The sequence below is a fragment of the Sinohyriopsis cumingii genome, chromosome 18, assembly GCF_028554795.1.
Source record: "Sinohyriopsis cumingii isolate HCF-2022 chromosome 18, ASM2855479v2, whole genome shotgun sequence".
Lineage (NCBI taxonomy): Eukaryota > Metazoa > Mollusca > Bivalvia > Unionida > Unionidae > Sinohyriopsis > Sinohyriopsis cumingii.
The window spans coordinates 16209031-16785746 of NC_142978.1; the positions used below are offsets into that span (position 1 = coordinate 16209031).

The 576716-nt window shown below is 36.1% G+C and overlaps 4 protein-coding genes and 1 long non-coding RNA gene across 6 annotated transcripts; 1 reads left to right on the forward strand and 4 right to left on the reverse strand.

Moving 5' to 3' along the window:
• Positions 1–6393: 6393 nt before the first annotated feature.
• LOC149776146 (uncharacterized) lies at positions 6394–7681 on the reverse strand. The gene is made up of 2 exons (XR_016416224.1): positions 7633–7681; positions 6394–7242 (listed from the first exon to the last, which is right to left on the reverse strand). It is a non-coding gene; the product is annotated as an uncharacterized LOC149776146 (long non-coding RNA).
• Positions 7682–9463: 1782 nt separating this feature from the next.
• Positions 9464–299749, forward strand: LOC149776147 (disintegrin and metalloproteinase domain-containing protein unc-71-like). The gene is made up of 26 exons (XM_089942442.1): positions 9464–9643; positions 40811–40962; positions 56572–56654; positions 87458–87524; positions 144617–144699; positions 193084–193147; positions 211569–211623; positions 215968–216053; positions 220538–220606; positions 225285–225356; positions 227168–227334; positions 230327–230408; positions 234101–234188; positions 241672–241723; positions 244230–244335; positions 246539–246610; positions 249188–249283; positions 254173–254253; positions 258605–258719; positions 259225–259336; positions 268239–268355; positions 269293–269464; positions 271716–271932; positions 274671–274770; positions 282060–282185; positions 291048–299749. The coding sequence occupies exons 1-26, from the start codon at positions 9568–9570 to the stop codon at positions 292837–292839; spliced, it is 4302 nt and encodes a 1433-aa protein (XP_089798568.1). The 5' UTR covers positions 9464–9567; the 3' UTR covers positions 292840–299749.
• A 10597-nt stretch (positions 299750–310346) lies between these two features.
• On the reverse strand, positions 310347–479605 carry LOC149776148 (secernin-2-like). Of its 2 annotated transcripts, none has more exons than XM_089942444.1 (6): positions 479350–479605; positions 357133–357290; positions 335008–335195; positions 317753–317958; positions 316773–317006; positions 310347–315686 (listed from the first exon to the last, which is right to left on the reverse strand). In XM_089942444.1, the coding sequence occupies exons 2-6, from the start codon at positions 357274–357276 to the stop codon at positions 315193–315195; spliced, it is 1266 nt and encodes a 421-aa protein (XP_089798570.1). In that variant the 5' UTR covers positions 357277–357290; positions 479350–479605; the 3' UTR covers positions 310347–315192. The 2 variants fall into 2 exon arrangements, with proteins under 2 accessions (XP_089798570.1, XP_089798571.1); XM_089942445.1 differs by lacking the exon at positions 479350–479605 and adding an exon at positions 364063–364246.
• An 11795-nt stretch (positions 479606–491400) lies between these two features.
• Positions 491401–493499, reverse strand: LOC149776149 (uncharacterized). The gene has a single exon (XM_089941685.1). It carries the CDS (start codon positions 493432–493434, stop codon positions 491473–491475), a length of 1962 nt encoding a protein of 653 aa, XP_089797811.1. The 5' UTR covers positions 493435–493499; the 3' UTR covers positions 491401–491472.
• Positions 493500–539554: 46055 nt separating this feature from the next.
• On the reverse strand, positions 539555–551087 carry LOC149776150 (uncharacterized). Its single transcript, XM_089942446.1, has 2 exons — positions 550965–551087; positions 539555–539935 (listed from the first exon to the last, which is right to left on the reverse strand). Exons 1-2 carry the CDS (start codon positions 550972–550974, stop codon positions 539652–539654), a joined length of 294 nt encoding a protein of 97 aa, XP_089798572.1. The 5' UTR covers positions 550975–551087; the 3' UTR covers positions 539555–539651.
• Positions 551088–576716: the final 25629 nt, after the last annotated feature.

The window sequence follows — 576716 nt, forward strand, 5'->3', positions numbered from 1 at the left end:
ACTTATGCCCATTTCTCTGTTGATGTTCTATCTATTCACTCATACCAGGCAATAAAATCGAGGGAGCCCATCCTCTAGATAACGACAGCCGAATCTAATTATCCACCCCTCTTTACCAAGAGGGAACATCGTTTCACACGAGTGTCCAAGAAAATGTGCAAATCAACTGTTGAAATGTTTATTGGCGCTAAACAGTGTCGGGCCGCCGGCAAGACCAGGTCTAACACCTATACCAGTAGGTTGCAAGCCACAAAAAGCAACCTTTGTAAACACACTGAAGATATATGGAGTATGATCTTAGATCCTTGACAAACAACATAGCTGATCCAGCAGATCTAGCATTATCGTCACTGTATTTGACGAGCCCAAGAACCGTAGTGTCAACGTTAGCGTTGTTCAAATATGCTTCGATTTCCTTTTCGTCGATGAAAATTCGTGCGATATTGAAAAGCATGATGATGACATTGTTGACTAATTCAACCCGGATACCTTAGGCGTAATATTTACTGTCGTCTTGTACAATTGTCCTCGATTATCAAGAAGGCTTTCTACGGGGATGGGGGAATCTAGACGTGCCATGCTTTTGTTATTCTATTTCTCCACAGTGCTTTACACTTAGGTGGAAAAATCAATACGTGTCATGCATTTGTTATTATTTAACATTTTTATCAGGCCATCGTTTAGACATAATCGGTTTCGTCTAATACCTTTTGTGTCGCGTCCACAACCGTAATAGGCTCCCCATTGCCAGATTTACAATCAATCGTTGAATCAATGTTGGTTTGTTCCAGACGTGCTGAGCGGCTTCATTTATGACTTCCACATTGGGGATGATATTGTTGTAGTCGATGAAATTATAACTGTAAGTGTTGGTTGTTGAGTCACTGATCGTCGTAGTCGATCTCAAATCGATTGAACTTCCTGCCATCACAGATTTTCCAACCGATTCACAGGGACACTGTTGATGTTGTCAATGACCCGCATTTCAATTTATTTAGCAATCAGTGATGGACGCAAGGTCAGGGCTAAGAGAAACTTTGGCGACCATGTGTAGGATCCCCGGGCAACATTGCCAGAACCATTTTGAGTAATACACCGCGTTAACGGGTTTTCTCATGTTTATAACGCAAATAATTGTCATTTTATTAAACATTAGGTCGCTCTCTAATGTACCGTTGTATCGTCAGAGTTTCCCGGCGATGGACCAACGCGTACCTGTCTTCGTCCACGAGAAAGAAATGATTGTGCGTCAATAATAGATTGTTGCATGGAAGACACATCGGCGGAGTCCAGAGGAAGCTATTCTTTTCGCACCTGAATAATATCCACCGCTGTAGGTGTCACAGGTCAGATTAACCTGAATCGTTGAGGTGGTCATGACAATGATTGGCATTTTATTGTATCCAATGCATACAGTTCGTTCCAGACTCTCGGAAATATCTTTAACTAAGGGAAGTTCTAAGCGACGACTGTGCGATGTAAACCGCGTACAGTGGAGATTAATTCGATCGAGATTGTAGGGCTGAGTTTGGGCTCCTGTACGCGTATGAACATTGTACAGTCACTTTACCTTTCGCATGTTAAGCCAACTGAAATAGATGCGCACCGGTGGACGTCCAGTTTCGTTAACGAGATTGTAATCATCCAGGTGACGTTCAGTGTTTTCTTTACATTGACACGCTGATTCGTGGCATTGATCTCACATAAGACATTGTTGGATCGGTGTTTTAAAGATTTTGTTAGATACGTTTTTAACGAGTTCGTGTATTTACTCACATAACTGCTCCATGTCTACAATAATGTCGGTGAGCAGCTGCTGTGAAATCGACGTGGCTTCATTGATGACTTCTGGCACATTGTTGACGGCACGAACCTACCCCATGAGTGTTTCCCATCTGTCCAGACGTTCATCGAGTTGCTGAGGGTCAGACGCGCGAGAAACAGGAACATTTTAGCAAAGGAATTTGCGTTGATATTGTCTGGAGAGTGAACAACAAAACCTGTGCAAGTTGATTAGCGACCTCGCATTCGATTGATATGAAATATTCGGCGGCATACTTGTTGCCATACACAGGAAAACCAAGCTAAAGTTGGCGGATTTGTCAAAGTTGCTCATATATGAGTTCTAATACGACTCAATCAAGCCGCCATAAGGCGAAAACATTAAGATGCCGTACACGGATTCGGAATTGCTGTTAATGCACATCACCACCGATGAACTCCAGATAGACATTGGCATGACTTCACTCTCGTGCAACTATGATATTATTAAATACCCGAAAGAGCACCCGCTGTTCAGGAACGTCAACAGGAAAATCGTGGGAAATATCGAGGACGAGTTCTCTGATAAGCCCGTCGAAGAATCCGTTGAGCCACAACCAAAAATATACTCGACCGTGTTATTAACTGGTTTTCCCGAACCTGGCATTGACCATCAGCTTTGAAAGTTCATTTCAAATTCGTTCGTAGCGGCCGTTAGCAGATCCGAATTCACAAGCATGTAAGGGACCATGTAAGCGCCTTGACGATATCATAGCATTCGCGACACACGCATTCCATCCGCGTTTACAACTGTAGGCTTCGAATGTGGACGATATGGTAGAGAACTGACGTGGATTCCAAACCAGCTTGTGAATTCAACAAAGTTGCGCATGTGGAAGTTTTGCAGCTTCGTCGCAGTGGCTTCGCCACGCACAGTTGCACACGGTACATCAACAATCATTCGGGGGGGGGGGGACAGGCAACGCTTCAGAGGCTAGTGGATAATAATTGTGTATGTGGAGAATGTCTTCACTGTATTCCAATTCAACTCTGAAGAAATATTCTCGCTGATTTGTTGTACTCGTGTATGTCTTTGTGGATGTCTACATTCACACGATCGATCACTGAAAACTCGCATTAAGGCAGCATACTCATCATCGCCCAACCATACAGGTTATAAGAATCAAGATACATGATATTTCTTCATGAGAGGGCGGTGTCCTATCCATCCACTGGCCGCCATGTATAGCCTATCGTGTGCTGAAAAATGGCGTTAAACCCTACAACAACAACAACCTATCCGTCCACGCTAGGGTTGTTCGTTAAACAGTGGCTCACCATGGAAATCCAGCCTTGGGAACCACGTTCTGTAAACAAATGTTGATCGATGTGAGTGAACAGATCCATCTCCATCTTGGCTTCGACAGTTCACCCCAAGCCATTCCTGACAACAAGAATTGCTAAGTATACACACACTTGTCGGTATCCGGAAAAACCTCAAAGACAATTGTGAACAGCAAGACATCTGTAAGCAAATGCAGATCGTGGTAGTTGCCAAGATTTCGATATCCAAACGTGGACCAAACGCTGTTGGACTGCGCGTAGTCGTTGGGGGAGGGGGATAGGGGCAGTGATGAAAAAAGGCCTACGTCGGTGGGAACTGAATTTCAGAAAACTTTACCTGTTCCATCATAAACTTATTGGGGGTAAATTGCTTCCTTATGCAACGTTAATATTTAAGGATCTGATCCACTGTATTGACAAGCAATTGTAAAGCGATCACCGCTTCCTGCTTCAGGGATGCTGTTGAATTTATACATGCTGAAATTGAGAACCTGCAGCGAGTCAGTAAACTGTAACCATCACCCATTTATTCGATGTTGTCGAGAATGACGCTCATTATTGCTTTCAGTGCCATGACGATTTCTTGCATGATAAAGTGAGCAGCATAACTGCTCAGGTTAAAAAGCACAGCCGGAATTATTATTTTCATAGGGTAAATTCGAAGGTTGATAGAACTGTATGCGCCACTGCTGTGGCAGTAATCACGAACTTTGAAGCTTTAGGCTCTTCCTTAGGTTTCAAAGCCGTCGGTTCCGAAGAGACCATCACAGATACAACGATGAATTGCTGAGGACACTCGCGAATGTAATCACTGTTTATAGTTATGTCAACGGACGAGAAAGGCTGTTGTCGGGTCCATTTCGTCGTAACCTAGAGAAATTTTATAAACACCTCAACGGAGTCCTTGCTGAGGTACAACATTGGCGGCTCAAATGCTCTATCGTATCTGTACTTTTGAGGCTGATCGTACACGTATTACGCAGGATACATCCGCCCGTTCCAAACACCGTTTGTCATTGTTTGTCGCGTCTATTACTGCACGTAGTAGAATATGTATTGTTGTTGGAATATAACTCGACTCGCGGAAAGGAGTTATGGAGAAACATTAGCATGAACATCCAGGCATAAGTCCATCCCTAACTTTTCTTCGGTGTATCATCAAAAACTTCATGAGGCTCATTGGAAAACCTTCGTCAATTTCATCATTGATTACCTCATTGGCATCACAGTTCAATATTAGAAGGGGATAACACCAAAAGCCTTCGCGTGAGGTTGAAGAGTTTATGCTGCCTCCTTTGGGTAATGTTGACCTTGATCCCGGACCACGAGTCAAATTACGCCCACGTTTTGCAATTTTGATATAATTCCCGGACTTGCGTTTGAGAGAAACTTCACAATATCTCTGCTTGGCTTATATACATTTGGAATGATTGGATGGTACTCTTTGAAATCACTGGAACTTGGATTATTTGAAGTCCATAAACGACATCTGGGCTGAAATAATAGCTGCGAAACGGCGACGGTTTTATACGTCGGCAATCTCACGTGCGATTTCAATATGTCTGGCCCGAGGAGGATTCTTCATATGTAGCTGTGCTTTTGTTGCACAAAGCTGTCTTACGGTCGGACGAGGCTTATCCAAAGGAAGTTTTAATAACGCAAATAAACCTGATTTTACTGTACAACATCCTTATTCCACGATCTCACGCAGAGTACTAAAGTCTATTCATAATTGCGTGAAGTTTCCTCAACTGTAGAAAGTCCTAATAGTGCGAGTATACCCGCCTTTCTTATATTGTTTGGTATTGTTATTCCGCTATTTCTCGCAAATTGCGTGAGTTGATTTTTCAATCAGCATGACCTTATCTAATGAAACATCGTCAAATTGCCTTTTGTAATATCAGGATCAGAAACAATAATCAATTTAATCATTGACAACATCGTTGGGATTTTCCTTGACGGGCGTATTGGTAAGTCTTCGCCGCTCGCGAATCTCCTGGGCAACATATCCCCATGGCCTACAAAGCTGATTTACGCGACTTGTCTCGAATACCACATTTAGTGCATGCTCGAGTACCGGGGCCAACAGGTAAAATGGGATGTACAGGATTCGTAATGACATGTGCTGTTGCAAAGTTGCCTGTTTTTAAGGCATACGCCTTTGCATAGTGATTTTACGCACATCATCTAATTAGATGAACGCGAAGTACAGATAGAAAATAGATAAATGTGTTAAATATACTCTTTGCAGTAACAGACAATAACTGCTTGGTAATTTCGACTGTAATTGTGTTGCTCCGCAAACAACTATAAGACTATTTTGTAGCCCCAATAATGCTGAGGCTACGACATCGTAGATAAGCAGCTTCTTAGTACCACTACACGCGATGGTAATATCAGGTTTGGAAACAAGTATAACGTGTTTCTTGAGTCTTTTCCCTGTTTCTTTGACACAGGAGTTGTAGTTAGCGACTTCATCGTGCCCGTGCACGAGATGGTAATACAAATTTTCGAAACTAATGCAAGGTGTGCTCTAACCATCGCATGCATACTACTCATCCCAAACAGTAGTCACGCTGATATTCCTGAAAGTGTAGCAAAAAATGAAATTGACAAAAATCAGGATTTTGCATCCATAGATGGCAATTTGGACATCTCTTGATTGATGCGAAGATGTATCTGTTGGTTAATTACCTTAAACTGGTGGTTACTGATGTCTAAGGGATGACTGACTTCGGTGTTATATCCCAGATCGAGCGAATATTAGAATATGAAATTGATGGATGGAATAAATGGAGATCAGAGCAGAGATAAAGCATAGAACAACACGAGCCCCCGTATACGGAATATAACAGCTTAATTAGATAAACAATAAAAATTGTTCATGGATGCACAACTACCAGAAAAAACTCAACACAAAGTTCTCTCTCTCTCTCTCTGCGTGCAACCTACTGCTCGTCCGCTGTTATTCCAGTCGTTTACTCTCGTTGTAGTAGTTATTTCCTTTTAAAGTAAAATAAAGCCGGCTACTCTCAGTTCGTGTTTATCACACCATGGACTGAATATACGTTCTCACTCTCTAACCTTTCTGAGAACTAATCATATCGTATTTCAGAACTTACGCTAACTGCTAACTTATTTCAGTTCATACCTTGCATTCCATACCTTTTTGGTATACACATTATCTGTTTCCATGGTCAATCAACATAGCACCGGAAATTAATATATTCCCCCTGTCACAGGATGAAGCCGGGTTGGGACTGGATTAGGGAAGACACCAAAAGCAACTGCGTTTACAAGATGTTTATTTATAAACGCAATTTAAGTATTAACAAATCTGACACCATTATAAACAAAAAGATAAGGAAAATTATAAAGTTCCTAACGTGGAACTATCATCAACAATTAACTCAACGAGAAAAAAAATCCACATTAATTTAACGAATGGAATTTCAAAACAAACGTGAATTCCTATCACCGATCAACAAAATAAAAGTGACCTACACCCCAATAAAAAGAGTCTTGAATGTATCGTTCAAATAACGATTTAGAAAAGAATGTAATTATGAATGTATCGTTCAAATAACGATTTAGAAAAGAATGTAATTATGAATGTATCGTTCAAATAACGATTGTGAAAAGCAGGTAAATTTGAACGTATCGTTCATAAAACGATATTGAAAAGCAGTGTAAATTACGAACCTATTGATCGTTCACATATCGATATAGCAATAGGAATGAATGAAATTATGAAATGCAATTGTGGAAATAACATGGAACACTAACTGTCGTGGCGCCCATTTGACGACCAAGATGTTAACTCCGGTTCCACGCGCTCTAGTCTATGGCCAGAGAAGCACCCACGCATGGTCCGCTCCTCTCAGTCTGTTGAAGGATCCCTCGAGAGCCCTCACATCACAGACCCGATGGTCGCGAAGCCCTGGTCCCTCGCATCGAGAAAACCAGTCCACTCTTCCGATCCAACGTCACCAAAACACAGCGTATACGTCACACGAAACCCCACAGAGTTCTGTGACTCCACATTAAACGATGTGTAAGGCATGGCAGGCATGTATAAAGCAGCTCTTCAGCTGGTGACTCCACATCAAACCATATACAAGGATTGGCATAAGGCAGCTAAAATGATAACTAATTAACCGTGTAGTACATATCGCACGGACAAGTACATCTGCACTGATATATGTTGCGCATGGGCGCACATGAATTCGTTACCCATTACAATAATTGTTCAATGCATGCAGCGTATAATTAAATATCAATGTGTCTGTTCATATACAACAAATAGCTAACTCGAACCAGACTAAAGTATTTCTAATATGGCGTTGTATAACCTAGGTATTGACTTTCTGTAGAATTTAGAATAAATATGTTTCCTGCTCGTTAGCTACTGCATTCAATGAATATGTTTGCAGATAGAAGTCTTTTTGAAACATTAAGGTTCTAAAACATCTAAAGTATGAAAACAATTGTCATATAAACGAATAGTAATAAAGAAAATGTCATTACCTCTACAGCTGGAGATTTGCTTCCGTAAAGGGGTAAGCTTCCTGACAAGACTCTGCGTAATGTGTTTGGTTATAGAGAATTTGCTCTGTATGTACACTAGCTGTGACAGATATGCGCAGCTAGGATCTCAAGTTTCCCCGCTGCAGGCAGTTTGCACGTGCAGGTCAGAGTTTCGCTCAGGATTTCGAAATAACTAAGCCGAAAAAATATACCACCCTCGGGTGACGCTGTACGCGGCAACGAAACCCGAGTACATTTTTGACAACATATACATGTTGATATAACTCGTACACAATTTCGTGACACCCCCTAATGGATCTAGTTAACATTACTAATTGATCAATAGCGTATCTTGATCTCGCCTAATGACAATTAAGCCCTTGCAGCATATCACTAGCTTGAACTTAATCTCGGACACAAGTATGCATATGGCTGAAAATAAATAGCTGTATATATCCAGCCAAGCTGCTCAAACGTTAATACCATCGATTCAAAGGTTAAAATCATTCACTTCTCAGTTATATCAATAGATGAAACACGAGTATTTCTATTTTTAACTACATTATTTGCTAATTAACAGTTCAACGGCATAAACATCATACAATCTAATAATTATCCATTATTAGCAACATGATTCATATATCATTTAAGACAAATAAATTCAAACAATTATCCGAAGATCCATATCAAGAAAATTATGAATGAAAATAAGGCACTGTAACTTCTACTTTGAGTTTCGCTCTCATTTTCCTTGTCTCTCAAAGATTATCAATTGCACGTCCCAATGACAATTTTACGCGGGAGTATACCCTACCAAGGCCTTTTTCTGTCTAATTTTGCGTTCTAAGAAATTTGTCAAACAAGAGACTTTACCTGGGAAACACACGATTAACTTGTCCAACTAGAATTTAGGTTTGTCGAACCGCCATTATTAAAACGTACGCCCCTCTCAGAGTTAGAAAATTTTACTATAACATTTATACAAAAATGGATTTGAGATTTTCATGGGTTATGATAGGCGTCACAATGGATATGGAATATTTTAAAAATATTAACAGCCTTTGCGTTTTGCTTAAAAAGAGTGTATTCATTTAGAAATAAAATTGCTAATAGTAACCGAATCACTAATTAACCTTTGGAGCAAATGGTTGCATGAATAGTTTTGGTCTTATTGGTCATACCTTGTGTGAAATTGTTGATCATTGCTATGAACTTAAGTCCGAAATACTACTACTACTACTACTACTACTACTACTACTACTACCACCACCACCACTACTACTACTGCTATTATTATTATTATTATTGTGAAACTCGTCACCCCTGACCCAAGTGTGATAAACTTTTATTTGTCTTACATATATAATTGCTGCAAATTTTACAAGTCTTGGAAGTTTCTCGATAAAAATAGTAAATTCAGCACATAAAATTCTTGTAACACACACACACACACACACACACACAGAGAAGCAAATGGTGGGGCACACTCAAAATTGTGAGCTAACTTTGTCTCTTTTACGAGCTTTCAAAGAACTTTTTGTGGTCTATGTGTACCAATTTTACACCTATATTTCCTTTTTTCTCAAGTGTTCTTTATGTCGCTTTTGTTTTTGTTAAGCAACTTCAAATTGTGTAATATTTTGGTGTCCCTCAAGCAAGGAATTGTTTCTTGACGTTATGGGGATTGGACCAGCACTATCTGTATATGGGAAATAACTCGTACAAACTAGTCAACATTTTCACCATTTTAATTTCGAGTTAGTCATCTTGAGGATTAAAACATTAAGTACGAAACTCAAACGAATAGCTAGCTCTACGTCTGCGGCGGCAACAATAAAAAGTTTCCTTTGATCTTCGGCTTCAGCGTGAGTGAGTAACGGTACAGTGAAGATGTTGTCCGCAAGTTAACTGAAATGTCTGGATTTAGTTCCTGAAATGTGGATTCTACTTGGATTTATTTCTTTGTTGATTTCAAAATGCCTTTTTATTGGAGCAGAAGCGACGCGATTCCGTAAGTATTTTAAAACTGAAAGTAATCGTAGATACTGTGCATAGTACACAGTTATTGACAGTAATTATGTACATGTGTGACTCACCGTTGATCGTTTTGTTTTGATATGTTTGCTGAGTTGTGTTAGAAAATTAAAGGAATTAGACACAACAATTCCAATTAGAGTTTAAATAGCTATCAGTTGTATAGACACGGAACCATACATCGATTTCTTTAATACAAATGGAATGGGTAAGGGTAGAATGTGGGGTGGGTGGACTGTGGTTAGAATTGGGTGTTAGGGTACAGATTCATAACGTATAAATAATACGTATCGTTCAGTTATCATGCGGAATTTGGTTGTAGGAAAAAGTTATAATAATTTTGAGTATTACATAAATTTTTAAAAAGTTTGTATTTAATAATTTAATGCATGTGCACAGGAGCTTAAATTGTATAGGTTTTTCAGTTCAATAATGTTCGTTCATTTAAATGAATAAACCACACACGCACACACAAACACACACACACACCTTAAATTGTTAAAAGATTTAAATTGTTGGCAAGACAAAATAGGTGGTAGTACACAACAATTAAAGCAATTTTGATTTTTTTTGTAGAAATAAGCTAAACAGTCAAAAAACTAATTAATTGCAACCTAAAAATTACTTTCCACTAATAAAATGTATTACTTTGCTCCAAACTGAGTAAAGTGAAGTTTTAATTTACTTAAAATGTCAAATGCAGTTTAACTTTTAGTATGAAATTGGTCATGTTGTAGTATTGTTGTGTAATAATCCATGTTCATTAATTGTATTATTGGTCTTGTTGTAATATAGTTGTGTAATAATCCATGTTCATTAATTGTATTATTGGTCTTGTTGTAATATAGTTGTGTAATAATCCATGTTCATTAATTGTATTATTGGTCTTGTTGTAGTATTGTTGTGTAATAATCCATGTTCATTAATTGTATTATTGGTCTTGTTGTAGTATTGTTGTGTAATAATCCATGTTCATTAATTGTATTATTGGTCTTGTTGTAGTATTGTTGTGTAATAATCCATGTTCATTAATTGTATTATTGGTCTTGTTGTAGTATTGTTGTGTAATAATCCATGTTCATTAATTGTATTATTGGTCTTGTTGTAGTATTGTTGTATAATACCCCATATCCATTAAACGTGTCACTGGTCTTGTTGTAATATTGTTGTCTAATGAATCAATCAATGCAATATCATTGAAAATTACCAAAAAGCTTCCTGCCTATAAATTACGCATTTGATAATTGGTTTTGCTGTGTTATTTCATGATATCTGTCCTAAATTATCTTGTCAAGACATATAATACATGCCTACAATTAATTAATATGTGTCATGTCATTCATGTTTACATTTTATTTATTTCCTCTGCTTTCTTTTTTTACTTAATTGTCAATGAGTATATGTTTCCATTAGTGGCAGTCAAAAATTGCCTGTTAATATTTCTAATTGGCTTCTAAAGTTTATGAAAAAATCTAATTTTTGCAATTGCATTTTCCTTCACTGTTTTGTGAAAGGGAAAAGTGTTGTGATAATCAAATTTGATTATTGATACAATTATGGCTATTATTAGAACTTAAGTTATGACAACCTTGATAATTGTATTTTAGTTTCAAGGTATATTTAGGCTACTCTTCATTATATTTTCATTTAAGGATTGAGAAGAGCAACAAAAAAGATATACTTTTAAAGTTTTAATTTGTGGATCATATCCATTTTATGCATTTTTTCTTTTCATCCCCACAATATATATTAGTGCTTCAGCAGCAGTCATTTTATAGGTGTTTTTGTTGGTCTAGCTTGTAATAGAGGAAAGCTGGAACCTGGAAAGTGCTAGTGAGCAGTTGATTTTTACAGCTGGAGAAAGCTTTGTGGTGGTGTAGTGTATAGTGGTTCTCTTAGCAGGGAAAGCTTTGTGTTGGTGTAAAGTATAGTGGTTGTTCACTTAGCATGAATTGTCTGTCAGGGATCAAAGTTAAATTTAATACAAATGAAAAGTTGGCCAGTGGGTATGAAAAGTTGGCCAGTGGGTATGAAAAATAGGCCAATGGGTATGAAAAATAGGCCAGTGGGTATGAAAAATAGGCCAATGGGTATGAAAAATAGGCCAGTGGGTATGAAAAATAGGCCAATGGGTATGAAAAATAGGCCAGTGGGTATGAAAAATAGGCCAGTGGTATGCTTAGCATTAAGAAAAAGCCTCAGAAAGGACAAGTAGCATTCAAAGCGCCTTAGAAAATTGGGTGGTGCCATCATTGCTGTGCCATGTTAAAAGTTCCTTGGGGCAACATTACGTATCTTGGAAGAAAGCATTTGTTACCAGTAGCATTCTGTATTATCTCTCAGGACTTAAGCGATTGGAGGCATGATTTTTTAAACAGTAATGATTTCACTATTTTTAGTCTCATTTCTTTCAAACAAATTATGTGATCCTACTTAATCATCATAGTTTCCAAAGACAGACTGTTCGATTTATTGATTTTCTTGTAACATTTGAAGAGAGGCCTGCTGCAAGGTATGGTTGGTAATGGTTTTGCCAAACTGCATGTACAATGATCCAGGGTTCTTTTAAAGTGGCGACAGGTTAAGCTTCACCTAGTTGTTAGTGATTCATGTAAATTGTGTTTTTCTATGAATCAGAGGTGACAAAATGAAAAAGAGAAATTGTAAATTGATTAATTTTTCTTTGATTGAGATCACAACCTTGAGCCATTGGTAATAGTGTTCAGCCTGCATAAATGGAAAAAAATAGGGTAACAGTTCTTTCTGCTTCAGCTGAAGAGGAAATATGCAATTTCTTAACACCTGTGCAAATCACTGATACATGGGAAACAGATTTGCTAGCAATCAGAAGAAGACTCATAGTCATTCAACATCTGTCCATTGTATCACGGTGGTGAAAACATTTGCATCTCACAGGTTGCATAATAGCTTTTTGCAGTTTGTTGTGCAAATTCAGACAGTCAAACAATATTAATCCAAGTTGTTTACTTGTCATTCTGTGAATTTAAAAGATTTAAAAAAAAAAAATCTTATTCGATTTTATTCCCATATTATTTAATATGGGGAAATATAACTATCACAATGCATGTCTGCCTGTCTGTCTGTCTGTAAATGTGCTCTTTTCTGGAGCAGTGGCTTTCACTGAATTCAAAATATTTCAACCAGACTTTTTACACATGGCAAGCAAGTTGCATTGAAGCTAAGTGCCTTTTATGCTTAGAATTTTCTTCATTCAATATTGTTTTTGTTACCATGGAAACAGAGTTTGGCCCAAGTAGTACATGAATTGGGAGTGCAATACCATATGTTGGTGGCATAAGTTAGTAGTATAAAATTGAGAATGCTGGACCCTTTCAGTAGGAGTCTTTACATAGCAGGGGTGCCACAGGGGATTGTTAGCATTAGATGACTCTTGTTTCTAATAATTACTGATATCATTACTTGTAACACATTATTCAAAATCAATATCTCTTACTAATTTGTAACTCTTGTTGTATATTTATCGAGATGAAATGTGTAGTTGGAGAAATGGTAAATACATATATAGCGATTAAGCCATATCATGTTATAAGGCAGGGGAGGTCAAGAGGACATATAAATACAAATATAGCGATAATAAGGCAGGGGAGGTCAAGAAGACATATATAATCAGATATGAGTCAAGTCCAGTTGTAAACAACATAGACCCCGATCAGGTGTCACATAATGAATTGGCAGATCTGGGTCTGTGCTGTTTGTTTGATTGCTCTTAAAAACATAATCAATCCTGATCTGCTGGAGCATCATGTGATGGCATGTAGGGGTCTGCCCCTTTTGTAGCTGGACTTTAAAGTGAGTATATCTGGCGTATCATTTGTGGAGCTTTAGACCACTCGGGGCCCCAACATCCAGTGGTGGCATTAATAAAGCCTGTTTCACTTAATATTTAGCACCATGTTTTTTTTTCTAATATAGACTGGTCTGTTACTTAATTGTCTATCAAACTATAATGAATCTGTGACACATGGTTTCAAATTCAAGAAACTCATCAGTTTCCTTGGAAATCTGTCATGTACAGTTGCTATAAATAGAAAATAAGGAAACTGTTTGATGTACATAGCCAAAAGGTCACACACATTGAAAATATAAAATCACTAGACACAATGAATAAATGCAAAGCAGCCAATAGTCACACAACATGAGCCTTGAACTGCTATTATAGTTATTCTCTGTCTTGCTCGCTCCTGACATTGCCAGATATAATCTTTGATCTGAACTTGGAAACCTGTTGTTTAGATATATTTTTTTGACATGAGCTAAACGGGTACCCTATAGCTAATTTTATTACCCGGGTAGTTATAAATGGGAGGGTACCTGAGTAGCTGGGTACCTGTTGACAGTTTTAATCTTAGGTATCATGAAATGATGACTTATGATAAAAGAATTTGTAATGCTCAGCTTTTCTGTTGTCAGTTTTTGAATGAGGGACCAAAGATGAAATAATATACACTAGTATGCTTTCTATCAAATTAGACTCTCAATGCAAGGAAGATGGTTAAATTAAGAAATCGAGTTTCCGCTTGCATTGCACTACTGCTGGTACCTTGTCACGGCAAAGATGGGAAAAGTCGGTACAGAACTAAGTTGTACTGCTGATTGACCAATCTCATTAATGCATGGCTTATCATTTGCATGGAATTGAGAAAATTACACCGTGAACAGTATTTTGGAATAAGAAAATGAATGAGTTTCTGACCTTTCATGTGCTGTGTTTGTAGTGGACAGTGTCTCAAGTCAACATGATGACATTGCGGTACATTTTAAGCAGCATCACATTAAATATGGCTAAAAGTACCTAATTCATTTCACTTGAAGTATTTAAAATGAATGATGTACTTTTAGCTACCATTAACGATTCAGACCTGAAATTTTTACAGAGTTACAGATAGGATTAAATTCATAATGCTGTGTTTAACAAACTTTAGTGCAATCTCATTCCATTATCATCAGTCACCAAATTAATCCTCACACAATTAACAGTTTTGGTTCAGAGTTCACCTATAAAGTAAATAGTTATAGTGTTTCCACACAACACATAAAATGTTCACTTTTTAGTGGCTTGCTGTGAGTGAATACATTCAACTTCAGCATGGCTAGATCACATGACCAACAATCATCTATAAATAGAAAATGGCAAAATCCAAACCAAACTGGTCCCCCAACAAACAAATATGTGGTCATTAATTTGTTTTGAACAAGAGCAAATCAAAGCACCAATGGTATATATATTTTAAAATTCTCCGTACGAAAGAAATATCTCAATATTCTAGCATTTATTTCACAGCTCACAGAATATCATTGATGGTTTTCATGTATCAGTCGAACTGATTTGATAGTGGCGATTATGCATGGAAGTGAAATATATAATTGCCTGTTGAAATGGAAACTCTTTTCTTAATTTCATCACAGTAGTTCTTGTTTTCTCCAAGCTTGAATTTGAAATATATGCCACAGAAGGCATTAAAGGCCTTAGATGAGTAATCCTTTGAAATTGGAACAATTTGTTCGTCTTCATCTGCACCACTTGTACTTCACAAATGGAATGAAGCAGAAGGTGACTGCTTGGATTAACGTCTAAGAAACGGAAATAGGAGTGCTTTAATTCGTATTGTTTAATCTTGAATCAAATATCAAACCGCTGCAACTCTTGAAACTGAATCTCCTTCTGGCACTGTGTTGTTGCCATCAATGACTGATCCAAGTTCTGGCACTGTGTTGTTGCAATCAATGACTGATCCAAGTTCTCAGGGATTTTGTGACTGTGATGTTATGAAACGAATAAGCTGGTTTCTTATAGACTTTGATGTTGAGCTAGTTAACTTTTTCAAGACTTAAAACATGTTTTGCAGTTTGTCGATACATGAATATTGACTACCTCACTTGTTTTTGCATTACAGTGGCAGATTTATTGATAAAAACCGGCATGTACAGGTGTAGCAGAACTTTAGATAAATAGTTATCAGTATGCCATTGATGATCGATTCGATAGTATCAACTATTCTGGAGGGACTGCCAGTAATTTAGTGACCCACAGGTCTTGGCCTTATCCATCTTTAATTAATTTAAGTATTGCAACCTCATCTGTCCCCAAAATATGGAAAACTGCAAAAGTAACTCCTATTCACAAATCTGGTTCTAAGGATGATGCTGATAACTACCGACCAATTTCAATACTACCAAACTTGTCAAAATTGATTGAAAAACATGTCCATGACTCATTCATGTCATATTTAACCAAACACTTGCTGTTACACCCTAATCAATCAGGCTTTAGACAGAACCATTCCTGTGAGACTGCCTTGATCTCCCTAACTGATAAATGGCTTCAAGCACTTGACCAAGGTAGAATAATAGGAACTGTATTTGTAGATTTCAGGAAAGCTTTTGACATGGTGGATCATGAAATCCTTTTGAAGAAACTGAAAATCTACCAGTGTGATGAAAGAACAATTAGATGGTTTACTTCGTACTTAAATGAGAGAACACAACATGTTTACATAAATAATGTTCTGTCTGAACCTGAAACAATTAGATATGGAGTACCACAAGGCTCAATTCTAGGTCCACTACTATTCATTTTATTTATTAATGACCTACCACTTTTACTAAGAGACTCAATATCATCTACAGATCTCAATGCAGATGACACAACATTGTCAGACATACAAAACACAAAGCATGAGCTCGAAATTTCTTTACAGAATGCACTAAACAAACTGGAAAACTGGTGCACATGTAATGGCATGGTGGTAAGTACTGGTAAAACTAAAATATTACTTATCTCAACACGGCAAAGAAGGACAAATCTTGATAGTGATGAACTATGTCTGACATGGAAGGATACAAATCTGCAAATAGTCTGTCATGATAGGCTACTTGGTGTTCTGGTAGATAATAACCTATCATGGACTGAACATATCAAACATACCAGTAAAAAAGTCAATTCAAGTTTATGGCTTCTCAGTAGGATAAGACATTTTCTCCCTGAAAGGCACAGGAAACTATTTTATAACAGTTACATACAACCCTATTTGGACTACTGTAGTACAGTATGGGGTAATTCAAATGATAAAAACATAGCAAACCTGGCACATCTTCAAAAAAGAGCATTAGGGCTAATATCAATGCAGAAAGAAAGCAAGGAAAGTTTAGCTGGTAGGTTAAAAATATTACCTATTAAAGACCGAATCTGTTTGAGAAAAGCCAAATTAATGTACAGGATATCTCAGAATAGTGCTCCTGAATATTTACAATCACTATTCCAGTATAGGCTACCTGGTAATACTCCCCACCTGCGATCCATGTCTACCAAACAGTATAAAATTCCCAAACCAAATAAGGAGTTATTTAAAAACAGTTTCCAATACTCTGGAACTCTGCTCTGGATTAGTATTCCAGCTGAGATTAGAAATGCCCACTCTATTTCCTTCTTCCAAACCCAATATATCCAGTGGCTTCAGAGATGCAGCTTAAATAAATGAATTCCTTTGTATGAGGGCCTCAAGGTAGATTAGTTTTTAGCTAATTGCGTTACCCTCTTTAAATAAGGTCATTATTATTATTATTATTACTATTATCTGTAAAACTTGGTCTTATATTGCAAACATTTCTCTTCCCTGTTTACATGCAGAATCCTTCTCATTTTCCCCCCAAAAGGAGAAACACAGATGGTAGAACATGTTATTTGTAATAAAAACTTAAGCCTCAGCTAATAATGTTGACAGTTGTATCATATGGGTTTTCAGCATGGTCAGCTTGGTAGCAATACATATCAATAAATATTGCAGTACATATCATGATAATTGCAACATGAAGTTTAATGCTTTAGCAACAGAAGTAGATATTTATAGCATGGGTTATTTAATGTAAAAGCTGCACGGACACATTAACTAGGACTGATACAATGGTAGGATTCAAAACTGCACCCTTTCTTGTCCAAAGACACATTAACCAGGACTGCAACAATTGTAGGATTCAAAACTGCACCCTTTCTTGTCCAAGGACATATTAACCAGGACTGATTCAACGGTAGGATTCAAAACTGCACCCCTTCTGTCACGAGTTGGTCACACTAACAACTGAGCCACCAAGACACCTGTCGCCAGTAGTCTATTTTTATATCATTGAGGGAGAGCTTATTGAGCTTGCAGGGGTTGCTAAAGAGGAACAGTAAGGTTTTGGTTTTGTGAGTGTGTGTGTAATTTGGATTTTTAACATAGCTTTAACAACTTTTCAGTCATATCGCTACGATGTCTGCAGTGTGGCAGTTTAAAGTGATGTCTAGCACTGTGGCATCATGCCACAGACATGTAGCATGGTGTTCCACCCAGTCACATTATCCTGACACCAGGCCGACCAGTCCTAACACTAACATCTTAATGCTGAGTGCCAAGCCAAGTCTTTGGTATGACTCAGCCGGGGATCAAACCCACGACCTATCACATCCGAGGCGGATGCTTTAACCACTAGGCCACCGGAGTGGTTGGTTTTGGTTGTAAAACCTACACTGTTTATTAAAATGGTCTAACTCAATTTGCTTAAAATCATGTGTTGTTTCAGAACAAAAAGGCTCATAAAATTAAACAGTTAAATGTACTATCCAAGCTCTAATTCCTATACTCCAAGAATGAGTAAATATTGGATAATTACTCAGGTTCTTAAAATAAGAAAAATTTCAATATTAAACATTAAAGAAATCTTGCTTGAAAATCACATTTCATATTTGACACAACAAAATGTCTTACCATGTCTTAATAAGTGCATGCCTGTTTTTATAAAAAAAATTCAGATAAGATTCATTTTCTATGCACACGAGTGTTGATTGAAGTATGGCTCATGAAAGGGAAGCAACTGATCAAACCTATTGTTATTTTCATTTACCGTTACCTTGGCTGATGTTTTGTTATATCCTGTTTCATGAAATTCATGCCATAAGTAGATCTTAAATGTGCACTATTGAGTGTGATGATATTGGAGAGAGCGAATGCATTTTCAAAGATGACAGTACACGACATATTTAAAGGGAGCTAACTCATCTAATATGTAGATACAAGTAATGCATGCCCTTGTATTATGTCAAATAAGGTAATTTTGTGTCATTCAGGTACAAACCATTTAAACTTGCAAGCCTTGGAGCCAGTCTTATTGTTCCCCTTTTAGTAAATTAGGCATGACCATTTAATGGGTACATTTTTTATTGAATGCATTGAATTAAAGACCACAAGTTTTGTTGACTACGCTGAGATTTTTCCTAAAAAGTAAATTATGTCTCTGAAAATCGGGGGAAAGGAAACATGTTCACAAAGCGAATATGTAAAGTGATATAGTGGGATTTGCATGTACATTCATTGACTTGTCTGATTGGAAACTCTAAGGGATTTTACATGATATTTGAAGAACATGTACAATTGTTTGTAATAAAATTTTTTAAATATAATTTGTCTTTTCATTCTTCATGAGTCATCAGATGAATCACTTTGTCATACGTGTACCTTTGAATCATGTGTTTGCTATTATAGTACAGTTAACCTTTGAAACAAACTTTTTAAATTTTTTTGGTGAAACTAACAAAATGGACACAGAATGCTTGGAAAACTTGGAAAAAAGTGCAAAACTATTACACAGAATTCTTGAAAATCTCAGAAAAAAGACAAATCAGCGGTCTTAAGCTGTGACTGTGTACCACTTTTCACATTTTTTTTCATGAGACATACTCCATGCTGCTTTATTCATTCTATGGGGAATTGAAACTTCCCTGTGATATACATATCAAGATATACGTTCTGCATTCAAAACAAGTACCTATCAAGCAGTGTTTAAAAAAAACATGGATGTACCTAAATACCTATAAAAAGAATCTAAAGTGCCTTGTCAGCTCCTGTCCCAAAAAATTTATACCTCAATCACGTCAAATTGCGAATGTTTTAATATTTCATCTATCTCTGACATGTTTTTTGCGTACCTCAAAAGTACTGTCAAAAAATGCAGAACAAAACCTATATTCATCTTGAAAAGTTCAGAAACTGAACTTGTAAGAGTACCATTGATAAACTTTGACTTGATGGCAAAGTTAAAAAGTAATTTAGTTGTACCATGTCACAACTTTGACTTGATGGCAAAGTTAAAAGTAATTTAGTTGTACTATTGATAAACGTTGACTTGATGTCAAAGTTAAAAGTAATTTAGTTGTACCATGTCAAAACTTTGACTTGATGGCAAAGATAAAAGTAATTTAGTTGTACCATTGATAAACGTTGACTTTATGGCAAAGTTAAAAAGTAATTTAGTTGTACCATTGATAAACTTTGACTTGATGGCAAAGTTAAAAAGTAATTAAGTTGTACCATTGATAAACGTTGATTTTATGGCAAAGTTGAAAAGTAATTTAGTTGTACCATTGATATACTTTGACTTGATGGCAAAGTTAAAAAGTAATTTAGTTGTACCATGTCAAAATGTTGACTTTATGGCAAAGTTAAAAAGTAATTTAGTTGTACCATTGATAAACTTTGACTTAATGGCAAAGTTAAAAGTAATTTAGTTGTACCATGTCAAAACTTTGACTTGATGACAAAGTTAAAAGTAATTTAGTTGTACCATGTCAAAACCATACTTCAGACCTTATTTCATTAATTTTCTGTTTCAAAAGAATTGCATTTTATTTTTCATTTGGATGCAATGTATTGCAATTTCATTTCAGTACAATGATCATAATTTCAGTTCAATAAACTATATTGGAATTTCAGTTCAAGACACTTTATTGGAATTTCAGTTCAATACACTTTAATGGAATTTCGGTTCAATACACTTTATTGGAATTTCAGTTCAGTACACTATATTGGAATTTCAGTTCAATACACTTTATTGGAATTACATTTTAATACACTGTGTTGGAATTTTGGTTAGAGTCACTGTAGGTAAGATGAAAAGAAGACACATATTTTGTCCTTTTTCTGCAGATTCTGGCCAGAAAGTTGGCATTTTAATGCTGGAGGGTCCATAAAATGATACTGTGAAAGCTTTCTAAAGTGCAAATCCCCACTTCAAGGACCTATGATTCCAGGTTCTGGACTCTTGGGTTTTACATTGGTTTTAGTCTTATGTAAACTGGATTTTGGGAGGAATGTGCCCTGTAGTTCCATTTCCAAAATGAGCTCTGTACCTTCTCAAATTAAGCAAGATGGAATACAGAAAGAACAGAAGAGACTGAAGGAAATAATTTCAACAAATAATACAATTTTGTGTTTTATTCATATTATTTTAGTGTTGCAATTTTGCATCATAAGTGAAACATTGCAAAAATGTGTTTTCTGATGTTAAATGCATCCTGAATGAAGTCTCTTAACAACTTATGGAATAGCATTTAATTCTTGTTTAGTTAATTATTAATTTTATGACTTTGCAACAAGGAGTGTTGTATTTGTAAATTTCAGTGGAAGGCCATTCTGTTTCCTCTAGTTTATTGTTGTAATACTTAAATACACTTGCCAATAACTCCAGTCCACGATGTGTCAGAACATCTGGATGTACGTAGTTTGCAGTTGGATCTAACGTACATCTGAGTATGGATGGTAGAACTAACATTAGATTAAGCCCACGATGTGTCAGAACATCTGGATGTACGTAGTTTGCGGTTGGATCTAACGTACATGTGAGTATAGATGGTAGAACTAATTAAGGAGGCATTGGTAGTCTTCAGTAGGATATTCAACATACAACAGATTTGGGATTGGGAAAAATATTATTGATGTTGACTGCAGTGTGTGCTCTTTAGGGAGGGGGTGATGTCTGGAGTTAGCACCTAATTAATACATTCCAGCTTAATGTATTTTTTCAGTCTGCTTATAATCAGATCTCCAGTCCTAGCTAGGTAGAGATCTGGTGGCCTTTTGGTTCACCAACCCAAGAACTTTTCATATTCCTGAAAGTAACACACATGATTCAGAACATATTGTTACTAATCGCAAATCTCCTTAAGACAATTTTCAAAGCTTTATCAGTTTGGATACTAAAAATAAATGGACTGGAAGTTCCAAAGTCACCAAAACACAACCTGTTATGGTATCTGTCAGATCTCCATTATGGATATAGAGGTCTGATTTGATAGATTGTGTTTTTTTAATGATACACATTAACACTTGTTCTGCTTAAAAGTATATTGGCAAACTAAACAAACCCAGATCTGCGTTGGCATAATATGCTGACATATCTAGGTCTCTGCAATTTGTTTGGAATCATCAATAGAACACAAAATCATATTACTATTATTATTATTATTATTATCTACCCTGCAGTAAAATGGTACTCTATAATTAACTGTATATTCCATATCTGCCTTGCAGTAAAATGGTACTCTATAATTAACTGTATATTCCATTATCTGCCCTGCAGTAAATGGTACTCTATAATTAACTGCATATCCCATATCTACCCTGCAGTAAAATCGTACTCTATAATTAACTGTATATCCCATATCTACCCATAGTAGAATGATGCTCTATAATTAACTGTATATTCCATTATCTACCCCGCAGTAAAATGGTACTCTATAATTAACTGTATATTCCATATCTGCCTATCTACCCATAGTAGAATGGTACTCTGTAATTAACTGTATATTCCATTATCTACCCGGCAGTAAAATGGTACTCTATAATTAACTGTATATTCATTATCTACCCTGCAGTAAAATGGTATTCTATAATTAACTGTATATCCCATATCTACCCATAGTAGAATGGTACTCTATAATTAACTGTATTTTCCATATCTGCCATACAGTAGAATGGTTCTCTAAAATTAACTGTATATTCCATATCTACCATACAGCGAAATAGTACTCTAAAATTAACTGTGTATTCTGTTATCTACCCTGCAGAAGAATGATACATTGCAGTTAACTGTATGATCTAGTACCATACTATAGAATGGTACTCTATAATTAACTGTATGATCTACCACCATACAGTTGAATGGTACTCTATAATTAAATGTATGATCTACCACTATACTATAGAATGGTACTCTATAATTAAATGTATGATCTACCACCATATAGTAGAATGGTACTCTGTAATCAACTGTATGATCTACAATACAGTAGAATGGTACTCAATAACTAACTGTATATTCCATATCTACCCTGCAGTAGAAAGTGGTGGTGTTTCTTTGATAAGTGTTATGTACAATATCAGATTTACTCAGTACATGTATTAGCACAGTGATATAGCGAGGCTGTTAGAAATGTTTAAAAAAATGACATGCATTATAAAATGACCATTATGACTGTCCTTAATTCTTGGGGCCATGGATAGTTCAGGATAAGAATGTTATAATGATCATTTCTATTAAGTCTGTTCACACCTGGAGTTGCAGACTACCTTCTTACATTCTAAAATGGACTGTTGGGTCTGTTTATTTACAATATATTACTTGGTATGGACCTTTAGTTTCAATTTCCCAGTACTTAATTAACTGTTTACTCACAACAATCTGCACTTTTTTTGAATTGCTGTTTTTGCTTGGGTCATTAGGTGACAAACATTGGATACCTTCTACACCCATCAATAGACATTCCATCATGAAATTCCTAACCAGCAAAATATAAGAGGGGTACATGTATTAAACATTTCTGTCTATTAGTGTATTGTACAGCAAAGTTCTTTATTGAATTAAACAGTATGTCTGTGCTAAAGTACTCCCTAATGAACCGCATAATATTTTCTTTGTTGAATTATCCAGGTGTTGAATGCCATTTTGTATTCACTCTTTGCTGTTTCTCTATCATTGGAAAACTACACTTCCAAATGCATGGCAGCTTTCACATCATCTGCCTCTTGGTGGATCTTGTTAAGAGAATTCAGACAAAATCACTTGAAGCTAAACCATGGCATTATAGAACATTTGGCAGCATTTGGAATCTGGGCTTCTTTGGGTAGTTCATTATGATGGCAGATTTCTGGACATTGTTATAGAATAAATGGATACCTTGGAGACCAGTGCATGGACTGGTAGTGTTCTACAACTTTTGGCAATAGTTCAGAAGCATACAAATGTCCAGTGACATTCTGAGTCAAGCAGACGTACATTTTCCTGGACATCTGGGAATTTTTGCATTAAAAAATTATGCATGTAAAATTATCTCACGGTCGAACCACATTGGGCAATGTACTCTCTGCTCATAAATTCTCCAATCCAGACTTTATTATTTTCTTTTGAGTCCGCTTTAAAAAGTAAATCCATATTGTGTCACAATTGTGACAATTTCATTTAGATGTCTCTGGTCACTCCGTTTATATTTGGTGAGTAGCTATTTGGCGATTTCAATTCTAGTCTGTTTTTAATCAGCCGTCAACAAACACAGGACCCATCTTAAACAAACATTTCTGAGCTTCAAATAATTCTTCATCATATTAAAAACGGCTGATGAATTAATGCCATTGATGATAGACATATCTTCCACTGTGTACTGTTTTGACTCTATGGTCTTACAAAAAGAGTGAGAACCAACACATTTTGTAAAATTGAAAATATAATTTATTTCCCTGAAATATGAAGTGAAAAGTAAAAATATCTTACAGTATGGTGAATGAAATCATATAGAGCCTGGTTCTATCAAGTCCAAAAGTATCAAGTAATCCAAGTGAGTTCCAGTGGTATTCCAAATGATGTTCTATACTGTACTGATATAACAACAGTTCAGAAGAATCACTGATATAATCCCAAGATGTCTTTAAATGAATTGACAGTAATTTTATAACAGTTATAAATCCAAATTGCCTTTCAATGAATTCACAATATTTCTGTGACATTTATTAAATATCCAAATATATTTATACTTCAAGCACTGTAATTCAAACAAATAGTTAAATATGAATCCTCCCTAAAATAAATGAATCCTCCCTATAGCAGAATTGTTATATGATGACATTTTTATGTCTACAGGCATTTAGCTGTGTTATGTAATGTGCATATGTCTGCAGGAATATGGCATGCTGTGTTACATAACATGCATATGTCTACAGGCATATGGCATTCTGTGTTATGTAACATGCATATGTCAACAGGCATATGGCATGCTGTGTTATGTAACATGCATATGTCTACAGGAATATGGCATTCTGTGTTATGTAACATGCATATGTCTACATGCATATGGCATTCTGTGTTATGTAACATGCATATGTCTATGGGTATATTGCTTTCTGTGTTATGTAACATGCATATGTCTACAGGCATATAGCATGCTGTATTACATAACATGCATATGTCTACAGGCATATACCTGTGTTACATGCATATATATGTCTACAGGCATATATAATGCTGTGTTACATAACATGCATATGTCTACAAGCATATGGCATTCTGTGTTATGTAACATGCATATGTCTACAGGCATATGGCATGCTATGTTTTCTACAGGCAGATGGCATGTTATGTTACATAAAATGCATATGTCTACAGGCATATGGCATTCTGTGTTATGTAAGATGCATATGTCTACAGGCATATGGCATGCTATGTTATGTAACATGCATATGTCTACATGCATATGGCATGCTGTGTTACATAACATGCATATGTCTGCAGGCATATGGCATGCTATGTTACATAACATGCATATGTCTACAGGCATATGGCATGTTGTGTTACATAACTTGCATATGTCTACAGGCATATGGCATGCTATGCTATGTAATATGTCTACAGACATGACATGCTGTGTTACATAACATGCATATGTCTACAGGCATATGGCATGCTGTGTTATGTAACATGTGTGTCTTCAGGCATATGGCATTCTATGCTGTCTACAGGCATATGGCATGCTATGTTGTCTACAGGCATATGGCATGCTATGTTATGTAACATGCATATATATACAGGCATATGGTATGTTGTGTTACATAACATGCATATGTCTACAGGCATATGTCATTCTGTGTTATGTAACATGCATATGTCTACAGGCATATGGCATGCTATGTTATGTAACATGCATATGTCTACAGGCTTATGGCATGTTGTGTTACATAACTTGCATATGTTTACAGGCATATGGCATGCTATGTTATGTAACATGCATATGTATACAGACATATGACATGCTGTGTTGCATAACATGCATATGTCTACAGGCATATGGCATGCTGTGTTGTCTACAGGCATATGACATGCTATGTTGTCTACAGGCATATGGCATACTATGTTGTCTTCAGGCATATGGCATGCTGTGTTGTCTACAGGCATATGGCATGCTGTGTTAAGTAACATGCATATGTCTACAGGCATATGGCATGCTATGTTGTCTACAGGCATATGGCATGCTGTGTTGTCTACAGGCATATGGCATGCTGTGTTGTCTACAGGCATATGGCATGCTATGTTGTCTACAGGCATACAGCATGCTATGTTGTCTACAGGCATATGGCATGCTGTGTTGTCTACAGGCATATGGCATGCTGCACATGCAGCTGCAGATAATTGTTTAAAATATTTTGTCATTAATTGGCATTAAATTTATTGACAGGTTAAAAAACTCAAAAAGTTGAAACAAATTTTTCAGAACTTTGCAGTACTCATTGTACATGTACAGTATAACACTGCCAGTAAAGTATACATATGCTATATTGACCTATTAATCAAATTCCTTTGGTTTATTTTGTTAGTCTTTTTCTACTGTTTTCTCATTGTTGTACGTTTTCAAATTGTCACAGAGAAGTTTGAAACTGAACTGTAACTAACTAGACAACTAGTAAAAATCTGAGAAAACTAAAAACCATTTGCATTGATAACACAATTTGAAAGCCTTTTGTAGTATAAGGTAGCTGTTGTTACAAATTATACACATTATCAAAGATCTATTACTAGAATTAGGATTGACTATTCAACTAATATTGAAAATTGAATGAATGAAAGCTAAGTAAGAAAAGTTCAAAGTTTACTCTTTTTGCTTGCAAGATCAAATACCTCTTTACATTGACAGACTGGCAGTCATTCAGAAATACCTTCAGAGATAGGAATAATGCTTTTTAACCTTGATAAACAGCAATACCATTTGGCTAGTGAATAATGAATAGAGACAGTTGAGGGTAATTTGCCATTTTGATCAGCAAGACACTTGCATCAAATATGAAATGTGTAGTCCATTTGTGCAGTAGTTAGCACTTAAAGTTCCTGAGGTTTGGTAAGTTGCGATTCAGGGTCATACAGATTGCAAAATCAAATGGCAGCCTACTTAGTTAAAAACAAAGAAATAAAAAAGAAAAAGAAAAAACAAAACAAAATAAAACCCCACAGGTAGCCTAGTTCTGCAATGTAAGACTTCTACTCTAATATTTATGTTGTTTGGGTTGAAAAAACATCAGGGTAGACATTTTATCATTGTAGGACTACAGCTTTTCCAGCTTGATTCAGTAGCCTTAGAATGGTAGGTGATGCATAAGGCTTACTCTTTCTTTTGTTTTGATAAAATTCTTCACCTTTGTGAAAATGTTTTTATAAATATTTTTTGAAATTAAATTGAAAAACAAGATGTAGAATGAAGTCATGTAACCCACTAGGCTTCCTGTACATGTAGTTCTGAACTAATATTCTGGTATGGGCTCCAGGCACAAGGTTTTGAGATTCTTTAAATAATGGTTGGTTCCTGTATGATGCTTATTGTTTACAGGAGCTTAATTTACATTTTTGATTTTGGATTTAATGGAAAGGAGGTCCTTGACTCTCAATCATAACAGTGATTTTTGATGTAAATGAATACAAACTGTTGCTGTTTAATATCCAATACACAGATGCAGTTGTGCTGCCACAAGGCAAATTAATTTCATTTGCTTGCTCTTTAATATCCAATACACAAGTGCAGTTATGCTGCCAAAAGCAAATTAAATCCATTTACTTGAATAAAATGCCAGACAAACACGTCTGTTCCACATTATATTTATTGCAGCTAAAAAAATGTTTCTGATAATCTCAGAATGTTCATAATTCCTTTGTTCTACATGGCCACATCCTGGATAATCCATGACATCAACATCAGCTTCTTGCATATTTAATATGTGGCATGTGGTACCTATTATCGTGTATATTCAATTTGTATTGTATACTTTACCTTTGTCCCTGTTTGAGAGTAGAGGTCTACCTGACTTCTCTCATGTTTGTCTGATAGTAAGCTATAAATAAGTTGTTTACTTGGGATTGAATTCAAGACCCAGCCTTGATTTTGGCATTAGGAGATTCTAGAAAACAATTTCTTCACAGTTTGGGGCAATTTTCCATTAAGATATAAAGTTTTTTTCAGAAACTTTTTCAGTTATTATGATATAGGTCAAGTTGGGGTGTATATAAGGTTGTTTACATTAGAATTATTCATTCCAATCTTAATGTCAGTTTTTTAGTTGTGCTCAGTTATAATTTGAGAGGTAGGTGTGTGTGTGTGAGAGAGAGAGAGAGATTTGGATTTTTAACGTAGCTTTAACAATTTTTCAGTCACTTTCTGCAGTTTGACAGTTTGAAGCAATGTCTAGCACTGGGATATCATTCTGCAGACATGTAGTGTCATGTTCCACCCAGTCACATTATCCTGGTACCAGGCTGACCAATCCTAACACTAACCTCTTAACACATTAACCCCTGGAGCTTTCTGTCATTTTCGCCTGAAAATCAAGTAGGAAACACATTTTGAAAGCTGTTTCTGAATAAGACTCGAACTCAACAAATCCTGGTCATCTTTCTTAACACACTGCCTAATTGTGTTAGAAACATCGTTTTTCATTGGCTATTTGACTTGCACATGAGCAAAAGGGTAAAAAAATAATTCTTTTTTCTCTCTTCTAAATGGAGCCATTATTTTTTTATGGAGACCACTCTTTATTCCAAATGCCCATCTTATCCTACTTGTTGCAAAGGCTCATCTGTCTGTTTGCAGTTCATACCGGTTTACCTTAGATCTGAGACCAAAAAGTCTAAAATCCGGACACAAAATCAGATTCCGACCACGGGTGAATTTTGGGTAAAAAAAAGTTGGGTCCAAAAAATGAGGTTTTTCTGTCTGTATTTTGTAGTGCAACTAGATATTCCAGATTATTTGGTATCATTGTAGAGCTACATCTGTCTACCTTTGTATAATACCACCCACTTTAGTGTATCATGCATGACCATGACGCCACAGAGCTCAGCAGTAGGCTACTACCTCCTGCCCCATAAAGTCATTGCAAGGGGTTAATGTATTAATGCTGAGTGCCAAGTAGGGCACTGCTGCCAATACTATTTATCTAAGTCTTTGGCATGGCTAAGTCCAATACCATTTATCTAAGTCTTTGGCATGGCTAAGTCCAATACCATTTTATCAATCTCTTTGGCATGGCTAAGTCCGAACTCGTGACCTCCCACAAATCTGAGGCAGATGCTCTAATCATTAAATCCACTCGGGTTGTAAATTTGAGAGGAATCTTTCATTTATTTAAGTTATTAATTGGGATTGCAAAGTACATATTGACTTTTGGACTAAAACACTATTTTGAGATTAATGTGAATTCATTCAGTGACATTCTGGATTATATCAAGGTGTTACATCAAGAATATTGTACATCAGTTCATCCAGGATTACGTGCACATCAGCACATTCAATAATTGAATTCATTTGGAACACTCTATACTTTTAGACTTGTGATATAACTTTATGGACCATTTGGAACACTCTATATTTTTAGACTTGTGATAGAACTTTTAGGACTTTTTGGGACCTAATTCACCGTGCTGTACGTTCTTTTTAAATTTCCATATTGTATTCTCAGGAAATAAAGCATATCAAAGATATCCTTAGCAACCGTTTGCCAGAATGTTGTAAAATTTGTGGTGGGGTGGGTGTGATTATCATGATTATGGAATAAACATGGTAACTGTGCAGAAGTGGGCGCTTACTGAGTAAAGATGTTGAATGTCAGTATTAATGAATTCATGGGCATCATATTGTCTTTAAATTTTCATACATATTTTGTTATCTTTGTCATTGTATGAATAATAGTCGGAATTGAAAATTCTGTGATAATTAATTTCAACAGATTTTTAAAGCCAAAAATTTGTTTATTTTAATAAGACCAGAATGTTCTCTACAGAAATAATACATTGTAATTGCAAAGGTTTTAATTTTAGAATGTTTGAAAAATTAATGGATATAAATAAAAATGTATTACACCAATACACTCTGTTTAATTGCACCATTATCAACCAACCCTGCGTAAGTTTGGGATTTTGCCTTGAGCATGATACATAGAGTTACATATTTGAACTGTGTTTTTAACATGTTAATGTGTATGATAAAAGCATGAAAATCACAACTAATGATTTTGCATTGAAATATAACAAAAATTTCAGTTGCCTTCATCACAGGAAAGGCAGATAATTTAGAGCTGGTTTGGGAACTAGTCTAAAACTGTAATTGATCTCTATTAACCAGATGATTGTAATCAAGAAAATAGTATGCTTGGTCTCCTGCTTGGCTAAGGGTGGTATTTATTATGAGATAACATTTTCAAGATGTCAGAATGGAAGGCAAATGATAGGTGTTTGATATCACCAGAAAAGAAACACACAGGATCAAAAAAATTATAATTCAATTCTGGAGCAGAATGAGACTGTATAAGAAAAAGTGACCATGGACCTTTGTTACTTACTGCAGGAAGCACTAGAATATAAACTATGGTGGACAGGTTAATGTTGTGCTCAGTTCTGTCAATAAAGATCCATCTGAATGGGAAGTCACAGTGTTACCCAACAGACCCCTATATGTGACAGAACCAGGACATCAAGACCAGTAGATTTACACATTTTGACCAGTAGGTTGGCTTCTAAACCTGTAGATTGTATAAATAGCTCCTGTGATAGACATTAGTCTGTCATCCATCTGGCCATTTTGTTACTCCTTTTAAACTACATAGAGGATTGACATGAAACTTTACACACACATTCATCCCATGGTCTAGTTGGTCCTAAATGAAAATTGTGCTGATCAGACCTTCAATATGGCTGCCATAATGGCCATCTTGAAAAGCTTGTTGTTACTCATGAAGTGATGGTCATATCAACATTGGCTTTTACAGACAGACTTCATGTCTAGTTGGCTAGAAAAATGGTGCTGATCTTTCATTGTGATCACCATGTCAGCCATCTTGAAAATATTGTTTTTCTTACTTCTCCTGAGTGGATGGATGGTCATATCAGCATGGGGTTTCCGCTTTAATATTTCTTATGATAACTAGTTGGTCTAAATGGAGGGTCAAAATAAATTGGGGTTTTCACTTAGAGACTTCTTTTGATGTCTAGGTGATCCTAAGTGAAAATGATGTCCATTATGGTTTCCAGCATGGCCATCTTGAAAATCTTTTCACTACTCCCCCAGAATGGAGGATTATTATGACATGGGGTTTTCACTAAAACAATTCTAACGATTTCTACTTTGTCCTAAATGAAAATGATATTTTATCAAGCTGGTGTCCATTATGTGTATCACAGCAGCTAATTTGAAAATCTTTTATTCGTTGAAGAATATCAGAGATGGATTCAACATTTGACAGTTAAAAGAAATAAATGGTCTAATCATGAATTCCTGGTAATTCTTTTTGCCCAGTGGAGCACTATTCCCTTCAAAGGACTCTTTTTGACAGAATATAAGAGAGAGTTTCAACACTCTGCAGTTAAATTATAGAAATGGTCTTATCTTCAATTCATGGAAATTCTTTTTTGCCCATTATAGCATCAGTCCCTTTGAGGGATTCTTGTTGACATTCTTTGTTCAGATTTTAAGGGGATTGAAAAAAATGGAATTTTTGATGTAATATACTTGTATAATTCTGTTCTCTATAATAAAATAGCAAGTTTTGAACATCATTCAGATTCTAATAGAAAATGTTACAATAACAATGAATGAATACTGGTCAATGTATTGTCAATTAAATAAAAAAAGAGTAGTTGTGTATCTCATATTTCACCACAGACTTTCTATAAAATCCATTAGCATTTTACTTTCCTTCACAAGATCATTTAACAGGCTTTCAGTAATTTTCTGATCCATAATTACTTTATATTTTGCAATCAATGGAGAATGGACTTTCTGTATCAGAATGTGTCAATGGCAAAACAACCATGCTTAATTTTTAAGGAAGTTCAAAATTCAGTTTTGCTGTATCCTGGTTTTTAAAGGCAGCTGACTGCTCTCCAATTATCTTCCAAGTTAAGTTAACCCGATGAAGAAGTTTCCGAGTTGGACTTATATCATATCATGTGTGAAAAAATGGCATTAAACCCACAAAAACAAACAAAACAAAACATCAGCAGAATGCTTTTGCAAGTGGAAAATATCATGAAAACTTTGAAGAGTAAATTCGTTTTGTTAGAAAAAACATGTTCTATCTGTGTTATAATTATGACACCAATAATATTTGAATAAACTTGTAGTACTTAGTTCACAGCAAAACATCAATATAGATATTGTTAGATTTCACATATTTAAATACCTAATTAAATTGCTTTGGAAGTGTTGTGACCTTTCAAATCAGCCATTACCTCATTTATTTTTTTATCTGGAACTTTACGTATCTTTATTGAGCATCATCTGACATTCATCAAGTAACATCTTTTCTTAGATAAACCATTCAGGTTGTCTTACATACAGTCATAAACCATTCAGGTTGTCTTATATACACAGTCATAAACTATTCAGATTGTCTTACATACACAGTCATAAACCATTTAGATTGTCTTACATACACAGTCATAAACCATTCAGGTTGTCTTATATACACAGTCATAAACTATTCAGATTGTCTTACATACAGTCATAAACCATTCAGGTTGTCTTACATACACAGTCATAAACCATTCAGATTGTCTTATATACACAGTCATAAACTATTCAGATTGTCTTACATACACAGTCATAAACCATTTAGATTGTCTTACATACACAGTCATAAACCATTCAGATTGTCTTACATACACAGTCATAAACCATTCAGATTGTCTTACAGTCATAAACCATTCAGATTGTCGTACATACAGTCGTAAACCATTCAGATTGTCTTACATACACAGTCATAAACCATTCAGATTGTCTTACATACAGTCGTAAACCATTCAGATTGTCTTACATACACAGTCATAAACCATTCAGATTGTCTTACATACACAGTCATAAACCATTCAGATTGTCTTACATACACAGTCATAAACTATTCAGATTGCCTTAGATACACAGTCATAAACCATTCAGATTGTCTTACATACACAGTCATAAACCATTCAGATTGTCTTACATACAGTCATAAACCATTCAGATTGTCTTACATACACAGTCATAAACCATTCAGATTGTCTTACATACAGTCGTAAACCATTCAGATTGTCTTACATACACAGTCATAAACCATTCAGACTATCTTACATACAGTCATAAACCATTCAGATTGTCTTAGAACTTTGCATACACAGTCATATTGAAGTATGTTTGGTCCTGAATGAAAATAGTGCCCCCCAGACATCCAATATGGCCACCAGGGCAGCCATTTGAAAACCTTATTATCACTGCCTCTTCTGAATAAATTAGATTTTTCCCAAAATACATTTTCAAACATGTAGCTGGTGCTTAGTGAAAATGGTAACGATCTGACCTCTAACATCTCTGTCATTGTGGCCATGAATTTTTTTTTATTTTGCTCCATCAGGTTTTTACCAAAACACTTTCGTCAGTAAATGCATGTAGTTGGTTCTGAGTGAAATTGGTGCCAATTTGACATCCAGCATGGCTGCCAGGGTGACTGGCAATCTTGAAAATCTTGTTATTGCTACTCCTCAGTGGACGAGTTCAATTATGAGCAAGGTTCTATGTATATTATAACTTTATCTTTGGAAATAATTTTTATTATATGATTGTAAATAAAGAACATCGCATGATATCATGTTTGGGAGATAGTTTTTGGATAAGGTGGAGGAACCAATCCTCATTCAAATCCAGAAATATAAGTACCGACCTTCTGTATGTACTCGCATATAACTTGAATCTCGACTGTCACCTCACCCAGACTCCTGTCACATTATGTGCTAGCAGGTCTGGGTGTATGCAGTTTATAACGTAGTCAATAGAACAAACAACTCAGATCTGCCAGTTCATTATGGGACAGCATATCAGAGTCTGTGTTGCTTGCAGTTGGGGTGGACTTATAAATAAGTATATACAGTATGTATAATCTTTATTTTAGCAAAACAACACAAAATATATGAATTTGCAGTCTACTGGTTTCTTTCATATTTATCTTGCAATGTGTGTATGCCTACTCCCACCCCTCCCACCACCTGTTTACATTAAATAGATTTGGAGTGGGGATGTGTTTAGAATTAAACCCACCACTATTTCTGACTGCATGGAGGAGGGGAACAAACATTCTAATTTTTTTGTTATTTTGTCTCAACATTTTAAATAAATGTAGCAGACTTTAGGCTCGAACCTCTTGCTGGGAATAGGGTGGTACAGATGGGGTAGGGGTAAGTAATATATGATTAATTCATGAGGATTTTCCTGTGATGGTGAGCTATGGAAGTGGTTGTAGTTTATTCTTTTCACTTCATCAATGTAATGTAGGTTGCATTTTAGCCAGTTTGTAGTCTAACATGATTGATCAACTTGCTTCAGCTTGCATTTTAGCCTGTCTGTACTCAGCATGATCAATCAACAGTTAGACTTGACATTTATCGCAGGTTCTTATCGTCTTGATGGGTATAATTAATGTTTTCTTTATCTAAATTATTTCATCTTGACAGAACTGATGTAAGTTTATCTCCAGAATGAAATGCTGTCATAGTCTTGTTTTCGTTAATCTTTCCATCAATATAATGCATAGATATTTGTATGCATGTTTGAAATTAGCTATCCAGATATATTCTAGATGTGATAGTTTAGTCCCAGTAAGAGAGATTTGTCTTGTGGCAAGCAGATCTACAAACTGTTGAACATGAAACTTGGTATTAGCCAATCAGAAAGGACATTATTTCAAAAAGTCTTTTTTGAGCAGCTCCAAATAAAAACTTTTCTATCTCAGGCTTAGAAGTTTAATGATCTTGAGTTCAAATTTGCAGGTTTCAGATACTGGTTTGGATTGGTATTTTATAACACACATTGCAAGTATATTCAATGGGGGATGATCTTGTGGTAGTATTCTAGCGTTATACTAGCCACTGAGCCATCATGGATCCTGCCTCCATTTGGCACCACATGACATGCAGAAGAGTAAAACATCCCTGAGCATGCTGGGTGGGGTGGGGTGTGTGTGCCATACACACAGTACTGTAAACTGGCAAGTTTACATACATAATACAGTCAATTTCTGCATGCTTTAAGATTTTCAGAATACTCATAATACATAATAGCTAATTATTCTTCTCTCAATTTTGTCAAGGGTTGATTTGATGGGTGGTATATTTTTGTACGTTTGGGTAACCATAAGTACTCAGGTTGACAAGAAATCATCATGTGCAAATTTTTAAATTTATAAAATAGGGTGGTAGGCAAGCACTGATTCCCTATCATTTAAATTACATGAGTACTGAAGTTAAAAAGATTATGTTATCTTGTGGGCAATTTAACGACATGCATTTCTTTGTTTCTCCACAAAACTTTGATGAACTGGTTTTCATGAAGTTTGCAAGAGCTTACTGATTAAGGAGAATTTCCAGATAAACTGAAATAAAATAATTTGATCTTATAAAATACAGGTTAACTACTGCATTCAGTTGCATATCGGCATGACAGAGAACACTTGTGACATCTGAAGGTATACACATACAGTATTTGAGTGATGCTTGGACTGTGTAGCTACGAAAGACTCAGGGAAAGTGTATATTTTAATTGCGGCAGGAAATGAGTAGGAAAGCGTTATGTTTTAATTTATTTTGATGATCAGAACAGAGGAGTGCATAATGATACCAAAATCAAATGTTTGATGAAGGAGGAGACTCAGCAGAGCTGCTACTGTCAGGTTCTAGTGAAAAATTCTTTGGTTTGATCTTCAGTGGTAGCTCTCTTGCACCAAAATCAGACAGACAGATACATGTACCATAAAAATGAAAGGTTCAAGACAGCTGCACGTACACTGTAGGTTTGTCATAAAGTTGTTATATATACCTGACTTCTAAAAAAGGAATTATGTTCAATATAGGATTTTATTATGGCTTCAAACTTGCAATGGGAGCATCTTGATTTGGTTGTCCATCAGTCTGTCTTTACATGATCGGTGACTTGGGCATCAACAATTAAGATATTGGGATCCCTGGATGATACCCATGTTCTTTCCTTACCCCCAAATACTTAAGCACTGGCCCAAGGATAATTACTTGAAAAATCAGTACCCTGACCCAATAACCACTTGCATACTGGGCATGACCACTTGCGTACTGGGCATGACCATGGGCATGACCACTTGCATACTGGGGATGACCATGGGCATGACCACTTGCATACTGGGCATGACCACTTGCATACTGGGCATGACCACTTGCATACGGGGCATGAAAAGACAAATGCACATACTCAACCAACGCTTGCTTCTGGGGCAGTCATTACCATTAGGACCTGCCAACAGGCTCAAAACTTCAGGTTGGAGGCCAATATGGGAAGTAGAGGTGTTTGTGCATTAAAACGACATAGTCTGAGTGATATTGTGATACAAGCTGTCATTACATGTATAGATACTGTATGTATATATGGCTGTATATACATACATGTGTGTAATGTCTTTGAACTCTTGCAGTGTTGGATCTTGACATGTCAAACTTGGGATAATCACAGTCCTGCAGGTGTAGATTGTACCAAGTTTTGAAATTTTGATTGCAATCTTGGGGGTGGGGCTAGGTGGGTGTGGATGATTTTGCATAAATTTCAGATAACTCGAGAGATTCATCTCTCACTTGCGACAGATTGTACAATATATGTGATCAATCTCAGAACTAAGCATCAAATTAAATATGTGAGGGTCTCTGATGCATAAATGAAGGTCAAGGGAAACACTGACACAGTTATATGTGAACTTGTAATTGCTTGCCAGATAAAATAGACTTCAGTGCAATGTACAATACATTAATGATGATAATTGCTTGTATAATTGGTACATTGAATAATGAATACTGAATGATGAATACTGAATAATGAATACTGAATGATGAATCTTTGTTCCCACTATTAGCACTTAAACTAGTATAAATGGTTGTAATTGACATTATGTACATTTGGGTTCTACCCAACCATAATTCTTCCTTTATAATTGTAAAATGCACCCAGTAACATATCACAAAGCCTTAACAATGCACCCAGTAACATATCACAAAGCCTTAACAATGCACCCAGTAACATATCACAAAGCCTTAACAATGCACCCAGTAACATATCACATATCCTTAAAAGTGCATCCAATGATGTATCACAAACCCTTAAAAATGCACCTTGTAACATATCACAAACCCTTAAAAATGTACCCATTAACATATCACAAACCCTTACAAATGTACCCATTAACATATCACAAACCCTTAAAAGTGCATCCAATAATGTATTACAAATCCTTACAAATGCACCCAGTAACATATCACATTCCCATAAAAAATGCATCCAAGAATGTACATGTATCACAGATCCTTAAAAAATGCATCCAAGAATGTACATGTATTACAGACCGTTAAAAAATGCATCCAAGATTGTACATGTATCACAGACCCTTAAAAAATGAGGCTTTATGTTTAGAACACAAGGGTCTTATATGTGCATTTCTAGTTTCATTTATTTAGTATAAATTTTTCAGTTCTTAGACTTTTTGACATTGACCTTCTTTGTACATTGAAGCAAAATGTTGTTGTTGTTGGGCTTAACGTCATTTTTCAGCACACGATAGGCTATGCATGGTGGCCAGTATTACTGGTGGAGGAAGAACCTGGGCAAAACCCCGGGAAGAACCACCGACCCACGAGAAGCTACTGGCAAGCTTTCTCTACCCACATTGGCCGAATCCTAGACTTGAACCCATGCAGACAGAGGTGAGATGGCAGTGATCCGTAACAGAGAGCGCTTTAGACCACTCGGCCACTCAAGGCCCCCAAAGCAAAATGTAGTTGAGATAGACAAATATGATTTGTATTTGGCATACTTGTATTCATATGTAGATGGCATGATTCCATTTTGAGATGTTTACAACAATTTTGACAGTGTTTCACAATTTGCGAACTTTTGAACTAGAGATATTTTTGGACAAAAAAAACTATTTAGCACAGTTTATTGGGAACTATCATTATGTAGACAAATGAAATTTTGCATGCATATTTGTATGAATAGGTTGAGAACTCAAGTAGCTTGTAATATGGCAAACCCTGTCTTGAAAGACCACTGTCATGAGAGACCAGACTCAATGGAGAACAGACTTATTCATTATATAGTGTTCGATTTGTCTCAGGAGACCACCTGAACTGAGACACAATGATTATTTGGCAGAAAGGAGGTCTTTCAAGATAGTTTCTACTGTACTTTTATTAGTGTATAAGCCACTTGGATGATCCATTTAGATTTTTGTGCTATTTTATTGCAATTTGTCATTTTTGTGGATATTTTTATTTTGTTTGACATGGGCTATTCGGTCTGTAGTGATACATTCATTTTACAGAAACACCCGAAATAGTAAATTTGACATTTTCTTGCCCCCTTTTGTTCTATTCAGTTTTTTTTCCCCACAAAAGCCAAACAGTTTAGACCAAAATATGCATTCACATTATATGATTGCAGATAGACTGGTTCTGGGCTTTTTATGCAGTCCGAAAAACATTATACAATGACTTATAGACAGGGCTGTTTTCTGTTAGAGTTCCATTATGCAATAGCAGACAGACTGAGCTGTTTCGTTTGAGTCACATTGTACAATGACATATAGACAGGGCTGTTTTTGGTTAGAGTCCTATTATACAATGTCATAGACTGGACTGCTTCCATTTGAGTCACATTATACAATGACATAGACAGGGCTGTTTTGGTTAGAATCCCATTATGCAATGGCAGATAGACTGGGTTGTTTCCATTTGAGTCACATTTTACAATGACATATAGACAGGGCTGTTTTTGGTTAGAGTCCCATTATGCAATGGCAGATAGACTGGGCTGTTTCCATTTGAGTCACATTATACAATGACATATAGACAGGGCTGTTTTTGGTTAGAGTCCTTTTAAGCAGTGGCAGATAGAGTGGGTCTGTGTTGTATGCAGTATGAGTTACATTTTATGATGGCAGATAAATTGGACCTGCACTATTTTTTCCTTTGGGTCACATTTCAAGATGGCAGATAGTTTTGTGTTACTTGCAGTTTGTGTCACACTTTATGATTACAGATAGACTGGATACATAGTGTTTGCAGCTTGTGTTACATTTTATGATTACAGATAGACTGGATACATAGTGTTTGCAGCTTGTGTTACATTTTATGATTACAGATAGACTGGATACATAGTGTTTGCAGCTTGTGTTACATTTTATGATTACATAGACTGGATGCATGGTGTTTGCAGTTTGTATCACACTTTATGATCACATAGACTGGATGCATGGTGTTTGCAGCTTGTGTTACATTTTATGATCACATAGACTGGATGCATGGTGTTTGCAGCTTGTGTTACATTTTATGATCACATAGACTGGATGCATGGTGTTTGCAGTTTGTATCACACTTTATGATCACATAGACTGAATGCATGGTGTTTGCAGCTTGTGTTACATTTTATGGTTACATAGACTGGATGCATGGTGTTTGCAGTTTGTATCACACTTTATGATCACATAGACTGAATGCATGGTGTTTGCAGCTTGTGTTACATTTTATGATTACATAGACTGGATGCATGGTGTTTGCAGTTTGTATCACACTTTATGATCACATAGACTGGTTGCATGGTGTTTGGAGCTTGTGTTACATTTTATGATCACATAGACTGGATGCATGGTGTTTGCAGTTTGTATCACACTTTATGATCACATAGACTGGATGCATGGTGTTTAAAGCTTGTGTTACATTTTATGATCACATAGACTGGATGCATGGTGTTTGCAGTTTGTATCACACTTTATGATTACAGATAGACTGGATACATAGTGTTTGCAGCTTGTGTTACATTTTATGATCACATAGACTGGATGCATGGTGTTTACAGCTTGTGTTACATTTTATGATTACATAGACTGGATGCATGGTGTTTGCAGTTTGTATCACACTTTATGATCACATAGACTGGATGCATGGTGTTTGCAGCTTGTGTTACATTTTATGATCACATAGACTGGATGCATGGTGTTTGCAGTTTGTATCACACTTTATGATCACATAGACTGGATGCATGGTGTTTGCAGCTTGTGTTACATTTTATGATCACAGACTGGATGCATGGTGTATGCAGTTTGTGTTACATTTTATGATCACATAGACTGGATGCATGTTGTTTGCAGCTTGTGTTACATTTTATGATCACATAGACTGGATGCATGGTGTTTGCAGTTTGTGTTACATTTGTTGATGGCAGATAGACTGAATGTGTACTGTTTGCATTTTAATGGAAATTGGTCACAAGCAGATTTGTTTATTTTATAAATGATATACTTTAATTTAAAAGGTTACTAAGGCTCAGTGGTTGAGGTATTAGACTCCTGACAAGAAGGTTACTGGTTTAGTTCCCACATCAAGATTATTCTGGATTCACTGCCTTGGTGTGTTCTTGGGCAGGGTACCTTTACTCTGCTTAAAGCAGCATGATATAACCTTGAAGTGTTGATGTGCTGTAAAACAGCAAAACATATACTACAATTTATAATATGTCAGTAGCTTGTTAAATTTTCATGCATAAAATGTTTTAATCATTGTATTAGTGTTTAACTTTTCTTGAGCAATTTATTCATGAACTTAATACAGTATATATTATTTTCACAAAAAGTTTAATTTTGTGAAAATAATTTTCTTGCAGACTTGGCCAAAAGTTTGTGCTTAATCATTTTTGTTGCTATTTATACAGTATCTTCTATTTTTTTGTTGTTTTCAGGCCGTAGTGTGGCTGACCTCATAGAAAAGCACAAGTTTAATCAGTACCTCCTAGCCTCAGTCCCACGACCTTTTGAAATCATCAATCCAAAACAAATCCGCAAGAATGATGAAGTTGGAATATCAACGATAGAACATGAGATAAGACATCATGTAAGTCTGCATGACTTATGTCACCCGTGTTACCTTTATTAGCTTGCCATTTGTGTGGTTTGGAAGCAAGTACCACGATTGATATTTTTTATCTTCATATCTTTAAAAAATCAACCAAAGTGATATCATTTACCTTTGCAGACAACATTTTGCGTTGAGAGGTGTGTGTGTGTGTATGTGTGTGTGTGTGTGTGTGTGTGCATACATCCACACACACACATATCTCAAAGCAAAATGTTATCATCTCATACTGTGCATGCAAATATGTTGGTAGGTAGGTAGGTACATACATTTGTATCAGGGATCTTGAATTCTCTTTTTTTCCAGACATGACTGACAGATCAAAGATGCTGACCACATTAGTGTAAGCAGCTGCACATTGGTCATTGAATATGTAAATTTGTCACTGACTTGTTTATTGATTAAAGTGTCAAATAAATACTTTAACAAAGTAAAATTGAAAGGTGATGATGTTTATATTGTTTCTTTGTTGGACAATCAATACATATACAGTATTATTAATCTTGTTACAACCCAACTGCCTGAGGGTTAGATTGATCACAGTTGGATGTTTAAATGGGGATTGGGAAAGGAAACTTGATTCTTTAGTGAACAACAGTGCAGTAAATTTCAAAGATCATATTCTCAGCCATTGGTCCTGCAATTACAAGAAATGGAAATAAAAAGCTGTAAATGAATAATTGCCCTAGGGTATATACTACAGCATCCTCTCATTAGCATGCATTAGCTTGGGCCCATAACATTGTCTGTGGTACAGTATGTACCAAACAATGTTATATTAAGAACCATTATGCACATGACACCATGATAAATTGATAACTGTAATATCTTTGGAACTATGATATATTGATAACTGTAATATCTTTGGAACTATGATATATTGATAACTGTAATATCTTTGGAACTATGATATATTGATAACTGTAATATCTTTGGAACTATGATATATTGATAACTGTAATATCTTTGGAACTATGATATATTGAGAGTATCATGATATCCTGAACTCAAAAAGTTACATACAGTAAACTCCAGACATGTACATATTGCATTTCCTGAGAAAGTTCGAATCCACCCATCGTTGGGGAGCTGAATCTTCATGTTGATTGAACACATAAACATATGTGGTTCCTGCATGGGAACCCAACCTGTGCATTTGCATATGTAAGTGAATGACACACATCTCGAGGCATATTTATCTGCTTGGGTATTAATATTAATTTGTGTAAACATAGATGTGGATAAGTCAAATATACATAATTTGAGAGTATTCTATGTTTCATTAAATTTTCTTTCAAAACAACATTTTCAGAACATTGTAAAATAGCAATATTCAGTGAAATTTCAGTAAACAATAATGTTACAAAAGGCTACTGGTGGAAACACTTCAATAAATATACAAGTTCTGTCAAGTGAAATTCATAGTTCTGTCTTTTAATTTGGTTTCATTGTAATTATGCAATATGTCCTCTTGCGTATAATGTTGTTCCATCATCACAGCTATAGTCTGTATGCATTTCTGTGAGAACATAAATAAATGGCAACAATATTTTGATATCAGGCTTTTGGAAGTATTTGTTGAAGTGTTACACTCAACCTAAAGCCAAACCTGCTTTGTATTACGACATTAATGGCATCTTTTATATCAAACAAAATGGGTGAAATAAAAGTTAAAAGTGATGCAAATTCAACCTGCATAAGAGCTAGTGGTCAGTCATGTGTCAGATCAACAAGAGCTGGTGGTCAGTCATGTGTCAGATCAACAAGAGCTGGTGGTCAGTCATGTGTCAGATCAACAAGAGCTAGTGGTCAGTCATGTGTCAGATCAACAAGAGCTAGTAGTGGTCAGTCATGTGGCAGATCAACAAGAGCTAGTAGTGGTCAGTCTTGTGTCAGATCATCAAGAGCTAGTAGTGGTCAGTCATGTGTCAGATCAACAAGAGCTAGTAGTGGTCAGTCATGTGTCAGATCAACAAGAGCTAGTAGTGGTCAGTCATGTGTCAGATCAACAAGAGCTAGTGGTTAGTCATGTGTCAGATCAACAAGAGCTAGTAGTGGTCAGTCATGTGTCAGATCAACAAGAGCTAGTAGTGGTCAGTCATGTGTCAGATCAACAAGAGCTAGTAGTGGTCAGTCATGTGTCAGATCAACAAGAGCTAGTAGTGGTCAGTCATGTGTCAGATCAACAAGAGCTAGTAGTGGTCAGTCATGTGTCAGATCAACAAGAGCTAGTGGTTAGTCATGTGTCAGATCAACAAGAGCTAGTAGTGGTCAGTCATGTGTCAGATCAACAAGAGCTAGTAGTGGTCAGTCATGTGTCAGATCAACAAGAGCTAGTAGTGGTCAGTCTTGTGTCAGATCAACAAGAGCTGGTAGTGGTCAGTCATGTGTCAGATCAACAAGAGCTAGTGGTTAGTCATGTGTCAGTCAGATCAACCCATTTCAGTTGATCAGTTGAACACTGTTATAAATATTATTGCATATGTAATATTATTAAACTACCTTAAATTAGCCTACTCATTTACAAATATGATCAAAGATATCAAGGCAACCAAGCAAAATGAGTACTTTGGAAATAAAAAGCTTTGTTTCAGATATGCATCATTATGGAGAAGTGAGTTCTAGAGCTTGTAGTAAACCTAGAATTCTTTAATTATCCTAAAGGATGAGAACAAGTTTCACTGAAATCAGAGCATCAGTATTTTACTAATAAAATAATTTGAAAATGTTGAATCTCAGTATTGACAGTTGTTTCACCCAAAAAAATGAAATACATATCCCAAATTTTTGAAAGAAAAAAAAAACTTGTTTTGATCAGATGATTGTTGAAAACACTTGGAATAATGTTATTAATGATCTATCTTGAAAATGAAGGCAATTTATACAAAAAGTGAACAGTTTTCTTGTATATAAATGATAAAGCATGCATTATCTATACAGACACACAGAGACACATACACAGGGATGATGATGTGCAGCCATTGCAAAAACAACCAGCAGACCAAAAGTTTTTGAGTCAGCACATATTGTTTGTATACATAAGTGTCAAATAAACACATTAGTGAAAATTAAATCAAAGGTGATTAGGTTTGAACATTATTTCTTTGTCAGACAATTCATTCAGGTGTTGTCGACTAAACTTGCTGCAGCCCATCTGCTTACAGTCAGCAGGTTGAATGGCGTGGGGGTAAAGAATATTACCCTTGATTTTTAATTGACCAGTAGTGTGTTGAAGGTGAAAGAATGGTTTCTTGGTCAAGATATTTGGTAGCTGCTCACAGTGAGTACTACAAATGGAAAAGAAATGGAGCAAACATAATTGAACAATTGCAGATTGATCTAAAGACATTACAATAATTAGTCCATGACACTGTGTGCTTTTCAACAATGTTGTGGCATGTCAACACTGATCAGACCTTTAGGACAAAATATGGCACTTCTTTTTTAATAATACAATAGTCAGGATCTGTAACTATTGACCGTGTTATGTAGTGAACCACATTATATTGAGTGGTGTGATATGTATAGAACCACATTATGTTGAGAATAGCATAATATACTGAATTGTGGTATAGTGGTAACTATGAGCCTTTTTTTTTAAATAACGGTGTTCTTGAAAAGGAAATAAAGATATGAAACTAAGCTTAAGCTTGTTTCCTTTGTTACAGTTTCCCATTTGAGATTAGAAATATCCACTCTATTTATGTCTTCCAAACTCGTTATATCCAGTAGCTACGGAGACGAAAACAACTGCATTTATATTCATGAATGCCTCTGGGCACCACTAACTATAATACCCATCTATTTGTCACTAATTGCATATTGCATGTATATTGACTATGTGTGTTCAGTATTTATGGGTGATTGTCTTGGTAGGAGAGGGAAAGGAAGGAATATGAATATGTCGTATATACCTTCTGATATGTACATGTAGGTGTGTGTGTGTGTGTGTAACTAAGCTCCTTTGTATGGTGTCTTCAGCTAATTGTGTTACTCTGTAAATAAAGTCATTATTATCATTATTATTATTATTATTATTCACAACATTGGTAAAAGTTTGGTCAGGAGGTCCTTTGTTGCACCTCATTATATCAAGAATAGTGTTATAAAAGGGCATGTTATAATGAAGGACAGCTGTATGTGTTGCCAAAGCCCCAACTATAAAGAAATAATATTTGGTGACAACAACAACCAACATTTATTGCCATCCTCAAACACACATTTGAGGACCTGGGCAAATGAAACTTCAATTGGACCTGGCTGGAATGTCCATCACTTAATCTTTTATGTATTTTTAATGTAGTAAGTCTGTCTTTAAAAAAAAAATTATTTGCAAAACAGATGACTGGTGTAAAATACTGTTGTGGGGTGAAATTCTTTAGTGAAGTTTTCTGAAAGAAAAAAATCAGCTGTATAAAAAGTTTCATAAAAGTAACTAGTTAAGAATGGATGGACAATGCAAAAACTGAAGTAGCGTCAAATCCTGAACTGAAAATAATTTAATGGGTGAATTTTTATGATGTCACCGAATTTGACTACTCCTTGTATGTTTGATCTTTTGTGCATTGGCATTGCACATAAATTACAAAATTAGCCATTCCTTGACAATTTGTAAGAAAGTTCCTTGTTAATAATTAAGTATGGTATATAGATGTTCTTTTTGCTGTTGCATCTTTTATATCTCCTTGGAATGATTTTGCAGATTTGATAATTTTCACAAATATCTGGTGCAATGTTAAGTTTTAGGAAATAGGTGTTACAAGAGCCCCCAGAATTTTGGTATCCATGGTATGTGTGTATACAAGGTAAAATAGATTGATGGCACAATCCTGGCTGTATAGTGCTTAATAAGTTAAGTATCCCAAAAATAGACACAAAAATAAGCCTTAAAATAGACACAAATATAAGGCTAAAAATAGACACAAAGATAAGGCTAAAAGACACACAAAGATAAGGCTAAAGTACACACAAAGATAAGGTTAAAAATACACACAAAGATAAGGCTAAAAATACACACAAAGATAAGGCTGAAAAGACACACAAAGATAAGGTTAAAGAGACACACAAAGATAAAGCTAAAATACTCACAAAGATAAGGCTAAAAAGACACAAAGATAAGGTTAAAGAGACACACAAAGATAAGGCTGAAAAGACACACAAAGATAAGGCTAAAAATACACACAAAGATAAGGCTAAAAAGACACACAAAGATAAGGCTGAAAAGATACACAAAGATAAGGTTAAAGAGACACACAAAGATAAGGCTAAAATACACACAAAGATATGGCTAAAAAGACACACACAGATAAGGTTAAAGAGACACACAAAGATAAGGCTGAAAAGACACACAGAGATAAAGCTAAAATGCACACAAAGATAAGGCTAAAAAGACACACAAAGAGAAGGCTAAAAATATACACAAAGATAAGGCTGAAAATACACACAAAGATAAGGTTAAAGAGACACACCAAGATAAGGCTAAAAATACACACAAAGATAGGCTAAAAATACACACAAAGATAAGGTTAAAGAGACACACAAAGATAAGGCTAAAAATACACAAAAGATAAGGCTAAAAATACACACAAAGATAAGGCTAAAAATACACACAAAGATAAGGTTAAAGAGACACACAAAGATTAGGCTAAAAATACACACAAAGATAAGGCTGAAAATACACACAAAGATAAGGCTAAAGAGACACACAAAGATAAGGCTAAAAAGGGTAAAATCCTTTAAATCCAAGGTCAGATTTATTATATAAATCAAACATTTTTAACAAGCACCTTAGGCAGATCATTCTCACAGGTTGCATAGCAGGGTGAAAAATATGCATCTATTGGTCACCTCTTACAACGTGAACGCTGAGAGTTAATTTTTTTTTTTTTTTTTTGGAGGGTTCTCTCTCCTTTTGATCTTCACAGACCATTTAGGGAGGCCCTCCTGCCCTACATGTTTTGATTGGTATTCTGTATGTTTAGCTATCGTGTTATTGCTTTTTTTTGAATGTAATATATTTTTTTTTATAAATATAAATATATTTTATCCATATTTTTTTTCAATGTATTCATTGTAGCTGAACCAAGGTTTCTCTTCTATCCTTTTTTCCTCTTGTTGTCTTTTTCTCCTTTCTTGTCTTTTCGCTTTCGTCATTTCCCTAAGTGCTTTCCTTACTTCTGGGCTTGTTTCCTGTTTCTCTTTAGTGGAATTTTTGTTTTTGGATGCTTGTTCCATTGTTTGTAGCGATTCTGAATCTTCGTTTGAATTTTGCTGTGGTATCTTGTTTTTTTGGGTTATTTCTAATAGTCTGGGTGTTTGTGTTTTCTGAATCTGTTGTAATTTGAATACTGTAATTTCCGAGTCATTTTCTTGCAGTAGTGGCTCATAAAGCCGTTGTGATTGTATTGGTATCACTTCTTTTTCTTGTAGACTTCGTTTTGTTTGTTGTTGTTGTAGTTTGTTTTCTAGTTGTTGCCTTTGTTGTTGTTGTTGCCCAGTTTCAATATCTTGTTGGATTAGCATGCTATTTTGTTGTTGACCTTCTTGTATCTGTATTTGTATTTGTTGTTGTTGTTGTTATTTACATCCCTGTAATTCGTTTTCTACTGGAAGCTGGTCTCGAGTCTGTTGGTGTTGTTGTTGTTGACTTTTATTCTCTTGCTGGTCTATGTTTTCTGGTTGCTGTTGTGGTTTTATTGTCTTTTGTTGTTCTTCTTGTCTATTTTCCATCACCTGTTGTTGCTGCTCTGTTTGTATCTTTGTTTGTTGTTGTTGTTGTTGCCTTTTATGTCCTTGTTGTTCATTTCCTCATGTCTGTTTTTGTTGTTGCAGTTGAATATTTTGCCGTTGTTTTTTGTTTGCAATTTCTTTCTGTAGTGTAGTTTCTCTCTCTTGTTGTTGTTGTATTTGTTCTATCCTTTGCTTTTTTGCTGCTTGTTTCGGTATTTCCTGTTCTTGTATTTGTTGTCCCTGTTCTTGTAACTGCTGTTGTTGTTGTTGCTGCTGCTCATCTTGTGTTCTTGGTTGTTGTTGTTGTGGCTGCATATTTCTTATTACTATTTGTCTGCTGCTTGTTTTTGTTGTTGTCATTGTTGGTACTACATTTTCCGAATTCTGGGGACATTTGAATGGTGTGTTACCTGTTTTCCCCACATCTATTGCATGTTCTGTCATATATGCATCCTTTATACCACGTCTTTGCTAAGAATCCGAATATGTAAAAGGCTCTCTTTACTTTCTTCATATTACTTCTTTCTATTTCTAATATCCGTGTTCCGTCTAAAATTGATGTTGTTTCTATCGCTCTATTCCTTGCTGAGCTAACTGGAATATTGAATTTTTCCTCAAAACGCGTCACTATTTCTTCTATTGGAATTTCCAGCGGGATGTCTGTAACATGTAATTCTCCGTTTTTTTTTTTTTATCTCCCTTAGCAATGGTTCTGGTTCCTTTATTGTCACTCTTTCTTTCCCAATACGCATTTCTCCATATGGTAAAATCGGTTTCTTCCCATTCGGTCTTACTATGTAGCCTTTGTATCCATTAGGGTTTATAGAGTATACTCTGTTCATACATTCTGGGTTGGCTATTTTCATGGCTATCATTACCGTGGTTAGATTAGGTATATTTTCCCTTTGTATGTGCCAAATATCTATTTCTTGTGTTCCTTCCCAGTATTTACATTGTAGGTAGCTTCTTTCATGCATTACTACTCTTTCCAGCTTGAAGAATTTCTCAAGGTAATTGACTTCTCTTCTAGTCGCCATATTGCCTCGTGTTGCACGTGCTCTGGTTTCGATTTCTCGTTTTTCCATGTTGAGTTCCATCTGTTGTTCATTTCTTTTTGATTTGTTATTTTGTATAAGTTGATTCTTACCCTTTAAGATATTTGGAGTCCGTAATGGACAGTATAGATAGTCCAAATCCAGTGCTTCTAAACTGTTTGCTTTGTCCTTGCCATTTTCGGACGATAAAACAACGGACTGCACTTCTCAAGAAGGAGTATAAGAATGAGAGTTCATGAGCCTATTCAACACCTCTAAGCCCATGGAGGGTAGGGAATGGGGTGGGGGTAATTTTTAGGTACATGGTATGTCCCCACAGATATGTATTTGAATTTTGTAGTCTTCTGAATAGGAAATAGGGATCATAATGGTACAAAATTTTGTAGACTAATTTCACAGTGCAGAGTCTGTCATGGTCAGCATGGCATGTAACCATTAAGTCTGACATATGATAAGACTCACCAAATATTGTTGACTGAGGGATGGAATCTGTTCTGTTTGGGGCATGAATTGAATTTTAATTAGGACTCATTTGGAATGGTTAGAGCCATATAAGAGTGCAGTGTTGATGCAAGGTCAGTAGCGGTAAATGACAACACAGTGAAACTTTAAAGAAGTCATGGGATGTTTGAAACAAGTGTCATAAAATTACATTTTCCAGAATAGTTATTATTAAAGGAAGACTAGAGAGGATTATTCTCTAACTTCAATGGGAGTGATACAAAATGTTGGTGGTTAATGAAGTAATCCTGATTATGAGTGTTTCCAGATGTAATTCACAGTTTTCAAATAGTCACATTTGCGATATTTCTTAGTATGACTTTTTCTGCTAAAAGAGGAAGCTGGCTCCAAGATCAATAGAAAGCACTCTTATCATTAAATAAATCATCCAAGGGACAGGGGTGTCTAGAAATTTGGGAGACCAGCAGTTAGAGAGAAGAGACAGAGGGAATTGTCTGATGATAAGAGAGCCAGGGCTTGGAAGGCAAAAGGGCAAAATAGGGTAGAGTAAAAGCTGTACAGGATAGAGTAAAAGATGTACAGCATAGAGTAAAAGATGTACAGGGTAGTGTAAAAGATGTACAGTGTAGAGTAAAAGATGTACAGGGTAGAGTAAATGATGTACAAGATAGAGTAAATGATGTACAGCATAGAGTAAAAGATGTACAGCACATATTAAAAGATGTACAGGATAGAGTAAATGATGTACAGGATAGAGTAAAAGATGTACAGTGTAGAGTAAAAGATGTACAGCGTAGAGTAAAAGATGTACAGGATGGTGTAAAAGATGTACAGTGTAGAGTAAAAGATGTAAAGGGTAGAGTAAATGATGTACAGCATAGAGTTAAAGATATACAGCATAGTGTAAAAGATGTACAGGATAGAGTAAATGATGTACAGGATAGAGTAAATGATGTACAGCATAGAGTAAATGATGTACAGGATAGAGTAAATGATGTACAGCATAGAGTAAAAGATGTACAGCGTAGAGTAAATGATGTACAGGGTAGAGTAAAAGATGTAATGTGTAGAGTAAAAGATGTACAGGGTAGTGTAACAGATGTACTGTGTAGAGTAAATGATGTACAGGGTAGAGTAAAAGATGTACAGGGTAGAGTAAAAGATGTACAGGGTAGAGTAAAAGATGTACAGGGTAGAATAAATGCATTTGCTGCAGAAGACAGCTTATGAAGTTCAGCTGCAACTGAAACCATCTTCATCTACCCTTTGATGTGGCTCAAGCCATTTGATAGGCTCAAGCCTTTTGACATGGCTCAAGCCCTTTGAAGTGGCTCAAACCCTTTGACAATAATTGGCTCAAACACTCTTCAGACAGATAAACATCATGAGAGTCCCATTGGAAATGGCTGTATTGCTGCATTGTAAAGTTTACTCCAGAAAGAGTCACACACAACAGATGAAGAGATTTTCAAGGCAATCATTGACAAGTGCAGATCTAGACTTCAAGATGTTTTATACTTTGGTACTCTTATTGCACCCAAGCATATGGACCACCACCATCTGGTTTCAGAGAAGAAAATGCCACAGTTAGCACAGAAGTGCTGCAATCAAAGTCACAGAGTACCATAATGCCACAGTTAGCACAGCAGTGCTGCAATCAAAGTCACAGAGTACCACAATGCCACAGTTAGCACAGAAGTGCAGCAAAATTTATTAGGAACCCAAGTCGTAAAGAGAGTAATACAACATCATAATGAGAGTACTACAAATAATTCTACTCCAGAATTTGCGTTCTGATTCAAAGTTTGACTGTATCATGTGCATGTCTCATAATAATGAAAACTCAGTATATGACTTTTTGTCCTTTGACTTTGTGTTTGTTACTTTTTGTCCTTTGATTTTCTGTTTGTGACTTTTTGTCTTGTGACTTTCTGTTTGTGACTTTTTGTCCTTTGATTTTCTGTTTGTGACTTTTTGTCTTGTGACTTTCTGTTTGTGACTTTTTGTCCTTTGATTTTCTGTTTGTGACTTTTTGTCTTGTGACTTTCTGTTTGTGACTTTTTGTCCTTTGATTTTCTGTTTGTGACTTTTTGTCTTGTGACTTTCTGTTTGTGACTTTTTGTCCTTTGATTTTCTGTTTGTGACTTTTTGTCTTGTGACTTTTTGTCCTTTGACTTTGTGTTTGTTACTTTCTGTTTGTGACTTTTTGTCCTGTGACTTCCTGTCATATAACATTCATTTATTTTATGCACAGTAAAAGCTGCACATCAGTTGGAAAAATATACATGCATCAGTATTGCAGCTGCAGTTCTGAATGACCAGTCAGAAAGCAATGTTCCATTCAGCGTATTGCACCATCACGGCTAGCCAGCAAAACCATGATCATGAGTTAAACAATGAAAAATGGACAGGCATTATTAAATGGTATACAGATAAAAAGACTTTTGGTATGAAAGGTTTAATATATGAGTTTTAAATCTATGTATAAGAAGAATAACTTGCGATTTCAATAAGTTAAAAAGCATGTAATTTTTGTGGAAATTAAAACAGCAATGTATATATAAAACTTAAATTTGCATGATAAAGACATAGAGCCCAGTGGTTGCTACAAGTCAAATTTAACTTACAAGGAAAAGATGATCATGGGTAACACATCTTCCAAATTGTCAGTTGGAGTTGTCTTTTCTTTTCTTGAAATACTCGAATCTCCGATCTGGACATGAGGTTAAGATGCCCATTCTCAGGTATTTGGTTATTTGTTGCACTAATTGATTCATTCTCAGGTATTTGGTTATTTGTTGCACTAATTGATTCATTCTCAGGTATTTGGTTATTTGTTGCACTAATTGATTCATTCTCAGGTATTTGGTTATTTGTTGCACTAATTGATTCATTCTCAGGTATTTGGTTATTTGTTGCACTAATTGATTCATTCTCAGGTATTTGGTTATTTGTTGCACTAATTGATTCATTCTCAGGTATTTGGTTATTTGTTGCACTAATTGATGCCTTAGGAATACATGTAATGCAAACAACCATCACCCCATGCCATGTGCTTTTCGCATTGTCCAGCAGCACAGGACAAGTTGAATGTTCTCCTGGGTAACAAAAAATTGCTGTCACTTTCCCAGAATTATGTAAAGAATATGAGGTTCCAGTCCAGGTTGTTATGAAATCTTGTGCAGAAAGTTTAGGATTTTCAGGCCTTTTAAGCCAATGAGAGACACTACTCTGCACAAGATAATGTAATAGTGCTTTGGTTGGGGACTGACTGGTGTGAGCTTCCAGCCCTTTCTATGATTTCTTCAACAATGCAGTATAGTAGCAGTACAGTACAGGTTCAGAACTGGCCACCTTTCCTGCCTTCATTTAGGTATCACTCCACTGTTAAAGTGAAGTTTCTGCATTCATGTATCATATATACTTGCTTATAAGATGATTCCAACTCAGTCTTACCCATCCTATGTCACAGATCCCTCACTTTATGTCATAGCCCCATAACAAGATCTATTGTTTTAAGGCCACCACCCGGCTGTACTTTTTCCATCATATACTCTGGAAAAGGCTGGAATATGATGGAAAAACATGGAAAACGATGGAAAAATTAAATATTTTGCAGAATTTATCATGGAAACCCTGGACATTGTGCATGGAAAATGCTGGACATGCCTGCAAAATGCTGGACATTTTGGACTTTGAAATTTTTCAGCATGGAAAACCCTGGAAAAGCATGGAGCCAGATAAATTGGTGCATGATATGCTGGCAGATCTTGGTTTGTGCAGTTTTTTGGGAGTACTAATTTCAACAAAAAACATTGACCCTGATTTGCAGGCGCATCATGCTATGGCAGATAGAATCTTTGTTGTTTGCATTTTGACTAGACCTTTAAGTAAGTATATATGGTAAAAGAGATTGCATCCAAAAAATAGGTCTTATCAAACCATTTAGTTTAGGTGTATGGCCTTAGTACATTGGTAATTATCTCACCTCTGTCTGCGTGAGTTCGAGTCTCAGGCTCGGCTAATGTTGGTACGTGAGAAAGCCTGTCAGTAGCTTCTCGTGGGTCGGTGGTTCTTCCCGGGGTTTTCCAGGGTTCTTCCTCCACCAATTATACTGACCGCCATGTATAGCCTATCTTGTGCTGAAAAATGGCGTTAAACCATACAACAACAACATTGGTAATTATCAGCAGGGTTCATAGATGTGACTCATTGGCTGTGGGACAGAAATATTGTTTTAAGGCCACCTGAGCCACACATACTGTTTTAAACATAAAATCTACCACTTTTGAATATTAAAAGAATAAAAAAGAGCAGAAATTGAAGAAGAAAAAATGGTATTTTAACATGTTTCATCACACATTACAGAACCTGGCTAGAACGAGTCTGTTGGGATCAGGAACTGTTCCCAAGTGCAACAACCATTGCAGTGATGTGTGCTGAGTCGTCTGATTAAAAATTGTTAAAAATGGCTAACATGGACACAACAAGCTGTAATTTAATTACACTACAGATGTAATTTGGAGAGTTTAAAGCCAAAGGCAGGATTTTTTTGAGTTGTCTAATAAAGGAATCAGTGGTGATCCATGATGGCTTTTGAGCCTTTGATTAAAAATCACCTTCAACCTTTGGTGGAGGTCAGATAAAAAGGAGACACTGCCCAAAAACGATTTTGGAAAAGTATTTAACTATTTTCAGTATTTAAAAAGAGATTTTTTTTAAGGACAGCTGTTATCTTCTTTTGGTTAGTTCATGTCAAAATGTGCACTTTCTCTCACCAGAGGCTTAAAAATATGACATGTTCATCAGTGCATGGAAATCAGTTTAATTAAGCCAGTGTAGGTGAGTAGCAAATGTGCTGATACTGCATTGTGTGTTTCATGCACTGTTAATTTTAAAATGGAATACGAGGAAGAAATTATTTCACCAAGAATATGCACACCCACTTTGAAAGTCTGGATCAAAGTAGGTAAGGTGGTGTTTGCCAAGACATGTTTGCAAATTTTGTGGCAGAGCACAATTTATTATTCCTTGTTAAGTGTAATTTCTCTCACTCCCATCCCAACACAACATGGACAGAAAAGTTCAAAAATATACTCAGAATTCAGAAGTTTAGTGCTATAAATGGGAATGCACATTATGGCAAAATAATACACTTGTTTGTTTACAATCCATTTAAAACATAAAATTAAGGGTCTCAACTAGTTGGACATGGGGGCCATTTGGGAGAAAAGATAGGTCATAACATTCTCAACTACATGGTTTAGATCTGTTCTTTTACCATGAGTTTGCATGCACCATTGTTATTTAGGATCATTGATATCATAAACTTGCATGCACCATTGTTATTTAGGATCATTGATATCATAAACTTGCATGCACCATTGTTATTTAGGATCATTGATATCATAAACTTGCATGCACCATTGTTATTTAGGATCATTGATATCATAAACTTGCATGCACCATTGTTATTTAGGATCATTGATATCATAAACTTGCATGCACCATTGTTATTTAGGATCATTGATATCATAAACTGCATGCACCATTGTTATTTAGGATCATTGATATCATAAACTTGCATGCACCATTGTTATTTAGGATCATTGATATCATAAACTTGCATGCACCATTGTTATTTAGGATCATTGATATCATAAACTTGCATGCACCATTGTTATTTAGGATCATTGATATCATAAACTTGCATGCACCATTGTTATTTAGGATCATTGATATCATAAACTGCATGCACCATTGTTATTTAGGATCATTGATATCATAAACTGCATGCACCATTGTTATTTAGGATCATTGATATCATGGAGCTGCTGCAATTAGAAATACGAAGTTAATTAGAAGTGCAAAGAAAGATGGTCTAAAGTTGTTTTGTTGGCAGAAGGAATGGCCCCATACAACAGGTTATGCTATAGAGCTTCTTCAATGATAAAACAAAACATTCTCTCTCTCTCTCGCTCTCTCTCTCTCTCTCTCTCGCTCTCTCTCTCTCTCTCTCTCTCTCTTTTTCACAGTGCCTGTTCTTTTGCTGCTTCCTTGCAGCATCTACTTGCTTGTCAGATCTTTATTGATGAGACTTGATCTATTGCCTTCCTTTATTGCCCTGGCAGCAGCCATTAGAGCCTAGCACATGCTAAATGCCTTGTTAGCAGTTAGAGCTCATTTTCCCCTGGCTGTTCAGAGTACCAGAGAAAGTGATTTGTGTTATCTTTAGAAATCTTAATAGCTCAAATTGCTAATAACTAGACTATTTGGTATTGTTTACTGCATGTAATCTGAATATATAACACTTAATTAGATGTGGGATCAGAGTCATTTTGCTCCATGAAGGGGATTGGGTTTTGGGGTTTTTGTTTTATGTGAATTTTTTTCTTCTTTTAGAGCATGTAGTGAATTTTAACCTTGTTAGGTCATGACATTTATAACTTGCAGGAGATTGTGTTGCCATATGAATTGTCAGCATTGGGGTTAATTGCTTTGTTGATCACAAGTCAGTCTGGAGGGAGACCATGGATTGCATGCATTTTTATTTCTGAGTGTATGCTTTCTCTTTTGAAGTTTACAGCATTTGTGTGTGTGTGATATAAACTTTGAAGTTTACAGCATTTGTGTGTGTGTGATATAAACTTTGAAGTTTACAGCATTTGTGTGTGTGCATATTTGCACACTTGATATAAATTTTTACCATCTCTTATGATTTTCCTGTTTGTACAGTATAAAAAAGAAGAAAGTGTCTTTAGTCTTGGACTGCATGCAGGATATAGATTCCATAGTTGTGGGATTAACACTTAATTTCCCAACACTCTTACCCATGAAACGTAATTAAGTGCATGAGAATCACACATAATAAATTCATTGGTAAATCTCCATTATTTACAAAATCCTCCCATTTTTCAAGTGGAACAGGTAATTTCCCTCCGAAAATTGTCAATTCTAGAACAGACTGAATGCTTTTGCATTCTTGAAACTTTTTGAAAATACAGTTCAGGTTCAGTATTTCTTAAATACTCAAAATAAAGTAAAATAATTTTGAAAACGTTCTTTAATTGATTTTCTGTTTTTACTTGCCAAGTTTTAATGATGTAAATTTTCTATAGATATTATCACTAAATTGTCGGGTGTTCTTAGCATGATCTTTTTGTTTGAGAAATGCTTGCCTTGTTTGTAAGCCACAACTTTGCTCTGGAAGTCTAATCCTTTAAGAAATACAAAAGAGCAGCCAGAGAACAAGAAAGATAAGAGAACTAAAAGTTTATGAGAGTTGGCACATTTGGGAACTTGTATATGTTTCTTAAAGTGGCATATATCTTTCTGATTTCAGGGGACTTATGAACATTATAAACATGTCATGTTCCAGGTGGTTATTGGAGGACGAAAACACAAGCTGCGTCTGGAGAGAAATGAGTAAGTAGCCTTAAACAAACTTTAAGAATTTCATTTTACTCCATGGGGCATCAAAGCTGGGATAACGTGGGAGGTACACTAACCGCCATGAGGTAATAATATCCCTTGTTGATTTTTGTATTTGACCAAGATGGCAGTAGAAAAAAATGGCATTCAGGAAATGAAGACTACAAGCCATGCTACATACCACTGAAGCCCTATTTTGTGTGATATAGATTCCTCTAGCTAATTATAGATTCCTCTAGCTAATTATAGATTCCTCTAGCAATTAGCTATTACAGAAGGATTATTTTAGTACAATGCCTTGCTGTGTAATTAATTATTTCACTACAATGCCTTGCTGTCTAATTCTTGCATACGTTTATTATGAGTTTTGTGTAGCTATAGACAGTATTGGATGCTTGGTTATACATGTATGTGGCATTTAAGGAATTTCATTCAGTAAAAGCACTCTTACACTCTGAATTTATTTCATTGTATGTACTAGATACTGTTTTGTCAATCTGAATACCTTTCATTAAAATGTTTTTTGAGGGACCACTATGTCAGAATATTTTAATGGAACTTCTATCAGGGCACATGGTATTTGAGTTTGTTCAATTAGTTGACGGCCCACACAGAGTACTATTAACATCATTTAAAAGAGATTATATTGTCTGTATTAATCTCATTAATTCATTACACTAATTGAAGCCTTAAACTGGCATCTAATATAGAGATTTCCATAACAAGCCTACTTTAATTAAGGCACTGTAAACTGTAGATCTAGTAAATCTGACCAGGATAATTTCATGTAATCAGAACTTTTCTAAATCCAGATATACCTAGTGAGACTATTGACTAATTCAGTGGACATTACTGTGAATGCAATTTAGGTTGAGGGAATTCAGGTACCGTATGTGACTTTACAGATGTTAATATAACATAAACATTTAAATATGGAAACTGAATGTGATGATGATAAATGCAGTATTTTGGAGGGTGCCCCATTGTATGATGACTTACATGTAATTGATATGAAACTAAAAAATAACAAGTTGTAAGATCACATTCATGTACAAGGTATAGTGACCAGATTAAGTTAATGTTATGTTTCAGAGAGAATAATATATACATGTTTTGGGACTTTCTAAAACCAAATAAAATGATAATCACAATGGTAATCTATTTGATTGTTAGGGCTTCAATAAGCCATTATGCAGAGACGGAGATGTTAGGGGGTGGTCTTGTGAATACAGATGGAAAAGCAGAGTGGGGAACTGACTTGAAGTAACAAAAAAATTAAGAGTATTTGGGTTGAAATTTGTCAGAATAAAGCAGAATCATTCCCAGCTGATTTCATTCATAGGCCACTTTCCTCCAGAGTAATTGACCTATTGCCACTTGTCAATCATGCGATCAATTAACCAATCAGTGAGCGTAAATTAGACACACCTCCTGGCATTGCTTACGTCCACCATTTTCCTCTGACAAGCTGCTTGTGGCTAGAATGAACTGATTATGATAAATATGTACAAATTTTGCAATCATTTGTTGATTATTTGCTTGATAACAGTAAAAGATAGCCAATGGGAACCTTGTAATTCTGACAGTGGATATCATCTAAATTGAGGAATTAGACTTTTTTCCTTTCCTGAAACATGGACAAAATTTTGATGGATAAAGATTTGTTTTCGTGTGTACGATTAGCTGAATTTGGACAAAGTTTAATGGCAATTACAATGTGTTTGTTTGCATAAAAATATGTAGAAAAGCACGTCCCATCGATAGCTTGAAGAAAATAGAAAGATATTGTAATTGAAAAATATATGTAAAAATAAACATTTCTAGAATATGGGTAGAGAATCCCCTAACTTTCTGGTTTTGATGTGTATTATTTTTTCTTGTATATATATCACTGAACCCCAGGCTAGTCCCAAAAATAATTATTTATTGTCTCGATCTTTCAGAAACTTGAGTGAGTCTTTACCTTCACACTGGGTTGAAGGTGGGATGGGGAAACACAAATGCAATTAATAATAAAGAAATACAAAACAATGGTTTCAGATAATTATCTTCTGATATATTAAGCAAGCATTTACATGTTTACATCAACAGACGTCATTGATTAAAATTCCATCTGACAAACATAGTATAACTTTACAATAATTATGTACAGTACACTTTTAAACAGCAGTTATTTAAGATTTCTTATTAATTTTTAATTTATCTACTTTTAAGGCAGCATAAATATAAGCCAGATAAAATTAATAAGGATAAGATTATATATTAAATACACTAAAATCTTTTGGAGCAAATTTCCTTGTACATGAATAAGTTCTCGAGCAGCTTTAAAATTTATTTTTATTATTTACTGAAATAAAACACTTCGATTATTAATATTTGAACTTGAACTTCAAATATAAATTTTGTCTACTGCAATATAATTTATGTAACTTTCAAAGTTTACATTTTTAAGAATATTACAATTCACTTTTAATAAGCATATCACTTTAACTGAAACATTTCTTTGCCAAATGCTGAATGTTTATCGGAGGTTAACAGGTATCATGCCACATTATTTGGTAGGCGGAGTGATCTGTCATCTTGTGTAAGTCAATTTTTTAAAATTAATGATAATTTTGAGAAGGAGAAGGAAACATATATAATGCATGATGTAAATGAGGACTTACGTGGTACTCAGATGAAGAAAAATTGGATTGAATTTATTGAATCATTAGGCCTTTTCCTGCTTCTAAATGTAATCCAGTCTTTTTCCATCTATTATAATACAAGGATTAAACCATATTTGTTTTGGCAAAAAATGTTCAGTTGTGACTGTTTGTAACTTTACAATCTGCTATAAATATGCTTCAAAGAAATCTTGCCAAAAATGATTAGATCCATTTTCATTGATTAAGAAAATGGAAAGAAATTATCAATATTTAATCCAGAAAATTGTTACAAACTTTCCATTTAGATTCATAAGATAATATTCTTTAATCTATGTAATTTTCAGTGCATTCACAAACTTAAATACATGTATATCAAACACATTTAATTCCCTTCGTATGTTCCTATACAGAGATAATTCTTTTGATTTTTTTCCCTTTGACTCATGCCATACAGACTTGTAAAAGAGTGTATTTAGTTAACTATGAGCCTGTTTTGATGGTTTTGATAATGATAATAAAATGGTTAATATTAGAGATAGCTAAATTCTTTATCACAGTTTTCCTTCCATATGGGGTTAAAATCCTTTTTTCCCCACTGAATTAGCAGGTTCTTAATTTCTCGAATTTCAGATGGATAATTAAGAGTTAAGATTTTATCCTAACATAACAAACTCAGCACAAGCCTGGTTATGTTTATATTCTGGACAGTATTTCTTGTTGTAACAAACTCAGCACAAACTTGGTTATGTTTATATTCTGGACAGTATTTCTTGTTGTTACCTGTTCTACATCCTATCCAAATGACTTTTGTTTTCTTTCAATTTTTTGTATACAAAGACAAGAAAAGTTTGAATATTGGTGTAAAGCGGACATTAGAGATTTCCCTGAACCATCAAGAGTTAGCGATGTATAATCAGCCTGCTGAGAAAGAACATAGGTTATATTATTACCTATGTTAATTCCTCTTATATTTTAATGTTTTTGCTTATTCTGTGGGTCAAATTCTCTGCACACAAGACAAAAATATATGGGGAGAGTGGATCTCAGCGACATGGCTATTGATAATTACATGAGATTTTATTTTTTTGATAGAAAAGTTTTATCCAATTTATCATCTGTACATCAAAATTTAAAAATTCATAACTTTATCAATATATGGTCGTGTGACTGAGTTAAATGCCTTTAAAAACCACTCAGAGGAATCAGTCCAGGAATATTGTGCTTTTTCATGTAAAACATTAAATCATACAAGTTTCCGATGTTCTTTCTAATGAATTCTTTTTGGAAACCTTGTTTTAACATTTGAATAATTCAGAAGCAACTTTATATGATACATCTAGAAGTTAAATGGGTCTCCAATTTGAAATACACTGCTTAGGAATGACACTTTTTACATCTAGAAGTTAAATGGGTCTTCAATTCAAAATACACTGCTTAGGTGTGACACCTTTTACATCTAGAAGTTATATGGATCTGCTATTCAAAATAAACAGCTTAGGTAATAATAATAATAATAATAATGACTTTGTTTAAAGAGGGTAACACAGTTAGTTAAGAACTTATCTACCTTGAGGCCCTCATACAAAGGAATTTATTTATTTTATCTGCATCTCTGAAGCCACTGGATATATTGGGTTTGGAAGAAGGAAATAGAGTGGCCATTTTTATAACACCTTTTGATAGACATATGACAATTTTTTTTTTTTAATTTATAAAATTGTACCATGAACTCATCAAAATGTGGACTTTTTTCATTAGGCATTTTTAAAAAAAACATTTTCAGCTTTTGTACAGTGTGTGTGTGTGTATGTATATATATATATATATATGTGTGTGTGTGTGTGCAGTGCAGAAGATGTGCCTTTCACTGTTCAGATTATTTCAATGAAACTGTTACACGTATTAGACCATATGGATGTGCCATTTGCTATTCAAAATAGTTAAGTTTAATATTTCAAACATTTTCATGTGTATCTGTTTGTCATTTGTCCAATGTTCACACTTTTATTTCAGAAACAGAATTGGAAAGTTGTTGAATAAATCAGTGTAATTTTAAACACATATTAGACAGGTGGTCTGCATGTGCTTTTGTTATTTTAGAATTAATAAATGTTCAGTAATTTGATTTAAATTTGTTTGCTTGGTTTGTCCATGCATCCATCATATACAGTTGTTTCTGGAACAAGACTCCAAGACTGTTCAGTGTATCTCTCTGACACTTGGTAGGGACAAGACTCTTGTCTGCTTGTCAAATTAGGATAGAGATCCATGTTATTTTCTGCTTTAGGTGTCCTATCTGTCAAATAAGGCTCACTTTGAATTCTTTTCATCAATCAGGAATGACAGGGCCTTATTAATATTCAGAATTGAATCAGTCAGCTGTGCTCTTGGGAATACACCTGTGGATACACCTGAATGCCATATATGCTCACTTACGCTTCATCAAGTCTAATCCAGCTACAAACAGCAAAGACCCAGATTAGGATCTATGTTGTTTTTTGTTCAGCTAGATCCAGATCTTCAACAGTACATTGGGGTTTATTCTGTTTACAGTTACACCCAACCTCTAAGTGAGTATATATGGTAAATAATACACTATGTCAACTTTTGTAATATATCTTTACAAGGCAGTGTAGTCCACCTTTTCTGGTTCCTTGCAGTATAGAAGATTTGTATTAAAAAAATCTAAACATCCCATCCCCCAAAATTAAGACTTATAGTACCGTATTTTCTCAAGTACATGTATAGTGAGTAAGCAGTGTAGACAAATATCCATTCTTGTGACAGAACAGAGACGTCATGACAAGTTGAGATTTGCAAAATGTTGGTTGGGAGTTTAATAGTCAAAGAAGGAGGATTTTCAGTGAGAATGGCAAATTTTCATTGCAGCACATGTCTTGGACTTCCTTATCCCAATTACGATCCAAAGCTTGGGTCACATTGTGAATGCTTGTTTGTATGAGAACTTCTGTGTGATTTCCAAGTCAGGAAGCATTCGTTTGAATAGATCTGTAAAATGATCTACCATAAACAGAAGATTATGTTAAGCTGTAATGCTGGCAAAAAGTGTCTCTGCATGTATATGTTATTCCATATTTGATGCAGATTCTGCAAACATGGATTTCAGATTTAATTTGCAGTATAATGTCATTCTTGCCACTGTAGCAAATTTTAAAGTCAGCCTTATCGGAAGAACACAATGCATATTCTTGTCCTTTGAACTTGATTCCAACCACTGAAATTCCATTTCCAACCATCACTGAATTTGTGCGATACTTTGGTTACTTAGATTTTGGTGTTTTAACATTAGAAGAATATACACACAAGACATCATGATAAAAACTATAAACACTGAAGCCAAACTAACCCTGTTGTATATTGATTGATTTCTTTAGTAATCCAATGATAATCAGTTAATCTTGTTAACCCTTTCAGAATTACTTAGTATAATCCTTGCTGACAAACTGTGAAGCCAACTGACCCTGCAGACAGAATCAAAGAGGTGTTACATGTAATTGTTTTATGCTGCTTGAAATTAGCAGCTAAATTGTCTTCCCTGCTGCTTGAGCCATTTCAAAGTCATGTGACCACAGGCAGCATTATTGTAAATAACCTACAATGGAAGAAAGGTGTGCCCTGTTCATGCTTGTACTGTTTTCAGGAAACAGTATAGAGCCTGTTGTGATTGACATGGGCTTTGAAACAAAGGCATAACTTGGATGTACGCCATTCACAGTTGGTTGCTTGCAGTATTCATGGGCTTTTAAGTGTCTTATTTGTATATTTAAACTGACCTGCTTTGCACCTATGGGATTTAAATGTGGCTATCTGGTTTTTTTTTTTTTTTTAAATTCACCTATCCAAAAGGTCATATAGTTCATTCTGTGGTCTTGCATCCCATCTTGTGTTGCACAACCATTAACAAGTAATAATTTTTAACTGCTTCTCAAATGCCACTGGTCCATTTTCAACCATATTTGGCAAAGAGAATTTTTGTATCAAGGCCTTTCAGGTTTATACAATTGATGTCAGTTGCAGTATCAACTGATCAGACAGTGCTGCCATTTAAAAAATTAGAAAAATATTTGAGTGACAAAATTGAAGAAGAAAAACAACTACTGAAATGAATTTGACCAGATTTGATACAAACATTGTGGCATGACTGCCTTGTAAGTTTTTTCAAGTGATGCAGATCTGTTATCTGTATGGGTCGCCTTTAAAAAAGTTATAAAAACTTTAAATGTCTTCATGCACAAGTCCTTTCATATTTGCACAGATGATGCAGATATAGCATCAAATATGGCCACCATTACTACAAATAGAAAACTTTTAAAAGGTATCAAACAAAAATGGCATGGCCAGTTTTACATTTAAGTCAGTTTCTTGGTCATCATAAGTCTCAGAGCCATGCAATGTTGCATACAGATGCATTTTGGTGAGAACCATAATATCAACCAAAATTAGGACTTTTTGGTCCAGTTTTACATTTAAGTCAGTTTCTTGGTCATCACAAGTCCCAGAGCCATGCAGTGTTGCATATAGATGTGTTTTGGTGAGAACCATAATATCAACCAAAATTAGGACTTTGACCTAATTTTTATCCTCCAGTGATTTTGGTTGAGTTGTGCACTTGGTCTTTCATGTATAGTTTTCTCCAGATGTATACAGCTTGGTACATAGAGCCACTTTGTATAGTCTGGGAAAAAGTATTGTTTTTTACTGGCTGCCATGCATACATACGACAAAACAGAGAGGTCAGCATAAGACAGATAGAAAAGGAGATTTGCAAAATTTGGTGAGGAGTTTTGACTTCAGATCAGGAAGATTTTCATTGACCTGACTTTTAACATGCAAGTGGGCAAAAATGTCAACTATTGAACTCATGTTTTTGTATGTTATGGTATCATCTCATTACATCAGTCCTTTCACAGTAACTTGGTGCTTTCATATCATCACATCAGTCCTTTCACAATAACTTGTTGCCTTCATCTCCTCACATCAGTCCTTTCACAGTAACTTGTTGCCTTCATCTCCTCACATCAGTCCTTTAACAATAACTTGTTGCTTTCATCTCCTCACATCAGTCCTTTCACAGTAACTTGTTGCTTTCATATCATCACATCAGTCCTTTCACAATAACTTGTTGCTTTCATATCATAGGCAGTCCTTGTTATTTTTGATTTTGCATTTGGGAGATTATGCATCATTGCTGGATCCGTGTTTTGTCTGCCTGAATATTCATCAGACTGAAAATTTGTCCACCAAAAAGTTTATGTTGTTTAAAGTGACTTTACAGAATGGCAGAATATTATTTTATATGCATACATACACACTTACATACATACTGTCATGAGTCTGTTTTCTTAAAATAAGTAACAGAAAAGAGTGAAAAAAGCAACAAGCTTTGTAAAATGCAACAAATAATTTATTTCCCTATAATACAAATTGAAAATGATTTTAAAAAAACAGAACTTACAGTATTGTGAATTAAAGTCCCAAAATAATCATAGAATTACAGACACAAGTCATAATAAGAAAAGTTCTAAATAAATTTTAGTAGAAATCCAGATTAAGTCCAATGCTGAAGGTATTGATGTGCATTTGCTTGCCTGTATTGTATTGTTGTATCAACAGTCTTTTGTTGAAACACAGTAATATAATTCCAACTTTGAATTCACTATAAATCCCAGTGCATGTCTGTCCAAGAGTATTATTTATTTATGAGTAGTCTGTATTTCCAGAGAAAATAAATCACAGAATTTAATAATTTGAAGAAATAAATTCCAGCCCAATTGAACATTTGGACACAACAATAATACAGAATTGATTCTGCTAGATCTTAAAGTATGAATGAAAATTTTCCCAGTAACAAGATTATATAGTCTTCTACTTGAACTCAGGTCACAATTAGCATTTTTTTAAAAAAAAATTTACCTAATGGAAAATAACCTTCTAGAAGGTTCATAATATTCACAAAATAAAATGTTTTTTATAATTAGAAATCTATTACTAAAATTTCAATATAGAACCTGGACTGTCAGGTACACCAGGTAAATTGTAGGGAAATTCCAATAACCTAAATGCAGACCCAAATAAACATGTTTATTTTTATTAATAATGAACCCAATATTAAATCTACACACAGAGAGAATATTTTAGCTATGTATTATTTACTGAATAATAAAAAAAACCCAATAAATCAGATCAAGTAAAAAAAACCACACTTTATTTTGGATAATTAAATATTTAAAAAAACAACCTAACAAACAAACAATGCTAATCACACACACACACACACACACACACACACACACACACACAAATATGGTTTGATCCTAGGTACCTAATGATGTGTAAGAAGGGCACCACAACATAGGTTCTTGGTTGGACATTTTGGCAGCTTTAGTTTATGTCTTGTGACATCACCATTTCTACCAAATAATTGCCACTGGTCGCCCACAGTTTGTAAGAAGCAAGATAGCATACACAAGGCCATCATATTTAGCTGTAATTTATGCATTGTAGCAAGATGGTAGACATGAGGATTTCATCTTTATTCCTACTTTACCATTTTCACTTGTGAACAAGACTAGGTTTATGGTTGAATAATTCTTGTTCAGTAATTGTGAATGTCAATGTACACATCAGGGTGCTGCAACAATTTTACATCTTTTCTTTCGATATTTTAAATTACTTTGGTCATATGCTGTATTAAGGACAAGTTTCATGTGATATCTCAAGGGGACACCTCAGCTACTCCTAATTGCTGGATTAAATTCTACTTCAACAGTATTTTTTGTTAAACAGCTGGCATTGGAGGATTCCATTTAATGTACCATTCAGATCTCACAAGAGATAGGATTTCGTGAATATGCCATGATGATTTGGAAAAAATGATACTTAATCCTTCTTTAGGGTGCTTTTTCAGACCATGAATTGATCCTGAAGATAGCTGACTGTTTTTTGTCAATATTTAATATTGTTTTATGACTTGTTAATGGATATGCTTAGAACTGTTAGTATATTGCCATTGGAACTTCCTTTATTAGTGATGTCTGTTGGACTCTGATGGCTGTACTGATCAGAGAATACAATGTTCTGCGAAAATGTTTAGAGAGATAATGGACATTGGTACAAATTGTATTTCAGGACAGATGTATATCTGAGATTGTTTTCAATTTTACCATGCTGTAGTGGTTAGACATGCAAGGTGAATACATTTGTACATTTTTTGTACGAAATTACAACTTTCATTATTTGTGCAGACTTGTTTTGACAATATTGTGTGAATTTTTCAAGCAGTATTCACTTACTGAATAATTTATTCCATATACACAATTTTATACCTTATGTCAGTAGTGGTGGGGGTTTATAAGAATCACCAAGTTACTTGTCTTTCTGTCCATTTTATCAGATTGTGAACTCAACTAATCCAACAGATTTTGATGGATTGGCATGAAACAGGGTAAATATTGTGGTTATCACAGGAACATGTTGACAAATCACTACTCCCCAGTTTTAAAGAGTTATTGCCCATTTTGACTTACAGTATAATGATAATCATTTAAAGATGCTCATGTCAACGGATCATTTTATGTAAAAATGTTTGTTAGAGTTATTCCCCATTTTGTCTTGTAGCTTCATGCAGTGTACTGTATGTCAAAAATTTCTGATGGATGTTTGTGATGGATGATTGTGATAGATGGTTGTGATGGATGTTTGTGATAGATGGTTATGATAGATGGTTGTGATGGATGTTTGTGATGGATGGTTGTGATGGATGGTTGTGATGGATGTTTGTGATAGATGGTTGTGATGGATGGTTGTGATGGATGTTTGTGATGGATGTTTGTGATAGATGGTTGTGATGGATGTTTGTGATGGATGTTTGTGACGGATGGTTGTGATGGATGGTTGAGATGGATGTTTGTGATGCCTGAACACATTTTGGTCATCATCTGAAAATGTGTTTAATGAGAAAACATTGCTTTTGTTATTACAGTTGTTGTCCTTTTTGACATTGTCTTTGACAGAATCTCGTGAATGCAACTAGCTTTAGTTTTCCATTGATTGCCATGAAACTATGTACATGTTATGGTTGTCATTTGAAGATGCGTCTAGCAGCAAATTACTGACCTACTGCAACTTTGGATGGGTTGTTGCTCTTCTATCTTGCACCTGATTGCTGTGCAAGACAGAGTCTTGTGAATGCAACTGGTCTTGAAATTTTTTATGCATCACTGTGAAATTTGTATGTATTGGTCCTCTAAAGATGCACATAAAGGCAAATCTTTGTGCTCTTGTGATTTTTTTTGTAGTTATTGCGCTTTCTAATTTGAAGCGGAATAAAATAGAATTTTGTAAATGCAACCACTCTTATAATGTTCATTGGATTTCTGTGGAACTCAGTACATATTATGGTCATCATCAGAAGAAATGCATGTTGACTAGTCAATTATTGTGAACTATTTACAGGAGAGTTATGGTCTTTTTATATGTCCACCATAAATCAAAATGTATAATGTTACATTTTCCACCCACCATAAATCAAAATGTATAATGTTACATTTTCCACCCACCATAAATCAAAATGTATAATGTTACATTTTCCACCCACCATAAATCAAAATGTATAATGTTACATTTTCCACCCACCATAAATCAAAATGTATAATGTTACATTTTCCACCCACCATCAATCAATGTTTTTGGTTTCCACGCAATAACTTGAATTGTTCACAGTTAATAAATTTTGTGGATGGCTTGGACTTTGGAATATAAGAACCCTATCAATTTTGGGTTCAAAATGTCAAATGCCAAGATAACTATGACTGAAAGAAGAAAAATGGTGTCTGCACAGTAATTAGAGTTCTTTAAAATCTACAGTTATCAGACTTTGTGCATGGCTTGCACTTGGCATAAGGAAGATGTCTATACATTTTGTGGTCAACAGGTTGAAGGTCAGGGTCATTGTGACTGAAAGTAGAATGATGGCTTTCACACCGTACCATTACTTGTACAACACATATTTGGACCAGGGTTTGTGGATTGTTTCCACATGGGGTAAGGAAGAAGCCTACTGGTATTGGGATGAAAAGGTTAACATCACTGGCTGAGTGAAGAAAAATGGTTTGTGCACATAAATTTCAGTTGCTGACCATGCACATTCCCCAAAGTATGTGCAGGATTTACATGTTGGTTAAGAAAGTAATCATTGATTTTGGGGTCAGAAGGTCAATGGTCAAGGTCATTATACCTGAAAGAAGAGAAATAGTTTTTACATGGTAACATTATTTCTACATCACAGCATCACAGACCTGGACCAGACTTCATGGATGATATTCATTCAGGTTAAGGAAGAAGCCAATGGTCAAAGGTATACAAAATTGGTTTAAGCACAAACATTTAAGTTATCAATCATGTACATTTGCCAAAGTGTGTGTGTGGTTTACTCGTTGAGTGAAAAAGAAACCTATTGATTTTGGGGCTAAAAGGGCAAAAGTGACAGTCACTTTGAATGAAAGAAGAAAAATGGTTTCCCAAAAGAAACATTAGTTCTATATAAAAAAATCTGGACCAAGCTTTGCAAATGCTTTCCACTTTGGTAAGGAAGAAGCTTATTGATTTTGTGGTCAAAAGGTCAAACATCAAGGTCAATGACTAAACAAAATGGTTTTATGTTATAACTTTAGTTCTGAATTGAGTACCTTAACCAGAGTATATGGGGGGCCTGAGAGTATGTGGATGATGTACACGTTTAGTAAGAAAGAAGCCTATTGATTTGGGGTCTGAAGGGCACAGGTCAAGGTCAGTGACTGGAAAAATGGTTTTGTGTTACAGCAGTTGTTCTGAATTGGGTACATTAACCAACGTTTATGGGGTTGTGTTTACAATTAAGATGTGGAAGAGGCCTATTGATTTTGAGGTGAAGGGCAAGGTCATTGTAAGTTCCTGAAAAATTGGAATTCTGGAGAGGCAGTGCTATATTTATGTGAGAAAATTGTTCAACATTCCCTTACTTATTTTTCACCTTAGATGCATAACTTTATCACTTAACCTTAGCAATTCTGCACTTACAAATTTGACAACACATAAAAAGGTCCATTTGAAAAAACATTTAAGTGACAGGGTCTTACACATCTCAGATTGCACTTAAAATTTCAAGATAATACATTTTTACATGAAAATAGTATTGTCACCCTGGAACATCATCGACACATCATTTTTACCTCTCTGTATAGAGGTGTAAATGATTGATTGATTCACATCAGATTGTAACATTTCTTTTCCCTGATGCAAATTTATTTTTAGCTGTAGTCGGTAATTTCTGATTCATCACTGTGCAGTGCATTAGCACCAAGATGATGTATTGATATAACTCTGAAAATATTGTGACTCATGATACACATAAGAAAAAAGGAGATAAAAAGTCGAACTTTTGTTCTAAAAAAAGCTGTTTATTTTTTTCTTTTCCCATGAAATGTAACGAGTAGCAAACAGTAAATAACATGTATTGTGACTCTATGGTCTTAAACTATGGAACAGAAAAGAGTGAAACCAACAAGTTTTGTAAAATTCAGCAAATATAATTTATTTCCCTAGAATAAAAATTGAAAATTAAAAAGAAATGACTGTAATACAAATTAAATCTCAAATACTCCTTTAAAGATTTATCACAAGTCCAAATTTATAAAGTTTCTGCTGAAAATTCTAGTGATATTCCAAATAAGTTCCAGTATTGATTGTGTTGACATGCCTGTTGTCTTGAATATACTTATGTGCCACTCGTCTGTTGTATGATGATGTGCTAATATTCTTTTGATGTATCACAGTAATATAATCCAAAAATATTCTTGTCTGAAATCATTTTAATTCTGGATTGATATTCCAGTCCAAGATTATTATAGGTGAGCACTTGGTATTTCCAGTGAAAAAGAATATGAATAAATAATTACACCTTAAGGAAAGACTCAACACAACAATAAGACTCATTATGCCTCAGGTGTTAAATGCAAGATTGAGTAATTTCTCAGGTAAAACATTATATTAAAAAGATGAGACACAAAAGAAGAACCATGGTTAGGGTCAAAAGTTCATTTCTATTCTAAGTTGTCAACAAGATAAGGTTTATTACTAAAATTATAATAAAAATCATGCTAAACATCAAGTAGACCAGGTATTTCCATGGGGAAGCTTTTTGTTACAGGAACAATATCGTAGGAGGGTGTGGGTATGTGTGGTCACATGAAATTCTCCAGGGACACCCACCAAACTTGCCTACCTTATACTGATGAATGTCCCTTTTGCAGTCCATGGTCAAATGATGTCTGGGATTTTGCAGACCATAGATGTACCTATAAAGCAGGTGTCTTAAATGCGGGCCACCATTTCATATCCTGTGGCCCACAAAATGATTGGCATCACAAGGTGTCATGAGAAATAATAAAGATGGTGTGGACCTTGGGCCATTGAAAATGCCTTCATGTGGCCCTCAGGGTGGTTTGAGTCTGGGGCCCCTGCTATAAAGGGGGGAAGAAAATGCCTTCATCCTCTTCATCAGAATTTTGTGGGTTCTCTTTCTCTGAGTCCCTCAGGTCTCAGAGAAGGATTACGCAAGTCTCTTTTGAGACTCATAAAGTTAGTGGGCCTCCTCCCTTGGGAGGTTATAAATGAATGGAGAGGGAGTCACACCCTCACATTCGGGAGGAGCAGACCCTCCTTGTTCCATAAGGGCAGAGTGAGTCATGCCTTCCCATGAGGGAGGGGCAGTACTTTTCCAGAAAATATGTCATACCATCTCCTTGTGGAGGAGCAGCACCCTCTTTTGTCCAGCCAGAAGGGCAGAATAAAGTGTGCCCCCACCAGTGAGGGGGAGCAGCACTCAATACTTGCCCACAACTCCATGTGGGCTGATAGTTGCATCCTTTTCAACCTCCATGTTTATAGGGGGAGCAGCACCCTTTCAGTCCCCAGGACCCATTGCCAGCAATGGGATAAAGCCATCCATTAAGGTGGGAGCTCATACCTAAGTCTGTTAGATCTGGGTATGGGTCTTCCTACAAATCTGATTCACCTTACTGGTCTCTGGTCTCCAGTCACTGGAGCCCCTGTGGTACAGGAATAGGGTTTGGGTCAAGTACCCCCTTTTCTCCAGGCTGCCATTCTTCCTGCAGGGTAATTATGTCTTTCTTGCCACTACATAATGTGACACACAAGCTGTCCTGGAGTGTGATTGTTGGGGTTTATGCTAAATTGTGCTGGCATATTGCAAACTAATCTGCCTCAATAATGTCCAACCAGTGTTTGAATCTGAAGATAATGTTACTAGAGTGATTAATACTGAGGAGTCCCAAATGCAACATGGAAGCTTTCACGGAGGAAATGCCATTTAGTTGCTGGTATCAGGTGCTGTAGCAGAGTGTTATTGTCCCTAATTATACATCAGGGGTTAGGAAGTCAATTTGATCAATGAATTAAATGAAGGCTTTTAATGTGATTCATTCTTGAGTACAACATATATATTTTATCTTACCAAGCAAATTTGTTGTGTGTGTGTGTGTGTGTGTGTGTGTGTGGTATATGCCTTTTATATTAAGGTGTCCATTAGGACAGGGCTCACAGTACATGTCTTTATTTTTATAAACAAGTACTTTTATTTAACCTCAAGTTCAGGATTCACTTTTTTTTATTTTAGTGTTTTGGAAACATCAAAATTCCATGCAAAGGAATATTTTCATAAATATTTGATTAAAAATTTCTGACCATTGATGAAAACAAACACCCTTCATCAAAGCCATGGGTGGCTTTTTGTTTCTTTCTCACTTTTGGGTCTAGAATTCCTGGTTTTCTTGTCAGGCTACTCAAACTATTTAAGTTTGCTCAGTTTGTGTTAATGGTACATGTCCCAGTACCGACAGAAGTTATTTTCTGGTTGAGTGCTGTATAATTGAATCTACACAAGAACCAAACTTTCAGGTCACGACATCGCTTGCACAAAAAACATTTGGTCTGGGACTGAGGAAGCTTTCTAATATTGTATGTGTCAGCAATAACTGACATACAGTCATTTAGGAGCAGTGATTATTGTTTTATGTATAAGCTGGCAGTGTGCATCATTGATTGATACAATTCCTTGTCTGATCCAAGAACAAGTTCTTCAGACAACGAGTGTCATGGGAGTTAGGCCCTTCTTTATGTCAACATGAACAGAGTTGATTTATTTATAATTAAAAAAAAGATTCAAGAGATGAAATTGCATTTGAAATGTTTTTTAGTACAAGTGCTACCCTCTTTATATTTCTATGCATGGAAGCCAAATAAATGACCTTGTTATAAGTAAGCAAGTTTTAAACTTAGGAGTGACGCAAAAGACTGATTCCTGATAAGGCCTGACCCCTGAGTGTTACAAGTCTATGCTATTAAAATAAGTAACAGAAAAGAGTGAAGGCAACAAGCTTTGTAAAAAAACAAGAAAAAAGAACTTACAGTATTGCAAATTAAATCCAAAAATAATCCAAGAATTAAAAATACAAGTCCTGGTAATAAAAAGTCCTGAATGAAACTCAGTTCCAGCCTTGAAGAAATTTAAAATTGAAGGTGATGATGTGTCTGTTATAGCCTTTGAAGTACTGATGTGTCAACAGTCTCTTGTTAAATCATAGAAATATTATTCCAGGTTTGAATTCAGTATAAATTCCAATGAATGTTTTTATCCAAGACTTTTGTCAGAGCATTTTTGTATTTCCAGAGAAAATAATCACTTGAATTCAATAATTTTTGAAGAAAATAAAATTCAGCCCAAACTGGTCACAACATAATATAACTTAAAGTGCCAGATGTTAAAACACAACTGGTAAAATCCTGTCACAAGATAATATAGTTCTCTGCTTGACCTCAGGTCACAATTAGCATTTTCTAAAAACATCCATTACCTAATGGAAAATAGCCTTCTAGAATGATCTAATGAGCCCTGTTTATTTACAACACAATAGCCGATAAAATTGACATGGGAATCTCCAAAAATCCAGACCCTCATCAACATATTTACCACTTCTTGTTTACCTGAATAATAATTTGGTTAATAAGCTCATACCGAATAATGAAGCTATTAATAGTTGTTTATGTTACATAAATGAAATTAAAATATTTTTTTCAAGTCCATTAAGTCAAGCAGAAATGAACTCAGTTTTGGACAAGGTCAAGTCCAGTAAACAATGTTACATTACAATAGCATATAATAAAATAATTTTGTTTAAAACTAACAGACAAACAATTAAATTAAATATATATAACACGAGTATGTGTTTCCTATTGCACTAGTTTTAAAATTAGTGATGGTAGGTAGGACTTGTCTTTTGATAATATATATTACAATGATTATTATATATAATTGCTTCAAAACCAGCTCAGTTAGATGACAAATCAATTTCTGGATTATATTTTTTACTCTGGGTGAAAAAAGTGTTTGGGTTGGCAACAGATAACTGATGATCGGTTGACTGGGAACACATTTTCTTTTGGTCTAGAGCATAAAATGCAAATATGGAATATCTAATGCTGTGACATTCTATTACAGCTGGTTTTGTACCAGCCAGGGACTAAAAATATAAAACAGAGTAAATGATAAAGGACAATTTTAATGGAACCATACCCATATTATCACAGAAGTATCAGTAGACCACTATATTTCACTGGGTTTATAACATTTGTAAAGGTGCAGTACAACTTTAATACCAGTGCTGCATCATTCTCTTCAATACTTTGCACCATTGGCTTGTATTTTACCTGAGTAAGGTTGCTTTGATAATTAAGAGACTTAAATTCAAAGAAATAATTTAGGCCTGCAGCATGGTGGATTCTTATTTGACAGAAGACCCTTTTTGCCTGTCATGCATAGTCTATCATCCATCATGTGTTGTCTATCATCATGATGCATTGTCTATCATCCATCATGCATTGTCTATCATCCATCATGCATTGTCTATCATCCATCATGCATAGTCTATCATCCATCATGTGTTGTCTATCATCATCATGCATTGTCTATCATCCATCATGTGTTCTATCATCCATCATGCATAGTCAATCATCCATCATGCATTGTCTATCATCCCTCATGCATTGGATATCATCCATCATGCATTGTCTATCATCCATCATGCATTGTCAATCATCCATCATGTGTTGTCTATCATCCATCATGCATTGTCTATCATCCATCATGCATAGTCTATCATCCATCATGCATTGTCTATCATCCATCATGTGTTATCTATCATCATCATGCATTGTCTATCATCCATCATGTGTTCTATCATCCATCATGCATAGTCAATCATCCATCATGCATTGTCTATCATCCCTCATGCATTGGATATCATCCATCATGCATTGTCTATCATCATCATGCATAGTCTATCATCCATCATGTGTTGTCTATCATCCATCATGCATTGTCTATCATCCATCATGCATTGTCAATCATCCATCATGTGTTGTCTATCATCCATCATGTGTTGTCTATCATCCATCATGCATAGTCAGTCATCCATCATGCATTGTATATCATCATCATGCATTGTCAATCATCCATCATGCATTGTCTATCATCCATCATGCATTGTCTGTCATCCATCATGTGTTTGTCATCCATCATGCATAGTCAATCATCCATCATGCATAGTCTATCATCATCATGCATTGTCTATCATCCATCGTGCATTTTCTATCATCCATCATGTGTTGTCTATCATCATCATGCATTGTCTATCATCCATCATGCATTGTCTATCATCCATCATGTGTTGTCTATCATCCATCATGCATAGTCAATCATCCATCATGGCATTGTCTATCATCCCTCATGCATAGTCAATCATCCATCATGCATAGTCTATCATCCATCATGCATTGTCTATCATCCATCATGCATTGTCTGTCATCCATCATGTGTTTATCATCCATCATGCATAGTCAATCATCCATCATGCATAGTCTATCATCATCATGCATTGTCTATCATCCATCATGCATAGTCTATCATCCATCATGCATTGTCTCTCATCCATCATGCATAGTCAATCATCTATCATGCATTGTCTATCATCCATCATGCATAGTCTATCATCCATCATGCATTGTATATCATCATCATGCATTGTCAATCATCCATTATGCATTGTCTGTCATTCATTATGTGTTGTCTATCATCCATCATGCATAGTCAATCATCCATCATGCATAGTCTATCATCCATCATGCACTGGATATCATCCATCATGTGTTGTCTATCATCCATCGTGCATAGTTAATCATCCAGCATGCATTGTCTATCATCCATCATGCATAGTCTATCATCCATCATGCATTGTCTCTCATCCATCATGCATAGTCAATCATCTATCATGCATTGTCTATCATCCATCATGCATAGTCTATCATCCATCATGCATTGTCTCTCATCCATCATGCATAGTCAATCATCTATCATGCATTGTCTATCATCCATCATGCATAGTCTATCATCCATCATGCATTATATATCATCATGATGCATTGCCAATCATCCATTATGCATTGTCTGTCATTCATTATATGTTGTCTATCATCCATCATGTGTTGTCTATCATCATCATGCATAGACTATCATCCATCATGCACTGGATATCATCCATCATGTGTTGTCTATCATCCATCGTGCATAGTCAATCATCCATCATGCATTGTCTATCATCCGTCATGCATTGTCAATCATCCATCATGCATTGTCTGTCATTCATCATGCATAGTCAGTCATCCATCATGCATTGTCTATCATCCATCATGCATAGTCTATCATCCATCATGCATTGTATATCATCATCATGCATTGTTAATCATCCATCATGCATTGTCTATCATCCATCATGCATAGTCAATCATCTATCATGCATTGTCTATCATCCATCATGCATAGTCTATCATCCATCATGCATTGTATATCATCATGCATTGTCAATCATCCATTATGCATTGTCTGTCATTCATTATGTGTTGTCTATCATCCATCATGCATAGTCAATCATCCATCATGCATAGTCTATCATCCATCATGCACTGGATATCATCCATCATGTGTTGTCTATCATCCATGATGCATAGTCAATCATCCATCATGCATTGTCTTTCATCCATCATGCATTGTCAATCATCCATCATGCATTGTCTGTCATTCATCATGTGTTTATCATCCATCATGCATAGTCAATCATCCATCATGCATAGTCTATCATCCATCATGCGTTGTATATCATCATCATGCATTGTCTATCATCCATCATGCATTGTCTGTCATTCATCATGCATAGTCAGTCATCCATCATGCATTGTCTATCATCCATCATGCATAGTCTATCATCCATCATGCATTGTCTATCATCATCATGCATTGTTAATCATCCTTCATGCATTGTCTATCATCCATCATGTGTTGTCTATCATCCATCATGCATTGTCTATCATCCATCATGCATAGTCAATCATCCATCATGCATTGTCTATCATCCATCATGCAGAGTCAATTATCCATCATGCATTGTCTATCATCCATCATGCATAGTCTATCATCCATCATGCATAGTCTATCATCCATCATGTGTTGTCTATCATCCATCATGCATAGTCAATCATCCATCATGCATTGTCTATCATCCATCATGCATAGTCTATCATCCATCATGCATTGTCTATCATCCATCATGCATTGTACATTCAGAATTGCTATTTACAACTTAATTTCAAAAACTGGGGGATAAATTGGACATGGTTTTACATTTTGGCATGATGATCTTTCAGATTTGACTGCCATTAATAGAAATAGTAAAGTATTGGCCCCTTTTGTTGAATCTGAGGAAAATCATGATCAAAACTAGTAAATGTAACTTTGATGTGTCGTTCATTTTTTAAAAACAATGGCTATTTGTGTCCAGAAATCTTGATTCAGCATCAGGCAATTTGCAACTTTTAAAAGAATTCATATATTTTTTATAAGTTCCTTTATACAATGTTTATTCAGTATGCGGTAAATAACAATATTGGACTATATTTTGATCCATGAAAATGTAATGCTTACTGGTGGTGGCACTTTAAGAAATAAATGCCAGTTAAATAAGTGTTGTAAAGTGAAATGTTTGTAGTTTTATCTTCAAATTAAGTGCTGGCGTAATCATCAGGAATGCTACATGCCCTCTTGTATTCAAATTTGAAAGGTGTCAGTCAAATATCACAGATATGTTCATGAGTGTTTTTGGGATCCTAATTAAGTGATGACTGTCATTTGATCTCCTATTTGCCTGTGTTCATTTATTCTTACAATCAATTAATAGTTGACCTGCTTTGTACTACCATGTTAATTATGTGTTTTGTAACAAATTAAATAAAGCGAGTGGAATAATAAAAACAAGTAAAAGGCATGCAAATTTTACCCTTGTAAGAACTCTCAGTCACAATAGTGTGTGATGTCAGTTAAACAGGTAAATATTCTGTATTATTGTATTGGTCACATAACCTAAGTGTCTAATGTTAATCAGTATTATTGTTTTTGTCACATAACCAAAGTGTGTAATGTTATTCTGTATTATTGTGTTGGTCACATAACCTAAGTATCCAGTGTTATTCAGTATTATTGTATTGGTCACATAACCTAAGTGTGTAATGTTATTCTGTATTATTGTATTGGTCACATAACCTAAGTGTATAATGTTATTCTGTATTATTGTATTGGTCACATAACCTAAGTGTCTAATGTTATTCTGTATTATTGTATTGGTCACATAACCTAAGTGTCCAATGTTATTCTGTATTATTGTATTGGTCACATAACCTAAGTGTGTAATGTTATTCTGTATTATTGTATTGGTCACATAACCTAAGTGTGTAATGTTATTCTGTATTATTGTATTGGTCACATAACCTAAGTGTGTAATGTTATTCTGTATTATTGTATTGGTCACATAACCTAAGTGTGTAATGTTATTCTGTATTATTGTATTGGTCACATAACCTAAGTGTGTAATGTTATTCAGTGGTTTATTCTACTAATTCATTTTACGTGCTCAATGATAGCAGAGAAGCAGATGAAAGGAGTTCTTAGTGCATGAAAAGATTTGTTTGACATTCATTGTTTTCATTCATTCATTCATTCATTCATTCATTCATTTATTCATTCATTCATTGTAGTGATGTACAATGTTTTCAGATGTATCTCTTGAATTCTTTTGGAGTAATGTTTTTGATGATCTTTCATTGGTTGGTTATCTTGAAAATAAAGGCCATTAATGCAGAAAATGACAAAGTTCATTAGAAAAAGCATTTTATCAACAATTATTCCCAATGCAAATATAAAACAAGTGTTAAACCATTTAACGAAACCCTCACTCTTTCTTATTGTTGTCAATGCTTAGCCAGGATGGCATTCCTTTCTTAGATTTTTAGAGATATTTTGGTAACTTGTGCCCTTTCTTTTACTTCAGTCTGTCTTCTTGTGCACGAGTTATTGGGGATATGTGTACAGTCAGAGATTTCTTGTCCAACTGTTTTTATATGTGGATAGTTTTATAGTCAACTTTTTCCCCATTTGTGATGAGATTCTTTGTCAAAATATGCAATTCCATTGTAGCAAGCTGAGATCATATAACATTTTGTCCATCTTCCATCATCTGTTATGCATAAGGTGTTTATCAACTGTTGCTATTTTATGCTTCTCAGAAACCACTGGACTGATTTTGACCAAACAAGGCAGTGAACATTTGGGGATGAAGGTTTTCAAATTTTTGTATATGATGTTGATTAGCAATCATTGATAAGATTGTCATTACTGAAAGATACAAAACCTTAAAACAGCTTCTTTTCAAAAATCACTCCTTAATAATTCAACTGAATTTGACACAAAGCCCCCTTGCCTGAAATGCTTTCAATTTTATATAAATAAGGCCAATCTAACCATAAAATAGGAAAGCTTTGAAATGGCTTCATCTTCAAAACTGCTTAACAGAATTGGACCAAATTTAAAGAAAGCATCAGGAAATGAAATGGTGTTAATTGTTGATTAACTTTAAGATATGTCCACATCACTAAAAATAGAAAACTATTTACACAACTTGATCTAAAAAAAACAGCTTGACAGAATTTTACCGACTTTGACAGAAACTGTCTTTACATAGAAATTCAGTTTTGCACAAATGATACTGTTGTGCCATCAAAGATTGATGCAGATAATAAACCCAGAAAAAAATTGAATAATTTTTTTATTATTTGTGCAATCAGCAGTATCAGAAGAAAGTGATGGATTTTTTGGTGAACAACTCTTGAACTTTGCTCTTATGTGGTCAGTTAGTTGAATGAACTCCTACACATTCTGGTTTCTTGTTTTCTTACTGTGTCTGTGACTTATTGTAAATTACAGTTTTGTTAAATCCAGGTTTTCAGAAGCAACGGATAATGTAAAATATAAATTTGGCAAGAGTTTAAGTAGTCGAGTAATTTTTGCAGCTATATGTCTCCATTCATGTACAAACCAGTATAGTAAAAGTTGCACTTTACAGGGGCTGAGGAATTGAACTGGGTTTTAAGTATAAATTCTGAAAAATATGATCTAAAAGAAAGCTGATAAAATATCCTAAAAAAAATTGCTTTTAAAATTATTTCCACTACCTTGGTGAAGATCATTTAGCATCTCTAACTTTCTACTGGTAATGATAGCAACTTCCAGCTGTATTGATCCATATCATGGAAAGTCTTTGTTGAGAGATGTAGGGAGAACAGCTGGAAGGGACAAAATGCTCATTCAGAACACAAAAGGCATGTGTGGTGTCGATTTCAAATCAATAGTATCAAGTACTGCATCTTTTTATTGCTGCTTTCACTTTGCAAACTGATACAATAGGAAATAGTACTTAATGCTTCGGAAAAGAAAAGTCATAGAGTTTTTTTCGGACTTTATTGCACACGCAGTTTGAAATACATTAATTATTTTCTTCAGTTTGCATTGTTTGATTGATTAATAGATTCTAAGGCACAATTAAGGATAATAGATTTATGAATGTTAATTTATTTTCAGCTTTTAAACTAATGTAGATATGCAAATTTTCCACTATATTTATATTTGTTGAGATGTCAGTGTATTTCATATTTTTATAGCTGCTAATAATGTACATTTGAAGAGTGGGAAATAAAGTTAATGAATATATTTATTGAAACTTTAACTTTGGCAAGACAAAGGAATCTGTTTTCGAAAGGCATTCTCATTGCCATTATTGCAGGTGTCAGTGTTAATTTGTTTAATTTCTCTGATACCATTGTATGTATAGTCATGAAATGTGATGCATGATTTCACCTTTGAGGGTACTACTTGCCAGACAGTATTGTCATGAAATGTGATGCTTGAATTCACCTTTGAGGGTACTACTGACCTCATTGTTTATATAGTCATGAAATGTGATGCATATATTCATCTTTGAGGGTACTACTGATGTGGACAAAAGTAGGTCACTGTGACCTTTTTCATGCTTTAGCTGCTACAAAACAGGGTATTACTCACCGTGGACTCAATGACTTACTTTTCATGGAGATTTGAAAGTCCCCACAGCATAGAACTTTTATGCCATAGTTGAAATTAAGACATGCAAAATGACCAAGTTATTGTTTCCATCAGGATTGACTTGTTGTCATTACCTGCACAAAATGGTTTCACATTGGTTTTGGTCCTGAGACCAAAAATTTATCAAGAAATCCATGCAAAATTAAATTAGTGCTTTAGCTGTCTTAAATTCCATTAAAAATGATTTTGAATTGTTTTACACACAAGCAAAATTCCATTAAATAACATGTTCTGATTTCCACAGAGAAGTCTTATTATTAATTGAGATGCTGAAGTAAAATTGACAGTACAAATCCTAATTAAGAAGGAATTAAACATTCTGTATAAATTTCCCAAAACAATGAATTTGTATTGATTTATAACTTAGAAGTAAAAGTGCTACAAGATGTATCTGTTATTTATTAAATCTCGACAGCCTATCCTGACTTCTAGAATGGAATGATCTTTTATTAAATCTTGACAGCCCATCCTGACTTCTAGTATGGAATAATTTTATTAAATCTAGACAGCCCATCCTGACTTTAGTGTGATATTTTATTAAATCTAGACAGCCCATCCTGACTTCTAGTATTGTATGATCTTTTATTAAATCTAGACAGTCTATCCTGACTTCTAGTATGGTATGATCTTTTATTAAATCTAGACAGCCTATCCTGACTTCTAGTGTGATATTTTATTAAATCTAGACAGCCCATCCTGACTTCTAGTATGATCTTTTATTAAATCTAGACAGCCCATCCTGACTTCTAGTATTGTATGATCTTTTATTAAATCTAGACAGCCCATCCTGACTTTTAGTATGATCTTTTATTAAATCTAGACAGCCCATCCTGACTTCTGGTATTGAATATTTTATTAAATCTAGACAACCCATCCTGACGTCTAGTATTGTATGATCTTTTATTAAATCTAGACAGCCTATCCTGACTTCTAGTATTGTATGATCTTTTATTAAATCTAGACAGCCCATCCTGACCACTAGTACTGTATTATCTTTTATTAAATCTAGACAGCCTATCCTGACTTCTAGTGCGATCTTTGATTAAATCAAGACAGCCTATCCTGACTTCTAGTATTGTATGATCTTTTATTAAATCTAGACAGCCTATCCTGACTTCTAGTATTGTTTGATCTTTTATTAAATCTAGACAGCCCATCCTGACTTCTAGTATGATCTTTTATTAAATCTAGAAAGCCTATCCTGACTTCTAGTATTGTATGATCTGTTATTAAATCTAGACAGCCTATCCTGACTTCTAATGTGATCTTTTATTAAATCTAGACAGCCCATCCTGACTTCTAGTATTGTATGATCTGTTATTAAATCTAGATAGCCTATCATGTGCTGAAAAATGGCGTTAAACCCCCACGACAACAACAACAACAATTAAATCTAGACAGCATATCCTGACTTCTAGTATTGTATGATCTTTTATTAAATCTAGACAGCCTATCGTGACTTCTAGCATTGTATGATCTTTTATTAAATCTAGACAGCCTATCCTGACTTCTAGTATTGTATGATCTGTTATTAAATCTAGACAGTCCATCCTGACTTCTGGTATTGTTTGATCTGTTATTAAATCTAGACAGCCTGTCCTGACTTATAGTATTGTATGATCTGTTATTAAATCTAGACAGCCTATCCTGACTTCTAGTATTGTATGATCTTTTATTAAATCTAGACAGCCTATCCTGACTTCTAGTGTGATCTTTTATTAAATCTAGACAGCCCATCCTGACTTCTAGTATTGTGTGATCTTTTATTAAATCTAGACAGCCTATCCTGACTTCTAGCATTGTATGATCTTTTATTAAATCTAGACAGCCTATCCTGACTTCTAGTATTGTATGATCTGTTATTAAATCTAGACAGTCCATCCTGACTTCTGGTATTGTTTGATCCGTTATTAAATCTAGACAGCCTATCCTGACTTCTAGTATTGTATGATCTTTTATTAAATCTAGACAGCCTATCCTGACTTCTAGTGTGATCTTTTATTAAATCTAGACAGCCCATCCTGACTTCTAGTATTGTATGATCATTTATTAAATCTAGACAGCCTATCCTGACTTCTAGCATTGTATGATCTTTTATTAAATCTAGACAGCCTATCCTGACTTCTAGTATTGTATGATCTGTTATTAAATCTAGACAGTCCATCCTGACTTCTGGTATTGTTTGATCTGTTATTAAATCTAGACAGCCTATCCTGACTTCTAGCATTGTATGATCTTTTATTAAATCTAGACAGCCTATCCTGACTTCTAGCATTGTATGATCTGTTATTAAATCTAGACAGTCCATCCTGACTTCTAGTATTGTTTGATCTGTTATTAAATCTAGACAGCCTATCCTGACTTCTAGTATTGTATGATCTTTTATTAAATCTAGACAGCCTATCATGACTTCTAGTGTGATCTTTTATTAAATCTAGACAGCCCATCCTGACTTCTAGTATTGTGTGATCTTTTATTAAATCTAGACAGCCTATCCTGACTTCTAGCATTGTATGATCTTTTATTAAATCTAGACAGCCTATCCTGACTTCTAGTATTGTATGATCTGTTATTAAATCTAGACAGTCCATCCTGACTTCTGGTATTGTTTGATCTGTTATTAAATCTAGACAGCCTATCCTGACTTCTAGTATTGTATGATCTTTTATTAAATCTAGACAGCCTATCCTGACTTCTAGTGTGATCTTTTATTAAATCTAGACAGCCCATCCTGACTTCTAGTATTGTATGATCATTTATTAAATCTAGACAGCCTATCCTGACTTCTAGCATTGTATGATCTTTTATTAAATCTAGAAAGCCTATCCTGACTTCTAGTATTGTATGATCTGTTATTAAATCTAGACAGTCCATCCTGACTTCTGGTATTGTTTGATCTGTTATTAAATCTAGACAGCCTATCCTGACTTCTAGCATTGTATGATCTTTTATTAAATCTAGACAGCCTATCCTGACTTCTAGCATTGTATGATCTGTTATTAAATCTAGACAGTCCATCCTGACTTCTAGTATTGTTTGATCTGTTATTAAATCTAGACAGCCTATCCTGACTTCTAGTATTGTATGATCTTTTATTAAATCTAGACAGCCTATCCTGACTTCTAGTGTGATCTTTTATTAAATCTAGACAGCCCATCCTGACTTCTAGTATTGTATGATCTTTTATTAAATCTAGACAGCCCATCTCAACTTCTAGCATGATCTTTTATTGTGTGTTACAGAATGAGATATTTTAAATGTATTAGTGAGAGAAAAATGTATATTGCCACTTTGGTGTGTCATCTCTGGAACTACTTTTGTTTCTTGTTTAGAAAATATATCTACCCTTAATACGTATGATATATTTTCACATATATGTTTTCATTCATTCATTCATTCATTCCATTTGGATGAACATGTCTTGTAATGCCTACACTGTAAATTTATGTAAATAGTAAGGAGGTACCTTAAAAATGACTGAAAATAAACGCGTAACTAAACTTCAGGTATAAACCTATTTACAATAATTTTCATATGAATTGTACAGATTTGTATTAACTCAGATTAACTCACATGACCTGTTTCCTTTTTCATATTCAGGGTCAACCATGCTTATTACACTTTATGTCAGATGGGAACAGTTTTTAGGGCAAAAGTTCAGGATTATTTATAATACTAAAAATTGTTTAATTGGCAACTCAAACCTCTTGTCACACTCACAACTACCATACATTCTGCATGAATCTTTACAGACAGAAAATTTATTACTCTTTTGCATTCCAAAAACCATAGAAATATTTATTCAGTGTCTAGAAAAAACAAAGAACCACCTCCACATGTACTGTATTAGACTATTCTTTTATGTCATACAGAGAAATAATCATACTTTACATATTTACTCACTCGTGAATTGAGTAAAACTTCAGACAACAAAGATCCTGATTATCATATTAGAATGTGCCTGCAGATCATAGTCTTTCTTGCTTGTTGATTACCCATAACAAACTGCACAGACCCAGATCTGCCAGCACATTATGTGATGGCAGATCTGGGTCAGTGCAGTTTGCATGGGACTCATCTTATAAGTGAGTATAAACAGTAATTCATGTACTTGCCTTGTTTGGTCTGTATTTGAGTCTACAGGAAAATGAAAACACAACTTCACACATAAAGTAAAAGAATCTAATATTTTACCATTATGTGCCACACTTCAAAATGTGAATGTAAGTTGGATTAGTCACGAAGTTTTTCATTAAATAAAAGAAAACAAAGATGGATATGATGTGACAGATATTGATTGTAACTTTAAAAATAGTACGAAAGAAACAGTTCAGTTTGGTAATGGGTGGGATGGCTGTTCTTGTTGTTGTAGCGCTTAATGCCATTTTTCAGCACAAGATAGGCTATGCATGTATAACTGGTGGAGGAAGAACCCTGGAAAACCCCTGGCAGAACCACCGACCCATGGGAAGCTTTTGGCAAGCTTTCTCACATACCCACATTAGCTGAGCCTGAGACTCGAACCCACGCAGACAGAGGTGAGATAGCAGTGTAGTGGCGTGCGTTTTAGACCACTCAGCCACTTGGGGTCCCAGGTGGGATTGTAGAAGGTCGGTCATAATTACTACTATTAGAGCCGATGAACCAATCCAGGTGTGTGTGGGTGGGTGGGGGCCACAAAGACTAAACTGAAATTCATTCCAATACACAGAAAATTCATAATACATGTAATATTAAAAAAAACACAAGTAAGGATCAGTTTTTGGTTAGGAGAGTTTTTAAAATACAATCCATTGAAACTAATTCCAACAGACATGATGGATTAGTGTCTGGGGCTGGTTTAGTCTGCCACGATGGAAGTGTTGAAAAATTTGAGATCAAGGATTTAACTTCATGGTGAAGGAATACTGTACATTTCTTTCTCATCTTATCTATCAGTGAGTATCTACCAAAGGAAACACTCTACAGATAATACGAACTTCTACGAGAGTGACAAATTTACATTGAAGTTGTTTGCATTCATAACATGCACATTAGAAAGAATGTTGGCGTACCGCTATGTTACTTTCATGTACTTTGGCTGAAATTTCTTTGGATATTGTACTTCTGAAAATTGTACATGATCTAACTAAGCACACTGCTAACTAAAATGATTGCTCCCTTATGCTAAAAAGATCAGCCAGTATAACCAGTGAGAAAACGTAGGAAATTCTTTTTCATTTAAAAGCTAACCCTATCCAAATACAAAACATTAGAGCACCACCAAAGACTAGCATATTCGTCTTGATCACCTTTATCCATTGGTGGTTTGTTTGTCATATCCTGAATCATGCCAGCCTTTGTGTCGTTATGCTTTTCTTTTACGTATGTGGTTTATGTCCCTTCTGTTGCAAAGAATTGTGTCTCCATTCTAGGTAGTTTGATATACCATACATTGTAAAAACAATAATTGTAAATTTTAATTGACTGAAAATATCCTGTAAAAACCATTGAGAATATCTATTGATGCAAATGTGTAGTTTATGCTTCACTGTTTCTTTAAATTCATTTGGAAAAGTGCTTTTTCTTCAGTGACATATTTGGTAAAAATATTTATGGAGTGGGTGACTGGGTGGGGCAATCCTTTGACAGAATGGGAAGTAGGTTATAAAATACACAGTGAATTCCTTATGTACATAACATCTAACATAGGGCAGAAATATAAAGTACCCATTTTATGGTAACTTTTGTTACATGTTGCTGTGGATGTCTCTGAAAGGTGCAGTTGTTTTTATTATTACTGTTGTTGTTTTGGATCTTGAGGAAAGCCTGGAGAACAATAACAACTGATGTAGACTGAAAGCCTTGATTTGATGATTAGAAGGACCAAGACCAATATGGCTTTCTGCGCATGTTTGAATAAAAAAGTTCTGTACTCTACACATGGATGTGTAGAGCCTAACACATTTTATTGCCATTTTTTTTAATTGGCATTTGTCTTTTCGGAAAATGTTATATACTTACCAACAAGACAAATATGACACCACTTTACATTTCTTTGATAAAGTTTAAATTTATGTTAAGTTGGAATTTGACAGTGAATACCAGAGTTTTGTGCTTAGAATTAAATTTGTTTCCTGATGAGAGTATGTGAAACCACAAGAAATAAAGTAGTGTTCCAAATCATCAGTATCGTCATAGTAACTCCTATGAGATCTTCACTTGAAAGGAGTTATGCATGTAATAATATTCAGCAAAGCTGTTAAGTTTTATCTATTTCAGTACCACATCAACTGTAATTTATGTCAGAGATGAAGAGAAACTGAACCCTGTATGAAATTATGGTTCCATTTGCTTCCAAGGTAATTTTGCTTGAATATTTGAAGGATGAAGAAGAATTCTATTCAAGATATTTTATACTGGGTTTTTTGAAGGTTTTTCTTGTGATGTAGATTATGAATTTAATAAGTATGGTACATCTGTCTATTGATATAATCTTGCCTTATCTCTAACCCCACTTTATATCTGTTTTACAGGGCACTGTTGTCAGCAGGAATCACTGTGAAGAGATTTAGAGACCAGAATCAACAAGTGTTATCAAAGGTAAGTCAAGTTTTTGTTTTACCTACTCCAGATATACAGTTCTAAATGGGTAATAGCTCTGTTTCTGAAATGAAGTACCAATTGCCCTATCAATTGAAAGGAAATCAAAGTCTTTGTTTTCATGTGTGCCTTGGATGAAAATACTGAATGAGTGGAAATACAGACCCAAAGTTTACTGAATGAGTGGAAATACAGACCCAAAGTTTACTGAATGAGTGGAAATACAGACCCACAGTTTACTGAATGAGAGGAAATACAGACCCAAAGTTTACTGAATGAGTGGAAATACAGACCCAAAGTTTACTGAATGAGTGGAAATACAGACTCAAAGTTTACTGAATGAGTGGAAATACAGACCCAAAGTTTACTGAATGAGAGGAAATACAGACCCAAAGTTTACTAAATACAGACCCAAAGTTTACCCAAAATTTACTAAATACAGACCCAAAGTTTACTGAATGAGTGGAAATACAGACCCAAAGTTTACTGAATGAGAGGAAATACAGAGCCAAAGTTTACTGAATGAGAGGAAATACAGACCCAAAGTTTACTGAATGAGTGGAAATACAGACCCAAAGTTTACTGAATGAGAGGAAATACAGACCCAAAGTTAACTGAATGAGTGGAAATACAGACCCAAAGTTTACTGAATGAGTGGAAATACAGACCTAAAGTTTACTGAATGAGAGGAAATACAGACCCAGAGTTTACTGAATGAGTGGAAATACAGACCCAAAGTTTACTGAATGAGTGGAAATACAGACCCAAAGTTTACTGAATGAGAGGAAATACAGACCCAAAGTTTACTGAATGAGAGGAAATACAGACCCAAAGTTTACTAAATGAGTGGAAATACAGACCCAAAGTTTACTGAATGAGAGGAAAATACAGACCCAAAGTTTACTGAATGAGAGGATATACAGACTCAAAGTTTACTGAATGAGTGGAAATACAGACCCAAAGTTTACTGAATGAGAGGAAATAGAGACCCAAAGTTTACTGAATGAGAGGAAATACAGACCCAAAGTTTACCGAATGAGAGGAAATATAAAGCCAAAGTTTACTGAATGAGTGGAAATACAGACCCAAAGTTTACTGAATGAGAGGAAATACAGACCCAAAGTTTACTGAATGAGAGGAAATACAGAGCCAAAGTTTACTGAATGAGAGGAAATACAGACCCAAAGTTTACTGAATGAGAGGAAATATAAAGCCAAAGTTTACTGAATGAGTGGAAATACAGACCCAAAAATTTGCTGAATGAGCGGAAATATAGAGCCAAAGTTTACTGAATGAGAGGAAATACAGACCCAAAGTTTACTGAATGAGTGGAAATACAGACCCAAAGTTTACTGAATAAGCAGAAATACAGAGCCAAAGTTTACTGAATGAGTGGAAATACAGACCCAAAGTTTACTGAATGAGAGGAAATACAGACCCAAAGTTTACTAAATACAGACCCAAAGTTTACTGAATGAGAGGAAATACAGAGCCAAAGTTTACTGAATGAGCAGAAATACTGACCCAAAGTTTACTGAATGAGTGGAAATACAGACCCAAAGTTTACTAAATACAGACCCAAAGTTTACTGAATGAGTGGAAATACAGACCCAGAGTTTACTGAATTAGTGGAAATACAGACCCAAAGTTTACTGGTTGAGTGGAAATACAGAGCCAAAGTTTACTGAATGAGAAGAAATACAGAGCCAAAGTTTACTGAATGAGAGGAAATAGAGACCCAAAGTTTACTGAATGAGAGGAAATACAGACCCAGACTTTTCTGAATGAGTGGAAATACAGACCCAAAGTTTACTGAATGAGAGGAAATACGAAGCCAAAGTTTACTGAATGAGAGGAAATACAGACCCAAAGTCTACTGAATGAGAGGAAATACATAGCCAAATATTATTCAAAATTTAGTGAGCAATTTTAAAGATATGGGCTATTAATTTCAAGCATTCATATTGATTATCTGGACACATCTGCTCTTTTGCTAATATATTGGTCTACCAATTTACTGTTATACAGTATGGACACATCTACTCTTTTGCTAATATATTGGTCTACCAATTTACTGTTATACAGTATGGACACATCTGCTCTTTTGCTAATATATTGGTCTACCAATTTACTGTTATACAGTATGGACACATCTGCTCTTTTGCTGATATATTGGTCTACCAATTTACTGTTATACAGTATGGACACATCTACTCTTTTGCTGATATATTGGTCTACCAATTTACTGTTATACAGTATGGACACATCTACTCTTTTGCTAACATATTGGTCTACCAATTTACTGTTATACAGTATGGACACATCTACTCTTTTGCTAACATATTGGTCTACCAATTTACTGTTATACAGTATGGACACATCTACTCTTTTGCTAACATATTGGTCTACCAATTTACTGTTATACAGTATGGACACATCTGCTCTTTTGCTAACATATTGGTCTACCAATTTACTGTTATACAGTATGGACACATCTACTCTTTTGCTGATATATTGGTCTACCAATTTACTGTTATACAGTATGGACACATCTGCTCTTTTGCTGATATATTGGTCTACCAATTTACTGTTATACAGTATGGACACATCTGCTCTTTTGCTGATATATTGGTCTACCAATTTACTGTTATACAGTATGGACACATCTACTCTTTTGCTGATATATTGGTCTACCAATTTACTGTTATACAGTATGGACACATCTACTCTTTTGCTGATATATTGGTCTACCAATTTACTGTTATACAGTATGGACACATCTGCTCTTTTGCTGATATATTGGTCTACCAATTTACTGTTATACAGTATGGACACATCTACTCTTTTGCTAATATATTGGTCTACCAATTTACTGTTATACAGTATGGACACATCTACTCTTTTGCTAATATATTGGTCTACCAATTTACTGTTATACAGTATGGACACATCTACTCTTTTGCTAATATATTGGTCTACCCATTTACTGTTATACAGTATGGACACATCTGCTCTTTTGCTGATATATTGGTCTACCCATTTACTGTTATACAGTATGGACACATCTGCTCTTTTGCTGATATATTGGTCTACCAATTTACTGTTATACAGTATGGACACATCTACTCTTTTGCTAATATATTGGTCTACCAATTTACTGTTATACAGTATGGACACATCTACTCTTTTGCTAATATATTGGTCTACCAATTTACTGTTATACAGTATGGACACATCTACTCTTTTGCTAATATATTGGTCTACCCATTCGCTTTTGCTTATACAGTCTGAACACATCTAGTCTTTTGCTGATATATTGGTCTACCAATATACTTTTGACATAACTTAAAAAAGACTAACAGATAAAGCTAAAACATGAAAATTTTTGTGTAAGATTAAATTATATCATGACCTTTGAATAGCTGTCAAAACTGAATCTCTTTCATACAACTGTTATCTTGTTGGCTAAGCAGAATGGACTCAATGTCATGGGTATGGACGTAGGTGTATGGACGTATGCGTATGGACGTAGGTGTATGGATGTAGGTGTATGGACTTAGGTGTATGGACTTAGGTGAAGAGCTTGCAGAAATAGTGATGTTCTGTGCATCAAGAAAATCATTGACTGAGACCCTGCCTGATTCTGTTTATTTTAGGTTAGTTATCTCAGGTCACTTGTCTCTGCTTGTCTTGTGACAGTGTGATGCTATAATACTGTTTGATGAACTTTTATAATGTCATAATACTAAACGCAACTTACATTTTTGTAACTAAAGCAAGCCATTTATGTGATGAAATAGAAATATAATTTTTTTCTATCTTTAAAAGAAGCAGATAAAAGAGAAAAATAAACATCATAAGGTATGGCAACAAGATTACGGTCTACGAATTACATAATGGTCTGCTCAGTGTTGCCTGGATATGACAAAAAATGTAACCCAGTGGTGTAAAACATACAGGCTTGATACAGTCCACCAGACTTATTAGTCTGGCCCACAGACCAAGTCTCTTGTTAGTGTTAAATTTTTATGATTTTCATAATTTATAATACATATGGCCCAAGTAAAGTACATTTATATCAAAACAGGCCTGCCATAGCAAATGAGTTTGACACCCCTGATGTAACCCCATGACTGGAACTTCCTCATCTTATAATGCCAACCCCATGACTGGGACTTCCTTGTCTTATAATGCCAACCCCTGTAGAGAGTATTTGTATAGTAAAATACTTGTGATACAGTTCCTCTCTGAAAATGTGACTAAAATTGCTAAAGCTATGTTAAAAATCTAAATCACTTAACACTTGCATACATTTGTCTCTGATGATCAAAGAAATTCTCTTGATCTGGACACTAATTGTGCAGCCCAACAAAATAAGAAAAGCTGGACATCGATTTGAGGCTAGAACAGAGAATTTTATTTTTGGGGAAACTCGTAGAAATGAAGAAAAAATTCTCCCTTAAAAATATTGCATTTATGTTGTAACCCAGTGTTATTATTATTGTTTACAAGAAATGCCTCCGACAAGAGAAACAATATAAAATAATAATAAATAAACTAAAACGTACAGTTAGATTCAAGGAGTCAGTACTGGGCTTTTTGCCAACTTTATTAGATGACTATCATAAATCCCGTTTTTTAAATATTCACATATTTGAAACCAAAAATATATGGAATCTCAGACACACTTGCACACACATACACATACACATACACATACAAACACACACACACAAAGCAAGACTGCTTAGCTTAAACAACAATATCCAACTTCCTCCCTGATTCTATGGTCAAAAAGCAAAATCCTGTAAACCCACTGATATATATATATATATATATATATATATATATATATATATATATATATATATATATATATATATGCCAGTCAAGGGTTGTCCATTTAGTATGTATGCATAAAAGGGGATAGGGTTAACCCAAATGCATATGCTTGCAAATGGGCGGTCTACTGATAATGTATGTACACATGGGGGGGGAATGGGGGGACCTCGATAACAATTAGTCAAATACGTAACCTGTTTAACTGGGTCCAGTGGGCATTTGAATTTTAGCGGACACTAGACAAACTGTTTAAAGTTATGGAGCTTCTTTCTTTGATGCAGCCAGACATTCAACGTCGGTGGACTATCTGTTTTATTAAACACGTTAATATTATTAATCCTTTATGGTTTCTGCATATATTAAATATAGACCGTTCTATAGAATTCTGGGGTGGGTGTGCATCAAGCATACATACACAGATGGAGGTGGTGTTAAAAAGTATGCATGTGTACAGGGAGGGTGGAGGGGTCAAGCTTTGCGAGATTTGTGCATACATACTAAATGGATGACCCCTAACTTATAATTGGTGAATTTCCAACAAATAATTTAGAATTAGCTATATTTACAGATAGAACACTAGGTAATCATTTAATTCCCTGAAAATGATTTGTGTTATAGATCATACCATGCATATGTATGTATGTATATGTGTGTGTGTGTTTATTTTTTTTGTAATTATCCGATTCCAGTGAGATTGAACAGTCCCTGGTCTCCAGTCAGACAGTTAAGAGGAATAAATACATAAAAAGATTATGTCATAAATTAACAAAGGTGGACGTAGATCTCAAGAACAACGATTAGGAGTGTTCTCTCTCTCTCTCTCTCTCTCTCTCTCTCTCTCTCTCTCTCTCTCTTATGGGATATATCAAGTTAACCAGTGCTTGTAGGTGGAATAGGGCCACATCTTCCATTCTTAGAATCTGCAATATAATGGACCCAGGGAAGTTGTTCCTATCAATAATTAATCTAACAGCTTCATTTGTCAACATAATAGGTCATTCCCGTAATGACAGTCAATGGCATTGATTACAATATTGCAAATTGTGTCTCTTGCTAACATTATACTTGTAACTGTCACTGTTCTACTTCGTAAACATCGGTGATGTTATGCATTTTTTCCATTATGGTGGTTAACATGGAATTAGATGAATTGCTAGAATGCAAATCAGTTGATGCAATATAGAATGTTGACGTGTATGATGCTGAAAATATACATGTGTAATAGTGAAAATAAACTTGTGTAATAGTGAAAATGAACACATTTGTTTAGTACTGAAATATATACATGTGTGTAATACTGAAAATAAATGTGTTTAATACTGAAAATATACACGTTTGATACTGAAAATATACTGTTACGTATATTTGCTCTAATTTATATTTGATTTAATTTAATTGTTTTTAAGTTTTAAAATCTTTTTGTTTTTAATTTCATTACGTGTCAAAATAATGTACTTTTGTTTACTAGGAACTCAATATTATTTCAGAAGATAGTTTGACCTTGACTCTTAAGTTGTAAACATCTTAAACTGACCTAGTTTTCGACCTTAATTCAGAAATCACTGAGATATGTAAACAACTTTTTTATTTTTATCTTATTCTTAGACTAAAATTATTGGTTTTTGTCAAGGTCATGCTGGGACTACATGCTTTTAGACGTAAATACTTCTCAAAGATTCTGGAGAGTTGACCCATATCTAGGAATCTGTTTTACATTTCAAGTTACTGTATAATCTTTGTTTATAGAGAAATTCTGCATTTGGGGCTTTTTCTTTAAACTGGAAAGTGTGTCTTATGACCAATTTGGGAATTACATGTTAATTTTTATTTGAATTATTTTGATTCTAAAAGATTAACTCTTTTTCCTGGAAATATTTGAGTGCTGATACAGAAATATTCGACAAAGACATTTATTTAAATTTTATTCTGAAATTCAAGTGCTGTAATATTATTGACTGTGGAATAAAAAAGAACCGTAACTCCATACTGACTAAGGTATATGTCATCACCTTCCCTTTTGGATTCTTTGTCAGGACTTGAACTTGAATTCATTAGAACATTAATTTAATTAGTGGATTATTCTTGGATTAATTTTGGATTTGATTCCTAAAACCGTATGTGACATTCTGTCGTATTGGGGTGGGGTTCTCCCAATATAATTTAATTAAATTAAATTGAAAGTTCCACCCTGGCTCGTTAGGTTAGAAAGTTAAATTAGTGATGATGTAGATTTACAGCTCTGAGCCCCCAGTCAGCAATGCCGATGGTTAAATTATAGAGAACACGAAGATGAAATTCAATCAATAACAATTTAATAAATGTGATAATTTAAAAACGATAACTTCCAATCACTTGTCTTTCCCTTGACCAAGTGACAGCCTAATTCATCCCGTGATTTACAGTGTGAGTTCGATTTTCCCCCTGTCCTTGCATCTACTCATCTATTCTTTCCCGCTGATTCCTTCCTTCTTTCCATTCCTCTAACTCCTCCTTTGTCTCCGTTTCCCTCTCTGCTATCACCTCCTCCAATTCACTCCCAGACTTCAACTTCTCCTAACTTCTCTCCTTTCTTCTCCTTTCCTCCGTCTCTACTATCTCCTCCTCCAATTCGCTCCTAGACTTCAACTTGTCCTGAGTTCTCTCCTTTCTTCTCTTTTCCTCTGTCTCTCTATCTGAGACTACGGGACCAAACTGAAACTGGTCTGTCCCTCAAAGCTTCCTGTGAAAAACCACAAGGCGTTAACAAATGTTTTATCGAACCTCACCTCACACTATAACGACAATTAACCATCAGATAGCTGTCACTATTTCGGCCACGCATGCATACACATCGAAATTCCCACACACTTCTTGCAGGGTAAACAATGGCGTAATAACACAGTATCAGCGAATTGTTATACAGACATCAATACATTGCATCACGTCAGTATATACACATATATATTTAATCTCATCGTACTACAATCTGACAAAATCAGACGCATGTCTGTACATTACAAATGTTCAACAATGGCAAAATCTATAATCATATGAACATATGTGTTAGTCTACTATAAAATACCCACATAGTAAATTACAATATTAACTCTTACGACGGCTGGCAAGCTATATAATTCTTTACAAATATCAACTCATTTCTTCAAAATATGCAAACATATTAACAAACAAAGTAATTCTTCGTTCTACGATTCTAGTACTAATAAAGTATACATACGACCTACAATTAAAATGCAGTCGCATTCCACAAAGACCGAACAAATATCTACTGACCTTTTGAAGCTTTCTGTACTTAGAATTTCCCACTCTAAGATTTTCCCGCCAATAACGAATGGCTATTCGGAGTTACGCTAACCTCTTCTCTGGGTAATTTCTCTCAGCGAACTAACTTTTGCCGGAAAACGCAGGGATATCATTCTACCCAAATCAAGGTCTCCCCCCATCTCGATTCTGATTGGGTGGTGCTGTGCCCCTGTCCAATCGTCTTAGCGGCCAGTTCAACCTGTCTGTCTGTTTGCAGGGGAAAGAAGTTAGGACACTCCCACTTCTTCATGCAATTTCTTTTCATCTGGGAACATTTCGACACCTAGGTGATAATTGGCTATCAGGCGCCTCGCAACTCCGATGTCCGGTTCTTCTATTCTAGCCACAACAATCTTACGTAACAGATTAGTGCTAGCCTTCGGCAATGTTCGACATCAAACAATGACCCGTCAGAATTACCTTGATTATACATGTTTCAAACTGGGCTACTCTGGGTCGGGGTAAACATGACACCGTAAGTTCTTATTGTTTTCATTTTCACAGCATTTTTCCAAGGAAATAAATTATTTGTTGTATTTTTCAAAGCTTGTTGTGTTCCCTTTTTCTTTTGTTACTGTTTATTTGAGCCTAAACAGGTAACATAAGAATACACTTGCATGTAATGCTGAAAATAAACATATCTATGATACTGCAAATATACACATATGTAATACTTAAAATAAACGTGTGTAATACTTAAACATGTGTGTTACACTGAAAATATACACGTGCATAATACTTAAGATAAACATGTGTGTAATACTGAAAATATACACACGTGTAATACTGAAAATAAACGTGTTTAATACTGAAAATATACACATGCATGTAATACTGAAAATAAACATATCTTTGATACTAAAAATATACACGTGTAATACTGAAAATAAATGTGTGGTAATAATGAAAATAAACACATGTATATAGCTGAAAAGAAACGTGTTTAATACTGAAAATGTACACCTATTTGTAATTCTGAAAATATACACATAGAAGATATGAAATTACAGTGTGTTCAGATGTCATATGAAATTTAAAAAGAAATATTGGCTGATGTAAAGATAAAATCTGGAATGTAAATTCTGCTTGCATAGAAAATGCAAAATAGAACAATGCAGAATAGAACCTACATCATATACAAAGAGAAAATTTATGCATGGTGGTAATTCCACTCCATACATAGAGAGGCCAACATTGGCTGGTGTTGGATCAACCTTCAGTAACTTAAAATGCATAACTGTTGACTTGCAGATGAACTGATCTAGCCATACTCTGTCTTCAGTTATTATCTGAATATCTCCTACTTGTTGTGAAAGGGCCTCTGGTAGAGACAGGAGCCATGGTGATTCAGTGGTTAGCTTGCTAGACTGGTGACCAAAAAGGTGTGGATTTAAAATATTGTACATGAAAATAACCACAATTATTTCTACTCTCCCACATTAAGAGAACGGGCCATTCATGGGCTAAAATCTACACCTATTTCCTTGTCTCTGTAGCAAGAAGATGGCAAAAAAATCACAATCATCCACAGTGTCCCGAATAAAATTGTCACATTTGCTAAGCCCAGCTATAAAGTCATGTACAAGCTATAATCTGCTGTCTTGGAAATATTACTGCGGCATTGTGTTTGATGTCTAAAGATTGTCGCAGGCTATTCCTAATATCTTACGCAATGTTACTGTGACCAGACTGAAGACTGGAAATTTGAGTTGACGAAGGCGACCGCCTGCATCATTTGACAAAGGCTTGCAGTATCACACATAGGTGTTAAAGCTTAGTCCTAAGATCAGAGGAAAGTGGCGGGGTGAACAAGACATGTTCGTATCCATACCCCGTTGACAGACAGCGAGGTGGACGTTGTCTGCTAATTTTGTTTGGATCGGATCACAGTGATGTCTAATCAGGAATTAAAATAGATTACATGATTACAATTCAATGCAAATTATACATTCTAATTAGCAAGCAAAAGGTCATTAGTTCTCCTGGGAAGATTGCTGAGCAAATAGGATTACTCCGAGGAATCCGCTCATAATGTGGTGGTAAAACTTAGAAACAAATTCTTAGGAAAAACAAAGTTTTTCAGGGGACAGAACTTCCAGTTCAGTTGAGTCCCGAGTGGCTAAGAGGGGAGATGGAAGTGAGACTAGCAGAACATTCAGAGTCGACAAAGTCTAGTCGGTGGAGAGAATTTGTATAGAATGTGGAGGAGGAGGAAAAGGAGTTGTGGAGACGGAGGAGTACAGAAAAGTTGAGGAGAAGGAATTTGGAGAAAGTTGGGAGGAAGAGGAGAAGAAATTGGGAGGAATAGGAGAGAAGAATACACAGATGAGTAGAATACAATGACAGGTGGAAATCTATCTCACACTACTAATCAAGTGATGCAATGGGCTATTAACTGGTTGAGCGGAAGGAGAGTACTTGGGAAATTTGAACCATTTGACTATTGTGTTGTTATTAAATTGGTATTCATTGAATTTCACTTTTTTTAAAAGTATATTCAATCATTTAACCGTTGGCATTGCTGACTAGGGGCTCAGAGCTGTACATCTATCTTTCACTAATTTAACTTCCAACCAAAATTAAGTCTGGGTGGGACTTCCATAATAGTTTAAATAAAATATTGGGAGCACCCTACCCCAACCATAACAACCCTGACATCAATAGTACAGCAGAAAACTCCTTTAATGTGTTTCAGTAATTTTGCTACAAGGATCATAGCTGCATTCTCTTATATTCAACTCTACCATTACCACACTGTCAAAAGCAAACAATGCTTGCATGTGACAGGTCTTTGATCATGTGGGCAGATTGTCGGAAATGTTGGGATTCTATTCAATCAAAATCAAATAGCAGATAATTGATGTCAAGTTAAATAACAACTCAATACACAAAAAAACCATTAAAGTAAATTTCACTGTCTGCTACATTACTAAGCTACATGTTAATTATGCTGCCTGAATTAACTGAACTGCAAGTCTGGATAGGTTTAATTTTGAAATGATCTTTACATGTGTTGGGGATCAAAACATTCCTTCAAAATTGGTTTTATTACAAATGAAAAGAATTTAGTATTAAAAAAGTTTGACCAGTTTGAGAAGAATATAATTTTGCTATCAAATGTCAAGTGCATCATTGGTATTGGCTTAGTGTAGTGTTTTGTAGTACATCAACAGAAGTAACATCTATACTTGCTTATACAAGTCAAGTCAATCTGCAAACAAAGATCCTTATCGCCCATCAGATAATGCTCAAACAAATCAGGGTCTATATTGTTCGTTCTACTGATTACTCCTAACAAACTGAACAGACCCAGATCTGTGGTGCATTATGCAATGACAGATCTGGGTCTGTGCAATTTGCATTTGGACTCCATGATGATTATATCATTCCCATGCTTTTTACTGGAAAATTTCCAGGTCTTTTAAAAAATTATACTTTGGCCTGTCATTTGCAAAATATTGTGCAGAAAAGATTCAAGTAATTTACAATATTGCATCCCTAAATCTTTCACAAATCAAAATGTACTTTTAACTTCTTGGTCAGTGATGAAATAGGGAAGTTGTATTGCTTACATTATATGTACCATAAGCCTCTCTTCCTTGGAAAGTACTTAAATCATTGTTGTTCCTTTGATCTCAGTTGCTAGGTGCCTGCATTTGTGTATCAGAAAGGAAGGGATGATACTCAGTAGGGTAGGCAAGAGGTTTCTACCCCTGTGTACCATATATACTCACTTATGAGACAAGTACATCCACAAATTGCACAGACCCAGAGATGTCATCACGTATGTGCTGCAATATATGGGTCTCTAATTTGTTAGAAGTAATCCATATAACAAACAACATAGACCCTGGTATGCAGGTGCATTTTTCTATGGCAGATCAGGATCTTTGTTATTTGCAATTGACTTGACTTATTAGTGAGTATATAGAGTATGTTAGTCCATTCTAAATGTAACTTTCTGGAGAATCTTGTAACTACCAACTAAATGTTACAAATGAGAATGAATATATGGGTAGAATTAGATTATGTTAGTACTCAGGCATGTGCAACCTATGGATTTTTGCTTTTTTTTTGGCTAATTTTTAAATTATAGGCATGTGGCATATTGTACTAAAGGGATCAGATGCATAAAAGCAAGACCTTCTAGTTTTTCATCCCACCCCCCCCCCAGTCATAATTGGAATTATATCACATTATGCACTCTTAGACTGGCACTCAATAGTTTTTGATAGGTAATGTTTATTGGTTGATTTTAAAGGTACTTTTAACATATTACTGACCATATCATGCCCTAGAAATGTTGACCTTTCCCAGCAGCTTCAAGGCATGCTGGCCTGGGGAGGTGTTGAACTTGTGTCCCTTGGATTATGAGTCTGATGCTACCAGCTGAGCTACTGTGATTTTGATGAGTGAAACTTTGTCTTCATAATTCAGCAAAATGTGAAGCAAAATGTGAAGCATAACAGATTAGGTCACCTTACAGTACAGTTGTCATGGATCTGTGATAGAATATGATACTGTAAAAGTATCGAGTTGCCATGGATCTGTGATAGAACATGGTACTGTACAAGTATCGAGTTGCAATGGATCTGTGATAGAACATGGTACTGTACCAGTATCGCGTTGCTATGGATCTGTGGTAGAACATGGTACTGTACAAGTATCAAGTTGCTATGGATCTGTGATAGAACATGGTACTGTACAAGTATCGAGTTGCTATGGATCTGTGATAGAACATGGTACTGTATAAGTATCGAGGAAATAATAACGGAGGACACAAAGTTATTCTTCTTGTCGTTATTGTTAAAGCATTATTCTTTTATCATTCAGTTACTACTCTCCAGGCAAAACAATATCAACTTTAATAATATCAATATTTATATTAAATATTGATAATATCAATACACGTACAATTCCCATTACTTCTTATTTGCTAAATATCAGCTGAATTAGGAATAATTGATTTTAAAGGATTTTATTGTGGCTGGCTCAAGATGGTCACCTGGGGTTTTACATTGGTAACTTTAATGGATACAAAGTGGGCAAAAAAATGGCCTGTGGGCCAGATCCAGGCAGTGACTGGATTTATCAATTAATTTACATCATAGGTTGTGACTTTAAAAATCACTTATCTGGCCCATTGGCCTGGAGGATGTTACTCATGCTGGACCCAATACATGTATCTCCATCTTTCACACCCTCTGTATACAAAGACATTGAGCCATGGAAATGATGAAAATATTCTCCAATGTTATGTAGAATTGTGAGCTACATCTACTGTATCTCTCTTTCTGAAAATAAAAAGATAGTGGATGATAGAATGCAGTCATAATTATGAAACAAATTGATTCCATTATTTTTACTTCATTGCAAGTGCGTATTGATCTTGTTTTAGAATTTGTGTGGAATAAAGCAAGTAATGGTTGAAACAGTTATTTTAAGGAATAATGTTTCTCCAATGTCTGTGAATTGATGATAAATCTCTCACCCCATAAGTTATCACATCCCCTTGGCCCTAGGAGGGTTATTTTTCTTTCATGCAGTGTCTTTGTGTATTGTACAGCAACTTTGTTGTTTGAAAAGAAGCTGAACTGGTGTCAATAACGAAGTTTCTTTTAGTTTTCTGGAACTTTAGTATTTAATTTGGTGAGGGTTTGGTGAGTGCACATTAAATCCCAATGACCTCTTCTATTGCCTCACTGCATAATTTTGTGCATGATTTTTGGGCGGTTTCAACAAGAATATATCTGAAAAACCCTTTTACAGTATAACATGGTTCATTGACAAACAGATGCTTTAATAATAGAATTTAATATGGGAGTTATGATCTGACAGTCAAGAATGTATACTGTACTTGAAAAGAGGTAATTAGCTTTCAAGGCACTTGGTGGAAGTAAATTCATTACACAAAACTTTCGAAACAGAGATCAGATGCCAGAATTCTTGTGAATCTCTCTCATAAAAAAACACAGACAATATAATAATCCTCGATATTGACACAAGATTTGTCTAAAAGATTTCCATGTTGTGAATTAAAAATGGTACTAGATTGTGTCTTGTCAAAGTTCAAAATCCACTATTCTGTATATTGTGGTAATTTATGCACAAAATTACAGTTAAAGAAATGTGATCCAGGATGATACTTGCCTCATGAAATGTGATCCATATTCATTCCTGCCTCATGAAATGTGATCCATATTCATTCCTGCCTCATGGAATGTGATCCATATTCATTCCTGCCTCATGAAATGGACTCCATGATCATTCCTGTCTCATGAGTTGGAATCCATGATCATTTCTGCTTCATGAAATTGGATCTGTTATCATTCCTGCATCATGAATTGTGATCCATATTCATTACTGCCTCAGGGAATGGGATCCATGATCATTCCTGCCTTGTGAAATGGGATCCATGATCATTCCTGCCTAAATGTTATGTGTTTAGGCTCTAATAACAAAAGAGTGTAAAGAACAAGCTTTGAAAAATTTAACAAGTAATTTATTTCTCTTGAAAAAGTCTGTAAAAACGAAAAAATAATTTACGGTTTTAAGAATCAAATCCAAAAATAATATAAGAATAATCCACGAATTAAAATTTAGAAGTCCTAGTAATAAAATGTTCTAATGAATTACAGTTCGACTCCCGACGAAAAATCCATGATGGAAGGCAATGACGTATACTGTAGTCAGTATAGAGCTGAGGTGTACAGTCCTTTGTGAACTACAGAAAACAGTATTCTGGTGTTGAATTCCGAATAAAAGTTAAATAAATGTCTTTGTCCAAGAATTCTGTATAAGCACTCAGATATTTCCAGGAAAAATAATTAATCTTTTAGAATCCAAATAATTTGAATAAAAATTAACATATAACTGCAAACTGCCACAACAGACACTTTCCAGTGTAAAGAAAAAAGCCCAACTGCTGAATTTCTCTATAAACAAAGGTTATAAAGTAACTTGAAATGCAAAACAGATTCCTGAATGAGGGTCAATGCTCCAGAATTTTTGAGAAGTATTTACATCTAAAAGCACTTAGTCCCAGTATGACCTTGACAAAAACGAATCATTTTACTCAAAGAATAAGATAAAATTAAAAAGTTGCTTACTTGTCTCAGTGATTTTTGAATTAAGGTCGGGAACTAAATTAAAAATAGAAACAGTTTCTATTATTAGGCATTTATGAAAAGATTAAGGTCAAACTAAATTTTCTGGAAAATATAAAATTCCACGTAAACAAAATTACATTACATTGATATGCATTGAAATTAAAAATATTTTTTTAAAAAAACTTACAGACAGACAATTTAATTAAATCAAATATAAATAAAATAAAATATGCATAACACTAAAGAAATGGGATCCATGATCATTCTTGCCTAATGAATTGGGATCCATGATCTTATCTACCTCATGAAATGGGATCCATGATGTTACCTGCCTCATGAAATGGGATCCATGATCTTATCTGCCTCATGAAATGGGATCCGTAATCATTCCTGCCTCATAAAATGGGATCCATGATCTTATCTGCCTCATGAAATGGGATCCATAATCTTATCTGCCTCATGAAATGGGATCCATGATCATTCCTGCCTCATGAAATGGGATCCATTATCTTATCGGCCTCATGAAATGGGATCCATGATCTTATCGGCCTCATGAAATGGGATCCATATTCATTTCTGTCTCATGAAATGGGATCCATGATCATTCCTGCCTAATGCAAAGAACTGCTTTATGCTGAGGTGCCCGATAGTGAGGGCATACTTTTTATTTTTATTTTGTATCTGGTCAGAAGTGTTTAACTCGGGACCTACTGTTTTTGTACTGTTACCATAATTCTTGATTCCACACTTAAAATACATTTTTGGGCTTCTGTCAAACTGCCTTATTTTCTGCTATCTAAGTTGAGCCAAACTGCAAACTACAAAGTTCCTGATCTGCCATAGCATAATATACCTGTAGATCAGGGTACATGTTGTTTGTTCTATGTGCTGGCAGATCTGGGTCTGTGCAGTTTGCAGATGGATTCATCTTATAAGGGTCTATATATGGTACAAATACTCTGTTTAAAAGTGTGCTTAAAGATACTTTTCTGTATCTTTGACTATACTTCGTGTGCTTGAATATCCTTCAATCCACAGTTTGGCTTGCATGTGAAATTTGTTTAATAGAACCTAATATGTCACATGTAGAATGGATCAGGATCAGTTGGAATCAAATAAATAATGGCCTCTCATAAAGAAAGATTTTCTTATCGTTATGTTTCCCCTTTTTCAGGATAAATGTAAAATGAAGTTCCAAAAATTTCAATTGTCATTCATCAATATCTTTCGCACTTATTCCTACTCTGATGCCATATTTACCCATGTACAAGTCCAGCCTGACTTCAAGCAGCATAGACCCTACAATGAACTAGCAATTCAGGGTGTATGTTCTCTCATTTATTGATTACTTCTAACAAACTCCATAGACCCTGATCTGGCTGCATGCAGTTTTCAGATGGATTAAGCAAGTCCATACTCAGATACTTCATTTGGGATGACATGATTTGATCTAATGAAGAATTGCTTTTTGAAATCCAGTAATGACCAAAACAAACAATCTGCTTATCTTTTGGGTCATCAACACATTAACTTGTCCATATTCAGATAGTTTAACGAGGCAGTCAAGACATATTGAAATCAAAAAATAAATCACCAGCATGTGGCAGCTATAGCTGATGTCCAAATCCATGCGTCATGGGCATCATTTTCATTGTGTGCTGTAAATCAATGAAATTTAGTAAACACTGGTATAAATGTTTTCTGAATTTTGCACCAACCTAATATTTACCAAAATTTTATGCTTCCTAAGATTATGTAATGCAACCATATGTATAACAGGAACACCAATGTCTAGCCACACAGACAGTTGTCAAAGTTATTACAATGTCTACCCACACAGACAGTTATCATAGTTATTACAATGTCTACCCACGCAGACAGTTATCAAAGTTACTACAATGTCTACCCACACAGACAGTTATCAAAGTTATTAACCAAGGATAGATGTTAACATGATGTACAATATATCATAGCTTATAACTAGAATCTAGCTGCAAACTGCACAGACCCAGATCTGCTGTCACATAATGTGCTGGCATATCTATTCTTTGTTTTGGCTAATTACAAACAGCCTAGACCTTGATCTGCTTGCGCATTATACGGTGACAAATCAGGTGTATGCTATTTGCAGTTGGACCCAAACTACAGTAAGCTGGTATATAAAGTGATAGATACACTTGTGGATGCACTCTGATGTTTGTTATGATTTTCTTTTGATATTCCTTATTTGTAATGAAGATTCATGTTATTTACAGTTAGATAAGACTGTTGGAATAAAATGACAACATTTCATCGTTGTTGACATGGTGCTGCATGCTGGTATTTATAAGGTAGAGAATACGACTGACACAGGCAATTTTACTTTTTGCTTATTCGTAATTTCGATGATATCTGCTGTTTCTAAATCTTGAAGATTTGCTAGAATTGAACATTGTTCAGATACTGTAAATTATGGTAGTGACTGATGGAAAGGGTTTGATTGTCAGGTATCATGTACATTGACCAACTGAGACCTTTTTCCTAGATAGGAAATTCAAGATGTTTGTATCATTTTATCATCATTTGAAGCTTTATACAAAATAAAGTATTTGTTTTGGTGATAAAATTAATTTGGGTGGGTGGGTGAAGGGTACAATAAAGGCGAGGGTAGGGAGGGTGAAAGACAAATTAATTTTATGAACATTTTGCATGGTCTTCCCAAGTGAAGCAGCATTCAGAATAGATAAGCAGATTATTCATGCAAAATCTACCCAATTTTGACTTGGTTTTACATTGAAAAATTTGAGACTGCAAAGTTTTTTAATGTGTACATATTACATAATATTACGGATATGATACTGTGTAATGAAACTGATTGGCAATTCAAATTTTTCCCTGATTGGACTTTTAATTAGACCTGATAGCTATTTATTTATATGTAAACAACTGATGTTGTGCATGCCATACTAAACTCACCTTGATTTACTGTACATCGTTTACCTCTTAATGTGACGGGATTCGGTTTATAAGATGCGTCTTTCTTGAATATATCTGACAGTTTAAGTAGAGACATCACTAACATCGTCATATTATTATTATTTTGTGTGTGTGTGATTTAGATTTTTAATGTAGCTTTAACAATTTTTCAGTCGAATCGCTACGATGTCTGCAGTGTGGCAGTTTATAGTGATGTCTAGCACTGGGGCATCATGCCACAGACATGTAGCATGATGTCCTACTCAATCACATTGTCCTGACACCAGGCCGACCAGTCCTAACACTAACTTCTTAATGCTGGGCGCCAAGCGAGGCAGCTGTTAGTACTATTTTTGTAAGTCTTTGGTATGACTCTGCCGGGGATCGAAATCATTAATTCCCGCGTCCGAGGTGGACGCTCTGACCACTAGGCAAGCGGATATTATTTTGTTCCTGATAAAAATGAATAATGCATCTTGACACAATGATTTAACCCTCCCATGATAGACCATGCACAGTGGTGTCCAGAATTATAGACCACACCATACATGAGGGTGCCAGTTACCTCTGGGACCTCTGAAAATGAAGAAGTTGGTGCAATCACTGCAAAACAGCAACAAGACCATGGGATAATAGTGCTGTTTAGTGGTTGAATACTTGTTTTAAAATCATGTTTGGAATAATTGTCAATAAACAGCTTCTTCTAATCAAATTGTTTGCATTTTGGTATAAATTACCTTTATTTTCAATATAACCAATCTGAGTAAAATTGTGAGATACATGTGTATCTCATTGTGTATCTTGTTGTTGTTGTTCTGGGGTTTAACGCCATTTTCAGCACAAGATAGGCCATATATGGCGGCCAGTATAACTGGTGGAGGAAGAACCCTGGAAAACCCAGGAAAGAACCACCGACCCACGAGAAGCTACTGGCAGGCTTTCCCACGTACCCACGCTAGCCGAGCCTTGGACTCGAACATACGCAGACAGAGGTGAGATGGCAGTGATCCGGAACGGTGAGCGCTTTAGACCACTCGGCCACTCGGGGCCCCTTTGTGTATCTTGTATACTGTATTATGTCTGTGCTTTTTGCACAGGAAAATGAAATATTCAAATTCCTTTTGTTCCAAAAGTGCATTCATTTGTTTCATGAAAAATTGTAAACATTGAAACTTATTTTTTAAAATTGTTTTATTAATGAAATGTTGATGCCATGATTTCATTGCAAGCCATAGTAAAATTTTTGTTCATCTCTGAGATAATCTCCGAGTGCCAATTCAGGAATTTTAAGTTGAATACAAACTTTGGAACTTGCTTCTCCATAATGATCCACATCTAATCAATTTTTTAAAATTTAAATTCACTGGAAACTCCTTTTGCTTAGGTTGCCTTGCTATCTTAGATCACATTTGTCAATAACTAGGATAATTCAAGGTAGTTTAATTGTTACTTACACAATAATATAACAGGGCATGACTTGTCAGTTGAATAGAGTTGACCTGACAAATGCCCATGTCTGCTAGCTCAATTCAGGTAGCATTTGCATCAGTTTTAAGTTTTTTCTTCTTCTAAATTCTACTCTCATTATTTCTTTATGCACAGATTAACATGATGAGTTTAACAATGCAACAGTTATGTTTGCAAGTCAGAGCTCAAAACACAATTAGTCAGTTAATTAGGGTCGTATAGAAATGCCTGCAGACAGAGCTGTGATAGCAGAATGACACTTTTCACATTTGAATACAGGAGGGCATATCACACTTATAATGGTTACTCTGAAACCAAATTAAAACATGGCTAAAACACAAATTTTACTTGAAAAAACTAATTTCATTGCTATTTTTTTCTTAAAGTGTTGCCACTGGTAGGAATAAGTTCCATTCTCACCAATCAAAATTTTATTGAATATTGTTATTTACAGTGTACTGGGAAATTTTTGCTTAATGACAATGTAATAAAATGTAGGACTTCTTATTATAAGTTGAGAATTTCATGATGTTTAAATTTACAGAAATTTACTGCCATTTTCGACAATAAAGCAATATACCAGTTTCATTTACTTCTTCTGATTAGAATTTTTACTGTGTTCAATAAATAATTGTCAATTCTGTTTTTGGCATCTCCTAGGAAAAAATGTTAGATCCATGTCTGCATCCACATTCTTAGTGGGTTTGTGAGTTTTCTGGGTGTGAGTTATCAAGGGAGTGACACACATGTAAACCTCCCAGCCAGGAGGGTTTTCTTTCTGAGATGAGGTTGTTTCCTGTCCCTCCCTTCACTCACAGAAATCTCCAATGTATCCAGAATTACTGACAAATTTCATTTTTGCCAATTTTTTTTCTCACACATTGCTTCTGTTGCAGTAATACTGCCAGGGATGATGTGACTGTGATGACAGGGATGATGTGGCTGTAAAGACAGGGATGATGTGACTGTGATGACAGGCATGATGTGACTGATGACAGGAATGATGTGACTTTGATGACAGGGATGATGTGACAGTGATGTGACAGTGATGACATGGATGATGTGACTGTGATGACAGGGATGCTGTGACTGATGTCAGGGATTATGTGACTGTAAAGACATGGATGATGTGACTGTGATGACAGGCATGATGTGACTGAAGACAGGCATGATGTGACTGATGACAGGCATGATGTGACTTTGATGATATGGATGATGTGACTGTGATGACAGGGATGATGTGGCTGTGATGACAGGGATGCTGTGACTGATGTCAGAGATTATGTGACTGTAAAGACAGGGATGACATGACTGAAGACAGGAATGATGTGACTGTAATGATAGGGATGATGCGACTGATGACAGGGATGATGTGACTTTGATGACATGGATGATGTGACAGTGATGACATGGATGATGTGACTGTGATGACAGGGATGATGTGACTGTAATGACAGGGATAATGTGACTATAATGACAGGGATGATGTGACTGTGATGACAGGAATAAAGTAACTGTGATAACAGGGATAATCTGACTGAGGACAGGGATGATGTGGCTGTGATGACATGAATGATGTGACTGTGATGGCAGGGATGATGTGACTGTGATGACAGTGATGATGCAACTGTAATAACAGGGATGATGTGACTGTGATGACAGGGATGGTGTGACTGTGATGACAGGGATAAAGTGACTGTGATAACAGGGATGATGTGACTGTAATGACAGTGTTGATGTGGCTGTTATGACAGGGATGATGTGACTGTGATGACGGGCATGAAGTGACTGTGATGACAGGGATGCTGTGAGTGATGTCAGGGATTATGTGACTGTAAAGACGGATGACATGATTGATGACAGGAATGATGTGGCTAATGATAGGGATGATGTGACTGATGACAGGGATGATGTGACTGTAATGACAGGGATAATGTGACTGTGATGACAGGGATAATGTGACTGTGATGACAGGCATGATGTGACTGTGATGACAGGATAATGTGACTGTGATGACAGGGATAATGTAACTGTGATGACAGGGATGATGTGACTGTGATGACAGGGATGATGTGAATGTGATGACAGTGATGATGTGCCTGTGGTGATAGGGATAATGCGACTGTGATGACAGGGATAATGCGACTGTGATGACAGGCATGATGTGACTGTGATGACAGGGAGAATGTAACTGTGATGACAGGGATGATGTGACTGTGATGACAGGGATAAAGTGACTGTGACAACAGAGATCTTGTGAATGTGATGACAGGGATGATGTGACTGTGGACTTGCTTAAGTATGGCAGGTGCATTTAGTTGCTAATTTATGGTAGCATAAAACAACCTTTTGATTCTGTTGGCAGGGTTGGTTGGCTTAAGTGTTTGAAGCTTGTGGAGATTGATTGTACTATGTGTGATAAAATGTAATTCTGGAAGATTTAAATGCATTAATAAATGATGGTTGGATTACATGTACTAAAGAGCTCAATTAGCATAAATCAATTAACATTACTTTGATTTTCTTCTCAGGATAGGTTGTGCTTCAGTGCGTAATTTGTCAAGATGGATTAGAGTCTACACTATGTATAATCAAAAGTAATTTGGACAGGATTAAAGATTGATATCTGGGTACTCTGGTACCCACCTGTTCTTAATAAATGAGTCATAGGGTACCCATTTACCATATACAAGTTTTCTGCCAGTGCTTTTAAAGGTAGAACTCAGTTTGTTTTCAAGTTGACAGTCCTTTTGACTGAGCCACAAATATATTTGAAGCCAAAACTCCTGCAGATTTTCTGATTTATCTTAAGCTGACTTCTCTATTCTGTCACCCGTATGTTACAAGGTTTACATGGTGCTTTTATAAATAAAAATAAAGTGTTACTCATAAAAGGTTTTGTTGATAGATATATTTTTCAAAGGTAAATTGTTTTAAAACTGTTATTTTGGGTCAGACCAGTAAATCAATCTGATGTGCAATGTTGTACGTACAACAAATTCTCGTCAACTTCAGCTTTTTGTTGGCAGTACCACATTAATGTGAAAATCATAAACAGTCAGCTTAAGCTGAGATGTGGAAATATATCGTTTAATTAGAATGGGTAGTTCCTGCATCACTGACAGCCACGCACATTTTCATTTACATGGTTACCGATTTTGTAAACCTTTTACAGGCAGCAAACTAAAACAATCGATTTATGTGTATAAATGTTGCAGCCCCAAAAAACGTCCATGACAGGAATGCTGTGTGTACATAGGAAAAATCAAAGACTAAACAATATTGAAATGTGTTGAATTAGACAGTCAAAAGAAGCAATTAGACTATTTCATGTAGGTTGACTTCTAAAAGTGCCAGTGTGTACTTGACACAATAAACATTTGGTTATTTGACTGGTCTTAAGATTATGTTCCAAATGGCACCAAAGAGCACATTTTGGATGTAACAGAGAGACAGAAGACCAGAGTTAACCATAAAACATGTTGGCTGATTGAATCATTGCATAACTCACTTGCAGCTCTGGATTCGTAATGGGCAAACAATTTTGCCAAAGGCAAGTTTTGTATTTTGTCACATATGTTCCAAGTTTTGTAAAACCTTCCAATTACGAAATATGAATAGTGTTTCAGCTGACAGAGAAATGGAAGATGGTCACATAATAGAGTAACTTAAAAAGCAAATCTCATGATTGAAATGTTGTTTCTGAAAATTATGGCTCAGACATTTCTTATTTCTTTTTATTTACTGTAGTTTCATTTACCCTGCAAGCAAGCTTGGGTTGCATGAGAGCTGTGCACTTGATTATTATATCACAAGTTAATGTGTACAATAAGGCAAAAGTTTGAATTTCAAATGCTATGTAAGATGGTGATGAGGTTTCAATTGAGAATATTGTATATATTTGTTTATAAAATGAGTCCAACTGTAAACTGTACAGACCCAGATCTGCCAGCGCATAATGCAGTGGCAGATCTGGGTCTCTGCAGTTTGTTAGGAGTAATCATTAGAACAAGCAAAGTTTACTCTGATCTTGTGACACATTGTGCTATAGCAGTTTTGGGTTTTTGTTGTTTTCAGTTTGACTAAACTTTTAGATGAGTATATACATTAAGTTTATCATAGAAGATTTACATTTGGCAGATATCACACAAACATGTTAGTTGATTGTGATGATGACATGCGATGAAGAGTCATTAATGTGCCATTAATAAACAATTACAGCAACTCCCATTTATAGGAAGTCATTATCCAAAGGTCATTCATCATCACCACCGAACAAATTGAAACATGTTGCATGATGACTTCAATTTTGTCATGTCTGTTAATATGTCATGTAAGCACATTATGGCTGGTTGAAGTATTAATTGTATAGGAGGAAAGATGGCTGCTGAAAGAGAAAATATAAAATGGTTTAATCTCTGTTACTGTAAGGTAAATGTAAATTTTGTCATTAAATTTCTGAAGAAATATTATATTTGGTTAGAAATAGTATCTGAAAATCATGAATAGGTCTCAAATTTCACTCTTTTGAGTTAGGCTTCTGTAATGACTGTAAGTCTTTGGACACCCAAAAAATAATTTTTTTTGTGTCCCAAGATTTATGTGCATTGAAAAATTATATCATTTTAGGTGTCCCAACACTTATAGACATTTAAAAAAAATGGACAAAATTGGCAGGATCGCCATACTACACACAGCAGTGACCAGCTCTAGTTCATTTACTATGTCAAGAAACAGTTATAAACTACTTTGATTGTATTTATCTTATTATTTTTCATGTGCATAATTTCCAGTTTTTCCAACATGAAATAAAAGTAAATAAAAACTTCAATAAGTCATGGGGCAGAGTTTTCCGGGTGACCAGAACTTGTTATACTCTCCTTAGAAGGCCTAAAGGGAGAATAGTCCTTGACTAATGAGTCACCCTCTATAAATAAAGCATTATTGTTATTATTATTATTATTATTATTACAGTATAGTGTGCAGACCAGTGCTTACAGAGTGCAAATTGTATATCTGGAACGACTGTAAGTCTTGGGACATGATAAGTCTTGCAACACGCTAAATTATTTTCAAAGGTACCACCTTCTTAGCTCTAACATTGCTACTGTTTATTTAAAAAACGAACTTTTCAATGAGTTTCGCAGACTGCTGAGGAAAATGTAGTAGAAGTATCCTGACCTGAAAACTCTTTAAATTTGTACAAATAATCTGCTGAGGAAAATTCAACCAAATGTAATAGAAGTATCCTGACCTGAAAACTCTTTAAATTTGTACAAATAATCTGCTGAGGAAAATTCAACCAAATGTAATATAAGTATCCTGACCTGAAAGCTCTTTAAATTTGTACAAATAATCTACTGAGGAAAATTCAACCAAATGTAATAGAAGCATCCTGACCTGAAAGCTCTTTAAATGTGTACAGATAATATGCTATTAATTATTGGCACTAAAAATGAAAAAAGCTGTAAGTAAATTCCCAAAATTACTGAGCGGGATTTGACTGAACTTGACTGAAAAGTACTCTGGCAACAAGATTTTCAGGTTAAAAAATGGTGCCAATGTGCTATCAAATTTGACCATATTATTGAAAATAGAAACAAAGATTTCAACAAGATTTTTAAGTTAAAAAATGGTGCTAATGTGCTGTTAAATTTGGCCATATTACTGAAAATAGAAACAAGGCTTTCAATTACTTTTCAAAGATATGTTGTGTAACTCCCATTTGCTGTTAAAGGTAAAAATGCAAAGCTTAGGATCTGATTGGTGTGGTCTGTAGATTGTTATGACTTTGTGGTATAAACTAAATAACAGAAAAGAGGAAAAACCAACAAGTTTTGTAAAATTCAAAACTAATAATTTAATTCCTAAGAATACAAAGTGAACATTTAAAAAAACTTGCAGTATTTTGAATTAAATCCCAAATAGTCTTAAAAGTTTTATCTCAAGTCTAAATGTATAAAATTCTTACTGAATTTTAGTGGTATTCCAAATAATTATAGGTTACTGCATTTTTATGAACGAGTTTTTCTGCAAAATACTGGTACTGCATGATCTTGCAGCATATAGTATTTTGCAGAAAAAACAAGTTATATTTTCCCATACAAATGCAGTAACCTTTTTATTATGTGCTTATTTTGTTTAACTACCTAAGGCTAAACAATAAACAACATTACAAGAAACAATATAATTGAATTTATGTTTTATTTCAAAATAAATTCACAACTGTAGATTCATCAATACACAAGAACAGTATTCATATGCACATAGCTCCAAAGAGCAACCTTTTAACTTAGTCGCATGCTCAACATCAGTTTGAAAAAGAATTGTCATTTTGGTCTACTTGATATTGACATTTAGAGTCGTATTGTGAATGAATACACATAGATTTTGTTTCTGTGTTGATCCAACTCAATTCTGCTTTTCTGATTATGAGGGGCTGGATTATTGGGTCAGTTCTGTCAAATAAGGCCAATGGATTTCAGCTGAAAATGAGGTTACTCATAATTCCAGTACAGTTTGTGTTTGCATAAGGCTTTGCAGGACATGCTGGTTGGATTTGAGGAACTAACTAAGAAAGTACAATTTTAGGAAATTCAAGATGCATAAATGTACGTATATTTATTCCGATTCTTATTACCAGCTAAAGAAAACAGGCTATACCCTGTCACTTGCATCTTGCTGTTGGATGGACCCCAGCTATGACCTGTATCATATGGTGTGTTGTCTGTCGCTAGCCTAACATTGTATCAAAATAGTTACACAGGGAAAATTGAAAAGCACCTGTTGTGACACTCTATTTACCCAGCTGAAATAATACTTTTTAGTCAACTTAGATTATTGGCTCAGAGGCACTTAGTTTTCTACCAAAACCTTCAGTTGCATTTTTTTCTCGAATCTATTATTTGAAAGATATGTAAAATGGTACATATCTAATAGATATACAATAGCCCTTGGAGTCAATATGGTTTTGAAAGTTTTGTTTCTAACTCAGTGAAATCATGCACAGAGAAACATTAGCAATGTATTATGTTGTTTATAAAATCAATATCCCTTCTCAGGTGCACAGTGAACTTGATTCTGGACAAGATCAGGTACAAAATACCCATGTATATAACATATAATCATTAAGAAATGCCAACAAATAATACAAATGAAAAAAAAAAAAAACAAGATGTGCACGACAAATTTAAAATTAGAGTTGTCATGGGCTATTTTACATACATTAAAATAAATGCCAAAGTAAGAGACTAAAATGCTTGAAAATGTATGTGTGTGATATACCGATGCAGGTGTCAACACATATCAGATGTTAGGAAATGTATGTATGTGATGTACTGATGCAAGTGTCAACACATGTCAGATGAGGAAATGTATGTGTGTGATATACTGATGCAAGTGTCAACACATGTCAGATGAGGAAATGTATGTATGTGATATACTGATGCAAGTGTCAACACATGTCAGATGAGGAAATGTGTGTATTTGATGTACTGATGCAAGTGTCAACACATGTTAGATGAGGAAATGTATGTATGTGATATACTGATGCAAGTGTCAACACATATCAGATGAAGAAACGTATGTATTTGATGTAATGATGCAAGTGTCAACACGTGTCAGGTGAGGAAATGTATGTATGTGATATACAGATGCAAGTGTCAGCACATATCAGAAGAGGAAATGTATAAATGTGATATACTGATGCAAGTGTCAACACGTGTCAGATTTCAGGAAATGTATGTGTATGATATAGAGGGTTTCATGGTTAGTATCTCCCCTTGAAAACACCAGAGGGCATATCGGTACAACTCACTTCCGGATAGTTCAATCAATTAAGATGGCAGATGTAGATCAATAAAATGTGACAGACTGCCGCTCACATTATGCAGGCAGGATCGATATCTCACTATCTTAAAAAGAAATTCTATCAATATTTGATCAATTATTTTTACATCTTTTATTTTTTTCCACTAACTTGGGCTGCTCCCAGCTTTCAGATAAATATTATCTGCCCATTTCAGAACTTCATTATCTTTCCATTACTACCTTATGCTCTAGTTTGTATTATTTTATTGTGCAAAAGTGTATCGCTGCGTACAAAGTTCTTGCAATTTATCTTGCTTGAAGAATAATGAAATTATGTTATTTTGTACAGATTCAATCAAAGCAGTTAATGGTGGTTGAACGACAATGAGAAAAAAATTATAACTTCTTAAGGATTTTTTATTATTGATTTAGACTGTTGCTTTTCTATTAATGTTCATTATATTTTTCATGAAATAACCTGACTTTTTTCAAAATGCACAAATGTCAACCACGCTTGAACAGACAGGTGCACGTACAAGTCTCCTTGATGATTATTTTGATTTTATTTCCGTGAACGATTGGAAATTTTAGAGTATACAGTTTGGAGAAATATCGATGTTAGACACACTATGCATGTATAGGACATTTGTGGCTCTCACCTATCTGTCTGTCTATCTGTATGTTTGTCTTCTCTCATCTGGTGCATGGGTATGTATATCCTGGAATGAATGTGTGTTCGCATACGTATATTACATAAACATACTTCTGGTTAAAAACGAGTATAAAATGATGCTAAGTTAGAAAGAGTGACTGATAGATAAAGACAACAAGTATGAATATTTGTGAGTATCCATTTACTAATGACTTGTAGAGTATATTCTTACAAGCAGTCTCTTTTTTAAATCATACTGTTTGCAATTTTACATCTGGTCCTTTGGATCAATATTGATTTAAAAGGCAAACCAACGTAATATGATGGAATCTGTGAAATAATTGAATCTTTAAAACTTACATAATTGATGCAAGGAAATTTAAACAGAATTAAACTAATTTTAAGAAGGCTGTTCAAGATGAATTTGCTGGTGGCAATCAGAAATGTTGTCTAAAGACCCCAGCAAATTTGAGAGTTATTACGTGTCAGCATAAGCAAAGAAAAATCATGCTGAAAGTTATTGCATGTACCGTCCTATATTTGATGTTTCAAAAGTCAAAAAGAAAATGAAACAACAAAAAAACGTCATTGGGCATGTTATTTAATCTGAATATTGTATGATATTTACACCCAAATATGAATAAATATTCCATCTGCATTAATTACACTCATTTATCATTATGATAGCTAAAGTTGTTGTTGTTGTTGTTGTGGGGTTTAACGCCATTTTTCAGCACGATAGGCTATACATGGCAGCCAGTATTAATGGTGGAGGAAGAACCCGGAAAACCCCGGGAAGAACCACCGACCCACGAGAAGCTACTGGCAAGCTTTCTCACATGCCCACATTGGATGAATCTTAGACTCGAACCGCCGCAGAAAGAGGTGAGATGGCAGTGATCCGTAACGAGGAGTGCTTTAGACCACTCGGCCACTCGGGGCCCCTGATAGCTAAAGTAATTATTGCTTTGTTAATTTCCTCTGAATGTATTAAAATACTGTGTTCCATTTAAGAAAAAACGAAACTTTTCTGGTTTAAAATATTCAGCATTACAAATCAGCTGACATATCGAATTCATGTTATAATTTTCTTATCAAACTTGTGTTATAACTTTCTTAACACATGTTATAAACGAACTATTCACCTTGCAGAAATAACTGAGAAAGAAGGATATTTCAACATATGAAAAATACACATTGTTGAGATTGTTTTTGTTAAAGTTATGAAGCCAAAAATGTGCATTAAATGTTTAAAATCAGAGAGCAGAGTGAAATGTTCCTTCAGATCTATCTGAAATTATGGATAATGAATTTATTTTATCTGGTATGGACAATGTATTTAATTTAATTATTTGATATCATTTAAGTATGGAAAGTAAATATTATTTAATTATCTGATATAATATAAGTATGGACACTGAATCTAATTATCTGATTTAATGTCTATAATTATTCTCCATGTATGAACAAAAGATGTTTGGCATATATAATTGTTTCATTGATTTAACCATAATGATCTGTAGTACAGCTAAGATTCCTTCCTTTGTTGACTTTATGTTTCGCTAACCAAGTGTAGAACGGTGAACTATCCGGAACTGGAAATTTTGTGTGGGCATGCACATGGGAGCTAAGGGAGGTAATTTTAGGCACTACTATCAGTAACTCCATTGCAACCATGAAACCCCCGATACTGATGCAAGTGTCAACATGTGTCAGATGAGGAACTGTATGTATGTGATATTCTGATGCAAGTGTCAACACGTATCAGATGAGGAAAAGAGTAGGACAACTGCATGAAGCCTCATGGGCATACTGTTTTGGCCCCTGGGTCAGAACTTTGAAATTATTGAAAATATTGAAGTCCCTGCCCTCCAAAACATGTTAGTAAAGGCAGGTAAAGTTTTCATTCATGAGCCACAAAGAATAGCCATACAGGACTTCTTTTGGATATAATAATCTTGTGTGGAAACAAATTTGGGAGAGAACAAGATATATGCTTAGTTTATGATTTTGTTGAACAGTGTGTTTCAAATAATCATGAAAATATAATAATAATAATAATAATAATAATAATAATAATATTGAGTCCATTATGTTCGTTGAAAAACCAGTGTTAATAGGTGAACCTTTGTTCAGAGGGCACCTGTATGCAATGGCCAACTTTGCCTTTTCCAAAGAGTGACCGCTAGTGACATGTTGTATCTACTTATTTAGAATGAAAGATTGACTATATGCATTTGACTTTTGCCTCTGGATCTGTTCTTAGCTCCCATTCCTCCTTCGGAACTTGATTATAGGGACACATATTTTAGGGATAGTTGGGACAAAGTCGGATAGGGTAGTAGTAGTGATATGTGTTTTATAAAACGTTCTGGTTTTAGTTTAAGTATATGACCCAATAAATCAATCATGTTTTCTTGAAAATGTAAGACATGAACCATCTTTTACAATCTTTTTTCAAAAACATTTCTGCAGTGTGCCATAATCCAAAAATGTAATTAACATCCATGGAAGTGTTCATTGAAATGCATCTTAGTTATTGGCTAATGTGTAAGATGGTGACGTTATACCACATGTGCTCACTCATTTGTCTAGTCCAGTGCTGTCCAACCCGTGGCCTGCGGGCTGCATGCAGCCCGTGGGCTGATTTTAAATGACCCGCCAGAGCTCAAGTAGCTATATAGTTGTTGCTTTTCAGTTTTCTGCTGCAGCCTTCAGCTTCAAGAAAAATATTTTTCAGTGGCCCATGGTGTCAAAAAGGTTGGACAGCACTGGTCTAGTCCCATTGTAGACTGCACAAACCCTAATCTGCCTTTGCCTAATGTGATTGCAGATCTAGGTCTATGCAGTTTTTTAAGGAGTGATGAATGCACCACATACAGTATACATTATGCAATGGAAGATCAGGGTCTATGTTGTTTGCAGTTGGACTGGACTCGTAATCAGGGTCTATGTTGTTTGCAGTTGGACTGGACTCATAATCAGGGTCTGTGTTGTTTGCAGTTGGACTGGACTCGTAATCAGGGTCTGTGTTGTTTGCAGTTGGACTGGACTCATAATCAGGGTCTATGTTGTTTGCAGTTGGACTGGACTCGTAATCAGGGTCTATGTTGTTTGCAGTTGGACTGGACTCGTAATCAGGGTCTATGTTGTTTGCAGTTGGACTGGACTCGTAATCAGGGTCTGTGTTGTTTGCAGTTGGACTGGACTCGTAGTCAGGGTCTGTGTTGTTTGCAGTTGGACTGGACTCGTACATATCTATGATAAATATCAATATCTCTGGTGACATATTTTGTCTTGATTACTTTTTCATAAATTTATAAAAGAAATCTTTGAAATGAAAATTTATGATTATTTATTTGTAATAGTAGATAAATGTAAATTTATGATTATTTTTGGGGGGGAATAGTAGATAAATGTAAATTTATGATTATTTTTGTGGGGAATGTAGACAAATATAAATTCAGTAATGTAACAGGTTGTTCAAAATATTTCTTACAAAGAAGGCTTGCTGTTGACAGTAGGGTTCTTGGAGAAGTAATCATCTTATGGGAAAATTGCTTTATTTCTAATCTCAATCATAGTAAATAGCTTTTTATCGTGTAGTATTTACTCCTTAAATTTGCTGTTGACAATATGATTTCTTAGAGAATGAATTGTCTGACAGGGGAAGAAAAGTACTTCCAATATGTATCCCATCAGATATTCAATATGTATCCCAACATATCCAATATATATCCCATCAGATATCAAATATGTATCCCATCAGATAGTTTTTGATCATGCAATATTTACTCTTTCAATTTTAATAAAATAAGAAGTGTTGCACGAGTCAAATAATTGTGCAAAATTGGCTTGAATATTGATCTCTGAAAAGAGCACAATGTATTAGGTTTTTGTTTTTGGTTTTTATGACATATCAACACATAGTAGGTTATATATCATAATGGGTCATACCATAGCAGCCAGCTCAGTCATCCAGTGACAGGATTTGAATGTGCACTCCTCTGGCTTCAAACTATTGAGCCACCACTGCTTTTTTGAGATGTATTAAAACTGTTCAAACTGTATGCTCTCCATTATACAATACAAACATGTTACTTCAGTAGTAGCTATATGTGTCTGTACTAACAAATACTGACATTCCTGATGGATTAGGTACTAAAGTAGAAAGCAAATATTCAAGGCTTTATTCCCACCTGAGAGGAAGGTGTGATTGATGCCTAATACACATTTTCATTGGCACCAATCAGTTTTATAGTCTGGAAGCAATTTTCAGCCATTTTCATGGATCATTTCCTGGTTGCCCGGAAAGCTCTAGCTTTTGTGAACATGCCAGAGTCTTAAACCAGATTACAGAGCTACCTTAATTATTCTGCTGTATTTTGTTTTCTTTAGAGGAATCTATATTGCATCAAGGTATAAAAGCAAATTTTTGCTTGCCATAACAGTACCTCTGCCAAATAATCACATGATTTAATGCATTTTATTGCATCAAATCTCAAACAAGTGCATATATTTTGGTTCTTGAGGGTATTTAGCTCACTTTGTATAATGTTTTGTGAGCTTCTGTGTAACTCAGAACAAATATAATGCTGTATGAGTTTCTATGTATCCCACTTTTGGGTTCACTTTCTAATAATGCTATGTGAGCTGAACTGCATATCCCAGTTTTTGGCTTTGTAATATTGATTTGTGAGATTTGTGTATCCTAGTTTTTGGCTCACTCTGTAATAATGCTGTGTGAGCTTCTGTGTATCCTGGTTTTTGGCTCACTTTGTAATAATGCAGTGTGAGTTTGTGTATTTCAGTTTTTGGCTCATTTTGGCTCACTTTTAAACAATGCTGTGTGAACTTCCCTGTATCCCAGTTTTTGGCTCACTTTGTAAATAATGCGGTATGATCTTCCATGTATCCTTGTTTTTGGCTCTTTTTGTAATAATGCTGTGTGTATGTCTTTGTATCCTCATTTTTGGCATACATTGTGATTCTGTGTAAGTTAGTGTGTATTACACTTTTGTTCTCACTTTGCAATAAACATCACTTGTATTATAGAATTCCTGAAAGCAGTGAACATTTACTCTAAACTCTAACTTTAATGCCATCACCTAGAGCAGTTTTATGTAATATATATACTGAACCATTTTTTTCAATACCATTTCATCTGTCTTCATTAACATACACCATTTATATTCCCTATTGATCAGGAAGCTTTATTTTTCACTGTTGCCATCTTATTGTTTTAATTTCAACTATTTGGTTTTGATATTGCTGTCGATATGAGACTTTTATAATTTTTAAACGATTATACATATACCATTTTGTACGGTGCTAAATAGCCTAACAGTGCTGGTGCGACATTAAAATACAGTCAATCAATCAATCAGCAGTGTCCCAGTATTTGGTTCATTTTTATAATAATGCTGTGTGAGCTTCCATGTATCCTGTTCTGAGGCTCACTTTGTAACAATGCCTTTGTGAGCTTCTGCATATCTCAGTGTATCCAAGTTTCTGGCTGACTTTGTATTAATTCTGTGTGAGCATCCATGTGTCCTAGTTATTAGCTCACTTTGTAATGATGCTGTGCGAGTTTGTGTATCCCAGTTTTGGCTCACTTTGTAATATTTCTGTGTGAGCTTCCCTGTCTTCTAGTTTTTGGCTAACTTTGTAATAATCCTGTGTGAGCTTCTCTGTGTCCTACATTTTTGGCTCACTTTGTAATAATGCTGTGTGAGTTTTTGTGTATCCCCATTTTTGGCTCACTTTGTAATAATGCTGTGTGAGCTTCTGTATATCCCAGTCATTAGCTCACTTTGTAATAATGCCGTGTGAGCTTCTCTGTGCTCTAGATGTTTGGCTCACTCTGTAATAATGCTCTGTGAGTTTCTCTGTGCCCTAGATGTTTGGCTCATTTTGTAATAATGCTCTGTGAGCTTCTCTGTGCCCTAGATGTTTGGCTCACTTTATAATAATGATGAATGAGTTTGCATCTATCCTAGTTATTGGATCACTTTGTAATAATGCTATGTGAGTTTCTGTGCATCCCAGTGTTTGGCTCACTTTGTAATAATGCTGTGTGAATTTCTGTGTATCACCGTTTTTGCTCACTTTATAATAATTCTTTGTGAGATTTTGTGTACCCCAGTTTTTGGCTCACTTTGTAATAATGTTGTGTGAGCTTTTATATATCCCAGTTTTTGGCTCACTTTGTAATAATGCTGTGAGCTTTATGCCTACATATTGTTTTCCATGATCCATCATACAAGTCATGTGTTATGAATGTGATTTATAAAGGGCATGCAGCTATCATGGCTCTTCAGTCTTGATTAGCTTCAGATTAAAAAGTGAAATACTGTTATATTCAGCTATTAAACAAGTCCAGTGTAAATGAGCTAAACAGATGTTTCTGGCTTCTTTTTGGCAGATTTATATCTCTTTATCAATACATGGCATGGTGGAGGCGACTAACTTTGATACAGTACTTTAATGAGAAGTCTAGAATGGGAGGGGTGGGGTGGCTTATGACCAGTCAAGGTTTTTTTATATACAAATTTGACAAATTGGAGAAATATATTAACAGACCATGGATAAGCATTGTATAACAGTTTATATTGCCAGTGCATGTACTTTTAGAATACCAGTAGTGGACTTACTTTAAGTGTCAAGGGTTCTGTGTTGAAGTCATTAATTTTCCCCAGTATATTATATTATCTTGTTCCTGTAGTTAGGCTGCAATCCTTTTCAGATTTCTAGAAAACAGCCTCTATATGTGTCCATCCCATCAGACTCTTTGGCGTTCAGGCCGCATTGATATTGTATGGTAATAAAACATTATTAGTCTTTACACCATGTTTAGCGTAAGAAAGTAGAATAACACATAAAAGATTTACCGTATATACTCACATATGAATTTTATGAATTGGGTCAAACTGCAAACAACATAGACCCTAATTTGCCTTCTCATAATGCACTGGCAGGTAATCGTCAGCATTGTTCGTTCTGCTGATTACTCTTAAAAGACTGCATTGATCCAAAACTGCCATTGCATCATGCATTGGCGGATCTGGATCTATGCAATTTGCAGTTGGTTCTTACTTATAAGTGGGTATATAAAGTAATCAGTTACACAGCAACATGTGTTTGGCTGTAGAGTTACAGCATCATGTATTTGGCTGTAGAGTTACACCATCATATATTTGGCTGTAGAGTTACAGCACCATGTATTTGGCTATAGAGTTACAGCATCATGTATTTGGCTGTAGAGTTACAGCATCATATTTGGCTGTAGAGTTGCAGCATCATGTATTTGGCTATAGAGTTACAGCATCATGTATTTGGCTGTAGAGTTACAGCATCACATATTTGGCTGTAGAGTTACAGCATCATATTTGGCTGTAGAGTTGCAGCATCATGTATTTGGCTATAGAGTTACAGCATCATGTATTTGGCTGTAGAGTTACAGCATCATGTATTTGGCTGTAGAGTTACATCATCATATTTGTCTGTAGAGTTACAGCATCATATTTGGCTGTAGAGTTGCAGCATCATGTATTTGGCTGTAGAGTTACAACATCATATATTTGGCTGTAGAGTTACAGCATCACATATTTGGCTGTAGAGTTACAGCATCACATATTTGGCTGTAGCGTTACAGCATCATATTTGGCTGTAGAGTTGCAGCATCATGTATTTGGCTGTAGAGTTACAACATCATGTATTTGGCTGTAGAGTTACATCATCATATTTGGCTGTAGAGTTACAACATCATATATTTGGCTGTAGAGTTACAGCATCACATATTTGGCTGTAGAGTTACAGCATCATATTTGGCTGTAGAGTTGCAGCATCATGTATTTGGCTATAGAGTTACAGCATCATGTATTTGGCTGTAGAGTTACAGCATCATGTATTTGGCTGTAGAATTACATCATCATATTTGTCTGTAGAGTTACAGCATCATATTTGGCTGTAGAGTTGCAGCATCATGTATTTGGCTGTAGAGTTACAGCAACATGTATTTGGCTGTAGAGTTACAGCATCAGTGAATTCAAGCAGTTTCTTCAGGACAGGAAATGTATGTTTGGCTTCTACTTCATCAGCAATATTTGTTCTTTGTTTATTTCAAATGTTTACGTTTTTCATTTCATATTATTTACATTACCAATATTTATCCTGTACCTAGGTGTGCCTAAGTGTGCCTAGGTGTACCTAAGTGTGCCTTGTTTCATGATTTGATATGGGGATGGTTGTTCTCCTCATACATACTGTACACACTGATGTTAAAGTCAAATCTGGTAGCAAACAACATAGACCCTGACATGATATATTGGCAAATCAGGGTCTGTGTTGCACTTCTACTGAGTACTGCTAGCAAATTGCTGCTGGCACATTACGCAATGGCAGATCTGGGCCTGTGCTGCACTTCTACTGAGTACTGCTTGCAAATTGCTGCTGGTACATTATGCAATGGCAGATCTGGGTCTGTGCAGTTTAGAGTTGGATGGATAAGTGAGTATATACAGTAAAAATATCGAATGCTTTTCCTTATTTTTCCATAAAGCAACAGTATGCATTTTGTACACTTAACATAAAAAAGTTTAGCAACAACAGCAGAGACCCTGATCATGCAATCATTCATTGTCCAGATTTAGATGAATGCAATTTTCTTGAAGTTTTGAAAATAAAGAAGAAAAACAGAATTGGTTATGTGATTATTAAAATGAGCTGGTAATTATACACAAAAATATCAGTGGTAGAAAACAAGCGACATAAAGACAATGGCAGAATACTTGAAATTGCATGAACTGTCAGCTGCAGTGACAGAAATTTTAAAATGGATGTCTGAGAAGGAATTGTTTTCCAGAACTGCCAACCTTGCCAGGCAAAACAGTTTCACTCAGCCAACACAAATTCAGGGACCTTAAATGGTTCATAGCATTATGTAACTGAAAGAGAAAGGAATGCCAAATTTTAAATATTTGTATAAAATGATTTTCTCCACATTCAAATTGTCAGAATTCAAATTGTGGATTGTACAGCACTCTTAATCAATAAGAAATTTGTTGAAAATATAATGACTGCATTATCTGAATGTGTATATTAATTATATACATAATGTATGATAATGGGATTCACACTAATTCTGTTCAAACTTTCCACCAAATGCACAGAAATATTTGCATGCTTTGCCATTGTTTACTTAAATAAATCCCCCATGTTTTAAAAATTCCCCTTTCTTTCAAATGGAGGGGGGAATTTCCACTAAGTTTTCAGGTTTTGAATTGACGCTGCATATCATTATTTTTGTTGTTATATCTTGTAGTTGTTAGCCAAACACACTCTAGAGAGGTCAGTGTGTGTTTTCCTTGTAGTTGTTAGCCAAACACACTTTAGAGAGGTCAGTGTGTGTTTTCTTTGTAGTTGTTAGCCAAACACACTCTGGAGAGGTCAGTGTGTGTTTTCCTTGTAGTTGTTAGCCAAACACACTCTGGAGAGGTCATTGTGTGTCTTCCTTGTAGTTGTTAGCCAGACACACTCTGGAGAGGTTATTGTGTCTTTTCCTTGTTGTTGTTAGCCAAACACACTCTGGAGAGGTTATTTTGTGTTTTCCTTGTAATTGTTAGCCAAACACGCTCAGGAGAGGTCATTGTGTGTTTTCCTTGTAGTTGTTAGCCAAACACACTCTGGAGAGGTCATTGTGTGTCTTCCTTATAGTTGCTAGCCAAACACACTTTGGAGAGGTCATTGTGTGTTTTCCTTGTTGTTAGCCAAACTCTCTGGAGAGGTCATTGTGGGCTTTCCTTGTAGCCAAACACACTTTGGAGAGGTCAGTGTTGGTTTTCCTTTTAGTTCTTTGCCAAACACTCGCTGGAGAGGTCAGTGTGCACTTTTATTGTAGTTCTTAGTCACTGTCTCGGGAGGTCAGTGTGGGTAACCAGACATTCTCTGGAGAGGTCATTTTGGAATTAGCTTGTAGTTGTTAGCTGTGCACTCTCTGGAGTGGTCAGTGTGGGATTTTGTTGTGGTTGTTAGCCAAACACTCAATGGCTCTGTTGAGAGGTAGTGTGAGTTTTCCTTGTATTTGTTAGCCAAACACTCTCTGGAGAGGTAGTATGGATTTTCCATGTAGTTGTTAGACAAACACTCTCCGGAGATGTCAGTGTGGGTTTTCTTTGTAGTTGTTAGACAAACACTGTCCGGAGAGGTAGTGTGGACTTTCTTTGTAGTTGTTAGACAAACACTCTCTGGAGATGTCAGTGTGGGCTTTCTTTGTAGTTGTTAGACAAACACTCTCTGGAGAGGTTGTGTAGGCTTTCTTTGTAGTTGTTAGACAAACACTCTCCGGAGATGTCAGTGTGGGTTTTCTTTGTAGTTGTTAGACAAACACTGTCCGGAGAGGTAGTGTGGACTTTCTTTGTAGTTGTTAGACAAACACTCTCTGGAGATGTCAGTGTGGGCTTTCTTTGTAGTTGTTAGACAAACACTCTCTGGAGAGGTAGTGTGAGCTTTCCTTGTAGTTGTTAGACAAACACTCTCTGGAGATGACAGTGTGGGCTTTCTTTGTAGTTATTAGACATACACTCTCTGCAGAGGTAGTGTGAGCTTTCCTTGTAGTTGTTAGACAAACACACTCTGGAGATGTCAGTGTGGGCTTTCTTTGTAGTTGTTTGCCAAACATTCTATGGAGAGTTAGTGTGGACTTTTCTTGTAGTTGTTAGACATACCATCTCATTGCATTCAAATCCAGATATTGGCTTGGTAATGTTTTGTAGATATAAGGTTTCCCATTGGACTTGGTGGAGTTGGTCAGGGAACCAGACTAACTACATATGGGGAAGCAAGGATGTTTTGGTTAACCTGTGTTGTTTATGCTCACAGGATTAAAATTTAGTTTTTATGTTAATAGCATAGTATTAAATATGAGATGAGTTTTTTGGCACAGAACGAAGTATGCAATGCTTTAGAGGTGGATTATGTATTGCAGCTATTAATGTTTGAAAACACAATTATTTCCAAACCAGGGATTAAACTACCAAGTTTATTACATTTGTATCGAAGTAAAGGCTCTCTTGGTATGCATTTGGTGTCTGAGAGCATATATCGCAAGCACAGGTGCTTTCTTTGTAGCATGAAAACAGCATGTGGTAATCTAATTGCTTGTTTCCATCAGTATTAAAGAACAATAAACCAGCATCAAATAATAGAACTGACTGAGATATCCCTGAAAGAGAAAGGATTGTAAAACAGCTGAAAGTCATGTACTGCAGCAAATAGAACACAGTATAATCTCCATTATAACCCAGTACTGTGAAAAGAGATAAAGCATCGTGATATTTACTCTGAGTTCTAGGTTTGAAACAAGTCCTTTTAATCTTGTCTGCTGAAAACTTGCAGAAATTTAGTTTTGTTTTTTTATATTTTGCATACAAAAGAAAACATAATTGCTCCAAAGAAGTAAGTGATGTTATGTTAGTAAAATAATTAAAATGACCTTTCAGGTTATGCATGAAAGGAATTGGGAATGCTAACAGCACAGCGAGTTGTTCATTTAAAATGGATCATTCACTGTTTGCATATTGGTTGATACCTCAATCAGTTGGGTGAAATTGTTTTGGTTATGATGATGATCTTGCATTAGTCATACTGCTGGAAAATAATTCCTTTCCAGATATCCGCATATAACCATTTTAAAATTTATAATGTCATTGTAGCTGCCATTTGATGAAATTTTTAGGATTTTGTCATTTTCTTTATTGCGGTTGTTTTTATATCTCAGTTATTTTTGTTCTTTTCTTTGAGAATATCACAATATCACATATCACATTCGTTTTCTTTCTTTATCTTTTAATTTATTTTACTCACACTTCTAGCAAGTATCATTCATCCAGATAATTGTATGAGGACAAGTCTGTTTCGTTGTTGTTCCTTTTTTATAAGCTATCTTGAGTTCATTTACCTAACGTATATATGAAAGAAGGATAAACATTTCCTGGTTCTAGATATTGTAGTGTTTTTTGGACCCCAAATGTGTTTGGAATCCAATAGGTTTTGCCAAAATAATTTGCTCATGTCTTGTAATGTTTGGATATCATTTAATTTAATTTTAATTTTTTTTTTTTGGGACATATTAGTTATTCTACATTGATGGGACAGCATAAACAGATTGGTATCTTTTTCTGTAAAGTCAGAGAAATGACTTTCTTAATTAACACTGGAAATAACTTAGACAAGTTAGAGTCAAATTGCAAATAAACCAATTGAACCACACCTCACTGTTCATTTGGTTATTGACTCAATTATTATAAACATATATTGTTATTATTATCAATGTAATTCAGTCTAGATAATGCTGAGTCAGGTCAGGATGACAAAAATATGTGATCTAGCAATCAGAATCAAATTAATTTGATAATTGTATTTTAGTTATATACCTATCACTTTTCAGATAATATAATAAAATCCCAATTAACTGCTTATCAATTAAGTCTTTTTAACACAGACTTCATCTTGAATCATAAACTGATTACATTTTGGTTGCCTGATATTTGCATGAATATTTATAACTTTTACACTTTCTATTAATATTTACTTGTTCCAAGCAACAACACCAAGGGCAATCACCCTCTGCATAATGATGACCAAATAAGTTGACATCTTGTAAGAACTACAAACCACCAATCAACACCCCCCCCCATAAACAATGTCACAACAATCAGACGCATTTCTTTACATTACAACTCATTCAAAGTAAACACATATTCAAATGTCCATGATCTGATATATCCTTTCGTATATAGTAACTAATCTTACACACTTCAACCATTTTCCAGATTCACAATTCAAGCATGTGTAAATTTGAAAATAGCACCTGAATAAATGCACTAGTTTACTATGAAGTAACCTAATTGTGAATTACAAAATTAATTCTGACCACAAGCTAACTATCTACATAATTCTCTATGTAAGGTTCAAACCCATTTCTCAAATACGCATGTAAATGAAACACTACAAAGGTTATTCTATATACTAAATGATGCTAGTAATTAAGTATACATTCTACACATAATTACAATTGCAATGCCATAATATTCTGCAAAATTCAAGCAAATAATTTACTGACCTTTTCGAAGCTTTGTCTCTCCTTAGAATCTCCTCTCTAAGTTTTGCCACCAAATTACAAGTGGCTTCATTCTCGGAGTAACCCTCTAGATTAACAATCTGTCAAGGCAAATACTAAATAAATTCTTAGAGTTCTGAAAATTATAATTTGGATCTAAACTTTATCACACCCACTATCTCAATTCCAATTGGATATTGCTGTGAACTGACCTAATTGAACTTAGCGGACAATGTTCCTCTCACTGTCTATCAACGTGAGGATGGATGAGAACACACCTTGCTCACCTCCATGGGCTTCCATTTGATCTTAAGACTAAGCTGTGACACATAGGTGAGAAGTTGTGCGATCTAATGCCTGTGCTGATTCAAGATTCTGTGTTTCCAGCGGGAATGTTTAGACATCAAACACATGGCTCCGGTACTTTATAGCTGGGGCTAAGCAAATGTGACAACACTTATGAGTCCACTACAAACTGCACAGACCCAGACCTGTCATCAGATAAAACACTGGCAGATCTGGGTCCGTATAGTTTGTAAGGAGTGATCAGAAGAACAAACAAAAACGATGCTGATCTGCAGGCGATTTAGATATGGCAGATCAGGAGCTATGTTGTTTGCCGATGGACTCAACTTATACCTGAATATATACAGTAAATGACTTTGAAAGTTCTTCTCCAGTGCTAGTCTGATAGTGATTGAACTGGTTTATGCTGGGACACGGTGAGAACCTCCTATGAGGACTTGGAATGGGAAGGACATCATTATTTTTGGCAGTTATTTGCAGTGGGACAAATTGCTGGAACTTAATTATACAGATTTTATACAGCGAATGTTACTTTTTATATTCCAAGTGAGGCTAGAACATAGTAATGTTAATGATTTGCACGTTTTAGGGGTGCTACTACTGTAACCAAAGTGTATACAGTACAGTGATACGGAATTAGGAAACATAAATATCGTTTTCTGACCACTAGGGAGTGATTGTAAAATTATTGCTTTTTCTTGTGTAAAAAATTGATTATCATATATTAAATACCGATTGTTTGTAGCTGTAAAAGAAAAACCTCAATCATATTAGAATATGTCACATCCTTTATTGTAAAGAGAAAACTCTTCAAGTCAGAATCTTTATCCTAGAAATGTTGTTGAACACTTCCATTGTGGACAGTACTGTAATCAGGTGATGTTTTTGTACTGTGCTGCATATTTAGGAATAATAATAACTTGTTTTAATAGTGACCTAACACAAAACAGATCCTTATTTATGTGTTATTAGCCCTTTTGGTTATAGACCAGAAGAGCTAATGGGATGGTCTGTCATCCATCATCCAGCCCTCTGTTAGCACAAGTTTATTATCACTACTCCTCCTAGATCACTTGGAGGATTTTAGAAAACGTGAAAAACATTCATCCCAAAATGGTGCCATTTGGAAATCCATTATAGCTTCCACAGCAGCCATCTTGAAAATATTGTTATTTCTACTCCTGAAGGGATAGTCATATCAAGAAATGATTTCACTAAAAGATTTTTTATGATGTGTTGGTCCTAAATGAAAATCTGATAACCACTATGGCCACCACAGCAGCCATCTTGAAAATCATCTTATTGCTACTCCTTCTGAATGGAAGGTCATAGTGACATGGTATTTTCATTAAAACACACTTTTTATACCTTGTTGAACCTAATTGTAAATAGCGTTGATCTGTTGCTTATTATGACTACATTGGCAGCCATCTTGAAAATCAGAATCAAAATGGAAGGTCATATTCACATGGGAGTTTCACCAGAAGACTCCTCATAATGTTTAATTTTTCCTAAATAAAAAAAGTGACCTGACTTTCAATATGACTGCCACAGTGGCCATTTTAAAAAATTATTATCACTAAATCTTCTAGATGGCAGGTCATATCAGTAGTGTACTTTGACCAAAACACTTCTTGTAATGTCTGGTTGGTCTTAAATGGAAATGGTGCCAATCTGACATCCATAGTAGCTAATTTGAAAATCTTTTTATTGCAGAAGAATATCAGATATGGTTTGAACAGTCAAGAAGGAAGTTCTTTTCAGGCAGCAGAGCATCAGTCCCTTCAATTCTCTTGTATATATTGCTATGAAATAATAAGTATTGAACTGTAATTAAATTTGCAATTGTCTTGTATGCATTGTGATAATGGAACATACAAAACAGGATTGGTTCATTGGTTCTGTTAGTAATATTAAGAACTGAGGTTACACTCCCAACTGATACCAAAATTAGCCATCTTTGTTTGCTTTCCTGCTCATAGACTAGATGTGCTTATGGGATGTCCAACATCCACCTGTCTGTCATCTGTCCAACATCCACCTGTCTGTCATCTGTCCAACATCCACCTGTCTGTCATCTGTCCAACATCCACCTGTCTGTCATCTGTCCATTCAGCTATTGTTACTTCTTGTAAACTACTCGGAGGATTGCCATAAGACTTGAGATATACACATTCATCCCAAGGTCCTAAATGAAAATGGAGTTCAGTATATCTGTCACATTGAAGGACACACAGTACTAATTATACGGAAGAACTCTGAACCAGTCCAGAAATGGGTGAACAAATAATAGAGTATTTACAGGTTTGGTGGTCCATAATTGGTTAATAATGAAAATTAAAATTTAAGTAAAAATATCTTTTGAGAGCTTATCCTATCTGTAATTTAAAAAAAAATAATAGACAAAATTCTATTGATGCAATTTTAGTATTTTTACAGGCTTGACTCGGGAGTACTCAACAATGAAAGTAGCACCTGATTCATTTGGTGCAGAATCAATAACATGTGTTTCATGCACATGTAGATAAACAAAATGCTGCGGATCATATGGTGTTCTGCACACATAAGCTTGCACCAAGGTTAGATGTGCATGGAGAATTATAGGTCTCATCATCAGCACCCAGAAATTTTAAGTTATTAAATTTTGAATATGATAGTGTTTCCATATGTTTACTATTGGAGTTGAATTAGTACCATGAGTCCTGAAAATCTTGTTCTCATTATCCCTCCAAATCAACACTGGGTTTTCACTGAGAGACTTCTTATAATGTCTAGTTCATTCTAGATGACAGTGGTGGTGGTGATCTGACATCTAGCATGGCCACCAGGACAGTTACCTTGAAAATTTTGTTATCTCTACTCCTCTTGACCAGATGGTCATATTAAACTTGAAGGACCTAATTCCAGGATGAAACTGTGTTTGGGGGAATTATACACAGGAGAGGGTGTGTGTTGTCTTTTCCACCTTTAATTACACTTTAATGCATATAGTTGTACATGCTGACTCCCTGCATTATGTGTGACCATAGGTTTTAAAGGATCCCAGGACACTTCAGAGAAAGCATTCCCTGAAAACCTTTCTATAACTAAACTTGTGGTCTGGTTGTGTTAACTGCAGACCTTTATCTAACACTTGTCTTCATACCAAAAACTAAATTCTATAACCAATGTATAACCATATATCCACTCTCCACACACACTCCTTTGCAACTTTTTATGTGCATTACAATTTCCAAAAATGTTACATTAAGTAGGAAATTACATGTAAAATGTATTCTTTTAAGAGCCAATTGATTCCAAATTAAACTGTAACAGCTTAACTGCATTTTAAGTACATTACACATACTAAGAGAGCTTCAAATTTCACAACAGTGATCATTAAACTAGATGACTATCAAGGGAAACTTCCTATTATTAGTTTATTTTAAGTTTACAAACACACACTCCTGCCAATATAATGACTTTTTTGTTTCAGTGGCATCTCAGCCTGAACTGGAGCTTAAACCCATTGGAAGCAAGTGGTTAAAGATTGCAGTATATTTAACAGGGATCACATCCACTAAATTTAACTATAAATTAAGATGTACCTCTCTATCAAAGACACACAATTATTAAATTTATCAAGACAATTTAGAGACTTGTATACAAATGTATTTACTCTTCTAAAACCTAGATACACTTACCACCATAGGTAACTAAATTTAGCCCAATAATATTAGCATGGGTTTTCACTAAAAGACTTGTTTTGATGTCTAGATGCCATGGTTGCTCAGTTGTTTGAGAGTTAGCTTATAATCCAAGGATCACAGGTGTGATACCTGCCAAGGCCAGACCAGATTGCCTGTATTGGTGTATCCTTGGGAAAGGCATTTTAGCTCCCATTTTCTCTGCATGAGTTTTCCAGTAATGTGTTAAAGTGCCATCAAAATCCATAAACTAATTGAACATAGTTCCTGTTACTACTCCTCCTTGATGGTCTCATCAACATGGGGTTTAACCCAAAAGACTTTGTATAATGTCTAGATTTACCAGAATTGAAATGGTCCTGATATTACATTCAAGATACCTGCTTGGCAACCTTTATAAAAATAATATTGCAATTCATCCAGAATGGAAAATGATATCAGCATGGAGTTTTCTAAATATAAATGGTGCAGATCTGATATCCAGTATGCTGCTCCCCCCTACCCTGGTTTTATTATTGCCACTCCTCTTAAATGGATGGTCAAATCAACATGAACTTGAATGATATTTAGTTGGGTCTAAATAACAATAGTGCTGATCTTACATCAATGACTTCATCCAAATGCATCAAATATGGCCATTTTGGCAGCCATCTTGACGCTCTTGTTACTGCTGCTCCTTCTGAACAAGTTATTTTGGCATGGGGTTTACACCAGAAGTCCAGTTATTAGAACCAGTTAGCCCTAAATTAAAATGGTGCTGATCTAACCTTAAATATGGTTTCCATCTTAAATGTTTTGTTGTTGCTACTTCTCCTACATGTAAAGACATAACAAAATAGGGTTTTCACCAGAAGAGGTCTTATGGTATCTAATGGTCATTGAAGAAAACAATGCCAGTCTGACATCCATTATGGCCATCATGGTGGTCATCTTGAAAATCCTGTTATTGTTGCTTCTTAAGAATTTATATCAGCATGGAGTATTTACCAAAATACTTCTTATGATATCTAGTTGATCCTAAATGTAACTGGTGCAAATCCAACATTAAATACGACTGCCATGAAAAAATCTTGTTATTACTACTCCTCTTGAATGTATGCTCATATTGGCATGGGGTTTTCACCAAAATTCTTTTGCTTATTATATCTAGTTGCCATTCATTGAAAATCATACTATTCTGAAGTCCAATATGGCTACCCCTGCATCTGATTTGAAACTCTTGTCACTCAAGAATATCAGAAATTGTTTCAGCTGTTAGTTGTTTGAAAGAAGTGGTCTTACCAGTATCTTGAATTGTTGGCAATTATTTTTGGACAGTAGAGCATCAGTAGTGTTAAATGACAAAGAGGGTGTCAGACTGGTGCAAAATCAAACTGTTACATGTGTATTTGTTATGCATGCTAACAAGGTTTATTTGTTGGCATGCATATTTACCACCGTGTTATGTTAATTTTCTTTGCATTCAGATATTTCAGAATGTCCTTTATATATTGATTTTTAATGCCATGATCTCCGTAGGATCTGCATTAAGAAATTTGGAAAAAGACTGTAATTGCTAGTCATTAGGCATGTAATGCACAAGTAAGAGAGGCAATTTGTAATTGCATTAACTAATCCAATTACATGTAAGAGAGGCAATTTGTAATTGCATTAACTAATCCAATTACATGTAAGAGAGGCAATTTGTAATTGCATTAACTAATCCAATTACATGTAAGAGAGGCAATTTGTAAATGCATTAACTAATCCAATTACAGGTTTTGTATAACTGTTTGAATTCTCTCTTCATTATCACACAAGTTATTTTATAACAAAAATATTTTAAAAGCTTTCCTGTATGTCAGTTGTAATCATAAAATACGTTGGTCATTGATTATTGACAGATTACAACTTCTGGCTATAATTAATGTTTCGTGGTCAGCTCATCTCCGGGATGGGTGAGTTTTGTCCCTTGTAATTATGAGTTCCACATGTCCTCTACCATTTGTACACTCTTCAGGTAGCTTGAATACATGGAGACTTAACTTGCTTTAACGATATGATTTGTGTGCCTGGTTGCTGTTCTTGTGGGTTTTACTTCATTTTTCAAAATATGACAGGCTGTATATGGCAGCCAGTATATCTGGTGGAGGAAGAACCTGGGAAAACCCCTGGGAAGCACCATAGAAAACCTTGGGAAGCACCATAGAAAACCCAGGGAAGCACCATAGAAAACCTTGGGAAGCACCATAGAAAACCTTGGGATGAACCACTAACCACAATTACCTACTGGCAAGCTTTCTCACATACACACATAGGCTGAACCTGAGACTTGAACCCATGCAGACACTGGTCACTTGTCCACTGGAAATGTCCAACTTTCTGCCTAGTACAAACCATTACAGTACCACTGGCTTACAAGCTTTTTTAGCTAATGTGGCACACATGTGACACCATTTCATCTGACCCTGCTTCTACAGAATGACAAATATTTGTACCTCCTTGTACACATGTGGAAGACAGATCCAAGTACTTGTCATGCCTTAGCTAGAAACCATAACATTATTAACATGTAATATTTTCAAAATTATCTTTTCAACCAAAATTATAAAGCATTCTTCTCAATAATTACATAAGTATAACTTGAAATCTGTGATAAATACATGCAAGCATGGTTCCAGAAGTGCCTTTCAGGATCTCATTTTTAAATATTCTGTATCCATTAATGTAAGAGCTTGTCAGGTGCCACAGAAAGATAATATAAATGTCTGCCAATCCATCATCACATTTTTGAAAGCACTTAGCAACCTTTTTGAATTTGTGGCATGCAAAAAATGAAGTAGGTATTATTGTATGTCTGCCATGTCACAGAAAAACACACTGTACTAACTGCCTCATATCAATAACACATGGATTGGAGTTGAATACAGTTAGGTTTTCTGTACTTTGTACACTGTCCTGTTTAAAAGTCTGAGCACTGATGTTTCTTGATCTTGGGATTTCCTTAGCCCTAGAATGATCCAATCACAGTAAAAAAATAAAAAAGATTATGAGACCAAAAGTACCCAATCATAAAGTTGTCCAGCACCTGCCTGATGTAAAGTTACAGCAGTGTCTTTGAGCTTTTTGGAAAGCTATATACTTATGTTTTCTTATGTGTTAGTGGTATGACTTGGGTTTAGATATTGGTTTGAAATATGGGTATGACTTTATACATTTTGTAACATACAACTTCCTGAAAAGATCATAATGTAGGTTTTGAGGGGAATCTCCAGCCTACATAGATCTCAGCAGACTAAAGATATGGATCAGTCACAATGATTTTATTATTTTCTGCAATGAGGAAAGCTATTACTTTTCAGCAGGAGAAGATATGTTTGTCGTTCATCTTGATGGGGGCAAGCATGCCAGTCAGGCATATCCCTCACATGGCTGTGTTTGCGCTAATCACTCAGCTGATGAGATTGTGAAGGTGTTTATCCATGGGAGCCAGCTTTTTTGGCAGACTGTTCACATGGCTCATATACATATGATACACAAAAACTGTTTGCAACTGCTAAGCAGTTTTAAGAGCTAAGTAAAGTTTTGTGGTATGGTCATTTCCAGATGAAATATTGTACCTGCATTACAAAGCTTTGTTCATAAAATAAAATAAATTTTAATTAACAAAATGAAGTTAAAATGAAACAAAAAAATGTTGGTTACTTATATTTTCTAACTAACTTCACCAGAATATTATTCTTGAGAAAATTGTATGAGTACCTATCACCTTATCCGATGCATATTGTATTGTACTCTATACAGCCATGGAAAATGACCACTCAGGAGCAGCTAGAACCAGTCTTTATAAATTGGTGATATGTTTACAGACTTTTCATTATCAACTGGTCACTGACTAAATTACCAAAAAGTTTTCCAACTGAGCCATTTACTGGTACAAAATTGTAACATTTTTTTTATTATGCCATCGCATTGACTTAGCCTTGCATTGTTTTTTTATTATGCCATCGCATTGACTTAGCCTTGCATTGTTCATTTTGAGTTATATCATTGCATTGATTTGGCCTTGTATTGTTCATTTTGAGTTCAATACAGATGTCATTAGTAAAATAGAAACTTTGCTGTGACTCGATTGTGTACAATAGCATTAGTAAGATATAAAATTGACAGTTACTTGATTGTGTATGGATATCATCAGTAAAATATATAAACTTAAGTGTGACTTGATTGTGTACAGATATCATAAGTAAGATACAAACTTGACTGTGACTCGATCATGTACAAATTGTCATTAGTAAGATAAAACTTGAGCATGATTATGCACAGATATCATTAGGATATAAACTTGAGTGTGACTTGATTGTGTACGATATCATTAGTAAGATATAAACTTAACTGACTTGATTATGTACAGATGTCATTAGTAAGACATAAACTTGACTGTGACTTGATCATGTACAGATATCATTAGCAAGATATAAATTTGTGACTTGATTATGTACAGATGTCATTAGTAAGATATAAATTTGACTGTGACTTGATCATGTACAGATATCATTAGTAAGATATAAATTTGACTGACTTGATTATGTACAGATGTCATTAGTAAGATATAAATCTGACTGAGACTTGATCATGTACAGATACCATTAGTAAGACATAAACTTAACTGACTTGATTATGTACAGATGTCATTAGTAAGATATAAATTGACTGTGACTTGATCATGTACAGATGTCATTAGTAAGACATAAACTTGACTGTGACTTGATCATGTACAGATATCATTAGTAAGATATAAATTTGACTGACTTGATTATGTACAGATGTCATTAGCAAGACATAAACTTGACTGTGCCTTGATCATGTACAGATATCATTAGTAAGATGTAAATTTGACTGTGACTTGATCATGTACAGATATCATTAGTAAAATATAAACTTGACTATGACTTGATCATGTACAGATGTCATTAGTAAGATATAAATTTGACTGTGACTTGATCATGTACAGATATCATTAGTAAGATATAAATTTGACTGATTTGATTATGTACAGATGTCATTAGTAAGACATAAACTTGACTGTGACTTGATCATGTACAGATATCATTAGTAAGATATAAATTTGACTGACTTGATTATGTACAGATGTCATTAGTAAGACATAAACTTGACTGTGACTTGATCATGTACAGATATCATTAGTAAGATGTAAATTTGACTGTGACTTGATCATGTACAGATATCATTAGTAAAATATAAACTTGACTATGACTTGATCATGTACAGATGTCATTAGTAAGATATAAATTTGACTGTGACTTGATCATGTACAGATGTCATTAGTAAGATATCAGTTTGACTGTGACTTGATCATGTACAGATGTCATTAGTAAGATAAACTTTAGAGTGACTTGATCATGTTTAGATGTCATTAGTAAGACATAAACTTGACTGACTTGATCATATACAGATATCATTAGTAAAACATAAATTTGACTGACTTGATTATGTACAGATGTCATTAGTAAGATATAAATTTGACTGACTTGATTATGTACCGATGTCATTAGTAAGACATAAATTTGACTGACTTGATTATGTACCGATGTCATTAGTAAGACATAAACTTGACTGTGACTTGATCATGTACAGAAATCATTAGTAAGATATAAATCTGACTGTGACTTGATCATGTACAGATGTCATTGGTAAGATATAAACTTGACTGTGACTTGATCATATACACGTCATTAGTAAGGTATAAATTTGACTGACTTCATTATGTACAGATGTCATTAGTAAGACATAAACTTGATTGTGACTTGATCATGTACAGATATTAGTAAGATATAAATCTGACTGTGACTTGATCATGTACAGATGTCATTAGTAAGATATAAACTTGACTATGACTTGATCATATACAGATGTCATTAGTAAGATATAAATTTGACTGACTTGATTATGTACAGATGTCATTAGTAAGATATAAACTTTAACATGACTTGATCATGTTTAGATGTCATTAGTAAGATATAAATTTGAGCATGACTTGATCGTGTATGGATATCATCAGTAAGAAATAAAGTTGACTGACTTGATTGTGTCCAGATTTGTCATTAGTAAGATGTAAACTTACTTGCTTGTGGACATATTTGTCTTTAGTAAGATGTAAACATGACTGACTTGATTGTGTACAGATCAGCTTGTAAATTGTACCTACAGATGCATGGCACCATATAACCATTATTGTGCTGATGTGCTGTTAAGCAATAATACATACATACATTTTATTTTGAGTTGGCTACATCCAAAGATGATGGGAAGGCTGTTGGTGTGTACATGTACATCTGTATATGTAGATATGATGTGCCAGTGCATGTGCATCGATCTGTGCATGAATGGGGTCTATTTTACTTGACCTTTATACACAGGGTATCTTTATAGACAAGTGAATATCAGAGCTGAGGATTGAATGCAGTAAAAAATGTTCATGTTGTGGTGACCTTTGGAATTCCCATTCCACTTATTTTTAGCAGCCTATCAGAATAAGCTTTCCATTTCATGTTAGGGAGCATTCTCATAGTAACAACAAGTTCCACATTGCATTTTTCACTTGCATAAATGTGAAAGTTGTAATTTAATTGGTGAATGGAAACATCAACCGAACAGGACTTCATATCAGTGTCCATCAAATATCTGTTACATGGAAGAACTAAATTTTAACCCAACTGGCACTAATTATCAGAATCCATTGTATTAAGAAGTCTTTTGTTTAATTTTAATTTTAAAAATACTGGTATGTTCTCTTGCACTATTTATTTTCATGCCCCACCACAAAAATGGTAGACCATGTCAGCCTGTTAAACCTTGATTACACAAGCTTTGTGTTTCAGGCGGTATGGTGGGTAATGTTATTTTTTAAAGAATATACTGTTTGTTAGTTTTGAGTGTCATGTCTATCTTCTTGCCAAATGTCTTACTTGAGGTGAAAGCTTGTTGTTGAAACCTGTGTAGTACAACCTCCTTTAGCTTTATACAATAACATGATATATATATATATATATATATATATATATATATATATATATATATATATATATATATATATATATATATATATATATATATATATATATATATAATATGATACAAAAGTAATCTCCTATAAAGAATGCTTTAATTTCTGATTAGATGTTAAGATAACTGTAAGATAGGTGTAAAAATTCCATTACCTTTATATCAGATGTTATATTGGTGCAGGTTCAGTGGAGGTTTTCACAGATATTTTAATGGAGCAGATTTCAAAGGTTCCATGCAAAGCCTGTATTGGCAGTTAGCCAGATTCATTATAGGAGAGATAACCTTCCTCTCTGGAGGAGGGGTTAATTATTCTATCATATGGCAAGGATGCCAAAAGGGGCTTCTAGAGTCTTTGATTTGGTTCCAGTAAAGAATAGGATTTATTTTTAAAATTCAGAAGCCATTAGCTACTGTGTACATATTTTGTTTGATCCAAGTAAATCTAAAATTTGTACCTCTTGGTTGGTTCTTTCTTTAAGGAATACATCGGTCTTATTTTCATCCCCAGGTATGCTCAAGATGTGAAGTTTTAAACTGTACATGTGCTAATAACATTTTCAATAACCTAAGCATAACTTTTTGTCCAGTATGCCTCGATGGATCTTAACATAGTCACTGGCATCCATTTGTCCATTGGCATATGTGGGAGAGACACAGTTCCCCACCAATTTTTAAAAACTCTTTTATTGTAGTAGTAGACTGGTGCCCCTACCCCAAAAAATTCATGCATATGCCCATGCATGTATCTGTAAATCCATCAGTCTGTATAATCCACACACTATGTTAGCCACAGCGTTAAAGTTTTATTTGCTTTTATTTTATATCAGTTCCATTTTTATTTGAACTTCTGAAGAACTCACAGAAATAATGATATAGAAGAATGGGATTCACAGGACTTTAAATGGGTGAACATAAAATAGAGTTATGTATGTGTTTCGCTGACCAGGATTGGTTCATGGTGAAAGTAAGATTTTTAGTAAAAAGAATAGTTTGAGAGTTTATCCTAGTTGTTTTTGAAAAAAAAAATAAATAGAGGCAATGCTTTATTGATGGAATTTCAACCCTTTACAGATGTGAATTGGAAAACTCATTGTTGAAAGTAGCACCTTCCTCTTTGGTGGAGAATTGAAACCACATGTTTCAAACACATGATGATCCACTGCAGCGCATATGGTTTTCTCTACATAGAAGCTCTAATGAAGGTTGTCTTACTGATAAATAAAGGTTTCATCATGAGGACTTCAGAATTTAAAGTTATTGAATTTTTAAAATGATGTTTGCATAGGTTTACTGTGGGAGCTGAATTAGTATCAGCCCTTCTGATTCTGAACAAGGCTTCAGTATGCACTTTTGTTATCTAGCTAATTAGTGCCATCAATGAACTCTGCAACAAGGCTTCTTCTTGAAATAATTCTCCCTTCCACACAAATTAGAAAATAATGCTTGAATATAATAACCAAAGGTAATGAATGTCCATTCACATATTGTGTTGGCCAGGTGAACAAATATCATATCTTCTTCAGACCCTTGTTTGATTTTTCTGAGCCTGCCTTGGCAGGAGCAGGTCAAAAGTGAATATTTTGGCATACTTGTACATGTTCATCCATCCATCCATCCATCTGTACATTCACATCCTAGACTGAGGTCCATCTTACAGATTTTTATGTTGCTTTTGTGTGTATAAAAGGAAGACTTGATTTTCAGGCCATGGCCAGTTTCTTCATTCATACAAACAAAATGGAAAATTCCAAACAAAACCCCGGCCCAGTTTGGACTCTTATTGAAGCATAGCATGGATTTAGGTGATTCTCAGACGTTGTCAATAAATTTGACTGATTCCCAAGTTATTGCAGGACAATTCCAGAATTATAGATAGATACCATATTTGTGGTATACAGACAGATTTACAGTTGATTTCATACGGTATTTGGAATTTGAAAAAATTTGTTCAGCTGTTACAAAACGTATATAAATGCAAACCTCTTTCTGTCAGTATCTATCCTTGTAAGTTCTAAGCTAATTTTGTCATAGCATGGCTTGATGAAAATGGCAAAGTTTAGAAACCACTTCTTGCTGATGAGAAACTGCCAAGTTGGCCATGTTCCAGGTCAAATAGGTAGAAGATCATCTGCTAGTGACCTTATCAGGAAGCAACTATTTTCAGACCTATCCAATGTGTGAAACATGAACAGCTCATGTAATGCTTTAAAACAAATCAGACTCTAAAATAGTAAATGTTTTGTATCCATTTGTTTAAAGCAGACTCTAAAATAGTAAATGTTTTGTATCCATTTGTTTAAAGCAGACTCTAAAATAGTAAATGTTTTGTATCCATTTGTTTAAATCAGACTTTAGTGCCATAATTTTTTTTATCCATTTGTTTAAATCAGACTTTAGTGCCATAAATGTTTTGTATCCTTTTGTTTAAAGCTGACTCTTAAATAGTAAATGTTTTGTATCCATTTGTTTAAAGCGACACTAAAATAGTAAATGTTTTGTATCCATTTGTTTAAATCAGACTCAAAAATAGTAAATGTTTTGTATCCATTTGTTTAAAGCAGACTCTAAAATAGTAAATGTTTTGTATTCATTTGTTTAAAGCAGACTTTAAAATAGTAAATGTTTTGTATCCATTTGTTTAAATCAGACTCAAAAATAGTAAATGTTTTGTATCCATTTGTTTAAAGCAGACTCTAAAATAGTAAATGTTTTGTATTCATTTGTTTAAAGCAGACTCTAAAATAGTAAATGTTTTGTATCCATTTGTTTAAAGCAGACTTTAAAATAGTAAATGTTTTGTATCCATTTGTTTAAATCAGACTCAAAAATAGTAAATGTTTTGTATCCATTTGTTTAAAGCAGACTCTAAAATAGTAAATGTTTTGTATTCATTTGTTTAAAGCAGACTCTAAAATAGTAAATGTTTTGTATCCATTTGTTTAAAGCAGACTTTAAAATAGTAAATGTTTTGTATCCATTTGTTTAAAGCAGACTCTAAAATAGTAAATGTTTTGTATCCATTTGTTTAAAGCAGACTCTAAAATAGTAAATGTTTTGTATCCTTTTGTTTAAAGCAGACTTTAGTGCCATAAATGTTTTGTATCCATTTGTTAAAAGCAACACTAAAATAGTAAATGTTTGTATCCATTTGTTTAAAGCAGACTCTAAAATAGTAAATGTTTTGTATTTATTTGTTTAAAGCAGACTCTAAAATAGTAAATGTTTTGTATCCATTTGTTTAAAGCGACACTAAAATGGTAAATGTTTTGTATCCATTTGTTTAAATCAGACTTTAGTGCCATAAATGTTTTGTATCCTTTTGTTTAAAGCAGACTCTAAAATAGTAAATGTTTTGTATTGTTTAAAGCAGACTCTAAAATAGTAAATGTTTTGTATCCATTTGTTTAAAGCAGACTCTAAAATAGTAAATATTTTGTATTCATTTGTTTAAAGCAGACTTTAAAATAGTAAATGTTTTGTATCCAGTTGTTTAAATCAGACTTTAGTGCCATAAATGTTTTGTATCCTTTTGTTTAAAGCAGACTCTTAAATAGTAAATGTTTTGTATCCATTTGTTTAAAGCAGACTCTAAAATAGTAAATGTTTTGTATCCATTTGTTTAAAGCAGACTCTAAATAGTAAATGTTTTGTATCCATTTGTTTAAAGCAGACTCTAAAATAGTAAATGTTTTGTATTCATTTGTTTAAAGCAGACTTTAAAATAGTAAATGTTTTGTATCCATTTGTTTAAATCAGACTCAAAAATAGTAAATGTTTTGTATCCATTTGTTTAAAGCAGACTCTAAAATAGTAAATGTTTTGTATTCATTTGTTTAAAGCAGACTCTAAAATAGTAATGTTTTGTATCCATTTGTTTAAAGCAGACTCTAAAATAGTAAATGTTTTGTATCCATTTGTTTAAAGCAGACTTTAAAATAGTAAATGTTTTATATCCATTTGTTTAAAGCAGACTCTAAAATAGGAAATGTTTTGTATCCTTTTGTTTAAAGCAGACTTTAGTGCCATGAATGTTTTGTATCCATTTGTTAAAAGCGACACTAAAATAGTAAATGTTTTGTATCCATTTGTTTAAAGCAGACTCTAAAATAGTAAATGTTTTGTATTCATTTGTTTAAAGCAGACTTTAAAATAGTAAATGTTTTGTATCCATTTGTTTAAATCAGACTAAAAAATAGTAAATGTTTTGTATCCATTTGTTTAAAGCAGACTCTAAAATAGTAAATGTTTTGTATTCATTTGTTTAAAGCAGACTCTAAAATAGTAATGTTTTGTATCCATTTGTTTAAAGCAGACTCTAAAATAGTAAATGTTTTGTATCCATTTGTTTAAAGCAGACTTTAAAATAGTAAATGTTTTATATCCATTTGTTTAAAGCAGACTCTAAAATAGTAAATGTTTTGTATCCTTTTGTTTAAAGCAGACTTTAGTGCCATAAATGTTTTGTATCCATTTGTTAAAAGCGACACTAAAATAGTAAATGTTTTGTATCCATTTGTTTAAAGCAGACTCTAAATTAGTAAATGTTTTGTATCCATTTGTTTAAAGCAGACTCTATAATAGTAATGTTTTGTATCCATTTGTTTAAAGCAGACTCTAAAATAGTAAATGTTTTGTATCCTTTTGTTTTAAGCAGACTCTAAAATAGTAAATGTTTTGTATTCATTTGTTTAAAGCAGACTCTAAAATAGTAAATGTTTTGTATCCATTTGTTTAAAGCAGACTTTAGTACCAGTAAATATTTTGTATCTGTTTATTTTTAGACTGTAGAGCATTGCTACTACCATGGCACAGTTAAGAGAGATGATTGGTCTGTGGTTGCTGTATCAACCTGCAATGGAATAAGGTAAGATATGATGCATGATACGTGCAATTAAGTAGAATGCAGCTGCAAACAACACAGACCCTGATCTACCATCACATAATGCATAAGCAGGGTCTGTTATGTTTGTTCTACTGCTTACTCCTAACAACCAGCAGAGACCCAGATCTGCCAGTACATTATATGACATCATGTCTGGGTCTGTGCAGTTTGACTTAACTTAGAAGCAAATACAAATGGTGGTACATACTCTATATTCCTCTGATACATTATAACAGTAAATTGTATTTTCTGGATGCATTGAGAGACAGATATGGTTAAAAAATTTGACAAATCCCCAGCTTCGTTAAAAGTTAAGTTCTGAAAATATATTTTAAAAAACTGGAAATAAATTGGCAAGATAAAACCATCAGAATATGTGTAAATATGTTATACTGCAAGATAAAACATGTCAATTATATGTATGTTATATTGCAAGATAAAACATTCCAGATGTATGTTAGTGTGTTATTCTTCAAGATAAAGAACCAAAAGCATATGTATGTTATACTGCAAGATAAAACCTTTCAAATATATGTACATATGTTATACTGCAAGATAAAACCTTTCAAATATATGTACATATGTTATACTGCAAGATAAAACCTTTCAAATATATGTACATATGTTATACTGCAAGATAAAAGATAAGCATATATGTAATTGTGTTATACTGCAAAATAAAACCTTCCATATATATATATATATATATATATATATATATATATATATATATGTGATATTTTATTTTCCTACATTAATACCAGATGTATTTCATGGTGTGGTACCAAAAAACATATTTTAACAAGTGGTGAAGCCACAAGTTAAAACATACACTTTTTCATACCACAAGATGAAATATATCTGGTTATAACATAGGAAAGGAAAATTTTGTTTTTATTTTATACCAGACTTGGCTCTCAGAATCAAAGTTTACAAGATTAAACTCACTCCTTAGCACAGAATGGTAATGGCGACCCCCTTTTTGTAAATTGACTGCATTTTCATAGGCTGTTAATATAAATATACTTGACTAAAGTGGTAGGATTTGGTTGACCTAATCTATCACAGGGAATTACATTTTGTTATCATTTTATATACTGTTTAACCCAGTCTGGAAACAATGCAAATCCAGTTCAGCTATGCATCACAGCAGGTTTGTTGTTGTTGTCAAAGAAGTATGGGAAAATAACTTAAGAGAGATGCAGAAGGAATCTGGTCAGATTTCTTTATCGAAGATTAATTTCCATGTCTGTAATGAAAGACAGTTTCTATTTATATGTTCTAGCTCACAAACTACTGGTTTTGTTGCTTCAGGTACAATTTTTGGGGGGAATACATGTTCACATGTTACATGGTTTGATGGGAACTCTTACATTTTCACACATGATAATGTAAGGATATATTTTGCACATGTTAAAATACAGGAACTACAAAAATATGAAAATTGGTTTGTTACTAAGTCTCAATATTTCACACTTAAGTATACATATATAAATGTTAGACTGTAAAAGATAAAAAGTAAAGATGTTCAAAATTCTGTCAGAGGTATAAAAAGTTATATACTAAAAATTTAAGGTGGAAAATATACAATCTATAAATTATATTATTTACTGTAAGCTATTAAATTTAAGTGGTTCATAAACTAGTAAACAATAGTCTCTTCCCCAAATGCAGTACATTTATCACAAGTGTTGCTGTAATGGTGACTGGATTTCACGAATTTATTTTACTGAATCACAAAACCATGTTATGAATACATGCATGAGAATCAGATGGGAGATTCCATTCATCATTTTGTGTAATACTGATGGAAAGTAAGTCATTTCCATACACACCATGATAAGACTAAGGATCAGTCTAATCAGGTTTTTTTATTTTTTTTATAACGTATGGCATGGACTTATGATCAGATGTAGATATAGTAGATATTTCCAGAAATTATATATAAAATAAGCTGGGGGCTTGTTAAGCATGGACTTCTTTTTGGAAAAGCATGGTATGTACTTTGAGACTACATTACTGGAAAACACAGAACATTAGTATTGATTTTAGAGTATAAGGGTTTTATTAGAATCTGTGTTGTTTAGAGTTGGAATCCACTTATAAACAAGTATATAAGGTGTCCTTGTATTAAAATATGCAGCCAACTCAAAAAAATGTGAACTCTGCATGATCTGCCATCACATTATACCCAGACAAATCAAAACCTGTGATTTTTTAAACATTTGATTTTAGTTCCATACCGGTAGATCTAGAGCTGCTATTACATTATGACAGCATCCTAATCTACAATGTTAAATTTTGCATTACAGATTTTGAAAACCATTTGTCTTGTACATAAATGAATTATATCCCAAATAATCATAAAAGTTCTATCAGAATTCCAAAACTATAGTGTTCTGAATAAATTCCAATATTGAATGTGCTGATGTGTCAATGGTTTTGAATAGGTTGATGCACCAACAGTCTTCTAAATGTATCATAATGACATAATCCTGAATGTCTTGAATGAATTCACAACAATCCCAAAATAGTGTTTTAGAGTAAAATGTCAGTGAGCACTTTGTATTTCCAGTGACTAATTTATATAAATGTTACCTCACTGATTTTATCTGAATGCAACAGTAAATCCACAGACTGAACTTGATGCAGGAATGAAAGCTTTCTTGACAAAACACACACACACACACACACACACACACACACACACATATATATATATATATATATATATATATATATATATATATATATATATATATTCCCACTTGACATATGTCGCATTAGCAAATTTGAAAAAACTCAATCAACTTAATGGAAAATTTCCTTGAAATGTAAACAAGTTCACTTTCAGAACCTTCTAATTTCATAATCTACACTAGGTTTTATATACTAATTCCAGTAAACATCTTAAAAAAGTGAGAATAATCGGGTAGACCAGAATCATACCCTCGGTCATGGACAAAGGTCAAACACACAATACAAATATTTGTAGTTTATACACTGATATGCATTGAATTCCTGCCTTGCTTTAATAGAAAACTTTGTTCATATGTTGAAAAGTATCTTAAAGTTTTTTGTTAAAGTTTCTGAGTCGCCTGTCTAATACATTTGTTGCCGTATTCTATTGAAACTTTGGTATTATATTGGAGTATGTGTAAAGTTTATCGATATATATGCTTTGGGTTCCTATCATACCTTTCTCTCCTGCTCAAGCAGAAAGCATACTTCATCGTCAATGTTTTGTGTTATAATATCAGATGCTGGTCACATAAAAGTAATATAATATTATTAAAGCTCTAATGTTGGATTTTGTGAAGAGTACTTGTCTTGCCTTTCACAGCAACATGGTCAGCGTTGTTAAATTTGTATGTTGGCCTATCACAGGCTCATAGTCAACAGTGTTAAAACTTTTAGGTGAAGTTGGATAAAAGTCAGATTCATTGGGTTTATACTGGCAAGCAGATGGATGGATGCATGTGAGTTGGCTGGTTCCACTGATTGTTTATTTCATAGATTTTAATCCTATTTCACTCTAAAGATAACTATGGGCAATAGTTGTGGTAAAGTTAACTGAGAATTATTGCCCATTTCTCTAATGCATGTCATTGTGTATGACTTTCATTTATAAATATTTGTAAGATGTATGATTCTGATTGCAAGCCATCTGGTAACACCATTCTTTTTACAGATAGATGACCTAAACCATGTCCAAAAGAGAAAGGGTCATAAAATTAAGTGACCAAAAATGTGTATTTTTTTAATTGTTGGAGCAGACGAAACTATTTGCCTTTCATTGGTTTAGTTATCCCCTTTGTTGTTCAAAGCTCTTCAGGGTAAATAGTTTGGCCTGTTCCCTGTATGACCATGAAATAACTGTATAATGCAGTGGCTGAACTGGGTCAACACATTTTACGTACAAGTTAACATTTTACTATTGTATTTATGGTACTATTGTAAAACTTTGCCATAGAATACCATATTTTTCTAATGAAAAGTCCACCATCAGTTTGATATATTTTAACAAATATTTATGGTATTATTATTGTGGCAAGTTTAGTTATTTTTTTATTTCTATTTTAGTTAGCTATGCCTTGGATGAGAAGATACATTTGTATACAATTTTTTACACTCTTCTAATAATTTTAATTATTTATTGTTTAAAGTAGTCACTATGATGGAAGGGAACATTTATATTTATAACAGTTATATTTACTGATAATTTTAGCAACTGTCATTCCTATTAAATGTGATGTTATCTAAAACCTACTCTGGCCTGACCTGAAGGGGTGGTGTATGTTATTATTAGCTGCTGAGGGGGCAGGGGCCAGTTTTTTTGTACAGATTTAACGTTGCATGCACCTGCCTAATATAAAAACTCACTTAAAAAAATAGATGAGTGAGGTCAAAACGTCCATACTTTTGGATAGGTATTATGAAGCACAACAAAATCATATCACACACTTAACCTGACAAGTCTGTTGAAGTTCTTAGAATAAAATTTATATGCACCCCAACCCCTATTGTATACATGCATTTTTCACATCTGAAGGCCATTTTTGACAGCATGTGGTGCTCATAGTGCAAACGCAAGCCCTTTCCCTAGGTAATACTTTTAAAAAACATTGTCTATTAAATAGCTTGATGCAATTCAGAATAGTTGTCATCGAAGCCATTTTTGAGATAGTCTACTTGCATTGAACCCATGTGTCTATTGCTATGGGTGGCTAGCTTTACTTACTAGCCGACTATTGGTATTTCAATGGCTGCATACTGTACAGGGACTATAGGAGGTGGACATACCTCGCATCAATTTCAAAAACAACACCAGCCCAAAACACCTAGTTCACAAATATATCCTTCTCTTTAACTATTACACAATATTAAGTCCAAAACTCACACCATACCCTTAAGAAATTTGCCAGGGGTCAATATGCGAAACTGCCCCTGCCATGTGAAGCCTTTTGAAAGAAAGAAACCTATTAGTGGCAGGAATGGTGTGTTTGTAGACTTTCAATAAATCACTGATAACTTCTTTCTCTTTAAAGCTGAACATTTAATTTTGTGACCATTTGTTGTGAAATTTCTATCTAAATTTAGTAGGTGTAAAGTGGTTTAACAAGCGGTAAGTAGTTACAGTGAAATCTGGAATGTTCTAACTCATAAGCAAATATTTTACAAGCAATTTTCAATAACTGTAATGTTTTTGGAAATTCTGTTATACATTAAAAGTTACAAAGTGTGTTTTTGTGTATGTATGTGTGTGTGTAGACTGGATATATGGCTATAATTTTAGTTATAGCTTTGTGGATTTTGTTTCATATACTAGAGATAGATTAACTGACACAGTCTGACTATAGGTTTAATTCAAGCAAAGAAAGATCTTCACTGAATGTCTTCTGTGAGGTCCACAAATTTCATTTATAAGCTAGGGTCAACCGTAATGCAGGCAGTTGGCATGTAGAGCTCAAAGGGTTCATATTGAATTTGTTGTTGATTGGGGTTTAAATCCATTTTCCAGAACATGATAGGCTGTACATGATTGCCATTATAACTGGTAGAGGAAGAATCCTGGAAAACCTGTTAAGAACCACCAATCGATTGGAAGCTACTGGCAAGCTTTCTCACATACCCACAAAGGCTGAGGATGAGACTTGAACCATCATGGAATGAGAGTGAGATGGCAGTGACTGGTAAAGGCAAGCACTTGAGACCACTCTGCTACCATGGGCCACCCATTTGAGACCACTCTGCTACCATGGGCCACCCATTTGAGACTACTCTGCTACCATGGGCTGCCCATTTGAGACCACTCTGCTACCATAGGCTGCCCATTTGAGACCTCTCTGCTACCATGGGCCACCCATGTTAAATGTATGAAACTTAAACCCTCTGACTTGGCTAATTCCCAGATTGAAGTGCCTTTACATCAGACATGTGTTGCAACAATAATCCCACCTCCTACTTTACAAAAAATTTGTTGACCTCTGGTTTTATTATGGGATCTGTACTGTCATAAATAGGTGTCTGCATCCTAAGGCATGACAATGATGGCACAACAGACTCTTTGGAAAGGCATGTGGTATGAATTGTAGTTTTTTATTGTATGTCCTAAAAATGGTAATTAAATTAAATATGACTTGGCAGATAGCACTGTGCAATTGAGCAGACATAGCACAGTAGTTTTGTTAGGTTGCCAGTGCCCAGTCCAAAATGTCGGCATTTAACTTAGCAGATTACACAACCATTTATTGGGAGTTGTACTTGTGAAGTGCAAACTGTTCTAGCTGTGAACTTGTTACTTTTAAGCTTAATGTTCCCTTTTAAGACTTTGATCTAAAATTTAAATGAAAATGCGATAGTGAAGAATTCAGAATTAGCATCTATGTTGAATACAGCTGTTTTATATGCTGACTATAATGGTGGAACACATTGTGTTTTGAAGTCATCCATCTGTCAGTTGCCAGTTTTGTTTCTGCTCAACAACTCATGTTGTCCATTATGTACAGTTACCAGACTTTGTAGATTGCTTGTGCTTGGTATAAGAAAGACCCATCTGATTTTGGGTTCATAGTTCAAGGTCAATGACTGAAGGAAGAAAAATGGTTTCCATATAATAACTCAAGTTCTCCACCATCAGTAGTTTCCATACTGCATGGCTGGCTTGCACTTGGGGTAAGAAAGAACCTGATGAGTTTTGGGTCAAAATTTCAAGGTCACTGACTGAAAGAAGAAAATTGGTTTCTGCACAACATGGGTTCTTCAACCTTACACTTGTAAACATTGTGAATGGCTTGCAACTGGGATATGGAGGAACCATATTGAGGTCAAAAGGTCAAAGGATGAGGTTTCTTAATTGAAATAAGGAAATGTTTTCCACATAATTATCATTAGCTCTACATCACAGATGTAGATAAGACAATGTGGATGGCTGCAGCACTTGTGATATTAAAGAACCCAATTGATTTTGATTCTCAAAGGTCAAGGCTCTGTGACTAAAAGAACAAATGTATTCTGAACAAAAATGCCACTTATGAACCATTAACCTTTGCCAAAGCTAGTGTATAACTTGCAGTGAGGTTAATTAACAATCCTTTAGATTCATTGGGCTAAAGGTCATGACTATTGTGTGACTAACAAGAAGTAGTGTGTTATTAGTGTCTGTATGGAGGACTAATATGGAAAAGATTCATCATTTTCTGTTCCTGGTACTCTGTAGCAAGTGATGTCATCCTCAGATGACAACTGTGACATCCATCTTCATTTTTAAAAAAACACTCAATTAAGAGGATGGTAGCTAATTAGATATGGAATTATTGTGCCAAATTTGGTATTTAAGAGTGGTTTCACAATTTTTCATCAGAATAAATTCTATTTTATTCTCATGCAAACAGTGTCAATCTTCATCATTTTTCAGACTTGGATTTCTTTCCAAGGGGTCAAGATCTTTCTTTAGTTAACCACAGGTTATCTTTTTATCTATGGTGCCTAGGATTTTACATCAGAAAATAATGCAATAAAAAATGGAACAAGGTCAATATACATGGAGTGATTCCACTTTCTGCTTGATCATTTTACAAGTTGTTTCATGTTGTTGTTTTTTTTTAACAAACTTTGGAACACATGATTGATGCTCGAAAAAGTAGTATAATGTGAAATGCTGGCTTTCCATTATAAATACAATTGTATTTGTTAATAAGTCCTAATGTTTAGCTCATCTAGCTGTATGGTGAAGCAAGCTTCTGGTATGGTCCTGTGCGTGCAGTGCAGCTGTGCATTGTGAATCGTGCATTGAAAATAGTCCATCACCACTTTCAGCTTCTCCAAAATGGCTCAATAGAATTAAACAAATTTCAGAGGTGGCATCCTGGTGTAAGACTCTTAAGTTTGTACAAATAATACCAATGACAATCCACCATCAAATGTGGCCACCATTATTAAAATAGAAAAGTCTTTAAATGACTTCTTCTCAAAACCCTCTTAACAGAATTGGAATGAATTTGACAGCATCTAGGTTGGAAGCATTTCAGAGTGATAGAAATGACACCAAAAAATATGGCTAAAGATCAAACATTTACACAACTTCTTGGCAACAGTAAAACAGAATTTTGACAGAAAATATCCAGGCATTTATGGCTTTAAATTTGGCACATATGATACCTGTTCATTGTACAAAATGGCAGCTGTTATTATTAATTGAAAAATCTTTAATTGACTTTATCTGCAAAAAAAAAAAACATCGCTTGGACAAAATTGCACAGAAAACATCTTCCTTTAATAAAGATGTTTCATAGTTTTAAAATGATAATGATCTGCAGTCAGACATGGCCACCATTCCTCAAGCTTGAAAAAACTTTGAATAACCACATACTAAAACATTCAGCAGAATTTGACCAAATGTCTGTTTGGACATGGTGGCCGTTGAGAATCATGCAAATGATGCTGACTTGTTATTAAATGTGTCTACCGTTACTTAATGCTGAAGGCTTTTAAAAACAACCACTGAAACGAATATGACCACATTTGACCAGAATTGTCCAGGTATGAGTTTGTTGTTTTATTTTATTTTTTGTTTTATAAATGATGACAATCAAGTATCTTAAGTATGGCTGCTGTCACTTAATCATGGAAAAACTATAAACAGTGTCTTCTCAAAAACTGCTCAGCAGAATTGGACCCTCTTACAGAAGCAATCTGGCTTAATTGAAAACGTTTTAATTTTGTGCCAATAATATGCTGATTCCCCATCAGATTTTACCACCCAAACAAAGAATATAATAATCTTGAAATGATTTCTTTTTTTAAAAAATTCCACACGATTTGACCACATCTGAGAGAAAGCATACTGGTAAGAAGGCATTGCAAGTTTTACAAAATGATGCAGGTCTGCCATCCAATATGGCTGCCAGGCTAAAAGATATAAAAATAATCTTTAAATGTCAGAAAGCTTCTTGCCAGTCCTGATTTATTGGTCAAATGCCCATGTGTTGGGCTATTAAGTATATGTCAGCTAGATATGTGATCTCAGGGTCACTTGGGCTGCTTGATTTTGTCAAATTCTATTAAGGATTTTACGTAGGATGTCCCATGTTTTATGCATGATCTGTGCAGAGTATGCACAATGCATCGATGTGATGCAGAGAACAAACATTCATTCTAATTTGATCTTGATCATGTATTATCATATACACTTGATTGTAAGTCCTGACCAACTGCAAAATGGACAGACCCATATTGAACAAACAGCATAGACCCTACCAGAACATTTTGTGACAGCAGATTTTTGTTGTTTGCAGTTGGACTGGACCTATAAGCGAGTACATACGGTACATGATAATTATATCATGCCATAAACATGAATATTTGGAATATACCATATTTACCACAAATGACGTTTTTGAGGTGGTGTCTAAAGCATCCTTTATAAGCATATTTCTCAGTTTTGCTGTATTATATAGACAGCAGATTAACCCTGGTTCAGTTAGCAGTATTTTCGTGCAGGTCAGAGGACTGAGTGTTGAGAAACTTAACTCATTAACCCCTGGTGACGAGTTTACATGGCAGGAGGTAGTAGCCTCCTGCCAAGCTCTGTAGTGTCAAGGTCATGTATGATGCACTAATGTGGGTGGTATTATAGGAAGGTAGACAGATGGAGCTCTACAATGATACCAAATAATCTGGAATTTCTAGTTGCACTACAAAATACAGAGGGAAAAACCTCATGTTTTGGACTTTTTTTCCTATCCAAAATTCGCTTGTGGTCGGAATCTGATTTTGTGTCTGGATTTTAGACTTTTTGGTCTCAGATCTAAGGCAGACTGGTATGAACTGCAAACAGACAGATGAACCTTTGCAAAAAGTAGGATAAGATAGCCAGTTGGAATAAAGAGTGGTCTCGATACATAAATAATGGGTCCATTAAGCAAAAAAAAATAAATTCAACTTTTCCCCATTTGCTCATGTGTGAGCCAAATAGCCATTGAAAAACGATGCTTCTAACACAGCTAGGCAGTATGATATTGGAAGATCACCTGGAAGTTGGTGTTTTTGGATGTATTCAGAAATAGCTTTCAAAAGGTGTTTTATTACTCGAATTTCAGATGAAAACGACAAAAACCTCCAGGGGTTAACGTGTTAAAGACCTTAAGAAGGAAGTAATTTGATCCTATCAGACATCATTGTTCGTTACATTGAAAATTGTATTGCAGACTTCCAGGATGAGTAAGCCAATAATTGATTCTTCCATGTTGTATTTTTTAAGGCTTGTAAAAGGATTAGAATGCTCAATATTAAAGAAAAACAAATGGAATGACTCATACTGAAAGGACATTTTGTAATATACCATATTTACTCACTTATAAGTTTAGTCAAACTGGAAACAACAAAGATCCTGAGCTGCTGTCGCATAATGCACCTGCAGATCAGGGTCCATGTTCATTGTTCTACTAATTATTCCTTACAAACTTCACAGACCCAGATCTGCTGGCACTTTGTTTGACTGTAGATCTGGATATGTGCAGTTTGCAGTTGGACCCATCTTGTAAGTTAGTATATATGGTATTCTAAATTTGTTGGTTCCATTTTTTTATCGATTTCTTTGGTTGCTTGAACCCATGGTGAATTTTGATGCAATGATATTTCTGCCGAGAGAGCACTACCGGTAATACCTTTCCAAATTATGAAATTTAAGTACATATTATCTCCCATGGATGGATTTGGGGCAACTAATTTGTAAATGTGATTGAAAGTGGTTTGGGCTCATCATTGGACAAGGCTATTAGAGATTGAATTTTTGTTATATTTTTATAAAAAAAAAAAAACGGGGGATGAGCTTACCAAGGACTGAGTTGTTATTGGAGAAATAAGAAAAAAGATGAAATTCTTTAAAAACCAGGAAAATTGAATTATAATTGACCCTTCAAGTTCTTGTATGACAAAGGCTTGTTAACATCCCTCATTGTAAGGTCCCATGTTTATAATGATAATCACTTTATGACTTCCATGAAGGTGTTATAAAGAGGGAGCAAAATATTACTGGTGATGGAGTTTAAGGTTGCTTAAATAAATAAATGGCTGTTAGGTGAAGTCTTTTATCCATGCCTTATTTTGAAAACGATGTGGTGCACTACTTACGAAAATTTGAATATGTACCATACAGTCATGTTCTGATATACAATCTACCGGTAATTGTGCCCGTTATACAAACTACCGGTAATTGTACCTGTTATACAAACTACCGGTAATTGTACCTGCCAATTTAAACCGTTTCTACAAGAAATCTCGCTGATCAATAAAATAGTTTAAATTTCTGTCAGCAAATTATAGATAGTGAGATTTTTCTCAGTGAAATCATTTAGAAGCAAGAGGACTGAATTTGAGAAAATAAGGTGCAATTTAGTTAGTGCACATTTTGTAAATTGTTTGTGAAATATTTGCAAATATACTACATTAAATAAATTTTGGGGAAGATGTAATATCATGAGAAATATTTGATTTACAGACTTACACACTACTGACTTCAAATCCGCATCTGGTATAAAAAAAAATTGAAAGTCTAAATTCAAACTTGACATTATAATGTTGAAATAATGTTGCATTATTATGTTAAGCAAGATGGAGCTAGGATGGCTAGGTGGTTAACATGCTTGACTTGTGACCAAAAGGATGTGGGTTCATATCCTAGACCAGGTCAGGTCAGCTTTAATGGTGTATCTCTGGGCAGTTAGGCACAGTTTGCTCTAATTGTTTTGGCATGCTATAAGTTCTCATGTATTTATGTACAGTTAAACACCAATCATACAATCAGTCAATAAAGTAAGGTATTCATTTTCAATTTTGCTCCAGTAATTGAACATAAAACCCCCAGCCTGACAAGTTTTATTTTTATCCTGGTAATTTCTGTATACAGCATTGATATCTAAATTTGCATCAATTTATAGTCCCAATTGAACATTTAATCTTCAGTTAAATGTAATTACATGTCAGTCCTTGTCAATCAATTGCATTCCATGCAGAAACAAGTTGTTGATAATCCACTGTAATGGATATGTAAAGAAATAATTTACATCTGTCTGACATCAGATAACATGCTTGAACAGACTCTGAGTCTAAAGGACACCTGCATCTAAAGGCCAAAAACTAAGATATTTTCAGTTGCTTCACACATGAAATTTCTTTTTAAACGATAGTATCAGTCCAAACAAGACAAAATTGCATGGTCCTTTAAGAGTCTGTTATAGTCAGGCATTACGTTGTTATTTACCCCAGTTAACTCTACTTTTAAAGTTATGGCACTTGTTTGGCCCAAAGTTCATTCTGGCAAGCTGTCATAATTTATTGTTAACTTTTTTCTAATGTAACGTTATCTTGTAAAATATTTGTAATGGATATTGTAAAGACTATAATTATAAAGTTATATTGTTATGACATTGAAGTTGACAGTTTTGTATGTTATTTTCTTTAGCTTTTGCAAGCAATTTCTTTTTTTTCACCTGTGCATAGGGGCAAGTTGGTGAAAGATATGACCTTCGGTGTTATCATCCATTTCCTTTTGTACACAGTTTATCCATCAATATTTGTCTGTTGTGTCATCATGGACCATGTTCCTGAACCAAATTTGCCTGTCGTGTCATCAGGGACCATGTTCCTGAACCAGATTTACCTGTTGTGACATCAGGGACCATGTTCCTGAACCAGATTTGCCTGTCTTGACATCAGGGACCATGTTCCTGAACCAGATTTGCCTGTCTTGACATCAGGGACCATGTTCCTGAACCAGATTTGATCAAAATTTATATGCTTGTGTCATGAAAATCTTGGACAAGATTGATCATGAGCAAGATATTAATGAGATGTCATCTTGCATCTGATTGGCTGACTTTGTTACAACTCTGGAGGCCAGATTTCTGATCTGATTTTGATCCGGCTTGTAATATGATTTTATATCATCAAGATTTTGGACAAATTTCATCATCACCAAGACCCACACATACTCAAAATGAAGTGATGTCGTTTCCTAGTGGCTCAGTTTGGTACCGCTATAGCTGTTATATTTCTTTATCGGATTTTTATCAAACTTGGAAAATGTGCTTATATCAACAAGATCTTGGATGATTTTGATAATAATCAGGGTTTGTGAATATTAATGGTGTAATCATGCATGTGATTTTCTGAGCTTTTACCACTTGGGAGGCAACATTTCTTATCCAGTTTTACTCAAACTTGGAATTTGTGCTTATGTCATTAAGATCTTGATTGAGTAAAGTTTTGAGTGAGATCTGTGTGTCTTATTGAGGTGACCTTACATCTGATTGAGTTTATTGCCATTTTAGAGGTCATATTTTTGATCCAGTTGTAGTCATACTTGGAATACTGACTTGTATCTTCAAAATCTCAGATAAGTCTGACAGCAATATAGTGGTCAACTGAAAAGTCTTGTTATCAATACCCCACTTGCATGAATGATGTCATTGACAAGGTGTTTTCACTAAAATACTTCTTGCATGAATGATAACATTGACAAGGGTTTTCACTAAAATTCTTATTGACTGAACTTTGGAATTGACAAGGGGTTTTCACTAAATTACTTATTGATTGAACTATGGAATTGACATGGGGGTTTTCACTAAAATACTTATTGCCTGAACTATGCAATTGACATGGGGTTTTCACTAAAATACTTATTGCCTGAACTATGCAATTGACATGGGTTTTTCACTAAAATTCTTATTGCCTGAACTATGCAATTGACATGGGGTTTTCACTAAAACTCTTATTGCCTGAACTATGTAATTGACATGGGTTTTTCACTAAAATTCTTATTGCCTGAACTATGCAATTGACATGGGGTTTTCACTAAAATACTTATTGCCTGAACTATGCAATTGACATGGGTTTTTCACTAAAATTCTTGTTGCCTGAACTATGCAATTGACATAGGATTTTCACTCAAATGCTTCTTGCAACATTCACTTGATTCTGAATGACAATGTTGCAGATCTGACCACCAAAATATATGTACCATTGTGGAATTTTTAAACATAATTGACCTTGTGGTCAAGTCATAGGCAATTGCTTGCATATTTGTGCATCAATGAGTTCTGAACTCAATGATTAATTTGCGCATATACAAGTGAATTTTGACCAGGGCTTTTATTTAGTTGAATTCCAGTTAACACAATGATAGTATTCTGTGACTGACTTTTAGGTCAAAGTTCAGTGTTGGGTTTTTAGCTGTACTGGCTTGTAAACATGATTTGACAAATAAGTATAAATGTGTTTTTATCATGAATATATCTGAAGAATACAATGTACTTTAAATCAGACCACTTAGATAACTATTTTGAAAATGTTGAATTTAGATTTTACCAGACTGGCTGTATATAATATATCTTGACAGTCTCTGAGACACATTTGATGTTCTTCTTTCTTCTGTCAATGATACCAGGTCCAAGGTCAAAGACAGTGGCAAAGAAATTTGTGTTGCACTGAATGGGCATCTTTTGAATGTGTTGAAAAAGTATTTTTGTTGTCAAAGTTGGCATCATTCATTTCCTGAAGAATATCTGAAATGGTTTTGGTTCTTATTTAAAAGAATAGAAGAAAAACACTTATTTTGTATTCCTGGAAATTCTTCTCAGCCAGAGAGTATCAGTCCCTTTGTGGGACTCTTGTTTTCTAAGTAGCAATAAACTGACATGTTTTATTTGCAGTGCTATTCTCATCATTAGAACATCAGCCCCATCAAGGGACTTTTGTTTTCTAAATAAGATTTAACAAATATATTAACTATTAAGGGAGGAATATTATTCCAACTCTGTGTATTTGAATTGTCATGAATGTGTTAAAATATACCACTGGTAATGGTGTCTGTTTTTTCAAAGTAGCTGTTTCTGCTGCCTACTGGGAAAACAGGAAAATTGAAATCTTGATGTAATTAGGGTTTAAATGTAAAGAATTGTTGCTGTTTGGTGGCTCATTCATTTTAAGCCAAATTTGTAGTCCAGATTGTTGAAACTCAGAGCTGAAATGAGAAATCGTCATCCCATTTATTAAATATTTAAGAAATAATATGAGCCCCTGTATCAATACAGGTTGGAACTGGTTTAATGAATTATAAGAAGACAACTTGATTTTACGGAAAATTCAGTCCTTGTTTATACAACAGGATGAAATTTTGAAGGACTTTTGTCAAAATTTAAATTGGGCCCCTTTGAAAATGTTTTTTAAATGCTGGATTTGTAACCAGATCATCTTAAGGAGATTAGGTTGTTTGGGATTTTATCGGTACAGATAAATTCAGGGTTAACTCGTTTCAGTACAAGACAAGATTCTAATTATTTGCGTTTATTGTTTTTTTATTACTATAATAGGAAATGTTTACTTTCTATAAGATTCATATATATTGCTATACAATTCTTTAGAATTAAAGGTTTGAAATGAAACAAAATTAAATTGTGTTCATTATGTTGTTCCCACTTAGCAACATAATGTTTTCAGCAAAATAAAGTTATTTTTATTCTGTACATTGAAATAAATTTACATGCCAATTTAGAGGAATATAATCAATTTTGTTTCATGTGATACATATTGTGGTTTTGTACATGATCACCTTTTCTGACTTACATGTTTTGGAGTGTCTTGAAAGAGAAACATCTTTAGATTTAGAAAATGCATGTGTTATAATCTAAAATAGTCTTTAATTCCATTTAGTAATGGTCATATAACCTTGAAAAAAATTAATTTCATCCTGGAAAATCCCTGGAAATGACCTGGAAATTTATCTTTAGAAAAGCGTGGGAACCATGTAAATAATAGAAAAGCAAATCCAACAAGTTTCATAAAATTAAACAAATACAAAATGAAAATATACACTATTGTGAATTAAATCCCAATTAATTCTAAATCACAAAACCAAAATAATAGAATATTTCAAATGAAATCCTTAAGTCTTGAATGTGTGGATGTACCAGATAGTCTTGAACAGGTTGGTTTATCATCAGTTTTGATCTATCACAATGATATAATCCAGAATGTCTTTGAATGAATTCACAATAATCCCAAAATTGTATTTGGGTCCAGAGGTCAATGAACAAGCACATTGTTATTCTGACAAATAATTAAAATAAATGATTTCTCTCAAATTATATATGAACAAAACTATCAATGATTATAGAGACCGAACTTCAAGTAGGAATGAAGAATTCGTTGACAAAACCTCTGTTGTATACATCACACTTGACCCATGTTGAAATGGCATTTTCTGAAATATTGTTTTAAAGGAAAATTACACCAAGATGTAAACAAGTTCACATCCAGAACCTTACAAGGTCAAAAGGCCATGTCAGCATGTTTACAAATTACCATTATATTAGAATATAATCTACAATCATATACAAAAGTTAGCTATCTAAACAGATTGTTTACAAATGATCAATATACAATTGTGGATATAGGTTAAGCACACAGTATTAGAGATCAATAACAATGCAAAAATGTATTTTAAAAATCTCAATTTAAAAGCAATTTCTATAATGTGGCTTGAAAAATATATGAAATTAAATTTTCTTTTGGTTGACAGATTGATCAAGAATCTGGAAATAAATGTTCTTTGTTCTTTTGTTGAGGATTAATTAATTGTACTTGTCATTCTGTTTTTTTTTTAACTTTAATGAACTTCATCTTATTGTAAATTTTGCCAAATAGCTTTCTTGTTGAAACTAAAGGTAGTCCAGAGTTCAAACTTCAGGGAGCATGTGGAGAATGTGCAAATGTGTTTTACGGAAGTGAGAAAAACAGACAGCTGATGACCAGTGAGAATTTCCATTCATTATGTGGCTCTGCAGTTGGTCAAATGATCATAAAAAAAATTGACAGACTGCCATGGATTTATTTTTCTTTAATACAGAGGCATAAAAGCCACTTCCTTTTCAGCAGGAGAGTTGAAAGACTCCTTTTATCACCTTGATAACATGTTGGGAGGAAATATACTGTTTTGCCTGATCATTTGTGCATTTGTTCTTTTTGTATGTTTGTGTGTTAACTTTTTCAATTTTTTGTTTGTTCATTATGCTCATAATTTCTCAGACCCTTTTTCACATTAACTTGTGCAGACTTGTATGTGAATGCAGCAGAGGAGAGTAACTGCCAGAAGCTGCTAAAGTGCTATGAGAACCAATAATGGACCTGTCAGTTCCTTCTTGTTTCATAAATGTCTTGATCCATCCATCTAGCTATGATACTCTTAACAACAGATAGGAAAAAGCTTGTGCACTTATCAGTTATCTTTCCTCAGTTCCCCCGAGGGAAGAAGTTCTACTGATATACCGTGCTAAAGTTTCAACTATGCAAAAGTCTCTTATCCTGATGTGCAGAAAATGTCAGCTGTGATAAATGTGTCTTTGTCTCAAAAGTTGTCTAATTCTTAAAAAACCCTGTATCTGATTAAATACCCAGGTCATTAACACTTAATGCATGCAGAGTCTGGCAACTCCGGCCACTAAGTAATGTGAACAGGATAATTTATTTCTGTCATCTGTTTCAAAGAATGCCCCAATGGAAAAAATGTTTCCAAACGCTTTAAGACATCCAGTGTTATACTTTACCTCTGCATACTTACCTTTCTTACAAGCACACCATTACCAGGTGTTATACTTTACCTGTGCATACTTACCTTTCTTACAAGCACACCATTACCAGGTGTTATACTTTACCTGTGCATACTTACCTTTCTTACAAGCACACCATTACCATGTGTTATACTTTACCTCTGCATACTTACCTTTCTTTCAAGCACACCATTACCAGGTGTTATACTTTACCTCTGTATACATACCTTTCTTACAAGCACACCATTACCAGGTGTTATACTTTACCTCTGCATACTTACCTTTCTTACAAGCACACCATTACCAGGTGGTATACTTTACCTCTGTGTACTTACCTTTCTTACAAGCACACCATTACCAGGTGTTATACTTTACCTGTGCATACTTACTTTTCTTACAAGCACACCATTACCAGGTGTTATACTTTACCTCTGTGTACTTACCTTTCTTTCAAGCACACCATTACCAGGTGTTATACTTTACCTCTGCATACTTACCTTTCTTTCAAGCACACCATTACCAGGTGTTATACTTTCCTCTGCGTACTTACTTTTCTTACAAGCACACCATTACCAGGTGTTATACTTTACCTCTGTGTACTTACCTTTCTTTCAAGCACACCATTACCAGGTGTTATACTTTACCTCTGCATACTTACCTTTCTTTCAAGCACACCATTACCAGGTGTTATACTTTCCTCTGCGTACTTACTTTTCTTACAAGCACACCATTACCAGGTGTTATACTTTACCTCTGTGTACTTACCTTTCTTTCAAGCACACCATTACCAGGTGTTATACTTTACCTCTGCATACTTGCCTTTCTTACAAGCACACCATTACCAGGTGTTATACTTTACCTCTGCATACTTACCTTTCTTACAAGCACACCATTACCAGGTGTTATACTTTACCTCTGCGTACTTACCTTTCTTACAAGCACACCATTACCAGGTGTTATACTTACCTGTGCATACTTACCTTTCTTACAAGCACACCATTACCATGTGTTATACTTTCCTCTGCGTACTTACTTTTCTTACAAGCACACCATTACCAGGTGTTATACTTTACCTCTGTGTACTTACCTTTCTTTCAAGTACACCATTACCAGGTGTTATACTTTACCTCTGCATACTTACCTTTCTTTCAAGCACACCATTACCAGGTGTTATACTTTCCTCTGCGTACTTACTTTTCTTACAAGCACACCATTACCATGTGTTATACTTTCCTCTGCGTACTTACTTTTCTTACAAGCACACCATTACCAGGTGTTATACTTTACCTCTGTGTACTTACCTTTCTTTCAAGCACACCATTACCAGGTGTTATACTTTACCTCTGCATACTTGCCTTTCTTACAAGCACACCATTACCAGGTGTTATACTTTACCTCTGCATACTTACCTTTCTTACAAGCACACCATTACCAGGTGGTATACTTTACCTCTGTGTACTTACCTTTCTTACAAGCACACCATTACCAGGTGTTATACTTTACCTCTGCATACTTACCTTTCTTTCAAGCACACCATTACCAGGTGTTATACTTTACCTCTGCGTACTTACCTTTCTTACAAGCACACCATTACCAGGTGTTATACTTACCTGTGCATACTTACCTTTCTTACAAGCACACCATTACCGTGTGTTATACTTTCCTCTGCGTACTTACTTTTCTTACAAGCACACCATTACCAGGTGTTATACTTTACCTCTGTGTACTTACCTTTCTTTCAAGCACACCATTACCAGGTGTTATACTTTACCTCTGCATACTTACCTTTCTTACAAGCACACCATTACCAGGTGTTATACTTTACCTCTGCATACTTACCTTTCTTTCAAGCACACCATTACCAGGTGTTATACTTTACCTCTGCATACTTACCTTTCTTTCAAGCACACCATTACCTGGTGTTATACTTTACCTCTGCATACTTACCTTTCTTTCAAGCACACCATTACCAGGTGTTATACTTTACCTCTGCATACTTACCTTTCTTTCAAGCACACCATTACCAGGTGTTATACTTTACCTCTGTATACTTACCTTTCTTACAAGCACACCATTACCAGGTGTTATACTTTACCTCTGCGTACTTACCTTTCTTACAAGCACACCATTACCAGGTGGTATACTTTCCTCTGCGTACTTACTTTTCTTACAAGCACACCATTACCAGGTGTTATACTTTACCTCTGTGTACTTACCTTTCTTACAAGCACACCATTACCAGGTTCTACATTAGTACTAAGTTTTAATAAAGAAGATGATGCAGATCTGACAGTGTTAATGGAGCCATGGCCTAAAACTAAACCAGTCTGTTAACACATAAACCCCTAGCGACGACTTTACGGGGCAGGAGGTAGTAGCCTACTGCCGAGCTCTGTAGCATCATGGTCATGCATGATACACTAAAGTTGGTGGTATTATAGAAAGGTAGACAGATGTAGCTCTACAATGATACCAAATAATCTGGAATATCTAGTTGCACTACAAAATACAGATAGAAAAACCTCATTTTTTGGACCCAACTTTTTTTTACCCAAAATTCGCCTGTGGTTGGAATCTGATTTTGTGTCCGGATTTTAGACTTTTTGGTCTCAGATCTAAGGCAAACCAGTATGAACTGCAAACAGACAGATGAGCCTTTGCAAAAAGTAGGATAAGATGGGCATTTGGAATAAAGAGTGGTCTCCATACAAAAATAATGGCTCTGTTTAGCAAAAAAACAACAAAAAAAACCACACAAAAAAGTCCAACTTTTACCATTCTGCTCATGCACGAGTCAAATAGCCAATGAAAAACGATGTTTCTAACACAACTAGGCAGTATGTTATTGAAAGATGACTGGGGATTTGGTGTTTTTGAGTCTATTCAGAAATAGCCTTCAAAATGTGTTTCCTACTCGATTTTCAGGTAAAAATGACGAAAAGCTCCTGGGGATTAAAGTGTTGAAAAAATGTAGAACATTATTTATAAATAGATCAAGGGGATTTATTTGTTTTGTAACTGAAAATTGCAGCCATTGTTCATGATGTGTCCAGTATTGTACCTCGTAGGTTGTGTATGTGAATAAAGGATGACACTGACAGTCTGTACATGAATGAAGGATAACACTGACAGTCTGTACATGAATGAAGGTTAACACTGAAAGTCAGTACATGAATGAAGAATAACACTGACAGTCTGTACATGAATGAAGGATAACACTGACAGCTTGTCCTCAAATGATTTTATGCAGCAAGGGTTGCCTTTAAGTTAAATATAGCTAGCCAGGTTTTAATCAGAGGGTTTTGCTTGTGTGGGTCCTGAGGTATGACCCACCAGTCTGCGAATCCAGGGAAGAATGTATGACTGCTGAGCAATTTGTCTCAGCCAACAGGGAAACCATGGCAGTGTTGTCCAAAATGGTACAGCAAGAATCACTTGTACATTGTCATTTGGGATCTGTTGAATAACACATCTCACCTGACCTGAAAGGGGAGAACATATATAAAATTAGACCAAGCCAAATAATTGATATGGCATCAATAGCAAAAGCATTTCTGGTAAATATGATATGTACATTTAATTCAGTCCCTAAACAAATATCCAAGTGTCCAAATATTGCATGAATGTAGCAGTTGCTACCGGTGGTGGTGTTGTGAGGTACCTTCTTACAAGGTGTCTGCTTTATTTGGCTGTCATTATCTAGAGGGTGATCACCCTCGGTGTTGTTGCCTGGATCAAGTAAATATTAAAATAAAGTGTGAAACTTACAGATGGAATAATTAGAGATCTAAGCAGATATATAGAACAGAATGAAATGAGCCACCATATATGGAAAACAATTTTTTTAAAAATCAGTTACATAAACAACTGCAATAATACATTACATTAGGAAAATGCACTTCTTTTTTAAATAAAGCTTTCACCAAATTTCAAACACAAATATATTTATATATATAGCCAACCTGTTTTAAACGATAGAATTAGTTCATATAATCAAGTGATCGGTCGAAGTCATTGCCTTGTACAACTTCATAACTTGCTTATTCCGGTCCATTCCAACTTTACTATGGTGGTTCCTCGAGGTCCATCTGCTTTTTACCTTTTCCAGCCTCCCTACTGTCTCGCCTCTTTTTGGCCCTCAAACTTTGTGTGGGTAGGTGGATACATAAGTATGTAGATACTTGGATAAATAGGTACATGGATACGTCCATGGAGCTATTTCCCCTTGTGCTTTCAAGCTTTGTTCGCTTCTACTGCCGAAATTGTGTCCATTGCCTTTCCAGACATCTGTTCCCTTTGACCAATATTTTACAAGAGAATTTCTTCCAAATTCAGTCTTGAAGTCCTTTATATTGTCACTCTTGCAGGAAAATTTCAGACTGACTAGATTTCTTTCGATGAGGACAATTTAACCCCAAGAAATTTTTGTGTGGGAACCCTGCCCTTTATTTAGTGTAACCAATCAGGATTAAATATATTTATTGCCTTTAATAACTAGGTGCCAAAAGTGCGGTCAGCATGTGTTATAGATTTCCTAACAAAAAATCTGGAAAATTTCTAATCTGACATCTGATATAAAATTGAAGGTACCCTTCCCTTTTCAAGTTGTCTAAAGGTTAAGTAAACAAAGGCTTTATTAAGAATCACTTCCTCTCCTGACACAGACATTAGAGATCATTGCAGTATAGCAATTTAACAAGCACATATCCCCATAAATCTAATTACTTGTTGTCTGGCCCAAATTAATGTGTTTATGATAGATCAACAGAAATTTGCATCCTTGCAATGAATTTCATTCATAAATTAGATTGTTTAATGTTCACTCATTATCATCATTGAAACAAGCTTGTATTTTTATTCATAGACTTCAGTGCAAATAAACAAGCTTGTATGTTTGTTCATAGACTTCATTGCAAGTAAGCAAGCTTGTATTTTTGTTCATAGACTTCAGTGCAAGTAAACAAGCATGTATTTTTGTTCATAGACTTCAGTGCAAGAAACGTACTTGTAATTCTCAAACATTGATGTACACCGCATGCTTTGTCTGCATTACTGCGGCACCCACCAGTCATTTTTATTGTCTGTCTCATTATATTTCCCAATCCCTTTGAGCACAACATCTTGATTGCCTATGTAAACAGGCTTAACACTGCTATTAAGGTTAGGGTCCACCATTTTCAATTGATTCTTTAGCATGGCTGGGAAGACAAATGATACATCATAATTTTCACATTCCAGTTTCAATAATCTTTTTCCTTTCTAAAAGTCTTTAGTAAGGAGGGGCATATTCTATGCCAGGTTCACTAGCAACCATATTCATATAGTTCAACCAATGTCCAAATCCATGTGAACAGGTTACACAGTTACTTGCAGTTTGTAATCAAGGAAGGTCACTACCTTTGTCTACAATGTTTACTAGGGGGCTGCATTGTCTCTTTTTGAGGTTTCCTGGTCACTATTGATATGGTCATAATTGATAGAGCTGTGACCCGACTTCAGAAGTCATAAGCCCTCTCCAAACAGGTCATCTACCTTAATATTTTGGAACCCATTCAGAGATAGTTAAGTGAAATGGAGATCAGTTTTGATGTCCTATGTTGGAAACAAGACAAACCCAATAAAAGGCATCTGCATGGATTCACTAGCCTCAGCAAGACAACCCCAATAAAAGGCATCTGCAGGGATTCACTAGCCTCAACAAGACAACCCCAATAAAAGGCATCTGCATGGATTCACTAGCTTCAACAAGACAACCCAATAAAAGGCATCTGCAGGGATTCACTAGCCTCAACAAGACAACCCCAATAAAAGGCATCTGCAGGGATTCACTAGCCTCAACAAGACAACCCAATAAAAGGCATCTGCAGGGATTCACTAGCCTGAACAAGACAACCGCAATAAAAGGCATCTGCAGGGATTCACTAGCCTCAACAAGACAACCCAATGAAAAGCATCTGCAGGGATTCACTAGCCTCAACAAGACAACCCAAATAAAAGGCATCTGCAGGGATTCACTAGCCTCAACAAGACAACCCCAATAAAGGTGGCGCTCACCAGATAATATGTGCTTTTGAGAGAGTGACGTATGTAAGGTGAAGTAGTTCGCATTTAAAACATGCACAGTGGAGAGAATGTTTGCATACCTCATGCTACATTAATGTAATGTGGATGATATTTCTTTTGGATATTGTACTTTTGGAAATTTTACATGATTTAAGCACACTGCCAACTAAAATGACTGCTCCCTTGTGTTAAAAAATCAGTCTGAATTAGTCTAAAGTACACTATACATAGCAGCTATTAAAATAGGGAAAATGAATTTTGCCAGACTAGACAATACCAGCTTCTGAAAGTGCAATGAATGAATTACCAGATATATAAAATGTAAAAAAAGTTATCAGCTCTTTTTTATACAATTTACCTCTGAAGTTCAGGAAGTGAAAATGACCAAGTAGAGCTAGCACTTTTTTGAAAGGTGCACATTTGAAGTAAGGCCAAGCTCTATACTCTATAACCCATAGTACACCCATCAATCATACACCAAAATAAAGGGAATTAAAGGTTCTTTGCATTATACCTAAGATATACAAGGTCTTTTTTAAATAGCCAGTATAACCAGTGAGGAAAGCCGGGGACATTCTTTTTCTTTAAATTCCTAACCCTATGCAAAATGCGAAACTGTATAGCGCTACCAAAAGCATCTGCAGGGATTCACTAGCCTCAACAAGACAACCCCAATAAAAGGCATCAGGGATTCACTAGCCTCAACTAGACAACCTCAATAAAAGGCATCTGGGATTCACTAGCCTCAACAAGACAACATAAGAACATTAGTATGGTTTTGTTTTGCAATAGTTCATCATTAGCTTAAGAAGGAAAAACAAGCTTGTGCCAAATTTTCCTGAACCACTGGGGTGAACTGCTTGAATAAACTGTATGAGGATGTGCCACCAGAAAATAAACCAGGACGAAGTTTAATCATGTGTAATGGATTTTACATGTGTTAGCTTTATCTGTTCTTTTTTATATTTTAGAGAATTTTAACATCTTTATGTTTTATATTTCTTTTTCTTGTACTTAATCATTTTTTAGTAAGCTTTATCTTTTTAAACTTGCATGTACACTTCAGTTTTACATTTTTTATGACAGTCATTTTTGTGATCAGGTGCTGTAAAAATACTACATACATACATACACGCACACACACACGCATGCACACACACACACACATGCATGCATACACACGCACACACATGCATACATACATACATACACACATATATACATACACACACACACATACATACATACATACATACATACATACATACATACATACATATGCTTTGCACCCATTTGTTTGGTGGTTTATTCATTTTTACCCAAATCTCAGGGCTTACTTTGGTTACACCTACATTTTGACAAATGTGTCACCATGGCTTAGTAATTGTTGGAAATCATTAACTTCATTATCACTGACATAACCACTTGAAGAGAATATGTTATCCTTGTGAGGAAGTATGATTTCTTCTTAGGCACATTTCAGTGGCAGTTCTTCATATCCTAACATGTCTGCAGGGGATTTAGAGTTTATCATCTTGTGAATCCAGACTTTATACAGTTGCTGATTCATTTTGCATCTAATTGAGCTGGTGGTTCCACATCATGTGATTTTGGACTGTTTGTCATTTAAACATGTTCTGCTGGGTGCCACCATTGTTCTAGTGTCATCAGTTGTTTTTTCTCATAGTCCATGTGAAATTTCAGGTAAAGGTGCATACTAGTCACATGTCACAACTTTCACCAATGCCAGCTGCAATAGTGCATCCCCAGTTACTGCTAACACCGAATATTTTTGCAATGCAGATGCCTGCCTCTACAGGGCTAAAATTATACACTTGCATAAAACATTGGGATTCATTGCACCTGTGTGTGTGAACTTTCTGGAACTCTGACACAGCAGTTACAGATAAATCAATAAAGTTTATCAACAAAGATGTCCCCAAAAAACCAGGTCTCAAAATAAAAGAAAACTACAAAATTTTATCTAAGTTCTGTAATAAAATTAAGTCTAACAAACTACAATACATTGTGTGGTGAATCCGTCTTCTGTGATGTTGAAACACATTGACTTTTGCCTTTATCTTCTGTTTGATGTACTTTTTAAAGAATTTTAATATCTTTATGCTTTATTATTTGTCTTCTGGGATTACATGATTTTTTTTGTGGGGGGGGGACACTTTACATCATAAAAGTATTGGTTATATTTTGCTTTTACATTTTTGTAATGTAATTTTTTATTGGCATTATGTGACTGGGATTCTGCTGATGTGCTATTTCACTCATTTTCTTAGGTATACTTGGAAAGCTATAACCGGGATTGTGCTGACATGCCATTAAACCGTTTGTGTGTGTGTGTGTGTCTATATATATATATATATATATATATATATATATATATATATATATATATATATATATATATATATATATATATATATATTGAAAGCGTTTACAGCAGTAATGGATAAGACAATTTTTTAAATAATGTTTAACATTTGTATAAAATGGTCTAAAATTGGCTACCATTATGTTGCTACTTTTGTGTTGTTCCTTTTAAATTAGGGCCAGCTGCATACAACATAGACCTGATCTGTTGTTGAATAATGCATGGATAGATCAGGGTCTCTTGTTTGTTCTGCTAATTATTCCTATTTAAACTAGGTAGACCCCGATCTGCTGTTACATAATGTGTGTCAGTTCTAGATCAGTGAAGTTGGATCATGCTTATTCACAAGTACATATTTCATAACTCAAAACCCATAACCTTGTAATTTGGTCTTTTGAAGCTCAAATAAGCCTTAATCCAGAGATTTGGTCCACTATACCATCTGGGATGATCATAACTATTTTTATTAAATTTAGATACATTGTTTTTCCACTGATTGCTTATATTTGGCCAATAGAATCTCCTATTTCTTGAATATACTTTCACCTACATGCAGAGATGAGTTACAGAAAGGCCAGATTGATTAATCCCCATCCAGCAATGACTTGGAAATGGATGTAATGTTCCATGTTTAATTATTTATAACGAGGGATGAGTCATTGCTGCTGCTGATTATTATTATCTACACATGCATCCCCATTGTTATCAAGCCGTCCTTATTAGCAGTCAGGTTCTGGTAATCTCTGGTTTCATGAATATACTGGAGAAAATTGATGAAAAACTTTGCTTTTTTTTAAACGTGTTTTGAGAGAAGGTAATTGTGGATTAGTCTTGAATTGAATTGAGTAGAAATTTCCAGGCAAATTGCGACAGTCAGTATTTGTGTATGTAGTATGTAAGGGAGGGGTAGATGTGATACGATTCCCCACCCATTATGGTGCCTTGGTTATCGTTATTTAGGAGATGATTGACCATGATATTATAGCCCAGATCAAGCAAAGAATAAAATAAATTAAAATGTGAAATTAATGGATCAAATAACAGAGACATGAACAGATATATAGAATCGAACAACATAAGCCCCAATATATAAAATATAACAATTTAATCACATACACAAAATAAAATCAAACATGACATTTAAATGACACACTTTCTCTTAGAAATAAAATTATAAAATTTATTTGAAATGCAATTAGCCTTCTATTATGCCAATAAAATAAATTTGATCATATAATTAAGCAAATGATCGAATCAAATTGCCAGCAAGTCAGCATAACCTGGTTGTTTTCTGTCCTTTTTGAATCATTCTTGCTGACAGGTGAGCATTGGCGTATTTCTTTATTTCTTTTCCTTCACACTCTGTCTCTCCATCCTCTTCAGGTCATCAACTGTAATTAGGCTGTCTGCTCCCACTACATATCATAGGTATGGAGCTATTTATTTCCCCTTCAAATAAATATAATTTGCAAGCTAAGTTTTTGGGTGTCAGGTTTTCTTCTCCAGGGATCAAACAATATTCCCACTCTTTTTACATCAGATATCATCCAATCATAGTTCAACAGAACTAAGCTAATGTGGTCAGTTCACTTCCTTTATACTGATACACACAACCCTATTATTATAAATTAATGTATCTTCTTTCAGCTGCTAGTCACATTACTAATGGAATCATAAGACCTCTGAGATAGACTTTTACATCCCACTCTAGGCTTTAAATTACAAACTGAACAATGTCAGTCAACTCATGCAGATTTTCACCTGTTAAGAGAATTCACAAATTAATTACACAAATGAGGTAATGGACTTTAAGTCTTGTCTTAACAACATTACTTGCTAACTAGAAAATTCACAAATTAATTACACAAATGAAGTAATGGACTTTAAGTCTTGTCATAACAACATTACTTGCTAACTAGTGAATTCACAAATTAATTACACAAAAGAGGTAATGGACTTTAAGTCTTGTCTTAACAACATTACTTGCTAACTAGAAAATTCACAAATTAATTACACAAATGAGGTAATAGACTTTAAGTCTTGTCTTAACAACATTACTTGCTAACTAGAAAATTCACAAATTAATTACACAAATGAGGTAATGGACTTTAAGTCTTGTCATAACAACATTACTTGCTAACTAGTGAATTCACAAATTAATTACACAGATGAGGTAATGGACTTTAAGTCTTGTCTTAACAACATTACTTGCTAACTAGAGAATTCACAAATTAATTACACAAATGAGGTAATGGGCTTCAAGTCTTGTCTTAACAACATTACTTGCTAGCTAGAGAATTCATTGACATAGACATAGTAAAATCATTGTTAGATAAATCAGCTGATTCTACAATTCATATCAGTTTAATACTTGAAATTCCTACAATACATGATTTCTATTACATTTGAACATGGTAATTCGAACAAATTCATAACGAGACAAATGCATGGAAACCCATTGCTTCTGAACTCATGGAAAGTTGATGTATGAATTTAAAATGAATAAATTCAACAAATAATTACAAACTTAAATCATTGAACTTATTATATGCGATTGAGACAATACCTTGTGCATTTCCATGACCCACTTCCTTTTCTGTGAGGCTGAATCTCTCTTTCCATGTCCCTCAACTTCTTCCAGACCTAGTCTCTTGGACAATTTTAATGAGAAAAGTATTTTTTAATTTCCTTATTGTCAGCTTCCCCTTGCACAGCAAACTTGGACTGCTGAATTTTGCAAGGACATTTCTTTTAGCATAGAATTTGTCTGGGAAACATGCTGTCATGTTTAGCTTTGCCAATACGGATTAACTTCCTCTAGCTGCCAGAATTTTAAAATTCCAATCAAAGTCCGAATGAAGAATGAATCTCTCTAGTCAGCCTTTATTAATAACTTAATTCTGGAAGATATTATTTTATGACACTTATTTCAGACAGCTCAAGATTTCCCAAAACTTGTTTCTGGCTTATCTCAACTTTGTAATTTCCTTCACTTGACCCTACGTTAACATATCAATTGGACCGTTATCCTAGTGGGTGCTAATTACAATCCAGGTAGTTTAATCATTGCATGCTACCAATTTATCGTGAGGCCAGCCCATATGTAAATCTTAATGGCTACGTGTCATGCTGACCACAACAAGAAATGTGCTGCAACAAAGCATCTACAAACATTTTGCTCCATAGTATTCACCACTTGGATCTATTATCTTTGTTTTTTTTTCTAGTTTATTGTTTATATTCTTTATTTATTTTCTATGTGCAAAACCTATATATTTAGCAGTATTATGCAATGGGACTCCACCCATTGTCCATACTTCATTAGAAGTTGTAATTGTCATCACTAGTCTTCCTAAACAACTTTTCAGAAGGTGATGAAGCTTGGCATCCAGTTTCATTCTGAGGTCTCGTTGGTCCTATGAAAATGGCATGACACAAACATCCAGTATGTCAACCATGTTGGCCATTTAAAAAAAACGTTTCCTGCTGCAACTGAAAAAATTGTCACATTTACATGGGGCTAATACCAGTCTACTGGTACTTCTATGATGCCTAGTTGGTCCATAATGAAAATGGTCACCAATCTGATATCCAGCATGGCCACCATGGCAGCCATAAGGAAATGTTTTATTTTGCTACTTCTGAAAGATGATTGTATCAACATGGGGTTTTCGCTGAAGACTTAGGTTGTCAATGGTGCCAGTAGCATGTCTCATACTTGTATGTGGCCATCTTGACAAACTTGTTAATGTAACAGATCCTGAGCAGATGATTGTAGTGACATGGGTTTCTGTTAACAGATTTCTTATGATGTCTGTCATATTTTTGCATGGTATTGGATGACAACAATAGTTTGCTCTCTTTCACTTGAAACACTAGCTAAAATATTTTTTTCAGTTCCAAAAACAAATGAATGTATGAAAATTTGTAACCCAAGCAACTAAAGCCACAATATTAGGTTATCTCTTAAGGCACGCAGCAGAGTAGATCACATGTTATGTGTACAATAATCAAAAGAAACAGACATTACTTACTTGCTGTTCTCAGATCTATTTTCAGTCCAGAAGAAAATTAAAGCATGCTAATAAACACAGCTTCACTCATGAAGCAAAAGAATCCGGCATGCTTTTATCTCTTACCACCATCCACCACCCATGAAATTATGCATAAATTTAACTCATATTGGTTGCAGTTTGTTTTATAAATAAGACAAAGTAAAAATAGATGTCTTTCAGATGAATGATGATTGTCAAATTCTAGATAGTTAAAGCAGTAGTGTAATTTGGTGAGATAGCAGAAGATCAGTCCTTACAAGAAATTTAGTGAATGATTTCTGATTTGTGGAGTCTCAAACTGGTACCAAGACTTACATAAGACAAATGGTGGATTAAATTATATACCAGTATTTACATATTAAGAAGAATATATAAAAAACATGAAACAAGGATGCTTTTACATGTTTTTATTTGTCCCTCTTGTCTTATTAATGTGGTTTAAGTCTGTCTCACTTGACTTATCATTGTAGTATTAGTCAGTCATACTTATCATTGTAGTATTAGTCTTGTCATACTTATCATTGTAGTATTAGTCTGTCCCATTTGGCTTATCATTGTAGTATTAGTCAGTCATACTTATCATTGTAGTATTAGTCTTGTCATACTTATCATTGTAGTATTAGTCTTGTCATACTTATCATTGTAGTATTAGTCAGTCATACTTATCATTGTAGTATTAGTCAGTCATACTTATCATTGTAGTATTAGTCTGTCCCATTTGGCTTATCATTGTAGTATTAGTCAGTCATACTTATCATTGTAGTATTAGTCTTGTCATACTTATCATTGTAGTATTAGTCAGTCATACTTATCATTGTAGTATTAGTCTTGTCATACTTATCATTGTAGTATTAGTCTGTCCCATTTGGCTTATCATTGTAGCATTAGTCTGTCATACTTATCATTGTAGTATTAGTCTTGTCATACTTATCATTGTAGTATTAGTCTTGTCATACTTATCATTGTAGTATTAGTCAGTCATACTTATCATTGTAGTATTAGTCTGTCCCATTTGGCTTATCATTGTAGTATTAGTCTGTCATACTTATCATTGTAGTATTAGTCTTGTCATACTTATCATTGTAGTATTAGTCTTGTCATACTTATCATTGTAGTATTAGTCTGTCATACTTATCATTGTAGCATTAGTCTGTCATACTTATCATTGTAGTATTAGTCTTGTCATACTTATCATTGTAGTATTAGTCTGTCCCATTTGGCTTATCATTGTAGCATTAGTCAGTCATACTTATCATTGTAGTATTAGTCTTGTCATACTTATCATTGTAGTATTAGTCTGTCCCATTTGGCTTATCATTGTAGCATTAGTCAGTCATACTTATCATTGTAGTATTAGTCTGTCATACTTATCATTGTAGCATTAGTCTGTCATACTTATCATTGTAGTATTAGTCTTGTCATACTTATCATTGTAGCATTAGTCAGTCATACTTATCATTGTAGTATTAGTCTTGTCATACTTATCATTGTAGTATTAGTCTTGTCATACTTATCATTGTAGTATTAGTCCTGTCATGCTTATCATTGTAGTATTAGTCTGTCCCATTTGGCTTATCATTGTAGCATTAGTCTGTCATACTTATCATTGTAGTATTAGTCTTGTCATACTTATCATTGTGGTATTAGTCTTGTCATACTTATCATTGTAGTATTAGTCTTGTCATACTTATCATTGTAGTATTAGTCTGTCCCATTTGGCTTATCATTGTAGCATTAGTCTGTCATACTTATCATTGTAGTATTAGTCTTGTCATACTTATCATTGTGGTATTAGTCTTGTCATACTTATCATTGTAGTATTAGTCAGTCATACTTATCATTGTAGTATTAGTCTGTCATACTTATCATTGTAGTATTAGTCTGTCATACTTATCATTGTAGTATTAGTCTGTCATACTTATCATTGTAGTATTAGTCTGTCCCACTTATGTCACTTGTATCATTCATTGGAGTAGAAATTTTGAACTACTGAAGATATTTTAATGAAACTTCAGCCAATTCCATAGCATGTATAGATTTAACCACTGTAGATAATTTTTAAGAAGCTTTAACCAGTAATAAATATCTCCAGACATTGTGTTGCATACCATAGCCATGCTATCAATCCTCAACTAGGATGATGTAAATCAGTGGCCTTTATCCTGGCTGTTACATTTTAACCCCTACGAGGATGATGTAAATCAGTGGCCTTTATCCTGGCTGTTACATTTTAACCCCTACAAGGATGACGTATATCAGTGGCCTTTATCCTGGCTGTTACATTTTAACCCCTACGAGGATGATGTAAATCAGTGGCCTTTATCCTGGTTGTTACATTTTAACCACTACAAGGATGACATAAATCAGTGGCCTTTATCCTGGCTGTTACATTTTAACCCCAACATGGATGACGTAAATCAGTGGCCTTTATCCAGGCTGTTACATTTTAACCCCTACAAGGATGATGTAAATCAGTGGCCTTTATCCTGGCTGTTACATTTTAACCCCTACCAGGATGACGTAAATCAGTGGCCTTTATCCTGGCTGTTACATTTTAACCCCCACTAGGATGATGTAAATCAGTGGCCTTTATCCTGGCTGTTACATTTTAACCCCTACGAGGATGACATAAATCAGTGGCCTTTATCCTGGCTGTTACATTTTAACCCCTACAAGGATGATGTAAATCAGTGGCCTTTATCCTGGCTGTTACATTTTAACCCCTACAAGGATGATGTAAATCAGTGGCCTTTATCCTGGCTGTTACATTTTAACCCCTACAAGGATGATGTAAATCAGTGGCCTTTATTTTGGCTGTTACATTTTAACCAGATGATGTAAATCAGTGGCCTTTATTTTGGCTGTTACATTTTAACCCCTACGCGGATGACGTAAATCAGTGGCCTTTATCCTGGCTGTTACATTTTAACCCCTACAAGGATGATGTAAATCAGTGGCCTTTATCCTGGCTGTTACATTTTAACCCCTACATGGATGACGTAAATCAGTGGCCTTTATCCAGGCTGTTACATTTTAACCCCTACAAGGATGACGTAAATCAGTGGCCTTTATCCTCGTTGTTACATTTTAACCCCTACAAGGATGATGTAAATCAGTGGCCTTTATCCTCGTTGTTACATTTTAATCCCTACGCGGATGACGTAAATCAGTGGCCTTTATCCTGGCTGTTACATTTTAACCCCTACAAGGATGATGTAAATCAGTGGCCTTTATCTTGGCTGTTACATTTTAACCACTACAAGGATGACGTAAATCAGTGGCCTTTATCCTGGCTGTTACATTTTAACCCCTACAAGGATGATGTAAATCAGTGGCCTTTATTTTGGCTGTTACATTTTAACCCCTACAAGGATGACGTAAATCAGTGGCCTTTATTTTGGCTGTTACATTTTAACCCCTACAAGGATGACGTAAATCAGTGGCCTTTATTTTGGCTGTTACATTTTAACCCCTACAAGGATGATGTAAATCAGTGGCCTTTATTTTGGCTGTTACATTTTAACCCCTACAAGGATGATGTAAATCAGTGGCCTTTATCCTGGCTGTTACATTTTAACCACTACAAGGATGATGTAAATCAGTGGCCTTTATCCAGGCTGTTACATTTTAACCCCTACAAGGATGATGTAAATCAGTGGCCTTTATTTTGGCTGTTACATTTTAACCCCTACAAGGATGATGTAAATCAGTGGCCTTTATCCTGGCTGTTACATTTTAACCCCTACAAGGATGATGTAAATCAGTGGCCTTTATTTTGGCTGTTACATTTTAACCCCTACATATATTTTCATAAGACATTACCTAGCTGTGTTCTTACTTCTTTCTCATGCTGATTGTTTTTCTACCCTGTAATAATACAGGTAAAACATATTAGGGGTGTACATTGCAAAGGAAATAGAATGCTATTGAGAATGAATGAATGAATGAATAAATAAATATTTATTTCATAACTTGCCTACCTTAGAAGAGTAATTCTTTTATACAGAAGGATTCAGTGGGAAGTTACTTAGCAACTTCAAATTTAAAAAAAGTTTTAGTGGGTTTTTAAAAAAGTTTTGGTTTTTTAAAAATGTTCATCAGAATGAAGCGAGATTTGTTTTTTTGCAAAAAAGAAAAAAATCACACCCAAATAAATTTTGAAAGTCAGAAATCCCATATTCTACTCCAGGTTGATTTTATTTTATTTCCTTTATTTTGTTTGGGGGGTGGGGTTTTGCCGGATCTTTAGTATGCACTGAAAACATTAGTGCAGTGAAGACAAGGAACCATCTGCCCCTCAAGGCAGTATATCAGAAAAAGAGTTACCACTTGAGTGTGTCTTATGAAATTACACATAACACCCATGTTTAATTGGGTTTTCTCTGTTATTATAGACTAATGAGTAGAAATTGAATAGCACTGATAAGCAGGTAAAAATACAATTTCCTAAGCTTTAGTGCATGACCCAGACTTCAGTTTCTGTGCATGAAATGCACATCACAGGCTGATGTTTTATGTGTGCCAAGTGCATTTAATGTGATTCACATACATTTTTCATGAATACATCTAAGCACTTGTCCTTATATAATAGTCAGGTCAATTGTGCAAAGGTCAAGGTTGCTAGTAAAGAAAATGTCATGACACAGGCATATCATGTGCTATGTGTTATTCCCTTGTTCTGTATTGTACTGTTGAACCTGTCTTGAAAGAACTGACCCCTTCTACCAAATAATCACGGTCTGTCAAAGACAGGCAGTCACTCATAACAGGTTATAACACCATATAGCATTCAAGTTTTACTGTATTAAATCACATCTACTTTTAAACTACAAACCCAGTTTGTTTTTGTGTCTAAATTTTAATAAGTGATTATCCTGCATTATAGCTTTAACACTGTACTGACTTCAGTATTTTTTTGGAGTTGTGGCATGCAGATGGTTACAAGCATTTGCTAATTAATCCTTCTGGAAATTAGAAAAGCATGGACAACAGTCATCAATGATTATAAGCTTAGTGAATTGACTCCTTTTATTATAATTACATGCTGAATGTTTTGTAGAACACATTCAATTCACAAGTCTACTAGGTACATTTTGTTATTCATACATCTCACAAGTCTACTAGGTACATTTTGTTATTCATACATCTCACAAGTCTACTAGGTACATTTTGTAATTCATACATCTCACAAGTCTACTAGGTACATTTTGTAATTCATACATCTCACAAGTCTACTAGGTACATTTTGTTATTCATACATCTCACAAGTCTACTAGGTACATTTTGTAATTCATACATATTACAAGTCTACTAGGTACATTTTGTTATTCATACATCTCACAAGTCTACTAGGTACATTTTGTAATTCATACATATTACAAGTCTACTAGGTACATTTTGTAATTCATACATATTACAAGTCTACTAGGTACATTTTGTAATTCATACATCTCACAAGTCTACTAGGTACATTTTGTAATTCATACATCTCACAAGTCTACTAGGTACATTTTGTAATTCATACATCTCACAAGTCTACTAGGTACATTTTGTAATTCATACATCTCACAAGTCTACTAGGTACATTTTGTTATTCATACATATTACAAGTCTACTAGGTACATTTTGTAATTCATACATCTCACAAGTCTACTAGGTACCATTTTGTTATTCATACATCTCACAAGTCTACTAGGTACATTTTGTTATTCATACATCTCACAAGTCTACTAGGTACATTTTGTTATTCATACATCTCACAAGTCTACTAGGTACATTTTGTTATTCATACATATTACAAGTCTACTAGGTACCATTTTGTTATTCATACATCTCACAAGTCTACTAGGTACATTTTGTAATTCATACATCTCACAAGTCTACTAGGTACCATTTTGTTATTCATACATCTCACAAGTCTACTAGGTACATTTTTTTATTCATACATCTCACAAGTCTACTAGGTACATTTTGTAATTCATACATCTCACAAGTCTACTAGGTACATTTTGTTATTCATACATATTACAAGTCTACTAGGTACATTTTGTTATTCATACATATTACAAGTCTACTAGGTACATTTTGTTATTCATACATCTCACAAGTCTACTAGGTACATTTTGTAATTCATAATCTCACAAGTCTACTAGGTACATTTTGTTATTCATACATATTACAAGTCTACTAGGTACATTTTGTTATTCATACATCTCACAAGTCTACTAGGTACATTTTGTAATTCATACATCTCACAAGTCTACTAGGTACATTTTGTAATTCATAATCTCACAAGTCTACTAGGTACATTTTGTTATTCATACATATTACAAATCTACTAGGTACACTTTGTTATTCATACATCTCACAAGTCTACTAGGTACATTTTGTAATTCATACATCTCACAAGTCTACTAGGTACATTTTGTAATTCATACATCTCACAAGTCTACTAGGTACATTTTGTAATTCATACATCTCACAAGTCTACTAGGTACATTTTGTTATTCATACATATTACAAGTCTACTAGGTACATTTTGTTATTCATACATATTACAAGTCTACTAGGTACATTTTGTTATTCATACATCTCACAAGTCTACTAGGTACATTTTGTAATTCATAATCTCACAAGTCTACTAGGTACATTTTGTTATTCATACATATTACAAGTCTACTAGGTACATTTTGTTATTCATACATCTCACAAGTCTACTAGGTACATTTTGTAATTCATACATCTCACAAGTCTACTAGGTACCATTTTGTTATTCATACATATTACAAGTCTACTAGGTACATTTTGTAATTCATACATCTCACAAGTCTACTAGGTACATTTTGTAATTCATACATCTCACAAGTCTACTAGGTACATTTTGTTATTCATACATCTCAAGTCTACTAGGTACATTTTGTAATTCATACATCTCACAAGTCTACTAGGTACATTTTGTTATTCATACATATTACAAGTCTACTAGGTACATTTTGTAATTCATACATCTCACAAGTCTACTAGGTACATTTTGTTATTCATACATCTCACAAGTCTACTAGGTACATTTTGTAATTCATACATCTCACAAGTCTACTAGGTACATTTTGTAATTCATACATCTCACAAGTCTACTAGGTACATTTTGTTATTCATACATCTCACAAGTCTACTAGGTACATTTTGTTATTCATACATATTACAAGTCTACTAGGTACATTTTGTTATTCATACATCTCACAAGTCTACTAGGTACATTTTGTTATTCATACATATTACAAGTCTACTAGGTACATTTTGTTATTCATACATCTCACAAGTCTACTAGGTACATTTTGTTATTCATACATATTACAAGTCTACTAGGTACATTTTGTAATTCATACATCTCACAAGTCTACTAGGTACATTTTGTTATTCATACATCTCACAAGTCTACTAGGTACATTTTGTAATTCATACATCTCACAAGTCTACTAGGTACATTTTGTAATTCATACATCTCACAAGTCTACTAGGTACCATTTTGTTATTCATACATCTCACAAGTCTACTAGGTACATTTTGTTATTCATACATATTACAAGTCTACTAGGTACATTTTGTTATTCATACATCTCACAAGTCTACTAGGTACATTTTGTTATTCATACATCTCACAAGTCTACTAGGTACATTTTGTAATTCATACATCTCACAAGTCTACTAGGTACCATTTTGTTATTCATACATATTACAAGTCTACTAGGTACATTTTGTAATTCATACATCTCACAAGTCTACTAGGTACATTTTGTAATTCATACATCTCACAAGTCTACTAGGTACATTTTGTTATTCATACATCTCACAAGTCTACTAGGTACATTTTGTAATTCATACATCTCACAAGTCTACTAGGTACATTTTGTTATTCATACATCTCACAAGTCTACTAGGTACATTTTGTTATTCATACATATTACAAGTCTACTAGGTACATTTTCTTATTCATACATATTACAAGTCTACTAGGTACCATTTTCTTATTCATACATATTACAAGTCTACTAGGTACATTTTGTAATTCATACATCTCACAAGTCTACTAGGTACATTTTGTTATTCATACATCTCACAAGTCTACTAGGTACATTTTGTTATTCATACATCTCACAAGTCTACTAGGTACATTTTGTTATTCATACATCTCACAAGTCTACTAGGTACATTTTGTAATTCATACATCTCACAAGTCTACTAGGTACATTTTCTTATTCATACATATTACAAGTCTACTAGGTACATTTTGTAATTCATACATCTCACAAGTCTACTAGGTACATTTTGTTATTCATACATATTACAAGTCTACTAGGTACATTTTGTTATTCATACATATTACAAGTCTACTAGGTACATTTTGTAATTCATACATCTCACAAGTCTACTAGGTACCATTTTGTTATTCATACATATTACAAGTCTACTAGGTACATTTTGTTATTCATACATCTCACAAGTCTACTAGGTACATTTTGTTATTCATACATCTCACAAGTCTACTAGGTACATTTTGTAATTCATACATCTCACAAGTCTACTAGGTACATTTTGTAATTCATACATCTCACAAGTCTACTAGGTACATTTTGTTATTCATACATATTACAAGTCTACTAGGTACATTTTGTTATTCATACATCTCACAAGTCTACTAGGTACATTTTGTTATTCATACATCTCACAAGTCTACTAGGTACATTTTGTTATTCATGCATATCACAAGTCTTCTAGGTACCATTTTCTTATTCATACATATTACAAGTCTACTAGGTACCATTCATAAAGCATGTGCAACAATTTATGATTTGTGTCTTACTTCAGTAGGATTTGCCTTTCTATTGCAGTCAAATCTAGAGAGATTGGGCAAAATTACTTTCTCTGATTTGTATATGTTTACTTCAGGTCCAAATGTTTTAAAAATAAATTAAAATGTATTTTAAAAAATAAATGGGACACAATATCTAGATTTTGTTTATGACTTATATAGAGTATTACAAGTAAACCTGATTATATTTAGATCAACCAGAGCCTGTTTTTTCTGATTAGAATCTGTACCCTCTGATCATCATATCTCTTTTCTGTTAATAATCTGTCCTTTCTGTTAATAGTCTGTCCTTTCTGTTTATAATCTGTCCTTTCTGTTAACAGTCTCTCCTTTCTGTTAATATGTACGTTCTGTTAATAAACCGTCCTTTCTATTAATAATCTGTAGTTTCTATTGATAAACTGTACTTTCTATTAATAATCTGTACTTTCTGTTAATAATCTGTCCTTTCTGTTAACAGTCTGTCCTTTCTGTTAATAATCTGTACTTTCTATTAATAATCTGTACTTCCTGTTAACCGTCTGTCCTTTCTGTTAACAGTGTGTACTTTCTGTTACTAATCTGTCCGTTCTGTTAATAATCTGTACTTTCTATTAATAAGCTGTACTTTTTGTTAATAATCTGTACTTTCTTTTAATAATCTGTCCTTTCTGTTAACAGACTGTCCTTTCTGTTAATAATCTGTCCTGTCTGTTAACAGTCTGTCTTTTCTGTTAATCATCTGTCCTTTCTGTTAATCATTTGTACTTAATCATCTGTACTTTCTGTTAACAGTCTGTCCTTTCTGTTAATAATCTGTTCTTTCTGATCATAGTCTGTCCCTTCTGATCATAATCTGTCTGTTCTATTAATAATCTGTCCTTTCTATTAATAATCTCTAGTTTATATTGATAAACTGTACTTTCTATTAATAATCTGTACTTTCTGTTCATAATCTGTACTTTCTGATCATAATCTGTACTTGTTAATAATCTGTCCTTTCTGTTAATAATCTGTCCTTTCTATTAATAATCTGTACTTGTTAATAATCTGTCCTTTCTGCTAATAATCTGCCCTTTCTATTAATAATCTGATCTTGTTAATAATCTGTCTTTTCTGTTAATAATCTGTCCTTTCTGTTAATAATCTGTCCTTTCCGTTAATAATCGGTACTTCTGATCATAATCTGTCCTTTCTGTTAATAATCTGTCGTTTCTATTAATAATCAGTAGTTTCTATTGATAAAATGTACTTTCTATTAATAATCTGTACTTTCTGCCAATAATCTGTACTTTCTGTTAATAATCTGTACTTACTGTTAATAATCTTTCCTTTCTGTTAATAATCGTTCCTTTCTCTTAAATATCTTTCCTTTCTGTTAACAGTCTGTCCTTTCTGTTAATAATGTGTGCTTTCTGATCATAATCTGTACTTAGTGTTAATAATCTGTCCTTTTGGTCAATAATCTGTGATTTCTGTTAACAGTCTGACCTTTCTGTTAATACTCTGTACATTCTGATCATAATTTGTACTTTCTGATCATAATCTGTCCTTTCTGTTAATAATCTGCTCTTTCTGTTAGTAATCTGTACTTCTATTAATAATCGGTACTTTCTGTTGATAAACTGTACTTTCTATTAATAATCTGTACTTTCTGTTAATAATCTGTACTTTATGTTAGTAATCCGCCCTTTCTGTTAACACATTAACCCCTGCTGATGAAAAGTGAGTTTACGTGGCAGGAGGTAGTAGCCTACTGCCGAGCTCTGTAGCATCATGGTCATCTATGATACACTAAAGTGGGTGGTATTATAGAAAGGTAGACAGATGTAGCTCTACAACGTTTCCAAATAATTTGGAAGTTCTAGCTGCACTACAAAATACAGAGGGAAAAACCTCATTTTTTGGACCTGATTTTTTTCTGCCCAAAATTCACCCGTGGTCGGAATCTGATTTTGTGTCCAGATTTTAGACTTTTTGGTCTCAGATCTAAGGCAGACCAGTATGAAATGCAAACAAACAGATGAACCTTTGCAAAAAGTAGGATAAGATGGGCATTTGGAATAAAGAGTGGTCTTGATATGAAAATAATGGGTCCGTTAAGCTAAAAAAAAAAAAAAGAACTCCAACTTTTCCCCATCTGCTCATGTGTGAGCCAAATAGCCAATGAAAAACGATGTTTCTAACACAACTAGGCATTAGTTATTTGAAAATCACCTGGAAGTTGATGTATTAGGATGTATTCAGAAATAGCTTTCAAAATGCATTTCCTCCTCGAATTTCAGGCTTTCTGTTAATAATCTGTACTTTCTGATCATAGTCTGTCCTTTCTGTTTATAATCTGTACTTTCTGTTAATCTGTCCATTCTCTAAAACAGAATAGTAATAGAATGGACAGATCAGCAGAAAGTACAGATTATTAACACATTAACCCCTGGAGGTTTTTGTCATTTTCGCCTGAAATTCGAGTAGGAAACGCATACTAATCTGTTCTTTCTGATCATAATCTGTACTTTCTGTTTATAATCTGTACTTTCTAATCATGGTCTGTCCTTTCGGATCATAATGCTTGCCTTGATTAGCATCATGATGTTGTATCCTAAAAAGTGTTACATATACTATAAAGTTAGCAGCATCATATAGCAACATTACTGAGATTATGAAGTGTTTAGTAATAAGATTATGTAATAAATGGAATCATGAACTTGTGTTCAGTAGACATGAAGTCTGTGAAATGCATTGAATAATATATGACCCTTGCTGCAAGCAGTTAATGGTGTACAATGTTATTCATGGTGTACAATGTTATTCATAGTGTACAGTGTTATTCATGGTGTACAATGTTATTCATGGTGTACAATGTTATTTATAGTGTACAATGTTATTCATAGTTTACAGTGTTATTCATGGTGTACAATGTTATTCATGGTGTACAATGATATTCATAGTGTACAATGTTATTCATGGTGTACAATGTTATTCATGGTGTACAATGTTATTCATGGTGTACAATGTTATTCAGACATTAATTCTTTTTTATGCTGGCTGGTATCTCTACTCGTCTACGCTTGCTTCATGGTGTTGCCATTATATATGTAAAAAGTACAATGAATACAAACTATTATCTCGCAGTGAAATGCATTATGGTAATCTAATAAAATGCAGTCATTTTTATTCATTTTTATAAGTCATATTTTACAGCTGCTATAGTTACTTATGAGCTGATAACTGATGTCCCCATTTTATTTGGAAATGAAGCCGTATACTGTCCACAGCTTAAATCAATCAAGCGCATTTGTACAGCCATCAATAAACTGTGATTGTTACATACAATTGGTGAGCAACAAAGAGGCATAATGACATACTTAACTTATTTACCATATGTTATGTCAAAAAGCATGGACAGTTTGATCCTAGTGTGTTTATTTAATTATTAACACCTCCATCAGCGGTTACAATATGGTCATGCTACTTAGCTTTTCCACACACACATCATGTGATCAATTGATATCTTTAACATACCACTAGAATTTGACCAGTCAGAGATTGATACATTGAGACACCTCCAGATTTGCTTAGGTGGATCTGTATTATCCAACTGACTGTATTTTCATATACGATTTTTTGAATGTTCTTTCTTTTGGACAGATTATTTCTAGATTATCAATACAAGTTTTAAAGTAATTTTACACTTTGGACCCCAGTTTTGATTTCCGGATCTGGAACGCAGATTTCTTGATTAACAGAGCAAATTAATGTTTAAGAATTCTGTTCCCATTGAATTATGTCCGGATAGCGAGGTTTCTGGATAAACGGGATAAATGGAGTCCGGATTAACAAGGCTCCTATATATATATATATATATATATATATATATATATATATATATATATATATATACACACACACACATGTATAATGTGTATACACACACATAAACACACACTTGATGCATAATTTGAACTTAATTTAATTTTATTTGTAGAAATTGTACGTTTAACACCATTAAAACATTAGTTTTGGGAGCTTGGCTATCTTTTTATGGTTCAGAAGCATAATACAATGACCGTGACATTTTTATTGGGTTGGGGAGCATGCTCAGAATTTTCTTTCTGACCAGGATATTCTCATATTGTCACAAGATAATTTTTTTACAGTTAAGGTGATAGAATAAGGTCTTTCTTTACTACAAACCAGAGCAAAAAGATGTTTTTTCAAGCTTTTGGATGGGGAGTATAAATATTTTATTGTTAAAAAATTCCATTCCCATTCCCCTCCAAGAAATAAATGATTGGATGCATTACAGTAGCTGTGTATGAAAGCTGAGAATGTGGAGAAAATTAACATTATTGTGTTGACAGCCACATGTGCTTGCCTATGTTAGAACTGAGAAACAAACCCAGTACTTTTGTGGTACAATGATAGTGTGTTACTGCTGTCAAGGTCCACATATTTGTATGATAATCTGTTGTTGAAAAGTCATAGGAGTAAAGGCAGTCCATTCAGTGCATTTTGCTGTAGAGTAACTTGAACAAAACCTTGCTGATTCATAGTTCAAAGGTTACAACATGAACAACTATTAGGCCACTTTGGCAAATCAAAATCATTAGCATTAACCTGCAGATGGCAGTTGTCTGTGACACATCAGATTGTGTTTCTAATCATGCCCATTCTGTCATTAGGAAGCTGACATGTACCAAATGAGTCATAACAAATCAATTTATGGAGTAAGTTGATTGATCAGAAAAACAGATTCTGCAGTAGCAGACAAATGATTTAGCTGTTGAAAACCCAATTATCTTCTGTTATGATTGTGTTTTCCTTAGTTATTGCATTCATATGGCTGATTATATGTAATATAAGCCATGCTAATTATTTGGTGGTTCATATCTATCGGTATTTTGATAACTCTAATTGAAACTAATAAATATAGTCATAGGTCACATATTAGTAAAAAAATATTCTCAATGACCATTATTCACTCACCTGTGTTAATTAGATCTTACTCTGCAGGGTAGTAGACCTTGATCATCAGAAACAATATTTATTAAAAAAGATATCCCTTCCACCAAAGACTGAAAGAAAAAAGAAATAAAAGAATAAAGAACAGTCCTAAACAATCGAAGCTTTGATGAACATTTTCATGAAACAACTACCTGAGAAAATCTTGGAATTTTAATGACGTGTTAAGGATTTTGATGTATGAGGTTTTCTGTTTTTTTATATATATTTATCGAATTTTAACATATCTGTGTTTTGTATCTTCTCTTGCTGTACTTGATTTTGCATTAATGTTCAGAAGGCTTTGTCTTCCAAAATATCTGTGCAATTTATTTTTAATTTTTTGAGAGACCTACCTTTTATTCATACTGCATACAACTGTTTGCACTAGAAGGTACTAGTACATGCTATAACTTATCAGTGCCAGAAGGTGCTGGTACATGCTATAACATATCATTGCCAGAGGGTGCTAGTACATGCTATAACATATCAGTGCCAGAAGGTGCTAGTACATGTTATAACATATCAGTGCCAGGTGCTAGTACATGCTATAACATATCAGTGCCAGAAGGTGCTAGTACATGCTATAACTTATCAGTGCCAGAAGGTGCTAGTACATGCTATAACATATCAGTGCCAGAAGGTGCTAGTACATGCTATAACATATCAGTGCCAGTGTGCTAGTACATACTATAACATATCAGTGCCAGAAGGTGCTGGTACATGCTATAACATATCAGTGCCAGAAGGTGCTAGTACATGCTGTAACATATCAGTGCCAGAAGGTTCTAGTACATGCTATAACATATCAGTGCCAGGTGCTAGTACATGCTATAACATATCAGTGCCAGAAGGTGCTAGTACATGCTGTAACTTATCAGTGCCAGAAGGTGCTGGTACATGCTATAACTTATCAGTGCCAGAAGGTGCTAGTACATGCTATAACATATCAGTGCCAGAAGGTGCTAGTACATGTTATAACATATCAGTGCCAGGTGCTATAACATATCAGTGCCAGAAGGTGCTAGTACATGCTATAACATATCAATACCAGAAGGTGCTAGTACATGCTATAACTTATCAGTGCCAGAAGGTGCTAGTACATGCTATAACATATCAGTGCCAGAAGGTGCTAGTACATGCTATAACATATCAGTGCCAGAAGGTGCTAGTACATGCTATAACATATCAGTGCCAGAAGGTGCTGGTACATGCTATAACATATCAGTGCCAGAAGGTGCTAGTACATGCTATAACTTATCAGTGCCAGAAGGTGCTGGTACATGCTATAACTTATCAGTGCCAGAAGGTGCTAGTACATGCTATAACATATCAGTGCCAGAAGGTGCTAGTACATGCTATAACATATCAGTGCCAGAAGGTGCTAGTACATGCTATAACATATCAGTGCCAGAAGGTGCTAGTACATGCTATAACATATCAGTGCCAGAAGGTGCTGGTACATGCTATAACTTATCAGTGCCAGAAGGTGCTAGTACATGCTATAACATATCAGTGCCAGAAGGTGCTAGTACATGTTATAACATATCAGTGCCAGGTGCTATAACATATCAGTGCCAGAAGGTGCTAGTACATGCTATAACATATCATTGTCAGATGCATCTGACCTAATTTAAGTCACTACAGTTTCAGTAAATTTAGCAAACTGAAACTAATTTTGTGAATTTGTTGCAGTTTACACTATAATCCAAGATCATAATTTAATGGGCACAAGATTTTCCAGGTAGTTTCCTTATTTCATGGATTTTTATTCTGAAGACTGTATGAAGAGTGTTCCCAGTTTAGTCCAGCATCATCAGAAATACTGCATTTAATGCAAAATACTTTGTATCAGGGGAATTTGTTCAACATTAAAACTTTGAAACATTGTCCATTTCACCACCTTACCCGCAATCACTGGCTGGCTCAAAATTTATTGTACATAAAATACAAATTATTGCAATAAATACAATTTAAATATATACAAATTATTACAATAAATACAATTTAAATGTATACAAATTATTACAATAAATACAATTTAAATGTATACAAATTATTACAATAAATACAATTTAAATTTATACAAATTTATGCAATAAATACAATTTAAATTTATACAAATTATTGCAATAAATACAATTTAAATTTATACAAATTATTACAATAAATACAATTTAAATGTATACAAATTATTGCAATAAATACAATTTAAATTTATACAAATGAGGTAAGTAATGAGCTTAATAAATTTTTTTTTTATTTTATTGCTGAAAAATGTAAGTAATAAATTTTGACCAAAGGACTTGTATATGGAGGTGCTTTTCACTTGGGAGATTATGAATTTTGTAGTCATGGAATTACAATTGACATGACTTTTGCAAACACAGACATGATTTTCATGGAATAGGACTCCATGAGTTGATATAAGTGAATGGTAAGCAGAAACATATCTTTGCATCTACCTCGGTCCTCAGAATTGCCAAATACTTAGAGACCTATATCTTTGAGTACTGGCAATTTGTAGGTAATTGTAACTGTTTAACCTGGCACAAATTTCACACAATTCTTGCATTTTAGGGTCTGTAACTGTTGTTTGGTCCAAGGCAGAAAAGTGGACAATGGTTTAATAAAAAAATGTTATCAGGAGTAAAATGAGACATTGACTATGCATCTTCTTGGACAGGAAGAGCAGCCAGAGGTCAAAGGTCAAGTGTGGAACAGGCTGTTTCAAAGTTACTTTGTCGTTTTTAGTATATGATGGACAGGATTCGGTGTCAGAATGGGTCATAGCAGTAATCAGCAACTTGGTATAATTATCTTTACTTCAGGTGATTTTTTTATCAACGTTAACCTTGTGTCAGCCTCATGTGTAATTGCCTGTTCCCTCATCCTAAGCATTCTTGTAGTCTGATATAAATAGCAACAATTTTCAGGCAATGGTCAGTGGTAAAAATAAAACTGGAATTTTCAGTGAAATATTACTTTGGCCTTGGCACTTTGCCATACTCATATTATCATAATATATACATTACAGGTTAATATTTCAACAACATAAAAAAGTGGCACCATCATGATACAAATTCAGGCTCATTGTAATACCATCCTTCGGTCAATAAAAGGCTCTCGACAAGTTTCCTAATGTTATCTATATCACGAGTACTCACATACATAAAAAGGAAAGGGAAGAAACCTTGGTTGTCATAGATATCAAGTAAAAATTCAGTAATTTAAGGATGTGTGTTCTGACGTGCAGAGTTCTCAAACATGTAAACTGTACTAGAATCATGTATTAACAATGCACATACAAAACAGTGGCCTAATACTGTTTTATACATGCAGTTCATATAAAGAAATTGTCAGGCCTGGTGCATGTTAGTAAATTTAGTCTAAGAAATGGTATTTGTAGCTGGATGCAAGTTGGAAAGTTGCTAATGATATCTTGGTAATAACAAAGAATACCTGATTAAACACGGTCAGTGTATGCCTTTTTTAAGACGCCGTGAGTGGTATCTGCTACAGTTTGCCATGTTGTTCAGGAGGAGTGGACATGTTCTGTGTCTCTGTATTAAAATGCTTTCATTGCACAATACAGAATGGAAAAATACAAAGATAAAAAAATAATATGGAGTAGCAAAACCAAAGTTTTGGAAATTGCACATATGACTTATGATTTTCAGATTAATGGCATTTCTGTTATTTCTTGGTTTTTGTTTTTGTTAAAGTAAAAAAAATACTACTTTCATTCTAGGAAAATATTTTATTTTAAAAACCCACATAAATTTCTATAATATTTAGAGCTACTAAATAAATTACTGAAATCTTCTGTACATCAGAATTAGTTTCCTGATTTATCAGGCATAAGTAAGCAAGTTATGAGCTTTTAAACATTTATTTAATTAGTGTTTTGTAATGCTCCAGTGTAATATTACAATGTTACTTCACGGCGTGTAACCCCACTTTATTTATGTTGTATAGGGTCCCAGGGGTTCAAAAACCCTCAGTCTGAGAAATAGTAATAACCCTGATCCATTAGCATGATTACTCACTGATTTCAATAAATAATAAACAATGCATATTAGTTGGGATTATAAAATCAATATCCATGCCATGTTCAGTATACAAATTTGATAATTAGATATATTTCAAATTTAGTATTAGTCTTATTTAAATCTGGAATCAGCAAAACATTGGTGTTATTGTTTCAGTAGAATTCCAGGTTGTAAAAATTAAGAAGATAACAAGAAAAACAAGACTTGGGAAATGGGTACAAGCTGCAAAAATGAAAACTTGAATTGGTAAATGCAAGTTAGTGATTCCTGACTTGCAAAATATTTCATTGTATATGTTTTATATTTTATTTTCTTTCATGTATCTTTAATTCATTTTCCTAATTTCTTTTTTCAGTGGGATCATCCATTTTCACAATGAGACCTACATTATCCAGCCTCTAGTGGGAGGTGATATGGGGGTAAGGGAATCAGTACTAGTATTTTTCCCAATTTTGTCTTTATGGCTCTCTTTATTTGCATTTTATTTTATTTTTGTTTGTGGAGAAACAAGACAATGCAGTAACATTTCTGATGCCAGCAGTGGTGACCTGATCATAACAGTTCTGTTAAGGTATTGGGATAGATGAAAATAGAGATATGACAGTTATTTCTATGGCACACTTGTTAATACCTATGACCTTAGGGTCAAGGTCACATACATGAAAATATATGTTGGTTTTGTTTAAATTGTTAATTTGCGAATAGTTATTAACTCATTTATACAGTCTGCTTTTGCTTGGAATGAATAATTATGAAGTAAAAACAACCCATAATGTGACACAGGCATTTGCCCTTTTGACATTGGGATCATCACATTAATAGCACATTGTTTGCAGGTTTTTAGTGCTTGAGTTTTTCATTTGCTTATTATTTCTTCAACCTCTTGATGGGCCTATTGTTACATATTATAGTGACTTCTTTTTAGGAGACAGCCTGTCATCAGAGACTTTTTTTCTTAGCAGAATCAAGAGGTGGTCTGTAAAAATATATTTAACTGTATAACTGTACTACTACAGCTTTTGTTGGATCAGTATGCATATTCATATTGGTATTGATATGCTTACCACAATTAAATCATAACAAATTCCCTGCCAAGTTATCATTGTCAGGTTCCCGTATTTTATATGTTAACTTTGCCAGTGAATACAGTGAATTTTACTTTATTCTTACAAAACATTGCATGGCGGTTTTCATTCATTTTAAGAAAAGTCATGAAAATTATGATGTCCATTACCAATACATTGCCAGTCTTGATAAAATAGCTTATTGAATGTTTCCAGTCTTGGTGCTGCATGTGATTTCAAGTAAACAGTGTGGGCTGTCATGTAAATTAATGCAAGGTTCTGTGGGCTGTCATGTAAATTAATGCAAGGTTGTGTGGGCTGTCATGTAAATTAATGCAAGGTTGTGTGGACTCTCATGTAAATTAATGCAAGGTTGTCTGGACTCTCATGTAAATTAATGCAAGGTTGTCTGGACTCTCATGTAAATTAATGCAAGGTTGTCTGGACTCTCATGTAAATTAATGCAAGGTTGTCTGGACTCTCATGTAAATTAATGCAAGGTTGTGTGGGCTGTCATGTAAATTAATGCAAGGTTGTCTGGACTCTCGTGTAAATTAATGCAAGGTTGTGTGGGCTGTCATGTAAATTAATGCAAGGTTGTCTGGACTCTCATGTAAATTAATGCAAGGTTGTGTTGACTGTTATGTAAATTAATGCAAGGTTGTGTGGGCTGTCATGTAAATTAATGCAAGGTTGTGTGGACTGTCATGTAAATTAATGCAAGGTTGTGTCGACTCTCATGTAAATTAATGCAAGGTTGTGTGGACTCTCATGTAAATTAATGCAAGGTTGTGTGGACTGTCATGTAAATTAATGCAAGGTTGTGTGGACTATCATGTTCATTATGCAAGACAGATTTGGTTCCTCACCATTTGCATTTGGTTGCATGTTTTAAATACAGTTTGACATTTTTCATTTGCTGTAGATCACATTTTGTGCAATATATATGTGTCACAGAATTTATTTTAGGACATGCAGTTGTGGAATTTGCAGTATTTTCTGAAAGTCATGGAAAAAACTCAACCAAATTTGGACATTCTTTTTTCATGCCCTACCCTTATTCTTAGTTAAATTCAACATTTATTCAGAAAATTCCCCCTTTTTTTTCAAACGGAAGAAGAAATTTATGCCTAACCATCCAAACTTAATTTTCAGTTTTGTAGACCCAAGTTTTAATGACAGTATTAAATGTGTGCATATAATTTTTAAAAGTAAAGATTTGTATATATAAAAAAATTACATAGTGTCATTAATTAAGAACTTCAGCCAGAACCAGCACAAATTGTTTGTGACATTTTTTGTGAAACACAAGCCTAATAATCATTATTCATCCTCCTTTTCTCTTTCTTCCAGTCTTCTATCATTATTTCAGTGCAAATGATGAAGTTGTTTCATGGTTCATTTAAGTGAAAAATTAAGCTACGTCTTCACTTTGAATTTTTAAAAACAGCATACTGTCTGTATCCAAATTATAAGCATTGCATCTTTTTGTCTTTGTTTTTTATGTAGGAAAAATCCAGGAATTGTTTATTGTTTATCTACCAAACATTAAAAGTGGGAAAAAATTGGGTTAAAAAAGTCAGTGAAGGTGGGATGATTTTTCATAATTAATAGTGTACACATTTCAACCAGTGTTTACCCTTTTTCTTAAAAGCATAATTTTTTTTCTGGATTCAGCACCACATTAAACAGAAACAATGAAATAAGCAGGAAACATCAGACGTTGTTTGATTTGCCATCTTCCACCTTGTGTCTGTTTTATGTCTACAGTAACGGTCTCATGAAGAGTCCATGTTTAAAAAAACAAGTACCTTGAAAAAATATTGGGAGGGTTGATCAGTGGGTGTAAATCAAAACCAAATTCTGTTTTGTTTTTTAAATGGCAGTTTATCAGTGAAAATCGGTAAAAAACACACAAATGCAGAACACTACACATGAGCCAAATCAACTGAAAACAACTTAGACTTTGATCCGCTATCACATAATGTTCCTGTAGATCAGTGCTTGTACTGTTTATTCTAGTGATTACTCATCACAAACTACATAGTCCCAGATCTGCCAGTGCTTTGTGTGAGGGTAGATTTGGGTGTGTGCAGTTTGGATGTTGACTTAACTTAAAAGTGAGCTAAATTAGTAAAGGACATTATTGGTTGAAAATAGGTAATTGAAAGAAATAACAAACTTAAAACCTTTTTTATAATAATTTTTTTTATACTTAAATGCAGTTAATTTGATTTTGATAATTGATGAATGACCAAGTTCCTGCTGGCTACTAACAGCTGACAGTCAGTAATTGTTTAGTTGTTATTCAACAGGCTGCTTACCAGTCTCATAATGAATCATAAGGTCCCCCTGGATACTAACAGCTGTCAGTCAGTAATGTTTCTTTTTGTAATTAAGTAGACTGCTTACTAGTTTCATAATGAGTCACCAGGTTCCTGCTGGCTACTAACAGCTGTCAGTCAGAAATTGTTTAGTTGTTATTCAATAGGCCACTTAGTAGTTTCATCATGAGTCACCAAGTTCCTGCTGGCTACTAACAGCTGTCAGTCAGTAATTGTTTAGTTGTTATTCAATAGGCCACTTAGCAGTTTCATCATGAGTCACCAAGTTCCTGCTGGCTACTTATAGCTGTCAGTCAGTAATTGTTTAGTTGTTATTCAGTAGGCTGCTTAGCAGTTTCATAATGAGTCACCAAGTTCCTGCTGGCTACTTATAGCTGTCAGTCAGTAATTGTTTTGTTGTTGTTCATTAGACTGCTTACCAGTTTCATAATGAGTCACCTATTTACTATCCTGCTTACAGGTCTCATAATGAGTCACCAAATTCCTGCTGGCTACTAGCGGCTGTCAGTCAGTAATTGTTAGTTGTTATTCAGTAGGTTGCTTACAAGTCTCACAATGATTCACCAAGGTTGTACTGCCTTCTGACAGCTGTCAGTCAGTAGTTGTTAATTTTTAACTAAACCACTTTCCAGTCTCAATGTACCGCTCTGGTGGCCTAATGGTTTGAGCATCCACCTTGGATGAAGAAGGTTGCAGGTTGGAACCCTTACTGAGTCATAACACATACTTATAAAAATGGTACTAACAGCTGCTTTGCTTGGTGCTCAGCATTAAGAGGTTAGTGTTAGGACTGGTCAGCCTGTTGTCAGGATAATGTGACTGGGTGGGACATCATGCTACATGTCTGTGGCATGATGCCCCAGTGATAGACATCACTATAAACTGCCACACTGCAGACATTGTTGCAATATGACTGAAAAATTGTTAAAGCTACATTAAAAAATCTAAATCACACACACACACACACACACACATACACCAGTATCAAATCCAGTTTGTGTGTACAGCTTTACAAACAAAGCTTTTAGTGTTAAGTTTTTAAAAGAGAAACATGTATAGAAAATGCTATGTTAATCCATAAGTGTGCTTACCTGGCTTACATGTTTCATTAATCCCATGGGACAGGAAGCAAATCTCTTTGGTAACAATCTTTTTTAAGTAATTTGCATTAATTGCTTTACTCTGCATTTTTCTTACTGAATGGAAAAGTCTAAATACATGTAATTTGAAATTTCAAGGTAGGAAAAAAGCTGGGTTATAGAAGTATTATAGAAGTGCATTTATAATTTTGCTGACTCTTATCCAACTTAAATAGAACCATTTTCTATTGTAATTTAAGTTTCTCATTTTTCCCATTTTTTAAATAATATTTTGTTACTTCAAGGAGTACAGGTAGTTTACAGTTATGAAGTGTGCAAGTAGTCCAGTTATTCTGCAAGAAAATTAAGACATACCACCTGTAATTGTGTACAAATTGGGTCAAGATAGACCCTGATCTGTCATTGCATAAATGGCCAGCAGATCAGAATCTGTGTTGCTTTGTTTTATTGATTAGTTCTAACAAAATACAGAACCAGATCTGTCAGTCCATTGTTAGACATCAGATCTGGGTCTATTCAGTTTGCGGTTGGTGCTGACCTGTCACCAATTATGTATGATACTAGTATGGAAATGTGTAAGGTGTTTTTATCTTTTGATCAGAGTACACAATTGCTCATTTTCTGAAAGTCATTACCCTTAAAAGCCAAAGATCATCAGTGTTTTTGCTCTCTCATCACATAGTGGGCTTAAATCAGACAACCATTAAATATTTATAAAAGCAATTATCTAAGATTTATCTAATGTAATATGTATCCCAGTGATGGTTTGCAGGTTAGCTCCCTGTAAGATTTAGTATACCATATATATGCACTTAAAAGTCTAGTATAATTGAAAACTGGACAAACTCAGAGCAACTGTCGCATAATGTGTCAGCAGATCTGGGTCACTGGAATTTGTTTGAACAAACAACATATACTGTGATTTGATAGATCAGTATGTGATGGCAGATCAGGGTCTATGTGGTTTTGAGATTGATTTAAATGCTGGCATATATGGCAAACAGTAATTTTCTTGTGAGCTAAGGGAGCCTTGGTAAAATGTTTTTATGTACTTGGGGTTGGTTCCATAATGGCTAGAGAGTAAAGAAAATAAAAAATCAAATAAAGTTTGTAAAAGATGAGGAATGGGTTTAGCTAATACCAAGCATGGCTTTGTATTTGTTATACTCATTGTAGCATATTTACATTCCACAGAACAGCTGAAGTCAAAACACATTTTTAGCATATAGTAAGTCTCAGTCCTTCAATAAATGCATCTTTCCAAGTAAATAAAGTACCATTAGTGTTACAACTATGGCCATGGATACGTTTTAAAATTCATTTTGGATACTGATCTTGGCAGTAATTCAAAATGTATAGCCTTTAGAAGGGTTCCTAAGTTACCTTTTATGTCTAGACTGATAGAAAGTAGACATTTTATGGGTTCAGTTTTAAGTAGCATAAATTTTATCCTAGCAGATTGCTGTAATCTAGATTCAAGTCAAGGCTCAGGTTGTTAAAATTCAGGCATGAATGTTTCATTATGTTTTGACAATGAATGCAAACAACACTGAACATACACAACTGCTATGTAGTAAGAGGAGGTCTTTTTCAAAATTTAATTTTAGTTTTAATTTTAATTCAGTATTAAAGAGAGAGAGAAAAAGAAAAGAAACATATTACAAATTGTTAAAAATGAACAAGACAGGTACCCTGAGTTTATCATGGAAGAAATACTGTGTCTTATTTTACGCCAGCTACTTAATGTGGATGTTTGGTACTGAATGTATACCTCAATGAATTTATTGGATTTTGCATCTACTGTGATGAATTTATTGGATTTTGCATCTACTGTGATGAATTTATTGGATTTGGCATTGCATTGGCTCTAAAAGCAGAAAGGAAGGCTCAGTTACTTCAAAGATCTTGTGGGGAAAGATATGCAATTAGGGTTATATTTCAACCGTTTCTGAATAATTTGAGTACACCAGATACCAAGAGGGGAATTTTCTGTCTTTGAGGATCATACTTATATATGATAAATGTGTGCATTAAATGGTAGCTGTAAATTGTATAGTAGACAGTAAGTCTGGACAGTAAATTTTATGAAGTTACACTAGATGTTTGGCTACAGCTGCAGTCAAGAATGTAACCTTTAACCTTTGAAGGATCCACTGTCAAAATAAAGCGACATAACTTTTGATATGTATACATTTTTCAAACTCTTTAGATAAAGAGAAACCGGTCCAGTAACAAAATTAAAAAAATGGCAAAGCTGGCCTTTTGCTATTATCCTCCCACTTTTAGAGTTATACCAACCATCCTCCACACAAAACAGGAATGGTACTATAATTCATATATTCTAAAGAACCTGAACTGAAGCAAAAAGGGACATTAAGGTACAGAATAATTTAATGTCAAAATTCGTCTTACATCACAGACTCAGTTCCGTAAAAATTTCTGAGTTTTTATTATAACTTGTCCTTGTGACATAATTATAAAACACCTGATAATGGGCTTTTTATTTTTGCATGAATTTTTTTTTATTGAACAAAAGATGTACCACATGATACAGATGAGATCTGTTTTGATCAATTTCAACATTATCATTGAAAAATATCCCAATGATGGTTTGATTGTTTAATTACAGAGAATGCAGTAAATAAATCTTATTTATGCCAAGATGCTGTACTGATTAATATGTTGACATTTTTGGCATTGATTGTGAAATACATTGGATGGCTATCCTGATAAATGATCATTAATTTAAAACATTGAATTTGGCATACATTTTTCACCTTTTTTTCCCCCTAGTTTTAAGATGTCTCATTAACACACATTATGATTTTAATTTATAATGTCATCTCCACAGATCTCTACTATAATGTACAGAATGATTTTAATATTCACTTTTGATATGTCGGCTTTATCAATCTCAGAGTCATTGAAAGAAATAATTAACTGTAGTATCACTTCCTGTAAATTCCTGGAGTCATTGAAGTTAGCAGAAGTATTCGCAATTTATATGGGAAATGAAAAGAATGACCCATCCAACAATATACCCATATCTGTTCTATCTGCACTTTCACAAATTATCGAAAAACTTGTCAGCAAGCATATGTTCAGATATCTTGACAAGTACCAACTCCTCCCTAAATCACAATCAGGTTTTTGACAGAATCATTCCTGTCAAAACTTATCAACCATTGGCTACTAGCAGTAGAATCAGGCACACCTTCTGGCACAATCCTCATTGAATTTAATAAATCATTTAATTTGGCTTACCATCCCCCCTATGTAACGATCATGAATAATTCATGAATTAACTATTCATGAATGTGCATTAACTGAAAATGGTCAGTTCATGAAATTATGAATTCATGAACTGTTCATGAACCAACACATCACAAACTGTTCTTGAACACTTCATGAAATATTCATGAACTTAATTCAAGAACAGTTCATAAAAGATCACAAATTGAGTCATCATCATTCGTAAACAAGTGCATGAACATATTCATGAACTATGATTAACAAAGTTTCTCATGAATGATTCATGACTTCATGAACAATTCCTATAAAAAAATTTGATTATCTGACAAACAAATACCTATTTCTTCCAGAATCATAAAATAACCTTAGATGTGGGTGTTTTAAAATAGTATAAAATGCAACATATTATCTTAAAAACGGTATCTAATTTCAGATCAGTTTCTAATATGAAACAAAGAACATGTAAACTGACAAGCGATATTTTTTTGTTTTACTCATAGCAACACTGTTTGTATGTTTTTTTTAACGTAATTTTTTGTACATAATTTTTCTTTGAAAATTTTTCAAGAGATATTGTGGCAGGTGTGTGCAATCAAGCATATTTCATCGTCATGGGGCTGTCTTTCCACTGGGGTTTCTCCTGACTTGAATAATCTTTTTCCCAGAGACTGACCTGTCAAATAACTCTTTTTTGAAGATGTTCAGGGCCTATCATTTAATAAAATCCTGTCCATTGTCACTACTGAATGTCTCCATCTGCAACTTAAGCTGTTCCATCCGATTATCTTTAACATTGCTGCAGCAGTAACAATTTAATGTCTCTTCCATCTTGGCCATAGGATCCTCCAGTTTTTAAATTTTCCTCCTTAACCTACAAACTTCATCCTCTAATAATTTTACTTTTCTGCTGTCTGATCTGAAAGAAAGATAAAATTAGTTAATTACAGATAACCTCTGATCAACATTGTCTTCAGCTTTTAGCACATTGTTATTGTACCCCACTTTATTTACTGGAATAATTATGATCAACTCAAAATGATTTAATCCCTTACACTTAATACACAACTTACTGAAGATTTATAGTATTTGGAGAATTTTGTCACTAGTTGTATTTTAACTGAAGCTGAGTAGCCTAGGTATAGTCACAGGAGTCGGATGTTTTAATGACAACATTTTTTGACAACATTGTTACACTAAATAATCTTATCTGTATATCTATCTATCTATCTATCTATCTACATATATATATATATATATATATATATATATATATATATATATATATATATATATATAGTACAGGTAACAGTTATTTAGTGCTTTCTAAAATGTTGCCATTTTCTTTTGATAAAACGTCAGACTTGTGTTGTATAGGCCCTTAGTATGTCACTAATGCATCCACTCCGACTCCACATGTTGCATATAGCTGCTTCTGGATTCATCACGTTATTTGCACCTGTATTGTGTACAATTTGACACATAAACTATTTTAGTTTGTTTTGTTTTAAATTAACAAAATTACATCAGATCATAGAAATAGTGATGTCATGAAAAAGAAAAGATATCAAACATCTCAATTCCTTCATAGATGTAGTAGTGTGTCTGGTATTGAGATCAAAAGGAAGGGGGGGGGTATGATAATGTTTAGTGATTTTCAAAAATTCGAAGAGTCAGTTTAAATTAGGTCTGAACAAAATCATGTATCATCAGTTTGGTAAAACCTAATTTGATGACATATGAACACCAATAAAATATCCATATAACTTCCACTGAAATAATCACGAATGACCAAGACAAAAATATTGCAGTTTTGATGATCCTGGCTGGGTACACTTTTCCGCTTAAATTTGCTCTCACCAAATCATTTCTTTCATATTCTTCACAATCACTTCTCTGCACTTCTACTTACTTAAAAAAAAATGATATTGAAAATATTCTCATCTGTCCATTCCACGTGATTCCACGATTTTTGTTCAAGGTTTTTACTTGTTGCAGAACCATTTGTGTGCTCTTTTGTTTGTGGGGAAAAGGAGGCTCAGCTGCTAAAATTTCATGGTTATATTAACCAATCATATCACGTCTTCTTTCACAGTCATCCAATCAGGATGATCATTGTTTACATATTTCGGTTTCTATGGCAACTTGGCAACCAGTGACTAAGTCAATAGAACATGCAGTTTATGACAATAATGGACAAAAACATTAGAACAAAGTCATTGAAAGCTTTTTAAAGTAAATACATTTTGTTCATGCTGGCCAGAAACTATTTTCCCATATTAATGTGTCATCAGCAAAGAGCATCTCCCTGATAAGCACCAACCGCGTTTTGGTCATCGAGCGCACAACCAAGGCCAGGAGGGTGTTTTTGACGGTGAAGCCAACTCTATGCTGGCAGGGCTCATCAGATTCTTGACCCTCCCAAATGTCAGGATCCCCCTCTTGTCGTTGCTGGTGGGGTCCAAAGGAATGCTGAGGATGACATTAGGCACCAGTTCGGATGCAGGAGCTGCTGGAAGGAAGTTGTAGTTGACACCCAGCTGCCTTAGGGGCTCCACTCTGTATATTTTGTCTGGATTTACTCCCATAACCTTTCCTTCACCCGAAGATATCCCCAAGGCAGCGAAGCTTTGAAATCAGTTTCCTTCTAGACAAACTGCCTGAGAAGGCTAACGAGCTCCATCTGCCCGGGTTTGGAGTCTAGAGTTTTCCTTCTCTTAGACAGGCTGCTTACTAAGGCTAACGAGCCTAGTCTGCCCACCCAGTTATACCGCCGGACACTTGGTCGCATCACACAGCAGACTCTGTGGACACAATAGTGTAGGAGAGGCCATATGCAAGTAACCTCCTGCCCAGCAGAGCCAGACAGTGGTCCCTCGTGATCACTACACCTGGAAAGGAGAGGCTGTGAGAGACGCTTCACTTTCCTTTGGTGAGTGGGACGTCAGGCCCAGACCTCGCACACCTCCTAACATGTGTCATATATACGTGCCCATAACCCATTAATTACATCTATCATCTGTATATGTCCAGAACCCATTAACTGCCATTTGTCATGTGTATATGCCCATAACCTACTAAATATCCTCAGTTATGTGTATACTGCCCATAACCCAATAACTCCCTTCTGTTGTCTGTATGTTCTTATGACCTATCAACTCCCCTCTGTCACATGTATGTGCCCATAACCCATTAACCACCTTCTGTCTTGTGTATGTGCCCATAACCCATTAACTACCTTCTATCTTGTGTATGTGCCCATAACCCATTAACTACCTTGTCTTGTTTATGTGCACATAACCCATTAACTACCTTCTGTCCTGTGTATGTGCCCATAACCCATTAGCTACCTTCTGTCTTGTGTATGTGCCCATAACCCAATAACTACCTTCTGTCTTGTGTATGTGCCCATAACCCAAGCTTAAATAAATAAATTCCTTTGTATGAGGGCCTCAAGGTAGATTAGTTTTTAGCTAATTGTGTTACCCTCTTTAAATAAGGTCATTATTATTATTATTATTACTACATTCTGTCTTGTTTATGTGCACATAACCCATTAACTATCCTCTGTTGTGTGCTGTTGTGATGGCAATTAATTACAACACCCTCACCATGGACACAATAAAAACTTGAGAATATCTTTAACATTTCACTGGAAAATTTAACAAGCTGAATTCTGTTTATGTGCAGTCAATTAAAGATAGATCTCAGATGCCTCTTGCTGATGTCAGATGGCATGAGCACCAGCTTTGGTGGCGCTATACAGTTTCGCATTTTGCATAGGATTAGGATTTTAAAGAAAAAGAATTTCCCCGGCTTTCCTCACTGGTTATACTGGCTATTTAAAAAAGACCTTGTATATCTTAGGTATAATGCAAAGAACCTTTAATTCCCTTTATTTTGGTGTATGATTGATGGGTGTAATATTGGTTTTAGAGTATACAGCTTGGCCTTACTTCAGATGTGCACCTTTCAAAAAAGTGCTAGCTGTACTTGGTCATTTTCACTTCCTGAACTTCAGAGGTAAATTGTATAAAAAAGAGCTGATAACTTTTTTTACATTTTATATATTTGGTAATTCATTCATTGCACTTTCAGAAGCTGGTATTGTCTAGTCTGGCAAAATTCATTTTCCCTATTTTAATAGCTGCTATGTATAATGTACTTTAGACTAATTCAGGCTGATTTTTTAACACAAGGGAGCAGTCATTTTAGTTAACAGTGTGCTTAAATCATGTAAAATTTTCAAAAGTACAATATCCAAAAGAAATATCATCCACATTACATTAATGTAGCATAGAGGTATGCCAACATTCTCTCCATTGTGCATGTTTTAAATGCGAACTACTTCACCTTACATATGTCACTCTGTCAAAAGTACATATTATCTGGTGAGCGCCCCCATAAAGAAGATATAGGTATTATTTTTGTATGATTTAATTATGTTTATATGGCTGAAACATTTAAGTTGCAAGCATCAAAACAATCCTTTTGAATAATTCTCTTGCCTTTCCCCCCACAGAACAGTATTTATGAGTGTCAGAGTCTCTAACAAGTCCAGCCTCACCCCCCCCATGATAAAAAGTGAGCTATTTTAAGAATGCACATTACATTTTGTAAACATAGCAACCAATGTTATGCTGAGTGACAGGAACATGAAACTAGCCAGAATTATTTCTGAGATATCAACAATGAATTTTACAATTTGAAAAGGGAGGTAACTCATCAGGTTCATAAAGGTCAAAGGTCAAAGTGTAAAATATTTGCCTATTGTTTAATATGGAAGAAGCGAATTCACTTTCTCTTCATTTATTTTTTTATTTCATTGCAAATAAATGAAAAGAAACATTTTCACCATATATTTCTGTCACTTATTGCAACAGTTTTAAATTTAAGTTGACTCTATTCCTATATTCTAAGTCTTCTAATTTCCCCATAATTAAGGTCACTACTCACACAAACATACCTCATGGCAAATTATGTAAGGAAGAGAAAAATGATCATAATTAGCTTATTTTCATGCTTAAATGCAATATGAATGTACCATTTTATTCAGAACATCATACATAATTATATGAAAATAAAAAAAATAATTGCAAACATTTTTATATTTTCTTTAAGGTGGCGCTATACAGTTTCGCATTTTGCATAGGGTTAGGATTTTAAAGAAAAAGAATTTCCCCGGCTTTCCTCACTGGTTATACTGGCTATTTAAAAAAGACCTTGTATATCTTAGGTATAATGCAAATAACCTTTAATTCCCTTTATTTTGGTGTATGATTGATGGGTGTAATATGGGTTATAGAGTATACAGCTTGGCCTTACTTCAGATGTGCACCTTTCAAAAAAGTGCTAGCTGTACTTGGTCATTTTCACTTCCTGAACTTCAGAGGTAAATTGTATAAAAAATAGCCGATAACTTTTTTACATTTTATATATTTGGTAATTCATTCATTGCACTTTCAGAAGCTGGTATTGTCTAGTCTGGCAAAATTCATTTTCCCTATTTTAATAGCTGCTATGTATAGTGTACTTTAGACTAATTCAGGCTGATTTTTTAACACAGGGGAGCAGTCATTTCAGTTAGCAGTATGCTTAAATCATGTAAAATTTCCAAAAGTACAATATCCAAAAGAAATATCATCCACATTACATTAATGTAGCATAGAGGTATGCCAACATTCTCTCCATTGTGCATGTTTTAAATGCGAACTACGTCACCTTACATACGTCACTCTGTCAAAAGTACATATTATCTGGTGAGCGCCCCCTTTATGCCTTGTTGACTATGTCAGAAAATTCTGCCATTTTGTAGAGACAATTATTTCATGAAATCAAATTCTGTATCATTTTAGGCATCATGAGTTGCCTCCCATTTATTGAAGTAGATGTGGCCATCTCAGTAATCAAACACAAAAAATTGCTTAGGACCATCCCTTTATGATTACAACATGAAAAAATACATTTTGATACCACTGTGAAAAATGAGGGAGAAACATGGAGATAAAGTACGGATTTTCTTCATTGAAAACTTTACCCCATTGCCAACCATGCAACTGCTTTAAGTGATGCCTAAATACAGCAATCCCATTACAATTACTGTGATACCTAAATACAGCAATCCCATTACAATTACTGTGATACCTAATACACCAATTGCATTGCTAATTACTTTGATACCTAAACACAGCAGTCTCATTACTATTAATGTAATACCTAAACACAGTAATCCAATTACTGTTACCTGTACTATGATACCTAAATACAAAAATCCCATTATTATTACTGTCATACTTAAACACAGCAGTCCCATTACTATTATAGTGTTACATAAACACAGCAGGGCCCCATGTGGCTGAGTGGTCTAAAGTGCTCACCATTATGGATCACTGCCTGGATCTCACCTCTGTCTGTGTGGGTTCAAGTCTCGGGTTCAGCAAATGTGGGTATGTGAGAAAGCTTGCAAGTAACTTCTCATGGGTTGGTGGTACTTTCTGGGGTTTTCTTGGGTTCTTCCTCCACCATTTATACTGGCCACCATGTATAGCCTATCTTGTGCTGAAATTTTTTGTTAAACCTTACAACAACAACAACAACATGAACACGTCAATAACAAAGTTATTACCTGTACTGTGATACATAAACACAGCAACGTTTACTGTTACTGTGATACCTACATACAGCAATCCCATTGCTATTCTTATTTTCCATGGGACACCAGTTTTCACAGGGTACCAATTTTCATGAATTTTTTGGGCTGTTATTAACCAGAAATTTAAAGAGTGAATCGATATCTTGACAAGTACCAACTCCTCCATAGATCACAAGCAGGTTTTCGAAAGAATCATTCATGTCAGACTGCAATGACAAAACTTATAGACCAATGGCTATTGGCAGTAGAATCAGGTGAACTAATACTGGTGGAATTTTCATTGATTTTAAAAAGCATTCGATTTGGTTGACCATTTGGTGCTCATTAAAAAACTTTCAGCCTACAAGTTTTCTCCAAACTCAGTTGCCTGGTTCACGTCGTATCTCACAAACAGACACCAGGTTGTTTGCACGGGTAAACATATATCCGAACCAAGTCATATCTTAAGTGGTGTTCCTCAAGGATCTATATTAGGGCTGCTTCTTTTTCTACTATTTATCAATGACTTAGCCTTGCATCCAGCGCACGCTAACACAGATCTTTTCCCTGACAATTCGACATTGCATTTATCTGATAAATCTCTAGACTCCATTAAAAATAAACTTCAAATCGACCTCAACAATACATCAGTTTGGTGTCATCAAAACAAAATGCTTATTAACATCTCTAAAACAAAATGTATAACAATTGGAACAAGGCAGCATCTATCAGCTAACATGGATTTACTTCTAACTCAAAATGGCTTAGACGTATCTATTGTCAAAAATCAAAAACTTCTTGGTATCTACATTGATCAACACCTCAGCTGGAATGCGCATATCGATCACTTATGTGCAGTGGTAGTGAAAAGAATAACTCGATTAAAATTGCTTTCAAAATTTCTATCTCCACAATCACTTGAAATGTATTTTTTGGGTTATATACTACCACTGATAGATTATGGCTGTACCATATTGGGAAACACATCAAATTATAATCTGTCAAGAATTGATAGACTCCAGGAAAGGGCAGCCCGAATAATACTGAAACTTCCTGTTATGACTCCCTCAAATGTTTTGTTTTCACGTCTGAAATGGCTACCTATACAAAAACGTATTCTTTATTTTAAAGGAATCATGACATACAAGTCTTTAAACGGTCTTTCTCCAGATTATATCTCTAACATAATTGAACTAAGATCATCGAATACTGAGCACAATCTCAGATCAGTGACTAACAACGATCTCCAGATTCCTTGGTCAAAAACCAATCATTACAAAAACTCATTTTCTGTATCAGCACCTACTGTATGGAATTCCTTACCAATGATGATACGTAATTCAACTTCCCTTGCTTCTTTTAAAATATCATTAAAGAAGTTCCTTCTAGACCAGCTGGAATGACATATTCAAAGCTCTGAATAGAAAACTTTAAAATCATATCCATAATTGATATATATTTGTATGTTTCCCAGTATAGGCACACATAGTCATTCATGTCAAATATGTACGAATGAGTGTGCGACGATACATGTTTATGTGCATGATCTTCTATTTTTATTTTTTTATTACAAAAACAGAGAACCACATGGCAGATGGGTCAGCCATGACCAAATGTGTTATCCTTGTTAAAGATAGTTTATTATTATTATTGTTATTATTATTATTATTATTATTATTATTATTATTAATAAACAATTTTGACGCTTCTGTGGAAGCATTGGGGCTTGCTCCACATGTCATGACTCAAAATACAAAGAAGAATGTAATTTTTGTGAATCCCTGAATATTGTTATCCACAAAAATGTAATTTTTGTAAAGCCCAGAGTATTGCTACAAAAATAAATGCATTACCAGTATTATGGGCATCTTAGAAGTGTCCAATCTTAATAGAGGAAATTGTCATCCTAAGATAAGTAAAACATTTTATCAGGTTGTCACCGTAAAATCCCAGGACTCCTTTTGATAAGAGGTAAAGGTTTATATTTTTGTATGGTATTTTATGGCACAGCAACACGTATTGGTAATTTAGAGTCTTTCAAGGTGATTGGACTGTAAAGGACACAATATGGTATTTACCAGCCTAAGCTGATTGGATGGTAGAATTCCAAGCCACGTCCTTTCAGTCACAAGTCTAGCACAAATACCACTCAGCCAGTATGGTTTTTGCTTTCCAGACATATAACTTGGAAACGTTTGATAACCCTACCCATTAGAGTGTATGTACACTTACTTAGCATGAAAGGCGCAGAATTTCTAAAATGGAGAAAGCTCTGTCTACTCTACATTTTAGATGTACAATGTAAATGTTAGAAAGAGCAGAACTTTGACATGTCCTATCCATTTGCCCTACACTGTCCTATCCATTTGCCCTACACTGTCCTATCCATTTGCCCTACACTGTCCTATCCATTTGCCCTATGCTGTCCTATCCATTTGCCCTACACTGTCTTATCCATTTGCCCTATACTGTCCTATCCATTTGCCCTACACTGTCCTATCCATTTGCCCTACACTGTCCTATCCATTTGCCCTACACTCTCCTATCCATTTGCCCTACACTGTCCTATCCATTTGCCCTACACTGTCTTATCCATTTGCCATATGCTGTCCTATCCATTTGCCCTACACTGTCCTATCCATTTGCTCTACACTGTCTTATCCATTTGCTCTACACTGTCCTATCCATTTGCCCTACACTGTCTTATCCATTTGCACTACACTGTCCTATCCATTTGCCCATGATGGTTGGGCAAGCTTTTGTTCAGGCAATCAATCGTGTAATGGTTCACACTTATCTGGTGTCAGTACATTGATTATCCCTCCATTTCTGTTATGTGATAGTTGACTGATAGCTGCCAAGAGGTCATTTCACTTTGTAATAGAAAGAGTCTAGGCTGATGCTTTCCATGCTCAGACTGATAGAATCCATTTTGGTTTTGGATAAGGATATTCCTCTACCCAAGGGTCATAATTTGTTGGCAGGAAAAATGGTTTTGACAAGTTCCTGTTAACGAACGCTGCTTCTGTGGGTCCCACACTAATATTTATGATGGATTAGTTTTCACTAATTTCTCACAAGTAAATATTGTTGGAAAGAAAGATTACATATCACTGGTACCAATATAGATTTTTAAATACATGTATTCATTATTTTTTTTACATTTGAGACATCATTAGAAAGAAAATAAAAGGTATAGTTTACAAAAAAAAAAGATTATTGTTTATAGTTGGCACATTTTTTTTCTTCGGTGTAGGAGCCACACAAACAAATCCATATATCTATGAAATCATATATGTATATAGGTGATGTTTACAGTGTCAGTGGATGCACTCGCATTGAATTTACTTTCTTGCATGAGAAAACTACGTTACATGTATCTAGGAATAGCAGTACTGTTCAGTGCTAGACCTTGTTTTGTACCTTATTGAAAAATATGGTTCTAAGATCTGTTGGACCAAGAACAAGATTTTGCTCATAGACCTCTGTGACTGGAGGTAAAACTGCAAGTAAAAACAGGATAAAATTATTTCTCCTATGGACACAAGTGGTCATTGACTTGGTGTACCATATGTTTAGTCAACATGGCATTGCTGAAGGATCAATGTTGATTTTAATCGCATTATTGCCAGCGTACATTTATCTATTACTAAAGCATGGTTTCATAAGACATTAGCAGTGGACTGCCCCTAGCAATGATAGGGAATGGAATTTATTTTGTATTACACTGTACATTCTTGCTTGCAGACAATTAAAAATAGATATGTTTTATTTAATTTACAGTGGAACCCCTCTATAACTCACTTTGTTGTTACATAAATTCAAAACATAACAATATTGGCTCACAATTTTTGTCTTTGACACCCTTATTCACTCATGTTCCTGAAAACATCTGCCAAATTGGCAGAAAGATAAAAATAATATAAGTTCAAGACACCTATAGCTTACAGATCATAATGTCCTTTCACAACAGTGATTTATTTTCCTTATCTTAATTGCAGTTGTTGTTAAAATTATGAAGCAGTAAACAATTGCCATACTATTGACTGGCATTTTGTTTATTCCACCTCCACCCCATATCACTTGTACCAGTGTATCCCCTATGGGTGAAAGTCAGAGAGTAAAAAATCCCCATGGTGTCAGAATTGGGGGTCAGATTGAGTAAAAAACAAACTTTAATATCAAAACTGGGGCTGAAATTAAAATTATTGGGGTCCCTGAAGCACACATGAGAGTAAAGGGAAACATCGCTTATACACACATTTATCTAATGTTCAGTCGTTCATGCTATATCATGGTTTGGTACATAGTACGATCACCAGTTATGGACTCCATCTAAAGTATGGATATTTTGTAGGGAACTTTTTCATTTAAATGTAAGATGCAAGTGAATTAGGTCAGGTTTGTGAGTTAACATTTTACATCCACATCTTTTTTTTAACTATTTGCAGAAGGATCATCCACATGTTATATTCAAAGCCAGTGCTTCAAAAGAAGAGAAGTGTGGTAAGTTAATCATTTTCTTTAACGATTGAAAAATAGCAAAATTGTAAAAAAACAACACTGATTTTTTTCAAACTCAGAAATGTGCACAAATCTAACTGGAAATTTACTATCTAGGTATCTTTTGACAGTAATGATGGACAATTTATTCACAGTACTATAAATGTATATTGCATGCCCATGATAATACAATGCACAATAAAGGTTATTTTTTAGCCACACCTGATCTTTATATGGTATATCTACAGATCATCCAATCCATACCTCTCTTGCCATGATGTTTACAAGAGAAATATGTGTCTGTATTTGTCTTACTGTTCCTACTTTTGTACCGTGACTAGCTTTATTGTTAAAAGTCTCAGTTTGATGGGAGGGCTTAATTTACAATTTCAAGTGTTTTTATATGCGTGACATAAGGTGAAGCATATTGTTACGATGCTGTCCATTTCATATGTATGTCCATGTGTCTGTTACAAATTTCATTTCAGCAGAATAACTTGTGTTGGCCTACACCTACAGAGATCAAGGTTTGTGGATAGCTTAAACTTGCAATAGCAAAGCAGCATTTTGATTCAGTGTCAAAATAACAACTTGTCATAAAGAGGAAGTACATTGAATTCATGGTCAGAGGTCATGGTTACTGACTGAAAGAAGAAATATGGCTTCAGGACAATAAGCTGAGTTATCCATTATTGGTTATCAGACTTTGTGGATGGCTTGAACTTGATAAGGAAGAACCTTGTTCATTGTCAAAGGCCAAGGTCACTGACCGAAAGGAATGAAAATGGTGTTTGCAAAATAACACTTGGTCTACATTACAGACTAGGGCCAGACTTTGTGGATGACTTGCACTTGGTTTAAGGAAGAAGCCTGTCAATGTGTGGTGATGGGTTGGGGAAGGCCAGAGTAATTGACTGAAGGATGAAGCTGGTTTCTGCAATTTGTTTTTGATGACTTTTGATTTTGGGGTAAAATGTCGAGTCAATGACTGTAAGAAAAAAGTGGTTTCTGCAAAATGAATGTCAGTTATTCTATACAGAAAACTGTTAAACATGGGGCAGACAACTTGTTACTCCCTTTGTTTACCTATGAACAAAATTCTTTCATAAACAATATTTCTTTAAAAGCGTTCTGCTTGCTTACATTTTACATTTGTTGCATATCATTTTATATCTAATTATAATTATGTATTATACTCCGAATGTTTTGTAAACTATGTCTATGCAATGTATTTGCTTTATGTAATGTCATTGAAAAGCTCATTAGAGTTTAATTAGTGTTCTAATCTGGGACACTATACACCTAGACACTTTTATGTTATTTTCGTTACAGACAACGTTTACATCTTTGCATGCTTTTGATGTTGATCTGTTACTTCTTTTAGATACATAGACACAAAATTCTCTTTTTAATACTCTTTAATGTACTTTGCTTGCTTACATTTTAAGTTCTTTACTTTGTATCTTATTATATTTATATACTATGTATTATTTTATTTATGTATTGTCTATTATTGTAGGTATGTATTATATATTACTGTATATACTTTATGTACAATGTATTATTGTAATAATGTATTATGTATATATATTATACAATGTTTGTATTGTAAATCATGTTTTTTAAAATCTTTTTATGTCTATAATGCTATTAAAAAAAAGACTTCATCAAAAGTGATTGTTGTAAACATGCCAAATTTAAATAAATCCTATCTTTTCATATAAGGTCATGTGGTCCTGAAATGTTTGAATCAGAACAAATTTGTTTGAATATTTGAATAGAAAATTGATATTCACATATTCATTTACTTCATGAATTTGGCAGCATTTCGTAATAGAACAAACATGACAAAATTAAACTATACATCATTTAATTAGTTCACAATTTAACAACTTAAGTAAAATAACCTGAAATTTAAACTTTCACTCAGGTAAACATTATCTCAACACAGTCTGATTGGAAACGATGTAGCCATTTGTATTCAGTAAGACAGACACTCTAGAAAAGCTTGTGTTGATGAATTAAGAACATGATAGGGAATAGAGGTCATACCAAAGTCAAATTTACCTTCATGTACTACTAATAATAATAAACTCTATTGCAAGGGTTAGACATATTCAAGACAAAAATTGTATTATGGGCCACCAAAATTTGTCTTAATTTTGAGGCCTCTTTTAATCAGTTAATTGAGATTGAGGCACTGTCCAGTATTTTATATTTTTAATTTCTGGGAAGTTGAAGTACAAATAACCACCACCTACTTCATCATTTGTCTGATATAGTACAAGTGTACTTTTCACCTCAGCATGGTCAGTGACACAGTACGTTCAGTTGGGATTAAATAGTCAAGATTAAAACTAAAGTTGTAATTCACAGAGATGTATCCTAGTTACATTTCATTAATAACAGAAATATTCCTAGGCCTAAATTCAGACATGCAGTAATTGATTCAAAGAAGCACATTAATTAGACATTGTGAGAGAGAGAGAGAGGGGGATGCATTAAATATCAAAGATTAAGATAAGAAATAATGGCATTTTTTCATATACATGTAGCAACTTTCTAAAATAAACTTTGAAGAGCCATTTGAAAATCACAATCTATGAATTTGAAAGAGTGAAGAAATTAAATGTAACATGTGGTCGACCAGTAAGAATAAAGTATAAGTAAAGATCCATTCGCAAATAATATCCCACCAAATATACTGCCAGCTATTACAAGCACAGTTATTAAAACAAACACCATTATATCAAAAACAAATCCGTACATTCAAGAACAATCATTGTTTGCAAGTCTATTTCATCAACTTTTGAGTGCATATCTTTGAGTATGTTTCTTTGTTTCAATCTTTCTTTGTATGAATACATCTTCCATCAGTCTATTTTGTCTGTCTTCTGTTAGTCCTTTTAAGTTTGTTTCTATTGCATCATTGTTCTGTTCTGTGCTGGGGCCCCGAGTGACCAAGTGGTCTAAAGTGCTCACCATTATGGATCACTGCCATCTCACCTCTGTCTGCGTGAGTTCGAGTCTCAGGCTTGGCTAATGTGGGTATGTGAGAAAGCCTGCCAGTAGCTTCTCATGAGTCGGTGGTTCTTCTGGGGATTTCCAGGGTTCTTCCTCCACCAATTATACTGGCCGCCATGTATAGCCTATCTTGTGCTGAAAATTGGCGTTAAACCCTACAACAACAACATCTGTTCTGTGCTTTAGTAGCTACCTATATCCAACAAGACAAATACAATCCTAAAATTTTACATCTTAAAATCTGTTCATGTTGCCAGTTAGCTCATTGAAATAAGTCAGTTTTCCACATTTTATGATAAATCCTAAAAGTATGTGACATGAATGGATCTTTATGGAAATTGGGTCAATGACACAGTTTGGAGACATACATAGAGAAATGGGCCAAAATGTCATTAGATGGGTAGAGTTGATTGAATTATGACATTTGTTGACATGAACAAAAGGGTGTGTTTTCAGACACAATTGTAGTTGTACAAATATAGGAGGAGAGACAACTGATAGTGCTTTATGAAGGTGGAGCAATGGCTGTTTATTGTCAAAAGTAGTGGATTATCATATTGTTTTAATTCCAGAGGTGGGATATCTATTGTGTTATATTATTTTATTATATCGGTGCCAGCAAGCTAAGGAATTGTTATTGTTGTCAAGGGCTTAACACCATTTTTCAGCACATGATAGGCTATACATGGCAGCCAGTATAACTTGTGGAGGAAGAAACCTGGAAAAGTCCAGTCAGAAATAAAATTACCCATGGGAAGCTACTGGCAAGCTTTCTAACATACCCACAATGATGAGGTGGCAGTGACTGGTAAATGTAAGCCCTTTAGACCACTTGGCCACCCTGGATTTAGACCACTAGGCCACCTGTAGCCCCCATCTGAAGGATAGTAACATGTATTTTTCAACAATTTGAATTATACATGTTACTTGCAGTTATTCCTGATGATAAGTAAGTCATACCTCCATTTTTAAAAGCAGCAATATCATGTCCTTCTTAACTTATCATAATAGAACTATAATTGTGCCCAGAAACATGCATACGATTATTTTCAAATGATATCCTAGAATTTCAATGCATACAGATATTATTTTGTTCAAAAAATGCTGGTGTCCAGAAACAAAAAGTGTCAAAAGACATATAATAAATAAGGTACATTGACAACCTTTCCCACATTTAAGACATTTTTGTCAGTTTCCATCTCTGTTTAAATGCACAGAATCCACATATCTGCAATTTCAAGATAACAGAATCAGAGATCTTGCCGATATTTTTGTTCTTAGAGTAATGGTTTGTCATGCTTTTATTGTTTTGTTTTTATTCAGGGAATGAAGAAACCCACTGGTTGCCTTTTAATGAACTTCATAGAGGAGAGTTCATCAGAAGGGTCAAGGAGATGAATGCGAAAAGGGTATCAAGTGCTTTTGACATTTTCATAACTTGTTAAAATTTTTCACACATTTGCAATGCAAATACATGTACTATGTATATACTTGCTTATAAGTCATGCCCAACTGCAAACTGCACAGACCCACATCTGCCAACACATCATGCACCAGCAGATGAGGGTCTATGCAGTTTGTTAGGAGTAATCAGTAGAACAAACAAGATAGACCCTGATCTTCAGGTGCATTATGCTATTGCAGAGCACAATCTTTGTTGTTTACTGTTGATTTGACTTATAAGCTGGTATATATGGCTCACTTACTGTATATACATTTTTTTTACCATATAGCCTTAATGTACCTACATATAAATTATTTAAAATGTATGCTCTATCAGTTTGGGAAAAATGAGGTAGCATTTTCAAGGCCTTGAAAGTTTGGGAAAATTGATCAGATTACCTTGAGGTCTTTAAAAGTCTTTGGACATTGAAATAAACCCAAACATTTTAATTTCTTTCCATAATCACAAATAAAATTGTCCAAGGTTGTTAGATTCGGATGTAAACAAGTTTTCCTGGTTTCTTTCTTTTGATGACCCATTCAGTTTCATTTCATCATTAAACAATATTGTAGTATTTTGCAATCATTGTTTTCTCATATAACATAACTTGTATACAAAATGTTGGCGAAAATAGGTCTTGGAAATCTATGTTTATGGTCTTTGAAAGCTTCAGAAAAGCCTTTGAATTTATCATTCAGAATTCTGTATGAACCCTGTCTATCTATCTAAGCATTTTATGTTTTTTTTGCACTTATTTAGGTAACATATCTAATATGTTTCTCTACTATATGCCAGTTGCATCAGTGTTTTATTGCCATACTTTATGAGATGAACTCCTGGATGATAAAATGTTAACTGAATTTAAAGGGAAAAATGTGTTTATGGTGAAGCATGTTGTATTTATTCTTCAATGACAAGAGTACATGGATACTGGATGATGGAAAATCCACGTTCCCACAGTGGAAATTCATCCATGTCTACCAGATAATGTGGAGAATTCATAATCCACAGTGCATGTACTGTATGTCTCTTATGGCTTTACATTTTGTCCTTTATCTCTCTCACTTCTGTGGGCAGTTCGACAGGCAAATTATGTGAAAGTTATATAGTGTACATAACTGAGTTGTTTGCATGTTACTGAGATAAATTGTCTGAAAGTCATAGAGTATACATCACTGAGCTGTTCACATGAGACTGAGATAAATTTTCAGAAAGTCATATGGTGTACATCACTGAGCTGTTCACATGATAACTGGGATAAATCATCTGGAAGACACATGGTCTACATCACTGAGCTGTTCACATGATAGTGGGATAAGTTGTGTGAAAGTCGTATGGTGTACATCACTGAGCTGTTCATATGATACTGATAATTGTCTGAAAGTCGTATAGTATACATGCTGTGCTGTTCACATGACACTGAGACAGAGTGTCTGAAAGTCACATAATACAGTGTAACCCTGCCATAGCAATATTATAGCTTGATTTTGGATATAACATGATAGTGGCCTGGCTCCCGAAAATTCATCAAATTTGTTCATTCGTGTAAAAATAAATTTTCTTTTTCCATAATATGAAATCTGGCTCATGAGATTTTAAAATAATGTCTCCGATTTTTCGAAGAATTTTTATGTCAAAAAAAACAAGAGTTAGTGCAGCTATTTTCATGTAAATTAGATATTATTTACGGCAAAGTTTAGCAGCTACTTGTGAAGTTGTAGTGATGTCCTAGCACATTCATGGATGAAAAATTCTTAGCCAATCCACTATCCTGTGTGTTCACCAGGCTCTATGGTTTCCACCACATTAAAAACCATGTCAATCCACTATCCAGTGTGTTCACCAGGCTCTATGGTTTCCACCCCATTAAAACCATGTCAATCCACTATCCACTGTGTTCACGAGGCTCTTTGGTTTCCACCACATTAAAAACCATGTCAATCCACTATCCAATGTGTTCACCAGGCTCTGTGGTTTCCACTGCATTAAAAACCATGTCAATCCACTATCCAACATGTTCGCCAGGCTCTGTGGTTTCCACCACATTAAAAACCATGTCAATCCACTATCCAATATGTTCACCAGGCTCTATGGTTTCCATCGCATTAATAACCATGTCAATCCACTATCCAATGTGTTCACCAGGCTCTATGGTTTCCACCGCATTAAAAACCATGTCAATCCACTATCCAGTGTGTTCACCAGGCTCTATGGTTTCCACCACATTAAAAACCATGCCAATCCACTATCCAATGTGTTCACCAGGCTCTGTGGTTTCCACTGCGTTAAAAACCATGCCAATCCACTATCCAACGTGTTCACCAGGCTCTGTGGTTTCCACCGCATTAAAAACCATGCTAATCCACTATCCAACGTGTTCACCAGGCTCTGTGGTTTCCACTGCATTAAAAACCATGCCAATCCACTATCCAACGTGTTCACCAGGCTCTTTGGTTTCCACCACATTAAAAACCATGCCAATCCACTATCCAACGTGTTCACCAGGCTCTATGGTTTCCACCACATTAAAAACCATGTCAATCCACTATCCAATGTGTTCACCAGGTTCTGTGGTTTCCACCGCATTAAAAACCATGTCAATCCACTATCCAACGTGTTCACCAGGCTCTATGGTTTCCACCGCATTAAAAACCATGTAACATTATGCTAGTATCTTAGCTGAAGAATACAGGCAAAGTTGAAATGGTGCAAACGATCACTGCCTAATGCAGTCAAAATATCATGAAGCACAGTAAAGCAATCAATTGGCAGCCATTACTTTGTATTCACATTGTTGGGCCATTATTGTGTTTGAGTTATAGCATTTAAACATGCAGAATTCACAGAGTGTGGGACCGTTGTTGTTGTGTTTGAGTTATAGCCTTCAAACACCTAGTATTCAGTGTTAGGCCATTATTGCATTTGAGCTATACATTTAAACACCTAGAATTTACAGTGTTAGGCCATTATTGTGTTTGAGCTATAACATTTAAACACCTAGTATTCACAGTGTTAGGCCATTATTGCATTTGAGCTATAACATTAAACACCTAGAATTTACAGTCTTAGGCCATTTTTGCATTTGAGCTATAACATTTAAACACCTAGTATTCACAGTGTTAGGCCATTATTGCATTTGAGTTATAACATTTAAACACCTAGTAGTCACAGTCTTAGGCCATTATTGTGTTTGAGTTATAACATTTAAACACCTAGAATTTACAGTGTTAGGCCATTATTGTGTTTGAACTATAACATTTAAACACCTAGAATTTACAGTCTTAGGCCATTATTGTGTTTGAGCTATAACATTTAAAACACCTAGAATTTACAGTCTTAGGCCATTATTGCGTTTGAGCTATAACATTTAAACACCTAGTATTCACAGTGTTAGGCCATTATTGCGTTTGAGCTATAACATTTAAACACCTAGTATTCACAGTGTTAGGCCATTATTGCATTTGAGCTATAACATTTAAACACCTAGAATTTACAGTCTTAGGCCATTATTGCGTTTGAGCTATAACATTTAAACACCTAGTATTCACAGTATTAGGCCATTATTGTGTTTGAGTTATAACATTTAAACACCTAGAATTTACAGTGTTAGGCCATTATTGCATTTGAGTTATAGCTTTTAAACACCTAGTATTCACAGTGTTAGGCCATTATTGTGTTTGAGCTATAACACTTAAACACTTAGTATTCACAATGTTTGGCATTTGAGCTATAACATTTAAACACCTAGGATTTACAGTGTTAGGCCATTATTGTGTTTGAGCTATAACATTTAAACACCTAGTATTCACACAGTGTGAGGCTGTTATTGTGTTTGAGTTATAGCCTTTAAACACTTGGATAGTTGATTGAAGTTACTCACCTATGCTTCAGTGTTATGACTGTGGCAGGCTTTGACTGTCCATTATTGATTTCATCTCTTGGTTCTATTTTAATAAAGAAGTGGGAATAGGATAAATGTCATGACGGATCATTAGTGCCATGTGACTAATTGCTCATTGATTCGTAAAATATTTACATACATATTGTCTTGCCAAATGTTATAGTTTTAAAAAATAGTCTTGAGTCTGAACAGCTGGATTGTTGCAGAACTTAAATTTTTTAATAACAATTAGCCATCTCACTGGAAGTAGCCATTAGTAGTACTCACATAACATAAATTGGTAAACTTGTAGGAAGTCAAGTGTTTAATGGCACATCAAAAGGTTATGGAGTACCATTTCATCAGAGTTATGTGCCTTGTCCAGAGAGATACAGCACAGCAACTGACCTGGGCATATCTGCCCAGGATTCGAATTTGCTACCTTTGACTTACGAGTATGGCACACTAACCACCATGCCACCACATTACTCAGAATTTGAAGTACAGTTAGCATTACATAAATTAATTTTAAAAAATTATTTTTCTAATTGGATGCCTTTTGCTTTCAGGTTAACAACCAACCAGAAAATCAAACTGAGAAAATTCTGAAAGTGGCCCTTGTACTGGATCATTCCATGGTAAATTAAGTATTTTTTGACCATATATGGTAGAAGATTATTTTTTTGAAGGAACTCCTAGTTTTAGTTTGACTTTTATCAAGGAGCAGAAGCAACAAACTTTTTTCACATGTCAGTCAGCGTTGCTTAGGATCTACTTCATCTAGTTACCAATGGCCAGTGATATAATCATTCACTTTGGCCTAGTGTGAGTAGTTGTATTAAGTTATCAATGGCCAGTGATATGGTTATTCACTTTGGCCTAGTGTGTGTAGTTGTATTAAGTTACCAATGGTCAGTGATATAGTCATTCACTTTGACCTAGTGTGAGTAGTTGTATTAAGTTACCAATGGCCAGTGATATGGTCATTCACTTTGTCCTAGTGTGTGTAGTTGTATTAAGTTACCAATGGCCAGTGATATAGTCATTCACTTTGACCTAGTGTGAGTAGTTGTATTAAGTTACCAATGGCCAGTGATATGGTTATTCACTTTGACCTAGTGTGAGTAGTTGTATTAAGTTACCAATGGCCAGTGATATGGTCATTCACTTTGTCCTAGTGTGAGTAGTTGTATTAAGCTACCAGTGGCCAGTGATATGGTTATTCACTTTGTCCTAGTGTGTGTAGTTGTATTAAGTTACCAATGGCCAGTGATATGGTTATTCACTTTGACCTAGTGTGAGTAGTTGTATTAAGTTACCAATGGCCAGTGATATGGTTATTCACTTTGGCCTAGTGTGTGTAGTTGTATTAAGTTACCAATGGCCAGTGATATGGTTATTCACTTTGGCCTAGTGTGAGTAGTTGTATTAAGTTACCAATGGCCAGTGATATGGTTATTCACTTTGGCCTAGTGTGATTAGTTGTATTAAGCTACCAAAGGCCAGTGATATAGTCATTCACTTTGTCCTAGTGTGAGTAGTTGTATTAAGTTACCAATGGCCAGTGATATGGTTATTCACTTTGGTCTAGTGTGATTAGTTGTATTAAGCTACCAAAGGCCAGTGATATAGTCATTCACTTTGGCATAGTGTGAGTAGTTGTATTAAGTTACCAGTGGTCAGTGATATGGTTATTCACTTTGGCCTAGTGTGTGTAGTTGTATTAAGTTACCAATGGCCAGTGATATAGTCATTCACTTTGGCCTAGTGTGATTAGTTGTATTAAGTTACCAATGGCCAGTGATATGGTTATTCACTTTGGCCTAGTGTGATTAGTTGTATTAAGCTATCAAAGGCCAGTGATATAGTCATTCACTTTGGCCTAGTGTGAGTAGTTGTATTAAGTTACCAATGGTCAGTGATATAGTCATTCACTTTGGCCTAGTGTGAGTAGTTGTATTAAGTTACCAATGGTCAGTGATATAGTCATTCACTTTGGCCTAGTGTGATTAGTTGTATTAAGCTACCAAAGGCCAGTGATATAGTCATTCACTTTGGCCTAGTGTGAGTAGTTGTATTAAGTTACCAATGGTCAGTGATATGGTTATTCACTTTGGCCTAGTGTGATTAGTTGTATTAAGTTGCCAATGGCCAGAGATATAGTCATTCACTTTTACCTAGTGTGTGTAGTTGTATTAAGTTACCAATGGTCAGTGATATAGACATTCACTTTGGCCTAGTGTGAGTAGTTGTATTAAGTTACCAATGGTCAGTGATATAGTCATTCACTTTGGCCTAGTGTGAGTAGTTGTATTAAGTTACCAATGGCCAGTGATATAGTCATTCACTTTGGCCTAGTGTGATTAGTTGTATTAAGTTACCAATGGCCAGTGATATGGTTATTCACTTTGGCCTAGTGTGATTAGTTGTATTAAGCTATCAAAGGCCAGTGATATAGTCATTCACTTTGACCTAGTGTGAGTAGTTGTATTAAGTTACCAATGGTCAGTGATATAGTCATTCACTTTGGCCTAGTGTGATTAGTTGTATTAAGCTACCAAAGGCCAGTGATATAGTCATTCACTTTGGCCTAGTGTGAGTAGTTGTATTAAGTTACCAATGGTCAGTGATATGGTTATTCACTTTGGCCTAGTGTGATTAGTTGTATTAAGTTGCCAATGGCCAGAGATATAGTCATTCACTTTTACCTAGTGTGTGTAGTTGTATTAAGTTACCAATGGTCAGTGATATAGTCATTCACTTTGGCCTAGTGTGAGTAGTTGTATTAAGTTACCAATGGTCAGTGATATAGTCATTCACTTTGGCCTAGTGTGAGTAGTTGTATTAAGTTACCAATGGCCAGTGATATAGTCATTCACTTTGGCCTAGTGTGATTAGTTGTATTAAGTTACCAATGGCCAGTGATATGGTTATTCACTTTGGCCTAGTGTGATTAGTTGTATTAAGCTATCAAAGGCCAGTGATATAGTCATTCACTTTGACCTAGTGTGAGTAGTTGTATTAAGTTACCAATGGTCAGTGATATAGTCATTCACTTTGGCCTAGTGTGATTAGTTGTATTAAGCTACCAAAGGCCAGTGATATAGTCATTCACTTTGGCCTAGTGTGAGTAGTTGTATTAAGTTACCAATGGTCAGTGATATGGTTATTCACTTTGGCCTAGTGTGATTAGTTGTATTAAGTTGCCAATGGCCAGAGATATAGTCATTCACTTTTACCTAGTGTGTGTAGTTGTATTAAGTTACCAATGGTCAGTGATATAGTCATTCACTTTTACCTAGTGTGTATAGTTGTATTAAGTTACCAATGGTCAGTGATATAGTCATTCACTTTGGCCTAGCGTGAGTAGTTGTATTAAGTTACCAATGGTCAGTGATATAGTCATTCACTTTGACCTAGTGTGATTAGTTGTATTAAGCTACCAATGGCCAGTGATATGGTTATTCACTTTTACCTAGTGTGAGTAGCTGTATTAAGTTACCAATGGCCAGTGATATAGTCATTCACTTTGTCCTAGTGTGTGTAGTTGTATTAAGTTACCAATGGCCAGAGATATAGTCATTCACTTTGTCCTAGTGTGAGTAGTTGTATTAAGTTACCAATGGCCAGTGATATAGTCATTCACTTTGTCCTAGTGTGAGTAGTTGTATTAAGTTACCAATGGCCAGTGATATGGTTATTCACTTTGGCCTAGTGTGTGTAGTTGTATTAAGTTACCAATGGCCAGTGATATAGTCATTCACTTTTACCTAGTGTGAGTAGTTGTATTAAGTTGCCAATGGCCAGAGATATAGTCATTCACTTTGGCCTGGTGTGAGTAGTTGTATTAAGTTACCAATGGCCAGTGATATGGTTATTCGCTTTGTCCTAGTGTGTGTAGTTGTATTAAGCTACCAATGGCCAGCAATATAGTCATTCACTTTTACCTCTTGTGAGTAGCTGTATTAAGTTACCAATGGCCAGTGATATGGTTATTCGCTTTGTCCTAGTGTGTGTAGTTGTATTAAGTTACCAATGGCCAGCAATATAGTCATTCACTTTGGCCTAGTGTGAGTAGTTGTATTAAGTTACCAATGGCCAGTGATATGGTTATTCACTTTGGCCTAGTGTGTGTAGTTGTATTAAGGTACCAATGGTCAGAGATATAGTCATTCACTTTGACTTAGTATGTGTAGTTGTATTTAGTTACCATTGGCCAGCAATATAGTCATTCACTTTGGCCTGGTGTGAGTAGCTGTATTAAGTTACCAGTGGCCAGTGATATGGTTATTCGCTTTGTCCTAGTGTGTGTAGTTGTATTAAGGTACCAGTGGCCAGAGATATAGTCATTCACTTTGACTTAGTATGTGTAGTTGTATTTAGTTACCATTGGCCAGTGATATAGTCATTCACTTTGGTCTAGTGTGTGTAGTTGTATTAAGTTACCTATGGCCAGTGATATAGTCATTCACTTTGACTTAGTATGTGTAGTTGTATTTAGTTACCATTGGCCAGTGATATAGTCATTCACTTTGGTCTAGTGTGCGTAGTTGTATCAAGTTACATAGTGTGAGTCAACATTTGAAAAGTGATTCCAGCCTGGACTAAATAAAAGGAAACAGGAACTTTTAACCCAAATATCATGGAAACATGTGCTTTGCTTTTGCTCCAATTTGAAAATTGTCTTATTTAGTTCAAGTGACAGGTAAGTAAATTATCATATTAGTTATGCATTAGTAATACTTTTCTGTATCTAAATGAATGTAGCTCATTGTAATAGTCACAGTTGGTATTTTTTTACTTTACCCTTCTGACATTGTTATTTTAAGATTTTGTATAGACCTTTGAACTAAAACATGGATTAAACATTTTTCCAATATCATATAAAGAGCTTTTAAATGAAAAATCTTCCAAGATTATTCATTGGTAACTTTAACATTGCTCATGAAAATCTGGGGGGATTTGAACTGATTAAAGCATTTCACACTTTTTAATGTCTGAAAAATTTCAGTGGTCCCATGATACTTATTTTAGTCATTTGTAGGGAATAAGACAATGTTTTGGTCTGTAAAAAATAAATTTTACTGTCAGAAACTTTGATACTCAACCAGTCAGAAAGTTCACTATGTTCATAAATGTCTTAGAATAATTTAAAACAGCATACAGGGTTCCTGTTCATAAAATGGGGCTATACTGGACAATCTAGGTGAATTGTTTGGGGTGAGATTACAAGTAAAAACATCATGGTTCATATTTTATTTTATTATTGTTAATGTTCACATATTTCTGTATTTTCTTGGATGTTTTGTTTTTCAGTGGCTGCGGTTAAATCACACAGAAAATGAAGTCCTGTTGTACGCCATACAAACAATGAATGTTGTGGACTTGGTAAGTTGGAAGTATTTTAAAGTTAGAATAAGTAGAAATCTTAGTTTATTATTTTTGTGCATAAAATTGAGTTAAGTTCTGTCAAATGTTTAGCTTACCTGCATAAAAGCTTAGGAGAACTGTACTCTAATCATGGCATGGTTATCACTGGCATAGGCATTAACAACTGTGCAACTTTTATGTTTGGTAATTTGTTTCTGATACCATTAATTTCAGAGTCATTAAATTGAAGAGTGCAATGCAACTAAACATACTGCAGGTTGCTACTTTAAATGCTTTAATGACTGCATACCTATTATGATTCTGTCTGTTTAAAAGCTTTAATGACTGCCTACCTATTATGATTCTGTCTGTTTAAAAGCTTTAATGACTGCATACCTATTATGATTCTGTCTGTTTAAATGCTTTAATGACTGCATACCTATTATGATTCTGTCTGTTTGAATGCTTTAATGACTGCATACCTATTTTGATTCTGTCTGTTTAAAAGCTTTAATGACTGCATACCTATTATGATTCTGTCTGTTTAAATGCTTTAATGACTGCCTACCTATTATGATTCTGTCTGTTTGAATGCTTTAATGACTGCATACCTATTATGATTCTGTCTGTTTAAATGCTTTAATGACTGCATACCTATTATGATTCTGTCTGTTTAAAAGCTATTATGATTATGTCTGTTTAAATGCTTTAATGACTGCATACCTATTTTGATTATGTCTGTTTGAATGCTTTAATGACTGCATACCTATTATGATTCTGTCTGTTTGAATGCTTTAGTGACTGCATACCTATTATGATTCTGTCTGTTTGAATGCTTTCATGACTGCATACCTATTATGATTCTGTCTGTTTGAATGCTTTAATGACTGCCTACCTATTATGATTCTGTTTGAATGCTTTAATGACTGCATACCTATTATGATTCTGTCTGTTTGAATGCTTTAATGACTGCATACCTATTATGATTCTGTCTGATTGAATGCTTTAATGGCTGCATACCTATTATGATTCTGTCTGTTTGAATGCTTTAATGACTGCATACCTATTATGATTCTGTCTGTTTGAATGCTTTAATGACTGCATACCTATTATGATTCTGTCTGTTTGAATGCTTTAATGACTGCATACCTATTATGATTCTGTCTGTTTGAATGCTTTAATGACTGCCTACCTATTATGATTCTGTCTGTTTGAATGCTTTAATGACTGCATACCTATTATGATTATGTCTGTTTGAATGCTTTAATGACTGCATACCTATTATGATTCTGTCTGTTTAAAAGCTTTAATGACTGCATACCTATTATGATTCTGTCTGTTTAAAAGCTTTAATGACTGCCTACCTATTATGATTCTCTCTGTTTAAAAGCTTTAATGACTGCATACCTATTATGATTCTGTCTGTTTGAATGCTTTAATGATTGCATACCTATTATGATCCTGTCTGTTTTCAGTGAGTGTTAGTTTTTTGGAGAGTGTCGCTTATACAATGATAGAACTTGACATGTGCATACACCCTGAGAAGTATAAAACTTCAGTAATGAAAGTAGGTTACTGTGACCTAATTTTAATTTAATTTTGTCAAATAATGTTTTAAAAAGAAATAAAGATTATAATGCTTAGCATTACATTTGTTTCTTTCAACCCATATTTTCATACATTTGATAAATCAGGTCAGGTACGATTCTTTAATTATGTTCAGAGGGTCCATAGTTATACTTTTGCATTATAATGAATGGCATTATGATGAAGGAGAGTTTTATTTTGAAGCTGTTTTAAATTTGTCAATATAATTTTTATTTTCCCAGTATTTTAAGGAGCTAAGCATCAGGACAATTCTGACCTATGTTGAGATCTGGAACCAGGATGACAGAATGCCAGTCAGCCATGAGTTACGGAAGAATTTGATCAACTTCTTGCAATACAAAACCAGGCATTTGAAGGATGTAGATCATCATACTGCTCATTTCATCACGTAACTATTTTATTTTTATGACCCCACTGCTTGCTGCATGGACATCTTGATTGGCTTTTGTCTGTCTGTCCTTCCTTCCAGACATGCATGTTTCCATTCCTTGATTGGCTTTTGTCTATCTGTCTTTTCATCCAGATATGCATGTTTCCATTCCTTGATTAGCTTTTGTCTATCTGTCCTTCCTTCCAGACATGTATGTGTCCATTCCTTGATTGGCTTTTGTCTATCTGTCCTTCCATCCAGTCATGCATGTGTCCATTCCTTGATTGGCTTTTGTCTATCTGTCCTTCCATCCAGACATGCATGTGTCCATTCCTTGATTGACTTTTGTCTATCTGTCCTTCCAGCCAGACATGCATGTGTCCATTCCTTGATTGGCTTTTGTCTATCTGTCCTTCCATCCAGACATGTGTCCATTCCTTGATTGGCTTTTGTCTATCCTTCCTTCCATCCAGACATGCATGTGTCCATTCCTTGATTGGCTTTTGTCTATCTGTCCTTCCATCGAACATGCATGTGTTCATTCCTTGATTGGCTTTTGTCTATCTGTCCTTCCATCCAGACATGCATGTGTCCATTCCTTGATTTGCTTTTGTCTATCTGTCCTTCCATCCAAACATGCATGTGTCCATTCTTTGATTGGATATTGTCTATCTGTCCTTCCTTCCAGTGCAGGTTTTTGGCAAGACTTAATAAATAGATGCAACAGAAAGAGTTTACTCTGTCTTTTTTTTGGTTAATCTGACTAATTTAAGAAATTTCTTATGTCTGAAGATTTTTTGTAGGAAGTTTTTTTTGTTCATCAAAGAGTTATTTCCCTTTCATAGCATATACAGTGACTCTAGATATATAGTAGCCACAGAAGGAACCCTTCTGTTATTAGTATATACAAGAGTGTGCATTGACGTGTTACCCTTTTGTTATTAGTATGTACAAGAGTGTGCATTGATATGTTACCCTTCTGTTATAAGTATATACAAGAGTGTGCATTGACATGTTACCCTTTTGTTATAAGTATATACAAGAGTGTGCATCGACATGCTACCATTCTGTTATAAGTATATACAAGAGTGTGCACTGACATGTTACCCCTTTGTTATAAGTATATACAAGAGTGTGCATCGACATGTTACCCTTTTGTTATTAGTATATACAAGAGTGTGCATCGACATGTTACCCTTTTGTTATTAGTATATACAAGAGTGTGCATCGACATGTTACCCTTTTGTTATTAGTATATACAAGAGTGTGCATCGACATGTTACCCTTTTGTTATAAGTATATACAAGAGTGTGCATTGACATGCTACCATTCTGTTATAAGTATATACAAGAGTGTGCATCAACATGTTACCCTTCTGTTATTAGTATATACAAGAGTGTGCATCGACATGTTACCCTTTTGTTATAAGTATATACGAGAGTGTGCATCGACATGCTACCATTCTGTTATAAGTATATACAAGAGTGTGCATTGACATGTTACCCTTTTGTTATAAGTATATACAAGAGTGTGCATCGACATGCTACCATTCTGTTATTAGTATATGCAAGAGTGTGCATTGACATGTTACCCTTCTGTTATTAGTATATACAAGTTTGCATCAGCATGTTACCCTTCTGTTATTAGTATATACAAGAGTGTGCATCGACATGCTACCATTCTGTTATTAGTATATACAAGAGTGTACGTTGGCATGTCACACTTCTGTTATTAGTATATACAAGGGTGTGCATCAGCATGTTACCCTTCTGTTATTAATATATACAAGAGTGCATTGGCATGTTACCCTTCTGTTATTAGTATATACAAGAGTGCATTGGCATATTACCCTTCTGTTATTAGTATATACAAGAGTGCATTGGCATGTTACCCTTCTGTTATTAGTATATACAAGAGTGTGCATCAGCATGTTACCCTTCTGTTATTAATATATACAAGAGTGCATCGACATGCTACCATTCTGTTATTAGTATATACAAGAGTGTGCATTGGCATGTTACCCTTCTGTTATTAGTATATACAAGAGTGCATTGGCATGTTACCCTTCTGTTATAAGTATATACAAGAATATGCATCAGCATGTTACCCTTCTGTTATAAGTATATACAAGAGTATGCATCAGCATGTTACCCTTCTGTTATAAGTATATACAAGAGTGTGCTTCAGCATGTTACCTTTCTGTTATTAGTATACAAAAGAGTGTACAATGAAATGTTACCCTTCTTTTATTAGTATACAAAAGAGTGTACAACAAAATGTTACCCTCCGGTTATTAGTATACAAAAGAGTACAACAAAATGTTACCCTTCTGATATTAGTATATAGAAGAGTATGCATCAGCATGTTACCCTTCTGTTATAAGTATATACAAGAGTGCATTGGCATGTTACTCTTCTGTTATTAGTATATACAAGAGTGTGCATCAGCATGTTAACCTTCTGTTATTAGTATATACAAGAGTGCATTGGCATATTAACCTTCTGTTGTTAATATATACAAGAGTGCATTGGCATCTTACCCTTCTGTTATTAGTATATACAAGAGTGCATTAGCATGTTACCCTTCAGTTATTAGTATATACATGAGTGCATTGGCTTGTTACCCTTCTGTTATTAGTATATACAAGAGTGTGCATCAGCATGTTACCCTTCTGTTTTTAGCATATTAAAGTGTCCAACAGAAATTTGCCTTTGTTATTAGTATGTAAAAAAAGAGACTACAACAGAATATTACCCTTCTGTTATTAGTATATAACAAAGCATATAAAGGAAAGTTACTCTTCAGTTATTAGAATATAAAAAAATATACAAAGGAGAACTGTTTTGGAGAAAATAATTCCATGTTATATGTAATATAAAGTAAATATGCATAACACTCTGATTAAATATCACAACTGCAAACATGTTCAGAATTTTACAGGGTCGGTCATATTTTGGAAGTTTGAGTGTTTCTTTACACTTGCTAACTTGTATCTCTTTCTTGTTTTCAGGGCCAAGAAGCTGGAAAAGAGTTCTGTCGGTATTGCAGTACCAGATTCTGTATGCACAGGTAGTGCTGTTGCAATAAGCATGGTAAGAACATTACAACAACTTTGTGTATTTTTTGCATTCACTATTTCATTATCCTAAATACAATAAAATCTCCTTGGTCTAACTTCTTACCCATTGTGGGCTTGGGTATGTAGAATTGATGTGATGTGCTCTTCCACATATAATGGAGGCATTAGCCACAATACATCATTGGCAATGTCCTAGACTTGTGACCAGGAAGGTGCAGGTTCGATACCTATTATTGGATCACTCCAGGTTGGCAAATTGATGATCCATGAGCAAGGCTCTTTACCCCGACAGCCTCAACATTAGATAACCAACTTGTAGTATTGTGCCATAAAGCAAATGAAACCAATCCAATTCAACTTAAGTTTATTTAGAAAAGAAAGAGTTGAAAAGAGGTATCCATTTCAATACATAAATACCTGTTTTCAGTTTGTAATTTTAAATAATACCTGAGCATGCCAGCACAAGGGCATTATGGCAGTTATTGCAATGCTTAAAACAGGTATCTGTCCTTTGAAATACAGTAAAACTTGTGCTGAAAGACCACTGTTTTCAAAGACCACCTGTCCTGAAAGACCACATTTTTAATGAACAGATCAACAGTATACCTCAAATGAACAATCCAACTGTTTTGAGAGACCAGTTTTGTTGGCAGAAGGGTGTCTCTATAGACAGGTTCCTCTGTAGATACCTGATTTCAAGCCATTATATTGATATTATCATGACTCTGGCTTGTCTGCAGTGATTTAGATCTGTTGACATAATATCACAGCTGTCGTATCTCTCATTGAATCAATGGCTGTGCACTCGTGATGTCGAAAGTTACATCATACTTATTGTTTCTATTTGTGACACCCCTCGAAAAGCAAGATAAATACTTCTTTTTCTTAAAGCATATTAAAGAGGGATAAAATGTGTTTATGTTGGGATATCACTTCTGAAGCAGTGCTGGTAATTGGGTTATCATGTTTTTGAGGCCTCAAATTGAAAAGGTTATTGTATGGCAGATATATGGGTTTTTTCACCTCTATGACAGAATTAAGTAATATGTCATTTTTTTCTTATCTGAAATTTTTACAAATAGTACTGGAAACTTTGTTCAACATTATAAGCACACAGATGATGATAATAACTGTATTCACATGCATGTTCAGAATTGAGTTAGCTCCCTTTGGCTATGGCTTTCCACTTTAGTGATATTTCCAAAAAATAAAGGCATGTAAAGTCTGTTGCTAAGATTACTTTAACCCTTAAAGTTGATCTGCCTTCAGGATTGAGACACATGCTAATTATTTTATCAAACGTTTGACTAAAGTGGGATATTTATGCTTATTAAGGTATTTGTAATGCACTTAATACTCTAAATGTGGACAAGTAGACTTTGTTACGAGTTACCAATGGAGTAGAATATTTTGTTATGCCCCTGCTGCTTGCGTTAGGGGCTTGTTTATCTGATGTCCTACCTTCCATCCACTTGCTTCAAGATCCTTGGTAGCAAGGTTGCTTAAAACCCATTCATCTGTTTGGTATATTTGTAGCCATCAAGACTTGTGTCAATTTTCAGGCAATGAGATCCATTTTTGTCTTTTTTTAATACAGTTTTGTTTGTTGTGAACAAAACTCTGTTAACACCTTCAGCAATTTAAAAATCAAACAAACATACCTTATAACTCTTAAGGCAGACAAATACAGTTTGGTAGGTACATTTACAGTGTATTTAAAAACGGAGTTAATTGTCAGACTATTGTAGCAATTTTTCATTTTTGTTGTTGTTACAAAATTGAACTTTTTTTTTTATTAAGACTATTTTTTGGACAAAACCTTGTTAGTATTTTTAAGCGAAACCAACTGAGGCAGACCAAATGAAATTTGGTTGCAAATTTTGTATTCATTTATAAATGACCTAGGAGGCTATTACAGAAATGTTCAATATTTTAACATTTTTTTATGTGTTCACTTAATCCTTTGGTAGGACAAAAATGTGCTTAACATGATTAAACAAAAATAACATACAGTAGACAAATGAAATTTTGTCTGCATGTTTGTATGTATATATAGATGATCCAGTTTGATTTTTATACCATTATAGCACATTTTTAGGTCTTTTTCTACTTTTAAAAAACACATTTTGAAATTTGACTTGATAGTCTCCAGTAGGTATAGGTGTTTTAAAGCAAAGCAAAAATCTACTGTATATGCTTGCTTATAAGTCAGATCTGAATGCATACAGCATAGACTCAGATCTGCCATAGCATAATGCATGAGCAGCTCTGGGTCTATGCAGGTTGTTAGGAGTAATCAGTGCAATAAGTAACATAGCCCCTGTTTAGGTGGTGCATGTCAGGGTCTATGCAGGTTGTTGGGAGTAATCATTACAATAAGCAACATAGTCCCTGTTTAGGTGGTACATGTCAGGGTCTATGCAGGTTGTTAGGAGTAATCAGTACAATAAGCAACATAGCCCGTGTTTAGGTGATACATGTCAGGGTCTATGCAGGTTGTTTGGAGTAATCAGTACAATAAGCAACATAGCCCAAGTTTAGGTGATACATGTCAGGGTCTCTGCAGGTTGTTAGGAGTAATCAGTACAATAAGCAACATAGCCCATGTTTAGGTGGTATATGTCAGGGTCTATGCAGTTTGATACCACTGTATTAAGTCATTTTATCCAGTTTGTTATGGGTTATCTTCCCTTTGATATCATCAGTATCAGAAACACATGTATTAAGGCAAAAGAATTACATCTTCCCATGTATGCTACAGTTCAGTATTTATGTTGTTCCTTAGCCAGTGTACAGTCAAATCATGTATGTTAATGGGGACCACCGCAGTTGGCTGAGTGTTCTAAGGTGCTTGCCTTCACTGATGTCTGACATTTGTGTGGGTTCCAGTCTTGGCTCAGCCAACATGGGTTTGTGAGAAAGCTGGCTAGTAGCTTCCAATAGGTTTGTGGTTCTTCCCAGGGTTATCCCGCATTTTTCTGCCACCAATTATACGGGCTGACATGTATATCTGTCATTTGCTAAAAAATGGTGTCAGACCCATGAACAATTTCAAGACCTCGAATGAATCTTTGAAACATATTAATTAGGTAATATAATGATCAATAAATAAATAAAATGAAACTATGCATTTTCAGGATTCATCTCAAGGCCCATCTTGATTAGTGAATCAACTAGTTAGCCATTTTTGTTAGGGTCTTTATACCAATAATATAAACTACATATCCAATCCCTTCAATATCTGGGACACAATATTTTCAAAATTTGTAATTTTCAATAGTAAAAAATGTCTTGGACAGCACATTTTTATGTGTAGCTAATGAAAAATAAAATATTCAAGTTGGAATGTAAACTCTGCAGTGTTTTACTTGTACTAAAATAACAGATAATTGAATAGATGACATACCCATATTATTATAGGGACTGACTAAGGTTATTGTCACAAGGCAGCAGAAACAACAGCTGACATGTTCTACAACTTGTTGTTACTCTGTGTGATATGCCCAAAGACTTGATGTGGACAAGTCACATCCTAGTAGACTAACATGTGTAAAAAATATAAAGTCTTTTAGCATGTATCCATGGTTGTCATCTTTGTTTTCCCATCTCCACTATTCTAAAATAGAGTGATATTTATTTGCTATAAAGTGTTCAGCATCTCTGAGACACAAGTTTATAAATTAATCCTTCTACTCGAATTTTCAGAATCCCAGTGTTCTAGAGCCCCAGCAGGGTTCCATGATCCTTGCTCACATGATCGGCCACAACCTGGGAATGAAACATGATGAGGATGGTAAGGCAGTCTGTGGTAAAACTGAAAACATAGTTTTGGCAAAGATATAAACAACTTGCTATTAGGAATTATTATTTCTTTGATGGATGATTGCATCTGAAATATTTAAGTATTTCACGTTAAAAAAGCATATAGTTTTATATAACTACCAGTCCAATCAATACAGAATAACAGAAAATTGTAGATTGGTTCACATTTTCATGACTTTTAGCTGAATATCTATCCTCAGTTTAAAGTCATTACATCAGAAAGAATGGGAGAAAGTACCTTGTGACCAATTGTTCTCAAAACAGTTGAATGAGTACATACAAATCAGCACTGGTCATAGATCATAGATTTCTCTTATCTAATACACAGAAATGTTTATGTTGGTAAATCAGTACATGAAATATTTCATTTTGGACAAGAAGTTGAAGTGCATGTTATGACATAAAAATCATCTCATTTTGAGCCATGCAACACAGCACAGATTTTACAAAAGCAGACATCCCCATTGAAGATCATGTCACTTTGAACCATGCAATACATTACACATTTAACAAAAGCAGACATCCCTAATGAAGATCATGTAATTTTGAACCATGCAGTACAGTACACATTATACAAAAGCAGACATCCCTAATGAAGATCATGTCATTTTGAACCATGCAGTACAGTACACATTTTACAAAGCAGACATCCCTAATGAAGATCGTGTCACATTGAACCATGCAATACAGTACACATTTTACAAAAGCAGACATCCCTAATGAAGATCGTGTCACATTGAACCATGCAATACAGTACACATTTTACAAAAGCAGACATCCCTAATGAAGATCATGTCATTTTGAACCATGCAGTACAGTACACATTATACAAAAGCAGACATCCCAAATGAAGATCATGTCATTTTGAACCATGCAGTACAGTACACATTTTACAAAAGCAGACATCCCTAATGAAGATTGTGTCACACTGAACCATGCAATACAGTACACATTTTACAAAAGCAGACATCCCTAATGAAGATTGTGTCACAATGAACTATGCAATACAGTGCACATTTTACAAAAGCAGACATCCCTAATGAAGATCGTGTCACATTGAACCATGCAATACAGTACACGTTTTACAAAAGCAGACATCCCTAATGAAGATCATGTCACATTGAACCATGCAATACAGTACACATTTTACAAAAGCAGACATCCCTAATGAAGATCGTGTCACACTGAACCATGCAATACAGTGCACATTTTACAAAAACAGACATCCCTAATGAAGATTGTGTCACATTGAACCATGCAATACAGTACACATTTTACAAAAGCAGACATCCCTAATGAAGATCGTGTCACATTGAACCATGCAATACAGTACACATTTTACAAAAGCAGACATCCCAAATGAAGATCTTGTCACATTGAACCATGCAATACAGTACACACTTTACAAAAGCAGACATCCCTAATGAAGATCGTGTCACATTGAACCATGCAATACAGTACACATTTTACAAAAGCAGACATCCCAAATGAAGATCTCGTCACATTGAACCATGCAATACAGTGCACATTTTACAAAAGCAGACATCCCTAATGAAGATCGTGTCACATTGAACCATGCAATACAATACACACTTTACAAAAGCAGACATCCCTAATGAAGATCATGTCACATTGAACCATGCAATACAATACACACTTTACAAAAGCAGACATCCCTAATGAAGATCGTGTCACATTGAACCATGCAATACAATACACATTTTACAAAAGCAGACATCCCAAATGAAGATCTTGTCACATTGAACCATGCAATACAGTACACATTTTACTAAAGCAGACATGCCTAATGAAGATCATATCACATTGAACCATACAATACAGTACACATTTTACAAAAGCAGACATCCCTAATGAAGGTCATATCACATTAAACCATGCAATACAGTACACATTTTACAAAAACAGACATCCCTAATGAAGGTCATATCACACTGAAGCATGCAATGCAGTACACATTTTACAAAAACAGACATCCCTAATGAAGATCGTGTCACATTGAACCATGCAAAACAGTACACATTTTACAAAAGCAGACATCCCTAATGAAGGTCATATCATTTTGAACCATGCAAAATGACAGAGATTTTAAAAGGCATTTATCCCTATTAGTGATTATTATATAGTGATTCCTGTGTATAAATAATATTCAAGGGAAGCCAGTGTCTCACATGTGTCCATGCCATGATGTATTCACTCCCTGTATATGACTTTTAAAAATATGATAACCATGCTTTTGCCTCTGAGTAAAAAATCTTTTTTGTAAACAGTTTCAGGAATCTAAGCTTCAATTTTCTAAATATGAATCTTGAGGACACAAGGCTAACTTGAAGAAAATCCTCTATATTTTTTGTAACATTTTGATAACATTCATTAGATATAATTTAAATTGAAGACAGGACGCTACGTTTGTGCTTCTCACAATATAAACACATGATGTATTATTCGCTTTTAGATGTGAATAAAACTAAATGTGAAAATTTGTGTACACTGCAATAATTCTGTTAATTATAAAATGAAGTTACAGAATAATTTGTGACTAAAGGAGCTTTGTAGTTCTTTATAATGATTTCTATTTTTGTTGACTTTAATGGCAACTTTAACATAGTTTTGGGCTAATTTAGTACATTGTTCAGAATTGCCATAAGAAACTTTGAAGTTCCCCATTCTATTTCTTTATGTAAGATATTTGGATGTTGGCAGGATAATTGATTTTTTTTAAAAAACCATTTAATGCTAACAGAAGCATGGAGGTACTTGTATCATGAAGGTAATGATGGATACATGCATACTGTTTTTGGTTCATATCTAGTTCTTTGTTTTTTTTTTATTTGCTATTTCTATCTCAAACATTGTTTAAATTAGGAAAAATGTCAAAGCTACTTTTTGGTATTTTTGTGTTGTGCTGGTGGTGTGCATTTTGTATTTTTTTTTTGATGTTTAATTGCATCAGTTGCCAGAATTTTGCTTTACAATGTTGCCATTTATATTTGTGATTTGCATGACAAAATTTTTGATAGCCTTATACAGTTTTAGTTGTCTGTTTTTAGACCATAAAATCGAATTGCACACTTTCTAATCCTTATTAAAAACATAAAATGAATTACTGTAGTTCACCTGGCTATAAGACCAAGTTTGCTTATGGTATGTTTGAGGGTGCTAACAGGTAATCACATATAAGGCAGTAGAAATAACTTTTTTTGTTGCTCAGCAGGAAAAGCCCTTTAATTTTGTGCATATTGATTAAAGTCAGGGAAAACATGTGAATTTTCAGCATTCATTTGGTGACAAAAATATTAATTGAGTTGTAATTTAGCTGATTACGAGCTACATTAATTGTGTTGCTCCCAGATTTTTCAGATAATGCAGAGCCCCTCAGTGAAGGTAGAATTGCTATATGGATCACTTAAGTGCTTGCTGTACACATTTTTGTATTGTCAATTGCTGTGTGGATCATTTGAGTGCTTGCTGTACACATTTGTTTGGTCAGTTGCTGTCTGGATCATTTGAGTGCTTGATGTACACATTTGTATGGTAAATTGCTGTATGGATCATTTGAGTGCTTGCTGTACACATTTGTATGGTCAATTGTAGCAATTGGGTTCTATCTATAGAAAATTGCTCTCACTTTATGGCTTTGCTTTCACTTCATATCATACAGCATGAATCGGGCATTTTCAATATATGCTTCTTAGTCATTGAATGTATTTACCTTTAGTTCAAGTATTATTCCATTGTTGGAATTAGCTCATGACAGTTTGTTGACATTTTAGGCGAACATTCATAACCATGCCTTTAGGTTATCACCCCACCCCCAAGGCATTAGAGTAACATTTTTATTGTTGTAAATAGGTATTTAGTCTTTCCATCCTAGCTAGATTGGTCTAGGTATTTAGTCATGCCATCCTAGCTAGATTGGTCTATGTATTTAGTCTTCCCATCCTAGCTAGATTGGTCTATGTATTTAGTCTTCCTATCCTAGCTAGATTGCTCTATGTATTTAGTCTTCCCATCCTAGCTAGATTGGTCTAGGTATTTAGTCTTCCCATCTTAGCTAGATTGGTCTATGTATTTAGTCTTCCCATCCTAGCTAGATTGGTCTATGTATTTAGTCTTCCTATCCTAGCTAGATTGCTCTATGTATTTAGTCTTCCCATCCTAGCTAGATTGGTCTATGTATTTAGTCTTCCCATCCTAGCTAGATTGCTCTATGTATTTAGTCTTCCCATCCTAGCTAGATTGGTCTATGTATTTAGTCTTCCCATCCTAGCTGGATTGGTCTATGTATTTAGTCTTCCCATCCTAGCTAGATTGGTCTATGTATTTAGTCTTCCCATCCTAGCTAGATTGGTCTATGTATTTAGTCTTCCTATCCTAGCTAGATTGGTCTATGTATTTAGTCTTCCCATCCTAGCTAGATTGGTCTATGTATTTAGTCTTCCCATCCTAGCTGGATTGGTCTATGTATTTAGTCTTCCCATCCTAGCTAGATTGGCCTAGGTATTTAGTCTTCCCATCCTAGCTAGATTGGCCTATGTATTTTGTCTTCCCATCCTAGCTAGATTGGTCTAGGTATTTAGTCTTCCCATCTTAGCTAGATTGGTCTAGGTATTTTGTCTTCCCATCTTAGCTAGATTGGTCTATGTATTTAGTCTTCCCATCTTAGCTAGATTGGTCTATGTATTTAGTCTTCCCATCCTAGCTAGATTGGTCTATGTATTTAGTCTTCCCATCCTAGCTAGATTGGTCTAGGTATTTAGTCTTCCCATCCTAGCTAGATTGGCCTATGTATTTTGTCTTCCCATCTTAGCTAGATTGGTCTATGTATTCCTTTTCCTTTATTTGGTCGAGATTCAAATCGCTGAAATTGACATTCAGTTCTATATAATTTATGCAGCGTTTAACTTGTGGAAAGGGTCTCACACCAGCATTCATATTCAGTTGTGTGTTCACAGGTACACACAATCTTTTTTTCTATGTACTCTTTAATGGATAGTATTCCATTTTGTTAAATCATGTTACCTTTGCTTATGTTTGTTATTCTTCTGCCTCAGTAGTTGGAATTAAGTACTGCTGATGTCACTGTGGTTAAAACTTAATTTTGTTGTTGTTTTAATTCTTACTAACTAAAGATTCATTAGGCAGCTAAAGCATTGATGTTTGAATTTTGCTTAATTGGGTTTCTTGAAGATTCTCATACATTATATTTGTTGTACATGATGATCATTGTTGCTTTCAAAGGTTTTGTTTAACAGTTGTATTGAAGAAACAAAATCGGTAGTATGTAGTTGGTCCCAAATGGTGCAGATCTGACCTCCAACATGGCCACTGTGGAGGACATTGGAAATCTTAATATTATTGCTACATATTCTGAAGAGGTTGTCGTATCATTATGCAGTTTTCACTGGACTTACTATGACATGATTAGGTCCTAAATAAAAATGACAAAAATCTAACCATACACAAGCATTGTAGATGAGTTTAACCAAACTTTGAGTTATTTTCATTTCAGGAAACAAGTTGATAGTTAGCATCGGTCAAATATCATGACTGTCTTTCATTTGCAATTGCTTTAGAGATGCATATCATAACCCAGAAATTGTGAAAGGATTTATTTTATCAAACATTGTTGATGGATTATTTTTTAATGAATGCCTCTTTGGTGTTCATAATTTGACTTTTTTACAACTACCATATATACTTGCTTACAAGTTGGATCCAACTGCAAACAACAAAGACCTAGATCCCCATTGCATAATGCCCTTGCAGATCAGGGTCTATATTTGTTGCTATAATCATTACTCCAAATTGCATAGCCCTAGATCTGGTGTATTATTGGATGGCTGATCTGGGTCATTGTAGTATGCAATTGAACTCAACCTACAAGTGAGTATATATAGTATAATGACTTGTGTATGCAACAATTGACACAGACAGTAATTATGATTATTATCCAGACTTGTGTATGCAACAATTGACACAGTAATTGTGATTATTATCCAGACTTGTGTATGCAACAATTGACACAGACAGTAATTGTGAATATTATCCAGACTTGTGTATGCAACAATTGACACAGACAGTAATTATGAATATTATCCAGACTTGTGTATGCAACAATTGACACAGACAGTAATTATGATTATTATCCAGACTTGTGTATGCAACAATTGACACAGACAGTAATTATGAATATTATCCAAACTTATCATGTGGGGATAACTTGACAAAACATAGCATGAAGGATATCTTATAAGCATTTCAGACAAGTTCAGTGATATTAGGGTCAAAGTCAGAAGTCATGACCAAGATTTTTATAATGCACTTTTGAAAATTTTAATTCAGGTGTATAAGAAATTTTTTAGTATATTGGAGGTCTGAAGAATATCTCAAGGTTTCAGTACTCATCAGTTAAAAAGGAACAAAATGGGGGAGAAAATGGACTTTTTATTGATTCCAAGAATTCATGTTTGCTGGCAGAGTTCAGTCCTTTTATGTGATTTTCTAAACTTTTTTTCGATAGGTCCCATTTTCATAAAATTTCTCAACTATTTTACCTATTAATGTTAAATTTTCAGCACCAATGAAATTTGTTACAAAGGCCAACTTTACATCTTGTTTTTCTAAACATCATATGCATGTGTGACAGTGTGTGTGTGTGTGTATATATATATATATATATATATATATATATATATATATATATATATATATATATATATATTCCTTACAGTCATAACAAGAAAATTTGCCAGGCTGTGTCAGTTACTGATGTTTTATGTAGAATGTTCAAATAGATTTTTCTTGATCAGTTTGTAAAAGAAGAAAACTTTTCTTTCCTGTTTATTCAAGATATTTGTGGGTATTAATTTTGTGGTTTTGTCGAAATTATATTTTCACTGGCTGTTAAATTCATGGAATGGGAAGGGTCCTATTATTGCCAAAGAAGGATCATTGATCATTGGCAGTTAAATTCATGGATTGAGCATGGGGTTATATTATTTAAACAGAAGAATCATTGTTCATTGGGTCTTTTCAGTTTTGGTTTGTAGCAAGCAAAACATTAATAAAAATAATTGATAGCCAGAAAAAAAGTAAATTCATAATATTAATTGTACTCAGAGGTTGACATTTTATAAACCAGGGTCACATTCTGTTTGCTTTAAATGTATCATGGCTTCAGAAAATTTAAATCTATGAATGTCTTTGGTATCATACCTGGAACCCATGGATTACAGTCAAGTGCTTTACCAACTGAGCCACAGTGGCTCCACGTTTATACACAAAGAAATTATGTTAGGTCGGGAATTACTTAAATACATTCATTTCTCTGAAAATTTAAACTAAAAAAGGGAGCAAAATAAGAAAATGGTTTCTGAAAAATTTCTCATGATATGTTTTAAAATGTAGTAATTGAAGTTCTCATTTTATTGCAGGTGGCTGTGAATGTACAGATGAATTTGGCTGTATTATGTCTACAAAAGTTTTGTAAGTTATTGTAGATCATCTGTTGTCATGAACCCATCAATATGTAATATGCCCTTTAAAAAGTTAGGCCTTCAGTTGATAGGGCCTTTAAGAAGTAAGGCCTTTAGATGTTAGGAACCTTATGAAGTAAGGCATTTACATGATATGGCCTTTAAGAAGTCAGGCCTTCAGGTAATATGGCCTTTAAGAAGCCAGGCCTTCACATTATTGGGTCTTTAAGAAATCAGGCCTTCAGATGATAAGGTCTTTAAGAAGTCAGGTCTTCAGATGATATGGCCTTTAAGAAGTCAGGCCTTCACATTTTTGGGTCTTTAAGAAATCAGGCCTTCAGATGATTAGGTCTTTAAGAAGTCCGCTCTTAAGGTGGTATGGCCTTTAAGAAGTCAGGCCTTCAGATAATATGGCCTATAAGAAGTCAGGCCTTAATATGATAGGGCCTTCAAAAAGTAAGGCCTTCAGATGATAGGGTCTTTAAAAGACCAGGTCTTCAGATGATGGGGCCTTTAAGAAGTCGTGTCTTAACATGATATGGCCTTTAAGAAGTCAGGCTTGCAGATGATATGGCCTTTAAGAAGTCAGGCCTTCAGATGATAGGGCCTTTAAGAAGCCAGGTCTTTAGATGAGAGGGCCTTTAACAAATCAGGCCTTCATATATAAAGGCCTTTAAGAAGTCAGGCCTTCAAATAATATGGCCTTTTATGAAGTCAGGTCTTCAGGTGAGAGACTTATATTGTAGACTGTAAATAGTCTGCCCGAATTCATTCTCAAAGTTTGTACATCCGCATTGCAGTGCATAAAGCATCTTGATTTAGACCTATCTATCCATTATTCCATCCCTTCTGTCTGTCTGTCTGTCCTGAGAAGCTTGTTAGCAAGATTACTTACTGACCTTTTCATAAGGTTGTGAGTTTATGGTATGGTCATGGATTCATCGTGTGTCACCTGTTGTCCATCCATTTAGTGTCTGTCAACAGTTTATTGTTACAACTCTGATGGCCATATTTCTGATCCAATTAAAATAATTGTGGGAATATGAATTTATTAAAATGAAATACAAATTCAGTAATGAATTAGATCTGTGCACATTACTGAGATGATCTTGCATCTGATTGATTAACCTTGTCATCTCTCTAGAGGCAATATTTCTGATCCAATTTTGATAAAACTTGAAATATATTCTTGCATCATTAGGTCTTGAACAAGTTTGATAATGAGTGAGATCCATGCATACAAAGGGCTTATCATGCAATTGATTGGCTGAGCTTGTTATCATGCTGAAAGCCATATTTCTGATACAAATTTGAGGAAACTTGGAATATTTTCTTATATCATTTCCAATCCGGTTTTGATCAGATTTGGAATATGTGTTTTTTCAATTCAGTAATGAGTAATATACACAAACTACAATGATTTGTCCTTCCATCTGAATGGCTGAGTTTGTTGCGAATCAGAAAACCAAACTTCTTGCCAAATGTTGATGAAACATGAACTATGAGCTTATCTTATGAAGCTCTTTGATAGGTTTGATAATGAGAGAAATCCACGAATATTAATGATGTATCAATGGATCTGATTAGCCAAGCATGTTAGCACTGGGAAAGTCATATAATTGATCCTATTTATGATCACTCTTGAAATATATACTAATATCATCAAGATCTTGGACTGTGTCAGTGATGGGTGAAATCCATGCATATTTATGAGATGATCTTGGACTGTGTCAGTGATGGGTGAAATCCTTGCATATTTACGAGATGATCTTGGACTGTGTCAGTGATGGGTGAAATCCATGCATATTTATGAGATGATCTTGGACTGTGTCAGTGATGGGTGAAATCCATGCATATTTATGAGATGATCTTGGACTGTGTCAGTGATGGGTGAAATCCATGCATATTTATGAGATGATCTTGGACTGTGTCAGTGATGGGTGAAATCCATGTATATTTATGAGATGATCTTGGACTGTGTCAGTGATGGGTGAAATCCATGCATATTTATGAGATGATCTTGAACGTGATTTGCTGAGCTTAATACCATTCTTGAAGTCAGATCTGATCCAGTTTTGATCAAAATCAGAAATGGGCTTATATCTTTAAATTTTAGGCACTTTCAAAGGTAAGAGGGCTCCATACATTTTGAAGAGGTGATCTTGCATTTGATTAGCTGACCTTGTTACCACTCTTGAAGCTATACCTTTGATATGTTGGCCTTCACTCCTACAGGACCTCAAGGCCTTAGGTATGTGAGGCTTTACATTTTAGGGAATCCTGATATACAAAGCCACTTTATCTGCTTCAAATATTAGATACATTGAGACCTGTTCTGACCCAATTCTGTTCCTGAATTGACAGTACTGTAGAAATTTAATTCTGGATTTATGCTATTCGGAAATAAATTTCAAAGTAATTCATTTTTTTAGACCTTTTTCATGTCCTGAAAAAAGCTTTATTATTTCCAATGGCAAACTATTGTGGTATATTTGCTTTTGTTTTTTTGCTTTTAGGGCTTCATCAGAGATACATTCACGAATGTTCTCAACATGCAGCTACAAAGACTGGGACACTGCCTTTAGTGTAGGAATAGCAGCCTGTCTAACTGATTACCCACAGGTGAGATTGGTGAACCTGTCACATTAAAAAATATCCATATTTTACAATCTCTGATAAACATTTAGTATTTGACTGAAAATTAAAAACATCAAGTTTCAGGTTTTCATCCTTTCATGTTGTAATGAAATTAGAAGAAATACATTTTCCAGGTCTGTCATAACATATGAAATGTTGAAATACATTACTTGTTGCCCTTAACAAATGAATTTATCATTAAGATCTGATTATTAAAAAAATTAGTTAACAAGTTAACAAATTTTCTTTATTTACCTACCTATGTGCATGTCTCCCTCACAATAAAGTTCATTGTACTGCTCCCCTCATAATATAGTTATCATCATTAATCCCATTTAATTGCTTTCGGTTTAATTTTTTTCCATTACTTTTTAATTTATTACACTTCATTTTTGTTCTTGGCTAATGAGAGCTAGTTATAACATAACCCTGTTTTTGTGTTTTTTATGCACTGCATTATGACACAGCCAAGTTAGAACATCCTTCTATGTAAGGCTCCCTGACAAAGACACATTCAAGAGGGCTCTCAAAACTCACTTATTTCGACAGCAAGAACAAACTTAAAGACCTAATAATGTTTCCTGTTTCCTACCTGAAATATTCTCAGCATGTTTTTAACTTTTTTAATGTTTTTCTAATTTCATGTTGTTTGTTTTTGTAATATTATTATTATGTTTCTTATCTTATAGGTGTTGTCTAAAGTTGTAAAGCGCTTAGAGCTTCTAAAGACTAGGCGCTATGCAAAGTCCTCATTATTATTATTATTATTATTTATAACAAGGCCATTCACAAATGGCATAATAAAGTGGGGACACAGTGTGTTGAATATGGTAGAGAAAGAAATATATTCTCCTATTAACCCTTTACCACACATAAGTGCTTTTGGATGTTTCTACTGCACACCTACAGGAGCATTTTTTTAAGCCTTAGTCCGATTTGCATGCAAGTGCATTTGGGTGCTTGTGTAAAATTGCATACGGTGTGTTTCAACACCTACAGTAAAACACAAGCAAATTTTAGCTAGTTTTCATGTTTCCACCTTCAGGGAAAGCCCCCCTATTTGAAACTACAGGCATTGAAAACAAATGACAATAGCATCACATCTTGTGATTGCTGTTTATGATAGAGTTGTAATCTGCTATTTAAAGTAACTGGGTCAGATTCTCCCTTATCCAGAATGGTGGCTGTGAACAACATTTAGTACTTTCTTGAGTTTGTCAGATTAGAATTATGACTGTGAAAGCTTCATTAAGTCAGATATAGGCTCCGATATTGTTGTAGTCAACACTGATTTTGATAATTTATTAAATTTGAATGATTTATTGATACAGGTGTAGATTTAAAGGTTGAGAAGGGTCAGCTGTGGTTTGGGTGGCTGAACAGTTAAAGAAACTTGCCTTTACATATCACTCACATCTTAACTCTGTCTACATGGGTTCGAGTCTCCGCTTGGCCAACATGTGTATATGGGAAAGCATACCACTAGTTTCCCATACATCAGTGGCTCTTCCTGGGGATTTTCCCAGATTTTTCCTCCACAGAATGTACTGGCAGCCATGTGTAGTCTATTATGTACTGAAAAGTGGCAATAAATCCACAAAACAAATGATTGATCACACAGTTTCACTGACTTGATGGTGTATGAAATTCCTTGGTCAAAAATTATTATATAACCATGAAGATCAGATTTTACTCTTAAATCTCTCTTCAGATAACAAATATGTACAACCTGCAAAAATGGTTAAAATGTATGTTAACTTTGTAACAGTTCTTAAAATGTTACAGGCAGACCTATAAGCATTTATATAGCACATTAAAGTAATAGCACATCATAGTCTGTGATTTTGGCACATATATATCGACATCTTACACAGTAACATATGTTGTGAGGTAAAGAGTTCATAAAAGACTGCATGAATCATGAACATGCCACTTTTATTGCTGCCAATGAACATCACTATGGAAACAGAGCAGGTATTAAATATGGTAAATAAAGAAAGAAATGTTCCATTAACAAATTGCTACATGAATCATACAATGGTTCATTTTTATAATGCCCAATTAATAACACTATAAAGAAAGAACATTAAAAAGCAGGTGTTTTGCAATGTACAAAGACAAAAGCAGAAGAATAAAAACCAGATTGTAAGATCAGAGTTTTCTATCTTTTCTATTTTTATTCTTCAAGCCGACCTTTCCCCAGAATTGTGGAAATCGACACGTAGAAAGAGGGGAGGAATGCGACTGTGGATCTGAAGAGGTCAGTTTAATATACTTATTTTGACAATTAACGGTCATCTGCTTTTATGGATGATCCATTTCATTAGCTTGTCAGTGTGAAGTATACTATCCCCATTATGCTGGGTAATGGTTTGGAGTGGTTTTCTTGGCATGTACTGATTGGAAAGGAAACAAGGAAGCTGATCTTTTACATACATGCACATTATTTGTATGTTTTTGGAAACTGTTTTGCATTTACCTTATTGAAACATAAGCTTCTTGCAGCCAGTGTACATTATAATTTTACCAGGAATAATTGGTGCAGTGAGTGCATAGATCTTGAATACTACAGCCTTATCACAAAAGTAGGTCACTGCAACCACATATCACACTTCACTGAGTTTGCTTAATTTTATTGTGTTTATTTCTTAAGCATTGCTCATTAAGCTCGATGGTTTTATGCATTTCTATTAGTACCACACTTTACAACAAAAGGTTAACAGAGCTGGATACCCATACAGTTTTTCTCTTTTTTGTATGGAAAATGAGTGCAAATATGGAAATATGATTTTTTTAAAATTACAAAAATGGAAATGACTTTAGTATTTAAAAAAAACACACACAAAAATCTCCGATCAAATTTTGGATCCATGTTGTAGTATAGCTAACAAGTCCACTTCCATACAAATGCCATCTTCGAATTGAGAGATTCATGTGGTATTTCAAATATTGAGAGATTGTGAAGATGGAGAAAAACTTAAAAACAAAGATTATGGATTGGAAATGTGCTAATTCAGTATGGATTGAACATGTGCTAATTTAGTAGGGATTGGACATGTGCTAATTTAGTATGAATTGGACATCTGCTGATTTAGTATGGATTGAATATGTGCTAATTTAATATGGATTGAACATGTGCTAATTTAATAGGGATTGGACATGTGCTAATTTAGTAGGGATTGGACATGTGCTAGTTTAGTAGGGATTGGACATGGGCTAATTCAGTATGAATTGGACATGTGCTGATTTAGTACTGATTGAATATGTGCTAATTCAGTAGGGATTGGAGATGTGCTAATTTAGTAGGGATTGGACATGTGCTAATTTAATATGGTTTGGACATGTGTGGATTTAGTATATATTGAAAATGTGCTAATTTAGTTGAGATTGGAAATGTGCTAATTTAGTATACATTGACAAAGTGCTGGATTAGTAGGGATTAGAAATATGCAAATTTAATATTTATTGGAAATGTATTAATTTAATATTGATTGGAAATGTATTAATTTAGTATGGATTGGAAATGATGTAATTTAATATGGATTGGAAATGTGCTATGTTATTTTGTTCATGTACCATCAGATATATTCCTTACCCAATGTTTGCTGTTGTCTTTGGGCTTCACTTTATGCAAGTACTTCCAGTGCCTTTACATCCAGATCCATCATCTTCAGATGAAAGTCTAATACACTTGCCCAGATCCAAGTCGACCACAGTTAAATTGAGATTATGAGAAGATTTATTCTTTTAAACTAAGAATCCATATTCCATTGGCCAAATATTTATTTATTAAAGTTTTTTTGTGTCTTGCTGCTTATTTGACAGTAATATATATTTATTGTTTGTTAAGTTTTCATCTTTTTCATATTAAGAATTTGAAAATGTTCTTATCCAAAAAATCACCTCTACATCTATTGCTATTATTGTTATTGTTGCAGTCTTGCTATTTTTTTATGTGTATGTGATAGCAATAGTGTTATGGGTAAAAACTATGTTTATGATACAAAAGTCCCTGTTTTCTGATTATTTGCTGTTGCTATTGTTGCAAATATTGTTAAGCAGTATTGTTAGGTATTTAAGGTTATTCTCTATTATTGTTGCTGTTTTGTGGGTAGTAATAGTATTTTTTCCACCATCAGATAAACGTGGCATGAATCATTTACTATAACTGATTGGTGATCCTTTCAACAGACACATCGGATAAGTGTGGCATGAATCATTTACTGTAACTGATTGGTGATCCTTTCAATAGACACATTGAATAAGTGTGGCTTGAATCATTTACTATAACTGATTGGTGATCCTTTCAACAGACACATCGGATAAATGTGGCATGATTCATTTGCTATAACTGATTGGTCATCTTTTAAACAGAGGAGATGATCTTTAGAAAATCCAATACTTGAAAACCAATTTTCACATCATTTTAGAATGATATAAGCAAAGAATAAATATGCCTGTCTTATTTCTTTGACATTAAATTACTTATTCTCCAACCTAACATATACCTTATCAAATCACCAATTCTCAGCCAGTAAATATATCACTCAACAGTCATGTTTGTTTAGGTGTGGCCCTGGTAGAAGCTTGAGTATAACAACACACTAGGGCTTCAATGCAGGATGAAATCCAATTTTGTTTCATTGATATTACCACAATTGCACATGTAAGAATGACTGTATTTGTAATTGCGACTCATCTTTACTGACATATCCACTTAATGTCTGTCCATATGTCTGTCAACACATCTGGTTACGGTTTTGCACTTTGGTAAATCTAGTGGGGCATTTGTATTCCATGGAAACATTTGTAGTTTCTTTATCATTTTTTGTTTAAGGAATGTAGAGAGATCGATCCATGCTGCGACCCACAGACATGCCTTCTGAAGTACTGGGCCCAGTGTAGAACAGGAACCTGCTGTCATAACTGTACAGTAAGTATTCCTTTAAGGTTACACTCCACAGTTTTTTTTTATTGTAAGGTTTCGTTTCTTCTATTTTATATCATATGCTTGAAATTCCATCTTTTCATTGAAAACTGCCAATATTCTGACTTTTTTCATGTCTAGTGTACCCCACCCACCTCCACCCTTAGTTTTGTATCAGTGTAGTTGATGGATTCATCATGTTTTAAGTCAAATTTATTTTGCACTCATTGAAATCCAGCTGACAAAGAAGCCAAATGCTTAAAAACAGACCTAATAAGGTTGTTTTGTCATCAGCTCTGATTGAAGAATTTTCCCCAATCATCACTTATGGGGAGATTCAGTACTTTAATTTTCCTTTCTCTGGACAACAGTTTTTCATTTGCCTTTCTCCACACATTATTATTTGCCTAACTCTGGACAACATTTTATTTACCTTTTCTGGACAGCATTTTTGCTTCCCTTTCTCTGGAAAGCATTTTTATTTGTCTTTTTCTGGACACATTTTTTATTTGCTTTTCTCTGGACAATGTTTTTTATTTGCCTTTCTGTGGACAGTGTTTTTGTCTTTCTCTGGGTAACATTTTTAAAGAAAATCTCACTGGATATACATCTATAATATCATCTAAATATTAGATCTTCATATTCATCTGTAATATCATCTAAATATTAGATCTTCATAGACATCTGTAATATCATCTAAATATTAGATCTTTATAGACATATATAATATCATCTAAAATTTTCAATTCTGCTTGCTAAAGTGGAGCATTTGAAGCCCACATCATCTGGTGATAGGGCCCTGGATGGCCAAGTGGTCTAAGGTGCTTGCCTTTTACAGATCACTAACATGACACCAATGTCTGCATGGGTTTGAGTCTCAGGCTTGTCCATCATGGGTATGTGATAAGTTTGCCAGTAGCTTCCTGTGGGTCATTGGTTCTTCCTGGGCATTTTTCTAGATTTTTCCTCAGCCTGTTTTACTGGCTGCCATGTATAGCCTATCATGTGCTGAAAAATAAATCCAAACCATCTGATACACATTTCATACTTAAACTGATGCATGCCAACATAAGCTTTCATGAATTCTTCTTAAATATCAAATGATGCCATATGTCAGATGTCAAACTTCACTTTTTGTTTAAAATTTCAATCTTATACAAAATTCCAGGGATCCCACAGATCAGGGAAAAGTTAGGTAATTTTATGATAATGCAGGAACAGTATAAGTGCTTAGTCAGAAGTCTGGGACAAGTTAAAGGAATTGTATAGGTCATGTCATGGAAATTTTAGTGTGGACAAGCATGTGCGGAGGTCTGCATGTCAAATTTGCTTCAGTACAAAATGTTTTGAATAACTCTTGTAGATTGTTGGATACTTGCATAATTCTAAGTCATCTATTCTTAAGAAATTGAGAGAAACATGTTTCACTGCGTTTAATAATGAAGACTGATAAACAGTGCATGCACTAATTGGTTGTAAGAAAAACCAGTTAGGTTCAAGTTTGGTGGCACAGATGACAGCATCGAGGGCAGCATGTCAAGGATATTCTGGCTAAGCAGAACACATATAGGCTTTCTTTTTAAAGTAAGGCTGTTTAGAAAAAATTACATACAGATGCCCCAAGAAAGATAACATGTGATCATTATAGCATCTGGACAAATCAAAGAGAGAGGCTGATGGCATAATGGACTCTGAAAACAAAAGTAACTTTAGCAGCTAGCAATGATCATAAAAAAGAGGTGGTTTGTAATGCCTTTTTAATAACATCCTATTTTTTTCATGGATGTTGCATAATTTTCAATATGTCTCTTGTCCCACATGCAAATTCACCAGAAATCTGAATATTACTCTGGAAGACATTTTCTGTGACTGTATGGCAGTTGTACCAGTAAAAAAACAATGCTTGCTTTGAAGTGCTTGTACATGTTTCACTCGAACAGGGAGGGACAGTCTGTTGACCGATTATACTTTGCAATCACACATTAATAGAAAACTGTGATGGACCCTTAAAATTACTGATTTGAAAAATAGAGTGGAACAAGAGCTGCAGGATGAAATCACCAAGAAAACTGTTTTATTTTCAAACTACAAATGCATGTGACAGCTGGGACCACCATTGATTTTGACATTGATTGAATTGTAACTATAGCAACCATCATTGCGATACCAGTCAGATTTGCTGTCAGAGCTGTCACTGTCAGTGCTGGAAAAATAATTTTGCTAAGTTTACATGACTGAATACATGTCTATTCATGACTTCCCACAGTGCCACAAAGTAGTCTCAGCATAGTTGCCAAGCTGGACTCAGAGATCATAGAAGATAAAACAATTAGGATGGCAGAGTTTGAAATGGTGTTGTTCAAAATGGAAGACCACCAACGGCTTTGTTCACAGATATGGAACTGTGGGTACTAGCAATCCAAAACAAACTGATTTACAGGCTTTTGTTGGAACATTGAGCTGTTTGTGACCTCACAGTGGCTGTATTGACTTGACTGGGTAACCACATGGAAACTTTGCTTGGGTTACAATCGCAGATACAAGCATGTGTATTAAAAAAATTATTAGTGGGGAAAGGTCTGGGTGCAGCTGGGATTCACCACATCAACTCCACTTCAGACCTCATGTTTTGTCACCCACGGGTATTTGTATATGTGTTTGCTACTGGGTAAAGTTGTGGGAGTATAGAAGGAGTTGCCATTTATACTCGTGTATAAGTTGATCCAACTATAAGTAGACACACCCCTTTTGGGGTCTACAAAAAGCCAATTTCTCTTTGACCCTCCTATAAGTCAAGGCATATTTTGCAAGTCAGATCATCTGAAGGTGTGACTTGTCATCAGTGCATCACAGCTACACCTTGGGAAAATGAACAAGCCTGGATAGATATGAAAAAAAAGACAACCAATGTAAAATCTGATATGACTGAGTGGAACATGTCACAAATAAATAGACACCTTACAATTTGTCATAATTAAATCAATTAAAATTCATAATTCTTGACATTGTATATTCATTTATATGAGAAATCTATGAATTCAGTTATAGGTCACATGCTGGTAATGATCTGAGTAAATGTTAACAGAAATCTCAAACTGCTGTAATGCTACTACTCTTGCTTTCATTCCTTGAAAGAAAGTACAGAATTACAACATATATAGACACCTGTTTTCACACCTTTAAAGATAGTACAGGATTACAACTTATATAGGCACCTGTTTTCACACCTTTAAAGAAAGTACAGGATTACAACATTTTAAATATAGTACAGGATTACAACATATATAGGCACCTGTTTTCACACCTTTATAGAAAGTACAGAATTACAACATATATAGGCACCTGTTTTCACACCTTTAAAGAAAGTACAGGATTACAACATGTATATGCACCTGTTTTCACACCTTTAAAGAAGGTACAGGATTACAACATTTATAGACACCTGTTTTCACACCTTTAAAGAAAGTACAGGACTACAACACGTATAGGCACCTGTTTTCACACCTTTAAAGAAAGTACAGAATTACAACATGTATAGACACCTGTTTTCACACCTTTAAAGAAAGTACAGGACTACAACATGTATAGGCACCTGTTTTCACACCTTTAAAGAAAGTACAGGATTACAACATGTATAGACACCTGTTTTCAGACCTTTAAAGAAAGTACAGAATTACAACATGTATAGACACCTGTTTTCACACCTTTAAAGAAAGTACAGGATTACAACATGTATAGACACCTGTTTTCACACCTTTAAAGAAGGTACAGGATTACAACATTTATAGACACCTGTTTTCCCACCTTTAAAGAAAGTACAGAATTACAACATGTATAGGCACCTGTTTTCAGACCTTTAAAGAAAGTACAGGATTACAACATGTGTAGGCGCCTGTTTTCACACCTTTAAAGAAAGTACAGAATTACAACATGTATAGACACCTGTTTTCACACCTTTAAAGAAAGTACAGAATTACAACATGTATAGACACCTGTTTTCACACCTTTAAAGAAGGTACAGGATTACAACATTTATAGACACCTGTTTTCACACCTTTAAAGAAGGTACAGGATTACAACATTTATAGACACCTGTTTTCCCACCTTTAAAGAAAGTACAGAATTACAACATGTATAGGCACCTGTTTTCAGACCTTTAAAGAAAGTACAGGATTACAACATGTATAGGCGCCTGTTTTCACACCTTTAAAGAAAGTACAGGATTACAACATGTATAGACACCTGTTTTCACACCTTGAAAGAAAGTACAGAATTACAACATGTATAGGCACCTGTTTTCACACCTTTAAAGAAAGTACAGGATTACAACATGTATAGACACCTGTTTTCACACCTTTAAAGAAAGTACAGGATTACAACATGTATAGGCACTTGTTTTCACACCATTAAAGAAAGTACAGGATTACAACATGTATAGACACCTGTTTTCACACCTTTAAAGAAAGTACAGGATTACAACATTTATATACACCTGTTTTCACACCTTTAAAGAAAGTACAGGATTACAACATGTATAGACACCTGTTTTCACACCTTTAAAGAAAGTACAGGATTACCCGATACGTAGGTAATCATTTTCAGACATTTTAAGAAAGTAAAGAGTTACTGCTCACACATGAAGAACACTCACAAATCAAGATATTAGCCAAAAGTTGCAGTTTTGCATAAGAATCTTTGATGAAATTTCATTCTACAGTTGTCAATGAATAAGTAAGAAATGTTTTGAAAATCTCATGTTAAAGAGAAAATATTGAAAAGTTTCAAGTAAATATGCCCAAATTATGATACATAAAATCGATCATATTAAAAACAACTAGCAAAAATATTATTGCTTTATGTAAGACCTTCATTATTAATCAGACTCTATTTTGCAGTATCTATCATCAGACTACATATGCAGATCCCAGTCCACTGAGTGTGATGTGCCAGAGTTTTGTACAGGAAAGGACTCTGAGGTAATCCTTGAAAGATTTTATTTCTTGCTGATAATGGGGTTATGTTTTACATAGAATATGGCAGGCCCTGTATGGTATGCAAAGGTTTACAGATGTGTGCATTGTTTTAAAGTCTAGATCGACTATATACATGGCATGAAGAGGAAGAGATGGATAGTATAGAGTTGTATTGAATAAGCCAAACATTAAAGGTCAACTTAGTGCATTAATTAACTACAGCTTTTCAGTTACAGTGTGCAATCATATATGTTGAGTTATCTCCTCCTGCTTTTGTGTTTCCATTTTTCTTTAGCCTATTTAGGTGGAAGCACAATATTGTGATCAATTTGACATATGAATACAGGTTCATCTGTCCACCCACACAACAGATTGACATTTGTATACAGATCCATCTGTCCATCTGGGGGCCCCGAGTGGCCGAGTGGTCTAAAGCGCTCTCCGTTACGGATCACTGCCATCTCACCTCTGCCTGTGTGGGTTCGAGTCTCGGATTCAGCCAATGTCGGTATGTGAGAAAGCTTGCCAGTAGCTTCTCGTGGGTCGGTGGTTCTTTCCGGGTTTTCCCGGGTTCTTCCTCCACCATTAATACTGGCCGCCATGTATAGCCTATCGTGCGCTGAAAAATGGCGTTAAACACTACAACAACAACAACAACAACTGTCCATCTGGGGCCCCATGGGGCCAAGTGGTCTAAAGTGCTCTCCGTTACGGATCACTGCCGTCTCACCTCTGTCTGTGTGGGTTCAAGTCTTGGATTCAGCCAATGTGGGTATGTGAGAAAGCTTGCCAGTAGCTTCTCGTGGGTCGGTTGTTCTTTCCAGGGTTTTCCTGGGTTCTTCCTCCACCATTAATACTGGCCGCCATGTATAGCCTATCGTGTGCTGAAAAATGGCGTTAAACCCTACAACAACAACAACAATCTGGCATCCACAACATTGTGATCACTTTGACATAATGTATACAGGTCCATCTATCCATCCACACAACATTTTGATCACTTTGACATATGTATACACATTCATCTGTCCATCCACACAACATTTTGGTCCCATTGACACGTGTATACAGGTCCATCTGTCCATCCACACAACATTGTGATCCCATTGACATATGTATACAGGTCCATCTGTCCATCCATAACATTGTGATCACTTTGACATATGTATACAGGTCCATCTGTCCATCCACACAACATTTTGGTCCCATTGACACGTGTATACAGGTCCATCTGTCCATCCACACAACATTGTGATCCCATTGACATATGTATACAGGTCCATCGGTCCATCCACACAACAGATTGACATATATACGGGTTCATCTGTCCATCCACAGAACATTGTGAGCCCTTTGTCATATGTATACAGGTCCATCTGTCCATCCACGCAATATTGTGATCCCTTTGACATATGTATAGAGGTCCATCTGTCCATCCATAACATTGTGATCCCTTTGACATATGTATACAGGTCCATCTGTCCATCCACACAACATTGTGATCACTTTGACATTTGTATACAGGTCCATCTGTCCATTCACAACATTGTGATCACTTTGACTAATGTATACAGGTCCATCTGTCCATCCATAACATTGTGAGCCCTTTGACATATGTATAGAGGTCCATCTGTCCATCCATAACATTGTGATCACTTTGACATATGTATACAGGTCCATCTGTCCATCCATAACATTGTGATCCCTTTGACATATGTATACAGGTCCATCTGTCCATCCACACAACATTGTGATCACTGTGACATATGTATACAGGTCCATCTGTCTATCCACACAATATTGTGATCCCTTTGACATATGTATATAGGTCCATCTGTCCATCCACGCAATATTGTGATCACTTTGACATATGTATATAGGTCCATCTGTCCATCCACACAACATTGTGATCACTTTGAAATTTGTATACAGGTCCATCTGTCCATTCACAACATTGTGATCACTTTGACATATGTATACAGGTCCATCTGTCTATCCACGCAACATTGTGAGCCCTTTGTCATATGTATACAGGTCCATCTGTCCATTCACAACATTGTGATCACTTTGACTAATGTATACAGGTCCATCTGTCCATCCATAACATTGTGAGCCCTTTGACATATGTATAGAGGCCCATCTGTCCATCCATAACATTGTGATCACTTTGACATATGTATATAGGTCCATCTGTCCATCCACACAACATTATGATCACTTTGAAATTTGTATACAGGTCCATCTGTCCATTCACAACATATACAGGTCCATCTGTCCATCCATGCAATATTGTGATCCCTTTGACATATGTATACAGGTCCATCTGTCCATCCATAACATTGTGATCCCTTTGACATATGTATACAGGTCCATCTGTCTATCCACACAACATTGTGATCACTTTGACATATATATACAGGTCCATCTGTCCATCCATAACATTGTGATCACTTTGACATATGTATACAGGTCCATCTGTCCATCCACACAACATTTGTGATCACTTTGACATATGTATACAGGTCCATCTGTCTATCCACACAACATTGTGATCACTTTGACATATATATACAGGTCCATCTGTCCATCCATAACATTGTGATCACTTTGACATATGTATACAGGCCCATCTGTCCATCCACACAACATTTGTGATCACTTTGACATATGTATACAGGTCTATCTGACCATCCACACAATATTGTGATTCCATTGACATATGTATACAGATCCATCTGTCCATCCACAATATTGTGATCACATTGACATGTGTATTCAGGTCCATCTGTCCATCCACACTATAGATTAACCTCAGTGTTCAAGTTTTTTTTTCCTTCTTCCATGCCTTTTCTTGCTAAATATATACCTTGATTAAATCCCAAATAGTCCTAAAAGTTCTATCACAAGTCCAGATGTATTGAATTCCAATTAAATTCCAGTAGTGTACCAAATAAATTCCAGTATTGAATGTGCTGATGTGCCTGAGGTTTAAAATGTGCCAATGGCCTGGAATGTGGCAATGTGTTTGCAGTCTCTGCATGTAACACAATAATATTATCAAAACTGCCTTCTACTGAATTCACTATAATTCCAAATTAATGATTTAGTCCTAGAAGTATTAATGAACTCTTCATACTTCAAGTGAATAATTTAGATAAATACTCCACACAAACTATAAACTGAAGACAACAAAAAGAATGATTCCACTTCATATGTTATAGTAAGATTGAGTAATTTTTCAGGCAAACAACATTGATATAAATAGCTAAGAAACAATAACAGAGCAAGGATGCAGGTTAGTTACATCAAAAGCATTCAAAGTTGTCAAGAAGTTTACAAATTTCCAGGTGAAAAACTAATATCCTACATTCAGATCGAAGTAAACATGTTTACCTACATTAGTAATGATCTGAATATTTAATCTCTAATCACACAGAACTGATAGCCATGTGTTGTTTACAAAATAAATTTCACTGCTCAAGTAGACCATTAACTTGATTTTTGGACTAAGGTCAGTTACAAAATACAGATATACATAATATATAATCATTGAGAAAAGCCAACAAACAAATCAGATCAAACATACATAAGCATATCCACATTATGAGGCAATTGCTTATCTATATTTGAATCTTAGATCACAAAATTTAATTTCTTTTTATAAATGATCTGCTTCTAAGTGATTTACATTTATCAGGCTTGAGATGTATTTAATGTAATTGTTTTATACACAAGAACCCCTAGTGCCCATTAAAATCTTGTCACACGTTTGCTTAATTTTGACCATTGGTAAAATATAACCCATTTTCACCTAATTTGTACTTTATGACAAATGTTGTTGGTAAATTTTACAGTAAGCAACCTAATATTCTGACAGCTTGCAGGTCAAATCTTTAAATCACTGGCAGATTTATCAAACTTTCTGACAGCTTGCAGGTAAAATCTTTAAATCACTGGCAGAGTTATCAAACACTCTGACAGCTTGCAGGTAAAATCTTTAAATCACTGGCAGAGTTATCAAACACTCTGACAGCTTGCAGGTAAAATCTTTAAATCACTGGCAGAGTTATCAAACTTTCTTTAAATCACTGGCAAAGTTATCAAGCTTTCTTTAAATCACTGGCAAAGTTATCAAACTTTCTTTAAATCACTGGCAGAGTTATCAAACTTTCTTTAAATCACTGGCAAAGTTATCAAACTTTCTTTAAATCACTGGCAGAGTTATCAACCTTTCTTTAAATCACTGGCAGAGTTACCAAACTTTCTTTAAATCACTGGCAGAGTTATCAAACTTTCTGACATTTTCAGTTGAATTGCGTTCATCTTTGTATGCTTTTTGTATGTGTGATTGCAGTGTCCTATAAACAACTATGCACAAGATGGACACCCCTGTGGTAATTACACTGGATACTGTCTGGGTGGTATATGCCCCACTCTAGATCAACAGTGCCAGGCAATTTGGGGTGAAGGTATGTGTAGTTCTTCGGCCATTTGCCAACTTTTGCTTTTTGTACATGCACAGTTTCAAAATGCTTAGATTGTCAGGTTTTTCACTACACATCATTTTAGTATCTTACTTTGATCCATTTGACTTGGTTGGAAATGAGTTCAGTAAGTGCCAAGCAATGTATTTATAAATAATTTCTCTTTTCCTCTTAAATGTCCAGATAAGAGTAATACACTACAAACTTGACCAATGTTAGATGATCTTCGATTGAGGATTAGAAAAGCAATTTTAACCAGTCCTTTTTTGTGTGCATTTTCTAGTATTTTAATTAGATTCTAATCAAAACATTTTATCACATTAAATATGTTGGGTTAGCTTTCAAAATGATTTTGAATAATTAATTTCTTAATTTTTTTGCCATTCTTGTTCGTAAAATTTGTAAAAATAAAAGACAAAATGATCACAAATTGCTTGGATAATTATGAAATTTCTGTATGATTTTCTAATCTTCACTTGTGATTCTGCAGAGGGGAAGGGTGCTGATGTCCAGTGTTTTGAAAGGTTCAATCCGACGGGGAATTTTAATGGCCATTGTGGACGAGACAACAACACTGGATTCATGGCCAAATGCTTACCCGAGTAAGTTGTGATATTGTTTGCCAGTATCTTCATGTAAATAATTCAATTTAATGTTCTTTGACTTGAAATAGTTATGTTTATTTAGCCTGTATAGTCATGTAAATATTTCAAATTAATGTTCTTTGACTTGAAAGAGTTTTGTTTGTTTAGCCTGTTTCTGTTCATATTCAGTAGCAGACCCTTTATGTCAGGGGTGGGCAAACTACAGCCTATGGGAAGCATGCGGCCCGCCAAGGGCTTTCATGCAGCCCGCCAAGGGTTTTCATGCGACCTAGGAACAAGTCATCATTCGCACTGACTCTGTTTATGTTACTCTGTTTATCAAATAAATGTGCTTCTTTTGAAGTTTAAGTTTTCAAATAGTAACAACATATTAACAACTGAAAATTAATAAGATGTTATTTAGAAAAACCTATTGTTTTTGCTGTTTCAAATATTAATTATTTTACTTAATGAACTATGTGGGCCGTGACAGGGTGTAAATTTGTGTATGCGGCACTTGCACTGGAAAGTTTGCCCACCTCTGCTTTATGTGAAGTCCGAATATCCCATTGCATCAGTTTGCCACTTAAATTTATGTGAAGTCCGAATATCCCATTGCATCAATTTGCCACCTAAATTCATGTGAAGTCCAAATATCCCATTGCATCAACTTGCCACTTAAATTTATGTGAAGTCCAAATATCCCATTGCATCAACTTGCCACTTAAATTTATGTGAAGTCCAAATATCCCATTGCATCAACTTGCCACTTAAATTTATGTGAAGTCCAAATATCCCATTGCATCAATTTGCCACTTAAATTTATGTGAAGTCTGAATATCCTATTGCATCAATTTGCCACATAAATTTATTTGAAGTCTGAATATCGCATTTCGTCAACTTGCCACTTAAATTTATGTGAAGTTGAATACCCCATTGCATCAGTTTGCCACCAAAATGTATGTGAAGCCTGAATATCACATTTCACCAACTTACCACCAAAATTTATGTGAAGTTCAAATATCACATTTCATCAACTTACCACCAGAATTTATGTGAAGTCCAAATATCCCATTGCATCATCTTGCCACTAAAATTTGTGTGAAGTTCAAATATCCCATTTCATCAACTTGCCACTAAAATTTGTGTGAAGTTCGAATGTCCCATTTCATCAACTTGCCGCTAAAATTTGTGTGAAGTTCAAATATCCCATTTCATCAACTTGCCACTAAAATAATTGGCTAGTGAGAATCATCAGCTGGTTACACTCTGACAAACTTAGGATCATAATGTGTCAACCAAATTTTTTTTATAAACACTTTATAATTAACACACCAATGTATGCTAAAAATATTTGGCATATAAATTTTGTTTACAGAATAACCCCTTTTATGTTGTAGGACTGCCATTTCCTGTCTTAAGCCACCATCTTTACATGTAATTAGTCCAGTATGCAGCCTTTACCTAGCTAGTTTAATAGATGACCTTTTCATTGAACCTAAGCTAATGGTACAAATCTGGAGAAATGCAGTTATTGAGGCAAATACAGTTTTGTATTAAAATTCATACAAAATAAACACATATGGAGACAAATACAGTTTCATATTAAAATCAATACATAATATACACAGGTACGGTATAGATTTTATTAAAATACAAATTATCATAATGAGAAAATGAAATTTAAGGCCATTTGTCAGTGAAATTCAGACTAGGCAGTGTGTAGAAAGTTTGACACCATCAGATTGTGATTTTTACTGGCAGGTTGAGGTTGAAGTAGATAATGACTGTTGATGTTTCTGTCAGAAATATCAATCCTATTAAAAGTAATTTTATGCTTTTTTTATAATTAATTAATTTGTCTTGACTAAAATTTTCACTTTTTGTCATCTTCTACCATCGTTTCCCCACTCAATGCCATATTTTTTTTATCTCAATGTCAAAGGTAAACAGATTATTGGATCCTGGCAAACTAAATTTTGAAATGGACACAAAACTTGATGGATGGGTCTCCCTCCCCATTACTACTTTGACAGATGGGTCTCCCTCCCAATTACTACTATGACAGATGGGTCTCCCTCCCCATTACTACTATGACAGATGGGTCTCCCTCCCCATTACTACTAAAGTCAGAAAGGTAATTGAGCACTATATCTGATCAGCCTCATGATCCAAAACTGAGCCCATGTCCCCAAATTTTCTTACACTGATTTCTCTTGCATAATATATTCAAACAACTCCATATCGTAACTAAATTTGTGTCTTCCATGAAATTCAGATAAATGGACCTCTACTGTATGTGTATATTTGATAAAATGTATGCTATACTTTACACATTTTAACTGACCCATAGTTTTCAAATAAACATTGGACTTTAAGTTATATGTTTCCTTTAAATGAAAATCCCCTTTTAAATGGACAATAAAAGTTATATTTTTGCAGTGGTTTATAGTATTACCAAGGGCCATCCATTTCATCCCATCCCATCCTATCCCATTATTTTATATCTGTCACAAATTCTGTTTGTGCTCAATGTTTAAAGAACTTGATGAATTGAAACCAGAGTTAGCATGGGGCTTGATATTAAAAAGACTTGGGTCAGATTTTATTTTCACCATTTTCGGCAAACTTTTATGGAACAATAGTCCCAGTGTGACTTCATACTTTGCCCTACAGTTTCCACTCAGTAACATTTGAAAGACTAAATATATTAAAACCAATTCTAGTGCAAGGCTTCACATTAAAATGACCTAGAATGTGTTCATTATTCGCCATTTGGGACTGGATGTTTGTGTAAAATTTTATGGAGTTATGCCCCTTGTTTGAGAACTCGACCTTTCAATATTTTTTATCAATAATGGTTGAAGAACTTTGGGACTGATTTTTGTAATGAGGCTTTACATTAGGATAAAGTTTCGTCATTTCCTTGCCAAATTTTTCAGAGTTATGGCCCCTTAATGCTTGAGCTCTTTACCGTACAGTTTTGAATCAGTATCTTTCTAAGGACTTCATGGATTAAAACCAAATTTGCTATGATATAATAAGAAGGCCTAGACAAATTTGATTGTCTTCCTTTTATGGCAAAACTTTATTGTGTTGTGGCATCCATTTGACTCAGAACTTTGTCGATTAGTTGTATCATGTTAGTGGTCTAAGGTTGACATTGCCCGGGGTGGGAGTGGGAGACAAGCGCCCCAATCCTCCAAAATGCCCCATACGGCCTGCGTCTCTTACTGCCTCTGTCAACTAAAATCCAGCTCCTGGCCTTCGTGAGTGGCTTAGATTTGAAGCCCGGCAGACCATGTTTTCTACTAACAGGAGAAGGGGTGAAGGCGGCCCACTGGCGTCTTAAAACCAGTTGCTTCGGGTAGATGGGACTCGTAAATCTTGGATGGTAGCTCATCTAGGAGAAGGAAAACTCCGATTCCAAACCTCTGCTGCCTTGTGGCTATACCCACTCATGGGAAAGGCTAACAGAGTAAACCCCGACAGAAAATCCGGAGATGGAGTCCCTAAGGCGGTATGACATTGACTTCAACGTCATTCCGGCAACTCCTGCGACGCCGTTGGTGCCAAGCTGTATCGGCATTTGTTGTTCCCTTGGGCACACCAGCTGCATGGAGAGGGGGGATCTGCTGCATGGGCAACAGCTGATTCTCCATACCACCCTGCCCAGGCTTCATAGCTCCACTGGAGAGGACACTCCAGCGTTGTTGTACGGCATCAGCACAACACGAGAAGTAGCAGTTTACCGGTTCTAAGTCAAAGCTCAATTGGCGTAGAGCTTGGCGCCAGGGGTTACTTCTGACGGTGGGAGAGATCATCAGGTCTCACTGGACAGCTACCGCCCGCTTCAAGCTGGGCAGACCCCAGTCAGTAAGGTGCTGCCCGCCATGGCCTGCCTGCTTCACTGGGTGCGTGGAGCTTAGAGAACCATCTCGACAAGTGGGCCACAAAACTCTGCACCAGGAAAGACTAAAAGAAGAAATAAAAAGACTCCAACTCTTCGTTTTGCAACCTGGAACATCAGGACCATGTGTCCTGGATTGACCACTGACCTACAGCAGATCGACGATGCACGGAAGACTGCCGTCATTGACAGAGAACTCTCCCGACTGAACATCGACATTGCCTGCCTCCAGGAGACCTGACTGGCTGACAGCGGCACCATCAGGGAAGCCAATTACACATTCTTTTGGCAGGGGAAGCCTTTGGATGAACCTAGGCAGCATGGTGTAGGCTTTGCCGTCAAGAACACGCTAATCGCCTTCATTGAACCTCCATCATCAGGTACTGAGAGAATCCTTGCCCTCCAGCTGTCAACATCCTTAGGCCCGGTCAACATCTTCAGTGTGTACGCCCCAACCCTCTACTCCATCTACAAGGAGAAATACAAGTTTTATGAGGCTCTGGATCAGGCAATATCCAGTATCCCCAACAATGAAAGCCTTTACTTACTAGGAGACTTCAATGCTAGAGTGGGAGCTGACCATGAGGCCTGGTCCATCTGTCTCGGCTTTTACGGAAGGGGCAAGATCATCGAGAATGGTCAGCGACTGCTGGAGATGTGCTGCTCCCACAGCCTATGTGTGACCAACACTTTCTTCAAATGCAAGGATATCCACCAGGTATCTTGGAGACACCCACGTTCACGCCATTGGCACCAGCTAGACCTCGTCATGACCAGGCGTGCAGAACTGGCCAGTGTCCTCCTTACCCGCAGCTACCACAGTGCCGATTGTGACACGGACCATTCCCTCGTGGCCAGCAAGGTGCGAATATTGCCCAAGAAGCTGCACCACGCCAAGAAGAAGGGTCACCCACGCATCAACACCTGCTGTGCAAGCAACCCAGAGAAAACACAGCAGTTCATCAGCAAACTGAAGGAAGCCCTCACCAAAGTGACACCTGATGACACCATTGATTCCAAGTGGTCCCATATCCGTGACTCTGTGTACAATTCAGCCATCACAGCTTACTGGAAGAGGGAGCGAAAGAATGTCGACTGGTATGATGCAAACTGGGAGGAGACGGAGCCCGTGACTGAGGCAAAGAGGAAAGCCCTCCTGGCATACAAGGCTGCACCTTGCCCCAGAACACTACAAGCCCTCAGGATTGCAAGGAATGATGCCCAGAAGACCACCCGCCGCTGTGCCAACACCTACTGGCTGAACCTTTGCAACAGTATACAGACAGCTGCTGACACCGGGGATACAAGAGGAATGTATAAGGGTATCAAAAAGGCGACAGGCCCCCCCAGCTACAAGACTGCCCCCCTCAAGTCCAAGACGGGCAAAGTCATCACAGACCAGGGGAAACAACTGCAGCGATAGGTTGAGCACTATCTTGAGCTATATGCAACCCAAAACAATGTCACTGGAACTGCCTTGACGCCATTCCAGACCTGCCTGTCATGGAGGAGCTAGACACACAGCCCACCCTGGAAGAGCTCGGAAAAGCCATCGATTGCCTTGCCTGTGGGAAGGCTCCTGGAAGCGACGGCATTCCGCCTGAAGTCCTCAAGAACGGAAAACCAGCACTGCTCCAGCCCCTACACACACTCCTCTGCCTTTGCTGGGAACAGGGATACATCCCACAGGACATGCGTGATGCCAACATCGTCACTTTGTACAAAAACAAAGGAGACCGTAGCGACTGCAACAACTATCGGGGCATCTCCCTCCTCAGCATTGTCGGAAAGGCCTTCGCCCGTGTTGCCTTGGCACGCTTGCAGATCCTAGCCTCCTGCATCTACCCAGAATCCCAGTGTGGATTTTGAGCTGGCAGGTCAACTGTAGACATGATCTTCTCACTACGTCAGCTGCAGGAGAAGTGTCGCGAGCAGCGGATGCCCCTCTACATTGCCTTCATAGACCTGACGAAGGCGTTTGACATGGTTAGTCGGAGTGGACTCTTCAGACTCCTGCAGAAGATCGGCTGCCCCCCACGTCTGCTTGCTGTCATTATGTCATTCCACAAGAACATGCACAGCACAGTGTGCTTCAGTGGTGCAACATCTGAAGCATTCCCAGTCATTAGCGGAGTCAAACAAGGCTGTGTCCTTGCACCGACGCTCTTTGCCATCTTCTTCTCCATGCTTCTCCAGTACGCATTCAAGGACTGCAGCGAGGGAGTGTACATCCATACCAGGGCTGACGGCAAGCTGTTCAACATCGCCTGTCTCCGTGCTAAGACAAAAGTCACAGAGGTACTCATCCGTGAATTGCTCTTTGCCGACGATGCAGCCTTGACATCACACACGGAAGATGGACTTCAGCAGCTGGTATGCTGCCTCTCCCATGCATGTAAGGAATTTGGACTGACCATCAGTTTGAAGAAAACGAATGTCATGGCACAGGATACAGACTCCCCTCCTTCTGTCTCCATCGATGGGTACAATTTGGAAGTTGTCGAGAACTTCACATACCTCGGGTCTGACATCTCCAGCTCACTCTCCATTGATTCTGAGGTGGGCGGCAGGATTGCCAAGGCAGCAGCAGTGATGGCCAGACTTAACCAGAGGGTCTGGAACAACCCCAAACCTCACAGAGAAGACCAAACTGCATGTCTACCAAGCCTGCGTACTCAGCTCACTTCTCTACAGCAGCGAAACATGGACCACCTATGCAAGACACAAGAGGAAACTCAACAGCTTCCACCTGAGATGTCTGCGGCGCATTCTGCACATCCAGTGGCAGGACAAAGTACCCAACACAGAGGTTCTAGAACGCGCCAACATGAACAGCATGTTCTCCATACTCAGCGAGAGGCGCCTTCGCTGGCTTGGCCATGTCAAGAGAATGGACCCAGGTCGCATTCCCAAGGACCTGTTATATGGGGAGTTAGCAGAAGGTGCATGACCAACTGGATGACCACATCTGCGCTACAAAGATGTTTGCAAGAAGGATATGAAGACAGCAAACATCAATGTCAACGACTGGGAGAGCTGTGCAAACAACCGTTCCAGCTGGCGTCTAGCTGTCAGGCAAGGAGTTCAAAATGCAGAGGAAAAGAGAAGAATAAAGCAAGTTGAAAAGAGAGCTAAAAAGAAGGATAAGCAAAAGCGTACTTTGGAGCTATGCCATCGTCTCTCGTAGACGGACGGATGCCAGGTTTCAGGTTTCCATATCATATGGACACATATGTAGCATACTCGGACTCTGTTTTTTGTATTTTAAAGTTTATTTTTGTGGCACTTTCCATGTAGAATAACCAAACTAGTAAATGGGAGTGGGGGAACTTATTTCCATTTTTGGTATCATAGCTTTTCCACATTATTTTGAGTAACTTCTCCAACTGGTGGCATTCTTGAAGGAAATTTATAAGAATATGATTGAAATTATAGGAAAATTAGCTATGTAATTATTTGAAAGTATTTTAAGACTGTTTAATATTCTCAAATTCATTCTATTTTTAAAATTTTTAAAATCTTATGCAAAATTGTAAATTTCTTGCAATATTTACATGGCCAGGTGAGCATTGTTAGACCTAGTTGCACATTTTGTTAAAAAATTTAGATTTATAGGTATTTTTTTCATTGTTTCATGTACCAAGAACTAATTTCTTGAAGGCAAGTTTCAAGTCAGTCCAGAATGACAGTAATTATGTTGATATGTTACAATTAATAGCTGTCTTTTCACAATGTGAGCTACAAAGTTTTTAACCAAAGTTAACTGAAAAGCAGGTAAAGGATGTAACTCTTGATAGTTTGGAAATAAGCTTAAATATGTATCTTGTATAATTTGCATCATTTTAGAAATACAGCAAAAAGTTCCTTGAAAGCAGACACATTCATATACTTAACACTTGCTTATAAAACCAACGTATGTAGGGAAACATTTTAAACTCATTTTCTTGCATGGTAAAGTTGGTGTGACATCATTTGTTTTTCTGTGATTATGATGTTAGCTATGCTTAAATATTGGAAATTCTCATGCTACAGGACTTTCTTGTGTTTAAAAGCTCTTTTTGGGGTATTTGGTATATAATTTTTATACCAAATAATTGATCATGTAAGAATAACAATGATATGTTGTTTGCTATGTGTAGATATTCAGTGGAGCACTCAGAAAATACTGCCCTCAGTCTCAAACTCATCTTGTTCCAACATATATGTAAACACATCAAACCATCTTACATGTCTGACCTTGTATTTCTGTCAAGGACAACAATTTTTCCTCCCTTCGCAGAGGTGGCAGTCCAAGGTGTAGGCACAAGTAATTTCCTATGTGGACCAACCTATTTTTTTCCAGTCTGGTTGGTCAAACAAGCCAAGTTGAGAAAGTTTCTGGCATAGTATCATCTAGTGTGTCCAAGATTGAAATTTGTTATGGCTTAGACCTTCAGAGTTCTAGAAATTTGTCACTATTAGACAGCATGTACATTATGCACAGTAGACCAGTTTTCAAAATTTAGCACTTGACCTGATTTTAAAGGACTAATATTTGAGCAACCAGTCTATTCAAAGTATCTCATTCAGTCGAATATGCTGCAAGAGGTTATGGAAACTTGTGACAGTTACTGGATGAATGACTTATTTTGAGTCTACTCAAGTTTGGTTTTTCCACATCTAAAATTTGCCAGCTGCTTACAATAAATAAGATTAATTTTGAAAAGTGAACTTATGGTCAAAAGGAGCAGTAAAATCACAATATCAGAGGTTAGTGTTCACTTTTTTATTTATATAATGAAATCACCATTATTTAAACAAATCAGTGTGTTACAATATGTAGGTGGATTGGACAGGTAAAGATAAATACAGCAGTAAGACCACTCACTGTGGTTTGAAGACAGCACAACTCAAGGACTTAACATTAATTAGAACACAATGGCACCTGGACTGTTTTTTAAGCCCCAATTTAACAGTGCTTTTGTAGTAACTAAAATCATCATTTTATAATTTTCTTGCATTTATTTTCAGAGATATACTGTGTGGTTTGTTACATTGTGACGGGGGAGACAAGGTCCCATATTATGGGCCAGACAAGGCATTTTCTAAAACAACGGTCTTCTCTAATGGAATGGAGTATGAATGCAAGTGAGTAGCTCTATATGAGAGAGATAGATCTATCTTATTTACATTGAAAAATAAATTGATAAGCTGTGTGAGGGATATTTAGCTTTAACATTTCAATTCTTTACTGTCATTTATATACTCGCTGTAAGTCCAGTCAAACTGCAGACTGCACAATCCCATATCTGCTGTCATTTGCTTGATCTGGGTCTATGCAGTTTGTTTGGAGTAATGATAACAAACAACATACACCCTGAACTGCCATCATTCAGTTGCACATCTGGATCAATGTTGTTTGCAGCTGGACTTGACTTATAATGAGTATTTATAGTACTCCTATAATGAGTATTTATAGTACTCCTATGTTGGAAATGAGTATTTATAGTACTCCTATGTTGGAAATGAGTATTTATAGTACTCCTATGTTGGAAATAGTTTTTATGTTTGCCAAAAATTATATCTTCATGTTCATTAAATGCATGAATTTAGAAGGAGTCTTGTTTATTTTTTCCATAGAAGAATCATTGTTCAAGGGTCTTTAAATTTATGGTTTGTAGGAACCACTGAATCTGCAGGAATTGATACCCCACAAAAAATAGTCCTTTCAATGCTTTTCATAAGATCACATTGCAGGATGGATACAAATTTATGATTTTATAATTTTCACCAATCAATCTATTCCTTTGACAAAAAATGTCATGCTACTGTTTTGAATGTTTATCATCCCTTGCATTTATTTTGTGCCTCTTTTTTCAAAAAGAGAAAAGTGCTTCCCCAACTTTCTCCTGAAAAAATGGAGTTATAGATCTAGAATCAATAACTTACTGTATTGATCTCTGCTTCTGTCTATTATACTTTGCTCATTTCACTGACAGCTAACTGAAAGGCCATTTTTAGGTAGATGGATGAAACTTGTCAGTATGGCTAAATGAAAGAAGGTCTGGTTATTTTTCTCTCTCAGAATTGTGCATGGTCCTGCAGTACTGGAATTACCACACATGGGATTGGTGCAGGATGGCACAAAGTGTGGTGAAGGGAAAGTTTGCCTCCATCAGAAGTGTGTACCCATCACAAAATTATCTCCCCTTGCTTGTCCTGGCACATACTCGGATGTCATCTGCTCAGATCACGGGGTAAGAAATGAGAAATTCTCAAATTTAAATTTGTATGCTGTTCAGGGTATGTAAGGTTTGTTGTCTTGAAAACTTGCTATGATCCCTCTTTCTTTGAAAGTCACTACTTTGTTTTCATTCTGCCCAAGGATCAGAGATGTGACTTCTGTAATAGTATGGTTTTCTGCTGACACTTGGAACCCTGGTTTGCATTAAAAAATATATTTCCACTCTTCTTTTGGAGTCACATTAGCTCCATAGCTAAAGCATTAATCAATCAACCCTTCTTTATATTTGATTTGGAATCTGAATATATATATATATATATATATATATATATATATATATATATATATATATATAGTTCTCAGCTACCATACATATTCACTTATATGTCTAGGCCAACTGCAGACTGCACAGATTCAGAGCTGTTATTGCATAAAGTGCTGGCAGATCTGGGTCTGTGCAGTTTGTAAGGAATAATCAGAAGAACAAACAACTTAGACGCTGTTCTGTTTGTGCATCATGCAGCAGGTGATCAGGGTCTATATTATTTGAAGTTTTTCTCTACTTACACATGAGAACAGGTGGTATTTTTTATTTTTATGCAGTTATTGCAGTAATAAGTAATTTGTTACATTGCTTGATAAAATTATTTCTGGGGCCCCGAGTGGCTGAGTGGTCTAGAGCGCTCTCCATTACGGATCACTGCCGTCTCACCTCTGTCTGCGTAGGTTCAAGTCTTGGATTCGGCCAGTGTGGGTATGTGAGAAAGCATGCCAGTAGCTTCTCGAGGGTCGGTGGTTCTTTCCATGGTTTTCCCGGGTTCTTCCTCCACCATTAATACTGGCCGCCATATATAGCCTATCGTGTGCTAAAAAGTGGTGTTAAACCCTACAACAACAACAACAAATTATTTCTAATAATGTAAACCATATGAATCAATATATGTTTTAATACTTTTTATGTTTTTTTGTCTGCCAAATTGAGTTTTCTTAATATTGTCTCCTAGAGATATATTTATTGAATGAACCTGGATTAAAGTAAATAAAAAAAAGTTCAGAAAACAATATTATTTAATCTGGGCAAAGTTTTATTCAAAAATAGAATACAGATTTTATTGCTTATTTCCCTTTGATGGACCCACCTCAGCACTAAATGACCCACTTGTGTTGCTGTGGTATTAAAATAAATGAGACCAAATTCTTTGGTGTGTTTTGCTTTTTCTTGTTTATTAGTTTTATTGTAAAAACAGTACTAGTACGTTCTTAAGGTTGGTGCACTGGTGATATATATAAATAGCATCTGATCTGCAGGTTCTTGTTGCAAGCTTTATCTCCCTTTAGGACTGTTGGTACTTTAGGCACAATCCAAAAATAAAGAAAAAAAGAAACCTACTGTACATTGATATAACCCTTTATCTCATAGTGTGTGGCTTTTTAGCCCTTTGATACACATGTAGCAAAGTTACCCTGTGCAGTGTGCTATAAATAGAACACCTGTTACCTATTCGACTCCATACACATAGGCCTGCCTGTTAACAGTTAAGCAGTGTAGTGTATGTAACGTTTAACAGCAGTTTTAACCATTTTACATTTTTGGTACACATTTATTATGTATGAAAAAATTTAAGAGTAAAGTCTGATCATTATAGCTGTGTAATTATTTTTCATGGAAGAATTTGTTTTGTGCTTTAAAATCTTGAGAGAATTCATTCACTGTCAAGTCAGTGAAGCCACATGACTAACTGTAGCTGCCATTTCTCATACTCGAAATTTACAAGTTTTTTGTCTGCGTCTACATCACTGAGTCACTGGAATTTGATAATTTATAAAAACTAATTGCTACCTACATCAATATCAGAGTCTTTACCCAAGTTATTGAAGCTTTCGTAGTTGTGATTCTAATCGTGAAAAGTACTGAACAAAATCCGTGACCTCCAGTTACTTTAAATAGCAGATTTCGGCCAGAGCATAAACAGCAACCACATGATCTGACATAATGGTCATTCACAGCAGTGAATGAGGTATCTAATAAGGGTTTTTCCCCAAAGGTGGAGCTACGAAAACCCGCTAAAAAGGCTGATGTTTACAGCAGGCATTAAAAGGCACTTGTATGCGAATCGGATAGAGGTATCCAAAGGCGCTTGTATGCAAATAGAGTAGAGGCGCCCAAAGGTGCTTACATGAGGAAAAGGGATAAATAATGCATTTATCATTGTTTTACATTCCTTATGCAATTCAAAATAGTCATAAAAGTATCTTTTCTACAGATATGCACAAAAGCTGGGACTTGCCATTGCTTTTCTGGATGGGATGGAATGAACTGCTCAAAGGAAATGACAGTTACTAGGAAGATACTCTCTCTAGCAACCAGTACCATGACAACCACCACAACAACAGAGGAGCAGATTAAGGTCATACCATGGAACATCACCTTGTCAGATGAATTCACCTCTACCATTGCCACAGCAGCTGCTGTTATAGAAGGTATGTGGGGAAGAGAAGTTGCTGGATATCAATTTATCATTTGATAAATTCTTGATCACAAACTTTTGCTGTACTGAGGCAGATGATATTTAATTAGATTTTTTCAGAATAAAATGATTGCAGCACAATTAGTCAGCGGCTTAAACAGATTTCACAGAATTTTTTTTGTGTCAGTGAAAGTTTTGTAAAAATCAGTTTTCAGAAAAGTTATTTAAATGCTTGTCGTCTGTGCAGGTTATAAAATGTAACATAGTGGCCAAAAAATTGTCCTTTGTACACAAGTGATCCCTGTACACAGCTTCACCTTTCATATTTGGCTTTTGAAACAAAATATAATTGCACCAAATATAATTAACATTATTATTATTATTTTTAGTAGCAGTAGTAGTTAGTTATCAACGTTATTCTCTTCCAGTTTTATGTTCCACATTAGATTGTTGTATCTGTTCACTTGAATCCATACTATAAATTAATTCAGTCACTTGAATCCATCCTATAAATTAATTAAATCACTTTAATCCATCCTATAAATTAATTAAATCACTTTAATCCATACTATAAATTAATTCAATCACTTTAATCCATCCTATAAATTAATTAAATCACTTTAATCCATCCTATAAATTAATTCAATCACTTTAATCCATACTATAAATTAATTCAATCACTTTAATCCATCCTATAAATTAATTCGATCACTTTAATCCATCCTATAAATTAATTCAATCACTTTAATCCATGCTATAAATTAATTCAATCACTTTAATCCAACCTATAAATTAATTCAATCACTTTAATCCAGCCTATAAATTAATTCAATCACTTTAATCCAACCTATAAATTAATTCAATCGCTTTAATCCAACCTATAAATTAATTCAATCACTTTAATCCATCCTATAAATTAATTCAATCACTTTAATCCATCCTATAAATTAATTAAATCACTTTAATCCATCCTATAAATTAATTCAATCACTTTAATCCATCCTATAAATTAATTCAATCACTTTAATCCATCCTATAAATTAATTCAATCACTTTAATCCAACCTATAAATTAATTCAGTCACTTTAATCCATCCTATAAATTAATTAAATCACTTTAATCCAACCTATAAATTAATTCAATCACTTTAATCCATCCTATAAATTAATTCAGTCACTTTAATCCAACCTATAAATTAATTCAATCACTTTACTCCATCCTATAAATTAATTAAATCACTTTAATCCATCCTATAAATTAATTAAATCACTTTAATCCATACTATAAATTAATTCAATCACTTTAATCCATCCTATAAATTAATGAAATCACTTTAATCCAACCTATAAATTAATTCAATCACTTTAATCCAACCTATAAATTAATTCAATCACTTTAATCCATCCTATAAATTAATTCAGTCACTTTAATCCATCCTATAAATTAATTCAATCACTTTAATCCAACCTATAAATTAATTCAATCACTTTAATCCATACTATAAATTAATTAAATCACTTTAATCCAACCTATAAATTAATTAAATCACTTTAATCCATCCTATAAATTAATTCAATCACTTTAATCCATCCTATAAATTAATTAAATCACTTTAATCCAACCTATAAATTAATTCAATCACTTTAATCCAACCTATAAATTAATTCAGTCACTTTAATCCATCCTATAAATTAATTCAATCACTTTAATCCATCCTATAAATTAATTCAGTCACTTTAATCCATCCTATAAATTAATTCAGTCACTTTAATCCATACTACAAATTAATTAAATCACTTTAATCCATCCTATAAATTAATTAAATCTCTTTAATCCATCCTATAAATTAATTCAATCACTTTAATCCATTCTATAAATTAAACCATCACCGGCTCAAAATAATCGTTGATATTCATTTGTTTTGTGCACATGACAAAACGCTAATTTCAGTACAAATTATACCATGGAAAATTAGGGTCCATGTTGTTTGCAGTTGGATTCAACTTACAGATGAATGTATGCACTAATTTTATGTGCCTCAACAAATGTGGAAAGTCATATGGTGCTGTCCATGACTGCCACTGTTTTTTTTAACATTACATACCCATTTATTTTTACATGCTTTTTATTACATTACATACCCATTTATTTTTACATGCTTTTTATTACATTACATACCCATTTATTTTTACATGCTTTTATTACATTACATACCCATTTATTTTTACATGCTTTTTATTACATTACATACCCATTTATTTTTACATGCTTGACCTAGATTCAATACAGCCGTTCAATCTGTATTTCTATTTCACACACCCAGATGCAAACTACTTAAGTATCTTCTTTGATGTCTGTATGTAAATATTTTTAGCTTCAGTATATCAAACTTTAATAAATTTAATTCATTTTGAATTTCGTTTATACAGTAAAGTTTAAATATTTCTGAACTGTAAAAGAGGGCCTTTGTAATAAATAAAAAAATCCCTCATTCATGTTTTGTTCTGAGACGGGGAAAGAACTCATTTGATACAGCATTTGAATACATTGCGGCCTGATGACCTCAGCATTACTCTATGCCTTATCAAACACATTCTTTCTGCTATCAAAACACAAATTCGTTTTTGTGTATTTAGATCACTGTTGAGGGGCATGCATTCAGTTTCATTAACACATTTCCATTTAGTTGCCCAAGATAGGAAATAAAAGGCATGACAATTTATTTCTTAAAAGCTTTACTCTTTGTTGCAGAGAAATCAAGCCTGATCAACACAAAGTGGATGATAATTATTCTTTGCTCAGTCATAGGAGGTCTTGCACTTGTGCTTCTCTTCACCTTTGTTTGCTACAGGTAAGAACAATTTCTTCTGCCAAAATGTCTTTTGTATGCTACAGGTAAGAGTAGTTACCTCCAGCCAAAATGTCTTTTGTTTTCTACAGGTAAGAACAATTTCTTCTGCCAAAATGTCTTTTGTATGCTACAGGTAAGAGTAGTTACCTCCAGCCAAAATGTCTTTTGTTTTCTACAGGTAAGAACAATTTCTTCTGCCAAAATGTCTTTTGTATGCTACAAGTAAGAGTAGTTACCTCCAGCCAAAATGTCTTTTGTTGCTACAGGTAAGAACAGTTCTTCCTGCCAAATGTCTTTTGGTGTTGACTTGATTACTAACTTATTGATGATGAGCCTTAGGAGAAAATCTGGGTTTTCGCACTTTATATAATAATTTACAAGCCTTCTTTTACATTTATCTTTTATTTTCATTCCATTTTAGAATTTTTACTTTTAAACTTTTTATTTTTTATCTTAGAAGAGATACCATATGTTTGCATTTATTTTTAAGGGTTTATTATCTTAAAGATTTTGGCAGCTTTTGGGGGTTTGTTTTGAAACCTTTTTCATTTTTGCTGTGTAAGTATTACTTGATACTTATAGCCAGGATTGTGCTGTTATGTCATTAAACTCTTAAATCCTGCACACACATACATACATACATACATACATACATACATACATACATACATACATACATACATCATTGGTGGCTCAATCTCAAGAAACCATGCGAATAGCGCCCTTGGAGTGTTGCCTGTCTCTGGGGTGTTGGCATCATCTGCTGTGGCTGTGCAGGCCTATGTGCGAGTGACAGTCCCTATTGCAGTTGGTGCAGACATACTGGGAAGTCTGAGTTACTGGGGTTGCTGCCGCGCTCTTCTTTCTCTCACGTTTCTCTGCTGCCAACTGGCCTCTCCTCATATCAGCGACTGCTATGTTCCTGCTTAACATCAGCCTCCATGTGCCTCGGTCCTTGGCCAGCACTTCCCAGCCATCAGGTGAAATGTTGCATGCCTTCATGTCCCTCTTGCACACATCCTTGAAATGGAGTGAGGGGCAGCCAACTCTTCTGGTGCCAGTGGCCAGCTGTCCATATAGGATGTCCTTTGGCAACCTCCCATCCTCCATACGTCGGACATGTCCCAGCCATCGAAGGCGGCATTTGCTCAGCAGGGAGTACATGCTGAAGGTACTTGCATGCTGCAGGATCACGCTGTGTGGGACGCGGTCTTGCCAGTTGATTTTCAGGATGCGTTGTAGGCACTGTATGGAAGGAGTTGAGCCGGTGCTCTTGCCTCGTGTAGGTGCTCCAGGTCTCACTTCCATATAGAAGGGTGCTGAGAATGCAGGCCTGGTAGACTTGGATCTTGGTGTGCTCTGTCAGCGTGTTGTTTTCCTACACCCTCTTCGTTAGTCGTGCCATTATGGTGTTTGCCTTTTCAAGCCTTCTGTCCAGCTCCACATCAAGCGAGAGAGTGTTGCTGATGGTTGACCCCAGGTACGTAAAGTTGTTTACTACTTCCAGGGTGACACCATCAGTTTTGATGGAAGGGGCAATGATGGTATCTTGCACGCTGACGTTTGTCTTTCCCAGGCTGATGGTGAGCCCAAACTGCTTGCAGGCATCAGCGAAACAGTCTCCCAGTCTCTGGAGGACATCCTCGGTGTGGGTCACAAGAGCCGCGTCATCTGCAAAAAGCATCTCCCTGATGAGCATCGACCTCACTTTGGTCTTCGAGCGCAGTTGTGCCAGGTTGAACAGCCTCCTGTTGGACCTGGTGTGTAGATATATGCCATCAGTGGACGAGTCGAAGGCGTGGGACAGGAGCAGGGAGAAGGAGATCCCAAAAAGGGTTGGCACCAGCATGCAGCCCTGCTTCACGCCTGTGTTGATTGGGAAGGAGGCTGAGGAGGATCCATCATACAGGACTGTTCACTTCATATCAGCATGGAAAGAGATTATCATGCTGCGGAGTTTTGGGGGGCAACCAATCTAAGAAGTTCAAAAGACCCTTCCTGCTAACCAGGTCAAAGGCCTTGGTGAGGTCGATGAACATCATGTAGAGTGGTTGACCTTGCTCTCTGCTCTTCTCTTGGACTTGTCGTAGGGAGAAGATCATGTCTGTCGTTGACCTGCCTGCTCTGAAGCTGCACTGGGATTCCAGGTACACACGGTCTGCCAGAAGCTGCAGCCTGTTGAGTATGATGCGGGCATACACTTTGCCAATGATGCTAAGGAGTAAGATCCCTCTGCAATTATTACAGTCACTGCGGTTGCCCTTGTTTTTGTAAAGGGTCACAATTGTGGCGTCGCACATGTCTTGGGGATCTGCTCCTTCCTCCCAGCAGAGGCAAAGTAGCTCATGCAGCGGCTGAAGCAATGTTGGTTTTCCACATTTGATAACTGCGGGTGGGATGCTGTCACTACTGGTGCTTTGTCATTTGGGAGGGAGTGATTGCTTGCTGAGCTCCTCTGAGGTGGGCACTTTGTCGAGCTCCTCCATGGTGGGCAGTTTCTTTATGCTGCTAAGGGCCATAGCGGTGACTAAATTTTCTTGGGAGTATAGCTCTGAGTAGTGCTCTACTCATCTGGCCATCTGTTGCTCATGGTCAGTGATCTTCTCTCCCATCAGTGATTTCATGGGGGCGACCCATTTCACTGTAGGCCTAGAGCCTTCTTGATGCCACAGTACATACCTTGGATGTTTCCGGACTTGGCACTGCACTGGATTCCTTCACACAGTTGTTACCAGTGCTCGTTTGCGCACTGTCTAGCGATGCGTTGGGTGTTGCTTCGGGCACTTCTGAGAGCAGCAAGCGTCCATTCATTAGGGCATTTTTTATAAGCTATGAAGGCTTTTCGTTCATCCTCGATTATGGGTTCCATCCTTGATAGGTTTGCATTGAATCAGTCCTGGCTGGGCCGTTCCTTCTTGCCAAATGTGGACATGGCTGTGATGTAGATGGCACCCTTCATTGCATTCCACTTTTCTGTGGCATCATGCTCTGGCAGGTCCTGGAGAGCCTGGTCCAGGGCGGACGCATACTCCTTCACCTTGGAGGGGACCAACATCAGCGCAGTGTTAATGCGAGGGCATCCTTTTATTTTTGAGCGGTGTAGTGTGTGTGGCTGTAGGTGCACCCTGCTGCGCATGAGGGCTTGGTCGGAGTCACAGTCTGCAGTGTGATAGATTCTGGTGGAGAGGGCGCTCTTATGGGCAGAGTGCTTGGTGATGACCAAGTCGAGCTGGTGCCAGCGATGAGACCTGGGGTGTTTCCATGACACTTTGTGTTGTGGCTTACACTTGAAGAAGGTATTTGTGATGCACAAGTCATGGTAGGTGCACAGCTCCAACAGTCTCTGACCGTTTTCATTGGTCTTTCCAGTGCCATGATGTCTGAGGCAGGTAGGCTATGACTCGTGGTCCACACCTACTCTGGCATTAAAGTCGCAGAGGAGGAATAGTGGTTCGTCTTTGGGGCATCCTTTGCTCTGTTCATCCAGTTGCCCATAGAACTGATCCTTTGTGTCCTCTGAAGACATGAGAGTGGGGGCGTAGACACTGAGGATGTAGAGTGGTGAGGCAGATGGACAAGAGATGCTCAGTGCCCCCTGTGGGAGGCTGAACCAAGGACAGGAGGTTGATTTTTTATGGCAAAGCCCACTCTGTGCTGGCAGAGATCCTCAGGTTCTCAACCCTTCCAGAAGAAGGTGTAGTTTTCCTCTCTGAGGGAGCTGCTGGAGGCGAGCCTGGTTTCCTAGAGGGCAGCTATGCTGATATGCAGTCTGGATGACAGCTGTCTTACTGGTGTCATCCACCTCCCTTAGGTCATCTGAGATGCCTGTGCATATGATGTGCATGTTGCAGCTTGCGAATTGAAGAGCCGGAGTCTTCTTTATTGGTTTCTTGTTTCTTTTGTCTGGTGTGGAAATACTGTCTGCTTGTCATGCTGAGCAACACACTGAGCTCCAGACACCCACTGGAGCAGGCAGACAATGTTGGGTCAACACCTTACTGACCGGGGGCTGCCCGGCTTGAGGCAGGCGTTAGTCAGCCAGTGGGACACGATGATCCCTCCCACCATCAAAGCTGACCCGTGGCACCCCTTCCCTACGCCAAGCAGGTGGGACTTTTAACCTGTAAACTGCCAGCTTCTGTGTTGTTTCCTCACTCAGTAGCGAGACTGGAGTGACCTCTCCTGGCCGTGGAGTATGGAGATCCTAGGCTGCCCAGACATCAGGATCCCCCTGTCGTCCTTGCTGGTGGGGTCCAAAGGAATGCTGAGTATGACATTTGGCACCAGTTCAGATGCAGGAGCTGCTGGAAGGAAGCCGTAGTTGACATCCAGCTGCCTTAGGGTCTCCACTCTGGATTTTCTGTCTGGGTTTACTCCAGTAGCCTTTCCTTCTCCCAGAAATATCCACAAGGCAGCGGAGCCATCATCCAGTGGATGGGACTTGGTGGGTTTGGAATCAGAGTTTCCTTTTCTTAGATGAACTGCCTGACAAGGCTAACGAACTCCATCTGCCTGGGTTTGGAGTCAGAATTTTCCTTCTCTTAGACTGGCTGCATGCCAAGGCTAACAAGCCCAGTCTGCCCACCCAGTTTTACTGCCGGGCATTCGGTCGCACCACACAGCAAGCTCTGCAGAAACAGGGGGCCCCGCGTGAAGGTGCTGCTGTGGACACAATAGTGTAGGAGAGGCCATATGCAAGTAACCTTCTGCGAGTGGGACGTCAGGCCCAGGCCTCGCCCCCCCCCCATATACATACATACATAAATACATACAAGTGGGGCCCTGAGTGGCTGAGTGGTCTAAAGCGCTCTCCGTTTTGGATCACTGCCATCTCACCTCTGTCTGCATGGGTCCGAATCTCGGATTTGGCTAATGTGGGTATATGAGAAAGCTTGCCAGTAGCTTCTCGTGGGTCGGTGGTTCTTTCCAGGGTTTTCCTGGGTTCTTCCTCCACCATTAATACTGGCCGCCATCTATAGCCTATTGTGTGCTGAAAAATGGCATTAAATCCTACAACAACAACAACAACAGCAACAAATACATACATACATACATACATGCACACACATACATGAACACACACACACTTCCTGCCAGATGATCAAAGAAACAGGAATACATTTAATGTTTTTATGGTGTAATAATGTTGTTGATGTGGTAATAATATTGTTGATGGGGTAATATTGTTGATGGGGTAATGTTATTGATGAGGTAATAAAGTTGTTAATGGGGTAATAATCTTGTTGATGGGGTAATAATCTTGCTGATCAGGTAATAATCTTGTTGATGGGGTAATGATGTTGTTTAAGAGATAATAATGTTGTGTGTTAGTATACGAAGATAGTGGTAAATGGCTTCATTGTTAAGTTACATGCATAGGTAGGAAATAATTATCATCCCCATTCTAATGTATTTTATCACAAGACAGGTTATATTACTAGACCAATGAATCACAAGACAGGTTATATTACTCGACAGGTTTTATTACTAGAGCAATAAATCAGCATGTTGGTGATTTCAGGTCTGATCTCCATCTTTCATCAAACATTGCAATTATTGAAACTGTTTCATCCATTCTGGAAAAGAATTTAAGCCACCTGGTGACTAAGGCCGCGACTAGGAGAACCACCCCTAAAATAATTTGTATAGAGCATGTCCTATGACAACACACAAGTACACATCAGACATTTATAGACACCAGCATTTCTTGAGTTACAGTCAGTGGAAGGGGCCTTTGACCAGTCTATACAACAGATTTTCATATAAAATCAAAATGTATAACAGTTTGTAAATCAACCTGGAATCACAATACTTGACCTCTTGTCCTAGTTCCAAATTACTGAGCATAATCGGCAGAAAATCACCTGTTCTGTAAATGTTGAGTGACCAGTCAGATGCAAGTTAGCTCATATGAAATGGTTATTTTGGTCATGTGGCTTCGTTAACTGTGGATTTGTCATCTGACAGTCAGGTGATGAATGTCTCATTATATGATTGTTATCACATTTCAGGAACATGCCAAATTATAAAAAAGGACAGATCATAATATCATGACAAATATTGAACAAGTAATGAAAAGGACAGATCATAATATCATGACAAATATTGAACAAGTAATGAAAAGGACAGATCATAATATCATGACAAATATTGAACAAGTAATGAAAAGGACAGATCATAATATCATGACAAATATTGAACAAGTAATGAAAAGGACAGATCATAATATCATGACAAATATTGAACAAGTAATGAAAAGGACAGATCATAATATCATGACAAATATTGAACAAGTAATGATTTCTATGTACTAAGAAGAGTCTTACTTCGCATAATGTGCAAAACTTTGTGGATAGCTTACACTTGGGATAAGGAAGAACATGTGCCAAGTTTTCTGAGACCAAATCCAGGAGATCAGTGTTCACAATCTGGGAGACTGGGTCCAAATCAGGGAGAGTTGAGTAATGATCATGTTTGTCATAAATTTAAGCACATTATTCCAAATCTAGGTACATTAACCATAATGAATAATAGTTACTCACCTTTATTAATTTTCTTGCGTGTTATTTTCACTGCGCTTCACACATTTAAATTCATCTATTCTGCACAGTTAAACTTGCAGATATATTTCTTTTTGGGAGGATCATGTTTTTTTTCTTTCTGTTAGTGCACATTTTGACATGGTACCAAAATTATTATTTTCCAAATAGTTTAAAAAACTTTTTTTTTATATGTCAGGTGGCTTGCAATCTGCTGTCAATGACACATTACTCAATATTGAAATACTGATGAGTAAAACAACTCACTGAGTACATTAAATGCATGTCATATGCCATGATTTGATTGGTTATTGAGTACATTAAATGCATGTCATGTGCCATGATTTGATTGGTTATTGAGTACATTAAATGCATGTCATGTGCCATGATTTGATTGGTTACTGAGTACATTAAATGCATGTTATGTGCCATGATTTGATTGGTTATTAGGTCCATAAGAACTTAATTGATAGATCATGATAGTTGTAAATAGTCTGTTGAATGTGTTCACTGGAAATACCTGTGCTCAGCAAATTTGTGATTCTGGAAGTTTTTGTCACCAGATCAGTAGATCAGAATATTAGAGCCAAAATCAAAAGACTATCAGACAATCCAGGAGACTTGTGCCAATTAAAGAACACAATCATTAATCAACAAATTTAATTGCCCATGAAATTAAATGTTGTTTGTTTTTAAATCATTAAATTGGTACAGTATTTATCCAGACTTATATTTCTCTTCTTCTTCCAGGAGGAAAAATCCTAAAAAATTTGGGAAGAAGCAAAAGAAGAAGAAACTTTTTTCTGGTGCCTCAGAAGACAATGAGTATGACAACAGTTCTAAATTGATTAAATTTGGTTCACTTCCATCATACAAGTAAGTACTGAGATCAGCCATTGAAAAACATTTACTAATGACATAGATTAGTTTGCATGTTCACTCACTTTATATTGTGTTGGAAATTGTAGCAAAATGAACAAGTTGTTGGGGTTTTCTTTTGACAGTTATGGGTTAACGGACCATATAAATACACAAAAATGCATGTGAATGCTTAGTTTTGATTTTTAGGATTACTTAAGGTCTTGACACGGCAAAATGTTTTATATTTAGCATGTAATTAAAACACCTGTCATATATGTATGCACTTATAAATCAAAGTCTAAATGCAAACAACATTACTCCTGATATGCTGTAATATAATGCACCTGCAGATTAGGGTCTGTGTTGTTTGTTCTGCTGATTAACTAACAAACTGCACAGATCCAGATCTGCCAGAGTATGCGACAGCAGATCTGGGTCTGTGCAGTTTGCAGTTGGACTCATAAGCAAGTACATACAGTATTATATTGTAAACACTGATTCTTATATGCCTGCCATAATATGGAACATTGTATGTTATGTCTGTCCTTCCATCTGTTTATTATTTGTTTTTTCATAATAATGAGTTCTCTACCATCTGTAGTCACCAACATTTTTGGGTAGATTGAACTTTGGGTAAGAAAGAATCCTGTCAGTTTTGGGGTCCAAAGGTCATGGTCACTTACTGAATAACGAAAAATGGTTTTTGAAAAGAAAGATTTAGTTTTTCACTGTGTATTATCACCTAAGGTTATGGATGACATGCAGATTGGGTTAGATAAAAGTCCAATGATTTTAGCTCAGTGATACCCAGTGGTCAGTTATCTCCAGAGTCAACTGTGCCTAGCTATAGTTCATGCAAATGGTATCCACATCTGTAGCACACATAATTTTCAGGTCAGCACGATAAATATAGCTAAAAGTACCTAATTCATTTTGCACATGAAGTATATCAAAACCTTTCCAAACAACATTGTAGATTCAGTAAATACATGCTGAGACATGGTATTCTTTTTACATCAAATTCTTTCATGCCACAATGATCAGTGGCAGAGTCAATTTGTCTGTTAAGGGTTTATCAACTTTCCTATTCAGCTGTCTTTGTTTTCCTCCCTTGTGATTTCTTTGCATGCCCACATGCATACATATACTAATAAATTATGTCAGACTATCTGCTTCTGGTAGCAGGTCTTTTTACTTGTAAGATTTTGTTCATCATGAGACATTTCACAGCATAAACAGATATTAAATTGAAATTTTCAAACAGTTTATCTTTGTTTTGTTTTGTTCTTAAATTTAAAAAAAAAAAAAGGACATATTCCATTCAAATCTACGAGCAGAATCAGTCTCCTATTTTTAGGTTACCATGGCATCCTTTACAGATGTGTTTAGAGAGTATATTAATTTAGCATTAGGACTAACTTATTAGAGAATTTAATTATAGTAATTTAGCATTAAGACTAACTATTAGAGAATTTAAGTATATTAATTTAGAATTAAGACTAACCTATTAGAGAATTTAAGTATAGTAATTTAGCATTAAGACTAACTTATTAGAGAATTTAAGTATATTAATTTAGAATTAAGACTAACCTATTAGAGAATTTAAGTATAGTAATTTAGCATTAAGACTAACTTATTAGAGAATTTAAGTATAGTAATTTAGCATTAAGACTAATTTATTAGAGAATTTAAGTATAGTAATTTAGCATTAAGACTAATTTATTAGAGACTTTAAGTATAGTAATTTAGCATTAAGACTAATTTGTTAGAGAATTTATTCTAATTGGTAACATGATAATGAAAACATGTTTTGAAACAAATCAGTATCACTTTTGAAATCAGCTGTAATGTTTACTATTTGCCTTCAAATTGTATTTTTGCAGAGACTGTAGCTTAAACAAATTAGCTGAAAAATAAATCAGCACAAGGACACTGACCTTGTATTCATGTGATAGAAACACTGACCTTGTATTCATGTGATAGAAATGGGGACACTGACCTTGTATTCATGTGATAGAAACGGGGACACTGACCTTGTATTCATGTGATAGAAATGGGGACACTGACCTTGTATTCATGTGATAGAAACACTGACCTTGTATTCATGTGATAGAAATGGGGACACTGACCTTGTATTCATGTGATAGAAACGGGGACACTGACCTTGTATTCATGTGATAGAAACACATTTAAAATTATGATCACCATGATACTGCATGACATGTTAAAAAGGGTCACCAGAATCTATTTCTTGTGTGTTCAGCTCATACATTTGTTAATGTTAGATATAGATTTCTTGTGTGTTCAGCTCATACATCTGTTAATGTTATAGATTACTTGTGTGTTCAGCTCATACATCTGTTAATGTTACAGATTTCTTGTGTGTTCAGCTCATACATCTGTTAATGTTAGATGTAGATTTCTTGTGTGTTCAGCTCATACATCTATTAATGTTATAGATTTCTTGTGTGTTCAGTTCATACATCTGTTACCGTTAGATATAGATTTCTTGTGTTCAGCTCATACATCTGTTAATGTTACAGATTTCTTGTGTGTTCAGCTCATACATCTGTTAATGTTAGATATAGATTTCAGTAGATGTAAAATGAAGGTTCCATAGGCCCTTTTTGTTGTACAGGTTTCCCTGATTGGTTAATTTTTATACTAATAATTACTTGCCATATGCAGCATGACAACATGTGACTATGAATGTGGAAGTTTTGTTTCTTGGTCATACTGTACTATTGTGCATGTATCCAAAAACGGCTGGCATGAAGGAGGGTTTGAATAAAGAGCAACTCCATATTTACAAAAAAGACCCTGAAGGTCATCTTGTTGGTATTTAACCTTATGACAGTTGCTTGACAACTTATTAGATCGATGGTCATCAATTGTTTTGTGAACTTTTAAAAGCCTTGTTTTAATATTTTTATCTTAAAATAATGTATAGTAATGATAAGATGTGATGGCTATACATTGGAAACTGTCTGGAGAGAATTCGGAGGACAACTCATTCCAGTCTGTGTTAAATTCACACCATCTAAACCTGTTTCTGGTCATTTGTTCCAAGAAGTAGTGATTCTTAATGAGAATGTTACCTTAATTCAAGGTTATGTCATTGTTGTAAAGATTAATTGAATTTTCATTTCTTTGTGAGGGCTTCATTTCCTCATTTGATATGAAATCAATGCCAAGTCACTTTCATGACCACTCAGCCATTGTCTCCCCCTAGGTTTAGCACACTGTAACTATAAGGCATATTTCTTAGAGATAGTAAAGTGTTTATAAGGAATTGTCATTTTGCATGGTTGTACAGATTTTACTAGAAATAACTTGACAGTGGTCATTTAAAAGGTGTATTCAAATATGAAATGGATTGAATTGAGGTATATCACATGACAATGATAATGAGATAATTCCACATTCAAAAAAATCTGAATAGGTAGGTTTAAACAGCATCAACATTTTTTTTAAATTAAAAAAATGATCATAACAAGTTCCTTACATAGATTTCCATCATAACAAGTTCCTTGCATAGATTTCCATCACAACAAGTTCCTTACATAGATTTCCATCATAACAAGTTCCCTACATAGATTTCCATTATAACAAGTTCCTTACATAGATTTCCATCATAACAAGTTCCTTACATAGATTTCCATCACAACAAGTTCCTTACATAGATTTCCATCATAACAAGTTCCTTGCATAGATTTCCATCATAACAAGTTCCTTGCATAAATTTCCATCATAACAAGTTCCTTACATAGATTTCCATCACAACAAGTTCCTTACATAGATTTCCATCACAACAAGTTCCTTACATAGATTTCCATCACAACAAGTTCCTTACATAGATTTCCATCACAACAAGTTCCTTACATAGATTTCCATCATAACAAGTTCCTTGCATAGATTTCCATCATAACAAGTTCCTTACATAGATTTCCATCACAACAAGTTCCTTACATAACAAGTTCCCTACATAAATTTCCATCACAACAAGTTCCTTACATAGATTTCCATCATAACAAGTTCCTTACATAGATTTCCTTCATAGCAAGTTCCTTACACAGATTTCCATCATAACAAGTTCCTTACATACATTTCCATCATAACAAGTTCTTTACATAGATTTCCATCCCAACAACTTCCTTACATAGATTTCCATCATAACAACTTCCTTACATATATTTCCATCACAACATGTTCCTTACATAGATTTCCATCATAACAAGTTCCCTACATAGATTTCCATCTTAACAAGTTCCTTACATAGATTTCCATCATAACAAGTTCCCTACATAAATTTCCATCACAGCAAGTTCCTTACATAGATTTCCATCATAACAAGTTCCTTACATAGATTTCCATCATAACAAATTCCTTACATAGATTTCCATCATAACAAGTTCTTTACATAGATTTCCATCCCAACAACTTCCTTACATATATTTCCATCACAACATGTTCCTTACATAGATTTCCATCATAACAAGTTCCCTACATAGATTTCCATCACAACAAATTCCTTACATAGATTTCCATCATAACAAGTTCCCTACATAGATTTCCATCACAACATGTTCCTTACATAGATTTCCATCATAACAAGTTCCTTACATAGATTTCCATCATAACATGTTCCTTACATAGATTTCCATCATAACAAATTCCTTACATAGATTTCCATCACAACAAGTTCCTTGCATAGATTTCCATCATAACAAGTTCCTTACATAGATTTCCATCATAACAAGTTCCCTACATATATTTCCATCATGACCAGTTCCTTACATAGATTTCCATCTTAACAAGTTCCTTACTTAGATTTCCATCATAACAAGTTCCTTACATAGATTTACTTGGGTATTTATCAATGTGTAAATTTTGCCTAATTAGTCGCAGAGTTAACATAATATTATTCAGGCTTTATTTACTTTTGAGCGATTATGTACAGTTTACACATTGATAAATACCAACCATAAATACCCAATCTTACATTGTTAATCAAATGATATTTAATTTTCATTAAATTATTAATTAACTATATACATGTAATTTAAATTTTGATTTTAAATAATATATATTATATTCTAATATGATAAGCATGAAATATATAATATGTGTAAGTTATTTCTAATATCTAATTATTGTTTGGTAATCCTGAGAGCATGCTATATTAAATAATAATGAAAAATTAATCATTTATATTCGATTTCATTGCAATATAGAAAAATATTCAAGACATTTACAATAGATAGTAAGACTTTGAATGGAAAGGCAGATGAATGAAGAAAAGTGAAGTAAATATTCTCACACTATATTATAATCTTTGTAAATAGAGAAAAATCACTGTGGAATCAAAATAGCTTGCTCTATGTAAAAATCAAAATTGTTGGAATTAAAATATTGCAAAATTTGCAAATGCAAAATAATTGCAATTTCTTTTCACCTTTAATGATCTAGAGATTTTGTTGCTGCTGTACACCAGTCTGTATTACAGTGTTATAAGGTAATACACCAGTCTGTATTACAGTGTTCTAAGGTAATACACCAGTCTGTATTACAGTTTATAAGATAATACATACACCAGTCTGTATTACATTGTTATATTGGTAATACATACACCAGTCTGTATTACAGTTTCTAAGATAATACATACACCAGTCTGTATTACAATGTTATATTGGTAATACATACACCAGTCTGTATTACAGTGTTATATTGGTAATATGTACACCAGTCTGTATTACAGTTTATAAGATAATACATACACCAGTCTGTATTACAGTGTTATAAGGTAATACATACACCAGTCTGTATTACAGTGTTATAAGGTAATACGTACACCAGTCTGTATTAGAGTGTTATAAGGTAATACGTACACCAGTCTGTATTAGTGTTATAAGATAATACGTACACCAGTCTGTATTACATTGTTATAAGGTAATACGTACACCAGTCTGTATTACAGTGTTATAAGGTAATATGTACACCAGTCTGTATTACATTGTTATAAGATAATACATACACCAGTCTGTATTACATTGTTATAAGGTAATACGTACACCAGTCTGTATTACAGTGTTACAAGGTAATACATACACCAGTCTGTATTACAGTGTTGTAAGGTAATATGTACACCAGTCTGTATTACATTGTTGTAAGGTAATATGTACACCAGTCTGTATTACATTGTTGTAAGGTAATACGTACACCAGTCTGTATTACATTGTTGTAAGGTAATACGTACACCAGTCTGTATTACATTGTTACAAGGTAATACATACACCAGTCTGTATTACATTGTTATAAGGTAATACATACACCAGTCTGTATTACATTGTTACAAGGTAATACGTACACCAGTCTGTATTACATTGTTATAAGGTAATACGTACACCAGTCTGTATTACAGTGTTACAAGGTAATACATACACCAGTCTGTATTACAGTGTTGTAAGGTAATATGTACACCAGTCTGTATTACATTGTTGTAAGGTAATACGTACACCAGTCTGTATTACATTGTTGCAAGGTGATATGTACACAAGTCTGTATTACAGTGTTATAAGGTAATACGTACACCAGTCTGTATTACAGTGTTATAAGATAATACAGCTGCAGTTCATAATGTGCATGTCTTATTCATAAGTTAAAGATAAAACCAGAAAATAATGTTTTACCAGACCCGCTCTTTGACAGTGCCAAGTGTTTTTACTTGATCAAAGAGTATTTGTAGTTTTTCCCCCATGAAGACAATATCTTTTTTCCTAATATAACATGGATTTTTTTGTCTGTATCATTGTTTGATTCATAAAAGTTGTATAGTCAGGCTTGCAAAATTTGATTTTCTTTAAAACAAGGTACAAATGGACAAAATTGTTATCAAAGATCTGGTAATGGAGGGGAGGTGGGTGTTACATAATTCTCCAATTAACCAAACGATCATTCACAATTAAAATAGGAGGCACAATTTTTATCTTTTATTATTTGAAAATAAAATACTGCTTTACCATGCTTAAGAAAAAATTGAATTTATTATTTGATTATAATTATATAGATATAAAGGCAGTAATTGGTAATAGTGGACTTAAAAAAATATAAAGGAGTTATATGACTGGTGTAATGTTATTTTGCACATCTAACTATGGGTGTTGAAAACACATATATGGACTCAACAAATAAATCAGTAAGTAAATACAATATTTGGATTGTTCAAAATCACACAAAATACTTTGAAGTTGAGCTATTGAGCTGTCATTTAAAATACCTGTATTGTTTCAGATAACATCTGGAGTAGATCAGCTGCATAATTATCATTATTGTGACTACATGTTTCCTTCTTTTTCTTCTACTTCTACTTCTTCTTCTTCTTTTTCTTCTTCTACTTCTTCTTCTTCTTCTTCTTTTTCTTCTTCTTCTTCTTCTTATTCTTCTTCTTCTTTTTCTTCTTCTTCTTCTACTTCTACTTCTTCTTCTTCTTTTTCTTCTTCTTCTTCTTCTTCTTCTTCTTCTTCTTCTTCTTCTTCTTCTTTTTCTTCTTCTTTTTCTTCTTCTTCTTCTACTTCTACTTCTTCTTCTTTTTCTTCTTCTTCTTCTTATTCTTCTACTTCTTTTTCTTCTTCTTCTTCTACTTCTTCTTCTTCTTCTTCTTCTTTTTCTTCTTCTTCTTCTTCTTTTTCTTCTTCTTCTACTTCTTTTTCTTCTTCTTCTTCTTCTACTTCTTTTTCTTCTTCTTCTTTTTCTTCTTCTTCTTCTTCTTCTTATTCTTCTACTTCTTATTCTTCTTCTTCTTCTTCTTCTTTTTCTACTTTTTCTTCTTCTTCTTCTTCTACTTCTTCTTCTTCTTCTTCTTTTTCTTCTTCTTCTTCTTCTTCTTCTTCTTCTTCTTATTCTTCTACTTCTTTTTCTTCTTCTTCTTCTTCTTCTTCTTCTTCTTTTTCTTCTTCTTTTTCTTCTTCTTCTTCTTCTTCTTCCACTTCTTTTTCTACTTCTTCTTCTTCTTCTTCAAAGCTGCTTTCGAGTATGCATTTCTTTATATTCAAATGATGAACACGTGCATTTTTAGGTTTATATATATTTTTAGGCAAATTTTTCTTTGGTTGTTGACATGTTAAGTGAAGGTAGAATGCTAATTAAAGATGCTTTAGATGATGTTTATTTACATGTGGCACACAGTGGTTCCCATAAGGCTCTGTGCTGTATCAAAAATGAATTCTTCCAGAACTCAGGACAAACGTGGCAAACTTCATTTACACAGACCACTCTTTTTCAGACTGTATCAAATGAATGGTATTGTACCATATGCCAGTATCAATTGTATTTAAATCATTCATGCAGGAAACAAAATTTTTAAACTTGGCTACATTTCAAGACATTGTATTGAAAATTTAATGAGAAACAGATTGGATACCATTCACAATGCTGTGTAGATTGAGCTGTAGTGCCTACATGGGGGACTATTGAATACAGGATGGACACATAATTTTCCATTCACAGTATTCTTAATTTAAATTTTTCAGCAAACTTTTATTTCTAAGTGTCAGGGATGTTTATTTTCAGTATGTTAATTGTGATGATGATAATGAAACCAGTCAATCTTGGAGTTTGTTGTTAAATGTCCTCTAATTTTTGATAACATATTTAACTAGAAAAGCTGTGCAGCATTATTAACATCAATGTAAGCATGTTGAACTGTCATTTGTGAACACTAGATTATGATAGAATACATTACAATATATTCCCTATATTCTACACCTCCTTATTGCCAAAAAATGGAAAAGTTAAAATTCAATCCATTTTAATTTATTGGGGCAATAAAGATCATCAAACCACTTGATTATTCTGAGTATTTTTTTTTCTTTTGCACAGAAATGACAAATTGCATAAAAAGAAGAAAGGCAAGAGGAATGTTAGAACTAACACAGATGATGAGAGTGATATTGCAGAGTTACCTCCCCCTCCAGTTATCATAACTGACCCAGAGAGTGCAAAACCGGAGAAGGGAATTCTGAAAAATTCCTTTGCCAGTTTGAAGTACAACAATGAAAGAAGAAGCAGCGAATCAAACACTGCAACATCTGATGGGAATGATGAAAGTGTTGGTCAGTACACATGTGATGATGACGACACGGAAGCTGGTGAGATTCAAGACATTCTTGGAGGATATGATGAGCCAGAAAATCGGCTGGATGCCCTTGATCAGCTTGTTGAATCATCAAGTTTTGATTTCATGCTTCCACCACCATTTTGGAATTCAGGACTATCCAATCACTCACCTACACCACCTAGGAAAGGGTTTGGAGGTTATGAACTTCCAGTCAGCTCAAATACACCTGCAAGACCATTTTTATGGAAGTCTAGTTTGACATCTCCACCAAAATCTCGAGCCTTACGAGTGAGAAATTTTGATGATCTTTTAAATCAGTTGGATCATCACACAATAGATCTATCACCCTCACCTGATGATCCTCCATTACAGATATCTCCATCAACATCGGAAGATGTTCGGAGTAGTTCCACAGAGGATAGGCACTATCAGAATAGCCACGATCCCCAAAGTCCTAATTCTATCACAAGTGGGAGTACATGCACGGCACTGCGTCCCCTGCTTGGAAGCCAGTGGAGCAAATACATTCTTCATCGAAACATTGAGAATGACTTTGACGGATTTCGGCTTGGGGATGACGTTGAGTCTCCGCTACCTCATATCAGTATTCCTCCACCTATGAATCCAATCAATATCAGAAGCATTTTTAATTATGGGCAGACAACTCTGTCCAGAGAAAATAATGACACTCCTTTAGGTAGTCAGTGTGGGGAGTGTAGTTCAAATAATGGAACAGCAAATTCAAGGAATGGTTATGAGAAAAGTTCAGGATATGGAAGTGAACATGATGCAGAGAGATTCAGCATCGATGAAATGTCTCGTAACCAGTCCCGCTCAGGGTCAGCATCTCCACCAAATTTCAGTGCTGTCATTAGAACTGGTCCAAACCAGATTAAGCTGGTTCCAGCTTCCAAACTCCAGTCTCAGTATGACTTGTGTGAAGAAGCGGATGAATTGAACAAACTTTTAGATGGGCTTCCACGAATAGATGCTGGAGCATATGAGAGAAGTCCATTGCAGAAGAATGTTAATAAAGATTATAACTGGACAACAAATACTTTAGAAATGTTGAAGAGATCTATGCTTAATGATTCTACAGATTTAAAAAGTTCTGTAATGAATGAATCCTCAGAAATAGAGTCCAGCACAAATACCTTAAAAAACTCCATTTTATCTGATGCGTTTGAACTTGATTCAGGTACGAGCACATTAGTACCAGACTCGAGAACTAGCACTTTAGATGCAAGAAAGAACTCCATGCCACTGATACCTGATGGTCCATTGCCAAATCCCAAACCTCTCGATGAAAAAGCTAAGGAAAAAAATGGCAGTGCTCCTTGTATAGACAGAAGCCTAGAGGAAATTCCGCTAGCTGTTGGAGAGAATGGTCGAAAGAAAAGAAACCGGAATTCATTGACCAAATTGCATCGGCCTACGAGCCTTGATGTTCAGAAAGGTGAAGTTCAGGTTGTGGAACAAGCAGAAGGGTTATTGAATAAGAGGTACAGTACTGTGGAAAAAGTCACCAAACCTGTAGATGTGTGTGAATGTTGACTCATTGTATGGGGATGATGTACTTACCCGATTAATTTTGCCTCTCATCCTTTCATGTGTGAATGCTGACTCATTGTATGGGAATTATGTACGTACCTTTGTAATTTTGCCTCTCATCCTTTGGTGTGTTGAGTTTTAGAATAAGGGATAGTGTAATTTTCATAATAGAGCATCATACAAAAGTGCTTATGTTGCAGGTGTTGTGTTGGCTGTCAAGTACAATTATTATTGACATAAATAAGATCCTTGTTTATCACAATTGTTTGCTTTATCCAAAACAAACATCATGTCATTCAGATAGTTCTATATTAAACTGCGACTTTTAGAAATACTTTGTTCATCATGAATTTTGTTTTATTCATTGTCAAGAAAATTTAAATTGAGGCTAATTGATTGTGTTGACTGAAAATATCATTGGGAAATGTGATTGAACTGGACAGTATGTTGCCTGTAAATGATGAACACATTTTGTATTTTTCACGAGGTTGGATTTAATTGCTGATATTCAACAGTGTGTGCTATTTGATCTTTATGTTTCAGAAACAGATGGTCATATTAACATGATGTTTTGATTACAAGACTACTTGTAATATTATGTTGTCCCTATATGAAAATAGTGCTAGCCTAACTTCTAGTATGGCTGCCATGACAGACATCTTGAAAATCGTATTAATACTACTCTTGAATGGAAAGTCGTATCAACGTAATCTTTCCAACAGAGGACTTCTTATAATGTCTAGTTGAAATGAAAATGGCACCAATCTGACATCCAGGATCAATACTTGCCATATTAACAGAGAGTGATTGGGAGTGGGGGCAGGGTGAGTATCCAGAAGTGTGTTGTGAGCTACCAAAGTGCAGAGGTATCAATGCACATGACCAAAACAAGTGATGTCGTCCAATTGAAAATAAGCTAACTTTTAATTAAACCTGTAGAAAAAGATTGGAAGTTCAAACCTGAAAATACACTCTCAAAGAGAAAAAATGGAAGACTTAGTATATATGATCACCATACATGCAAACACTCACATAATCACCATGCATATACATGCAAACACTCACATAATCACCATGCATATACATGCAAACACTCAAATAATCACCATGCATATACATGCAGATACTCACATAATCACAATCACACTGACTTTAAATAAAAGCAAACACCAAGTTTATGTCTTTAAAATCCATTGGATGACAAAATATATGCATAATTAGATGTATTTTTTGTTACTCTTGATAGCTCCATAGGGAGTTTGAAGGTAATGCAGGTGTCCTCACTACCATCATTTTGAGACTGGATGGTACTGGTGTTCAAACTTCTCTGCTAGATTCTCTGAGCAAATCCTGGTCAGAAACAAATTGTTCTGGACATCCATAACGTTTACATTGTCAAAACTATATCTGTTTCAGTCTAATCACGAGATAAGATTGCCGTTATTGAAAAATTAATATACATCATCACGTTTGGGACACTATTTCATTGAGGAAAAGGGAAGGCATATTTTTAAGTTTAATGGGGGACTTTTCAGGTAATACAGGAGCAATAAACACCACTGTTTCGTATGGTATTAATGCCATAGCAACACAAATCAACTGTGAAAACACGAACGTGTGCTTTTTTGTCATTCAATCAGTCTGTTTTAACAAGAGTAAGATAACGAATAATAATAAAGAGAACCGATCTGAATGTTCATTTGAGCATATCGAAGATGTTTCATACTGGTCGTGCTTTTGTTGTGACTGAAATAGTGAACACATGATGGATACATGTTGATAAGTTGCTGGCAGTATGTGCAAATAATTAAATGCCCCCCTCCCCCTCCCCCTCCCCCTTTGATAGTGTGCTTCACACACAAAAAAAAAACTCCAGACGAGTTTGTAGTTTTTGACAAAAAGGTCACTTTACATTTATTCCCAGTGTGAATTTTACAAACATTCAGAAGAGCCTTCAGGTATTGAAGATGCACATCGGTGGAATGAATGTCAGGTACATTTTATCTACTAACCAAAACAATGAAGCAGAATGTGTTAGATAATTAATCCAAGTGAAACAGAACAGTATACATACATGTGTATGTATGTGTGTGTGTGTTTGTGTGAGGTTTTGATTTTTTATCGTAGCTTTAACAATTTTTCAGTCGTATTGATACTATGTCCGCAGTGTGGCAATTTATAGTGTTGTCTAGCACTGGAGCATCATACCACATACATGTAGCATGATGTCCCACTCAGTCATATTATCCTGACACCAGGCCGACCAGTCCTAACACTAACCTGTTAATGCTGAGCGCCAAGCGAGGCAGCTGTTAGTATCATTTTTATGTCTTTGGTTAGACTTGACAGGGGTTTTGAACATGCGACTTCCCGCATCCGAGGCGGACGCTCTGACCACTAGGCCACCGGAGTGGTCCAGTACACATGCATTGCATGAATGAAATGTACTGCTAACTTGATGGGTGATGTATATCTTGGTCTAGTGTGAATTCATTCATGGAAAAATACATATATTATAATTACCAAAATCAATCTGTTTTCCTCTCGCTAATACTTGAAGTGCCTTTGATCTGTTAAGTACAATGTCAGTTTGTCACGGAACAGCACTGTTGTATAATGGGTTGTCTAGTCCCTATATCCTGTATTATGTGTTCTGTCAGTCTGGACTGTAATACTGCATGATGATGTGTCTGTTCCTTCTTAGAAAAGCATTACTTGAAAAAAAAATTATTTGGCAATTTCAAGAACATGCCTTTGCATCAGATATGGTAGTTAGTCGTATTATGTATGTTTAACCAATAACTGAGGAACGCATCGTACTTCTGGCACTACTTTTACAACCTATTGATATTCATACAGTCTGAGATGTTGCCAACACATTGCAGTGTTTTTCTTCAATACACAGTTAAATATCTTTATGTATTGACTTATATATTATATTATTTATGAAGCTTTAGAAAACCATACTAAGCTATACAAACCGTAGCTACGATGTCGTAGCCTCGACGTGGTCATGGCTACAAAATCATCCCATATCATGTAATGGAGCAAATTAAAGTAAAAGTATGGCTAAAGTCAAAAAGAATAATTTGGAAAAATATACTACTTAAGTAAAGTCATATTTTGAAGTTAAAATATATTAGTATGGTAATTAAAACCACACCTTATCGACCACAACAGATAACGCGAGATTCTCGCGGTAACTCGTTTTCCAAATAAGTCTTGCTAAACCATAATTGGATACTATGTGATACTTTATTCAGTACATGCCATTTACATCGATTTGTTTATGTTTTCCAAAAGTATGCAATGTCCTTATAAGGCACAGAAAACACAGAGGCTAAAAACGGAAGTTGTTATTAGATGAACTAATTTGGCGGATGGTCCAAATGAGAATGTTGTATGAAGAAGATAAATGCTATTTTACACGTATTCTACAATGTAATTGAGCAATTCTGGCATTTAATAAAAAGACTATTTAATTTATCTCAGTGTATTTATGGAACATCTTCAAACAGTCTGACAATATGCTGAAAAAGTGCTAGGACTGTATCACAGCGACTGCTTCATTGATAGGTTGGTTTTGGTACCCTGGCCACGAAGTAGGGGTACTAATATTAGTACTATACAAACTATGTCAACACTTGGGATGCATGCAAAGTTCTCTGTGACTTCAGAATCCACATCATGAAATGTCACATCATCTGCTGTTGGCTGATTGGTGTCTCTTGGGTTCTCTGTAGTGTTACGACTCTACTGTCTTAAACTAAGTAACAGAAAAAAGCAAACCTATTGCACAATTCAAAAAATCATGTATTTCCTTAAACTACTGAGTGAAAATTTAAAAGGCGCTTACAGTATCGTGAATATAATCCCAAATAATCATCTAAGTTCTATCACAAGTCCACAAGTATAGAGTGTTCAGGTCTTGAATGTGCTGATGTACCATTTTTCACCCACTTTCTACATTCTTTCAGGAGTCTATGGGGGTCAGAAGGGGATGTGTGTGTGTGTGTGTGATTTGGATTTTTAACGTAGCTTTAACAATTTTTCAGTCATATCACTACGATGTCTGCATTGTGGCAGTTTATATTGATGTCTAGCACTTGGGACTTGTAGCATGATGTCCCACCCAGTCACATTATCCTCACACCAGGCCGACCAGTCCTAACAGCTGTTAGTACCATTTTTGTAAGTCTTTGGTATGACTCGGCCGGGGATCGAACCCACGACCTCCCGCATCCGAAGCGGATGCTCTAACCACTAGACCACCGGAGCGGTCTCCTGTATTTTGTAGGAGGGTCTTTTAAAAAAGATTGGGATAGTTTAATTATACGAGAAGGAAAACAGGTTAAAACTAAAAGTTCATACAACGAAATGCACATTTTATAATATGCATGTGCAACTCATGGTATGCAAATGCAATACTGAGAACTAGATGAGAAGACATTTAGCAAATTAAACATTCCTTACTTTGCTGTAGTCCATGCACTGTGTACTGCTTGACCATATCATGACTTGTGTGGCCTGTCCTAAATGCAGGTTAATTCCAGGTGAGTATTTGTAAAGCAATAGCATGTATAAAGACCAATATGATGTTAAATTTAATTTTTATTTATATAAGGGAGTAATGTCACATTACTCCAAGCACTGGCCTAAGGAGAATTACTCTTAAGACTATATACTCTGTATATATTATTATATATACGAGGATGTATATTAAAATCCCTATGGTTGACGAATCTAGGTACCTTGATTACTACAAATATTGACACCCTAGCGCTAAACAAGCAATTTCAATAATTCGCTCCATACTGGGTTTCTGCTTGGTATCGAACTTCTTTATGCGAGATAAGACATCTATCGCCTGCCTGTACGTTCCAGTGCCCAAACCCACGGCTACCGCCACATCACCAGCTAAATGATGTTTTGGTAACCGTTCATATACGGTACTAGAACGTGCAGACGCTCTCGAAACTTAGATATATACATTATTTGTCCCAAGAAACATTGGCACTGGCTAGGTTAGGTTTTATTTATACAAGGGAGTTTTGTAACATTACTCTTAGCACTGGCCTAAGGATAATTACTCTAACATGCATTAAACATGTCAAATTTCATGTGTAATTTTGTATAAACACTAGATAACACCTTCAAGGTGTTGAAACGTTTTGTATTTTGGTGGATTTTGAGTAAAATTCAAAACGGCGAGGGCGTAATATAAATCAGAGTGTACAACCACTTTTTACGTTTAAATGTAGTCTGATTTATCTCATTGGCATGTGCACTCAATTTCGCTAGTACTTAATTTAAAACGTCTACGTTATACTTTATTTTATTTTTTAATGCACTGTAAAAGTTAAAAAGTAATATCAGTGTAGTTTTTGTTACATAGAATGTATTTTACCCTTGTATTTATACGAAATTAAATTTGCAGATATCATTGTCGATGCTAGAGTTGTTACATATAATATATTTTGCCGCTTGTATTTATTTCTATCAACTTAATTTGCAATTATCACAATAAAGGTAAGATTTGGAATCTTGCCAAATATAGTAGAATCTTAATGCTTTGAACATAGTTGGTTTGAGCAAGAGAAATTGTTGGAACTGGGTTTAAACCCTACATAATGTCTATACCATATATGCTTTCATGTATGTTAGATTCAAATTCAAACAGCAGAGACCGTGAGCTGATGTTGCATAATGTACCACTAGATATGGATCAGTGCAGCTTACAATGACTTATCAGAATAGCAAACAACATTGACTCGCAATAGCAGACATGAGCCTGTAGTGTTTATTATTGGATATGATTTTTTTTACTAGACTATTCTCTTCAACTGATTTAGTCCTTTGGAGGTTCATGTTAAAGGGATTATACTGTAATGTTGTATCAATGTATCTCTCATTCTTTACACATGAAAAAAATCAAAATGAAAGTCAGCGGAAAATGTTACATAAATAACCAAATAAAGATCCTAGTCATAATTATTAAATTTAGAGGTTTTTATCATAAGTCATCACGGCAATGAATTTACTAGATTCAATTTATTATGTCTGTACCAAGTTCAGGAAAGTTTATTCTATACCCCCAGTGTAGTCGACGTCCCACTATCAGGTTTTCCTTTACTGTCACTGTTACGAACTTTATGCATTAATTTATCAGTATTGCTCTCGTCTTTGTGAACTACCCCAGAATGTGTGTGTATATGTATGTGTATATATATATATATATATATATATATATATATATATATATATATATATATATATACACACACACATTGTTGATACATTTATCTCGGTGTCAAATGTTGTTTTCATGGGAGATCTCAAGCTGTGTATGTATGGTATCTGCATGAAACATATTGTGTTCATGGCATCATTTTTAACCACCCCTGGGCATGCAGGTACAGTAATATAATTTATTACACTAATTTTGGTTATCATTAGTCATTTTAAATGTAAACGTTATGTTTTTGTTGCAGATCTCAAGCTGTATGTATTCTGTCTTAATAGAACTTGGTCAGGGTGTTCCATGTATCATTCAGAACCACCCCAGGCAAAAGCTGGTCACTATAGCTTTAGTTTCGTACACCGATGAATATTGTTATAGGTAAATCCAAATGTAAATCATTTGTCTTGCTGCAGATTTCCATAAGTACTTGTGATTTGTTCAGGTAACTTGATAAAGATGTTTCTTACATCATTCTTTTCCACCGCAGTTGAAAGCTGGTCACGTTGACCTACTTTTCTTACACCAATTTCCTTGGGCACAGGTTATCCATAGCATCCGGCAAAAAACAGTGTACGGGTTGGCGTGGTTGGCTTTCTGACATTTCTTGTTTTGTGATATGCATGTATATGTGAGCGTAGGACATCTGTAGTTAATAAATATATGTACCTTGCATATATATCTTTTAACCTTATTGTAGAAAAGAGAATCAACAGTCAATATGAGAACCTTAATCATATTTGTAAAAAAAAGAAGCCGTAAATAGATTTTATCTCATTAACGATTTTTCCGCAATAAATCCAAACCAGTCGAAGACTTGCTCATCAATTTATGTAAGCCCATATTAACGCAGAGAATATCGTGTTGTGATGTCAGTCCTTTTCGCTATATTATTTCCGCACAATATCTAGAGTTAGACAACAGCTAGCGTTATCACATTTTGTAAGTAAGTTGTATTTGGGGTCATTGTGACTCAAAGAAAATGGATTTTTCAGACTCACTTTGTTCGAGAGTAAGTTCCTTAACCGAACTTAAAGGATGGCTTGCACTTAGGGTAAAAAGAGCCGAAATTTTAGTGTCAAAGGTAATGATCAGGATGAATCTAATTAGACAATATAAAGTACGCTTTAATTCAAGGTAGCCAACATTGCCCAAAGTCAGTAATTGCGACCCGCTAGTCAATAATCTCCAGTCGTACATGCCTTACTAGTGCATGTTAAACTCTGGGTGGGCAAATAACGCACCGTTCACCTTACTATTGTTGATTTGATGTCTGCGCAGAAGTCTGTCAGTTTGTCCATCCATGTATCTGCCTGTCATCAACACTGAAGAGGTAGGTTGTGTTTGGTAATGTATGGGGCACTGTTGCTTGCAAATTCACATGACTTGGTATGTAAATGTTGCATGAAAATATTGCGACCTTCAGTGACAACTAGGTCACTGTGACCCATATTTTATAGTTTGCAACCCGGCCTTGTTGTAGTTGGATGTTTTGATGTCATACTTGTCTTACCTTTGAAACACAAGTGAAACCTGTACATTTTTGCAAGTTACGTTTTATGGTTGTCATTGTTGTTTCTGTTGTAGACATAAATGTAAATTTTTTGTCCTAAATTATTTATCGAAAACTACTAAATGTAGATGTGAAAAACTTGTTGAATACATTCATCTTGATTACCACTTCTTTGCTTGCAAAATTGCGTCACAGTGACCTATTAATGCTCCAGATATAAAGTTTTGCTTATAGGTCATTTTCTCTTTTACTGTTGCTCGTACAGCCATGAAACTTGATAAGTTAATTCCGTTTGAAAACTGTAAAATGCGTCAACATGACCTGTTCCGTCTCTAATGACTATTGTAGACTTTTGGATCACGGCATAATAGAATAGATGAACGTTGCTGTCTGTGGATGACTTTGTGAGAAAGAAAATAAAAAGGTTTTTAATGTTAAATATGGAACGAATACCATCAATGTTTAAGCATTTATGTAAATGTTTTGTGTGTGTGTGTGTGTGTGTGTGTGTATCCAATCATCTGGCTCTAATGCCAAGTGAACGAACGGTGTGATCCAGCGTTTTGTCGTGCGTCTGAGAGCATCATTGCTTGAAAGTCTTCGATTTCTATATATGATGCCAGTCCGCCATCAGATATACCCACCGTTACTAAAATTAGAAACAAAAAGATTTTTGAACGACTTCTCAAAAACCACTCAACGACAGAATTTGACCAAACTTGACAAAAATACTATGGATTAAGGGGCTTCCATATTTGTACAAATTAAGCCATTATAATTTTAAATGTTTACACTGTTACGAAAATATAAAATGTTTAATCGACTTACAAAAATAAAGCCCTCACAACAGAATGTAACCAGATTTTGACAGAAATCATCCAAACAAAAAGGTATTGCGTTTTATACAGATGATGCTGATCTGCCGTAAAAATGACCACCGTTACTCAGACTAAATACTAACTGACTTCTACTCAGTCATGAATAAAGAATTTAACTAAATCTGACAAAAGTCGTCTTGCATGCATTATAGGTTAAAGGTCCGATTTGTGCAAATAATTGCTATCCACCATTAAATGTGACGACCACTGTTGCCAGGAATGAAAAGAAAAACCGTAACATGATTTTCAGAAACTGTAAACAGGAGTTTACCGAATTTGAGAGAAAGTATCTCGGCAAAATGGTTTTCAAATTTGTACAAATGGGATTGATCCACTATTAGTTGGAGCCATCGTCGATAAAAGTGGACAAAATGTAAATGACTTCTTATAAAACTGTTCAGAATTTGATCCAATTTGACGGAATGAACCACGAATGGCACCATATTGATACAGATGAAGCTTATCCGTCGTCTTTTACGGCACCTATAAATAGCTTTCTCATTATAAAAAAAACCCAGTGCTTAACAGAATTTAAACAAACTGACACAGATCAGCCAGCTATGAAGGACGTTTAAGTTTGTACAAACGTTGCTGATCCTACATTAAGCATGACTTTTTTATTATTAAAAACAAATCTTTAATCGACTTTTTCATCACAAACTGCTCAACAGAAATTTTAAGCAAACTTTATTAAAAGTATCCTGGCACAGACTGGTTTCGGATTTATACAAACGACGCCATCAGATATTGCCACCGATAGTAGCAATAGAAGACAACATTTAAATGGCATCTTCTCATAAATAACTCTTCAGAATTTGACCAACTTTGACGGAACGCATCAAGTCGTAAACACCTTTTGATTCTGGATAGATGGCATTGATCAAATGATGCAAACATAAATAAACCTTTACATAATTTATTTCATAACATGTAAAGTGCAGCACAAGAAGAAATTTCTACAGAAAGAACCCTTCTGAGCAGGTCCTTTTGGCCAACTGTTCTTGAATTTGGTTATTAGGTTATATCAGCTATTACTCCAATAATCTCAGGCCCACTTGAGGGCCTTGTATTGAACTATTTAAATGTTAGGAATAATTATGATAATATGCAATAAAGGAATTGTGGCTTATTCGTCTGTTTATTAAACCTGCAGTCGTTATAACCTGCTGGAGTCAGAAAAAAAGCTTTGTTCCTGTATTCCTTCAATTTTCTTAGCGATAAGGTCACTTGAGTGCTCCCAGGCCCACTTGGGGGCCTCGTATCGAACTATATAATTGTTAGGAATAATGAAGCTAATGTACATTCGTGGCTTATTAGCGTATTTATAGAGCCTGTTGTCATGATAACATGCTGGGTTAAAATAACCTTTGATTCTGTTTTTCCTCAGTTTTCGAGCTTTTGGTATAGCCTAGCGTCTGCTGTGCGTTATTCGTCCAATAGCAATTACTTGTTACCACTCTGAAAGCCATATCGATGATCTAATTTTGGTCAATTTCGATAATAAGCAAGATCAATACATATTCATGCGGTGATTGTGCTTCGGGTTGTCTGAACTGGTTACCACTTTGGAGGCCATATTTTTCGAATCAGATTTTCAAACTTTACTTTGGAATATAGATGTATATCAATAGGAACTAGGAATGTAGGTGCATATCGTCAGGACCTTTAATGTGATAATGAGTTAATACATTATCTTTTACGAGATTTGGTGAGCAAAATAATTAAAATATTCAGGAAAATTTACAAATTTTATATGAAATGAGCACACGTGTCAGTTTCTATTCATCACGTGATGAAAATACTGTCTTGCAGAAAATTGTGTAATAGTATGGTGGAATGACTTTGAAATCCAATTGTTTATTCGGTCTTTACTACTTTGAGTTGCATGATATTATAACGTAACTTGCGACGTTATGAGTTGCATTATATAACGTCATTTTTGACGTTATGAGTTGCATTATATCATAACGTCATTCGTGACGTTATGTGTTATTATATGTGTTACAATGAGAACGATGATGATCTGAACCCATTAGGTTATATAGCAAAGTTAACATTTGATAAATTATATATTGTCATTATTTGAAAGGCATAACGTGTGAAACATGTTCTTGATAAAGTTTCTGTTTGTTGGGTTTTTATTACCTTATTTTCGGGGCCCCGAGTGGCCGAGTGGTCTAAAGCGCTCTCCGTTACGGATCACTGCCATCTCACCTCTGTCTGCGTGGGTTCGAGTCTAGGATTCTGCCAATGTGGGTATGTGAGAAAGCTTGCCAGTAGCTTCTCGTGGGTCGGTGGTTCTTCCCGGGGTTTTCCCGGGTTCTTCCTCCACCATTAATACTGGCCGCCATGCATAGCCTATCGTGTGCTGAAAAATGGCGTTAAATCCCACAACAACAACAACAACAACCTTATTTTCTGAACAGATTATTTTGAAGAACATGGCGAGTTCGTATTTTTCTTAATTTTAAGATTATTTTTTAATTTTTTTTGTAATGATTAGAAAACGTACGCTTCACCAAGACCCCCGAAAAACGTCTGCATATGTCCATGTACTCGCACGAACTTTCTTGAAATTAAAGTTATGCATATTTATTTAGAAAGATATTTAGTGTCTCAGTAAATAAAATACGTATTTTGTATTTATTTCATATTATAATTATGTAACATTACTTATTATTATATTTAATGTCACATTATTTTATTATATCTGTTTTAAATAATTATGTTCCGACATAAAGATTGAGGCCCATATTTTATCTATTTAAGTCTTTAAGTCTAGACACAAAACGATTGATTGGTCAAATTTAAGCCAGACATAATTTTAAGCAATTTCAAAAACAAAATTTAACCAAACTGTAACCAAAATGTAATTATGTACTTAAAACGTATTATAACTGTCCAGTAAATCTGATTGACTGATATTTATGTCTGTCATAAAAGTTGTCCAGTCAAATGCCTTACTTCTTTTTAACATTTATGCTAGGAAATTGGGACCTGATCAATGAACGTTCTTTTGGTGAAATCAAGACCAGTTATAATTAACATCTCCAGTGTAAGATATTGTCGGCATGCAGCTTTTGTTAGAAAATTTCCGTTTACCATTTTATTACCAGCATCTTCCACCCAGCCCTAGGATTTTTGGGGTGCATATTAAAATTGGTTCTGTCCGTCTGTCCTTACCAATTTTGTTTCCTTAGCATAGCCTCAAACCCGTTCATGATATCTCTTAGAAGTCTGGCAAACATATTAGACTAGTGGTCTAACTGTGCCTTTAACTATTCACAATTATTATAATATCTGTAATGTTCTTGTCCATGTGTCTGGCTATGTACATTCGGAACATAACTCCTAAACCGCACAAGAAATCTCATTGAAATGTGGTTTATTTAGACTAGTGTCGTTCCGCTATCTTCTGTTTTAATATTTGTAATGTTTTTGTCCAGTTGCCTGTCCATCAGTCTTCACTCTTCGTTTTGGGTAAACATCTCCAAACCCATTTACGATGTTCCTGTAAATTTTGGTACACCTATTAGACTAGTAGTCCAGATGTGTCTTTAGATGTGGAGAAATTATCATTTTCAATATAATTTTGGTTCGTCGGGGAAAGGACAACTCTTTCTCTTCGTTAGTTTGGAGAACTGGTCGCATTCTACATTCAAATAAATGTTTGAAAGATATTACTAAATGTATTTTCTTCAAATATTTTAAGTCGATTGTGAAAATTCTAATATCGGTTGCAGATATTGGTCAAGACCGAGTCATTCACTGCATCGAATGAGCCGGTCCTCCATAAGAGGAAAGCAAACAGAAGCGAATTACGTCCCGAAAATATGTATATTCTACAGGTTCATTACTTGCATCGTTTTCTTTCACGTTTGTTCATCCGTCTGTCGATCTTTCACAATTTAGTTTTGAGAGCAAATTCCAGAATCGTTAACATTTTATCTATTAAACTTTATACATGTATTCAATTAATTGTTTAGATGTACCCTAATATGACTTTTTCATCCTCAGTATTATCTACGTTTTTAGTCCATTGATCTGTCCAAATATCCATCTAGTCATTTATTAACAATTTCATTTCTGGAGTAAAACTCCATAGTGCCATTTGCTGTTGAACAATTGCCAGTTTCATTATAATTTTATATGCTGGGCATGTAGAAGACTCGTGTCTAGTTGCAGTGTAAATTAAACTAGCTGTGTGACCAGTGCCCACACGTTATTTTATATTCCAGCGCCCTTCCCCAGATCATGATCCCGATGTTGTAACCTAAGACTCATTACATAGATTCGGCGGGTGCTTTCCTATTCATGGCTTGGTAAAAAGTCAAATAATTTTACTGTAATTGCAGTTTTTAAATCGTCTGTCAGGAGCCAATGGTACGGCCCTTTGTCTGTCGTCCGCCGGCAGTACGACAGCAATTGCTTCTTACCGCTCTGGAGGCTTTATTTCTGATCGATTTTAATCAAAATTGGAATGTTATCTTGTATCTTCAAGCTCCAAGAAAAGTTCGTTAATGAGCGATATCCACGCATACTAATGATGTAATTATGTACATTATTTTCAGATTTGTTTGCAACTCCATATTTCTGGTTTGATTTTAATCAGACTTCAAATGTATGTTTATATAATCAAGATGGTAAGTGATTTTAATTATCCGATTGTCTGAATGAACATCTGGAGATCATATCTGTGATAGGATCTTGGTCAAACTCGGAACAAGGGCTTATGTTATCATGATTTAAGTAAGTTGATAATTAGTGTTATCTACGTGTATTAATAACATAATCTTGCATCAGGTTGACAAAGCTTCTGTACACTCTGGCAACACTATGTATCATCAAATGTTTTACTAAAGTTGTTAAATGGACTTTTATCATCAGGCCGTTAGATCAGTTTGATTATCAGCAAATTTCCAGACAGAAAATAAGAAGCTTTTTGAAGGACATATGGACAGACGTACGGGTGGATAGACAGTATTACAGTACCAAATTGTGAAGTTAATTAATGTTTTCTTAATACTAATGATGTATGTTGCTGTGATGAAAGTTCTGTTTTCTAAGTGGATGTAATTTTGTTTTTGAATTAGTGTATGAACATGATACTTAACTATGTAGATTTTTAGATATCGTTTAACTCTCGAATTCTTTGCAACATAACGTGTGTCTGATGTGTTGTTCTAATTTTTGTATAATTTGCACAATTGTGTTTGTCTGCTGGAAAACAAAACAGTGCAAACTGTGACTTGTAATCAGTCACATATTTGGGAGAGAGAATATGCGTTGTTTTTCAGTTGATTTATGTAACTGTTTTAAATGTGATTGCTTTTGTTTGTCTAGTGATATCTTTTTTTATGACAAATACAAAACTCTGTAAACCCTATATACCATCATGAAATAATAAATAATTAAAGATTTGGTATCTTGGATTTTTATTTTCGTTTTTGGCTGTCTAATCGTTATCATACACTATTTCTTTCTTTGTCAAATTTAATCGCTGTTTTTCCGCAGTACTTCATTGGGCAAATACACACGTGTCAGACAGCCGTCACAGCATTTATCATACATGTTCCTACAATTCACATATCAATCTACTTCTAAGACAAGGTGCCTACATAACTTAAATGATAAAATACCACCCTTTTACACCCAGCCATTACTCGTTGCGGGGTAATATAATTTACACCTGGGCTGCCGAATTGTCCGGTTTTAGTTTCCGTACGATGACCTAAGTTTGAGTGAACATGTAACACAATCTGGAACTTGTATTTTGCTTAGCTTATTGAAAAATGTATTGATTTTAAGGTCATTACCTCGAAGAACAAGGTCACTTTGCTAAAAGTTAATTTTGCCCATGCATTTTATTTCTGGGCATTGTCATGTTATTGCGAAAAAGTGTGAGTTTTAGTGCTTCGAAGATGAAATATGGTTCAGCCTTGATCATTACTTTTACGTTTTGGTGAGTTTGGTTCAGCTAAATAAAAAAAAATAAAAAAGATGAATCCGCATATGTTTCCTTTCGTTATAACAAAGGCTACCAATACACGTGAACAAGAAATTCAACGCAGATTCCAACACAAATTGGTATATGTTTTTCTGGTTGACCAATGAAGAATTCTGTTGATTTTTGTTTGTCAGTAGCTTCGAGGGTAGTGCATCTTCGCTAGCCAAGGATCCGATTTGTTAACCCTATCTACACCTTGGCGGAATGAACAGATATTTTAGTGATTTGTCCTAGCGACATCTATTGGATTTCATGAGTTGCCTCCATTAGGAGGTATTGCCAACTAACCAACAGCGAATAACAGCTGTACATTGTATATGGGCGAAAATGGTTGAGGCAATTGACTTTTAAAGGATACTTTGTACGTTCAACATCGAGAATGTGACTACTTACCAGAGAGAAGCCATTACAGGTGTATTTGAGTGAAAACTATTTATACAAACACTGACCGGCAGTGGAAAATTGCTTATTTATGAGACATTCAGGTTGTGTGCTCCCCTTGTCTTGATCATATAGGAACTGTTCGAATTTAAACAATTTAATCTAATGAAATTCAGACCCGTAGCGCAGAAATATATGTTCGATCCGACATAGTGTAGATACGTTTAACACATCAGAACCTTGGATAGCTAAGATGAGGGTAGTATCGCTGTTACTAAGCTTTGTTTTTGCCCTCCGTTTCATTTCAGGACCACTTATTTTCTATATAACAATAAAAATAAATGTAGTGTATTTGTTCCCCTTACCCCCAAGAAGAACCATATTAATAGCTGAATTTGGGGTTGGGGGTGTAAGTAGCTCAGGTCAAGGTCGCTGTCAATGAAAACATATTTGGCCATTGAATTAACATTTTCAGAGAATGAAAGGCATTTACACAAAACGTTGTAAACGTTTTCACCTCCGCTCAGAAAAGGCCCCTATTTATTATGGAGAGTGTATCCATAAGATTAAAATCTATGTTGCTAAAATAGATTTAGCCATTGCTTCTCATTCTGGACCAAACACAGAAGCTATCTGTAACCCTTTATAATATCTTGGTACCTGTATTATAATTCTAGTATCTGAGAAATATTCGCATGGTCTTTCGAGACCGAGTCGCCAATGATGATGATGATGATCTGAGAAATAGCTCTATCGATCTAAAAATAAGTAGTTTGAAGTTCATGGTCAGTGTTACTAAAAATAGATTTCACCCCATCATCGCAACCCACGGGCGATAATCCGTTGCATCCCTATTGTCATACGTGACCGCCTCTGCAATGATTACCTTGTTTCTCATAATTATGCATAAACCAGTTAAACCAATCAATGCGAGCGCGAGTAAATTGCTGTCGCCAATGCTGGAATGAGCCAAACAAGTTTCTCGTCCAAGCAAACTGACTTATTGACCAATAAAATGGTCACTTGTATTGATGTGTAAGAGACCGTAACATTATGTTGCTGATGACGTATGCTTGATTACTGACGAAAAACGAGAAATTCTCCGACAGGCGGCCTCATGTGATAAAGCTGGAGTGTACCCCATGGCGGGCGACACGATTTATGATTTCATTAGCGGACAACGAAGTTTATGTATAACCAATTTCAGGGGAGCTTGGTTCACATGTTTCCACTTGCCGCAAATAAAAAGGAACCATTAACAACTCAGTTCTTGAGAAATGTTAGACTGGGAACAAATGGGTGTGAAATTTCGCCTACGAGTACTGATGGAACCATGTCTAAACATGTATTTTCATTTGTACTCAAAAGTATATTGCCTCCATAGTCAATTGTACCACCTCTAATACGATCCGAGCTTTATTCGGCCATTTCCGTCAGGTCGTGAAATAACCCTGTACATTGTTATAGGAACGAACATCAGTTTAATGCGTTTGGTGATTCGTCTCTGGCGGAGCGCACCACATGTTATGACAGCAAAGGATTACGATGTTTCGTTCCTGACTTTACCTCCCATCGCTGCCATATTGTTCCATATGTTATACGCCAGAGCGAATCAAACACTCGCGTTAGTCCTGCCGGAAGTACCTTGTTTTCCCCTATTTCTAAGGATTTCTAGAAAACACTCATTATCAGCTGGATGTTTTCATAACGAGCGAAGACCATATATATATATATATATATATATATATATATATATATATATATATATATATATATATATATATAATCAATCAATGACCACAGATTTCACAATTTCACAATCGCCTGGCTTTTCCTGGTCAGGATTCCGTAGATTAACGTCAGCACCTCAGACCATGAAATGCAAATCACGACTCAAACACCCAATACAGGGAACTATTTTTCGACTCCATCCCAGCTCAGTCGAAACACAGTTCTGAACCACAGTTCACATGTGACCTTCCACCAAAAGGTCTTCACATACACATAAAAGGCATCTCCAAATAAACGAACAACCACTTCTGATTTATTCCACGTCATAAGATATTAGTCCCTGTCATGAATATTAAGCATGGCAAGGCACAACTAATCAACACTTTTAAATTAAGATAGGGACTACTTGGCTACATGCACATGTATGCGGCTTTGACCGGATATCATACTTCGAAACTAATCCATGTCAACATAAAATCTCATGAATTCTGTACACTACGACGCCTGTTCCTAGAAATAAGCTAATTTTACTCGGGTTGAGAAATATTTCCCGAACACCGACTTCCCATAATCAAACAATTAATCAAAAAAATGTAGCAAAGTTATCAACGGAGGCGTAAATTATAATGGCACATACTTTGAGTTATTGTACATATTATTGCAAAACATTGCCTAACAGAAACACTCTTTTATCCAATTTATCATGAATGCTCAGCTTCAAATCGGATTTATGTATTTTATAACGCATGATCAAAGCATGTATTGGTTGAAAGAAGTTTATTATTCGAAATCAGGACAAACTGTCTGTCGAATCTACAATTAAACAGATCTTTTGCACACGCCATTGCTAAAAAGATCCATATTATTAATACATCAACAGTCACATAGTTCACATACAAATTGATTTTTAATCACCTTACAAGTTTTGTTGAAAGACTTATTTAGCATACACTTAACATTAATAGCAAGACTACAAAACATAAAGAAAACGCTAATAAGACAATGAAAGACAAAACGTTTCTGAGCACAAATCTTAGCTTTGCTTTGCATGTTTTTTGTCCACTGAGACTTGTCTCCATCAATTGCTCCAATCTCTCCCTTAGTTTATTGCACCCCTTGAGATTCATTATTTCTGTCAGTGTTTTGATGTTTCCAAAGACCCTTGTGAACTGAAGCTAACAAAATACCTTATCTGCATAGTGGTTAAGGAGTCTGACTCATGACCAGAATGGCACGAGTTTGATTCACTCCATCGCATCAACCCAGTTTTGCAATAGTGGCGTATCCTTTGGCAAGATACTCTACTCTCCTTGCCACAGCATGACATACCCTTCAATGCGTTCGTGTGCCTTACAAAAAGAACTCGGCCTTCGCATCGTCTTCTTGAATTGTAAGTATAGATTTTAATAAATCATAAAATATATTTTGACTATTTCGTAGAGATATCAACAATAGTATTAAGAGAACCTGCTTCATTTCGTGTTTGCTTATATAAGTAATAAACACGCATCATTACATTGCTTATATAAGTAATAAACACGCATCATTACATACGTCGTCTGTAAGACGTTGATAGGGGGAAATGGAAAGAAGAGCAATAAACTCTGAGAGAGATTATCAAGATGGTTATGTCGCCATATGATTATGAATAATTTATGATATTGCTATGAAATGTATGTACATATTTAGAAAGTCAATTTTCCATGACATCTTTAGTATTTTCCTGATAAAATTAGGGAAACTTTTGTGGCATCTATTCAAAATATTTCAAACAAGTGCTATAAGCCCCAATATTCATTTAAAATCTAAATCGAGTCCGTTTACTTGGCATCGGCTGGCTAAAATTTATTTTTCTTAAAAAATGTATAACGTTCAGACAACTACGACCCAAATAGATTTTTGCTTTATTTCTGGACATGCTTATGTCGTTAGAATATGACCTTACATTCAAGAGGAAAAGCTATAACAAGATTTTCAATATGGCTGCATTGGTGGCCATATTGGGCATCAGAACAGCAACATATTCATTTAGTACTGATTGAATATCATTAGAAACCTTTTGGTGAAAACCGCATGTCGATGTGACCATCCATCGAGCAGTAGCAATAAAATGAGTTTATGGTGGCCATATTGGAGGTCAGACTAGCACCATTTTCATTTAGAATCCACTATATGCCATATAACACCTTGTGGTAGAAACTATATGTTGATATAACTTTCGGTTGAGAAGTAGTGGTAATAAGAATTTCACGATGGCTGCCATAGCGTCCATATTGGATGTCTGATTGGCACCATTTTTATATAGGACCGACTTGTCATCATTAAAAAGTTTTCTGGTGAAAACGCTATACATATAAGACTTTCCGTTTTGGAGGAGTAGTAATAACAACAAATTCAAGGTCGCTGCCATGATTGTCACGTTGGACGTCAGAGTGGAAACTGGACATTGTAAGAAGTCTTCAGATGATCACCTTGTCGATATCACTTCATTTTAGGAGGAGCAGTGATAACAAGATTTTCAAGTTGACCACTGCAGTGGCCATATTGGCTGTCCAAGCAGCACCGTTTTCATTTTGGACCAACTAGACAATGGGTGAATTTGTGTGTAGTTTCATGGCAATCCTCCAAGTATTTTGGGAGGAGAAGCATACAAATTGTGCTAACGGATGAACGGACGGACGGACAGACCACACTATAAGCTCATCTGATCTATGAGAAGTTAACTCAAAACAAAATTTAGAGTTACAAGTTTTAAAATACATGTAATCCTGTATCTATTAATAATTCAACTCGGGTAACCTTTTTAGACTTAAGGTTTGTCTTGTACAGATTATAGTGTCTTCCGATGCACAGAAAAAAAAGTCTATATATTTGTATCCGACTTTAGTTTAAAGAACAGGGCGTGCAATGCTACATGCCAGGTATAAAGCATATTGTATATTCATGGAACATATGAAAATACTTACATCGAGAGTACGATATATACACAGAATAATATCACAATAAGCTTGTAGGAAATTGAAGAGACACTTTATGAAGACACTTTTCACAAATACTTTTACTGCAGAGACAGAGATGGGTCATTTAACGTTTGCTTCTCATTGCCATAAGAGTGAAGGATAAGACTTTCCACAACCGATTATTTCATTATTATTATGTTAATCTCTGACTCCATCATTTTCGCGCGCGCGTGTATGTGTGTGTTACACAGAGAGAAATAGACACGTAGGGAGTTAGATTCTAATTACATTCTTTCTGCCGAGTTTACGGAGCAATTAGCAATTTCATTACTTTTTGGCGATGTTTTAGATTTTATTGAGTTTCTTTCCACATTATGGATTTGCTACGCGCGGTCTGTCGTTAAAAACTCAAATGTTAGGTCTTGATGGTTTGATATGTAGAATAGGATAGGATACTCTGATACAAGTAGGTAATTAATCCTATACATGTAGGTAATATATCTCTCTCTCTCTCTCTCTACACACACACACACACACACACACACACACACACATGTATGTATATATATATATATATATATATATATATATATATATATATATATATATATATATATATATATATATATATATATATATATATATGGGGGGGTGGGGGTGGTTGTGTTGTCGCACACGTCTAATTTGAATTACGAAGAATTTGTCTTGCGCTCATCTTATTAAACATATTTCACATTAAGCGAACTTTATGAATTATAAACAACAACGTGTATTTTTTCAGGCGGGATAATTTGTGAATAGGAGGTGAAGGTTTTGTATTTTGAGAGAGAGAGAGATCTTTACAGCGCTAATTTGACAAAATAAGTTATATTCAGTACTTGTATTCGATTGCATTCAGTGTTGAGTGGCTTAATTACTTGTCATGGGTGGTAAATTAAGACGTATCAAATAATTCAAGATCATGTAGTCTAATTATAAATCATGTAGTGTAATGATAGATCATGCAGTCTAATTAAAGAGCATCTAGTCTAATGATATATAGTCTAATTAAAGATCGTGTAGTCTAATTAAGGATCATGTGGTCTAATGATATATCTTATGGACTAATTGAAGATCATTCAGTCTAATTAAGGATCATGTGGTCTAATGATATATAGTCTAATTAAAGATCGTGTAGTCTAATTAAGATTCATGTATTCTAATGAAGGATCATGTAGTCTAATGATAGATCATGTAGTCTAATGATAGATCATGTAGTCTAATGATATATAGTCCAATTATGTAGTCAATAGTCTAATGATAGATCATGCAGTCTAATTAAGGATCATGTAGTCTAATGATATATCATATGTACTAATTGAAGATCATATAGTCTAATTAAAGATCATGTAGTCTACTGATATATAGTCTAATTAAGAATCACGTAGTCTAATGATAGATCATGCAGTCTAATGATATATAATCTAATTATGTAGTCAATAGTCTAATTGAAGATCATGTAGTCTAATGATAGATCATGTAGTCTAATGATAGATCATGTAGTCTAATTAAAGATCATGTAGACTAATAGATCATCTAGTCTAATTAAACAATCTCAATGGTAATAATTCAAGTAATTATTCAAATCATTATAGTCAAAGTCACACCTGTTAAATTGATAGGTTATCTCATTACTTAAAAAGTGCACTTGTTATTACAAATACTCGTATAGTCAAAATACTCGTATAGTCAAAATACTCGAATAGACAAAATCCTATTTAATACACATCGAAGCATCTGCTGATGAATATCCAACACAGCTGCATCACTTGATAAGATCCTCAGCTGAAATCTTTTATTTAATTTCGATATAATACCTAATTGTATCCCATACAAGTATGTGCTTTCAGACACGTAAAAGACTAGAATGCATAATTCAACACATTGATCTGATTGGATGCACAATTCAGTCCGACCTAGTACAAATCATTCGTGTCATGTAAGCGCATTTACTGATATAATTTTTTGTAAAATTTAATATTTAATCATAATATAGTCATAACAAAGTTTATTCAGTCGTGAATTTTGAGTGAACTAATTGCCATAATAAAAAATGTGTTGAATTATGCATCCAATCAGATCAATGTGTTGAACTGTGCATCCAATCAGATCAATGTGTTCTACATTAAATCGAGACTTAACGTTTTGTTGGCTGAATCTAGACTTGATATCATGCAATCGAATTATTTATCAACTCACCACATAAAAGAAATTCCAATCATTAAAGAAGACAGAGGTAGAAAACAGAAAGAAAGGAACCAACCAAGGAAACACATTGTCCTAATGGATTGAAATGTGTTTCAGCACCTTGTTCTTGTAATCAACACCACGATATGAATGTGTACGTTCTATAATCATCCAGTATTAATGCAAAGTTGTGAAAGTGTGAGTACATTAATATTTTACCGATAATGCACATTTTCCACATAAGCTGATGAAATTCTTGGAAAACCCATATTACCCGAACATTGTGAAGGCTAGACATATACTCAAATACAACGTGATTGTTAAGATTGGAGAAATTGCAGTTATTAATGCTTCAGCCAGTGGAATCCATTTTCTGATTCTCTGTGGTCATGTGAGACAAATGGGTCCCTGTATGTATTCTCTCATTTGTAGAACTTTGTTTCCGATTCGCAGACGTCGTTAAAAAGGTCATGGACCTCACAGATGTCGCTTTCATTGAAATTCTGGAGGAATTCCGTCACCTCACGTACACAGTGATCCTCTATGATCTTCATTGTCGACTTCAACTTCTGTCCAACTGTGGTGCCAGAATCCATAAGTTGTCTCCCTTTCTCATGGGCCTTGTACAGTGGATGGCGTCTGTCATGGGATGTCTGGAAACTATTACGAGGTCGCTCGCCGTAAGATGGCGACACTGTCCATGGACCCATCTGCACGCCAGGACAAAATATGAAAGGTTTAAATACAGACGTATCGGGGTCAGGAGTAGCTGTGAACCAATGGCAGTGCGGAATATTAGAATTTGGGGAAGATAATGTAGACACTTGGCTTCCCACCGTTAATAACTCGCCGTTGAAGTTTATGCTCGTTTCACTATCACGAAGAACTCGAAACAAGTGCTCAGCTGCCACTTGACCTGTGCAGAAAAATGCATTACCTAGCTGAAATGACTTGTAAAAAAACGTTTGGTCCTTTAAAATGCATGTATATTTATTGATTAATAAGGTTTTGCAAGACAATGTAAAATTGTCAACAATTAAAGAGATTTGTTTTCTTTCTTTAAACATATGTAATTGAAATTTGTTGAGGTAATGAAAGACAAAATAACAGATTTTCTTCGTTCTTTGTTTTTGTTCATACAAAGTTTACAAAACAAACTTTAAAAGAAATAACGAAGCAGGAAAGAAAAAGAGAAATATACAGCAAAATTAGTGCCCCCCTCCCTTTACAACAGAGAATAGAGAAAAATACTCCATATTTCAAAGTAGGTTTGAAATTGGTCTTAAGTGCCATACATTTTTTCACAATTTCGTATTTGATGCAAACGTACGAGGAACGAATATAAGTTAAATGTTATCTTTCTTTTTTATAAAAAATCGAAACATGTATGATCGGTTGCATTACATCCGTTGCTCAAACCTTTGTTCATATTGGTTTCAAAATAAGCATATATTATTATTATCTGATGTAATTGCTGGATCCAGTTTAGCTTTTAGAAAATGATTATATCACATACTGTTATCCTCCCAGGATTATTTGTGCAAACTTTTGTTTCTTTGTTAGTTTTTTTTTTGTTGTCTTTGTTTTGTTTTGTGGTGATTTGCAGCGTAGGAAATCATTTCCGAAAAGGTACGTTGCAAAAATCTGTAAGCAGTTACAAAGTAAAAGGTGGTTCAAAGTGCCTTGCAGAAGACTTTGTGTTCAAGAGTTTTGTTAATCGATGATGCATACAGTGAACAGCTCTTGACAAATACCATAAGATTGGTTTGGGCGACAGTGCAGGACGATTAGTTTGGGAGACAATGCGGAAGAAAGAACAGCTCATGGCAAATATTATTACAACATTGGAATATAATCCAAGACATCGAACAGCTCATAACAAATTAAATTTTCCGAAATATTTTATAATATTGTCAGGTTGTGTTGTCGAGTTAAAGTAGAAAACGTTTTAGATTTAAAAAGAAAAAGAAAAAAGAAACAAAGAAAAATACTTTGACTGTACCATTTTTACATATTTTTTCCAACAGCTGACGACCTCGTTTTAACCGATTGCTGGGGTTCTGAGCTTCAGAAAGGGAAATTCCAAGGTACTCCGATGAAAAGACCTTTGCAAAATTAAACTCCCCATCCTCCGGTTTCCAGAGTCCTGCTGTATGCGCATGCTCAGTAATATTAGAAGACATGGCATCCGCATTTGATTCTATCGTTAGCAAGCTTGATGTATTTACGATGCCAGCTGCAAAGTACATACGTTCTTATTGTTAGATTATTTTACTCCAAAACCGTCTAAATTTTTATCACATTATCTTGTAACACAAAATAGAAATATAACTTGTTAAAATATCTATTCCCTTTTGACATTATAATCGCATCCTTATCTGTCCCTTTCGGCATTATAATCGCATCTTTCTGTATACCAGAATCATCAAGAAAAACATCGTTCTGAATCTCGGTGAACAAGACATATGCCATCCGTTCTAAAGATTACATGTTCCGTGATGAGATGTAGTTTACGGGGCACTAATAAATAATTGCGGAGCAAGGGAAAACACCAGTGTCATTATAATGTTGAAACACTAAATCTTATGAATGAGAAATTGCTAAAACATAGAGGGCCAAGAAAACTTCCAGTGAAGGAAATACCTATTCTTTTAAACACGAAGCAGTTTGTATGAATGCAATAACAGAAGATCTTTCAAGGCGTATTTGATTTCTTGTCGTCTTATCAACCAAGCAACCAGGCTGGTACGGTTATATTAACTTAACTTCCATCAGCTTCGTGCCTGGGGTGTGATTGTTTTATGGACTTTAAAACCTTTGTTCATAGAGCCGTTGAAAACGTACATTCGAGAAGTTTCGCTTCGACAACTAGTTCAAGCAACAGTAGGAATAATTATAATTTTCATTTCTTCAACATCACCTTCAGAGAGAGAGAGAGAGAGAGAGAGAGAGAGAGAGAGAGAGAGAGTTTGATAACCATACATGTAAATTTTCTGGCCACCCAATATTTTCCAGCTGTTTCCAGAAGCCACGCCTCCTGTTTATCCGCAATAACGTAAGCATTGTGGTACGTCCACTGACCGAAGCTCCAGTCCTCGCAACATAACCCGCCCTGGCCGTGCCGCTCTAGAAGTCCTGTGATAACACTAACCGCCTCGCTGGCCGTGTTAGCCCGCTCCAATCCTAGCCTGGGAGAAAAAAATTGGTTTAGTTTTTACAAACTGTATTTTGTTATACAAAATTATTACTCTTGTCTAATTTCGCAAGTGAGAGTTAGCACATGGTCTTTAGGACGTTGAAAGTTTTTGTGGGTCTTTGTGGAACGTTGTGACTTTGCACAGGTATATTTCATTGTATTATGTTTTTTGGGTCGTATTTTGTACTCTATGGCGTAAGGTACCAATCTTCAGCTTGGAAATGCTTTCTGATGGGTCATGCAAAAGTGAAATTTGAGTTTTTGTCGCGTGGCCAATGGACGATTAATGAAAATGTATTTAGTATTTACGTGTGTACCAACCATACAGTTGACAACGACGGTTCTTTTAAGGTCCTTGAAAATAGGGGAAACGTGGACCTCAAGTCATAATCACGCTGCATATGTTTGATTCACTCGGTAGTGAGTCCCACTTGCGTGTTACACAACATTCAAACATGTATTTTATCTTCTGACATAGATACTTCTCTTCACCTTTACCTAGTACGTTTGAACGCTCAGCACTAGCCCAGCACTCATGATTACGTTGCAATGCTTCGTCATACTGAACGATGATGTTAGTGACGCGCACCAACAAAGGAGATATCTATTTTTCCGACTAAATGAAAATGGCGAGATTTTGGCGAACAAACCTTTGGTTACATTTGTGAAAAACAAATTATTATAAAATGATACGGTGAAAATAAGACTTGATGATTAAACAATAAATGCAATACGCGCACTTTAATTAATTATTAATATTATTTCTGTGATTTTGTAACAATATAAGAAATCGTTTGGTTTCAATAGACATCAACTTGCTTATGCTGCTGTCTGTGATGACACATCATATAGTCGTCAATACGTCATAAATTATGACCTAAAAACAACGACGGTTTTGAAGGCAGTTCAAGACAGCCTTTATTTTGTACATCTGGTTAATTTATTCTAGCATGCGATGGAAAAGGCTGAGAACGTTCAGATTGCCCGTCAAAGTGAACATCAGTAAGTCACAATGGCTGGACGTATCACTTGACTAAACTCGCCACGTTTCTGAAATGTCATTTCTGTTAATTTAGCGACGAATTTGTAACGAAAAGATAGATAATTAACTATCACAGCGCTACGTCCAGGGCCGGATGTAGACATGGTGAGGCCCTAAGCTATGGGAAGCTGTAGAGGCTCTGTTTTGGTAAGTATGAACAGTGAATAAGGCTATGTAAGAACTAACCTTTGCGAATATTTCCTAATTATTATAAAATAAATGATATCATTTATATAAAATATATTGCATAAATAATAATAGTGAACATGTTATGCAAAAAAAACAATCACTGGTTAAATTATTACGCAAGTATAAATTAAAATAAAACTGTAACAAATTTTAAAAAATTTCAAATTTTGAGAAAACATTTAAGACTGTGAGGCCCCAAGCTGTAGCTTGTTTAGCTTATGCCTAAATCAGACCCTGGCTAGGTCTGTCAGCTTAAGCATTACATTTTCTATTTTCTATTTTATACCCAAGTCCCAATCCCCTTAACCTTCTACCAGCATCCTAACACAGCCATACGCTCGTCCCCTTGCACTAGCGTCTTAATCTACTCAGCTATGCACCAGCGCAGCCATGCGTGGATCACCTTGCTCGCGTGCACCTGCATCCTAACCCACTCAGCCATGCGTGCATCACCTTGCTCGCGTGCACCGGCATCCTAACCCACTCAACCATGCTCTCATTAGCCCCAGAAGATTGAAGTTAAAGATAAAGACTTGAGGTGAACTAGAACTCAGTCGCTAAGAAATCGAACTAACCACACAGCCATATATGCATAAACCCGCTATATTTCTATTGTAAAATACAAGGTATGTAAAATACATTTTTTAATTATAAATTGACACCTATAGACAAGGTGTTCTAATTATCACAAATTATACTAATTTCATTTCACTAGGTGCATAGCGGTAGTGTCCAACATATCACAGGTGAATAGTATTGTGAAACAGTGGGCAAAATTACTAGTAAAAGATTCCACTGATTTCACAAATTGTTAAGAGAATGTTTTCCTTCCTACTTTTGTAGAAAACAATTTCACAAACCACGGACTTCAAAATGTGGTGGCAGCAAAACAATATTTAGGTTCTAATGGATATTTCTGTTATTGAGAAAGGAATGCAGGCTTCTGTTTAAAAAAATCTGGCTGTCAGTGACCCCAGATAGAATTTTAAAAGTCCAATACCTTTATTCAGGACCGTGTTGGATGAATATTTTGAAACAAGAAATATGATGTGCAAAATAGTGGCAACAAAACAGGATCATTAATAAGAAGTAAAGAGAATAGAGTGTTCTATATGCAAATACAAATGACAATATTTTGCACTGGTCTTACTAAATGCAAACTTCTTGCATGGCATGCTGTAGAAGAACACAAGTTTGTGAATGTAATGTGTATTGAAAAGTTGTTGTTGTTGTTGTTGTTGTTGAGTTTAACGCCATTTTTCAGCACATAATAGGCTATGCGTGGCGGCCAGTATTAATGGTGGAGGAAGAACCCGGGAAAACCCCGGGAAGAACCACCGACCCACGAGAAGCTACTGGCAAGCTTTCTCGCATACCCACATTGGCCGAATCCTAGACTCGAACCCACGCAGACAGAGGTGAGATGGCAGTGATCCGTAACGGAGACCACTCGGCCACGTGTTGAAAAGTATGTAAATAGCCAGGTTTCAAGACTGCATAATTTTATAGCTTAATGTTCATTAAAATTTTCAACATGTGTGCGTTTGTGACTATAAATTTATATAAGTACTCTTTCACGGGTCTGATTTTTAAAAAAACAATGTTAGTGGATTAGTGGATGTAGCATTTATTTAAAATACAGATTTAGGACTATAATTTTTAGTCATTTTGATAAAAGAAACAAATACAAGTTTCTTCAGGCGTAGAAAATAAAATAGATTTCCTTGTAAAGAGGACTAGCAGATTGAAAAATTCAATAGCCTTTCAGAATCTTCACTAGTCTTTCCCGCAAAACAATGTTAACTACATATCTAGAGAGTTTTTATGGACTTTAAAACCTTTGTTCATAGAGCCGTTGAAAACGTACATTCGAGAAGTTTCGCTTCGACAACTAGTTCAAGCAACAGTAGGAATAATTATAATTTTCATTTCTTCAACATCACCTTCAGAGAGACAGAGAGAGAGAGAGAGAGAGAGAGAGAGAGAGAGAGAGAGAGAGAGTGGAGAAGGTAATTTAAACATCCGCTGTGGAGTGGAGAAGGTAATTTCAACATACGTTGTGGAGTGGAGAAGGTAATTTAAACATCCGCTGTGAAGTGGAGAAGGTAATTTAAACATCCGCTTTTTCAGCTATGAATTTATCACTTGCCACGTCCATCAAATGCTTTTGCAATACACGTTAAGTATCTCACGTGGAGATATTTCTAACATATATTTGGCAGTGTTGTTCGACTTACAATCACCAAAGTCTCACTTCTACTATTCAGATTTGAGATTAGTTGACATCTGAATAAATCATAAAATGTTTCTGCACAATCAATAATACACATACATTAGTCCAATGTATTTTTCTCAGAAAATCTAGGGCAAGTCTTTAATTATTTCTCTTGGAAAAGATATTATCAATGACTTCAACTTATCTGCTTAAATTCGAGGACTATAAATCTTGAATGTCCATGTGTTGGCGTAGACTGAAATTTAAATAGTACCAAACTAGCACAGTCTTCTTGCACTTGTCTGTGTATTTTGCATATTTATTTCTTCCATAAATTGTGTTTGCAGCGATTATTTGAACATCCGTTCACGTTGCGTTAACCACATCCACCTTTCTTGTATTTTCCATCACTTTCCATGTCAATATTTAAAAAGAAACCAGCAAAGATAAAAAATAATAAAAAAATACCTGATGTTCTTGATGGAGGTACACGCGTTATCAAATATTCATCTCACTATAGTTATGGCTGACACATCACGTGCTTGATTAATGGCTACCACCTGAAACTGGTGTCAAATACAGATAACGGTGTCTGTATGCCAAACAGAGACGAAAACGCCCATCCATGGATGCCACATTACCTGTATGGATAGATCTGTGAAGGACATTAATATACAGAGGAACATAAGGTATATTCAAACCGTTTAGAGAATCGTACTTCGTTCCAAGCAAGAGTCAAACCAGTGTATCAAGTGACAGCACCTGCCTCTTAGATTTCTTGCACCAAAAACCTAACCAACTTAGCCGTGCGCTCATCCCCCAAAGAGGAATGAACAAGGCGAAAGAAAGGGCTCGAGATGTATGATTACTCACTCGTTAAGGAAACGTAATTCAAAATCCAGCTGTATAAATAAACCATCTCGATTTCTATTTAAAAAAGCAAAGATACATGTATAATATTGCGATTACAAATTGACAGCTATAATTATAAACTACACCAACAATTATAAATTGACACCAATACTTATAACTAACACCTATAATTATAAATTGACATAAATTTATATTAAAATTTCATGCATATACCTTCCATTCCTAAACAAGAGACCCGGTAGGTTTTTGCATAAAGCCGCGTGTTAAATTCTGATCAGGAAGTCCTCGTCTCTTTCCGATGCGAATAACTTCGACTTTCTGAACGTAACTCAGAAGTAATCGTAAAGATATTTCCCAAATTCGGTCTCTAACCTGACAACATTGCAGACCCATTATGTCCGTTATGTATCTTTGTAACTGTGCAATCAAGGAATGTTTTGATTTGTTACGTCATAATGTTTATCAATATCCAATACACTGAGAAATAATTCGAAAAGAATAGCAACAGATAAACATTGCAGAAGTGGTAATTATTAAATTAATTTTAAAAAAAATACATTCAATCGCTATATTCAAAATTTTTAAAAAAAATCAGGGATTCAATTCTTTCAAAGCAATAAAACAACATTTTTGTCAGCAATCTGTTTGTATATAAGAAAGTTATTCTGGGGCTCTAGGTGTCCGAGTGGTCTAAGGCCTTTGCCTTGACAGCTCACTCACATCACACCTCTCCCCGCATATGCTCGCGTCTCGGGATAGGCCAATCTGGGTATGTTAGGAAGCTTGCCAGTATCTTCCAGTGGTTCGGTGTTTTTTTTTTTTTTCGGGTTCTTCCCCCACCAAATATATTGGCCGCCATGTATAGCCTATCATTATGTGAAAAAGGCGATAAACCAATAACAACAACAGCAGCGTAGATTTATTCCTAGTGTATATGAAGAGTATTCAAATCTTGATGGAATCAATTCATAAGGATTCCGTAAAAAACCATTATGGTCGAAGGTCTGTAATAATCTGGATTCCTCTGCGGGTACGAGTCATGTATCCTAAATTAGTACGCTTTGACAGACACATATCCAATTAGATCTACGAAGAACAAACCATCAAAAGAAGGTGAAAATAACAATGGAGGATGTTTCAACCATCAATAAAATGCAAGAAGTTTAATTTTATTTTTCGTTGTTGTTATTCTTGCAAATATTTGATTTAAAAAATGGAAGAAAAATCATTCGATTTATAAATCCTCAAAAAGTTGTTAAAGATGTTGTTAATGATGATGTATTGCAATGGTGCGAAATTAATTAGAATACTTTCTGTACACAGAATAATCTGTGCAGCATAAATTTCACAATACATTCTTTAATAGTGCATTTTGTTGGAGTCAGCACAGCGTGACACGTAAACATAAAATTTTATGTCTAGGCTAGGATCGCTATAGCTTGGCAACTTGTGATAATTAATCTGGTCTGTTGGTGGCATGGATTTAGTTTTAATTATGGGCTCGCTTGTCTAAGGGTTCGAACCAAAGAGTGTAATGGTAACCCGACGTCATTCTGGTAATGTGACAAGAACAGAGAATATTTTTAGAAGGTTGTGGTCCATTTGAGATAGGTGTCATAACATATTATTTTCCAGACTAGTTATTAACAAAGGCGGACTGGGAAGAATGTTCTGATTTATATGGGACTAATTAGAATTCAGGCGGGTAAAGTAGTAATCATTATTGGCTAAGCTAAACGGGGGGTGGTTACCAAACGGAATTCAGGAGTTTTAAAATAGTTCCCCATACAGCTAATCAGTCTAAGTTCTTCAAGGAGGCAAGCAGTTTACTCCGGGAAATAAGCAGTTCTCGGTAGATTCTCCAAAACGACGAGTGTCGAAGGTTGAGGACATGGGAAAAGGGGAGAGATCCGATTTCATAGGTATTTGCGAATCTCGAATAGAATACAAGGTTAGTCTCGGTTACATATGATGGTTCATTGATACAAGTTTGTAATTATTGTTGAATATTTTCATTTTAAATTCGTACTTCAGTTTTCTTCAGTTCAGAAATAATTGAGTATGTTTTATGGTTAATGTATGTAAGCTGTCCTACCATATTTTGTTATATGAATGGGTTCAGATTTAGCTGTTTTTATGTAGAAGAAATCGTGTAGTAAGATTTCATTAATTTCTTCTGACGCAAACTGTGTGAATATGTGAATTATCTGTCTTAAATGATTTGTATCATTTATGGTGAGTATCGGTTTTCCTATAACCGGAAACGCATGTCAAAGAATCACTAATCAGTAAAGTAACGTATTTAGAACAAAAAGTGGAGTTCATTAAGTTTGTGTGTAATTAATTTGTGAGTCGATGGCGCAGTACTTGTGCCGATTGATAGACCAGCTGTTAAATTTATAGCCAGAGCTGGACAACGATAGTGTCAGAGAGGGCTGGTTATTTCATGGTGCTCAGTTACGGATAACAAAGCATTGCTTTATGATTGTAGGCTGTTTGTGTATTAGGCGAATTATCTTTGCTACTTCTTTTGAATTTCGATCGACGATATCTGACAAAAAAGGTGGAAACATTTGTTCATCTCAGGAGAATGAAATTCTGACATGTATTTAGGTTGGATAAAATATATTTATTTGAAGAAAAAAAATAGTTTTACACCTGACTGCACAGTGGTAAAGAGAGCACGTTTTTCAAAACCATTTACTTCCATTTGGGCATGATGAAGTTGCGGACTATATGCAATATTTACGTACCTCCGAGAAAGAAAAGCCTACCGACATGAAAAACTACTCGCCTCCGAAACTGAGGATTGACAACGGAAGTCTTCCGATGAGCATGAGTAATTTTACGTTTGGCAAATAACACATTAATACGGAGAATTTAACTTTATTCAAGTTACAATCAAGGAATAGGTCATATTAAAATAGCAAGACATCACATGAAAGCAAAGTAGTGGGAACTATTTTGTTAGACTCTTAACATATAAACATGTCTGCCGAGCTGGTCTTCCTATGGATTACATCACAAATTGTAAAATAAATCGTCAGACAGCAGATGCGTTTATTTAGCGGCGATGGTGCATTTTTGCTGCTGTTATCTAAATTGGTAAGCCAATATCATAGGCCAGTAATTAGTAAAAGCTGTGTCTCCCTATTAGTTAGTCATGTAGCGGAGTGCGTAGCAGAATGCATACCCAGTAGGGAACTAATGGTTTCTGTGCATGGAAGAAAAAGTTTCACTACGATGGAGAGTGCTAGTTCCATGCGGTCTCACGACAACAGTCATTATGACACAGTTGTCAGTGAATGATGCTAAGTGCGCAATTACAAGCGCAGACTGTTTGAGCCATCCTCGTTTTGAGTTGTCATTTTAATCAATTTTGAACATGATTTTGGTCAACAAAACTTTAAAAATCAACAGAAACAGCGGAATACTTATTCGCCGAGGGTATAAAATTCCTGTTTTCCGTTTTTATTTTGTGTGCATCTCTCGAAAATCGAGGTGAAAAATCAGGCCTTTCTGTATGAACGAATGTGACGGATTTTAACTTGCTGGGGGGTACAGGAAACATCATAAATTCCGGTGGTTTTACAAACAATTTGTCTTTAGGCACTATGGGATTGAGGGCTATATGCAAGATTCACTGACTTCCAAAACTGAAGAGTTTATTAACGTTAAACAACCTACGCACCTTCTAAACTTAAGATGTAACAACGGAAGTGCTATGAGCATGGCCAATTTCATATTTTGCAAAGTCCCATATCAGTACATTTTTAAGAAGAATTTTACCTACTTCAAAATTCAGTCGAAATACATATAAGGCTGACTTTAGGAAGTCATTACAACAACAATAAAATATAAGGGGAAACATGTTTTTCGGAACTATTTTGTTTGACTTCAAAAATTCATTATCCGTCTGCCTAGCTCTTCGGTACGGGGATAATATCGAAAAATGGATGGTAGAAGCATTTATTTGGCGTCGATGGCAAGGTGGTGGCAGAGTCGTTTCAAGAGAAATGAGAGGAGAAGTTTGTTTATTTCCATTGTTAAATTCGAGACGATACAAATAACGTTATGAAGTTCCAGAAAATAAATAAAGGTTTATTTTATGCTAGTCCTTGAATTAGTACATTTTCGAAGACATCTGTTATAATCTTTCACTCAAGAATACCTTTACAATAGACACCGATAATATGGCGAAATAACTTCTGCAATATTGTACATCACGTTCTGTAGCGGTAGCATGTCGACCAATCATACACGAGGACTAAGCTTGCTGAGTACTTGTAATCTCGGTATGAAGTTATATTTTTTTTCCTCAAGGAATCACGGTACAAATGGTATGGAGAAATGGAAACCAGACTGGAAATGGTAAAAGAGAGTATAGATTTGACTGGCCAGGACTTGTTAATAATGACAGTTAAAATTTAGTAAATAAAATCTTTTGAGACCTTATCCTAGTTGTAACTGAAACGTAGAGACACTGTTTCATTGATTTAATTTCAGTTCTTGAACAGACTTGTGTTTGGAACACTCATTACTGAAATTAGCCTCTGACTCTTTGCTGCGGAATTTGAAAGCACATTTTTCAAACACACGGAGATCCAGAAAATGCCGTGGCTCATATCGTTTTCTCTGCACAGAAGCTGTCTTACAGGATGCATCTATACCAATGAATACAGGTTTGATCATGAGCACTCAGAAATTTAAATTTATGAGTTTATAATATCACGGCGCATAGGTTTCATATCGGAACTGAATTAGTACCGTGAGTCCTCCATTTAGCTTCCCAGTACCCGCTGTACTAACTTACAAGTGAAGTCAAATTGCAACAACAAAGATCATATTATGCCATAGCATAATGCGCCTGCAGACCAGGATCTATGTTATTTGTTCTACTGATTACTCCTAAGAAACTGCACATACTAAGAGCTGACGGATCTGGGTCTGTGCAGTTTTCAGTTGGCATCGACTTATTAGCGAGTACATACCGCAAATTATGTATGCTTTTAATTTTTGTATGAACGTACACAAAACAGAACATAATATAAATGTTAAACAGCTGATATTATCGTAAGAATTCTGTTACTACAGTTTGTTGTACACTTCAGCAAGTAAAGAAGTTTGGACATTGCTTGTTACGAATGAATAATGGATATATTTCATCTCGATGAAATGTATGTTATTCATTCTATACGAATGTCCTCAATTGAATGTATGTCTTCCAAGTCATACTGGTACAGTATTTTGCGATTTAAAAAAATAAATATATGCTCTTTCAAAAGAAAGGCATGAAACTTGTTTCGTAAAGTTAATCTGTAGTCATGACCTGCATATAGTATAAATTATTCAAATACTAATATAAAATCCACTTTATTAGATCACTTCTGTAAAATACTTTATTTGCATAGTCAAAAGAGACACATTATGAAGTTTTCACTAACGGTTTTCACAGATACTGTTCTGCCGATGAATTATGCGACGACAGATCAGGGTCTTTGTTGCTTGCAGTTGGACTCGACTTATAAGCGAATATATACGGCTTCTGTAAAAAGCATAAATCGAAAACTCTGCAAATTTATCTCGACACCGATTGTTATGGTTTAACAAAGGGTTTGATCTTATGAAACTGTATAGCAGATTATTTTTGTGGAGTCTTATTTTCGTTTTTATGCGCCGCTAATTACTCATTCCCGACAGAAAATGACCAGTGAACAATTCATAAAAAATAATTCAGACAAATGAAAGAATGTCCCAAGAACAGCACCACAATTTAAAATTCCCATAGAAACGTCACAAGTTACAAAGACGTGAAAGTTTGGTAACACCTCCCCCACCCCCACACCCAAGCTACATGCTGCTGCTTTAACATTGAAGTCTGTGGTCGTCTTATGTGAAATATTTATGAAATTTCGACAAGTAGGAAATCAATTGGAAACCGAAATCTTTCCCGATTGTACAGATGTGGTCTCTTTGTGTATTTGTATCAGTTCAATGCAAGAAAGTAATTATTCTTAATCAGATGGGTACATTTAACACTTCGCCTTTCATTCATGATCTATTGCTTTCATCCGTGACCTATCACCTTTCATCCGTGGTCGGGGCCCGAGTGGTCGAGTGGTCTAAAGCGCTCACTGTTACGGATCACTGCCATCTCACCTCTGTCTGCGTGGGCTCGAGTCTCGGGCTTGGCCAATGTGGGTACGTGAAAAAGCTTACCAGTAATTTCTCGTGGGTCGGTGCTTCTTCCCGTGGCTTTCACGGGTTCTTTCTCCACCATTTATACTTGCCGCCATGTATGGCCTATCTTGCGCTCAAAATGGCGTTAAGCACTACAACAACAAATCATCCCATGGTCAATCACTTTTCATTCGTGGTCTATCACCTTTCATCCGTGGTCTGTCACTTTTCATCCATGGTCTATCACCTTTCATCCATGATTGATTGCCTTTCATCCGTGGTCTATCACCTTTCATCCAGGGTCTATCACCTTTCATCCATGATTGATTGCCTTTCATCCGTGGTCTATCACCTTTCATCCAGGGTCTATCACCTTTCATCTATGATTGATTGCCTTTCATCCGTGGTCTATCACCTTTCATCCAGGGTCTATCACCTTTCATCCATGATTGATTGCCTTTCATCCGTGGTCTATTACCTTTCATCCGTGGTCTATCATCTATCATAAAATATTTTTTTGCATGCTTTATGGCAACACCTGCACTTTATTGAAAATATTATTGATACTGTTATTATCATCCTGCCTGCGGCTTATTGTGCGTAAACAAAATGTCCGCAACACGTTTCCTTTGCTTGTTCTTTAAATGCAGTTCGAATCTGTGCGTTTTAGAAAAACGTGAACACATGCCTAAATCACATGGATGGAATATTCTAAAAGTCAATGGTAATTATTGGGGGTGGGGGGCAGGTGAAAATGGCGGAAAAGATTTTAATTTATGCGTTGCAGAAAATACCGACATCACTGATAACTATTTAACAGATCAGTGAACTGGCACGCTGGAAACTAATCCATTGCACGCTCCCCAAAATAGACTATTCGCAGGAAGTGAATGTGTTGTTTTCGATAGGAATTTATATGTACTGGTAATAGGGTTTATGATACCTGAAAACACAACTCAGTTGAGTATCGAAAATGTTTCCCTTTGGCAAGAAATAAAACAAGATACATTTTAGCAGATAAAGTGTCTGGAAATTTATCTTATCTCGTCTTGTAGGGCATCTCTCAGGTAATAACAGGTGAGAATATCTTGGTTTCAGTTTATCGATCAGAAGCACCCGCTTTATTAATCAGTTTTACTATTTTTTTCGTTTCATACCGTTGAAAGAAAGTTTTAATTGAAATCAATATTTTACTTACCAGCACGGAAAGTTTTGCAATAGGTCATTGTGAGCTACACCAGCTGGGAAAAGATTTATTTTATCTTACTGTGGTGAACAGGAGGCCAACACAGATGTCCAATAATCTTAGCGTTTCAGTAGTTGGGGATCAACTCTTCCAAATTACAGCTATTTTAATATCAACTTTTGCGATAGCAACATAAATTTGTTTATTCTCACTAGAGTTTTATTTTACCTTTAGAGTTAACGTTGCTCAGGTGGTTTATTATATCGAATGTCATGATTGCGAGACTGACCACACCGGGGAAACGGTAGAGTGTTAGAAATATGGATTAAGGAACACATCGGTAGAGAGCCAACAAAGGTGTCACTGACGATGGTTTTATCTTTGATGATGTCACCTCATAAGGCTCGTTTAATTTGTATGACGTCTGTCAGCAAAATGTTTTCAAAACACGCCCTCTCTATTTTCATCCCTTCCATTTTCCAGTTTGTTAACTATTTCAAACCTAAAATTGCACGCCTGATTTTAAAAGTTTACTTGGTAAAGTGACATGGAAAAGTACCGTTTTCATTTGAATTTCAGTGATTCAAATGTATGTCCAGTAATCTGATAAGTCCATACTTTTGACCGGTTTTATTCAATGCCTACTTCAATCGAAGTCGTATGCATTGATCTCTGATGACGTATTGTATCTCTAAATTACCTTTGGTAAAATATCACCATTTAACGTTCTAGGCTTTAGCATGCTGTCAAACTTTTGCATTATATAAGACTTTTTCTAAATAAATTGATAATTATGAATTGATTTCCTTTTCCAACGGTACCTTGAGCGCCCACCTCGGATCCGGAAGTCCGTGGGTTCGAACTTCGGCCAAGTCATACCAAATACTTATAAGAATGGTACTAGCAGATGCCTCGCTTGGCGTTCAGCATTAAGATGTTACTGTTAGGACTGGTCAGTCTGGTGTCAGGATAATGTTGGGTGGGACATCACGCTACATGTCTGCGTCATGATGCCTCAGTGCTAGACATCACTATAAACTTTCACACTGTAGACATCGCAGCGTTCCTGTTATAACGTTTCCTTCACCTCACTAGATCTTTTAACATTTTCGCTATTAGAAAGTTTCTGTGAAAGCGTCGTATATCTCGTCCCTTTTTGTTTTCACTTTATTAACAGAAGCATAGTTTGAAATAATAAAAAAAAACATATCACTGTTTAAATGTGTGATGTCAATTTTGTATTTTCGTATGTCATCATTGCGATAATTCTTTCCTGGCACTGATCATCGAAGGGACTATTCGCTTGCTTGTGTGGTAAATAGGTAGATCTATTCACTTGCTTGTGTGGTAAATAGGTAGATCTATTCGCTTGCTTGTGTGGTAAATGGGTAGATCTATTCGCTTGCTTGTGTGGTAAATAGGTAGATCTATTCACTTGCTTGTGTGGTAAATGGGTAGATCTATTCACTTGCTTGTGTGGTAAATAGGTAGATCTATTCGCTTGCTTGTGTGGTAAATAGGTAGATCTATTCGCTTGCTTGTGTGGTAAATGGGTAGATCTATTCGCTTGCTTGTGTGGTAAATGGGTAGATCTATTCGCTTGCTTGTGTGGTAAATGGGTAGATCTATTCGCTTGCTTGTGTGGTAAATAGCTATATAGGTAGATCTATTCGCTTGCTTGTGTGGTAAATAGGTAGATCTATTCGCTTGCTTGTGTGGTAAATGGGTAGATCTATTCGCTTGCTTGTGTGGTAAATAGGTAGATCTATTCACTTGCTTGTGTGGTAAATGGGTAGATCTATTCGCTTGCTTGTGTGGTAAATAGGTAGATCTATTCGCTTGCTTGTGTGGTAAATGGGTAGATCTATTCGCTTGCTTGTGTGGTAAATGGGTAGATCTATTCGCTTGCTTGTGTGGTAAATGGGTAGATCTATTCGCTTGCTTGTGTGGTAAATAGGTAGATCTATTCGCTTGCTTGTGTGGTAAATGGGTAGATCTATTCGCTTGCTTGTGTGGTAAATAGGTAGATCTATTCACTTGCTTGTGTGGTAAATGGGAGATTATTTGGACAAAAATTTCTTCAGAACAGTCTGTTCTGTCGAATTTAATTTATTCATTGAATTGACATTTGTGTAAGCAATCGTAATTTCTGAATTCTATTTCAAGGCTGTCCTAAATTTAACGCTTAATTGGTCTTTTAGACGATATAAACATCCAGGCAATACTTTCTGCTTGGCATATTGTAATTAGGTGTTATCAAGACGCCAACAGGCCATCCGCCTAAAACAAGGACTATTATTTTCAACAATTTTAAATGTTTCTTCTGTCCTTTCAGCGATTTGAATGATGTCAAATGTATGAACAGTTTGGCTATTCTAATTACCGACACTGCTAACGTTACTTCAGATAATGCATAGGAATGATGTCAAATGTATGAACAGTTTGGCTATTCTAATTACCGACACTGCTAACGTTACTTCAGATAATGCATAGGAATGATGTCAAATGTATGAACAGTTTGGCTATTCTAATTACCGACACTGCTAACGTTACTTCAGATAATGCATAGGAATGATGTCAAATGTATGAACAGTTTGGCTATTCTAATTACCGACACTGCTAACGTTACTTCAGATAATGCATAGGAATGATGTCAAATGTATGAACAGTTTGGCTATTCTAACTACCGACACTGCTAAAGTTACTTCAGATAATGCATAGGAATGATGTCCATACTGAGGGCTAAATCTGCTGGCATAGCTTCATATGATGAGTCACCATGTGTGGTTTTAAATTGACTTTTGTTTTCCATAAATTATATCGCTGGATTTGGAAAATCATTGCTGACTGACATTGCAAAGATTAACAGAGTTCCAATTTGTAGGGTCAACTTAGCTGAATAAAATTGTATATATTTATGATCATCGAAGAAACGTTGTATTTTGTTTTCTTACTGCGCTGTTTTAAACCTCTTGAGACAAGGGTTAAAGGTACGTATCTCAAGGTTATTGACATTAATTTAATCTCTAAATCTTCATCTTTATTGATACACTGAGTATAACTTTCTATATCTGAAGTCAATAAGTCAACATTGCTACTTTTTGCTCGTTTCTTTGTGTAATACAAACTATTTTAATACATTTGTATCCCGTTCAGATTTGTAAACAAATAGTCATTGTCGCTAGACACAGCCCATTTAGGCCTGTAAACAAACTGGCATTATCGCTAGAGACAGTCTGGTCAGAATTGTAAATAAACATGCATTATCGCTAGGCACAGCCCGTTCTGACTTGTAAATAAAAAAGTAATTTTATCGCTACACACTGCCCGTCCAGGCCTGTAAACAAATATGTATTATCACTAGAAACAGCCCTTTCAGACTTGCAAATAAATAGGCATTATCACTGGATACAGCCCTCGCTGGCCTGTAAACAAATAGGCATTATCACTAGATATAGCCAGTTCAGGCCTGTAAACAAATAGGCATTATCACTAGATATAGAGAGTTCAGGCCTGTAAACAAATAGGCATTAAAACTAGATACAGCCAGTTCAGGCCTGTAAACAAATAGGCATTAACACTAGATGTAGCCAGTTCAGGCCTGTAAGCAAATAGGCATTAACACTAGATGTAGCCAGTTCAGGCCTGTAAACAAATAGACACTATCACTAGATATAGCCAGTTCAGGCCTGTAAACAAATAGGCATTATCACTAGATGAAGCCAGTTCAGGCCTGTAAACAAATAGGCATTATCACTAGATGTAGCCAGCTCAGGCCTGTAAACAAATAGGCATTAAAACTAGATATAGCCAGTTCAGGCCTGTAAACAAATAGGCATTAAATCTAGATACAGCCAGTTCAAGCCTGTACACAAATAGGCATTAACACTAGATGTAGCCAGTTCAGCCCTGTACACAAATAGGCATTAACACTAGATGTAGCCAGTTCAGGCCTGTACACAAAAAGGCATTAACACTAGATACAGCCAGTTCAGGCCTGTACACAAATAGGCATTAACACTAGATACAGCCAGTTCAGGCCTGTACACAAATAGGCATTAACACTAGATACAGCCAGTTCAGGCCTGTACACAAATAGGCATTAACACTAGATGTAGCCAGTTCAGGCCTGTACACAAATAGGCATTAACATTAGATACAGCCAGTTCAGGCCTGTACACAAATAGGCATTAACACTAGATACAGCCAGTTCAGGCCTGTACACAAATAGGCATTAACACTAGATACAGCCAGTTCAGGCCTGTACACAAATAGGCATTAGCACTAGATACAGCCAGTTCAGGCCTGTACACAAATAGGCATTAACACTAGATGTAGCCAGTTCAGGCCTGTACACAAATAGGCATTAACACTAGATGTAGCCAGTTCAGGCCTGTAAACAAATAGGCATTAACACTAGATACAGCCTGTAAACAAATAGGCATTATCACTAGATCTAGCCAGTCCAGGCCTGTAAACAAATAGGCATTATCACTAGATGTAGCCAGTTCAGGCTTGTACACAAATAGGCATTAACACTAGATGTAGCCAGTTCAGGCCTGTACACAAATAGGCATTAACACTAGATGTAGCCAGTTCAGGCCTGTACACAAATAGGCATTAACACTAGATATAACCAGTTCAGGCCTGTAAACAAATATGATTACCCAGAGTAAAGTAATCTACATAGTATTTATATTGAGTTATGACTTTTAGAAACGTTTTAGTTGCAGATAACTATCAAATATTTACGAGTATCCTTTCCGGATGGATAATGGTAACCCAGTAAGATCAATTTTACAAGATGGCCCAATCCCTCCTGTATTTGTGCTGTTACATACTGTATAGTTACGTTAACATTCAAAATCATGATTAAAAATTACTAGAGCATGGAGAATTTAGAAAGAAAAAAAGAAAAGCACCGACAAGATCATTCATAAATCATCATCTCGTAAGAACATCATAGCATTAAAAACAAAAAAAAAAAAACAGCAAAAACAAACAAACAAGAAATTGCTAGATTATTCACAAAGTTTGAAAATGATTAGATCCAATAAAGACAAATAGTGAACGCGAAACTAAACGACTATTTATTACGCATAATAAATAATGGCACTATACTACAATTTATTTTTAGCAGCTTTCAGAGATGTGTTACAATTTTTAAAGAGTTTCATATGAAAGAAACAAACTGACTAGCAAAGCGAGCGAAAAACTCATATCGATTTGCGATAGTCTAATTAAACCAGAACATGGACAAAGAACAGACAATATTACGAAAGTTATGTCTCGATCCTTGCGACCGCTTTCCAAGGCTAGGTAAGAAATAAACAGAATAAACAAAAATAATTCTGACCTGACAAAGTCTCCCCCAATCAGTTTCTCCTCGTGGTCTCCCGGATGACAGAGTTTTGTCCATACGGCAGTGTTTCCGATGCAGACGCCTTGGTCATTGGCCCCCATTTCCGCACCCCAAGACCATGCTGGCTTGCTCAGCACGACGGCATTTGTGTGGGAAACTTGATCAATTTCAATGAATGTGCACTGAAAAATACATGGGAGAAATAAACTTCATCCATAAAGAATATCGAACTACTTCTATTTTTTTTTGTACATTAAAGCCCTGATCCAGTGTCAATTCCCGGAGTCTTTTCTGGGAGCAGGGGTTGAGTTTCAAATGAAAGCCCTTTGTTGCATGTTGTCTTCTATAAAAGGATGGATGACGGTTTGTTTGGTTTTGTGGGGTTTAGCGCCATATTCCAGCACATGGTGGCCAGAATAGAAAACAGGGTGGAAAAAGAACCCGGGAAGAAACACCGAACCAAAAATCGCTTGGAGGTGCTGTATTATCACTGTCACGACATTAGACAGTGACGACAGAAAGTGATTTTGGGGTGGGGGACTATTTTTGTTTTTTGTTATGGCTCCATGCATACATCGTAAAAGCAGTTAATTTATGACCACTCTGGTGGCGTAGTGGTTAGAGCGGCAGGTCGCGGGTAAGAACCCCAGCCGAGTCGTACCAAAAACATAATAACCTTTTTATAACATACTAACAACTGCCTCGCTAGGCGCTCAGCATTAAGAGGTTAGCGTTAGGACTGGTCAGCCTTGTGTCAGGATAATGCGACTGGGTAGGACATCATGCGACATGTCTGTGTCATGATGCCCCAGTGCTAGGCATCATTATAAACTTACACACTGGGGACACCGTAGCGACATGACTGAAAACTTGTTAAAGCTACATTAAAAATCCAAATCACACACACACACACACACACACACACACACGTTAATTTGTGATGCAACTTACCAATCGGGAACCTCTGATCATATAATTTATACACTGTGCCTCTGCAATTTAGCGGTACACAACACGAGATAGATACGGTTGATTTTCAAAGCTTCTTGCTTTTTTACACCAAATGCCCAACTTTCTTCGTTTTTACACTGAAAGGTGTGCTGTTTCTCTAGGTTAGCTCATGTTGATACATCTGTATCGTTAACATTACAATAAAAATTTGCTCTGTAGTTGTAATAGCCATTATGGAATTTGTACACTTCATTACTACGTTCCTGCAGCTTTTATACTAGATATTCAAGATGGCGAGGCATCAAAGTTAACCAGCTTCACGAGTTCATATATAACGTTGAATTTCCTTTTCTGGACTCCTCTGATCAGTCGATAGAGAGGCCATCAAATTATGTCACCGTTGGCTATTTAATTTTTTTTTCCCCGCAAAAAACTGTTAGATGTGTTAGAGCCAATCTTTAATTTTATCACTATCTGTTAAACCTTCCATTTCCGGAAGCTGAAAATATTTTCTTTATTCCAACTTTTATCGATAGTAATGCACTGAAAATTTGCAACCCATCATTTTCCAATACATAAAAAAGCAAATATTTGTTTTTCAATAGTTAAGAATGTCAAGGAAATAAATGTGTAAGTAGTTTTCGTGGCAAAATATATTAGCACAGGAAAAGATTCTACCCCCATCCCCGTATAAAACAAATTGACAAAATAGCGCGGTTCATACATAATCTCGATAATTAAAAGTCCGGGGAAGTGGAATGGGGGGGGGGAGGGAGTTGGGGGAATATAGAGATACGTACCGAAACAATCGTCTCTTTAAATGAGACAGTATCAGCTTCCGGTTTGTTTAATCTATTTATGACGTTCATGATAAAACTTATGGATTGGAAATCGATTAAAGAACAGGATATACATTCGCTTATCTTGGGATATTACAATACGATGACAGCATGGTGCCTTTATTTGTTTTGGACTCTGTGTTTTCATTTCAAACAACACAATATTTCAACTTACCGAAGACATACATGGAATAGATTAGAAACTCCTGAGATTTTGCAATGATAAACATGTTTATATACCATAATAATACATTCAAAAGTGCATCAGCATCTACACAGTAGAGATACATGCCTCTCGAGGTAGTCTTTAAAGAAAGAAGCAGACTATACCAGTCAGATCAGAAATACAGCTTTTCAGATAGTGCCACAATCATTGATACAAATCAGATCAGAAATACAATTTCCCAGGTAATGCTAAAATTATCCATAAAAATCAGATCAGAAATGTAACTTCTCAGGTAGTGCCACAATCATTCATTTGAATCAGATCAATTTCTCGGGTAGTGCCACAATTATTCATAAAAACCAGATCAACTTCTACGCTAGTGACACAATCGTTCATAAAAATCAGATCAGCTTCTCAGGTAGTGCCACAATCATTCATAAAAACCAGATCAACTTCTAAGGTAGTGACAAAATCATTCATACAAATCAGATCAACCTCTAAGGTAGTGTCACAATCATTCATATAAACCAGATCAACCTCTAAGGTAGTACCACAATCATTCATAAAAATCAGATCAACCTCTAAGGTAGTACCACAATCATTCATAAAAACCAGATCAGCTTTTCAGGTAGTGACACAATCATTCATACAAATCAGATCAACCTCTAAGGTAGTGTTGCCATCATTCATAAAAACCAGACCAACCTCTAAGGTAGTACCACAATCATTCATAAAAACCAGATCAACTTCTAAGGTAGTGCCACAATCGTTCATAAAAATCAGATCAACCTCTAAGGTAGTGTTGCCATCATTCATAAAAACCAGATCAACTTCTCAAATAGTGCCACAATCATTCACAAAAACCAGATCAGCTTCTAAGGTAGTGCCACAATAGTAGTAAAGTGGGGCACATTAGGGACAATGGGACTTAGCATTAAAAAGACCCCTGGGTCAGATTAGGGACAATGGAAATTTAACATGGAGAGAAATCGTGGGTCACTTTAGGGACAATGGGAATTTAACATAGAGTTTGGGTCTGTCTAGGGACAAGGGAAATTAACATGGGGAATAGAGTTTGGGCTTTTGGGATTTTTAAAAATTTTTTTTTAAATTTAAATTTAAATTTAAATTTAAAAAAAGGGGTAGGCAATAGAAAGGCTATCTTTTTTCGAGAAATATGGCTGGCCCTGAAAAGGGCCTTTGGGTTTATGTTAATGTATTCATTAACATAAATGGTACCGCATTGGTCTTCTTCTTGTCCTTAGGCTACGTCTCACTGTTGGTCCGTAAATCAGCACTCTTTTCAGGCATCCTTGTCTTTCTACGTAGATCCTACGTATCCACAGACTGGTGTTTGTCCTGTGGACAACGGTCCACTTGGATCGGACATACATGGGTATGTCCGTCCGGAACATCATGGAAGACACAAGCGTAGAAGATTGCACATCGGTCCACATCTTGAAGCGACGAGAACAAGTGAATCAGTGCACTGAACTGCGCTTATTTATAGGTAGAGGCAGGATTGAAACGGATTGAGTTCATTCACCAATCCAAACACGCGTTACAAAATTCAGTCAGCCCGCATCCAATCCGAAGAGAGTAGTCTGTGACGTCAGTTGGTCTATATAGATTCGCTAGCGCTTGTGTGCAGTCAATCTATGCGACAGTTATTCAACATGACGGAAACTCAGAAAACGATCCATTGGGGTGCACCAGCAGGGGAGACTGCCCAAGGGAACCCGGACTTATTTTCAGAAGAGGTACATTGGGATTTTGTGGATTTTCTTACCTCGCAAGAATTTGTTCCGGAACCTTCGTTACCTTCTTCATTACCGCAAGTGGAGAATTTTAGACAGAGACAGAAAGAAGAATTGGAGAAATTTATGCAACGACAAAAGGAAGCGGAACAAGCTTTTCTCCTACAGCAACAGCAACAGCAACAAGAAGAGGTAAGAAAAAAACAACAGCAACAACAGCAAGAAGAAGTAGCAGCAAAGAAACAAGAGGGTGAAAATCAAACGGCTACGGTACTGTTGGACATTTTAGCGGAGTTAAGAAGTCTGAAACAAATGTATCAGACTTCTTTATCACGACCGAAGAGAATACGACCTTCCCGAGCTAAACACGCCAACCCTGTGACTAAGCCTGTCGTACCACCCTTAGTGATTTCAACCCAATCATCAGAAGTAGGCCTTGGCCGTGGCAAAGGCTTAAGGCAGTTAAAGTTGATTGGTTAAACTCACCCCTACACCAAAATAAAAAGGCCCTTTTCAGGGCCACCCACATTTCTCGAAAAGAAATACAATTTCAATTTGCCAATAACTCAAAACAAAAAAAAAATAACCCACCCATTTTACCCTTATAGTACGTGTCTGTGTATGAGTGCGTGAGTGTAGCTTCTTATTTTAAAATCAAAACTCAAAGACACTTACCTTATATCATTCATGTATTCTTTTCTCCATTTTTTTACAATCCAATTCACAATTCACAACACAACACTTTAATAAAAAGTTCATTGACTTCTTCTTTCTCCTTGTTTAGTCTCTCTGTTTTTTGAATTTCTTCACCGTTTTTTCCTCATTTTCTTCCCTTCTTCTTTTCTTCTCCTGTTTCTTTGCTTCTTTTAAATAGAATTGTCTTCTTTCTTCCTCTTCTTCCTCTGAAGAATCCCTCTCTTCTTTCGAAGAATCCCTCTCTTCTTCCGAAGAATCCCTCTCTTCTTCTGAAGAATCCTTCTTTTCTTCTGACTCCTCTTGTTTCTTTTTTGGGCAATCTGGAGACCAATGTCCTTTTTCTTTACAATAATAACAGGTATCTTGACTTTTGTCTTTTTTAGCCCCTGTTTTTTTTCTTTTTTGACGGTCTGGACACTCTGAAGACCAAAGCCCTTTCTTCTGACAGATATAGCAAGTATCCTGACTCTTATCTCGAAAGGAAGGAGAGTAGTCCGTCGGCTGGTCTGAAGAGAATTTTCTAATGACCCCTCGCAAAGCTCTGACGAAACGTTCCATCTGGGTAGTCTCTTCCATCGTTCTCCTCGGTTTGAGAGTGAAATGAATAGTGAAAGGACAAGACACACCCTTTTTATATACGCTGGTTTGTCATGACTATAAATTAGTCTATGGTGTTTGAACTTGAGTCATTTGACGTTTTGCACTCAAGATGAAACGATCCTATTCATTCGAGAAGAAAGAAGAAGAAGAAAGTAAGAGGCAGAAACGTGATCTATCGCCTCGTACCAGGGCTGAAATCTTGGCACAAATTCATGCCCGTGATTTTGAAGAGGACATGAGTGAACCAGAATCCGAACCCTCTAAACCAAGTTCACCACCCTTAGTCAACCCTGAAAAGTACTATTCCATTCGAGAGACGGAAAAGCGCTCCTCTAGAAAATTTAGAACCACGGCTTACACCTACACGGTGAAGTTTAAAGATTTCAAGGCCGACGTACCCTTGGAGAAAGCAGAAGGGTTTATCACCGAGATGTGGGATTCTTTGCTCACCGCACTCAAGCGACAATGTCAACCCAAAGAAGACGATCGCTTGACACTATCCATAGATCACGACGGTTTGAAATCCCCTGTTTGGATCGAGTTTAGCAGACCCGCAGAACTAACCCCTTCCAAAATCATGGACAAGATTCAACACGTACAACAATCTAATGACCAGTTTGACATCACCGATGGTAAAGCCACACTGAAAATGGCTCACGTCTCTCTTCCTCAAGGGACAGGACGCAAAAAGGTCCTACTGGTGAACGACCTTCGCAACACCAAAAAGAGTCTCGTCCGAATTAACAACCCTCAAGACCAGATGTGTTTAGCCCGTGCCATCGTGGTGGGACGAACCTATGCCAACAAGAACGACACGGTAGAATGGAAAAGAACCTGGGAGAACATTCGAAAATCGAACCGAACCAAACAACGAAACGAAGCAGAACTCCTGTTGCAACAAGCTGGCCTGTCCAAAGACACACCCTGTGGCATTCCTGAGATGCAAAAATTGCAAGATGCCCTAGCTCCACGCTACACCTTGAAAGTGCACCCTCAAGAAATGCGCGGGCCTCTGTTGTTTCGAGGCCAACATTTTAAGGACGGAAAATACATTCATGTTTATCATCACGATGACCATTTCGATACCATTACCAGTATCACTGGATTCCTGGGATATGCTTATTATTGTGAGAAATGTGACTATGGTTATAATAATCGAGAGCAACACAAACATTGTGGATGGAAATGCCCAGGATGTTTGGCCTCTCCACCCTGTCTGAGCGAAGAACCAGTGCCTTGTTCGACTTGTCTGCGCACGTTTGTCAGCCCTACCTGTTACCAACAACATTTGAAAACACAAGGTTCACAGAAGAAATGTGCTTGTCAACTCCTGAGATTGTGCCCTACCTGTGGACAAGGCATACTTACCAATAATGCCAAGGCACACGTATGTCGAGGAAAGAAAAAATGTCACATTTGTCACCACATCGTGGACTTGGAACACCAATGCTACGTGCAAAAATACCAACCCCCACCAGAGAAAGAGGACGGTCACAAGAAGAAAGGCAATTTCATCTTTTTCGATTTCGAATGCATGCAAGAGACCGGCATTCACATTCCTAATTTCTGCGTGGCTCATCGAGCGTGCGAGAAGTGCATTCAAGAACCTATCTTCAGTCATTGCCCTCACTGCAGCAAGATTCCTGGAGGGCGTGAAAAAATCTTTCGGGGACCGAACACGTTAGCCGATTTTGCCCAATGGGTTTTAGACCCCATCGACAAGACGTGGAGCCAAGAGGACATCGAACGTTACGGAGATTGTCATCGTCATGCCACGGTGATGGCTCACAATTTCTCCGGATACGATGGACAGTTTCTTTTGAGATACTATACGGAACAAGGCACCGAGCGTCCTAAAGTGACTTTGAACGGAGCCAAAATCATTTTCATGCAAGTGGGACAAGTGCAGTTTAAAGATTCGATGAGTTACTTGGCCATGCCTTTGAGTCGAATGCCTAAACGTTTGGAATGACAGAAATGGCTAAAGGGTACTTTCCTCACGTTTTCAATACGGAAGCCAATCAACACGCCGTTCTACCCCATTTACCTGAGGCTCACTATTACGACCCCGACAACATGCGTACCGAACAACGAGAAGCTTTCTACGTTTGGTACCAAGCTCACGCCTCGGACCCTTTCGACTTTCAGGAAGAAATGCTAAAGTATTGTGGTTCCGACGTGGACATTTTACGACGTTGCTGTGGAAAATTTCGAGAACTGTTCATGGAACACGGAGGGGTCGATCCTTTGAAAGAAGCTTGCACCATTGCCAAAGCGTGTTCCTTAGTGTACCGCCAACGATTCATGCCTGAAAACACCGTGGCTGTCATCAGTCCTCAAACGACCCACTATGTCAAGCGTCAATACTCGGTCAAAGCCCTACGTTGGTTACATTACTTGTGCGACAAAGAAGATAAATGGATTCAGCATGCCCGCAACGGAGGAGGCGAAAAGACCATCGGAACGTATTCGGTCGATGGCTGGGACTTAGAAAACCCCAAGATCGTGTACGAGTTTAACGGTTGCTTATTTCACGGATGTCCCGTCTGCTACCCTGACCGTGACACTAAAAATCAGTTTTTACAACGGTCCATGGAAGACCTGTACCAGAACACTTGTCATCGACGCCTAAAGTTAGAACAGGAAGGATACCAAGTGGTGGAAATGTGGGAACACGAGTACGATCACCGTATGAAAACCGATCCCGAGTTTAAACGCCTCGTGGAAAGTTACCAGTTCATGGACCCGCTGAACCCGAGGGATAGTTTGTACGGAGGAAGGACCAATGCCACCTGTTTGCTGTACCAAGCCGACGAAGAGAAAGGAGAAGAAATCAAATACTTGGACGTGTGTTCGTTGTATCCCTACGTGTGCAAATATTGTCGCTTTCCTGTAGGGCACCCGCAATTGCTGACGGAACACATCGACCTGAAAAACATTCGACAATACGAAGGCTTGATCAAGTGCAAAGTTTTGCCTCCCACGAACCTGTACCATCCCGTCTTACCTCACCATTGACAAGGCAAACTGATGTTTCCCTTGTGCCGTACTTGTGCCGAAACGTGCAACCAAGATCAGCCTTGTCATCACAGCCAGGAAGAACGGGCCTTGACGGGAACCTGGGTCAGCGTAGAATTGTTCAAAGCTCTGGACATGGGATACCAACTGTTAGAAGTGTACGAAATTTGCCACTTTCCCAAGACACAACAGTACCACAAGGGTGACCCTACTCAGAAAGGCATTTTCGCCGACTACGTGGATGCCTTTTTGAAACTGAAGTAAGAAGCCAGCGGCAATCCTTCCTGGTGTCACACTCCCGAAGACCAAATACAATTCAAAGAGAAATACTATGCACAAGAAGGCATCTCTTTAGACCACATCGAGAAAAACGAAGGCAGGCGATCGTTTGCCAAAGTGATGTTAAATTGCTTGTGGGGTCAAATGGCAAAACGACCGTCTTTACCCAAGACGGAATATTTGACAGAACCTTCCCGCTACTTCCAGATGATTCACGACAAAACCAAATACATGAAACACGTGGACGTCGTTCGAGAGGATTTGATCTTGGTCAATTACGAAGAAGATCTGGACTTTGTACAAGACGACCCTTTTGGAAATGTCATCATTGCGGCTTACGTGACAGCCCATGCTCGCTTAAAATTGTACGAAGCTTTAGAACTGGTAGGGGAACGCGTCCTGTACTTTGACACGGACAGTTGCATTTACATCCATCACCCGATTCAACATCACCCTGACATCGAAGGAAACCGTTTAGGAGCCTGGACAGACGAGCATCCCGACGACAAGATTCTAAGTTTCGTCAGTGGTGGCCCCAAAAATTACGGCTACGAATACCGGGACAAACAAGGAGAAGTGCACACGACGTGCAAAGTGAAAGGACTGACTCTGAATCATCGTACCAGTCGAGTGGTCAACTTTGGGGGTATTGAAAGAAGCCTTGCAATCGGGAGAGGATGGAAACTTAAAGTGACCACCTATCAACCGAACAAGATTGTACGTTTACCCACTCACCACATCTTCAGTCGACCCTTGGAAAAAGTCTATCAAATCGTGTACCAGAAGCGAGTGAGACTTCCCAATCACTTTACGTTGCCGTACGGTCACATCGGTATTGGTCTGTATATGAAAAGGAACCCTAGGCATGATCAATAGTTCATTGTTCATTGAAGTAACTTACCATGTCGTTGACGAAGAAGAAACCAGATTGGTTAGGAGTCAAATGTTGGACATCACCGAGACCAGGGTTTTGAGGCTTGGACACAAGAGGTGGCCCAGTATGCACGAGAGTTATTCAAGGAAAAAAGTTACTTTTCAACCTGTGTTAGTGACGGTGCCAGAAGAACACGTCACCCAGGACAGGACTGTCGTGGACAGGCCTGAAAGACCCTTTCGGGAGGACACTTGTGTGACCTTACCCCCTACTATAGAACTGGTTAGAACTTTACCCAAAACATGTGGTTGTTGTACAGGCACTTGTTTTTATTCCACGTTCATGGTTATCATGTGCCTTTTATTCTTGTACTTAAGCCTTTGGCTTTTATGTATTTTTGTCTTTCGTATTCATGTTTGAAAAAAACATTCAATAAACGTGTTCTGAAAAAGTATATAAACTCTTGTCTTGTTTGTTTTTCGTGTCACAAGTGACATTTCTCACACCATTGCTACCTCTGCTGTCTCTGCTCCCTCTTCCTCTACTGTCAAAGTCATCGACGAACACTTAGATCGTGCCAGTTGGGAGGCTTTGTATCTTCGCCATCCCTTTAACATGCTCATTGCTGGACCTAGCGGTTCAGGCAAAACCGAATTCGTCAAACGTTTGATCGAACATAAACATCATTTGATCGATCGACCCCCTCAACGAATCGTGTGGTGTTACAAAGAGTGGCAATCGGCGTACAGCCTCTTGCGAGAAAGTAAAGGCGATTCCATCGTGTTTGTGGAAGGCATTCCTAAAGAAGACGATGGCATCGTCTCTGACTCCCGTCTAACCCATTTGGTCATTTTTGACGACATGTTAGGAGAAGACCAAGAAGAAATTAAACTGTGGTTCACGCGCAAAGGGCATCACCGTAATGCCAGTGTCGTTTACATCACCCAAAATTTGTTTCAACAAAGTAAAGCCCATCGCACCATCAGTCTCAATGCGCATTACGTGGTCTTGTTTAAAAGCCCTCGAGATAAATCACAAGTGCAAGTCTTAGCCAAACAGTTAGGAACGCCTTGGCTGACTCAGGCGTACGACGATGCCACTCAAACTCCACACGCCTATTTACTCGTCGATTTGAAACCTACGACCCCCGAGGATTTGCGATTTCGTACCCACTTGTTTCACCACTGGTGCCAAGACGGAGGGCCTGTCCTGTACACGTCTCCGTCCTCGACTTCATTTCACTCCCCATCAAAAAATCTATAAAAACCTCAGACCCTTTTTCGTCTGTCTCACTCTCAGTGCGAACATGACGTCCCTTCAGTCGCATCTTCCCGTCAAATTGATTCGTGCCTTGTATGGCATCAGTCGAGAAAAAGATCCACAAACACGAGCTCGTGTCTTAGAAGCTAGTCTCAAAGAAGTCTTACGATGGTTCACGGTGACGGCACGTCAATTACTCCAAGGAATCATTCAGATTCCTCATCAAACCAAACGCTTTTTCGATCGAAACAAAGTCGCTTTGGTCCAACTGGCCGATCCCCGCATCGACACTCAAACCAAAAAACAAATCATTTTGAAACCTGGAGGGAGCGGTACTCTAGGAGGGGTCATCATTCGCTCACTCTTAAGATGGGATCCTAATGCCCCCAAAGTTATACCCAAGACAAAAGTCCAACGAAGCCCCAAGAAGAAAAAGACTAGGTCCCCAAGGAGAACTTCTCCAGTGGCAGGACCCTCCTCTGACCAGACACCACCCCGGAAAAAGAAAAGAAGCCCCCAGAAAAAGAAAAGTCCACAGAAAACTAGTCGCAAGAGAGGCACTTCGGCCAGGACGCAACCTTACACTCGCAAACCACGACCTGCCACAGCGGTGACTGCGTCTCCGGCAGCTTCACGTTTGTCCACTTCTCCGTTAATGACACCCAGAACTGAAGAGTACTTGGAGACGTTGATCACACCAAGAACGTCTCCGTTGATGACCCCCAAAAGAACTTCCCCAGTGGCAGGACCTTCCAATTTAGTGGCAGTGGCTGCTGCTCACAAAGTACCTTCTCCCAAAATCAAAGTTCAAGAAAGATCGGGCATGTTACAAAGTTTACTGGATTTGTCCAAGCAAGAACTGGCTCGATTTAGTCCGTTACGTACCCCTGCACGACGTGTCATGCCTGTCCTCAAACTAATACGACGTCAAGACAATCAGTGGCGACGCGTTCCAGTATAAAAAAGGCCTGTGACCAAGTCGGGTATCAGTGTTTTTTGGTGCTCCTGAAGACTCAAAGATGTCACCCTCCAGAAAACCCCAAGGAAAGAAAAGGAAAGGACTGCCACCACGTTTAGCCAAACATGGGGACATGTTATCTGTCCTGTCCAAAGCTTCTCCACCCCTACGAAAAAAACTCATTCAAACAGCCTCCAAAGAGGTCATCGATACCGTGTGCGAATGTTGTTTGAACGTTTTGAAAGGCACGATCCCTTTGTCCAAACGCCAGAAACAATGCTTAGGCAAACATCGTCACGTTCTTCGCCAAATGGTTCAAAAGAAAATTCCCATTCGTCAAAAAAAGAAGATGTTAGTGCAACGTGGAGGTATTTTACCTCTCTTGTTAGGCCCCATACTGAAAGGAGTCTTGGGAACCATGTTGGGAGGACTGGTGGGAGCAAGATAAAAAGGCCTCGGAAGTTCCAAGATCTCAGAATCGACCCCTGACAACCCCATGGAAGGACGAAAACTAGCTTTAGTGCCTTACAAACGATGGATGGAATACCATCGGTGGCAAGAACAACACACCCCGCATTTACCTCCCAATCCCCATTTGAGCGAGATGTCCCAGTTACAACACGAATTGCAGTCCTTGATGGATCGCCAAGATTTGTCCAAAACAGAAAAATCGCAAAAGTACGGTCAACTCTTGCAACGACTGCAACTCTTTCACCAGAAAGCTTTAGACGAAACAGCTCTACCCACTCTGAAAGATTTTAAGACCTTGATGAAAAGTCCAGCACCATCACCAATACCAGTACCAGTACCACCAGTACCCGTGACCAAGACAGAAAAAGGAGAAGAAGAGGAAGGGTTTCAAACTCCACCAGAAAAAGTACGCAAGTTAACAACACCACCTACCTCCAGAATTGGATGGATTAAAAAGATGATGGCCACTCTTTCTTCCTCACAAGAGAAAAAGAAAGTGAAGACAGAAGTGAAGACAGAAATGAAACAAGAACCGATATCCCCCGCTCAGTCATCCTTCTCCTCTTCGACACCTATTGCTGGCCGCACACGCAAAGCATTGCAATCCAAGAAAATACCCCAAGAGAAAAAGAGTAGCATCCTCCAAGAGTGGGTGTCTTATTAACACACCAACCAACACAAAAAAAAAATGGAAAAAGTCTTAGCCAGCATTTACTACGATCCCTCGCATCCTGCAGGTTACGGAGGAGTTCAAAAATTGTATCGCGCTGCCAAAACGCGACTGAAAAGTCTCCGTTTACCTCAAGTGCAACGATGGTTACAAGAACAAGCCACCTACACTTTACACAAACCCATTCGACGCAAGTTTGGCAGAAGTCGCACCCGAGTGGAATGCATCGATCATCAATGGCAAGCCGATTTAGCCGATGTCTCTCATTTGGCCAGCTACAATCGTGGCTACAAATATTTGTTTTGTGTCATCGACGTCTTTTCCAAATTTGCCTGTGTCGTGCCCTTGACTTCCAAATCGAGCAGCGAGTTAGTGCGAGCCCTGCAACGGGTGTTGAAACAAAGCGGTCGTCACCCTCTTCGATGGCAAACGGACAAAGGCACCGAATTTCTGAACCAAGCTTTCCAAAAAGAATTAAAGAAACGTGACATTCATTTTTTTACCACCGAGAATCCCGAAACCAAAGCCAGCATCGTGGAACGTTTTCAACGCACTTTGAAAGAACGCATGTGGAAATATTTTACGCATCACCACACTCTGAAGTACATCGACATCTTACCGCACCTGGTGCAAGCGTACAACCAATCTTACCATCGAAGCATCGGACGTGCCCCGCAAGACGTGACTCCCGAGAACGAAGTGTTGGTGTTTGAGAGTCTGTTTGGTACGTCCCCGACGAGGGCTGTCCCCGAGAAAAGTGGAATGTTGGCTGTAGGAGATTGGGTGCGCATTGGCAAAACCAAACGCACTTTCGACAAAGGTTACTTACCTAACTGGACGACCGAATTGTTTCGCGTCACTGGACGAGTGCATGGCCGTCATCCTGCCGTCTATAAATTGGAAAACATGAACGGAGAAGTGCTCAAAGGAACGTTTTATTTGCCCGAGTTACAACGTGTGACCAAAAAAGAAGACGACGTGTACGATATCGAAAGCATTCTCGAACGCAGAACCCGTAAAGTGGGCAAACGACGTGTCAAAGAAGTCAAAGTACGTTGGAAAGGATATCCATCCAGTTTTGATTCTTGGATCGACGCTTCGCAAGTCATCGACTATAAAAAGAAGTGACCATCATGCCCTTTCACACAGCAGACGCAGCTACGTCGACCACTCCTCCTTCACATAGTTCTTCTGTGCAAGATTTACAAAAACAACCCTTGTGGGTGTGGTGTGGAGAACGTGTGCCTAAAACGCAAATCGTCTTTTTCTGCCAAATCTTCGTGGTGTATTGTGTCATCGGGGCAGCCATCGCCAATTTGAGTTTGCAACAAGGAGACAAACAATTGTGGACCATTTTACTGAGCAGTTGCATCGGTTACCTGCTTCCTAATCCCTCCCTGAAATTCACCTCGAACGGGAACCCCGGGAACCTTGTGTCCAGTGCCAGTGCCAGTCACCACTTCAATCACAACCAGAACCCCATTTTAGACGGAGACACGCCTCTGACGTCCAGTAACCCCTCGGACAGCCACAGAACTCTGGAATTATGAGTCACCAAAACCAATTTTACTTAACTTTACCCAGTGACAGTTCCATGGAGGTGTTTCCCAAGAACACGTTGTGCTGTTACACGGCCAAATTACCTCAGGCCATCCAGTTAGATCACGAAGCCCATTGGGAAGTGGCTTTAGTAGAAATGATTCACCCGACCCAAGTCCTCAATGTCCTTCCTAATCAAAATTTTTTTGATGTGGAAGTTCATGACCAGCAAATGCAACAGTGGATGGATAGCAATGTCAAATATGACAAGAAAACCCGTACACAAAAGTACACCACCTATCACTTGTTCATTCCCCCAGGCTATTATTTTAGTGGTCAACATTTGGTCAGCACCATAACCTCTAGGTTTAATACCGTGTTTCTGAAAGCTTTGGAGCATGTCAACAAAAATGTCACCATGGAGTACCACAAAGCAGCTCGTTGCTTCTTGATGAAATTTGAAGGAAGTAAAATCCTGTCCATTTTATTTTGTCCTGAATTGTTTGACATGTTGGGCGGAGACATGGACATGAGAAAGACTATGCTCAAGAAAAACGAATTACCCATCGTTTACGACAACGAGTCTTTTAGCAAGTTATTTCGTGCCCCGGTAGAACTGAACCAAGGACTGAATTTGATGTTCGTGTATTCCGATGTGGTGGAGTACAACGTGGTGGGACACACCTCCGTACCATTACTGCGTGTCATTCCTTTCAAAGTAGATTCTGCCACGAACGCTGACGAGGAAGGTGGAAACACTTACCACGTCCACCGCGAATTTGTCCATCCTCACTATTTGCCGGTCAGCAAGTCGTATTTGGACACGGTCAACATTGCTATAAAAGTAGATTTGGGACAAAATATTCCATTCACCAAAGGAAAAGTCACGGTGAAACTCCATTTTCGAAAACGGTTCTCTCACGACTCGTAAGTAAGTCATGTATCCAGTGTACCGAGGGGTTGCTCGACAGCGAGGACACGGCTTAGGAGATATGTTAAAATCGGCCTTTCGTTCGGTGGCCCCGGTGTTGAAACCGATGGTGACACGCGGATTGCACGCCTTGAAAGATGCGGCACTGACGCAAGGCAAAGAATTTCTCCAAAATGTCATCATCGACAAACAAAACCCTAAAGAAGCCTTCATGAGGGCAGGCAAAAATGTCTTGCTGCAAACGGGCAAAGACATTTTAGGCCAACGAGAAACACCTATAAATGCCCTGCACGCTACCGAGTCAGGCATTCAGCAAGGACAAGGCAGAAAGAGACGACGAAGAAAACACCCTTTCACCAGACTTCAAGCGAGAAAGGCCAAGAAAAGAAGAACCGTTCGAGACTTAGACGTTTTCGATTATTGAGAAAAGAGACAAAAAAAATGATGCACCGAGAATCTTGCGCTTGTTCCAAGACGGAACTGGACCTGTTTGCCATGCCCCCCACGATGATGACGATGCAAGAATCCCAGTGGGTGGAATTTCACCCCGTCTCCTCAATGACCGATTCCGCTCCCATCGAGTTTGAAATCAAAGGACAGCCCGAAGATTACATCGATCTGAATAGCAGTTACTTGTACCTGAAAGTCAAAATTCTAGATAAGACTGGAGGTGCTATAGACGATGAAGCAGTAGCTCCCGTCAACAATTTCATGCATTCCTTGTTCAGTGGAGTGGACTTGTACTTGAATAACAAACTGGTCAGTAGCAGCATGGATACTTACCCTTATCGTGCCTACCTTGAAAATCTCTTGACGTACGGAATAGATGCCAAGAACACTCATCTCAATGCCTGTTTGGTATGGGAAGCTGACGAACCTACCAAGTTTGAAATATTGGAAACTGATGAAAAGAAAGACAACAATGATGGGTTTGTAGAACGAAGAAAGAGAATCACGGGAGCCGACACAAGTTTAGAACTGATGGATCGTTTGCATTTGGACATGTGGTTGCAAGAAAAGTATTTGCTGAACGGAGTGGATGTCCGCCTGAGACTGAATCGTAGCAGTGCCGCTTTCCATTTGATGGCTGATAGTGACGGTTACAAAACCAAAATCCTAGAAGCCAGACTCTACGTACGCCGTGTGGAAGTGTTACCTAAAGTGGGAAACGACATCAGTCAGACGTTGAGCAGAATGACTGCCAAGTATCCCATACGACGCGTGGAAGTGAAAACCTTCACCATTCCCAAGGGACAGCGATCCATGATCGAAGATCATCTGTTCCAAGGACAGTTACCCAAACGTTTGATCGTTGGTATCGTCGAGAATACAGCCTTCAACGGAGCTGCCGAAAAAAATCCTTTCTACTTTCAACACTTTGGTGTGTCCAAAATCGAAGTCAGTCGCGATGGCAAGACCTTGTGTACCCGACCTTTTGAACCTGACTTTACCAAGAAGAATTACTTGAGATCATACTTGTCCCTGTACGAAGCCACCGGACAGTTAGGAACCAACACCAGTCACGGTATTACGTACGAGGATTATGCAGGAGGCTACGCTTTGTGGGCTTTCGATTTCACTCCAGACCAAGGCAGCGACGAGGGACATTTCCACCCTATAAAATCCGGCCAGATTCGTGTGGAAATTCAGTTTAAAGACCGAGACCCTGATGAAACGGTGAACGTCATCCTGTATGCAGAATTCGATAATACGATAGAAATCAACAGTTTGAGAGAAGTCATCCTAGATTACTAGAAACCATGGAAGACTGTTATCCCTCTTTACCTAGTGGAGAAACTTTTAGTGTTGGATTATTGTTAAAAAATGTTAGAGTTGTTGTTGTTTAGTGTTAAGTGATTTTTGAATAAAAAATGTTGTGTTTTGAAAAAATTGTTTGATGTTATATTGTTGGATTATTGTTAAAAATGTTAGAGTTGTTGTTTAGTGTTAAGTGATTTTTGAATAAAAAATGTTGTGTTTTGAAAAAAATGCCTTTGTCTTTTGTTTAGCTATAAGAATGTTGGATTGATGCTCTTTCATTTCTTACTATCCCTCTCATGACACTCACTAAACGTTGCGACTCAAAAACCGTGTGGGGGATGTTTTCCTTTACGTCCGCGCTTTGACTTTAAGAACCGGGGTTGTTTCCAGTCTAACCATCCATTGTCGACTCATCCTCCTACGAAGATGTGCTCCAAACTAGCTAAGCTCAACGAAGCCTACGTGAATTTGCATAGGGTCAGACACAGTCTGATACCGAAGCCAGAAGAAATAGAGAATGTGAGAATGTTAAAAATCACTGAAGACCTGATAGAAGAGCTCTTCAGAGAAGAAATGAACAGGGAAAAAGAAGAATGGAAGAGAAGTACAGACTTCAGAGACAGCAGCAACAACAACAACAAGAGCAGCAGCAGCAGCCTGAAGCTGACAGAGGCTTTGTCGATTGTCGTATCGACACCAAAGAGTTCTTCTTCTCTTTTCGAAGAAGCAGACCTATCGCCAGAAAGTCTATCCTCAGAGGACATCGCATTCTTAGAAACTAAAAAAGAATGCCATAGCAAACAAAAAAACAGCCCTTTTCAGGGCTACCCAATACTCTAGAAAAGAAATAACAATCGATTTGCCAATTTGTGTACGTAGAGTAGTGTGAAAATAAACACTAACTCTTTTTTTAAAAAATGTGAGTGTATGTGTTTGTGTGTTTGTGTTTGTAAGTGGTTAAGTAAGTTAGTATGGATAGTAGATTAAAATGATGTCTTTTTTTTTGGTGTTTGAGGTGTATATTTGGAGTTAGATTGGATTGCTTTGCGTATGTGGATAGTCTATTGAAGTGATTTATAAAAAATTTAAAATAGTGATGGGTAGCATAAAAAAGTGAGTGAGTGTTTCTTTTAGGTCGGCGCGTTGTTTTATGGTCATGATGTTGGTAAGATCAATTTTATGTTTTTAGGGGATATTTTCCTTCACGTCCGCGCTTTCACTATAACTTGAAACTCGTTCGGCAGTCCAGCTACCCTTGTTGATTGATCAACACCAAAAATGAACACGAGACTGGAGAAACTGTTGGAACTTCATGTGCATCTGGAATATGCCAGGCGCATATTAAATGAACTGGCCGCGGAAGCCATTGTGGAGGAGGGAAGGATAAGAGAGGAGGAGGAAAGAAGAAACAAAGAAGAGGAGGAGAGAAGATATAAAGAAGAAGAGGAAAGAAGATACAAAGAGGAGGAGAGAAGATACAAAGAAGAGGAGGAGGAGGAAAAGGAGAGAAGAAGAAGAAATTTCAGAATCCCAGAGAGCGAAAATTGAGATTCTGAAGCGACATATCCTGCCTCTGCTCTCTCCCCCCAAAAGGTAAAAAGTAACTGGGGGACAAGATGTGTATGCGGCGCCAGGCCTGGAAGGTGCCACCATTAATCAGGTGTCCATGAAGTTCCAAACAAAAAAAAAACAGCCCTTTTCAGGGCTACCCAATACTCTAGAAAAGAAATAACGATCGATTTGCCAGTGTGTGTAGGTAGAGTAGTGTGATTATAAACACTAACTGTTTTTTAAAAAAATGTGAGGGTATGTGTTTGTGTGTTGGTGCTTGTAAGAGCTAAGGTATGTTTGTGTGAATAGTAGATTATGGGTTTCTTTATTGTTTCTTAGCGTAGGTGAAGAGTATAGTTAGGGTTCTGTAAGCGCTCACGTACGATTGTGTGGATAGTAGATTATGGATTTTGTTTATTGTTTCTTAGCGTATGTGGAGAGTATAGTTAGGGTTTTGTAAGCGCTCACGTACGATTGTGTGGATAGTAGATTATGGATTTTGTTTATTGTTTCTTAGCGTATGTGGAGAGTATAGTTAGGGTTTTGTAAGCGCTCACGTACGATTGTGTGGATAGTAGATTATGGATTTTGTTAATTGTTTCTTAGCGTATGTGGAGAGTATAGTTAGGGTTTTGTAAGCGCTCACGTAAGATTGTGTGGATAGTAGATTATGGATTTTGTTTATTGTTTCTTAGCGTATGTGGAGAGTATAGTTTGGGTTTTATTATATGAAATGAAAAAGTAGGGGGGATGTTTTCCTTCACGTCCGCGCTTTTCGTATAAGAACCCACAGTATTCGTCGTTCAAACCATTCTACAAAGAATAATCTAGACAAGATGACGCAAGTGACTGATTTATTTAATCAATTGAGGCATATCTATTTCTGGATAATAGATGCAGAATATGCTATAGAAAGGATACAGAAGGAATGGGAGTATGAAGATAAAGAACACTTGGTAACCAGTCAAGTCGAACGTATAAAGGCCGCCAGACATATAATAGAAGGAATGATAGAAGATGAAGTCAGCAAATCAAGAGGATTTATTGACCCACCTTATGTAAGAGTGGGGAGTTTGAAGGAAGCACTGGATTATGTCATCCAAGTCCGGTGCTTCCTAGAACATATAGTATATTGGACGGAGTTGTCATATATGAAGAGGGGACTGAACAGGTTGAAAAAAGGAGAAGAAATAATGAAACAAGTGATGACCCAAGAAGTAGAAAACATAAAGGAAAGGTGGACTAAAGAAAGAAAGGAAGAACAGAATAAGAAGAAGAAATTAGAATTCGACCAACTGAATAACAACTGGATGAAAATACAGGCCAAGTTCCGAGCCATGGGTCACCCGGACTGGATACCAGAAACAGAAAAGAAAAAGAAGAAAGGAATGATGGACAAAATAAGAGGATGGTGGAAAAAGTTAAGTTAAAAGAAGAAGAAGAAAAAACCCAAAGGCCCTTTTCAGGGCCAGCCATATTTCTCGAAAAGAGATAGCCTTTCCATTGCCTACCCCTTTTTTTAAATTTAAATTTAAATTTAAATTTAAATTTAAATTTAAATTTAAAAAATTTTTTAAAAAAATCCCAAAAGCCCAAACTCTATTCCCCATGTTAATTTCCCTTGTCCCTAGACAGACCCAAACTCTATGTTAAATTCCCATTGTCCCTAAAGTGACCCACGATTTCTCTCCATGTTAAATTTCCATTGTCCCTAATCTGACCCAGGGGTCTTTTTAATGCTAAGTCCCATTGTCCCTAATGTGCCCCACTTTACTACTCACAATCATTCATAAAAGTCAGATCCAGGGGCGTATTAACCATTAAGCAGACTAAGCACGTGCTTAGGGCACCAGGCCAAAGGGGGCACAACAAAGTTGAGAAAAGGGTGAAAAGAAAAAAAAAACGAATGAAGATTTGTAAAAAAAACTGATAAAACTAGTGCAAATTGATCATAATGTTCTGTTTCTTGATCATGGTGCACCCTAGGGTTATCTTCCCAGGTGTACGTGGAAAGGAGGGGGGCACCAAGATTTGTCAGTGCTTAGGGCACCAGTGAGCCTTAATCCGCCCCTGGTCAGATCAACTTCTAAGGTAGTGCCACAATCATACATAACTCAGATGAACTTCTAAGATATGATCAGTCATAAAAGCTGATTTCACTCTTTATTTATCCCATACTTAATATGTCAATACAAGCTTACATACGAAGTTTGATCCAAATGAATTTAAAAATACAGCCTATAAATGACAGTAATCATCATGAACAACGAAGAGTACAGAACGAAAGACAAAGAACTATGATTGGACACGGTTCTCCCACGGAAAATCATCCGATCCTTAAGTCGTAATTACGGTGTCTAACAAAGAAAGAATTGAGTTTAAGCATCATTTCTTCGTCTGTATACCACTGTGTCATTTCAGCGGTTGAAGAATGCATGCATTTTCTTAGGAGATAAAAAAGTTTTAGGGAGAAATCAACGTTTACAGTCTGAGGGACGAATAATAGCTGTATTAACTCCAAATATGTACTGTACGAAAATTATTGGTCCGTTTGACAATCAATACAGATTTCTCACAATTCACGACATTTCCTTGTTCATCAAGTAAAAGTAATTAGAAACAAATACTGATTCAGACTTTGTTGCTTTCCACACATAGTTGCATGCATATAACACAAACGTCAAGTTTTAGTGTATTAAGCGTCGAGTAACTGTATCCGTTACTAAATAAGAGAGAGAGAGTACTATATGGATCAAATGAATACAAATCACACACACACGCACACACGCGCACATACGCATCCAACTAATGTAGGTAGATAATGGAGGAAACATGAACATAAACCCAGAAGCGCAGTAACACCACTATAACTGTATACATTGCCTCAGAGAGAGAGAGAGAGAGAGAGAGACATACAGAGAAAGAGAGATAGAGAAAGAGAGAGAAAATGCTAAACTGTGCTAACAAACTGTGCAAGCACATAAATAAATACATGTAGCAAATGTACGTATCTCATAGTTTTTGTCCGAATTGTAATAACCGAATTAGCTTGTTTGAAATTAAGTATGATACTTTGATTGTGCTCCGATATAGTTCCGCGTCAACACTGCTGTAACAGACGACGTACGAAGCTGGACGCACAAAAGCTGTACACAGGGCCGTAGAGAGCGATCACGGGCCCTGGGGTAAGAAATTGCTGTAACAGACGACGTATGAAACTGGACGCAGGGCCGTAGAGAGCGATCACTGGCCCTGGGGTAAAAAACACCTGTGGATCTCATAGTATTTGTTCAAACAAAAATTTTCTTTTACAAAATTTAAAAGTGTTGCTCGGCCCGGGCCTAGGGGATAATCATCGGTTGCTCCCCACCCCCACCCCCCACCCTTGTCAGTCCTGGCTGTACGGTTATGTCCCATGTTTACGCCGTCGTATGTAAAATGAGCCAACACAAAGTACAAATTGACCTTTCTAAGATGGCGTCAATGACGATCGCACTTGTAGGTAACTGATACGTCTGATTAAATAAGGATGTGGCAGTTGAAAATTTGTTCTTCGAATCTAAATGTAATAACCATATCAATGGCAGAGCAGAAAACAGGCTTTCTATCAATTTCTATATTCGTAACTTCGTTACAGATTTTCTCAGTATACCTTTATGAACAAATAGGAAATTTTGGAAGACTCATGTACGAACAGTTGCCATCGTGTCCACCATCGAGGTCAATTTATGACATCAGAGCTAAAATTGTCTTTGAGCTAATTTTGACAGATCGTATGAGTACACTTTACTTCCGCACCTGAACTTTACTTCCTGTTTCATGGTCCTCTGCTGGCAAATGTACAACTTCCTGTACTTCACTTGGTGGTCTGTGTGAGTTCTTGGCGAAGAGGACACAGTTATTGGCAGTCAGTGGAGGCAGAACAACAAATATATCTGACATACTTGGAATGATTCCTGAAAAAAAATTAACATTTTACTTTTATTGCATGTGACGAATATATCTATCATATGCATGATCTACAAAGATGTGTATGCGCGCGTTTGATAAAGTAATTGCTCTGCAGGATTTGATTAAATGAGAAATTTTACAAAAATCGGAGTTTGAAAAGTGCTTGTCAAGCTGCTAAACCACTCACACAACATCTGCTTGTTTTAAGCACTAATGATATGGATTTAAACTGAAATATTTGTTCTTAAAATTACCATTTGGATGAATTGCTTTTCAGTGAGGTTCCATCTTGTCAAAATGTATCAGGCTTCGGAAGCCTAAGATCATGTTGATTGTGTGGCATGGATGGTATGCCGAGAATAAAACCTACTTGTCAGAGGGTCAAGGACCTTGGTAAAACAACTTGTACATCGATCAACTGCTTAAAATTGTCAAGTGTCAAACCTGAAAATTAAACTTTGGTATCGATTCGTACAGCAGACAAAATCAAAATTTGACTATCACGTTATCAGTTTCATTAAACCAACCACAAGCCACTCTTTGGCTCATTCGATAAGAATAATGACTCGGTTTGTATCCATAAGCCTTTGACTTTGATGCCGAATAAAAACCTTCAAAACGGATATATTTGACGATGGTTGCAAATAACAAGCAAACATTCAGAAGATTTTCAAAGATTAATTTTAAGAAAGTGATAGAACAATTGGAGAAATTTAGAATAAGGTGAATGGCAAGACCCTTGTGAAGGAAATGATTTTACCTACAGGGAAATTTAGAATAAGGTGAATGGCAAGATCCTTGTGAAGGAAATGATTTTACCTACAGGGAAATTTAGAATAAGGTGAATGGCAAGATCCTTGTGAAGGAAATGATATTACCTACAGGGAAATTTAGAATAAGGTGAATGGCAAGATCCTTGTGAAGGAAATGATTTTACCTACAGGGAAATTTAGAATAAGGTGAATGGCAAGATCCTTGTGAAGGAAATGATATTACCTACAGGGAAATTTAGAACAAGGTGAATGGCAAGATCATTGTGAAGGAAATGATATTACCTACAGGGAAATTTAGAATAAGGTGAATGGCAAGACCCTTGTGAAGGAAATGATTTTACCTACAGGGAAATTTAGAACAAGGTGAATGGCAAGATCCTTGTGAAGGAAATGATATTACCTACAGGGAAATTTAGAATAAGGTGAATGGCAAGATCCTTGTGAAGGAAATGATTTTACCTACAGGGAAATTTAGAATAAGGTGAATGGCAAGACCCTTGTGAAGGAAATGATTTTACTTACAGGGAAATTTAGAATAAGGTGAATGGCAAGATCCTTGTGAAGGAAATGATTTTACCTACAGGGAAATTTAGAATAAGGTGAATGGCAAGATCATTGTGAAGGAAATGATATTACCTACAGGGAAATTTAGAATAAGGTGAATGGCAAGATCATTGTGAAGGAAATGATTTTACTTACAGGGAAATTTAGAATAAGGTGAATGGCAAGACCCTTGTGAAGGAAATGATTTTACCTACAGGGAAATTTAGAATAAGGTGAATGGCAAGATCATTGTGAAGGAAATGATTTTACCTACAGGGAAATTTAAAATAAGGTGAATGGCAAGACCCTTGTGAAGGAAATGATTTTACTTACAGGGAAATTTAGAATAAGGTGAATGGCAAGATCCTTGTGAAGGAAATGATTTTACCTACAGGGAAATTTAGAATAAGGTGAATGGCAAGATCCTTGTGAAGGAAATGATTTTACCTACAGGGAAATTTAGAATAAGGTGAATGGCAAGATCCTTGTGAAGGAAATGATTTTACCTACAGGGAAATTTAGAATAAGGTGAATGGCAAGATCCTTGTGAAGGAAATGATTTTACCTACAGGGAAATTTAGAATAAGGTGAATGGCAAGATCCTTGTGAAGGAAATGATTTTACCTACAGGGAAATTTAGAATAAGGTGAATGGCAAGATCCTTGTGAAGGAAATGATTTTACCTACAGGGAAATTTAGAATAAGGTGAATGGCAAGATCCTTGTGAAGGAAATGATTTTACCTACAGGGAAATTTAGAATAAGGTGAATGGCAAGATCCTTGTGAAGGAAATGATTTTACCTACAGGGAAATTTAGAATAAGGTGAATGGCAAGATCCTTGTGAAGGAAATGATTTTACCTACAGGGAAATTTAGAATAAGGTGAATGGCAAGATCATTGTGAAGGAAATGATTTTACCTACAGGGAAATTTAGAACAAGGTGAATGGCAAGATCCTTGTGAAGGAAATGATTTTACCTACAGGGAAATTTAGAACAAGGTGAATGGCAAGATCCTTGTGAAGGAAATGATTTTACTTACAGGGAAATTTAGAACAAGGTGAATGGCAAGATCCTTGTGAAGGAAATGATTTTACCTACAGGGAAATTTAGAATAAGGTGAATGGCAAGATCCTTGTGAAGGAAATGATTTTACCTACAGGGAAATTCAGCCACATGAGCTAAACGTGATCCAACAATAAGTCATGGAATAAGCCAATCCAAGGAGTCATGGAATAAGCCATAACAATAAGTCATGGAATAAGCCATAACAATAAGTCATGGAATAAGCCATAACAATAAGTCATGGAATAAGCCAATCCAAGGAGTCATGGAATAAGCCATAACAATAAGTCATGGAATAAGCCATAACAATAAGTCATGGAATAAGCCATAACAATAAGTCATGGAATAAGCCATAACAATAAGTCATGGAATAGGCCATGACAATAAGTCATGGAATAAGCCATAACAATAAGTCATGGAATAAGCCATAACAATAAGTCATGGAATAAGCCATAACAATAAGTCATGGAATAAGCCATAACAATAAGTCATGGAATAAGCCATAACAATAAGTCATGGAATAAGCCATAACAATAAGTCATGGAATAAGCCAATCCAAGGAGTGCAATCCCATGCAACATAAACTTTCTGTGGCATTTAGCTAGAAAAGTTGATGGTAGAAGTTATCGAAGTGTGCTTAACGCGAATTTTTAGCACACGATATGTTATATATTGCGGCTAGTATAACCGGTGGTAGAAGAAGAACCTTTGAAAATCCCGGTAAGAACCACTCACCCAATGGAAACTATTGGTAAACTTTCTCGCATACTGATACTGGCCAAGCTCGAGATTTGAACTCACACGGACAGAGTTGAGATGGCACGGATCAGTAAAGGTGAGTCGCTTTGGACCACTAGGGCCCCATTCTCCCCCCCCCCCCTTATTTTTATCAAAGTGTATTATGTTCATTCAGTTTAACTCAGGAAGATATAAAAGCAACACTATTTATGAGAGAATTATTTGCCGATATAACAACCGAATGAAAGCAAATATAGCAATTCTCCGTCCCCGTGTTTATTATATACATGGTATGATCCACAAAATCATGCCATATCAAAGGTTACGTTTCTGTCAGTATACCATGTATGTCAAAGTTATGGAAAAAGGTCAGTGTATCCTGTATGTTAAAGTTATGGAAAAAGGTCAGTGTATCCTGTATGTTAAAGGTATGGATATAGGTCAGTGTATCCTGTATGTTAAAGTTATGGATAAAAGTCAGTATACCCTGTATGTTAAAGTTATGGATAAAGGTCAGTGTATCATGTATGTTAAAGGTATGGATAAAGGTGAGTGTATCCTGTATGTTGAAATTATGGATAAAGGTCAGTATACCCTGTATTTTAAAGTTGTGGATAAAGGTCAGTGTATCCTGTATGTTAAAGTTATGGATAAAGGTCAGTGTATCCTGTTTGTTAAAGGTATGGATAAAGGTCAGTGTATCCTGTATGTTAAAGTTATGGATAAAGGTCAGTATGCCATGTATTTTAAAGTTATGGATAAAGGTCAGTGTATCATGTATGTTAAAGTTATGGATAAAGGTCAGTATACCATGTATTTTAAAGCTATGGATAAAGGTCGGTGTATCCTGTATGTTAAAGTTATGGATAAAGGTCAGTGTATCCTGTATGTTAAAGTTATGGATAAAGGTCAGTATACCATGTATTTTAAAGTTATGGATAAAGGTCAGTGTATCATGTATGTTAAAGCTATGGATAAAGGTCAGTGTATCCTGTATGTTAAAGGTATGGATAAAGGTCAGTGTATCATGTATGTTAAAGCTATGGATAAAGGTCAGTGTATCCTGTATGTTAAAGGTATGGATAAAGGTCAGTGTATCATGTATGTTAAATTTATGGATAAAGGTCAGTGTATCCTGTATGTTAAGGATATGGATAAAAGAGAAAGACTCAAAATATCTCTCAACAGAAACTGCTGGAAAAAAATTAGGTTCATTAATTTAAAGTACCATAAAACATGGTAAAGTTGGGAGATAATTATGTCCTGCAATTATTTTGACCTTTGACCGAATGTAGTCAAGTGCTACATAAGCAAATGAGCAGTTTAAATCAATGCATGACAATTGAATACACAACCAGTCACACTGCAGAAGTCATTTAATGTAGAACCAGTCATGCTGCGGAAGTCAGCCTGAAAATGGAGGGTGCAAAGGAAACTCATTTACTGGTTCATACACATTGTTTGTTGGCGTCCGAATTCCGGCGGGTAATAAATCAGGTTTCAACCGCAACAGAGTGGAGAGGTTCAGACATTGCTTTTAGAAGCATTACCAATTGTAATTATGGAAAATTAATCTGCAGCTAAATAAATTCTAATCTATTTTCCCATGAAATGTCTTGATGCTTTTAACTAATTTTACTATTGGCTCGAATGCAACATGGCTTCTCTGCGAATTCCGGAACGTGGCGAGGGGTTTCTACCAGACTATATATACACACACACGCACGGCAGTTTTGAAAAGCCATTAACTAGCTATTTTGAGTTAGAAATTCACATCGTCGTTGATAGTGGCAATTATCACATAGTCAGTACACTTTGCACATAGTGTGTGCAGTTTAATATTTTGATATTATACATGTGAACATATCACTTTATGTGATTCTGATTGGTCCAAATAAGCCCATGACATTACTGTGCAATATTCTCGTTACAGATTGGCTGCGATCGTGAGAAAACATTTTTAACCCCGTCTTCTGGAATTTTTTGTTTTCAGTAAACATTTTAGCCGCCATTTTTTGATTCGACTCGCGAAATGGAATTGGGGAAAATGGTCTCCTCTGTTTCAATATTGCCAATTGACCCCCACGGGGGTTTGCTATGTCATGTATAACATATCATAACATGAAAAATAGCAAAAACCCCAAGACAGGAACAATAACAAGTATCCTACCGGTATTGCTCAGACGATAGCTAGGGTGGGGGTGGGGATGGATGGACAGTATATCTGTAGCATGGAATCCACCCTATATGCAAGCTTGGCCTAAGCGTGAACTTACTAAAGTAAATAAAGTCACCTTTGTTCACATTAGAATGTAGACATAAACCGGTCACCCCAACTGACAGAATTTTATCCAACAACAGCATATTTCCGCGGTAAATATATGATGCAAGTCCAACTCAAAAAGAGATTTGTTTACATTTTCTGTACAATCTAATGTTCCAAATCAAATGCAGCAATTATCCGGTCACAAATACATTACAGTAAATATTTGTATTTCTGCATCTAGTAATGTTCTTTACAAAAAAATATCGCAATAATATAATGTTTAGCTGTGATGTAGAATTTTAACGTAAACACTGGCACTGTGTTGTGTAGGCCAACTCAGATCGATAATGTGCACCGTATCAAACAATGTGACATCACGTGCACTGGATATTTTGTGTTGACAAATGTTTTGTCTTTTGTAAAATGTTCTGTTTTTTTGGTTGTTGTTGTTGTTGTTGGGTTTAACGCCATTTTTCAGCACGCGATTGGCTATACATGGCGGCCAGTATTAATGGTGGAGGAAGAACCCGGGAAAACCCGGGAAAGAACCACCGACCCACGAGAAGCTACTGGCAAGCTTTCTCACATACCCACATTAGCCGAATTCGAGACTCGAACCCACGCAGACAGCGGTGAGATGGCAGTGATCCGTAACGAAGAACGCTTTAGACCACTCGGCCACTCGGGGCCCCCTGTATTTTTGGATGGACGCATATTGTTTGATTCATAGTTACCAAAAATATATAATATACTTTTACTATTTCAACGTTTTTTGGGACTATTATTTTACGCACAACAAATGAAAGGAAGAGCGTCTCTTAGAATGAACGAAATTATTCATTCTTCTTTCTATCTAAATAATTTCGCCTGAAATAAAACTATGTGATAAAAAGAATCTCAAATGGGTAAACTCGTTAAACATTGTCGAGCTTTTGCGAGCCAAGGCTCGAAAAAACTGGACATTATTCAACTCGTTTCATAAATTCAATATTAAATCGTTGCCTATTGGAGAACCTCTATATGTTATTACATCATATGACTATTGCGATAGATAGGTTAATATATCCATGCCATAATGTTGATTTACGTAACACATAATAACATCACATACTAACGTCACAAATAACACCGTGAAGTCAAGTAAGATATAGGTGGAAAGATTGAGGATTTCATTTATTTTTCAAAGTTATTTCACGACTCTATTCTGTTTTCGACAAATATAATCAGTAATTTTTGCAGTGTAATAAATAGGTTCATGTTAATTCTAATTATTTCAATATTTTTATCTACGAAATAAAATATACAAATTAGTGTTCAGCCCATAAAATATTCCATCTGAAATGAGTACTTATGTATTGGAACTCCGTGTAAAGTAACGAAAACTTGTACTCACTTTTATTTAAGATATATTTTGTTAGTTGAGACCCGTCAATCGCAATGTTGCAGACCACTCTCCGATGCCATTAGTTTTGTTTAATCGTAGTACAATATGATATTAGGCATGCGTAGTACAAAATTGAAACTGGTCTATTGTAAAGTACATTTCCGAATGACAATGAAAGCCCATAGCCTTGATTCTGTTTTCACTATCTTGTGTCACTAATCCTTTATCTATCCGACTTTTTCTCAAATAGGTTTTCCATTTCTCAATGAATTATATTTGCCTATAAACATTCCCAATTATGCTTGTGTAATGAGGCAACAGTTTCGTCTCGTCAGAAGATACTTGATATAATTTCCGACCATCAATCCACCACTTCCGCTCACTAAATAGCATGGATTTTTCCCCTATGCTTTTAAATATATTGTACGCTGTCTATAAACTATGTGGGTAAACTCCATGCTAGTTGGTTTTTAAATAATTGATGTCTTTTGAATCTCAAATGTTTAAGGAAAAATACAAACAAAATCTAGCCTTTAACATGATCGTACAAAAAGCAAGTTTTACCAAACGATTTTCAAAAAAAATATTTTCACTATGGAATTATATAATCCTGTTTACCACTAAACAAAATTTTTTAACGTTCGCTAATACATTTCCTTCGTCGGAAGCAAACGAAATACAGAATTCGTACCAATTCGTTTTGTCTCCTAAAACGTCAGATATAATTCATATGCAGTTTACACGAGGTACCTTATCGTACCACATTAGTAGAAGCTTTTATTTAATTGGTTGTAACAGTACACATTATTGGCTGTTCCATGCCCAAGAAACTGAATTAAGCGCCTTTCTCTTGGAACAATAAGGCGGCAAATCCTGGTTGTCCTGATATTACAAATTCGAAGTTCTACCAAGTGAGCTACTGTGGCTCCCCTGGGAGAAGGAACACAATCTAAATGCGACTCATATTGGTTAATCGATGTAGAGGACAATCACATCGCTAAACTAATCGAGACACGAAAGTGCACTGCAACCTTCATTAAGTTTCGGTGTTTATCAAAACAGCGCTTACTGGCGATGGTGTAGAGTGAATTATGCTGGTTCAACAGGGCCTTCCTAAGAGTTGAAACCTATGCAGGAATGTTCTAGCGGAGTAACACAATCTCCATTACACATCTGGCTCGAGAACGTTTGAAAATTGTGTGACTTTTATCTTTCATGAAAATGAAAGTAATTATATTTTAAAAAAAGTAACTACTTGAGGAAACAAACTAGACTTTGTTTATTGGGTTTTCAATGCAACATTGTTGCTATGAGTTCTGTTTGGCAGGCGTATGTATGTATGTATGTATGTATGTATGTGTGTGTGTATGTATGTATCAATGTGCGTATGTATGTATGTATTAGCGTTGAATGGCATATCAGCACAATAACGGTTGCCATGGTGCCAATTAACAGTAAAGTTAAAAAGTATAAAAAGGAAGATAAAATCTTTCAAACAATTGAGAACAGGAAGATAAAGCTTTTAAAATAAATGTGAACGGGATGATAAAACCTTTGAAATAAATGTGAACAGGAAGATAAAACCTTTGAAATAAATGTGAACAACAAGATAAAGCCTTTAACATAAATGCGAACAGGAAGATAAAACATTTGAAATAAATGTTAACGGGAAGATGAAACCTTTGAAATAAATGTGAAGAGGAAGATGAAACCTTTGAAATAAATATGAACAGGAAGATAAAGCTTTAGAAATAAATGTGAATACTACAATATAAAACTTAAAGATATCCAAAGTTATAGAAAATGTATAGAAAAATAAAGTATAATGGTACCAATATAAAATCATTAAGTATAATGACAAAATTAAGCAAAATGTCTTTCCTTAAAACGTCCAACATTTACTCAGGTGGTACATCATAATAAAGTTCATTGACTTTTTTGCACGCTGAAACTTAATTTATGTTATGCTTGACTGACTCTGGTTAAGAATATAAAATCGTATCAGCATTTCTTATTCTGCTTTCTTAGAAAATATTTCTTTCTATTCTAAATATTCATGCACTACCTTTTTCAAGATGCTACTGCTAATAATAATAATAATAATAATAATGATGATGATAATGTCTCAGGCATAATGAATAAACCATTCAGAGTAAAAGAAAATGGTCATAAAATAACATATTGGAAAGAGGAAGTAAAATGTTGGACGACTTGGCTGACCATTAGTCATCAATATAAGAAGGAAAAAAGTATACACGTATAACTCATTTCTCGGACACATCCTTTAAAAAAAATACCAGAGGAACAATGTACACTTTATTAATCTGCAGTCTGGTTCAAATACGGCGCATAAACAACTGCGATGATACAAATTACTATGGTCAAATATGGCGCATAAACAACTGCGATGATACAAATTACTACGGTTCAAATATGGCACATAAACAACTGCGATGATACAAATTACTACGGTTCAAATATGGCACATAAAACAACGGCGATGATATAAATTACTATGGTTAAAAAATGGCACATAAACAATTGCGATGATACAAATTACTGTGGTTCAAATATGGCACATAAACAACTGCGATGATACAAATTACTACGGTTCAAATATGGCACATAAAACAACGGCGATGATATAAATTACTATGGTTCAAACACGGCGCATAAACAATTGCGATGATACAAATTACTATGGTTCAAATATGGCACATAAAACAACTGCGATGATACAAATTACTACGGTTCAAATATGGCACATAAAACAACTGCGATGATACAAATTACTATGGTTCAAATATGGTACATAAAACAACGGCGATGATATAAATTACTATGGTTCAAACACGGCGCATAAACAATTGCGATGATACAAATTACTATGGTTCAAATATGGCACATAAAGCAACTGCGATGATACAAATTACTACGGTTCAAATATGGCACATAAAACAACTGCGATGATACAAATTACTATGGTTCAAATATGGCACATAAAACAACTGCGATGATACAAATTACTATGGTTCAAATATGGCACATAAAACAACGGCGATGATATAAATTACTATTATTACAGAGAAGCCAGAATGCTATACCTACAACAATATGTTAGTGTTAAATCCGTTTTCACTTTCTAATGACGTTTTCGTAGAATGAAATCAAGACCGATGCCAAAGGTCCATCAGTAGGTGTATTTTTCATAAGGGTATTTTTCTTACTGCTATTCTATGCTACCGTTATAAGAAACTCTTATGTATCTAGTAATTGATGCTTCGCGGATTCCACCCACCTGCCAGTATGCTTCGCGGATTCCACGCACCTGAGTTCAGTAAACAAAAGTTGCAGTTAAAGTGACGTTTTTCTTACGAATCTACTGTCTTAAACTAAGTAACAGAAAGAACCAAAACCAACAAGTTTTGTAAAACTTAAAAAAAATTATTTACAGTGTTATAAATGATTAAGTGAGAGAAACTAGCAGTATTATGAAGTGAATCCAAAATAATCCTGAAATATTTATATTAAAGTCCAAAAGAATTAAAATTTCCGTACAAACTTCAGAACCGGAAATGTACTAGTCCGCCAAGGATCGTGACGTTGTTAAAATGGCGTAGTCCATAATTCCTTTGAATAATTCGCAATAGTTCCAGAATAATATTACGACCCAAATAAACGAGCAATTTTTATTTCCACTGAACAGTCCAAACAAATGGTTTTCCTCTCAAATGCTATCTAAGTACAATATAAAACACGTCTGTATACTTGATGTTACTTGAGGAACACAAGAAATGACTCCAAAGTAGGAATCAAATCTAATTGCTCAGTTCTTTCCTTATATACATCTTCAAAAAATATCAATTATGACTATATGTCGCAGTATATTCCATGTGGTAGATTGTACCGCTCAATTTAATGTTTCAAAATACATATTCATGAGACCTAACTCATCCAATAGGAATTAACTTAATTCTTCTAAGATGCAACCTGATTGATCTGTCCAATAGGAAAAGGGCAGAATCTCGTAAATATATTTTCCAAATGTTCAATTATAATTGTCAACACGTTCGTCAGCATCTATTTATAGAACCTATCCAATTTTACGATCTTGACCATCTTAAAACAGACCTGATGCGCGCGCGCAATTTCAGCTAAAGATAATCACTACAATTCACAGCCATGAATAAAAAGGATTGGACAAAATCACGTGCCAGGTGTTAACAATATATATATATATATATATATATATATATATATATATATAACACATTTTGAATTTTTTCTACTAGTGTACACAGCCAACTGAACGACACATAAAACATTTTGCTATGACTCTATGGACTTAAACTAAGCAACGTAACGAAAGCGAAAACAACAAGTTACGGAAAAGTCAACAACAAAATTTTTCCAAGTCTTGAATGTGCTGATGTACAGATATTCTTCAGTAGGATAATTACCAAACAGTCTTGATTTAGCACAAGGATGTAATCCACAATGTCTCTGAATACAATTACAATAATCCTAAAATAGTGTTTTAGTCCAAAAGTCAATGCGCACTTTGTAATTCTAATGAATAATTTAAATATACGATTCCTCTCAAATTACATCTATTCACAACTAACAATGATTCTACAGACTGAAAATTAGGCGGGAATGAATAATATTGTTTACCTCGACCTTACATAGAAACGCAAGACACAATAAAATGGATGTGGGTCAAAAGTTCTCTTTAAGAACATGCTAAGGTTTTGCAAATAAGGCTAGACCCTGAACTCAAATATCAGTAAGCAACTTACAAACATGGACAAAAATTAGCTACCTAAGCATGTTGCTTACAAAGGACCATGAGCTTTTAATACAAACTATATTGATAGATTAATGTTAAGCACAGAACATAGATATACATTAAACAAATTGAATGGCATTCTAATTAGATTGCCAGTGATGCGAACAGAATAATGCTGTTTCGAACCCAGTCCAGAATAAGACTAGTAGACCACCACGAAGCACGTTACTCCAATTGCTTTGGCACGATATAATCTTTCATCTGTTGATTCGCCGTTAAACACACCAATCAACCAATCAGTCATTAGGGTTATGTACCATGGAAAGTTGTGGAGGGCGGGAGGATGAAGAAAGAATGTCAAAAGTTAAGCTGATGGATGGGTGTGACTTTTATTATTGCTACTTTTGTTTTGGGTGTTATGTTTTGTTGTGTTTTACGGCAAGCAAGACAGATAGGTAATTTAGTGCAAAGGCAATTGGTCTCAACTGTCGCGCTTAGAGTCATACCAGAGTATCTTATCTGGGCTGATCCGACGATACGATTCGAACCCACATCCTCTCGCTCGCGAGTTCCGCGCTCTAAACACTGTCCTGCCGCGGGTCCTTCACCTGTGAAGCGAGTGATGAATGTAATGTCTTGAATGTATACTCTCATTTTTAATACTGTAGATGATTTTTTAAGTAAGTTTGTGCTCGTGTTATTATTCCCACCATTCCGTTTACCTGGCCAAACATTAATAAGTACAGTCTGAAGTAATGGAATGAAACATGTCGCAGCGGAAACTTCACCAACTCAGAGAGTATACTATGAAATGGACCCATTTTCGTCGTTTGCATATTTGACTTCAACCTAAATGTCACCATGTCATAAAAGTACACATTATCATATGAATCTGTAGACATTCTTATATCTCACTAGCAAATGAAGAACATTCAGACATGATTTCGCACAAGTTCGAAAAATGGTAAACACCAAACGTATCTTCAGTATATACTGCAAGGAACATTCATGGTTCTACCAAGAAGTTGTCAGTAGCAATTACGATGCTGTAGTAGATAATTAATAACGATGATAAATAAGAGTCATTATCTATCTACTAACATGACAATACTTGCATATGCTGTTTCGGTTATCAATGACGTTGAATCAAACCGACCATCTTTTGTCCATACTGTTGTTTTACATTCTAAATCCAACAACTGGGACAAAATAATACATTTATAATGGTAACGCACTGTGTGGTAGTCATCTAACTGGGCTTAAAAACGCATCTGTTCATACCATGCATTAGTGTAAGGGAAAGAACTTTACCGTTCATTTTCTTTACCTTGTCTTTTTGTTATCATCCAAGTTCTGATTTAAACTGAAGATGATCAGAATTTTCCAACTTAATAATGGTTACTCAGGAATATTTTGGAGAGATCATTTTCAGAGGTTACTATGTACATTTAGCTGCTAGAGTCGTATTCACATGAAACACTTAACGTTCAAGATTTCTGTTTTGCTTTAAACGTTTCCTTTGACAACAACAAGAGCTGGTGTAGTTGCTGTACCAGCGAATAATTTGAATAGGTTGAATCATCTCCCCCCCCCCCAAACATGGGCACTCACGTATTCACTTATTATTGTTTACTCTTCAAGAAGAAAGCCTTTCGTGTTATATATGTGCCTGTTCTGATATTACATATTACATATTATTATTATTATTATTATTATTATTATTATTGTAGTATCATCGGTACACCAACTTATTTTTCTTCTTCAGAAATGCTGTATTTATTGTATGTATTAGGAGCCCAGTCCTGGTAGTCGTGAAACTTAAAAGAGCATTTCTGAGCTTGACCTTATGTGTCAACCAGTCACAAAAGAGTACAATTTTGAAATATCACTTTTGATTGGCTGAGGAAGAGAACTAAATATAAAAACTAGAATTCATTTGTGCGATCGCTTGGAAACTATACTAGCATATAAAGCATACATTTAACAATATTTCTTCATGGTCATGTCGACTATTACTTGGATTAATACCAAATCTCGCACTCCATCATTCAGTAATCAAGGAATAATTCGAAAACAACTGGTCTTGAAAGCCAGCCGATATAATGAATAGATCAAAATTAAAATACATGTATAGATTTTAGGCTAGAAATTCTAGATGCCGTTGAAATCCAATGCCGCTACGAGCTAAACAAATATTTTATTCTTTAACAAATGACAAGAGATGCAAAGGAAATCAAACCTTTCAAATTTGTGGAAAATCTGCAAGTAAGAAAATGAGAAATTATAGAGTTCTATCAGTTATGTCATTGTTCGATTTTGTATACAACATAAACTAGAATAGAACAGGCCTATGGACTATTACACAGACGAAGCTTATCAATGAGTACCCCACTTGATGATTCCTCCAATCTCAAATCACGCATCGCAAAGAAGCTCTAATTTGCTATCACACAGGTATTCACAAATGATTTCTCTTGAATCGCACCGCATTCTCTTCCTCGTTACTAGTTTCTAAACCCAAATTCCAGATAGATTATTTTGAAAACTTCATATTTGTCTCTCATTGCCAGAAGTAGATGCACAGGAAGTGGACGGAATTAGTTTGTAGTCAGGTATGTAGGTCTGTAATCGATAATAATCAGTAAAATTAGTAACAGTGCAAGTCTTAAAATAAAATACGTTTACACCCTTAGATTGGAGACATCACAAAATGAAAACAAAGCTAGCTGTTGAAGTCTCACCTTTCTCCATAGTAGTGTGCTTCACACAAAATATTGTCTATTTCAATTAGACCGAATCATACATAATTAACAGTGGCAAAATTGCAGATTGCTGTGCCAGAGTTGCAACAAAAAATGCATGCCACAGCATCACGCTAAAGAGGATCCCAGTCGGATATGGCATGGCTCCAAACACAACAAATAGATCCTGCTTTAATGTTTGCAATTTTAAAGTAATTTCATGTACTTTTTCTGGAGTTATAACTGTAGCTTTTTGTCCCCAAGCATCATGCAGGAAAATGCTTATAATTAAAAAAAAGTAAGAAAATTATTGTAATTCTCTTTTTTTTTGGGGGGGGGGTAAAAAAAAACGTTTAGTTCATTACAACTCTTACATAAATCTTTTTGTTAACATTCACATTTGGTAACGATGCACTACAGTGTTTCGGAGTTTCTTCTTTTGATGTAGTCTGAGGCCTTTAGCCGCTACAGTCGTAATGTAATTAGGCAAATATTCCATTATATTTATACGTTTTGTTTGCTATTTACTTCACTCAACCGTACTGTTGTCCTACTTTCAGGTAAAGAAAACGGTAAGATAAATGAGTTACAAAAATAAAAAAATAACAGAACTAAGAAAGCTTCACATATATAACAAAATCAAAAGATGCCGTTGAAATCCAATGCTGCTACGAGCAAAACAAATATTTTATTCTTTAACAAATAACAAGAGATGCACAATAACAAGAGATGCCAATAACAAGAGATGCCAATAACAAGAGATGCACAATAACAAGAGATGCCAATAACAAGAGATGCACAATAACAAGAGATGCCAATAACAAGAGATGCCAATAACAAGAGATGCACAATAACAAGAGATGCACAATAACAAGAGATGCACAATAACAAGAGATGCCAATAACAAGAGATGCACAATAACAAGAGATGCACAATAACAAGAGATGCCAATAACAAGAGATGCCAATAACAAGAGATGCACAATAACAAGAGATGCACAATAACAAGAGATGCACAATAACAAGAGATGCCAATAACAAGAGATGCCAATAACAAGAGATGCCAATAACAAGAGATGCACACTAACAAGAGATGCACAATAACAAGAGATGCACAATAACAAGAGATGCACAATAACAAGAGATGCCAATAACAAGAGATGCACAATAACAAGAGATGCCAATAACAAGAGATGCACAATAACAAGAGATGCCAATAACAAGAGATGCACAATAACAAGAGATGCACAATAACAATAACAAGAGATGCACAATAACAAGAGATGCCAATAACAAGAGATGCACAATAACAAGAGATGCACAATAACAAGAGATGCACAATAACAAGAGATGCCAATAACAAGAGATGCACAATAACAAGAGATGCACAATAACAAGAGATGCACAATAACAAGAGATGCACTGGAAATCAAACCTTTCAAATTTGTTGAAAATCAGCGAGTAAGAAAATGAGAAATTATAGAGTTCTATCAGCTACAAGTTACATCATTGTTCGATTTGCATGCAGGATAAACTAGAATAGAAAGGATCTATGGACAACTACACAGACAAGGCTTATCAATGAGTACACGAGATCAGTACCCCACTGGATGATTCCCCCAATCTCATATCACGCATCGCAAAGAAGCTCTAATTTTGCTATCGCACAGGTATTCACAAATTATTTCTCTCAAATCACACCGCATTCTATTTCTCGTCACTAGTTTCTCAACCAAAATTCCAGATAGATTATTTTGAAAACTTCATATTTGTCTCTCATTGCCAGAAGTGGATGTACAGGAAGTGGACGGAGTTAGCTTGTAGTCAGGTATGTAGGTCTGTAATCGATACTAATCAGTAAAATTAGTAACAATGCAAGTCTTAAAATTTAGTTCCTTACAACTTTTACATAAGTCTTTGTGTTAACATTTACTTTTGATAACGATGCATAGTGTTTTGGAGTTTCTTCTTTTTACGTAGTCCGAGGCCTTTGGCCGATATAGTCGTAATTTGATTAAGTAAATACTCCCTAATATTTATAAGTTTTTTTTCCTTTGATCTTCGTCATAATAAAGAATCTTTAGAAGTATCATTTGCATATTGAAGCCAGGTATTGGCAATCCAAATTTTATTTCTCTTATTTATGTCGTAATTACTAAATATTAACTGGTAAGTACGCGACATTAACTTGTAAATACGAGACAGCTAATTCGTAATGACACAATGCTTACTCCAAAACACGAGATAAAACATAAAAAATACGTCTAGTTGCGTTTTTCATTTGTGACCGTCGTCATAATTTATAATCTTTACAAATATCATACCTCAATTGTCTACTGAAGCTGGCGAGTACCATGTCCAAATATATATTTGCTTTCAATGCCGTAATACCATGATGCTATCTTGTAATGACGAGATACTATGTCGTAAGTTCAAAAAAATAATTTGTAAATACGAGATAACTATTTCATTATTATGACATGTCAACTCACCATAATGATTTTAACAAATACGAGGTATCGCTAACAGTTTCCTTAATTTAACGAATATGTCTTCAAATTGTGAACGTTTTTAATTCGAATTGTCACGAAAAAGAAAGCCGAAGACGTAAAATGTCACCTGCAGGTATGAATCTAGTAAGCCTAATACCATGGATCTAGTTTCATGCAAATTTTCTACCTGGTTAAGAAAGTAAAATGAAAAAGTTGTTACCGTATATATTCTCTTATAAGTCAGATTCAACTGCAAACAACATGTACCCTGATATGCCGTCGCATGAACTGTGCTGTTTGTTCTACTGATCATAAACTGCAAAAACATAGATCTGCCAGCGTATTATGCTACGTCAGATCTGGGCCTAAACAAGTTTGCAGTTCTTATTCTTATAAGTGAATATCAATGGTACATGTTACCGAGATGATAAAATGTACATATGTTAATGTTTAAGTGTGTGTGTGTGTGATTCGTACGCAAATCCAAAAAAGCGCCTCAAAATCAAATTATTTGTTTTCCACGAGTAAACGAATCCGGCGAAATGCGTTATAGTGGACAATTATTATTATTATTATTATTACATTCTCGTTGAGAAGTACCGGTATAAATGTTGAGTATTTCATTCTGTTATCGTAAGAACCTCTTAATTGTCTTGTTAATACGTTTTGTATTTTTAAACTCAACATCATCGCACAGAAGGTGAGTCCCTTGACAGTTAAATATGTTTCTGGTTAACTGTTCAAAAGTTGGCTCTCTTTTATGTGCAGTCGAATGTAAATATAGTATTTTGCAATCTTAAAGTTCAACTCGTTGAAATGATACAAACACATTTTACGTGGAACTTTGCCAGCGAATATGAAAATGTTTGAATTAAGAAATCACCTTTAGTTCCAAGCAGTGTTCTAAGCAGAAACTCAGAGAATTAATGTTCGTAAAAAATATTAAAAAAATCAACACAATAATCAAATTTGTAAAAAGAGGTTTGGTTTCAAAAATAATTGAAAAAAAATAATAAAAACCCGCTTTATTAGTGCTGCTTTGACAACGCGTCTAAATTTAGAATTTTTTTTTTATATGGCGTTGCAATACGTCGAGGCAGACAAGCCGTTATATATTCCTACATATCAAACGAAGTTTTTTCTTCCCAGACTCTGATCAAATTATGATTGCGCTGTTGTATCTATTGTATATCTATACTATTAGTTTTTTTAGATATACTGCGTGGATGGAATCTAAAAGCCTACGAAGTTATAAGAGGTAGATTAGTTGCATCTTAAGAATATCGGCGCGGGGCTGTCAATCAAACTAGTTAGAGTCGGAATATGTACGATGCAAATTTGATGCCGATTCAACATCCATATTGAAGCCATATCATCCATATATTATTGAATGGGTATGTAATAAATGGAGATTCCATTATATTTGTACACATATGCGTGATCGTTATATATAAAACATGTAAAACATGATGGCCGCTATCGCTTAACCGGCTTGAAGCAGTTGTTCCGTTTTTTAGCGCCGTTTTCATGATATCTGTGCTTGTCGCCTGTCTTCATCTACGTTATTGTGTTCATTATGTATTGGCTGTTCAATTCGTATGTGTTTCTTCATCTCCTTGTTTTGGAAATGAGAACAATTAGACTTTTTCTCAGCTGTCTTGCTCCACTGTTTTTGAACAAACCGCCATCACGTGATACTCGCCAGTCAACCCGTTTATGCTATGATAGACCCTCATTAGTTGCTTTAAATGATCACTCCTTGGCTCTCCACACTACAATGCGCTCTAGACTAAACGAACTGGGACTAAATTCATCATTACCTAAATGTAAACAGAAGCGAAAAAAGAAACGTTGTTTCAAAGCTGGCCGGCGTAGAACAGGAAGAAGAATTCCAGTTATCTCCCTTATTTCGGCTCAACAATTTAAAAAAACATTCGACCGTTAATTTAGATAACCTAATTCAAATCCCTATTAATTCGTCAACCTTTGTATCAACTATCCAAGAGATACCTCTGCGTATTGCATTATTCAATGCCCAATCAGTAGGACCACCGGAAAAGCGCACAGAAATGGTTAATTTTATCAACGACCAGCATATTGACGTCTTTTTCCTGACAGAAACATGGCTAAAAAATCTTGCGATGAGCCCAAGTGTGCGGATCTAACACACACTGGTTACTCCATCAAGTCGTTCCCCCATAATTCTCGCGGAGGTGGAATTGCTGTCATCACAAAGAACTCCATGATCAAACGTCTTAACCACACAACAACATTCAATTTTGACCACACATCGTTTGAACTAGTCCAAACCATACTCACACTGGAGCAAAGGTCAGTCCATTTTTTCTGCTTACCGCCCTCCTCCTAGTAGAAAAAACAAGTTGACTGAATCTCTCTTTTTGGAGCAGTTTCCGAATCTCCTGGACTATGGAAATTCGATAGGTGGCAACCTGATTATTCTTGGAGATTTCAACTTTCACTTTGACCGTCCCGGAAACCCAAAAACATCAAAAACCAATAGATTCCATTAATGTTTTCAACCTCAAACAGTCAGTTAACCAACCCACCTATAAACATGGTCACATGTTAGGCTGGATTCTTCATAGAGCTGATGATAACATTCTACGGTCCTCCCTGGTATCCCATGACCTTGCATCATATCACCTCTGCATTATATGCCATCTTGATGTATCAGTCCCTAACCCTCCACCTTTATCTGCTACTAAGAGAAACCTCCGTATGATAAATAAAACCAAACTAATGCATGACACCCAAGCAAACCTAACAACTTGCTTACCTCCTACAACAGATCAACTCAATAACTGCCTGCGTTCATTCCTCGACAAACATGCCCTAGCTACCAAGTGCAAAGTATCAATTCAAAAGTGTTCTCCATGATATAGCAGTGTTGGTTACCAGCTTCGCGCTGTTAAAAGAGACCGCGGTAAAGCCGAGAGGCTTTGGATTTCCGCCAGACTCACTATTCATAAGCAAATCTATGAAGTCTCTAAGAAGAATGTCACAAATATAGTCCATGCAGCGAAATCAGCCCACTACACTACTAAGATCATAGAAAGTTTCAGCTGCAAAGAGATCTTCGAGATTACTAACAAGCTAAGGTCAAGGAAAAAATCTACACCACTTCCAACTACCTTGTCTCCAGTCGACCTTCCGGACATGTTTGCAAATTTCTTCGTGACAAAGTACAAACCATCAGAGATAAGCTTGACACCACAATTTCAATTGACTCGTCGTCACCATACAGTTGGGATACAGAATTTGAGCGGCAACCATTACCAGCATTTGAACATGTCTCTATGAATTTCGTGCGTACAATCCTGATGCAGAGTGCACCAAAGTCATGTGAACTTGATCAAATTCCAATATCACTGATGCTTGAGTGCTTAGATCCAGTATTGCCATCACTAACTGATGTTATAAATACCTCTCTCTCATCCGGGGAATTCCCATCATTTTTCAAAACTGCCATTGTGAAGCCTCTGCTAAAGAAACCAACACTAGACCATAATGATTTAAAGAACTACCGCCCAGTTTCTAATCTCCCATTCATATAAAAAAATCTTAGAAAAGGTTGTTCTATCCCAGCTTGTATCTCATCTGAATTCAAACAGTCTTTTTAGCAATGTACAATCTGCATATCGCCCTTGCCACAGTACTGAAACTACTCGTCTAAAAGTAGGTAATGACATTCTCTCTGCATTGGATAGAGGAAAGATTACAGTCCTCACCCTCCTTGATTTGTCTGCAGCATTAGACACAATAGACCATGATATATTACTTCACCGTCTCCAGCAGGTATTTGTCATTCATGATACAGCCTTACTTAATGTTTTCTAATTTCATGGTGTTTGTTTTTATAATCATATCATTATATGCTTTTTATCTTATTGGTGTTGTCTAATGTTGTAAAGCGCTTAGAGCTTCTAAAGATTAGGGGCTATACAAAGTCCTCATTATTATTATTATTATATTAGTATTATTATTACTGTGGTTCAAGTCCTACTTGGTGAACATGACACAAATCGTATCTGCAAATGGAATACACTCCAGCCCAGTTGATCTATTTGTGAGTATGTTCTTTGGACCTGTTCTCTTCATTCTATACACTCAATCGCTCTCAAGTGTCATAGATCATCATCCAGTGTCTCACCAATTGTACGCTGATGACATCCAAATATACAAATCTAGCCACCCAATTGAAGTTGATGCTACCATCCAAGGTGTAGAGAGGTGCATTTCTGATGTGAACTCATGGATGACATGTAACAAGCTGCAGACGAATGATGATAAAAGTGAGGCCATTCTGATCACAATACAAAGACTTTCTCATTCACATCCTTTACCTCAAACAATAAATATCAGCAACACCAACATTAAATTCACACGTGCAGTACGAAACCTAGGTGTTACTCTTGACAGTACTCTCACCTTGCACCAACATGTCATGAACATATGCAAGGCTGCATATCTTGAGCTGAGACGCATCAGCTCAATTCGCGAATATCTTTCAGTTGATGCCACTAAAACACTTGTGTGTTCATTAGTACTTTCAAGACTGGACTGTTGTAACTCAATTCTGTCTGGTTCATCTAAATATCTGCTCCAGAAACTTCAAAAAGTTCAAAACACAGCTGCTCGGATCATACTTAGAGTACTACGATCAGAGCACACCTCCTCACTGCTCTGTACACTAAACTGGCTATCCATTCGAACCAGAATCAAACCCAAAATCTGTTCTCTGTGCTACGTTTTACTGTCGGACTATAGTCCAAGATACCTATCCGACCTCACCCATGTGTACATACCAGCAAGATACTTAAGCTCCGCTTCTGACAATCGTATACTCATTTATTCCCACTATGAAAACAGTCATATGGACAGCGTTCTTTTGCATACCAGGGCCCAGCAACGTGGAATGAATTGCTCACTGAACTTAGACACAAAGACACAGTGATCCAATTCAAGAGTGCTCTCAAAACTCACTTATTTCGACTGCAAGAACAAACTTAAAGACATAATAATGTTTCCTACCTTAAATATTCTCAGCATGTTTTTTTATGTTTTCTAATTTCATGGTGTTTGTTTTTTGTAATCATATCATTATATATGTTTTTTTATGTTATAAGCGTTGTCGAATGTTGTAAAGCGCTTAGAGCTTCTAAAGATTAGGCGCAATACAAAGTCCTTATTATTATTATTATTATTAAATAATTACCCAAAGCATAAAAATATGCTTCTTAAACAGTATAGGGTGAATTCTCAGTTACATGCGCACATACAGACGAACATAAACCCACGCTTGCCATTTGTTTGGATGCAATCAACAGAATAAGTTGGGCAAGATTTACTAGAGCTTTAATTAGCTGGATTGATTCATATTATATTTGCGACCTTTCCAAAGCAAACAGATTTTGTATTTAATTTTGTACAAAATTGTTGAAAATGATATTCGTAACTCATTTATTTCTGGTTTAACAGTGAATATGATACAAAATATCCAGAACTTTCAACATTGGTGACTGAATGGAGGATGAATAAGAACTTGCTCATCAACACATTAGTGACAATCTGATAATACAAAGACCCAACTTCCCTACATGGCATAGCATACTTGTCAAAATTAACTTATTTAACTTTTTTCAGACCGAATTTTGTTAAACTACTGTAATGACAAAATCCAAAGATGATTCTGGAGGAATTTGTGCTAATGTTGCGAATGTTTCTGTTGTTGTTGTTGTAGGGTTTAACGCCATTTTTCAGTACACGATAGGCTATACATGGCGGCCAGTATTAATAGCAGAGGAAGAACCCGAGAAAACCCCGGAAAGAACCACCGACCCACGAGAAGCTACTGGCAAGCTTTCTCACATACCCACATTAGCCGAATCCGAGACTCGAACCTACGCAGACAGAGGTGAGATGGCATTGATCCGTAACGGAGAGCGCGTTAGACCACTCGGCCACTCGGGGCCCCGCAAATGTTTCTGTCGGATTAATAAATCGGTAAATGATTTTTCTTATTATTATCTTTTTTTTAAAAGGCAAAAGCCATCGATTTGCATGGATTTTTTCCCCTAATTCTATTATTGTCGTTTTATGCTTTGTTTACTTCTGCATCAATGTGATTAAAATCAATCAGATCTCTATTGTTCTACATGAAGATCTGACAGCGACCGCTTAGATGTCATGTCCTGGTGAGATTTGAATTAGCCAATGTAAATACAGCTTTCAGAACTCTGCAAGTGAATCATTTCGTTCAGCATATACTGATGTTCTTTAGCCAAATTGCCCAGTCTCTGAAACGAGAAGATACAAGACTTCATCTGATTCGCTGATAAGATTAGCGATTATGGTAACATACCATATCAACAGAGCATGAAACCTGTCAGATCTTCACCACGGACGTTCATCACAGATGCAGTATTTGATATGCCGGAAGAAATGTCATTTTAGCTGTTGGGCATAAGTCTGAAGGAGAGACTTCTGTATGCATAAACAGTATTAAATATATGTTATACAGGTGCCGGTTTTTGCATTCACATGGATCCAGTCATTCTCAGTTTGAATGTTTTTGTGACCAGATATTTATATTATTTAAATAGGAAGAATGCTGCGGCTGGATAACATTTTTCCCCAGTTGAAACCAGCATTTGTCTACTTTCTCGTCAAAGGAGAGACGAGTTTATTGGTTCCTATAGGCTGAAATTTAATCCATGCTCGTCCTGCAGATGGGGTTCAAGACCTATATCGCGTGGTAATAGCAACATAACGGGAACTGTCTGCATTACAATATGCTGTCAGGCGTTTCTCTTCTTATAATCGTATTTTTTTGTTGGACAGCGTGATGTATTTTCTTTGTTCTTACACGCTTTTGGTTAAAATAAGCGACTGTCCTGCGGGATTACTCAAGTTATAGTTTTAGTTCCGCATTCAGAAAAATCTATGTACATATTGCCTGGTTTGGACGTCATAGCACGGCTGTTCGAACGTGTAACAGCGCAAGTAGTCAGCGATCTTTTTTCTCGTGGTGACATGGTGGTTACGTAGCGATTGGTAGAAATCTCCATTGCCAGGTAACGCGTCTTAGCCATATGCGATCACGTTCTTTGTTCCCCAAATACAACTAGCGCGCGTGGAATCCGGCAACAGCCACGATAGTGGATCGGCGTCGCGGACTTGCATTGGACGATTGCAGGAAGCCAGTCTTGTTTTTGCATCTTTATCTTTTGTATAACATCGAAGTGGTTCAGGATCGACTCTAGCCCCGTCAACTTCCATATCCGCTGAAATATTAGGCAACCACGAAAGTGAAATACGGAAATCGTTGCCAAGACAGCTTTAACCCATTCCTTGTTGTTATTTGGCGAAACACAGACTCCTCCAGGACGACCCAGTTTCGTGCGATTGTACTATGCAATGTACATGGTTTTGTTTCGTTGGTTTGTTAGAGCAAAAGGTCGATCGAGTTCTTTTGCGAGATTGCTCAGTTGTAGACTTAGTGGTTGGGCCACAAATAAACCATTTGCAGAATCCAACGAGAGCAAGTCCAAGACATCGTCGATCACTTATCGGGCTGTGTCTTCGTGCAGCTCCAAACCCTGGAAATATGCAAACTATACAGAGGCATTTCGATCCTGGTGCAGTCACGTGCCTCAAAGTTGAACGCAGAAACGTTTTGCCTAGGTGTTTATTTGGATAATCCACAGCCTGCTAGATTATAAGCGATATTGTTGAAGATCTTGCGTACAAAAGCCGCTGAAAATGTTGTTCGAACTACAGCTTGGCTTGCAGAGCCTCGATCGGTATTTGGGAAACATCGCATGTGGCTTCGACGAACGCTATAAGATGATTCTTACCATCGTTGTTTCGGCTTTTTGGTTGGTTCTGTTCTAGATTTCGCTAAAACTACTCGCGATTTCTCGTCAGCTTGTTTGAAAAACAGTTTCTATAACTCTTTGATAATATTGCTATTGAGGATTATCTAATATAAAATTATGTGAAAGAGTTGAGTTCAATACACATATCTGGCTTAAAATGACAAATAGCTGGATAGCATAGATGTAACTCATCCATTTCGCTAAAACGTGATACAAATTATGGCTTTCACTTCGGTGAAATATGCATATCCGAAGAAGAGCCTCGAGGGCTGCAATAAATTACCGCTTCAACCAAGAATGTGTCTAGATTTGAAGTCATCTGTTCTTAATGTTACGTGTTTAGGCTCGATTAAACAGTAACAAAAGAAAGAATGAAAACAACATGTTTTGAAAAATGTAACAAATAATGTATTTCCCTGGAAAACACTGTAAAAATGACAAAATAAGAACTTACGGTTTTAAGAATCAAACCCAAAAATAATCAAATAATCCACGAATAAAACTTTAGAAGTCCCAATAATGAAATGTTCAAATGAAATTTGAGTTCGAGTCCCGACGAAAAATCCAAAATGGAAGGCGACGACGTATACTGTAACCTTTATGACGATATAGCGTTTCAATTCTTTGTAATTCCACAGACAATATTCCGGTTTTTGAATTTCCGAATAAAATTTAAATAAATTACTTTTTCCAAGAATTCTGTATGAGCACTCAAATATTTCCAGGAAAACAATTCTCTTTTAGAATGCAAATAATTTGAATAAAAGTTACAATATAATTCCAAACTGGTCACAATAAAACGAACACCTTGACATCAAGTGTTTTTAAGCCCAAACTGACAAGTATCTCTCTAAACATCACTAATAAATCTAACTACTGCGCAATTTCGGAAAACTCAGAATTGCGAAATAGGGCTGTTTACAATCTAAAGTCACATACTCCCAGTACGACCTTGATAAAAACCAATCATTTTACTCCAAGAATAAAATATAAATAGAAAGTTGTTTACTTGTCTTAGTGATTTCTGAATCAAGATCAGTAACGAAGTAAAAAAAACTGTTTCCATTTTTAGGTATTTATGAAAAGACTCAGGTCAAACTGAATGTTCTGGAAAATATCAAATTCCTTGTAAAAAAAATTACATTACATTGACAGGTAATGAAATTAAAAATTAAAAATTTAAAACCTACAAATGGACAATAAAATTAAATCAAAACTAAATTAAATCAAATATATATATATATATAACACTTCTCCCATAAAGAAAAAGAAAGATTTATATGATAAAGCGTTCTTTTTACCATAGATTAATTATACATGAGGTTAAAAAGAAATCTTATAATTTATATAAAGTGTACATGAAATAATACAGTTCTATACTACCAGACTAAGTATTTCCTGTTTGTATGGTATTGGAACTACAATAGGATAGTTCACTGACCACTCATCACCAGCTGGTACATCGGGAGGTCCAAATGTTCTCCTAAGAATTCCATTTTTAATGAAATAACATACAGGAACTTCATTAGCTTCATTTTCACTAATGGCCCTTTGAAACAAACAGGAGATCTTAACATCTTTTTCCTGTTTGACGACAATTTATTGTCGTTTGTCACCCTGATTAGAATAAAGAGACTCACTGTGATCAATAACCTTTGATTGATCCAAACGAGGAGTAAAAGTGACCTCATCAAAAGCCTGACCAATACATGTGTCAGCTAAAGGAATAATGCCCTTATCAACATCATTCTAAAGAGCTTTCTTTGATATAGCTCTGGTAATTGCACAAGATGGGAATAAATCAGGGAATTCTTTTTCAATTGGATCGACTTTCTGATCCAAGCAAGGTTTGTCAGTTACTAGTGGATTAACCACAACTTTGTCTCCACCTAGGTCATTGCCTAGTAATAAACGAATTCCCTCAACGGGTAAAACAAGCACTACGCCGATTGTCACGGGTCCTGAGACTAAGTCTGATGACAAATTTACACAATGCAGAGGAACATAAACAAAGCCGCACTCTACTCCCTGAATAAGAATACTCTCGTTAGAAGAAGACTTCTCAGAAAAAGGCAAAGTACCCGACGATAAAAGACTATGAGAAGCTCCTGTGTCCCTTAAAGTTTTAGTAGGGATAGGATTGGCCGAATCACCCTAGAGTGATACAGAACCCTTCGATATAAATGGTTTATAATTCACCATAATAAAATCAGACTGGGTTTTATTAGATCCAACAAATGTATTGCTTTGAATATATGACCGTGACCTTGACCTCTTAGAAATAAGAGCATTTAGAATAGATCTGTCTTGATTCTGATGCCTATTTTTCAGTTTGTAGCAATCAGAAATAACGTGTCCTTTCTTCTTGCAATAGGTACACGTAGGAAGAGGCAAGGATCTTGAGTCAAGCTTATCTGAAGCTTCATTTTAAAAAGTTGTGCCAGTTTGAGATTTAGAGGGGCTTGTATTAGGCTGAAATAGTTTTCTGCCAGATTACTGCTGAGTGGAAGTCTTATTTACAAAAGAAACTTTATGAGCTAAGGAATACTCGTCAGCAGTACGAGCAGCATTTTCCAAGTTTCTGACCTTATGCTCATCAAGATATATCCTAATGTCACCATGGAAACAGTTCTTGAACTCTTCAACCAATATGAGTTGTCTGAGACTTTCGTAATCTTTATTAACCTTTTTAGACGAGTACCACCTATCAAATTCTCATGCAAATTCGACATATATCTGGTCAGCTTCTTTTTGTTTTATAGTTTCTGAATTTTTGCCGATAAGCCTCAGGGACTAGCTCATAACCCATCAAGATTTTGCTTTAACTACATCATAATCAGCACTCTGTTCCAGTGACAGTAAATTATAAACATCCCTAGTTTTACCAGTGAATACACATTGTAGTAATTGAGTCCAGTGCACTCTTGGCCACTTGAAACTCTTAGCAATCCTTTCAAAATGATACAACATATCTGTCGATTCCTTCTTCCAGACAAGGAGGTACTAATTTGATATTTCTTAAAACATAATAAGTAGGGGAGTGTTTTTCTTTTGCCAGCTCTAATTCTTTTAACTGAATTTGAAATTCCCTTTCATCCTTCTCTCTTTGCATTTGCCACTGTCTTTCTCGCTCCTCACTCTCTTTTTGCAACTGCATTCGTTTTTCTTGCAACTACACTTTTCTTTCTTCTTTCTGTAATAACATTTGTTCTTTTTCATTCTCAAATTGCATTTGCATTACTTCCATCTCTTTCTGAAACTTAACCTGTCTTATCTCTAATTCCAACTCTTTTAGATGTACTTCCATTTGCAACATTTATAATAACTCCTGAGTAAAATTAAAAAACTTCTCTACTTTTGATGATATTTTACAAAAAGCTTGCCGATTTCACAAAAGATTTCAAAAACATGGGGAATTCAAATTTCAAAAACAAAATTTTCTGAAATATTTTAGCCAAAATTAAAAAATACAAGGACGAGGTCCCAATTCTTATGTTATTTGTTTAGGCTCGAAAAAACAGTAACAAAAGAAAGAGTGAAAACAACAAGCTTTGAAAAATTAACAAATAATTTATTTCCCTGGAAGAACACTGTAAAAATGAAAAGAAAGAAAAGAAAAGAACTTACGGTTTTAAGAATCAAATCCAAAAATAATCCAAGAATATTCACGAATTAAATTTTAGAAGTCCTAGTAATGAAATGCTCTAATCAAATTTGAGTTCGAATCCCGACGAAAAATCCAAAATGTAAGGCGACGACGTATACTGTAGCCTTTATGGTGCTGTAGCATCTACAGTTCTTTTTAATTCCACAGACAACATTCCGGTGTTTGAATTTCCGAATAAAATGTAAATAAATGACTTTTTCCAAGAATTCTGTATGAGCACTCAAAATATTTCCAGGAAAAAAGAATTAACTTTTAGAATGCAAATAATCTGGATAAAAATTATAATATAATTCCAAACTGGTCAAAATAAAACGAACACATTGACATCAAGTATTTTTAAGCATAAACTGAGAAATGTCTCTCTAAACATCACTAATAAATCTAACTACTGCGCAATTTCGAAAAATCCATATTTGCGAAATAGGGCTGTTTACAATCTAAAGTCACATACTCCCAGTATGACCTTGATAAAAACCAATAATTTTACTCCAATAATAGAATAAAAATAGAAAGTTGTTTACTTGTCTCAGTGAATTCTGAATCAAGGTCGGGAACTAAGTCAAAAATAGAAGCAGTGTTCCTATTATTAGGTATTTATGAAATTGATACGTGATGAAATTAAAAATAAAAAATTTAAAAGTTGCAAACAGACAATCAAATTAAATCAAAAATAAATTAAATTAAATATACATAACACTAAGGCAATTAGAACAGTCGATCCTAACCTTTTTTGGCCGCGACCCTAAATATATTTTTTTCTAATCCTCACGATCCCCGTTTCCACCTTTTAATAAGTTTTGCCACTTTCAAAAAAATTCCAGCCTACCGCCCGCGACCCTACAGAACGTCCTCACGACCACGACAAAAGTCGCGATCTGGGGGTTGGGAACCGCTGAATTAGAAGGTCAAGACGTCTATTTTGTTCCTCTTCTTTTCTTCCTTATTCATTTCCTAACCTCATAGCAGCCCCAACCCTACAAATAAACCCACAGGATACATATGTTTCGTACTGATCCATTAGATCATGCGTCCTAAGATTTAAAGTTGGTCTTTTTAAAGTGTTATATGAGCAGTTAGGACTTATCTTCACATCAATAAACAACGTTTCCTGTCTTTCGAGAAAGAATGTTAAAATTGTTTAGTTCGAGTCATGGCCTAATGTTCACTCGACCTTGGCAATATCGTTAATGTTTGAAAACACTAATGGGGCATTGAGTTTATTTACAATTTTGTAAGTATTTCTGATGAGATTCACAGGTCACTACATACACACTCATATGACTCTCATTCATCTTGATACTAAATTTAGGTTATATATATATATATATATATATATATATATATATATATATATATATATATATATATATATATATATATATATAAGGTACGCCTGATTAAATTTATTACATATATACATGACGAATGGTGACACAACCAATTCTGATAAAGACTATATTAAAATGTATGGGACCCGTATCTCGAACACACGCACGAAGCAGTGCCAAAGTATGACTTTGACCCCAAAATCAAAGGAGAGCGATTATGTCGCAGAATGAATCGTTATCATAACTGAACATAAAAAAGTATCCACAGAATCCGAGAAAGGGTTAGGAAAATATAAGCCAATGGAAAACTGTAACCAAATGGATAGTGGGTGTGTCGTATAATGTAAGGCAATGGAAAACTGTAACCAAATGGGTAGTGGGTGTGTCGTATAATGTAAGGCAATGGAAAAATGTAACCAAATAGGTAGTGGGTGTGTCGTATAATGTATTATCTCTTCGTGATTATGACGTTTGAGACATATCAAGTATGGGGAGAATCAACAATGGATTTTGAAATTATATACCAATAAACACTTTCGCAAATACCTTAACAAAACTGTTTTAAAAAATATAAAACGGAAGTCGCGTCCGCGGAAAAAGGTTTGGCTTTTTCTCTCTTTTGTACTAATAGATTGTTAACAAGATCGACATAAGAAAGTTGCATGTATAGCAGACAATAACTCAAGCAGAATTTATTGTTAGATAAAATTAAGGTACGATTTGTATTAATTTCAAACGCTTCTTCCTTTCGGAGGATAGGCTTTTTACATGATGTATTTTAAAACAACTTTGATAAAAGATCTATAAACGTTATTAATAAAGATTTCATTGAATACGATTCATTCTGCCAACACTCTTACCACTCAGCCAGCTTACTCCATGGAATAATTCTCAAAATACGCAAAAGAAGCATTCAACAGCTTGTTCAGTTATGGAGTGGTCCAACTGTGACAGAATTAGCTATAATTAAAGGCGACAATATTTTAGATCGACAATTAAGAAGTGCATCAGAAGCGACAAGAGGTCTACACAGATCAGATGATGCATCCATGTTCTTTCAAAACATAAATGGAACCGTCCGGAAAAGGTTTAACAGTGTTTCAGCATGTGTAATAAAATGATGAATTAGTACCGCTTTTGCACGTTGCAACCTGGGCGTCCATGCATACAAATATGTACCTCAGACAGAGAAGGAGAGATGTTTGAGATATAAGCTATTATTCCTACTAGGCCGATATTCCTCTGACCCTTGCCATCCCATTTTTGATATTTGGACGTTTATGTTGGGGTGTAAGGTCAGAGTCAATTCTCTATCGAAATGTTGGACTTCGCCGACACCATTTGGTGTCGGCATGGGGTAGCCGCTTACTAGCCGGCCTAGCAAACTTTAATGAACTTTCACCGAGATATACCTGCATGAAATCGACAGGAATATGATTTATTTTCTCAGATATTACGAGTAGAGCATTTGTTATATCTTTAATCCACTGACAGACTAGCCTGAACAATAGCGTTGATGAAATTTGACCTGGAACTCGCCATTTGCATTCCGAGTCACATGACTACACAAACCTCGCGACCTACATGTCACTTGAGTTGTCATAATTTGGATTTATTATCTGTGTTAGTAGTAAGTCACACAAAATATGTTTAAACCCTCTTATGTAAATACAGTGGGCGCCTACCAATTCATAAAGTTCAATTTGATAACGTTTTAGGCTATAAAAATAAATCTCAGCTATATTTGCGAAGATCAAAAGCAAACCTTTTTAATTTTTCACTGAGAGTAAATATGAGAGTTTACGAGGTACATATAAAGAAGTGTAAAACCGTTAGTCTTAGATCTCATTTTCCGACACAATAATTCGTCGAGTTCAAGGTTAAGATCCTATTTAGCGCATGCGTAGTCACGAGACACTGGTATCGATATGTTATCCACAATATCGGCTATGGTGGGTAATTCGTAAGCCAGATATACCACTATCAACTATCTTGACTGCTGTGAGTAATTTATATGCCAGAGTTAACACCACTATCTCAGCTGTGGTGGGTAATTTATGTGCCAGATTGGTTAATTAACTTTCAGATGTTGTTATGATCACTGCGTGTAGACGAATATTTAATTATCTGCTTTTAAAATGAAGTTAGAGCCACCCTTGCAGAAAAGAACTCTACATAGTTCGAGACTTCATTTTCAAAACAAAAGATTTTTCATCTTAATATAATCTGAGTTAATCGAGTCTATTGATCTGGATATAATCCGAGTTTATACGAGTCTTTTCATCTCGATATAATCCGAGTTTATACGAGTCTTTTCATCTCGATATAATCCGAGTTTATACGAGTCTTTTCATCTCGATATAACCCGAGCTTATGCGAGTCTTTTCATCTCGATATAATCCGAGCTTATACGAGTCTTTTCGTCTGGTCATAATCTGACTTTACATAAAACATGAAATTAGAATATGTTACCCATTGGCACAAAATCTCTACGTTTCTAATTCAATTATTTATTAGTACACACACACACAGACACACACACACACACACAGACAGTGCGTAATTTTTGGAACGCGCTCACACACACACACTGAGGCTGCTCTTTGAATTTTTCTTGTGAAAGCGTAGCAATAATTTTAAAATATCGTCTAAAATGCCGGAAAAGTTAAACAAATACTTGGCGATAAGCGAGTAACAAAAATGTTAAACGGGATTTAGACAAATATATGGACTATGTCGATGGGAATTAGACACACATATATGGACTATGTCGATGGAAATTGCAAACAAATATATGGACTATGTCGATGGGAATTGCATACAAATATATGGACTATGTCGATGGGAATTGCACACAAATATATGGACTATGTCGATGGGAATTGCACGCAAATATATGGACTATGTCGATGGGAATTGCACACAAATATATGGACTATGTCGATGGGAATTGCATACAAATATATGGACTATGTCGATGGGAATTGCACACAAATATATGTACTATGTCGACGGGAATGAGACACAAATTTATGGACTATGTCGATGGGATATTATACATTAATATGTGGACTATGTCGATGGGAATTGCACACAAATATATGGACTATGTAGATGGGAATTGCCCACAAATATATGGACTATGTCGATGGGAATTGGACACAAATATATGGACTATGTCGATGGGAATTGCACACAAATATATCGGCTAATACAAATATATGGTGTATCTCCGTGGGAAATGCACACAAATATACGGGCTATCTCAAACATATGAGATATTTCGATGGTAATTACACTCAAATATACGGGCTATACTGATGAGAAATACACACAAATATACGGGCTACCTCAAATATATGGGCTATTTCGAAGGGAATTACACTCAAATATACGGACTATGATGATGAGAAATAGACACAAAAATACGGGCTATCTCAAACATATGGGCTATTTCGATGGGAATTACACTTAAATATACGGGCTTGGATGATGAGAAATACACACAAATATATGGGCTATCTCAAATGTAATTATACACAAACACATGGACTATCTCGATCGATGTTATTTAAAAATAATATTGTTTACAACATTAAATAGAAAAATTAGACGCCGGTTCCTCAAGCAATGGTTCCATTTACCCTCCTTGGGTATGCAAGTTATAATGCCTTGTCTCAAAACAGTTGAGAATGATCCAGTGTTATATGCGTCATTAATTGTTCTAGCTACAAATTCCCCAACGTCGATCCAAAAGACGTTAAAAAATTAGCCGTGAAACCATCTGATACTCGGCTTTTGCTATTTTTCATACTCCTTTACAACAATCACGTTAGTCTGGTTACATTGTAATCTTAAAGTTTGTTCTTGGTTAAGCCATGGAATTTGATAGTTTTTTTAGAAAGTCCTCCGGGTCTGTATCTTCTACCTCTTATATTCCTCATTATACCGGGTCTGTATCTTCTACCTCTTATATTCCTCATTATACCGAGTCTGTATCTTCTGCCTCTTATATTCCTCATTATACCGAGTCTGTATCTTCTACCTCTTATATTTCTCATTATACCGGGTCTGTATCTTCTACCTCTTATATTCCTCATTATACCGAGTCTGTATCTTCTGCCTCTTATATTCCTCATTATACCGGGTCTGTATCTTCTACCTCTTATATTCCTCATTATACCAAGTCTGTATCTTCTGCCTCTTATATTCCTCATTATACCGAGTCTGTATCTTCTACCTCTTATATTCCTCATTATACCGGGTCTGTATCTTCTACCTCTTATATTCCTCATTATACCGAGTCTGTATCTTCTACCTCTTATATTCCTCATTATACCGAGTCTGTATCTTCTACCTCTTATATTTCTCATTATACCGGGTCTGTATCTTCTGCCTCTTATATTCCTCATTATACCGGGTCTGTATCTTCTACCTCTTATATTCCTCATTATACCAAGTCTGTATCTTCTGCCTCTTATATTCCTCATTATACCGGGTCTGTATCTTCTACCTCTTATATTTCTCATTATACCGAGTCTGTATCTTCTACCTCTTATATTTCTCATTATACCGGGTCTGTATCTTCTACCTCTTATATTCCTCATTATACCGAGTCTGTATCTTCTGCCTCTTATATTCCTCATTATACCGAGTCTGTATCTTCTACCTCTTATATTCCTCATTATACCGGGTCTGTATCTTCTACCTCTTATATTCCTCATTATACCGAGTCTGTATCTTCTACCTCTTATATTCCTCATTATACCGAGTCTGTATCTTCTGCCTCTTATATTTCTCATTATACCGGGTCTGTATCTTCTACCTCTTATATTCCTCATTATACCGGGTCTGTATCTTCTACCTCTTATATTCCTCATTATACCAAGTCTGTATCTTCTGCCTCTTATATTCCTCATTATACCGGGTCTGTATCTTCTACCTCTTATATTTCTCATTATACCGAGTCTGTATCTTCTACCTCTTATATTTCTCATTATACCGGGTCTGTATCTTCTACCTCTTATATTCCTCATTATACCGGGTCTGTATCTTCTACCTCTTATATTCCTCATTATACCGAGTCTGTATCTTCTACCTCTTATATTTCTCATTATACCGGGTCTGTATCTTCTACCTCTTATATTCCTCATTATACCGGGTCTGTATCTTCTACCTCTTATATTCCTCATTATACCGAGTCTGTATCTTCTACCTCTTATATTTCTCATTATACCGAGTCTGTATCTTCTACCTCTTATATTCCTCATTATACCGGGTCTGTATCTTCTACCTCTTATATTCCTCATTATACCGGGTCTGTATCTTCTACCTCTTATATTTCTCATTATACCGGGTCTGTATCTTCTACCTCTTATATTCCTCATTATACCGAGTCTGTATCTTCTGCCTCTTATATTCCTCATTATACCGGGTCTGTATCTTCTACCTCTTATATTCCTCATTATACCAAGTCTGTATCTTCTGCCTCTTATATTCCTCATTATACCGAGTCTGTATCTTCTACCTCTTATATTTCTCATTATACCGGGTCTGTATCTTCTACCTCTTATATTCCTCATTATACCAAGTCTGTATCTTCTACCTCTTATATTCCTCATTATACCGGGTCTGTATCTTCTACCTCTTATATTCCTCATTATACCAAGTCTGTATCTTCTGCCTCTTATATTCCTCATTATACCGGGTCTGTATCTTCTACCTCTTATATTTCTCATTATACCGAGTCTGTATCTTCTACCTCTTATATTCCTCATTATACCGGGTCTGTATCTTCTACCTCTTATATTCCTCATTATACCAAGTCTGTATCTTCTGCCTCTTATATTCCTCATTATACACGTTGTTATAATACTATAACATCCCCTAGGATATCAAATTGACCAGTAATAGATTCAGTTTAAATCTAGAATTAATTTTGTGATTATTTTATTCACACAGTTTCTATTTTGTAAATGGCAAGAATAGCTTGTTGGTTTCTAGCCCTCCATTTCACTCTGGATCAAACAAATTAACTTTCTTAAAGGAAGTAGACTTTTATTAAAAAATTTAGGCAGTATTAAAGGAAACAAAATATGTTGATCAAACTGCTTTTGTAAAAGGAAGATATATTGGTGAAAATACTATGACCGAATTTGATGTTATGCATATTACAGAAGAGTTACAAACTCCGGGTATACTATTATTAATACATTAGAATAAAGCGTTTGATTCAGTTTATTGGAAATTTATTCATAATATTCTATCTTTAATTTTGGACCAAGTATAAGGCACAGTAATAAAAAGTTTTATTGTTATATTTCATCGGCAGTTCTACCAAATAGCTTTCTGTCAGAGCTTTTCAAAGTTTCCAGAGGTTGTAGACAGGGTTATCCGATATCCATGTATCTCTTCTTATTACGTGCAGAAAAAATGTCTATATCATTCAAGAAAGAGAAGAATATAAAAGGTATCAAGCTAAAGGAAACAAAATTTATTCTATCACAGTTTGTAGATACTAAGACACTACTATTTTAAATCTCGATGGCTCTTTTCAATCTTTAGGATCATCTATTAAAGTTTTATTCTTCTTTGCAAAGATTTCAGGATTGAAATTTAACATATGCAAAATAAGAGAGATTTGAATAGGAAGCATGAAATACTTTACAGGTTTAAATTACAGTGGGTGACTGAATTTACATCACTGGGCATACAGTATTCGGTGCATTTTGAAAATAACTAGAAATTATTAAAACATTTTTAAAACATTGGGAAAAGCTATCCTTGACACCATTTGGTAAAATAAAAATTCTGAAAAGAAACATTTATGCTGATTTGGGAGCAATTGCAGCCATTATTCCACCAGTAACTAAGAAATATATGTTATAATTCAAAATACGCGTTGTATAGCATGATGTACATTATAGTGTATAATGTGTTTGTAATATGTAATGTCACATGTATCGCATGATGAACATTATAGTGTATAATGTGTTTGTAATATGTAATGTCACATGTATCGCATGATGAACATTATAGTGTATAATGTGTTTGTAATATGTAATGTCACATGTATCACATGATGAACATTTTAGTGGATAATGTGTTTGTAATATGTAATGTCACATGTATCGCATGATGAACATTATAGTGTATAATGTGTTTGTAATATGTAATGTCACATGTATCGCATGATGAACATTATAGTGTATAATGTGTTTGTAATATGTAATGTCACATGCATCGCATGATGAACATTATAGTGTATAATGTGTTTGTAATATGTAATGTCACATGCATCGCATGATGAACATTATAGTGTATAATGTGTTTGTAATATGTAATGTCACATGTATCGCATGATGAACATTATAATAATAATAATAATAAACTATCTTTAACGAGGATAACACATTTGGTCATGGCTGACCCATCTGCCATGTGGTCCTCAGTTTTTGTAATAAAATAATAAAATTAGAAGTTCATGCACATAACCATGTATCGTCGCACACTCATTCGTATATATCTGACATGAATGACCATGTGTGATTATACTGGGAAACATACAAATATATATCAATTATGGATATGATTTTAAAGTTTTCTATGCAGAGCTTTTAATATATCATTCCAGCTGGTCTAGAAGGAATTTCTTTAATGATATTTTAAAAGAAGCAAGGGAAGTTGAATTACGCATCCTCATTGGTAAGGAATTCCATACAGTAGGTGCTGATACAGAAAATGAGCTTTTGTAATGATTGGTTTTCGACCAAGGAATCTGGAGATCGTTGTTTATAGTGTATAATGTGTTTGCAATATGTAATGTCACTTCCTATCTGATCAACTGATGTGATCTGAAAAACTGTTTATTTTCGTTGATCTTACAGTGACTAAAATATATTGACTAGAACTATATATATATATATATATATATATATATATATATATATATATATATATATATATATATATATATATATATATATAAGTATTATGCGCTAGTCAAAACAACTCGTTTCACAAGCAACATTTCCGAACTGAAGTTTTAAAACTATCATTTTAAGTGCTGAGGAGTGATTGTAAACGGTCAAATTGAACTGCCCTGATCTCATGTCTATAATTCACGACTATCGCTTTATGTCTCTAAGTTATGATTTGATACAAAAATAGCTGGGAACTTGATAAATATGGTATATTCTGTTAAGGTAGTGTTACGAATGCCAACTTTAATTTGACATATAAGAAAAACACAGTGTTCCGAATTAATCGGGAGAACGTATTTACTTTCGTTTTCTAAAAAATGTTCTGTGAACGAAACGGACAATCTCAAGGCCTGTTCTTCATTTCCGCCTTTTATATATTTTCTCACACATCGTACCCGTTTAGCAACTAACAGTTTGGTACATGATACAATGAGCATGGTGCCATCACCATTTGCGGAGAAACAGGAATACAGTTACAAGTACCTACATGCACATTTAAATAATGTTTGACGGTATCAGATATTTTTACTTCTAAGAATAAGATACACTTATCCGACTCTGTTCGGCAGATATGCCCTGGATGAAGCATTGCGTAAAGTTTATAAGACTATAATATTATTCTCTATCTCTATTTGTGCTGTAGATATCCCCTTGATCAAACATTAGGTAACGTTTCAAAGAATACAATATTATTCTCTGTCGCTATTTGTGTTGTAGATATCCCTTTGATCAAACATTAGGTAACGTTTCAAAGAATACAATATTAGTCTCCGTCGCTATTTGTGCTGTGGATATGCCATGGATCAAGCATTATGAAACATTTAAAGAATATAATACGCTTTTCTGTTTTTATAAGTGCCGTATATACACCCTGTATCAAAAATATAAATATATTTTTAAGAATATAATGCAATTTCTCTGCCTCTATCTCAACTGTAGATCTGCCATAGATCATGAACGCACAGTTGACGTTCATGAATAATGAACCTTAAGCCAATCAGAAGACGAATATATATATATATATATATATATATATATATATATATATATATATATATATATATATATATATATATATATATATATATATATATATATCTGCGTGTGTGTGTTTGTGACAATATAGGCTATATGCGAAAAACAGTCAAGAACAACCTTTCTTTGTAAAACGAATAGGCAGAAATGCTGAATACTAGCTAATTGAAAACTTGCTGCACATTTATAATGGTGGCATATGTGCTGATTATATGTGGCATCCATTGAATGTACGCGTGACAAACGATACCCCCTTAATTTCATAATACTGTATATTCTGTTGAAACATAATGTTTCCTTGTTGATGAAGGTTGCCGACACAACATGATAATGGCTTCTCAAAGAGTATTCCTACCAGAAAAGAATCATATTGCATGCCGAGATTCCGGGGTGTAACAATGCATTATTTAATGTAAATTTCCTCATGAAAAATGCTCACTTTATACAAATGTAAGGTAATGTGTGGAAATTCATTCTTTGGCATCGTGCGTGGCCCATTAGCAGGTGTGGTAAAGTATCAGTGCTCCCAGGAGCAATCACAGCATTTTGTTATCGACTTGATGATATCCATATTGTTGCTTTCCGTTTGTTATCAAAGAATGACTTTCGGGTTACGTGATAAAGAATGGTGCAAATATTTCCTGGCATTCGCCTATTTGTTCATGTGAAAGTCTTGGTACCTGAGCGTTTAGTGTTCCGGACCCTGGACGAGGACGGAGAAAGTTAGAATCCTTCCTGGACCAGGCCCAATAGGCCGCTGTGGCGTGTATCTGGACAAGACACTGTTCCCCAATTGTATCGGCACAATGTAACCATTCGTATATTGACAAGCTGTGAAAAACTCCAATAAAGCATTATCACTAACTACATTATGTCCTAAAATTTACCGACTTTAAGAAATATAATTTTGTTACCTATTTAAAAAGTAAGTGCATAATGGTTTGAATGGCTATGACTGTTAGTCCTTAATTTAATGAAATTCTTGATTTTTCTCCTCGTAATCACAGTTCTGCTAAAACGCGTTTCATCGGTAGCTTGTCAGTTAATTTCATGGTAGAAACTTGTAAGACGTGGATAAAGAGAAAATCAAAAAGGAAGAGAGGAAACAAAGAGATGAAGAAGAATATATCAAGCCTCACTGAATCATTTTAACTGATGGCAGAAAATTAATAAAACGAAGCATGGTCCTGATAGCGAACAATAAATAAAACAAATTATAAAAGAACACACGGTAACTTGCTCCCGTCATCAAACTGTCAGGAGGTGTGAGCTTCCCCACTCCTACGGTGTTGGGTTATCTTTATGTAGGAGATGATCAACCACGGTGTTATTACCAGGATCGAGTAAACAATAAAATAAAATATGAAATCAATTGATAGAATAACAGATATCTGAGCAGAGATATAGAATTAAAAAAATACGAGCTCCCGTATGCAAAAAAGTATTTTGTATTCTTTTTAGTTCTCTCTCTCTCTCTCCTTTTCGACGCACAAACCAGCCGTCTTGGCAACAGGCTGTGATCTTGTCCCACTGTGCAGTATAGTATGGAACTATTTTTCCTTCAAAAATATAAATATACTACCCATCCTAAATACGTGTCAAGTTTTTCCCCTCTGGGATTGAATATTCCCACTCTCATTTGCATCAGATATCGTTTATCGAAATTCAACAGAACTAAGCTATGGTAATTTCCTAACTAATACACACTCACACCACCCTATTAACGTGAATTTCTTTCTTTCTTGCGGCAATTCACTTCCTACTGAAACATAACATAAAATTAACCCTCTTAGATGAACTATCACACCCCGCTGTGGATATAAATTAGCAGCTGAGCTATGCCTGTCAACACATACTCCTAATGCTTACATCCTCTATTCTCGGTTGAAAAGAATTCACAAAGTAATTACCCAACGGATTAATGGACTTCACTCCTTGTCATAACTACGTTACTTTGCTAATTTACGATTCATGAACATGAATTCCAGACATAGAAAAATCAATTCTCAGCATACATAATACAAACAATTTAGGACAGATAATTCACTTCTCACCATAAAATGCATGAAACCTTTATGATACATGATTTCTATTACACACAAAGCAAATAAATCCGAACTAATTCATAAAATACACGAGTCATAGAACATTTGAGACAAAATGCATGCACACAATTAATTTCTGAATTCAAGCAAAACTTATGGTATGAATTTAATAAATACATTCAACAAACAATTACAAAGTTGCATCAATGAAAATATACTGTATGCAACTGAGACTAATCTTGTGATTTATTCGAGACTCGTGCCTTTCTATGAAGTCGAATCTCTCTCCTTTCTCGACCCTCACTTTGCGACACGCGCTCCTAGGGCAGTCTAACGAGAAATACATATTATTTCCGGGAGCTTAAATGCTCAATCATCTAGGAACTTAGAATAATTCCGCGATTTGAATTTCTTAAAAGCCTGAATTCCGTCTGGGACCCTTCCTCTCCCGTTTAGCTTGGTCAATCATATTAATTTCTTTACCACCCAAAAATGTTATCATTCTCATCAAATTAAGAAAACTCCTTTCTAGCCCGCCTTTATCAATAACTACTCTGGAAAATATCATTTTATGACACTTCTTTCATATGGCCCAAGACTTTCTAATATTTTCCATGGTTTGTCTCAACTGCTGTCATTTTGCACTACTGTCCTGACCTTCACATTGGCATCTTCCATGTCTATGACCGTTATCGATCGTACCATAATTGAAATTCAAGTCATGCCTCCAAGCAGAAGAGGTTAACTGTTATATGCTGCCGATCGCTCTTGTGACCATAGTGGTAAGAGCGTCCGCCTCGGATGCGGGAGGTTACGGGTTTGAACCTCAGCTGAGACAAATGACATACAAAAATGCTACCAGCAGCTATTCGCTTGGCGCTCAGCATTTAGAGGTTAGTGATAGGGCTGGTCGGCTTGGTGCCAGGATAATGTGACTGGATGGGACATGATGATACATGTTTGCGGCATGATGCCCCTGTGCTACACCACATAAATCGTTGCGGTATCACTGAAAAATTGGGAAAGCTACGTTAAAAATCCAAATATCGCACACACACACACACACACACTACAAGCTGCCAAGTTATCGTGAGCCTAGCCACGATAGAATGTACTGCGACATTATCTTACAAAAATGTGCACAATTACATATACCAGAGATATTTATAAGGCTTAAGTTGCAAACTGGCATTACATTTACATAGCTTTCAAGATTGACTAGAAACATCAACATTAAATATTTCCAAATATTCTGAGGCTGATTATTTTATTTGTTTTGTTGTTTTATAATTATTTTTTTGTTTGCTCTGGGAGGTGGAGTCCCATATAACATATTTGTATAAATTACAAAAGTGTTCACTTTTGTGAAAACATAAATTCTAACGGATAGATTTGGAATAACTTTCTTACACTTTGACATGAAAACATTACATAGTTAAATGGTTCTTCTTTTCCTTCAATTAGATTTGCAGAGCTAATATATGAGATATCATTGCCCAAGTGTTAAGTAAATACGTGTGCTGTTTATGTCGGTATTGTGCGAAACGTTGCTAAAAATAGTGAGTAAGCAAGTGTGCTGTTTAGGTCACTATTATGAGGCACAATGCTGTAAGTAAACACGTGTGCTGTTTAAGTCACCATTATGAGGCACAATAAACACGTGTACTGTTTAGGTCATTATTAGGAGCAACAATGCTCTAAGTAAACACGTGTGCTATTTAGGTCACTATTATGAGGCACAATAAACACGTGTGCTATGTATGTCGTCTCACTTTTTTTACGATTCAGTTATGTCCGGGATTGAAGATCCTTGGGAGTTTTACACAGTATTGTTATACCATCAGTATTCAAAGGATTATCGCTCTCAAGCTGTCATGGCGATTTTGATTCTTTTCCTAAAATATCTTTACTTAGACAAGATGTGTTTTCTGCTATATCTATTCTTAAGGCACACCACAAACATAGATCTACATGGGTGGGTCAAAGGTCATGTCCACTGGGGATTTAGGCTGAAAAAAAAGATACTCCTGTTACGCAATACGTTTTTATTTTCGTATAGTTACATACTAAATAATACTATAATAAAGTACAGATGGAAATAATAGCATGTCTTGGTATATGCAACATCTGCATGATTCTAACTTAGTAACATTTCTGCAGATGCTTAAGTAGTGCCAATTGGCATTGTTATATCTGAACAAAATCGTTCTCTTTTAGACTATTCCATGTCTTGTGGACATCTGTATTTTAAGTTTTGACAGAACCCAGATGTAGCATCAAATTTGTGGTGACGTTAAATGCGATAGCGACCATTTTGTTTCTTATCAGTTAATCAATCGATGAGTAGATTAAAAGCCCCGTCTGTCTTGTTTCTTTCTGTCAAAACCCAAGCTTTTTAAAAACTAAAACTGTATCGGATATTTATGCCTTCCGTACGTCATACGTACAAATATTTCAATTACACTGAAAGTTTGAAGACTTTTATGCAAATAAATTCACACATCAAACTTTATTAAAGATTTAGCATCATTGAATTGTAGTTAAATAAGATAATGCAATAAAACGGTATCTAACCGACCATTATCCGAAGTTTACAGAAACAAAATTAAATAAATAAAGCAACGCCTAAACTTTTCTGTTGTCATTTGTACTGTGACGCGATTACGGAGAAATCTATTTTCTATCATATTACATGTTTCCGTATATTTTAATGTCACTGCAAAAATTATTACATTTATGCGCTTTGAAAGACTTAAAAATGAAACACGTCTAAAATACACAGTTTACAACAGCTGTGATCGCGTCAACAGTTGTTGTTGTTGTTGTTGTAGTGTTTAAAGCCATTTTTCAGCACACGATAGGCTATACATGGCGGCCAGTATTAATGGTGGAGGAAGAACCCGGGAAAACCCGGAAAGAACCACCGACCCACGAGAAGCTACTGGCAAGCTTTCTCACATACCGACATTGGCTGAATCCGAGACTCGAACCCACGCAGGCAGAGGTGAGATGGCAGTGATCCGTAACGGAGAGCGCTTTAGACCACTCGGCCACTCGGGGCCCCCGCGTCAACACTACATAAACTGTTCCAATATCCTAGCGGTTTAGAAGATTGGGCGTTCAGAGATCAACTCTCTAAAATTGGCAGACGCAGATTGAAGTAAAAGGGAAAATGCATATTTACTTACCCCTAACACTATTTAAAAATCAAGTTCCAGTATACATATCATCATCGTCAACAACAACAACAAAAAAGAGAAAAAATATCACTCAGCTCCCTTAAGCACGCATGATCCCAGGTAATAGCGATAAATGCAAAACACACAAAAAATTGACGGAACAAGAGTCAGAAAGAAAAAGAGCAATTAAAGACAATTATACCAGCTGTTCTCCGTGCAAGTAGTCTAAAACTACATCAAAGGAGCACTCAGAACGCTATTAAGACGTAGTCTGGTCCAATTTGAGTGAATTGCAAATAATTAATACTGACAATTATACGGACCTCTATCTATGAGATAGAGCCAAAACGAAGACATTAATCTTTTGTTTAGTATGCCAGCCTGTGTTTATAATTGGCTTAGATTTAGTCAGACACAAGGGACATTTCTTTTATTTGTGGGTAGCAAAGTGACATTTCACAACTTTTAATATATACAAGCGACCGATTTTATAAAAAAGACCATAAATACTTTACTTCTATTACCAGAACATACCATATTATTCTGCTTTGATGTGAAGTCATTATATCCGAGTGTTCCGAATAAAGATGCACATGGTGCGTGTAAAAAGGGTACGGAAGTCCTTCATTTTTAAAGCAGTCTTTAATGATTCAGTCCTAAGGATGCTAGATACGGTTTTGGAAAATAATAACTTTACATTCGCAAACTGAAAACAATATTCGCAAACTGAGAGCACGCCGTAGGGTCAAAACCTAGGCATGAATTATGCGAGTACTTACACGAAAGAATGGGAAAACAAACTGTTTCAACAATTAAAAAAAATTAAAAAAAATACTGGCGATTTATTAACGATATTTGCGGTGTTGGATCAATCAATTCGATAAAGTTGTGGAAGGTTACAGGTTAGAGAATTAATAAATTCAAGTAGAGATGAGGTATTCTTTATAAAAATAAAATTCCTGGACACCGTGACATTGCTAGATAATGGCTACATTAAAATATAATTATATATGAAACGCACCAGAAGAATACCTATCTTCCTATTAAATTAGGTCATCAAGAAACGTTGTATCTACGTATTAAATCAAGTCAGTGAGAAGCTTGGAAACGGGTTTTAGGGGCGCTCACCACCAGTTATTATGTACTTTCGAGAGAGTTACGTATGTAAGGTGAAGTTGTTTCCATTTAAAACATGCATAGTGGAGAGAATGTTGGCATACCTCTATGCTACCTCGATGTATTGTGGCTGACATTTCTTTGGATATTGTATTTTTGGAAATTGTACATGATCTAAGCACACTGCTAACTATAACGACTGCTCCCTTGTGCTAAAAACAATCAGCCTGAACTAATCTAAAGTACACTATCATTAGCTGCTATTAAAATAGGGAAAATTGATTTTGCCGACTACACAATACCAGCTTCTGAAAGTGCATTGAATGAATTACCAAAATACAAAAAATGTATAAAAAAAGTTATCGGTTCTTTTTTTCCGCAATTTACCACTGAAGTTCAGGAAGTGAAAATGACCAAGTGGAGCTAGCTCTTTTTGAAAGTTGCACATCTGGAGTAAGGCCAAGCTGCATACTCTATAACCCGTATTACACCCATCAATCATACACCAAATTAAAGGGAATTAAAGGTTCTTTGAACTATACCTAAGGTATACAAGGTCTTTTTTAAATAGCCAGTATAACCAGTGGGTAAAGCCGGGGAAATGCTTTTTCTTTAAAATTCTAACACTATGCAAACTATGAAACTACAGAGTGCCACCTTAGTCGACGAAGTCGGAATACGAATACAAAAATAAATAGTTAGCAAAAGCGCGACCATTCTCTGTAACTAATACAGAAACAAATGCAAAGGGTTGATGTGTTAGATATAAATTATCCATTTTTATTTTATAAATCAAAAGAAAACTTGCCACTTGTTATAAAATTTTCAGAGGACTACCAAATAAATGTGAAATATGAAAAAATAAAAAATCGTCTATCAGAAATACTAAAGCAAATCTTCCCAAATCCACCATTGGTATCTTTCAAACGAGATAACTTGAAGGACATTTTAGTCCACAAGAAACGCAATCTACACTGTTATACCAAAGCGTAAAAAAGTGTATACCTATCGGGAATGGAGTTCGCAATAAGTAAGTATTTGATAAAATCCAACCATTTTTACGAGACGAACAGGAACGAATACAAATTCCAAGGTCATATTAATTGTCAGACAGTAGAATGTAATTACTACTTTCTATAAGAAATTCAGAAAACCGGTCGATGAAGGCCATAAAGGAGGTTTTTTAAATCAAGGAAAATGGCTATCCCTTTCTAAAATTAGGACTAGAAAGAAAAGAAGAAAAAAAATCCTGTTGCAAAGCATTTCCATTCAGATACCGTCTCTTTTGATGTGATCTTTTTTGTCGTAGGCATTGAGAAAATATATTGTAACAAATCGTATAGGTTAATAAAAGCATCAGTTTGATTAAAAAATCATAAACATCCAGTCACAAAAAGAACTAATTTCCAGGAAATGTGACAAGTTGCGAATGTTTACATATTGATGTCAGATTGTTGTGACGTGACGTAATCATGCAGCTGCTTACATTCAGAATATATATATATATATATATATATATATATATATATATATATATATATATATCATCATTCATCATCATCATCATCATTGGCGACTCGGTCTCGAAAGACCATGCGAATAGCGCCCTTGGGGTGTTGCCTGTCTCTGTTGGCAACGTCTGCTGTGGCTGTGCAGGCCTATACGTGAGTGACAGTCCCTACTGCAGTTGGTGCAGACATACTGGGAAGTCTGCATTACTGTGGTTGCTGTTGCGTTCTTCTTTCTCTTACGTTTCTCTGCCACCAACTGGCCTCTCCTCGCATCAGCGACTGATATGCCATTGTTTACCATCAGTCTCCAGGTGCCTCGGTCCTCAGTCAGCTCTTCCCAGCCATCGGGTGAAATGTTGCATGCCTTCATGTCCCTCTTGCACACATCTTTGAAACGGAGTGAGGGGCGTCCGACTCTTCTCATGCCAGTGGCCAGCTGTCCATATAAGATGTCCTTTGGCAGCCTTCCATCCTCCATGCGTCGGACATGACCCAGCCATCGAAGGCGGCGTTTAGTTAGCAGGGAGTACATGCTGGGGGTACTTACACGCTGCAGGATCTCGCTGTGTGGAACACGGTCTTGCCAGCTGATTTTCAGGATGCGTTTTAGGCACCGTATATGGAAGGAGTTGAGCCGGCGTTCTTTCCTCATGTAGGTACTCCACGTCTCACTTCCATATAGAAGGGTGCTGAGAACGCAGGCCTGGTAGACTCGGACCTTGGTGTGCTCTGTCAGCGCGTTGTTTTCCCAAACCCTCTTTGTTAATCGAGCCATGATGGTGTTTGCCTTTCCAAGCCTTCTGTCCAGCTCCATATCAATCGAGAGAGTGTTGCTGATGGTTGACCCTAGGTAGGTAAAGTTGTTGACTGCTTCCAGGGTGACACCGTTGATTTTGATTGAAGGGGCAATGGTGGTATCTTGCACGCTGACATTTGTTTTTTCCAAGCTGATTGTGAGACCAAAGTGCGTGCAGGCAACAGCAAAACGGTCTCCCAGTCTCTGGAGGGCTTCCTCGGTGTGGGCCACAAGAGCTGCGTCATCTGCAAAAAGCATCTCCCTGATGAGCACAGCTCTCACTTTGGTCTTTGAGCGCAGTCGTGCCAGGTTGAACAGGCTCCCATCAAACCTGGTGTGTAGATATATGCCATCCGTGGACGTGTCGAAGGCGTAGGACAGGAGCAGGGAGAAGAAGATCCCAAAAAGTGTTGGTGCCAGCACGCAGCCCTGCTTCACACCACTGTTAATTGGGAAGGAAGTTGAGGATGATCCATCATACAGGACTGTTCCCTTCATATCTGCATGGAAAGAGATTATCATGCTGAGGAGTTTTGGGGGGCAACCGATCTTACTCAGAAGTTCAAAAAGGCCCTTCCTGCTGATCAAGTCAAAGGCCTTGGTGAGGTCGATGAACATCATGTAGAGTGGTTGACCTTGCTCTCTACTCTTCTCTTGGAGTTGTCGTAGGGAGAAGATCATGTCTGTCGTCGACCTGCCTGCTCTGAAGCCGCACTGTGATTCCGGGTACACACGGTCTGCCAGCAACTGCAGCCTGTTGAGTATGATGCGGGCGTACACTTTACCAACAATACTCAAGAGCGAGATCCCTCTGTAATTATTACAGTCACTGCGGTCGCCCTTGTTTTTGTAAAGGGTCACAATTGTGGCATCACGCATGTCTTGGGGGACTACTCCTTCCTCCCAGCAGCGGCAAAGTAGCTCGTGCAGTGGTTTAATCAATGCTGGTTTTCCACGTTTGATAGCTTCGGGCGGGATGCTGTCACTACCTGGTGCTTTGTCGTTTGGAAGGCAGTCGATTGCTTTGCTGAGCTCCTCTAAGGTTGGCACTTTGTCGAGCTCTTCCATGGTGGGCAGATTCTTTATGCTGCTGAGGGCTACATCAGTGACTGACGTTTCTCTGGAGTATAGTTCTGAGTAGTGCTCCACCCATCTGGCCATCTGTTGCCCACGGTCTGTGATCTTCTCTCCCGTCAGGGATTTCAGGGGAGCGACCCCTTTCACTGTAGGGCCTAGAGCCTTCTTGATGCCACTGTACATGCCTTGGATGTGTCCGGACTCGGCACTGCGCTGGATCCCTTCACACAGTTGTTGCCAGTACTCGTTCGCACACTGTCTAGCAATGCGTTGGGTGTTACTTCGGGCACTTCTGAGAGCAGCAAGCGTCCGTTCATTAGGGCATTTTTTGTAAGCTATGAAGGCTTTTCGTTTCTCCTCGATTTGTGGTTCCATCCTTGATAGGTGTGCATTGAACCAGTCCTGGCTGGGTCGTTCCTTCTTGCCAAACGTTGACATAGCTGTACTATAGATGGCACCCTTCATGGCGTTCCACTTGGCTGTAGCGTCATACTCAGGCAGGTCCTGGAGAGCCTTGTTCAGGGCAGACACATACTCCTCCACCTTGGCAGGGACTGACATCTGTGCAGTGTTTATGCGAGGACATCCTTTTGGTTTTGTGCGGTGTAGCACGTGTGGCTGTAGTCGCACTCTGCTGCTCACAAGGGCATGGTCGGAGTCACAGTCTGCACTGTGGTAGGTTCTGGTGGAGAGGACGCTGTTTAGGGCAGAGCGCCTGGTGATGACCAAGTCGAGTTGGTGCCAGTGATGAGATCTGGGGTGTTTCCATGACACTTTGTGTTGTGGCTTACACTTGAAGAAGGTGTTTGTGATGCACAGGCCATGGTAGGTGCATAGCTCCAGCAGTCTCTGGCCGTTTTCGTTGGTCTTTCCAGTGCCATGATATCCGAGGCAGGTAGGCCAGGACTCATGGTCCGCACCTACTCTGGCATTAAAGTCGCCGAGGAGGAATAGTGGTTCATTTTTGGGGCATCCTTTGATCTGTTCGTCCAGCTGCTCATAGAACTGATCCTTCACGTCTTCTGGTGACGTGAGGGTTGGGGCGTAGACACTGATGATGTTGACAGGACCTGAAGCAGTGGTGAGGCGGATGGACAAGAGACGCTCAGTGCCCCCTGTTGGAGGTTCAACCGAGGCCAGGAGATTGTTTTTGATGGCAAAGCCCACTCCGTGCTGACGGGGCTCCTCAGGTTCTCGACCCTTCCAGAAGAAGGTGTAGTTTTCCTCTCTGATGGAGCCACTAGAGGCGAGCCTGGTTTCCTGGAGGGCAGCTATGCTGATATTTAGTCTGGTGAGTTCTCTATCGATGATGACCGTCTTTCTGGTGTCGTCCACTTCTCTGAGGTCGTCGGAGATGCCTGTACACATGGTGCGCACATTCCAGCTTGCAAATCGAAGAGCTGGAGTCTTCTTTATTGGTTTCTTGTTTCTTTTGTCTGGTGTGGAATTACCGTCTGCTTGTCATGCTGAACAACACACTGAGCTCCAGACACCCACTGGAGCAGGCAGACGATGGCGGGTCAACACCTTATTGACCGGGGGCTGCCCGGCTTGAGGCGGGCGATAGTTGGCCAGTGGGACACGATGATCCCTCCCACCGTCAAAGCTGACCCGTGGCGCCCCTTCCCTACGCCAATCGGGTGGGACTTATAACCCGTAAACTGTCAGCTTCCGTGTTGTTTCCTCACTCAGTAGCGAGACTGGAGTGTCCTCTCCAGGGCGCAAGCCTGGGCGTGGAATATGGAGATCCTGGGCTGCCCAGACGTCAGGATCCCCCTCTCGTCCTTGCTGGTTGGGTCCAAAGGAATGCTGAGCATGACATTTGGCACCAGTTTGGATGCAGGAGCTGCCGGAAGGAGGTCGTAGTCGACCCCCAGCCGCCTTAGGGGCTCCACTCCTGATTTTCTGTCTGGGTTTACTCCCGTAGCCTTTCCTTCTCCCGAAGATATCCACAAGGCAGTGGAGCCATAATCCAATGGATGGGACTTGGTTGGTTTTGGCTCAGAGTTTCCTTCTCCTAGATGAACTGCCTGACAAGGCTAACGAGCTTCATCTGCCCGGGTTTGGGGTCAGAGTTTCCCTTCTCTTAGACTGGTTGCCTGCCAAGGCTAATGAGCCCAGTCTGCCCACCCAGTTATACCGCCGGGTACTCGGTCGCGCCACACAGCAGGCTCTGTTAAAATAGGGGACACCGCGTGAAGGTGCTGCTGTGGACACAATAGTGTAGGAGAGGCCATATGCAAGTAACCTCCTGCCCCGCAGAGCGAGACAGTGGTCCTGCGGCGATCACTACACCTGGGGAGGAGAGGCTATGAGAGACGCTTCCCCTACCCCCACTATACCAGTAACAAACTTAGTTTGTTACTGGTATATATATATATATATATATATATATATATATATATATATATATATATATATATATATATATATATGTTACTGCATTTGTATGGGAAAATATGAAATATGAACGATGATAAAATGCACGACCGAGTTCATATTTTTCCCATACAAATGCAGCAACCATTATATTATATGCTCATTTTCTTATTCTACCCAAGGTTTACTTATATAAACAAAAATACACTACAAGAAACAAAGTAACTGAATATATGCCGTAATCAAAACTAAATACACAAGCGTATATTCATTATTACATAACAACAACATTATTAATGCGCACATAACTTCGCCCACATAAATTTGAAATTAGTCGCGCGCTAGACATAACTTTCGTAAGAAAATGGCGTTTTGGTCTACTTAAAATTTAAATTTGGAGTCATATTGTGAATGAATGCACATTGCAACAACTTTTCCATTTGATCTGGAATGAATAGATTTTGGTATTTTTGTCGATTCTACCAAATTTCTTGATTATGGACTGGATTTATCTGTGCCAATTCTAAATGAAGTACATCGGATTTCATCAGCTAGGGAGAAACGTGTTGACATCTGCAAGTGTATTTCTGTTCTGTCATTGAATGTCTGAAATCATAATGTGGGAAAAATACGAAGTATTTCAATTGCAATTATCAAAATGATGCTATTAAATATGTTTATTTCATTTTGAGTGCAGTAAAGAGGATATAATTGCATTTGGAATAAAGTCGAAATTACAGTACAATTTCGAAATGTGTAATCAAGCTTGAGAATCTATGACATGGCTCATGTAATTCGGATTTGCAAAACTAAGAAAGTACATTTTGAGGAAATTGAGGATGTAAAACTGTAAGTATCTTTTTTGCCATTCTTATCACTAGCTAAAGAAGACAGTTTATGCCTTATCACTTGCATGTTGTTTGTAAGGGCTTTGTCTGGCGTCTATCTCTAACCTAAATTTGAAACATTGTATTAAAAAAGCTAACGCGGAATGTGGCTAAGCAGCTGGTATGTGGCAGTCCACGAAACATCTGCTTTAGTTCGGTCAGAAAAAATTAAATCAACCAAAACGTAAAGTGCCTACTACGTGAGTGTACATGATTTGTTTACAATGTAGTTCCTAATACACTACTGGGCACACGTGAGTGCAATATGAAGTGTAAGTCAGTGCAATATCGTAAAATATTGTACGTTTCTGAGAATGTAATGTCAACGGCGGAAAAATGAGAATGAATATATATATATATATATATATATATATATATATATATATATATATATATATATATATATATATAAAGAGAGAGAGAGAGAGAGTACAATGCTGTGCCTTAGTAAGTCATGTGTGAAAAGCGGATTCTTCTTTTCTACTCTTCATAAAACGTTGACAGACTCGTGTAATGCTGAATTGTTTGTTACTCTTATTTCTATTTTGTTTTAGGTTAATTAGCAAAATTTACCTCAGCTTTTGTATTGGACCTAGGATGATTAGGGTATTTCGGTTTAATATTGATCTTGTAAACGTACTGGGTGGGTGAATAACTGACCTGAAGCCAAAGAGAGATAATCATGCTGATTCGTTAGCATATTACTAAACATAGAATTAGCATTATAAGAGAACTTAAGATAAAATTAGTATTAGGATAAAACAAAATATAAAAATAGCATTAAGATAAAAACTTGATATAAAATTAGCATTAGGATACAACTTAATATAAAATTAGCATTAGAATAGAACTTAATATAAAATTAGCATAGCATTAGGATAGAAATTAATATAAAATTAGCATTATAATAGAACTTAATATAAAATTAGCATTAGGATAGAACTTAATATAAAATTAGCATTCGGATAAAACTTAATATAAAATTAGCATAGAATAGAACTTAATATAAAATTAACATAGCATTAGGATAGAACTTAATATAAAATTAGCATTAGGATAAAACATAATATAAAATTAGCATTCGGATAAAACTTAATATAAAATTGGCATTAGAATAGAACTTAATATAAAATTAGCATTCGGATAAAACTTAATATAAAATTAGCATTAGGATAGAACTTATATTAAATTAGCAATAACATTGTAAATAAGATCGCATTAGCCTCGAGGTTCGTATAACGTTCAAAAGCAACAATTATCCACATAAATTAATATCAATTTCGAGTACATTCCAAAAATGTTATTAAAACTGGCTGGAAACTGCTAAAGTCGTTACCATCGTTAGAACTGGAATATGAAATATAGTGAGAATCATTTAGGTGTCTGACAAACTTTCAGTGTAATCACATGTACTTTATGCTTCACACCTTTAGGCTGTCATTGGTATTGGCATACGCTAGAATTTGACTTAAACATGGCTATACGTTGATTGATCCTAAATTGTTCACGATGATTCAGCCGTTGGTGTTAAACTTGATTCGTGAATACTATTTTATGAGTTATTGTTATTGCTACCTTTGATTTTCTTTATACGCCAAGTTTTGCTACAGCTATCACCGCAGTTTGTTTAAACTCTTAGAAGCCATCATCGCAAGCCATGGGCAATAGTCTGCAAAGCTCTGTCATCGTCTGTAGCCACCTATCCGGAGATTTCCTCGTGTTTCAAGGGCATTTATAAACAAAAGTACATCATCCATTACGCAATGTAACATTCTCCAACACATCGACAAAAGTGCTTGTTTTATCGATCTATAAGTGATTGCGTGGAAAATAAAGTTCGGCTCATTCAAAAGATAAAGCGTCATGTTGGGTCACAATGGCAAATATAATTTACTCCCTCTCGCGGTGATTGGATAAGCAGGTTTATGCATACTCATGAGAAACGGCTAAATCTCTAAACAGGCAGCCCCGGATGATTAAGAAGCTTTGCGGATTATCAATGCAGATTATCACCCGTGGCTTGCGACGGTGAAAACGCGATAGTTCATTTCATTAAGTTGAACGAACACATTTGTGGCTAACTAAAGAAACCCAGAAAGTCACCAAGATGCAGTTCCTTAACTTGCCTAACTACTGTCAACCCATGAAAAGAATCGTTCCACAATTGTATATATCTATGTTGTGGATAAATTACATTTTCTGAACTTTCGTCCAATAAGAACGTGAAGGTTGATATTTTGGGTTTAACGACATATTTCAGCGTACGATAGGCTATATATGGCGATCAATATAACTGGTGGAGGAAGAACCCGAAAAAAACCCAGGTAAGAACCAAGGACCCACGGGAGGCTACTGGCAAACTTTCTCACATAACCACATTGGCAGAGCCCAAGAATCGAAACCGTGCAGACAGAGGTGATGCCAGAGATCGGTGAGAGCGAGCTCTTTAGACCATTTGGCTGTAAAAGTAAAAACTCAAAAGATGCCACATCATAAACGGCGTTTGGGGGTGGCAAGTGGGGCGACCGCCCGGGGCCCCGCTCTTGAGGGGGCCCCGCGCTTCAGGCCTAAGGTCGTCCTTATGAGTTTGTTAAGCTATATGTAACGAGTTATGACCAAGACGTCGACGTTCAGAGTACACTTGCAATCAAGCAAATTATTGTTCTTAATTCGTGTCTTCATGTTTTTTGAAAATGACATTAATAATCAGTTTATTAGGCCAAAGGCATTGTGGTCATGTTATTAAAAAAACCGGTTGTCCACAAACAGGAAACTTTTTGATGTATAATGAAAAAACTAAATTCGTGCGCCAAATCGAGAAAGTTGATCTAGTCTAGACATAATCAGTGTTTGCATTAGCATACCAATCGAGATAGCGATATTCTGACCCTGCGCGGTCATGGTCGGCCCTTGGCCCCGCGTACTCCTAACGACGCCTCTGTGCCACATACAAGGGTGACTCTGAGTATAAGAAAGATGTAAGATTTATTCAGGGTGAAGAGTTGACGAACTTAATTCTCCAAATAACCCATTTATGAAAACTTATCAAGAAATTTATGGCAAAATTAGCCAAAATAAAAACTGTAAACCTTTATGTACATTAACAACAGCGACAAAGTTTCAATAAAATCATTCAAGCGGCGTGGAAGGAAAAAAAATATATGAGATGAATTCTCAAAATACCTATTTTCTTCATCAAATTTTCAATGAACCCAAATTTTAAATCAACAATAACAATATATCTTGCCTAACATCATCCTAAAAACATGGAAGGAGAAGCGATGACGAACTGAAGGCCCCAAAATTTCGCAATTTGACGAGTGATAAAAATACCCCAAAAATATCTATAAATTAAAAACGTTAAAACCTTTTTGCGCATCTAAATCAACCACATATATAGTTAACAAGAATTTCAAATAAACATCTCTATCACTCACTCACTCACTCGCGATAATACATCGAAGCTACTATTTCAAATGTAAACTGAACTATACCACCGACTTTATTTGATCTCCTCTGGTTATTGGCACCGGAAATTACATTTGAGCTGTTTTGCTTCAGATGTTTTTCTGTTGAGATGAGAAAGGTCTGAATTTTCTTTGGCTGACTGTAATAATATAAACATACAACATTTTCTTTGGCTGGCTGTAATAATATAAATAGTCAACATTTTCGGGGGGGGGGGGGGGGGGCGAGTGGACTAAAGCTATCACCGTTCCGGATCCCTACCATCTCACCTCAGTCTCCGTGGGTTCGAGTGTCAAGCTCGGCTAACGTGAACACGTGAGAAAGCGTGCGAGTAGCTTCTCGTGGGTCGGTGGTTCTTGAGCTTTTCTAGGGTTCTTCCTCCACCAGTTATACTTGCCGCCATGTATAGCCTATCTTGTGCTGAAAAGTGGCGTTAAAGCCTATAACAGTTACAGCTGCAACAACTTTTCAAAGAGTTGCATTGATTTGATATTAACACAAAGCTGGACTGTGAAACAAACTGAATATCTACATGATTTCATTAACATCCTCGGTACAATGCTCTTGTTTCATCTGTAGCTAATTATCTAGTGCTTTTCTGGTTATAATCAGATAGATATAGGAAGTATTAGGTTCATTCGTAATGGGCAGACTGTATATTTCGGCATCTGTCTATTAGATGCTGCTTCAGTTTCCGCCCCGTTCTGTTGACACTAATTGAGAGAGAGAGAGAGAGAGAGAGATGTAATGCATGCAACGGAAACACGATTTTTTGGTGCTTATGCGTCTTTTAATTTCAATACTTCCAATTCGCAGAGACTGACCTAAAAATGAAAACACCAGTCGTATTTTATGAAACAAAAGAAACGATTTATTTACATGTGATAGAAAAATAATCAGAGAATGTAAAAAAAAAAAAAATGTAAAAAGAAAGGTATACAATAAGATGTATTTTCAGTAATTCTTTTTAATTGCCCTCAGAAAAACGACGTTGTCTTTGAGCTCCAAGGATTGTAAATGCGCATATACGTATGAATCGGGTTAACATTACGGTATTTTATATGTTTATACGCAGACAATCTGGTTATACAGTACGTGTCAAAACAAGATCCGAAAAGGGGCTCACGTGCTCTGAATACATATTGTGACATGTGGTGCCTTGAAGTTATTAATAGCAAAGTAAAAAGTATGGTATCACCTTAAGGGAGGAAGAATAGCAGACGATAATTTATGCTTCCAGAACAGTTTAGAGTTAGAGGCTATTCATAAATATTTGTATTTCTGGGCATTGTTTTTACCCGTGAGGGGGTGTCTGTCAACATTGCTCAACAAACTTTAGGTACACAACATTTAAAGGCATCTTTGTTCTGGATGAATATTTATACAAGTTTGGAATGTGCTACTAAAGGTATATGTGAATTTTAGACAATTTGTAAATTATACATTAGATGTGTGAGCTTTAATTTTTTTTTCAGTATATACCCGATATACACTACTATGTCTGCAGTGTGGCAGTTCATAATGATGTCCAGTACTGGGGGGGGGGCATCATGTCCCACGCAGTCACATTATCCTGACACCAGGGCAAACAGTCTTAACGCTAACATCTTCATGCGGAGTACCAAGTGAGTCAGCTGCTAGTAACAGTTTTAAGTCTTTGATATGACTCAGCCGGGGTTTGAACCCGCGACCTCCCGTATCCGAGGCGGACACTCTAACCAATAAGGCCAACGGAGCGGTCTGGATCAGATGCAAGCGGATTTATTGTATGAAATGCTGTTGAACGGTTGCACATATAGGTTTGTAAAAATTTACGCAAAATGAATTCATATAATGTGAATTAGAAATGACACACGTACAGATCAATACACACTACCGCATTCGGAAACACACACACACACACACACACACACACACACACACACATATGTATTTTTTGTTTCTTCATTAAAAGGAATCTAGGTATATTGATGACACATTTTTGTTATCTACTGCAGGGGCGGATTAAGGCTCACTTGTGCCCTAAGCACTGACAATCTTGGTGCCCCCCTCCTTTCCATGTACACCTGGGAAGATAACCCTAGGGTGCACCATGATCAAGAAACAGAACATTATGATCAATTTGCACTAGTTTTATCAATTTTTTTTTTACAAATCTTCATTCGTTTTTTTTTTCTTTTTACCCTTTTCCCAACTTTGTGGTGCCCCCTTTGGCCCTGGTGCCATAAGCACGTGCTTAGTCTGCTTAATGGTTAATACGCCCCTGATCTACTGCCCAAGAATCTTGTATTGAAGCGTACCATTTTCTTTTGTAATTTATAGGTCTCACATTAACGTGTTGTATTCATAGGCTATATCACACACTCTGTATATGCATACAGGTATGTACGTTTATATATGTGTGTGTGTGTATGTGTCCATATATGTATATTTGTAATCCAATGTGTATATATATATATATATATATATATATATATATATATATATATATATATATATATATATATATATATATATATAAAGATTACCTTCAGTTATTTTCATTATTGCGCAACAGTAACAGGAACATGAAAGCGACATTAATGAATACACAACACATGAAACATCTAAATATAGTTACAAAAGTCATAATGAGTGTCATTCGATATATATAGTTTGTTGTTTTAGACCATCCAACCATTGGGACACAAGTACGCGGCTCACGATATATTTACTATATGCAAGATACCATATTTCATTTGAAAATATAATTGTTCTAAACTGATAATGGATGTTAGACACGAAGGTATTATATACAAGAAATGCATATAAATATGTGATGCATATGTAATTTGCATTCTTTGCTGTTTTTTCTTAATGATTATATGCTGTATAGATTTTAATTTAGTACCTGATCTTGTTCAAAATCAATTTCACTGTGTACCTGACCAGGGACATTATTTGTAAACAACAAAATATCTGTGTGGATTAAATATTTAAATCATTATTAATGTAAACATGTTTACCTGAATTTGAGTTACAACATACAGCCTTGATTTGGACCTTAGAATCTTCTAGAGTGGACAAATTTCATTAAGTGACAGTCTTTCCGGAAAATTGTAATTGTGACCTAGGTCAAATAAAGGGTTATATAATTTTGTTTAATTAAAAATGATTAATTCTTGCCTTAACATCTTGAAGCAGTATCAGTCTTATTGTCGTTTTCAATTTTTAATTTGGGTGGAATTAATTATTCAAATTACTATTAACTGGAAATACAAAGTGCTTTCATTAATATTCTTGGACTGGAAAATTAATTTGGAATTTTAGTGAATTCAGAGAAGAGCATTTTTGGATTATGTTATTGTCATATATAAAAGACTTATTACATCACTACACTCCAGGCAACTGGCACATTAGCACATTAGAGTCTACAGGCACAACAATACATGCAATATGGGAATTATAGGAATAACACTGGAATTCAGTTGGAATTCCATACATTTGGGCTTGTGGTAGAACTGTTAGGACTGTTTGGGATTTAATTCACATTAATATACATTCTTTTTAAATTTTCACTTTGTATTCTAGGGAAAATCATTTCTTGAACTTTACAACGCATGGAGTTCGCTCTTCTTTGTTACTTAGTTTAAAACCATAGAGTCGAAACAAAATCATACAAGGACAGGAACAAATGTTTAGTCGTTCAAAGTATGTATGCATGTATGTGTATGTATGTATGTATGTATGTATGCTAAAATACAGGGAAAGGGGAGATAAATATCCCATAAAGTTAACACATTTGAGGAAAACATACGCCTATAAAAACAGAAGCTAGAAAACTAACCGGAAGAATTATAAAAGGAACAACGACCAAGAATAACATGCTAAAGACAATACAAGCATATTGGAAGAATTGCAATTGTTTGTATGTTATTAGCATCTTGTGTGCTCGTCTTCTCAGCGCTGGGAGTATAACAGTTGTAAAAATATGTATGGTTAGTCGAGATGAAATGGGTCAACTGACGTAACATAATCTACACGCATATTGTCAGATATTATGTTCAAGTTCTTTTTTGCTGTTCTGTACATAAATTCTAGTCTACATACATCTTTGCCATGTCAAATCATCCATAAAATCAAAGTTTTCCACTCTTTTACTCAACAAGATGTAAAGTAGTGTGTCTTCGTTCTGACAGAAAAGCCAGTGTGTCTAATGTGTCTTTTGAGCTTATTATATGTCTCAACATAATACTGCGTCCATCGTTTAGGGCTTGGCAGATAGGAAGCGTATACTTTGACTGTCTGAAAGTAATCTTTGGGTTTTGATCTCGTGACTAGAAAATGCTGACATAATCGATATTATGACGCTTAGATAGAACTACACCTTCTTACACCTATCTTTTTACATAAATTTTACTTGTATTTGCCTTTAAGTGTGAATTAGTATAATTAATTTAGTTCCTGGCTTTAAATCTAAGTTATCTCTTGCAGCACCGCCTAGCGCCTCGTTTTCAGATCAATTCATTTTTCGTTTTTCTTTTTCTTTTTTAAAGAGCTCTGGATTGTCGTTTCATAGCGTGGCAATGATAGCTTATGTTCGCAGGGGGTCTCAGGCTAAGATTATATAAAGATGTGACTCGACCATTTGCATTATGTAAGACAAGGAAATTTTTTAATTTTGTGCGGCAGGAACGTGTGTCCATTTGCTTCTGGTAAATCGATGTCTATGTTGTAGTTTTTAAGAGGCGCATGAACGTAGCGAGATATTGAGGGAACTTTGAATACTTGCCAAATTTATAATGAATCGATATTTTCTTTTATTTATTGACAGACAATAATACTCTTACTAGTGCATTGGAAATGATTAAAATGGTACAGTTGCGGTACTGAAAAATTAGCCGACACGGAGAAATGAAACACAAGATACCGACATTGAAGAAATTGCTCATTTATGAAGATGCTGAGTTTGGAAAGATAGGTGTGAATTTCTACATACTGAAAGAAATTATTCGAAGATTATACAGTTAAGTATGTGATAGAACTATTCAATATAAATATTCCCATGAACATATATTAAGACAAAATGACACACTAAATACAAACAACAAAATCAAGAATGCGTGTAAAACATGATATAACAAATGATACGAAGAATCGAAATGCATAATATGCCGATGTTAGCCAACCCCAAAACAACAAAGGATTTAAACACGAATCTACATTTTGAAAGATCTTGTTTTTCAAGTATTTTATGTGACCAATGAGATGTCCACGTGAACAAATATTATATGCACTCAGGAATAAAATGGAAGCGGTTTAAGTCATATTATAGTATTCCACAGGGAGTTTGCTGATGGTGAATTTATTCATAATGAAGACTATACTGTGTTAACACGGGGAGTTTGCTGATGGTGACTTTTTTCATAATGAAGACTATACTGTGTTAACACGGGGAGTTTGCTGATGGTGAATTTATTCATAATGAAGACTATACTGTGTTAACACGGGGAGTTTGCTGATGGTGACTTTATTCATAATCAATACTATACTGTGTTAACACGGGGAGTTTGCTGATGGTGACTAAATTCATAATGAAGACTATACTGTGTTAACACGGGGAGTTTGCTGATGGTGACTTTATTCATAATGAAGACCATAATGTGTTAACACGGGGAGATTGCTGATGGTGACTTTATTCATAATCAAAACTATACTGTGTTAACACAGGGAGTTTGTTGATGGTGACATAATTCACAGTGAAGACTATACTGTCTTAATACAGGGAGTTTGCTGATGGTGACATAATTCACAGTGAAGACTATACTGTGTTAACACAGGGAGTATGCTGATGGTGACATAATTCATAGTGAGGACTACACTGTGTTAACACAGGGAGTTTGCTGATGATGACATAATTCATAGTGAAGACTATAATATCTTAAATCGGGGAGTTTGCTGATGGTGAAGTTATTCATAGTGAAGTCTATAATGTGTTAACACAGGGAGTTTGCTGATGGTGACATAATTCATAGTGAAAATTATACCGTGTTGTTAACACAGGAAGTTTGCTGATGGCGGCTTATTTCATAGTGAAGACTATACTGTGTTAACACAAGGAGTTTGCTGATGGTGATATAATTCATAGTAAAAACTATACTGTGTCAACAAGGAAAATAATAATTTTCAATCTTAGAGATAAGAAATGTTTTACAAAACGGAAATAAAATTGTCAATATTAGACATTAAGATCAATTATGTTTAAGTTATCTTCTGCTCAGACAAGAAAAAGATAATTGAAAAAGTAAAGAACTAAAAACTGAATCTTATTTGTATGGAATGCCACAAAAATGATTCTAGTGTTACACAGTATTAAAAGGGGGAAGCATATAGCGAAATGTTTCCGAGTTCATTATATAGCAAAATGTTTCCGAGTTCATTATATAGCAAAATGTTTCCGAGTTCATTATATAGCGAAGTGTTTCCGAGTTCATTATATAGCGAAATGTTTCCGAGTTCATTATATAGCGAAATGACTTGAAATGCTTTTATTCCCGTCATGATAGTCAGTGCTAGAAAGAAAATCTGTAAGAAACTGTCATGCAATCTAAAATCACCCAGAACTGCTGAATAGTTCGGATCAAACACTTCTAATCATGTCTGCTGAATGAAAGAAAGATAACGAAAACAATGTGATAACTACCAGCATTCATTTTGTCTTAAAGAAATATGTTTAAATTCGCAAGGTAACGTTTATAACATCGCCAACAACCGCTTATTCAATAATAAAGAAAACTGTGCTGCGAAATTGAGATTAAATTAAACTGGATTCAATAATCAATCTACCAGAGTTATAACTGTTTCACTCAAGACAACCTTTTTGTTAAGTTACATGCAGGGTTAAAGCATACGAACGTTTACACTATCAAAGAAATGAAGGAAACTGAAGAGCTAAAATGGTACGGTGAGCTACTCGAGAGATCTAAAGATAAAAAGGAAATAGCTATACAAAACAATTGCCTTGAAGTGTATAAATCAAACCGAGCAGCAAATATCCGTGACAAATATGAGCGTAAAGTAATTATTTTTTTTTAAAAAAAAGTCGAGAATCTATTAGGATGACTCCCTTGAAGACAAATCTTATTGTTCAAAATACCATGACAGTTGTTACAATTAACGGAATATTCAAGTATTTAAATACTCTGTGTTTATTAATAGATGAAATAAATTTAAAGACAATATAAAATTAAACCTTCTAATTTGTTCTAACTTTAGTGAAAATAATAAGTATTGGGAATATTTTGTTTTGGAATTGCTCCGCGAATACTCAAATTAAAGCAATCAATAGGTCGATCTGGGTTCACTTGACAACGAATTAATCTTTCTACACAGCGAATGCCCATTCCATGAGTCAAGGAAAACCAAAAGACTGTTAGGCGAAATACACTCAAAAGGACACAACCCAAACAAACTAGTTGTAGTTCTTGTATTGCAAAAGACAAAGTATTTTAGCCCTGAATACCCAAAAAATTTCTACATTTATTAGAAGTGCATGTTGATGATTATTAACTGTAACAAAGGTAAGAAAGATAATTATAGCAGTCATCCGATACAGTGATAATGCAATTTGTTATACCATCATAGAGTGTACATCACAATAATAGACAAGGAATAACAATGAAAGAGATGTACAATCTACTGGCGAACTAATTAACGCTGCAAGTAGAAACTGTTGAAAAAATTACGGGAAACAGTAGGTAATTTGAACAGTCTTTATTTTACGAAATATTATACAGCAAGAATTTAAAAAATGGATGAAGATCTCGAACAAATGAAATAGGAATTAATTTCAGAATAAACAGAAGAGCTAACGTGGGAATATATATTAAAATTTGTTGTTTATTGATGTTGTCTACACATCATACACATGGTTTTGTTTAACCTTTTAGGAAAGTCATTTAAATGCATGTAATGAACTATTCCTACTCCTAATTGAACGAAATTGTCGGATTGCATCCATTATTTATTTGCCATTTAGTTTGATGAATAACAAAACAGCCTCATGTCTGACTGGTCTAAATTAAATCATTCAGATCCAAGGCTTTGAAAATATTTGATCTATGTCTGGGTCATTTATTTGGCTCGTTAACATCGGCAAAATATTCCTCTCTATTATCCTCTACTGTTCTCTCTAACCTGCTTTTGCTGTTTATTTTTTGTGTTCTTTATATCCATTACACATTTTGATTTTCGTATATTTGTGAGTCAATATTTCGAGATGCACTTGAAAATAGATGTGCTAACGGTTCTACCGTTAATTGTATGACCATTAAACTCTTTCAGGTCGCAGAAATACGGGTCATGTCTTCCCAAATGAAGCTATTTCCTAAATAAACAATCTTGTCACGGATTGCAGCTCAGCGTTTGTATGAAGTAATTTATTTCTTCATTCCCTTGCTATTACTCTATTTTTAAGAACTGCAATTAAAATATTTTAACATTTCCTGATGATATATCAGAACTGTTTCATATAAATACAATGCTAGGGGTTGCACTTGAGAAGCAAATATTTTGACAAAACTGTAGTTTGAATTTCTATCCATTTCTCCATTCATAATCGGATTTAAATTGGACAAAATATATCAGTGGGCAGGAAAAAAAGAAGAAAAGATTTCGATATGAGCCAGGTCTGTCCGTACTATTGAATATTCATCCCACCGGCCCTTGGGTGGGGTGGGTTAGGGAATCTTTAGTTTTGGATTTTCTGAAAAATACTAGTCTAGAAAGGTCAAAAAACAAATCAATGCTGTGAAAACAATTACCACATATTTGCGAATATAAACACTGTTCTATTCGTATGTAGTGTGCGATTCGATAAAAAGAGCGAGGCCATCCTATATTGCTTTTTTCAGGACTAACCTTACCTTTAAAAGCAACACTATCTATTCGATAAAACAACACAACCGTCCGTCAAAATAAGATAAAGAAAAGAGGAAGAAAAGGAAACCATAAAAAACAATAACAATCCTGGATAAAGCAAGTTTTACTTTCAAAATCCTTAACAAAACTAATAAAGTATTTTTTTAATTGTAAAAATAATATTGTGAGGAGATAAAAGGAAGAAATGACAAAGTTATTGGTTTAATTGTAAATATTCACAGAGACCAACCTGGGAATTGACATTTACTTATAATTTAGCAAAACCTATGCTAAACATAGGAAAAACTCAAATTTTGATTTATACTTCTTTGACTAAGGGTAAGTTTATTTGTGTCATATACATTATTCACCGGTGATAGCGGCATAACAATGTTCAAGTCGGTCCCGAATGTAAGCTACAAGAAGAATTGGTGAAATCTCGATAACTGTGACACCCGTTGTCTACAAAACATTACAAAAAACACAAAAAAAGAAACAACAACAATCAAGCGAGTAAAGGACATTAATTAAATCTTACGGGATAGAGACGTATTGGTGGCCGATATGTATATCAAGCGTTGTGAAGATCGCACTAATTTTCTTTTGATGGCCATTGTGCATAGCAATCGTTGTGACGATAGTGGCATATTTCATGTGATGGCCGGTGTGCATAGCTATCGTTGTGAAGATAGTGGCATATTTCGTTTGATGGCATTGTGCATAGCTATCGTTGTGAAGATAGTGGCATATTTCGTTTGATGGCATTGTGCATAGCAATCGTTGTGAAGATAGCGGCATATTTCCTTTGATGGCTAGTGTGCATAGCAATCGTTGTGACGATAGTGGCATATTTCCTTTGATGGCATTGTGCATAGCAATCGTTGTGAAGATAGTGGCATATTTCCTTTGATGGCTAGTGTGCATAACAATCGTTGTGAAGATAGTGGCATATTTCTTTTGATGGCATTGTGCATAGCAATCGTTGTGAAGATAGTGGCATATTTCTTTTGATGGTCAGTGTGCATGTTGTGAACATTGTGCAATTTTCATTTTGATGGCCAGTGTGGATACCAATCATTGTAAGGAGAGTGCCATTTTCATTTCGATGGCCAGTGTGAATGACGAATCCTTGTGAAGAGAGTGCCATTTTCATTGTGATGGCCAGTGTGCATATCAATCGTTGTGAATATTGCACTGGTTTTTTATTGTTCTTTTGATGGACAATGTGCATATCAAGCGTTGAGAAGATAAATGCTTTTTTTTTTCTTTTGATGGTCGATGCGTTGTAAAGATAGTGCTAAGTGTGACGTATGGTTAATGCTCTTTTCTTTTTTCATCCTCTGAATTATGGCATTTCCTGCACAGTTGCGTGCAATAAAATATAGTCTTCAAGACGGTGATATCGAGAGCGATGATTGCATGACAGGACAGTGGGAGGTCGACGGCGATAAGGGCTTCATATAGGGCAGTAGAAGTAGCAGTATTCTTCTTCGTCGTTGTTGTCGTCATTGTCGTATTAGTAGCAATAGTAGTAGTAGTAGTAGTAGTAGTAGTGGAATTATATATTAGGTCTCATTATTACTTTTACGCTTTAATTCAATATGTTTCCAAAACCTACTGCATGTAAACCGTCTAAACGAAGAAGAGTTAATTTCATTGTACTTGTGACTTTTTACCAGCCGTTGTTAACTCATTCCCGTGTCTCCACTGACCGTTGTAAACAAGACGAAAAGGTTCACACCTGCTGACAAGTATACCCTCGACTGCTGGAGAAATGTAAAAGAAACGAATGAAAATCTTCGTCGCAGCAGAACATTTGACATCTGCATATATATTATCTTCCATGTGTCATTGTTCTACACATCTCATATGTCTTTTATCAAATACCTTTGGCACTTACTCTTTCTCTAAGCTTGCAAATAAAAGATACTTTCTTTAAAAAAGACACCACCACCTTCGGCTGGTATTATATAGATGACTATTTTCTAAATAGATATATTTATATTGCTTTCTTCATAATTTTTGTCTTCATACCAGTGGTTGATTGTCTTCATACCGGTGGTTGATTGTCTTCATACCGGCGGTCGATTGTCTTCATACCGGTGGTTGATTGTCTTCATACCGGTGGTTGACTGTCTTCATACCGGCAGTCGATTGTTTTCATACCGGTGGTTGATTGTCTTCATACCGGTGGTTGATTGTCTTCATACCGATGGTTGAGAAACTGTACAGTTTAAGTCAAAATATTGTTTCGGTTCTGTTCTTTTCTGTACCATCTTTAGACTTACTCATACTTATCTTTCGGTTTTGTTCTATGAGATCTTTGAACTTCTTTACAATTGGCTTTCCATGTCTCATTCAAAGGGCTAGGGACTCATGACAGATGTTAGAAGTGAACTGATAAAAATAAGTGTCCTTTAAATCCGCAAATCGTTGCCTTAATTTTTTAAACATGTTCTAATAGTTGGCTCATAACCTACAAAAACAGTAAGAGTACAAGGACTGAACTCACCCATTAATAATAATAATAATAATAATAATAAAATTTAAAACACACACACAATGTCAGTCTCAGATTCCTTGGAATTTTCTGGTATGTAGACATGCAAATAAATATATCATCCCCCAAAACGTCTTATTTTTAATCTCACTACATGTGAGGTTATGAAAAATATTTACAGAAGCAAACAACAAAATTGTGTGAATTAATTTTGTGTACTCTTGAAGTTTCGTTACATTATTGCATGTCATGTGACCCTAAACTTAAATTCATCTGCACACGTATGACCTATGACCTAACATTAACTACCTCTACGAATGCATGCAGGATGCAAGATCATTGCCCACTTCGGTGCTGCTCGTGTTTTATCATCGGTCTGGTATAAGCTGTGTTGTAGCTATCTGGTTGTAATCAGAAAAAATGAAGCAATTAGCGAGTTTGTTAATTGTAATGACCGATGAATTTGGCACATTGCGTGAGGTCCGAGCAAAAATTTATACAGATGATGATAAATGTATGATAATGATAGTATATGTGTGTGTCTGTGTGTGTGTGTTTGTGCGTGTGTTTGTGTGTGTGTGTGCGTGCGCGTGTTTGTGTGTGTGTGTGTTTGTATGTGAGAGAGGGAGAAAGAAATCGACATACATACAGGCAGAGGCAGAAATTTAATAATTGATTCAGATATAAGTAATTTTCTTCCAGCTAACAGGATAATCAAATAAAAGAATCACACAAGTGCGAATTGTTATGCATTTGTATTTATAACTACATTGTCCTTTCGTAAGGTTGTGCAAATATGTAGACACATGTTTGTACGATTCGCAAGAGTCGAGCTCACAAGCAAATGGAGTGGTTGCAGTGGTGATGACAAAAATAGCATATCAGAAGACAGGCTGTTATATACCACGCCAAACAGCTGGAAACATATGAGAATTTCGAAGATAATTTTACTCTTGAAAAATTCAACCTTTCCGTTAATCCGTGGTAACACGGCAAGCCAACCCAATTTAGATAAAGCAAGAGTGAATATAACACTGATAACAATGTAAACGGGTAGAATATACCTTTAATATGCAAAACACTCGTCATGAAAAGAAAACACTTCTCCGTAAACGTGTACGAGTTATGAAATCTAAAGAGATTTCGATACATCAGACTGTGATTTACTCGAAACATTGCATACTTATTAAAACAACGCAAAATAAATCGTGAACATAGAAACCACATGTACACAATGTTATAATAGTGAAGCACAAATTCAAATAAATTACTATTGAAAATTCTAAACGAGGATATGATCGGATGGTATCTTGTTTTCTCATTCAGAAAGAAAACTGTACAAGTGTACAAGATTACCATCTCATTTGAAAAAGAAAACTGTACAAGTCTATACCATGAGCCAACGACTTTAACAATTGCTTACAAATTAATCATGTACATAATTATTCCCATATGCATTTTCACATTTTTAGACGCCATTGTGTCGACACTGACAAAGTAGAAAGACTGCATGCATATAATTTTGCAAAAACTCAGTCAACTGAAGAACCACTTTCAGAGAAGTATATGCACGAAATAAGCAGGCAGACAACGAGTCAAGATACACGTATACTTGAACCGCTAACTTCTCACCTTCAGGAGTTATAAAAAACTGAAGTCAGATAAGAAATGATCTGCGATATATGAAGTAGATTTAGTACACCAGCGGCGCGGGCTTTCATCTATAACTGTGAGTGGTCTGGAACGACACTGGATACGACTGTAAAGCTTTTACGGCGGGGGGGGGGGGGGAGGTGGTTACTCTAGTTCGGCATCAATCGCGGAGCTTCCATATTTCACTAAATGTTTACATGCTTGATCTTGCCTGAATACATAGCGTAGATGATAAATTGATCAATGCATTCTTTTAATAACATTTTACCAAAGTATATCTGAAATGAAACATGTCTGAAATTGTATCTTATCACCGAGCAAGTGAATAAGAGCATGATAAATACTTGCTTCGAGAAATATGTATGGGCCTTCTGTAATTTATCAAATCAAATTCTGTATTTTGTTCTTTCTGGTCCTAAGTGTTTGGATAAAGTTTATCCGCAAGAAAAGCAAAGCAGCATTTGCTCTTGAACGCCACGAAATACCCTTTCGTATAATTTTGAGCAAATGGTGATTCGTCAGTAGTAAGGTGGGATACATTAGCGTCAATGGGAATTAGCATTACAGAGACCCCTGGGACAGATTAGCGTCAAGGGAAATTTAACATGGAGAAAAATCGTGGGTCAGATTAGCGACAAGGGAAATTAACATGGTGAAAAATCGTGGGACGGTTTAGCGTCAAAGGAATTTAAACAGGGTGGGACTTTATAGCGTCAAGGGAAATTGAATATGGGATTTTTTTTTTTAAAATTTTTTTAAAAAGGGGTAGGCAATGGAAAGGCTATCTCTTTTCGAGAAATATGGCTGGCCCTGAAAAGGGCCTTTGGGTTTATGTTAATGTATTCATTAACATAAATGGTACCGCATTGGTCTTCTTCTTGTCCTTAGGCTACGTCTCACTGTTGGTCCGTAAATCAGCACTCTTTTCAGGCATCCATGTCTTTCTACGTAGATCCTACGTATCCACAGGCTGGTGTTTGTCCTGTGGACAACGGTCCACTTGGATCGGACATACATGGGTATGTCCGTCCGGAACATCATGGAAGACACAAGCGTAGAAGATTGCACATCGGTCCACATCTTGAAGCGACGAGAACAAGTGAATCAATGCACTGAACTGCGCTTATTTATAGGTAGAGGCAGGATTGAAACGGATTGAGTTCATTCACCAATCCAAACACGCGTTACAAAATTCAGTCAGCCCGCATCCAATCCGAAGAGAGTAGTCTGTGACGTCAGTTGGTCTATATAGATTCGCTAGCGCTTGTGTGCAGTCAATCTATGCGACAGTGATTCAACATGACGGAAACTCAGAAAACGATCCATTGGGGTGCACCAGCAGGGGAGACTGCCCAAGGGAACCCGGACTTACTTTCAGAAGAGGTACATTGGGATTTTGTGGATTTTCTTACCTCGCAAGAATTTGTTCCGGAACCTTCGTTACCTTCTTCATTACCGCAAGTGGAGAATTTTAGACAGAGACAGAAAGAAGAATTGGAGAAATTTATGCAACGACAAAAGGAAGCGGAACAAGCTTTTCTCCTACAGCAACAGCAACAGCAACAAGAAGAGGTAAGAAAAAAACAACAGCAACAACAGCAAGAAGAAGTAGCAGCAAGGAAACAAGAGGGTGAAAATCAAACGGCTACGGTACTGTTGGACATTTTAGCGGAGTTAAGAAGTCTGAAACAAATGTATCAGACTTCTTTATCACGACCGAAGAGAATACGACCTTCCCGAGCTAAACACGCCAACCCTGTGACTAAGCCTGTCGTACCACCCTTAGTGATTTCAACCCAATCATCAGAAGTAGGCCTTGGCCGTGGCAAGGGCTTAAGGCAGTTAAAGTTGATTGGTTAAACTCACCCCTACACCAAAATAAAAAGGCCCTTTTCAGGGCCACCCACATTTCTCGAAAAGAAATACAATTTCAATTTGCCAATAACTCAAAAATAAACCCCACCCATTTTACCCTTATAGTACGTGTCTGTGTATGAGTGAGTGAGTGTAGCTTCTTATTTTAAAATCAAAACTCAAAGACACTTACCTTATATCATTCATGTATTCTTTTATCCATTTTTTACAATCCAATTCACAATTCACCACAGAACACTTTAATTAAAAGTTCATTGACTTCTTCTTTCTCCTTGTTTAGTCTCTCTGTTTTTTGAATTTCTTCACCGTTTTTTCCTCATTTTCTTCCCTTCTTCTTTTCTTCTCCTGTTTCTTTGCTTCTTTTAAATAGAATTGTCTTCTTTCTTCCTCTTCTTCCTCTGAAGAATCCCTCTCTTCTTTCGAAGAATCCCTCTCTTCTTCCGAAGAATCCCTCTCTTCTTCTGAAGAATCCTTCTTTTCTTCTGACTCCTCTTGTTTCTTTTTTGGGCAATCTGGAGACCAATGTCCTTTTTCTTTACAATAATAACAGGTATCTTGACTTTTGTCTTTTTTAGCCCCTGTTTTTGTTCTTTTTTGACGGTCTGGACACTCTGAAGACCAATGCCCTTTCTTCTGACAGATATAGCAAGTATCCTGACTCTTATCTCGAAAGGAAGGAGAGTAGTCCGTCGGCTGGTCTGAAGAGAATTTTCTAATGACCCCTCGCAAAGCTCTGACGAAACGTTCCATCTGGGTAGTCTCTTCCATCGTTCTCCTCGGTTTGAGAGTGAAATGAATAGTGAAAGGACAAGACACACCCTTTTTATATACGCTGGTTTGCCATGACTATAAATTAGTCTATGGTGTTTGAACTTGAGTCATTTGACGTTTTGCACTCAAGATGAAACGATCCCATTCATTCGAGAAGAAAGAAGAAGAAGAAGAAAGTAAGAGGCAGAAACGTGATCTATCGCCTCGTACCAGGGCTGAAATCTTGGCACAAATTCATGCCAGTGATTTTGAAGAGGACATGAGTGAACCAGAATCCGAACCCTCTAAACCAAGTTCACCACCCTTAGTCAACCCTGAAAAGTACTATTCCATTCGAGAGACGGAAAAGCGCTCCTCTAGAAAATTTAGAACCACGGCTTACACCTACACGGTGAAGTTTAAAGATTTCAAGGCCGACGTACCCTTGGAGAAAGCAGAAGGGTTTATCACCGAGATGTGGGATTCTTTGCTCACCGCACTCAAGCGACAATGTCAACCCAAAGAAGACGATCGCTTGACACTATCCATAGATCACGACGGTTTGAAATCCCCTGTTTGGATCGAGTTTAGCAGACCCGCAGAACTGACCCCTTCCAAAGTCATGGACAAGATACAACAGGTGCAACAATCTAATGACCAGTTTGACATCACCGATGGTAAAGCCACACTGAAAATGGCCCACGTCTCTCCTCCTCAAGGAACTGGATGCAAAAAGATGTTATTGGTGGACGACCTTCGCAACACCAAAAAGAGTCTCGTCCGAATTAACAATCCTCAAGACCAGATGTGTTTAGCCCGTGCCATCGTGGTGGGACGAACCTATGCCAACAAGAACGACACGGTAGAATGGAAAAGAACCTGGAAAACTATTCAACAATCCGACCGAGCCAAACAACGAAATGAAGCAGAACTCCTGTTACAACAAGCCGGACTGTCCAAAGACACACCCTGTGGCATTCCTGAGATGCAAAAATTGCAAGATGCCCTAGCTCCACGCTACACCTTGAAAGTGCAGCCTCAAGAAATGCGTGGAACTCTGTTGTTTCGAGGCCAAGATTTTAAGGACGGAAAATACATTCATGTCTATCATCACGATGATCATTTCGATACCATTACCAGTATCACTGGATTCCTGGGATACGGTTATTATTGTGAGAAATGTGACTATGGTTATAACAATCGAGAGCAACACAAGCATTGTGGAATGAAATGCCCAGGATGTTTGGCCTCTCCACCCTGTCTGAGCGAAGGACCAGTGCCTTGTTCGACTTGTTTGCGCACGTTTGTCAGTCCTACCTGTTACCAACAACATTTGAAAACACAAGGTTCACAGAAGAAATGTGCTTGTCAACTCCTGAGATTGTGCCCTACCTGTGGACAAGGCATACTTACCAATAATGCCAAGGCACACGTATGTCGAGGAAAGAAAAAATGTCACATTTGTCACCACATCGTGGACTTGGAACACCAATGCTACGTGCAAAAATACCAACCCCCACCAGAGAAAGAGGACGGTCACAAGAAGAAAGGCAATTTCATCTTTTTCAATTTCGAGTGCATGCAAGAGACCGGCATTCATATTCCTAATTTCTGCGTGGCTCATCGAGCGTGCGAGAAGTGCATTCAAGAACCTATCTTCAGTCATTGCTCTCACTGCAGCAAGATTCCTGGAGGACGTGAAAAAATCTTTCGGGGACCAAACACGTTAGCCGATTTTGCCCAATGGGTCTTAGACCCCATCGACAAGACGTGGAGCCAAGAGGACATCGAACGTTACGGAGATTGTCATCGTCATGCCACGGTGATGGCTCACAATTTCTCCGGATACGATGGACAGTTTCTTCTCAGATACTATACGGAACAAGGCACCGAACGTCCTAAAGTCACTTTGAACGGAGCCAAAATCATTTTCATGCAAGTGGGACAAGTACAGTTTAAAGATTCGATGAGTTACTTGGCCATGCCTTTGAGCCGAATGCCTAAAACGTTTGGAATGACAGAAATGGCTAAAGGGTACTTTCCACACTTTTTCAATACGGAAGCCAATCAACATGCCGTTCTAACCCATTTGCCTGAGGCTCACTATTACGACCCCGACAACATGCGTACCGAACAAAGAGAAGATTTCTACGCTTGGTACCAGGCTCACGCCTCGGACCCCTTCGACTTTCAGGAAGAAATGTTAAAGTATTGTCGTTCCGACGTGGACATTTTACGACGTTGCTGTGGAAAATTTCGAGAACTGTTCATGGAACACGGAGGGGTCGATCCTTTGAAAGAAGCTTGCACCATTGCCAAAGCGTGTCCCTTAGTGTACCGCCAACGATTCATGCCTGAAAACACCGTGGCTGTCATTAGTCCTCAAACGACCCACTTTGTCAAACGTCAATACTCGGTCAAAGCCCTACGCTGGTTACATTACTTGTGCGACAAGGAAGACAAATGGATTCAGCATGCCCGCAACGGAGGAGGCGAAAAGACCATCGGAACGTATTCGGTCGATGGCTGGGACTTAGAAAACCCCAAGATCGTGTACGAGTTTAACGGTTGCTTATTTCACGGATGTCCCGTCTGCTATCCTGACCGTGACACTAAAAATCAGTTTTTACAACGGACCATGGAAGACCTGTACCAGGACACTTGTCAGCGACGCCTAAAGTTAGAACAGGAAGGATACCAAGTGGTGGAAATGTGGGAACACGAGTACGATCACCGTATGAAAACCGATCCCGAGTTTAAACGCCTCGTGGAAAGTTACCAGTTCATGGACCCGCTGAACCCGAGGGATAGTTTGTACGGAGGAAGGACCAATGCCACCTGTTTGCTGTACCAAGCCGACGAAGAGAAAGGAGAAGAAATCAAATACTTGGACGTGTGTTCGTTGTATCCCTACGTGTGCAAATATTGTCGCTTTCCTGTAGGGCACCCGCAATTGCTGACGGAACACATCGACCTGAAAAACATTCGACAATACGAAGGCTTGATCAAGTGCAAAGTTTTGCCTCCCACGAACCTATACCATCCCGTCTTACCTCACCATTGTCAAGGCAAACTGATGTTTCTCTTGTGCCGTACTTGTGCCGAAACGTGCAACCAGGACCAACCTTGTCATCACAGCCAGGAAGAACGTGCCTTGACGGGAACCTGGGTCAGCGTGGAATTGTTCAAAGCTCTGGACATGGGATACCAACTGTTAGAAGTGTACGAAATTTGCCACTTTCCCAAGACACATCAGTACCACAAGGGTGACCCTACTCAGAAAGGCATTTTCGCCGACTACGTGGATGCCTTTTTGAAACTGAAACAAGAAGCCAGCGGCTATCCTTCCTGGTGTCACACTCCCGAAGACCAAATACAATTCAAAGAGAAATACTACGAACAAGAAGGCATCTCTTTAGACCACATCGAAAAAAACGAAGGCAGGCGATCGTTTGCCAAAGTGATGTTAAATTGCTTGTGGGGTAAAATGGCACAACGACCGTGTTTACCCAAGACGGAATATTTGACAGAACCTTCCCGCTACTTCCAGATGATTCACGACAAAACCAAATACATGAAACACGTGGACGTCGTTCGAGAGGATTTGATCTTGGTCAATTACGAAGAAGATCTGGACTTTGTACAAGACGACCCTTTTGGAAATGTCATCATTGCGGCTTACGTGACAGCTCATGCTCGCTTAAAATTGTACGAAGCTTTAGAACTGTTAGAAGAACGCGTCCTGTACTTTGACACGGACAGTTGCATTTACATCCATCACCCGATTCAACAGCACCCTGATATCGAAGGAGACCGTTTAGGAGCCTGGACAGACGAGCATCCCGACGACAAGATTCTAAGTTTCGTCAGTGGTGGTCCCAAAAATTACGGCTACGAATACCGGGACAAACAAGGAGAAGTGCACACGACGTGCAAAGTGAAAGGACTGACTCTGAATCATCGTACCAGTCGAGTGGTCAACTTTGGGGTATTGAAAGAAGCCTTGCAATCGGGAGAGGATGGAAACTTTAAAGTGACCACTTATCAACCGAACAAGATTGTACGTTTACCCACTCACCACATCGTCAGTCGGCCCCTGGAAAAAATCTATCAAATCGTGTACCAGAAGCGAGTGAGACTTCCCAATCACTTTACGTTGCCGTACGGTCACATCGATATTGGTCAGCATATAAAAAGGGACAACGTCCAAGACCAATAGTTCATTGTTTATTGAAATAACTTACCATGTCGTTGACGAAGAAGAAACCAGATTGGTTAGGAGTCAAATGTTGGACATCACCGAGACCAGGGTTTTGAGGCTTGGAAACAAGAGGTGGCCCAGTATGCACGAGAGTTATTCAAGGAAAAAAGTTACTTTTCAACCTGTGTTAGTGACGGTGCCAGAAGAACCCGTCACCCAGGACGGGACTGTCGTGGACAGGCCTGAAAGACCCTTTCGGGAGGACACTTGTGTGACCTTACCCCCTACTATAGAACTGGTTAGAACTTTACCCAAAACATGTGGTTGTTGTACAGACACTTGTTTTTTATTCCACGTTCATGTGCCTTTTATTCTTGTACTTAAGCCTTTGGCTTTTATGTATTTTTGTCTTTCGTATTCATGTTTGAAAAAAACATTCAATAAACGTGTTCTGAAAAAGTATATAAACTCTTGTCGTGTTTGTTTTTTCGTGTCACAAGTGACATTCCTCACACCATGGCTACCTCTACTGTCTCTGCTCCCTCTTCCTCTACTGTCAAAGTCATCGACGAACACTTAGATCGTGCCAGTTGGGAGGCTTTGTATCTTCGCCATCCCTTTAACATGCTCATTGCTGGACCTAGCGGTTCTGGCAAAACCGAATTCGTCAAACGTTTGATCGAACATAAACATCATTTGATCGATCGGCCCCCTCAACGGATCGTGTGGTGTTACAAAGAGTGGCAATCGGCGTACAGCCTCTTGCGAGAAAGTCAAGGCGATTCCATCGTGTTTGTGGAAGGCATTCCTAAAGAAGACGACGGCATCGTCTCTGACTCCCGTCAAACCCATTTGGTCATTTTCGACGGCATGTTAGGAGAAGACGAAGAAGAAATTAAACTGTGGTTCACGCGCAAAGGGCATCACCGTAATGCCAGTGTCGTTTACATCACCCAAAATTTGTTTCAACAAAGTAAAGCCCATCGCACCATCAGTCTCAATGCGCATTACGTGGTCTTGTTTAAAAGCCCTCGAGATAAATCGCAAGTGCAAGTCTTAGCCAAACAGTTAGGAACGCCTTGGCTGACTCAGGCGTACGACGATGCCACTCAAACGCCACACGCCTATTTACTCGTCGATTTGAAACCTACGACTCCCGAGGATTTGCGATTTCGTACCCACTTGTTTCACCACTGGTGCCAAGACGGAGGGCCTGTCCTGTACACGTCTCCGTCCTCGACTTCATTTCACTCCCCATAAAAAAATCTGTAAAAACCTCAGACCCTTTTTCGTCTGTCTCACACAGTGCGAACATGACGTCCCTTCAGTAGCATCTTCCCGTCAAATTGATTCGTGCCTTGTATGGCATCAGTCGAGAAAAAAATCCACAAACACGAGTTCGTGTCTTAGAAGCTAGTCTCAAAGAAGTCTTACGATGGTTCACGGTGACGGCACGTCAATTACTCCAAGGAATCATTCAGATTCCTCATCAAACCAAACGCTTTTTTGATCGAAACAAAGTCGCTTTGGTCCAACTGGCCGATCCCCGCATCGACACTCAAACCAAAAAACAAATCATTTTGAAACCTGGAGGGAGCGGTACTCTAGGAGGGGTCATCATTCGCTCACTCTTAAGATGGGATCCTAATGCCCCCAAAGTTATACCCAAGACAAAAGTCCAACGAAGCCCCAAGAAGAAAAAGACCAGGTCCCCACGGAGAACTTCTCCAGTGGCAGGACCCTCCTCTGACCAGACACCACCACCACCCCGGAAAAAGAAAAGAAGCCCCCAGAAAAAGAAAAGTCCACAGAAAACTAGTCGCAAGAGAGGCACTTCGGCCAGGACGCAACCTTACACTCGCAAACCACGACCTGCCACGGCGGTGACTGCGTCTCCGGCAGCTTCACGTTTGTCCACTTCTCCGTTAATGACACCCAGAACTGAAGAGTACTTGGAGACGTTGATCACACCAAGAACTTCTCCGTTGATGACCCCCAAAAGAACTTCCCCAGTGGCAGGACCTTCCAATTTAGTGGCAGTGGCTGCTGCTCACAAAGTACCTTCTCCCAAAATCAAAGTTCAAGAAAGATCGGGCATATTACAAGGTTTACTGGATTTGTCAAAGCAAGAACTGGCTCGATTTAGTCCGTTACGTACCCCTGCACGACGTGTCATGCCTGTCCTCAAACTAATACGACGTCAAGACAATCAGTGGCGACGCGTTCCAGTATAAAAAAGGCCTGTGACCAAGTAGGGTATCAGTGTTTTTTGGTGCTCCTGAAGACTCAAAGATGTCACCCTCCAGAAAACCCCAAGGAAAGAAAAGGAAAGGACTGCCACCACGTTTAGCCAAACATGGGGACATGTTATCTGTCCTGTCCAAAGCTTCTCCACCCCTACGAAAAAAACTCATTCAAACGGCCTCCAAAGAGGTCATTGATACCGTGTGCGAATGTTGTTTGAACGTTTTGAAAGGCACGATCCCTTTGTCCAAACACCAGAAACAATGCTTAGGCAAACATCGTCACGTTCTTCGCCAAATGGTTCAAAAGAAAATTCCCATTCGTCAAAAAAGAAGATGTTAGTGCAACGTGGAGGTATTTTACCTCTCTTGTTAGGCCCCATACTGAAAGGAGTCTTGGGAACCATGTTGGGAGGACTGGTGGGAGCAAGATAAAAAGGCCTTCGGAAGTTCCAAGATCTCAGAATCGACCCCTGACAACCCCATGGAAGGACGAAAACTAGCTTTAGTGCCTTACAAACGATGGATGGAATACCATCGGTGGCAAGAACAACGCACCCCGCATTTACCTCCCAATCCCCATTTGAGCGAGATGTCCCAGTTACAACACGAATTGCAGTCCTTGATGGATCGCCAAGATTTGTCCGAAACAGAAAAATCGCAAAAGTACGGTCAACTCTTGCAACGACTGCAACTCTTTCACCAGAAAGCTTTAGACGAAACAGCTCTACCCACTCTGAAAGATTTTAAGACCTTGATGAAAAGTCCAGCACCATCACCAGTACCAGTACCAGTACCACCAGTACCAGTGACCAAGACAGAAAAAGGAAAAGAAGAAGAAGAAGAAGGGTTTCAAACTCCACCAGAAAAAGTACGCAAGTTAACAACACCACCTACCTCCAGAATTGGATGGATTAAAAAGATGATGGCCACCCCTTCTTCATCACAAGAGAAAAAGAAAGTGAAGACAGAAGTGAAGACAGAAGTGAAACAAGAACCGATATCCCCCGCTCAGACATCCTCCTCCTCTTCAACACCTATTGCCGGTCGCACACGCAAAGCACTGCAATCCAAGAAAATACCCCAAGAGAAAAAGAGTAGCCTCCTCCAAGAGTGGGTGCCTTATTAACACACCAACCAACACAAAAAAATGGAAAAAGTCTTAGCCAGCATTTACTACGATCCCTTCCATCCTGCAGGTTACGCAGGAGTTCAAAAATTGTATCGTGCTGCCAAAACGCAACTGAAAAGTCTCCGTTTACCTCAAGTGCAACGATGGTTACAAGAACAAGCTACCTACACTTTACACAAACCCATTCGACGCAAGTTTGCCAGAAGTCGCACCCGAGTGGAAGGCATCGATCATCAATGGCAAGCCGATTTAGCCGATGTCTCTCATTTGGCCAGCTACAATCGTGGCTACAAATATTTGTTTTGTGTCATCGACATCTTTTCCAAATTTGCTTGGGTCGTACCCTTGACTTCCAAATCGAGCAGCGAGTTAGTGCGAGCCCTGCAACGGGTGTTGAAACAAAGCGGTCGTCACCCTCTTCGATGGCAAACGGACAAAGGCACCGAATTTCTGAACCAAGCTTTCCAAAAAGAATTAAAGAAACGTGACATTCATTTTTTTACCACCGAGAATCCCGAAACCAAAGCCAGCATCGTGGAACGTTTTCAACGCACTTTGAAAGAACGCATGTGGAAATATTTTACGCATCACCACACTCTGAAGTACATCGACATCTTACCGCACCTGGTGCAAGCGTACAACCAATCTTACCATCGAAGCATCGGACGTGCCCCGCAAGACGTGACTCCCGACAACGAAGTGCTGGTGTTTGACCGTCTGTTTGGTACGTCCCCGACGAGGGCTGTCCCCGAGAAAAGTGGAATGTTGGCCGTAGGAGATTGGGTGCGCATTGGCAAAACCAAACGCACTTTCGACAAAGGTTACTTACCTAACTGGACGACTGAATTGTTTCGTGTCACTGGACGAGTGCATGGCCGTCATCCTGCCGTCTATAAATTGGAAGACATGAACGGAGAAGTGCTCAAAGGAACGTTTTATTTGCCCGAGTTACAACGTGTCACCAAAAAAGAAGACGACGTGTACGACATCGAAAGCATTCTCGAACGCAGAACCCGTAAAGTGGGCAAACGACGTGTCAAAGAAGTCAAAGTACGTTGGAAAGGATATCCGCCCAGTTTTGATTCTTGGATCGACGCTTCGCAAGTCATCGACTATAAAAAGAAGTGACCATCATGCCTTTTCACACAGACGCAGCTACGTCGACCACTCCTCCTTCACCCAGTTCTTCTGTGCAAGATTTACAAAAACAACCCTTGTGGGTGTGGTGTGGAGAACTTGTGCCTAAAACGCAAATCGTCTTTTTCTGCCAAATCTTCGTGGTGTATTGTGTCATCGGGGCAGCCATCGCCAATTTGAGTTTGCAACAAGGAGACAAACAATTGTGGACCATTTTATTGAGCAGTTGCATCGGTTACCTGCTTCCTAATCCCTCCCTGAAATTCACCTCGAACGGGAACCCCGGGAACCTTGTGTCCAGTGCCAGTGCCAGTCACCACTCCAACCACAACCAGAACCCCATTTTGGGCGGAGACACGCCTCTGACGTCCACTAACCCCTCGGACAGCCACAGAACTCTGGAATTATGAGTCACCAAAACCAATTTTACTTAACCTTACCCAGTGACAGTTCCATGGAGGTGTTTCCCAAGAACACGTTGTGCTGTTACACGGCCAAATTACCTCAAGCCATCCCCTTAGATCACGAAGCCCATTGGGAAGTGGCTTTAGTAGAAATGATTCACCCGACCCAAGTCCTCAATGTCCTTCCCAATCAAAATTTTTTTGATGTGGAAGTTCATGACGAACAATTGCAACAGTGGATGGATAGCAATGTCAAATATGACAAGAAAACCCGTACACAAAAGTACACCACCTATCACTTGTTCATTTCCCCAGGCTATTATTTTAGTGGTCAACATTTGGTCAGCACCATAGCCTCCAGGTTTAATGCCGTGTTTCTGAAAGCTTTGGAGCATGTTAACAAAAGTGTCACCATGGAGTACCACAAAACAGCTCGTCGCTTCTTGATGAAATTTGAACGGAGTAAAATCCTGTCCATTTTATTTTGTCCTGAATTGTATGACATGTTGGGCGGAGACATGAACCTGAGAATGAGCATGATGAAGAAAAGCGAATTACCCATCGTTTACGACAACGAGTCGAGTCTTTTAGCAAGTTATTTCGTGCCCCGGTAGAACTGAACCAAGGACTGAATTTGATGTTTGTGTACTCCGATGTGGTGGAGTATAACGTGGTGGGACACACCTCCGTACCGTTACTGCGTGTCATTCCTTTCAAAGTGGATTCTGCCACGAACACTGACGAGGAAGGTGGAAACACTTACCACGTCCACCGCGAATTTGTACATCCTCACTATTTGCCTGTCAGTAAGTCGTATTTGGACACGGTCAACATTACTATAAAAGGAGATTTGGGACAAAATATTCCATTCACCAAAGGAAAAGTCACGGTGAAACTCCATTTTCGAAAACGGTTTTCTCACGATTCGTAAGTCATGTATCCAGTGTACCGAGGGGTTGCTCGACAGCGAGGACACGGTTTAGGAGATATGTTAAAATCGGCCTTTCGTTCGGTGGCCCCGGTGTTGAAACCGATGGTGACACGCGGATTGCACGCCTTGAAAGATGCGGCACTGACGCAAGGCAAAGAATTTCTCCAAAATGTCATCATCGACAAACAAAACCCTAAAGAAGCCTTCATGAGGGCAGGCAAAAATGTCTTGCTGCAAACGGGCAAAGACATTTTGGGTCACCGAGAAACACCTATAAATGCCCTGCACGCTACCGAGTCAGGCATTCAGCAAGGACAAGGCAGAAAGAGACGACGAAGAAAACACCCTTTCACCAGACTTCAAGCTAGAAAGGCCAAGAAAAGAAGAACCGTTCGAGACTTAGACGTTTTCGATTATTGAGAAAAGAGACAAAAAAATGATGCACCGAGAATCTTGCGCTTGTTCCAAGACGGAACTGGATCTGTTTGCCATGCCCCCCACGATGATGACGATGCAAGAATCCCAGTGGGTGGAATTTCACCCCGTCTCCTCACTGACCGATTCCGCTCCCATCGAGTTTGAAATCAAAGGACAGCCCGAAGATTACATCGATCTGAATAGCAGTTACTTGTACCTGAAAGTCAAAATTCTAGATAAGACTGGAGGTGCTATAGAGGATGAAGCAGTAGCTCCCGTCAACAATTTCATGCATTCCTTGTTCAGTGGAGTGGACTTGTACTTGAATAACAAACTGGTCAGTAGCAGCATGGATACTTACCCTTATCGTGCCTACCTGGAAAATCTCTTGACGTACGGAATAGATGCCAAGAACACTCATCTCAATGCCTGTGTGGTATGGGAAGCTGACGAACCTACCAAGTTTGAAATATTGGAAACTGATGAAAAGAAAGACAACAATGATGGATTTGTAGAACGAAGAAAGAGAATCACGGGAGCCGACACAAGTTTAGAACTGATGGATCGTTTGCATTTGGACATGTGGTTGCAAGAAAAGTATTTGCTGAACGGGGTGGATGTCCGCCTGAGACTGAATCGTAGCAGTGCCGCTTTCCATTTGATGGCTGATAGTGACGGTTACAAAACCAAAATCCTAGAAGCCAGACTCTACGTACGCCGTGTGGAAGTGTTACCTAAAGTGGGAAACGACATCAGTCAGACGTTGAGCAGAACGACTGCCAAGTATCCCATACGACGCGTGGAAGTGAAAACCTTCACCATTCCCAAGGGACAGCGATCCATGATCGAAGATCATCTGTTCCAAGGACAGTTACCCAAACGTTTGATCGTTGGTATCGTCGAGAATACAGCCTTCAACGGAGCTGCCGAAAAAAATCCTTTCTACTTTCAACACTTTGGCGTGTCCAAAATCGAAGTCAGTCGCGATGGCAAGACCTTGTGTACCCGACCTTTCGAACCTGACTTTACCAAGAAGAATTACTTGAGATCGTACTTGTCCCTGTACGAAGCCACCGGACAGTTAGGAACCAATACCAGTCACGGTATTACGTACGAGGATTATGCAGGAGGCTACGCTTTGTGGGCTTTCGATTTCACTCCAGACCAAGGCAGCGACGAGGGACATTTCCACCCTATAAAATCCGGCCAGATTCGTGTGGAAATTCAGTTTAAAGACCGAGACCCTGATGAAACGGTGAACGTCATCCTGTATGCAGAATTCGATAATACCATAGAAATCAACAGTTTGAGAGAAGTCATCCTAGATTACTAGAAACCATGGAAGACTGTTATCCCTCTTTACCTAGTGGAGAAACTTTTAGTGTTGCATTGTTGTTAAAAAATGTTAGAGTTGTTGTTTAGTGTTAAGTGATTTTTGAATAAAAAATGTTGTGTTTTGAAAAAATTATTTGATGTTATATTGTTGGATTATTGTTAAAAAATGTTAGAGTTGTTGTTTAGTGTTAAATGATTTTTGAATAAAAATTGTTGTGTTTTGAAAAAAATGCCTTTGTCTTTTGTTTAGCTATAAGAATGTTGGATTGATGCTCTTTCATTTCTTACTATCCCTCTCATGACACTCACTAAACGTTGCGACTCAAAAACCGTGAGGGGGATGTTTTCCTTCACGTCCGCGCTTTGACTTTAAGAACCGTGTTGTTTCCAGTCTAACCATCCATTGTCGACTCATCCTCCTAAGAAGATGTGCTCCAAACTAGCTAAACTCAACGAAGCCTACGTGAATTTGCATAGGGTCAGACACAGTCTGATACCGAAGCCAGAAGAAATAGAGAATGTGAGAATGTTAAAAATCACTGAAGACCTGATAGAAGAGCTCTTCAGAGAAGAAATGAACAGGGAAAAAGAAGAATGGACAGAGAAGTACAGACTTCAGAGACAGCAGCAACAACAACAACAAGAGCAGCAGCAGCAACCTGAAGCTGACAGAGGCTTTGTCGATTGTCGTATCGACACCAAAGAGTTCTTCTTCTCTTTCCGAAGAAGCAGACCTATCGCCAGAAAGTCTATCCTCAGAGGACATCGCATTCTAAAAAGAATGCCATAGCCAAACAAAAAAAAAAAAAACAGCCCTTTTCAGGGCTACCCAATACTCTAGAAAAGAAATAACAATCGATTTGCCAATGTGTGTAGGTAGAGTAGTGTGAAAATAAACACTAACTCTTTTTTTAAAAAAATGTGAGGGTATGTGTTTGTGTGTTTGTGTTTGTAAGTGGTTAAGTAAGTTGGTATGGATAGTAGATTAAAATGATGTCTTTTTTTTTTTTTGGTGTTTGAGGTGTAAATTTGGGGTTAGATTGGATTGCTTTGCGTATGTGGATAGTCTATTGAAGTGATTTATAAAAAATCTAAAAATAGTGATGGGTAGCATAAAAAAGTGAGTGAGTGTTTCTTTTAGGTCCGCGCGTTGTTTTTTTTTGGTTATGATCTAGGTAAGATCAATTTTATGTTTTTAGGGGGATGTTTTCCATCACGTCCGCGCTTTCACTATAAATTGAAACTCGTTCGGCAGTCCAGCTACCCTTGTTGATTGATCAAAACCAAAAGTGAACACGAGACTGGAGAAACTGTTGGAACTTCATGTGCATCTGGAATATGCCAGGCGCATATTAAATGAACTGGCCGCGGAAGCCATTGTGGAGGAGGGAAGGATAAGAGAGGAGGAGGAAAGAAGAAACAAAGAAGAGGAGGAGAGAAGATATAAAGAAGAAGAGGAAAGAAGATACAAAGAGGAGGAGAGAAGATACAAAGAAGAGGAGGAGGAGGAAAAGGAGAGAAGAAGAAGAAATTTCAGAATCCCAGAGAGCGAAAATTGGGATTCTGAAGCGACATATCCTGCCTCTGCTCTCTCCCCCAAAAAGGTAAAAAGTAACTGGGGGACAAGATGTGTATGGAAGGTGCCACCATTAACCAGGTGTCCATGAAGTTCCAAACAAAAAAACAGCCCTTTTCAGGGCTACCCAATACTCTAGAAAAGAAATAACCATCAATTTGCCAATGTGTAGGTAGAGTAGTGTAAATATAAACACTAACTCTTTTTTAAGATAGTGTGAGGGTATGTGTTTGTGTGTTGGTGCTTGTAAGAGCTAAGGTATGTTTGTGGGAATAGTAGATTATGGGTTTCTTTATTGTTTCTTAGCGTAGGTGAAGAGCATAGTTAGGGTTCTGTAAGCGCTCACGTACGATTGTGTGGATAGTAGATTATGGATTTTGTTTATTGTTTCTTAGCGTATGTGGAGAGTATAGTTAGGGTTTTGTAAGCGCTCAAGTACGATTGTGTGGATAGTAGATTATGGATTTGTTTATTGTTCTTAGCGTATGTGGAGAGTATAGTTTGGGTTTTGTAACCGCTCACGTACGATTGTGTGGATAGTAGATTATGGATTTTGTTTATTGTTTCTTAGCGTATGTGTTTGTGTGTTTGTGTTTGTACCTGCTCACGTACGATTGTGTGGATAGTAGATTATGGATTTGTTTATTGTTTCTTAGCGTATGTGGAGAGTATAGTTTGGGTTTTATTATATGAAATGAAAAAGTAGGGGATGTTTTCCTTCACGTCCGCGCGTTGTTTGGTCATGATCTAGGTAAGATCATTTTTACGTTTTAGGGGGATGTTTTCCTTCACGTACGCGCTTTAAGTATAAGAACCCACAGTATTCGTCGTTCAAACCATTCTGCAAAGAATAAAAAAAGAAGATGGCTTCTAACCATATGGACAAAATACAAACATTACAAGACGTTTTAGACAACTTAGGAATGATGGAGCAGATGTTGATAAGACTGGTTGAAGACCATTATTCCTATAGCCCCCATCGTGTAAAGATGGAAATTAATAACTTAAAAAAGGTAAAGGACAAGATTAGTGGTGTCATGAAAGAGATAAAGGAGGAGAAGGAGGATGAAGAGGAAAGAATAAGAATAAGCAAATGGAACGAAAAGATTGAAAAAGAAGAAGAAAATGAGAAGAGGAAGAAAGAAGAGGAGGAAGAGAAGAAGAAAGAAGAGCAGGAGAAAAAGAAAGAGAAGAAGAGAAAGAGTGTTGGAGATAAAATAAGAACTTGGTGGAGAAAAAGAAGAAATTAGAAGCAGAAGAAGAAGAAGAAAACCCAAAGGCCCTTTTCAGGGCCAGCCATATTTCTCGAAAAGAGATAGCCTTTCCATTGCCTACCCCTTTTTAAAAAAATTTAAAAAAAAAAAAATCCCATATTCAATTCCCCTTGACGCTATAAAGTCCCACCCTGTTTAAATTCCTTTGACGCTAAACCGTCCCACGATTTTTCTCCATGTTAATTTCCCTTGTCGCTAATCTGACCCACGATTTTTCTCCATGTTAAATTTCCCTTGACGCTAATCTGTCCCAGGGGTCTCTGTAATGCTAATTCCCATTGACGCTAATGTATCCCACCTTACTACTTTCGTCTTAACTCGGATAACAGACAGACCAAAGACACAGGCTACTAAACAATATCCGAGATAGAAATCAAATCGACTGAACGAACAGACAATGTCGTTCATTGCGTATAGGAGAGCAATATCCCCGAACATCACATAGAAAGTCTGATTTTACGTGTATTCACAAATGAGTTTTCTTCTATTGTTTCATATCATCTTTCTGATTATATTATTATTAACCCCAGCTTCCAGATAGATTCTTCTGAAAGAGTCACATTCAGTAGCCTCGCACAAAATATATACATATGGAGTGCGCAGTGCGTGTGTATAATCCAGGTATATGGAGTGTGCAGAGCCTGTGTATAATCCAGGTATATGGAGTGTGCAGAGCCTGTGTATAATCCAGGTATATGGAGTGTGCAGAGCTTGTGCATAATCCAGGTATATGGATTGTGCAGAGCGTGTGTATAATCCAAGTACATGGAGTGCGCAGTGCGTGTGTATAATCCAGGTATATGGAGTGTGCAGAGCCTGTGTATAATCCAGGTATATGGAGTGTGCAGAGCTTGTGTATAATCCAGGTATATGGATTGTGCAGAGCGTGTGTATAATCCAGGTATATGGAGTGTGCAAAGCGTGTGTATAATCCAGGTATATTGAGTGTACAAAGCGTGTTTATAATCCAGGTATATGGAGTGTGCAGAGCGTGTGTATAATCTAGGTGTATGAAGTGTGCAGAGCGTGTGTATAATCCAGCTATATGGAGTACGCAGAGCGTGTGTATAATTATAGATTACGGTATTTGTATGGGAAAATATGAAAGAGTTTTTTGGATGGATATACTTGGGAGTGCAATATATCCATCCGACCAAACGAGTTCATATTTTCCCATACCAATACAGTAAAATGTTTATTATATGCTCATTTTCTTATTCTACCCAAGGCTTAATTATATATAAAAAAATACACGACAAGAAACATAGTAACTGAATTTATGCTATTTTCCAAACTAAATACACAAGCGCAGATTCATCAGTACACAATAACATTATTAATGCGCACATAACTCCGCCCATATAAATTTGAAATTAATCGCGCGCTAGACATCACTTTCGAAAGAAAGTGGCATTTTGGTCTACTTAAAATTGAAATTGAGGGTCATATTATGAATGAATGCGCATTGCAACAACTTTTCCATTTAGTATGGAATGAATAGATTTTGGTATTTTTGTCGAGTCTGTTAAATTTCTTGATAATGACTGGATTTATCTGTTTCAGTTCTACACGAAGTACATCTTATTTCAGCAGCGAGGGAGCAGCGTGTTGACATCTGCAAGTGTGTTTCTGTTCTGTCATTGAATGTTTGGAATTATAATGTGGAAAAAATATGAATTCTTTCAATTGTAATTATCATAAAGACGCTATGGAATATAATGTTTATTCCATTTTGAGTGCATTAAGGAGGATGTAATTGCACTTGGAATGTAATCGAAATTGCAGTACAATTTCGAAATGTGTAATCAAGCTTTAGAACCTATGACATGGCTCATGTAATTCGGATTTGTAGAACTAAGAAAGTATATTTTGAGGAAATACAGGATGTAAGACTGTAAGTATATTTTTTTAGCCATTTTTATTAACAGCCAAAGTAGACAGTTTATGCCTTGTCACTTGCATGCTATTTGTAGGGATACTGTCTGGCGTTTATCGCTAGCCTTTATCTGAAACATTGTATCAAAAAAGTTAACGCAGAATGTGGCAAAGCATCTGGCATGTGGCAGTCCAAGAAACATCTGCTTTAGTTCATTCAGAAACAAATTTAATCAACCAAAACGTAAAGCGTCTACTACGTGATTGTACATGATTTGTTTTCAAAGTAGTTCCTTATACACTACTGGCCACACGTGAGTGCAATATGAAGATTACATGAGTGCAATATCGTAAAATACTGAACTATTCTGACAATGTAAAGTTAACGGGGAAAAAATGAGCATATAATAATTCCTAATACACTATTGGGCACGCGTGTCGTGCACTTGAGTGCAATATGAAGATGTGCAATATCGTAAAATATTGCACAATTTAGACAATGTAAAGTTAACGGAAACAAAAATGAGCATATAAATAATCTAGGTATATGGAGTTAACAGAGCATGTATATAATCCAGGCATATGGAGTGCACAGAGCGTGTGTGTAATCCAGGTATACGGACTCGGAATAGAATAGAAGGAAACGAAAATAAATAAAAAATAATGATAATAATTATTAAAATAATGTTTGTCATCGTTTGCTGATCGTTATCTAAACAAAGCGAAAATAGATTCTTTTAATAGTCTGGAAAGGTGATTGCACATTTGCAAGAATCGAACAGGTTACATTGATAAAAAAGAGAATGCAGTACAAATGAAGAAGAGTGTATGTATGTATGTATGCATGTATATATATATATATATATATATATATATATATATATATATATATATATATATATATATATATATATATATATATATATATATTTTAAAAAGTATTTCAAGAATAATCGGTTTTGACATTCGGTACAAAGTCATGTTCCGTTAGCAAATGTTTCGTTTTAATACAATGAAGACGAAATTTCTTTGAACCGTTATCGCCTACAATCAATATGATCCATCCTACGTCCATAATTTCCAACACACGTACAATATTTCACCCTACTTATTAAAACTGGTTTGTCGGCTCTCTTTGGCACATGCACGTGTTTGCGAAAAGCATTTGTACATAAAAATTCTAGCATAATTCACATGCTATGAAATTTTTATTCCGTAACTGTTATTGTATCCCGAAGATCATTGCCCGTAAATACTCTTTCAAGGTGACATGCTTAGGGACATCACACAAAATATTTTTTAAAAAGACAATATTGTCTGTCTGTAAAAAAAATAATAACTGCATTTGTATTTGGTAGCAATAATCTCGATTACGGTTCAACTTCACTCTTCTGTCTTTCGATATAAGCCAGGTAACTTATAGTGTTAGTTTTATTTTCGTGCTATAGGGGCACATACTTTCAAGTATAATCTATGTTTCGATTAAGTAAATATACTAATCGACAATTAAATCAGATTTTTATCTTGAATATAATTGATGACTCGTGTTGATAAAGGTTTGTTATGGACTCAAAATGGCTGCGCAAGATACGCGTTCGTTGCATTGCGGGTATTTTCGTACACAATCGTGACGTCTGTGAAAAAAACCACAACTTGTCTGCAGTAATTACAGCAAGATTTAATGGTTTTCGCTATAGGATCTGTACTAATTACAGCACGATTATCAAATGTTTTCGCTATAGGGTCTGCACTAATTATAGCACGATTGTTAGTTGTTTTCGGTATGGGGTCTACACTAGTTACATCACTATTGTTAATCGTTTTCGGTATGGGGTCTACATTAGTTACATCACGATTGTTAATTATTTTATATTCTAAGCAGTATTTAGTAGCAGACACAAACATGAGGCCCAAAAATATATTTCTGTAAGAAGAAAGATCGTGCTCTATTAATTTCAATGTAGTAAGGTATTTTTTTAACTGTTTATGTTTATTGTTCTCATATCCGGACACGAAATTTGGAAGCCAAACATGTGAATGGTCCATCTCTCATTATTTTGAGAGTTACAATAGTATATTTACTGAATATGATTTGCTCTTTTTTTTGTGGACCGAATTTGCTGTACAAGAAGCAAAAAACATTTATCAAACCATGTCCTGCATCGCATTCAGATGACTGCGGCACTGTGTCACTATAATCTAGACGAGTGCGGAATAATTCTATTATAGCGTTACATGCGGCTTGTTGTTCAGGGGTTATATAATAATCGATATAATCAGAAATAGCAACTGTTGACACGAGGATGAAGAGAAGAGAGGAGGAGGAGGAAAGAGGAGGAGGAAGTTGATAAGCAGGAGGGCCATAAGTATGTAACAGTAGTAGCAGTTGTAGCGTATTAGTACTACTAGTATTGATGATATAAGTATCAGTGGTTGTGGTAGTAGTAATCAGGGACGACAAGGGGGGGGGGTGTAACCGGGGATATATCCCGGGGATCCCCAGGGCCCGAGCCGAACAACGCTTTTTAAATTTATAAAAGAAAGTTTTTGTTAGAACAAGAACTAGGAGAGGCCCTGGTGTTTCTTACCCCAGGGCCCGTGATCGCTCTATACGGCCCTGGTAGTAATAGATGTATTAATTGTATAAGTATTACTAGTAGTAACAGTATCAGTAATATTTGTGAAAGCGATGTTAGTAGTATTAGTAGTTGTGAGCTGTAATAGGATTTGCACGGTTTAAAGCAACAGTGGTAGTGATTATATTTTATAGTAGCCGTCTAGATTTCACTGGTATTATTGGAAGCACCAGTTGTAGTGAACGCAATAATGATTAGAGGTTTTACCAGCAGTATTAGTGATTGTGGTGATGATAGTAGTAATAGTGGTGTTGATTGTGACAGAGGCTGTAGTTGTGTTGGGGTAGTATTTGTTGTAGTAGCTGTGACAGTGGTGGTGATAGCAAAAATTAGTGGTTGCAGTGCTGGTGACATTAGTTGCCGTGGTGGTGGTAGAAGTAGCAGTAAGTAAACCATAACATCTTGTAGTTTTATGGGCAACAAAGTGTCTCAATTTCGACATCTTTAATCACCGTAAGTAGTATGCGAATGAATCAGCCACGTATTTGTGCCATAATAAAATTTTGTTTTGCGTTATTCAAACTATCTGGTTTTAAACGCTGTGGATAAAATATGTACAATGTAGGAATGTGAGGACCAGTCAGTACCAGGAAACTTGTCACTTAAATGATCAATCAATATTAGCCATGATCAAATTTAATTCCGAGCTATTAAAAAGCTATACGAGTTTAAACGTTTTCGATGAAATATGCATGATGCAGAAATACACGGACCATTCAATATCCGCAATGTTATTATCTCAGTGATCAATCAGTATATTTATATTTGTTATGAACCATGTACACTCATTCTCCATAATCTGCAATTGAACAAAATTTCACCATTTCTACTTTCATTATTTCAAGATCTTCCAAGCCTTCCAAAGATGGATAAAGCAAAATGATAAACTTCCAGTGCTAGTGATGCGAAAAATGTATTATTAGTGCCGTGCAAATCTCAAATATATATATATATATATATATATATATATATATATAAAAGATAAAGAACCAAAACAAAAATAACAACAAAGAATGGACAATAAATCGAATTGTGAGCTAGTGACCAAAGCATATGAAGACGTAGGTTAACGGTAAATACGTTTGCATACTCCCAGAAATGTTCTCAAAATGTGTAAAAAATATGAATTGTTTCAATTGTAATTATCATAAATGTGTATTTTTACATGTTCAATAAAGTACTCTCAGAATACGTATTGGAGTACTTTTACATGCTCAATAAAGTACTCTCAGAATACGTATTGGAGAAGCCGTTAGCATATTATTGTATTTAGCTAGTTTCCTCTTACTAACTTCCAGCTGCGCAATAATCCAGACAATAGTAAACGCAATTATGCCAGAATCGGAGCCAAAACGACCTCCACCTTTTCCGTATGTGCTAGATTACAGAATCCAGTATTTACTGCGTAATATCGTGCACCAGACTCGAAACAGCGTACATCCAGATTTTTCCCGTTACATAATGGGTCTGTCATGTTCATTCTACTCATCAATTCAAGCGTGCAACACAGATCCTGGTCTGTCGACGCATTAAGTGACGGTAGGTCTGGGTCTATAACGGATGCGTGTTATATCCTAATCTGTTTACCTGTTGTTTCAGATTTACTGTTTAATTAGTGATTTCCCATACAGTTACATCTGTTATGAGATTGTATGGAAATTATCCACTTGATAACCATGCCTTGTAGCCGTATATTTTTCTGAAAATATTGTTTTGATTGAAGTGCTACACATAAAGATACAAGTATCTCAACGCCTTTGCTCTCATAGAGGGACACCATCATATTATTTTTAAAAATGATGTAGTAACTCTTTTATTTATATATTAGATCAGTAGATAATCAAAATATGATGAAACTTAAACCGAACAGTGAAGATGAAGTAAAAGATGACACCGTGTACAAATGAAACGTTCATGTCACCGTGTACGAATGCAACGTTCATGTCACCGTGTACGAATGCAAGGTCCATTTAAAATGCAAGAAAAATGTTTCCATACTAAAGATGGCGATTACTCAACATATTAAAATTAATTTAGTAGCAAATATATTGCATGAAGTCAAAAATGAATTGTCTTATACAATAATGACATAAGTGGGTGTGTGCGTGCAAACGCGTTCGCAAATCACGCAAAGGTCAATTCCAGTTATCTTCATAGCCATTACTAAGCGTGATTTACCAATCAACGATAACCTTACTAAGCGTGATTTACCAATCAGTGATAGCTTTACTAAGCGTGATTTACCAATCAATAATGGGCTAAATTCTATCAGTTTTTTGTGTGTTTTGTTTTTGTTTTTTAGCAACCGAAGTTATTCTTGTTACGTTGAAATAACTCAGAATTTCGAAGTTGGAATCATAGATGGCATTGATGAACCGAAACGTCTAGAAATGGAGCATGTTTTTGTTTTCATCAGGTTTTATAAATAGTTATATTTTGATATATGATTTAAAAACTTCTCTCGGCATGGCATATTGTAAATATGATAAAGTATTTCGTACTTTAAAGTTGAGCTGTTTATCCAGGAGGTTTATCATGTATTCAGCAGGGTTATTTGCCAGGGCGTTTCCAGATAAAGTAGAAAACCATAAACCATGAGATAAAATCCATTAATGAACACCAGTAGTTTACCCTGCAGACCGCTGAAGCAAAGGTTTATAGAAGACAGAGTTATCTGTACCTCCCAACTCCACCCCATGTCGAAAGAAGACAGGAGGATTTGTTGTACATTTTAATCATGTGTGCGTGCATTTGTTTAATTTGGATCAAATTCAGTATTGGTAATTTAACTAACTAACTAACTAACTATATATATTATATATATATATATATATATATATATATATATATATATATATATATATATATATATATATATATATATATATAATTATATATCACAAACAGATGTACATATTTGCCTGGTTAAAACTTTAGTAAAGCCCATGTATTTAAAGAAAGAAAAGACAGACGAAGACATTCAATCAATCGTCTATACAAATAGCATCAATGACGATTAAATAAGAATATAAAACTGACCATTCTTAATTGAATACTCTACAAACGGATTGTTATTATTATTTACCTTAAAAACTGGCCCCCTTGGATGCGGGAGGTCGCGGGTTCGGCGTTAAGAGGTTAGTGTTATGACTAGTCGGTCTCGTCTCAAGATAATGTGACTGGGTGGGACATCATGCTACATGTCTACGGCATGATGCCCAGTGCTAGACATCACTGTAAACGGCCAAACTGCAGACGTCGTAGCGACTGAATTTAAAAAAATCTACGTTAAAAGTCCAATTCACAGCCACATCCACAACACCGTTTAATGTTAAAGAAAAAATTTGTTTGAACAAGAACTAGGAAAGGCCTGTGTGTTTCTTATCCCAGGGCCCGTGTTCGCTCTATATGGCCCTGCATGGAAATAGTGTGGAATATAAACTAAGCGAAATGACGAACCAACGAGAGGTAATTAAAATATTTTAATATATTTTCGTTTGATCTAAGCCATTATTCTGCTTTAATTAACATTACTAAAGACCCTCCCCCTTTGGACGGTTTGGCTTAACTTTACACCATCATTCATAGGTCAACAGGGATACTTGTATGATACCGGCGAAAATCACTAGCACTCGTATTTTCATGGATTTTCGCCCTTATCTGCTCGATCGATCGATCGATCGAGAGAGAGAGAGAGAGCGGGGTGGCCCTTTTGAACATTTTCATAATTAATTGATACTAATCGATTTTGAGATATTATAATAGGTTTAAGAAACAGCAGCAACAAAGAAGCATTAAATACGTTATAGTATGTGTGACTCGTAACCGATAAATTTAACGTGTTGTGTTGATAGACTATTGCAACTAAATATCAGTGATATTTATCAGCACTGTATATAGATCCTAAGAAAGTGCATTGTGTACCAAAAAGCACATGTCCACATCGATTATAATGTGTACCAAATGGCACATGTACAAAACGATTCTTAACTGTGGCCCAAATAGCACACGTACACCACGATTTTAATGTATGTCCCAGAAGACACAGGTACACAACGATTCTAATATGTGTACCAAATATCACATCTACACCTCGATTCTACTGGGTACCAAAAGGCACAAGTACACCTCGAATCTAATATGTGTACCACATGGCACATCTACACCAAAATTCTAATATATGTCCCAAAAGGCACATGTACATCTCGATTCTAATGTGTACCAAATGTCACATCTACACCTTGATTCTAATATGTGTACCAAATGTAACATCTGCACCACGATTATATAATGTGTACAAAAGGCACATCTACACCACGATTATATAATGTGTACAAAAGGCAATCTACACCACGATTCTAATGTGTGCCAAATGTCACATCTGCACCACAAATCTAATATTCGTCCCAAAAGGCAAATCTACACCACTATTCTATGTGTACCAAATGTCACATCTACACAACGATTCTCAAATGTGTACCAAATGTCACATCTACACAACGATTCTCAAATGTGTACCAAATGTCACATCTACACAACGATTCTCAAATGTGTACCAAATGTCACACCTACACAACGATTCTCAAATGTGTACCAAATGTCACACCTACACGACGATTCTCAAATGTGGAACATGTCACATCTACACAACGACTCTCAAATGTGTACCAAAAGGATAATCTACACCTCGATTCTAAAATATGCCCCAAAAAGCACAAATAAACCACGACTCTAACATGTGTACCAAAAGGCACATCTACACAACGATTCTAAAGTCTGTAACAAATGGCACATCTACAACTCGATTATGTGTACCAAAAGGCACATTTACACCACGATTCTAAAATGTGTCCCCAAAAGCAGACGTACACCATGATTGTAATGGGTGTCCCAAAAGGAACAGCTACATAATGATTCTGATATGTGTACCAAATGGCACACCTACAACGTGATTCTAATATGTGTCGCAAAAACACATCTTCACCAAGATTCTAATTTGTGCCTCAGAAGGCACATCTACACCAAGTTGGTAAAATGTGTTCCAAAAGCAACATCTACGCCACAATTCTAAAACCTGAACCAAATGACATATCTACACAACGAGGCTAAACTATCTACCAAAAGGCACATTTACACCTCGATTATAATGCGTCCCAATAGGCACATCATCACCCTGATTCTTGTTGTTGTTGTTGTTGTGGGGTTTAACGCCATTTTTCAGCACACGATAGGCTATATATGGCGGCCAGTATTAATGGTGGAGGAAAAACCCGGGAAAACCCCAGAAAGAACCACCGACCCACGAGAAGCTACTGGCATGCTTTCTCACATACCTACATTGGCTGATTCTGAGACTCGAACCGGCGCAGACAGAGGTGAGATGGCAGTGATCCGTAACGGAGAACGCTTTAGACCACTCGGCCACTCGGGGCCCCCCACCCTGATTCTAATATGTGTACCAAATATTACATCTACACCCTGATTCCAATATGTGTCCCAAAAGGCACATCTTCACCACGGTGCTAAAATGTGTTGCAAAAGGCACATCTACGCACAATTCTAAAATCTGAACCAAATATCACATATACATCACGAGGCGAAAATATCTACCAAAAGGCACATCGACACCTCGATTCTAACGAGTCCTAAAAGGCACATCTACACCACGATTCTAACATGTGTACCAAATGTTACATCTACACCACGATTCTAATATGTCCCAAGAGGCTCATCTACACCACGATGCTAAAATGTATACCAAATGTCACACATGCACCCTGATTCTAACATGTGTACCAAATGTTACATCTACACCACGATTCTAATATGTCCCAAGAGGCTCATCTACACCACGATGCTAAAATGTATACCAAATGTCACACATGCACCCTGATTCTAACATGTCTACCAAATGTTACATCTACACCACGATTCTAATATGTCCCAAGAGGCTCATCTACACCACGATGCTAAAATGTGTACCAAATGTCACATATACACCCTGATTCTAATAAGTGTCCCAAAAAGCACATATCACCCCGATTCAAGTGTGTACCAAATGTCACATCTACACCACGATTCTAAAATGTGTACCAAATGTCACACATGCACCCTGATTCTAACATGTCTACCAAATGTTACATCTACACCACGATTCTAATATGTCCCAAGAGGCTCATCTACACCACGATGCTAAAATGTATACCAAATGTCACACATGCACCCTGATTCTAACATGTCTACCAAATGTTACATCTACACCACGATTCTAATATGTCCCAAGAGGCTCATCTACACCACGATGCTAAAATGTGTACCAAATGTCACACATGTACCCTGATTCTAATAAGTGTCCCAAAAAGCACATATCACCCCGATTCAAGTGTGTATCAAATGTCACATCTACACCACGATGCTAAAATGTGTACCAAATGTCACACATGCACCCTGATTCTAATAAGTGTCCCAAAAAGCACATATCACCCCGATTCAAGTGTGTACCAAATGTCACATCTACACCACGATGCTAAAATGTGTACCAAATGTCACATATACCCTGATTCTAATAAGTGTCCCAAAAAGCACATATCACCCCGATTTAAGTGTGTACCAAATGTCACATCTACACCACGATGCTAAAATGTGTACCAAATGTCACACATGCACCCTGATTCTAATAAGTGTCCCAAAAAGCACATATCACCCCGATTCAAGTGTGTACCAAATGTCACATCTACACCACGATGCTAAAATGTGTACCAAATGTCACACATGCACCCTCATTCTAATAAGTGTCCCAAAAAGCACATATCACCCCGATTCAAGTGGGTACCAAATGTCACATCTACACCACGATGCTAAAATGTGTACCAATTGTCACACATGCACCCTGATTCTAATATGTGTCCCAAAAAGCACATATCAGCCCGATTCAAGTGTGTATCAAATGTCACATCTACACCACGATGCTAAAATGTGTATCAAATGTCACATCTACACCACGATTCTAAAATGTCCCAAGAGGCTCATCTACACCACGATGCTAAAATGTGTACCAAATGTCACATATACACCCTGATTCTAATAAGTGTCCCAAAAAGCACATATCACCCCGATTCAAGTGTGTACCAAATGTCACATCTACACCACGATTCTAAAATGTATACCAAATGTCACACATGCACCCTGATTCTCACATGTGTACCAAATGTTACATCTACACCACGATTCTAATAAGTCCCAAGAGGCTCATCTACACCACGATTCTAAAATGTGTACCAAATGTCACACATGCACCCTGATTCTAACATGTGTACCAAATGTTACATCTACACCACGATTCTAATATGTCCCAAGAGGCTCATCTACACCACGATGCTAAAATGTGTACCAAATGTCACACATGCACCCTGATTCTAACATGTCTACCAAATGTTACATCTACACCACGATTCTAATATGTCCCAAGAGGCTCATCTACACCACGATGCTAAAATGTATACCAAATGTCACACATGCACCCTGATTCTAACATGTCTACCAAATGTTACATCTACACCACGATTCTAATATGTCCCAAGAGGCTCATCTACACCACGATGCTAAAATGTGTACCAAATGTCACATATACACCCTGATTCTAATAAGTGTCCCAAAAAGCACATATCACCCCGATTCAAGTGAGTACCAAATGTCACATCTACACCACGATTCTAAAATGTGTACCAAATGTCACACATGCACCCTGATTCTAACATGTGTACCAAATGTTACATCTACACCACGATTCTAATATGTCCCAAGAGGCTCATCTACACCACGATGCTAAAATGTGTACCAAATGTCACATATACACCCTGATTCTAATAAGTGTCCCAAAAAGCAAATATCACCCCGATTCAAGTGTGTATCAAATGTCACATCTACACCACGATTCTAAAATGTGTATCAAATGTCACATCTACACCACGATTCTAAAATGTGTATCAAATGTCACATCTACACCACGATTCTAAAATGTGTATCAAATGTCACATCTACACCACGATTCTAAAATGTGTATCAAATGTCACATCTACACCACGATTCTAAAATGTGTATCAAATGTCACATCTACACCACGATTCTAAAATGTGTACCAAATGTCACATCTACACCAGGATTCTAAAATGTGTATCAAATGTCACATCTACACCACGATTCTAAAATGTGTACCAAATGTCACATCTACACCAGGATTCTAAAATGTGTATCAAATGTCACATCTACACCACGATTCTAAAATGTGTATCAAATGTCACATCTACACCACGATTCTAAAATGTGTACCAAATGTCACATCTACACCAGGATTCTAAAATGTGTATCAAATGTCACATCTACACCACGATTCTAAAATGTGTACCAAATGTCACATCTACACCACGATTCTAAAATGTGTATCAAATGTCACATCTACACCACGATTCTAAAATGTGTATCAAATGTCACATCTACACCACGATTCTAAAATGTGTACCAAATGTCACATCTACACCAGGATTCTAAAATGTGTATCAAATGTCACATCTACACCACGATTCTAAAATGTGTACCAAATGTCACATCTACACCAGGATTCTAAAATGTGTATCAAATGTCACATCTACACCACGATTCTAAAATGTGTATCAAATGTCACATCTACACCACGATTCTAAAATGTGTACCAAATGTCACATCTACACCAGGATTCTAAAATGTGTATCAAATGTCACATCTACACCACGATTCTAAAATGTGTACCAAATGTCACATCTACACCACGATTCTAAAATGTGTACCAAATGTCACATCTACACCAGGATTCTAAAATGTGTATCAAATGTCACATCTACACCACGATTCTAAAATGTGTACCAAATGGCACATCTACACCAGGATTCTAAAATGTGTATCAAATGTCACATCTACACCACGATTCTAAAATGTGTACCAAATGTCACATCTACACCAGGATTCTAAAATGTGTACCAAATGTCACATCTACACCAGGATTCTAAAATGTGTATCAAATGTCACATCTACACCACGATTCTAAAATGTGTACCAAATGTCACATCTACACCAGGATTCTAAAATGTGTACCAAATGTCACATCTACACCAGGATTCTAAAATGTGTATCAAATGTCACATCTACACCACGATTCTAAAATGTGTACCAAATGTCACATCTACACCACGATTCTAAAATGTGTACCAAATGTCACATCTACACCAGGATTCTAAAATGTGTATCAAATGTCACATCTACACCACGATTCTAAAATGTGTACCAAATGGCACATCTACACCAGGATTCTAAAATGTGTATCAAATGTCACATCTACACCACGATTCTAAAATGTGTACCAAATGTCACATCTACACCAGGATTCTAAAATGTGTACCAAATGTCACATCTACACCAGGATTCTAAAATGTGTATCAAATGTCACATCTACACCACGATTCTAAAATGTGTACCAAATGTCACATCTACACCAGGATTCTAAAATGTGTACCAAATGTCACATCTACACCAGGATTCTAAAATGTGTATCAAATGTCACATCTACACCAGGATTCTAAAATGTGTATCAAATGTCACATCTACACCAGGATTCTAAAATGTGTATCAAATGTCACATCTACACCACGATTCTAAAATGTGTATCAAATGTCACATCTTCACCACGATTCTAAAATGTGTACCAAATGGCACATCTACACCACGATTCTAAAATGTGTACCAAATGGCACATCTACACCAGGATTCTAAAATGTGTACCAAATGGCACATCTACACCACGATTCTAAAATGTGTACCAAATGTCACATCTACACCAGGATTCTAAAATGTGTACCAAATGTCACATCTACACCACGATTCTAAAATGTGTACCAAATGTCACATCTACACCACGATTCTAAAATGTGTATCAAATGTCACATCTACACCACGATTCTAAAATGTGTATCAAATGTCACATCTACACCACGATTCTAATATGTCCCAAGAGGCTCATCTACACCACGATGCTAAAATGTGTACCAAATGTCACACATGAACCCTGATTCTAACATGTGTATCAAATGGCACATCTACACCACGATTCTAAAATGTGTACCAAATGTCACATATACACCACGATTCTAAAATGTGTACCAAATGGCACATCTACACCACGATAATGATGTGTTTCAAGTCTCTAACAACACAACATGTTTTAGTAGTTTGTACAAAACTGCCTTAGAGAAAGAAATCTGTTTATGCTGCCTTATGTTTGGTTTAGAACAGTGGAGTAACGTACATCTTGTAAAATGTCGGACAATTTGAAATTCAAAAGGAGATGCAATCTCTTCGGTGTTAACTGTATTAAAGATGACTGAATGCTTTGGCATTAGATGTATTAAAGATGACTGGATACGTCGGTATTAGCTGTATTAAAGATGACTGGATACTTTGGTATTAGCTGTGATAAAGATGACTGAATACTTTGGCATTAGCTGTATTAAAGATAACTAATACTTTGGTATTAGCTGTATCAAAGGTAACTGAATATGTTGGTATTAGCTGTATTAAAGATAACTAAATACTTTGGTATTAGCTGTGTTAAAGATGACTGAATGCTTTGGTATTAGCTGTATTAAAGACGACTGAATACTTTGGTATTAGCTGTATTAAAGATGACTGAATACTTTGTATTAGCTGTATTAAAGATGACTGAATAATTTGTATTAGCTGTATTAAAGATGATTGGATAATTTGGTATTAGCTGTATTAAAGATGACTGAACACCTTTGTATTGGCTGTATTAAAGATGACAATGCTTTGGTATTAGCTGTATTAAAGATGACTGAATACTTTGGTATTAGCTGTATTAAAGATAACTGAATACTTTGGTATTAGCTGTATTAAAGATGACTGAATAATTTGTTATTAATACTTTGGTATTAGCTGTATTAAAGATGACTGAATAATTTGGTACTGGCTGTATTAAACATAACTGAATACCTTGGTATTAGCTGTATTAAAGATGACTGAATGCTTTGGTATTAGCTGCATTAACGATGACTGAATGCTTTGTATTAACTGTATTAAAGAGGACTGAACACTGTTGTATTGGTGATATTAAAGATAACCGAATAATTTGGTATTAGCTGGATTACGGATAAATTAATACTTTGATATTAATTGCATTAAGGATGAAAAATGCACATATTTGTTGAGGTTAATAGCCACACCAAACTACGCTGTATCTATTTTACTCAAACAGGTGTATTGCCCTTATATAATGAAAACGCTAAATCCTTACGTCAACATCAAGTACACAACTAGAAATACGTGCATGCGTATGGTTTACATTCATTGTCTCTTCTATTAGTTTTTTTTATCATCGGCCTGCTGTTTATATCTGGCAGTAGTTATGGTTGTAGCATAAAGATGTATCGACTAGTGGCTCATTAATTAACCGCGGAAAAGTGGATACAGACAAACCTAGAACAACAAAGCATCAGAGGCCGACTCTACATCTAACTTTATAGCAATAAAATCACCATTTTGAAAATTCCATTAAAATGAGAAAACAAATCCATTGATAGAAATAAAACGTTTTGTGAGAAACATGTTTTAAAATAAAGCTATTTCTCTTTAAAAGAAGAAAAGAGGTGTAGAATTTGTTGGAATAGATACGTAAAGAATTCTTGCTTCAGGGCGCGGGAAGGCTATGCGAGTTTCAAAGCCACACACTACGATGCAATTATGCGGATAAAACCAGGTTACGGGCGCGATCGGGGCCGCGTACCATAGGTTGCACAATTCTGGGTTAGGGGTTTAAGAATGATGCTTATAACTTACAACAAGGAAAGTGCTAACTTAGAATTTTAATCTATTATTATAAACAGAGAGTAGAGTGACTAACAGGAAACGCTATCAAAGATTACCAGTTTTACGGCAACGGATTGAATGCTTGCAAGCTGCACTGAACGATTGGTGATTTTCAGACAGAGACCCGCAATGATCTTGTACCAGCATTATTTTTTTACGTACACGTTATCCGATGCCGTATCACCAAGACCACTAATCGTTAACTGAGCAGGGTACCAGTCTAATCGTTAATTGAGCAGGGTACCAGTCATTGCATGGAAGAACGTTTGACATAGCATTAAACATGTCGGGATCGATTCGTCTGCTATAATATCAAATTCAGAATTTTTGGGTCACTTTCTGAGACTTGTATTAGCACTTTCAACTTGCGGATAGTTTTTCTCTTTTCATAGGAATCTGTAAAAATACAAGCAGTTCCACTCTGTTCTCCTAATAAACATAAGATGACAAACTCGCCCCCAGTATTTTACCCGAGGCAAAAATGATTTAATATTTATTTATTTAAATTGAAATGCATTTATAGTACCCTGAAAGCTGATCTATATTTGGTGTACCTGGCACACATCGCCCCCCCCCCCCCCCCCCCGTTATGATTAGTGAATACAGCTTTCATCAATCGTTGAAGCTGCTGGCATCTGTCGGTCTGCTTAAGACGATGGATATGAAGTAGCCGTTGCTGATTACTTTTAGGTTTTGCTGCATTTCCTTTGCTAGCTAAAAGTCTTATCCTGGATGATGGATAATTCCGCAAGTCACATAACTGTGTTCTATGATAGGGATAGCCTGGTGGTTACCTTTCTTCTTGCCTTGGAGCTGGCTGTTTAGCTGGTCAAGCCAGTGTTTGACACGATGTAGCACTGAAAACCGTGTCTTGCATTGCCAGCTGACTCTGCTACATGCCGGCGACTCCTATTCGTTAATGCTAATGTTGAGACCTTTCACATCGCGCTTGCAGACATATTTATAGTGGAGTTTTGGGCGCCATACTGGTCTCTTATTATTGGCAATTTCGCCGTCGGGCATGGGCTTTGGGATTGATCCAACTTGCATTCTGTGCACGTGTCTAAGCCAGGGCAGCCCTCTCTGTTAACGCTGATCGGCCGTTTGACTTGGTCAAGTACGTCACCGTTTGTGACCCTCCCTTATTTGTTGTTACAAGGATGCAACGCATGCAGGGGAGGTGGAACCTGTGCCATTCTCCTCTTGGCGACGGCAGGTAGTTCATGGTTAGCTGCCATACAATAGGATGCTGAAGATGTGGACCTGAAAGATCAGCATGTTAATCATGACGGTAAATTTGTTGTTATCCTGAGCGCGTCGTTTTTAGTCTACTGAGGCTGGACACCACCATTCCACTGCGAGTGTTTAATAAAAATGAAAATGGTAAATAGTCCCCTAAAAAATATATGATTCAATTCTAGGATTTAAATTGTTAGCGCAAACTGTATAAAAATTAAGAAGCATTTATTTGACAAAACATAAAAAGACTGTCTGTGTTACGTATGTATGTAGGGCCATGAGTTACGGATTGTATTTATGTACACGAATTCACACTTCGCCCATTACAAACAATGTTACCCTGTACGCAATTAAGAGCTGCAAAAGTTAGAGATCCTTCAGGGTAATCTGTCTCCGTTTAGAATTTCGACAGTTACACGCAGAATAAACGCTGATTTTAGGCATATATAATGGTGGAAAAACTGTGTAGATGCTCTCGCAGCACGTTTTGTCGTCGTCAGCGTGAGACTTTACAATTAACTTTAACGTAGGTGTTAGGCCCGCAATAAATCGACAGCCAGTGATCGTTAACCTTCCTTGTTTGGGGCGTGATTTGAATTTTTATTAGGGCCCGCTGAGATAACGGTCCGACATATATATTTAACTTTGGTTTAAGTTGAGGAACATATGGAAGTAGAGACAACCCATAGATAATTTGTTCCAAGAGGAAAACATTGTCATGAAATGAGTTTTGTGAGAGTAGTATTTAATATAGGATGAATAGAGATAATTTTTGAATGGCGCCTTAAATTTTGGGGGGTTGGATAAAGTTAATCCTGATTGGCAAAGCTAAATGTGGGGTGTGGATTCCCCAGACGAAATCTAAGGTTTTAAGTATGCTCCCCCGTGAAATTAGTCAGTCCAAGCATTTTTGCGGAAGGGGAAGCTTGGCTTCGGGACAAGTAAAAGACTGTTCCGGTGGCCTAATGGTTAGAGCATCCGCTTTGGATACGGGAGGTCACATGTGGACTATAAATCACTAACTGGATTACATCGGTCGCCATGCGCCGATTTCTCGCTTGAAAATAACTAAAACTCATTTACAAGACTGAATTAATGGACATCACTCCTTGTCCTAACCACATTACTTGCTAATTAGCAATTCTTTGATATAACATTTCCAGATATAGTAAAATCAATTCCTAGCGTACATGATACAAATAATCTTAAATTCACATATTCACACAATTTGTGTCAGAAGTAATGCATAAAATCTTTAGAATTCATGAGTCATATAACATTTAAGACAAATGCATGCAAACCATTTACTTCCGAACTCACGGAAAATTGGTTAAGAATTTAAAACAAATAAATTCAACAAATAATTACAAGCTTATATTAATGAATATATTGTACGTGTTTGAGACAAACATTGTAGCTTCCGTGAAACGTTTCCTTTTCTATGAAGCCGAATCTCTTTCCGTGTCCCTCGACTTTCCAGATACCCGTCCCTTGGACAATTTCACTGGAAAAGAGCTTTTTGCTGATACATGTGTATGGTTGACTTGGAATTTTAAAATAATATTAGAAAATAATTTTCAGTTATATCGCTACGATGTCCGCAGCGTGTCACTTTATAGTGATGTCTAGCACTGGGGCACTGTGCCGCAGACATGTAACATCATGTCTCACTCGGTCACATTATCTTGACACCAGGTCGACCAGTCCTAGTACAAATATATTAATGTTGAGCGCCAAGCGAGGCAGCTGATTGTACCATTTTGTTTTAAATAAGTATTTAGTTTGTCTCGGCCGGGTTTCGAACCCGAGAACTCCTGCATCCAAGGGAGCCATGTTTTAAGGTAAATGTTAATAACAAAACGTTCGTAGGGTTGTCAATTAAGAATAGTCAGTTGTATATTCTTATTTAATCGTGACTGATGCTATTTGTATAAACGTCTGATTGACTGAACGTCTTTTTCTGTCTTTTCTTTCTTTACATGCATGGGCTTTAATAACCATGCACGAGGCCTCGCTTTTGAATCTTCAGTAATCTAAACTTCAGATTCACTTGACTGAACCTCAAAGGAGAAAATTCAACTGATTCTTGTATTTCAGTGATCATGACCGTGTTATGTATTCAGTGACCGGTCAAGATTTTTGAACAGTTATCTAAGCTTCGTAGGACTGAACTATCATTTATTTTAGTCTTACCAGAGAGTACAAATCTGTGCCAAAACCTAAACTGAAGAAACTAGGGACAAACCGGCACATTGAAGTCTACGGTTTCAAATATTCTTAAAAAAAGAATTATACAACGATGCGTCGTTTCAGCTAATAGTATGATAATAACAAAAAAAAAAGAGGATTTTTGTTACTGATCAAGGTCACAGCCTTCTACCCCCAATAACTTTGTCCTCATATCACGCGCATATGCCCATACTTGAACTTTACCTACGGGTGCCCTTGTAAGAGAAACTATGTGGGGCAGAAGGCTTCAACCAAGATCAGCAATCAACTAAACTTCGATTATCATACTACTTCATCACTCGACCACAATATCATACGTAATGATTACGGAATCAACCATAGGAACACTGGCAAACATGCAAACATTTATCTTTGTTCACTGCCTGTAATCGACCACCCCACCCCGTCCCCCCAGCTCCGTATATAAGCTGATGTTGTGGATGGGTTTCCATTTCTACCAACACTGTGTCAAACTCAGCTATGCCAATCATTTTATAGTCAATAGCCATATAGTGGAGTTTATTAATTGTATTAAAACTGCTTTATGCATCCGCAAGGAGCTCTGCTTAGATTTCTATTCGCGAATAAAGGCATGACGAGATTATTTTACTAGCGCCGCCAGTCACACTGGATACTATTGATATGGCTCCAAAACAAATTGCGATTGGTGTGCCTATACTAGTTGCTTCAGTCATGATTCCCACCTTACCCACGCAACGAGATTCCGCAAAAAGCATCTGGGACCACACACACATCAGCGTGTATTTCACGAGTAGCGCAGTCCTCTTGGTAAATTCATTTCACAGCTGTTGTTCCGCTTTGATTATTTTCTCTCGTCGGTAACAATGGGGGTCTATAGTGTTTTATATACACCTGGCGAAACTGTTGTCCACAGACGTCATCAGCCGAGTGCCCATCTTGCTATTAATAATGTGATCGCCTAACAAAACAGTTTGGCATTCATCACGTACATGTGCAAGATATACACATAATTCTAATTACTCTTTTTTACTGGTACAACTGTCATACTATTACAAGATATACAAATAATTCTAACTAATTACTCTTTTTTACTGGTACAACTGTCATACTATTAAAGAAAATCGATGTCTGTTGAATATTTAAATTTCAGGTGATAGCGAATTCTGGGATCCTAACACCATGTTTATATAAAAATGAACAAATTGCGCCATTGATTGGTGTCTGAAACGATCGTTCTCGTACTTACACAAACACTGTTACACGGACAAGCGCGTCCTTTGTTGAATAAAAGTCGAGATATTCTTCTCTTTGTTGATTCAATTTTGGGAATATAACCGGCGTGAATTAGTCCACGAATTCCACTTGATCTTGCTAGAATGAATCCCCTAGTATTTTTTTACACCGTGTATTCCACGATCGGGTGCTTGCACGTTCCAATGCTACGACTCCAAGCTGGCCTCAAGTTGGTAGTGGTACATCAGAGTGGTTCAAACGGTCTATTTATAGCTTACCTTCACTTAGATTATATTTGAGAGTATATGAGGGTCTAGTAACACCATTTTGAAGCAGATATTCGTTGACAAGTGGAACTATCTATATTAATATCCGCTGTCATTTTGTCCAAAGTTATGTCGACAGATTCCGCAACCTCACCACCGCGGTCAGAATCCATTACTTATATGCGAAAACACATTTTAAACACAAACGCCAATGTGTTTAATTACATATCCGGATATATGTTGAAAGTTTCGAACTGAATTTTATCTTCGGCAACTAATGATTATGGCAATATACAAGAAAAAGTGATTGAAACTGAGCGTAAATATCAGCTTCTGCTAGTGACGAAACAGTGGAAAGCTGATCATTTACCAATCAGGTCATCATGCCCTACTCACCTCTATATCTGCATAAGATGAACAAATCCGATCCAGACTAAAAATCTTAAGAACAAGATTCATGTCTATCAAAGTAAGCCACGTCCATAACACCGAAAGTAAGGCGACCACTTGTTATAACATTATGTTTTTTCTCTCCTTCACTGCCAATATTCGTTTGATATATCACCATGAATTTACAAATATGTGGGTGGGGACAACTTTAAGATCAATGCATCGATGTATTATTTCACAGCAGCCTCGGATACATCGATGTAAGTCTTGCTAAACGCAGTCGAAATACTGGAGTATCTGATCCACTATTTTACTGATTTCGGCTAGATTCTTTCCGATGGTTCATCATAGCATTGCAAAAAATTCTCAAAATGTCCGCACTGGTTGTTCCTAATTTTCCAGTTTGATCTTGAAAAATCATAAGCTCGAACGGGTCAACGTCAACAAACCGGCTGGTAAACTAGGTTAAATCCACTTCGGTAAAAAACCTGGTCAGATTCACATCGGTGCGACATCTGGTCGGAGACCTGGCTGAGACTTCACATCTGTAAATTTCAACATGCATTTTGTTTACTATTATACGTAATTTGCACGAAATAAAGCACAAGGAAGAAGTAATTGTGGTGTTGGCGAGCGCAATAGGGATGTCCAGCCTAGTTTGCAGCACTGAATAAAACAGTGGTCATTTGTCGTCTCGGGTTAAATTGTGTGGTAGTGTAAGTCCGCATTAGTCAAAATACAAAAGATGTCGCGTCGTTATTATGTATGTAACACAATGAGTTCCGGGACCTGTTGTCAAATCGAGGTTGATAATTCCGGTTTTCCCTGTGTGTGGAACAATCAAATTCTCGACTATTGTTAGATCAGTAATGACCGAATCGGAGAGTTTTTGGCTTAATACAAATTTTACTGACCTGCGCTGGTATTTTCGCTGTCGGTGTAACCACCTTTGCTCATCTTTGTTTAAATAAATTTTAAAATCCTTGCCAGGCACAAACGAAATCCTCCACCAGATCTCTTCATTGGTTGAGTTAATGACGTACTCAACAGTGGAAAGTTCACCAACGTGCACGGTTGTTCCACCGTTTCACGAAAACATAAACCATCTTTCGCAGAAAGACCACCAAACGGACGTGATCGAATACTAGGCCAACTATAATACACGCGCAGTGATACTGGTGCGATTTCAAGTGTACGACCCCTTGACACAGTAACTGCTGTAGAACAGTCATACGAATTTCTGGCTTTGTTGATGAGATCGTGATCATCGAGGTGATGTGCGGTGTTAAGTTTGCAATATCACACAGATTTTCATTTCGCGAAGAATTGCCTCAAAGCTGATCATCGTGTTGTATACATCATCGATGGCTTCAACAAGTTCATGACTTAAGGCGCTAAACGTCTCTAGGTTCATGATGTCGTTGGTGAACAACCGCCAACAAATCAATACGGCCTAATTAATGACTTCTTATACGTTATGACCGTCGTAAAACGACCCCAAAAGTGTTGCAAACCAATCCGAAAGATCTACGTTGTTCCATAAAGACGAAGGATGTCTGTGTGTGTTTGTGTGTGTCAGTTTAAATAGCAATGGCTATCGAAGCATTTCTATTGTTTCTGTTCGCGTGGTTCGCCTGTGCGTACAAGTTTGGTTGGGGCTGCAATTCTGTTTCATCGCTTCCAGGATTAGAAGAATTGTGTCAATGTAAGTGGGGGACGTCGTCATGCCTTCGAGAGTTGTTGCGTTAACAAAATCTGCAAATGTTTCATGGGCTTGGTAATGTTTTCCAGATTCATTTGTATCAAGTTTTCTTTCACAAAACTCAAACGACCCACAGTGGCTTGATTAAATAATGTAAATTCCCACTATGCCTACTAGGTCCTTACAGTATATACATTCTTTTTTGGTTTTGGGACACAAGTTCTCTCCAGTTGCCGTGCACAATGAGACAGGCACATATATGATTTTTAAAGAGCCTCTTTGGGCCATTGTGAATAAAATGTTGCTTCGGTGCTCTAGTAATTGATTCGTACACGAGCGGTAGTGGCTGTAGAAGATTCTTAAGTGCCGTTTTGATGTTTGCGGAAAATGTCTTGGTGCCTTCTTGGTCCTCTTCAATATTCCTGATGCCCTCTAGGATCTCACTAACGTCCTCTTCAAGTTCTCTGATGTGTCTTGATTTTGCAATCGTCTCTGGCAATCGTCTAATTGTCGTCGCTGATGCTGTCATGGCTTTCTTAATATCTCTGACGCGTTTTTTTGCCTTCTGGTCCCATCATCGACAGGGTGATTTTTGCAACTTTTGTTACTTCTTCCGCTGTTTTCGCAGTATTGGCTACAACATCCTTTGTTAGTTTGAACAGAGGTGCGAACGTTTGTCAAAGTACTCTGTGCGATCTCCCTGTTCAGTCTGTGTCGACTGTAACATATATTTGAAACTTCTGTAGACGTCCATAACAATACGAATTAGTTCCTGATGTTCACGAGCAGCTTTACGATGTCGTTTCCACACTCATCCATGACAACACTGGCTGCTGTGACATTCATCATACTCTTTTAAAATTTTTGTCCAACCGGTTCGATACTTTCGTGGACACTACAAATATATTCCGAAACTCATCCCGCGAGTAATCAACATAACATTTAAGGTCTAAATGAAGTTGCGAGGCCATATGAATTAATGTTACGGTGTATCATAAACATGTTACCAATGACCTAAATCACATTAGGCACGTATGCGTTTCTTTAGTGATGTAATTCATTTCAGCGTTTTTGTATCGATCTCGGGTAAATATTTTCAAGGGGTTGTCTTTTAGTTCAAGCATCACATCGAAATACACAAGATTATCCTTCCTCGCTACATCATCGTCAATGACTATGGAAAAGAAAAAAAAAAAACAGTGGAAGATTGCTACTTGGTTTCGACTGAAGATGCACCGTTATTTCTCTATGTGGTCCAATATACAACCGATCCCACGTTAACCACCTTAAAATCATATTCAACAACAATGGAGTTTTCTCTGATCCATATGTGTCAATGATTAACGTGCGAACTGAGACTGGAAACATATCACCGTGTTTGAGTAGTTTGGATTTCGCCTGCGCAGATAAGTCAATGACAGCGAAGTTTCTCCTTCGTGATGCCATGTTAAATATCAACACAATCATGTCTTCACAGTTCATGAAATTTGCACTGCAAATACAATGCGGGCCAAACACGTAATAGCAGAGTTGCAATCACTGAAATTTGTATTCTGTGTGAATGAAAGAAGTATACGTTGGTATGATCTTCAAGGTCCACCCAGAAACACATACGAGGATTTATAAATCATAAACATTGGTGACAGTGATTTCGCTGCTGCATTAGTGCTGCTGTCTAGAACACCATCAAACAAATGCCCTGGTGTAAAGCACATCAGGCTACCTCCAGGACCTAGATACTATTGCTGTACGACTGGAACATGGCTGGCTATACGAACTGATTCTAACAACCTACAGAAGCCCGTGGAAGCACATTAAATCTTGTCGATGCTGTATCTTACCTACAGGACCCTTTCTTTAGAGCATCATGATATCCGTGCGCGTAAACGTGCCGATATGGATCGCATCCATGACGAAAACGTAATCAATTCTACGCTCAAAGAAAGAATTGCTAGATGGATCATCAAAGGAAGAAAAAGGGTTGTTATTATTGCTCTGGGAGACAGCCACTAGCACAGGTAAAGCACACTGATGTAATGAAACTAGCCGTGATCTACAATAATTCGTGCAGTTCTTGGAAAGGTGAAGCTGCTGTTGAAAAGTTAGCTAGCGCGGCAATAGTCGCCTACATGGCTGCTCAAGCGCGGGGGCAAATTTACTTGCTCGCGTCAAGAAGAATTTTCCGTGGATGGTTTGATGACAGAACACCCAACGAAGTTCATCAGGCTGATCTTTTGTTTCGTCCACGTGATAGTGTCCGGGGAAGTACATACAAGTACGCCTTTGCTACTGTAGATGTTGCCAGTAAATAGATAAAAAGAAGTGGAACCGCTGAAGTCTAAAGTTTGAGCAAGTGTTGCAGATGCACTAAACGTATCTATGCACTTTCTTCACCAACATGGCCACGGCTATTGCAAGTGGATCCAGGTAGCAGATTTGTGAAAGTTGATGCTGCGTTGCTAACAAAACATAATATGCGGATTTGTGTTGGACATGTTAAAATGTATTGCTACCAGGCTTTTGTAGAGCGATTTAACCTCACACTTGCGGAACGGTTATTCGGACATCAGACATTGTTCGTAATGCATCGCATACGATCTTGCGAAGGCGTAACACGACTTCCATCAGTCACACAAACACTAAGTATCGAAACACGCGCACAACTGGGTTAACAACTTCTTAGGCGATTTGACTGAAGGCTCTAACCGTTGCATACAAAATGATTTTAACTACCACCGTCATTAGACCCACTCGGAAGCAATTTTATTCGGTATCTGTGTGTACCATGGAAGACAAGGTCGACAAGATCTTGCAGCTGATCCCTTATGTTTCAATAATGTATTTACAATCTCAAACTGGATATTCCGATGGAAGCAACATGTTACCATCTGGCACCTGTGGATGAACGAGCGGCAAATAATAAGCATTAGTGCGAGCGGAATATCAAGCCGTGTCCGCGGATATGGAACTAACACCAAGTTTTTTGGGGGGATATGTGCTTGCCCGTACATGTAAGTACTGATTTCATCTGAGATTATCTATTGCTTGGTGCTTAGCTTGGAAAAACCTACTTTAGTGCAAAGGTACGCACCCATCTGATGATTCTTTCGCTGGATCAGATTTGCTGTATGTTGCGAATTCGCGACGCTCGCAAAGACATTCCACACACATGTCGTACCGAAGACCCTCTTACAGAGTTAGGACGCAGTTTAAAAGAGATTTCATGGATAGACTTGCCTGAAGACTCATATTTGAACTTACCAACAAGCTTTTTGTTATGTTATTTACTAAACATCGGATCATCTTTCAAATATTTGCAGGTGTCAAACTCACCCACGTCCGCTTACACATCACTGAATGTAATATGTATAAATAAAGAATTTGTGGTCGTGTGTAGCATTTTTACATTTGGTTTAATCTTATCATAATAAAATTCATACACGAGCAGTTTAGATAAGTCCAGCACAGGCGCGTCGACCTAGATAGGCTTCGCCAGGTTCACTTTCGATGTTGCAATATGTGCGGCAATGAGTCCACCATTGAAGTTTTTTTTTCTTCAAGACTCGAATGCCGGGTCAGCAATAAGCCTTCAAAGCTTGTCTTGTTCACTATCACATAAAAGGTTGGAAAAGTCTCCATGGTCTTGCCAAGCATAGAATTGTTCGTGAGTTTGAAGAAATGTTTATCAAATAACGTTCGTAGTCTTATATGCGCAGATCCGTATTTATTTGAATGTACGGAACCAGCCATCCGGTCTGGCAAAACGTAAGAACTCAATGGTTCAATGACACACGCATACCCAATCGCAGATAAAATTTTAAATTATTTATGTGAACTACATAGTTATTTTTAGTTCTAATGTTTGGTACTTAGTTTACTACATTATGTATACTTGCGTCCGGTATCGTTTATAATCTACACTGACACGGAGACAGCCACTCGTAGGGCACGGACAGCACTTCCAGTACTAGTGGATACTCATTTTGGCTGACGAAAAGCTAATCTGGGTACCCCTGGTCAACAATATAAAAGTATCCGATATTATTTTTGTACTTGTGAATTTTTACAGTCTCAGGATTGACCAAATTAAACCCGCCAACAGGCGTGGTATGCATCAGTGTCCATTCATAAATATTGATGGCGACAAGATACATGATGTAATTAGTTGGAACAGCGGGGTCATATCGAATATCACGTTAAATAAAAAGATGTTTTTCTATGTCGGTGAGGAATTCAAACTCAACCTCGAGTTTTAATAGCAGCGCGTCCGAAGCCATTCCCGGTGAAGAAACGTTATGCACGCGATCAAGCTTGTACAAAGGCTTGACCGAACACTGATATCTTACCTCTGTTCGTACACATGCTTTGAACTTCTTTGACAAATGTGCATTACGCATTTAAACGAAATACTGTTTTAATCTTTTTGGTAGCGTTAGAAACATTCCATTGGCTAGGTAGTATGAAACCAGCATCAGATGTATTCATAAATCTTTCCAAAATAATATGCGCATCAATCTGTGAACCTTTCGCCATTATATATGTCATAGTAATTGTTTAATATAAATGAAAACATCTCCATTCAGTTTGTGCTTGTGGGTCGGTATCTTTGAGATTCTAGGCACGCTACTGATTGTAAGCCGTTACACATGTGTGCAGGCCATAACAAATACGGCAGTTTGAATTTGTAGCCGTTACACATGACGTTCTTACGTTCAAGCTAAAATGTGCAGGCCATAATAAATACGACAGTTTGATTTTGGAAGCTGTTACATATGACGTTCTTATGTTCAAGCTAATGTGTGCAGGCCATAATAAATACGGCAGTTTGAATTTGTAAGCCGTTACACATGACGTTCTAACGTTCAAGCTAATGTGTGCGTGCAGGCCATAACAAATACGGCAGTTTGAATTTGTAAGCCGTTACACATGACGTTCTTACGTTCAAGCTAATGTGTGCAGGCCATAACAAATACGGCAGTTTGAATTTGTAAGCCGTTACACATGACGTTCTTACGTTCAAGCTAATGTGTGCAGGCCATAATAAATACGACAGTTTGAATTTGTAAGCCGTTACACATAACGTTTTTATGTTCAAGCTAACATGTGTTAGCCAGAACAAATACGGCAGTTTGAATGCAACCCTGGATGAGCCTTTAGCGTGCCAAACGACATACTGGAAGGCCCAAAGGTTGTTCAATGCAAGTACGTCTCTGTCACATACACACATACATATATACATACTGTCGCGGATAATCGCCGGTGTTGCATTAATTGCTACTAGCAACTATAGCCTACTGCAGCGATCTATACGGCGTCATTGCCATTTATTTCTTTATCTACGTAAATGCACACTAAACGTAATTTGCTGCTTTATGTTCAATCATGCAGTCATGTTAGTTTTCTTGTGAAAGGCAGACTTTAAATCTCTAGCTGTGCTTTGCTTTTGTCAGACTTAATGATTTAAAAATCATTTCTTATCAATTATTCATTTGTGCCATTATTCTGCATCTTGACTCATGACAGCACTCGCTTGACGTTTCTATGGTCTCTATATATTGATTTCCAATATCGTCATGCACAAAGTCTTATAGCAATCGGATCAACCTCTGTCGTTATAGTCTGAGGCAATGAAGATGGATATGGTTTCGCTCTGGGATGTTGGGGTACCACTGACAGAGGGGAAGGCTCAGCGCGAAGTTATTTGCTCTACCATCTTTAACAATATAACATTTATCTATTATCACATCAAGTGCTGTTGGAAGCAGACGACTGATGAAAATTCATTATCTCGCGTGCTCAGAAAATAAACACGAAGAAGCACAATGTATACGAATTTTTGACAGTGTACAAATTATTGTGTTCCAAAAGCACACTTATGAAATTTTAAAGTATAAAAATAGACTAAAAAAATGCTTTTTATATGCTGTAATTTACCTCTTAAGTTCAGACTGAAAAAAATAGCGACCTAGAGCTAGTGCCAGATGTGTACTATCAAACTGAAATCAACACACATTGTTCAGCTATACTACTACTACTAACAATAATAATAATAACCCTTAAACTTTAGACATACACGTTCTGTTTTTATAACATGTATTACCAGCATGGAAAATTAGAAGATTGCCTTTTCTTTAAGGTTTCAACACTGAAACTGCAGCGGAACCTTGGGCCATCTTTCATCGGAAAGAGACGATGTTCCGATTAAGAAAGATGGTTGCCTATCCATGACCGAAAGTTTCCGTACCCTTTATAACCACAGTCTCCAACTAGCAGCACAATTACCTCCGAGAGTTCACGTTGAAAGTGGTAATAATTAATACCCTCGAAATGGAATGTTTTTGAAGACTTCTTCCTCTTTCTAGAGCATACTTATAATCAACTGTCTGAAACCTTACTTGTGACATCAGATACATTTTAATAGACGTGTCTGGTGACATGTATGCAATGGACAAAGACCACGATGTGTGTGTATCTATCTATCTGTCTATCCGTCGGTCCGTTTATCCACCCACCCACCCATCCAGGCATCCATCCATTCATCCAACTACCTACCTACTTATCTATCTATCGATCTATCGATCTATCTATCTATCTTTCTTTAACTTTTGTAATCAAGACTGATATCATAGCATGTCACAAAAGACAATGTCGCATCCCTAAACCAATAAGACTAAATTGTGATCCCTCGACTCCCACCGACTCACACATATACATGCGCATACGCATACAGTAAGATGTCGAAAACTCGAAGTGCCGTGCGACTAATATTAGTATTGAATATTCGGTTGATGATTTTTTAAGGTCCAATACAAGACAATGGATTATGTTAGGGCTGTGCGAGTCTTCGAGTAATGCAGAACATTCGAGAGATTCATTTCTGAATTATTGAAGTTAACAATTCAACATTCGGGAGAAACTCAGAACGTCTAAACAGGGATGAGCAGATAAAAGGTCTCTAAAATATAACACAGTAATTTGAAATTCATCCAACTTACTTTGACCATTTGTCACTGTCCCCCACTTCACAAAACCCTTCTCTATGTATTCAACTAATGACATCTACACCAGTCTATACATTTAATCTCTAACGCATTTCCCTGTTTCTCCGTTACATGTCCTTGTATGCAGTGTTCCGAACATCCTTCTAGTTTGGCCCCATTGATTCATGCAATTATGAACCACATATAATTGGCTTGTAAAGAAAGGAGGACGATGTAAGATATTGGTTGAATCTAAGCGCCACTTCCATCATTTTATTTGACTGTATCTTATGGAAGACATGCGAGCTTAGTGCCTTCCCGAGGAAACACGGAGGTAGCCGACCCTGCTACTAGTTGGATGCTCTACCAAAATAAACTACTGTAGCTCCAGGAAAAAAGACAAATAACAAAAGTTACCACTGTTAAGCACCGGATGGAATACTTATTGTCCTATAGTAATATTTCAACACGGTCTAATTGGTCTACCCCTTCATTGTTCTGAACAAACACTTCACCAAATAAAATTTAACCATAAACCTTCATAAAAAGAAAGCTCAGTTATTTTGGGCATAATAAATGGATGTCAATTCCAGATAAAAATATACAATGTACAGCAGTCGGCGGTAGACAATGAAATTCCTGTACAAATCGGTCGTTTTTGCAAATTCGTATCGCATCTCCAGCTTGTTTTCGTTCTACACAAAATCATCGACCACCTGCTCCATCTAACGCTAGGATTAAATATCGATGAATCTTGGCTTATTGGATTCTGGCACTGTGCACGCTGAATATATTTTGCATAATACAACTTACAATATGCGTAATGGCAACAGTCTGGATGTATGCATGCTCTTTTCAAATAATTCAATTTATTCAAATGAGTAATTCAACATGTACTCATTCGATGACGTGTTAACATATAGATTTTTAATGTTACGAGGGTATGACGTTCGAAAGCAATGTCAATGTCATTGTCCTTTCCATAATATTGGGTTGGGGTGAGGGAAAGTCTCTTTAAGAGTGTCGAAAATATTCTTCTCTCATCGTTAAGACCCGAATCGTTAAGACCCGAGCATCTGCCCAATGGTGCTAGAAAAGAGTATTGTGTTGACCATACAAATTATTTCAAAATTGCATGTTCATCCTTCCGAGTGTCTAAAACTTGGCTATACTTGTTTTGCTCAAAACTACTAAATACTACACTCCGTCCGTTTCCTTTTCCGGTATCAGCAAACAGTACACAGTGACTATAATTGCTTAACTGATAACGAAGGAATTATGAGACGAGTTCCACGGAATATGGTGTCCCGTTCGCACGCAATGATGGCATACGTAACACGTGTTATACACGTGAATCAAGGTTTATAACTGTAATCGTATCTGATAGTCCAAACTAATTTACGACAAATAAAACTATTTTATAAAAACTCGAAGAATTTGCAAGGAAAAGATACTTAAATTGCCTTTCGATTCGTAATAAACCTACTCGGGAATTTCCGTACATTCCTCACTGACGGAAACTACTGAAGTACCAGTACATAAAAAGTACCGTGATACGTACAGCTAGAGAAAAAAACATCGGGCACCTCAAATTGTCATTAACACGGGTGACATATCCCTAGGGGCGTAGTGCTGTGGGAACGTGTGTGAACGACATTCGCTTGCATTTACGCGCATTCCCTTATTATTGTATGCTGGGCATTGTCCCCATCCACACCCCGCATCTGGGTAACACGCATTTCCTCACTTCTGTATTGCATTCTCTCACTTTTTATTTAGCACTACACCACTGCATATCCCCTTGAAGAGCATAACTGTACAGGAGAGACAGACAAAATTACTATGGAAAAGTAACCTTAGAATACCCATACTTTGTGTGTGTGTGTGCAATTATATATATATATATATATATATATATATATATATATATATATATATATATATATATATATATATAAAAACAAATATCGCTGACCTTGACTGCAGTATTTTGGAAAATTTATGAGTCACACTCGCGACAAAAATGCGAAGTCATTTACTCTCCACAACAGTTCGCTCTGCGTTTACGCTGGACAGAATTGTTCTCTTTCAATCTCACAACCATGAATTACAGTTTAAGTCTAGTATTTATGTACTGATCTGCTTGCATAGAGTTTAACGTTCCATCAGTACAATGCTGACTGGACAGTGCCCACTAAGTTCAGACATTCGAAAATGGCATAGGAAACTAAGTTAGTGATGAAAATAAAGGCAGAATCATTGAGATACAATGTCAAATGTTTTAGATACAAATATAACTCTTTAAAAAAGTTAAAGATCATCTCAGCGTGATCATCATCACAAGATGCACCAAAAGGCAAAAATATTGCCTCATGGTTATTACGGGGAAATGGACGCAATTAGAAATACAAAGTTTTGCCGATGTTGTAAGAGTTAAATTTCTACAATAGCGTCCAAAAATACTTGTGGATTTTGAAGTGGCAGTGTTTCAATATACATGAACATATCAAAGACGATTTGAATTTTTTGTTTGTTTTAGAATTCCTCATGTGTCCCAAATTTTATGAAAATTACATCTCACCAGGCTATAGACCTTCTGAAAAATGATAAAATTCATTGTTTTTCTAAATCTGATCTGAAGCAACAAAAGTTGTTTTAAGAGTGGATAATTCTGAGATTTTGTATGAGAAAGGTGAATATTAAATGGCAATACCTTCTTGGTCTACGGTTCGTTTGTTTCATGTCGCCAAATAACATCTAACTTATGCAAAGAATATTTACACTTGCTAAAAATTATGCATATATCAAATAAAGACAAGGAATTTAATTACAACTCATATACGTCATAGATAACTCAGCATAAGCGAAAAAATCGTGACAATCAAACCGGACACATCAACTCAGCAGTAGTGCATGCCGATTTTTCCCATGCCGCATTGAACAACCTAACCTACATAACGTTGTTTTCTCCAGACACATAATTTCGTATGTCTTGGGAATATAATTTATTCAAATTTTATATTGATATGACAATTTCGTGCTAGAAACAAATCTTCATAAATTTTCGTATCTACTGTTTATTTTAAGTATAATTCTAACCGCGGCAACTCCAACGTAAATACAGCCCAAACGAAATTCTCGATTCCCGGACAACAAAAAAAAGAAAAAAAAAAGAAAAAAAAAGGTAGATACTTGTATGCTTTTGTAGAGTATTTAAACACCTTTTATACGAAAGATGTCACGAGTCACTCGTCAATCATATGAATTCTTGGAGAAGTTATTTCCAAGGACATGACCTCCATAAAGTAACGGAATATTCATATTGTATTAAACATAGCATAAGTCAATAATCAACTCAAAATTGAAATTGGGAAGGAAAATAAGTTTATAATTAAGAATAAATGAATGTACATCTTACATTCGATGCTTTATATTTTGACATTTTCTATTTGTAATTGTAACCATTTTCATCGAATGACTGATCCATCAGTCGTCTCCTGCGATATGGAGAGGGTGTTTCCGGCCTACTCTATATCTTATGGATATGGAGAGGGTGTTTCCGGCCTATTCTATATCCTATGGATATGGAGAGGGTGTTTCAGGCCTATTCTATATCCTATGTATATGGAGAGGGTGTTTCCGGCCTACTCTATATCATATGGATATGGAGAGGGTGTTTCAGGCCTATTCTATATCCTATGGATATGAAGAGGGTGTTTCAGGCCTATTCTGTATCCTATGTATATGGAGAGGGTGTTTCAGGCCTATTCTGTATCATATATATATGGAGAGGGTGTTTCAGGCCTATTCTATATCCTATGGATATGGAGAGGGTGTTTCAGGCCTATTCTATATCTTATATATATGGAGAGGGTGTTTCAGGCCTATTCTATATCCTATATATACGGAGAGGGTGTTTCAGGCCTATTCTACATCCTATGGATATGGAGAGGGTGTTTCAGGCCTATTCTATATCCTATGTATATGGAGAGGGTGTTTTAGGCCTATTCTATATCCTATGGATATGGAGAGGGTGTTTCAGGCATATTCTATATCCTATGTATATGGAGAGTGTGTTTCAGGCCTACTCTGTATCTTATGTATATGGAGAGGGTGTTTCAGGCCTATTCTGTATCATATGGATATGGAGAGGGTGTTTCAGGCCTATTCTGTATCCTATATATATGGAGAGGGTGTTTCAGGCCTATTCTATATCCTATGGATATGGAGAGGGTGTTTCAGTCCTATTCTATATCCTATGGATATGGAGAGGGTGTTTCAGGCCTATTCTATATCTTATGTATATGGAGAGGGTGTTTCAGGCCTATTCTATATCAAATGGATATGGAGAGGGTGCTTCAGGCCTATCCTATATCGCATATGGATATGGAGAGGGTATTTCAGGCCTATTCTATATCGCATATGGATATGGAGAGGGTGTTTCAGGCCTATTCTGTATCATATGGATATGGAGAGGGTGTTTCAGGCCTATTCCATATCGCATATGGATATGGAGAGGGTGTTTCAGGCCTATTCTATATCATATGGATATGGAGAGGGTGTTTCAGGCCTATTCTGTATCATATGGATATGGAGAGGGTGCAAATGGTCCAGACGCATTGTAGTTTTGGGTCCAGCCATGTATTGGCTTGGAAAGTTGTTGCAATGATAGTGGTATCTTCGATAATCGTAATGTTCCATCATGTCCCCGCTCGGACACCATTTTTACTGTGCACGTTATTAAGCCATGTATTTAGGATATACAATATAAGCCACTTCAGTGCCAAAGTGCCATATTCTCGCGCGTCCTTTAATCACTGTCTAGTTATGACTGACAATGTTTGCACTCGCTGTGACTGGATTGAAAGCATTTAAGGTAATTAAAATATAATTCTGGGTCTGCCAATATGTCATGTCATGACAAATCCACACTTGGTGTAAGACCCTCCATCCTCCATCCTCCAACCTTTCGACCTGCCCCCCCACCCCATCCCATTTCGCACGACTGATCTAAAAACTGTAACCCAAAATCAATTACATCCACTAACCCTCGTTTTATGACTATATGTGTACACAAAAATCGTAAAATGTATTAGGAAATATCACTCTAACTGCAAATTGTATATCCCTCACTTGTAACCCCACCCAATTTTTTCCCTTCTGGGTATCATATGGGAAAGGCGTTTACCAATTTTTGTGAAGTTTCACATACCGGTTTAGGAGAAAACATTGTTATGGACAGACGGACGGACGGACGGACGGATGGACACATGTAGAATATTACAATATATCTCCGCTAAAGTGAATGGACAACGACGCTTAGTTTTCCTCCGACATACATACATACATACGTACGTACATACATACATACATACGTAGATATATAGATACATACATACATAGATACATACATACATACATACATACATACATACATACATACATACATACATACATACATACATAGATACATACATACATACATACATACATACATACATACATACATATTCTCCGTCCGTACATCATTTCGTTTTACAATCGAGATTGATACAATTATATTGTGGGTTTTGCGAATTGCCTTTCCCGTTCCGTACGTGCGTATGTATACCCGTTTTATACAATGTATATTTATTGATCTCTGTTATCAGACAGATAATCGAGCGAATAGTTTTGACTTTGACAGAGCACGAAGAGATTAGACGAAAAAGCAAAGTTATATGCAAATAAGCAAACATGAAATTAGAGTGTATGATTTCGGTAACTTAACACATTGGGGACACGTGAATAACAATGATATTAAATATAAATCATCAGGTTTCATGAAACAAATACGTGCTTACTCTCTGCGTTCAGCGAGACACACACACCCACCTGACTATTTCACGAAAATTCTGGTTCAATATTTGCGAAAATTTTGTCACAGTACACTGTCAGTCGATTTTTATCGATCAGTAATGGCCATCATTTACAAATCATGATCTGTGTATAACACACATACTTTAGGCTAACTATTATATTTATATACGAGACGAATGCCAACATAGCACAGGAAATATAAAAAACACCTCTTTCATAACAGTAGACTGTATATGAAACATAGAAGACAAGCATATCTAAAAACAAATTGAATATTTACCTCTCTTTGGCCTAAATTAATTCCTCAGAATGTCCAAGGCAAACCTAGGCTTGTTTTCATTAGATAAGGAAGTACCCGATACCAGTAAAGCTGTCGGCCTACTAGTTAACACTGCCGCTACTGCTGATGTTACACTGGAAAGCTGGCGTATGCTAATTACACTTTGTAGTCTCACAACGCATGAGCTGACGAGCAGACTGATCGATTTATGAATGAAACTACAGTGTATAGAACAATGCACAGCAACCGTATTCCTTCCAATTCCGTACCATTGTCAGACGTCGGTAGTTGTACTTATTTTAATAGACAAGCTAATTACTCATTAAATCGCCGCTTTCCTGTAGTAACATGCCAGGGGGTCTAGTAAAATGTGTACTTCTAAGTACGAAAGTTGTGCAGTCAACACGAGATACAACGAAGCCTAAAGGATTAAATAATTATACCGTTTAATCTGAATTTTGCTATAAACGAGAAAACATATATTATATAAAACACATATATATATATATATATATATATATATATATATATATATATATATATATATATATATATATATATATATGTGTGTGTGTGTGTGTATGTGTGTGTGTGTGTGTGTGTGTGCTTCCCTATCATGGAATGATACCTTAAATACATGAATATAGGAGTTCAGCAAATATTGGCTACTAATATGTAACTGAAAACCCACTTCTTTACTGTTAACTCTCTTCATACTACCATTATCATCGTCGTCGTTGTCGTCAGCATCGTCATCAGCAGAATAGTTTCTTATTCTAATACCATTTAAATTCTCTTTTAGTTTCTCTTTCTTAATTTCATATGGTGCCTTAGCTCAAAATCATTCATAACGTTACGGACGAAATTACCTCTCCTCGACTTATAACTAGAAAGGAAAAGAAAAGAAAACCGTTAACTTCCAGAATAATAATAATAATAATAATAATAATAAACAACTTTCTTTAAGGAGGATAACAGATTTGGTCATGACTGACCCATCTTCCAGGTGGTTCTCAATTTTTGAATTGGTTATGTTAAAAGTCAAAGTCAAATACCCCCCCCCAAAAAAAAAACCCCCACAAAAAATACAAAATCATACACATGCTTATGTATCGTTGCACACACATTCGTACATATTTAACATAATTGAATATATTTGACAATACTAAAATCTTTTGTATATTATACTTAACATGTACCACAATACATATTTCAATTAGACAGCAGGCTATAATACCAAACTAACAATTACAGGCACGCACAGCAAATACATGGTGGATCGTTCAAGCTAGTGATAAGCTGTGAAAATATCTTAGAAGCATATTTTCATTTGAAACTGTTAAGAAGGTTGTTTCACAGTTTTGCACTAAAGTAGCAATACCACGATGTTAATGCTTTGTGCATTTCCACGACAGTTTCACTCTGTCTTTATCTAAGTGAGTAGGGATTCTGTTTAACATGTATAACACCATGACAACGAATTGGATATTTCAACATGTAATCTTGCAAATATCTAGAGCATTTGACCACATACAATTTCTATTTAAAGATGGTAAGTTTCAGATTATCTACAAATCTTTCTTTGTGGTTGTAGAATCTTGAATTTTAATAACGGCTGTTTATCCCATAAAATGCCTTATTAAATTGTTTGCTTTCCTTATCTATTTAGGACATTCCTTTTTAGAACATTAAATTCGGTTTGATGCCTTGTTATATCATTCTGATATTCAAGTATAACATCTGAGTGTCACGCAAGTGTGTGTACTTAACATGCTTGTGGATTGTACGTGAACTAATATGTGCTGGGTTTGGATTTTCAGCGTACAGTGTTACCTGAGAGTGGTTTATTTACGTCTTAAGTTATTTCAAAACACTGAAATTGCTCACCCAATGCCGCACGAGTAAGTTGCGTGCGTTTAGAAAACAGATTACCTTAAGCTCTCTGAACGTGGACCGTACCATAACTAAGGTACTTCAAGAATGAAGACAGTCAGAAATATCAAAGCACAAGTTTTATTAAGAGGCTGTCTACTTTACGGACTGCTTCCTGACAACAACAAAAAACCTCTACAGCGTATGTTACAGCATACACTGCCCAGCCAAACCAGGTATTGATCGTGTGTTGAAAAATACATATACCAATAACTATTATTGGAGCAATCTCCTGCTGTAGAGGTCTGTGAACTATAAAATTGCATTCTTCCTCACTATCCGTATTATGTGATAGAACTGTTTGATATACTGGATATTACAATATTTATTCTAAATTTTACAGATCGTCAGACCTATGTCGTATAACGTCATGCTATTAGATAGACCGTCTGTGTTCAAGTTAGCCATTTTGTACTAACAGACGAATAGAATTCATTTAAATGTTATATGTAATAAGGGATGAAATATGTTTGAGTTCTTATAATTATGTGAAATTATTGTTGTCAGATACAGATTCATGTACGAACCTGGTGATTATGGTAATACTCCCATACAGTAGTTTTGAGTCGTAGGGCTCAGTGTTGTTTCAAATAACCTGTTTGCTGTTGTCGGTGGTGATGTTGGCTCGGAGGAAGATAATAGTTTTCTCATAGTGAAGGACTAAAGCTTTGGGATCAATGGGTCTACAATGAATAAGGGGGCGCTTGAGGGATCCCTCGACATACTTGGAGGGGCGGGCCATGCATGGTGACTTCTTGACCGAAAACACAATGTGGTCGTCAATTGGACGACACGAGGTATATGCTACGTTACTAAAATGTTCAATATCACTATTTGTGTTACAGTGAAATCAATGTATTCAATATCACTATTTGTGTTACAATGAAATCAGTGTATTCAATATCACTATTTGTGTTACAATGAAATCAACGTATTCAGTATCACTATTTTAGTGAAAATCAAATATATATGTGTATATCCTACTTGTTGATAAAACATTCGTCCTTTTGTATAATTTCCATACTTTGATCACCCTTGGTGACAGAATCAAAACTCATTCATAGTTGGCTAAATCAAATTCTTGATATCATAGTGGTAGATGAAACATTGTTCACTGTTATTTAATTTCTAAACATTGATCATCCATGTTGATAGATCTATGTGTCACTCATATTTGTTTATAAGTTTCATCCGTTGATTTTTGTTGATTACTAGTTTAACTTGCATATTCTGATTAGTAATAGTCAGGAAGAAAATTATTTCCTTATATCAGTCGTTTCACATCATGTCACATGGCACTCATCATTTTGTTAAATTCATTGTTGGATTTCATGCGTACGAGTTTGGTGGCTGATTCAATCATTTTTTTTCAGTCACATTGTATATAAACATCTCATTCATTAAAATGCTTTCAGGTCTTCGCTAAAATCTAATCCCAATCCCGATCATCAGCGTCTTTGCTAAAATCTAATCCCAATCCGGATCATCAGCGTCTTCGCTATAATCTAATCCCAATCCCGATCATCAGCGTCTTCGCTATAATCTAATCCCAATTCGGATCAGTCTAATGCACTGAATGAAAAATCCAATGTAATTCCTAGGTGTGTAACGTATCTTTCACATTTTATGGAAATTCCTTGAAGGCAAAAAGAACGATCTTTGAATATTTTTCTAGCAAATAGCAATTGCTTCAACGTTTTTTGGGTTTATCTTTAGTTTATTATCTGTAAACAAGTCAATGCAATCTATGCTATCGATTTCTAGTTTTCTGACCATTTGACCATAAGGATAAGATATTGTCTTTTGCATAATAAGATTACTATCCGTTACACAATATAAAAAAATACATTAAACGAAACTGGCCAAAGTATCTATCCTCGCTGAATTCATTGGTCTTTATCCTGAAAGGTAATGACTGTTGTACCAGTCTTAACACGTTGAGTTTGTGCAACTATTTAATTTCCGTTAAAACACACCATTATAGCTTTGTAGCAGTCAGTTACGTGGCAGACAGTCTAATCATTTATTAAGACACATGCATCTATGCATTTTTCTATCATCAAGATCCTTGACTATTCTTTATAAAGTATTTTAACATGCACATTATGATACAACAGCTAATAAAAGTGTGACATTGGTAATTAAAAGATCAACCAATTGAGAGAAAATAGCTTTCTCGAGCACGGTGGAAACTGCTAGAAGAAAACTTGCTGGTCTTTAGTTACCCTTGCCAAGAGTGCTGTTATTTAAATGTTTGGTGTGTTGTTTATGTTTTATGGCACAGACACAAATAGGTTATTGTTTATATGTACTGGGACCATCTGCGATAGTTTGATTTTTTTTCACTACGAAAACAGCACAAATCAGAATTATTTATGAGAACAGTGATAGGCGAGTTTATAATAGTTTTTTGATCTAATAAGTTTATAATAGTTTTTTGATTTAATAAGTTTATAATAGTGTTTTGATTTAATAAGTTTATAATAGGTTTTTGATTGAATACGTGTTTAAACGGTTTTCATATATTAGTCTATTATAGGCTTTGATATAATATTTTATTATATGTATTTAGTATACTAGCTTATGATACATTTTGATATAGTACTTTATATTACATTTTGATATATATACAACACTGTATACGTATTATGTTCTGAGCCTGCAAATAGAGAGTCAGATACGGCGTAGGGATACGACAAGGCTATCGGGTCATGATATATTCGTAAGCCATATCAAACGAGGGATTTATAAAAGTTCAATTTACTGCGTCTAAAAATATCTACGCCCAGACGTCTAAGAAAAAGAAAAAAAAAGTAGTTCGAATCGGGGTGTGTGAACAGCTTTATCGAACTCCAGATCTACCACGTAGTTCTAAATTAGTATGTATTATAATAGTTTATAATAGGTTTTCATATAATAACCTATAACAGGTTATGATATAATAATTTACGATATATTTTTTTATATAATATTTATAATAGTTTTTATATAATGGGTTATGTTAGGTTTTGATGTAATGGCTTATTATATGTTTTGCCAGTTTCACTGATTTTGGAGACACTTATTTAATTAATACCGATTACCTTTTTTAAGCCGCGTTTACTATTTTTGTGTCTTCAAAAAAATTATTCCCTCACTGAGATGAATGTTAGCTTAATTTTTGCGATATGATTTTAGCAATAGCTTCATAATGCTTGGATGCAAGTCAATGACTTCAATAGAATTGGTACCACTGTATTTTGCTACATCAACAATGATATTGTTACAAATCTGACAGACCTTGTATTGATTAATTGTAATGTTTTCAGTCTTGCATAGACAAGATCCCACTCCGCAGTAAGCTTCTTCGTTGTCACGAGCCACAGGCTAAAATTAGATAGGCTCCCTGTTCACTCGTAGCTGCCTGCAATAAATAAGATTTCATAGTTTCTCATGGAAATGCGTAAAGTAAAAAAAATAAAAAAATAAAAAAATAAATAAAAAAATAATCAAAGAACCAATTAAATAAGCTCTTAATTATCAAAGCACGCGATCTCTTGTCAATCAACAGTTATTTGTGTTTGGAATTAAAAAATCGGATTGGCTCACTCAATCATCATGCAAAGTCATACTGGGTCAACATTCCAAGAACATTTTCCGCGATCTGAACTGGCTAAGCAGTTTTATAAGCGTGCGGATTTTCGCATGTGTCTTGCATACTCTTGTTTCTTCTGATGGGGCTTTAATGGTTGGTCAGAAATCGCTTTAAAATAATCAGCAAAGAATGATCTAATAGACATAGTTTTATTTTCGTTACCGGATTTTTAAGTCTCTGGTTATTTTGTAACTTTGTTTACTTCTGTTTTTGTAATTTTTTAAAATTTTTGTATCTATGCATAAAGTGTAACGGCAAATCAGTATAAATCTGGCTTCATAATTAACAGCGTGGAACTGGGTATAAGCAAAGGTCTCACCGATCTAAGTTTACGTGAACACATTATTTCCACAACATTCCACGTAGAAAGCTATGCAGTAGATGAGAAATTTCCAGCCGACTGAAAAATTGTAGTCATCCACATATAAACAATGCGAACATTTTGGATCGGGCTTGTTTTAATTGATGGAAAATGTCAATTTGTTGGTAAGATTATCAACCTCGTTTATAGGATATTGGTATCGTCAACAGTCTTTAGCTTATCCAGATCCTGACGTGAGTAGTCACAGGTTGGGAAGGATGTAATTGTGACTAAACGAACGAGTAGATTTTATCATTCAGGGTCGCAGAACGCGTCATCGTAGTTTGCAAAGTCAATGTACTGTACACAGATTATCCTCGTGCATTTTGGAGGAGTTACATTATCACAGACATCACTTTGCAAGCCTCGTGATTACAATTTACCGCCCCACTGTGTTTAAATCCGCTGACTGTCGTTAGTTTGAAAATTGTCCGTTTCCAGTTACAATATTGCGTCCAGTCTCAGTGTTAAACTCCACATTCATGAAGTGAGACTCAAATTGTCGAGTGAAACCGGTTTTCCTTACGTAGTGCACTGTGATCTTTGGTTGCGAAATCAGATTCCTTTTATCCCTAGGAGTTACAAATCTGATTAGTATAGTGAAATTATGCGATGTATTTGTTTTGGCGAAAACACATTTGATCTCTGCTTTGCAATGATCCTGCTGATAGCTTTTTACACTCGAGAATTACTAGTGATTAGCTTCTTCTAATGCTCAAAGAAAGATAGAATATCTACAAGAGTTGCTGAAGGCATGTGAAGTAGAACTCTACTGCTTGCAAATATTTTTCTTTATCAAGTCACTGAAGCTTTGATTATTGACATTTATGCCAGGTAATGGACAGTTTTCGTGGGTCGCTTTTCGATTGTAATATGTCTTTGAAGAGTGGTGAAGGTAAGAAAAGAGTAAACCAAGTTATAGTACGGAAAAGATTTCCTACTTCGGTTTATACTTACGCTGATCCCCAAAACACTATGATCTTTGTGCATTCAAGAGCAACCCATATGTAAAGTTTGGCAGACTTTTGGAAGTAGAGCTCTCTGATACGAAAACGAAAGATTCAGACAAACGGATATACATACGAATGTACAAAATCCGATTATAAACAGGTTCCAAGTAGGTAGGTGTATTAATGTCATTTAACCGTGATCCAAACCTTGAAACGAAAACAATGAAACTTGTTTATTATTTACTCACGTCAGAAAAAACCCATAGTAAAGCAATTTTCAGCTCACGCGATGAAAACGTTTTGTAACCTGTAATAGTTGACTCTTTTCCCACGTGTTATCTTTAGTATTTGATAAAGATCGTTGCCCACTGTATGTTTTGATGGAAAGTTATTCAACATTAATTTGTTATTTTTATGAAATACGGTATCAAAGAGGATCAAATTTGAAATTTTCCATAGTGTCTCCACCTCAGTCAAGCGACAGAAAACGCAAAAAACCTGTAAGGGAGCTAACTCATGCATGGGAAACTATATCCCTACTTGTTATTATTTCCCTTCATAGTTCAAACTCGTATGAATTTACAGGACACATAGAGTCTACGACATGATATAAGCCAAATTAATAATTGTTTTTCCTAACATGCAAGGAATGCTGAGATACATCACAAAGTTATGCAGTGTGGCGATCATATCTACCTGTCTACGTAATACATTTATGACTGAAGCACCTATAGGTCAAACGAATCATTTGGATTGTAGAATTGTAATCCTCTATTGCCATTGCTTCAAACCGCACTTGTAACTTGTTTCTATATGTAGTTTGCTATTAATTAACACTTATTGTATATTCTTTGTGTGCGAGATCTTAGAAATAAGTATTGGGACAAACATCTGTAGGCCCATGCATCTTAAGATAAATATATATATTTTTTGTATTTAGCCCAATGTCATCTTAAAGTCCTTCCGTCATACACATATTGTGTACAGCCTCTAAATATTAGATAGCCCGAGCCAGAAGAATCGACTCCTTTAGGCATCGGCGAACTAAACTGTGCTACACAGTCTATAACAGGGCTCTATGAAAACGTCTTTAGAAGCCACGGGTTTATGGTTGCTTGCTGGCAAAAACTTACGAAATGGAAAATGTGAATCTACGAGACAGGTGCAATCGTCAATAACGTGGCCAAGCCGGAAAGTATCCTCTGGGGGTAGACTTGTCCTCAAGAACGTATCCGCCAGTGACATTTATAATAGTGGGTAGTATTGCTAAAGGGGCCAGCAATAGTGCGCCTGGCCACCACCCCATCCCGCCCCCGAAAAAATCCCCAGCAAAATAATATAAACAAAAACACCGCTTTCCGTTTTATCTCTGCATGTATTGAGTATAACGAGGGTCATGACTGGAACAATATTCAGCGGGCTAAGGAAGGCGAGCCAAAGACGATTAGGGCTCCTGGCGGCAGTGAACAAATATGGACCTCCAATTTCACAGAAGATTTTGTGCAGCCCGACGGTCGATGCTTTAGAACCCATGAGTAGCACATACATATTATCAATACTTGTTGAAAGTATACCTCCGCAAATGACGAATAGGATACCAAAATCCTTAACGAAGCCTCCGCTGCTGCTTGCGTTGCCGAGAGCGAAAAGAATGGAAGTCCACGCTAGTGGATATGCTGGAAAACATCCAGCAGGTATTCGTTGATTATGGATATGGTGGTCTCTGGAATAGCCCCAAAGGCTACAATGTGTTTAAACCTTGGAAAGAAAGTCTATTTTGACGACAACGCCTTGGGTATGGATGAGTGTGCATCATAATTTGAACCGCTTGGTCACTTATGCAGTGGATAACACGTGTGGCTTATGACGTACTGCTTTCTCGAGGTCCTACGTGATTTGTACACCTGAATTGTTGGGCTTTGACCCTATCTTCATCCAGTTATTCCCATATGGCTTGGCGAAGCCCAAATATAACGGTGATGCTCGCAACGACCGTGGCTGGGCTGACTTTGATTTTATGCAGATTATGGTCGATATGGGCGTACTGACGTACCTTGAGGTTGCCTAGGTCATCGTTTCCGAAAAGAAACAGACCAAGGTCTGGCTGCCAGAGAACAAGGCAATGGAAAATTTTCAGCCAGTAGTGAAAACGGCTGCAAGCGTACGAGACATCGACTTGTTACTGACCGTGGCCAGCAGGGCTTTCTTGCGAGCATCTGACGCAAGACGAACTATCTGGTTGGTTTTGACAAGGCGATTCTTGGGAAACATATGACGTACTACAACGGATCGTAGTCGTAGTACACCCACCTAAGCACTTCTATGCTTGACTACGTAGGTATTAAAATTATCAACATGCTGAAAGGGTTTCCCTTTTTCCGAGCATGTCCGTATGAGTAGTGACATACGTTATCGACATTACGCGGGATCATTCGGCTTAACAAAGCAGTTGCTCATGACCCAATGTCTCGCCATCATGCCATTGCCACTATGGTATGCGTTGCGATATCTGTACAGGTCGTATGAATTTAATTTCGACTCTCTTTAGGAGAAGTGGTGTGTTTCAAATGAAATACTGGTGTATGACGACCGGTGTAACCGCGATCTTTCTCAGTCGTCATCCACTTGTCCTTACTCCTACCCACAGAACTGCAAAAGAAATGTGCTGCCACTTCGACAGCAATGTTCGCTGGCAAACGTACCCTATCTTCTCTCAAATGAAACAAAAGATTGGACGCCAGAAAGATGGATCAAACTTACAAGCCACGTTGCATCATTTGGAACAACGTGGGCAGAGTCCTCTGCCACATTCTCGAGACCTTCCTTAAGTAGCTAGAGTTGTGGTTCGTTCAATTTGCTTGTTGTGGTGATCAATGTCAACCACCACCAATAGATAGTGATTTAACGCAGTAGTGGTTACGAGATATCGTGAAAAGCGACTACTAGTATGAATAGGTTAAGGAAGACTATCATACTAAGGTGAAGACCTCTAATACAGAGGATGTGACTCAAATCTGACAGGGTAGAATGATGCGCAAGGACTTCCCTGCCTGTCGTAATTGACATTACTTTCGGGAACAGTGGAAAATCGCTGACATACTCGTGATCTCATTAACATATGTGCTGCATAGGATCCAGAAACTCTTGTGCCATTCACAGGACAGTTGGCACCAACACATCTTATAACCATTCCAGGGAGATACGAAAAGCAGAGCTTGGAATCTGTACTGTTGGAGGCAAGCAAAAATAGGGTACAGGCAAGCCAGTCTGAGCAGCCGTACGCTCTAGCATGTAGACCTTTACCGAACACATATGTTTGGTGACTTTACATGCCCTCCTTCCGTGTGCTACCGTTTAATATTGGAACCTTACCCATTATTAGAGAGTAGTCGTTGCTCTTCCTTTCTGACCGATCGCGTTAATAATATTATCGTTATTTACAGGGAAATCAACTTCTCCCAATGAGCCTTTAGGCTAACGTACGGTTGAATCTCTCCACAATATCCTGCTTACGATGGTTGTTGACCTAATTCTGCCTAGCCTGTATGCTGTGCTTGGCCACGTTTTGTCATAAAGGACATATAAACTACTGTTCCTGATCAATCAAGAGCAAACTGAATCACTTTAGTGTCCCCCACTGAAAGATACGTACCAAAAGGTTGGGGGCTTTGGGAAGCCCCTTTGTGGCAAAGGGCTCTGCCTTTGTATGACTACTGGTGACATCAAGTCAGCATATGCTAGTCGTGTGGCAGAACAAGTGGTCGGGTTGATGCACCTCGCTAGCGGTTATAACTTCAAATCGCGACCGGCATATTTTGCTTAGTGAAGGCAGGTCAATCTGCCATACTGTCTACTTTTAGAGTAATGTGGCTTGGTAACGTGTTGTGAGACTTTAGCGGCGTCTGTCATCTTTTTGACTACTGGCTCGGTCTATTAGTGATCTCTCGGTCTCCAGCATAGTGCCACAAACCTATTATCCATTGTGTTTGTGGTTTTAAAATGTTCAACAGTTTACCGTGCTTTGTAGTTCCGATGGATCTTGAGCTATAACCAAGCAACTCACGTTCAGAATCGACTATGCATAAGAATATCCACACATGCTCGATTAGAAGAAGATTAGAATTATTTACAGGCAATATAGCCGAGGGTAGCGTCCCCATCCTCGACGACAAACATCATGTTCCCTGCTCGGGTGAGTTGTGTAAAAAGCCAGAAAGCTTAGGCTTGCCGACAGTCTACATGAAATCTGTTTTCTACTGTTCACAAGGCTGTGCTCTCGCACTGGACATCGACATCCTCATAAATCGTTTTGGTATGCTGCTCAGCGCGCAGCCGCATATTGAGGTAATAGAGATGTTCGGTGCGTCTGTGGGATTAATCATCGTGCGCGGTCTGGAATTCATTCATAAACTTGTCATGGTGTTTGCGTTCGGCGTATGATTCTTTTGGTTTTAGCATAGGAAAAGGTAGTTTGAGCCGTCGAATGCGAAGGCGTTAACAATTGCCCCGCCGACCATCATTGTAACCTATAGACAGACTATGTATATCTATACATCTATCTATATATACGAATATTTCACCTAAATAACCGTTTCAATGATCGGAACTATTTTCAATTGCTGCCTCTCTAACGTTTGTTCTTGACATTGCGAATATCACGTTCGTTCGTGTGCTTGTTTCAAAGTTTCGTTTCTGATTCAGTGAACTCGTCCACATCGTTAAATTTATCATATATACTTTCAAATGGACGAAACAGCTTGTTTAGTTCATTCACAAACAAATTTAATCAACCAGAACGTAAAGCTTCTACTACATGAGTGTGCATGGTTTGTTTACAAAGGTACACGTTTCGTGCACGTGCGTGCAATATCAAGGTGTTCAGTATCGCAAACTAATTCATGATTCTGACCTTTGAAAGATTAATTGAAAATAATAATGAGCATATACTAACAATTCATCCTGATAAGATAAGATGTGAAGAAATAGCTTGGTTCTGATTTATTTTAGTTTTCCTCTACGAGTTTTAATTTTCTCCCTGTTCTTTATTGAAAAAAGTTGTGACGTCAGTGACAGTAAAATCAGCAAATAGTATGAAATAGATTCTTTCGGCATTAACCATAGACACGGGTTATTCGTTAAATTTTAACAATCATTATAAAGAGAACAAAACGTAATTCTAAATTTAATTTTATTCCACAATCTTCAATAAATTGGCACACATTTTACCCCCATTTTATTCTGTTTATTCAGTTCATTGGTCCCCGAAGCGTATATCCAGCGTGGTCATCCTCCGTTCGAACCGGCGATCTACATAGTCTGCGGGCGGCCGCACCAGGACGCCGGGATCTTTTCGGACCGACGTACATTGGTACTCTCATTGGAAGGCTGAAAGCTCTCAGTCGATTGATCTCGTCGAAGGCGGCCTCAATTTTCCCATTAGACACAACAAATCCCAGATGACTCGCATTCAGCGTATGGGAACCACGACGAACCTTAACACTCCAATTCGCCTCCACGTTCATTTCAACAAAATGTGTATTTAGCCGAATCACACAATCGATAGGAGACAGACGTAGGAACTTTGGAGCTGATATGACGGATACATCTCCTCGAGCGTTTTGGGTTATTTTCACACCATTTATAAAGATCGCAAAACCCCCTTCCTTGAATGGTTGATACTGTGCGTTATAAATTATTTTTATACATTCTTGTACTGCAGTAGGTCCATATCCTTCCGCGCAATACAAGTAGTTCACGGACACATCACTAGAAATGTCCTGAAAGTCTGACATCGTTTCTTCGATAATTTTGTAGTCAAATTTGTAAGTTTTGAAGTTATTCCCAAAGGTGATGAACTCGGTTGTCATGGAAGCCTTTCTTGCTAGAAAAAGGTCAACATTGGTAGTAGTGGACTCCTGAATAATCTTTGCCGCTGGATGAAAGATGCAACTGCTGCTTCCGCGACAGTTTGTGGCTACCACAAGCCGTAGGTCATGACAGACTATGCGTACTGCTCGGTCCTTTGTCATCTCTACGGAAATTCCATGATTTAGAAGAGCTGTTAGAACACCAGCATCAGACACAAACAAGATTGGATACTGTATGGAATCATCCACATCCTGCGGTTTCGTGTTGGAATAATGAGAATCAGTTGAAAAGGGCCGGTCAAAATATGGAAACAGAGGAAGTAATGAATTTTGGAGTGTTTCCAGGTGAGGGTTTGGTGGCTGTGGAAACTGGACATACATTTCTGTATTGTGTCCATACGACTCCTGAGTCGGTGGATACCAATTTACGGGTGGGATCGACTCTGTGTAATTGTGGAAAGGTGCTGTATAAGCTACATGCGACGCGATGATCGTATTTTGAATAGGATCATGTTCAGGTATATATTCGGCTTGAAATTGATTTTCTGTACTATTCTGAGCAGCTGGTACATTAATAACGATAATCTCACCGTTTGAGTCCTGAACGATATATGATTCTGTAAATGTGTCAGTACAGTATGGATTTGAATAGGTAAAGGAACCTTCATTGCAGTAAATCCCTTCATGTATATCGGGGTTGAAGTCTTGGAGAGATAATGAATTGGTAGCCCCACCAACTGCATCCTCTTGACTGTATTCGAATCCAGATGTCTGTGGTTGTCCATTAAATGTCCATCTGGACAGGTCAGTTGCAGATGCACACGCCTGACCATGTATGGGTGCCAAGTCATCGGAACCCTCATAGTCCATTTTCGAAACGATTGAATCTGTATATTCATGGGTACTGTCAAGGTCGCTGCTGATATAACTTTGTCCAAGGTCACGTGAATGCTCATATTCTTGGAATATATATGGTGAAAGCTGATTTAGAATTACCTCAATACTGTCATTTTCTCCAGTTGTGTTTACAACACTACCACCTTCATCAGTTGTGTCATGTGATGGTCCACTATCTTCGGGATCATGTCCATCGCTTATATCTGCCCCAGGCGAGCTAACATCATCAGTGTTATATTTAACAGAAGAAATTTCAGTCTGAACGCTAACCTCTGAGTTGTTCAAATCTGCTCGAATGTCAAGTATTTGTTGTTTCTGGTTGATGTTGTCGGTCTCGCTTACTTTTGATGTTGTCTGAATGTCATTTCCAGTCGAATCTCGTTTCATTTCCATCGCAGCTTGTGTCGCTACAATATTATGTTCAAGCTGTGCCTCATCAGTCATTTTCCTATGTTTTATGTGATTCAGGCAGAATGGTTAAAAAAGACTGAAATTTATAATCAAGTACATCGTCCATCATGTCTGATTCATTCAGCCACTGTTGTCATTTGACGTCACTTTGATGACGTCACTCAATTACGTGACTCGCTTATGAAATACATTCCGCCAAATCTACTACAGCGTCGTTTTTAGACGTGAATATTATCTGATGTTTCTATTCGAAATCCACTTTTTTCAACATCAAGCGGAATTTGAAAGGTTAGCTGCTTAAATTTTGAATTATTATCGAGATCCATCCATTTATCATTCACCTAGCTGGACAACCGAATCAAATACCACACGAAAACAATCGCTCAAACGGTCATCAATACCACCAGTTTTCCCCGATTTTCATCTTTATATATTGTAACGTCCAACTGTTCTTGATGAGTGTCGGGTGTTTCGTTTAATCTAACATTTTGATCCACCTCAGGATGTGTGTCAAGCAATTTTGAAAAGTACTGATATCCTATGCGATTTATTTTCCTATTCATCATATTTGTTTGAACATTTTAAATATGTTCACAAATGTTTCGAACTTTCTCTAAATCTGTTTTTTTTTTCAAGACCTGACTTTTCCTTTGTTTAGTTTAGGTTCACTTTATCCATGTATATGTTTATATGGTGCTTGTATAAAGCTTGTATAAAGCCATGATATCTGTGGTATTATTGTTTTGGAAGTTTCAAAGTCAGGCATGTGCAACTTACTGACAGCGACATTGTTTTATTCACTTACATTTACGTCAAACGGTTATATACAAAATCGCTCACAGACTCGCTCCCTCTAATAAGTGTAGCAAGCGCGCTGTGCTTTTGCTGATTTACAATTTGCATCATACCAGGGTAGGTTATTGATATTTTGATTATCTAGTATCATCGACTGCTGATTTACAAACACTCCCATAAAAGAAATTCATGCAGTGTCGATATAATTATTATTTAACATTGTGAGTATAGTACGAGATTTCTCTGACAGTGAAGAACTTATGTATTTGAAACATATATTTATTTGTGTTTCATTCCAAATATATCTATCTTCATTATTTTCAGCTGTGTGGAAAAATAATGAACCAGGCCAAAATGAAATAGTATTGGTTGGTGAAAAGTAACTAGAATATGACCATAACTGAACTCTTATATATATATATATATATATATATATATATATATATATATATATATATATATATATATATATATATATATGTTGCAATGCCCGTATCACCCCCCAGATATTTACTATTTGCAACCCTCACTCCAGATAGCTGGCACAATTCCAATAAATTTGCACCACAGTGATTTAACTTTTTTCCGTCCAAGTTAGTATTTCCCGCTATACTTCTGTGTCTACATCCTCCACATCGAATAGACTATGCCGTTATCAATGACAACTCATATACCTACATCCTCCACATATAATAGATTGCCGTTATCAATAACAACTCCTATACATACACCCTCCACATAGAATTGACTGCCGTTATCGATGACAATTCCTATACATACATCCTCCACATAGAACTGACTGCCGTTATCGATGACAACTCCTACACCTACATCCTCCACATAGAATAGACTGTCTTTATCAATGACAACTCCTATACCTACATCCTCCACATAGAATAGACTGTCGTTTTCAATGATAACTCCTATACCTACATCCTCCACACAGCATAGACTACCGTTACCAATGACAACTCCTATACCTACATCCTCCACATAGAACAGACTACGTTTTCAATGACAACTCCTATACCTGCATCATCAACATATAATATATTGCCGTTATCAATTACAAGTCCTCTACCTACATACTCCGCATATAATATGCTGCCGTTATCAATGACAACTCCTATACCTACATCCTCCACATAGAATAGACTATGCCGTTATCAGTTACAAGTCCTATACCTACATCTTCCACATAGAATAGACTATGCCGTTATCGATGACAACTCCTAAACCTACATCCTCCACATAGCATAGACTGCCGTTATCATTGACAACTCCTATACCTACATCCTCCACATAGCATAGACTACCTTTACCAATGACAACTCCTATACCTACATCCTCCATACAGAATAGATTGCCGGAATCAATAACAACTCCTATACATACATCCTCCACATAGAATAGACTGTCGTTATCAATGACAACTCCTATACCTACATCCTCCACATAGAATAGACTGCCGTTTTCAATGACAACTCCTATACCTGCATCCTCCACATATAATATATTGCCGTTATCAATTACAAGTCCTCTACCTACATACTCCACATATAATATGCTGCCGTTATCAATGACAACTCCTTTACCTACATCCTCCACATATAATAGACTGCCGTTATCAATGACAACTCATATACCTACATCCTCCACATAGAACAGACTGCCGTTATCAATGACAACTCATATACCTATATCCTCCACATAGAATAGACTATGCCGTTATCAATTACAAGTCCTATACCTACATCCTCCACATAGAATAGACTGTGCCGTTATCGATGACAACTCCTATACCTACATCCTCCACATAGAATAGACTATGCCGTTATCGATGACAACTCCTAAACCTACATCCTCCACATAACACAGACTGCCGTTATCAATGACAACTCCTATACATACATCATCCACATAGAATAGACTGTCATTATCATCGACACTCCTATACCTACATCATCCACATAGAATAGATTGCCGATATCAATAACAACTCCTATACACACATCCTCACATAGCATAGACTGCCGTTATCAATGACAACTCCTATACCTACATCCTCCACAAAGAATAGATTGCCGGAATCAATAACAACTCCTATACATACATCCTCCACATAGAATAGATTGCCGGAATCAATAACAACTCCTATACCTGCATTCTCCACATAGAATAGACTGCTGTTATCAATGACAACCCATATACCTACATCCTCCACATAGAATGGCGCTTGTTCTTAAACCTACCTTGTGCTAAAAATAGACCATAACATCAATGTGCCCGGCTGCCGTCATACTGTATACGGACAAAGCGCTGAGAGACGCTTAGTAACACGTAGTAATTCGCGACATATATGCAAAAATAAAGTTGTTTTTATTTGCACTTCCATCATTATGTAATGTTTTATATATTCAACTATAATATATAAGCGCGTACATTAATAATTCTGTACATTTTATTTCTTGGTCATCCGTTTGTATTGTTTTCCAATCTTTGTTTAGTAAAACTCTGTGCATATTATGTATGTATGTATGTATGTATGTATGTATGTATGTATGTATGTGTGTGTGTGTGATTTAGATTTCTTAACGTAGCTTTAACAATTTTTCAGTAACGATGTCTGCAGTGTGGCAGTTTATAGTGATGTCTAGCACTGGGGCATTATGCCGCAGACATGTAGCATGATGTCCCACGCAGTCACATTATCCTGACACCGGGGCCGACCAGTCCTAACACTAAACTCTTAATGCTGAGCGCCATGCGAGGCAGCTGTTAGTACCATTTTTATAAGTCGTTGGTATGACTCGGCCGGGGAGCGAACCCACGACCTCCCGCATCTTAGGCGGACGCTCGAACCACTAGGCCACCTGAGCGGTATGTATGTATGTATGTATGGATGGATGGATGGATTGTATGTATGTATGTATGTATGTATGTATGTATGTACGTATGCATGTGTCCCAAATGAATGTGTTGAAACTAATAATATTTATTTATATCTACATTGTTTTCTTTTCAGTTAGTGTTGTAAAATGTATATTATTTTAAAGGTTGGTTGTTGTCATTAGGGACAGCAGTTTTTGTGTTGCTGTTTCCATCAATACATGCAGAAAATTATACCTCCCGACAAAGTTTAATTGCATATATCTTTTAATTAAGGAAATGTATTATCCACGTAGTATAAATATAATCAACCAGTCCTTCACTTTTCCACACCATAACTCTGACGAATATAATGCATTTTATATGTTCTAAACTGTCATTCACAATTACGATTTGTTTGTAGAACAGTCATTGAAATAAACATGTACATTCTCTCTCCTCTTTTCTTAACTTTATTACAGATTTAACACATCATAATCAGAAAAGGTTAATAAAACTCACTAATGCATAATACCAACAGAACAAACAAATAAAGCCCCCAAACACACATTGATGCATTGTTTTTAAAAATATGGAATATATATGCAACATTTCTAGATTGTACAAGCATATCACATCAAATAAGCAGAATGTAATTGTATGCGCTTAACAGAATATAAGAAATTGTCACTTTGCTACATACACCCGTCTCTATTTAAAACATGAATCACATATAGGAATACTTCATCAACATTATTTAAGGGGGGGGGGGGGGCTGGCAGTTCTCATGGAAAATGTAATTGTATATATCCTTTAATTAAGGAAATGTATTATTCACAAAGTATAAATATAATCAACCAGTACTGCTCCTTTCAACACCATAACTCTAATAAATATAATGCATTCTTATATGTTCTAAACTATCATTCAAAATTAGGATTTGTTTGTAAAACGGACATTGAAATATACAGGAAAATTTGCTCTCCTCTTTTCTTAACTTTGTTACAGATTAACACATCAGAATCAGAAAAGGTTAATACAATCACTAATACCCCCCCCCCCCAAAAAAAAAACAAAAAACCATTGATACATTGTTTTTAAAATTATGGAATATATATGAAACATTTCAATATTCTGCATGCATAATGTCACATCAACTAAGCAGAGTGTAATATTGTGCGCTATACAAAATACAAGAAATAGTCAATTTCCTACAGACATCCCTCTGTATGTTTATGTTAATACATCAATCAAATATAGGAGTACTCCATCGGCTTTATTTAATGGGGTGGGGTAGGGTTGACAGTTCCCTTGGAATTTTCATCTCAAAATATTCAGGGTATATCTATCGGTGATGAAATGCAAGCAGTTTGTGTATTACAGTGTTCTAGAAAGATTCATCAAATTTGATTATATGATTAATACAGCCTGCAGGCTTAAGGACCACTGTAACAAAATATTGGAATGCACATCTATATTCAGATGAACAAATTTAACGCCTGGTACACGGTTTTCAGTAAGAATAATAACACGAACACGGTAAATAACACTAGACGCCAATACACCGGTTCGCCTTGTCCCAATGGCTATTTTTAGAAACTGATATAACTACGTGTGACGTTTCACAGAGATGAAAAGTACAAGCGCCTATGGCGTTATCAATGACAGTTTTGCTATCATATATTATAAAATCAGATTCTGAGGAAGTATACGCATTCAAACCTCCACCAATAATAAATGTGTGATTGGATACATAACTCTCTAATATCCGGATTCGTTTTAAATAATGGTAAGCAAATATTCTGTATATATTGGGGATTATTCAGGTGACATGTAGAGGAGACAGGGGCTAGTTGATACCAATTTCACTTATATAAAAAATAATGTGAAACAAAGAATATTACAAGTTAAATTGACAACTGCATTTTTCAGTCATGTATATGGGCATTATAATCTATAATAATATTTTCTCCAGTAAACAAATAAAGAAGAAATTTGGTGAAAAGTAACCCCCTCCGGTTCGTATCAACATGCCCCATGCTGGGGTAAGTTGATGGGGCAAGTTGAGACATCATTAGTCGTATTAACTACTGCAATTGAGCACCCTGTTACATAACTGAGATAGCTGAAAATCAAACACATTCATGATTGATAGTCACCATGTCTTACAAGAAATGTTCAGCACTGGGCCTTACCAGTGCAAGAAACTGAAAAGTTATGAAAATCAGAAAAATGTGAATGAAATTTAAAAAACTTGTTTGTCACTGTAAGATCAGTTAGGCCTGCACAGTCACATGTCATTACTAGAGTCAAAGTTCTGGCAGACAAAGCTCAAACTTCCATCAGTGCATGCTTCATGTGCCCACATCTCACAAACAATGCACTGAACCCAACGCTCTCGTGACTTGCTGTTGCCATATGGCTCAGTGCAAATGAGGCAGAACTTTTCTGATTCAGAATCAGAACTAGCACTCTCACTCGGAAACAAACGTCTACGACATCTCTTGCGAGACTGCTGTTTCATAACAGTCTGAGTTTTTCCTGTTTCTACTGCTGTTTTTTACGCCTGTTTGCTGTCTTTTTGTCCTGGTTGTTATCTCGCTTCTGTTTGCCACCATCTTTCTTTGCTTGACTGTCGTTATTTCTCAGACCTGTGCTTTGCTTGGACTTTTTAGTCAAACTTCTCGCTGCAGTGTCCTGCTCAATCAGTTGTTTTTCTGGAGTGTCAGTAAGAATTCGAGTTCTACCTCTTTTCCTAATTGTCCGTTTCTCACTCTGTGGCCTGGCTTTAGGCAGTGGACGAATCATATGCAAAGAACCTGGACTCGTAGACGCTGATGGTTCTGGATCATTAAGCCTACCAGTAGTCGCAGTAGGGGTTGCTGCAGCTGGTTCAGCAAATGATTCCATGTGGTCATTTGATGCATGCAGCGTTGATGGTATTGATGTTCCCTCAACCGAACAGACCATTTCTGACGTTGACGAATGTGGTTCTTCTTCAGACTGTGCAGGTTGACCTAGGCCTACCACTTTTTGGCCTTCATCGGTGGAAGATTCAGCAGCTGACCGTCGAGCGGTAGAAATTGGTGCCGACGCAGGTGATGATGATTCTTCAATCGGCAACATCAATCCTTCTGATACTTTGCTAGGATCTGGTCTATCCGTAACTGACGATGGCAAAACAGCGTCGTCTGAAATTCTGTTTCGATTAAAGGGATAAATTCCTGTAACTTCAAATCCTGCCTGAATATTTGTTGGTGTCATGGCTGACTTGAATGCAGGAGCACATACAGCTGGAATGTCCAGTGCTTGCATGGGCCGTCCTGGATGGGCATTGCACCAGGTGTTACACTGTGCATTATAATAGCGTTTCAGTGGAAAATAAACTGTGCAGTCAAGAGGCTGAAGCCGGTGAGAACAATGAAGTGGGAAAGATAATAAGAGCACTCCATTGTCCTTTGCAAACTGGATGTTCTCAACGGAGATGTGAGATTCATGATTGTCTAATAATAGAAGAACTGGCTGGGTAATGGATGGTTTGGTATGTTTAACGAAATGCTGAAGAAAGAGAAGAAAGTTTTCTTTTGTCATCCAACTAGATTTGTGACAGCTTCCAATGCACCCTGGTGGACCGCCATCAACAAGTCTCTCTTGGTACCTCACCCTTGGGAATATGAACATCGGAGGAATGGCATGGCCCAATGCATTTATTGCACAACACAGAGTTACAAGAGTCCCCCTTTCAGCACTTGTTACAGCTCCCACCTGTTTAACACCTTTTGGTGCTAAAATTTTGCCAGGATTTTGTGCTGTTGTGAGGCCTGTCTCATCAGCATTCCATATGGCCTGTGGTTGAAAATGGAAACGCCTGGATAAGTTCTCCAGATTGTCATAAAACAAATTTACATTTGTACGGTTAAAAATGGTGATACGACCGATGGAGGTGGCTTCCGGTTTACGCACTGACAGAACACTGCTGTGGCGGTTCATAAACCCTGAAAACCAATCATCACCTGCTGACACATTAGCTTTCCAGTTGTTTGGAATCTCTTTGCTGAGGTGTACTGCTAATTCATAAGCCAGTTTTTTTTTGCTTCTTTTGGTGACAAGCCAAAAAATATTTTAGATGCATCAAGCAGATATGTTACAAACTCTTTTTCCTCAGAGTCGGAAGACAGTTGTCTTGGCCGAGCATAGCCGCACTTTATTTCACCCTCTCCAGAAGCTGCCAGTTCATTCCAAAACATCTAGCCCAGCTCCTCGAGTGGTTTTCCGCTTATACGTTCGTACCATCTAAAACAGTAAAACAATTTTATGCAACACTCAAGATAAAATAAATTAACACAAATAAATGGATATGAATATGAATGATTATGAATACGAATATGAACACGGTGGATTTCGAGTATGAATCTGAATCTGAATATGAAAATTAAATCACATCAAATTCATCAAACACGTTGAAGCACATCAAACATAGGCCTATTTCTATAAATTAATAAAATGCTTTAATGTACACATGTAGGCCATGCAATAATGTACACATTTAAGCCTATGGGGCTAGTTGATACAGTATCAACTAGCACCGGCACATGTGTATCAATTAGCCCGGATAGGTAGGCCATGCTAAATTTCTTTGTTACTTTACATGGAAGAGCAGGAACTGAACGACACTTTTCTGTTTAAAAGCGGAAACATCTATGCATAAAATAGAATTAAAATCATATTTGTCGTGCTTACCGTGCTTTCGCAAAATGCTAGCAAGAAATCTTCAAAAAGTTTTCAACGCAACTCGCAAATTAAAAACATCCGATAACTCGAAGACCAACGAGGTTTACGGCTTGCCGGAAATGCAGCGTAGATATCTCGCGTGCATCTAAAAATAGATACAAAATAGAGCTTTCCTGAAAATAACTAAGTAAGTAATACCGCTTGTATCAACTTGCCCCAGTATCAACTAGCCCCGGCTTCCCCTAGACTACATGATTTATTTATTGTATAGGTCTTTTTGAAGGGTTTGTACATAAAGAAAAACTCGTCAGTCATGAAGTGTTTGTACATAAAGAAAAACTCGTCAGTCATGAAGTGTTTGTACATAAAGAAAAACTCGTCAGTCATGAAGTGTTTGTACATGAAGAAAAACTTGTCAGTCATGAAGTGTTTGTACATAAAGAAAAACTCGTCAGTCATGAAGTGTTTGTACATGAAGAAAAACTCGTCAGTCATGAAGGGTTTGTACTTAAAGAAAAACTCGTTAGTCATGAAGTGTTTGTACATAAAGAAAAACTCGTCAGTCATGAAGGGTTTGTACATAAAGAAAAACTCGTCAGTCATGAAGGGTTTGTACTTAAAGAAAAACTCGTCAGTCATGAAGGGTTTGTACTTAAAGAAAAACTCGTCAGTCATGAAGTGTTTGTACATAAAGAAAAACTCGTCAGTCATGAAGTGTTTCTTTATTTACTCTCAAGCTGATAAACATTTAAATTATACTCAACTTGTTCTTTCACATACAGAGCAATACTTTCAAATTAACGGATCGCATTAAGTTCCTGATCTCTGACACTTGCATAACTCGTGGAATCAAAATATATCAATTTCATCAAGATCCCATGTCCGACCAGTGCAAATATATTTAAATCAGGTATCAAACTCATCAAGCCAGTACAAGCATATTTAAGTCACGTATCAAACTCGTCAAGCCAGTGAGACAAGGGGGTGTTTTATCAACCTTGATGTACACAATATTTATAAACGACTTGCTGCTACAGTTAGAAAATAGTGGATTTGGAGCAAAGATTGGATCCTTAGCTGGGGGAAATCCAACTGATGATATTTCACTTTTGGCTATATATCCTAGCAATCTACAAAAGCTGTTAGATATATCATACGACTACATACATTATCATTTTCGGTCCCCAATACAAGAATTATGTCAATATGAAATGGTATCTTGGCCCGTCATGTTTGCAGGTTACTGATTCGGCAAAACACCTGGGTCACCAGATTAACTCAAAGCTGACCTCGCATGATCAGTACTCGATGGATGCAAGAAAGGAAAAAAATCTTATCACGGTCTGTTTGGTATTGGCATTAAATTGAATGGTTTAAATCCTTTGGTTGCTGCAAATGTAATTAAAAAGGTAATTTTCCCTTCAATGTTTTATGGAAGTGAATTATGGTGTAACATTTCAAAAAGTGACCTCTCTTTATTGGATAAAACTCTGAGGTATTTTGCCAAACATTCACGAGGTTTTCCAACACATACAAGATCAGACATCGCCCTGGGAATGCTAGGATGGACATCAGCTCAGTCCGAAATTGACAGGAGAAAATTTTTGTTTTTACACAGATTGTGTTTGATGCCTAACAACGTACATACTAAACGTGTGTTTAACGTTGCGTTATTTCACTTCATTTTGAGCGGATGCATGTCAAGCTTCGGGTTAATTTAAAATTTATATTATACCTCAAAGAAGTTTGACTTGCTCGGGTATCTAGCTGATTATTTGCATCATTCTGAAATTCCAGATAAACAAAATTGGAAAGAATTGTAAGGTCAAAAATTGTTGGTCTTGAAAATAGCCTCTGGAGAGTTCGTATGTCTAATTAGGCAGATTTTGACAGATTCTCTTCGATACACGAATACTTACGACCTGCCTTAGTGTGGCAGTCGGCTAAAGCCAGACAGCACACTAAGGTATTTACATATGTAGCTAAACTATGGGCTGCTGTTCCTCAAACACAGCTTGATATGTGTCTTAGATGTGGGAATGTTTATACGGACGTGATACTTCAATGTCGTGTTAGTTGTCCTTATATGTCGAATTTTAGAAACTCTTTCTGGGATTTCCTTACTGATAAATTTCCACTGAGCCTGCACATTACTTTATTTAATGCAGAAGATGAGCTGCAACTACAATATCTACTAGGTAAAAGGTTACCATCAGGCGTAATCGACAAAGAAAACTCCAAGCTATTCGTCCTGTATGCAGCATACTTTGTCATGCAGTCTTCTGCAAATAAGGTACTGAAACTTGCAACTTATGCAGTTGACGAACACTTTGTTGACTGATATAGTGTAAGAATTCGTATTCTAATATTAATTTTTTTTAAAAATACTTATCTATTGATTGTATTCAGATGATTTATTCTTATATCATGTAATCTTCCATGGAAGGAAATAAAGATGATGATGAAGTATATAGACAATAGAAACTCGGAATGAGAAATACAAAGGGTTTATTCAAGTTTAAACACGTTATATTTGTCAATAAATAAACTAATGTTTCAGAATTTTTCATGTTTTATTACTATGTTCCTTCTATTTATGACGTATCATATTAATCAACAATCTCAACAAATTATTTTAAAATAATAGTTATACAAATAATTCATTATTAAAATTTAAGAATATTCTTAGGGGTAACATTAAAGTCACAAGGACAGACAAAGTCAAATGAATAGAACTATCATGTAAATGGATGTACCATTTCCGTTATAATAAAGTATAGAATCATACAAATGTAGTGAAATACCATAAGCTTTATGGAGGCCCACTACCATTATGTACAAGTACACTATGCTAGAATATATTTCCTTTTTAGTACAGAAATTTACTAAATATTTATATTGCAGAAACGAATGTATATTTTCAGCTATGATTACTTTAAATTAATTTCTGTTTAGAAAATGATAACACATTTTGGAACAGGGTATATATCGTAATTTCACACGAACCTGAGACCGATCAGGAAAACTGGTCTTCATGATAACTCTATTTATAACTTTCAATTCCACTACACCATGAAACATTTCGCCAAAAGAGTACAATTTTCTAACAGGGAATTAAGACACAATAAATATTAAATATCGCCTATTTTTTCTCATTCAAGATGCATATTGAACGCTAATTATATGATTCCACATTTAATTACAAACATAGGAGCAACACAAAAACCTTGTGTTAGCGAAGTAATAGTAAACAGTCCTCCAACTGATGTTTTTAATAATGGTAGTTTTGCGTTGTTTTACAGCGCTACATACATGGTTGTCGGAAAAAAAAACATTGAAACAATTCAAAAAGATGTTGATGCTGCTACAACGATAATAAATTTAGCAAGATATTCAGATGATTATACTAGATCAGCTGGTCCGTCAATGATGTTCGCTAAAGATAACACTGATCATCCTGAAAGTGATCAGTATGACATAAGACGAAACAGCAGACCTTGCTGACATTGATGCTGAAAACATGATTATTAAAACAAAACCAAATTACAATTTAGGATTTGCTATACGTAAATCAATGTTGAAAGATGGTCGTAGAAGATTTTCATGCGCGATTTCATTATCTCACATCTTTGGATTCTGTGGAAATGTCAGAAAAGTTATCTTTGGAGCGAAACATACAGTTGTAAGAAAGGGTAACGATAATGATGCTATTTGGCGACCAGCCGCTGTTGCTGCTGGTAAGGTAATATTATTAAAACTTTCACTGTGGATCCCAGTAATGACTCCATCAATTGCTGAACAACAAAGATTACGTTCTTTTATGGATTCAGGTGGTAAATCATTATTGTCATGGTTGATAATGACCACAGACAGCATTCAGAGTAATATTGCTGGGTTGTTTACATGGCATATTGCATCACAACAAGGAGTTCCTGCGCCAAGACATATATTTATTGCTTTACCAAATGCTGAACGATTAAATAATCAAGAACGTAGTCATATGATATTTGACAATTTTGATGTTAGTGAAGTTTCTTTACGGATAAATAGACATCAAGAACCATCTGAAGATATAACTTTAAGCTTTGAAAATAACTACATAGCACGTGCATATGATCAATTAATTATATTTATGGGACGTGGTCAAAATATAGATACCGGTTTACAAATATCACAGTTGGATTTTAGAAATCTGTATCCAATTTATTACTTTTCGCTGGAACATCTTGATTTATCTAGACAATCTGTTGTCTATATTCACTTTCGAGCTCGTGTAAACCCAGCTGGTGGTGTTAATTACAGAGCAGTTGCTGTTATACTCAGCGACAAATCAATATTACTTGAAGGTGTTGGTTGACGAATGAGAGTTATTGATGCTCCCGTAGAAAACGTAATTAAATGACTCGCGATATTTGTAATGTCATATCATCACGTTAGTGTCAGTCTGACTCCTGGTCAGATTAAAAAGCTTCAATCAAGTTCAGCAAAGAACTGTGGAATAAAAATATCACTAAAAAAGATCAGATCACAGGTGGTCAAAATAACTATCATTGTCAGAACGTCAACTCAGACATTTCAATAGCGCCAAACAATCAAAAACAGGCGTTAAACTCAACCTTTCTGCTGGTGCGGTTATAGCCGCTGAAGCTCCAACCATTGCAAAAACAGATGCACTTGGTGTTTTAACTGGTGTTGTTTGACATACTGGTGAAAAGCTAACTGAAAAAAGAACAGAAGGGAGAATAAAAAAAGGGGAAGAGGTCTAAGACTACTAGGAACCCCCCCCCCATCGCTGCGGAAAAGGTCTACGACTTCCAAGAACACTTCGTCAATCCGCCCAATGTCAAATTTTGATTTACTTGATGCTGCTAAAAATGAATTATAAAACATTTCAGAGGTGTTTTTATGCGTGATCAATTATCAAAAACAACCAAATAATGTTGAAACAGGAATTATTAATCTTGATAATAGTTCTGGTCCTGGTACTCATTGGGTTGCATATGCATTTGATACACGCGGTTGTTTATTTTGATTCGTATGGGCTTCCTGCGCCGATAGAATGTCTAAAATACGCCAGGAATATTCCATTTTGGTATTCATCATTGCCAACACAAACAATAACTGATCCGCCAAAATGTGGTCGTGAAGTAATTAATGTATTAAATGCTATATCTTCATCAACATTACCAACTCATAAAGTCGTGCACGATTATACAAGTAGCCGTTAATCGTTTTAAACAGATCTTAAAGTATAATGGTTGATATTCACGGAAGATCTTCTTCTATCGAAAACAAGTAAAACAAAAGATGATATTGATTTGTCAAATTACGCGACTAAAGATGAACTTAGCGATATTATGAACCTCTCTGGAGTTGACCGGGATGAAGTTATTTTTTCAGGATAAATACGCTGTTTTAAAGACGAGTAATATCAAATGGAATGACATAATTAGTAGAGTTCTCTGTGCCAGTATTTACAAATGACGGAAAAATCAGAGACTGAAGTATATCAATCACAACTATTAGAAATGAAATTGCAAGAAGCGTTGCTAATCGTTTGCGGAACACCGGTGATACAATAACAGGCGAACTCAGCATGAATGGAAATAAAATAGTTGTTTTAAGAGGTCCAACATCTGATGAAGATGCCGCAACAAAAAATATGTATACAATAACTATAATACAGTAGATGCTAAATTAACCACGCTGTGAGCTGAGTATGCCGCTCACGTAAATATGTTTAGAAATCTTCGTAGAAATTTTAGAAAAAATTAATGAAATCGCAGATGAATTCTTTGGAAGTCCGTTGATTGCTGACGTAAAATTAGTTGATGTTAACACAAAACTCGTCGATATCAAAACAGCTATGTCAGACACTGAAACGATTAATAAACTTTTAGATATTATCAGAGATCCTAAATCATTTTCAGAATTAATCACGATAGCGCAGAGTAATATCGATGATATTAGAAAGAGACTAGAATATGTTATAAGTGGAATTCCTGTTATCGTTAATAAAATCAATCCAATTAAAATTCCCCACAAACAGATTATCAACGTGGTATATACATTAGCGTCTGACCAAGCATTATGGTCACCACTCAATAAAGCCATTAAACATCGCGCTGAGGTTACCGGTATATACAGGCTCTCAGTACTCGGCGTTGTAACATTTATAATATCTACCACGATTTCACGGCGTTATCCACTGACTCCGTCAGGTACATCTCCTGGATTTATGTTAGTTATGTTAGATCAAGAAGACGAGAAAACATTTACTTTGGAACCCGAAGAAAAATACTCAGCTTGATTTATTATTTGTGTCTTGAATTAGTAGCTAAATTACCACCAAATTAAAATATAATGAGCATTTCTATTAACGTTCAACGTTTCAGATTCAACCAAGCACGTGAATGGCAAACAAAATTAAAATATATCGTTGACGAATTACAGTAAAAGCAAAAAATATTGCAGACGTGTAGACGCAGACAGTTATCTTAGACATAATTGTTTATTCAGCGTCTGCTGTTATTGCTGGAGCCGGTGTATTATTATAAAAAATAACACCATAGCTAGTGATGGCACCAGCAGTTGTAACAATTTGTGTTTCAGCTGCGACAAAGATTGCCGGTATTCTTAATATCATTGCCAAAAAAAAAAAAAAAATATGCAAGTGCACAAACACAAAATTGCATGATTATATAATAAAACTACATACAGCGACGTTAGCATACTCCAAATTATCATCGTTATTTTCAACAAGTCTTAGTGATGGAAAAATATAAGATTTTGAGTTCACGGAGATGATTAAAATCTACAAGGAAGCAGTGACTGTGAATGATTTATAAAATCGGGATTTAAATAATGTCAACTCCGAACGAATTACTTCAACAATTGTAACGAACACAGCTCCAACAAAAACAACAATGATATCGGTAATCTCAACTAATCCTGAATTTAATGTTAATTTTCCAACAGCCATTTCAGCGAAAGAAACCGCGCTGGCACAATTACGAGTATACCACTGTTGGCCAAATATCAGATCAAAATCATCTGGTGGATTACAGGCGAATAACTCGCTTGTATTTGTAAATAAAAATAAAGATGATGGAACTCCCGATTAGCAGGTTGTTAGAATACCAACAGGTAGTTATAAAATTAAACAAATCAATTATGGATTCCAGCGTAGAATAAAATCTATAAGAGAATCCAAAATAACTATAACAGTTCACGAATTAACTTTATAATCTGCAATTGAAATATAGTCTCTAGATTACGTAGTAGATATTTATCAATCGTCAATTAAATCTGTTTTAGGTTGGCCTGAAATTCCACCAGGGTAAACAAGACTGCCAGAACCTGAACGAGATGATTTCTCTATTAACGATTTTTTTTTTATATAAATGAACCACAATATTGAGATGGATATCCATAGCGTCATTATACAGATGATCGTATTAAACTTTCTGATGGTAGAATATTTCCTAAAACACCGTTTTCAATAATTAATTTTGAGAGAAAAACTTCCGAACATATTGTTTATGAAAAAGATTTCAGATCATTGGCTGATGAAATTAAAACTGAACATATAAATACATTCACGACATTAGTGCAATTATTTAAAAATTATATCCTGAAATATCCTAATAACGATCTGAAAAAGAAAATTATTGAAACGATTCAACATTTAAATCAAATGGTGTCAGATCTTGAATTTGCTAATCGAGTTATTATTAAAATAATCCATGCAAGTACTTATGACATAGGAAGTAAAAAAACAACAAACATCAGACATCTATATATTAATCACTATAATATAGCTGAAGCGAATTTATTAAAATTTGTATTTACTCAGATATTGAAACAGACGAATTAAAAAGTCAGTCAGTAATCTTATCAATGAAAACTTTCCTAAAATACTTTAAATATGGAGAGAGAAAAAAACAAACATCATCACCAGCATCTCTTCTTAGATATAATAATGATCCATACGGTGGCGGCAGACTTATTCACCAGGAATTGTAAACATAACTTCAACGATTGCAGTTAATCTTGTTTGTGATGCAATTGATGGCAGTTATCAAATAAATCTTGAAAAATCAAATCAAGCTAAAAAAGGGTATATTTTATATATATTTACACCGCAAGTACCTCCTGGATATTTAATCGTACAAGAGCCTATTAATCCAGTTTATCTACGATGTCATAATAATTTATTATCAAGAATACATTTCAAACTTACTGACCAATCCAGACACTTAATTGACTTAAGAAATGAAAATTAGAATATAAATATATACGTAAACTCTTAACGAATTTTAATCATGTAGAGTGTTTTACAATTAATTATTTAATCAAGAGGTATTATATAATGTACCAGCATGGGAGAGTTTTCATACACGACAAAAAGGTACTTGAAAACGTTATCAGAACAATGATGACACAGTTCCCAGTCAATACAGAACAATTTAGTGTTAATATAATTATTGACAAATACGGCAGTGAAATATTTTTTTTGACGCCGGAGCAATAAATGAACTGCAGCGAAAACGTTATTATGATTACGTGCGATTGAGATCAGATTATGAATTATGCACATTCTTGTATTGAATTAGATCAGCTTAAAATAATATTGTCTAATTCTGAATAGAAATCTGATTTCATTAAATTGATGGGTATATTATAGCCATACTTTTTCAGACTATCAAACAATTTCATTAAATTGATGGGTATATTACCCAAATTAAATCAGATTATCAAACAATTTCATCAAATTGATGGGTATGTTATACCGATAATTTTTGAGATTATCAAACAATTTCATTAAATTGATGGGTATACTACCTATATTAAACAAGATTATCAAAAAATTTCATTACATTGATGGGTATATTACAAAATTAAATCAGATTATCAAACAATTTCATCAAATTGATGGGGTAAATAGTACTAAAATAGTGAAAATCTCATCAAAAACAGAAAAAATAAAACATTACATAATAATCCTAGACCCAAATTAAATCAGATTATCGAACAATTTAATCAAATTGATGGGTATATTACACGTAATGATTCAGATTCTCAAACAATTTCATTAAATTGATGGGTATGTTACCCAAATGAAATCAGATTATCGAACAATTTCATCAAATGGATGGGTATATTACCCATATTAAATCAGATTATCAAACAATTTAATTAAATTGATGGGTATATTACACATAATGATTCAGATTCTCAAACAATTTCATTAAATTGATGGGTATGTTACCCAAATTAAATCAGAATATCAAACAATTTCATCAAATGGATGGGTATATTACCCAATTTAAATCAGATTATCGAACAATTTCATCAAATGGATGGGTATATTACCCATATTAAATCAGATTATCAAACAATTTAATTAAATTGATGGGTATATTACCCATATTAAATCAGATTATCAAACAATTTAATTAAATTGATGGGTATATTACACATAATGATTCAGATTCTCAAACAATTTTATTAAATTGATGGGTATGTTACCCAAATTAAATCAGAATATCAAACAATTTCATCAAATTGATGGGGTAAATAGTACTAAAATAGTGAAACTCTCATCAAAAGCAGAAAAAATAAAACATCACATAATTATCCTTGACATAGTCAAAGCAAATAACAAATATATTGTAACAGAATTTTTATATATACCTTTTTCGCTAATTTGATGGGGTAAATAGCACTAAAATAATGAAAATCAGTTAGATTTTATAAATTTGATGGGGTAAATAGTACTGAAATAATGAAAATCTCATCAAAAACAGAAAAAATAAAAATTGCATAATAATACTTGATAAAGTCAAAACAAATAACAAACAAATATATTATAATTTTTTTATTTCTTAGGTACAATGAAAGTCAGAAGATAATTAACCACGACATTGTCGTAACTTTCATTTTTATCAGTAACGTTGTCAATACTTTCAAAATTCTCTTTACTATTTTCACTTTCGTCACTACTTTCACTAATAACTTTGTCGTTGTTTTCATTTTCACTATCTGATATAATATTTCTTTACTGTCTCATTAAAAATTTTTCCTCGTTTCGTATTCGTGAGCTAATTCTGATCTAATTTTTTCGATCACGCTTGAGAGGGATACCAATTTTTTAACTTCCGTATCTTTTACAGTAGCCAAAGATTGGAACATAGCTTGTTGGATGATTTTTATGAATCTGTACTCTGCTGGTAGAGTATATCTATCTTCAAATTTACATGTTTGCAATGATTCAAAATCACAAATAATTTGTTCTGGATCAAGTTGAATTTTTATGCCGTGTTTTTATAATGTTTTTATTGCAGAAATAATATCATTAATATTTTCCTAATTCATTCGATATATATATAAACTGTAGCATGATGAGCGGTTATCATTCATGGGGTTCCTTCATTGACCTTTGTGCCTTCCGTGGGGTCCTTTTGTGAGATGTTTCTTATGATCTTCTCGGCACCGCACGAGGCAATTCTTTTTGGCTGACATTCTTTCTGAATGTTTTTGTGTGTGTACCCTTTAGTGAGATTGAGAGCTTACTGTCCACGGAAAATTACTGCGTGATTTTCTCACACTTTAGTCCATTTTGAGGTCAATGGAAAATTACTGGCATCGGTTACTGTGCATTTTGACCTCAATGGAAAATTACTGGCACTGGTTACTGTTCCATTTTGGCCTCAATGGAAATATAATGGCACATGTACACTGGGTAATTTTCTCCCACTCTGCTCCATTTTGACCTCAATGGAAAATTAGTGGGCAGTATACGCGCACTTGAAATTGTGTACAGGTCATCCACTTTACAGGCAGTCTGTGCTGAACGTGTCACGGTAGAGAATAAACAACTGAAATAAATTACAGCAACGACATAGTATTGACATATAATTTTATCGGCATAAAACCCTACGTCCAATCACGGGTTTCGAACGCCGACCAAGTATGAGAATTAGTCGCGCTACCACTGCGCTACATTCCAATCTTATAGATATATATTTGAGAAATTATTATAAAGTTACCTATGCTGAATTTTCCTACAGATAACGACGGCGTGGATTTATTTTCCACATTGTATTAAAATAATCGTATATTGTGTATATTTCAGCCTTTGACAAAGTCAAATTTAAAATTTTTATGTATAACATAAGGATTTAGAATTAAATGAACTGTAATGTATATGTAACGGCGTGTGTGACCTGTTTTCTGCCTTGAGTTAGAAAGTACAAATACCCTTCTACTAATTTGAACTATTATAAAATTATGTTACTCCACTGATATTAATTATCACACATATGGTTAATAATTAATTAAGATGATAAAAAAATTAAACTCTAATGGAGAAAGATATGCTACAGTTATCTCCCTTCTTGAGCTCAATACGTAGCGACAAGCGAGGTAACTATTGAATTACTCTGCCGAAGAGAGTTTTAGCTCGACAGAGTTATCTGCCTTAAATAAATTTTACACTGTCACACCAACGATAGAGGTATCAAAATAAATAAATAATTATTTTATCTCGATATTCTTGTGATTGTTGAAACTTCGACAATTAATATGTATATTTATCAAATTGATGAAATAACCATTCTATCATAATTAATTACTGAATGACGACAAAAATATTAAATGGAGTAATATAATATTAGAACAAGCGGCATAACTACTTAATTACTCTATTGGAGAGAGAGATTTATCTCCCTTCAATAATACTGAAATCTAATTTTTTGTTTATATTTCTTGGAGAAAGTAGATCTGGCTATATTATTTGCGACAGAATGTATTGAACTCGTGTAAATATCAAAATATTTTCTGCCTGTATATATTGATGGAAATATTATTTCTTCGCCAGTCTCTGTATTTACAGATACAACTGATCTTGCGCTCTTATCATGATAATCAGTATTCCTAAATCTGCAATTTTGGCTTTGTATGATAGCTCGCAAATTACACAAATTATTATTTTTTGGATTTGAATCAATATGATTGATCACAAGACCTTTTTCGATTAATCTGTTGAAACATTTGAGAGCAAATTTATGAGAGTAATACTCTTTTCTTTCTATAAACACTAAACATTAGATAACCAGATAACCAGTCGTCAAAATGTGCATGCTGAATTTTTTCTAGGTGATGGTCGATAAATTTGCCATATTGCCTGTCGTGCTAAGCATTTTGCACCAATAGAACGTGTAACATTTGCTACATCAGCGAGTTTACCAATTACTGTTCTACCCATCCAAAACCCCATTGGGCTATAATAAATCAATTCCTTTATTTTATAATAATCGGTTGATTAATTACCGGCTCCTAATACTAATTTACCTTTCATCGCAGATCTTACCAATCAAATAGCTAATTATTCTCTGAAGGATTTATTTTTTTTATAGAATTTAATGCATGAATCAACTTCACATCTGCAATATGTCGTTGTTGTAAATCTTTACTTTTATAAGCTACGTCATGAACGTGACATGCTTGATCAATCGCGTTTATCGGATATTCACCAGGTCTTGGTTGATCTATCTCGTCATGTCGGATATCAAGTCGGGTTCCAGGACCAAGATAACTCTATTCTGGAAGACGTTTTTCTGCTTTGTATTTAGTCCATGGAGTTCCTGGTAATTTTCCTAATGAAGTAGCGATATCACCACCTATTTTATTATTAGATATAAATTTATATTTACTTGTACCACATTTTACACATTTGCCTGTAAGTGCACGCTTTTTATGTTTTGCTATTATTGTTGTTAATATACTTGTGGGGTGGATGCTCTACATCGAACACAATATAGATTCATATTATTATTATATTTCTACAACTTGGATGTCATTGATTTCTCAGTGACACGAAAACAAGAGCCAGTAAAACATATCTCTGCATTAACGAATTCTATCAGAATGATAATAATAGGTTCATCTGGGTCAGGTAAAACACAATTATTACTTAATTTGATAATGTCATGGCTCAAGTGGGACAATTTATATTTAGTAGCTCCGTCAGTTGATGATCAGAGATATTATGATGTACTTAAAGATTTTAATGAAAATGCAAAATTGTTAAATGAAGATGGCGACGACATTAGTAATTTTATAGCTAATATTGATGAAGCACCATCCGTAGACAACCTTGATGGATTTATGAATAATTTAGTTGTGTATGATGATGTTATGCTCGATAAACAAACCAATCCAGCAAGAATATTTTCCCTTGGAAGGCATAAAAATACTGAAGTGATTTATGTTACTCAACGATACACACAAATACCTAAAGTGATCAGAGATAGTTGCAATATTTTAGTTGTGTTTAATGGAGTTGATACACATACTCTGCGAAATATTCATCAGACTTGGTGTAGTGGGGATATGAACGTGATTAAGTTCAAAAATTTCTTTACAAAAGCATAATCTGCTCTACACGGATTCATAACAATAAATTTACACGATCCCAGAACAAGATATCGTGTAGGTCTTGAAACATTATTTGGTTAATATGAAAATTATTTAATTATAGCAGCAGAGAGGGTACGACCTCAATAAAACGTCCAGTGGGTAAACGAAAACACACATGCAAATTTAGAAATACACTAACGACAAAAATAAAATAACAAAATAAACTAACTCAATTAGAGAAACTCTCGGTAAAGTTAGAGGTTATGGTTTGGCGTTAGTGACCTTATATTTTTCATTTTCGTAGGAAGCTTTATTTGTCAAAAATGACGTTTCAGCAAAAGGTTGGTTTACCCTTTCCACTGCTCTTGATATAACTTATTTATTAATGTGCAAATAAGATAGCGGGTAAAGTAAAATATGTGTATGACATCGAACATAGCCCCAAATAAAGATTGCTTGACAATCATACAGAAAATTGTTTGGTAAAACATCGTACTGAACATAGTCTCAAAATACCCATATATGTATGAATTTCGTAGAATAGTTATTATATATGTAATTTACAGCATTAAAACAAGGTAAACAAACGATGTGAAAACCATGCTTTACATATATACTTGCAACAAGGCAATGGTATTTATAAAAATATCACAACAAATTCCTCACAAAAAGTTCAGTTTATTTCATGTAAAATCTGTAACAGTATGTTCAGTTTATTTTTAACAAGTCTACAATGTTTCGAAGAATTTTTTTCTATCATCCATCAGTGCCTTGACGAAGAAAGGATAGAGATATGTTTGTACTCGACGGGAAGTCTTTAGGAAAATGGATATGTGGTTCAGCTATATCTGGATTGTTCATTGTCAGTTCCAGTTCCTTCTCTCTATTCCCTCTGTGCCTAGTCTCTGTTTTAGTCCTTTTGTCCTTCTTCAGAACTGTTTAGTCATCTTTAAATCGAAAACAAGTAACAAATGCATACCTTGTACTCTGCTTCACATGTCTGGTTCAATTTCAGTTTCAATTCGTCTCTATCCGCGTCTGTCTTATATATTCGAATATCATGTTTTCTGTCAAGCTCCGCGTTTCTCCCTTGATTTCTGGCCTAGCATCGAATATTAAGCTGTCTCTGTGGGACTGGGCCTATTGATTCTTAAGTTTCTTTTCCTATTCTTCTTCTTCTTTTTCTTTTTCTTCTTCTACTTGTTATTATTATTATTTCAAAGTTTCAGGCATGTGATCGTATATAAGAGCTGTCACTGTCTGTAAGAAAAGACTAAAGGAGCCGAAAATGCATTTTGAATCATTTCTTCAATTTTAAAGAAAATATTAGCTTATTAGCTTTGGAATTACTTTTAACAAAATGAAATATCCACGTCTTGCATGACCGTACAGTCATACGGTGAAGGTCAATCTTTTAAATCAGTTATATTCGAAAAAAGGTCATTCTGGCTTCTTGATTTAATTCCGAAGAGAATGAAACTGGGTAGTAGCCTAAGAATTGCAGTCTATTCCAAAAATCAAGCTAGATGTTAATTTTGACCGCACCAGGTCGCGCATCCGGGTTAATCGAATGGTCCAACATTTAACCTGTACGTCACCTAGGAGACTTTTTGCTGTATAAGGTATATAATTTAGAATCCTGATCACTTTAATATCAGTCCTCCTACTTTAATGTTTCTATTAAAAAAAAAAACCCTATCAACCAAATGAATCCGTTTTCAAGGACAAAAACACCAAAAATAAATATAAAATAAATATGTTCACATTAATTAGTGGTGAAAGTTTTCTCCGCGTTTCAAATATGTTCGACCGCTCCATAGCCTAAGTGGTTAGAACGTCCGCCTCTGATGCGGTAGGTCGCGGGCTTTTGAAGTCCAGTTGAGTCATTCCAAAGGCTTAAAAATAGTACTAGCAGCTGCCTCGCTTGGCGCTCAGCGTTAAGAGGTTAGCGTTAGGACTGGTCGGCCTGGTGTCAGAATAATGTGAATGGGTGGGATCTGATGCTACGTGTCTGCATTATGATGCTCCACTGCTAGACAGCAGCGATATGACTGGAAAATTATTAAAGCTATGTTAAAAATTCAAATCACACACAGACACAAAAACACAAACAAATGTGTTTAATAGTTGTTACTCTGTCATTTTATTAACTTTAAAACGAAAAAAATACTGATATCGTTTGATATTTTTCTTATGCGAAAACGTGCATTTACTTTGAATTTATATTTGCCGAGGGGAACCCTTTTTGTGTGGATTTCGTGCTTGATACAAAACAAGGATTAAAAGGAGCAAACGAACAATGATCCTTCTGTGTAAATTATGGGACCTCCTCCCAATGCACAAATGTAAGTACTAACCATTGTTATTTTTTTCACATATCCAAAAATTAACTGAATTCACAGCATGTATTATTATTACATATAGAATACATGTGTGATATGTACGCTATATCATTGATATATCACAAGATATATAAAGTTTTCGTTAAAAGGAAACGAGACTTGCTGAGTTTCCTTGTAATGAATATTTATACGAGTGGTATATCAAAGATACAGCGTATATACTACACATATATTTTATTTACATCACATACAAATAAGCATGCTAGCATTTCTAGCGGAGGTATGATTGACTACAGTCAACTGTGTATTAACAGTGAATGAACTCGTTACATCCGTGCTCGGTGTGTCCGCTACAAAATGTAGTTCTGATTCTTTCTCGAGTATTCACAATCCTCTTTGCAAATTTATAAGTTGTTTCATTTCTCTGTTTTCGAGTTTCTATTTTAATTGATATGGATTAATTAAATATAAGACAAACTTATAATTTCAATATGAAAGATGGCTTAAATGAAGAAAGAGAGTACTGCAAACACGGTATGGTTAACTTACTGAACACTGAACGTGCAGCTATTTACTTACCGCCAGGTATATTAAAACGAATGGGGAATATAAACTAAGCGAAATGCCGAACCAACAAGAGGTAATTAAAACATTTAAATGTATTAACAGTTGATTTCATTTGTTATTATGCTTTAATTAATACTGCCACCGACCATACAATTCTTTTTATTCATTTTATCTCCATCTTTCTATTTCCCCTTTCCATTGATTTGTTTGTCTGTAAATTTTACCACCACTGAAAGGTCTAGAGACATCATCGCATTACACAAGCAAAAATTCACTAAGCTAGTTTTTTCTTGAATTTTCGCCCTTATCTTTCTACGATGGTTGATGTGGAAATGAACTAGAAGGTCATCTTTAATTGTTCATCCATATGTTTCTCTGTTGGTTGGTTAGCCAACAACCTGACCAACATGCACTGTGGAAGAGAGAGAGAGAGAGAGAGAAGAGCGGCCTTCTGGCATTTTAATATTTAAAAAATAATTTGTTTTTGGACCTTATTATAAGCGTTTACAATATGTGTGTGCAGTCTCGACAGGCTACTGCAACTTTGTACCGTTAGTATCGTGAACACTGTAGATAAGTCCAATAGAAATTATACAGATACCGTTATTAAGACCAATGTTCTTCTAGGTTATTTGGTGCAAGTTCAGTTTCAAAGGTTTCATCAAACCCAATGTATTTTTTGCCATTACTCCACAAGGTTGCACGTAGTTTGTTCGTTACACGTGAGAGAGAGAGAGAGAGAGGGAGGGTGTGTGTGTGATATTCATTGAAGTTATGTAGCATGCCTAATTTTTATTAATATTTATCTCATTGCTTTCTTATGTCTTTAATGATTAATAAGTGGAATTCACCACTGGCGCAGAAAGTATATAAGCGATGAGACACTATTATGTATGAATATTAATGCGCCATGGCTGATAACAATTTGATATTACAGCAGTATTGGTGTATCAATTGCTTTATACCAGCACTTTAAAAGCCACGCTATTTTACATGTTCATTTTATCTTTTCCGAAAACAATGTTGTACTCAGACAAGTGCTCATTTGAAATGAAATTTATAAAACAAGTCAATTAATTTCAATCTTTTGCAAGCCTTGTAAATTATTGTTGGACGAATAATAAGAATTACATTTTAACGGAGTTTTGCAATCGTAAAATTCTGTTAGCGCATGACAAACAAATACTGAATTTATTTGACAAACCGCAGAATTGTGTAGTGATACGACTTTGACGTGCATTCGGATGCCTCGGTTGTTACGCCTCTTCTATTTAAGAATAACCTAAGTTACTGTGAGGTAAATGTTTCCTACTTCGGTTAATACTTACTTTTGGCCCCAAAGTGTTTTGTTCTTTGTGTTCTCAAGGGCAATCGATATATGAAGTTTAGCCTGCTTTTGAAATAGAACTATATCACTTGAAAACGAAAAGTTCACAGCAGACGGAGCCGCATACATATGATCGTACGAAGTCAGTTTACAGCATGCTCCAAGTAGGCGTATGTTTTATTGTCATTGATCCGAGATCCAAACCTCCAAGCAAACACAGTGAAACCGGTTTGTTTCTTGCCCATTGCAATAACAATACAAACACAATTTTCAGTGTTTTCTATGAATACATTTAGAGTTTTAAAACGGAAACAAAAATGTGTATGTGTTATAGTCGAGTTCTTTCTGTCCATTATCAACTCAAAATACTCGCATCTTTCTCAGTGATGCATCATGTGCCGTTTAAGATAATGAAGTGTTTGCAACTTTTGACATGCACAGAAGTAAGAACGGTGGTGCACTACACGGTATCTTCATTGTAGTTATTGTAATCACTAGGATTCAATATTTTAAGTAGCAATTATTGGTTTTTGTTGTCTTTTAAAAATCCTAGGATTTAAAGTTTGCTTTTCATACTTGTATTACGCCTTTTATTGTGACGTCATGGTGTTATCACACATGATATCTATGTATCTATCTATCTCCACTCTCGCTGTGGTGGAACTGCTGTCATCACAAAGAACTCCATGATCAAACGTCTTAACCACACCACAACTTTCAATTTCTACCACACATTGTTTGAACTAGTCCAAACCACACTCACACTGGAACAAAGGTCAGTCCATTTGTTCTGCCTGTACCGCCCTCCTCTTAGTAGAAAAAAACAAGCCGACTGAATCTCTTTTTGGAGTAGTTTCCGAATCTCCTGGAGTATGGAAATTCGATAGGTGGCAACCTGATAATTCTTGGAGATTTCATCTTTGACTTTGACTGTCCCAGAAACCAAAAACACATCAAAACTCCTAGATTCCATTAATGTTTTCAATCTCAAACAGTCATTTAACCAACCCACCCATAAACATGGTCACATTTTAGACTGGATTCTTCATAGACCTGATGATAATATTCTACGGTCCTCCCTGGTATTCCACGAACGCATCAGATCACCTCTGCATTATATGCCATCTTGACATATCAGTCCCTAACCGTCCACCTTTATTTGCTACTAAGAGAAACCTCCGTATGATAAATAGAACCAAACTAATGCATGACATCCAGGCAAACCTAACAACTTACTTACCTCCTACAGCAGAACATCTTGATAACTGCCTGCGTTCATTGCTCGACAAACATACCCCAGCCACCAAGTACAGAGTATTAATTCAAAAGTATTCTCCATGGTATAGCAGTGTTAGGGACCAGCTTCACACTGCTAAAAGAGACCGCTGTAAAGCTCAGAGGCTTTCCGGTACAGAAAAATCTCACCAGTTCACATGAGCTGCTCATAAGCTGCACATGAGAACCTTGTTAGAAATGTATGCAAATTGGGTAGATTTTGCAAGCTCATGTGTGCAGTTTGTTAGATCTTTTGTGCCAAGGAAAAACTAACATGATTCTCACATGTGCAGATTTTGCTCACGTGAGAATCTAAATTTTCACATGAGAAAGTAGAACTTAGAAAACATTCTTTTCCATTACATACAACCATGTTTGAAAATAAGGCAGAATTCTAATTTCTCACGTGAGTTATCACGTGAGAAACTTGGACTTTGATTCTGATTAAACACTTATTTCAAATTTATTCAAAGTTGGATTTTCTCATGTAAGTTATCACATGAGCAATTTGGACTTAAATATTTTGTGTAAATGTTGAATGTTGAGCATCCTGATTATTGTCAAATAGACATTATTTCTATTTTGCACTTGCTCTTGCTTTGTTGTTTTTTTTTTTAATTTTAAAACATGTCCACTTATTTTCTCACAGTGAGTTTTAGTCTTACCTTGACCCAACAGTCTCCTTGTATTTGAACATATTAAGGTTCATTTCACTGTTCATAAAACGAAACAATTCAGCATTAAGGTCTCGTATAACGAGACTACCCATTAACCTTTAACAGCTGTCAAAGAAAAGAGTTAATAACTTGCACAACTGATCGTGGTTGATGTTTAATTCAGTAATCTGTAAAAAGGTGAAATGGTTCTCCCCCCTCAAAAAAAAATGCAGTTTACAAATATAAAAAGGAAATAAAACTTTTGCCCCAAAATGAATATGTACCATAAACATATGCAACCCCTTTATTCAGAATTTATCAAACTTCTCAAATTCCACCATAAAATTGTAAAACAAATACATAGCCACATATCTGGAAAAAATAAACACTGATGCACAGTCCTTTTGGCCTAATAAACTCTCAAGTCATTTTCCAGAAAATTTGGAGAACTACATAAACAACGTCGTTTTCTTCCATGCCTAACGTTCGCACAAAAGTCAATACAGACTTATACTTACTGAATTGTGTAATTCGGCTTAGGGGTCATCCATTTAGTACGTGCGCAAAAATCTGGCAAAGCTTGACCCCTCATCCCCCTGTATGCATGTATACTTTTATTTTTAGCCCACCCCATCCCCTCCGTACATACGCTTGACACCCCCCTACAGAGGCGGATTAAGGCCCACTGGTGCCCTAAGCACTGACAAATCTTGGTGCCCCCCTCCTTTCCACGTACACCTGGGAAGATAACCCTAGGGTGCACCATGATCAAGAAACTGAACATTATGATCAATTTGCACTAGTTTCACCAATTTTTTTTTTTTACAAATCTTCATTTGTTTTTTTTTTCTTTTCACCCTTTTCTCAACTTTGTGGTGCCCTCTTTGGCCCTGGTGCCCTAAGCACGTGCTTAGTCTGCTTAATAGTTAATACGCCCCTGCCCCCCTACCCATATTCTATAGAACGGCCTATATTTAATCCACGCAGAAACCATAAAGGATTAATAATATTAACGTGTTTAATAAAACATTGTCCACCGATGTTGAATGTATGGCATCAAAGAAATAAGCTGCGTAACATTAAACAGTTTGTCTAGTGTCTGCTAAAATTCAAACGCTGACTGAACCCAGTCGAACAGGTTACGTTTTAGACAAATTATTATCGAGGTTTCACCCCCACCCCATTTCCTATGCGTATGTACATTATCAGTTAAAAAAAAAACAAAAAAAACAAAAAACAACAACAACAAAAAACAACAAGAAAATACAAAAAAAAAACCCCAAAAAGCGCAATCATATACATTTGGGTTACCCCCCTCCCCCTCCATGCGTACATACTAAATGGACGGCCCCTTATTACTGGCAACGATGTGCTCCGTTAGTCTTTTTTTTTCAGTGACATTATTGTACGGAAATGCGAATCCAGCTTCTCTCTTAGCTGTCAGTGGATTCACTAATGCTAACACTAAATTATCATTGCCATTTAACGATATGTACTGTACATAAAATTTAATAAATCCGTAAGAAACTGCCTAATCCAGTCGTGTTGAGTTGTGTAGCTGTTTCGCACTCTTTTGCATGTGTATATTCTTGGAAATGGAAAATCTTGGTTATTTGCAGCCTTTTAAATGTTCTGATTGTGTCATTTCAAAGTTTATAAGAGAAGTTTCCTATTGAAATAATCACAAAATAAATCACTGACGTTTCCAATAACTTTTCTGTGACCCAGGTTATCAGAGTACACAGTGGAAGAGTCAGCTCGTTAGAACCATTAGAGTGTCCTATAGGGCATGGCTCGGCACAAGCTACTGTAAAAACATCAAAATTAACTATGTCTTCATTAATGAACTTATTAATGATATGAATTCACTTATAGCTCAGTTTTTATGAAACATCTGATAATAAAATATCATTTATTTTATATATAAAATATAACATTAAGAAATACCCGAGTAAATATGTACAAAGGAGTGTAAAACCAGAAGGACTCGTATCGTGCTTACAATTTAAATGTCAGTCATACAGTAGGATAAAATAATGAAAGTATTATTTTGATAATACATGTATGACTGACATTTATATTGTAATCACCGATACAAGCCCCTATGCGTACAACAAAATGTTTACTAATAATTCACCTACAGTGTACATGTAGAATAGCACTTTTAAACCGAACAGACAGAAATTTGCACGCGGGCCATATTCTCTTAGCAAGGAACACGCTGTTTAGGAAGAAAGTTATTTAATATTCTTCTGCAACATGTTTGCTTTTAAAAATTTCTGACAGCAAGAGTGTGGATATTATTAACAATAGAAACCAATACAACATCTAGTGATGTCCACATCGGTACTGATGTTAATGTCCAGTACGAAACAGAAGACGTCGACGTGCTGTTAAGGAAGATTCAAGGATTATGAAAGACTGGTTCTTTGCCAAGAAAGATTTAAGTAACTTTTACTCATTTCTTTTTACAATTTTCGTACATGGAATGATCAAAGTGGATAGCCTGAATCATCGACATTATAAGTATAAGCATAAATTCGGTCGTTTAAAACTGAGCCAAGGGTTTGTTTCAGATTTTACTTAAAGATAATAATTCAATCGCCTGTTTCTATAAATGATATCTACACCACACTATCATCGAATATTTTTTTTATGCCTTCCACAATTCAACTGTGCAACCATGTCTGGCTCCCACCCCCACCCCCAATAATTATGCGGGCGCCTCAGCGTGGAGCACTTGCGTTACCGATTGAAACAAATTGGACAGACATAAATGTTCTTCGTATTATTTTATTGCTGATTGGGTGGAGCAAGATCAGCACACACGATTGAGAACCAAATGCAGTAGCTTAATTCATGATTTTATTCCTAAAAGACATCTGCCCTGTCTGTCAAGTCTTTTGATTGGTAAATTTAAAACAGCGATTTAACTGGATAAGGATTACAGCTTTTCTTGAAGCTTATATACACTAGGACTCTTTTGCCAACCAAATCTTTTTCCATTTCAGTGCATTCTTTCTGTTCTGCATAGATAAAAAAAAGATCAATTATACTAATTTTGATCTTTTTACAGATTAAACTTCATGAAGGTCACAAAATTTAATCAACACAACAGAAGTGCAAAACATTGACAGCAACAGGAAGAAGTCGGACAAAACCCCTTTGCCATGCTAGAGGAAATTCCGACTCCAGTAAAGGGTATGTATAAGACACTTTAATTTTTTTTATGTAATACACATGATACATATGCATTTCAGACTCTAAAATTTGACCCCCAATACATTTTTTTTTTTAAATATAAAAATTGGAAACCAGATTTTGAATTTCTTTATATATTGCAAATATACAAATTTTGGAAAAATGTATCTTAAAAGGTTTGGAGAAATCTCCCTGAGGATTATTCCAGAATTAGAGATGTAAATTTTTTGGAAATTTCTCATGTGTACCCATCATTCCTAACGATTGGTTACCAGAGTATACGATCAAAAGGAAATTGTATTAAATGTGAAGCTGAACTGCTTTGTTGTAGGTTCACATGTTCCAACCCCAAAAAGAGCTTAAGCATAATTGATACTAAAATAAGTGGCAAAAAGCATAATCTGAGCACAACAAGAGTATAAATTACATGCCATTATTACAGAAAACTATGAAAAATGTATATGCAGTTACAATTTTTGTCACAAATCATCTGAATTCGTGTGGATTAGTAGTAAGGATGAGAATAGACACAAAAGAAATTAATAAATTATTTATGCATAGCAGTCACTTCAACTAGTGTACATGTCTACAGTAACTTTTGCGAATCGTCGTAAAGTCCATAAATGATGATTGTTGTATTACCCTTAACCTGCCTTGGTTCATCCCATAACGATGGTCCGGTGCAACATGTTTTCAAGTTTAACAAAAATCCCTTTTCTCTAACATTTTTCAGTCACATAACATCCATCAGTCGCATTGATACATCCTGGGTTATTTTTGTTGTTGTTTTTTCTTATTTAAAAAAAAAATGATATATGGCGCCATTTATTTTCAATTTAAGCTGGACTGCTACGTGTGTAGTATCAGAATAGAATTAATCTAGGGCAAATGGTTTCACATTCAAGAACCCGTCTGTTTGCTTGGAACTGTTTGATGTAAAATTCATGCAGGAGTTACCAATACGTTAACTTTTATTTGATTTTTTTAAAAACTTATTAAGTAGCAAACTTTTTTTATCCTTCATATTTAAATATTTCAGTCTGTATATTTCGTTCATTTTTTGTCCTAACATGGTGGTATTAGAAGTGCATGATACAGTAGCCATTAAACTAGACATTCATATTGTGCTCAGTTTTATTTGACCCAGATAATGTACTTCTACTCCGCATCGACTTGTAGGCCGGAAAATACAGTAATGTCGCCAGGATCTGAAAACATGAGTGTTTTAAGTCATGAGAAAATTGGCATACGAACCATGGACAGGCATGAAGTTAGGACGGTCAAGCTTGAAATATCAGCGTTGATTCTTAAATAGGTCACTCGAGAAAGGATTGTATACATAACACGTATGACAAGTAGATTACAAGCTACCATATGAACACCTGTGATAAATAAATGCGTACATGACAAGCCTCGAATTGTAATCATTAGTCTGTCTCGATCTGAGCTTGGAACACTTTTTTTTTTTTAACGGGTACCCAATTGTTCGTTTTATTGCCCAGGTTATTATCAATGGGAGAATAACTGGGTACCTAGTGGCATCTTTATCCAGAAGGATTCAGATTTGGAATATGCAATGTGACTTGCATGTATCTCATCAATAGTGCAGTTTATATGTTTGCTACTGAACTATGGTAGCTCTATTCGTAGAGCAGTTTGGCTCATCGTACAAAGGATGAATTTTAAGACTGGGTCGGCTGCGTAAGTGTGTCCTTGGGAAAACAGTTGGCTCCTATTTTCAAAGTGTGAGATAGACGCTGTGTTAAAAGTGCCATATAATCCAAAATACAATTATGTATTTTACCTTTACCTTGTCAAACGATCTTCAAAAATCCACCTTACAGAATGTCTCAAATGCCGTGATCAGAAAAAAAACTTTTACCAACTTTTTCATTTCCATTTCAGGTTTTATTTTTCAAAGTTCAAAACTGAGCCTGCTAACTTAAATTCAGTGGTCAACAGGAAGTGCATTGATACGAAGAGAACAATCTCCAAGTGAAACTATTGTTGAAGACTGGCAAATGATGAAATTCAGAAGCAGGAATGTCAATTACACATTTTGTTTACACTGAATTTTCTGGAACAGTGAAGAATGGTCTTCATGTGAAGCAAATTTCCAGCAGTATCTTTCATTATGACCTTAAAGTTTTTAGAATAAATATGATGTATTAATATAACAGGTACATACATACATACATACATACTCTAGTTGTCTTACCTTATTAAAAGATCACTAATCGAACTCAAATTATATGCTTATGATTACTAGATTTGAATATTGATCTTACTCTTTTTACTTCTTGTAAAAGATGTATGTATTCAATAAAAACTAAATACTATAGTTGTTTTTTGTTGTTTTTGCTCACGTATGTGAGCAAGATACCGCTCACATGAGCAAAATGTTGCTCACGTGAGCAGATCTTGCTCATAAGCATGCCATTTTCACATGAGCAGACTTGCTCACGTGAGCAAGATCTTGCTCTTGTTAATTATTCCTGCACATGTGATGTTCTTATCAGAATCTATCTGCTCACGAGTTCTACCTCATTTGCATGTTAAATTGTACACGAGTCTAACCTGAGTTAGATCTCACATGAGAATCTCGTGTGCAGAAGGGTAGGCAGCTTTGGTGTGGGTTGGCTTTTCACCACACTCACTATTTGTAAGCAAATCTATGAAGCCGCTAAGAAGAACGTCACAAAGAAAGTCCATGCAGCGAAATCAGTCCACTACAGAACTAAGATCATGGAAAGTTCCAGCTACAAAGAGCTCTTTGAGATTACTAACAAGCTAATGTCAAGGAACAAATGTACACCACTTCCAACTACCTTCTCTCCAGTCGACCTTCCGGATCTATTTGCAAATTTCTTCCATGACAAAGTACAAACCATTAGAGATAAGCTTGACAACACAATTTCAACTGACTCATCATCACCATCCAGTTGGGATACAGAATTTCAGCAGCAACCATTAGCAGCATCATTCTGAACCTGTCTCTATGGATTTAGTACGTACAATCGTGACGAAGAGTGCACCAAAGTCATGTGAACTTGATCCAATTCCAACATCACTGCTGCTTGAGTGCTTAGATCCAATATTGCCTTCACTAACTTATGTTATTAATACCTCTTTCTTATCCGGGGAATCCCCATCATTTTTCAAAACTGCCATTGTAAAGCCTCTGCTGAAGAAACCAACACACGACCTTAACGATTTAAAGAACTACTGCCCGGTTTCTAATCTCCCATTCATATAAAATATCTTAGAAAAGGTTGTTCTATTCCAGCTTTTATCTCATCTGAAATCAACGAGTTTTATCAGCAATGTACAATCTGAATATCGCCCTTGCCACAGTACTGAAGCTACTCTAATAACAGTAGTTAATGATATTCTCTCTGCTTTGGATAGCGGAAAGATTACTGTCCTCAGCCTCCTTGATTTGTCTGCAGCATTTGACACAATAGACCATGATATATTACTTCACCGTCTCCAGCATGTATTTGGCATTCATGATACAGCCTTAATATGTTTTCAAGTCCTACTTGGTCAACAGGACATAAACTGTGTCTGCAAATGGAATACACTCCAGCTCAGTTGATCTATGTTGTGGTGTTCCACAGGGGTTTGTTCTTGGACCTGTTCTCTTCATTCTGTACACTCAGTCGCTCTCAAATGTCATAGAACAGCATCCAGTGTCTTACCAAGTGTACGCTGATGACACCCAAATATACAAATCTAGCCACCCAAATGAAGTTGATGCTACCATCCAAGGTGTAGAGAGGTGCATTTCTGATGTGAAATCATGGATGACATGTAATAAGCTGCAGATGAATGGTGATAAAACTGAGGCCATTCTGATCACAACACAATGACTTTCTCATTCACATGATGATGATCCAGTACCAGATTTACCATTGTGCTTAGGTGTGCTTAAGCACAGGGCCCTGTTGGCCAGGGGGCCCCATCTTCCTGGCAAAAAAACAATTTATGATGAATTTTTCAAATGTTTTTCATTAGTCAAAACGTCCAAATGTTCTTCCTAAAAGTTATAAAAGTTAAATTGGTCTGTAGTGTTTGGGTGCAGTACCACCTGTGGCGGGTTTTCTGAGTGGTCTGGTTAATTCTGGCTGAACCTGGTGTGGTGTCTTTGTGATTTTGTATTGCTTCTTGTATATCATATGTAGTCATTGGGTCTGTTAGTGTTGTGTCTGTGTTGTGTGCTGAGGATAGTTGATTTATGTTTGGTTATGTTGTTCTTCTGTGAAGTATAGCCGGAGTAGATAGTTGTTTATGGAAATCTGCTAGTAAGTTGGCTTTTTGCTGCTATGTATATGCGGTATAATTTACGAATCTATATTATGTTGTATAGGAGTGTTTGTGTGCGTCATTTTTTTTCATCGAGTGATGATATTAAAGTGGTGCCAAAATTTTCTGGTGTATTTTTGTAAGTTCGATCTAGTTTGTTGTATGTTTTGATCCAACCGTCTGTTTTAATTTTTGATATTATATTGTTAATTTCTTTTGTTAATTTATTACATATTGATTTTAAATTTGTATTATTCAGTTCCCAAAATCGAATCCAAACAACTGATATTACTGCTCCAGCTCTTTAATCCTAACAATGAGTAGACGATATGAAAGTGGTGCAAGTAAAAGAATATGCCAAAAAGAACAAAAAGATATAGTCAAACATTTAAAGCCAATCACATAATTTGGCTTTGCATACCCGGGACAAACAAGTTCAACAGCAGATACAAAAGATTCAGATGCGTTACTTGGCACCCAGGAACATGTTTTAGTAACTCCAAGTACCAGTGGCACCCAAAAACATTTTTTAGTAACTCCAAGTACCAGTGGCACTCAAGAACCTTCGTCAGTAACTTCAAGTATCAGTGGCACCCAGGAACATTTGTCAGTAACTCCAAGTAGAGGTAGATCCACAGACACGGAAGCTTCAGTTTCCCCCACCAAATGTACAGAAGCGAGTGTTGGCTCTTCTACTGATTTCATTCTCAAGAATGATATAGGTTTATGGACCATACTGAGCAATGAAGAAATTTCATACTGGATTGAGCAAGGCCCTTTGGAATGTCAACACTGGGATAGACCTTTTACAACTTCGAAGCGAACCTACAAAAACCAAACTCGTTCATGCTCAAGAAGTTTATTCTTCTCCACTAAAATAAATGGAGAAACCAACCCTCGGGAATGGCTAGTATATTCTCCAACAGAAGGAAAAGTCTACTGTTTTGTGTAGAAACTTTTCTCAAAATTCTCTAAGAATTATTCTTCAACTACAGCTCTAGCTTCTTCAGGATTTGATAACTGGTCTCATCCTCAAATTATTAAGACCCATAAAAATTCAAAAAGTCATATGGACTCTATGTTGACCTAGTTAACAAGAAAACGTGGTCAGACGCTTACAACAAAACTTGATGAGCAAGTCAAAGCAGAACAGGAATACTGGAGGCATGTACTTCGACGAGTGATGGCAGTGATTTGTCTGTTGGCAGAATGTGGATTGGCTTTTAAAGATGATGATGAAACCTTCGGCTCACCAAACAACGAAAACTTTCTCGGTTTGCTGGAATTTATTGGCAAATTTGGTCCCTTCTTATGTACCCACATAAACTATTATTGAAATAAAGGATCTGGCCATCCATCATACCTATCCAAAACCATATGTGAAGAAGTTATCCAGCTAATGGCTAAAAAAGTTCTTGACGAAATAGTGAAAGAAATCAAAGAAGCAGGGTATTTTAGTGTATCGGTCGATTCAACACCTGATGTTTCCAATGTTGATCAACTCACTGCAATTGTTAGATATGTTTTTCCCCTTGATGGAATACCAGTTGAACGATTTTTGACATTTATTGACTCAAGAATCACACAGGTGAAGGAATGGCTGAATTGATACTGAACTTCTTTGAAGTACTTGAAATTTCAGTAAATGCAGGGGTCAATCATATGACAATGCATCTAACATGGCTGGAAAGTATAATGGTGTTCAACAGAAAATTCTGGAAAAGAATAAGTTTGCAAAATTTATTCCCTGTGCTGGACATTCCTTAAATCTGGTTGGAACAGCTGCAGTTGACTCTTGCCTGGATGCAGTGAATTTCTTTGGCGTGGTCAATAAACTTTATTGCTCTTTCCCAGCCTCTACAAGACGGTGGGCAGTGCCATGCCAGAGCTACGACAGCCATCAGTGAAAGTTATGCTCACATTCTTGAACCAGTCACATCCATGATGATGACACTGAAAAGGATGATACTAGACGACAAGCTCAAAATCTGTTGCAGAAAATGGAAGAATTTGAATTTGTGTTCATGCTTCATCGATGGACAGGTTTGCTTGAGCAGTTTCACAAAGTAAGTAATGCCCTTCAAAGTACACAGATTTCATTGACCACGTGTGCAAGCCTATACAGTTCACTTCTGCAATTTGTTTCCAACACACGGAAAAACTTTTATGAGATTGAGGAGCAAGCAAAAACTACTCTACCTGATGTAGAGTACAGAACTCTCCAAAGAAGGCGTAGAGTACGAAAACGACAACACAATGATGGCAGTGCAACTGAAGCCTTGGATGAAATTGAAATTCCTCCAAGAGATAAGTTTAGGATACATTCATTTATCCCTGTAATTGATGCTCTTCACTCAAATTTAGAAAGAAGAGCTATTGTGTATAGGAGTGTTGCTGACAGTTTCTCGTTTTTAATTGATCTGCAAGCAACGAGGGAACAAATTCTCCATGGTGTCAAGAGACTAGAACAAGAATATCCAAAGGATGTTACCGAGGGAACAAATTCTCCATGGTGTCAAGAGACTAGAACAAGAATATCCAAAGGATGTTGATCTCAGTCTTGCTGATGAACTCTTGACTTTCCACTTGTATGTCAAACAGGCTCATGCAGAAAAAGAAAGTTTCAGCCACCAAGACATGTACGAGATAATAAAACAGGAGAAATTCAGGCTGCTTTCCCAAATGTGGAAACAATTCTTAGATTGTTCCTTTGTTTGATGGTCACTAACTGTTCTGGAGAGAGATCATTTTCTAGGCTGAAAAGGATCAAAAGTGGGGGCCCTGAGTGGCCGAATGGTCTAAAACGCTCACCGTTACGGATCACTGCCATCTCACCTCTGTCTGTGTCGGTTCGAGTCTCGGATTTGGCTAATGTGGTTATGTGAGAAAGCTTGCCAGTAGCTTCTCGTGGGTCGGTGGTTCTTTCCGGGGTTTTTCCGGGTTCTTCCTCCACCATTAATACTGGCCGCCATGTATAGCCTATCTTGTGCTAAAAAATGGCGTTAAACCCTACAACAACAACAACAACAACAAGGATCAAAAGTGACCTTCATTCAACAATGTCACAAGAGTGGCTGTCTGGTTTGAGTATTCTCTGTATAGAGAATGATAAACTGCGACTTATTGAAATCATTGATGAGTCTGCAGTCAGGAAAGCTCGAAGGAAGATGTTCTGACATTAAATACTTACTGTAAAAATGTAAACAGGCCTTAACAGGGTAATTTGACTGTTTTGTATAAACAGTAAACTTCTTCATCAATCATCGTTGTAAAAATAACGATTGATCAGGTAACACGTCATATTTTAACTACTCCTAAACTTCCCGAGTATGTATGCCTGACTACCTGTGTAGGCCTACCGGGCCTACCTCTTTCAGGGCCATGAGTATGTATGCCTGACTACTTGTGTAGGCCTACCGGGCCTACCTCTTTCAGGGCCCTGAGTATGTATGCCTGACTACCTGTGTAGGCCTACCAGGCCTACCTCTTTCAGGGCCCTGAGTATGTATGCCTGACTACCTGTGTAGGCCTACTGGGCCTACCTCTTTCAGGGCCCAAGTAAGGGGCCTCATAACTTAACTAGCACAGGGCCTCATTTGTCCTAAATCCGGCATGAATCACATCCCTTATTTACCTCAAACAATAAATATCAGAAACACCAACATTAAATTCACATAGTCAGTACAAAACCTAGGTGTTATCCTGGACAGCACTCTCACATTGCACCAACATGTTATGAACATACACAAGGCTGCATATCTTGAGCTGAGACGCATCAGCTCCATTTGCAAATATCTTTCAGTCGATGCCACTAAAACACTTGTGTGTTCATTAGTACTTTCAAGACTGGGCTATTGTAACTCAATTTTGTCTGGTTCATCTCAACATATACTCCAGAAACTTCGAAAAGTTCCAAACACAGCTGCTCGGATCATACTCAGAGTACCACGATCAGAGCACACCTCCCCGCTCTTCCGTACCCTACACTGGCTATCCATTTGATCCAGAATCAAACACAAATTTTGTTCTCTGTTTCACTGACGGTCTCCAGTCCAACATACCTATCCGACCTCACCCATGTGTACGTACCAGCAAGATACTTAAGCTCCGCTTCTGACAATCGTATACTCATTATTCCCACTATGAAAACAGTCATATGGACAGCATTCTTTTGCATACCAGGGCCCAGCGACGTGGAATGAATTGCCTACTGAACTTAGACACAAAGACAGAGTGATCACATTCAAGAGTGCTCTCAAAACTCACTTATTTTAACTGCAAGAACAAACTTAAAGACCTAATAATGTTTCCTACCTTAAATATTCTCAGCATGTTTTTTCTGTTTTCTAATTTCATGGTGTTTGTGTTTGTAATCATATCATTATATATATTTTTTATCTTAAGGTGTTGTCTAATGTTGTAAAGCGCTTAGAGCTTCTAAAGATTAGGTGCTATACAAAGTCCTCATTATTATTATTATTATTATTATCTAAAGATACATTAAAAATGTTTCTCGATTGGTTGTTATTGAAAAATACAGCTGTGATCATGTGCGGCGATCATGGTCAACCACTGCTGATTGTTGGGCCATCTCAGCAAGGGTGGTTAAAAAATTTTGTGGATTATTGCGAGGAGATAACTGATGATCATAGATCTCTTGATGTAGAATTAAGGGAATTAAAGAAATTAATGAGACTACAAACGAATAAAATTCAGTGTGAAATAATGCGTAAAATAATTTCAGAAACTTCTATGAACGATTTTCTGCAAGTGTGGAGACCAAATGATTTAATAGTGGCAAGTAGAAAGATAGTTTGTGTTAAACTTCAACAGCGGTTATTTCAGTTGCATAAGGAAAAGGTTTCAGACCTACGTGTACCATTGCGTTATAGACAAGCTGATACACGATGACAGAATATCGACGTTGAAATACCAGGACAAACTGAGAAACAGAATCTCGTATTGAATGATGTCGCAGTTGATGTCAGTGTTGTTGAGGATGCGCCAAGTACGGATAAATCTCTGTAGATGTTAGGATACGCAATGACAATTCACTCATCTCAGGGGTTAATGATTTCTGATACACGAGTTTGGATTGTCAATGATCGTGTTGAATGGTCAAACATAGTTTATCTTGCATTGTCTCGAGTCAGAAAAAATATCTCGGCTGCGGAGAATTGTCATAGACGTTACAGAAACCATCGATAAATGTCAAAGTGATAATGATATAGTAAGAAAAAAAATAGCTGGTCATAAACAAAGTGACAAAAAAACCCCCAAAAAACAAACACGACTTTGATCTCGATGTTGAATTTATCATAGCATTAAAACAGCAGAATAATCATTGTGCGAGCTGTAATACAGTAGTGTTGTGGCAGTACTAGAGTAATAATCCAAGACAATTTACCGTAGATAGAAAACATAATAGTCTTGGTCATACACGCAAAAATGTTATGCTCACCTATCTCGAGTGTAATCAGCGTAGGGGTGCTAGTTAAGTGATGGCGGTGGTAACTGTGTGTCCATAAGAAATACTTGTAATTGTTCATGTGTAAATCCACGTTGAGGAGCAATTGAATCTAATCTGTAGATTGTGGGTCTACCCGTAGATGTAACCACACTGGAAATTTTGTGTGGTAATACTCTAGATAGGATCAGTCGCTCTTTCTTCACCACCTTCAAGTTCACTGGGTTCATATAAATATTTAGTCACACTGCCCAGCACTGGTTGTTTTGAAAAATCACGTTGTTGTACAGGTATGTTTTTTTTGTTGTGATCGCACCAATAGGCTTCATAGAAGTTGTTCAAGTGATTTCATTGTTTAACACAGCTATGACACTTAGTAATCTTGCAACACATTCATGAGATCTCGTATCTTGAATTATTTCCTTTGCGTATTGATATCCAAATAACCGCTCAGCAAGTGTTCGATTATATCGTTCAACAATTGCCTGATCACAATGAATTGCAGTATGTCCTTGTCTGATTTTGACATTGCGCCTTTTTTATCAGCGATCATACTGCACCTTGAAATTCTCTGCCAGGATGAACTTGTAGCAGCTGTGGCCATTGCAAGGGTCCACATCAATAAATTCGTTCAAACACAGAAGCTACTTTAGTTGCTGCCTTTGTTGATAGTGGCTCTGTTCCTTGTATCTACATGCAACATCAACGACAGTTATCGTGTATTTGTATGTTAATTGACGTCTACATGTTTTGATAGCATCGTGAGGTAAAAATAAAATATTAGCCTGATGAACTTCATTTGGCATGCTAACATCAAAATGTGAATGCTGAATTGTTTTAGGTGGTGGTAGATAATTTGCCATATTGCCTGTTGTGCTAACCATTTTTCAGCAGCAACACGTTCGACACCTGCTGCTTCAGCGAGTTTACTAATCGCTGCTCTACCCCTCCAGTATCCTCTTGGGCTATAATAAATCAACTCCATTATGATAATAATCGGTTGATTAATTACCAGCTCCTAATACAAACTTACCCTTCATCGCAGATCTCACCAACCAATTAGCTAATGATTCTTTGAAAGATTATTTTTTATGGACTTTAGCGTGTGAATTAATCTTACATCTGTGATATGTCTATCTTGTAGGTTTTTACTTTTATAAGCTACATCATTAGCATGACACGCTTTATCAATAGCATTTACTGGATACTCACCTGGTTTTGGTTGATCTTGGTTATCAAGCCGGATATCAAGTCGAGTACCAGGACCACAGTAATTATATCCTGGAAGATGTTTTTCTCCTGGGTACTTAGCCTACTCTATTTTTTAATTTTGTTTGGATTAGAAATAAATTAAAATTTCTTTGTACCACATAGTTCACACTTACCTGTAACTGCCGATCTGTTATTTTTTGTTGTAATAGTTGTTAGTCCACCTGTGGGAGTACGCCCCCTGCATTTCACACAATATAACTCCATATTATTTATTATATTTCCACAACATGGATGTAAATGATTTTTCAGCGACAAGAAAACAAGAACCGGTCAAGCATCATGCTGCGTTACCAAATTCTGTCTGAATGATTATCATAGGTCCATCTGGAAGTGGTAAAACACAACTGCTGCTTAATTTGATAATGAGGTGGTTGAAATGGGACAAATTGTATTTACTAGCTCCGTCTGTAGATGATCAGCGATGCTACGATGTACTTAAAAAGACTTAAATGAAAACGCAAAGTTGTTAAATGAAAACGGTGATGATGTTATTGAATTTATTACTGATATTGGTGAAGCGCCATCTGTAGATGATATTGATGGATTTATTTATAATTTAGTTGTATACGACGATGTAATGCTGGATAAGCAATCAAATCATGCCAGAATATTTTCACGTAGTAGACACAAAAACACAGATTAATTTATATTACTCAACGGTACACACAAATACCTAAAGTGATCAGGGATAACTAATATTCTTACATTGTTTAACGGAGTCGATACACATACTCTGCGAAATATTCATCAGACTTGATGTAGCGGTGATATGGATATTATTAAGTTTAAAAATTTAATTAGTCAGGCTCAGTTATCCCTGCATGGTTTCATAACAATAAACTTGTATGATCCACGGTCATGATATCAAATCATTCTTGATAAAAAATTTAATTAATAGCAGTAGAGAGGGCGAAGTCTCCTACTCGGCACCCAGTCACCGCAATCCCTTTTTTTTGCGATTTTCAGGAAGGCTTATTTTTGCAATTCAAGGGTGAGTCAATCAGAGTCTGTTCGCCCTCTCTGCTGCTATCCATATGTGAGGGTAGGAGTTGGGCCTATATGTATAATGTCATGTTGGATAAACATGTTTACTAGGTTTGAGTTCTAAATGCAGCCTTAATTCTGTACTTAGAATGAAACTTTGACCTTTAATATGGTTCTAAAATTGTCTTAGGTGTTTATAATAAGGTTGATTAAATCAGAATTAGACATCCCTATCTTATCATACAAAGTGGAATCAGTCTTATTGTTGTGTTCAGAGACTATTTATTTACTTAACTTATTCCCTGCGACTATAGTCCCTTGATTTTCGGACTAAATCACTATTTTACGATTATTGCAAATTCATTCAAGGTCATTTTGAATTATACCGTTGTCACGCATCAAGACTTGTCACATTAGCACATTCGAGGCTATTGGTACATAAACACATTCAAAATTGGAACTAATTCTCAACACGACTGAAATTCATCAAAAACTCTATGAATTTGGATTTTTAATGGTACTGTTGGGACTATTTGGGATTTAATTTGCAATGCTGTAAGTTCTTTTTGAATTTTCATTGTATTCAAGGGAAATAGTTATTCTTGTAATTTACAAAACATTTGCTTTTCACTTTTTTATGTTACTTGGTTTAAGACCATAGAGTCGACAGTCAAGTTTCGCAAAGTGGTGAAGTACTGCAGAAGATCCATCTATGGATAACATTTGATGAAAGCTGGATAAAAATAGTTTTAAATATGGGCTAAACATTTTAAAGAGACTTTCAGTGTGCATATGTATGTATAGCTTATTTGAAATACAAATAGAAGTAGGACTACAACACCCATCAATATGGGAAAAAATCCCCAAAATGTCGGAGTCGATAAATTATGAAAAATAAGTCAAAGTGCCACACATCTGCTGATGCATTCTGAAAACAAATTTGTTTACTCATGATGTAATGGGATCCAAGTCATTCATGGGATACTGGGTAAATGAAAATAAGCAGGCATTCATAAATGTTCAACACATCACTGGTCGAGTTTGTTTTAGGAAGCTTCAACAACATACTATGTTTGATGAATGTAAGTGTATTAAAAGTACGAGATATGGGTGGAGTCTCAAACAAAAATGAATTAGAGAAATGGCGAGCAATGCTCATGTACATCTGCTCTGCCTCTCCCAAATAACAGCAGAATGTTCATGATGGAATAGGTCTATAGTATTATCTCCATTGCAAGAGAAGTTGCTGTCAAACGACTGTGTTACATAGTAACTCTATTTGTCAGCCGAAAACTCTTTGCCATAATGAACGTGTCGCATAGTACCTCTAGTTGTAGGCCAAAAAGGTCAATAACTCTTGCCATTATGATTGTCACACAGTACCTCTAGTTGTATGCTGAAAAGGTCACCAATTCTTGCCATAATAATCATGGCATATGGTACCTCAAGTTGTAGGCTGAAAAGGTTAATAACTCTTGCCATAAAGACTATATCATGTAATATCTCTAGTTGTAGGCTGAAAAGGTCAATAACTCTTGCCATAAAGACTATATCATGTAATATCTCTAGTTGTAAGAGGTAAAGGTCAATAACTCCTGCCAGAATGATTGCGTCACACAGTACCTCTAGTTGAAAGCGAAAAAAATCACTAATGAAAAGGTCAATGACTCTTGCCACACAGTACCTCTAGTTGTAAGCTGAAAAGGTCACTAATTCTTGCCATAATAATCGTGGCATATGGTACCTCTAGTTGTATGCTGAAAAGGTCAATAACTCTTGGCATAATGATCGTGGCATATGGTACCTCTAGTTGTATGCTGAAAAGGTCAGTAACTCTTGGCATAACGATCGTGGCATATGGTACCTCTAGTTGCATGCTGAAAAGGTCAGTAACTCTTGCCATAACGATTGCCACACAGTACCTCTAGTTGTATGCTGAAAAGGTCAATAACTCTTGGCATAACAATCATGGCATATGGTACCTCTAGTTGTATGCTGAAAAGGTCAGTAACTCTTGGCATAAAGATTGTGGCATATGGTACCTCTAGTTGTATGCTGAAAAGGTCAGTAACTCTTGGCATAACGATCGTGGCATATGGTACCTCTAGTTGTATGCTGAAAAGGTCAGTAACTCTTGGCATAAAGATCGTGGCATATGGTACCTCTAGTTGTATGCTGAAAAGGTCAGTAACTCTTGGCATAACGATCGTGACATATGGTGCCTCTAGTTGTATGCTGAAAAGGTCAGTAACTCTTGCCATAACGATTGCTGCACAGTACCTCTAGTTGTGATCTGAAAAGGTCACTAATTTTTGCCAAAATGATTCTGTCAAACAGTACCTCTAGTTGTAAGCTGAAAAGGTCAATAACTCTTGCCATAACGATTGTCACACAGTACCTCTAGTTATATGCTGAAAAGGTCACTAATTCGTGCCATAACGATCGTGGCATATGGTACCTCTAGTTGTATGCTGAAAAGGTCAGTAACTCTTGCCATAATTTCTGGAACACAGTAATTGGTAAATATGACATCTTAAAATAATTACAAAGTATAGAACAATTTACAGTAAGCTGATCATTCTGTAACAAACATATGCAAATTCAAACGTCATCAAAGCATCCAAAATGTGATGCAGTGGCCTACATTTGGCATTACTGAATTAATCGTCTGGAGATGCATATACATGTACAAATTGCGAAGAGTGTGAGTGTAATATGGCCACAATATGCAGGGTGTAAGGAACAAAGATTTGAAGAAAAAAATCTATAACTCTACCGTGAAAATATATCATTGCAAGCTTTTCTTAGGATGAGGTAGTATTTCAGAGATAAACCTACATAAAATATATCTAAGTGTAGGTGTCATATGGTGTACGATATTTATGATCTTAAGAAAGGATGAAGAAAGAACAAAAGGAAGGAAGGAATCAGTACCAATAAATAGATATAATGGTTTATTTCTCTCTCAACTCCATTTAGTTCTTTTAAAAGAGGGGAAAACATGCTCTTGGCGATAAATTCCCAAGCAATTTCCTTAATTAGCGAAATCTTCTCACTAGAGCGCCAACTGTTCCAGCTACTACTCCTCCAGTCACCTTGACAGCAGCGCCTACTGCTCCTGTTGCCGCAGCCGATTGTGCAGCAGCAAAGAATGATCCAGCGGCAACATTTCCAATCCCCGACTGTATGGCAGCGGCTGCACTTCCTGCTGCCACTCCCGCTGATGTAAAACCTACAGCGCTAAGTATGGGTATGGCAACAAATGAGGCTGCTGCAGCACCAACAACTCCGATGCCAGTGTAAATTGCTGCGGACTGCCATGCTGAAAGATTTGCAATAAAAATTACATCTGTAGCCACTGACTTAACAACTGAATTACTATGCATCATTTTCTATGTGTAAGATGTGCTTTACACACACACACACACACATATATTACTTAAACAGAAAATGTTCTTCGGTGTTTTTGCATGTGAATTTTGTTACCGCTTTGTATACTGGCATACATTGCATGATGTTTTGACCCCATGGTATAAACAGATTCGGTATATATTGCTACTTTGTGCGATCATTTTGTGCATATTGTATACTGTTGGTCTTAAAAGTCTAACGAAAATACGCCATATTGTAACGAAATTACCCCGTGCCGTGTATAGCCAAGACATCATGAACTTATTCCACAATCCCCATTTTTTCCCCGTACCGTAAAAAAATTACCCCATACTGTGTACAGTTTAGCCAAGACATCATGAATTTATTCCACAATCTCAATGTTTTCCCGTACCGTAATGAAATTACCCCATACCGTGTATAGTTTAGCCAAGACATCATGAATTTATTCCACAATCCCAATGTTTTCCCATACCGTAATGAAATTACCCCGTACCGTGTATAGTTTAGCCAAGACATCATGAATTTATTCCACAATCCCAATGTTTTCCCATACCGTAATGAAATTACCCCGTACTGTGTATAGTTTAGCCAAGACATCATAAATTTGTTCCACAATCCCAATGTTTTCCCATCCACTCTCACATGAATCCGTACTTGCACTCTCTTTGGTCAGCGAGCGCTATGCAGTCTGATTGGCTATTTATGCTGTGTGCTATATACCTATAAATAGCGCCACGTAAATGTAATGATTAACTTCATTGTTATCCTGTACAGCACTTGTATATAGCAGAGTCCACCATCGCGTGACATTTTTAATACAATATCTCAAACCATGCTAGATCTGCATAGTCACGTTGCAATGATTAGTTCCTATTGAAATTGGTATGTTTGCCTGACATTACAGGAAATTCCAGAATTTGCTTATTGTTCAAGAAGTGACATCTGCTACCAAAATGGTCGATATGATCTGACCTTTGTTGAGCAATCACTGCGGTGTCTAAGTGTAGGTGAACGAGATCATGATGGTTCAGATTAATCTGGGAAACATACACAATTTTTCCATCAAAATTTATATAAAAATATATTACTTCAGAACCATCACGTCACTACTTCACCACCCATCTTCAACCGTTACGTTGCTACTTCACCACCCATCTTCATTTTCATTAGACTGAACTCGCGTTGCATCTCTATGCAACTCTCCATCTGCAACACCTAAAGGCTGACTTAACCTTCATCTAATTCACCACCTCGACTTAACCAAGTCATGTCCTTTACTTGTATACCTTAAATCTTAAGTGCTATAAGTCAGTATAATCCACTGAGAGAGAGAGGGTACAAGCCAACCCCACCTTATAATTACATGTATTGTTAAAAAATTCTCGTTTTGGTCTACTTAAACTTGCATTTTATTGTCATATTTTGAATGAAAGTGCATTGAAAAAGCAACTGCTGCTAGTCTAGAATGGATGGATTTTGTTTTTCTGTTAATCTAAGTCAATTCTGCTTTTCTGCTTATGATGGACTGGATTTATTTTCTGTCAATTCAATGCAGTAAGGAGAATGTGATTTTAGTTAGAAATGTATTCGAAATTAAAGTAGTTTAAGTGTGTATTAGGTCTTCCATAACATGGGTGATGTCACTCGAATTTGCAGGAATAAGCAAGTATATTTTGAGGAAATTCAAGACGTATAAATGTAAGTATGTTTATTACCATTCTTATTACCAGCTGTCATTTGCATGCTTGCTGTTGTAGAGACCCCAGCTATGACCTGTATCATACGGTGCATATCTTATATTGATAGCCTAACATTGTTTCAAAATAAATAATAAGAGGGAAAACTGCAAAGCAGCTGCTGTGTGACAGTCCATTTAGCCAAATAGAAATAATACTTTTTCATTGTCTTTTCGACGGGTCTTTTATTAAATTATCATTAATTGATTTGCCTTAGGTTCCAACGGCGTTCATTGTTATGTTGCGCTTCTCTGGATGGTCAATGGTATCCTTTGCAAATATCACTGAGAGACCAGCAGATCGTGAATAATCACTGGAATATCTTGCCAGGCCCAGTATTGTCATGGCAAAGTCAACATTTTCGAGACATGATTCAATATGCTTTCCATCAGTGCTGTATATGGCACTGTTGCATAACGCCAAAACACCACTATTAACAAAACCAAGTCCCATTTACAATTTCGTATGCAGTATCGCCTGCTTTCAAACATTTTCCTTCGATCTCCATGAATGCCTCGGCAGGCAGGAAATATATACTTATATCTTGTACTTAGAGCTTGATTCGTCCACGCATCATAAGAATAATACTGATAATCACACACTGATTCATCTTTGAGGACTGGCACATCCATGTCAAATACGGAATCAGATACACGCCTCAACATTTTATTCTATTATTTGTTGTTTAAAACGAGGTCCGAGCCAGACCACTTCCCGCTATCAGACTTGTGGTCATATTTTTCTCTCCTGATGGCTTGTTGTTTTGTCAGTGATGGCCTGCCAGATCTTACTTTCAACTTTTCTCTTGCAGCTTGATTTATTAGTTTACATACACTTGCTGGCATCACTTTGGTGCTGGGCAGTTTTACCAACAGTGGTTTTGGTCACGCTATTTGCGTGAGTCTGTCCTTGATAGCTGAGAATGCTTTACCAGCAACATCAACAACAGTGCCAATACCTTTATCACAAAGTCGATGGCTTTCATTCATAACTGTTTTGCAATTGGGACAGCTTTTGGGGCTATCCTTCTGAATAAACCTTGAACACAATAGCTGAGTCCATCTCTGTAGATAGCTTTATAAACCGGTAATCGTGAATTTATCACTCTGATGTCTTGTGGTCCTTTTTGGCTGGTGGTAATTCGTATAATTGTTCTCCTAGATTTTTTTGGTCAGATTGCAAACTTGGGGACTTGATCCCCCCCCCCCGCAAAGTCATTGTCATTTTTTTGAGGGTCTATGCCCCTCCTTTTCCAACCAGGTTTACATACAAGGCTCAGATTGGCCTTCGGTATTAAACAAATTAATATTATTTTAAGGCGGGGAATCGCCTTTATAACAGGGTCAGCATCCCCCTCTTGCTGCATTTTGTATCACCACCAAAACAAGGAAAAAGTGCTCTAAAAATAGACTGGGACTACAGAGTGCTGAACCAAAATAAAAAAAATTGTGACCCAATTATAATAAACAGATCACAATTACTACTTTTGGGATTGTAGTCCCTGTCTATTTAAGAGCATATTTACCTCTCATTTTGGTGGTGATACAAAGGTTTTTTTTAGTCATTCTTAGTACTTCTTTAAAGAAAATTGTTCGTTTTGTTTAGAATATGAGGACTGTGTGTGGTTTTCAGTGTTTCAGTATTTTATGGACTTCATTACACCATGAATAGACTTGTACAGATTTAGAACACATCTTACATGGCATGTTTTGAATGGATTTGTGAATTTCTTTTTCAGTTTTGAACTGAAAGTGATTCTTTCAACTAATGTTGCTTGCTACCTAGTTTATTTTCTTTAATCTTAGAAATACTCCAAATAATTCTTCTTTAAGCACATATTATCCACACAAGAGAAATCTCCAATTTCACACTTGTATGTTTTTTTTGGGGTGTGAGTAGGGTCATATTTACATTGGTCAGAAGTAAACATTTCGAATCCGATTACTAATACTTCATGCTATACACAAGACAATGCCCAAACAAATAGTTAATCCTATCTCAACAGGGCCAGTTGTTGTTGTTGTTGCTGTTGTTCTAGGGTTTAACATCATTTTTCAGCACAAGATAGGCTATACATGGCGGCCAGTATAACTGGTGGAGGAAGAACCCTGGAAAACCCAGGGAAGAACCACCGACCCACGAGAAGCTACTGGCAGGCTTTCCCACCTACCCACGCTAGCCGAATCAACAGGGCCATATTAAGGCCTTTGGGGGCCCTGGGCACAGCCAACATAGGAGCCCATAGATATGGTTACAGTACTATTAACAACACTCCTTGTGAAATCAGATGATAATATACAGGGCCCCTTGAGCCTTGCCTGTGAAATCCAATGATAATGTACAGGGCCCCTTGAGACTCTGGGGCCCTGCCAGTGAAATTAGACAATAATATATGGAGCCCCTTGAGCCTCGGGGGCCCTGGGTATGTTGCCCACTTTGCCCTATGGTTAATCTGGCCCTGTATCTCAAATTGCTAAACATATATACTTAACAATATCCCTAACCCTTCCAAAACATAGTCCATAATCTGTCTGTATTCAGCTTTATATAGCTGGTAACAAAAGAACACTTGTATTTCTCCAACTATGTTAGAATAATAAAAGTTAATGCCCTAAAGTGCTTTCAATCAGCAATAAGTAAATGGTAACCAATATTGGGAATAAAGAATGAATAAGTAGTGAAATGTATGTAGAAATAGTTGAATTGGGAATATGCAACTGGTTACTTATTCCTTGTTGAATTGGTAACTGGTTACTCTGTAATGGCCTTAGCAAATGGGGTCCCATTTGGATCACTTTGGCAGGGTCCCTTGGATTTTTTTTTTTTGGGGGGGGGGGGAGACACCAAACAGATGCCCCTCCCACAAAGTGTTTTTATGTCTTTCTGTAACACTGGATTAACAGTTACGCTGTTCAATTGGCTTCAGGTCAGCCCTGTCAGGTTACTTATTCCTTACTCAACTGAGAATAATGAATAAGTAACCAACTTGACGTCATTTCCATTACATATACCATTTACAGACATAAAGAGTCCATGTCACGTGCTCAGTAATTTGTTGAGTGCAAGCAAATCATGTCAACAGTCAACAACACTGAAAGTGGAGGCTTAAAGTGTTTACATTCAACAAATACTGATTAAAACCGGTCTACATATATAAAGATACCAAACAAGATATACCTAATGTACAGGGCCAAACTGGCCCCTGCCCTCATACTATTATGGGAAATCATCAGTTCCCCTATGTTTCTGGTTAAAATGCCACCAAAGAAGATGTTGAAAATCGACCCTAAGCAAAGGACATTGGATATTTTGTTTCAAGATTCAAATTCCACTAATCAGCAGCATTCGGTTTCTTCATCTGATGTTCAGGATGCAAACGTGTGCTCACCCTCCAGCGTAATGTAAAAATTTGCAAAAGTTTGACAGTTTCAGCTGAAGCGGCTAAAATTGTAGTCGTGGTTGCGATATGACAATGGCTGTGCAAATAAAAATGAGGACCTTATGTATTGTGAGATATGCACAGACAACAAAAAGGTAAATGGTATGAACAAGATTGCTAGGAACAGAAATTTTCAAAATTCAACGTTAACCAGACATGCAGATCTCGCTGACCACAAATTATGTCTAATAGTCACTGAGTTACGAACTTTGAAAAATGTAGTGCAAAGCTCATATCAGATCAAGACAAAGCCATAACTGTCTTACTGAAGGTTGTTAAATGGATGGCAGATGAAGACATCACATTGAACAAATTTAAGTCTTTTGTGAATCTTTTACATGAATTGGGAATTCAAGATCTTGACGTTCTAAGAGTCAATAGCAGTTTGCTAACAAAGCTGTTAAAATTAAGAAATCTCCTGTGGTAACATTACTTGCAGATGAGAGCAATGACATTTCCAACAGGAAAAGGCTGGTCATGTATGTTCAGGCATTGAATGAAGACTTTATTCCAGTGTTATTATGTGTGCAATGTTGAATGCTTAGATGCCTCTGGGAAGGTTGTTGTTGTTGTAGGATTAACACCATTTTTTCAGCACACAATAGGCTATACATGGCGGCCAGTATTAATGGTGGAGGAAAACCCGAGAAATTCCCAGAAAGAAACACTGACCCTCAAGAAGCTACTGGCAAGCTTTCTCACATACCCACATTGGCCGAATCCAAGACTCGAACCTACGCAGACAGAGGTGAGATGGCAGTGATCTGTAATGGAGAGCGATTTAGACCACTCGGGGCCCCTCCACTGGGAAGGAAATCGCCGCACCCGTTTTGAAAGAAATGTCAGGCAAGCGTGTTCCAATGGCAAAAATAATGAGTTTGGGGTCAGACGGAGCATCTGCTATGATGGGCAAGGGAAAAGGAGCAGCTGCAATATTGAGAAGGGAAAATCCTCATATGCATAATGTTCACTGTTTTGCCCGCAGGTTGTCGCTGTGTACCTCCCAGGCCGCAGAGAAAATAGAACCATTAAAAAAGCATCGCCTCTAAAAAAAACTGCATGCTCCGCTTGGTCATTATCACTTCCTGGACTTCAAAGATAAAGTGAAAAAAAAACAGCTGATAACTTTTTTTTTATACATTTGATATATTTGGTAATTCATTCATTGCACTTTCTGAAGCTGTTATTGTCTAGTCTGGCAAATTTAATTATCCCTATTTTAATAACTGCTAAAGACAGTTTACTTTAGACTAATTCAGGCTGAGTTTTTTAGCACAAGGGAGCAGTCATTTTAGTTAGCTGTGTGCTTAGATCAGTTACAATCTCTTCAAGTACAATATCCAATGAAATTTCAGCTACAGTAGATGAAAGTAACAGAGGTATGCCAACATTCTCTCTATTGCGCATGTTGCAAATGTAAACAACTTCACCTTACACCCACCACTTTCTCAGTTCATGATATCTGTTGTGCGCCCCCACCCCCCAAAGAACACAGGTATTATTTTTGTATGATTTGATTTTGGCTTTATGACTGAAACATTTAAGTCACAAGCATCAAAACAGTCCATCTGAATAATTCTCCTGTATTTCCCCCACAGAACAGTATATATTAGTGAGAGTCCCACACAAGCCCAACACCCCAACCACGTATGATGAAAAGTGACTTATTTTAAAATTGCACATTACATTTTTTTAATATAGCAACCAATATTATGATGAAAGACAGGATCATGAAACTTGTCATAATTGTTCCTCAGATGTCACTGATAAATTTTGCAATGTGAAAAGGGATGGAACAGATCAGGTTAATGGAGGTCAACGAACAAAGTTTAGAATATTTGCTTATTGTTTGTTTAACATTGAAGAAAGTGAATTTGCTTTGTCAACATTTATTTCCTTATTTCGCTACAAATAACTGAAAAGAAACATCTAAACTATATACATGTATTTCTTTTACTTAATGCAACAGCTTTAAATTTAATTTGTCTTCACTACAGTATCCTAAGACTTCTAATTTCCCCATAATAAATGTCATTACACACACAATACTGCCTCAAGGCATATTGTGTAAGCAAGAGCAAACAAAGCAAAATTAGCTTATTTTCATGCATAAAATCAATGATAATGTACCATTTTGTTCAGAACATGATACATAATGATATGAAAATAAGAAAAATAATTGCAAATATTTTCACATTTGTTTTAAGGTGGCACTCTACAGTTTCATATTTTGCATAGGGTTAGAATTTTAAAGAAAATGAATTTCCCTGGGTGTCCTCACTGGTTATACTGCCTATTTAGAAAAGACCTTGTATATCTTAGGCATTATTCAAAGAACCTTTAATTCCCTTTATTTTGGTATATGATTGATGCGTGTTGTTCTAGGGTTTAATGCCATTTTTCGGCACAAGATAGGCTATACATGGCGGCCAGTGTAACTGGTGGAGGAAGAACCCTGGAAAACCCAGGGAAGAACCACCGACCCACGAGAAGCTACTGACAGGCCTTCCCATGTACCCAAGCAACCAGAGCCTTGGACTCAAACCCACGCAGACAGAGGTGAGATGGCAGTGATCTGGAATGGTGAGCACTTTGGACCACTCGCCCACTCTGGGCCCCGATTGATGGGTTTAATATGGGTTATAGAGTATATGGCTTGGCCTAACTTCAAATGTGCACCTCTCAAAAAACTGCTAGCCCCGATTGCTCATTTTCACTTCCTGGACTTCAGAGGTAAATTGTGAAAAAAAAGAGGTGATAACTTTATTTTACATTTGATATATTTAGTAATTCATTCACTGCACTTTCAGAAGCTGTTATTGTCTAGTCTGGCAACATTAATTTTCCCTATTTTAATAACTGCTTAAGATAGTGTACTTTAGGCTAATGCAGGCTGATTTTTTTTGCACAAGAAAGCAGTCATTTTAGTTTGCTGTGTGCTTAGTTCTTTTCAATCTCTTCATGTATAATGTATAATATCCAATGAAATTTCAGCTGCAGTAGATGAAAGTAACAGGAATGCCAACATTCTCTCCACTGTGCATGTTGCAAATGTGAACAACTTCACCTTACACCCACTACTTTCTCAGAAGTTCATAATATCTGTAGACCGCCCTCATATATACCCGCCATGTCGGCCAATTCTGCGCAACGATACGTCATTTCGGTAAACATTGGATCACGTGCTATTTTGGGTCAAAAATCCATTTTGTATCCAGAAAGAATAATTGTATATTAATTAAGAAAAGTGATATTCATAAAGTGTACAAAAATAACCCACAGTTAGACTCGAAATGCTCATAAAAATGTCATTTCTAAATGGCAACGTGAAGACCCACTTGAATCTGTAACCCAGAAAATTCGATTTACTATTTATCTTTTAGAATAATACAAATAAATACATTATATAAAAGATGGAAATGTATACCTTAAAACAAAACTATTTTAATCCCAGTTTCCAATTTTGCGATAAGTTGTCCCACACGTACAAAATTGTCTGCTACCCAACGTGTCTACTTGTCGCTATAACAAATTATCAACACATTCCTCGGCTTATAGTCTGTTAATAAATTCTGTAGCAATTTTTCCCCATCAACAAGACATTGTAATCACATTACATCCTATTCATTGTTGTTTCTCTTCCACGTAATAGCTTCTTTTTCATACAATGTTGAACTTTACTTTTTTTTACATCGGTTTAGTTTGCTTAATACCTCTTGCCATTTATTAGCATTTTTATGCTGAATTTTGTAAAACTAGCTATAAACCTGACTTAATTACTCGACTGAACTGCTGACAGAAACAGTCCAAAGTAATATATTCCATTTCTGTAGCCCAATGGATAAACATTACATCTTTTCAAAGCTATGCGCAGAATAGGCCGACATATCCCGAGTCAGGAAAACAGAAGGGGTGGTATCCTCTGTGTCCAAAATTAATATTATTTTGAACAGAATATTCTGGTGACCATTGTATCTTTTCAAATGGTAAGCACTGCTGTATTTTATTTTTGTCAATCGCTCGAATTCCGTATGCGTTTTGGTTCAATACTGGAAATGAAAACCTTAGGTGCGCAGAAATGCCAGACAGCAGTGTGTATATATATATATATATATATATATATATATATATATATATATATATATATATATATATATATTGTTGTGACGTTGACTATAATTTATGACAAATTATAAAATAAACAACACCAACATGTAGAATGTGTGACCGGTTTCGCTTTAATGCTTCATCAGACGCATTAAAGCGAAACCGGTCACATGTTCTATGTGCTGGTATTGTTTATTTTATAATTTATGATGTTACCTTATGACGTAATTGTTATTTTAAAATAAAAGACGTTATTTGTTTCTTTCAAAACATTTTGTGCCTGAAGAAGCATACATTAAATATGAAACTAGTTGCACTGAATTTTCGGCCTTTGTGTTTTTAAAAGAATATATATCCCAATTCTGTGTGTGTGTGTGTGTGTATATATATATATATATATATATATATATATATATATATATATATATATATATATATATATAAGCTATGAAATGACAATTCCTTTGCTAAACATGATATCTTTTGTGTAAATCGTTACGCAACAGTGATAAAACTCCTTTTCATCACACAATTGCTTTTTATATAACAATAATAAAGAGGAATTTGTATAGTGCCTAATCTTTAGAAGCTCTAAGCGCTTTACAACATTAGACAACATCTATAAGATAAAAAACATATAATGCTATGATTACAAAAACGACCATGAAATTAGAAAACCTAAAAAACATGCAGAGAATATTTAAGGTAGGAAACATTATTAGGTCTTTAAGTTTGTTCTTGCAGTCAAAATAAGTCAGTTTTGAGGGCCCTCTTGAATGGGATCACTGTGTCTAAGTTCAGTGGGCAATTCATTACACGTTGCTGGGCCCTGGTATGCAAAAGAACGCTGTCCATTAGTACTAATATTAGTACCCTTACTCGAACCTCGTGGACAGGGTACTAACATGAGCATATACGTGTTAATGGAGCAAGCCGGGTGTGATTCACACCCAGCGCTCCTTTAGCCTAAAAATAAAACTTTAAACATATTCCTTTCATGTAATCCAATAAATTGAGTAGTCCTCTTATTTAATACCGGAAGTATCGAAAATCATTGTAGAAATAGTTGTAAAATCTCGTTTACCTTTTTTAGCCGATATTTTCGTTTAGATCGTCCACCATATTATTTCAAATAATGATTACTTCCGTTCTCAGCCTCGTTTGTTTGTGTGCCATATAAGGACATTGTTGCCTTTTTTTGGAAATGTAAACAAATCGTAGCAAAATTTTGGCGCCGTTTGGGTCAGAAATTCTGCGCATTAAAAGTAAATACGGTTTATCGGCAACTTTGAAATTCCACCAGGAAGCAATTATTCGCATTTAATTGATAATTGTATAACGTAGAAAATCCAAAATATGGTCTGGCAAGACTTACGTAGAAAAGGGGTCACGGCGAGAGTTTCGCGTTATCTGTCATGTATCTGATTTCTACACTGTTTGTTTTTCTGACTTTAGTGACAAATTTTTTTGCTCCATTACATGATATGGGATCAGTTCGTAGCCTCAACCACAACAAATCAAGTTGAGGCTACGACATCGTAGCTAGCTGTCCATATGACTGTTTTGGACACAGAAGAAACGAAAGCAAACTTATTTGTCTAACTGTGGTAGTTGCTCCCGTGGGAAATGGCTCTCTTACTTTGCAGAAGCGGACGGAAAAGGAAATATATACTTACAGGGTGACATGTTCTCACAGCTGATACTATTACAACGAACAATAGATTAACTTCATATGTCGAAGGTATAATGGTACCAATTGCGCAAGTTGAGGTGGGTGGAGCTTTACATTCAGAACTAACGAACAAAGCTAGCTGTGATTGGTGCATTATGTAAGAGTTGTACTTTCTGTTAAAAAAAGTTGAGCCCCTTGACAACATGTGAGGTTATGTTAATTCATATCTAGATCATATTTTGTATTTTTTTATGATTTGTTTAAAATGTGGTACACATGGCTGAAACTGTCTGTTGTGACTAGATAACTCTTACACCTGTCTAGTTTCAGCAGAGTTATGTCTCTTAAACGCAATGGAGTACCTGGTTTTGTCCTTGTCAAATTGGTAATATAATATTGTTCTCTATGACAGTGTGTGACATGCATGCTGAGGTAGGATAGAAAGTATATTTATTTCACAAAACATTAGCATTGAGGCATATGGAAAAACAATTGGTACCGTGATACCTTGAGCGCGCAAGCGTAGTTGGTGTCGGTTTGCCTAACAGTAGTGTTCAGTAATGGAGTAGAAAGACAGTAATGTAAAAAAAAAATGAGGTAATAGAACAAGAAATCAAGCAGTTTGCACATACAGTACTGAATATGGACTATATTGAATAATAATAAAAACAGTCGTTTTTGCACAGTGAGTTGTTGTTTATCCATTGACATGAATATAGTCTATGATGTTGCTGTTGCAGTACAATGATGGAATATATATATATATATATATATATATATATATATATATATATATATATATATATATATATACGTGTAGCAGGAGCATATATTTTATAATTTTATTTATTCATGTTTTAATTAGGCAGAAGTAGGTATTTTATTATTTTATATAGTTAATGTTTATTAATGAGTGAAATAAAGTCATCAGTTGCAAATATTGCGTTATTCTCATTTTACACATATTTAGCCATTTAGGCAACATTGAACCAGGATTACCTGTTCGAGTTTTGTTCACTGAGTAATGAAGCTACCCTGATTACTGTTCATGCTGGGTTGTTCTATTGTATGACAAGTGGTAAACAACTTTCTGATTGGTTAGTTTGCTACTTGTCTGTATAAACTTTTTTTTTTCTTTCGGGGGGGGGGGGGAGGGGGGCACCAGACAGATGCCCCCCACCCCCGTCAGCCAAAGAGTAAATGTTTTTATGTGTTACTGATTTCCCCCGATATGTTGCAATGTGTTTTTATAAAAAGAATTTCGTTCAAAAATTTAATGAATTTTTGACGGGGTATTTTAAATTCCTAGTGTATTCTATAGGTTTGTTTTTCCGAGTAGTTTTTATCACCTAACTCGGAGTCCCGCTCCTATTTTTATTTTGTGACCTTGGCTAGAGGTCCCTATATCCCGTGTCTGCTATTGGTGTTTATGCTATATGTTTGTTTGTGCTATAAGTGTTTTCGTGTAAGGGATAGCCTTATGTCGCATCATACCCAGTTGTCTTATGATCCTCATAATCGGATCTTATAAAATTGTTCAAAAGTTAATTTAATACATTTTGGAATTTAGGCGAAGTGGCGGTGTGTTACATATTATTTACAAAAAAAATACTGTTAGTGTTTTGATGTGTGCTATATATATAAAATTGTTCAAAAGTTAATTTAATACATTTTGGAATTTAGGCGAAGTGGCGGTGTGTTACATATTATTTACAAAAAGAATACTGTTAGTGTTTTGATGTGTGCTATATATGTGTCGCCCTTCGCAGGTTTTTGTATAAATTTAGCCGTATTCGAGAGAGCTCCATATTTTCTTTAATCTTTTATACTTCACTCTCTCGAATAGGTTACTTCTTTTTATTTCTTTATTACCAAAGTCAAAAGTTTTCCAGAATATGATTTTATAACTGTGTCCGTATACATGGGAATAAAAAAGGGGGAGAGGGGGTAGGGACAGCCGGTACGAGTGCAAGTCCTTTTAAGGTAACTATCCTATGGATAGTTTTCATTGCACTCGCCCCTTCGCCTTAAGTTCCAATAACTATCACCTGACCGCAGGCCCTCATTGTTTTTATAATGTAATTACTAATTTCATACAACGTCTTTTTTGTGAATTTACCATCTAAATATAGAATATTCTGTTTCACATATGCATTAGTTTTCTGAATTTCATTTATAATTTTTATACGGTCTTCAAGTGTTTTTTTTTGCATTGTAACATAACATGATTTTTAGAAAAAGGTCCTATTTTGCACAGTGGACATTTCGGCGGTACTCTGACCATACGCCGTCTCACTGCAGCCTCTCCTGTCAACCATACATTATGCGTGTATTTGAAGCAGAGGCTTTGAATTTTCAAAGATCCTAATTTTTTCCAATTACCCCATGCCCTATCCCAATTAACGTATATATTTTCTTTTTCTATTGTGCTCTTTATATTTTTTGTAATTTCTTCTCTAATCCAGTTATATGTTAGATTTTCTTCTTTTTCCCATAGTTTCTTTTTGTCTCTGTATTTTAAAATAATCTCTTTAACATTTCTATATTTCCTTGGGACTTCTAACTGTTTAATTAATTTATTATTTTTATATATATATCATCTCTATTTCTTATGAAGAATCCATAACGGTATATGTAGATACCTTCCCATGGACTCTTCGGTTCTGTTCTTATTCTTTTAAATCTATTTAAAATATTTGCTGCTTTCATTAAAATGGGGCATGGGAGTGCTACGCCCCCCGTTAGTCTTGTACAATATTTCCTTCTTTATATGATGTAATTTGAAGTCCCATATGTAATCTATTATAGTTTTATCTATTGTATTTAAAATTTCATTACTTATATCGGTAGATTTTAGAATATACTTCATTTGCACATGCATATACGTTTTCGCTACTTGTGTTCTTTCCATTCAGCATAACGGAGTTAGAGCCCAGGTTTTCACATTTCGTTCAATTGCTTCCTTTATTTGTTTACAGTTTTCCTTCTCCGCATTTTCTCCAAAATATATCCCTAGCGCTTTGACCTGCTTTTGATTAATTGGGGCATCCCTGGGTGGTTGCCTTTCCAGTTGCCTATTTTAAGTATCTCAGTTTTTTCATGATTAATCCGTGATCCTGACGCTTTACTAAACTTTTCAAATTCTTTAGTCAGGTGCTTAAAGGAGTTTGCATCCTTTATAAAGTTAGTGCAGTCATCGGTATGTTGTAACATCTTGACTTCATCCTTTATGTTCGGTAGTTTAATACCTTCAATATTTTTGTTTAGTTGGATACTTCTACTTAGAATTTCAATAGCTATTACGTATAATAGCATAGATAGTGGGCATCCCTGCCTCACTGATCTTTTAATTTCGAATTTACCTGTTTTGGCTCCAATTACCTGTACTCTTGAAGTTATTTTGTTATACAGGATTTTAGTTCATCTTTGAAAGTTATTTCCAAAACCAAATTTTCCTAGCACTTTTTGTATATAGTTATGTTCTAATCTGTCAAAAGCTTTATCTTGATCAAAAAGTACCATGGCAGCTTTTTGTCCGGTATCGTTTATGTCTTCTGTAATAGTTTTAATACTTAAGATATTATGTTGTATGTCCCTGCCTTTTGGTCCACACGTTTGATTTAGATTTATTATATTTCCCATTCCTTTTTTTATCCTGTTTGCTAGAATGTTGCTAAGTATTTTGTAGTTAGTATTTAGGAGGGAGATGGGCCTCCATTTTTTAAGCTCTTCCCTATCGCCCTTCCCTTTGTATATTAATGTTATTATTCCCTCTCTCATACTCTCTGTCATAGCCTCATTTCTTAATAATATGTTGTTATATAACCATTCTAAAATTGGCGACAGCTCCCCACAGAATTTCGTGTAGAAATCCGTGGTGAGTCCATCTCCTCCTGGAGATTTCCCTTTTGTAAGGTCCCAGATACTTTCTATTATTTCTTCTTGTGAGATGAAACCATCACATAAGTCTTTATGTTCTGATGGAATTTTCTCACATTCAATGTCTTTTAGATACTCATCTATTTCTTTGTCTTCTATTCTTTGGGATGTGTATAGTTGGGTATAGTAATCTTCTATATGCTTTAAGATTTCATTTTTATCATTTGTTGTTTTATCTCCATAGATTTTTAAAGCATCCATTACTTTATCCCCCCCCCTTCTAATTTCCTCACGCTTGTATAGCCCTCTCACTTTCTTATATATTTGTGTAAACTTTCCAGCTCTTATTTCTCTACCCCTTATTTTCTCCTCATCGACATTATTAAGTCTATTCTTAAGTTTATTTTCAAGTTGGATTATCTTTTTTAAGTCGTAGTTCTATGCCTCTTCTTCTAGTTTTAGTTTCATTTGTGCAAATTTGACTGCTATATTTTTTATTTTAATTTTCAAATCATCCCATTCTTTAATTATGTCCATATTTCCATTTTTCATCATTTTATTTATTAATTGTTTAATCTCTGAAATAAAATTAGGATCCTCTAGTAGTTTATTGTTGAATTTCCAAGTCCCTTTTCCCCATTTATTTTCATTTGGTACAGTTAGTTTAATGAATATCAATTTGTGATCTGAAATCTTAAAAATTTATTATTTTTGCTTCTTTATAAATATTTTCTTTGTAGTTAGTACATAAAATTTTATCTATCATACTCCCTTTATTATTTTTGTATTCAAAATTATATTCTTTTCTTAGTATATTTAGTTTACGATATATATCCGTACGTTTATGTGCATTAACTAAGTCCTTCATTATTAATTTACATTTCAGGTCATTAGTGGTTAGCTCCTCTTCCCTGTCTATATTGTCTTCCACCCAGTTGTAGTCTCCCCTTAGTATTACATTTCCCATGTTATATTGTTCTAGTTATTTAGATAGCTCTTTAATAAAGCTATGTTTTTTTATAGTTATTTGCAGGTACATAAAAATATTGATAAAATGTGTTTTTCCAAATCTTATATGAATCATTCTCCCTTTAAAATCTTTCCCCTCATTTACCCTTTCCCAGCTATAACCCGGTTTATTTTTGATTAAAATGGCTACCCCCCCCCCCCCAATATACATCATTTCCTTCATAATCACTTTTAATTAAAATCCCATTTAAGTAACTCTCGCAATATGCTTTTATTTCGTCAGTAAACCCATTGTGAGTTTCTTGGAAAAACAAAATGTCGTATGCTAAGTTTGGACTAAATTTGTTAATTTTTTCCTTGTTTATGCCGTTTACATTTATAGATAAAACTTGGAAGTTCATTCCTTCCATTTTCCCGCTTCTCCAGGGTGTCGCATTATGGTTATTATATTTTGATTTGTTTGTAATTTGTTTTGGGTTTGGTTATGTTTTTTATATTTGAATATTTCAGGTGGAGGTACTAGCCCCCCTCCCCCATCCCCATGGTGCTGTTAGTGTCATTTGGCGACGTTTCCAGTGTCTCATTTTCCTTCTGGGTTGTAGTGTTTTCCGTTGTTTCAGTCTCTTGGTTTGTTGTCTCGGTCCTTATCGTACTTGTAGTCTCCTCCGTGCTCTCATATTCGGATTCCATCTGTGCATTTCTGTCATTTTCTTCATCGTTTTCATTTTTTTCATTTCATTCTCTGTCTCGCTTTCGTCAATTGCTGTTTCCCTCTTTTTCTTTTGTGCCTGTTTTTTTCTCCCTTATTTGTTTTTCTTTTTGTGATATTATATCTGTCTTGTCCATTTCTTCATCTTCTTTTTCTTGGGGCGATTCTATTCCGCTTTCAACCTTTCTTTTCTCTCTGTGTCTTCTTTGTACAGGTGTGAATGTCAGTGGTGCTAAGGGTTCAGTTCTATTCCAGTTAATTCTTTTTCCTCTTCTTCATGAATTTCTTCATGTTCTAGTTCTTGATATCTATTTTTAACTGTGATCCCTTCTTTTGCTGGCGTTGCTATTGCCCCAGTTCTATTAGGGCTCAAAATTTGTTGCCATTCTGGAATTGTTTGTAGGTCTTGTATTTCAGTCACGTCTATTTCCGGAAGCGTTGTATCCGTTTCTTCTTCTTTGTTTCCTTTTGCTTCTTTCCTTATTGTTTAATCATATTCAGTATTTCTTTTTGTTGTTGCTGTAGTTGTTGTTGTTGCGACGTGTCTCCTGAAGTATTCTTGGGTGATGCTGCCTTACTCGCGTAGGTCTCTTTTTCTTTGGTGTTTTCAGCTGGTAGTCCCTGGACCGGGCAGTCTCTTGGCCCATGTCCGGTCCGCTGGCATATGGGGCAACTTCTATCGTTCTCAGATCCCCTATACCAACTTATGAGTTTGAAACCCAATGCATTAAAAAAAAAATCGGGATTTTTTTTGCGTCTTCTTTATTTACATATATGGTTCTGTTGCCCGATTTTATTGGGGCGAAGCCCCACGCCGTTGCTATCTTGTGAGTTACTATTTTCACTCTGAACTTCGTCTCTAGTTTCTGTATTAGTTCTCCGTTGTTCACTTCTAATGGTAGTCCCGTTATTTGAATTTCTGTCAGCTTTGGCTCTAATTGCCTGATGAAGGCGCCACCATAGTTTTCACTCCTTTTATTTCCAATTCTCCAACGTCCAGTAGGGGTATTTGGTCCTTAGTATATGTGACGAACTTATTTATCCCTGCATGTTCTATTCCGTCAATCTTGCCTATATTTACCCCCATTGTATGGAGCGCTGTTAGTACTTCCACCTGTTTGGGCGCCGTGGGTAACATTCCGAAATCTAAAGTCTGGCAACCTGCTGGATGGCTAACAATGAGCTGATTTTCTTCTACTCTTGTATGAAAGAATCTACCGAGCTTTGATCCCTTCTGCGCCGCCCTTCCCGGCATGGTTTCTGTATCTATTATTTGGAGTTGTATTGTATTGTATTTGGAGTCAAATTTCACCTGAGTGGGTCTGACACCACTATTATATAGATAACTACAAAACTATAGGTAATTGGAGATTTTGAAGGCGGTGATGCCTATCAATGAGGATAGTCAATATGTTTTTTGAATACTTATTGAAATAAATCACCTATTTAATGTAGGCAAAACAAGTCATATAGATGAAAAATACAAAAAGGTCAGATACCTACTAACCCACGCAGAAAAGTTTGTGAAAAATACTTAACACTTCAAAATGTAAATAAATGTAAATACTTCTCACACTAATTCTTGTCCATTGGTACACTGCTAATCCGTTTGCTTTGTCCTTGCCATTTTCAGACGATAAAACAACAGACTGTACTTCTCAAGAAGGGGTATGTCTGTATAAACAACATAGTATGAACAGCATATTAGTGGTCAGTCCATTGGAGCTTCTGAAGGGTGCTGGTCATGGCATTGTATTAAAGTGCCTGATGATTCTTGCAAGAAAATGTGAATTGGCCTTTGTCCCACATGATAGGGTAAATATAATTATAATATGGTTAATGTAACAGTTTATTTTTTTATGTACTCTGCATATTTCTCTGGAATGCACGTTGATGTATTTTAGTACATTTTAATAAGGTTATCAACATGCATTTTATTTTTTAGCATATCTTTCTGTCCATACGTTTGTCTGTCTGTCTGTTCTCTACTTTTGCTCTAAACACCGAATGTTATTTAGGTTTAGTTGATTCACAATCTCTCAAGATGGATAATTAACAAATATATGGTGTTGTAAGTTATTCGTATTGAATGTACTGTAAACAGAATCAATTGTAAACCTGCAGAACAGTAATGCACTGATGACGATATTATTTATTGTTGTAGTAAATTTATTTTTATTGTATTTGTAGGGTGTATGTAACAAAACAGGAGAAATGTCTCAATCTCCACTTATCAACCTCAATGCACAATAAACCCAATAATGAACAAATACCGGACTTGTATCATCTATTCAGTGAGTAGAAGGCAAGTGCTGTAACATACGTATGTATGTATGTATGTGTGTGTGTGTGTGTGTGTGCCTCCAGTCAGGTTTGATTCTTTTTATTTGTCGAAGTTATGATTTAAAATAGTTATTTTCAATAATGCGAGGTAGTACAGTAATGGAAGATAAAGGACTAAAACATAAAACACATAACATGTACCAAATTTCTCAAATCAAAAGTCATTACAATAAGAGCAGCAGGGAGGGCGAACCGACCTAAGGGTTCCGACAAAAAAATAAAACCTCTATGAAAAATTATCCCGTAGAAAGGTTTAGATTTAGAAATAAAGGCTTCCTTGGAGTGTTTTATTTTTGTGGGGATCAACCCCATCAATAAAACTTTAGTTCGAAAAGATAGCTGAAAAATAAGATCTCCTCTATGGGTTTTATTTATTTTTGTTTACTTTTTTTTTACGACCAATATAGGTAGGCGCCCTTCCTGCTGCTGTAGTAATTTTAATTGATATGAGTCAGGGAATTTTACATCAGAGTTTTACAAAATATATAAGTCAAAGAATATTTTCAATTTTAAGATACAAATTGAAATTAATAATTAATGGATGTTGGAGAAGCACATAGAACCAGAATAGCACAAGAGAGACAAGAATTATTTAAAAGATACATACCGTTACGAGAATCAGTTAAACAAAAAATGCGTGCAGTTCAGGATGCAAAAGAAGGATTCGCTGAATCAAACCAATTATTATTTAAACCCATCCATGATTATGTTATGATATAACTGAAACAACTGAAAAAGTCATTTAATTTGACACAAAAGATCCTGAGGATATAAAACGTGGAATTCTTCCTGTGTTGAAAAAAATTGAAGAACAAACTCGACCACAACCTGTTGCTGAAGCAGCAGCTGAAGATAAACCTGATGATGATACAGGACAATCAACTACTAGAATTGCTGCAGTTGATAAATTTACCGAAGATAGTATTACCGAAATAAGATCGATAACGAATATTGATATACTTGCTGCAGCTGCTGTGCAAGCATATACTTCAGATCAACGAAAGTCGATTTTAAAACCTGAATACGCCGATAAATCAGTAGATCGTGAAACATGGTATAAATGGATATTTAATATATATTATAAAACTAAACAAGCTAGAACGAATAATCTAAGATTTATTGAATATAATAATGCGATAGATAGATATCTTGAGAGATTACAGCAACAACCTTCACTAGAACAACAACCTTCACCTGAACAACCTTTTTCACAACCTTCTCCACGGAAAAAACAAAATCTGTTGTTCATTTATTTACTGATGATGCTCTTGATACTTTCAAAGATAAAGATAAATAAATTAAAATTGCTGCACACGGTTATGATAGTAGAGATCAATGTTTAAAACCTAAAAACATAGATAAAGTAAAAGATAATATTTGGATTCCTTCAGTATATTTTGCTTCTACAGGTGAGGATTATGATATAAAAAATCCAGGTTATTTAGAGTTTAAAAAGCTTGTGCGTGATGAAATAGAATCTTAACGACCAAAATCCCCAGAAGAATTTCAAGATACGCCTGAAGCTACTGGTAGTGGTTATAATTCTATCTGCCCTGATAATGTTGTTAATGATGTATCCCGGTTAGAGGTTTTAATTGGAGGAAAACGAGCTGGAAATAACTCACATGAAATAATTAATGAAGCAACCGATATCTGCCGGAGATTATTTCAGGGTAATATTATTGATGTAGCTATTTATCGTGATCTTATTGATGAGCTCGTCGACGACTACAGCGATTAGAGATAAGTAATAAAATAAAATGATTGTGCATAAGGGTAATCGCAGACCTGTACAAGTTCGTGTAGTTAATGAACGGCTACCGATGTATAAATTTACATACGGAAATGGATTAGGTGATACAGTCAAAGGTTTTATTACTCGAATAGCTCCTAAGGCTGGTCCTATTGCTAAGCAGCTGTCAATGGAGGCTAAGAATTTTGTTCGTGATAAAGCTGCAGCTGCTGTTGGTGCTGCTGCTAGCAAAGCATTTGATGCTGTCAAAGATAGATTAAAATTAATACGACGAAAAAAATCGGCCATAAAATTATCGAGTACCACTGAGATGCCCGGCGACGTTAGTAAAATAATAAATGACTCTGCTAATCAAAAACTAGCATCATTGGCACAACAAAATGAGATAATAAATACTAGTATGTATGGAGATGGTCTTCGTTTTAGAAGATAATATTTTATAATAAAATGTTTTCGCGAACATCTAATGAGGCTTTTGACATGGATGAGTCCATAAGTAGGGATATTTCAGTTCAGGATTATCAGTATTACTCGTATGACGCTAAAACACCTGATGCTGTTGGACGAATAGAGTTGCAGGTACATGACACAACCAGTTATTTTTTGCCATGTGAGGCATTTATCGAGGTTGTAGGTGAAATTTTAACAACTTATCCAGTAATCCAGTATACCCAGCTAATGTTAAAGTTGGATTTGTTAATAACGGCATTATTGCATTATTTAATGGTGCTGCTTATATGGTTGACGGAAAAGAAATTGAATCTATTAATAATAATTTAGATGTTGCAACAACTATTATAGGCTTAGCAAAATACTCAGATGATTTTATCAGATCAGCTGGGCCCCGTATGATGTTTGCTAAAGATAATTTTGATGATGCTGATCACGAACAATTTATTGTAAGACAACCACAAAATCGTGCTGCTCCTAATCCCGCTAATGCTGAAATCGAGAATATGATTATCAACACTAATCCCGATTATAATCTTGGATTTGCTACACGTAAAAGTATGTTAAAGGGGGACCGCAGACAGTTTTCTTGTGCTATTCCATTATCTCATATATTTGGATTTTGTGGATGGTTTAGAAAAGTTATTTTTGGAGCTAAACACAGTTGTTTTTCATCGAAAAGCTAATAGTAATGATGCTATTTGGAGAAAAGATGTTGCTGGTGTTGTTGATGGTAAGGTTGTTTTATCTAAATTATCGTTGTGGATGCCGGTGATGACACCAACAGCACTTACTGAGGAACAAAAATTACTTTCTTTTATGAACCAGGGTGGTAAATCAATTATGTCTTGGCTGACAACAGTCACAGATAGTATTACTTTTACAACTGGTGCTCATTTTACCTGGCATATAGCATCGCAGCAAGGTGTTTCTGCACCAAGACATATCTTTATAGTTCTTCAGAGAACAGAAAGAAGAACAGGAGCTAACCAAACTCAAAGTCATGTGGTATTCGATACATTTGATGCCAGTGAAATTTCATTGAGAATAAATGGACACCAAGAACCAACTGAAGAAATTTCATTAGATTTTGACGGTAACTCAGTTGCACGTGCATATCATCGGTTATGGAGTTTTATGGGACGAGACTAAAATGTTGATACGGGTTTGTAAATATCACAGTTAGATTTCAGAAATTTATATCCAACTTATTACTTTTCACTGGAACATCTTGATTTGATAAAACAATCTGTTGTTGATATGCATTTTAAGGCCAGAATAAATAATCCAGGTCATGTTGATTTCACAGCAATTGCTGTTATATTAAGTGATAGAACTATGCTTCTTGAGGGTGTTGGTGATATAATGAGAGTTACTGATGCTCCTGTGGAGAAAATGTAATTTAAATCAATCGTGTTTATTTATAAAATACCATATGAACATGTTAGTGTGACTCTGACCCCTGGTCAGACGAAAAAACTTCAATCAAATACCGCAAAAAACTGTGGAGTAAAATTAACACTAAAAAATAGGCAAATTCAAGGTGGTCCTAATAAACTATCAATAACTAAAACACAACAAAAACACTTTAATAAAGCTAAATCATCTAATGTTGGCGTTCAAATTGATCTATCTGCGAGTGCCGTAAAAGATATGATTAAAATAGGTGGATTTTTTCCATTATTAGTTGCGTTACCAGCGTTATTTGCTGCTGCTGCACCAGCTGTTGCAAGAGCTGCTGCGTTAGGTGCTGTTGGAACAGCATCAGGTATGGCAGCAAAAAAAAATGTTAGGAGGAAAATATAGCAAAAAAAAAAAAAGGACGAGGACTTTATCTACCAGGAACACGATACGAAAAAGGACTTTATCTACCAGGAACACGGTACGGACGAGGTCTCCGACTAGGAACATCAAAATAACACCGATGTCTAATTTTGATCTAATTAATGCTGCTAAAAAAAGTAAAAATAAAGTTTTTCAGAGGAGTGTTAATGCGAGATAAATTACCGGCGTACCCAAATAAATATGAAACAGGGAACATAAATCTTGATAACAGCACCGGACTGGGTACTCACTGGGTTGCTTATGCTATTAATCCACGTGAAATTATTTATACTGACTCATACGGATTAGCTCCACCTCAAGAATTTTTAAATTATGTAGCTCAATTAAATACTCCAACATGGTATTCTACGTTACCAACACAAACACTAACTGATCCTCCAATATGCGGTCGTGAAGCAATAAATGTTCTCGCTGCGATATCTAATTCTGATAAACCCTATCATAAAACAGTCCACGAGTAAACATCAGGTAAATTAAATCAAACAGTTATAAATAATGGTCGATATTTATGGTAGATCTCCTTCATCAAGAAAAGATCCTGACGTAGATTTATCTAAATACGCAACAAAAGATGATGTTAATAATCTCTTATCGATAGCAGAAGTAGAACCTGATGAGGTTGTTGTCTTTCAAGATCAACATGGAAAGTTAAAAACGAGTAATATTAAAATAGCTGATATAATCAAATGAAACGAATATGACACACATGTGGGTGATTTTAACATTATTCAAGAAGATATTAAAAAAATTAAAAAGACCAGCGAAGAAATTAATAACTGTGTAAAAATCACCGGTGGTACAGTGTTGGAAGAACTTAACATGAACAAAAATAAAATATCTTCACTAGGAGATCCAACAGCAGGTGAGGATGCAGTAACAAAAAAATACGTCGATGATGTAAATTTGAGATTACGTGCCCTGCGTGAAAAATACGTCGATGATGTAAATTTAAGATTACGTGCCCTGCGTGAAGAATATGATCAGCATATAATCACATTCACAAACTTCAGAAGAAATACTTTGGTAGCAAAAATAAAGCAGCTGATGAATTTTTTGGAAGACCTCCCATAGTTAACATAAAACTCGCAGAAATTAAAAAATTATCTGATGATGTAGTTCGTGTGGTATCATCATTTTTATCTGTAATATGGACAAGAACAGATAATACAATAACATATACTCTAACAGTTACAGGTTTTTATAGGTATCAGTAATTAGCTTGATGAAATTTAAAATAACCACAGTTGGATTATCAGTTGAATCCTCTTATCCAGCAATGATTGAATTACAAAAAGATATTGAAGCAGTATTTGAATTACGATCAGATGATAATACCTTATCTAGAGCATCTTACTCCTATGTGCTAGAAAACATCTTAATTTTGACACACGTCAGATAAATTAAATCAAATCAAATATAAATAATGGTTGATATTTACGGTAGATCTCCTACATCAAGAAAAGATCCTGACGTAGATTTATCTAAGTATGCAACAAAAGATGATATTAATAATCTTTTATCGATAGCAGGAGTAGATCCTGATGAGGTTGCTGTCTTTCAAGATCAACACGGAAAGTTAAAAACGAGTAATATTAAAATATCTGATATAATCAAACGAGATGAGTATAACACTCACGTGGATGACTTTAATAATATCAAGGAAGAAATTAAAAAAGTCAGTCAAGATATTGAAATTTTAAGTGGTCAAATAATTCAAAAAATTGGTACAGCAGTATATGATGAAGATATTTATAAAATTAATAAAAAACTTGCTAACATTAGGACCACCGTTGATACATTTGAAGAAAACACTAAATTATTTCCAGATATTATCGAAAAAAATCGTCTTATTAAGGTTCCACCTGTTGTATCTTTATTTAATTCATATTTACAAAATTTAACATTTATTTGTGCAACAGGAATACTTAGGTGGATGAAAGAAGTAAATAACACCATCATATACCCTTCTGTGCCAGTTAGTGGCGTGTACAGATTAAGTATATTTTTATCACTGAGATTCGCGATTAATTGCAAATATTATAAATGGCGACATCCCTCAGATAAATTTATCGGTTCATTAACTCTTTTAATGAAAAGAGGAGATGATAAAGAAAAAGAGGTTTTTACACTAGAACCTTTAGATATGGGAGCAGCATGGTTATCCCAACCAGTAGAAGTATATTGGTGCATAGAATTTATCACCGCTAAAATACCCTCATCATTTAATTGGATACAAAATTAATAATGAGCGCATCAAAATACAGATATAATCAGGCACGTGCATGGCAGATGTCGCTGAAGAATATCATCGATGTCTACCAGGTAAAAATCAAAAAAATATCAGCGCAGATTAGTTATCATTGATGTTGTTGTTTACTCAGTATCAGCTGTTGTTGCTGGTGCTGGAATAATATTATCTGCGATGACAATGAATGCGCCGATAACAGTTACCATAGCTGTTTCTGGAACTACTACGTTGGCTGGTGTATTTAACATCATAACCAAAAAAATATCTTCGTGCACTAATGCAAAATTAGCCGAGTACAAAGATAAATTACAAACACCAACAGCAGCGTACTCAAAATTGTCTTCGTTGTTATCAGAAAGCCTTAATGATGGTATTATATCTGACGCAGAATTTTCATTGATGACTAAAATTGATAATCAAACGATTAAAGATACTAATATAAATAATGACCGAGTTATTACAGCAGATCGCGACGAACACAACACCGATAAAAACAACAATGATATCAGCTAGTTCAACTAAACCTGAGTTTAGTATTAATTTTCCGACTCCTATTTCTATCAGCGAAATCGCACTATCACAGTTGCGCGTCTACTATAGCTGGCCAAATATTAGATCAAAATCATTTGGTGGATTACCATCAAATAATTCTTTTGTTTTTGCTAATAAAAATAAAACTGATGGAAGACCTGATTGGATCGTAGTTGGACTACCAACAGGCACATACAGTATTGTTAGTATTAATGATGAATTAATATCAAGAATAAAAAATATAACAGTAGACAAAGAACCCGGAAAAAATATCTGTACACGATCCAACGTTAACGTCAGTCATTGAAGTAAGCTCAGATTACAAGGTGGATATTTATGCGATCTCAATAAGAACCGTACTGGGTTGGCCTGAAGTTAGACCACCAGCACCACCAGAACCACCAGAATTTAAAAAATCTGATTTTATCACAGATAAAAATTCTTATCACGATCTTAATATAAAATATAAAGAGATTTTAGTTGATATAAAAATACATCGGATGAGGATTTCCTCTCTTTTGTGAACATAAAAAGACAGTTGATTTTTCAATGGAGTTTTGGTTGTAAACAAACCGATGGATTGGCTAGAATAACAAGATTTTTAACATTTAATTAAGATAATATTAATGAAGTATTTGAGTATTTGAATCAAATTCATGAGCAGCTATTAAATGTTAAACAAAACTTTTCACGAGTGTGTTTTTAATTCATCAGGCTAATGTGATGAAATTATCAGGCACATAGAAATATTAAATCAAATTGCGTTCGACATGGAATATCTTAATACACGACTGATTCAGATGCTAATTAATGATAAATCAGAAAATAAGCAAAGATTTTTAGCCGCGTATTTACCGAAGCGACGTTACCAAATTATAAATTTCCCGGTTATAGCGTAGATAAAATGAGAAAATCTACCACCGATACCATCGATGAGTTGTTTTCTAATTTATCGTCGTGGAAACAATTACTACCACCATCATCTATTATTAAACGTGATAACGCTCCTGATGATACCGGACGGCATATTTCACCTGAAATAGTAAATATAACCAATGTCGTCACAATTAATCTTAATTGTGATATCGTCGAAAACAGCTACAACACAGATGCATCTGTTTCTGATCAAGCTCAGCAGGGATTTGTTCTTTATTCATTTTCACCAAATGAACCAGCAGGACATTTAATTGTGCAGGAACCAATTAATCCTGTTTATCTTCGGTGTCGTAATAATTTATTATCACGAGTAAATTTCTCACTAACATATCAATCTGGACATCTACTTGATCTGCGTGGCGAGACTCTGAGCATAAATTTATTAATAAAATCTTAGTTATGCAGGTTAAAAAAAAATGAAAAAAATTTTTTTATACTGATTTTCACTATCTATCAGCTTTCTTAGTTGTCGTGCTCGAGTATCAATCATTTATTTAGACTCGTACTCGTCAGATAACGCTCATCTAATCTTCTCAACGGCACGTACTAATGCGGTAAAATCACTTATTTCAGTCTCATCGATGTTAATAAGTGATTTATACATCGCAGACTGAATTTTTTTTATAAATCTGTACTCGGACGATAGAGTATATCTTCCTTCTTGTTTGTTTTGTGCTATTGTTTCAAAATCTGTAATAATTTTATCAGAATCTAACTCATTTGATAACGGTATCTCTTTGATTTTTAATATTTCAATTGATTTAATTATTTCATCAATGTTTTCCTGATTCATTATATTATTATTTTTATTTCTAAATAATTGTATTTATCTAATAGCAGAGGATAATAAGAGAATTTGATCCACACTCCAAATTTATTAGAAAAAGATGATATATGTATTCCTTCTGCAACTCTAAGTACTATAGCTGAATTTAAACTAAAATATTTACCAGCTGAATACATAGACTGAAAATATAATTCCTCTCCGGTTTCTGTATTAATTGATTTAACTGCTTTAGAAACTTTACGTCCATAACCAGCGTTTCCTTTATGTTATTTTCACTTAACGTAATTGCCTGGAGATTTTTTTATGGAATTATTTAATTTATCTCCATCAATATGATCAATTACTAAACCATATTTGATTGGTCCGTGAAAACACTCATAAATAAAACGAAGATTCAGATAATGTTTATTATTTCCAGTATTAAAATGAAGATAACCAGATTTATTGATTTGACCAAGTGGTTTATTCAGTTTGTGGTGCCTAACAACACCGTCACATGATGCTTCATAGTTTTTAATGGTTGGATGCTTCCTGAATATCGTATCCATATACAATTATCTATTTGTCTAAATCAAAGTTTGTTTGAAAATCTATTTAAATAATCTTCTTGACGTTTGATAGCAATATCACTATCAGTTGATTTTTTTTTCGTAATGTCTCTTCAGTTCTCTGTATTTTGTTCCACCACATTTTGCACAAATACGTGTTTTTCCTCGGATTCCAACATTACATCTAATACATCTAGTTGGTCCAACTCCACCTCTCGTATATAAGCTAAGTGTATCCCACAAAATTCTTTTCTACATGATCTATTACAGCAAGTAAACGAACCGACCATCAACCACTTGCACTGATTCATTATTATTTAAATACTTGTTTAAAATATAATATGTTTTTTGATCTTGATGAAGCAGAATATATTATTCCTGAAGTAGATAAAGCTAAAAAAGAGTTCTACGATGATGGAGCAGCTCATGTTTGGTCAACGTGGAACGCAGCAGATATTGATAATACTATGAACGATACACGAGCTAAAAAAATAATTAGTTCACTCAGCGATAATAAATTTATATTCAGAATAAAATTTATTGTGAATAATGAAAATGACGTTTGGATTACTCGTGATAATGTGACCCAATAATAGGTGCAAAAAAGTCTGTTACTGTGAGCAATAATTCTCGGCCCGGATTATTAACAGGTATTAATAAGCCGTATTATTCACGAGCATATCCTGTTACAGTAGTTGTTTATGGTATTTATCGATTAAATAAACCGACCGTTGAGAATCTCACTAAGATGAAACTGTCAGTGAAAATAAACTGCGTAGCTGAGCGAGTAATAGAGCACTTTACAAACGCAAAACGTGGAAACGGCCTAACAGATCTGCGAAAAGAAAAATAAATAATTGGGCTGAATCAGTTGCTGATGGTGCATCAGTAAATGATGTTGCTGCGTTATCTGCAAAATTAAATTCCCCATAACGGTAAAAACGTTATCAGGAGAGATTTTATATTCATCTGCGTATAAATCCAAGGGAGCGCCTATTGAAATAATTGATCATAATTCTTATGTATGGAGTAAATCAGTAACTATTTTTCCACGAGATCGTACCGTTAAATTCCATCCCGCAGAAATGTTTGATTTTATTCATAAAATAAGTAAATCAGATCCTGTATCTGTTTCGTTATTTTCTAGTGATGAACGATATGATCAGTTCGTGAGACCTAATGGTGATATGTATCGAAGTGAATTACTACATGACTCAATGACAGCAATAGCAGAAAAATATTCAGTGAATAAGGAATTACTTGTTAACTGCTTTACTATTCCATCTGTTGTTGCTCACACAGCAAGAGAAATAAATTTGTGGAAACCAACCCGTCGAGAACATCTCAAAGATATTCAACAAAGTTGTATCGAATACGGCCACGGCGGATTATGGAATACTGATTATAATTGTGCTAATATGATATCATTTGATATGATTGCATGTTACCCAGGAAGACTTTTGGGATACAGCGAGTGTAATAAATATTTTACTCAATTGGGTCATCCTACTGATGAGATGACTCGTGTAGCAATTAATGGTCCGTTACCAGAGTTTTCACTAGCAGGTTTCGCTCGTGTTGTATCATTTAAGTTCGCTGCAGGGTTATATAAAATATGTTATGTTTGGTTTGGCAGGCATTTTTCAGAACAACGATGGGTTCCAATAGTACTACTAAGATATATGTTAGATTCTGCGATGTTAACGTCGTTAACGGTCAGCGAAGCAATTATATCATATCAGAAACAAACTGCGGTTTGGTTACCAAGGGAACACGATGACGCAAGATTTAGGCAGAAAAATAATTGGTAAATTTATTCAAGGTGGTGCATATGATCATCAACGACATCATTGTAGATTAATCATGGATGAGGCTGAATTAGATTTTATAATCGCTGATACAGCTGAAAAAGGTATCTTTTGTAATCGAGAAAATATTTATTTATCAGATGGAACTAAATTCGGTACCGTAGTTAGTTATCTCGAAGGAGAATCACCGCAATATACTCATTTAAGATCATCGGTGTTAGCTTATGCAAGTATAAATTTATTATCAATGATAAACAGATTTCCTGATGACGCAGTTAGAGTAGCTACTGATTCATTCTACATTGATAGAAAACATTTACCAGAGTTAGAAAAATTAACCGGCGATGGATCATGGGGAACATGGAGAGTAAAAGACGAGAGTATTTTATATTACTGTGAAAACGCTGATGTTGCCGTGGAAGATAAATATTACTTAGATAGCGTATTAGAAATATCAACAGCACCATCAGTGTATGATCCTGCAGCAAGACATAAAACGGTTTATATAAACGGACCAGGTAGATCAGGTAAAACAACAAGAATAATAGAATTATTTAAAAACTCTGAGGTTGTTGTGTTGACGCCAACACATAGATTAGCGAGAGAAATGAGACAGCGTGGGGTTAATTCTAGCACATATCACAGTTTTTTTCAAATACAACGGTGGTGCGTGGAATCCATCTCGGATGGGAGAAAAATATATAAATAAAGTTATTATTTGGGATGAGATTTGTACTGTTTTTGTTGGAGTATTAAAAATGTTCTTGGACTGGTTACTGACAAAAAATGTTGCAGTAGTTATGTGCGGCGATCACGGTCAACCAAATCCTATTGATGGAGAATCACCTCATGAGTGGTTAAATAATTTTGCTGATTACTACGAAGAAGTTAATTCCGATTACAGATCACTTGATGGTCGGCTAAGTGAATTTAAAAAATTAATTCGATTAAAATCTAATAAAATTCAATGTAGTGTGATGCGAGAAATAATCCCAGAAACACCAATGAAAGATTTTTTTTATTAACGTGGACACCAAATGATTTAATAGTTGCCAGCAGAAAAATAATCCAAGATGTACTTCAGCAAAAACTATTTAAATTACATCAAGAAAAATTTCCACTGATACCTGTGCCGTTATGTTATAGACCAGCTGATACCAGACCTCAAAATATTGATGTTGATATACCTGGTAAAGGAAAACAAAATCTTGTATTAAATGATATTGTTGCTGTTGATATTAATTTAGCTGAAGAAGCATTAAATGCAACAAAATCACCTTGGACGCTAGGTTATGCTATGACTATCCACTCGTCGCAGCGATTAACTATTTCTGATACTCGAGTTTGGATTATCGATGACTACATCGAGTGGTCTAACCTAGTATATTTAGCTGTTTCTAGAGTGAGAAAAATATCTCAATTGGGTCGTATTACCCTAGACAGATTAACTATTAAAGATGAAACAGACGAGTATGTGATAAGAAACAAATTATTCAGTTATCAACAATTTGTCCAAAAAAAAAATAATTATGAATTTGATTTAGATGTCGAGTTTGTTTTATCGCTGAAAGAGAAACAGAGCAACCACTGTTCCGGCTGTAACTGCATAATGACATGGTAATATCAGAAAAATGATTCCAGACAGTTTACCGTAGACAGAATAAATAATAATTTAGGTCATAACAGAGAAAATGTTACATTAGTGTGTTTAGAATGTAACAGACGTGGAGTTGATTATCTAAGTGATTGAGGTGGTAGTTGAGTATCAGCTGGAATAACTTGAAGCTCTTCACGGGTAAATCCACATTGAGGAGCTAATGAATCTAACATATAAATTGCTGGTCTACCTGACGATCTTGTTACAGATATTATTTTGTGTGTAGTTGTGCTCCAAATAGGATCAGTTGCTCTTTTTCTGCCTCCTTCAGCTTCACCTGGTTTGTGTAAATATCTAACAATGACGTCGCCGAGAACTGGTCGAGTTGACAAATCAGGCAGTCGGATTGGTATAATTTTTTGTGTGAATTCAATTGCTGGTTTCATTGATATTGCTCTTGTTGGCTCATTATTTATTGCTGCTATGACATTTGGTAACCTAGTAACCAAGTCATTGGCTCGTTTATTCTGAATGAATTCTCACGCATATTGATAACCAAATAGCCGCTCAGCTAGTTAGTGTTTTATTAAATCTCTCAACGATAGCTTGATCGTTGTGAATATTAACTTTTCCTCTTCTTATATTTACATTTTTCTGTTTCATTAAAAAAGTTACCGCACCAAGAAACTCTCGACCAGGATAAACCTGAAGTAATTTTGGCCATGTTAATGGTCCTCGTTGATATATTTTCTCAAATGCGCCAGCAACCTCAGTTGCTGTTTTAGTTATTAACGGTTCAGCTTCTTTGTATCTACTAGCAATATCAACAACAGTTAGCACATATTTGTAAGTTTTATCATTAACGGTATCATGTGGTAAAAACATTATATCAGCCTGGTGAACTTCATTTGGCACGCTGACGTCAAAATGTGCGTACTCAATTCGCTTAGGTGGTGGTAAATAAATCTGCCAAATAGCCTGTTTAGATAACCACGCAGCAGTTACTGATGGTTTCACCTGAGCAGCTTTTGCTAATTTTTTAATAGCTGGTTTACCACGCCAAAATCCAACAGGGAAATAATAAATTGCTTCCATAATATTGATTACCAGCACCTAAAACTAATTTACCTTTCATTGCAGTATTAATTATCCAGCTAGCTATTCTTTCTCTGACTGACTTATCTTTTATGGAATTTAACGTATGAATTAATTTTACATCAGCTAAATGTCGCTGTTGTAGATCTTTACTTTTATACCCAATATCATGAGCTAAACATGCTCGATCAATTGCATTTATTGGATCCTCACCAGGATTTGGTTGATCTTGATTATTTAATCTGATATCTAGTCTGGTTCCTGGTCCACAATAATTATATCCTGGTAAATGTTTTTCTCCACGATATTTAGACCAAAAAAATCCTGGAACAGACATTAACTCTCCTGCAATATCACCTCCGTGGGTGGATCTTTCTTTAAAATTGTTTTTGATTTTAAAGATTTTTTACCCGATGAGGTAAACCTAAATTTTGTTGTACCACATTTTGTGCATTTACCAGTAACAGCTGATCTATTGTTGCATGTAACAACCGTAGTTAGATTTACCGTTGGAGTACGTGTTTTATATTTCACACAATATAAATCCATAATATAATTATATCATGAATGTAATTGATTTTTCAGCTACAAAAAAATCAATTCCAGTTAAACAACACGCTGCGTTACCAAATTCAATCAGAATGATAATAATTGGCCCATCAGGATCGGGTAAAACTCAGTTGTTGCTGAATTTGATAATGAGATGGCTGAAATGGGATGAATTGTATTTAGTTACACCATCAGTTGATGATCAACGATGCTATCAGGTACTTAAAGAATTTAATGAGAACGCAGCGTTACTAAATGATGGTGAAAATATTTTTGATTTTATAACAGATATCGAAGAGGCACCATCAGTTGATTCTCTAGATGGATCAGTTAATAATTTAGTTGTCTACGATGACGTAATATTAGATAAACAATCTAATCCAGCTAGAATATTTTCCCGCGGCCGACATAAAAACACTGATGTTATTTATGTAACTCAAAGATATACTCAAATATCAAAGGTGATTAGGGATAACTGTAATATTTTAGCTGTTTTTAACGGCGTAGATGTACATACACTTAGAAATATTCATCAAACTTGGTGTAGTGGAGATATGGATCTAAATAAATTCAAAAATTTCTTTAGTCGAGCTCAATCTACACCTTATGGATTTGTAACAGCAAATGTATGTGATCCACGAACAAGATATCGAATAGGTCTAGATAGAATCTTTTAACGCTCTGACTTATATAACTACAGCAGCAGGAAGGGTGACTACCGATGTTGGTCGTCAAAAAAGTAAAATAAAAAATAAAAACGTAGAGGAGACTTTATTTTTCAGCTACTATTTCGAACTAAGGTTTTATTGATGGAATTGGCCATTACAAAAATAAAACACTCCAAGGAAGCCTTTATTTGTAAATCTAAACCTTTCTACGGGATAATGTTTCATAGAGGTTTTATTTTTTTTGTCGGAACCCTTAGGTCGGTTCGCCCTCCCTGCTGCTCAATAAGAACAATCAATATTTTTGTTTCTCCTAAAATGTAACAAAACGTCATGGATTTAGAATTACAGCAATAAATGTGCTGGAAAAAATATATTGTTTTCAAAAATTATATACCATGATAAAAAAGAACAAATTAAATAAAATATAAAATAATATTAGTTTTTGAACTCGTGCGATACCTATGAAGTGATCACATTTGTCTCTGAATGAATTCCAATGCTGATATATGCATTCTGTTGTTAAGTGAAGACTAGGCCTTACTGTGTTTAATATACCTTCACTTGTAGAATGGAAAATCCACATAACTAAGACAAGGCCTTAATGTCTTTGTTTGATATACCTTCACTTGTAGAATGGAAGACACACATAACTAAGACAAGGCCTTAATGTGTTTGGTTGATATACCTTCATTGTAGAATGGAAGACACACATAACTAAGACAAGGCCTTAATGTCTTGGTTGATATACCTTCACTTGTAGAATAGAAAATCCACATGACTAAGACAAGGCCTTAATGTGTTTGGTTGATATACCTTCATTGTAGAATGGAAGACACACATAACTAAGACAAGGCCTTAATGTGTTTGGTTGATATACCTTCATTGTAGAATGGAAGACACACATAACTAAGACAAGGCCTTAATGTCTTTGATTGATATATCTTCACTTGTAGAATGGAAAATCCACATAACTAAGACAAGACCTTAATATCTTTGGTTGATATATCTTCAATTGTAGATTGGAAAATCCACATAACTAAGACAAGACCTTAATGTCTTGGTTGATATACCTTCATTGTAGAATGGAAGACACATATAAATAAGACAAGGCCTTAATGTCTTTGGTTGATATATCTTCACTTGTAGATTGGGAAATCCACATAACTAAGACAAGACCTTAATGTCTTGGTTGATATACCTTCACTTGTAGAATAGAAAATCCACATGACTAAGACAAGGCCTTAATGTGTTTGGTTGATATACCTTCATTGTAGAATGGAAGACACACATAACTAAGACAAGGCCATAATGCCTTTGGTTGATATACCTTCACTTGTTGAATGGAAAATCCACATAAATAAGACAAGGCCTTAATGTGTTTGGTTGATATACCTTCATTGTAGAACGGAAAATCCACATAACTAAGACAAGACTTTAATATCTTTGGTTGATATACCTTCATTGTAGAATGGAAGACAAACATACACAAGACAAGGCCTTAGTGTCTTTGGTTGATATACCTTCACTTGTAGAATATAAAATCCACATGACTAAGACAAGGCCTTAATGTGTTTGGTTGATATACCTTCATTGTAGAATGGAAGACACACATAACTAAGACAAGGCCTTAATGTGTTTGGTTGATATACCTTCATTGTAGAATGGAAGACACACATAACTAAGACAAGGCCTTAATGTCTTTGATTGATATATCTTCACTTGTAGAATGGAAAATCCACATAACTAAGACAAGACCTTAATATCTTTGGTTGATATATCTTCAATTGTAGATTGGAAAATCCACATAACTAAGACAAGACCTTAATGTCTTGGTTGATATACCTTCATTGTAGAATGGAAGACACACATAAATAAGACAAGGCCTTAATGTCTTTGGTTGATATATCTTCACTTGTAGATTGGGAAATCCACATAACTAAGACAAGACCTTAATGTCTTGGTTGATATACCTTCACTTGTAGAATAGAAAATCCACATGACTAAGACAAGGCCTTAATGTGTTTGGTTGATATACCTTCATTGTAGAATGGAAGACACACATAACTAAGACAAGGCCATAATGCCTTTGGTTGATATACCTTCACTTGTTGAATGGAAAATCCACATAAATAAGACAAGGCCTTAATGTGTTTGGTTGATATACCTTCATTGTAGAACGGAAAATCCACATAACTAAGACAAGACTTTAATATCTTTGGTTGATATACCTTCATTGTAGAATGGAAGACAAACATACACAAGACAAGGCCTTAGTGTCTTTGGTTGATATACCTTCACTTGTAGAATATAAAATCCACATGACTAAGACAAGGCCTTAATGTGTTTGGTTGACATACCTTCATTGTAGAATGGAAGACACACATAACTAAGACAAGGCCTTAATGTGTTTGGTTGATATACCTTCATTGTAGAATGGAAGACACACATAATTAAGATAACGGCTTAAAGTGTTTGGTTGATATACCTTCAGTTGTTGAATGGAAGACACACATAACTAAGACAAGGGCTTAAAGTCTTTGGTTGATGTATCTTCACAAATAGAATAAAACCAAGAGCAGCAAACCTGAATCAAAATGTACACAAAGTCTACATTAATGGAGCTAGTTGTCATAAGATGAAAATTTCCGAGTGTCCTAAATTGAAATGGGAAAACTATAATAAGTCTATTGTATTTTGTACACGTTTAAACTGCTCGTCCGATTTCTTTGATCTTTACTTTTTACATTTGATAATCATAGAAAGGAAATACGTACCACTGAAGGAAATATGTTTGTTTTCTGTTTTTATTTTTGAATGTTCTTCTTCATTTGTCATAACATTTTGTTTATTATAAATGGCAAAAGTGATGGTTTTTACAAGAAAATTCGAATTTTTTTATAGATAATGTATAATGTTATACACTAGGATAAAATCGATGCTTGCATATTTAAATGAAAGGTCGTATTGGCAGCTCAAATACTTGCAGGGACAATTAAACGATCATAATAATGGTATGCATATATAGAAAACATAACTAAATA

Bases quoted from the DNA above. Each gene is read 5' to 3' on its own strand.
- LOC149776148 (XM_089942444.1), bottom strand. From the start codon at position 357,276: ATGTCAGATATATTTGTTGTTCTGCCTCCACTGACTGCCAATAACTGT. The intron at 317,959-335,007 runs GTCAGAATTATT...TTTTTCTCCCAG, and splicing joins ATTGGGGGAGACTTTGTCAG to GCTAGGATTGGAGCGGGCTA. The intron at 315,687-316,772 runs GTACAGTCAAAG...TTTTCTGCACAG, and splicing joins GGAAAAAATATGTAAAAATG to GTCAAGTGGCAGCTGAGCAC.
- LOC149776149 (XM_089941685.1), bottom strand. From the start codon at position 493,434: ATGACTGATGAGGCACAGCTTGAACATAATATTGTAGCGACACAAGCT.
- LOC149776147 (XM_089942442.1), top strand. From the start codon at position 9,568: ATGTGGATTCTACTTGGATTTATTTCTTTGTTGATTTCAAAATGCCTT. The intron at 9,644-40,810 runs GTAAGTATTTTA...TGTTGTTTTCAG, and splicing joins AGCAGAAGCGACGCGATTCC to GCCGTAGTGTGGCTGACCTC. The intron at 258,720-259,224 runs GTATGTGTAGTT...GTGATTCTGCAG, and splicing joins CCAGGCAATTTGGGGTGAAG to AGGGGAAGGGTGCTGATGTC.